The sequence below is a fragment of the Rhinoderma darwinii genome, chromosome 5 (genome assembly GCF_050947455.1).
Source record: "Rhinoderma darwinii isolate aRhiDar2 chromosome 5, aRhiDar2.hap1, whole genome shotgun sequence".
Lineage (NCBI taxonomy): Eukaryota > Metazoa > Chordata > Amphibia > Anura > Rhinodermatidae > Rhinoderma > Rhinoderma darwinii.
In genome coordinates this window covers 268,544,559-269,049,403 of record NC_134691.1, presented here as the reverse complement: position 1 = coordinate 269,049,403, position 504,845 = coordinate 268,544,559, and the positions used below count along the sequence as shown (strand labels likewise).

The 504,845-nt window shown below is 41.7% G+C and overlaps 4 protein-coding genes across 9 annotated transcripts; 2 read left to right on the top strand and 2 right to left on the bottom strand.

Moving 5' to 3' along the window:
- Window positions 1-29,573: 29,573 nt before the first annotated feature.
- Window positions 29,574-69,840, bottom strand: PIK3R4 (phosphoinositide-3-kinase regulatory subunit 4). Its single transcript, XM_075827130.1, has 20 exons — window positions 69,700-69,840; window positions 67,103-67,875; window positions 64,437-64,570; window positions 63,109-63,691; window positions 62,611-62,745; window positions 59,944-60,165; window positions 58,551-58,724; window positions 56,179-56,324; window positions 55,819-56,022; window positions 54,195-54,396; window positions 53,920-54,107; window positions 52,250-52,460; window positions 51,185-51,350; window positions 46,066-46,230; window positions 44,502-44,713; window positions 43,003-43,149; window positions 37,132-37,232; window positions 35,457-35,545; window positions 34,516-34,627; window positions 29,574-29,950 (listed from the first exon to the last, which is right to left on the bottom strand). Exons 2-20 carry the CDS (start codon window positions 67,830-67,832, stop codon window positions 29,780-29,782), a joined length of 4,092 nt encoding a protein of 1,363 aa, XP_075683245.1. The 5' UTR covers window positions 67,833-67,875; window positions 69,700-69,840; the 3' UTR covers window positions 29,574-29,779.
- Window positions 69,841-79,402: 9,562 nt separating this feature from the next.
- On the top strand, window positions 79,403-187,841 carry ATP2C1 (ATPase secretory pathway Ca2+ transporting 1). 3 transcript variants are annotated; one of them, XM_075827123.1, is made up of 28 exons: window positions 114,904-114,989; window positions 133,698-133,772; window positions 135,259-135,369; window positions 136,402-136,518; window positions 138,921-139,010; window positions 140,210-140,245; window positions 141,165-141,226; window positions 142,261-142,369; window positions 147,804-147,959; window positions 157,426-157,494; window positions 157,872-157,947; window positions 158,318-158,384; window positions 159,987-160,111; window positions 163,434-163,531; window positions 164,720-164,815; window positions 166,642-166,731; window positions 169,414-169,518; window positions 171,030-171,186; window positions 171,879-172,049; window positions 174,772-174,869; window positions 175,012-175,062; window positions 175,216-175,382; window positions 176,386-176,454; window positions 180,327-180,443; window positions 180,962-181,109; window positions 181,496-181,591; window positions 184,692-184,833; window positions 187,478-187,841. In XM_075827123.1, exons 3-28 carry the CDS (start codon window positions 135,301-135,303, stop codon window positions 187,606-187,608), a joined length of 2,712 nt encoding a protein of 903 aa, XP_075683238.1. In that variant the 5' UTR covers window positions 114,904-114,989; window positions 133,698-133,772; window positions 135,259-135,300; the 3' UTR covers window positions 187,609-187,841. The 3 variants fall into 3 exon arrangements, with proteins under 3 accessions (XP_075683237.1, XP_075683236.1, XP_075683238.1); XM_075827122.1 differs by lacking the exons at window positions 114,904-114,989; window positions 133,698-133,772 and adding an exon at window positions 79,403-79,633; XM_075827121.1 differs by lacking the exon at window positions 133,698-133,772 and having other exon boundaries at window positions 114,562-114,989.
- Window positions 187,842-192,304: 4,463 nt separating this feature from the next.
- ASTE1 (asteroid structure-specific endonuclease 1) lies at window positions 192,305-210,712 on the bottom strand. 2 transcript variants are annotated; one of them, XM_075827125.1, is made up of 6 exons: window positions 210,256-210,712; window positions 207,867-209,194; window positions 198,191-198,401; window positions 194,834-195,017; window positions 193,137-193,448; window positions 192,305-192,809 (listed from the first exon to the last, which is right to left on the bottom strand). In XM_075827125.1, the coding sequence occupies exons 2-5, from the start codon at window positions 209,169-209,171 to the stop codon at window positions 193,148-193,150; spliced, it is 2,001 nt and encodes a 666-aa protein (XP_075683240.1). In that variant the 5' UTR covers window positions 209,172-209,194; window positions 210,256-210,712; the 3' UTR covers window positions 192,305-192,809; window positions 193,137-193,147. The 2 variants fall into 2 exon arrangements, with proteins under 2 accessions (XP_075683240.1, XP_075683239.1); XM_075827124.1 differs by having other exon boundaries at window positions 192,305-193,448.
- NEK11 (NIMA related kinase 11) lies at window positions 210,474-483,080 on the top strand. 3 transcript variants are annotated; one of them, XM_075827127.1, is made up of 16 exons: window positions 210,474-210,783; window positions 233,835-234,086; window positions 302,542-302,707; window positions 340,051-340,169; window positions 348,149-348,213; window positions 358,752-358,878; window positions 385,395-385,544; window positions 385,636-385,714; window positions 386,518-386,606; window positions 389,040-389,159; window positions 398,078-398,171; window positions 406,410-406,542; window positions 432,937-433,073; window positions 454,178-454,238; window positions 462,438-462,534; window positions 481,066-483,080. In XM_075827127.1, the coding sequence occupies exons 2-16, from the start codon at window positions 233,920-233,922 to the stop codon at window positions 481,268-481,270; spliced, it is 1,809 nt and encodes a 602-aa protein (XP_075683242.1). In that variant the 5' UTR covers window positions 210,474-210,783; window positions 233,835-233,919; the 3' UTR covers window positions 481,271-483,080. The 3 variants fall into 3 exon arrangements, with proteins under 3 accessions (XP_075683242.1, XP_075683241.1, XP_075683243.1); XM_075827126.1 differs by having other exon boundaries at window positions 454,172-454,238; XM_075827128.1 differs by lacking the exon at window positions 454,178-454,238 and having other exon boundaries at window positions 481,066-481,147.
- The last annotated feature ends 21,765 nt before the right edge of the window (window positions 483,081-504,845 follow it).

The window sequence follows — 504,845 nt, the reverse complement described above, 5'->3', positions numbered from 1 at the left end:
AAAGTAAAGCCTGCAACTCTCCCGAAAGGAGAGAAAAGCCCTCCGGTCCCCTGAGAACCGGTCGGGCAACTTGAGGTGGGGTTCAGGAGTTGAGGTGAGGGGAACCACCAAGGTAGCCTCAGGCTGGTTGACCTTCTGAGCCAGGGCCTGGACCTGTAGGGAGAGACCCTGCATTTGCTGAGCCAGGGTCTCAAGGGGGTCCATAGTAGTGTCAGGGGCCAGGGTAAACTAGGTATATGGGCTTGTGATTATGTAATGATAGGGGTAGGGAAACGGACAAGTGAGCCCTAATCTACCCGCCACTCTGTCCCTGCTTACTTGCAACGACCCGCCCTAGGCGACGGGGTACAACTGGGCGGCGGTCCCTACGCTCAGTAAGTGCACGAGACAAAACATACAAGGGAATATAAAGCAAAGGGAAAGGGGCAGTTGCCCACGGCAACACCGTGAGCAACAGAGTGGTGAACGAGCCAAGTCAAACCAGGAGAGCACGACGTACTAAACGCAGAGCAGAAGAGTAGTCAGAAAGCCAGGGTCAGAATGGAGCAGGATCAAATTGTTAGGAGCTGTAGCTGGGCCAGGAAACCACACGGAAAGAATAACAAGCAAGGAGGAACAGGAAATGCAGGTATAAATAGACAGAGGGCGGGAGCTAGCTGAGTCTGGCCAGGCTGCGATAGGCTCTCCCACTCCTAAGCCTGCCAGCCTGAGTGGTGGAAGCTGGAGTCAGTCTCAGAGAGATAGACTCAGGTGAAGACTGATTACATGAGGAAGTTAACCCCGAAGCTGTGCCTGCCAGATCCTTTACACATACACTCCGGATCAATCTAGTTTATTTGCCTTAATTTACGGAGAATGCTTGCTAAACCAATATTGTCAAGGTGGTAGACGATTCACAATACCACCAATATATATCTGTCACTAGTTTAGTAATGCCCAATCTCTTAGCTAATCTAATAGGCGCTGTCACACTGATAATGCTAGTGAAAACTGTGTCCCAAAATCTTTATTATTTTAAAAGTTATGAGCATTTTTCTACATATGTAAATGAGCCTTTATTATACAAGTGGGAGGTAACAGCAGCGATTCTCCTGAGGTGGAGCTTCCTCACAGCCTCTGATGCTGTCCAATCAGCATCAAGCTGCTTCACACACAGTATGAGAGACTGTAGAGGGAAGGGGGATCACTTCAAGCAGCCATATCTCGGACAGTGCTTCTAGTGGTATATGAAAGATGAGATTCTTATCTTTCATATGACACCAGGATTGCATTCTGTCTGTGACACAACCGGAGATATCACCAGTTGAATACACAGTCGGGAATGGAAAATGTATACTATATGATCACACTGTGTTGCTGGGCAGGGAAGGGGGAGAAGCTGGATGCTGATTGGTCATACAGAACACATTACACCCTCCGGAGTGAAAAGAAGGAGTCACCTCCTATTTGGCTATTTGAGCTACATTAGCATATTTGAGCAAATGCTCATAACTCTGCAAATAATAAACTTTTTTTAAAAACAAATCACACTGGAGTTATCGGTAGCAAAGCACCTATTAGATTAGTTAGGAGATAGGGAATTAGGGAATAGGGAATTAATAAACTAGTGACAGATCCTCTTTAAAACGATATCTATGCAGAAAATTTCGAACGCTGTATCACAAAATGAGAGCTTTGACCACTCTCAAGGCATATTAATAAATTCACACTATTCATATTAATCAGCACAGAATTTGGAACCTATTAAGATACGGAACATGCAGGGAATGCAATGCTGCTCAATTACTAGACGACTCCTGCTTAACCTCTTCCCGCGCTGCGCCGCAATAGTACGTCCTGCAGAGGGGTTAGTTCCCGCATCCAGACGTACTATTGCGGAGTAGTTCCCCCCGGTGCACACTGTCCTAACGGACAGTGTCCGGGAACAGGGAGGTCAGCTCTCCCTGACAGCTGACACTCCAGCCTTGCCGGTCAGCGGACCATCGCCGCTGATTTTGGCAATTAACCCCATAAATGCGGCGACGGATTGCCGTCGCCGCATTTAAGTGCTTTGAAGCACATTGGCAGCCCCCACGAAGTGATCGTGGGGGCTACCGATGCTTGTTGTGGCAATCGGAGGTCAGATAATGACCTCCGGGTTGCCATGTACGGAAGCCTCGGAGGAGCAGCCTCCGGCCGGTCCTCCGAGGCTTCCTGTCAGTGTGACTGTCGCGTCACAATGACAGTTGGAGTACATTACACTACGTGTGTAGTGTAATGTACTCTAGCAGCGATCAAAGCTGCAAGTCTAAGTGTCCCCTAGTGGGACAAGTGAAAAAAGTAAAAAAAAGAATAAAAATGTTTTAAAAAAAAGTGTAAAAATAAAAGTTATAAGTTATATAAACAAACACTTCATTTTTTTCCTATAATAAGTCTTTCATTATAGGAAAAAAATGAACACGTTAAAAAAAGTACACATTTCTGGTATCACCGCGTTCGTAACGACCCCAGTAATAAAACTATAATGTTATTTTTCCCGCACAATGAACACCCCAAAAAAATCAATAAAAAAACGACACCAGAATCGCTATTTTTTGGTCACCACCCCTCCCAAATTAGAGAATAAAAAGTGATCAAAAAGTCGCATGTACCCGAAAACAATACCGATAAAAACTATAACCCGTCCCGCAAAAAACATGCCCTTACACCGCTTTTTTGACTGAAAAATAAAAAAGTTACGGCTCTCAGAATATGGTGACACAGAAAATAAATTATTTTATAAAAAAGTGATTTTATTGCGCAAACGCTGCAAAACATAAAAAAAACCTGTATACATATGGTATCGCCGTAATTGTACCGACCCGCAGAATAAAATATAATGGTCAATTATAGTGCACGGTGAACGCCGCAAAAAATAAACTAAAAAACATTGTCAGAATTGCTTGTTTTTGGTCACCCGGCTTGCAAATAAATGTAATAAAAAGTGATAAAAAAAATCACATGTACCCCAAAATGGTACCAATGAAAGGTACAGATTGTCCCGCAACAAATAAGCCCTCACGCAGCTCCAGTGGTGAAAAAATAAAGAAGTTCTGGCTCCCAGGAATATGACGATGCAAAATGTGCAGAGCTTTCTAAAAGCGGGTAACATCAGACACCATTTATCAGTGCGACACCGGCCACACATCTATGAATTATTATTTATTTACCGCATTTTTATACCCTCTTATTATGCCCTGATGTACTCCGCACAGATTACATATGCCCCCACATTATAAACTGAAATACCAGCGAAACCCAAAACAGAAAAACTACCAAGCAAAATCTGCGCTCCAAAAGCAAAATGGCGCTCCCTCCCTTCTGAGCCTTGCAGCGTCCCCAAACAGCAGTTTGCGCCCACATATATGGCATCACCATACCCGGGAGAACCCGCTTAACGTTTTATGAGGTATTTGTCTTCAGTGGCACAAACTGGGCACAACATATTATGCACTAAAATGGCACATCAGTGCTGAGCCCGCTCCATACGCTGCGGGCGTCGGCTGTGTATTAGAGCTGACACCCAGGACTAAGGGACAGGAACAGCGATCGTGCGGTTACAGAAGCCTGTAAAAATAACAATATACTGCAATACATTAGTATCGCAGCATATTGTACCCGCGATCCAATGATCGCTGGTACAAGTCCCCTAAGGGGACTAATAAAATGTGTAGAAGAATTCAAGTTATTAGTAGTGAGAAAGAAAAAAAAGTTACAAAAAAAAACCTTTTCCCATTTTTCTTCAAAAGTAATGTAAAAAAATAAACAGAATTGATATCGCTACGTCCGTTAAATGCCGAACTATTACAATATGCCATTATTTAACTTGCACGGTGAACACCGTAAAAAACGAAAACCAAAAAAAATGGAATCAGATTTTTTTCCTATATTACTATATTTTCCTATTTTTTTTCAGTTTCCCAGTACTTTTTATTTCACTTTAAATGGTATCAATAGAAACTACAATTCCTCCCGCAAGAAATAAGCCCTCACATCACTCTACTGACGGAAAAAGAAAAAAGTTATGGCTCTTGGAAGGTGGGTAGTGAAAAACGAAAATGAGAAAGCAAAAAATGGATCAGTCCTGAAAGGGTTAATTCATTTCTAATGAAAATAATGTATGACCCCATGTGGGGTATTTCCGTACTCGGGAGAAATTGCTTTATAAAAATTGGTTGTTTATTTCTCCTTTATCCCTTGTGAAAATGAGAAAATTCAACATTTTAGTGGAAAAAAATTGTGATATTAATTTTCTCCGCCTAATTCTAATAAATTCTGCAAAAGACCCGTGGAGTCTATATTCTCACTATACCCCTAGAAATATTCCTTGAGGGGTGTTTCCAAAATGGGGTAACTTGGGGGGCTTCCACTGTTTTGGTCTCTCCAGGGTGTTGCAAAGGCGGCATGGCACCGAAAAACAATCCATCAAAATCCGTGCTCCAAAATCCAAATGGCGCTACTTCCCTTCTGAGCGCTGCCATGGGTCCAATCAGCAGTTTATTACCACATATGGGGTATTGCCGTAATCAGGAGAAAATGCTTTACAAATGTTGTGGTTCTTTTTTTCCTTTATTCCTTGTAAAAATGTAAAATTTCTATGCTTTTTCAGAAAAAAAGTTGATTTTCATTTTCACTGCCTAATTCCACTAAATTCTGCAAAAAACCTGTGTGGTCAAAATGCTAACTATACCCCTAGATAAATTCCTTGAGAGGTGTCGTTCCCAAAATGGGGTCACTTTTGGGGGGTTTCCCCTGTTTTGGTCTCTCCAGGGCGTTGCAAACGCGACATGGCACCGAAAACCAATCCAGCAAAATCCGTGCTCCAAAATCCAAATGGCACTCCTTCCCTTCTGAGCCCTTCTGTGGGTCCAATCAGCAGTTTATTACCACATATGGGATATTGCTGTAATCAGGAGACATTGCTTTACAAATGTTGGGGTGATTTTCTTCATTATTCCTCGTAAATATAAAACATTTCTATGTTTTTTCAGAAAAAAGTAGATTTTCATTTTTACAGACTAATTCCAATATATTTAGTGAAAAACCTGTGTGGTAAAAATGCTAACTATACCCCTAGAAAAATTCCTTGATAGGTGTAGTTTCCAAAATGGGGTCACTTTTGGAGGGTTTCCCCTGTTTTGGTCCCTCCAGGGGGTTGCAAACGCGACATGGAACCAAAAACCAATCCACCAAAATCCGTGCTCCAAAATCCAAATGGCGCTCCTTCCCTTCTGAGCCTTGCTGTGGGTCCAATCAGCAGTTTATTACCACATATGGGATATTACCGTAATCGGGAGACATTGCTTTACATATGTTGGGGTGCATTTTCTTTATTATTTCTTGTAAAGATTTTCATTTTTATAGACTAATTCTAATAAATTTAGCGAAAAACTTGTGCAGTCAAAATGCTAACTATACACCTAGATAAATTCCTTGAGGGGTGTAGTTTCCAAAATGGGGTAACTTTTGGGGTGTTTCCTTTGTTTTGGCATCACAAGAGCTCTTCAAACCTAACAAGGTGCCTAAAATATATTCTAAAAAAAAGGAGGCCCAAAATCCACTAGGTGCTCCTTTGCTTCTGAGGCCGGTGCTTCAGTCCATTATCACACTAGGGCCACATGTGGGATATTTATAAAAACTGCAGAATCTGGGCAATAAATATTGAGTTGCATTTCTCTGGTAAAACCTTCTGTGTTACAAAAAAATAATGTATTAGAAATTTATTTCTGCAAAAAAAATAAAATTTGTAAATTTCACCTCTACTTTGCTTTAATTCCTGTGAAACGCCTAAAGGGTTAAAACACTTTGTGAATGCTGATTCGAATACCTTGAGGGGTGCAGTTTTCAAAATGGGGTGACTTCTGGGGATTTTCTAATATATAAGGCCCTCAAAGCCACCTCAGACTGAACAGGTCCCTGAAAAAATAGCCTTTTGAAATTTTCTTTAAAATATGAGAAATTGCTGCTAAAGTTCTAAGCCTTGTAACGTCCTAGAAAAATAAAAGGACGTTCAAAAAACGATGCAAACATAAAGTAGACATATGGGAAATGTTAACTAGTAACTATTTTGTGTGGTATTACTATCTGTTTTACAAGCAGATACGTTTAAATTTAGAAAAATGCAAATTTTTGCTAATTTTTTCTAAATTGTGGTGTTTTTCAGAAATAAATACCAAAATTATAGACAAAATTTTTTCACTAACATAAAGTACAACATGTCACGAGAAAACAGTCTCAGAATCGCTTGGATAGGTAAAAGCATTCCAACGTTATTACCACATAAACTAACACATGTCAGATTTGAAAAAATCGGCTGGGTCCTGAAGGCCAAAACAGGCTGGGTCCTGAAGGGGTTAAACATGAAGCCAACAGCTTTCACCATGTATTCCCACATATATACATGTAGAGTAAGTGTAGATTAATTGCAACATTTCCAAAATAATACATCTTTTCTAATTTAGATTATTCTGTTTACAGGTAACAGAGGAAAAGGTTGAGTTACCTCAAGGCCTTATCTACTATCTCCTGAAAGCACAGCTGACCCTAAAATGACTTTACAGACTCCGGACGTCCTTACCCAATCTATGAATGTTGACCGATTTTTTTAATAATCCAGTTGTCAAATAGTGGAAAGTTATTGTTACATGTGATACAGTATCTAATTCTAGGGTATAGAGGTTGAAAAATGTTTTGAAAGATTACAAATGTATTTTCTGTTATATATAGGGTAAATACAAAATTATTTTTAGTCAAAAATAATTTTCACTTCCAGTGATCTATTCTTGAATAATTATATATTGAACCGTACATTAAAGAGATTTTCCATTTTTATGTAAATAAAGCTTAAATATTGTATAATAAAAGGATATGCAGTTTTTCCATAACCTTTGGAAGTTTCATTTCCCACTATTTTCAAGATCTCTGTTTTCTATTAGTATATGGAAACAGTCTGTACAGACTTTATACTTCTCAAAGCCGTAAGTTTTCTAAAATTGTAATATACAGAGGATTTCCTAGACTGGATACAAAGTTCCATAACTTTACTATGGTTAAGCTTTATTTACATGAAACTGAAAGGCCCCTTTAATGGAAATGTGAAGCCAAGTTACGCACAAATTTATACAGCCAGGATTCTCCCATTATAAAACTAACTGCACCTGTCATAGGACATCCGGGGCTATTGTAGATGCTGCATGACAGGTAGTAATGAGACAATGTGTTGACCACATCACCATAGTGCATAATGTGTCTGATAACTACATTAACATAAATGTGTATATATATATATATATATATATATATATATATATATTAGAGTCAGTATTATCTTCCAGTGCCGTTTGCACTGTAAATATAATTAATACCTGTAGTATCCATCTATTTTGCTAACGCATTAATCTGCCTGACTAAGACGATTAAAAACAACTTTATTGATTCTTATCATTAAAATGTGTGAGCTACCAGCCCATTTGGACGTTTTCAGGCTCTTGACAAGCGTACCTGGTGCAGGTGGGGTGGTTATTGGCTGTTTTGCCACCATGCCGTCACTCTGCCAATCAAAACAAAAATGGGTAAATGCAGCCAAGGCAGTTTTAACGATACCCCAGAGGATGTTGCGTGTGTCATGGTCTCGGGTTGACCAGCGGGGTCCATGGCCTGAGCGTACTGTCACGAACTGTGGGTATGTGGACTCACTGGGCCGTACCACCGTAGCGGGATAGCAGCTGGCCAACCGAGTACCAAGTCAATATATAAATAGTCCAGCACAAGGGTACCTGTAGTGGTTCAGACAGTAGCAACGGCTAGGCACAGATGGGATCTTGACAGCAGACACCAGACATGGTGTAACACAGCATGGCGGGCCCCGCTGGCACAACACAACTCCAACAGGTTGAAGGCACAGGAACAAATAGCACGGGAAGCAGGGTACAGGTAGCAGGGCACTTGAACAACGGGAACAGGATAACACAAAGGGACCATTTGCAAGACTAACATAGGAAAACACAACAACGCTCAGGAAATGAGCAAAAGGGCAGGGCCCTTCTTATAGTCATGGGCTAATTAATGATAATTCCCATATTCGCACGCTGGCCCTTTAAGGCCGGGCACGAGTGTGCGATCGCACCCTACAGGAAACAGCGGACCGGAGCGGAAGTGAGCGCTGGCGTCTCCTTGGGAGGAGATGCGGGCCAGCGCTCACAGATCCATGGCGGCGGCCGCGGTGGATGAGTAATCCTGACCGCTACTGAAACAAGTGGGGTTCGAACATACTGGTTGATAAGGTGTACATGGTACATGTACATCGTATTAGGGAAAATTTAGGAGGTGGAATGTGAATAGGGACAGAACAGTAACACTGAATAACCGCCCAATCTGCACCGAGTACTCTTGTCAACAGCCTGAAAAAGTCCAAACTAACTAGTAGCTCACACATTTTAATAATTAGAATAAATAAAGTTGTTTTTAATTGTCTTAGGCAGATGAATGCAGTGCCATTTGCATGTGCATAGGTACCACATACAGTATATGCACATCAAACCTTTATAATAGACTCCTCTGGTATCGGCTTATCATTTGCCACATTAATAGGAATGTTGAAATCCAGTGAGCCCAATCCTTCTTTCCCTCCAACAGATAGTTGACTGGTCCCACCAAAATCAGCAGATTCGGCCGACTTTCATTTAATGTGTATGGGCCTTAACATGCATATTGGGAATCATGTCTCTTTTTTACTGTTATTATCAAAGGATATTTGACTAAATATAATCTACCTGGATAAGGCTGTGTTCACATCTCGTTTTGTGAAAATATTCGGCGTATGCGACGGGAGCATACCCCGAACACATACTGTATGTAGGCCCTCATTCACCCAATGGAGGACAAATTACAGTCCTTCTGGCCTCCGTTGGGCTGGTATATGTTGGCATACATTTCTTTTGCCCGACTTTGGACTAGTATACATTGGCATAAGTTTTTTTTAACTTAATAGGAGAGCGCAGCAGACCATGCTTTCCTATACAATGGGCCACTACAAAAGAAAAACACAGTATACTTTTTTTTTTTAGCAATGGGGCCAATACATTCATTATCGCTGTACAAGGGCATATGTCTAAACTTTCTGTTGGAGGTAAACCTCGGGAAATACTACTGACGTATGTACCTCTGATGGATAGCTGTGACTATATATGACCAGATCCTAAGGCAGTTTTCTTATTACTATCAAATTATGTATAACAGCAAGATTGTAGAAAGCACAAAAACCAGACTAATAAAATAAAATTGCAGCATTTTCATGTCTATAGTAGAGAAGTGGGAGGTCCAAATCTTGTAGTCTTATTACGGCCGTCCTAAACCCGCCTTACATGGACTTTCTTTAAAAAAAAAAAAGACCCAAATGGATATTGTTAATGTTTCAATTTGACTTTGGGTCAAAAAATCATCAAAACATTTATTGTAACTTTTTGGTAATTTGCTTGTGGTAAATGATATGATGGTAGTCCGAGAAAAACAATATTGGATCTTTATATTTATGGTCAGTTTTAATATAATCTTTAGCTACTTGAACCATGTACTGCAAATTATGGAAATTTTCCTATTTTAATTATTTTTAGAAACACAATTACGGTTAAAATAAAGCTTTTCTGTTTTAATGTATGTGACTGTGATCTTAAATAAAAAAGGGCAGTATATAATTTTATTTTGATAAGAATTATTAAAGATATTATACCTTTTGTATAGAATGGTGCAGTCACATGCGGCAGATTTCAGTTCTATCTGAATGGAGTTATTTCTGAATCAAGTGTATGGATTCACTTAGATGAATGGAACAGATTTTTAGTTGCAGAAATTTCTGCAACAAAATCTCCTAGGTGTGACAAAACTATTAGGGTATGTTCCCACACGGCGGATACACTGCGTAAAAGCACACAGCTTATTCACCCTAGCCGCTGCAGGGAATTCCGGCAGAAAAACAGAACTAAATTGCCCGAATGCCCGCTGTGGAAACCCTGCAATAAAAAAAAAATGGATATACTTACCATGGTGACGCTTCCCTCAGATGCCCTGCAGCCTGTGATTGGCTGCAGCGGACACATGGGATGAAAGATCATCCTAGGAGGCCGGCCCGGATGAAGAAGAACAGAATTCTGGGTATTTATTTTTTTTTTCTGAGCTATTTGTTGCAGGTATTACCTCTCCATTGAATTCAATGGGGAAAACCCGTTACACAAAAGCAGCGATTACGCAAATACAATTGACATGCTGCGGATTAAAAAAACGCATCTCAGATCAATTTCTGAGCATTTTTTTGCGGAAAAACTGCAGTATTTACTCAACGTCTGAACTTGGCCTAATAGTAGAGATGCAAGTAAGATCATTGCAGTAAATAAAGCAGTTGTAGGAGAAATTACTTTCTATCACTTGTAATCATAATGCATATGGACTATACATATTGTCACGATCATGGGGTTTATGGACCCACTAGGCCGCTCCGCTGTAGCGGATAGGCAGCTGGCCAAGTCACAGTCTATGCAAGAGTCTGTAAAAGTTCGTAGCACAAGGTGGTAGTAGGTGCAGCAGGGTGCGCGAGACGTGGCGGTAGACAGCAGGTGCAGTAGGTTGCTCCAGATGTGGCGGATGACAACGAGTGCAGTAGGATGAATTCTGAAGTTTTCAGGGATTTAGTTTCTGCTCAGATTCAACCAAGTGCAGCAAGGTTGATTGGACGTCGCTTCACAGTACAGATGAACAATAACACAAAACATACTGCGAAAGCAACCCAGGAGTTTTTTTTAAGGCAAAGAAGTGGAATATTCTGCAATGGAATGGCCAAGTCAATCACCAGATCTCAACCCGATTGACCATGCATTTCACTTGCTTAAGACAAAACTTAAGGCAGAAAGACCCACAAACAAGCAACAACTGAAGACAGCCGCCGTAAAGACCTGGAAAAGCATCACAAAGGAGGAAACCCAGTGTTTGGTGATGTCCATGGGTTCCAGACTTCAGGCAGTCATTGCCTGCAAAGGATTATCTACAAAATATTTAAAAAAAACACATTTTATTTATGGTAATGTTAATTTGTCCAATTACTTTTGAGCCCTTGAAATGAGGCTGTGTAGAAAAATGGCAGCAATTCCTAAACGTTTCATGGGATATTTTTGTTCAACCCCTTGAATTAAACCTGAAAGTCTACAATTCAATTGCATCTCAGTTGTTTCATTTCAAATCCAATGTGGTGGCATGGAGAGCCCAAATCATGAAGATTGTGTCACTGTCCAAATAATTCTGGACCTAATTGTATGTTTGAACTGGACTGTTTGCTGATGTGATGCCCCTGTTTCAGTCACTTTACACCACCACCAGACTCTTGCTGGTCCTAGCCTATATAACTTTCCTGCAACTCTCAGCCAGAAGACTATTATTCGCAAGGCACCGCGTCCCGTCATCCAGCTGACCTAGAAGACCAAAATAAAATATATCTATACTGTGCAACACAATATATATATATATTTATATATATATAAATATACAGTATATATACAGTATGTATACACATATATATATATATAAATATATATATATATATATATATATATATATATATATATACACACACACACACACACACACACACACACTCACTCGCTCCTCAACATTGAAATTGCAACACCAAATAGGGCAAGCTGTAAGGTGCAAATCGAGAAAGTAGCAGAGCATGTAAAAGGGACATATATAATGCCTAAAATTTTATTTGGTTGACTAGAAAATAAGCCATAACACTGTAAGCCAAGAATGGTGGTGACAGAGAAAAAGTAAGACTTTGTTAAGAGCTAGAGGTGGATGATTTTTGCAGGCGGAATCACAGCTTTTCCAACGCAAAAATCGCAAAATTTACTATTAGCTTTTTTCCTACAACAAAAGTGGCAACGATATTTTAAAGACCTCTGTTTTAATGAGAAACCAAACCAATAGTCAAACTCCTAGATGGCAATCAATTAATTTCTAGTCCCTACATGGGAAATCAGATATCCTATACAGGTTGTATGTAGTAAACAGTGGTATTCTGTGTGCAGCCTCTAGGAAACAGCAAGTCTAAAGGCCCTATTACACCGGCTGATTTTGGCCCGTGCAGCGAGCTCCGATCAACGAGACAGCTCGTTGATCGGCACTCGTTTGCTTCTGTTACAAGGAGCTATGGATGGGGACGAGCGGTCGTTACTCCGATGGGGCGCCCCCATACATTATCATCATGCCGGCAGCGCGTTAATATTTTACTTTTTAGAACGATACGATCAGAAGATGAACGAGCGTTTGCTCATTCATCTGCTGATCGCTGCCCTGTTTACACAGGGCAATTATTGGCAATGAGCGTTACATAGTTACATAGTTACATAGTACGGTTGAAAAAAGACACATGTCCATCAAGTTCAACCAAGGGACGGGAAAAGGGAGGGGAAAACATTTCTACACATAGGAGCTAATACTTTTTTGTTCTAGGAAATTATCTAAGCCTTTTTTAAAGCCCTCTACTGTCCCTGCTGTTACCAGCTCCTGCGGTAGGCTATTCAATAGATTCACAGTTCTCACGGTAAAGAAGGCTTGTCGCCTCTGCAGATTGAACCTTTTTTTCTCAAGACGGAGGGAGTGCCCCCTTGTTTTTTGAGGGGGTTTTGCATGGAACAGGATTTCACCATATTTTTTGTATGTGACATTCATATATTTATATAAGTTAATCATGTCCCCCCTTAGTCGTCTCTTTTCAAGGCTAAATAGGTTTAATTATTTTAATCTTTCCTCATAACTTAGATTCTCCATGCCCCTTATTAGCTTCGTTGCTCTTCTTTGTATTTTTTCCAACTCCAGGGCATCCTTTCTATGAACTGGAGCCCAGAACTGAACTGCATATTCTAGATGAGGCCTCACTAATGCTTTGTAAAGTGGTAATATTACATCCCTGTCCCGCGAGTCCATGCCTCTTTTAATATACGAAAATATCTTGCTGGCCTTTGAAGCAGCTGATTGACACTGCATGCTGTTATTTAGTTTATGATCTACAAGTACACCCAGATCCTACTCAACAAGTGAATCCGCCAGTGTAGCTTCCCCTAGGACATATGATGCATGCAGATTGTTCGTACGCAGGTGCATAACTTTACATTTATCTACTTTAAAGAGGCTCTGTCACCACATTATAAGTGCCCTATCTCCTACATAAGGAGATGGGCGCTGTAATGTAGGTGACAGTAATGATTTTTATTTAAAAAAACGATCTATTTTCACAACGTTAGGAGCGATTTTGGTTTATGCTAATGAGCTTTCTTAATGCTCAAGTGGGCGTATTTTTACTTTTGACCAAGTGGGCGTTGTACAGAGGAGTGCATGACGCTGACCAATCGGCATCATGCACTCCTCTCCATTCATTTATATCACTACGTGCAGCTACATACACAAGCCCTAACATTACTACAGTGTCCTGATAATGAATACACATGACCATCCAGCCTGGACGTCAGGTGTACTCAGAATCCTGATACTTCTGACTCTTTTTTTGTGAGATTCCGGCAAGTGAAACCAAATCTCGTTTAGCTCCGTAATCTCACGAGATTTGGTTTCACTTGCCGGAATCTCACAAAAGATTCAGAAGTGTCAGGATTCTGAGTACACATGACGTTCAGGACACTGTAGTAATGTTAGGGCTTGTGTATGTAGCTGCACATAGTGATATAACTATATCGCTAGTGCAGTGTAAATGAATGGAGAGGAGTGCATGATGCCGATTGGTCAGCTCATGCACTCCTCTGTACAACGGCCACTTGGTCGAAAGTAAAAATACGCCCACTTGGGCATTAAGAAAGCTCATTAGCATAAACCAAAATCGCTCCTAACGTTGTGAAAATAGTTCATTTTTTTAAATAAAAAGCATTACTGTCACCTACATTACAACGCCCATCTCTTTATGTAGGAGATAGGACACTTATAATGTGGTGACAGAGCCTCTTTAAACTTAATTTGCCAAGTGGATGCCCAAACACTTAGTCTGTTCAAATCAGCTTGCAATTTACGAACATCTTCCATAGTCTGAACTATATTACATAGCTTGGTGTAAAAATAGAAATAGTGCTATTAATCCCATCCTCTATATCATTAATAAATAAGTTGAATAATAGTGGTCCCAGCACAGAACCCTGGGGTACACCACTTATAACCGGGGACCATTCAGAGTAGGAATCATTGAAAAAACAAAGGGATCCAGCGATTCGTGGTATAACAAGGAAAAACTCGGTTTCCACTTTATTGGATATAAGCAAACAAAAGCTTTGAGAGAAACACCAGGAGAGAAAACAAGGTGGTGGTATGTGGCAATTAGATTAGCCTACGCGTTTCAAGCACTGGCTGTGCTCTTAATCATGGCTAGGTCAAGTGAGCCCCTGCAAGCTGGAAGAGTATATATATCCTGAGAATGTGGGAGGTTGAACCTGAGACGTAATAGCGATCGCAGGTGTAATGATTGTAAAACCGGAAGAAAAAATCTTCCGTAAGAAATAAATAAAGAAATATTTAGTAAATGCTTATTTTATTGTAGAAATGTTAAAAACAATATTACCAGGACCTCGGAAGATATTAGAGTATATCAGAAATTAATTGTGTAAAAAAATGTTACCACAAAAAACTTGATGAATGATTGACCGAGAGTCACGTAACTAAGGCTTGCAGAGCATCACCCGACAAATACAAACACATGGAAGAATTGTGATGAACGAAAGAAAGAACCACGGAGAAAAATTAATGAATACCAAGTGGAGAAAAACAGACAGCAATCCAGAAAACATAGGTAAATACATTAGAAAGAAAACATAACATATGTGTAATGAATTTGCAACAGTAAATTAAAATTGAAATGCCGACATCGGGAAGTAAGCATTATATCTGAGAGAATGTATAAATCATATAATCTTAATACAAAACACGTATTTGGAAGGAAAAACCAAGGGGGGGGGGGGGGTTATTTTAAATGAAAAAAATGATAATATGATAATAAGTGACAGCAAATAAATAAATAAATACTAATGCAGACGTACTAATGACAGCTATAAAACCAAACAGTACTGTAAAAATGCACAATAAATTGCTGAAACAGTAAATAAATGATTGGGTTATCCAAATTAATGTGAACTTGGAAAGATAATACATACCGATACAATTGATGAAAAAGAAAAATAAATCCCGATGTAGGCAATTTTTGACATATACAAAGTTGAAAGCATAAAAACGATATATCTTGGTTAGACATAAATAAGCTGAAAATGTCGATAATAGGAGGATGGATAGGTATTATACATCTTAGATTCAGAGATACTAATATCGATGCTCAAATTGAATATTATAATAAGATGATAGACATCTATTAATTCATGTGTTAATATGTTTAGACAAACTCACTCCTAAAGTAGATAAATGCAAGCAGGATGATAAAAATGTAATGATCACATAAAGGGACTTTTGAAAGTAGCATAAGCGAATATGACTCGGACACAAAAAGGGATATCAGTATCAACTCTATGAAATATAAAGCAATGCGAGTAATTTCATGGAATGAAGCAAGCACTCTAGTGTTGATAGTGACACGTATCATAAAATGATATAACTGATAGCCAACAAGGCTGATAATATGATAGATGTTTGTTCTAAATGCAGAACCAGGATAACCCAAACTCGGGTCCAAAGAAGTAAATTAAAAGAGGGAGAGGGGAATGGGAGAAAATCTCCGACTCACCAATCTGATATTCCTATTTTAATGATCGCCCGGACTGTCCGTGACGGCATACGGCAGGCAGTAACAGAGATAACCCACAGACCAAACAAAAGCCAGACCAGAATGGAGAGGAAGATGGCATGGGTAATGTATAATGGAAATGCTATATAGTTGAGACTATAAATGACAGGAGAGAAAGGGAGATAGAAAGTAGATGATATTAATCTAGCCAGTGTTGAACTAATATATGTATGTCAATAATGAAACATAAGTTCCTTGCGGAGATTAAGACCTCGTGGAAATCTAGTATTGAGATGGTAAATCCAAAAGGCCTCCCGTGTCAGTAACCTGTGTTTGAGATCGCCCCCCCTGGTGGTTTTGATCATTTTTTCTATACCATAGATTTTAAGAAAATTGGTGTTTCTGTTGTGACAGGTGATAAAGTGTTTGCTAACATTTGAAATGTTGACAATGGCTGGATTTCTAATATAGCTTAGATGTTCCAGAATCCTAACCTTTAATTTCCTTGTAGTGCACCCCACATATTTTAAGTTGTATTGTGAGCATTCCACTATATAGATCACATGGTCACTGTTACAATTGATATGGGTCTTGATTGGAAAGTTAGTAATATTATTATGATCAGAGAAATTTTTTGTGGTTTTACTGAACGTACAGACCTTACAGGGGTGTGATCCACATTTATAAAAGCCTGTGTAGTGTAACCAAGTCGGAGGCTTGGTGTTTGATGGCAAACATGAGGGGGAAAGAATATTTCCCAGAGTTGGTGCCCGACGGGAGACTACACGAAAACCATTTTTTAAGATAGATTCAAGTTTGGCATCTTCAAATAATATGGGGATAAATCGATGTACCATGTTACGGATCTCAGAAAACTGGTTGCTGTATTGCAATACAAGTGTTGGTTTAGATGTGTTATTTGTTACAGATGTGTTACTGTTTGCCTTCCCCCTGTCAAGAGAGAGTAAATCCTTCCTGTCCTTCAGATTGACTATGGCTTGGGCCCGGTCCAATGTCCATTTCCTATAACCCCTGTCAGTTAGTTTGTTGCATATTTTTTTTCTGTTCCAATAGGAAACCCTGGTTATTAGTGCAATTTCTTTTTGCCCTGGTTAGTTCTCCTACGGGTATAGAAGAGATAGTATGTCTGGGGTGACTGCTGGTGGCATGAAGAATTGTGTTGCCTGAGATAGGTTTGTGGAAAATCTTGGTTTGGATACTTTTGCCTGCAAACCCTGATGATGATGATGAGTATGAGTGAATTTGGGATGGTGATGTATCTGCCATACCCAAGTTTCTGGAATTTCTAAATTCAAACGTTTTAAATTTGAAATTCACTCATACTCATCATTTAACTACCATTCATTACCTTGATTTGACACTCACAGGGTTTGCAGGCAAAAGTATCCAAACCAAGATTTTCCACAAACCTATCTCAGGCAACACAATTCTTCATGCCACCAGCAGTCACCCCAGACATACTATCTCGTCTATACCCGTAGGAGAACTAACCAGGGCAAAAAGAAATTGCACTAATAACCAGGGTTTCCTATTGGAACAGAAAAAAAATATGCAACAAACTAACTGACAGGGGTTATAGGAAATGGACATTGGACCGGGCCCAAGCCATAGTCAATCTGAAGGACAGGAAGGATTTACTCTCTCTTGACAGGGGGAAGGCAAACAGTAACACATCTGTAACAAATAACACATCTAAACCAACACTTGTATTGCAATACAGCAACCAGTTTTCTGAGATCCGTAACATGGTACATCGATTTATCCCCATATTATTTGAAGATGCCAAACTTGAATCTATCTTAAAAAATGGTTTTCGTGTAGTCTCCCGTCGGGCACCAACTCTGGGAAATATTCTTTCCCCCTCATGTTTGCCATCAAACACCAAGCCTCCGACTTGGTTACACTACACAGGCTTTTATAAATGTGGATCACACCCCTGTAAGGTCTGTACGTTCAGTAAAACCACAAAAAATTTCTCTGATCATAATAATATTACTAACTTTCCAATCAAGACCCATATCAATTGTAACAGTGACCATGTGATCTATATAGTGGAATGCTCACAATGCAACTTAAAATATGTGGGGTGCACTACAAGGAAATTAAAGGTTAGGATTCTGGAACATCTAAGCTATATTAGAAATCCAGCCATTGTCAACATTTCAAATGTTAGCAAACACTTTATCACCTGTCACAACAGAAACACCAATTTTCTTAAAATCTATGGTATAGAAAAAATGATCAAAACCACCAGGGGGGGCGATCTCAAACACAGGTTACTGACACGGGAGGCCTTTTGGATTTACCATCTCAATACTAGATTTCCACGAGGTCTTAATCTCCGCAAGGAACTTATGTTTCATTATTGACATACATATATTAGTTCAACACTAGCTAGATTAATATCATCTACTTTCTATCTCCCTTTCTCTCCTGTCATTTATAGTCTCAACTATATAGCATTTCCATTATACATTACCCATGACATCTCCTCTCCATTCTGGTCTGGCTTTTGTTTGGTCTGTGGGTTATCTCTGTTACTGCCTGCCGTATGCCGTCACGGACAGTCCGGGCGATCATTAAAATAGGAATATCAGATTGGTGAGTCGGAGATTTTCTCCCATTCCCCTCTCCCTCTTTTAATTTACTTCTTTGGACCCGAGTTTGGGTTATCCTGGTTCTGCATTTAGAACAAACATCTATCATATTATCAGCCTTGTTGGCTATCAGTTATATCATTTTATGATACGTGTCACTATCAACACTAGAGTGCTTGCTTCATTCCATGAAATTACTCGCATTGCTTTATATTTCATAGAGTTGATACTGATATCCCTTTTTGTGTCCGAGTCATATTCGCTTATGCTACTTTCAAAAGTCCCTTTATGTGATCATTACATTTTTATCATCCTGCTTGCATTTATCTACTTTAGGAGTGAGTTTGTCTAAACATATTAACACATGAATTAATAGATGTCTATCATCTTATTATAATATTCAATTTGAGCATCCATATTAGTATCTCTGAATCTAAGATGTATAATACCTATCCATCCTCCTATTATCGACATTTTCAGCTTATTTATGTCTAACCAAGATATATCGTTTTTATGCTTTCAACTTTGTATATGTCAAAAATTGCCTACATCGGGATTTATTTTTCTTTTTCATCAATTGTATCGGTATGTATTATCTTTCCAAGTTCACATTAATTTGGATAACCCAATCATTTATTTACTGTTTCAGCAATTTATTGTGCATTTTTACAGTACTGTTTGGTTTTATAGCTGTCATCAGTACGTCTGCATTAGTATTTATTTATTTATTTTCTGTCACTTATTATCATATTATAATTTTTTTCATTTAAAATACCCCCCCCCCCCCCCTTGGTTTTTCCTTCCAAATACGTGTTTTGTATTGAGATTATATGATTTATACATTCTCTCAGATATAATGCTTACTTCCCGATGTCGGCATTTCAATTTTAATTTACTGTTGCAAATTCATTACACATATGTTATGTTTTCTTTCTAATGTATTTACCTATGTTTTCTGGATTGCTGTCTGTTTTTCTCCACTTGGTATTCATTAATTTTTCTCCGTGGTTCTTTCTTTCGTACATCACAATTCTTCCATGTGTTTGTATTTGTCGGGTGATGCTCTGCAAGCCTTAGTTACGTGACTCTCGGTCAATCATTCATCAAGTTTTTTGTGGTAACATTTTTTTACACAATTAATTTCTGATATACTCTAATATCTTCCGAGGTCCTGGTAATATTGTTTTTAACATTTCTACAATAAAATAAGCATTTACTAAATATTTCTTTATTTATTTCTTACGGAAGATTTTTTCTTCCGGTTTTACAATCATTACACCTGCGATCGCTATTACGTCTCAGGTTCAACCTCCCACATTCTCAGGATATATATACTCTTCCGGCTTGCAGGGGCTCACTTGACCTAGCCATGATTAAGAGCACAGCCAGTGCTTGAAACGCGTAGGCTAATCTAATTGCCACATACCACCACCTTGTTTTCTCTCCTGGTGTTTCTCTCAAAGCTTTTGTTTGCTTATATCCAATAAAGTGGAAACCGAGTGTTTCCTTGTTATACCACGAATCGCTGGATCCCTTTGTTTTTTTCTGCTATTGCCTGCCGTGTGCCGTCACAGATGGTCCGGGCGATCCTCAACACAGGAGCATCAGACTGGTGAGCTGGAGGTTTCCTCCCATTCCCTTCTCCCTTTCATTACCACTAGGAATCATTGACCACAACTCTCTGGAGCGTTCTATGCACAATCGTTTGCCCGATAATTGCTCAGTGTAAAACCCCCTGGCCCACAAAACCACGGGTCCATCGCGGTCTATTGGACCACAAAAAACCCTTGTTGTGTGTCCAAGTGTCATCAGTACTCACAGATCCACAACAATTCACCAGTATTGGTGAATCCTCAAATCCGGACCGTAAAAGAACATGTCCTAAGTTTTTGTGGTCCGGATTTGCGCCCCCCCACAACCATCCGTCTAAACCCCGGTCATGTGCATGAGGCCTCAGAAGTGAGAAATGCTCATCTAAACTGCAGATTATCATGGTGCTCCAGCTGGTAAAGGAAGTTTCAAATTGTATTATATTCCATTACAAAAGAAGTGACAATTCAACTACATAATATAATCTTTAAAGGAATATATCATCTGAAAATGTAATGTTTTGAATCAGAATTTTATTATAAACGTATTTTTCAAATATATTTGGTGTTCCACATAAAATCTTGAAATATTCCAGTTTTCACACTAGAGTAGTCACAATAGGCTGTCACTTCATGTTTCAGTTTGCTATATGAGCTGGTACAGAATAAGCAGAGTCATCTCATTATTATTGGAGGGTGGGCGAAATAATGACCGTTCTATTGTATAGCTGGAGGCCTAGATTAGAAAGGATTGTAAAACTATACACTAATAAGGCTCTGTATACATCTTGCCTGCCACATCCTGGTCTATGGGGAGGAGGATGCACTTCTTCACTTTCTGGAGACTGTAGTGTTCTGACATTTCTCTGTCAATTGACCATTAATTTCAGCTGCCATAACATGCACACAACCTGCTACCTGGTCTATACAGACAATACAGGAAGGAACACGTTATTTGTCTTCTACACACAATTAATTAATGAAAAATAATAAAAAATCAAAACACCTTACATATCCCTATACAATAACAGTTACGGGCAAAATTTTCATAGAAATCAAAAAGCATTGTAGACGTTTTTAGAAGATTCCCTTTCAACGTTATAAATTCCAAAACCACAAATCCAATAGTGCCGGGTTATTATTTTGTTTTTCTATTTTATCTATAGTAGGCCGGTTCACACCTGCGTTCAGGTTTTTGTTGTTCTGCTCAGTCATAGGAGTGGAACAAAACGAAAAGATCTGCACGGAGGCTATTAACTGAGCCTTTGTCACAGATGTGAACAGAGCCTTAAGCTGTGAAGTTGATTACAATTTGTTGTGGTCTGTTAAGAGATCATCAGAATTAGGGTATGTTCACACGATAGCAGGCATTTACGTGTGAAAAGACAGACTGTTTTCAAGAGAAAACAGCTGCCTCGTTTCACACGTAAATGCTCCTCCTCGTAATATAAATCTTGAGCTGCTCTTCATTGAGTTCAATGAAGAACGGCTCAAATTACGTTGCAAAGAAGTGCCCTGCACTTCTTTGCCGAGGCAGTCAATTTACACGTCGTCGTTTGACAGCTGTCAAACGACGACGCGCAAATTACAGGTCGTCTGCACAGTACGTCGGCAAACTCATTCAAATGAATGGGCAGATGTTTGCCGACGTATTGGAGCCCTATTTTCAGGCGTAAAACGAGGCATAATACGCCTCGTTTACGCCTGAAAATAGGTTGTGTGAACCTAGCCCCAAAGTTATGTTCAGACTCAAGAAAGGTGGTAAGGAGCAAAGAGCCCACAACACAAGGCAGAAATGAAAAATTAGCAATTTCTGCCATTTTGACAGACTTGTAAACAGAGGGTTCCTGGCGTGTTCAGGCATACCCAAATGTATAGATTTATTTTTACTTTATTATTTTTACAGCAGGCACTGAAGAAGGGTGCAGCCTGGAGATAATTGCTTGCTGCCTATTTATCTACGGTTCTGTTACCATATTTTTGTTCTGAGCCTGGTTCTGTTACCTTATCTCTGTAGTAAGCTTGATTCTGGTAACATATCTTTTCAGTAAACTTGCTTATGTTATTGTATTTGTGCACTAGGCTTCTTTTTGTTTTTGTAACGTATCTATGTGGTACGCTTGGTCCTGTTACCATATAAATGCTGTAATCTTGGGGCTGGCACCATAACTATGTTTTAAGCTCATTTATATACGACACTTATTCTATTACTATATTGACACACTTAACCTATGTATTTAGGCCAGAAAATGTATGGACCATGATATGCACGCCGCACCTTTCCCCCGCACTCCAATGGGGCACACCCCAATCAAATGGGTTGCTCATACTTTTGCTTTTTGATTACTACACACACCACATTCAAATCAGTGCTGTATACAATGGAGGTAGAGGCAGTACCACAGTCCCCTTAAGGGTATGTTCACACGATGAGAGGCATTTACGTGTGAAAAGACAGACTGTTAACAGCTGCCTCGTTTCACACGTAAATGCTCCTCCTCGCATTTTGCGAGCCGTCTGAGACACTCGTAAATCTTGAGCTGTGCTTCATTGAGTTCAATGAAGAACAGCTCAAATTACGTGGCAAAGAAGTGCCCTGCACTTCTTTGCCGAGGCAGTCCATTTACGCGTCGTCGTTTGACAGCTGTCAAACGACGACGCGTAAATTACAGGTCGTCGGCACAGTACGTCGGCAAACCCATTCAAATGAATGGGCAGATGTTTGCCGACGTATTGTAGCCCTATTTTCAAACGTAAAACGAGGCATAATACGCCTCGTTTACGCCTGAAAATAGGTCGTGTGAACCCAGCCTTAGTTTCAACAGTCATGTGATCACCAGGAGCTGCGTCACCCAGCCAAGCTACCGGCTTTCCCTAGACCCAGCATAGCCTCGATTTTGACCACGGTCATCTTCCACTGTAAAACTGCTGGTATTAGGCCCCCTGAACCCAAAGTGAATTTGTTGCAGATTTTCTGCCACAAAATCCGGATTGGAAGACTGTTGCAGGCAAGTGAATGAGATATTTTTTTTTTTATCTACTTGCTGCTGAACATTTTCCACACAGAAACCAGAGCATGCTGCGCATTTTCAAATCCGCAGCATGCTTATTTTGTTCTGGATGTTTACTATTCTCAAAGCAGAAGGCGTGAAATTCGCAACAAAGTCCATAGCAAAATTCATACATAACAAGTGCAGATTTTGATGAAGAGATGCTGCGGGAAAATCTACAACAAATTCGCCACGTGTGTGGGTATACTTATTATATAAGAAAGCATATCAATAAAATAATCTTGCTTTTTAGTCAAAGAAAAAATAAATCTTAGTAACATAAAAAAAGTATGACCATTTCACCAGCATGTGTGTCAAATAGTGCAAAATAGCCTTGTCATTAGGACCTAAAATAGATTGGGCGTGACTGTACGTCCAGATTGCAAGTGCTTTACCGCAATAGAGCGTACAGTCACCCCCTGGCTTTAAACTGTCATCGTGTTAAGTGACATAGTGACAGCGTCCTGACGGCAACTGTTTTTGACAGTTGCCGGGCAGGACTCACTGGCACATGACCAATCGGAATGGTCCCGTGACATCAAGCGCTGTGATTGGCCAGTCAGTACTGGACTGGCCAATTACAGCATAGGAGACAGGATTCACAGGCATCGCCAGCTCTGACAAGCTCTGTTGTGTGTGAGAGCTTGTCAGAGTCGGTTGTAGTGAACTATTGTGAAGAAAAGAGAAGTAGAGATCTTATAAAACCCTCAGATCTGCCCAATTTCCGCCCACTGATCAACACCTTTGCTGTCCACTGGTCATCTGATTAATCCACCCAAAGTGCCCTTGTGTGACCTGTGCCCAACTATTAACTGTCACATCACTTGTCGCAGTACCCGGCTCGCCTTCGCCCTGCTGTGTCCCTAGATTGCCCACTGGCCGAGTTCCCTGTTAGGTAGCAATGACACCTCTCATTTAGAATTTCCCTGGTAGGTAGGGTATCCACACTTATCAAATACAGAAGGGTCGCTGATCAGCGGTCCGTTCTCGTTGCTCACTTGGGAGTAGCGGGTTTTTTTTTGTTTAAGAAAAAAAGTTTAAAAAAAAATTAAAAAAAAAATACGTAGTCATTTTTCGTCTTAGTTCATATTTGTAAAATCCCCCAATATGGCCAGGAGGGCTTTCACAGCTGAGGAAGCATATGAAAGGCTCTGCTCCGATATGGACAGCGCAAGCAAAGGTGAAGCGCAATTCATGCTCTCATCTTCGTCCGTATCCAGCGACTCAGAGTCTGCACCCCCTGTCAGCGCAGAAGAGCCGTAGGTCCTGTTCTGCCTGAGCTGACATGGGAAGCTGCGGACAATTATACCCCCCCAGGTGCCTGAATTTACAGCCCGCTGAGGCTTTCAAGTTGATAATCTATGGGGCTGAACCCTGTACTATTTTAAACTTTTCTTTTCTGACACCCTTTTAAAGAGGCTCTGTCACCACATTATAAGTGGCCTATCTTGTACATAATGTGATCGGCGCTGTAATGTAGATTACAGCAGTATTTTTTGTTTAGAAAAACGATCATTTTTGACGGAGTTATGACCTATATTAGCTTTATGCTAATGAGTTTCTCAATGGACAACTGGGCGTGTTTAACTATATGGCAAAGTGGGCATTGTGGAGAGAAGTGTATGACGCTGACCAATCAGTGACCAATCAGCGTCATACACTTCTCTCCATTCATTTATACAGCACATAGCGATATAGCTATATCGCTATGTGCAGCCAGATAAACACACTATAACGTTACTGCAATGTCCTGATAATGAATATACATTACCTCCAGCCAGGACGTGATGTGTATTCAGAATCCTGACACTTCGCTAATACAATCCCGACACTACAGTACAGCAAGCGTAATCTCGTTTGAAATGACAGTTTACAGCGTAATCTCGCGAGATTACGCTTCCTGTACTGTAGTGTCGGAATTGTATTAGCGAAGTGTCAAGATTCTGAATACACATCATGTCATGGCTGGAGGTAATGTATATTCATGGTCATATATTTTATATAATACCCCCCTGTACCGAACAATTATGAGCATGACACGATTTGAAGCTATCCTGAAGTTCCTGCACTACAATGACAACAGTCACTGCCCACCTCCACAGGACCCAAATTCTATAAAATTAGACCATTAATTGCCCACTACTCCCAAAATTTTTCCCAAGTTTATACCCCCCAACAAAACATTGCAGTAGATGAATCTCTAGTGAGCGTCAAGGGTAGACTGCATTTCAGGCAGTATCTACCCTATAAGAGCCCGATACCGCATTAAACTTTAGAAGTTATGTGAAAGTGCCACTGGTTACACCTACTCTTTTACAGTTTATGACGAGAAAGACTCCCATATAGATCCCCAGAATGCCCCCCCCCCCCTCCTAGGAATTAGGGTATGTTCACACAGCCTATTTTCGGACGTTTTTCTGGCCGTTAACGCCCGAAAAACGGCGCTCTGTGTCCCACGGGCTATAGATGACAGCCTCAGGGGCCGCATGCTTGAGACCTCTGCCCTAGATGATTACCTAGAGGAGTAACACTTCACAAATTTAAAATTCTCACTATACTCCTAGATTAATACCTAGAGGGCTGTCACTTCACAAATTAAATTTTATTTTGCTGTACCCCTAGATGAATACCTTGAAGGGTGTTACTTTTCAACCTAAAATTTCTCACTATACCTCTAGATAAATTTGTTTGGGGGTTTAGTTTAAAAAATTGGGTCATTTTTCTGAGGTTTCTAATATTTTGACACCCTAGAGCCTTTGTGTTCATAACACAGGACAGTAAATACCCATATAGTAGGCCTCAAGTGTTGCATAGTGCTCTTTATGTTCTGAGCCCTGCATATACTCAAACTGCCGTTTATGACCACATATGGGGTATTGATGTACTCGGGAGAAACTGTTCTACAAATGTTGTGGTGCTTTTTTTCTTTTAGTTCTTGTGGAAATTAAAAAAAAATTAGCTAAACCTACATTTTATTGAAAAAAATGCAGATTTTCAATTTCACGGTCTACTTCCAATAATTTCTGTAAAAAACCTGTGGGGTCAAAATACTCACTATACCCCTAAATATTTTTCTTGAGGGGGTGTAGGTTCCAAAATGGGGTCACTTGTGGGGGATTTGCACTGTTTTGTCCCCTCAGGGGCTTTGCAAATGTGGCACGGCATCCGCAAACTATTCCTGCTAAATTTGAGCTCCAAAAGCCAAATGGCGTGCTTTCCCCTCTGAGCCCTGCTGTGTGTCCAAACAGCCATTTAGGACCACATATTGGGTATTGTTTTACTCAGGAGAAATGGCTTTACAAATGTTGGGGGGCTTTTTCTCCTTTAGTCCCTGTGGAAATGTAAAAAAAAAAAAACTGTCTCTTATTGGAAAAAAATTACTTTTTTTATTTTCACGGCCTAATTCTAATAAAATCTATGTGGGGTCAAAATGATCACTACACACCTAGATTCATTTCTAGAGGGGTGTAGTTTCCAAAATTGGTGTGTTTCCTTTGTTTTAGTACCACAAGACCTCTTCAAACCGGACATGGTGCCTAAAATATAATCTAATAAAAAGAAGACCCCCCCCCAAAATCCATCAGGTGCTTCTTTGATTCTGAGGCCTGTGTTTCAGTCCATTATCACACTAGGGCCACATGTGGGATATTTCTAAAAATGGCAGAATCTGGACAATAAGTATTAAGTTGCATTTCTCTGGTAAAATCTTGTTAAAAATGAATTTCGGCAAAAAAAAAAAAATTTGTACATTTTGCCTCTACTTTGCTTTAATTCTTGTGAAATGCCTAAAGGGTTAAGAAACGGTTATAAATGCGGTTTTAAATACTTTGAGGGGTGCAGTTTTTAAAATTAGGTAATTTATGGGAGTTTGTATTGTATGGGTCCCTTAAAGCCACTTCAAAACTGAACTGGTCCCTGTAAAATGGCCTTTTGAAATTTTCTTGAAAATGTGAAAATTTATGCTAAATTTCTATGCCTTGTAACGTCCTAGAAAAATAAAAGGATGTTCAAAAAGGAATGCCGACATAAAGTAGACATATGGGAAATGTTAATTAGTAACTATTTTGTGTGGTATTACTATCGGTCTTACAGGCAGATACATTCAAATTTATAAAAATTCAAATTTTTGCCATTTTTCGCTACATTTTGGTGTTGTTCACGATTAAGTACTGAATGTATCAACCAAATTGTACCACTAACATAAAGACCAATGTCTCACAAGAAAACAAACTCAGAATCGCTCAGATAGGTATAAGCATTCCAAAGTTATTACCAGATAAAGTGACACGTCAGATTTAAAAAATGGGGCTCTGTCACTTGGTCCAAAAGTGGCTGCGGCGGGAAGGGGTTAAGAAGGCAAAATAAACTATAGGTGCATGCACTGATCTGGGTTTTATTTACAGTACATATATTTTACTGTGAAATGAACTTACTCTGTTGCCTGGTCACCATACCAGTTGTGGGTTTCCGGGGTCACCCACTGGACAATATACTATTTAGTTATGGTGAACCACAAGTCTTCACATCTGCGTCAGGGCTCCGTACTGGAGTTCAGTCAGAGATTTCCGTCAGAACGGAACCCTTACATAAACAAACGGAAGCCATAGGTTTCCGTTTGCTTCACCATTGATTTCAATGGATCCATTTGTCTCCGTTGTGCAAGGGTCCAGTCGTTTTGACGGAATCAATACCGTAGTCGGCTGCGCTATTGCTTCCGTCAAAACGACGGAACACTTGCACAACGGAGACAAACAGAAACCATTTTCACCGGATCCGTCACCATTGAAATCAATGATGATGCAAACGGAAACCTAAGGTTTCCCTTTGTTTACGTCAGGGTTCCGTTCTGACGGAAAGCTCTGACGGAACGCCAGAACGGAACCCTTACGCAGATGTGAATGAAGCCTTATATTGTTATCCTGTATCTGTAGAGATAAAACCTCTGCCAATCTAATTTTGGGGACAGCTCGACTGTCCACCAATGTCTGCTATCAGAAGGAAAAAAGGATGGGGCATGTTGCATTTCAACATGAGCGATCCTTTGTTTTCCAAAAAGATTAGCACTGCATGTCAGCAGCTTATCCCCCTGTCCAAATAAACATGCAAGCTCAGTGGATCCTAGCATACTTGTTTTTGGGCGAGTCCAGGGAGATAGTTGTTGAACGAACACTGCCGGCTTTAACACCATTACATATAAAGCCAAGTATTCTTCTCACTATCTTCAGCACACGGCTTGCAAACCATTATCTTTGAATTAAGGACTCAGAGTCCCTTTTGATCTATTGTCACCAAAAGTGCAATGCCATTCATATTGTTTGCATTTAGATTCCGGTATTTTACATGCATCTACAATCCCACTTTTTAGTCTACTATGTACTTTCTAAATTACTACACAATAGGTTTACTCCATCTGGGATATTAACCTTGGTATAGATGTTTGTGTCATCTGTCGATAAACATACTTATCCTTAACAAATGTAATAAAATAAGACCCAGTATAGCTCCTGAGGTCACAATATTTTGTCGTTTTTTTGTACACCATTTTTACAGACTTTTATTTTTCTGGTCCAGTATAATTTATACTTTTGTGGGTGTCCCTAGAATGTAAAAACATTCCATCTAGTGTCATAGAGCTCAAGAGTCGAAGAGCCTTGCTTTACTGCTAGACCCTCCGCCTTTCCCGCTATATTCCTAATGGGGTCCTAAAATATGCTGTTATTAAAAGAGGTCTGTTTCCATGGGGGATCATCCTCAATTAATTACCTTTAAGGGACTGTTCACAACACCGTTGCCCTTCCGTTGAGGGGTTCCGTCGGGTTAACCACTCAAATGGTTTCCGTCTGTCACTGTTGTGACAGGGTTCCGTCGTTTTGACGGAATCAATAGCGCAGTTGACCATTGAGTTCAATGGTGAGGGAAATGCAAGCTGAGGTTTCCGTTTGCCTTTCCGCTGACTGGTTAACCCGACGGAAACCTTAGGCCACGTTCGTGGCGAATTTGTTGCAGTTTGGAGGGCATGCTGCTGATTTTCATATTTGGAGCAGGTCTATTAGAAAATGTTCAAATGCAGTAGATTTGTAGCAGGAATTTCTGCAAATAAAAATCAATTCCATACATCTAAATGGGGTTGTTTCTGCAGCATGTATTTGGATTTATACCAGCCTTCTACAGATGAAAGTGAGTCGCAGATATGTCTGCAACAAATCTGCCACGTGTGAATATACCCCACCACAGATTCATGGTGGTCATCTGCCATTAGTAAACCTCCTCCAGATGCCATCATACCCTGGTGTCTGAAAACACAAAAGTTTTATATGCAGGCAGTTTTATTTTTTATTTTAATAGCAGTATGTGAACAGTAGTGCAATACCCATACATTAGGATAACTGCATGTAAACAAGATATTAAAATACTATATAAACTAACAAAGATTTTAAATATGTATTCATAATTTACAGTTGGTGTACATGGGAGTGAGACAACAATTATTTGCATATCAAGATGAATAATAGAGAGCGAGAGAACATTTCCCCCCAAAAAATAAAAAATACTGCGACTTGTGAAACTTATGTCAAAGCTGCAGTACGGTGTTATAATAATGGCCAAGTATTTTATCTTGCCAGTAACCATGCGAATAAGGCCTTCAAATCTGTACTCTAATGTGAAGCCATAGCGGAGGCCAAATGTTACCAGTGTTGCTTTCAGAGATTCCAGTTTTAAAACCAAAATTTATTTCCAGACTTTCACAATTCCATCTCGTGATGCAGTCACTATAAAACCTTGTGTGGTTTGGAAGGTGGCAATGTCTGTAATAATATCATGGTGCCCTGCTGGCAGCGACTCAGGTCCTCTTCGTGGAGCATCTTCACTAGGCCCCATAGTATGTTTACTCTGAATTTCCTGAAAATAAAAATTTATATATTATCATGGAGAATGCTGGAAAATATTACCTTAAAAAGATGGAAATGTTTAAAAGGCTATGAACACCTCTGCACTGACTTTTTTTTATTGTTCATTTGCTACATAGATGCATAACTAAATCAACTTTTTTCATTACGAATTTTCTACCATTTTGCAGCTGTAAAGTCTGTAACTCCCTCACATAGCTGGAGGTGCTGCAAATTCGAACATAAATTGAGGACTAAGGTTATCTGTGGTAGGAGGATGTACACCACAGATCAGTGTGGAGAGGGGGGAAAGCATCCAAGTTTTCAGGGAGAGCAGAGCCCACTGACTTTTCAATATCAGAGTGAAGCTAGGGAGATAAGCACACAGGGGGAGAGGGTGAATCACACAGGCTGTTTATCTGTGTAAAGACAAAGGAGAGCACCCGCTGATTATGCAGGGGGAGGGAGGGACTCTCACACTCCTTAGCATCAGTGTCTAGCTGTACAAGTGAGAAGAATTCCCTCATGGGCTGTAGAAGGTGTTAGCAGTAAAGGAATGAAGCTGTGCTGATATTCATGAGCGCTAGTGAATGCAGAATCCTGGATCAACATACCTCACACCCAGCATGTATTAGTGGGAGGCACACAACTACATGAGAAAAGTCTAAAACTAGGATCAGGGGGGTCTGAAAAGAAATGTGCAGGAATGGAGATTGCAGTCTGAAACTTAGGAGTTACCTAGGGTTAAAAAAGTTGCACTGGCAACCATAAAAAAAATAAAAAATGTTCCGTGTCAAAGGTGTCTCAAGTCTTTAACCCCTCAATGACCGCCAATACATGTTTTCACAGCGGTCATTAAGAGTACTTATGCCACAGCACTGTGTAAATGCCCGCACGGGTGTGTCGTCCATTTAACCACCTAGTTAGTATCTAAGCGGTTTTAGAGGGAGGGGGCTTAAATGACAGCGTGATGACTCAATGACTTGCGAGATCACGCTTGCTGTCATTAAGTCCTATACACACGTTACCAAAGTGTCGGGATTGTGAATAGACATCGCGTCCTAGCTGGAAGCGATGTCTATTCACTCTCAAGACACTTCAGTAACGTTAATGTGTGAGTATGTGACTGCACATCATGATCTCGCAAGATCACTGTGCTGAGTACATGAATGGAGAGAACTGATTGGTCAGCGTCATACACTTCTCTGTACAACGCCCACTTGGTCAAAAGCTAAAAAACGCCCAGTTGGGCATTAAGAAAATCATTAGCATAAATCTAAAATAAGTCATAACTTGCTCAAAAATGATCGTTTCTCTAAATAAAAAAAACACCACTGTAATCTACATTACAGCGTCGATCACATTATGCAGAAGATGGGGCACTTATAATGTGGTGACAGAGCCTCTTTAAGATGCAAAAAAGAATTGTGAATTTTCAGTTTTTTTCCATTACCTCCTGAAAAAAGTTAATAGAAGTTAATCAATAAATTATATATTCCCCAAAATGGTTCCATTATAAGAAGGCCTCCTACAGCTATGTTGAAGGAAAACTATAAAAAAGCAATAGCTCTGAATGTGACGATGGAAAAACGAAATATATGTTTTACTTCTTTCATGCACCCTTTAAGTTTTCACGGTCATAAAACTATTAGTAAAGTAGCAGAGGAATATGTTTTTAACCCGCTGAATAGATGGACAACCACTGCATTCCAGTGGAACGTTGCACAATGCCAATCTCTAAATACACTGCTGGGTTATTGTCCATCATTCACCGTTCAGCCAGAACATTAAAACCAATGACAGGTGAAGTGAATAACATTGATTATCTCATTACAATGGCGCCTGTCAAGGGGTGGGAGATATTCGACAGCAAGTCACCAGTCATTTCTTAAAGTTAACATGTTGGAAGCCAAAAAATAGAAAAGTGTAAGGATCTAAGTGTCTTTGACAGGGGTGAAATTGTGATGGCTAGATGACTGGGTCAGAGAATCTCAAAAACAGCAGTTCTTGTGTGGTGTTCCTGGTATGGAGTGTCCAACCTAATGTCCTAGAAGAGACAACTGGTGAACCAGGGTGGGCCCGTGGGGAGCATAGTTTAACCTGTGCATTCCAGTCCCACAGAAGAACTGCTGTAGCACAAAGTACTGGCTATGATAAAAATGGTTCTGCGTAGCCACATATCGACCAGAGTACCCTTGCGGACCTTGCTTCACCTAAAGCACCTACAATGGGCATGTGAGCATCAGAACTGGACCATGGAGCAATGGAAGAAGGTGGTCTGGTCTGATAGAACTTACTTAAAGGGAACCGGTCACCAACATTTCACTTATTAAACCAGCAATACTTGGTGGAACTGGGTGAAAAACTATTTCTATGCAACCTATAATTATCTTCTATGTAGGCTCTGTACCTTTAGTATTCTGTTTTTTAGTGTTCCCGTGCCATATGCTACGGAGCATAAAAGAGTCATATCTTCATTCCTCAAGTCTTTCAGAGTTTACCCTGCCTCCTTACCTTTGATTGACAGCTCCTCGCCTTTCCCGATTGCGCATCGATGTCCTCTTCTGGTGTGTTCGCACAAAGGGACACCGGATTATCATAAAAGGCACGAAATGTTTGTAGACCGTTATTTACGGTTAGAGGAGGAGTTTAGGAGAGGGGATAACGTCAATGATCTTTTGACAGCAGCGGCCAATGAGGGGTGAGTAGAGTTCAATAAGTGAAATGCTGGTGACAGGTTCCCATTAAGTCTACACAGTCTACAAAATGGTAGCAGGTTTGGGTTTAGTATTGGTGGAGAAAAGGCGGAGTATCTGCTACGTGAGAAATCTGTGAATGTTATAAAATATAGTGAACATAAAAACAGAACTGCAAAGAGCTGTTGGCCAACAATTAGGGCCTGTGAGGAAGCTTGACCTATCTTATGAGACTTACTGTATATTAGCCAGAATACACCTTTTTGCCAAGCAGGTATTACGTTAAAGGGTTTTCCCTGACCCCCGTTTCAAATGATGCAGGGGCCTTTGGTCACAGAATCCAGGCGGAGACTAGTGGAGACAGGGTCGTGCGTGCGCACGGCTCTCTCCATTCCGTTCAATGGGATTTCCGGAAACCGATGGCCAAGCGCTGCTCGGCTGTTTCCGTAACTCCCATTGAACAGAATGGAGGAAGCAGCACATACGAGCGACCCTCCCTCCACTAGTCCCTGCCTGGATTCTGTGGCCAGTGGCCGCAGCACCAGACAGAAGGAGGGTTCAGGAGACCTCCATTATCGATATAGGTGCGGTTCCAGAGCTAGGACTCGCGTCTATAGGCTATGCCATAAAAGTCTAAGTTGGGAAAACCCCCTTGTACCCACTCGTTTAAAAACCAAAAACAAAAATACTAACCCTTTAATGGCTGGCCTATTTTGGCCCTTAATGACCAAGCAATTTTTTCAGTTTATTCATTGTCGCATTCAAAGAGCCATAAATTTTTTTATTTTGCTGTCAACATTGCAGTATGAGGGCTTATTTTTTTGTGGGATACGTTGTATTTTTCAATGGCACGATTTTGGTGTACATTGATTAACTTTTAATAACTTTTTTTGGGGGAAATGGAATAGAAACAGCAATTCCACCATTATTTTTTGCGTTTTAAATTTACACCGCTCACTGTGTGGCGTAAATAAGATGTTACCTTTATTCTATGGGTCGATATGATTTCGGCGAATATGTATACTTTTTTTTTATTCAGCACATCAAAATCACTTTCAAAAGAAAATCATTTGTTTTTGCATCGTCGCATTCCAAGAGCCATAACTTGATTTTTTCCGTTGATGTAGCCACATAAGCGCTTGCTTTTTGCAGGACGAGCTGTAGATTTCATTGGTACCATTTTGGGGTAAATCAGACTTAATGATTAACTTATGACATTTTTTGTAGAAGGGGGATGGAAAACAAAGCAATTCCATTGTTTTTTTTTTTACACTTTAACAAAATAAAACCCCTTTATATGGAAAAATGGTTGTATTTTTTTAGTTAACTTTGACATGAATTATTTTTTTAGTCCCACTAGGGGACCTTGGTATGCAATGCTTTGATCGCTTCTTTCATTCTTTGGCATACGAAGTATAACAAACCATTACTACCGGTCAGTATAAAATTGACAGGCTTTCTATTAGGCCATGACTGTGGCACAGCCTAATAGGCATACAGCCGTGGCATGCCTTGCGGCTTTGTTAGGCCCCTGGCTGCCATGGCAACCCACGATCGCATTCGCAGGCCACCAATGTGTGACAATAACTAATGCTAAGGGGTTAAATGGCCGGTATTGGAGGTAACTCCGTTCCCAACAATTAGGGCAGAAGCCCGGCTGTCATCAGACAGTCGAGCACCCGTGCCACTTTTTCCCCGATGCGCCGTAAAAACTTGAATGCATCGAAATAAGGCCCCATAATGGCCACTGTGATAAGGCGTCACTACTGATAACATCTTCGTTGCAGAGGAAGTAACAGTTAACATAGATCACTGCAGTTATCTATATTCCTGATGAATATTTATAATATTAAGATATCAAGACATGGAATTGACAAGTTACCTGAACTACTTCTGTGCCTTCAATTATTTTGCTGAAATAAGATACAGGCGGCAGATTGTTAGTGCTTCCTGCGATTATATATGATCTCTTTGGGCAGGCAAGGTTCCAAAATCTGAAAAAAAAATTGTCGTCAGTATGTAGGCTGCCGGAGACACCATTTTGTATTCACTTAAAAGGCACACAAAAATGTAGAAATGAGTAATAACCGTAAACCGGAGATAATCTTGGCCACACTGTTTGTCAGTCTACAGCATTTTCTCTTCCATTTTCAGCTGATATTTGGGCCTTAGCCAAGAAGTGGGGGGAAAATTACATCCCATATTGTAGACCATGACAGGGGCCCCCCAGAGCAGTATTGCTTGGGGGACACAAGATGGCATAGACACAGGAAAAAGTTTAATTTTTATTTAATTTTATATATTATTCCTGGATATGTTTTTTGGTATGTTCTCCTCCCCCTCCTTTTTCTGTTGCAGTGGTACTTACCTTGGATTCCAGATGTTTCTGCTATTCTGCCCAGCACCTGGATTCATCTGGGGATTGGTCAGCTACTCTCTGTGGCAGGAAAGATCTGCTTCCGGAACTTTCTTATATTCTGCCCAGCACTTGGAATTGTTTCCTGATTGGCCACCAGGCCTCAGCGGCGGGAAAATTTGGATTTAAAAGGAGCCTGTTTCGTCAGGTTCGGGGCCAGTAGCAGCTTTTCCTGAGTACCCGCCCCCCCCCCCCCCTGTCAAAACATTCATACCTTTGTCGCAATGTTTTATTAGTGGGGTTTTTGTCTCCCAGCTATTGCTGGGTGGACGGGTTTATTAAATCTGATTTATTACTATATGGGATATATTTTATCGGTTTGCCGTGAATATGATGCATCATTATTGTTCACGTGTTGAAAAGGTCCTAAGACAGCTTATTTGTAGAAATACAAAAAGAAACCATACCTTATTTTCATGTCAGACCCTGCAGTCAATAATATCGGGTTGCCATCAGCTGGACTGCAGTAAATTCCATGAACACTGTGTGGTGAAGGCTTATCAAAAGGAAGAGAAAAGGCATAGATTACATGATTACTGTATAGTACAAATATGGAATACTACATACACAGAACGTAATGAATATAACAAAATAATAGTGGATGAATAAGGGGAATGATCAAATATAATTTATTTTATTGTATCTCACAGTATTTCATTACTTGCTTTAACATGTTCTTGTTACCGGGAAAGATCTACTATAGGTGCGGGCATCTAATAAAAATTGCTCACACCAATCAAGTTGAACTAAGTTTGAGTTTGCAATCTTCATTCATTTTCAGACCCCTGATAAGCAGTTTGCAACCTGTTTCTAGTTTCAGACTTATCTCCTGTAAATGTGTCACCCCCCCAGTAATACATGCTGAATGTGAGTTCTGTGAATCCAGGATGCTGCTGCCTTTAATAGATCTCATGAATCAGCACAGCTTTATTTCTGTACTGCTTTTCCCTTCTGTAGATACAGGACTTCCGGGAACAATTCACGTGGTTTGAACTGCGCCATTTAGTACAGAATTTTAAATTTAAGTATATTAGTAAGTTACTTCGTTTCACATAAATATATTATTGTAATGCAATTTTTGCTCCCCGGATAGCATCATGTTAACACTGCAAAAAAAATATATCCTGATCTTAACAGCAGCAACTTCCAAACTACTATCAGGTGCTTCCTGATGTAATATAAGCTCATGCTGGCCATATTGACTAATACATAAGGCACTCTTCACACTGGTGTCGTGGACCAAAAACAACAGATACGGTAACTAACAGACTTGTTATAAATCCATTAGAAACCTTTACACCTAATTGGATCAGAACAGATACGCCATGTTTCCTGTAAAAAATGACGCCACTGTGTACAATGCCTAGCAATAGGGAATTGACATACTCTGGCGCAGGGCTACTCAAGCTTTTTCTACTGGGGCCTCACCAACCAGAACACAGCGATTCCTGGGTCTTACCAGCGGTCAAAATCCATACCAAGGACTAAAAAATTTATCCTGACTCCTGAACCCAGTATAACTGACAACTAAATAAAATAAGCGGAAAATAAGTAAATTACATTGCAAAAGAAGAATGCCTCAGCCAGAGAAAGGCCTGTGCGGAATATGATCACTTTTGTCAACACTACCTCTCCAGCTGCACCTCACCAGAATTGCTTAGCGCATCACAGTTTTAGAAGCAGTGCAGTGGCGGGTTGACTAAATTACAAAGGACTATGAGTAATAAGATTTCTAAAAGTCTCTGCAAGGATCACTGGAGAATATGTGTCAATCTGTGTACAAGAAAAACTGGTGAAACAATGTTAGACAATGTGGTGTCGGAAATGTGTACTACATTTAGCAATGCACTAGACGTCCTTACTCCCCAATTGGCCGCTTTTAATTTGTTTTTCAATCACATATAAATCGCTATATATCCATTATCTAACTATAGCGGTTATTTGAGACAAATTTTCAGATTTGGCAGCAAGAAGCTGACCTGTTATATCACCAACTCTACTAATGCCGGCTTATTTCTGCTGGATGAAACAATCTGTGCTATGCACAAAACATACCACATCTAAGAATGAATAGGACCTTACCTGCATTTCGGAGAGTGGCGGAGCATTGCTGGCCCACAATGTGAATCTTCTATCTCCAGTCTCCATGTCCCACATAGAAACTTCATTATTGCCTTGAACAGCTAAGGGTGGGATGAGAGAAGAAGAAGAAAGTCTTAGGGCCTGTTCACATCAGCGTTGCCCCTACGTTGAGGGGTTCCGTCTGAGGTTTCCGTCAGGTTAACCCCTCAGCGGAAAGTCAAACTGGAAATCTTAGCTTCCGTTTCCCTCACCATTGAACTCAATGGTGACAGAAACCTAGCTAATGGTTTCAGTCTGTCACCGTTGTGACAGGGTTCCGTCGTTTTGATGGAATCAATAGCGCAGTCGAACCCTGTCACAACGGTGACAGACGGAAGAAATAAGCTAGGTTTCCATCAACCATTGAGGGAAGCTGGGGTTTCTGTTTGCCTTTCCGTTGAGGGGTTAACCCGACGGAAATCTCTGACGGAATCCCTGAGCGGAAACGAACGGTGACGTGAACACACCCTTAGTCATGCACACACACAAACAGGTATCAAAAAGAATTGGTAATAATGTAATTCAGACAAATACACTTTGTGAGCTAAAAAGAGAAATAAAAGTGAATGAAGACTAAACTAATTCTAAATCCAATTTGATATATTTCTATAAAAATAATCAAAGCAAAATAGTTATTTTTCTACTTATGTGTATGGCCATCTTAATACCTGGCTGCTGCTGCAAAAAAATAAAATATTTGAATGTGTGTGTACCCTTTTAGTATGCGTTTCCGCATTACATTACCGCCGTATAAGCAGAATGTGTGTCACTTCTCTATGCTGCTCTCAGACAGGCATGAATGAACTCTGTATATCTTGAACTTTTATATTTAGGTGTGTGTCTTAGTCTTAGGCTTTGCTTGAGATCAGACTTTTAGCCACAATACTAAGTTTTATTAAAAAAAAATTATACAAAATGTTACGCTGTGATGCAAAATTGCATGAAGGCGTCCATGAGTGTAAAGTGATGGGTGGAATCTTATTTGTGTATGTCAAAAAAATTCTCCGGACAGCGGAAGGATTAAAATCTATGGGCACGTCGGTGCATTCGTCGGGAGATTCTCCTACCATATACACCGAAAGCAGTGGTGTGAATTTGGTCTTAGAGATGGGTACCGGAGATCCTGAATGTGAATAAAGTTTACAGATTTGCTGTATTGCCTCAGATCCTTGCAGTAATTGTATGCTTGCTAGAAATCCAACCCCAGCAATGAAATAGCGAGTAGCGATATTATATTCCATGTTTTATTATATGTTCTTTTAACAGATCCAATATAATGTACTTTGACCTTTGGTTTGTACAGAAGCCAGACTGCATCCAGGAAATTAAACTTCAAAAAGCCCGAATGCCAGAGAATTTGTTTTAGATTAACAGGAACTACTTAGCGGATTTTCCAGCATGCCATGGAAAGACACAGAAGAGAAGTGATTTTGTAAAAAACAAACAAAAAAGCAGCTATTTGGCATTAACATTTGCTTAAAGGGAATGTGTCGCGAATTTAAAAATGCCCCAAGAACCCAATTAAAATGAGTGAACTGACAGATGACTCAACTTTCTAATCCGAAAATAAGTCTTTACAGAGATAATGTTATTAGTAATAACCAAATATTGGTCATGTAACTGCATGCGGACAACGCTTGCCAATCATTTTTTTTTTCTCATCTTTAGAGGATTTTCAGCATGCCACAGTAATTTAGAAAAAGGAAAGTGGGAAATTACTTGGCACTATGTGGCACTTAAGTGTCACAGGGGTTGCCTCTTGCCCTACCAGGGCGTATTGACATCATAGAGTGGGTTCCCCCCGCTCTGGAAGACCTAGACCGTCCATGCATTACACGGTCGGCTATTTATCTCAATGACCAGCATGGATATGTTACCTTTTCTCTGCAGCGACTTATATAGTCAGACATGGCTTCCCTCAATGAGAACAGCTGCTTGCCAAGGGCTAGAGAAGCCGCACCTATGGTTGGATTCTATTTAAAAATGGGTTGTCTTCATGAGACAACCACTTTAACGGCTTACCAACTGATGACGAGTATGCGCGTCATGATCGGCGAGCGGTTGCCATATCATAACAAGAATGCTCGTCATGCTGATCGTATTGTGTCGAACAATCAGCATGACCATTTATATGCCTCAGACAACACTGATTGTGGCATATAAAAAGGAAAAGACCGAGGGGGAGGACACACCATTAACCCCTTCCGGCCTCTGCCCTATATACACGGCGGAGGCTGGGATGAAAAATATGGCGCAAACTCACGGGCTGCTCCCACTCCATTAGACGCGGATGTCGGCTATATGCTCCAGCCGACACTTTAGTGCAACGAGCAAGATCGCAGATTACTACAATCCCACTCATTCAGCCCCTTAGATGCCACAGTTAACAGCAGCCGCGGAATCTGCTAGAAAGAGGGTTGTCATGGCAGCTTGTAGGCCTAATGAAGGCTCCCAGGTCTGACATCTTTGTGCCAGAGGCAGAGCTTAACCCGTTACGGACCGCCAATACGCCTTTTCACGGAGGTCATTAGTGGGCTTTATTCTGACGCAATAGCCTTTTCACGGCGCTGCATCAGGATAAATAAACAGAGCAGGGAGCAGTTAAATCTCCCTGCTCTCAACTACCAGAGGTAGCTGAGGGCATCCCTGCTCGAACGAACGTGTGAGATCGATATCAGTATCGTTCTTACCCGTTTAACCCCTCAAATGTGGGGTTCAATAGCGAGTGCCGCATCCGAGTGGTTTTGGAGAGAGGTAGGGGCTCCCTCTCATCCCACTGACACCCGGCGATAAGATCGCCGTGTGTCTCCATGGGCAGCCGGGGGCCTAATAAAGGCCCTCAGGTCTGCCTGTAGTGAATTCCTGCTAGGTCATGCCGGAGGCATGGCCTAACAGACGCCTGTCCGTTTTAAACAGACAGGCAGTAATACATTGCAATACAAAAGTATTGCAGTGTATTATAATAGCGATCGGATTATCGCATATTAAAGTCCCCTAGTGGGACTAGAAAAAAAAAAAGTTTAATAAAGTTCATTTAAAAAAAAAAAAGTGAAAAAAAAATGAAAAACCCACTTTTTCCCCTTACAAACTGCTTTACTATTAAAAAAACAAAATGAAGCAAAAAAGTTACACATATTTGGTATCGCCGCGTCCGTAATGACCCCGACTATAAATCTATTACATTATTTAACCCGCACGGTGAACGCTGTAAAAAAGCGTTTTTACTGTGTAAAAGTACTAAAACATACAAAATCTAAACAAATTTGGTATCGTTGCAATCATAACAACCCACTGAATAAAGTTATTGTGTTATTTATACCACACGGTAAACGGCGTAGATTTAGGACACAAATAAGAGTGGCGAAATGTCTGTTTCTTTTCTATTCCCCCCCAAAAAAAGTTAATAAAAGTTAATCCATAAATAATATGTACCCCAAAATGGTGCTATTAAAAAGCACAACTTGTCCCACAAAAAACAAGACCTTATACAGCTATGTCGATGCAAAAATAAAAAAAAGTCATAGCTCTTGGAATGCAACGATGGAAAAACTTTAAAAATACTTGGTCATTAAGAGGTTAATGAAAGCCGATAAAAATCACAATATATTGCAATACAACAGTATTGCAGTATATCGTATAAGCAATCCAATGATCATTGCTTTAAGTCCCCTAGGGGGACTATTATAAAAGTAAAAATGCAGTTAAATAAAGTTTTTGTCATACATAAAAAAAAAAAAAAAAAAAGGAGTTAGGGTAAGGCCACCCGGTGCGTCGTTGACGCGGTTTTGTTGCGTTTGAAAACCGCATGCGGTCACCTGCATGCGTCTTTTGTCTCTGTAATGCTGCAGTTCTGTTGCGTTTTTAAAGGAAATAATTGATGAAGTGCTTCCTGTATATAGTTCATTACAATGCATTGCAGAACTGTTAGCAAAAACGCAAGCAGTTCAGCAACAACTTTGGCAGCGCGGTCATTAAGTGAATGCGGTCGGACATTAAGAAGATGCAGTTAACTGCACAAAAAAAAAAAAAAAAAAGTAACATAATAGCAGCCGTCTGTCCATAACAAACATTTCTCCATTGTCTTCTATTGAAAAATGGCTTGCTGCGGTTTAAAAACGCACCATAAACGCACCGTGACTGCACCATGTGGCCTTACCCTTATGGCTTACATGGTACAATACTTCGGTAACGTTTGTGAGAGATTTATAGCAAGGTAATCTTGTTTTATATGACATTTTACAGCGTAAACTCGTGAGATTACGCTTGCCTCGCTGTAAATCTCACCCAAACGTTAGCGAAGTGTCAGGATTTTGGCTGGAGGTGATGCCTATTCATTGTCAGGACACTTGAGTAACATTAAAGAGGCTCTGTCACCAGATTCTCAAATCCCTATCTCCTATTGCATGTGATCGGCGCTGCAATGTAGAGAACAGTAAAGTTTTTTTGTTTTTTTAAAACGTTCATTTTTGGCCAAGTTATGAGCTATTTTATATATATATGCAAATTAGGTTTGAAATGGACAACTGGGCGGTTTTTTTCCGTTATGTCCAACTGGGCGTGTATTGTGTTTTTAACTGGGCGTGTTTACGTGTATGACGCTGACCAATCAGTGACCAGTCAGCATCATACACTCATCTCCATTGATTTACACAGCAGCGATGTGCAGCCACATAAACAGAGATTAAGGTTAATCAAGTGTCCTGATAATGAATACACATGAAATCCAGCCTGGACGTCATGTGTATTCAGAATCCTGGGTTAATAAGGGGTTAATCAGCGGGGACACAGCGATCAGTCCCCGCTGTAGGAGCTGTGACAGCTGCTGTACGGGACAGCAACTGTCACAGCACCTGTATGTGTCGGGAGGACGGCCGAAACGGCCGTTACTCCCAAGACGTACTATTAGGTCATGGAGCGCGAACGATACACCTACCATGACCGAATAGTACGTCCAGGAGCGGGACGGGGTTAAGGCCAAAATTTGCCCAATCCTCAAGAGGTCAAAGGGGGTTTTCACACAAACATAGGAACAACAATATTCACAGGAAAGGCCATACATTGTCAGATCCCCAGAGATCCACTGCTGATAATCCCACTGAACCAGGGGATCCCCACCTCTAATATTTCAACACATATAAAGTAATTACGTATTTTCTAATAATAGGTCTATGTTCTACTATAGGATTGTATAATATTATTACAATTCTATTATGAATTGATCCTGCATCACCTGGACTGCTGACATGGTGGATTAAAAGGTATTCTTAAATCATCAAAATTATATATATATATATATATATATATATATATATATACACACACACATACACACACACATTAATGTATATGCTCTCTGACCGTACCTGAAGATCATGAAGTCCCTGTGAAATCCCTGACAAGTGCTACACTATCAGACAAATTTCTGTTAATATGCCCATAGGACTACTTTTAGCACATGCTGGATTATGAGGATATATGGACCCTAATTACTGGATTAAAGGGAAGTTAAATGTAATTACAATAAAGCTCATACGGAAAGGGATATTCCCAATTTAGGAATTTATGGCAGATCCACAGAATATGTCATAAATGCCTAAAAGGTGCTGGTCACACCTTCGGGACCCTCACCTGTCAGGAAAACGAGACTACTGACATCTGTTCGCCGATTCCCGACTACCACATTCTTTATGTACTTCAATAAAGAGGTGGCTATGCTTGCCCTTTAAAAAAGACAACCCAGCTGGAAACACTAGTTATACCTGAATGCATACCTTTATTTTAACATAAAAACAAACTATTTGAACTTAGAAATCAAAACTTAAAAGCACTTACCAGCTATGACCCAAGACTGATACATTGTATGCATGCTCAAGGGGTGCATTAGGAGGCGCCGAATTCTTGCCCGAGCTGGATGGGTATGGCTGGATATTGGCAACTGGAACCTCATGTCCCAGCATGCCATAGTTCCACTACTGGTTCCTGACAAATTAAAACAAACAAGTAAACTAAAGTATTCAGCCAGCCAAGTCCTAGAAGTTGACAGGGAAATCAATCAAGTCTCCTTCAGTTACTGCAAATGAAAGCTTAGAATTAAAGGGGTTCTCCGCTTTGCTCAATCCCTACTTGTCAGAAGGGACCCTTCATAATAAGCTGATCACAAGGTGTCCCCCTGCTGGGACCCCCAGCGGTCAGTTGTAATCTGTGGTGAAACCAAGCAGTAAGTGTTAAATTTTCCTGCAGTGCCACCACAGGAGAAATTAGTCATTACAGTGATAATTGTTTACATATTAATAGTGTTGTCTGTGTGAGACAAGACATCTTGTCAAAAAACTCCTGTTTTTTTTGGTTTTTTTATCCTTTTTGTTTTGAAAGGATCTGTTGTATTCATTTGCATCCTTTTTATTTTTTAAAAGGGTTTAAAGAGGTTGTCCAACTTCTGAAAACTGATGACCTATCCACCGGATAGGTCATCAGTATGTCATTGTGCGGGTCTGACACCCGGACCCCGTACTGATAAGCCGCTCCGGATGTTGTGGCGCATAATGCTATGGACGGAGCCCGGAAGCAGTTGGACCTGTACATAGCATTGCGGCCATGCTGCAGAACTGCAGGTCTGCTCCTATTCACTTGCAGCTGGGCCGCTATTCCGTGGGACGGAGCTAACTGCTTACGGCTTGTACGTCCGGTGCACGGAGGCACCAAACCAGATGATCTGGATAGGTCAATAGTTGGCAGAAGCTGGAAAACCACTTTAAGTTTAGGCTATATTCACATCACTCTTTTGGCCTCTGTCTAACAATGGAGTCCTATGGAAGTTTGTACGTCCGGATATGACGTATATACGTCCGGATACGACGGATGTCAAATAGAATGTAGAAACGGATATCAAGCAGGATGGTGTAACAGGATGCCGATCACGTAGCATCCAGTTGAAATAGACTTCTATTGTAAAAAAAAAAGCGTATCCGTCAGGATGCTATTGTTTACCAGGACAGGTAAACAAGACAGTCTCCATTTGGCTGTTCTGTTGAAAAAAATGGATCCTGAACACTTTTTGGCATGACTGAAACTCCATTGAAAACCAATGAATCCATTAACAAATCAGTTTTTTAGAAAACCAAAACGGAAAACGGGAAAGCCAAACAGGATGTGAACAGGCCTTAATGCAGGACAGGTTCTTTAGAGTGAGAGACGCTTTGCGTAACCTCACTAAGAGATGAGGATTCTAAACAGAGGACACCCCCCCCCCTCTATTAAAGAGGCTCTGTCACCAGAATAATCATAATAATTATACAGTAATGGAGAGTCTATAGGCATAAAATGAAGCTTACCAATACATAGCCAGCACTGGTGAATATCCACTGCAAATGAGGTTATCAGCCCTAATCGCAAATCATGTTTCAATGTCCAGGCATTACTAGAAGATCTGAGATCCCACCCAACTAAAGATCCATTAACGGTGGCATAAGCCAGCACAGACTGTGATCCTGAATTAAACTGATGCATATCTACTACACATCCATCCTCCCGTAGATCCAAACACCTAGGTAAAGAAGTAAAAAAAAAAACTGAGCTTGTAACAAAGTCTCTATATTGGTAAAGAGAATAATAAAGTGCAAGTATAAATCATGTATTTCAACAGAATAATAGTTTCAAATAAAAAAGTGAAAAAAGTTATCATGCTATATGTGTCCCAGGAGACCAGCAAGGTTTCCTCAGCCTTAGTCTTACAAACGTGTCTCTGGCTGTAAAACATTTGGATGACATATTTCCCTCACTGCTCGGTCTGCAATAGGAGACAAACTATATTAAAGAGGACCTATCACTAGGTATTATAAATTGAACTGGTTTAATGAACTGAATAGCACTGTCTCTCTGATACCAGCGCCGGTTTTTTTTTCTTCCTGGACAAACCCCCCCGTTTCATAGATATGGCCCACTGTTGTGTTGGCTCCCTCTATGCTATTTTACTGTAGTTAGCCAACAGGGCGTGAACTACCCTGAAGCTGCCTCATGCTGATTGGTCAGCATCAGAGGCAGGGAAGCTAGCTCCACCCCATTGACTGATTACAGCAAATTAGCAGATAGGGAGCCAACAAAACAGTGGGCCATATCTCCGGAACGGGGGGAGCACGAAAAAAAGAAAAGCAGCCCTAGAATCAGGGAGACAGCGCTATTCAGGTCAGTTCACCAGTTCAACTTATATGACCTAGTGACAGGACCTCTTTAAGCCCTGCCCTGTGGCGAAGTCCTGCCCTTTACCCAAAAGCTAGCATTCACTTTTTTAACTGGTCTGGCAAAATGAAAGCTGTGCTGTGATTGATTGCTACGGGTAACATGGCAAGTTGTAATGTCAGACAGTTGTCATAAATGAGGCCCAATGTACCTAGAACTGCTTCTATGAAAAACCACATTGAGGTGTTTCCCCCATTAAACAAACCAGTGAGGGATATCAGGTGTGGTAAGTAAAAAAGGAGCAGTATAAGTTTTTTTTATGGTAGCCTATTAGCAATGTTTGCCTATGCAGTTGGATACGTCACAGGCCTATGCCGGAGGTATACATCAGTAGGATCTACCGACATATATGCTGAATGTAGGGTCGAAAATAAGGTGTGAACAAAGCCTAACATTTAGATGCTGTTGTTTTTCAACTTCACAAAAAAACGCATTTAAAAAAAATAAAAAAATAAATAAAATGGTCTAACTTATCTCACATAATGATATTTTTCCACAAAAAAAAACAAAAGAAAATGTTAAGCCCCAATTCACTCGCTGTGGTAGAAGTGCAGCTGTCCACAGCGACTGTAATGAAAGAAAAAGTTGCAAAACCCTCTTTCCATGTGCAATGATTTTAATGGATATCTTTTTCTTAATGTGTAAAACTCTAAAACATACCTGCTTTGCAGCGGGTGAATTTTGGGCGATTTTGGTGGTTTGGTAGTTTCAATACCAAGAAGTTGTATGTTGCCATTATCTGAAGCCACAGCTAAGTAATGTGATCCCTGGCAAAAGGTCAATGTTTTCACATGTCCACCAATGCGAGAATATGTTAATATTGACCTAAAATTACAAAGTGGAAATTAAATTATACATAGCAACTAAATCAGCGAACATAAACCCAAGAATTGCAGCACGCAGGTAATGTGGGTTTCCGTCGGGTTAACCCCACAGCGGAAAGGCAAACGGAAACCTCAGCTTCCGTTTCCCTCACCATTGAACTCAATTGCCTTTCCGCTGAGGGGTTAACCGGATGGAAACCTCAGACGGAACCCCTCAACGGAAGGGCAACGGTGATGTGAACAGTTCACATCTCGTTTTTACTGTACGTCTGACGTGCACGTTTTGACATTAAAAAAACTGTGTTACGTGTACCACAGCGTGTATATTGATTTCCATGGTCAGGACGGATGCCCTTCGGGTATGTTCACACGCTAAACTAAAAACGGCTGAAAATACGGAGCTGTTTTCAAGGGAAAACAGCTCCTGATTTTCAGCCGTTTTTTAATCAAACTAGCGTTTCTCGCTGTTTTTTACGGACGTTTTTCTATTGAGTCAATGAACATGCACTTCTTTTACGCAACGTTGCACAAAGTTTTTTGAAAATGAAGCGTAAGAAAACGCCCCGCTGTTCACCCTCATGTTTGGGCTGTGCCCTAATTTGCCATGTTTTGCTTATTACGGGAACAGTTCTTCCCTAATTGTGTTTGTATTGAAATCAATAAAAAAATGTGAATATGAAAAAAAAAAAAAAAAAAAAGAAAACGCCCCGTCGGAACAGAACTCCATATTTCCCATTGAAATCAATGGGCAGATGTTTGTAGGCTTTCTGCTTCCGATTTTTCAGCCATTTTTCGGGACGTTTACGGCTTGAAAAACTGCTGAAATTAGCCTGTGTGAGCTACCCTAAAGGCTGTGTTCACACTGAGATTTTTGCAGGAGGAAAATTCTGCCTCAAAATTCAGTTTGGAGATTTTGAGGCAGATTTTGACCTTCCGGCACGGCGTTTGCCGTGATTTTCGCGGCATTTTTTCGCTTGCGCCCATTGAGTGCTATGGGCAAAAAACTCAGCAAAATACGCTTTCTCTGCCTCTCACTGTTGTCAATGGGAGGTCATAGACGTAACCGCACGAAGATAGGGCATGTCCTTTCTTGGGAGGCATTTTCGCACGGTTTTTGACGAGTTTTGCGGAGTGGTTTCCGTGCCAAAAAGCTCGTCAAAATACTCAGTGTGAACAGGGCCTAATAGTACAGTTTGTGCATTTTTTGTGAGAGGAGACCAAAAAAACTGAAATTCTTTAACTTTCCTTTATAGATTTTTAACGGCGTTCTCTGTGCAGTATAAACAACATGTTTACTTTATTCTGCGGTTCGATACGATTATGGCAATACCAAATTTATATTATTTTTATATGTTTTACTACTTTTATACAATAAAAAAACACTTTTTCCTAAATAAAATAATGTTTTAGTGTCACCATATCCTGAGAGCCATAACTTTTTTATTTTTTTGGCGACAGAGCTGTGTGAGGTCTTGTTTTTTGCGTGACAAACTGTAGTTTTTATTGTGTACCATTTTGGGGTACTTGTGACTATTTGACCACTTTTTAGTCCACTTTTTTTAAAAGGAATGTGACCAAAAAAGAAAATTCTGCCATTGTTTTTTATTTTATTTTTTTACGGTGTTCACTGTGCGGGATAAATATGATATTTTTGTAGGTCAGGTCGATACGAACGCGGCGATACCTATTATGTATAGTTTTTTTTTAGGTTTTCATTTTTTATTAATTATAAAAGGACTTAATCAGGGAAACAGGGCGATTATTGTTTTTATTACAGAAAACTTTTATTTATTTCTCTAAAAGATTTTTTTTTACTAGGGGACTTGAAGATCTCCTCTTCTGATCCCTTGTACAATACACTGCACTACTTATGTAGTGCAGTATATTGTAGCAGGACCGAATAGGCTACCGTACCTGGCAACCAGGCCATAGCAACCATTGGCACACTGTGATTTTTCGCAGGAGGGGGGGGGTTCAACACCGGCATTTAAGCGGTTAAACGGCGGTGATCGGAGATAACTGTGATCACCGCCGTTGCAGAGGGATGTCGGCTGTATATTACAGCCGACGCCTGCTGAATTATTAAGCGCGCACAGCTCGTGTGCCCATTTCATCCTCAGGGCGCTACTGTACGCATATTTGCGGGAACGCACCGCTAAAAAGGACGTAGAGTAACGCCCATTTGCGGGAAGGGGTTAAAGGGGCAGAATTTTTCACCCCCAAACCACTGACATCACTAGTTAGGAATAGTGGAAACCATGTGAAAGATCTAAGCTCTTGCATAACTGTAAAAAAAAAATGGTTTAATTCTACCACGCACTGTATATAAAATTGGCTTGTAAGTTTCCGCCACCCAGAGCTCTAATCTCTTCTGTGTAGTTGACTCTGGATGAAACGGCGTATAATGCTAAAATACCAGTAGAGCCGTCAGTGAACTGAAAAAAAGGAGGGGGAAGGGTTAGAGCTCAGGATGTCGGACAATGGCAGACATTTGCAAGCTAATTTGAATACGGTGTGTGGTAGAATAAAACGACTTTTTTATAGTTATGCAAGAACTTAGACATAGGTATGTTTTCACTGATTTGCACTATACCTAACTAGCAGTGTCAGCTATATTAAGGGGGGGGAGGGATGAAGAATGATGAAAAAAAAAAAAAAAGAACGGTATACATTTTGTGATATTTTAAGTGATTCCTAAAATTTGCACATATAGCAGTGCTAGTTTTATCATCTTTGTCAACACCGTGTATTAGCTGGAGGTATGTATAAAACTACAGGTGTACTTTGTAAAGGACGTGAGCACCGTAGTAGAATAGTTGCCCATGGCAACAAGTCAGGTTGCTACTTTCACTTTCCAAAGGCCTCTGAGAAACTAAAGTTAGAATCTGATAGGTTGCTATGGGCAACGACTCCACTTTTCCCTTGCACTCATTTTGATAGATCTGACCCAGTCTAGTGACAAGCACAGCTCATGGAAAGCTCCTTTGGATAACAGTTAAAAACCATGATTAAAATAAGAGGTTCTGACTCTTTAGACCAATTACGTGATAAATATGCATTTTATAAGTTCCCCCAAATAAGACATGCTTTCCAAGCACATTCCCCGACTACCCCACTGTGTCTCTTACGGACTGCCCTTTGGTTGCTGCATTCACCTCCCCCTCTGTCGCGGTCAGTGTGTCCCACTTATATACTGTAGCTTACTGTTACCCCAATTTCCTAAACTGCACCCACCTCTCAGTCACAGACCAAGTGGTCTCAGTGCATCCTTTCACTTACGGAGATTAAATGGGTTGACGCACTGTCGTCTCACCTATTGGCCAGTAACAGGCTGACCCAGCTCCACATCACCCACCAGACCTATCTCACTCCATTGCACCTTAAAGAGGCTCTGTCACCAGATTTTGCAACCCCTATCTGCTATTGCAGCAGATAGGCGCTGCAATGTAGATTACAGTAACGTTTTTATTTTTAAAAAACGAGCATTTTTGGCCAAGTTATGACCATTTTTGTATTTATGCAAATGAGGCTTGCAAAAGTACAACTGGGCGTGTTTACAGTAAAAGTCCAACTGGGCGTGTATTATGTGCGTACATCGGAGTGTTTTTACTTCTTTTACTAGCTGGGCGTTAGGAATGGGAGTGTATGATGCTGACGAATCAGCATCATCCACTTCTGTTCGTTAACACCCAGCTTCTGGCAGTGCAGACACACAGCGTGTTCTCGAGAGATCACGCTGTGATGTCACTCACTTCCTGCCCCAGGTCCTGCATCGTGTCGGCCACATCGGCACCAGAGGCTACAGTTGATTCTGCAGCAGCATTAGCGTTTGCAGGTAAGTAGCTACATCGACTTACCTGCAAACGCCGATGCTGCTGCAGAATCAACTGTAGCCTCTGGTGCCGATGTGTCCTCGCTCGTTCGACACGATGCAGGACCTGGGGAAGTGACGTCACAGTGTGATCTCTCGAGAACACGCTGTATCTGCACTGCCAGAAGCTGGGCGTTCTGAAGAGAAGTGGATGATACTTCTCGTCAGAACGCCCAGATAGTAAAAGAAGTAAAAACGCCCCAATGTACGCACATAATACACGCCCAGTTGGACTTTTACTTTAAACACGCCCCGATGTATGCACATAATACACGCCCACTTGGACTTTTAATTTAAACACGCCCAGTTGTACTTTTGCAAGCCTCATTTGCATAAATACAAAAATGGTCATAACTTGGCCAAAAATGCTCATTTTTTTTAAATAAAAACGTTACTGTAATCTACATTGCAGCGCCGATCTGCTGCAATAGCAGATAGGGGTTGCAAAATCTGGTGACAGAGCCTCTTTAACCGTGCTGATGTGATCCCATCCTCAAATTGTCACAGGTGTGCAGTGGAGGGTGCAGACTTTTGGTACTTTATTTGGACATGCCCCAATTGCGTCATTCTGGGCGGCGTCAGTGGAATTTATTGGTAATATTTTAAGAACTTATATACACCTATGCTTCTCTTTGAAAGGGTTTTCTACCACAACCGCAAATGCTCCCCAAAATGTGATAAAATATGGACCCCTTGGTGTTCCTCCCATGACACCCTACATCCAAATAAGGGTGGGTTGCCTTGACCCTACCGGGTTAGTGTACGGTTCTCTTCATTTAATATGTTTTATTTCACTTTCATTAGAATGTTCTGAATTACCTACCGTCCTGCTTCTTTGTATATGTTCTATATCTCTGACTGTACTGACCAGTCTCTCATTTGTCCTGTGCTTCATGATGTCATCTACCTTTTGTTTATTCTCATTTACTGATGCCAGTTGCATTGGTTACATTACTATGCATTCATATGTAATAAAAATCTTGAAATAAACCGAATAAAAAAAATAGAGGTTCTGTGATGTAATAACTTAATTTCAGTCAAATTAATATCTAAATAAATCTTATTTGGAAACAATATGTTATACCTCGTTGTAGTCGTTTTTCCTTCCATTTTCTGACTATTCCAGACTTTTACTGTTCCATCATTTGAGCAAGTGGCAAAAATGGAATGTTCATCAGAGACACGAATCCTGTTTACTGGGCCTTTATGTTCATGTAAATGTGCCACCAGCAAGCCTTTTGGGTGCCATCCTTGAAAAAACACATCGTTTAGAAGAACTAATATATAGAAGGTTCCAAATATTACACAAAACTGAGCATTTTGCGAAAGGACTAAAAACATTAGCATAATTTACTTAAAGGAGTTGTCCCCGAATTAATGAAAAAATAGAAAAATCTGACATAACATACATGACAATATCTTTCAACTACAGAGTCCCCAGCCAGAGCATCGGTAGCTCTCTGGCCGAGCACTTCGGGACTGGAGAAGCCCCTGACATCACTGTCCATATATGGACAGTGACGTCAGGGGCTGCTCCAGCAATGGAATCCCATCAGCAACGCTCTGGCCGGGGGTTTATGGAATCTAAGCCCCTGACATCACTGTCCAAACATGAAAAGTGACGTCAAAGGCCTTCCCAAGACAGGAGTCCCCGGCCAGAGAATGTGCGTTCTCCCTTATTCAGCTCAGTAGAGGATGTGCACATTACTATACTTTACTGCACCCTGTAGCATAGGTTGTCATCGGTTAGCTGTCCACACCCTTTGACTTACTGTCAGAGAACAGCAGCCAAAAAAAACAACAGCGAGAAGAGACGCCACTAATCCTTATAATGGGGATTGCCAATCACTGGAAACTCCTCACAGCTAAGTATTTCAAGGTGATCTCTTTTAAATCGGAAAATCCAACCAAAATAATTTTCTGATAGGTTACAGATAGAAGTGAGAACAATACATCGGTGAAGTTTATGATCTGAGACCACCACCGATTTCCAGAATGAAACAACTTTATTTACAGCTACTCAAAGCGACAACACTTCTAAAAATTGAAACAAAGTATATTAGAAAGTGCGATTACTTCAGTACCGCACAACATTCTAAGCACACTGCCATGGATTTACTAGAATTTCTTATAGATATCTTTGATATACCTGTTGGGGGCGGCTTACTCTCCCATTCCGCACTTTCCATCATGTACTTTGCCAACCTCTCGGCATTGCACTGCTCCCGCTTCTGTTGTATGAGCTGCTGAAGCTCACTCTTACACGTAGTCATACGGATTTGTAAAGCCGAAGGCTGAGACGTGCTGGTGTATATCTGCAACGTGGGTCTCCTTGACTGGATACCGACTCCTTCAGATGTCTACGACAGAATAAATAAAACATAATTTTAAGTTGTTGTGCAATAAAGAGTCATGAGTTTGCTCAGGTTATTATGTTCAGTGTGGAAGGAGGCCAACTAGACAAGTAACATTTTTAAATTACCGTATTTAACGTTGCCATAAAGGGATTTCCTACAAACTGTGCACTTTCTTTAAGGCGGGATTCACACGACCGGGTTGTTCCCGAGCCCGAGTGTCGGCCGGTAAAATCGGCCATTTTGCCTGGCCGGTTTGCATAAAGTTATGCATCCGTGTCGGGCCGGGCAGATCCGGACAGTGACATCAGCGGCAGCTCCTGAAGGGGAATCCCCATGTGTTCGGGGATTCCGCTTCAGGAGTTTCCCCTGATGTCACTGCCCAGATATGGACAGAGACATCAAGCGCTCTGTCCAGGAGCGGAATCCCCGAAAACACGGGGATTCCGCTCCTTCAAGGAGCTAAAGTGCGGCTAGCACATAGCAGAGCGGGGAGATGCCTCCCTGCTCTGCTATAGTGGCGTCGCTACAGTAGTAGCAGCCGCAGCAGCAGCAGCTGCTGCTACTACTACTAGCGGCGCCATCGAAGGTGTCGCCGAGCCAGGGTGCTTTTAACAAGCAGGGGAAGGGAGCCAGCGCAGCGCTCCCTTCCACCTGCTGTACACCCCGGCACAGCAACACAGTGTACAGCGATGCCATTCGTCAGAATGGCATCAACTCCTCCTCCTCACATGCACTCTGCGCTGTGAGGAGGAGGAGATAGAGCGCAAGCGCCGGGAAACCCGGCCATCACTCGGAACACATTCCGGTGATGGCCGTGTAATACCCGGCCCCATAGACTTCTATGGGAGCCGGGCGGCCGGGTGCCCAGGCAAAGATAGAGCATGTCCTATTTTTTGACGGCCGGATTTTCCGGCCGTCAAAAAATCGGTCGTGTGAATAGCCCCATTAGGGGTCTATCATTCATAATGCAGCCGGGTGCCGGCCGATTTATGAACGGCCGGCACCCGGCCGGGAAACCCTGCCGTGTGAATGAGGCCTAAGAGGTTATTGTGAGGACGGCTTCCCTCAGCACAATCAACTGTCGGAAGCATAAGGGTATGTTCACATAGGTCAGATTAGCTGCGGAATTTCTGATTGGATTTTCTGTGCGGAAATTCAGCAGCATTTTCGAAAGAAAAGTTTCAGAACTTCTTTTCCGTATATTTTTTATGCAGCACGTGGAAAAGATTTGTTGAGATCTCATCCAATTAGCTGCTACGATAATACGCTGCAGAATTTCCTGCAACGAAATCCGCCATGTGTGCACATACCCTTAAAGGGGATTGTCTCATTACAGACCCACAGCGGCTCTCATATGATAGAGGTTGTTTGTGGTGAAACCACCGCTTTAATGTTTTCTACAAGAAAATATACATTTTTTCCTTATACACAAAAGCTGATCAGACATTTTATCATGATATACCTGTGGTGAGGAGGACAGAGGGGCATTGACTGCAGCAGAAGACTCCGAGCGAAGAGGCTTCGTAGATTCCTGGTCAGTAGGAGGCAGTGTTCTTGCTCCAGCCTGGGTTATATTTGCTGGCTCCATTGCACCAAACATGCTCTTCCACTCTTCATTCACATTAGAATCTTGCTTTACATGCTTTCGTGCTGGAGTTGGTAAGGGATACAGAAGAACCAATGTCATGGAACGGTGGTAGGAAGGGTCATTTAAAGGCATTATGTTTTATGACTTACTGCGCTTATCTTCTGTGTCCAGTTTTGTTTTGACCAGATCAGATTGTCTTCCGCTTATACCCAAAGACTGTAGATCAATGACGCCTTTTAAAGAACTCTCATGAATGTGACTCTGATCTGCTACATTTGCCTTGGCTTTGTTTGACTTTAACATAAAATCCTTAAGCGCTAAAAGCTTATCTTCCTCATCTTCGGTCATTCCCTAATTGAAAAACAAGATACAAATTATTTACATGAGGAAGGGGTAGTAACAAGAGAAAACCTAAACCGGTCATAATCCGAGGCTCCCATTAAACTATAGGCTCCACCCATTGCTTAATTTCGTCTTAGAACAAATACGAGACGTTGTAAACCACTTTCACAATATCAAGTTGCGAAACGGTTTGTGTTATCACGGTCATCATGCTCTTAAATCAACACAGATTCTTATTACCTTCTGTAATGGGGTTTTCTAAATCCTATTCACAAGAATTGTACTGTATTGTGTTGCAGATTTTTAATGAGGTACCTGAACAAAAATCTGCAGCAAATATGCCATGTCTGAACACGGGTCAACATATACTAGTCTAAGGCAATAAGAAAATTCATATTTCCTTCAAGAATCACAGATAAAGTACTGGAAGGGCACATGTGCCTACAGGTCAGGGATAAATGGCTTAAAGAGGCTCTGTCACCACATTATAAGTGGCCTATCTTGTACATAATATGATCGGCGCTATAATGTAGATTACAGCAGTGTTTTTTATTTAGAAAAACGATCATTTTTGACGGAGTTATGACCTATATTAGCTTTATGCTAATGAGTTTCTCAAAGGACAACTGGGCGTGTTTTACTTTTTGACCAAGTGGGCATTGTACAGAGGAGTGTATGACGCTGACCAATCAGTGACCAATCAGCGTCATACACTTCTCCCCATTCATTACCCTACACACTAACATTACTGCAGTGTCCTGACAATGAATATACATTACCTCCAGCCAAGACGTGATGTGTATTCAGAATCCTGACCACTTCTGTAGCGTCTCGTTGATCGGCGCTCGTTTGCTCTTGTCACACGGAGCTATGGATGGGGACGAGCGGTCGTTACTCCCATCGCTCGTCCCCATACATTATCATGTCGGCAGCACGTCTCCCTGTTTACACAGGGAGATGTGCTGCCGACAACTATACTTTTTTAAAACAATACGATCAGCAGATGATCGAGCGTTTGTTCGTTCATCTTCTGATCGCTGCCCTGTTTACACAGGGCAATCATCGACAACGAGCGTTATATGAACGCTTGTTCACCCGATAATCACCCAGTGATAAAACCCCCTAGTCACATCAGTTCAGGTCAGTACTTATCTATACATGTCCTGCATGATCCTGGGGCTATTTATGAGTGAAAGAAGGTTATGGAGCAGATTCTCCTCTTCTTACTGTGTGTAGTGTATGGCAGATCGTCCCCACCCCGCAGCTCAGAGAGAAATGAAAACTACATATATAGCATGAAAAGTGGAAAACTTGCAAAATCAAAAAGGTATATAATGGCCATAAATAGGGCTACTCCTCATGTACACACACATGGTAGCTTATCCGGAAAAATCAAATAAAACGACAGGTACCCCTTAAATATTTCTATACCTGTGACAGCAGTTTCTTCAGGAGCTGGGCTACAGCTGGATCTTCAGGAGGTGTACACTCAAGAAGAGTGCCATTCCTCTTTTTCTGTCGCATCTGTATATGTCTAAAGAGGCTGGCAATGTCCTTTGAGCGCAAGGCATAGTCAAATATTGACCGACTTACAGGTTCCTTCAACACACTCAGGAGGACAATTTCTTTGTCTATCTGTAATAATCAAATAAAGCAAATTTACTGTTAACACGACCTCCATACACAGCAAATAATTCTCATGAACAGAATTTTAGGATATAGCCCCATTTTTATTCACTACCTCTGATGCATTCACATACAAGATGACTTCCTAAGATGCAGCGTACATACCTGAATAATAGGTTGGCTAATAAATGGATGTAGATATGGCATTAACTTACAGTACACATCAGCAATGTTTAACTGCTGAGCGACTGTAGTAATAAAGCCCACAGCTCCATAACGTATCCATAAATTTGGGTGGCACAGAAAGGGCGCTGAAAGGAAAAATAAGAAGCTTAATGCAAAACCATCCAACAACAGATTGCATTTACTAAACTGATTTTTAATTTTTTTATTTTTTTAAGAAGGCCTGTCAGGTTTTTTTTTTATTTATTGATTTCTTTTATTTTGTATTTTTGCACAAGTTGCAAGAATTCTTTTTTGAAGGAAACTTTGTAATTTACAGTATTTTAAATACAGAGGATAACCTTAAACTTTTTTTTTACAACAATTAAAATTCTGCATCTCAGAACCTGCTCAGCTTCAACCTATTGGCATCACCCACTACATCATTGCAATAGTTTTTAATTAAAGGGGCGGTCTGGATAGAACAAATCCTTTTTAATGGATTAGTCCCCTGACATCTAGCTCAAATTTCCTGCGAAATTAATGAGAGAACTCAGCTCTAAACCTTAGGGTATGTGCACACGACCTCTTTTCAGACGTAATGGAGGAGTTTTACGCCTCGAATTATGCCTGAAAAGACGGCTTCATTACGTCGGCAAACATCTACCCATACTTGCAATGGGTCTTATGATGTTCTGTGCAAACGAGCTGTCATTATACGCGTCACTGACAAAATACGCCGCGTAAAATGACGGCTCGTCAAAAGAAGTGCAGGACACTTCTTGGGACGTTTTTGGAGCCGTTTTCTCATAGACTCGATTGAAAACAGCTCCAAAAACGGCCGTAAAAAAACAGCGCGAAAAACACGAGTTGCTCAATTAACGTCGGAAAATCAGGAGCTGTTTTCCCTTGAAAACAGCTCCGTATTTTCAGACGTATTTTGTTAATCGTGTGAACATACCCTTAACTGCACGGAAAAAAACATTGCACGGTGTCTCAATGGGCTTTCCATTTATTTATTTTTATGTGCCAGGTGAACTTTTCATTGCTCTGGCTAATAGACAGGACCCCAATATTACATTAAAATGCCCTTTTATACCAGAGACTCCAGCAAAGACCTGTTGTGGGCAATAGCACTGATCAGTGAGGGCGTCATGATTTACTGTTGGGAGGACACTGCATCTAAAAATGCACTAAATAGCGGAAAAAAAGCATGAGGATCCAGGATGCGGTTTATCTATGCGGTTTTAACTGCACCACAACCACATTGTCTGAATGGAGGCTTAGGCGGGATTCACACGACCGGGTCGGGTCCGAGCCTGAGTGCCGGCCGGTAAAATCGGCCATTCTGCCCGGCCGGTTTGCATAAAGTTATGCATCCGTGCCGGGCCGGGCAGATCCGGACAGTGACATCAGCGGCAGCTCCTGAAGGGGAATCCCCATGTGTTCGGGGATTCCGCTTCAGGAGTTTCCCCTGATGTCACTGCCCAGATATGGACAGAGACATCAAGCGCTCTGTCCAGGAGCGGAATCCCCGAACACACGGGGATTCCGCTCCTTCAAGGAGCTAAAGTGCGGCTAGCACATAGCAGAGCGGGGAGATACCTCCCCGCTCTGCTATAGTGGCGTCGCTGCAGTAGTAGCAGCCGCAGCAGCTGCTGCTACTAGCGGCGCCATCTAAGGTGTCGCCGAGCCAGGGTGCTTTTAACAAGCAGGGGAAGGGAGCCAGCGCAGCGCTCCCTCCACCTGCTGTACACCCCGGCCCTCAACACAGTGTGCAGCGATGCCATTCGTCAGAATGGCATCAACTCCTCCTCCTCACATGCACTCTGCGCTGTGAGGAGGAGGAGATAGAGCGCAAGCGCCGGGAAACCCGGCAATCACTCGAAACACATTCCTGTGATGGCCGTGTAATACCCGGCCCCATAGACTTCTATGGGAGCCGGGCGGCCGGGTGTCCGGGCAAAGATAGAGCATGTCCTATTTTTTGACGGCCGGATTTTCCGGCCGTCAAAAAATCGGTCGTGTGAATAGCCCCATTAGGGGTCTATCATTCCTAATGCAGCCGGGTGCCGGCCGATTTATGAACGGCCGGCACCCGGACGGGAAACCCTGCCGTGTGAATGAGGCCTTAGGGTTGCGTTTTAAATACTGTGGGAGGGAGCACTGGTAGGTATATATGGGGGGGGGGGGGGGGGCATTTTAGGCTATCCTCACACATACTGGAGTGTGATGGTGTGGGAAATAAGCATGTGTGTAAGGTTTAGCACTTGCATGCTACAAAGAAGCAGTAGTAAGCAAGGTGATGATAAAGTGAGGTCTTACAGTATAAAAAGAAAAAACCGTCTTGCGTAAAACATACAAATGATACATACCAATGTCACAAGAGAATTCATAGATATGCGGTTTCTGAAGAAGTCCCAGCTGGCACATACACGTGAGGGCATTAAGAGCCTTAAATATCACAAACTCTTCCACATCGCTCAGTCCTTGCTGCAGAAGTGGTTTTAAGATAGAAGAACTCTGCCACCCCACATATGCAGCAACCCCTGGAAGAACAGGATCAACTCAGCCGTGAGGTCGCAAACAAATCAGAAGTACTTCAGGCTTTATGTGGAGTTACAGTTTCAGCAAATAAAAGTTATTTATTGTGTAATGAAGAGTTCTAATAATTTCCAATATACCAGTTATCAGAACTGTGTCTTGTAACAAGCCATGCACCTGTGTGATCATCAGCTGACCAGGATGGATGTTTATCCCCTGGAAGTAAACGATAAAGGTTTCCAACTGAATGACTGCAAGCAGAGATCTTGAAAAACTTGAGAAATTGATACAGTAAAAATATTGGAAAATGAATAAGCTTTATTTGCTGAAACGGTAAAACCCATTTAAGGTGTAAACACAAATGGATCGCTGGAGTCACACACCGGTTTTTTTTGCCATCTTCAGGACAATAGGAACAATGCGTAAACTAGGCAATAACTAGAGCTTTGCTTTTAACAAAACAAACAAAAATAAACAACACTCAGCAAAAATACAATTTCGGGATTACAATAGAGAGGCAAGCTGCCTGTATAAAAATGTATGCAGACTTTTCTGGATATTGTCGGCACTAGTGTTCATTCTAGCTGTTATTTTGCATCCAATAAAAAAAAAAAAGTGGTTGGACGTCAGCAAACCATCCCTTCATTCCTTCCAGGCAGGGCATACAAAAAAAAAACCCCCACTGTTTTTTGTATTCTCCGCCTGAATAAAATGAGGTGATGGTTCGCCAACGTCCAACCAATTTCTTCTTTATTACTACAAGATGGATATGTACTAATCCATTGGGATGGCTTCTTGCTTCCATTATCAGTATCCTATTTGGGAAGTAAATGACACTTCCATAACTTTGCTTTTCTTGTAAGGGTATGTGCACACACACTAATTACGTCCGTAATTGACGGACGTATTTCGGCCGCAAGTACCGGACCGAACACAGTGCAGGGAGCCGGGCTCCTAGCATCATACTTATGTACGACGCTAGGAGTCCCTGCCTCTCCGTGGAACTACTGTCCCGTACTGAAAACATGATTACAGTACGGGACAGTTGTCCTGCAGAGAGGCAGGGACTCCTAGCATCGTATATAACTATGATGCTAGGAGCCCGGCTCCCTGCACTGTGTTCGGTCCGGTACTTGCGGCCGAAATACGTCCGTCAATTACGGACGTAATTAGTGTGTGTGCACATACCCTTAGATTATATACAAAGAAGTGGTGGACACCTACCAACAATACTGTTAAAGAAAGCTCCACGGAGATGCCAGTCATTCTTATCATTGAGAAAGGTAATCATATGAGAGAGAAGGACATCATTGGCTTTTTGCCGGCCGAAGAACACACAGAGCCTTGTTATTCCATTTTCCATTAGCGTCTGTTTCACGATGTTTTCGGGATCACTTAGCAACGTCACCACCTTTTGCTGGACCATCTCATGTAAAGCCTGCAATTCTACACATACAAAATCACAAATATAAATGTGATTTGTTAATACACCAGAAAACTGTGCATAGAAACGTAAGGCCTCATGCACACGATGGTAGTTTTCATCCGTAATTACGGATGAAATTACAGACCCATTCATTTCTATAGGCCACGGACACCCTTCCGTATATTTACGGATGTGTACCCGGGCTGTAGAAATGATCCGCAAATGATAGAACATGTCCTATTCTTGTCCGCAATTGCGTCACGGACTCACCCGTAGAAGTCTATGAGCGCTTCCGCCTTATATGGATGAGCATCCGTATTTGCGGATAGTAACAGCTGTGTGCATGAGGCCTCAGAGTCTGTATAAACCTACATAGATAACATATACAGTCCGTAACAATGGCCTTCACAGTAATCGAAGATTAATCGGTTCCTTAAATAATGTGTGTGTTGTGTGGATTGCACAGCAGCAGGATCGATTATAAGAAATTCAGAATTCCCAAGGGGAAAGGTTTTTTGGGATGATCTGCTGAAACTCATGCATAAGGAATATATATATATATTTTTTTTTTTTATTTATTTTTTTTAAAAAAAAAAGGTAAAATCTTAGTTTGAGCTTTCCTTTAAGGCCTCCTGCACACGGCCGTAGTGGTGTGCATGGTCCATGATTACGGCACGGACGGGCCATGGAGTGTCATACGTGAGCCGTCTGCAATCACGGGCCGTGCACACTTCATACTTTTCCTTATTTATGGTCCACTCCTGTATTTGGTTACAAATAAAGTGCATCAAAAACGGACACAAAACGGACACAAAAGCTACGTGTGATTCCAGTATTAAAGGAGGAGTTGTCCGGGCACGGGGCGTTTTTTTTTATACTAATGACCTGTTCACAGGACAGGTCATCAGTATATGATTGGTGGGTGTCCCGAGGCAGCCGGAACCCCTAAATGGTATGTAGTCCGGGTGTCGGACCCCCACCGATCATAAACTGATGACCTATCCTGTGAATAAGTCAACAGCATGAAAAACCGCCCCGTGACCGGACAACGCCTTTAAGGGTATGTGCAGACGTGGCACAATTTTTCTATGAACTTATATTACATGTGTATTTTCTTGTGGCTTTCACCCTTTGCATAATCTTCTGCAATTCCGCAAGATACTAGGCATGCTGTGGATTGAAAATCCATAGGATACCCTAAAATCTGTGCAGATATTTTCCTCTACATGTGGATGGGGTTTTGAAAATTAAATTGTTAATTTCAAGAGAGATCCGCCGTGTATGAACATACTTTAAACAGACCACTGGCATTGGATAATTCTTGGATAAACTATTCCAATGGAATCCGCTAACAGTTGATCACAGTTTTTTTGCCATGTTCATCGTTCATGGTACAATGGTAGTTGAGGCCCTTGTAAATTAGAATACAGAATACTCCTGTCACTTGTCCTACCTTTTAAAAAAAAAACAACTGCATCTCAATATGCTGCCTGGTAACAACATGGTTCAGTCCTAGAGTAAAATCATACCTACCATCTTCTGTAAAAGCACATGTCAGCAAAGATCAAATCTTACTAGACATTGCAGGTCTGTGCAGCATCTCATCTGATGATAATGGGTCATTACAAGACAGAATAATTGGTTTTATACGGTATTATAAATGCAAAAGTAAAGTTAGAAATAGATATGAATAGAACATTAAAGAAGTTTTCCGGGACTTGGATCTTAATGGGCAATCTTTAGGACAGGCCATCAATATTAGATCGGTGGGTGCCCGACTCCTGACACCCCCACCAATCAGCAGCCTGCAGGGCCTGCCACATCTCTGTACACTTGGTAGTGGCTGTGCCTGGTAATGTAGCTCAGCCCTGTTCACGAATGGGACCGAACAGCAATGACCTGCAATACCAGGCACAGCCACTACCAAATGTACAGAGCTGTGACTGGTAAACATTGAAAAGGAAGTGGTACTTACCAGAGCTTTGCAGCTTCTTCAATCAGCTAATTAGAGGAGGTGATGGGAGTCGGACCCCCACTAATCTGATATTGATGGACTATTCCAAGAATTTGCCATCAAGATCAAAGTCCCGGAAAATCGTTTAAACCCCTTCCCATCATACTTTGTATATATATATATACGGCACACGTCCGGTGTGGGAGTATGGAACAAGCGTGTCAGCTGTGTGTAACAGCCGACACTTCAGTGTAACCAGAAGGATGCCATAAATGTCCTTGTCAAGCCCTCCAGTCTCTTTTTATAAAAGCTCTGTGCCCTGACTAATAGAGGGGGGGGGGGGGGGGTCCCGAGCTGGAGGCCTCCCTCTATGATGTACATACGTTCTCATAGGGCATCTGAACAGGGAGATGAGACACCCACTGTAACCCTTCGCTTACAAGCACATTTTTAAAGAAATATATACTGATACAGATGTATGATGTACAACATATGTCACAGACAGACATACCGGTGTCGTAGTTCTCACTCGGGTGAGATACCTCATCCAGCTCTTCACTACCTGGGTCGTTTTCCATACTCAGGTTTTTCAGCTGCACCAGTTCTAGAAACCTCAGTGCCGTCTCAGCCAACAATGCTATGTTCTCTTTATTACCGAACCACGGGAAGAATAAATATGAAAAATGATGGTATGGCGTTATATTCTACAATCAGCATAAAAGGTAACAACACATATATAAATAATTACAAAATGATCAAACACGCGGAAATAGCGAGAAAATAAACAGCTGAGTGACTTGGATTCACAGCTCCATAGCTACAATATCATAAACTAAAGGAGATGTACATCACTGGATTACCAACTGTTGAAGCAAATGTTTAAGAAGCAAACTCCTTGTTGAAGCCAAGAATCCCCACCCATGCTTAGATAACGTGAGACACCCCTGAACAGTCCATATTGGGCGCCAAACCTTGTTGGTCGAAGTATAGAAATTCAGTGGTGGCTTACCTGCATAAGCCAGTCTAACTATAGTTGCCTCATCTTGAGCCAGATGCGCTATCCCAGGTAAAATGTATTCTGGATAGATGTTGATATCATTCCTGGGCACCTCCTTGACCAAGGCTAAGACCTTCGTCAGTGTCCTCACGGCTTCAGCTTTCACCCTGGGCACAGAATCATTACTAAAGTGTAATAAATACGGTGTGATACGGTCAAGTAAAATTTCCACACTCAATCGGGGGGCAAGATGGAGGACAAGCTCCAATGCCGCCAGCTTAGAATCACAGTATTTTAACGTCTGCAAGCAGGAAGTTATGACAGAAACCAAGATAAGTAAACCATTTTCCTTAGTCTCCCCCTCTGCCTTCTCGCTCTGATCATCTCCACATACATTGTGGATGATATTATCTAAATCCTTACGGATGACCAGGATGCGTTCATCTGCAGAATTGAAGGTTTCTTTAGCAAACTGGGCCATGTATGGCTGTAAAAAGGTGTAAAATATTTCAGGGAAAGCATTGCCCCTTTGATGCTTTAAATATTCTTCCGCTGCCAGTCGCTTTTCAGGCTCGCGGCGAATCATCTGCGTCACCTTTCAAAGAAAGAAAAAGAATACGTCATCGTCATGACATGCTATAACATGTCCAGAAAATACAAGACCTCCTGAGTACCCGTTGCAATCAATTGGAAACGGTAATAAATCCTGATCTCGTGATTGTCAGATGTGACCACGCTCAGTGCATACAAAAATAAGAGCTGCTTGGGCTACGATCAGCTCTTCATTACGGCATGTGAAGCAATTTAAAGAATCTTAAAGGGCAGCTATACAATGGCAAAAGTTCGGGGGAAGGGCTGTGGACATCCAGATCTAAAAGACATTTGGGAGGAGAATTGTGATGAGAACACTTCCCTGCATTCTGATTGGCTCGTATCACAATACTCCTAAATGTATTTTTCAGCTGGATGCCAGGCATAATACACACTCCCCAAACTCTGCATCTTATGGATGGATATAGATGTCAGCTTAAAACTGGACCAGGCAGGCAGAAGATGCTCCATATTTATCAAAGTGGCACATCGCGAAAGATATATCAGACACTCTTCTCTGCCTTACGGCGCCTCTTGGTTGGCTTACTTAAAAATGTTGTGCAAATTTGGCGCATTTTATGTCACGCACCCTTTCCACTAAGCCACACACTATTCTAGGCACTTTTAAACGGTCTAGAGAGATACAAAACCACATAACAAATCTGGCGAGAGGCATGTACGTCCGATTTTTGGCAACAAGACCACGTTTGTTCTGAGACACTGGAGAACCTTCAGGTCATAGTACTTACTAGAAGTCGGATAGAGCTGTCTTCAATCTTGCTCAGCACTTGATCTGGAGAGAACTGTGCTTTTTTGTAAGCTAAAAGCTGGGATAGGTCAAATAGTGGCACCCCTTCCGTGAATAGTTCTGCTATAACACAACCTGCCAAGACAAAAGCAAAACACCACTAAACAGCAACTGTTTACCCTACCAAGTATGAACACGTTTAATAAATCCGCAACCATTTATAAAAAGTAACGATCTAGAAATAATGTTTGTTACGGAGTGAGTGCAAGGGCCAAGAGGTTGCCTGCTAGGAGATGTTTGTATGAGGGGCCCTTCTGCAATGCAACATGGCGATACATGAATATAATAAAATGTATTTAAAGGGACGGCATCATGCATTTAATTTTAGTTTCATTAAAGGAGTTTTCACATTATCCATAATTATCATCTATCAACAGGATATGTGATAAATATCTGATCAGTCTGGGTTTGACCACTGGAACCCCCACCGATCACGAGAATGGGCTTATTTTGCCGTTCCTGAGAGCCCAATAGGAATGGAGCGGTAGTGCACATGCTCGACCACCGCTCCATTCGTTTCTATGGGGCTGCCAAGCGCTATCTTCGGCAGCCTCATAGAAATGAATGGAATAATGATCGAGCATGTGCACTACCGCTCCATTCCTATTGGGCTCCCTGGAACGGAAAAATAAGCCCATTCTCGTGATCGGTGGGGGTTCCAGTGGTCAAACCCAGACTGATCAGATATTTATCACATATCCTGTTGATAGATGATAATTATGGATAATGTGAAAACTCCTTTAATGAAACTAAAATTAAATGCATGATGCCGTCCCTTTAAATACATTTTATTATATTCATGTATCGCCATGTTGCATTGCAGAAGGGCCCCTCATACAAACATCTCCTAGCAGGCAACCTCCTGGCCCTTCGGTCAGACCCCCACTAATGATTATGGGAAAACTCCTTTAATTAGAAGTATAAATGTAGAAACAAAGTAATGTGCTTATTTTTTTTTTTTTTTAAAGTTGTAACTATTTATTTTGTCTGTTTGTCTGGGAGTGGCCATATTAGAGGCGCAAAATTCCTTCCTCTTAGGGTATGTTCCCACGCAAAGTCAAAAGCGGCTGAAAATTACGGAGCTGTTTTCAGAGAAAACAGCCTCTGAGTCTTAGGGTATGTTCACACGCACTAATTACGGACATAATTCGGGCGTTTTTGCCCCGAATTACGTCCGAAAATAGCGCCTCAATAGCGCTGACAAACATCTGCCCATTGAAAGCAATGGGCAGACGTTTGTCTGTTCACACGAGGCGTCATTTATGCGCCGCTGTCAAATGACGGCGTGTAAATAGATGCCCGCGTCAAAGAAGTGATCTGTCACTTCTTTGGCCGTAATTGGAGCCGCTATTCATTGACTCCAATGAATAGCAGCGCTAATTACGGCCGTAATTGACGCGGCGTTCAAGCGCCTGCACATGCCGTTACGGCTGAAATTACGGGGATGTTTTCAGGCGGAAACATCCCCGTAATTTCAGCCGTTACGGACGCCCTCGTGTGAACATACCCTGAGCCATATTTGAAGCTGAAAACATTTTTCAGGCGTTCTTTCTAGACGTCTTTGGAGCTGTTTTTCTATTGACACAATGAAAAACAGCTCCACAAAAAGCGGCTCAAGAAGTAACATGCTTCTTTTTACAGGGCGTTTTTTTACGTGCCGTTTTTTTAAAAATGTGCCGTAAAAAAACGCCCCATCTGAAAGAAACGCCGTTTTTATCATTGAATTCAATGGCCAGATGTTTGTAGGTGTTCAGCTACCATTTTCTCAGGTGTATTTGGAAACGCTCACGCCCCGAAATATGCCTGAAAACACAGTGTGTGAACATACCCTCGTAGTCTATTTAGACCGTGCAGCAGGGTGTGTGTGCTTTAAAGCAACGGAAATAAATGCGAGTCAATTAAAGAGAACCTTTCACCTGCCCATACACGTGCAGCATGTAATGTAATGGGCTTCACAAACACGGTCTCTAGTAAAATTATTTTTCTAACTCCCTCCGTTATTTACATATCGGTGCCGTTATATTTGGCGCCAGATATGTAAATAAGCCCCTGAACAGTCAATGGTTTCTATCTAACTAAATGGCAAGGGGGCGTGATGTCTTCGCTTCCGCTGTTTTAACGGAACCGTGCGGCCGTTCCGTCAAAAGTAGTGCAGGTCCTACTCCTGCCTGTTTTTGACGGAACAGTCTCGGCCTTTGCATTGAATTTGGTCCGTGAAACAACGGACTGCACACAGAAGCCATCCATGTGCAGCCCGTGTGTGTCGGGACCGTCATTAATGGCCGTACAACGGCCGACGGAAGTGTGCATGAGGCCTAACAGAGAAAGGTCATAGATTATTACAGTCGCCATGAATTGATAGGGTATAGCCCCCTCCCTCAGAGACCAGGGTTTGACAGGGATATGCATGCAGAGCCTTATCTGTGTATATAGTGTTATCCTGGTATCTATCCTGCCTTATCTAGGCCTCCAGAAGTACCTGCTTCATGCAATTTTTTTATCAACAATACTATGTAGTCATAAGGTCAGGTGAAGGAGAAGAATTATTTGCATATGTTTAATTTTGTGCGAGCTTTAGCATTAGGTATTGGGATAAAATAACAATACCTGCAGAAAAGATATCCATTGCCCGTTTAAGATCACCTCGTGTCCGTTGGTTGTTATCAGTCAGGTCCACCAGTGGTGTAGATGGATCCTTGAGAGACTCTAGTTCTGTGGAAAAAGTGCTATTATCCACAAACCTTTCGGGAGCTATGTAACAAGTTCTTCTTCGAGAGGTATCAAAAAAATAGTTAAAATCGGCTGGGTTATCTTCGGGTAGGTATGTTGGCTTGAAACTTGCGAAGTCTGTAAGAAGTACCCAGTTCCAACTGGTCACCATGACGTTTTCTGTCTTTATATCACCATGGCACACCCCAGACTTGTGTGCCTGATCTACGGCCGTCAGGATCTGAAATGCAATCCAACGTTTCTCGATGTTGTTGAGGAACGGGCGAGTGCTGATACGATCATACAGGTTATCCCTGACATATTGTCTGAAGAGCAAGGCTGCCTTCTCATTCAGAGTAAACTTTTGAAAAGGGAGACAGTTCTGGGATGAACAGAGTCGAATTTTTAACTCTTCGAGTTCCTGTTTATAGTTGGTTAACGGCAGTGATGGGTCCTGTATGGCAAAAACCTTGACCACAACCAAACCTTCTCTATGCTTGGCTCTGGCAACTTTAAAGAACCGTGTACTTCCCAGGCTCTTGTCATACTCAAAATCATGAATATCCGAAAAATAACTGTCCACGGACAAGATCTGGGATGGTGCTATTCCTGCTAGCTGGTTTCCCATGATCCAATAACTTGTTTTTCATCTGAAGCCAATGGTTAAATTTCTATAACACAAAGAGTAATATATATATTTGTGGTTTACTGTGATTTTTGATACGAAGTATTTCAGTTAACACATTTTTAAACCATTTCGGCAGGAGTATAATGAATGGTAGATATTAGGCTGTATCACAATCTGGCTAAGTGTGCCCATATACATTAGACGAACGTCGGCCAAACCCACCGATTTTGGCGGTACCGGCCAACCATCTAATGCGTATGGGGTTGTCCCGGCTCTCCCTCAAAAGGTGGATGTTGGGGGAAAAAAGGATCAGGCATGTTCGATTTCAACATGCCATATCTCTTGTTCCCGCAGCAAATAAGCCGTGGTCAGTGAGCCACGCGTGCAAGTGTACAGAATCAGTGGAAGCGTCAGGAGTCCTAATGGAAGCAATAACATGCGAGAGTCCCTTCAGTCAAGAATCTCTCTCCTAGCCTGGGTTCACACCAGAATTCGGCATTCCATTTTCCTGTTCCGTCACCAGCTCCAGGTGCTAACGGAACCCATTGACATTTATGGGTTCTGTCAGGTTTCTATCGAGGTGTCCGCAGTTTTACCGGAAACAAAAGCGCAGCATGATGCACTATTGCTTCTAGTATTCTTGGCCGGATCTGCGACGGAGGCCCCTAACAGAGCCTTCAACACAGATGTGAAAGAGGCTTTAGGGTTCTTTCACATCATGTTTGAGCATTCTGTTCAAACGTCAGTTTATGGGGGAGGGGGTTCCCTTTGTAAACGGATCAATAGGTTTTCAATGGGGATTCTGTTATGGATAAAAGTGTCCGTTCAACAAGTTTCCTTCAGGATCTGTTTTTCTCAGCAGGACAGACAAACGGAGACCGTATCATTTTTCTGTCCTGTTGAACAACCGGGTCAGTTTTTCTGTAAAAAAAAAAAAAAAAAAAAAGGTCTATGGTAACAGGATAGGCATCTAGTTGCGCCATCCTGATGGACATTCGTTTTTTTTTGTATGAGAAAAGAAGATGCTCAAACGTGATGTGAACTTAGCCTTACAGCTGCTACCACGAGGGAGAGCACACTGATCACAAAGACATCCCAGCGAGTTAGGATCTGTTGACCCTGGCATCACGGGCTGTGTTTTTACAGGATCCATGACAGACATAACAGATCTGTTTTGCTCTTTGACAATGAGAATAGTGTATCATGCTGCGCTATACTATCCAGTAAAAAACACCTGATGGACCCATTAATGGATGCAGTAAAAACAGAAGCCATGCCACAAGTGTGAACAAGGCCAATAATAAGTCAGTCAGTCGGGTTTGTTTATAAATACACAATGGCGCCAAATAGTAAAGTAACAATACACACTGCCTGAAGTTGTAAGCAGGTCTGACTTTAAAGCACGGACGTGGTTATTTAAAGAGTCCTTGTCTCCTACTTCCAGTATTCATATATCATAAAGTGTGTGATCGCTATTCTGACCCATTTTTCCAGAACCTCTAGATCTGCGGTACCGCCACGTGTGAACATAAGCTGCCACAGACATAAAAATCGCCCATAGACGTTCCAATATCGACTCAACATTGTTTGTAGCTGATCGGATTTGTCACCACCGATGATCTGATCTCATTGTTGGTCTGGTCACATCTATATCAGATCTATGGCACCTACATCTAAAAGCACAATGTAATGATAACAGCAGATGCAGCTACCAGGAGGCAAGTGAATGCTCACAGAACTGCAGATCCCACTGCACAGCACGCTGGGACTTGTAGTTCCACCGCTGCACTCTGTAAGAGAATGAGCTGTAGTGTGACTGTTGTTAGGGCAGTCAGTACTGTCAGGACGTAAATATATGACGTCATACCTTGTGCGCCGGTCCACCACGGCTTTATGCACCGTTATACCGGGTACTACGCTGTACACCGGAAGAAAAAAAGAGCAGTAAATACGGTAACTCTTCAAAACACTTCCATCGCTGCGGATGCCTGCGCCCACTTCCTGACTGTCAGCCAATCACCGCTGTGCGCTGAAGTGACCAATCAGAGCGCGTGCTAGGTGGGTCGCGCATCAGCTGATGGTTACTGACAAGAGAAGGCGGGCAGAGGAGGGATAGCGGCTACAGACATCCTAGTCATGGCAGGCACGTGGGCCGCTGGATGGGCACTAGTATACTGTGGCAATGATGAGATCACTTTACATTCCAGGATCTGTTGACTTTACACAAGATCTCTTTATTTGCTCGGTTTGGGTGCACCGGTCGGGATCCCCGCCTGTCACATGTAGTGCAACTGGTCATTGTGGGGGACGTGTCTATTTAATTGCGCGCACTTTAGTGATTTGATTTCCCTGCACTGCTGCCACACAGAGACCAAAAAAAAAAACAAGCAACCCCTTATGCCTTGTTCACACAGTGCAGATTTGAATCAGATTTTGCATGCATTTTCTTTCCAAAGCAAAAACCTGTATTTATCCAGAAGAGACACTTTCCGGCCTTCCTTTATATATTTCTTCTGTTTAGGCTCCATTCCTTGTTTTGGCTTAAAAAAATTCATGCAAAATCTGCACTGTATGAACCAGGCCTTAGGCTGAATGCACTCGTTGCGTATTACGTGCGGATTTGCCGCGTGTGTTTTCATGCGGCAAATCCACAGCGTAATACAGTAGATTGTTTCTGCGTGGGAATTGACCTGCGGTGCGTATCTTAAAATCTGCAGCATGTCAATTTATCCTGCGTTTCCGCGAATTGTATCTGACTAGTTTAAAGAAAAAAATGCACCAATATGCAGCATAAAACCGCACCTAGTTCTGCATCAAAATGTTAATACCGGATCAAAAAATGCACCGTTTGGTGCTTTTTAGCTGCGGAATTACGTGCGTACACCTGCGGATTTGGGCATCAAATGACGCAACGTGTGTGTGTAGCCGAAGGCTGGATTTACACGGGATGGAAATATCTGCAGCAAAATCTGCATGCGTTCCACGTGGCTTTTGTGGTGGATTTCACCCCTTCGAAGTGAAAAAGGGTGAAATCCGCAGTGAACATCCAGAACAGAATGAGATTGCCTCAAATGTAAAAATCTGCAGCATGATCTGATTTCCATTTGGATAACATGCAGCAATATTTGGATGCAGATTGCGTGCAATGGATTAACATGTGCAAAATCTGCCGTGTTTACTGCATTTGTTTTATCAAATCTCATCCCCCGCGGCTAATATCTATATTTACACAGAGCAGGAATGGAACCTGGAGAGAAGAAATCTATAAAGGAAGGCCTTCTAGGTCTGCTCTCCTGGATTCAATTCTGGTTTTGGCTAAAAAAAAAAATGCATGCAAAATCTGTAGCAAATCTGCACTGTGTAAACAAAGATTTACAATCCACAGCGTGTCAATTTATGCTGCGGATTCTGACCGGAGATGCGGTAGACCTATACAGGGAGAAAAAAAAAACGTTGTAAAAATTCCAAGCGGTTTTGTGTCGCAGTTTTTACAATGATTTTGCAGCAATTCTGTAGCTTCATAGCGTTTTCTCAGCTATGTGCGCAGCAAAAACGCACTGTTCGCTGCAGATTTCTGTGACTAATTTACCTGCGGAATTCTGAGATTATACAACGGATACCCTTAGGCCTTATTCACACGAACCTCTATTACGTCCGTAATACGCGCGTGAAAATCACGCGTGTCGTACGGACCTATGTTAGTGAATGGGGCCGTTCAGACAGTCCGTGATTTTCATGCAGCGTATATCCGCTGCGTAAAACTCACGGCATGTCCTATACTTGGCCGTTTTTTGCGCATCACGCACCCACTGAAGTCAATGGGTGCGTGGAAATCGCGCACGGCGCACACAAGTGCTACAGTTGTAAAATAAATGAATGAAAACCTAAAAGCACCTTCTGCTTTTATGTTTGTAAACATAAGAACAGTGTCATAAGCATGGCATATGCGTGAAAATCACGCAGCACATACTGATAACACACACAACTAAAACGCGCGCAAAATGCACACGTTCCTGTGAATAAGGCCTTAGGCTGAGTTCCCATGAGTCGGATACGCTGCGTAAAAACTGTGCAGTGCATCCGACTTGGTACCCACAGCACATTCCGTCAGTAAAATGGCACCACATTGTGGTGCGGAATTTCCGCTGCGGTTTGGAGCGCTGAAAAAAAAACCAAAAAGTTCATACTTACCCCCTCCCTCTCTTCTATGCGTAGTCAGGCCATGACGTAGCAAGCCACATGGGCTGAAACGTCCTCCCAGGAGGCCGGGCTGCAGGGAGTTCTGGGTAAGGATGATTTTTTTTTTTTTTTTCTGAGTTGCGATTTTTGCGGCGGAATTGCTGCGATTGCCTTGCAAATGTCGCAACACTTGGCTTCCTGTTGCGGGTTTGGCTTCGCCATTGAAAACTTGCAACAGAAAAGCAACGAAAACGCAGCATAAATTGACATGCTGTGGATTTAAAGTCTGCATCGTCTAGTTGCACAGCCGCCTTTGATAATGATACGACTCTTCGCCATGTGACCCACCCTGCTGTATTCTACGTACAGGCAGGAGCAGTAGTACAGCGAGTACATAGATTACAGCGGGGTCGATCATGTGACGAAGAGTCGTATCATCATCAAAGTAGGCTGTGTAACTAGACTTCCGGTCCCTAGGCAGCGCTATGAAAATCTCAGAATCCGATTAGCAGTGTACTCGCATACTGCAGTGAGTATACTAATCATTTTGGGTCCCCACATAACCCCTTTAAGGATTTAGTTGAAGATTTATATATATATATATATATACAGATAACATACTTACCCAAATACAGGTTGTTATGAGTCAGAGAGCCAGTGCCAGTAATGCCCATTATATGGCCTTTTAACCAACTTATCGGGTACCATAACTGCAAGATTTCTGGGTTCATGGACTAGGTAGAGAGCCATCAGAGGGCAGTGGGCTATCAGAAGTGCCATAGCACAGCGGTTTTATGAGTATAGGCATATACAGTAATTCTTAGTCACCAACGGGGGAAAAAAGTTGAAGAAATAAAAAGTGCTATGGCAACTAGAACTGAATATACTCTGTAATGTATGCAGACCCCGCTGACCTTATTAACGTATAGATCTGTATGGAGTAAGCTCCCCTAGGCGGATACACCACTGACTGCTTATGTGAGGCTGCCATGTTTCCCGCACCATGCTGTATCACGCCATATGCCATAATAAATATTTCTACACACCCAACCTTTGTTGTTTCTTTTTGTTTTTCTTTATTCGGAACACAAAATTTAGAAAGTCACAATGTCAGGTGTAGCTATGTAAGCTGTGTAGAATAACGTATGACCGGAGTGAGCTTAAAGGGAAGGTGTCATGATTTTTTTTTTATTATTATATTGCTTTTAATATGATATTAACATAAATTTTATTTGTGTTTTCATGTTCTACTTTTTTACTGTGTTCTTACTTTTACTTCTCTATGGGGGGTGCCATATTTTTTTTTCATCCCTGTATGTGTCGATTAACGACACATACAGAGATGCTATTCGGCACATACAACCCCATAGAGAATGCGAACGGGAGCCGTTCCATTTTCAGAAGTGTGCACCGTCTGTGTGGGAACGACGCATGCGCCGCTCCCACACAGATCAAAACGAAGCCGCAGAAATCCGCCGCCATTTTCATGTGGACTGGAAGCCGCTGTCGGACAGTAAGATGATGACTTCCAGCCACGGCTTCCGGCCATATGTTCAACGAAGCGAAGGCGCAAGGAAGAGGAGCGTAGACCGGCGGTGGCAGAAGCAGGTAATTTATGTTCGTGTTATACTGTCTACTGAGCCCTATATCTAATCCTCTTAGCACTGTGCAGTTGCTCAGAAAATGTTGGCACACAGTGTAGGAGGTTTGAAGACATAGAAACCCTTCCTTCTCTTGGCACTAGCCAGAAGAAGGGAGGGGGGATTGTGTGAAGACACTAGAGGAGAGGGTGTCCACCCCAAATTTGCAGCATAAATCAATGAGGTTGCTTTACCACAGTGACCATGCTGCAATTTTGGGAACTGCTCCCTCTAGTGGCCAGCACATGGAAATGTTATAAATTAGAATCTAGTTTATAATCTTTCCTGACTTGTGAAAAAATGTAAACAATGTGTAATCACTAAAATACTAATTGTTTAACTAAAAAAAAAAAAAATAAGTTCTAGCGACACATTCCCTTTTAAAAAGGACACAATTGTTGGTGCCAAATGTGCTGGAGTGGTTTACTGTGAATCTCCTCGACTTCAATGTGTAGAGTTTACACTGAGGGATACAAAAGTTAGGAATCCCTTCATGAATCACCTGCTTGTGGTCAATAATCCCTTTTTAATGAACGGGCTCTGTAAAAACTAGAGACTTGTACAGAGCAAAAGACAAGCAACAGCAGTGAACAGCAAACCTCTGATCAGCAGGGTGGCTGTTTTTACAGAAGTTGTCTTGAGAAAACCCCTTCAGGACCCAGCCTGTTTTGGCCTTCAGGACCCAGCCGATTTTTTTCAAATCTGACGAGTTACTTTATGTGGTAATAACGTTGGAATGCTTTTACCTATCCAAGCGATTCTGAGATTGTTTTCTCGTGACATGTCGTACTTTATGTTAGTGAAAAAATTTTGTCGATAATTTTGGTATTTATTTCTGAAAAACACCACAATTTAGCAAAAATTAGCATTTTTCTAAATTTAATCGTATCTGCTTGTAAAACAGATAGTAATACCACACAAAATAGTTACTAGTTAACATTTCCCATATGTCTACTTTATGTTTGCATCGTTTTTTGAACATTCTTTTATTTTTCTAGGATGTTACAAGGCTTAGAACTTTAGCAGCAATTTCTCACATTTTAAAGAAAATCTCAAAAGGCTATTTTTTCAGGGACCAGTTCAGTCTGAGGTGGCTTTGAGGGCCCTATATATTAGAAAATCCCCAGAAGTCGACCCATTTTGAAAACTGCACACCTCAAAGTATTCGAATCAGCATTCAGAAAGTGTTTTAACCCTTTAGGCGTTTCACAGGAATTAAAGCAAAGTAGAGGTGAAATGTACAAATGTAATTTTTTTTGCATAAATTAATTTCTAATACATTTTTTTTTTTGTAACAAAGAAGGTTTTACCAGAGAAACACAACTTAATACTTATTGCCCAGATTCTGCAGTTTTTAGAAATATCCCACATGTGGCCCTAGTGTGCTAATGGACTGAAGCACCGGCCTCCGAAGCAAAGGAGCACCTAGTGGATTTTGGGCCATATTTTAGGCACCTTGTCAGGTTTGAAGAGGTCTTGTGGTGCCAAAACAGTGGAAACAACGCAAAAGTTACCCCATTTTGGAAACTACACCCCTCAAGGAATTTATCTAGGTGTATAGTTAGCATTTTAACCGCACAGGTTTTTCGCTAAATTTATTAGAATTAGGCTGCTCCTCCGAGGCTTCCGTACATGGCAACCCGGAGGTCATTGTCTGACCTCCGATTGCCACGACAAGCATCAGTAGCCCCCACGATCACTTAGTGGGGGCTGCCGATGTGCTTCAAACCACTTAAATGCGGCGACGGCAATCTCGCCGCATTTATGGGGTTATTTGCCGAAATCAGCGGCGATGGTCCGCTGACCGGCAAGGCTGGAGTGTCAGCTGTCAGGGACAGCTGACCTCCCGGTTCCCGGACACTGTCCGTTAGGACAGTGTGCTCCGGGAACTACACCGCAATAGTACGTCTGGATGCAGGAACTAACCCCTCTGCAGGACGTACTATTGCGGAGCAGCGTGGCAAGAGGTTAAGGACCATAACATGCCTCATTTGTTGCTGAGGGAATGGTCATGTCAGCCCCCCCTTTCCCACAAGACCTCTACACAGTAGATGAACCCCTTTTCAAACCAGCCAGTATAGGTTCCCTCCGCCTGCATCCTCTGTTTTGGCACATGGCTTGGTGCTCCCTTTGGCGACTTTCTGACTGCCGTTTTTGCCATAATGGGCACCATCATATCTTGGGCACCTTCTTCTGGCCCTATTAATTTAGCACCAATTGTCTGGTTTTGCCAGGCAGGGGGTGGGACTTTCTCCTTCAAGAGGGAGAGTGCTGGCTCCCATGAAGTGGCGCTCACTTGGCCTTAGGGGGCAGATGCTTTTTTTTGTGGCAGCAACCCCTCCCCCTCTTTCTCCAACAGCAGCTTCAGAACAGACGCCATGCTCTGCGCTTCTTCTGAGGATCTTCTTCCGAGGACCTCGTATGATCTCCATTTTTTCTGCCAGCAATCCTACCTGCAGCCATTTGGCCCCGATATATATATATATTTTTTTTCCAAACCAGTAGCTGTACAATTTCCTAAGCAGTAGTTCTCTGCCCCTACAACCCACTGCATACAGAAATGTAGCTGTCTGTGGCCACCGTATTATCTTTTTCATTGTTTTATTGCCCTCATACCACAAAGGGGTGACATACGATATTCAAAAGGGGTTGTTTAAATTGATGGAATCTCAATTTTAACGTTTGATAATATTATATTAGGAATACAAATAAATTCAGATCTATGAAATGCATCTGTTTATAGATATAGGAAGCAGTACTATAGTATGGCTGAATTCATGAAACCTTTTCACAATGGTTCTGCTTACCGTCACGCAGATTTAGAGTCAGGATGTTTGGGTATATGCACGCTGATTAAGCTCATTTGTCTCACGTGAGTTATGACATATTTAATCTGGACGTAGATATTGTGGTTGGCAGAAAAGGTTGCTCGATAAACTTCACTTACCCAAGAATAATACTTAGGAGTAGACAATAAGACAAAGCACAAAGACATTATTGTAAAGATTAAGTACCATTTTTTTAGGACTTTAAGGGTATGTTCGCATGGCCTATTTTCAGCAGTTTTTCGGCCCGTAAACACCCCCCCCACCTCCCCCCCCCCCAAAAAATGACTAAAAATACGGAGGCTGAATGCCTCCAAACACCTGCCCATTGATTTCAATGGGAAAAACAGCATTTCGTTCCCACGCGCCCCATAAAAAAGAAGTGCATGTCACTTCTTGAGCCATTTTTTGGAGCCGTTTTTCATTGTCGCAATATAAAAACAGTATCAAAAAACGCCTGATGCATAAGTAACGGCTGAAAATCAGAGGCTGTTTGCCCTTGAAAACCGCTCTGTGTTCTACAGCCGTTTTTTGTTAGGCGTGTGAACATACTCAAGAATACATTTGGAGTATTTGTGGGCACCTGTTCTTTTCCTCTCTTTGTAAGGCCTTATTCACACGACCGTAAAAAATAACAGCCATATTACGTGCAGAAAACTTGGTTATAAATGGGCATATTTTCATCTGCATTGAGTTCTGTAAGTATATCTGTAATGCGGCTGCTTGACCCGTATTAAGTACTAAATCTTCGATATCATCAAGAATAAAATCCTCTATTGTTCCCCTACCATATAATACAGATCGCATTGTTTTTCAGATCCATATAAAAATTTTAACCCATCTACTATTATCGGGTCGGTGTGCAGACAGCATTGCACTCGTTGTAGAGTAGGATACTACACGGAGGTAGAAATGGTTGTGTGAATTTAGCCCTTTAGGATAATGTGTTCCTTCTCTTCCTTATAAGAGCAGAATTTTGAAACTGGCACCATACATTTACAATGGCACAGGTTTACAGTAAACACAGTTTTTGTTTTATTTACTTAAATTCAAAGCCGATTCATTTCTTAAAGGGGTTGCCCATTTTCAGAGCACAGCAACTTAGGGAAATTTCATTAGAAAGTGAACAAGTCCTGAAAACAATTTAAAATTATTACGTTCTGGTAGCCACCACTAGAGGGAGCCTAGAAGCTTACTGTATACTGTTTATATGTTGAATTCAATAATGAAACAGGATATATTAGGGAGCTTTCTAAAGATATATTATGAAAATATTCAGTACAGAACGTTGGACCAAGAGGCTCTGTCATCACATTATAAGTGGCCTATCGCCTACATAAGGAGATGGCACTGTAATGTAGGTGACAGCAGTGCTTTTTATTTAGAAAAACAATCTATTTTTACCACGTTATAAGCGATTTTAGCTTTATGGTAATTACTTTCTTAATGCCCAACTGGGCGTGTTTTTACTTTAGACCAAGTGGGTGTTGCACAGAGGAGTGCATGACGCTGACCAATCAGCGTCATGCACTTCTCTCCATTCAATTAGTCAGCACATAGTGACATTGTGTTGTTCGCTATGTGCTGTCTTATACTGACACATTAACGTTACTAAAGTGTTTAGACAGTGAGTTGACATTCCTTCCAGCCAGGACGGGATGTCTATTCACAATCCCGACACTTCGTTATTGTTTCTATGGTAATTACAGCAGAGCAAGTGTAATCTCGCGAGATCACGCTGTAAATGACAGCTTACAGCGAGATTACGCTTTGCTCTGTTGTAAGTACCACAGAAACGTTAACAAAGTGCAGGGATTGTGAATAGACATCCCGTCCTGGCTGGAAGGAATGTCAACTCACTGTCTAAACACTTTAGTAACGTGAATATGTCAGTATAAGACAGCACATAGTGAATAACGCAGTGTCACTATGTGCCGACTAATTGAATGGAGAGAAGTGCATGACGCTGATTGGTCACTGATTGCTCAGCGTCATACACTCCTCTGTGCAACGCCCACTTGGTCTAAAGTAAAAACACGCCCAGTTGGGCATTAAGAAAGTAATTAGCATAAAGCTAAAATTGCAAATAACGTGGTAAATATAGATCGTTTTTCTAAATAAAAAGCACTGCTGTCACCTACATTATAGCGCCCATCTCCTTATGTAGGAGATAGGGCACTTATAATGTGGTGACAGTCTCTTTAAGGCTAGAGCTACAGAGCCACTTGGCAACTTGAAGATGTGATCCTTTGGTCGCTTACATAACATACTGCACTACTTATGTAGTGTATTATACCTGCCTGCCAGAGGCAGGGCCTAATAAGCTCACATCCATGGCAGACATGAGGGTCTTTAGTAGGTCCCCTGCTGCTATTGCAATCCATTGGCAACCGTGATTGCGCCGATGGGCTGACAGAGGGAGGCCCCTTTCTCTGTCAAACGTATTAAATGCCGATTAACCAATTGAATTCCCGTGCTATCATAGCGCAATCCGTGTGACTTAACTCCCCGCTGCGGCCTACGTGTATAGTGCAGAGAGGGAACCGGCTAATAAAGTCCTCTTAGCCACGCCGCTTTCTCTCAATTTCTTTAATTTTGGCACGTACCATGCACGTTTTTTTGGTGTATTTGCTATAGAATTCTGCTGCATTTCATTTAGTAAATCTCCCAGATTCAGACATATTACTAATAATACTTTATTAGAATAAACTCAATCAACCATTGTTGCTCTCAGATATTTAGTTGCAAAAATGCAGTCTCACTTCAGTTTCCGTAGAATTGTCACAGCTGCTTCCTAAAATAATCCAATTATTCAAGCATTAGCTTCAAACTGAGGAGGCGTACCCAAGGATTATTATTATAGCAGAGCTTTCTGAGAACTCAGAACCTGATCATCTTGTTATTTTTCCTGCCAGTTGCAGCAGGGTAACATTAACAGACGTGCACAGGGACAGCAACCGGTAAACATGTGGTCCTAGAGCATAGTATTACATGAGCTGGCAAAACTGGATTAATATATAGGTCAGAAGTGGGCATTCGCTTGATCTCATTACGTAACTGCAATTCAGTAGTAATGCCGGCGTTCTCCTATCTCAGGCAATTCCCTTTCCCATGGAATAAGTTTTCCTTGTCAACAGCAGAGGCACAGGAAGATCAGGTAATGCCTATGAATACAATATAGCAATTCATTTACTGTGCAACCATTTTTTTATATGTCTTATATGAAAAGGAATAGGCCTGTGTTTTTTTTTTTTGTTTTTCATTTAATATCTTATCACTTTTGTATCATAAACATCAAATAGTTTTTCTTTATTTTAAAAGTAGTGTTATGCGTAAGTATTATGCCCTCCATTACAAACAAGGGTAAGTTGACCTGGGCAATTTTAAGTTTTGGTATAAGTTTGAAAAGCTGTTATTGGTACTTCATTGGTGAAAAATTTCTAGGCTAGCCATTTTGGGTTGAATCGGGAATATTGGTACTAGTCCAGCAATCATATTGCAAATTCATTTTATTGGATTTATAGGAGCTGTATCATTAATATTGACGCATTCCACAAAGTTATCGTCTGCATTGTATTGATAATGTGTAGGTAAACTCATCATAAAGTATGACTGATCTTGTTTCGCAGCAGAGAAGTATTATACATTAACCCAATCACTATTGCTCAGTAGCCAAGATGGTTCCTGGAGAGACCTCCACTTATACAACATCTTTTGTTGGATCCCCCCTCCCCAATCAAAGCCTTTCAGTGCTGTTTAGGGAAGACCGGTTTGATCACCAGGTCAACCCTCCAAAACCATCTAAAATCCCTTCACTTGATATTTAACTCTGTGGACAACACTATTTTTTTTCTATTAGGTTTTCCTCAAATCTATCATATGACTTAGCGAGTATGGCCTTTTTCAGATTTTCAGTACGAATTGTACTTTAATGAGCTGTCTTTTGGTTTTTGAACCTTTTGTGTGCATAGGGGATCCCTCACCTTTCTAACATACATGATGACAGAAAGTGCAACAATAAGCAGGCAATTTATGACGATATTCAGTTAAAGTGTAGCTAAACGTTTGACAAACTTCTGACATGTCATAGAGACATGTCAGAAGTTTGGATTGGTGGGGGTTCGAGCACTGAGACCCCTACCAATCACTAGAACGAAGCAGCTGAAGCGCTCGTGTGAGCGCTCAGTCGCTTCGTGTCTGTTCGGCCATTTCCAGAAATAAATGGATCAGAGTACGGACTCAATAGAAAGTCTATGAACCCGTACTCCGATGCATCGGCTTTCCAGAAAAAGCCGAACAGACACGAAGCGGCTGAGCGCTCACACGAGCGCTTCAGCTGCTTCGTTCTAGCGATTGGTGGGGGTATCAGTGCTCGGACCCCCACCAATCCAAACTTCTGACATGTCACTATGACATGTCAGAAGTTTGTCAAAGGTTTAGCTACACTTTAAAGACAATCAGAAGCAATTTAGATAACAATTGGGTGGATATATAATGAATGGAACCAGAATAAAATGTACTGTTAAAAGGAGGAATCATTTCAGGAAGTCAGAAGTTTATATTAGATCCTGATATGCAATTAAGATATTTTACAAACTGGACAAACCAGATCTGAACACACAATGTCCTCAAATGCTCGTTCATCGGCTAATTGTATCATTTTGAATGCCTTAAATATTATCGTTTTGGGCAGCACATCTGCCGACATGATAGAAATGTATGGGGACCAGTGATCATAGTAACGATCCCTCATCCCCATACTAGCTCCTTGTGAAAGGAGCAAATGAGCGCCGATCAATTAGCTGTCTCGTTGATTGGTGCTCGTTTACATGGTCCACGTCAAGCCATGTAAGAGGACCCCCAACTCAAATGTATGTTAGTAGAATTGACAATTTTTCCATAATCTTTTTCCACTTCCTTTGAAATTGTTGAGATAAGATCTGCAAATAGTATTTTTTAAATCAGCCTCTAGTATCAGGACCAAACATGTCCATGTAATAAACTGTCGCAGTGGTTGGTCATACTTTTCCAAAGTACACTGGAGGTTGTCATAGTGAAATTGGAAACTGGCCTAGAAGCACAAGTTAGGGAAACAATCGACGTCAAGTTTGAACTTTTATATTGGGATTGTGTGAAACTTAAAGAGGCTCTGTCACCAGATTTTGCAACCCCTATCTGCTATTGCAGCAGATCGGCGCTGCAATGGAGATTACAGTAACGTTTTTATTTTTATAAACGAGCATTTTTGGCCAAGTTATGACCATTTTTGTAGTTATGCAAATGAGGCTTGCAAAAGTCCAAGTGGGTGTGTTTAAAAGTAAAAGTCCAAGTGGGCGTGTATTAGGTGCGTACATCGGGGCGTTTTTAATACTTTTACTAGCTGGGCGTTCTGATGAGAAGTATCATCCACTTCTCTTCAGAACGCCCAGCTTCTGGCAGTGCAGACACAGCCGTGTTCTCGAGAGATCACGCTGTGACGTCACTCACAGGTCCTGCATCGTGTCAGACGAGCGAGGACATCGGCACCAGAGGCTTCAGTTGATTCTGCAGCAGCATCGGCGTTAGCAGGTAAGTCGATGTAGCTACTTACCTGCAAACGCTGATGCTGCTGCAGAATCAACTGTAGCCTCTGGTGCCGACGCGATGCAGAACCTGTGAGTGACGACACAGCGTGATCTCTCGAGAACACGGCTGTGTCTGCACTGCCAGAAGCTGGGCGTTCTGAAGAGAAGTGGATGATACTTCTCATCAGAACGCCCAGCTAGTAAAAGTAGTAAACACGCCCCGATGTACGCACATAATACACGCCCACTTGGACTTTTACTTTTAAACACACCCACTTGGACTTTTGCAAGCCTCATTTGCATAACTACAAAAATGGTCATAACTTGGCAAAAAATGCTCGTTTTTTAAAAATAAAAACGTTACTGTAATCTACATTGCAGCGCCTATCTGCTGCAATAGCAGATAGGGGTTGCAAAATCTGGTGACAGAGCCTCTTTAAATTGATCTTCAACAGTTCTTCTTATCTGCAGCTGCTTCGTCTATTAATGATAATACAGACCTAGAAAGAGCAAAAAAATCGAATTGTGAAAGAAACGTTGGCACTGTTGAATGTTTAACTCTATTGCAGGCAAGGACTGGCCAAAACTACACTTCACAAAGACATACTTCCCAACTTTAAAGTATTGCAAAAAGGGAAAACTCCTGTGTTTGCGCTAAGCGCGCCACTGCTAATTTTTTTAGTGTTAAGTTACGCCTCTAAGCTTGCACAATTCTTGCCCATACAGTTCAGCCTACAGACAATAATACCCCTACAGTGCCCCCCACAAAATATAATGCCACAATAGTGGCCCCCACTCAGTCTAATGCCCCCATAGTAGCCTCTGCACACAGTATGTGGCCCCCCCACATAGTATAATGCCCCCATAGTGCCTAATAAAAAAAAACAAGTATTCATCTAGTCCTGTTCCCAAAACGAGCAGGGGAGGTCCTCCAGTCTGTGCTGTGTGTGGCTCTGTGCAGAAAGGCGCGATGACATACCTGTGTTGCGCCATGCCACACATGGCTGGTGTTTTATAGTAAATGGGGGAGCAGGGAGCTCACGGCTCCCTGCTCCACCATAAGTTTCAACTGTATCTGCGTCCTGAGGACGTAGATGCAGTTGAAACCGGGACGTCGGTCGTCCATGTCAGCGGGACATCATGCTGGATCTGGAAGGGTTGGGAGGCATTCACAAACCCCAACAGTTTTCACATTGTCCATATACAGTACATCAAAAATCCATTAATTCGGCCTCAATGGGACCTGATAAGTGCTAGATTTTTAGAGATTCTGGATAATTGGACCATCAGAGAAAAGTTTAAAAACTGACATTACCTTGCCTGCAGTGTTATGTTAATATAGTCACACCAGTATCATTGCAGACCTTGTTTCCATTAGAATTTTTAATGTACTTTTGAAGCGGTCCCCAACCTTTATTTGCGGATTTTAGAAAAAAGAATTTGTTGTAGAAAATCTGCAGCATAATACAGTAGCAGCAAAGTGGATGAGATAGAACAAATCTCATCCACACTGCGTAAATAGGGAGTGGAGAAAACGCTCAGAAATTGACATGCGGTGCACAGTTTTATTCCGCAGCGTGTCAATTGTATTTGCGTAAACTCTGCTTATTTGTTGCGGGTTTTCTCCATTGAATTCAATAGGGAGATAAAACACACAACAAATAGCAGTTGTTGCGTTAATTGCGACGGAATCGCAGCTATTCCGCCGCGAAAAACGTTACTCAGAAAAAAGATCATCCCAGGTGGCCAGCCTGCTAGCAGGCCGGCTTAATGCTCAGCGGTTCCCTGTAGTGGACATTCCGGGCAAAAAACTGAACCATAATTTGGTGCGGTTTTTCGCCCAGAATACCCTGCCGTCACCGGGGCGGATACCAGATACTGTGGCCCAATACCAAATGATCCACGGCCCGGTATTGGTCCGCGGCTCGGTGGTTGGGGATCACTGTACTTTTTGGACAAAGGCAAGTGCCTTAATTCAGGCATTTGCAAAGCCACCATGTCTCTACACCCTTCTCCCCCTTCATGGCAACAGTACAGTATGCCTGACTTGAGTGCTTCACCAACGGTCTAGTTCATATAAATCAGCATTCCCTTTTGACGGTATATTTTGTCTTCACTGTCCTAGCCCTGAAGTCCGGGACAGCCATAACATATGTGCAACCTAAACAGCTGCATGGGGTTCTGGCAAGCCAGGGGCCCACTGTTAGTTTTTTTTTTTTAAATAAATAAAAAATGGTGCTCCTTACTGTCTATTTAATCACATGTAATGGAGTACACTCATGCCTATCCATGTCTTACAGTCATTGTTGGACTGGCACGCTGGTGAGGGATTCTCTGGAGAGGCATTAATGAGGTGGTCTATGGCTAGGTCCCTGCTGACCTCAAATTGACAGTTGGAAAACGCTGTTCTACACAGGGGCCTCTTTTGTCAGCGTCATCCCCTGCATGGAGTTAATATGGTCCTGACTTTTATCAGAGAGTGAACACGGAGCAAACGTAAAAACAGTAATCCCAATGAGATATCCATCATTTTTCTCATATGTGCTAGAGTACATACAGTGGCGCAACTACCGCCGTAGCAGCCGTGAGGGGGCCCGTGTCGCCCGCCAGCATGGGCCCCCACCATGGCCGGAGGCTCTGCTAGCAGCCGCTATGGCTGCTACAGCGCGACACCACTGAACACTACGGCAGAGCAGGGAGGTATCTCCCCGCTCTGCCATTAAACAAAATACATGTATCCCCTATCCACAGGATAGGGGATACATGTGTGATCGCCGGCATTGATAGGGAGAACGGGGGACTGAAAGTCCCCTGAATTTCTCCATCACTAACCTCGGACTTCCAGGGTCTGTGTCGGCAGCTCCGTAGAAATGAATGGAGTGCCGGTCGCGCTTGTGCGCATGCGTGACCAGCGCATTTTTATTGAGCTGCGCAGACGCCGGAAGTCAGAGGTTAGTCATGGAGAACTTCGGAGAACTTCTCCCTACCGCTGCCAGCGATCACACATGTATCCCCTATCCTGTGCAGAGGGGATACATGTCTTTTGTAGGACACACTTTAGGTCAGATTTTTTTGGGAGGGGGGACGCTGTATGGCGTTCCCTACAGGATGGGGGCTGTATGGCGTTCCCTACAGGGGGGGCTGTATGGCGTTCTCTACAGGGGGGGCTGTATGGCGTTCTCTACAGGGGGGCTGTATGGCGTTCTCTACAGGGGGGGGCTGTATGGCTTTCTCTACAGGGGGGGCTGTATGGCTTTCTCTACAGGGGGGGCTGTATGGCTTTCTCTACAGGGGGCGGCTGTATGGCTTTCTCTACAGGGGGGGCTGTATGGTGTTCTCTACAGGGGGGGCTGTATGGCTTTCCCTACAGGGGGCGGCTGTATGGCTTTCTCTACAGGGGGGGCTGTATGGTGTTCTCTACAGGGGGGTCTGTATGGCGTTCTCTACAGGGGGGGGCTGTATGGCGTTCTCTACAGGGGGGCTATATGGCGTTATCTACAGGGGGGGATGTAAAAAAGGCACTATCTACAAGGGGGGGGGTTGTGTGACACCCAGGGGAGGGGGGCCCCAGTCAAAAGTTTGCTATGGGGCCCAGTCTTTCCTAGTTACGCCCCTGAGTACATAGTATGACATGCACATATCATTTATACCAGAGCATGTACCCTGCCAATAGAGAGTGGAATTATTTATGTTACATAGTATATTTTTATTAGACCTCATGCACGTGAGTGTATTACGGCTCTTTACAACCTCTAAGTTTCATATCCTAATAGTCCTAATATGGTGCCCATACACATTTCTAGGTTGGTTCTGTTGCATTCTGTATGAATTCAAAGAAAAGAAATGGTGCAATGATCCATTGGACACCGTTCTATGGAGCTATTCTCCCTAACAAGCATTGCTTCTAGGAAGAATAACCCTAATACTGCACCATACAGAGCACCGTGCGCTAGTTGCTACTCTGTGTGCCTACATGCACAGGGCACTCATGAGTAGGATAATGTTGCTATTGCCACAAAATACATATAGATAGACTCAAAGGGGTTAATCCAACATCATGTCAGTGCAATGTGCTACATAGTAATGGATAATTTCTACACCCACACACAGAAAATATAAACCTAAAAAAGTTAGTTTTGTTATATGTATGCAATTCCGAGGTTTGCCAATAGGTGGTAGTATGTTCTTATTCTTGTGGAAGTCTTGTCCCATCATATTGGGAGTACTGTTGTAATACAGAAGCACTTTATTATAAGTGAATGTTAAATATTGCACATTTTCCATTTACTTCTTAGGGCCTGTTCACGTCAGCGTTGCCCTTCCATTGAGGGGTTCTGTCTTAGGTTTCCATCGGGTTAACCCCTCAACGGAAAAGCAAACGGAAACCTTAGCTTCCGTTTGCATCACTATTGATCTCAATGGTGATGGAAACTTTGCTTTCTCAGTCGACTGCGCTATTGATGTAGTCAAAACAAAGGAATCCGTTCACAACGGTAACAAAGGGAAATCATTAGCAAATCATTAGCAAAGTTTCCGTCAAACCTCCGACGGAACCCCTCAACGGAAGGGCAGCGCTGATGTGAACAGGGCCTTATGGAGTACCGGCTGATTAGATACAGTTACTTAGGCAGAGGCGTAGCCAGTGGCGGATCATCATTAGGGTGGTTCGGGTGGCCGCCCAGGGCCCAAGGCTCCCAGGGGGCCCATGGCCGTCCGAACCCACTCATGCCTGGTGGCGTCGGTGCCAGGACTGCACCTGTCATGAGGTGAGCTTCTGTCCTACTTAGCAGCCGTGGTCTGTGCTGAAGCTCCCCCTCCAGCCCCCTTCCCTGCTCTACATATCTCTCCTGCTGCTGCTAGCAGTCGGGACATGGGGGAGGGGAGACTGTCTGCGGGCTCTGTGTCGGGCTATGAGCAGGAGAAACGCTGTGTGAAGGCTCCCACACAACGCCCTTCACAAATATCCTACATAAAAGGTAAGTGCATGTGTGTTTACAATGTGTACTTTATATGTGTATAATGTGCATACTCATGTGTGTTTACAATGTGTACTTTATATGTGTATAATGTGCATATTCATGTGTGTTTACAAGGTGTACTTTATATGTGTATAATGTGCATATTCATGTGTGTTTACAAGGTGTACTTTATATGTGTATAATGTGCATATTCATGTGTGTTTACAAGGTGTACTTTATATGTGTATAATGTGCATATTCATGTGTGTTTACAATGTGTACTTTATATGTGTATAATGTGCATATTCGTGTGTTTACAATGTGTACTTTATATGTGTATAATGTGCATACTCATGTGTGTCTGTGATGTGTATGTATGTATATAGTGTGTGTGTGTGTATGTGTGTATATATATATATATAATATATATATTTCTGCAGCAATTCCGCAGAAACCAGCAGAAATTCCGCTGCAGAAAAAAAGCACCATTTCCTGCGTTTTTGCTGCAGAAAATGGTGCGTATTTTGCGGCGTTTTTCTCAATGTTGGGGGATGGTGACGTCTCCTCTGAAAAAACACATCAATTCTGTCCACTTTCCGCAGCAGGAATTGACATGCTGCAGTACGAGAAATACGCACCGCAGGACAAAATGTCTGGTCGGAAATTTTACGCAGCGTCTGGATGAGATTTGGTAAATCTCACTCACTTTGCCACTACTGTATTCTGCGTATTTTCCGGGCGGAAAATACGCAGCAATTCCATTAAGTGTGGACAAGCCCTAATACAGTAGCAGCAGAGTAGATTAGATGTGAACAATTCTTATCACACGCTGCGTAAATGATAAGTGGGGAAAAAAAGCTCAGAAATTGACCTGCGGTGCGGTTTTTTATTCCGTAGCATGTCAATTGTATTTGCGTAATAGCTGCTCATTTGTTTCGGGTTTTCCCCATTTAATTCAATGGGGAAGTAAAACCCACAACAGATAGCAGATGTTATGTAAAAACGCAATTTAGAAAAAATAAAAATCTTATACTTGCCCAGAATTCTATTTCTTTGTCCGGGCCGGCCTCCTGGGATGATGTTTCACCCCATGTGACCGCTGCAGCCAATCACAGACTGCAGCAGTCATATTGGATAAAATGACATCCCAGGGCTGCACTGTAGCGACGCTGTGTAGCACTATATACATGGGGGGGGGAGTGCTGTGTGGCACTATATACAAGGGGGGAGCGCTGTGTGGCACTATATACAAGGGGGGAGTGCTGCGTGGCTCTATAGGGGGCTGTGTGACGCTATCTACAGGGGGGGTGTGTGTGGCACTATCTACAGGTGTGTGTGTGTGTGGCGCTATCTACAGGGGGTGTGTGTGTGGCGCTGTCTACATGGGGGTTGGCGCTATCTACAGGGGGGCACTGTGTATGTGGTGCTTTACTTTACAGTGTCTGACACTTATATTCAGGGGCGCAGTGCATGGTGATATTATATTTAAGGGCTGCAGAAATGGGTCATGGCCAGGAGAAGTCGTCATGAGCTCTGGACCGGATGGAGTAAAAAAAGAGGAAAAAAAACTACTAGCATCTGAGGCATAGTCACCTGTGAGTCACTGGATTTGTAGAGAATCTGTCCCCTCTCCTGACATGTTTATTATAGGAAATCCTTGTATTCCACATAAAGTCTTTGTGCAGTCCAGGACTGATAGAAAAATTGGTGTTACCATTCCCCTTGTCAGGAGGATGTGTCCCTGCACAGTGTGATACTGTCAGAATGTAGGGACACAGCCCTGTGAAAGGGGGATCGTAACACCCATTTGTTAATGCTTGTGCAAAAAGGTAGTGTTAGCAATAGTTACGGCACGGCAGGGTGGCGGTGGAGAAGGGGGGCCCAAGTTTGGGTAACAACCCAGGGCCCATGGCCTTCTTAATCCGCCACTGGGCGTAGCTAAAGGTTAGGCCCTGGTGCAAAAGTTCATTACCCCCTGACCTTTCCACCAATGACAACCAAAATCTCTTCCTGTAAACAACTATGAATATATCACAAGAGCAAGGATCATGCACATGGGCATATTAAACATAAATTATGCAGCAATATACTGTACATAATAAAATAATGACGCTATATAATGTACACAAATAATACCACCATATACTAAACACAAATCTAAAAGTATAGTTTTAACCCTTTCCCGCTGCAGCGATTTTGGATTTTCACTCTAGTTTTTTCCTTCCCACCATCCAAAAGCCATAACTTTTTTCTATTTTTCCATCAATTTTGCCGTATGAGGGCTTGTTTTTTGCGTGACGAGTTGTAGATTTTCACGGCACCATTTATTGTACCATCTAATGTAGTGGGAAACTGGGAAAAAGTATTTGTGGGTTGGAATACGAAAAAAAACTGCGGTTTTATTTTTAAGGCGTTTACCATGTGGTAAAAACGGCATGTTAACTTTATTCTGCGGGTCAATAAGATTATGGTGATACCAAATTAATATAGTTGCAGCATTACAGGGGGCCACTCCCCCATTTTATGTAATTTAAATGCTGCAGTCGCTATTGACCGCAGCATTTAATGGGTTAAACGAGCGGGATCGCAGTAGAGCGGGAACCCGTTCGTTACGCTGAAATGTCGGCTATAACACGCACACACACACACACACCTGACATGTTGAGCCCGTGCCACCACCCGCGAGCCCGCTCCATACTCCCCCCACCCGACGTTCGCCGTATATATACGGTGGATGTCGGGAAGGGGTTAAACAACACCACTATACCAGGAGTAAATATTAGCACTGCACAGTAATTAACCCCTTCCCGCACCTTGACGTATCTGCACGTCAAGGTGAGTAGTAACTTCGCGCACCTTGACGTGCAATTACGTCAGTACTTTGACAGTTAACCGCAGTGGCGGTTAACTGTGCAGGGTGTCTGCCCTGCATTCCCTGTTGCCGATCAGCGGCCCATCGCCGCTGATTTGGGCAGTTAACCCCTTCGATGCGGCGGTCGATTGCGATCGCCGAATTTAAGGAGTTTAGCGCAGATCAGCAGCCCCCACGTGAAATCACAGGAGCTGGCGATGGTACCCATGGCAACCAGACGCCACACAATGGCTTCCGGGCTGCCATGTACAGAAGCCTATGAAGACTAGCCGGAGGCTGGACCTCATAGGCTTCTTGTCAGAGTGACTGTCACATCACAATGACAGTTAGAATAAATTACACTACATAGGTAGTGTAATGTATTCTAGCAGTGATCAGAGCTGCATGTCTAAATGTTCCCTAGTGGGACAAGTAAAAAAAAATTTTTTTTTTATAAAAGTTTAAAAATAAAAGTTATAAGTTACATAAACCCAAAAATTATTTTTTTCCTATAAGTAGTCTTATGATAGGAAAAAAAATGAACATGTTAAAAAAGTACACATATTTAGTATCACCGCGTTCGTAACGACCCTAACTATAAAACTATGTACCCCAAAATAGTACCAATAAAAACTACAACCCGTCCCGGAAAAAACAAGCCCTTACACAAGAAAGTGATTTTATTGCGTAAACGCTGCAAAACATAAAAAAAAAACAACTATATATATATATATATATATATATATATATATATATATATATATATATATAGCAAAAGAGAAGGCAGCAGCACTCACACAGAAATCAATGACCAGGTGCCCAGCAAAACATCCTCGGACGGAATGTAAGGTATAGCAAAAGAAAATTTGCAGCACTCCAATATGAAAAAAATAGTGGTTTATTCACTCCAGATACAACAGCAACGTTTCAATCCTACAATAGGATCTTTATCAAGGATCTTTTTCATATTGGAGTGCTGCACATTTTCTTTTGATATATATATATATATATATATATATATATATATATATATATGGTATCGCGGTGATCGTATCGACCCGCAGAATAAAGTAAAATTTTAACTTATAGCCCAGGGTGAACGCCGTAAAAAAAAAAGATTAAAAAAACATTGTCAGAATTGAATGTGTTTGGTCACCTTGCTTGTCAAAAAATGGAATAAAAAGTGATAAAAAAAAAATCGCATGTACCCCAAAATGGTACCAATGAAAACTACAGATTATCCCGCAACAAATAAGCCCTCATACAGCTCTGTTGGAGAAAAAATAAAAAAGTTCCGGCTCTCAGAATATGGCGATGCAAAATGTGCAGAGTGTCCAAAAGCGGATAAGATCGGGCACCATTTATCAGTGCGACACCGGGCACAGATCTGTGGATAATTATTTATTTACCCCATTATTATACCCTCTTATTATGCCCTGATGTACTCCGTACAGATTACATATGCCACATTATAAACTGGCGTTTTGCTGGTATTTCAAACAGAACAACCACCAAGCAAAATCTGCGCTCCAAAAGCCAAATGGTGCTCTCTCCCTTATGAGCCTTACAGCGTGCACAAACAGCAGTCTACGTCCACAGATCTGGCATCGCCATACCCGAGAGAACTCAATTCATATTTTATGAGGTATTTGTCTTCAGTGGCACAAACTGGGCACAACATATTGTGCACTCAAATGCAGGAGCGTAACTAGGAAAGACTGGGCACCATAGCAAACTTTTGACTGGGGCCCCCCCTCCCCTGGGTGTCACACAACCCCCCCCCCCCCCTTGTAGATAGTGCCTTTTTGACAGCCCCCCCCTGTAGATAACGCCATACAGCCCCCTGTAGATAACGCCATACAGCCCCCACTGTAGAGAACGCCATACAGCCCCCCCTGCAGATAGCGCCATACAGCCCCCTTTGTAGATAACGCAATACAGACCCCCTGTAGATAGTGCGATACAGCCCCCTCTGTAGATAGCGCCATACAGCCCCCTTTGTAGATAACGCCATACATCCCCCTGTAGATAACGCCATACATCCCCCTGTAGATAACGCCATACATCCCCCTGTAGATAACGCCATACATCCCCCTGTAGATAACGCCATACATCCCCCTGTAGATAACTGTTAGGGATCTGCCAGGTACTACGTCTAGGTATACTCCTGGGATTAATCAATCCACACCTGAGGCCAGACCTGTTCGACTGACACCATCTCCCACCAACCAGGGTGGCAGGCTCAGGAGTGGGAGAGCCTATCGCGGCCTGGTCAGTCTTAGTTAGCTCCGCCCCCTGTCCTTTATTACCTGCTGTGTTCTCCTCCTCAGTGCTTGTAATTCTTTTGGATTCCTGGCCCCACTGCTGCTTGCTCCAGCCTGCTCCTGCCGTGCTTCTGCCTTGCTGCTGTTCTGCTTATCCCGCTTTGCTTTGCCTCCGGCTTGCTTCCTCCTCCGTGCTCACTTGGGTATACTCCACTTCATCCTGGTCCTGACAACTCATTCACCGCTCCGTTTCCTCGGCGTTCCGTGGGCTACTGCCCCTTCCCTTGCGTGTTCCCTGTTTGTTCTCCCGTGCACTTAGACAGCGTAGGGACCGCCGCCCAGTTGTACCCCGTCGCCTAGTGCGGGTCGTTGCAAGTAGGCAGGGACAGGGCGGTGGGTAGATTAGGGCTCACTTTCCCTTCCTCCTTCCTGCCATTACATAATTACAAGCCCCTTACCTAGTCTACCATTTCCCCTACGCTGACGCTATCATGGACCCCCTTGAGACCCTGACCCAGCAGATGCAGGGCCTCTCCCTACAGGTCCAGGCCCTGGCCCAGAGGGTCAACCAGGGTGACGCTGCCGTAGTAGTTCCCCTCACCTCACCTCTAGAACCCGACCTCAAGTTACCTGACCGGTTCTCAGGGGACCGTAAGACGTTTCTCTCCTTCCGGGAGAGTTGCAGACTGTATTTCCGCCTTAAACCCCACTCCTTAGGTTCCGAGAACCAGCGGGTGGGTATCATCATATCCCGACTCCAGGAAGGGCCCCAAGAGTGGGCCTTCTCCTTGGCTCCTGACGCCCCTGAACTTTCCTCTGTTGATCGCTTTTTCTCTGCCCTCGGACTCATTTACGACGAGACTGACAGGACTGCTTTAGCCGAGAGTCAGCTGGTGACCTTACGTCAGGGTAGGAGACCGGTTGAGGAGTACTGTTCTGATTTTAGAAAGTGGTGCGTAGCTTCTCGGTGGAACGATCCGGCCCTAAGGTGCCAGTTTAGGTTAGGATTATCTGACGCCCTGAAGGATCTGCTGGTTAGCTACCCCTCTTCTGACTCCCTTGACCAGGTTATGGCCCTAGCAGTACGACTTGACCGACGTCTCAGGGAACGTCAGCTTGAACGCTTCAATGTGCTCCCCTCTGACTTTTCTGCGATCCACCCGAGGTCCCGTCTCCTCGCCCCTCCACGGAGGACTCGGAGGTACCTATGCAACTCGGGGCCTCCATGTCCCCTCGACAACGTAGGGAGTTTCGCAGAATGAATGGTCTCTGCTTCTACTGTGGGGACGACAAGCATCTTCTGAACACCTGTCCCAGGCGCAAGAATAAAAAGCCGGAAAACTTCCGCGCCTAAGTGATCATCGGGGAGGTCACTTGGGCGCACAGGTATTTCCCGTTAATGTGAAACGCAATAAAATTTTGCTTCCCTTTCAGGTCTCGTTTGCTGGCCGGTCTGCCACTGGCAGTGCCTTCGTGCATTCTGGCTCATCTGCTAATATCATGTCTGTGGAATTTGCTATGTCTCTAAAAATGCCTTTTATTGATTTACCTTATCCTATCCCTGTAGTAGGTATCGACTCAACTCCCCTTGCTAATGGTTATTTTACTCAGCATACTCCTGTTTTTGAACTCCTGGTTGGCTCCATGCATTTGGAGCAGTGCTCTGTACTGGTGATGCAGGGATTATCGTCTGATCTGGTATTAGGTCTTCCCTGGTTGCAGTTGCATAATCCCACGTTTGATTGGAATACTGGGGATCTCACCAAATGGGGTAGTGAATGTCTTATGTCATGTCTTTCTGTTAACTCTATTTCTCCCCGGGAGGAAGTAAACACGCTTCCTGAGTTTGTTCAGGACTTCGCCGATGTGTTTTCTAAGGAGGCCTCCGAGGTGTTGCCCCCCCATAGAGATTACGATTGCGCCATCGATTTGGTGCCTGGTGCCAAGCTTCCTAAGGGTAGGATATTTAATCTTTCATGTCCTGAACGTGAAGCTATGAGGGTGTATATCCAAGAATGCCTGGCCAAGGGTTTCATTCGCCCCTCGACTTCTCCTGTAGGTGCTGGCTTCTTCTTTGTGGGGAAGAAGGATGGTGGTCTTAGGCCGTGCATTGATTATCGTAACCTGAATAAGGTCACCGTAAGGAACCAGTACCCACTTCCTTTGATTCCGGATCTTTTTAATCAGGTTCAGGGAGCCCAATGGTTTTCTAAGTTCGATCTACGGGGGGCATATAACCTTATCCGCATCAAAGAGGGGAATGAGTGGAAAACTGCGTTCAACACACCCGAGGGTCATTTCGAATACCTGGTCATGCCCTTTGGGTTGTGTAATGCCCCTGCTGTCTTCCAGAATTTTATTAATGAAATCCTGAGAGATTACCTGGGTAATTTTCTTGTTGTGTACCTTGATGACATACTGGTGTTTTCCAAGGACTGGTCCTCCCACGTGGAGCATGTCAGGAAGGTGCTCCAGGTCCTTTGGGACAATAATCTGTTTGCTAAGACTGAAAAATGTGTCTTTGGGGTACAGGAGATACCATTTTTAGGGCAAATCCTCACTCCTCATGAGTTCCGCATGGACCCTGCCAAGGTTCAGGCTGTGGCGGAATGGGTCCAACCTGCCTCCCTTAAGGCGTTACAGTGTTTTTTAGGGTTCGCCAACTATTACAGGAGATTTATTGCCAACTTCTCGGTCGTCGCTAAGCCTCTTACGGACCTTACTCGCAAGGGTGCTGATGTCCTCCATTGGCCCCCTGAGGCCGTCCAGGCCTTTGAGACCCTCAAGAAGTGCTTTATCTCGGCCCCCGTGCTGATTCAGCCCAACCAAGAGGAGCCATTTATTGTGGAGGTTGACGCATCCGAGGTGGGAGTGGGGGCCGTCTTATCCCAGGGTACCAGCTCCCTCACCCATCTCCGCCCCTGTGCTTACTTCTCTAGGAAGTTTTCGCCCGCGGAGAGTAACTATGATATTGGCAACCGCGAACTTCTAGCCATTAAATGGGCTTTTGAAGAGTGGCGGCACTTCCTGGAGGGGGCCAGACACCAGGTAACGGTCCTTACGGATCACAAGAATCTGGTTTTCCTAGAATCGGCCCGGAGGCTTAATCCTAGACAAGCTCGGTGGGCACTATTCTTTACCAGATTTAATTTCTTGGTTACCTATAGGGCTGGGTCCAAGAATATTAAGGCTGATGCCCTGTCACGTAGTTTCATGGCCAATCCTCCTTCCGAGAAGGATCCTGCTTGTATTTTACCCCCTGGTATAATCGTTTCTGCCACGGATTCTGATTTAGCTTCTGATATCGCGGCTGATAAGGGTGCAGCTCCCGGGAACGTCCCTGGGGACAAACTGTTTGTTCCCCTGCAATACCGGCTAAGGGTACTCAGGGAAAACCATGACTCCGCTCTATCTGGTCATCCTGGCATCTTGGGCACCAAACACCTCATTACCAGAAACTATTGGTGGCCTGGGTTGCCTAAAGACGTTAGGGCTTACGTCGCCGCTTGTGAGGTTTGCGCTAGGTCCAAAACCCCTAGGTCCCGACCTGCGGGCCTACTACGTTCCTTGCCCATTCCCCAGAGACCTTGGACCCATATCTCCATGGATTTTATCACCGATTTGCCTCCATCTCAGGGCAAGTCGGTGGTGTGGGTGGTAGTAGACCGCTTCAGCAAGATGAAGAAATTTCTGCAACAAAATATGCCACATGTGAATCCACCCTAACCCTCAATGACATTTGGAATTAGATAATCATCTAGCCCATTTTTAATGCTGCCATTACTGCCTCTTGGGGTAGGGCATTCCATACTTGACTTCTCTTACTGTAAAGAACCCTTTCCTATATTGATGTCTGAAATGTCTTTTTTTGCACAAGGAATGAATGTCCCCTGGTCCTTTCTACAGTACTTGGAATGTATAAATCATGTGCCAGTTATTTGCAATGACCACACATAAGATCACCTCTATAGCTTATTTTTTTCTAGCCTCTCATTGTAAGAGAGAAGTTAATAATATAGTTGCCCACCTTTAAATTCTCAATGATTTTCACATTCGGGTGCTGTCCAAGTGTAGAACAGACACCCCCGGATTGAACACTGACACATTATAGTTAATGGGTCAATTCAGATGGCAGTTTTTTTCATGGACCCTCAATCTGTGATGACAAAATTGTGCCATGCTCTATCTTTGTCCGTTTTTTAACTAGGACGCCACGTGAAAGCAGGAAATAGAGCCAGAGCAGTGTGGTCCTGAATATAAGACGTGGCCAGAAGCCAAACACATGCACGAGATATCTCACTATGCACTCTATGCTTAAAGGGAAGGTGTCAAGATTTATTTATTTTTATTATTATATTGCTTTTAATAAAATCTAAACAAATTTTATTTATTAGCGTTGTCACGTTCTAATTTTTACTGTGTTGAAACTTTTACTTCTCTATGGGGCTGCCATTTGTTTTTCATCTCTGTATGTGTCGATTAACGACACATACGGAGATGGAATACGGCACATACAACCACATAGAGAATGCGAACGGGAGCCGTTCCATTCTCAGAAGCGTACGCCGTCTCTGTGGGAACGGCGCAAGCATCGCTCCCACACAGACCAAAACGAAGCTCGTTCGCAGAGCGAAATCCGGCGCCATTTTCATGTGGACCGGAAGCCGCTGCCGGACAGTAAGATGACAACTTCCGGCCGCGGCTTCCGGCCATATGTTCAGGCGCAAGGAATAGGAGCGTAGACCAGCGGAGGCGGCAGGTAATTTATGTTCGTGTATGTGATGTGTGTATTATGTTCGTGTGATACTGTCTGCTGAGCCCTGTATCTAATCCTCCTACACTGTGCAGTCGCTCAGAAAATGGCGGCACACAGTGTAGGAGGTTTGAAGATTCAAACCCTTCCTTATCTTGGCACTAGCCAGAAGAAGGGAAGGGGAATTGTGTGAGGACACTAGAGGAGAGGGTGTCCACCCCAAATTTGCAGCATAAAGCAATGAGATTGCTTTACCACAGTGACCATGCTGCAATTTTGGGAACTGCTCCCTCTAGTGCCCAGCACATGGAAATGTTATAAATTAGAATCTAATTTATAATATTTCCTGACTTGTGAAAAAATTAAAACAATGTGTAATCACTCAAATACTAATTGTTTAACTGAAAAAAAATAATAATAATTCTAGCGACACATTCTCTTTAAAAGCAATAGAAAATGGTTTTGTTTTTGTGGTCATGTGACCATCCTGGAGATATTTTCATTGAGCTGAGACAATTGAGGACGTTCTTCGTTTTTTTTTTTACGGATCTGAAAAACGGATGGCACCCTGATGCCAAAGGGATGGAAAAAACGAACGAACTGAAGGCAATTGCAGAAAACACTAATGCAAAATGGTCATTTTTTCACTGACTGAACTCGTACAAGTTTTAACAATGTTCGTCTGAATAAGGCTGGGTTCACACGAGCATGTTCGGTCCGTAAAGGACGGAACGTATTTCGGCTGCAAGTCCCGGACCGAACACACTGCAGGGAGCCGGGCTCCTAGCATCATAGTTATGTACGATGCGGCCGAAATACGTTCCGTCCATTACGGACGTAACATGCTCGTGTGAACCCAGCTTAAGACCTAAGAGTCGGTAGTGGCTGCTGTGCGGTTGAGGTGTGGCCCCAATTTGGCCAAACGCCAGGACAATATAATGTTTTATTGCAAATTGAAGTGGTTTTTAAATAATTGTTAATGTCTGCGCATTTTTGCAGGTATAAAGCAGTTTAACCTGCAAAAATCATTCAATCCTTTAAAAAACATTCCCATTTGTACTAAAAGCGCAAGTTGGCTCAGTGTTTTGGTCGCAACATGTGTCCATTCCCTTAGAGTCTATTCACACTGTGTGGTCATATCGAAGTTTAATGTCATTATTACCGCAAAATCGCTGCAAAATGCGTGGTATGCTACACTGTAACAAAAAACGGCATAGTTCTCAGATTTTGTAGAAATCGCAGCTATAAACCGCGATTTGACTGCACAGTGTGAATAAAGCTGGTCTTGATCATGTGCTGCTTACACACTACACAGATCACTTTAGCTCTAATACATATAATGGACCAAGCACCTGTCTGAGCAGTATATGAACAGGACAAGTTTTCATCTTCTGGATAAGAATGTTCCTTTTCTCTGACAACAAGCAGAGATCTTAACAATTGTGAGAAATTGATAATATTAGAAAACTTTACCAAAAAAAAATCTTTATCAGCTGCACCGTTAAGGAAATGAACACAAAAGCTGTATAGTCACTCCTCGTTCCTCTATCTGTTCCCGGAGAGCTAGTCTAAGTGACCATATATCAAAATCGTATTTTAGAAAGCAATAATATATTTGTTTACAATTCCTTTAAGGATTATTCTGTTTCCAATAGTATCCAGGGAGATTTATGTTAAAATTCTGGAGATGCTGTATGTAGGTGTAGTCAGTTCTACCCATGATGCCAAGTTGCTATGGCATTGAACGTAATGGCTTACTTATGACATCAGTGTTTACATAAGAGAAATTGTGCGTGCCAATGTGAGAAGACAGAAAAAAGGCACAAACTGTAAAATAAGCATATTGCCTGCTCGAGGTGTTAGGAGCGTGCGGAAATCTTATATGTGTCATTTCTTTTGTTTCCACCAGCACACTCAGCTTCTAAGGGTCTAGCATTGGAACTGAGAAAAAGGAAGTATAACCAACAATGTAAATTTAAGGGCTACGTCTATTTTCACAACCATTTGCTTTTATTTCTCTAATGCATCTATAATGAAGTAACTTTTCGAATACTGTAGCTTTCCGTAAAAATATCTTCCCTTTTTGTGTCTACAACTCCTATGCAGACATATATGTCTCCATGGTAATAGACAACAAACAAACCCTGTGTAGTCTGATCCAGGGGCGGATCCAGGATTGAATGCTGGGAGGCAAATTTTGCTTCCTTTGGTCAATCCCCTCGCCATATGTAAACCTTCAACACAAAAAGGAAAATTAAAGTGGAACATAGAAACACCTTATCATGAGGTCAAGAAAATACCTACTTCCGACATTTCAGTCAGGGTCAAGTGTACACTACAAGCATCAATATAACCAATAATACCACCATACAGAGACTATATAGTGGTCAGATACCAGTTCTACAGTGTATTATCACGCTGCAGACCATACAAGACAATGCAGCACAGAATAAATAACAATTAAAGAGACTCTGTCACCACATTATAAGTGCCCTGTCTCCTATATAAGGAGATCAGCGCCGTAATGTAGGTGACAGTAATGCTTTTTATTTAAAAAAAACTATCTTTTTTCACAAAGTTAGGAGCGATTTAAGTTTATGCTAATGAGCTTTCTTAATGCCCAAGTGGGCGTACAAGTAATGTTAGGGCTTGTGTATGAGGCTGCACATAGTGATATATCTATATCGCTAGTGCAGTGTAAATGAATGGAGAGGAGTGCATGATGCTGATTGGTCAGCGTCATGCACTCCTCTGTACAATGCCCACTTGGTCGAAAGTAAAAGTACGCCCACTTGGACATTAAGAAAGCTCATTAGCATAAACCAAAATCGCTCCTAACGTTGTGAAAAAAGATCGTTTTTTTAAAAAAAAAAGCATTACTGTCACCTACATTACAGCGCCGATCTCCTTATATAGGAGATAGGGCACTTATAATGTGGTGACAGAGCCTCTTTAAGCAGAATCTGTCCGCTCTCATGACATGTCTGTTTTAGTAAATACTTGTATTACCCATGAAATAACAATTCTGGAGTACCTTATCTTAGAACTCTGTATTGTGCTGTTTCTCTTTTTTTCCTCCTAGAAATGTAGAAACAAATTGACAACGAGGTGTTACCTCTTTGTCAAAGGGCTTTGTCCCTACACACTTTTACACTGTCAAATCATCGCTAACAGTCTCAGACATTGATTTTAACAGTCAAGTGACCGCTGCAATCCACAAAACAGCTATAGCTTTATAGTTAAAATTAATTAGTTGCGTTCAAAAGGTAGGCCAGGCCTTATTCATACATTTCCAGTAGGAATAACAGAGGAACGTCACAACAGAGTTCTAAGTAATGATGCTCCAGAATTGTTATCTCGTGGGGAATACAGGAATTTACTATAACAGACATAACAGGAGAGGTGACAGATCCCCTATGAATCCAGTGACTCACAGGTGACATCATCTCTGATTATATGGGTGGAACTACTTTTATCCATGTGTGTTGAGTATCTCCTAGCATATCATTTGTAGACCTATACTCTATGGCTTGTCCTTGAAAGACCATCACTATACCCCATAAGCTGCTGTTGCTTCACAAGTTAAAGAGGCTCTGTCACCAGATTTTCAAACCCCTATCTCGTATTGCAGCAAAGCGGCACTGCAATGTAGATAACAGTAACGTTTTTTGTTTTTTTCAAAAACGAGCATTTTTGGCCAAGTTATGACCATTTTTATATTTATGCAAATGAGCCTTTCTTATGTACAACTGGGCGTGTTTAAAGTTATGTCCAACTGGGCGTGTATTGTGTGTGTACATCTGGGCGTTTTTACTTGTTTTACTAGCTGGCCGTTGTGAATAGAAGTGTATGATGCTGACGAATCAGCATCATCCACTTCTCTTCGTTACCACCCAGCTTCTGGCAGTGCACAGACACACAGCGTGTCCTTGGGAGATCACGCTGTGACGTCACTCACTTCCTCCCACAGGAACTTCATCGCGTCGGATGAGCGAGGACACGCTGTGTGTCTGTGAACTGCCAGAAGCTGGGTGGTAACGAAGAGAAGTGGATGATGCTGATTCGTCAGCATCATACAATTCCATTCACAACGCCCAGATGTACATACACAATACACGCCCAGTTGGACATAACTTTAAACACGCCCAGTTGTACATAAGAAACGCTAATTTGCATAAATATAAAAATGGTCATAACTTGGCCAAAAATGCTCGTTTTTGAAAAAAAACAAAACGTTACTGTTATCTACATTGCAGCGCCGATCTGCTGCAATAGGATATAGGGGTTTGAAAATCTGGTGACAGAGCCTCTTTAACCCCTTCCCGCCGGATCACGTACAGTAACGTCATTAAAACTGGTGTCTTACCGCATTTTCACGTTACTGTACGTTATGGAGATGAAGCTGGCTCAGGAGCTGAGCCAGCGACATCACCGCCGGGTGACAGCTGTATGTTACAGCTGGCACCCTGAGGTATCGGCCAGGACCGGAGCTAGCCTCCGATCCGACCGATTAACCCCTCACATGCTGCGTTCAATAGAGATCGCAGCATGTGAGGAGTTTATAGCCACCGGCACCCCAGCAACGTGATCGCTGGGTTGCCTGTGGCTGCAAAGGCGATCGGAGGGCTAATGCTTACCTCCCGATCAGCCTGTAACGGAATCCTCCTATGCCCCGTCGTCGGCGGGGCCCAGGAGGCTTCCGGTACCATCGACAAGATGGTGCCGGCTCAGCTTCCGGCTCAGAAGCTGAGCCGGCGTCATCAGCAGTGGGTGTCCGCTGTATGTTACAGCGGACACCCCGATCTATCGGCAGGAACCGGAGCTAGCTCCGATTCCTGGCATTAACCCCTTTGATGCAGCGATCCATTGTGATCGCTGCATCCTAGAGGTTTGTAGAAAATCGGCAGCCTTGCCATGCAATGGCAAGGCTGGCGACTGTTACTATGGCAACAGGAGCCCTAACAATGGACTCCTGTCTGCCATTACGTAAGCTGATAAGGCCCTGCCCAGAGGCGGAGCCTGATTGGCTTGCTGTCAGTGAACAACTGACAGTTCCAATACATTGCACTACATAGGTAGTGCAATGTAGTAGAACATCAAACAAACAGTTGGACATTCAAGTCCCCTAGTGGGACTAAAGAAAAGTGTAAAAAAAAGTGTAAAAAAAGTAAAAATAAAAGTTGTAAAACATACAATAAAAGTTTCAAGTAATAAAATAAAACACAATCGCCCTTTTTCACTTATCAAGTCATTTATTATAGAAAAAAAGAATAAAGCCATACATATTTGGTATCGCTGCGACCGTAACGACCTAAACTATAAAAATATTATGTTATTTATCCAGCGCAGTGAACGCCGTAAAAAAACAAACTCAAAAACACTGCCATAATTACTGTTTTTTTGGTCACTGTCTTCCAAAAATTGAAATAAAAAGTGATCAAAAAGTCGCATGTATCCAAAAATGGTACCGATAAAATCTATACCTCGTCTCGCAAAAAACAAGCTGTCACACAGCTCCATCGATGAAAAAATGTAAAAGTTATGGCTCTCACAACTTGGCGACAGAAAAAATACATTCTCTTTCCAAAAGTAATTTTATTGTGCAAAAAGTTATAAAAAAGTTCTATAAATTTGGTATCGCCGGAATCGTACTGACCCGCAGAATAAAGGTAACATGTAGTTTATAACGCATGGTGGACGCTGTATAAAAAAAAACACCTAAAAAACTATGGCAGAATTGCTGTTTTTTTTGTCACCTTGCCCCAGAAAAAAGGATAACAAGTGATCAAAAAGTCGCATATACCCCAATATGTACCAATAAAAGCTACAGCTCGTCCCGTAAAAAAAGAGCCCTAATACCACTACGTCTATGAAAAAATAAAATAAGTTAAGGCTCCAATAATTCAGGAAAGAAAAATATCCAGTTGTGCCGGCCCGAGGGGAACATTTCTTCTGTTTCAAAAGGTGATGTATCAAGGCACTAAAATTAGGGAACCAGGAAGGGGAGAGCCCAAACATATCTGCTGGAAGCGACGGTGCCCGTATTATACCAGGACAACACTTTCCCGGCAAAATTCCCCAAACTGCAAAGGTGCGGAGTGTGGACGAAAAGGGGGATAAGGAAGGACATTTATCAGTGCGACACCGGCCTGTGCAGAAAGGATCAATCACAGCGTAATACACATCTATGGATTATTTTATTATTATTTTTACCTTATTATTATACCACCTGACTATGCCCCTGATGTACTCTGCCCAGCTCAGATATGCCCCACATTATAAAAGGAAACAACAGTGATACTCCAAACAAAACTATTACCAAGCAAATTCCATGCTCCAAAACCCAAATGGTGCTCCCACCCATCTGAGCCCTACAGTGTGCCCCAATAGCAGTTTACTTCCACATATATGGCATCACCATGCCCGGGAGAACCCTTTTAACAATTTTTGGGTGTGTGTCCCCAGTGGCACAAGCTGGGCACGACATATTTGACACTGAATTGGCATATCTAGGGAAAAATTTTAATTTGTGCAATCATTTATGGAAAAGACACGTGGGGTGAAAATGCTCACTACACCTCTTAATAAATTCCTTGAGGGGTGCAGTTTCCAAAATGGGGTCACTTCTCAGGGGTTTCTTTTATTATTTCACATCAAAGCCTCTGCAATTGTGAACCAATACTTTATATGTCGCCAAATTAGGCCTCAATTTTACATGGTACTCTTTCACTCCTGAGCCCTGTCGAATGTTCAGGCAAAAGATTAGGGCCACACGTAGGGTGATTCTAAAACAGGGAAACACTGCATAATAATTGAGAGCTGTCTTGTTATGGTGGCACAAGCTGGGCACCACATATTGGCGTATCTAAGGAAAAATTCCCATTTTCATTCTCCAACATCGTGTGCACACGAATTTCTGCAAAACACCTGTGGGGTTAACATGCTCATTACACCCCTAGGTGAATACCTTGAGGGTGTTGTTTCCAAAATGGGGTCACTTCTAGGGGGGATCCACTGTTTTGGTCCCACAGGGACTTTGCAAATGCAACATAGCGCCCAGAAACCAAATGCAGCAAAATCTGTACACCAAAAGCAAATGGCGCTCCTTCCCTTCTGAGCCCTGCCGTGTGCCCAAACAGCATTTTATGACCACGTGTGGGGTATTGCCGTACTCCAGAGAAGTTGCTTTACAAACGTTGGGGTTCTTTTTTTCCTTTATTTGTTGAGAAAATTAAACATTTGGAGCTAAAGCTACGTCTTATTGAAGAAAAAGGATTTTTATTATTTTCACTGCCCAATTCTAATAAAATCTATGAAACACCTGTGGGGGCAAAATGCTCACTACACCCCTAGATGGATTCCTCAAGGGGTGTAGTTTTCTCAATGGAGTCACTTTTTTGTCGTTTTTTACTGTTTTGGTACCTCAGGGGCTTTGCAAATGCGACATGGCCTGCGCAAACAATTCCTGCTAAATTTGAGCTCCAAAAGCCAAATAGCGCTCTTTCCCTTCTAAGCTCCGCCGTATGTCCAAACATCCGTTTATAACCACATGTGGGGTATTGTTTTACTCGGGAGAAATTGCTTTACAAATGTTGTGGTGCTTTTTCTCCTTTAGTCCTCGTGGAAATTAGAAAAAATTAGCTAAACCTACATTATCTTTGAAAGAATGACGATTTTTATTTTCACGGCCTACTTCCAATAATTTCTGCAAAAAACCTGCGGGGTCAAAATGCTCACTATACCCCTAGATAATTTCCTCAAGGGGTGTAGTTTCCCAAATGGGGTCACTTTTGGGGGATTTCCACTGTTTTGGCACCGAAAGAGCCCTTGAAACCTGACATGGTGCCTAAAATATTTTCTAATAAAAAGGAGGCCCAAAATCCACTATGTGCTCCTTTGCTTCTGAGGCCGGTGCTTCAGTCCATTACCGCACTAGGGCCACATGTGGGATATTTCTAAAAACTGCAGAATCTGGGCAATAAATATTGAGTTGCGTTTCTCTGGTAAAAACTTCTGTGTTACAAAAAAAATAGATTAAAAATGAATTTCTGCAAAAAAAAAATGAAATTTGAAAATTTCACCTCTACGTTGCTTTAATTCCTGTGAAACGTTTAAAGGGTTAAGAAACTTTCTAAATGCTGTTTTGAATACTTTGAGGGGTGAAGATTTTAAAATGGGGTGACTTTTTGGCAGTTTCTAATATATAAGGCCCTAAAAGCCGCTTCACAACTGAACTGGCCCCTGTAAAAATAGCCTTTTGAAATTTTCTTGAAAATGTGAGAAATTGCTGCTAAAGTTCTAAGCCTTGTGACGTCATAGAAAAATAAAAGGACGTTCAAAAAACGATGCCAATCTAAAGTAGACATATGGGGGTTGTTAATTAGCAACAATTTTGTGTGGTATAACTGCCTGTCTTACAAGCAGATACATTTACATTTAGAGAAATGCTGATTTTTGCTCATTCATCGGCTGATCGTATCATTTATTTGGCGGAAATTATTATCGTTGTCAGCAGCACATCTCCCTGTGTAAACAGGGAGACGTGCTGACGACATGATGGTAATGCATGGAGATGAGCGATCGTAGGAACGATTCCTTGTCTACATACATAGCTCCTTGTAAAAGGAGCAAACGAGCGCTGATCACCATCACCGAGCTGTGTTCACATAAGCGTTGCCCTTCCGTTGAGGGGTTCCGTGTGAGGTTTCTGTTTGGGTAACCCCTCAACGTAAAGGCAAACAGAAACCTTAGCTTCTGTTTGCATCACCAGTGATCTCAATGGTGACGGAAGCGTTGCTACAGGTTTCAGTTTGTCATCGTTGTGATAGGGTTCCGTTGTTTTTGACGGAATCAATCAATAGCGCAGTCTACTGAGCTATTTCACAAGGAGTAAACGAGTGCCGATCAGCGAGCTGTTGATCGGCGCTCGTTGCGGCCAAAATTGTCTGGTGTAAAAGGAACTGCATCTATACAGGTCTGGCATGCAGCCAAGGAGCTTGCTTATTATTCCAATATCCTACCTAAAACGCCAATGTGGCGTAATCCTTTGTTCTCACATCTGTGTACCCTTGGTGACTTCACCTTCTGGGAAGCACAGAATGTACATACTTTAGGACACTTTTATATGAGGGCTCTATTAAATCTTTTTGTAATGGAATCACTAGTTGAGCAATTCTCCCAGAGTGCAAGTTATAGAATTGCTCTGTAAGCGATTCCCCAAAGGCAGCTGAAAACTGTCAGGAATAAGCGTGCAAATAATCCGCTACATCAAGTCCGTCACTACTCTGATTAGCAGAGTATAAGGCTACCCTGTGGTCTTCACCAGAGCCCAAAGCTAGGCAGGTTGGATTTGGCTGCATAGAACCCAGGTTGCTTTAACAGAATACGGTGTTGGACAGGAGCGCCAGAGGGTAAATCGCAACAGAGTTTACAACCAGGAGAGAGTGTAAGTCTAAATGAGTAAACAGAAGAATGCCAGGAGTTGCAGAGGTCAAAACCAGCCGAGAGCAGAATGTCCACATCAGTGAGCGAGAAGGGCTAATCTAAAGACCGATCCGAGGTCCAGTTCCAAGAATCCAAATAGTCATGTGATACAGGGTGTAACCAGGAGCTTGATCAGAAACTGCATGCACAAAAAAATTCACAAGCAACAATGAATGAACTGACCAGACTTAAATACTCCACACTAGAATCTGATAGGATGAAAACAGAGACATGAGATTGGCTTTGCACAACCCAGAGCCGCCCAAAAGCTAGGCTAGTAGTCATGACAACCTTAAAGGGATCCTGTCATCAACATCTTACCTATTAAACTCGCCTGACCCCTCAATGGCCGCAGCTGTCCAGAGTTCGTTCCTGTTCTCTTCTTTCCTGAAGTCCTCCTCTGTCGGTAAATATAGTCGTTTAAATTCTTCCCGCCTTTTATGGTAATTATTTTTCCCTCTGGGACGCAGCTTCTTAACCCCGCCCACCACCGCCACCTGTCCGGCCCTGACTGGCTAAGGAGCTGTCAATCAAAAAGAAGGAGGTGGAGTCCACTCTGAGACGCTGGAGGAATGAAAATCTGACTCTTTTCGGATGAAGATTTGACTCTTTTCTGCTCATTTGCATACGGCGTGGGACCACTGAAAAACGGAATACTAAAGGTACAGAGCTTACTTAGAACATGTTTATAGCTTAGATGACAATGATTTTTCACCCACTTTCACCAGGTATTGCTGGCTTTATAGCTAAAATGCTGGTGACAGGTTCCCTTTAAAGAAACAGACATGTCCTAACACTTTTGTTCAGATGCAGGAGAATTGTGATTTGCCTATAACGTCCTTATTCAGATACTTAGAGCTCAAACACGAACTGTGCAGCCAATTTCTTAATATGGAATCTCTCAGTACCCATTTATTGAGACACATACATCCCAGGGTCGCTAGGGCCTAAATTCCCCGCTCTATACACACCTCTTGGGTTCCAAAGCTAATGGAAAATGCACATCCCTTTATTATCGTCCAGCAATTGGGAGAAGGCCTTGTAGTTTCATTTTCTATGTCTCTCCTGCTGTGAATCACAGGATGTCACAATTATATTTTTTGCATCAATGTTACTTGTCACCTCAACACCTCCATAAAATGGGTAGGTTTCCTCATACTATATGCCATTGCTGCGCAATGCCTAATGCTGACTTTTGGCATTTGGCGTGGAATTGCACATATATACAGGCATTTTAGGAGGAAGCACTAGATGTTCTGACTGATGATGCCTATACCCCGAACCCCAGGGCTGTATCTACTAGGCCTCCTAGATGAAACTATATTGCCTCGCTTGTCCATATCTTCCTCCAGGAAACGTTGTTCTTTGCCCGGAAAGCAATTGCCCTACGGTGGATTGTTGATAGACCTCCTCTCGTGACTCAATGGAAAACACAGGTTAACACGGCCATCACATATGAGAAATTTGTGTATAAGAATAGGGGATGCCCCCAGAATTTTTCAAAGGTTCAGAATGCGTGGTGTACATTACCACTGACCTTGTTCTCCTCTGGAACCCAGAGATCACACCTATCCTTGCGAGTTGATAGTGCCCGTTAATTTTTCAGTGGTACTTCTTTGAGTAAATATTGCTGGAGAAATACTTTACCAATATTTCTTGAGCTTGATTATTGTATATGCAATGTATTATTTCTCATTTTAGTATATTCTGTAGTCACCACGCATGCATGAACGCATACAAAGGGTTTATCTGTATTGCTTTCTTCTTTATTTTGCTGAGAGTTCAATAAAATTAGTTGTTTTTTTAAAAAAAAATGTATGAGACCCTAGATCAGACCCCATACCAAACCCACTAAGTTAATTAGACCCCACATGAGACAAACATAAATTCATCAGACCCCAGACCAAAACCTATAAATGAATCAGACCCCATATCAGACCCCCTAAATTAATCAGACCTAACATTAGATCCCCTAAGTTAACCAGACCCCAGGTGACCAACCAAAATTAATCAGACCCCAGACCAGACCCTGTAAATTAATAAGACCCCAGATCAGGGCTTCTATTCACCGATCCCGAATACTCTTTAGATCTAGTCACTGCTCACTGCATACTATGTCTTCATGCCATCCAGCATTAGGACAATATGTGGACTTTTTCTCCTGGCGCTAAGGAGGAGACCGGGTGCAAGAAAGGTAAGTATAAATGGAATCTTCCACTATCTATTCAATAAATGCAATAGATATTGGCTGATTAAAAAAATTGCGCAGTGTTCTAGGGGGCGATTGCTCCCATTGCTCCCCACCCTAAATCCGTCCCTGGTCTGACTCTGAAGTCATACTCTATTCTATCTGCCCCCTAGTCCTTAGCATACATTTGGTCAATTAGCGAAAACTAGGGGACAGATGGAAAAGAGTATAGGCCATTTTACACGGGCCAATGATCGGACACACGAGCATTCATATGAACGCTCGTTCCCAATCATTACCCCGTGTAAACAGGGTAACGATCAGCCGATGAACGAGCAAACGCTTGTTCATCGGCTGATCTGCTCGTTTATGCAGCAATAAGTATTATAGGTCTCGGCAGCACATCTCTCTGTGTAAACAGGGAGAGGCGCTGCCGACATGATGGAAATGTATGGGGACGAGCTATCGTAGAAACGAGCGCTCGTTCCCATACATAACCAAGCACTGCTCCTTGTGAAAGGACCAAACGAGCGCCGATCACCGAGCTGCCTCCTTCATCAGTGCTCGTTTTCACGGCCCATATCGGAACATGTAATAGGACCGTATGACTGCAGAATCAGACTCCACAGGGTTCGTTTTTTTTGTCCTTTACCAGAATTTCGGTTGCAGAAACTTTGCAACAAAGTACGGTACGATGTAAGTGAATGGGGTTTTAAAAGACCCTATTCTCTTACAATTTATAAAATCTGCAGCAGAGCCTAGTCATGCTGTGGATTTTCAAATCTACAGCTGCCCATCTGTTCGGAAAATGTCTCACATTTCATTGATTGAAATACAACATAATTTCACTGACCAATAATGTAATGTGTATTTTCCCACAGTTGAATTAATTATTAGATAGCCATTTTGTTACGCTGCAGCCTCTTATCTACCAGTAATCATAGGTCTCAACCTGTGGGGAGAAGTGGCGTAACTACAGCTGTAGCAGCCATAGCGGCTGCTACAACATTAGCGACGCCACATTCAATAGTATCTGCTATGACAGAGCAGGGAGGTATCTCTCTGCTCTACCATAGGCTACAAGCCACATTCGGTCTGCAGCCTATCAGGCGCAGGGTCAGGATCCCTGCGCAGGCCGGCATGATGACGTCACTGGATCACGCCGGCCTACGCAAGGATGTGTTGAGGAGCTGCTCAGTTCATCGGGGGAACGGGGCCCAGGTGAGTATAATTTTTTTATTTTTTTGGCGGGAGGGGCTGTATAGCACTGTCTACACTGTGATTCGCTGCAACGGTCACATGGGATGAAATGTCATCCCAGGAGGCCGGCCTGGACAAAGAAACACCAAATTTTGTGTAAGTATACCATTTTTTTTTTCTGAGTTGCGTTTTTTGCAGCAAAATCGCTGCGTTTCCGCCAATAAAAAACTTAAGGAGGAGTTCACACAGAGTTTTTGGATGCGGAAACTGCATTGGAAAACGCTCCAAAAAACGGCCGAAAATGCCTCCCATTGATTTCAATGGGAGGCGGAGGTGTTTTTTGCCCGCGGCGCTCAATGGCCACGGGTGAAAAACGACGCGAAAATCGGCATGCAGGCAGAGCAAAATCTGCAGAAACTCCATGTGAACCCAGCCTAACATTTGATATTTTTTGTGGGTTTTACCTCTACATTGAATTCAATGGGGAAGACCCGCAACAAATAAGCAGCGATTACGCAAATAAAATTGACATGCTGCGGATTAAAAAAACGCACCGCAGGCCAATTTCTGAGCATTTTTTCCACTCCGTATTTATGCAGCATGTGATGAGATTTCTTCAAATCTCATCCACTCTGCTTCTACTGTATTAGGCCCCAAGCACACGACCTTAAATTATAGGATGTAATTACGGCCCCATTAAATTCTATCGACCTCGGACACCTTTCCGTATCGCTACGAATGGGGTTCTGTGCCGTAGAACTGTGCCGGGAATTATGAAGTATGTCAGTTTTTTCATGTTTTACCGGCCGTGCTCCCATACTTTGTATGGGAGCACGCCCCAAAAATTCGGGCAGGCCGTGATTACGGGCACGACCGTGTACATGGGGCCTTATGCTGCGGATTTTCCCCGACATCCGTCGCGGAAAATCCGCAGTATTTACACTATGTGTGAACTCCAAATATATACACGATAATACTAATAATAATACTAATTGTTTCGATTTAGTGGAAACCTAGGCATCTAGCAAGGTACTGGCATTAGTCCCTTAAAATAACCCATATTGTTTGTTACTGACATTAAATAACATGCATTGGAACCTGTATATTGCAGTATATATCGATTATGTATTTTATTAAGTGTTGTTGCGGTATAGTCACTTACATGAAATGACATGTTAAAGGTTACATTTTAGCCTATAATAACCCCAAAGTGTCTTTTCAGTGAAGTATATCGCAATGCGTGAAATTAATGGCTATGCCCACACGAAAATTCACAACAAAATCGCCAGGTAGCACGTGGATTTCGCCATAGATTTTCATGCGGATTTGTAGGCCAGTTCAACAGCCTGATATTTATGCAATGTATGAATCCCCTCTAATATTACATTTCCACTGCAGCGGCTACTTTGGGCTTTTGAACCAGGACTCACAGCACAAATAGATTAATTGATTCAAGTGAATAAGAGTAGACCTGCAGTACCGCCGCTATGCTATGTACGGTGCCAACTGCTTCCAGCTCCGTACATAGCATTATGTGCCACAACATCAGGTGCCCGCAGGCCACCGGAGCGGCTTACCGGTGCGAGGTCTGGGTGTCGGACCTGCACCGATGATATACTGATGACCTATCCGGTGGATAGGTCATCAGTTGTGAGAAGGTGGAAAACCCCTTTAAGTTTTTGTTCAGCATTTCAAAATTAGGTCTATAATTTTGTAAATAATTGGCTTTATTTATTATGTACTGATCTAAAGCTAAACTCAAAATTCGACTAATTTCCTGTCTACTCAGGGCACTGCATTGCAGGTGGTGACGGTAAGGCTGGGTTCACACTACCTATTTTCAGGCGTAATGGAGGCGTTTTACGCCTCGAATTACGTCTGAAAAAACGCCTCCAATACGTCGGCAAACATCTGCCCATTACTTTCAATGGGTCTTACGATGTACTGTGCCGACGACCTGTCATTTTACGCGTCGTTGTCAAAAGACGGCTCGTAAAATGACAGCCTCGTCAAAAGATGTGCAGGACACTTCTTGGGACGTTTTTGGAGCCGTTTTCTCATAGACTCCAATGAAAACAGCTCCAGAAACGGCCGTAAAAAACAGCGAAAACGCAGCGAAAAAAGCGAGTTGCTCAAAAAACGTCTGAAAATCAGGGGCTGTTTTCCCTTGAAAACAGCTCCGTATTTTCAGACGTTCTTTGTTAAGCGTGTGCACATACCCTAAGGGAACATTCACAGTTCTTGTTATATATTTGTGGTTTTACTGTAAAAGGGGTTATCCCATGAATTATTTTCCTACTAAAAGTCCAGAAATGCTTTTAATAGCTAAGGCTATTTTGACACGACTGTGAAATACGGCGGTCACATGACCGTTTTGAGAACAATGTAGTTCTATGGCTGTATTCACACGACCGTTTTTTAACTAAATACTGGCCGACAAAGAATATAACATGTTAAATTTTTGACTGCTTTCACGGCCCCCATAGAACATAGAACTGGATCCGTTTTAAACAGCCAGTTTTGAGAAAGCAATTCGTGTGACCACTGTTAAAAACGAATCGGTTGCTAGCACTAGTCTTCACAAGGTGACTCAATTGTGTCCGCGACCTAAGGAGCCAGATACAATTGACAGCGCTGGCAAGGCAAGGGAACTATTAGTTCCCTTCCCTGCCATTCGGCACTTTTTTGTGATGCAGGTGGCGCAATGACTTTATCGACCCGCCTGCATTGTTCCGATGGAGCAGGCCCGGCCAGAAGAGACTTGGCCTGCATTGCTGGAGGAGCGGACAGTGCAGGAACGGAAACTGGTGCTATCTACATGTGCACTGTGGCACTATATGAGCACTATCTACAGGGGACACTGTGCCGCTATCTACATGGGCAATGAGTGGGGCACTATTTAAATTAGTACTATAGCACTATCTACAGGGGGAACCACGGCACTACCTATATGGGCCCTGTGGCACTGTGTGTGCACTGTGGCACTATCTACATGGGCACTGTTACACTATCTATGTGGGCACTATCTACAGTAAGCACTGTGGTGCAATCTGGATGGGCACTGTGTGGCACTATGTACATTAGCACTTTGGTATTATATACATGGACACTATCTACAGTGGCACTCTGGCTCTATTTACATGGGCACTGTGTGTAGCACTATCTACAGGAAGCAGTGTGTGGCACTATCTACAGGGGTATTGTGGCACTATCTACAGGGGTACTGTGGTGTTTTCAGGGGTTTGGGACAAACCCTGACAAATGAATTGTATCTGTTTTTTTACGGACGGAAAACGGATGACAAACGGCCGCTAACTTCATTTTCAGCATTTCTAGCATATAAACATACTTTTCGTATCTTCATTTTGTTTTCCTGTGTCCCCCTTGGTGCAGCTTCTAATCTGTGCTGCTGGGGGAGAGGCTCTGAGCAGAATCAGTCTCCTTCCCCTATGGAAGCTGACAATATAGTCCCTTCCTACTTCACCTGCAGATAGGTAAGGCAATGTTCACATATGCGTCAGGGCTCCATTCCGACAGAGCTTTCCGTCGGAACGGAGCCCTGACTGACACAAACTGGAACCAAAGGTTTCCGTTTCCATCACCATTGATTTCAATGGTGACGGATCCGGTGCCAATGGTTTGTCTCCGTTGTGCAAGGGTTCCGTCATTTTGACGGTATGAGTACTGTAGTCGACTACGCTATTCATCTCGTCAAAACAATGGAACCCTTGCACAACGGAGACAAACCATTGGCACCGGATCCGTCACCATTGAAATCAATGGTGATGGAAACGGAAACCTTTGGTTTGTGTCAGTCAGGGCTCCGTTAGCACGGAAAGCTCTGACGGAACCCTGACGCAGATGTGAACATAGCCTTATTTATACTTTTCAGTAACATACACACAATACAGTACAAACATACAAAGTAACAATACAAAAGGTGCAATAGGCAGCATTGACAAGAACAGAAGGCATCAAAATGTTATCAAAGTTTACATAGAGTTTCACAGTTGAATTCGAGGGAGGGCAGAAAAGGGAGATTGAAGAAAATGGCGACAAATCACATATTCCTGTATTCAAATGACTGAGGGATAAAACTATAGATCAGTCATGAAGGCATCTGTGCATCTCCATTACATAGCCCAAGGGGGTAATTGACAATTAAAGAGGTAAGGGAGAACATTGTAAGGCCCCATGCATACGACCGTAAAAAAACTGTTTTTGCAGACCACAAAAACAGACCTATTCACTTCCATTGAACGCGGACACCTTTCTGTATCGCTACGGATGGGTGTCCGTGCCGTAGAAATTATGGAACATGTCCGTTCTTTTGCATTTTGTGGGCCGTGCTCCCATACTTTGTATGGGAGCACAGCCCGAAAAGGCGGGTGGCAGTCGGCAGCCGGCCGTGCCCGTAATCGCGCATTTCTTCATGATGGGACTATTATCCATAAGCCCAACAAGCAGAAAAGAGGATCTAGGGGCAGGTTAGGCCCAAGGTCAGGATATTACTTAAAGGGGTGAAAGTTCCTCTACAGAAAGGTAGATCAACTACAAGGGAAAGGAGGCAGGTACTCAAGAAATTCGAGACCTCATTTATTCGGAACCATACACATTGTTCAGTAACGTGCGCCTCATAAAGATTTGTATATGACCACACGCAGCAGGCGAGCTTTACAGAACTGCTATCTGGCAGAAGAGTAGTCAGGAGTACAGCCCCGCTCTCCACTAATCACTGAGCCTGTCTCATCAGTGAAAGTGACTTTCGTATACACGCCAGGATTGGTCACGATCGCTGCGCTTGCCGATTGGCCATTCGTAGTGAGGTGGGAGGGCTATTCGCAGCCAGGGAAGTGTATTGCATAGCTGCCGTATATTGCCTAAGAGCTTCCGGTGCGGTCGGTAGTCAGCCGGTTAGCTGGGCATATTACGGCGGCGCTGTTGCTCTCAGGTACGTGGGTGTAGCGTGTGACTCATGTCGCGGCTTGACCTGCTCATGGACTAAAGTGTAGCGTGACCGCTCAGCTGACTCCTCGTAGTAAACAAGCCTTCCGGTCCTGAATGTGGTGCGGAGCTCGGTCCGGAGTGGGGGAGACCCCTGAACGCTGCTAGGTGTTATGTCTGCGGCAGAGGCTGAAGCGGCGGTAGCGGTGGACAGGTGTGCGACATCGGGCTGGAAGAGCAGAAGTGACGGATCTCCTGCTACCCGGGGAGGAGGACCTGTGCTGCCAGGCGGCGGCTCTGCAGTCACGGTGAGCGCTCTGTTCCGGGTGGGCAGCGGTAGAACACTGGCTGGATACATTGTTATACTCCGTGTCACTGTAGATACAACTACCACGGAACATCAGGTGGCTCCAAACTATCCGGAGTTGATGACATCCGTTGTAATAAAATGCCGATCGGGTGTAGGGGAGTGGTTTGTTTATATACGTTGCCCATAGCCCTGGACAGGTCCAGAGTCCCTCCATGTGGGCGAGATCTTGTCCCTTCTAAACAATCACTCCAAGATCAGCACTTGCAACCTGAAATGATACAGATGACTGTGGATATATTTCCCAATCATGAATGTTTGTTTTCTTTATTGGATTGTCACAATCCAGTCGGCAGAAGTAAGGTTCCTTTATATATGGGCCGTGAAAACGAGCGCCGATCAATGAGACAGTTGGGCGATCGTATCTCGTTTACTCCTTTTCATTAGGAGCTGTGATTGGTTATGTATGTAGACGAGCACTCGTTACTAGGGTCGCTCGTCCCCGTACGTTTGCATCATGTCGTCAAGCGTCTCTGATTACACGCGGTAATGTGACATCACCGACATCGATAATATTTATTGCTGCAGATCAGCCGATGAACGAGCGTTTGATCGTTGTCCAGTTTACACACGGCAATGATCGTGAACGCTTGTTTGCCCGATCATTTGTATTCCTGACACCAGTTGTCTGTGTTTGAAGCTGCAGTGGGCAAAGATCGTTCGTCCCCGTACAGGTTGCATCAACTTGCTACAAAAGGTCTCGCTGTAGCCCCAGTATGATTGACTACTCAAAGGATCAACCTATGTTACATTATCGTATAATGAGAAATAATACAGGGTACGCAACTGTGTGGGGTGAATACACCTGCGATCTCTAGAGGAGCGCTCTAGGGAAAGGCGATCTAAGGGCCTGTTCACATCAGCGTTGGCTTTCCGTTCTGGGGTTCCATCGGAGGTTTCTGTCGGGTGAACCCCGCAACGGGAAGTCAAACTGAAACCACAGCTTCTGTTTCAGTCACCATTGATATCAATGGTGATGGAAACATCGCTAATGGTTTCCTTTCGTCACAATTTCGGCAGATTTCCTTTTTTCCGACGGAATCAATAGCGCAGTCGACTCCGCTATTGATTTAGTTGTTAAAACGGAAACCATTAGCAATGTTTCCGTCACCATTGATATCAATGGTGACTGAAACGGAAGCTGTGGTTTCAGTTTGACTTTGCGTTGCGGGGTTCACCCGACGGAAACCTCTGACGGAAAGCCAACGCTGGTGTGAACAGGCCCTAAAAGATTAGAATTCTAAATTGCTTCAATATCAGAAGGCTATGTTCAGACGGGTTTTTCTATTGGAAACCTATGTCACTCATTTGCCTGAAAATCCACGGCAGAAATCCAAGGCTGACCCTCGGATTTCTGCCACGGTTCCGCACGCAGATTAGCCCAGGTTAATGGGGCTGATGTCGTCGCTGCTCGATGCAAAAAAGACGTGTAGAAGAAATGTCACACTTTTATAAAAAAAAAATAATTTATTATTATTTTGCAACGCGGTACTCAATACTGCACGGGGAAAATTCCGTCTCGCATAAACAACAAGATAGTTTTCCATCAATCAATTTTCACAAGCCGTTTCGTGGGCTGCAATCCGCCTTGTGAACATGGACGACAGTACATATGTGGCAGAATATTTGCTCAATTTTAGCGCAGACCTTCAAATGGAAACCAATGTGTTTTTCAACCCTACAACATTCTGCTGGTTGCGTTCTCATGGGCTCTTTCTCCACAGCGTCCTGTATCGGTCCCTATGCTGTGCACCATGCATGCCGTGAGAACTTCACCTAGGCATCCTGACTGTTGCAGGGGGCAGCACTTTGGCAATTACACACTTCATCCTTTCTCATCTGCAGTTTGGGGAGTTGTGAAGGGGCATCGTTTCAGTGTTTGCCTCAAGCAGCAAAAAGTCTATAGCCGCACCCAGCAGTTCTGGAATAGTCGCTATAATTGTGGTCACCAGGAGTTCTTCTATACATTACAAAGGCTCTCCTGAATTCGAAGTAGCGAGACGGTGCCTGGTCATGGCATAAGCTGGGAGGACGAGTACTGAGAAGGGTTTACAGTGTAGGGCTGCTATGTAAATGGCTATTGAGAAAAAACTAGGCGGCATCTATATCTAAGATTCACTTTATCAGAGGGCGACGGCGTGCATGACTATTTATCCACAGAGAATAGACCCATTGAGGGTCCCCCGAGTCAGACCCCACTAGTCATATTTTTATGGCAGATCTAGTTTAGAGACTTTGCATGCTTTTTAAAATAACTTTTTAATTGTTGGACCGCAGTAAGGAGGACATTGAATGTTCGCTACTGCTAGATCACACATTCGGCCGCTTCCGTCATTCTTATTGACATTGAATGGAGCAGTGGTCGCATGACTGACCGGCGCTACATTAAAGCTCCTCCCCACTCCTGGGGGCGGGGGGTTTGCAGTGAGGAGGGACTAGAGGTTTGGGACCCTTGTTCTCACGATCGGTGGGGGGGTCTTAATTCATGAATCGGGGTAAACCACTTTAATTTCTACCCAATTTAGGTTAGGGCTACACGGCTTCTTTGGTCGTAATCAACGCGAATATACCTGCGTTGTGACCCGCAGTTTGACATGACCGCGACTCGACAATTGAGAAATTCGGCAGGTTTTGATTTTTTGCGACTGGTCGTGGCAATGCGACCACATTCAACTTAATTACGTGCGATGTACTTAGTGGCACACAACGATCTTCGGCTGCGCAACCTGCGGCCAATGTCGTCGTGTAGCCTTAATGTCGGTGATTTACAGTACTTTCTTATGTACTCATATGGTAATGTTGGCTGATTGGTTTTCTTAGTATCTGTCGGTTTGATAACAACTTAGCAATTCTGTAAATCTGGAATTTATATACAACTCTTTTTATTTAGATTGCAGAAACTAAAACTGCAGAAAACCTGATCAAACTGGTTACAAATGAAACCATATTGACTGACCTTCGTAGGATTATCAATGGGATGGCCATACAGGGGCAGCTATACCAGTGCTGATGGCTGGCTAGATGTGTGGTCCCATATGGACACCTGCACATGGAGGTCCAATCCTTACCTTATTAATGAGAAAGCAGAAGGATCAAGTAATCCGTATAATATAAGTGATGGTGTTTTTTAAAGTATGTTCACACCGTTTCTGTAAGAAGCAGAAAAATACGAGACCGTTTCCAAGAGAAAACCCCCTCTGAAACCCGGTAAATATGCCCCATTGTGAGGAGGGGTAATCACTATAACCACTGTTAGGCATAGTTCACACACTGCAGATTTTATCTGGATTTTGCGTGCATTTTTTTTTAAGCCAAAACCTAAATGGATCCAGGAGAGCAGACACTTAAAGGCTTTCCTTTATATATTATGCATTATTTTGGACTAAAAAAATCGACATTAAATCTGTGGATTCATATGCAGCAGACAGCAGTGTCCTCCCTCCCTCCACCAACAGTAAAGTTACCCAGAATTCTTGGTAACACATTGGTCAGATAACCTTGAAGGGTGCCATTTTCTGCCTTCATGTCAGATTGGGCGTAGGGGCCTGTTCACATATTCGTTAGGGGCCTCCGTCGCGGATCCGCCTAAAGTACTCGAAGCAATAGCACCGCATCCTGCACTGTTTCTGGTAAACCACAGACACGCCGATGGAACCCATTAAAGTCAATGTGTTCTGTTAGGCACCGGTGGTGTCCGTCATACAACGGAATCGGCACTTCCAGTATTTTATTTTTATTTTTTTTTGTTCTCGTGCTCTGACGGGGCAGAACAACCAAAAGACCAATGCATGTGTGAACCTGCCCTTAAACAGTGTGCCTCCTTCCATACTAAGGCCCCATGCACACGCTACAGATTTTGTTTCAGAAATCCATACACGTGCTTATGGCATAACCCGTTTTGTAGCCCACGCTTTTCTATTCAAGACTTCGATTGGATGCAGCAAGAAACAGAGGTCTGAATTATTTACTATATAATCACCTAGTATCCCTGTTGGATTCCAAAAAAAGAATTAGAGTAGAAAACGCACTCCTGGTGCGAGGTGTGAGCCTGACCTTGCCTTTGTTCTGGTTTGGTGAGTAAACCCGTTAATGTGAGATTTCAGTACCGTGTGCTTCTAGTACTTCTATGGCCCAGTGGATGAGCTGCATTAGGAGATTTATCAAAACTGGTGCAAAGGAACAGTAAGTTGCCCATGGCAACCAATCAGGGAGCTGCTTTCATTTTTCAGAGCGCCTTTGAAAAAATGAGATGGAATCTGATTGGTTGCTCAGGGCAACAACTCTACTTTTCTTTTGCACCAGATTGGGATCATAAATGGCTAGTCATACCTAATGTGAAGAGGAAGTACAAGGATCATACTCTGTAAATATTCCTCTAAACGCTATGTATACAGGCGGCTATCCTTGTCTGAGTCACTGAGTCGCTTCCCCTTTCCCACTACAAAGCGTGACACTTCTGGAGCATAATTCCAGTTTCTGTTTGATCTGCAGTTTCGTCAGAGAGCGGCCTTTGATGTTGTTTGGCTTTTTTTATATTGTACGTTGGTTCTTTTTTTTTTTTTTTCTCTTTGTAGCACACTTTTTCCCTTTTGCCTGGATGCCCTCGGTGAGTCTGCTCTTCCTTTTTTTTTTTTTTAATACAAATCCGTTTTTTACTCTCGGAGATTGGCAGAGGAGGTGCCACATCCGTTTCTCGGTGTTGTCAGCACAGTAAAAGCTGATAATTACATCAGCTGCTATTCTAAAAACGACACATAATGCCCGGACTGTCAGAAGACTGGAATCACACATATAGTTGTTTTTTTTTTAAGCCAAACACAGGAATGGAGGAAAAAGGAAAAGTATGAAGTAAAGACTTGTATGTCTCCTCTTTTGGATCCACTCATGTGTTTGGCTCAAAAAACTGCAGCAAAAACGGCATGTGTGATTCCAGCCTTAAACAGCCTGTATTTGCTGACCGGCTATAAGTAAAGCCATGGGGAATTTGATCACCTGAATGCAAATTGAATGGTTCTGATGTAAGAAGACTGGAAGTGGATTGTTGTATGCCGTTCCCTAATACAGTACAAATCCCTTTCAATCCAATATGTTATAATACACAATCTGATATTCCGGCACTTGTTTCCAACTGCAATATAATGTTTCCGTAACTCCCACAGAAGTGAATGGAGGTTTACGGAAACAGCGTAGCATCGTGAGCTACGCTGTTTCTGGAATTCGGAAGCTACGGAAATGCTCTCCATGCTATTCTGTTTCCGAAACTCCCATCCACCTTGTCTGGCTTCCGCTGCTGTCTGACCATGTAGGACAGGGGGTCAGCGGGGCCTGTCCTAGAGATATGCCATAAATGTCCCAGATGGGAAACCATAAATGTGTATAAAGCGGATCTGTTGCCCCAATATGCTGCCTTGGGTAAGGGCAGCATATTACAGTCATATATTAGTACATAAGAAACTTGCAGTGTTTGGCTAATAAGGGTTATTCTTAGTTATGTTGGGAGCACACCCCCCCCCCCCCCCCCCCCAACCCAACCTATCCTTTCCTCGTCTGCCCTTTCCACAGTGATTGACAGCTGGCTGCATACTTTGCAGCCTGTATTCTCTTATCGCTTCTATTAGTCAAATGGCACAGTTTTTTTTTTTGTTTTTTTTAATTTTTTTGTGCCGTTTTGGCTAATGGGATGGACCTGTCCCTGTAATATGCTGCCATTACCTAGGGCAACATGTTGAGATAGCAGATCAGCTTTAACATTTTGTTTTGGGGGGGGGGGGGTTCTTCTGTTGGGTATGACTTGGATATTTATTATGTTCTATTGCAGATAAACACTTGTAGCTTTCTTCTTTATATGCCAAGATCTATCTTCTGTGAAATGTTTTATAGAAAGATAATACTTACCCAAAATTTTTGAATATCCATATATCATTTATTAGTTGGACCCGAAGCCAAAGTTTGTTTAGTTACTTAGACCTCATTCAGACGTAATGCAGTCGCATTTTAGCATCTGTATTAAGGTTGTTCGACGCGAACCCCCTACTCCTCAATTGAACATAACTACAATCACTATAGGTATTACGCTTGTCTGAATAAGGTTTAACAGGGATATTGGCTTTTTTTTGTTTTGGAGCCTATTTTTGCAAATGTGACAATTGGAAGTGCAGCCATGTTTGTTGTGACTTGCCCTCACTCCAATCGGTTTACCCTTCCCCATTGGATAATTTAAAATAAAAACATTTTTTTTTTTTTTTTTATAATTTATACTTTCATCACCGCTCCTCTTCCTCCGCATGCTGCGACTCATACACTGTGATGATTCAAGACGTTGAGTGCTGTGTCACATATAGTGCACTGATGCCGCTTGGCGTCGGAACCTTGTAGGAGCCGCAGCATGCTGAGGGACCTGGTGGGGAGGGCGCTGAGGTGAGGTATACTTATTTTTTGTTCTATGTCCGAATGAATGGTGCACGACTGTGGTCGTTACGCCACAATTGTGACGCACCGCCAGCCGAAAGATGCAACACGTTTATTAAGGGGCGTTCACTTTCTATCATCTTTGCAAAAATGGCCACCGCAACAAAACCGACAAATGTAAATTTCTGTGTAAAACAAACCATTACTCGTTCTTTGGGTTTTTCTCTGACTTCTGATTTACTAGTTTACGCCTAATTTTACATTTGGGTTAAAATCCTATTATGCTAGAACAAAATATTGTCCCGGGGGCTGTAATAAGGTTGGCGTACGAGTTTCTTATATATTTCCCGTATGAAATCTTTCTCTGTGCGGTGCTCATAACATTTTTAGGGGGGGGGAGATGGGTTTGAACACTTCCTAGACTACTTAAAGGGGTATTTCCATGTTGAACATTTATGGCATATCCACATGATACCCCTTTTTGTCGCTGGGTTTTCCAGAAAAAGCCAAGCGTGTTTTGCTATGCTGTTTCCGGAACTCCTATAGAATTTACAATAAACGGTGAGGCACGATGTTTTGGTAGCTCCCGAGTTCCTGGAAACAGTGTAACTCACGGTGCTACTCTGTTTCTAGAACTTCCATTTACTTCTATGGGCGTTCCAGAGTCTGTTTAGCAAAATGTGCTCAGCTGTTTCCGTAAAACCTGGCCACCTCATGAGGCCCCGTGCACACGGCCATAGATTTCGTCCGTAATTACGGACTTATTAATTTCTATGGCTGACTGACCCCTTCCTGTATATTTACGGTAAGGTGTCTGTGCCGTAGATAGGCTCTGCAAAAGATAGGACGGGTCTTATTTTTTGCCCTTTACGTACTACGCTCCCATACTTTATATGGGAGCACGGCCTGCAAATGCGGGTGACGATCATCCTCCGACTGGGCCCGTAATCGCGAATCGTGACTACCGACGACACGGTTGTGTACATCGGGCCGAACGCAGTGGCTGGAACCCAGCAACGGTGGCAGAAGGTAGGACAGATGGCATATAAATGTCTGAGATGGGAATGCTCCTTTTTAAATCTCAGGAGATCGCACACAGATCGTTCATAAGATCTCGTGAATAAAGCCTTATGCGTTATTGTTGACCTGAACCCAGAAAAACGTTATTGCTGAAACAAGAGTACCACTCTGACCATATTAACATCTTTTTGTACCACTAAGACAATCTGACAGGTTTTGTGGGTTGTTTTGAAAAATGATGGGGTAGATTTATTCATCTCCCCTGTATTGTTTTTGCCAGCTTCATGAACAGGGCGCACAATCTGATAAATCTGGCTTAGGCTAAAACTAACGGCAACTAGAAAAGAGGTGAAAAATGTTACGTTGTGCCCACTCTTTTTTTTTTTTTTTCTGACCCCTTTGTATGTGTTTGGAAAACGTTGGGCAGGGGCTTCATAAACTTCTCATTTGACCCAACGCTAGTTACATTGTTAGAAAGTCCTTACAAAACCAGTCTGTGGTAAGTAACTCGGACAAGGTTTGACCAGCCAGAGCTAGCTAGACCAGGAACATAGTTAGACTGGACCAGCTACTTCAGATACTAACCTGTAACTGGACTGACCGGTTGTAAAGTTTTAATGGACAGCCTAGGGCCCTGTTCACATTACTAATCTCAACAAGTGCCATTCGACTTTTTATTTTTTTCTATTATTTATTGAATAGTGTAGAAACTTACGTTATTCTTTAAAAAAAAAAAAAAGTATGCTGTTTACCTGTCAAAAGGGCACACTTTTGGTTGGCATACATTTGGCCCATAGAAACTTATGGGGTATATTAGCACATGTTCATGCGGCATTAATTTGCCAATGGGAAAGTTTGCTGTGGATATAAAATATCCCATTCATATGCATTGTCGGCAGAATGTTAGCAGATCCTGACCGCATCCTGTGCGTGTGAACATGGCCTTACAGTAGATGTTTGGATACAGCTGATCAATAGTGTTGAACAAGTGAGACGCTGCCGTGTAATTCCAGACTGGTATAATTCATGAGGGAGGAGTTAGTGACGGGAGATTAATGATGTCATTGCAGTGCAGACCAGAAGACCTTACCATTGGGTATAAATAAGAGTCAGAAAAAAAAGAAATGAGCCGTCTTGAATCTGAAGGGCAAAATATCATAGAGCTTTGCGGCCAGTTAGACTTCTCCACGAGCCAAGTTATGTTTTTAAGAATATTCATAGACATCCCTAGAAAATAACCTGAAATATAGACACCAGTGGGACATTTTCAGGGCACATTAACTCCTTGTCCATTAGGTACGCAGTGGTTCAGAACGCACTAGACTATGTAGGTGCATGAATAGGGTCCCAACCCATTCGTAGTGAGAATAAGTGTTTGGCACACAACTGAAGTTTTATGAATTAATCTTGATTTCATTTCACGTGGTTGTAGATGCCAGAGGCTTAGTGCAGCGTTTCGGTCCTTACATGACCTTCATCAGGCACTGTACCGTTCTGGTTGCTGGTAAATCCAGTAGTTGGCGCTCCGTTCAGCATAGCGGCTGACCTCTGTTGTTGGCGCTCTTCCGAACGGAGCGCCAACTACTGGATTTACCAGCAACCAGAACGGTACAATGCCTGATGAAGGTCATGTAAGGACCGAAACTTTGCACTAAGCCTCTGGCATCTACAACTACTTGAAATAAAATCAAGATTTCTTCATAAAACCTCCGTTTTGTGTGCCGAATACTTATCCTAATGGACAAGGATGAGAAATTGTATAGGCCCATCTCTGTCTCTAGTGTTTAATCTCTTCCCCTCCAACCTATTATTTATACCCTTAGAAGCCTTAACACTTCTTATAATTAATTAGTCTGTAGTCTTGGGCTTCTATCTTGCATTTGACCCTACAGTAGAGCAGAAGATGGTTCTTTTTATGTTACGCAAGTGAAGGTGGTCTAGACCAAGATTATGTAATGTCTATGCACAGAGCTCATTGCCTCCTGTGCCTTTACCAGGAACACGTGAACTGTAATGGCCTCTTGTAATATTTCCTACTCTGGTTCCTTGATGTATTTATTAGTAAATATATGCCCCCCCGGTTTCATTAGTGCTATTTACATTTTACGGCTAAAGCGAATTTTTTTATGTTTCTAGGTTATGTTGAAGACTTTTTTTTTTTTTTTTTTTTTTTTAAAGTGCCGTTCTGGGCCAGAGGTTGTGTTTTGGTATTGTAGTAAGCCAAAACTAGGAGATGGTCCATAACACGGTAGCTCCCGACTTCTCGAAATATTTCATCAAAATGTGTTCAGCCGTTTCCGGCCACGTTGTAAATCGGTGGCTGGATCCCAGCCGCTGAAGGTAGGATGGGGTTCAGGGGGGGCCCCCGTTCTAGAGATAGGTAGGGCCCACATCTTTTGAACGTTTATGGCATATCCCATGAAAATGCCATAAATGTCCAAGATGTGAAATGGGGTGTTAAACCGTGTACTGCTGGTTAAAGGCAGGAAAGTCATAACTAGGTGGTGGTGTCAGGGAACAGGTTTAGTTCTGATCTACAGTTATTTGCACATTCTGTTCTGTCAAAACATCAAGTACTTTAAGAAGAAAAAGTTCAGTGAACAAAAGGGTGTGCCAGGCAGTTCAATATTTTCGTGGAAAAATGTTGAGCTGTTTAATTTTTTTTTTTCTCTGGTACTTTTCTGTTTTTGAAGAGTGTGTATATTTTGCATACTAAGTAATGCGATCTTGGTCAAGTGTGTTGACTATCAGCCGAGCCTGGCGATCCTCAGTAGCTGCAGCCAACATTATATTTTTAAGTGTCAAAGCTTTTTTTGAAATTTGTCAGCAGTATTTTGTGAATTTCTCCTTCGCTGTAAATCTGATTATAATTTGTGTATTTACTAAGTTCACCCTTGCTTGGGAGTCTTGGCTCTTATAAATCCCAGAGCCAGATAGGCACTCCTATCAAATCTGTAGGTGCAATGGCTGACTTATGTTGTTGTCAAGCATAGGACACTTGTCGACATTCTTATGGCTACTATATAAGGCTTATCCTCTATTCACACTACGTAGATGGACTACATCAGAGAGATAGTGTCCAATCTTATACAGTTTTTTTTTTTTTTGTTTTTTTTCTATGGGCCACTAATATATCCTAAGAGAATATTTAACAGGTCACACTTTTCAACACAGTTAAAGGGTAGCTAAATTTAAAAAAAACAAACAAAAAAAAAACTTTTGACATGTCAGTGACCTGTCACGTTTTGATCGGTGGGGGGTCCAAGCACTGAGACTCCTCCCCCCCCCCCATGCCAATCGCTAAAACGAAGCTGCACATTTATTTATTTTTTATTTTTTTGGCACCTCCTTTGGGCTTACGGAGCTCTATGGACACGTTTAGAGTGTACTTTGAGAGCTCTCCCGATGTACATGCTAAACAGACATTAGAAACATGATGTGAAACGGGTCGGAGTTGCTGACCGTGATACAGAATGTGTTCAACTGTGGTCGTGGCCGGTTGGGATGGTGGTGGAACTACCTTTTCCCCATGAATTATTTCGGCCCAGGTAGCTTTCATATACAGTTTTCTTATAGAAATGTAAGATCGTTCCCTATTCAGGCACATCGGCTGATAACGACTGAACTGATCATTGCATAGTGGAGAATGGGGAGGGGACAGGTACGCCATAAGGAGTTAACATTGAGATTAGAAACTATTTGATTTAGATTACAAAGCGCTGGTTTCCTTTGAACAAATATTTTACTATGCAAGGCCTGTCTCCGGCTGTTAGAAAATACTGCTGCCAAGCCCTGGTACTGCCACTGCTGTATGTTCAAGTAACAAAGACATGGTCTTCCTATTGTCTACCAGCAACGCTAACCATATCCCTCAACAGGAGTCTCAATTATGTTATTAGTGAGACACATTACTGATTTTATAATCATTAAAAAAAAAAAAAAAAAATACCAGAGCATAAATCGATACAAAAAAAATAAAAATTATGTAGCCCTTGGCTACGTCGGAGAATGTGTGTGTGTGTGTGTGTGTGTGTGTGTGTGTGTGTGTGTGTGTGGTTTTTTTTTTTTTTTAATCGCGATGCATGAGTTTATCTACTAAAACAAAAATTAGTTACTTAAAAAGTTTAGAGGTACGTGAGTTTGTGACGTAACGGATTTATAAATCATCTTAAAATAGAAATGGATGCTTTTTAATCTTTTGTATTTATGACCAGCAGGCTTTGGGCCCACATGGGCTACTCCACCGGTTTCACTTAGGGCTAAGCGAAGTGGTTAAGAACCAAGCGTGGTTGTTAACAAGTTAGGGTACGCTACGGATACACTCTTTTCTCTGACTTTTTTTCTTCCAATGAAACTCCTGACAGGAGAAGTTTGCGTTACTATTTACCTGTCTGTGTCATATGTACCTTATCGACAAAGGAAGCCCCTCCGTCAGGAGAAAATCATGAAATTTAAGGTGACAAAGCGGACATGGTATTATATAGGGGAGAACAGTGCAGGTACTGGTAAATCTAGAGGACTGACATGCCACTACAAGAGGAGGAAGTGATCGTACTCCGCTGTCTCCATATCTCCCATAGGCTGTAATGGCGAATTACCATGCCTGGCCCCTTCCCCACTGAAAACCGGGACCAGTCAGCCCTATTCTCTAAATCATTGGTTGGACACCCATCGATCAATGTTTCATGACGTATCTAGTGGATCTGCTGTAAAAATGTTGTCTTATGAGTCAGGTTTGTTTCTTCTTCGATTTTATATCTGGGTACTGCTCCGAATTTTTGTTTCTATTTTAGACTGGGGTAATTTAACGCAGGTTAGAGGCACTATTGTATTGAATGCATGGTTCGTTAATATTGTTCATACAATGCCGTGAAAAACGACCTGTTTTTGGGCATGCTGCTTTTTTTTTAATTCTTACATTTCTATGCAATGTATCTGCAAAATAATGTAGTAATTTTTTTTTTTTTTTCACACTAGCCACTGGAGCTTTGACAACAGGCTGACGTTTTTTTCTTCACTGGTTTACAAAATAGAAAAGAAATCTCACATATATACATTCTCATTTGTCGTATTTAAATATGCAAAAATATCTCGTGACGAACGCCAGGCAGAGCTTATCGGACACCGCTTGAAGAGGTCAGGGTGCTCCTTCCAACTATTTTTACACCAAAGTATAAAAGTAGCCGAGCAATAGAAAGAAAGTGAATGTACATAAGACAATGCGGTCATTACTGGTCTGACGACTTCTCCTGTACAGTCATCCCGCAGCTTCATTAAACATTCTCCGCTCGTTGGCTGTTTATTAATCACCGATACTAGATGGCAATTTGCGAAGTTGGTTCAACTCCCTAGTGCTAAAGGATTGTTTTTTCACTCCGCTTGGCGTCTGCTTTGAAGTAATTATTTTCACTCCATTCCTATTTAACATTCACAGGTTGCAACATCCACCCCCCTATGAGTCAACCTTTCATTTTCCCAAGCTTAATTAAAAAAAAATATATACAACATAAAAACATTTCAAGGCTCTTTTAAAAAATCATCCTCTAAAATTAATAAATTTTACATTACAGCTTCTGTCTTTTGCATTTATTGGGAAAACCCATTTAAATCATTCCCCGACTTTCCCATACTGCCTAGTTCTGCTACAAGATCAAGGCATAGGTATATTTATTTGGGGAGGTTCTGGTGAAAAAGGTGGGTGGCAACCCCTGTAACACATGGCGCTGTTTGAAAATCCATGGATTTTACAGCGGATTGTACCCGATTCTCACAATGGGGTAGGGACATTGGGTTTCAAATCCAGAACACATCGGTAGCAGGTTGTGGACTTGTTTTCACTGCTTGTGGATGAGGTTTTCTAAACCACATATGCTTTCATTGTGCTGCACCGAAAATATAGAAAGACTTCACGTGTGAACATGGCTTTATTGAGGCTATCCCAATTGGACAACCTTCGTCAATGTGCACAATTATGCATGTGGACCGCATAGAGGTAAGTCCACTGCTCGGGATCAGCCTCCTATTAGTCAGAGCGGAGAGTTGTAGGAAATAGTGGCTCTGGTGGATATGACATGGAGAGTTTCTAGTGTAGAATCCTTTACTCGGGTCATAGAAATGGGTTGCGTTCGTTCCCTGGAAAATAACCAATGTCAGAAGTGTCTGGTAGCCACTTATCTCCTCTTCCATTGGAAATGAACACGCACACTTGGCAAGTATGCCGTGCTATGTTTATAGGGGGAATATAGGTACGACCGTTATGTAAAGTTTATCGCTTGTTCTAGGGAATGAAAAGCAAGCAAATAGGTTGGTGAGGTGACATGGAAAAAAAGTCTGGTCTGGCCTTATTGCTGTTCTTTCTGCAGGAGAACAATGGATGAATTATTGTTTAGAAACAAGTGACCAAAGCGGCTGAGACATGTTGATGTTTCCCGAGCAACAATGTCTGAGGTGATGTTGAACAATGAGCAAAGGGCAGTGGTGGGCGGCATTCACAAGGCAAGAGAAAAGGCCGCATGTTAATTCACTCTTGCAATCGTCCAGATGCCCAGTAGGTGTTTGTGTCTTTTTTTATTTTTATTTTTTTATTCTGAAAACACATTTGTCAGTCTGCAAGACTTTTACAAGACTATTTGTTACAAGATTTTTCTGAAAACCATGGTAGGGAAAACATTACCCCATCTTCTAGTCCCTTCCAGACTCGGAGTACCAGATAATAGGACTGGGCTTTACTATCTCCGTTCTACTAGTTATGCTGCTCCAGTGCTCATCCACTCCTGTGTTGCAAGATAGGTTTGTGAACGGTGCTGATTGGTGGTTTGTATTAAGGGCAAAGACTCTGCAACCTTATTACCATCACTAACTGGGAATTTCATGTTACTATGAAATGGCCACGGTGAGGAATGGAAAATAAATATGGGAAAATAATTAATTACAGTTTACAACACAATGTATTCTAGTCCATGCGTATTGCTAAAGACTAGAGTGGAATTAAAGCTTTGTTTATACTTGCCAATGACTCAAGTCAGGCCTGAAAGCTTGGACTTTTGTCACGTTACATGTCCTTTAAGCACTTCCACCCCACGTAGATTAACGGGCTGCAGCACTGGTCCTTCCCCGCAGCTTGGCATCTCCCAGTATAGGCTGCTACGAGCAGCCTTAGTACTGGGGGAAAACATTGGGTCGGATAACAGTGGTGATCCCCGTCGATTAACCCCTTAAATGCAGCGGGCAATAGCGACCGCCGCATTTAAGTTGTTCTAACATTGGCACCACGTGGCACGATTGTTGCTATGGCAACCGGAGGCCTAACAAAGGCCTCCAGTCTGCCATCTACGGAAGGCGATAAGGTCCTGCCTCCAACAAGCCCCCTGTCAGTGTGAAACTGACAGGTATAATACCCTGCTATACATAAGTATTGCAAGGAATTCTAACAACGTTCCAACAGTTGGATCTTCAAGTCCCTAGTGGGACTAAAAAAATAAAGTTAAAGTTCAAAGTAATAAAATGAAAAATCAACCTTTTTTCTTTTATTATTAGAAAAAAAAAATAAACCATGCATAATTGGTATCGCCACGTCCGTAACGGCCTGAACTATAAAAATATAATTTAATCTATCCCGCATGGTAATCACCATAAAAAAAAACTATACCAGAATTGCTATTTTTAGTCGCTTCAGCTCCCAAAACATGTAATAAATAGGGATCAAAAAGTTGCATGTACCCAAAAATTAGACCAATAAAAACTATCGTTTGTGCTGCAAAAACCAAGCCCTCACCCAGCTTCCTTGATGGAAAAATAAAAAGGTTATAGCTCTTAGTATGTGGTGACAAACATTTTTTATTTTTTAAAACCATGATTTTATCATGCAAACACTGTAAAACAAAAACTGTATACATATGGTATTGCCGTAATTGCATCGACCCACAGAATAAAATTAAATGTCATTTATAATGCACAGTGAACGCCGTAAAAAAAAAAGAAGAAACAATAGAAGTTTGCACAGCCTAATTATACTAAATTCAGCAAAAAAACCTGTGGGATAAAAATGCTCACTACACCCCAAGATTCTTTTAGGGCTGTAGTTTCCAAAACAGTGGATACCCCCCAGAAGTGACCCTTTTTTGTGTGTCTCAGGGGCTTTGCAAATGCGACACGACACCCGAAAACCAATCCAGCAAGCTTGAGCTCCAAAAGCCAAATGGCGCTCCTTCCCTTCTGAGCCCCGCCGTGTGCCCAAACAGCTGTTTATTACCACATATGGGGTATTGCTGTAATGAGGAGAAATTGTGTTACAAATCTTGGGGTGCTTTTTTCTTTAGCCCTTGTCAAAATTGATAATTTCTACGTTTTATTGGGAAAAAAAATAAATTTTCATAATTACGGACTAATTCCACTAAATTCAGCAAAAAACCTGTGGGGTTAAAATGCTCCTTATACCACTCTATAAATTCCATGAGGGGTGTACTTTGCCAAATGGGTTCTTTTTGGGGGTGATTCCACTGTTTTGGCAACACAAGACCTCTTCAAACAGGACATGCTGCCTAAAATATATACTAATAAAAAGAAGGCCCCAAAATCCTCTAGGTGCGCCTTTGCTTCTGAGGCCTGTGTTTTGTCTATTAGCACACTAGGGCCACTTGTGGGATATTTCTAAAACCTGCAGAATCTGGGCAATAAATATGGAGTTGCATTTCTCGAGTAAGACCTTTTTGTTACAGTAAAAAAAAAAATTGATTAAAAATGCATTTTCTGACAAAAAAGAAATTTGTAAACTTCACACCTACTTTGCTTTAATCCCTGTAAAACACTTAAAAGGTTAAACTTTCTAAATGCGCTTTTGAAAACTTTGAGGGGTGCAGTTTTTAAAATTGGATGACTTGTGGGGGTTTCTAATATATAGGGCCCTCAAAGCCACTTCAGAATTGAACTGGCCCCTATAAAAATAGGTTTTGAAATTTTTCTTGAAAATGTGAAAAATTTCTGCTAAAGTTCTAAGCTTTGTAACGTCCTAGAAAAATAAAAGGACGTTCAAAAAACGATGCCAACATAAAGTAAACGTATGGGAAATGTTAATTAGTAACTCTTTTGTGTGGTATTGCGATCTGTTTTGCAAGCAGATACATTTAAAATATAGAAAAATACTAATTTTTGCACATTTTCTCTAAAGTTTTGGTGTTTTTCACAAACAAATACTGAATTTATTGATCACATTTTTCCACTAACAAGTACAATATGTCACGAGAAAACAATGTCCGAATCGCTTGGATAGGTAAAAGCATTCTGGAGTTATTACCACATAAAGTGACACATGTCCGATTTTGAAAAAATCGTCTGCGTCCACATGGCCAAAGCGGGCTCAGTCCTAAAGGGGTTAAGGGGTATGGTACCAGATCTAAGTAGAAGAGCTAGATGTGCTTGTGCAGCAGAACGTCTGGAAGAACAAGGTCATCGAGCCCGCCTCAGTGGGGCATGCTGCTGGGCTTGATCAATTTGGGGACCGAGTCTGGTATTTGCACTGGTCATTTAATAGGGAGCTGTACGTACTGAGGTTATTTAGCTGCATGTAGGCAATGTACTGGCAAACGTTCAGATGGCATGTACTGTATTTGTATGGCATATTTGCCCTTCACTTTCCTGATGTGTACTTTAGTTCCTTCAACTACGCACAGAGGGCTATGTTTACAGTGCCTCTAATTTAATTTTGGAGAGTTCTTTAGGCCGTGTTCACGTATTGTTTTTATTTTTAAAGGGGCTCTGTCACCACATTATAAGTGGCCTATGTTGTACATGATGTGATCGGCGCTGTAATGTAGATTACAGCAGTGTTTTTTATTTAGAAAAACGATCATTTTTTACGGAGTTATGACCTATATTAGCTTTATGCTAATGAGTTTCTCAATGGACAACTGGGCATGTTTTACTATATGGCCAAGTGGGCGTTGTGGAGAGAAGTGTATGACGCTGACCAACCAGTGACCAATCAGCGTCATACACTTCTCTCCACAACGGTTTTTTTCCCCGCGGTCCTTGCGTTATCTTCAATGGTGAAAAGCACAGCGGAAATAGAAGTGCAGGCAGTTTGAAAATCCTATAGGAATTCTGAGGCAGATTTTTTTTCTGACTTGCAAAAAACTCTGTGAACGTGGCTTTGTTTCTAGCAACGGTTTCCTTTTGTTTCAGCTCTTCTGATTTAAACAGTTGTATTAGGCAGGCTTTCTTCGCTTCAGGGCCAGCATCTGCACCCGGCGATCCCGGGCAAGTGCCGGGGCCCACTGCCCTTGGGGGGGGGGTGGAGGCCCCACTCGGCCGATGGGTGCACTGCCGTCAAGGCTCCTCTAGAAGCGGAATCCCTGACCAGAGCGTTGCCGGGATTCTGCTCCTAGAGGGAGCCCTTGACATCCCTGTCCATATATGGACCGCGACATCAGGGGCTCCTTCTGGAGTGGAATCCCTGGCCAGAGCGTCGGCAATTCTCTGGCTGAGGATTTCGCTCCTGGTGGAGCCGTGACGGCAGAGCACGGATATGGACAGTGACGTCATGGGCTCCTTTGGGACCGGAATCCACGGCCGGAGCGTTGCCAATGCTCTCACCAGGTATTCCTCTCCTGGAGAAGCCCCTCGGGTCACTTTCCATATGTGTAGAGTGACGTCAGGGATTCCTTCAGGAGACTAATCCCCTGCCAGAGCGTCGGCAACGCTCCGGCTGAGGATTTCAGTTCTATAGGGATCCCCCAAAGGCATTATCTACAGGGAGGGACAAAGGGATGCGTCGCCATGTACGAGGGGGCGGCGTGCGTCGCCATGTACGAGGGGGCGGCGTGCGTCGCCATGTACGAGGGGGGGGGGGGCGTGCGGCGCCATCTACGAGGGAGCTGTGTATATATGGGGGCATAAACAGGGCCAAAATTCTATATTAGTGCCGCCGTGAGTTCCTCGCAAAGAGGCCCGCGAAGTCTGTGTCACCGAAGGGCCCACATAAACGTGGAGCCGGCCCTGCTTGGCTTCAATGGTATTTCTTGGTAATAATTTATTTTTGTGGTTACACAAGAAGAGATCAGGGAGAATCCTACTTTGTGAAGAAAAGCAACTCTTGTGCTTTATTAATCTCAATGGAATTGCTGACTATTATGTGATGTTTAGTTTGTTAAATTATAAAATTCACGAGCACACGACACAGATCGTTCTTTTTACTTGATTATTTATTTCCCATTGTTTCATATAGCACCAACCTATTCCTTAGCGCTTATTCACATCAGTTCCTGTGACCAGTGGCGCTCATAATCTGACTTTTCTAAGGGTAGGTTTTACACGCTACAATTTTCTATGTGAACTGATTCATTCTATCCATATCTAGCGATAATCACGGCCATCGTAATTGAAATAAATCTCGAATGTTATTAATTGTAAAAATTCACATCCTATCAAAAAATCGCTGCTTGTAAACTCTGGTAAATTAGGTTTGCAATCATAATAATCTGATCACAAATTGGATCTACAATTAAAATCTGCGATTCCAACCTTACAAGCAAACATACCGGAGGAAATCCTAGGGGAACAAAGTACAACTCCATGCAAATTCTGCCGTCCCTAGATATTTTAACCCAGTGCTAACCATTGAACATGGTGGTATCTGGCCTGAAAAATAGTTTCATATCTTGGCAGTGGATGTGGACGTAAGGGTTAAATAATTTATAAAAGTCAGTGTATCCTTTAGACTCTAGCTGCCTTAGGTTGGGAGATTGTATCAGTGAAGGAAGTTGAATTTTTGGTGCCGTTGTCTGGAGGAGATGATAAATTTTTGTATTTTGGAGCTTTCATTTTGATAGTATGCCTCTCCATAATAAGGACGATCATATCTATGTTCTTTCAGTTTAATCACGGTGTGTGGACAAGACTCGGCAGCCGAGAAGTTAGAGCAGAAAATGCAGGTTTTATCTTTACCTGCTGATAGCCTGGCTTATTGGAATTGAGAAATTGACAAAGACTGATCTTTTCAGAATTGTGTGACAAAAAAAAGCATGGTTGATAGGAGAGAACTTTTAGGAACCACATCAACCCTCTAAATAAAAACATGTCACTGTAAAGGTCTGTTCTACATTGGGACATTTAGAACGCCCCTATAACGCTAAACATTTGGGTGCAGTTGTGCCTTCAAAATATTTGCCTAAACTGATGATCGTGTTGAAAACTAGCTTTTATCCCTGTACCAATTTATCAGCGAGGAATCACGCGGCATTGTCCTGAATCCTTGATCCAAGAAGAGCTGGTTCTAGTGACGGGTTACTTGTGTGTTTTTTTTTGTTTTTTTTTTTAGGTTTCATGGGCATGAGTAATGTGGAGCTTATTTAAAGGCCGTTATTGATTCCTGAACCGAGAAGAAAAGCTGGGTGTTTTGGTGAATCAATCTCTGCATGATTTCAGGAATCCTTCTTCGTTCTAAATTGAACGTAAAAAATTTTGTGCACATGCCGGATGTTGTAAAAATACTCAAATGACTGCACAGGGAAACCAGATCAGATCACAGGAGCCAAGAAGCCGATACACCTAGAAATTTGTTGCTGATGCCTGTTTTTGGGTTTTCTATTGATTATTAATGAGATCTTATTGTATGGCTGCTAAAACCCTACTGGCTCCTGGAGTGGTTTATCTGGCCTCTAAAATCGACATGAATTTGCGCACTTCTATACCCAATAAATATATACATTTCCACGTAGGAAATTTCTTTCATTTGTGACATCTTATTTTGAAAGCCCTTTTGAACCCATTGTTTTATCCTCTTCCAGGCATCAACATTTCAGGATACCTCGACCACTGAGGATGTTACAATGATTCCTGTATTGAGTTCAAAAAGAGCAAGTGAATTGCCGGTCAGTGAAGTTGCCTGGATTCTTAAGGTAAGAGAGAGCAACTAGATTGTGAGCATGGTTTTCAGCCCGCTAAGCGGCCGTATTCGGGGGTCCATATCACATGTATCCTGTGTACTTCAGGGTACCTCCATGTTACCTAAATAAAGTTGAAATAGTTAGAGGTCTTCCAGTTTTATGTGAATAATGCTTATTAAAAAGTTGAGCAACATTGTTTAATGTCTCACTGATCTCTCACCGTGAATTGAGGATAAAAAAGTGGTGACCAAATTTAGCTTGCACAGTTTATGCAGTGTTTTTTTTTTTTTTTTTAAGGAAGTATGCGCTACCCCCCCCCCCAAAAAAAAATAGCCGCGTACTCTTTATATACGGATATAGAGTAATTCAGTGGCCACGTGACCATATGTTGGAGCTTTCAGAAGTGTAGTGATTTAATTCCTCCAATTGCCATATACCAATAAGGGACAAGGTGTTCACCGATCCAGGAAGTGTCCTGCACTTTCATACCGAACATCTCCCCGTCCTCTCCCCTTTTCACTTGACTGATGTCTCATCTGCTGCGTAATACACTTCTCCAGCCAAGCAGATGAGCCGAGATCTCTGTCAAGTCCATAGGGGGCGGGGAGGTGTTAGGGATGAAAGCGCAGGACAATTCTGGGATCCCTAATTAGAATTTAGTGCCTGGAGGAATGAATCAACTTTTTTTTACACTTTTGAAAACCCCAACATATGTAATAAAGTTATGTGGCCACTGCATTACTTAATACCTGTCTAACCGTGAAAGTGCCTGGGCGGTTGGCAATGGTGACAGTCCCACTTTAATTGTAGAATTAGGAATATATAAGGCATCAAATAGCTGTCACAACATACACGGTGATTGTCGCTCGTCGTCATGACATATTCGCATAATTTTTGTCGTTTCAACATTGATGGAGACGGGACACTTTTTTTTTTTTTTTTTAAATTTTTTTAAACTGGAACATTCTAACTCCCCTTCCCCCACAGAGTATCTTGACTTTAATATTTATTACATGTTTTATGGAAGTTCTCATTTTATCACAGGCTGATCTCCAGAGTGGGTTAACAAATTCTGAAGTCTGTCACCGGCGAACCACCCATGGATGGAATGAATTTGAAATCAATGAAGATGAGCCCTTGTGGAAAAAATATATTGCACAGGTGAGCAATACATATAGCAACCACAGCATCTAAGTGGTTAGACAGAGGGGGGCGGCTCCCTCTGTCACCCTTTTGATGCCCTGGTGGGAGCTGATGGATTGCCATGGCAGCTGGGGGCCTAATAATGGCCCCCAGGCCTTCCGTGGCTAAATGCAGAGCCTATTAAAATGCCGGTCAGTGTATTACTGACAGGCAATAATGCTTTGGTATAATGAGCCTAGCAAAGCAATTAGAAAAGTGATCCATACATAACATTGTCCCCTAATGGAAGTAAAAAAATTACTTATATCTAACTTTAAACACTTTAATTTATTTAATGTAAAAAAAAAAGTAGAAAACAAACCTGTATTTCCATAAAAAGTGGTTGTATTGTGCAAAAGTAAACGGAACCTGGTAGAGGTCTCAAAACTGCTGACAGAGCGATAAAGGGGAGGGCGTTTTACACATACAATGTTTAATTCACCTGGCACGTCGATCGCAAGTGTCATTATTTAGGGACTTTATGTGCCAGCCCTGCCCCTCTACTCTGAGTGATGGCTCTAGCAGTCTCCTGACTTCTCTGAGAAACCACTCTAGTGGCCAGAGTGTGGCACTTGCGACCGCCGCGCCAGGGGAATCAAATGTTGGTATCTTGGTCATGCAACTTGCATGACGGAGAAAACAGGTATGTTTAAAATGCTCCGCCCGCCCCCCACTCCCCTTTATCGCTCTGTCAGCAGTTTTGAGTCCTCAAACCTCCCGACTGGTTCCCCTTAAGAAAATGAAATAAATCCTATACATTTGGCATTGCCGCAATATTCACAACCTGAACATTAGGGTATGGTCATGCGTAGAAAGTGGAGTGGCTGAAAATGAAGGACATTTACCATCAGGGATGTTTGATATATCCAATGCGGGGCCTGCACCTATCTATAGAACGGGGCCCGTAAAACCCGTTCTACCTTTTTCTCCTCCTGCTGCCTCCCGGCCACTGCCTGACTATATGGTCGGGAGTTACGGAAACCGCGTAGCTTGCTGAGCTATGCTGTTTCTGTAAGTTCAATAGTAGTAAATGGGAGTTACGGAAACAGCGTATCATGCGAGCTACGCTGTTTCCGTAACTACCGTTCTGTTCTATGGGACTTCCGGAAACCGTATCTCTGTGAGCTACGCTTCTTTCTTCTTAAAGAGGCTCTGTCACCAGATTTTGCAACCCCTATCTGCTATTGCAGCAGATAGGCGCTGCAATGTAGATTACAGTAACGTTTTTATTTTTTAAAAACTAGCATTTTTGGCCAAGTTATGACCATTTTTGTAGTTATGCAAATGAGGCTTGCAAAAGTCCAAGTGGGCGTGTATTATGTGCGTACATCGGGGCGTTTTTAATACTTTTACTAGCTGGGCGTTCTGATGAGAAGTATCATCCACTTCTCTTCACAACGCCCAGCTTCTGGCAGTGCAGATCTGTGACGTCACTCACAGGTCCTGCATCGTGTCGGACACATCGGCACCAGAGGCTTCAGTTGATTCTGCAGCAGCATCGGCGTTAGCAGGTAAGTCGATGTAGCTACTTACCTGCAAACGCTGATGCTGCTGCAGAATCAACTGAAGCCTCTGGTGCCGATGTGTCCTCGCTCGTCTGACACGATGCAGGACCTGTGAGTGACGTCACAGCAGTGATCAGGCAGAAGCTGGGCGTTCTGAAGAGAAGTGGATGATACTTCTCATCAGAAAGCCCAGCTAGTAAAAGTATTAAAAACGCCCCGATGTACGCACATAATACACGCCCACTTGGACTTTTACTTTTAAACACACCCACTTGGACTTTTGCAAGCCTCATTTGCATAACTACAAAAATGGTCATAACTTGGCCAAAAATGCTCGTTTTTTAAAAATAAAAACGTTACTGTAATCTACATTGCAGCGCCGATCTGCTGCAATAGCAGATAGGGGTTGCAAAATCTGGTGACAGAGCCTCTTTAAAGGTCGGAATACACAATACTAGTTATTTTAGAGTTTAGGCCTTGTTCACGCCAGCGTCAGGTTCTATTCATGGGTTCCGTTAGACCTTTCCGTCAGAGGAACCCATGAACGCAAAGCCAAACGGAAACGATAGCTTCCATTTGCATTACCATTGATGTCAATGGTAATGCTTTCGTTGCAATTGGTTTCCGTTCTGTAAGGTTTCTGTTTTTTTAGCAGAAACAATAGCGCAGTCGACTGCGCTATTTCCACCAAAAAAAACGAAAACCTTACGGAACGGAAACCAATTGCAACGGAAGCATTACCATTGAAATCAATGGTAATGCATAGAGAAGCCATGGTTTCTGTTCATGGGTTCCTCTGACTGACTGAGTGGCCTAATACAGTTTTTCTTATCTTGCATTGGCAACTTGAATTATTATTTTATTTTTTCATTTCAGTTTAAAAACCCACTTCTTATGCTCCTGCTGGCCTCCGCTGTCATCAGTATCTTAATGCATCAGTTTGATGATGCTGTCAGTATCACCGTGGTAAGTTGCTGGTCTCTCTGACTCTTCCTGTATATAGGTTTTGTACAAATTCTCAACCTAGTCCATGTAGCTACCTTTTTTTTATGTGCTTGGGTAAAAAAAACAAAAGTATAGTCCTAAGTTCTTCTACACCTACAGTCCGTTTACATGGATGAATTGTGTGCCTTGTGACCATCCATGTTTTTGCAGCACTGCAATGTGATGCTGAACTTGTTTGAAAGGAACAAAAGCCCCCGTGTTTCCTTAAATTATCAAATGGGTATTTAGAAATCTCCCCCAATTGTAATCACCCGGGTGCTCCGGATTAGTAGTGATATCCTCTCCGGGAGCAACTTGTATGGAAAAACTTCACCCAAAATAGATTTCTTGTGGCAAAAGTTTTCTGTTTTCTTTTCTTTCGGGCACTTTGTGTTTGGGTCTATATAACAGCAGGGCTGTGAACAATCGTCTAGTTCCTGTGATCGTTCCCAAGGTTCTGACAGAAAGCACAGTTGATCTCTTTTCACCTATGCCTGTACTGGCCATTTTTTTTCCGTGCTGTTTATCAAATTGCTTCTTGATTGTTCGCTTTTTGTACGTATGAATATTCCAACAACCCACATTTGCTTGTTTGTTCACAATAAATGTCATTGTGCGCCCTGATGCCATGTTGGCAGGTAGACTTTGTCCGCACACACATAATAGGACACGTTTATTTGCTGCATATTTATTTCTGGTGTAGCACTGATCGTTTTGATTTTTTACGTTCTTTTATATTGTCCTTTTGTGCACCTGTCAGTTCAAGGCTTGTTGAATTTGCCCAGGGCACAATGCTCCATAATATGCAGGACATGGTGATACTGTGACCTGCCGGAGCTATTGCAGCACAGCGGGGGAAGCTCGTACATATAGGATGTAACGCTCTGTACAATGTTAATGGAGTAATTATGGCAAATTAATGGGAACCCCGTGCAGATGACTTGGAAAATAACTACAGACTAATAGACATTAATAGCCAAATTCTGTCTGTTTTTTAAATATCAGTTTCATGTTCGGAAGTCTATAAGCTCATATTCCATTCCTGTTCTTAAAGGAGGTGTCATTTGTATTCCAATATCTTCTGGTGGCGAGAATTGCTCCCATCATTTGTATGTAATCGTTGTAGGGGATTTATATCTTATTTTTTTTATTTGTTACCTTCTCTCTTTTTTTTTTGCTAGGCAATACTTATAGTTGTCACCGTCGCCTTTGTTCAGGTAAGGGAATGTTTTAATATATACATACTCTAGACTCGTGTGAAAGTATTAAAATGTCAGTGTTTGTTTTCTCTTTGGGTTATTGGTATTTATGTATAGTAGTTGTAGCATTCTGATCTGTAATAAAAGTGGTACATCGTCAATGAAACTACGTAGCACACATTTAGAGCCTATTCACACGAACAAATGCAAACTCTGACGTGAAAAACATCCGTTTCCCACGTCCGAGTTGCACTTGTGCGGGACCCGTTTCATGGATCCCTCATAGACTTTATTCTATCAAGCGATCCGTCAAAACAGAAGAATTGGATATGTTCTATTCCCCTTCACACGTCCATTGTTTTCTCGGACCGTGTCAACAGCCCAATTGAAAAATGTGTCCGTGTGATGGCCGTTGTTTTAACGGCCGTGACACGGACATATACAACATTCGTGTGAATAAGCACATAAGCTCAGCATGTAATATGAGGGGGGGGGGGGGAATTGGTAGACGAAGATATAATTGAGATAGAATATCAAAATGTACCAGTGCATTTTCACTGAGTAATAGTGCCCACATGGTGCTACCATAGATGTAGTCATAGGCTGGGTAAATGGCTATTTTCCCTATCCCCAAACTGCTTAGGTTGCTGTTCAGTGGTCACATTTGCACCCTCTTGTGTAATTGTGCATTGACATCTTTTTCAGTTTTAATACAGATATAATCTATATAAACGGTCAAGTAACTTTGCAAATACATTGCATTATTATCTTGCACTAATCCGGAGTTTCAGCCTTTGCTATAGGCTTCAGAGCTGAAAGCCCTCAACATTCCTTGTTGATCCTATGTTAGCATGGGGCTTCTTCATTTAAGGAAAGTCAGCGATATACGAATTGTCCCCCAAAAAAATATATGTTCTGTTTTCTCTATCAATTTTAGGAGTATCGGTCTGAAAAATCATTGGAAGAGTTGAGCAAGCTCGTTCCCCCAGGATGTCACTGGTAAGATTTATTTCATGATTCGAACTAGAAGTGGAAATACACACATTGCCGCGCATTATTTGGTTTATAGCGTTTTGTTTATCACTGATTTACATAGTGTATGAGTCAACATTGGGTTAATTCTACACGCTGTCTGCTCAAGAGTGCAAATAATGTCCGAAATACAAATGAACAATTTGTTTTGCGGAGCGTTGATGGAATCCGCAAATTTAGCATTCTTTCCGTGCACAGGTTTTTTGTTTTTTCAAGGTTTGTATGGTCCGCACATAGTGCCCACAGTACTGTGTAAGCATATATGAAAAAAAGCCTTGCCCATCCTCTGTAATAGATTTGATGCTTAGACATGAGGTAAATACATAAAAAAACAACTTTTTGAAGAGTAAACTTATTGTTGATTAGAACATGAAAAACATAATGACTGTGTTGGTTGAATTTTTCACCCCTTTATAAAGGACAAATCTTAAAGGGGTCGTGCTTTTTTGCTTGGAGAAGCCATGGCCAGCCAGGCATTCGGAAGTGTAGTATTACATGGCGGCTATTCAGATAAGTGACCCTCCGCTCTGCCTTCTAGAAGGGGTTCCTAGCAGGGGGTTCCCCTCTAGGACATCCATATGCTCTAATATGGCAGGGGTTGTTTTCAGAAGGCAACCCTTTTTTTTTTTTTTTTTAAAGGAACACGAATTCTAGAAATAAATGATAACCGTAAACTGGAGAGAAACTATGTTCCTAAAACCAACAGTCTTGTAGAAATCCTGCATCTAGTTGTCTCACAGCCAGACACAGAAGACACAAAATGAGACAAAAGAGGATCAGAGAAAAGGAGGGGATTAACCCCTTAAGGACACGGCCAATTTTGGCCTTGAAGACCGAACAATTTGCACGTTAGGGTGTGGGCCGAAACTGGTGGGTTTGTCTGACATTTTATTTTATGTTAATGGCCGGCTTTAGAAGAAGACTGGACTGAAAGCGCTTAAAGAATATCATAAAATGATTGATGTATGTAAAAAAAAAAAAATAAATGTTTTTTTCTGTAGCATACGGGAGGGACGATTAGAACATACACTTGCCAGGGAATTGGTACCCGGAGATACAGTTTGTCTATCAGTTGGAGACAGAGTTCCTGCAGACTTGCGGTTATTTGAGGTGGGTGTTTCTATTTTTCTCTTCTTGACACAAAACTTATGGCTTTCAGTTTTCTTGTGAAGAAAGTACATCGTGACCCTGCGCCATTACTCTTCTCGGTAGCAATATCAAGTTCTACATGTTTAGAAAAAAAAAAAGTGTAATTGTTTTCAAGACTATTGTTAAAACTAGCAGTCGAAAAGAAAATGACCATTATTGAATTTCCACTGTTAAGGCCTCATGCACACGATCGTAAGGGTTTTTACTGTCTGCAAATATGCATCTGTAGCCGTCCACAATTGCAGAAGCGCCCGTTGTCTTCTATGGGCGAGTCTGTGCCGCAATTGCGGACGCGTTCCATATTTTGCGGATCATTTCTCCGTAATGGACACACATCTGTGAACATGTGTCCGTGGCCAATAGAAACGAATGGGTCCACAATTTAATTTGTAATTATGGGTTCATAATTATGGATACACTACGGTCGCGTGCATGGGGCATTGGTGTGTGGCTGTATTTAGATCACCTTCATAGACAGAACATAGCAGCTCTCTTCAATAAATAATAAAGGTTAACTTTTATAAAACTCATATAAGTAATTCCACCGTATAGCAGATCTCCAGTGAATGCCATAAAACTTCATGTGTAAAAGTCTCTATAAAACATTTATTTTTCTGTATTTAAAATTGAAAAAAAAAAAAAGTTTCAGACTTTTCACTCCCAGGTTCATTGATCATTCAATGTAGTATAAAAAAGTGGAGATGTCACCGATAGGGAGGAAATAACAGGGAATATGAATTTATGTGAAACCTGAGTGACTGTGTGACAAAACTATATCTTCATAGCTGCTATAAATGGATCCAGGATAATATAGCAGACATCTACAAGAGGGAGAGGAGGTCGGGAACATACCTGGCTGACAAATAAGGCAAACACGGCACATAGGGATAGAGCAAGAAGATTTCTCAGCACAACAACATTTTTATTTTTGAACAAATAAAACACTTTTTTTTTGTAGAGGACAATGGAGTAAAGAAGTGACTCATTGGAGCGTTGCCAAAGCTACAAATGGCAGACTCCACTTATTTTTTATTTTTTTTATATACCTATGGAATGTTTTTGTGTTTTACATAAATGGTCTGACAAATGCGCTAGGAAATGCATGGGAAATTTGCATAGCAGGAGCTCCTAGATTTTGATCATGTTAAAGATGTTTACTTTCAGTGGGTTAATGTCCACAATCACTTCATCCTGTAATGGTTCTTCACTGAGCAGGTTATGGCTGCTGGGCTTGTCAGCGATACAATACACGCTGAGCCGTTTTTGCTTTCATTCTAGCCAAGTAATAAGGCATTTACTGAAATGAGAAACCAGTGAAAAGAGCAGTGACTAAATATTGTCTGGGAACACGGTTCCATTAGCAAAAAAAACTTCAAAGAAAGCTAAAAAGCCTCAGCGGTCAACCCTCTGCTTCTATGGGTGCCATTGACGTCGTGGCTTTAAAACTATGAATTGAAAAGAGGACTGCTCCACATGGATCGAGGTGAATACCTTGTAAGGCATCGAAGTCTCTAACCCACAGTACAGAGATGAGCGACAAATGGGCAATTTAGATCATATTCTCTGGCGTCACGTGCATTAACCCGGTAAAGCTGACTGTGAATTTCAGCAAAAATTTGGTTTTCAGGTATAGATTTCTTACATGAAGAAATTCTCTTTCCAAAATATTATAATCACTATCCATATTCAGTATTGCTACTAAAGCTGTACTTTTTGTTAACAAGGTTTTAGGGCCTCTAAGGAAATTATATAAAAAGTTATATATTATATATTTTTTTTTCTACTGCTGTTCCCATACCGCTGTCACCGGGTCTTTTTAATACAGCCCAGTTTTTGATGTGCACCTCACAGGCTTCCTGCTCTACCTTCCCTATGCATGTTCTGTGCACATAATACTGTTAAAACTGAGAACTCTCTGCTCCATTTTAGCTGCTTCCTCCTGCATTGGGACCCGAGGACCGAATTAACGAAAGGGAGCACCTTATTATATGCAGGGGGTGTGCAGAGCAAGGAGTATGTGAGGTGCAGCTTCAACCAATAGCTGCTAAATACGGAGTAAAGTCGCCGAAGGGGTAAACTTCTCCTATACAGCCTAGTAACATGCGGCCGTTTTGTTATATCTTCTGGTGTTAAGGACCTTTAGTGTACAGAGCACTTTGAAAACTTTCGTTTAAAGTTAATGTGTCGCTAGAAATACATATTTTTTTTATTTAAACAGTATATACATGATTAGACATTGTTTTAATTTTTTCACAAGTCAGGAGATATTATACATTAGATTCTAATTTATAACATTTCAATGCGCTGGTCACTAGAGGGAGCAATTCCCAAAATTGCAGCATTGGCATGTGGCAAAGCAACCTCATTGCTATATGCTGCAAAATTGGAGAAGACACTCCCTCTAGTGTGCTCAAACAATCCCCCCTCCTTTATCCTGGCTAGTGCCAGGAGAAAGGAGGGGGTTGAATGTTCAAACCACCTACAGTGTGCCGCCATTTTTTGAGCGAATGCACAGTGTAGTAGGCTTAGATACAGTGGTAATCACACAGTAAAACATGAACATACACAAACATAACTTACCTGCTCCTGCCGCCGCTCCTAGTACTTGCTTCTGAACACATTTCCGGAAGCCGCGGCCGGAAGTAGTCATCTTACTGTCCGGCCGCGGCTTCCGGTCCACATGAAAATGGCGCCGGATGTCGCTTGGCCGAAGACCTTCCTTTTGGACTGTGTGGGTGCGGCGCATGCGCCGTTCCCACAGAGACGGTGTACACCATAGTGAATGGAACGGCTCCCGTTCGCATTCTCTATGCGGATGTATGTGCCGTATTCCATCTCTGTATGTGTCGTTAATCGACACATACAGAGATGAAAAAAAAAATGGCAGCCCCCATAGAGAAGTAAAAGTTAGAAAAAAAGAAAAAAGTAAAACACAAACACATAAAGTTTATTTTAATAACACACTAAAAGCAAATTGATATAAAAACATTTTTTTTTGCGACACCTGTCCTTTAAGGGCGAAGGAATGAATGGCCCTGATGTGTTTATATGACTCGAATAGGTCCATTTTCACACTCTGTCTATATCCCCAATGATTAGCAGTTTTTAACAGAAAGGGCAACTACCATTAAAGTGAACTATGCACAGCCATGTGCTACATTTGGGACAAACCCTGTTGCACAGGTAAAGTTTTTTTGCATAAAAACCCAAGAAATGTAAAACTACAGAGTAGGCGAACATAGGATTCTATAATCCTTGCATTACCTAGGATTTATCACATAAAATTCCAAAAGTTAAATGTCCTATTCAGCTCTGCTACATGTATACAAATCCTAAAACTTAAAGGCCATTTGTCAACAGGATAGACCCCCTTTAACTAAGAGCACCTTTAATGTAGGAGTATTTTTCCTACATGTGGTCAAGTAAGAAAGCTGAGTGACCTAGCAACGATATTTGTTTTCTTAGAAAATTTTGACCGTGGCCATTTTGGAGGTTGTCCCCACTTACAGTGCAACGAACAGTCCTGCAGTGGAAATTACTGCTTTAGCAAATAAAATACTGTGCTGTCTATACAGCAACCTTCACGTTACATACAGTTAACAAGGAATCACCCTGTAAGTTGCTGTTTTTTACTGAAATGCCCAGCGTCACAATTTTTTTTTTTTATTTTTTTTTTCTCTTCTCCTTGCGCCTAATAGGGCCTCATACACTGATTCGGTTTCCCATTTTTTTTTTTTTTTTTTTTTTTTTTTTTTTTGTGAAATGTGTTTTTAGATATGGGATAATGTACTTTAACCCCTTAATGATGTTTTTATGGCGGCCATTCAGGGTAGTTCTTCAGCTCCGCCTTTTTACGGCGGTACTTCAGAAGAAGTTTTCCTGCATCGGGCGGGGTGCTCCTGAAGCCTGAGCTGTTGCTAACCGCTTCAGGCCAACGATCCCTATCAACTCCCTCTCTCACCCCACTGATGGTTTCTATTTTACAGCTATGCCGACAGAAAAAAGAAATCATTTTTATAGCTCTCTTTGAATGCGATGATTGTAAAACTTAAAAAATTGCATGGTCATTAAGGTTTCAAATACCTTTTGGTTTTAAGGGGTTAAAAGTGAAAACTTGTTTGGTTTCTGTATAAGAGCATAAAGCCACAGGCCAAAAAAAAATGTATGTGTGGATGTTACTGTCAATCCCAGACATCACGAAGTGGTGATCATCAGCCTTCAGCTCTTCAGGTTGAACTAGGGCTCGGGTGTTTTGATAAAGAACAGTCTGTTAGTCCCCATGCACATGACCGTGCCCGCAATTACGACTCGTAGTTACGGGCACGGCCGGCCGTGGACAGCCGTCCCTTTTTACGGGCCGTGCTCCCATTATAAAGTATGGGAGCACGGTCCATAAAATAAAAAAAATAGGACATGTTCTTTTTTTCCGGCGCATGTCTATGGCACAGACACCTTCCCGTAAATATACGGGAAAGTGTCCGTCGCGATAGCAACGAATGGGCCCGTAATTACAGACCATAATTACGGGCGATTTTTACGGTCGTGAGCATGGGGCCTTAAAGTGTAGTCGGTTGGATTTGACACACTTTGGATCTTACCAATATCTATAACCGCATCCAGATTCATCATCTTTAGGGGCTGTGTATACAGGGGGTATGCTATGTTATAGGGTCGGTGATCTCTGAATATCCGCCAATAGGCAAATAGAGGGGAGATTGAGAAGCACTAGGAGTGTGTACCTGCTACAGCCACTGTGGATTTTGATACTATAAGAAGCACCTCGTGCACGAGCCCTTAACCAGATTTACCGGAGCATTATTACTTCCTTTACTCTGGATGGATTTCACTTTAGGTGAGGAGATAACTTGGCGACAGTTCATAAATTGGCAGCAAATCGCGAACATTAGAAATGTTATGTGTTGAAAAATCCCATTTAACATGACCCTGCATAGCTGATCAGAATGCACACGGAGTAAGTGCTTCTAGCCCGTTGCTTCGAGATATATCAAATTGTCAAGTGTAAGAAGCCATGGGGATGCTGGAAGAAAATACATTTTCCTGTCCGCTAAAGAAGTGAGATTGCTTTTATTAACTGGTGCGCTGCCGAGTTACCACAATTTTGTGTCCAGTTACTTATAGGCATTTACATTTTATCTTCTATGCAGTCTATAGAGGGGGACAAAAAGATAGTTGTGTAGTGTCAAACTGGCATGGGATTTTTTTTTTTCTTTCTTGACTATGACTTGTATAGCGCTAACATGTCTCTTTGTACACAGGATGGATCCTATGTCATTGCTTTTCTAGATAACCAATATTTGCAAATCTGATTTGATTACAATAATACAAAAAAAAATGTTGTGCCCACTATTCAATGCAATAATTTCTCTTCTGAAAGGCTATGGATCTGTCTGTGGATGAATCCAGTTTAACAGGAGAGACTGCTCCAAGCTCCAAATCCACAACCCCTCAACCAGCTGCAACTAATGGAGACCTCACATCAAGAACCAACATCGCCTTTATGGGGACACTTGTGCGATGTGGCAAAGCAAAGGTAAAACTATTGCAAAGTTCTGTGTTTTTTTTTTTTGTTTTTTTTTTTTTTACTTTTTTAACTTTTTTTCACTATTGCAGGGGTTTTCCACCACCTTAACTTAAAGGAAACCTGTCAGCAGTTTTGTGCCCTCAAAACTGCTGCCATGGTGATATAGGGAAGGGGTAGGGGTTGCAGCGTGGAGTGCAGGAGCACGTACATAAAGTTCCACCTTAGTGGCGCTTGTGATTGGTGTGCCAGAGGACGTACCAATTGTTTTCTTGATCATGCAACTTGCATTACCGAGACAAAAGGTATTTTTAAGAAGCCCCCTGCCCCTTCCATTCCATTTATTGCAGTGTCTGCAGTTTTGATGCTATCCTATGGTCCAATGCACACGTCCATGGATTCCACGGTCGTGTGCATTGTCCAGAGCCCGGACCATTAAAAAAAAAAACGGGCGTGTCATTATACGGGCCGCAATTGAAGTCAATGCACATTTTGTGTGTGCGGACGGCCCACGGATGACACTACATGGCCCATCTGTGCCATAATCCAGGACCGTGCACGTGGCTACGGTCGTTTGCTGGAGGCCTTATTGTTGAAGCTAGACTGGAAAACCTTAAATGGCGTACACAAGGTCTATCATATCAAACATAGGCCCTCGTTTATTAAAAGGGTCTAAGACTGGGTTTCCAAAGGGCGTTTTTATTGTGTTTTTATTCCAATTTTGATGTACTACTCAAATGCTTTGAAAAGCGCAAAAAAAAACACCCTGCGGAAACCCAGCCTAACAGACTGTCCTAGTTGCCTCTAGCAACCAACCACGTAATCTTTTATTAAACTGCTTTGGAAAAAAAGCTGCACTGTGATTGGTTGCCATGGGTAACGAGGCCAGTTTTTCTGTTTTGATGTTTTGATACATTAGGCTGGTTATAGTCTCTATTCAGTATCCTGAACCTAATAAGAGGAGGTAATAGGCTTGTATACAGGGAGCGGAAGGCAGGCTTTTATTTTATTGTGGCACATGAGCTGCAATGTATAGTATTCTAATGCTCTGATAGCCTGTACAATGTCAAAGCTCCCTATTGGACAAGGCTTGTTTATAACGTTCACAATAAGCCAGGTACTGTCTCGAGCGTTGTGAAAAGGAAACAAATGTTAATGTATCATTTTCATTTTGGAATTTTTTTTGTTATTGTAATGATTGAAAAGTAAAATTAGCATGATTTTAATTTCAAGCCAGTAACCTACTGAATTGTAGAGGGTTTAAGTTCTCCTTTTTACATTCTATAGTTGTTAGGAAAGCACCGCTTTTTAATGCGGGGAATGAAATATTTAATCCCCCCCCCGTTATCTCCTTTGCGGGGCAGCAGGCGCCAGTAGTCAGATTAGCAGTGAATTCTTGAGCCTTTCTGACCTCTCACATGTCGATTAGATGTATTAATAACTTCACACCGTAACCTTTTGTATTGCATGTGTCCTGTATACCAGATTTGATAGTAATTCAATAGTAACCCCTTTACCGAGTACCTTTTACATTGTTCTATAAAAGGTTCCCCTATTGCTGAAGTTAAAGGTGTTTTCCCACGAGGGATGTTTATGACATATCCCCAGGATATGTCAAAAATGTCAGATAGATGCAGGTCCCACCTCTGGGACCCGCACCTATCTCTAGAATGGGGCCCCCCTAAACCCTGTTCTAGCTTTTGTCTGCTATCGCTGACTCCCCTAAACCCCGTTCTAGCTTTGTCTGCTATCTCTGACTTTATGGTCGGGAGTTACGAAAACAGCGTAACTCAATGAGCTACGCTGTTTTCACCTTCATGGTCGGAAATCAGCCGACACACACGTAGTTAGAACGGGGTGTAGGGGCCCCGTTCTAGAGATAGGTGCGGGTCCCAGCGGTGGAACCCGCATCTATCTGGCATATCCTGTGGATATGTCCTAAATGTCAACCGTGGGAAAACCCCTTTAAGTAAAACTTTATGTAAGATTCCTCATTTTATCTACTAAAATTTGTTGGGTAACCTTTTGTAAATACTTTTTGTTTTCATATATTGCATTTACTATCCGTTTTGTATTTTCTTCTCTGCACCGTTCTCCATCGTCTTCTAAAGCTTGTATTAGGATAAAGCTGGTTAGATAGTTATACAGTTGGAGTTAAGCTGTTAGGTCACGTCTGGCAGGAAAGTAAAGAACACTGTGGTCTGTTTCATAGAGCAACCAACCGAATGTTTAACCCCTTCCCGACATACGCCGTATATATACGGCGCTGTCGGGAGGTGGTTCCCGCAAAGCGCCGTATATATACGGCGCAGTGATGGTGCGGGCTCAGAAGCAGAGTCGGCACTATCACTGCGGGGGGACAGCTGTATTATACAGCTGGCACCCTCCTGTAACTGCCAGGACCGGAGCTATTCTCCGATCCGGCAGATTAACCCCTCAGATGCTGCGCTCAATAGAGCGCAGCATCTGATAGGTTTTCACCCGATCGGCAACCCAGTGATGCAATCGCTGGGTTGCTGTGGCAATCGGACGCCAGAAAATGGCGTCCGAGTCTGCCTTGTACGGGAGCCGATGAGGACCCGCCTGCGGCGAGTCCTCATAGGCTTGCTGTCAGTGAATAACTGACAGCGCTAATACACTGCACTACGTATGTAGTGCAGTGTATTAGAGTAGCGATCGGGGCATCAGGCCCTCATGTCCCCTAGTGGGACAAGTAAAAAAAGTAAAAAAAAGTAAATAAAAATGTGGTAAAACAATAAAAACACACACATTTCAAATAAAAATAAAGCTAAACTGACTTTTTTCCCATAGTAAGTATTTTATTATGGGAAAAACCGTAAAAATAAAAAAAACTATACATAATTAGTATCGCCGCGTCCGTAACGACCCAAACTACAAAACAATTATGTAATTTATCCCGCACGGTGAACGCGGTAAAAAAAAAACATGAAAAACAGCGCCAGAATCTTTGTTTTTAGGTCACATCTCCTTCCAAAAAATGCTATAAAAAGTGATCAAAAAGTCACATTTACTCCAAAATAGTACTAATAAAAAACGCCAATCCGTGCCGCAAAAAATAATCCCTGACACCGCTTTGTGCACGCAAAAATAATAAAGTTATGGGTCTTAGAATATGTCGACAGAGAAAACAAATGATTTTATAAAAAAAGTGATTTTATTGTGCAAAAGCCGCAATACATAAAAAAAACTATATAAATTTGGTATCGCCGTAATCGTATCGACCCGCAGAATAAAGCTAACATGTAATCTAGGGCGCACTGTGGATGCAGAGAAAAAAAACCAATAAAAAACTATTCCAGAATTGCTTGTTTTTGGTAATTTCCTTTACCAGAAAATGAAATAAAAAGTGATCAAAAAGTCGTATGTGTTCTAAAATGGTACCAATAAAATCTACAGCCCGTCTCGCAAAAAACAAGCCCGCACACCGCTCAATCTACTGAAAAACAAAAAAGTTACGGCACTAGTAATGCGGTGATGAAAAAACATCTCAATGCGCAGGTCGGAGGGGAACATTCCTTCAGTTTCAGGGCCCTAGTATTTAGGAACTAGGAAAGGGCAGGGACATAGCACATCCGCTGGAAGCGAGGGCGCCCGTATTATATCAGCGCAAAACTTTCCCAGTAATATTTCCCAAACTACGAAGGAGAAAAAGTCCCCAAAAGGTGCAGTGTTACAAAAGGGGGATAAGAAAGAAAACCGTTTATCAGTGTGACGCCGGCCTGCGCATAACGGATCGCTTCACAGCGTAACACACATCTATGGATAATTGTATTATTTACCCCATGATTATACCCTCCTATTATACCCTGATATACTCCGCACAGATTACATATGCCACCACATTATAAACTGAAATACCAGCAAAATCCCAAACAGAACTACTACCAAGCAAAATCCATGCTCAAAATGGCGGTCTTTCCCTTCTTAGCCCTACAGTGTGCCCAAACAGCAATTTATGGCCACAAGTAAGGCATTACCATACCCGGGAGAACCCGCTTAACAATTTATGGGGTAAGATTCTCTAGGGGCACAACATCTTGTGCGGTGAATGGGCAGATCAGTGGAGAAATTGCCATTTTCACTTTGCACCATCCACTGCGTATTCATTTCTGAAAAACACCTGTGGAGTCTAAATTGTCACTACATCCCTTGATAAATGCCTTTAGGGGTGTAGTTTCTAAAACGGGGTCACTTTTGTTTGGTACATCAGGGGTTTTGCAAATGCAACATGGCATCCGCAACCCATTCCAGCAAAATCTACGCTCCAAAAGATAAATACCGCTCCTTTTCTTCTGAATGCTCCCATATATGTAAACAGTCGATTATAACCACATATGGGGTGTTACCGTACTCGGGAGAAATTACTTTACAAATGTTGGGGTGCTTTTTCTTCTCTATTCCTTGTAAAAATGAAAAATGTGTATCTAAAACTACATCTTGGAAAAAAAAATATTTTTCATTTTCATAGCTTAATTCTAATTAATTCAGCAAAAAACCTTTGGGATCAAAATTTTCACTATACCCCTAGATGATTCCTCAGGGGGTGCAGTTTCCCAAATGGTGTCACTTTTGGGGTGTTTCCACTGTACTAGTACCACAGGGGCTCAGCAAATATGACATGACACCCAGAAACCATTCCAAAATCCAAATGGTGCTCCTTCCATTCTGAGCCCTACTGTGTGTCCAAACAGATGTTTGTGACCACATGTGGGGTATTATTTTACTCGGGAGAAGTTGCTTTACAAATGTTGTGGTGCTTTTTCTCCTTCAGTCCTTGTGGAAATGAAAAAAAAATACCTAAACCTACATTTTCTTTGAAAAAATGTAGATTTTCATTTTTACGGCCTAGTTACAATAAGTTCTGTAAAAAACCTGTGGGGTAAAACTGCTCACTCTACCCCTAGATAATTCCCTCATGGGGTGTAGTTTCCAAATTGGGTCACTTGTTGGGGGTTTCCACTGTTTTGTCCCCTCAGGAGCTTTGCAAATGTGACATGGCCTCCGCAAACCATTCCTGCTAAATTTGAGTTCCAAAAGCCAAATGGCGCACTTTCCCTTCTCAGCCTCGCCGTGTGTCCAAACAGCCGTTTATTACCACATGTGGGGTATTGTTTTACTCGGGAGAAATTTCTTTACAAATTTTATGGTGCTTTTTCTCCTTTAGTCCTTGTGGAAATGAAAAAAAATTAGCTAAACCTACATTTTATTTGAAAAAATGTAGATTTTCATTTTCACAGCCTACTTGCAAAAATTTCTGCAAAAAACCTGTGGGGTCAAAATGCTCACTATACCCTAGATAATTTCCTCAAAGGGTATAGTTTCCAAAATGGGGTCACTTGTTGGGGGTTTCCACTGTTTTGTCACCTCTGGGGCTTTGTAAATGTGACATGGCCTCCGCAAACCATTCCTGCTAAATTTGAGCTCCAAGAGCCAAATGGCGCTCTTTCCCTTCTAAGCCCTGCCGTGTGTCCAAACAACTGTTTATTACCACATGTGGGGTATTGTTTTACTCGGGAGAAATTGCTCTACAAATGTTGTGGTGCTTTTTCTACTTTAGTTCTCTTGGAAATGAAAAAAAATTAGCTAAACCTACATTTTATTTGAAAAAATGTAGATTATCATTTTCATGACCTAGTTCCAAAAATTTTTGCAAAAAAACTGGCCGGTCAAAATGCTTGCTACACCCCTAGATAAATTCCTCGAGGGGTATAGTTTCCAAAATGGGGTCACTTGTTGGGGGTTTCCACTGTTTTGTCACCTCAGGGGCTTTGCAAATGTGACATGGCCTCCGCAAACCATTTCTGCTAAATTTGAGCTCCAAGAGCCAAATGGCGCACTTTCCATTCTAAGCCCTGCCGTGTGTCCAAACAACCGTTTATTACCACATGTGGGGTACTGTTTTACTCGGGAGAAATTGCTCTACAAATGTTGTGGTGCTTTTTCTACTTTAGTTCTTTTGGAAATGAAAAAAAATTAGCTAAACCTACATTTTATTTGAAAAAATGTAGATTTTCATTTTCATGGCCTAGTTCCAAAAATTTTTGCAAAAAAACTGGCCGGTCAAAATGCTTGCTACACCCCTAGATAAATTCTTCGAGGGGTGTAGTTTCCCAAATGGGGTCACTTTTGGGGGGTTTCCACTGTTTTAGTTCCACTAGACCTGTTCAAAGCTGACATGGTGCCTAAAATATATTCTAATAAAAAGGAGGCCCAAAATCCACTAGGTGCTCCTTTGCTTCTGAGGCCGGTGCTTCAGTCCAGTAGCACGCTACGGCCACATGTGGGATATTTCCTAAAACTGCAGAACCTGGGCAATAAATATTGAGTTGCATTTCTTGGGTAAAACCTTCTGTGGTACAAAAAAAATGGATTCAAAATGAATTTCTGGAAAAAAATAATGAACTTTGTAAATTTCACCTCTACTTTGCCTTAATTCCTGCGCAATGTCTAAAGGGTTAAGAAACTTTCTAAATGCTGTTTTGAATACTTTGAGGGGTGCAGTTTTTAAAATGGGGTGACTTATTGGCGGTTTCTAATATCTAAGGACCTCAAAGCCACTTCACAACTGAACTGGCCCCTGTAAAAATAGCATTTTGAAATTTTCTTGAAAATGTGAGAAATTGCTGCTAAAGTTCTAAGCCTTGTAACGTCCTAGAAAAATAAAATGATGATCAAAAAACGATGCCAATCTAAAGTAGACATATGGGGGATGTTAGTTAGCAACATTTTTGTGTGGTATAACTGCCTGTCTTACAAGCAGATGCATTTAAATTGAGAAAAATGTTAATTTTTGCAATTTTTCGCTAAATTTTGGTGTTTTTCACAATAAATACTGAATGTATCGGGCAAATTTTGCCAGTAACATAAAGTCCAATGTGTCACGAGAAAACAATCTCAGAATCGCTTGGATAGGTAAAAGCATTCCGGAGTTATTACCACATAAATTGAAACATGTCAGATTTGAAAAATGAGGCTCTGTCAGGAAGGTCAAAAGTGGCCAAAGAGGGAAGGGGTTAAAGCAGCCGTGTGAGTGAATGGAGAAAAAGACAATAAAATGACACAAAACAAATAAATTTACTTAGACGTGTACCCATTGTGTATTTAATTTATTTTCTTAATCTAAACGGGACCAGAATTATGAGCTAATTAATTTCATGACATATTTTATAGGGGTGGGAACTTTTAGACAACTCTAAATCTCAACTTCCTTTCACATGGACATAGTTAAACAGGTTTTCCACTGCTAGAAAAAAAAAATCCAAACTCTATAGAACTTTACCCTTTAAGGACACTGCCTATTTTAAGCATAATGAATACAGCCATTTACTTCTTCTTCTTTTTTTTTTTTTTTTTTTTTTTTTTTTTTTTTTTGGCGCGGTGAATTTTATTTTTCCCACAGTTTCAGGATACATGTAATGTATTGAGTAACTGATTGAATTTTTTTTTGGTGACGGAGATTGGAAAAAAACAATTCCGCTGTGTGTAAGAGGGGGGATTTGTTCTTTTGGTGGGGTGTGGGGTTTAGATGGCTATATAGATGATTGACTTCCTTAAACTGATGGATAAACTATGAATCACAACCTTGAATTGAAATAGATTTTTGTCAGGTTTTTAGCATATTGATTTACACAACATGCTTGTAGGATGAGCACTTTATTGTTCATAAGTATTCACCCCCTGAAAGTCAATACTTTGTGAAGCTACCGTTTGCTGCAATTACAAATGTAAGTCTCCTGGGGTATGTCTCTATTAGCTTAGCACATCTAGACACTGGGATTTTTGCCCATTCTTCAAGGCAAAACTGCACCAACTCCAAGTTTTCACGTCATTCCGCAAATTCTCAATTAGATTAAGGTCTAGGCTTTGACTAGGACATTCCAAGACGTTTAAATGTTTCTCCTCTGATTTGTCAGGTCTACTACATAAGATCAAATTTAAAATCCATTCCAAGACAATGTACAGCTGTAACGGGCTTATTAGCCTTAATCCGTTCAAGATATGGAAACCATGGAAATATGTAGGTAATCCGAGTAAGGTACCAAGGTTAGGGTGAACAGAAAGGAATGATTTGCATGTCTCCGCCCACAATCCTAGAATGAGCTTTAAATTTCTTGTGTGATGGAGGTGTGTGTATGGCGCATTATTTTTAGGAATAGTCTGTAAGAGACCGGTATAATATATAATGAGATATATATATATATATCTAGAGCATATATCTATAGCACAAGACAAAATAATTAAATTCACAAAACCAATATTGTCAAATGAACTAATCAATAATAATTAACTCTAAAAATATTGAAAATATAAGTACTTTACTAGTCCCCTTATCTGAGGACAAAAATACCCCCCTATAATTATTAGACAGACATAGTACAAAAACAATTAAAAAACATAAGTAAAAAATGGTCCAGCTTAATGCAGGTCACACCATACAGGATAAAGGCCACAGTCGCCATTGTAATGTAAATGGACACATCAAAGGCAGGGATAACCTAGGATACTCCTACCCAGTGTGCCAAGGTATAAAAAGAATAAGGTGACCAACAGTGCAAAAATCCTCAACATTCCTATAATAGGTTAGTTACCTGTGGTGGACGTGACTGCAGATGAAGGTATTCACCTGAGGACACACCTCGACGTGCGTTTCGCAACCTTCGTCAGGAGTTGGTAAATGCTAGCCCCCAACCGAGGTTTAAATACTAAGCCCATTGAAGCGGCCTTGATCGGCACATGGCGTTTCCCGAGCACTTCCGGTCCCGGACCTTCCGCGTCACTTCCGCCCATTGATGCAGACACAATGCCCACATTCAATGACCGATAACTTTCGGTACGGCACCCAGATTGACCCGCGATGCGCATGCGCACAGACCGCAAGAAGGTAAATATTGGAAATCTCACTAATAGAATATTATAAAATATATTATAAAACCTCACCATTGTCCTCTACAGTAAATACTGTAACAATTACATACAATGTAGTTGAATCATATTAATAGTGTAATGCGACACCTCTTAGGACCAAAGAAACCTATAAGCATATGTCACTTTCTTGACAGTTTTTACTTATGTTTTTTAATTGTTTTTGTAGTATGTCTGTCTAATAATTGTAGGGGGGTATTTTTGTCCTCAGATAAGGGGACTAATAAAGTATATATTTTTTTTCAATATTTTTTATTTATTATTGATTAGTTCATTGGACGATATTGGTTTTGTGAAGGGATCGGTATAATAGACTATTCAATGTGCCATTTATTCTTTCTCTTAATCCTATCATGAACATGAGAGAATAATGTGGACAAACCACTGAACCACCACGAGCTGTGTATAATAACCTGCTTATGTTGATGGCTACACTAAACCTGAGTTCCATTGATATTTTTAAACAAACGTTTTTGTATATGGATTGCTACAAAAAATGGATTCCTACTAAAGAGCCAAAGGATTCTCTTTACAGGGCATTGTCATTGGAACTGGAGAAAACTCTGAATTTGGGGAGGTTTTCAAGATGATGCAAGCTGAGGAGGTGCGTTCTAATAGGCTCTTATGGTTATTTACCGATGTTTACCTTCAGATCGTATCAGAATAAATTGTGTGTATCATGACGTCTCTAACCAGGCTGGGTTTCCCTTTAGTCACGAGACCGGTGCGGTGGTCCTGGGGCTAGGGTGTCTGCGTCTCAGACCCGGGGCTGTATTTCAGCTCAGGCAGTAGGAGTTGGTGCAATTAAATATCAGTTACTAACTTTATTCTATTCCCCTACAAGTTGCATGTTCTTGCTTTACCAGATGGCATTTCAGAAATGCCATCTGCACCCACAGGTCATGATGATGTATTTTATGATTCGATCTGTTGGATTATAATAAACTGATTTGTGTGTCTTTCCATTTACTTTCTTTCTAGGCACCTAAAACACCACTTCAAAAAAGCATGGATATTTTGGGGAAGCAGCTCTCCTTGTATTCTTTTGGTATCATAGGTGAGCAAATCTTTCTTCCAGAATGGAGTGTTTATTAATTTGTGATTCACAGTTAGTTACCGTCCGTCAGCGATCGCGGCAGAAAATGATCTCTTGTTTGCGGGTGTCGGGAGGTATTTCTGGCTTCATGTTCTTGGCTGCTATCCATTTCGCTGTACAGAATGCTTGAACTTCAAACACGGAATTAAAATGGCCTATTTCTTGGGAAATGTAACATATATTTTCTATATTACCAGGGTTCTCCATCTTTACTTGACTGTTTTCTGAATTAGTTTTCACTATAAACTTGATCAAATTTGTGTCTCTAAATATACTCCCGTTTCTATGGTGCTAATAAGGCAATGTGTTGTCTTGCATATGGTTTATCTAGGTATCATCATGCTGGTCGGGTGGTTACAAGGGAAGCATATACTTGATATGTTTACTATTGGTGTAAGGTGAGTTATTTACTATGTATGTATATATTTTTTTTTTCTTTAAATTTCTTTTTTGGGGTGAAGTTTAGCAAGAACGCACATTACTTTTTTTTTTTTTTACTGTGGATGTAGGCATGATAACCAGACCAACATTTATATTGGGCATCATTTGTTAAAACCTGTTTAACAAAGAAAAAAAATGGCCTTGATGCCCAATCAGACCTTAGCTTTCATAAACTGCTCTGTAAACATGAAAGCTGCACTGGGGTTGCTATGGGAAACCTGACCAGTTTATCTGTTAGACTTTTGATAAATCTCTCCCAATGTTTACACTGCTGGCTGCATTCAGAGAACTGAAAAATTAAACAGAACAAGAAATAATGTTTTAACACAAATTTATTAAATGTTTTTCAAGCTTTACTTATGAACGGCTTTTTCTTTTTAAATAAAGGGTTCGAACCTCCTTTAGAGAAAAACCCTTCTGTATTTGACAAAAAAAAAAAAACCTGCATCAAAAACTTCACGTGTGATTCCAGCCTAAGGCTTGTGTTTTATTAGAAATTGTTTTGAAAATTTGACTTAAAAACAAGGGAATAGTTTGCGGTTTGACTTTATTTCTCCTACTTTATTACGGTTGGTCATATGTTAATAAAGTCCAAATGAACAAAATACATAGTCATAGACTGTCTATGCATTAGATTAATGTTTACAGCCCGTGACCAAACTAATGTGTATGGTGTACCTCCCAACTGTCCTTGAAAATTGCCATGGGAGATATGGCTTTCGAAGCCCGGTACACTTGAACCACATGGGCATGGGCATAATAGGGATACTAAAATGCAACCACGTTCCGTCTGTCTTAATGCGGCCTAAATCTGGATAATATTAAGATGCTGCCCTTCTCTTCTCTGCAGTTCAAAAATATGCTTTACAGCAGCCATATGGACTATCGGAAACCATATCCAATTAATAACCCATTGACTTCTATGTCAGAATGTACTAGGCATGCTCTGTGATCTGTGCAGGGAGGGGGAGAAGGGTGGCTGTGTCCAACACCTATTGTTAAAGGTGGATCCTGTATTATCTATATATAGGTGATACCTTTCATTATAATCCTCCCTGTGATGATGTAATGAGGTGATGAGAAGTGATGTGTACAGAGCAGGAAGGGTCAGTCTATTATGAGGCTCAGTGGCCAGAGTGAAAACTGCAGGATTTCAGGATTCTTTCAAAATATAGATATGACTTTACAAAAAATACTACCACCACCACAAAAAAAAGTAACCTAAAAACTTGATTTAAACCATGTAATTTTCTGATGTTATATTCCTTTTAAGCTGTCTACTATTGACTCTCTAAGGGATAAAAAGGCCAAAATATTTTTTATCATTGACTTTTTTTTAAAACCTATTTTTTTTTACTTGGTTTTTCTATGTACGTACTATAGTATTTCAGACTGCTTTTGCATCTCTATCAAACTTTTTTGATGGCTTTTCCTACCTTGCTCGTTTACTGTATAAGCCATTCATTTCCACCACCCTCTTAAATTGCTTTTAAGTCCTGGAATGATGGCGCAGGGCATCGAAAGTGATTGCATCTTACTTCTACATTTCTCATTTGCAGCTTGGCTGTGGCAGCTATCCCTGAAGGTCTTCCTATTGTTGTAACTGTAACACTGGCACTTGGCGTGATGAGAATGGTGAAGAAAAGAGCTATTGTAAAGAAATTACCCATCGTAGAAACTCTCGGTATGAATCCCAAACTACATTTCTGAAGAATGCTCCGTGTTAAGTGTTCCTTCAGTCAACATCTAAAATCGGATTTGATAAAAATGAAGACTAATCTATGGAACATCCCTAAATAGTCTGGCCCTTTACCATTATTAAGATATGGAGCACTTTTATATGTTACCAGCAGTGGAAAGCATGGGCAATTTGTGCCATCCTATATGTAGATTAGGTTGACTTTTCATAAGTAACGATATTCCGCAATGATGCTTTTTCCATCGCATTTGCAACATAACATTTAAGTTAACTTCTCCTTAAGAAATACACATACTATATAATTAAAGTGTTACTTTTGATTTTTTTCCCTTTCTTAATCGATATGTAGTGTGATGCATTTTAGATTCCATTACAGAAGTGGAGCTAGACTTCAAATTCTAGTTAAGGAGGTGCCCATTTATGTGAGAAGTTACTCTTATCAACTGTGGAATGGGGAATCGTTATACTTGCTAGGCAAGGGGACACCCTTGGGTTTTTCCATTTGTACAGACCCTTCACTACAAGGATCCGTTGTCCATTTTTCCGGTCCGACTGTCATCAATGTGTCCTCTGCATCCATTCTATTTGTCCAATAGGCTTGACTTGAATGGGCTGGACCGAGCCATAAACACAGACCGGATTAGGACCTGCTCTGAGTTTTGTGGCCCCGTCCCACAGTCCCCACAAGGATCTGTGAGAAACACGGTAGTTTGCATAGGGCCATAGAAAAGAATGATGAAGAGGCCGGTCTGGCCTTCAAACGCGTAGTAATTAAAACAATATCTTATATTACATTTGCTTGTTTTAAATCCTCATTACTCAAGAAGGGTTTTACCAGTTAGCAGCGCCAGGGAATATCGTTTTTTTTCCTCAAACTTCTCAAATTACCATAGGAAAGAATGGGTCCGTGTGCTATACGTTAAAAAAAACAAAAACTAAACGGATAGCATGCGGCCCAAAACGGTCGTGTGCATGAGGCCTTACTGCAGCAGACAGCGAGGGAGTTGCTTTTTACCACTAATCCCTTTAAAATAAACCTAAAATTTAGGTTAAATGGGTGGTCCCAACTGGTGATGGATGATATCTACAAGTGCATGGCATGACTTCCTGTCCCTATCCATCTTCTAATGGTTGCCTGTGTGAAGCCATATTTTATACAGCTGCTTATATAATCTAATTCCTAAACATTTTTTGTTTTGAAAGATTGTAACGTCGGGATCTTTGAAGTATAACTATTGACAACCGCCTGTGGAGCAGTATTACAGCGTTTGGGGTTTTACTCCCATGTAAGCTGTAGGACTTTCAAGTAAATCTGTATGATCGTGCATCATTAAGCGCCCGTAGAGAATACGACCTACCATTGTATACAAATTCTTTGTATGCTGAAAAAAAATAATCTATCTTAAGAAGCACTTGCCTCCTGGCAGCTACTGCTCTACTAGATTGCAAGGGTCCGGATATGTGAGCACTCTGGCATGTTGTCAGAAAGCAGACATTAGAAAAGAAGCCAATGGGTTCATGTAAAGCTGTCTAGGTATAATGGCCTTTATAATAAGGCACAGCCGATCTGTCTGCTACAGCGCTGTAATTATGCCCTTGTGATACTGAGTTTATTCATTGTATTTCAGAGACCTAAAAAACCCAATCTGCAGTTCTTTTCTTTTTGAGCATTTTATTTTATCTATGAAATAAAATAACATAAGGTTCTGAGGTTAACCCCTTAGTGACTACTAATATGCCTTTTTATGGAAATCACTAAGGGACCTTCGGCTAGGCCGTCGCCGTTTCACGGCGGCCCAGTCTAAGTCCTGCACGGGTGTCCCATGCAGGCTGGAGCCGGGTCTCGGCTGTCTGATAACAGCCGGACTCCTCCTCCAGCGCCCGCGATCGACGTTTACTTTGATCACGGCTGTTTAACCCGTTAAGTGCTGCGGTCAATAGCGACCGTGGCATTTAAGTCGTTTACGGAGCGAGGGAGCGAGTTCCCTCTGTCTCCCATCGGCGGCCCCTAAATTGAATCGCGGGCCTCTGATGTAGTGTCATGGCAGCTGTGGGCCTGATAAAGGCCCCCAGGTCTGCCTTGGGCACATGCCTCCGGCATGTCCTAACGCCTCATGGACTCGACCGTTTTTGACTGCATCCGAGTGGCACCCGATAGTCTTCATGGACCCATTCACTTTAGCGGGTGAATCGGGTCAGTGAAAAATGATCAGAGTTTGCGATCTGAGGAAAGATGGAACATGTTCTATTTTTCCTCGGATCACTGACGGGACTTGGACGGCGCACACGGTCGTGTTCGTGATGCGTAATAGATTGCCTGTCAGTTTTACACGGACAGGCGATAATGCTCTTGTATACTAAGTATACCAAATCATTATAGCAGCGATCTAAAGATCGCATAGTGAAGTCCTCTAGTGGCACTAAAAAAAAAAAAAACTAAAATGTGAAATATAAATTATTAATAAAAATTACAGTAAAAAAATACTTTTACTAAATACACTTTTATTTAGTAAGTGTAAAAAATAAAAAAAGTACACATATATGGTATTGCTGCGACCGTAATGACCCAAACAATAAAGTTTTATGTGATTTAAACTGCACAACAGCTGAACACCGTAAAAAACAATGGTGAAATTGCTATTTTTTCAATTGCACCCCAGAAAAGTCATAATAGTTAAACAAGAAGTCCCATGTTCCCCAAAACAGTACCAATCCAAACTACGTCTCGTCCCGCAAAAAAGAAGCCCAAAAAATCACTACATTGACAGAAAAATAAAAAAATGACGGCTCTTGGAAAGCGACAATGCAAAAACCGAATTTTAGTTCAAAAGTAGTTTTTTATTGTTCAAAAGTAGTAAAACATAAACCTCTACATATGTGGTATCATCGTAATCGTACCGACCCATAGAATAAAGGTTATTTACGCCGCACAGCGAACGGTGTGAATTTAATACTTGTAGAGCAATGGCGGAATTTCAGTTTTTTTCTTTATACCCCCCCGCCACAAAAAAAAAAAGATAAAATATGTACCCCAAAATGGTGCCATTAAAAAGCACAACTAATCCCGCAAAAAAAAACAAGTCCTCATATAGCATGGTCGACAGAAAAATAAAGTTCTAGCTCTTTGAATGCGACTATAGAAAAAGGAAAAAATAGCTTGCTCATTAGGCTGGTCACAAAGGGGTTACAGCACGAAACTATTTCCACAAGAGGGCAGTTCTTTAGAACGGTTTGTATGTATATATTTTAGCGCGTGTGTATTGTAACTTGTAAGACTGTCTTCACTTTTCACACTTGATATTTCCAGGCTGCTGCAACGTTATCTGCTCTGATAAAACTGGAACGCTAACCAAGAACGAGATGACTGTAACCCACATATTTACATCAGATGGAATTCATGCGGAGGTATGTGGCTGCCATAGTTCTCTGGCTGGAACCCGTGCCACAGCAGGCAGTCTGGATTTTACACATTTAAAGGGATATTCATTACTGTTGCAACTTCTATTTCTCTATTCAGTGACATCCAATTTGTTCTGTTACAATGTAATATCTGGTGTCTGCAGGTAAAATACTGCAGTGATCAAGTTGCAAAAAGAAAGGGTCAATATATGGAAATGAAAGCCAATCCGGGTTTAAAAGGACTGTCTACCCTGAATGGGTTTGTGTAGGTAATGGTGGCAAGGTCCACCACCCTTTTGTATCGAAAACCACCTGTGTTTCCATAAGGTTAGAAAAACCGTTTTGGGGGATTTTACATTGATGGCCTGCCTTGAAGACAAGCCGTCAGTGTATGATCGGTGGAGTCCCACTCCCAGGACTCCCCAGTCAGCATAACCGAGGAGCAACAGCTGCTGGTCTTGCCTAGTCAAAGGGACAATGTGTGGATCCAAACCACCATCCATAGCAATATCCACGTTCTAGCCTTAAAAGTGGCAGTTTACGTAAGGGCAAAGCCCATGTGCCTTTTCATAAAGGCTACGCTGGGCACCGTATGTACGGAGATGTTAAAAGCAATGCTTAAGGAGAATGCTACAGTACATATGAAATCCGGAGCATGCCACAATTTCTTCATAAGGAATCCCAACAGAAAAACCTCTAAAATCGGAGGCATATGAAGGTACAGTGGACCTGTATGGCAGTCCTATTACGAAACTGTACAATATGGAGCGGTAATACGGCCGTGTGCATGATCCCTAAGGCCCCATGCACATGAACGTGCTTTTGTGGCCGCAATTCTCCCGAAAATTCACAGGAGAATTGCGGCCCCGTTCATTTCTATGGGCCCATACACACGACCGTGGTTTCCAGGCTCATAGAGATCAATGCACGCGGGCCATGTGCACGGCCCGCGATTTGCGGGGGACACTCCGCGGCCGTCCGACCCGAAAATCACGCCCGTGCACATGGCTGCGGTCGTGTTCATGAGGCCTTGCACTGTATGTGTGGATGGTGATGTGATTTACTACAAAGGAGACCTATTAGATGTAATACATAAATGGCTGTCTAATGTACATGAATGTTGGGATATCAATCGCTGTCATTGCTTTGCTATTTTATTTATTTTTATTCTTTTTTTTTTATTTTTAAATAAAGGTTTCTGGCGTTGGCTATAATCGTTTCGGTGAAGTGACGGTTGATGGTGACATTATTCATGGCTTCTGCAACCCATCAATAAGCAGAGTGGTGGAAGTGAGTCTTATTTGTTGTCCGTCTACCGGCCTCTGCTATGTTGGCGGGCTCATTGATTCCGTGGGAAAGACCTGACCTGTAGACACCGCATCGGTTATATAAATGAATTTCAACTACTCTATATCCCGTAAAACATTTATCACCATGCCCGTCTGTATAGTTAATGTATTATATATTCGGCATGGCTAGGTATGTCTGTTCTCGGCCTGGGCACGGGGGAATCGGCGGTATAGGTGGACTTGTTTTAATATTTTACATTAAGCAATTTACAAATAAGGAATATGACATTAAGTAATGATAAATCTAGACTGTATTTTATGGTTCTTTACTCATGGACGCATTTTAGGTTGAGCAGCCTGTTCGCTTCTTCTGGTTCCGGGCGACCAAGGTTGACACAACGCCGCAAGCAATGTTGGTCTTCTGTGAAGGTTTATATGGGAAATGGTGATCCTTAAGATTTTTGTCTTTTTTACATTTTATTTATGGGTTACAGAATGGTGACTATGAAAGAACTACCAGAAGGATTGTATAAAAGGCACCCTAGTGTAAATGAAAATGTGATAACCGTTAACCTCAAGCACTGAGCTCGATGTTATAGGTCCGAAGTCTGCAGCGCTGTTTGTCAAGTTTAGTATTATCATACAGACTGTGTGGATCTGAGTCCATATTCACATCATGAACTGGTGCACACACACACAACTGCCACAATTTAAGCCAAGAAGGATGTGAACATCCTTATTTTTTTTACACCCCACAAGTGTGGCTCTGTTTCTAGAAAAATATCACCCAGGTTTGCGAATATGTACTACCCTTTACCAACACTGCACAGTATTAAAGGGAATGTGGCGCTAGAAATTATAATTTATTTTTTCAGTTAAACAATTATTATTTGAGTGATTACACATTTGTTTTAATTTTTAAAATTTTTTTTTTTCACAAGTCAGGAAATATTATACATTTAGATTCTGATTTATAACCTTTCCATGTGCTGGGCACTAGGAGGAGCAGTACCCAAATTTGCAGCATGGTTACTGTGGTAAAGCAACCTCATTGATTTATGTTGCAAATTTGGGGTGGACACCCTCTCCTCTAGTGTCCTCACACAATCCCCCCTCCCTTCTTCTGGCTAGTGCCAGGAGAAGGAAGGGTTTGAATCTTCAAACCGTGTACACTGTGTGCCACCATTTTGTGAGTGACTGCTGAGCCCTGTATCTAATCCTCTTACACTGTGCAGACAGTATCACACGAACATAATACACACATCACATACACGAACATAAATTACCTGCCGCCTCCGCTGGTCTACGCTCCTATTCCTTGCCCTTGAACATATGGCCGGAAGCCGCGGCTGGAAGTCGTCATCTGACTGTCCGGCAGCGGCTTCCGGTCCACATGAAAATGGCACCGGATTTCGCTCTGCAAACGAGCTTCATTTTGGTCTGTGTGGGAGCGGCGCATGCGCTGTTCCCACACAGACGGCGTACGCTTCTGAGAATGGAACGGCTCCCGTTCGCATTCTCTATGGGGTTGTATGTGCCGTATTCCATCTCGACACATACAGAGATTAAAAAAAAATGGCAGCCCCCATACAGAAGTGAAAGTAAGCACAAAGTAAAAAGTAGAACATGAGAACACAAATAAATAACATTTATGTTAATATCATATTAAAAGCAATATGATAAAAAATGTCATGACCCCTTCCCTTTAATGAAGAATCTATTGTCTATGACCCGCCTTAGTCTCCTTGCCCATCTAGTCTTGTAAAATTTCACAACATGCTCTAGAGATGTGGGATTTTGATATATATATTTTTGTTTTTTTTACAGGCAGGATGTGTTTGTAATGATGCGGAGATAAGAAATAACACCTTAATGGGCAAGCCGACCGAGGGGGCTTTAATTGCTCTTTCTATGAAGGTAATGAGATACAATGTCTTCTGCACACTTGGTGGTAAATCTTTAGAACTTCTTCCCCAGTCTTCCTCCAAACAGCTGCAGCATGATAAATGACTTTTTGTGGGTTTTTGCTGTCTTTTTTTTTTTTTTTTTTAAACCATAGTTCTTTTCATACGGCATCAATGGAACTTTACATGCGCCAGATTATGAAATCTTCTAGATTATCAGATAGTCCCAGAAAAGTATATAATACGCACTATGTAAATAAGTTTATTTTCTCAACATTTTTATTTTGAGCTTTCTTCCTAAGGTTGTCCACCTTTACAAGTCAGTTTGACTTTTCTAAGAGTTTTTGATCCAGAATATTTGGTATATAGGTGTCATTACGTAGGTTTTGTGCTCATTGAAACCTCGTCCTTCGTTCGAACTCCTGAAATTCCTCTTTTTCCCAACTTTGAATGATTGTGGTTTGTTTTTTTTACTTTATATATCTTTCAAGAGGAAAGCATTATCCTCTGTCTTGAAGACATATATTTATAGTGGCTGTTTGCCATCTGGAAAGCTGAATGCAGTTTATTAACAAAGTATTGATTAGACTGGCAGAAAACTGGCTGGCATATGTGCTCCATGCCCGATAATGGATAAGTAGGATGGTAACGTTGTGGAAGCGTTTCCAAGGTTAGCTTGGCAGATTTCTGTAGGAGGGCAAGGAACACATTCGAAAAGCTGTAATATTGTTTTCTTACTGCAATGAGCATTTTGTTTGAAATAGTTTTCGATCTAATGTGTTACACCATGCAATTAGAAATATAAAAAAAAAATGATGTTTTACCTGTTGGTATTAAATTGCAGCGTGCATTGGTTCAAAATGACCCTTTCCTGTCTTCATCTGGTTTAAAATGAATACGATCTTGGTTTGGGAACAGAGATGACCTATGGGATTCGTAATATGATCGACCTGGTTCTTAAACCTGCACCATTGTAAATTTATGGTGCGATCGTGTGGCTGCATAAGCGATCGTGTGGCTGCATAAGCGATCGTGTGGCTGCATAAGCGATCGTGTGGCTGCATAAGCGATCGTGTGGCTGCATAAGCGATCGTGTGGCTGCATAAGCGATCGTGTGGCTGCATAAGCGATCGTGTGGCTGCATAAGCGATCATGCAGCGGCATTTCAAGCGCAGGATCTTACAGATAGCCAACCCGCAAGATGGAGATCAGCAATAAGAAAGAGTGTATAATATAATAAAGTCCACTGTAGATCTTTTTATTTTGAGCAAGTGTAATAAAAGAATAAAGTGGTGTTTAGTGGCTCCTTCGGATAGGCCATCAATATTTGATCGGAGTGGCTCTAGAATGAAACGAAAGTGCCACGGACCCTTCATTGTTTACGCGAACACAGTGCTGTACGTAGAGGTATGGCTCTACCTGGTACTGCAACTCAATCCCATTCACTTGTATATGGACTGATCTGCAGTACCAGGCATGGACACTTGTTTTTTTTTTTGTTTTTTTGGACAAGCCAGTGTGTCTGTGTAAACCATGAAGGAGACAGCCCCTTTATTCTGCTGAACGGCAGGTCCTGGGGGGTTAGACCCAGGAGTCCCTGAAAACTCCTCTAAATAGAAATGCAGATAAATTATAACCAACCCTCATAATAAGGTTCTCCGAAGTAAGAAATGTCAAAAATATGAAATATATATATATATAATATATATATATATATATATATATATATATATATATTTTTTTTATACTTCTAACAAAACAAAAAAATCTTAAAGGGTAACTAAACTTCCAAAAAACTTCTGACATATCAGAAGTTTTGATCGTTGAGGGTCCAAGCACTGAAACCCCCACCGATTTGCTAAAACAAAGCGGCAGAAGCGCTGAGCTGCTTAGTTTCTGATCCGCTTTTCTCTGAGCCCCTCTACCACTTGCTCAAATGAAAAAGTTAAAACTCGCACATATTAAAAACCCCTAAACTGATCCTGAAGGCCCAATATAACCCTGTAAAGAGAAACGAGGCAGCACATCCAAAAGAAGTGAGGAACAGAGACAAACGGAAGCATTACCGTTGAAAGCCATGGTAATACAAACGGAAGCTATGGTTTACGTTGTCCTTTCTGTTCCTGGGTTCCCCTGACGGAAAGGTCTAACGGAACGGTCTAACGGAACCCATGAATGGAAGGATGACGCTAATGTGAACAGGCCCTGATCTAGCTGTTGTCTGCACATGCGAGGGTTGCCATCTAGTGGCCAGTGAAATAAAATAGAACAGTACAGAACGATAATTAGATTATTTTTTTTATTCTGTAAATGGGCTCTTCTAGTTTGTAAGTCTCCTATAGCTGTAAACACCCCCTCCTAGCATGTACTACACCTTACTACTGTGTGCAGCATTCTCCCTGCAGGACTGTGGCCTGAATACTGCATTATTTTCCGCTGTAACTGGACAAACTGGTATTTGTATATAAAGTGACCTATTTACTGAACCTGTATGTAACTTACAATGAAAATGCTAACTTTCCTAATGCTAGGAGTTATGTCTGGTTTTTATAAAATTTACTCTGCTAAAGCTGTAAAATTTAGCCAAAATGACGCTCACAAATTTCCAAGGCGAGAACCACTTATAGAGTTTATTTGGAAATGTCTTTTTCACTTTCAATTATGGCCAGTAGAATAATTAAGTTCTTACTTGTAGATGGGTCTTGAGGGGCTTCGGCATGACTATATCCGGAAGTCAGAATACCCATTCAGCTCAGAACAGAAATGGATGGCTGTGAAGTGTGTGCACCGAGCTCAGCAGGTAGGTGCCTACTGGCCAGAAATGGCTTCAAATGAAACTGGTAAAACACAGTATGCGTAGTTTTAGGACATTATATGATTTCATATAATTTCTCTAGATATTACATCATTTTATATTTTTGTTTTGTTCTCAAAAATTACTTTGAATTTGAAAGACTTAAAAAAACAAAACACAATTCTAAGTCCTACTTACCTTGCAACGTTTTGTTGGAATGGGCGCTTACCCAAGCTCCACTTCATAATCCGGGAATAGAAACTCTATTGAGCTGTATGCAAGTAAATAGCACTGCATTTACAGGCTTGGTTTCTGCTGTGCACCAGCGGTTATGGATGTGTAGTTGGCCACAGTGACTTATAGGTGTACTTTGCAGGTCTCTTCTGTCTGCTGAACTTAAATGAGGATTAACTGCCTTGGTTTTTGGATGTGTGATCAGATTTGAACTCTGCAAATACCCTATGTTTTAAGGTCCTGATGTGTTTGGCAGTGTCTCTTTAGCCGGGTCTTGGGCATGGAGAAACGCCAGTGGTAGTTACACAGGGAAACTATACAACGCCTGAGTCTAGTGTATCGTAAGGTTTCCTCACCTCATTGTGATACCTGCGTCTCTCCACATCCGATAAAAGATCGGGTGGAAGAAATGTGCATCTTCAGACCCGTGAAACGGAAATAAATAAAATTTAAAAATATGCATTTTTGAAAGTGGTATTGATTAAAATAAATTATCCTTCTTTGTGTATGCAGCTTCTATGTCGACCTATGTGCAGCAGATTGATGCGGTTTACAGACTATAAGGCCAGGATCACACATGCACAGATTTGCTGCCTGGTTTTTTAAGCCAAACAGGAGTGGACACAAAACAAAGGAGATGCATCAGTTTTTTTTTTTTTGGGATCCACTTCTGGCTTTGGCTATATAAAAATCTGAGCCTAAAACTGTGTGTTTTGATCCTGGCTTCAAACTGTGTGTAGTCTCACCCTGCAGGTCACGTATTACACCCCTGCTTCTAGCTAATTGACTCATGAGCACTCTATATCAGGGGTGCACAACCTTTTTTGGTCTAAGACACATTGCCAGATTGTACTGCTTCCAAGGGCCACAATACCAATTAAAGGGGTATTCCAATCTTTTTTTCACTTCTGAGACTTCCACTAATCAGGAGAAAGGGGGTTCTCTGCTCTCCCATTCAGCACTCGAGAGGAAAAGTTCAGTGGGCCACGCATAATCACAGATCCGTTGCATGACGTTGACACCAACGGCACCCCGATGGAACCCATTGACTTTAATTGGTTCTGCCGGGTTTCCGTCATGGTGTTAGTCAGCATGCTGCACCTTTCTTTATGGCATTTTAGCAGCAGATCTGTAAGCCCCCGTAGGCAAATGTTTAAGTGTCGTCTACTATCAAGTGGAACGAAACTCCGTGCAGGTGTAGGGCTGTGTCCGGTCCTGAGCAGTGCCAGCCTTTTCCGGTCTACCTATGAATAAATAAGTGTTTTTTATTGTCATGTTTTAAGGATAAACCAGAGATCTGCTATTTGAAAGGTGCCTACGAGCAAGTCATTCGCTACTGCACCACCTACATCAGCAAAGGACAGAATTTACCGCTCACTCCGCAACAAAAAGAGCTGTACCATCAGGAGACTGCATACATGGGCACAGCAGGTCTCCGAGGTAAGGAATCTACACAAGGGCATTTTTTTTTAAAAATTATAATTTAAAAATGCTACTGTACACATTCACAAATATTTTTTCTTCATTCCAATGCTTCTAAAATTAAAATTAAAACCTCTTTGCAAATACATTATACGTTTTGTGTATAGAGTTTCTATACAGATGTATTTCTCTCCATGGTTACAGATGACAAAAAACGCTGTGTAATCTGATTTTGCAGTCATATTGCCATCCATGTGTCCCCGACCTTTTGCTAATCTACCGAAAGTATGTTTGCTCCCTGTAGGGGACAGATGGAAGGGAGTGTGGCTGCGGGATCAGATGACACAGTTTGTTTGTAGTCTGTAACCATGGAGACACATCGATCTACAGATTCTTTACAGACCTAAGACTATAGAAAATTTTAAATCAAGACTGCAAACCTGCTCTATTTTTTTTTTTTAATATTCGATACATTGTAGCCATAAAAAAAAAAATGGGTTGCAAGGGTGTACACAGCCTTTAAGGATTAATAGAATGGGAAATATAATTGTGTACTAAACTTTCTTTTCATAATAAATAATTTCCTTATGGATAGTGATGAGCGTTCTTTACTAATGTCATTTAGTAGGGATGTGGATGCTGAGGATTTACTGGCCAAGCTTGTGTCATCATTCTGTCTCCCTAATCTTCATTCATATCTTTCCTTGCAGTTATCGCTCTGTCATCTGGTCCAGAATTGGGTCAGCTCACATTTCTCGGATTAGTGGGAATAATCGACCCTCCTCGAACGGGTGTGAAGGAAGCGATCACTACTCTTATCCGCTCTGGAGTCGCAATCAAAATGATCACTGGGGATTCGCAAGAAACTGCCGTGGCTATTGGTATGGAAGGGAACTCTATGTGGCTCCTCTGTTGCACTCTAATTGGACAGACATGATGTGATTCTTGGGCTTGGCATCCATTGCCTTTTCGTTTCTTCCATAGATGTCCTCTGAGTAGTAGTAATATTAAGATCCTTGCTGATCATTTCTTTACAAATCCTTTCCTGAAATTGTGGAGATCGTGTTAAGTGGAATAATTTACTGGCAGCTCCTTTTTGCATTAAGTTCTTTTTACATCACTTGACTCATCAAGGTCGATTGGCCTGTTTAAAGTCTATACAGTAAAAAGAACATGTGGCTTACTAATAAAAGCTCTTCAGACAGAACAATTTCTGTTTTATTGACTCTCCACTTGAATTATCAAGTGCGTTTTTCTCATTAAAACTCTACTTTACATTAGTGGATTAAATACACTTTCCACCCCAGCCGGCCTCTTAAAATGGCAATAGAAGTATTGACGCTTTACTGGTGAAGTCTCATGGGCACAGTGCATTGCTTGACTCGCTCCAGCCGGCATAACTCCTGAATTGTTTGGCTTGCGTACAGACATTGCCTATTTGTTCAATACACTAGCAACAGGGCGTCTGTCTAGGACAGGAAAAAAACGCATCCTGCATCAATTTTGTGTCCTGTTGAACTCTATTCTAAAGGTACTTTTGACAAAAATATTAAAACTGTACCTTTTTAACAGAATGCAAAAATGAGGTGTGAAAATAGCCTAAATGTGCCTTTTGGTCTGATGAGGCCACTACTCCTTTTGTCACTGCTTAAAGAGATTCTGTCACCACATTATAAGTGCCCTGTCTCCTATATAAGGAGATCGGCGCTGTAATGTAGGTGACAGTAATGCTTTTTATTTAAAAAAACGATCTATTTTCGCAACGTTAGGAGCGATTTTGGTTTATGCTAATGAGTTTCTTAATGCCCAAGTGGGCGTATTTTTACTTTCGACCAAGTGGGCGTTGTACAGAGGAGAGCATGACGCTGACCAATCGGCATCATGCACTCCTCTCCATTCATTTACACTGCACTAGCGATGTAGTTATATCACTATGTGCAGCTACATACACAAGCCCTAACATTACTACAGTGTCCTGATAATGAATACACATGACCATCCAGCCTGGACGTCATGTGTACTCAGAATCCTGACACTTCTGAATTTCTTTTGTGAGATTCCGGCAAGTGAAACGAAATCTCGTTTAGCTCCATAATCTCGTGAGATTTCGTTTCACTTGCCGGAATCTCACAAAAAAGATTCAGAAGTGTCAGGATTCTGAGTACACATGACGTCCAGGCTTGGATGGTCATGTGTATTCATTATCAGGACACTGTAGTAATGTTAGGGCTTGTGTATGTAGCTGCACATAGTGATATAACTATATCGCTAGTGCAGTGTAAATGAATGGAGAGGAGTGCATGATGCCGATTGGTCAGAGTCATTCACTCCTCTGTACAACGCCCACTTGGTCGAAAGTAAAAGTACGCCCACTTGGGCATTAAGAAAGCTCATTAGCATAAACCAAAATCGCTCCTAACGTTGTGAAAATAGATCGTTTTTTTAAATAAAAAGCATTACGGTCACCTACATTACAGCGCCCATCTCCTTATGTAGGAGATAGGGCACTTATAATGTGGTGACAGAGCCTCTTTAAACACATGGTGCCTCTTAGTCCATCAGGCGGAGAGGCTAATTAAAGAGGATCTGTCACTAGTTTATTAATGCCCTATCTCCTATCTAATCTAATAGGCGCTTTGATGCTGATAACTACAAATAAACTTATTTTAATTTTTTAAATTACACTGTAAAGTTATGTGCATTTTTCTAAATATGCTAATTTGGCTAAGCTTGCCAAATGGGAGGTTACTCTTTCTTTTCATTCCTGGCAGTGTAATGTTTTCTGTATGATGCTGTACAATCGTCATACAGCTTCTTCCCCGCCCAGCAACACAGCATGATCATATAGTATGCAGCTTCCATTCCCGACTGTTTTCAGCTGGTAATACCTCTGGTTGTTTCACAGCTAAAACTGCGTGGTGCCATATGAATGATTAGAATTTCATCTTTCATATGCCACACAGTTCTAGGTGGTCCACAGCCTGAGATATAGCTGCTTTAAATGATCCCCCTTCCCTCCAGCCTCCGTCTCTCACACTGTGTGAAGCAGCTTCATGCTGATAGGACAGCATCAGACTGTGAGGTAGCTCCACCTCAGAAGAATCGCTGGTGTTATCACCGACTTGTCAAGTATAGCCTCATTTGCAGATTTAGAAAAAGGCTCATTTTTAAAATAATAAACGTTTTGGAACATAATTTTCACTAGCATTATCAATGTGACAGCGCTTTTTAGGTTCGCTAGGAGATTGGCCATTACTAAACTCGAGACAGATCCACTTTGCATTCACTGATGTGATTTAGAGTATATAATATATAGATCGTGTTTCTTAAAGGGGTCTGTCTAGGGATACTCAAAGAGGGCTGCCCGTTCTTCTGACATGTCAGCTATAGTAAATACTTGTATTCCCGATAATATAACACTTCTGGAGCATCTTTTTTTTTTTTTCTGCATTGTGCCGTTCCTCTGGTATACCTCCTAGAAGTTCACTAATAAATTGACAACAGGGTTTTACCAGTTGGGGGTGTGTCCTTAGTCTGACCCAAGACACAAGCACTCTTCCTTACATTACTAGTTGTGATAGAAGTATACTTCTTCCTCGACAGCTAGTCGTCTCGGCTTCTATTCCAATGGCCTGCAGTCCCTTTCTGGAGAAGAGGTGGATACAATGGACATTCAGCAACTATCCCAGATGGTACCAAAGGTCCGTATAATTCCAGTGTGATGTTACTGCAATTGGTTTTCCTTCACAGATACTGTACATTATGAGATTTACAAATACACATTTAATCAATTTTTTTTATTTCATTGTGTAATCATCCCTATTTTTTCATTTTATATTCAAGGTTTCTGTATTCTACCGAGCCAGCCCGAGGCACAAATTAAAAATTGTAAAGGTAAGTCGGCGTCTGCAAATGATGTCTGTGCTACACGATTTCCCCATAATGCTCTCTCTCTTTATCTTCAAGCCTATTTGATAGTAATAGTCCGTCTGTTGTGTACCCACAGTCAATACCCTATATAAAGAAATATCTTTTTGCGTATTTCAGAGCCTTCAGAATATTGGTGCAGTTGTTGCCATGACCGGAGATGGTGTGAACGACGCTGTGGCCCTGAAAGCTGCTGACATTGGTATTGCAATGGGAAAAACTGGAACCGATGTCTGTAAAGAGGCAGCCGACATGATCCTGGTGGAGGATGATTTTCACACGATTATGTGAGTCCTATGTGTAAGAATATAAAATTACTTTTTTCCTATTCTACCCCACAAAGAGTGCAGTTTCCCAGTATATAATATGGTACATTAAATGGTGCCATTAAAAACTATAACTTGTCCCGCAAAAAAACAAGCCCTCACAGGCTAAGGCAGGGAGGAAAAAACTGAGAAATGGCTGTGGCTCCAAGGGGATTAATTTACTTTGATGGGTGTTTGACATATTGATAGACTTGTAGGTGGTTTAGAAAAATTTAGGGTTTTATTCATTTATTTTTTAAATGACAATTTTTTTTTTTTTTTTTTTTTTCTATCAATAGACTAGGCGAGCTGAGGCTACTAGCCGTTCTAACCGGTCCTAGTCTATGTGCCTTTTTCTAATATTGAACTAGGTCTTAATGCCATTTTACGATCACATGATGTCAGCTCAAATGTTTTCTTGGTGCTGTGTTTATCAGAACTTCATCATATTTTCTGGTACCACAAGTATTGCTTAGGCCCTCTGCACACGGCTGTGACCGTAATCACGGGCCGACAGCCACCCGCGCTCCCATACAAAGTATAGGAGCACGGCCCGTAAAACGCTTAAAGACAGGACATGTCCTATCTTTTGCAGTACACTTCTACGGCCCGGACACCTTCCCGTAAATAAACGTTAAGGTGTCCGTGGACAATCAAAGTGAATGGGTCCGTAATTGACGATTATTACGGTCGTGTGCATGGGGCCTCAGGGTTTAGAGTTTCGATCCAGCTTCTGCTGAATGACTTCAGATCTACAAAAGCAATCTGAGTGGTTAGGATTAACTGACATTGATAGAGTTGCCTGCCAGCATTCATTACTCAGAAGTATGTTGTTGTTAAAATGCTTGTGCTGCTAGAACTTATTCATTTCAGGTAGCGCTTGTATTGAACATTGTCCTTTAGCCTGTCATTGAGACATTTTCATTAGCACTTTATGATCTCCTTTCCCAGAGACTAACCGGATATGAAATGATCTTAATTTCAGGTCTGCAATTGAAGAGGGGAAAGGAATCTACAACAACATTAAAAATTTTGTTCGCTTCCAGCTTAGCACGTAAGTTGAGCAAGCTACGGCAAGGGTAATTTAAAAGCCATTATATTGGAGATACTTGTGTATTAGTAGTCCGCTGAACCGTAGGCTGCAAGGCAGGTAGAACGTGTATGTACGAATGCAGCTGATCACATTGACAATGTTCTAATGTTCTCCAGTCATAACTATGGTGTTCTATTAATGCCACTTTTATAAATAATGTATCCCCACTCAACACGTAAACCCCAGCCATGGGGCGGTTTTTCATACCCATGACCTATACAAAGAATAGGTCATGAGTATATGATCGGTGGGGGTCAGACCCTGCTCTTATCTGCTGTTCCAGTTGCCTCCATGCACTGGCTGTTAGCAGTGGTTGGTGCCGGAAGCCGATGGCTCTGGTCACAGTGTAGCGACTATGCTGCAGCTCTGCTCCTATTCATGTGAATAGGAGCAGAGCTGTAGAAACCCAGCATGGCCGCTCTACATTGTACAGAGCCTTCTGCTTCCGGCACCGACCACTGCATAACAGCCGGTGCCCGGAGGCAGCGGCGTCCAGGTGTTGGACCCCCACGATCATATATTGGTCACCTGTTATCGATCACACTGACGGATACAGGTTTCAGCGCTAAATACAGCTGCTGTGCATACAGAATACAAAGCAGTTGTATCTAAAAGTAAAAATAATTTTTAATAAAAAGTAATTAAAGTTGCACCAAACACACTGACACTTTTATAAACCGAAAAGTTTTCAAAGGTGCACATAGCCTTTAATGATCAGTTTGTTTTTATATTGGTTTTTCTTTTCTTAGATATTTTATTTATTTTTACTCTGCCTCAGTGGCCATTTTTAGACATTTGGATTACTCATCACTTTTGCAGTAGCTACTGACAACTAATTGTAGCTTTCCCATCATATATGACGATCCAGCCGCCACTGTTGCAATAATTAATTTAAAAACTACCGTTTCTCTTCGTAAAGAAACCTTAAGGGTATGTTCACACGGGCTATTTTCAGGCGTTTTTCGGGCCGTACACGCACCGAGAAACTGCTAAAAATGTGGGGGCTGTACGCCTCCAAACATCTGCCCATTTATTTCAATGGGGAAAACAGCGTTTTTTACGCAGCCGTTTGTAAAGAAAAAAAAAAGCCTTGTAAAAAGAAGTGCATGTAACTTCTTGAGACGTTTTTGGAGCAGTTTTTCATTGACTCAATAGAAAAACCGCTCAAAAAAACGGCCGTAGAAAACTGCTGAAAATCAGGAGCTGTTTTCCCTTGAAAACAGCTTTCGTATTTTCAGCCGTTTTTTGTTAAGCGTGTGAACATAGCCTCAAAACTAACTTTGAATATTACTCTACAGCATGACTTAGGTTGACCATACACTTCACATGAAAGTTGGCTAAACGCATGGATTTCGGCGCGCCCAGCTGATTATCTGTTGTATTCGGGTGGTAATAAATCAGTAATACATATGAAAATATATAACGTTTTGTAATATTACAAGTTAAAGCAAAATCAGATCACCCAGTCTACAGTAGACTCCAGATGGACAGCAGGGCCCACAGCGTCTGCATTGCTTAGCTTGCATATTTCAGACCAACTATTTCTTAAAGGGTAACTAAACGTTTTACATAGCGACATGTCAGATGTTTTGATTGGTGGGGGTCCGAGCCCTGAGACCCCCACCAATCGCTAACACGAAGCGGCAGAAGTGCGCTTCGTGTCTGTTCGGCTTTTTCCAGAAATCAATGTATCGGAGTACCGGCTCAATAGAAAGTCTGAGCCCGTACTCCGCTACATCGGCTTTCCGTAAGAAGCCGAACAGAAACTAAGCATCTAAGCGCTCACGCACGTGCTTCTGCTGCTTCGTTTTAGTGATTGGTGGGGGTCTCTGTGCTAGGACCCCCACCAATCAAAACATCTGACATGTCACTATGACACGTCAGAAGTCTGTAAAACGTTTAGTTGCCCTTTAATCTTAGCCAATACCAGTTTCTCTTTCGCTTTTTGATAGATCTTATTCGGTGAAAATGGCATCTTACCCACCGTCCAGCATCCTACTTCTAAATGTCCATAAACCTATTCTAGTATAAGGGTAGGAACACGTATTCAGTGCGGATACACTGCGTTAAGCTGCGCAGCGTATCCACCCTGAACACCGCAGGGAATGCTGTCCGGGAAATGGCAGCACCACATTGTGATGCCTTTTTCCGGCGTAATTTCCGCTGCGAATCGGCGCCAGAAAAATATTTAAAAAAAAAAAACAAAAAACGTTCATGCTTGCCCCCACCCTCTTCTCGGCACGTAGTCCGGCCTTCTGGGATGACGTTGCAGGCTATGTGACGCTGCAGCCTGTGATTGACTGCAGCAGTCACATGGCCTGCAACGTCATCCAGGGAGGCCGGACTGGAGAGCAAGCAGGGAACTCTGGGTTTGTATAACATTTTATTTTATTTTTTTTCTTACTTGCGATTTTTGCAGCACATTGCAGTGATTCCGCCGCAAATATTGCATCACACACTGCTTTGTTACGGGTTTAAGCACCCCATTGAATTCAATGGGTAAACCCGCAACAGTAGACTTGCGTATTCGCAGAATTAATTGACATGCTGCGGTTGAAGTAACCGCACTGCAGCTACATTTTTTGGCGGATATTTACCGCAGTGTGGGAACGAGATTTGTTGAGATGTCACCCACACGGCTGCTACTGTAATACGCTGCGGATATTCCGCAATTAATCCGTTGCAGAAAATCCGCAGTTTTTACGAGTCAATAGAAGATGCGGAGGAGGGGGATGCAGCTACAGTTTCTCATTTAGTGTTTCAGCAGGAGAAAGACATCTGGTGTGCATAGAACACATAGCACACTGACCTCACACCAGGAAGAACCTACTCACTCAGCAACCTTATTGAGAGAGAAAATATACTTTTACAGAAGCCAGAAGAGGGAATGAAAAAAATCCAAATTGGTGGAGATTACACACAACATTTCTGACTGTACTATTCTAATACACATCTACAGCTGCCTAAAGAGGGATTATGGTTTTATTTTTGTTTGTAAAGATAGATACGCATAAAGTAAGTGCATTCAGGGGCACATTGATTAAAAATGTTTTGCCATTATTTTTCCGTTTTTTTTTTTTTTTTTTTTTTTTTTTTGTTTTTTTTTTATCGGATGTTGGCAAAATTGTTAAATTATGCACAGATGTATCCAATTTTGCCATACGTGCTATATCAACATTGCAATAAAAGTCAACACAAACACAAAAAACTAGAATTGTTCCAGAAAATACAACACACACCTTTTGGCACGTAAGTGAAATGTAGCAGCTTGCCATCCAATTCGCCAACTCTTTACACACTGCAGGAAAACCCTCCTATGATGTTCTAGGATGACCAAATTGCCATATTTGGAGTTATGAAATCCATTTATTTTTTTCGAAAATAAGGAAAATTTGCTTCCGCTTGATGTGAATTTTTGCCTTCATATCGATCAACTTTACAGTAGAATCAGCTAAACTTGCTTTGATTGTGTTTTTTTTTTTTTTTCTTCAATTTCACATGGTTATTATGATGTACATCGAGTCTGGCCTTTCTTTGGCTGGCAGTATTTTGAAACGGAAAATGTTGCACACAAATTTCCTTCACATCTATTCCAAAATGCTGTATGCACCAACTTGGCACAGTGAGAACCTGACAAACTATATGTGGCGACCCATAATCTGATCACTAAATGTGAAATATGACATCAATGTACTCGGGTGACGCACTAGTTTCACGATGTTGTAGGCGTAGCAATTATTCTAATACTATATGGTATAGTCTAGCGCTTCATTACATTTTATTCATTTTTTTTAATTTTCCCTTTTTCTTTTTTTTTTCTTCTTTATATATAGGAGTATTGCTGCGTTGACTTTAATATCTCTTGCTACATTAATGAACTTTCCAAACCCTTTAAATGCCATGCAGATTTTGTGGATCAATATAATCATGGACGGGCCTCCGGCTCAGAGGTAAGATAAGCTGAAAGACACTACGGAGACAAATATAGCAGACTTAATATGCCGTGTGAGGATAGAAGAGTAAATCCGTGGTGACCGAATGTGTGATGCGGTTAGAGCGATCTTACCGTTCTTAAGAATTCGTAATATGGTTGCAAATGTTGAAGAATAAACATAGTTTCGATGTGTTTCGGATAGTGAATAATAATTGAGCGCACGTGAAAAGTGTCTCCAGGAACTGAAACCATAAACTAGCTAAGGAAATTTCTACACAAGTCATGAGACGCGTGCTTACATCCCTTTGTATTGAGAAGCATAATAAACGAAATAAAAAAGGTATACTGGCTAGACCTATACCAAAAGGCCATTCTCTGGAGTATTTCCTGCAGTATAGGCCGAATGTGCACTGTACAATGTGAACAAAGCCATAGAATGTTATCCATGGCCTGTAGACATCTGGGCATGTCCTGCACTGATCATCCATGCACAGAAGCACAGTATGTTTTTCACGTTTTTATTTTATTTTTAAGCCTTGGCGTGGAGCCAGTCGACAAAGATGTTATAAGAAAGCCACCGAGAAACCTGAAGGACAGCATTCTCACCAAGAACCTAATTATCAAAATTCTTCTCTCTTCTATCATCATAGTATGCGGCACCTTGTTTGTCTTCTGGCGGGAGGTACGTTACATCTGTATATTGTGTATATTGTTTTTCTACGTTATTTTATATATTTCATTGTATGGCAGTAGCTACATCGTAGTTCATCCTTGGCATGGCTTTAAAAATCCGACACGCCAGTAGTCCTAAAAATAAAGTGTGTGAAGTCCAGATATATAGGTGCCACTATTGGCCATTAAGTGGCATTCATTTCCAACCTTGATTGTATTCATATATATTTTTTCCCATTTCATTTCTGCATCCTGTTTATTGCAACTAAAGCAAATGTAATAAAGTGTATGACCGTGATAAAGTAAACACGAGTGCTGTTCTGTAATGAGGATACAATGGCGTGCGTAACTTTGGGTGCTTTTCTGACGTTTGCTCTTGTCTTTTATATTTTTTAGCTTCGGGATAATGTCATCACTCCACGAGACACAACAATGACTTTTACATGCTTTGTGTTTTTTGACATGTTCAATGCTTTAAGCTCCAGATCACAGGTTAGACAACTGTCTTAACGATTTCTTGTATTTAATGTGAGGGATACTAAATATGTTTGTATAAGCGTATGTTCACAAATTTTTTGGCAGGCAGAAAAATCTGCGCCACGATTCCTTCAGGAATTTTGAGGCAGATTTTGACCTGCCTGCACTTTCTTTGCCGCGGTTTTCAGGTCTTTTTTTCGGCCACGGACATTTGAGCGCCGCGGGCAAAAAACACCACGAAAAACGCTTTCTCTGCCTTCCCATTGATTTCAATGGGAGATCAGAGACTGAACCGCAGGAAGGAAGAACATGTCACGTTTTTTTTCCGCCTCTGATTGAAATCAATGGGAGGCGATTCCAGACGTTTTTTTGGCCCAGTTTCCACGTCAAAAACAGCGCCAAAAAACTCACTGTGAACTAGGCCTAAGAATTGGTGATTAGATGGTGAAAGTCAATATAAACTATACAGTATCATTAAAGGGTAACTAAACGTTCGACAAATTTCTGACACGTCAGGAGTTTTGATTGGTGGGGGTCTGAGCAATGAGAACCCCACCAATCGCTGAAACTAAGCGGCAGAAGCGCTCGTGTGAGCGCTCAGCCGCTTTGTTTCTGTTCGGCTTTTTCCGGAAAGCCGATGTGGAGGAGTACGGGCTCATAGACTTTCTATTGAGCCCGTACTCCGATTTTCGGAAAAGGCCGAACAGTAACTAAGCGGCTGAGTGCTCACATGAGTGCTTCTGCCGCTTAGTTGTAGCGATGATTGGGGGTCTCAGTGCTCGGACCCCCACCAATCAAAACTTCTGACATGTCACTATGACGTGTCAGACGTCTGAATGTTTAGTTACCCCCTTTAACAATATTATGGAATAAAATATTTGACATTTGAAAGATGCTGTGTATCTTTAAGCCCTTTTTTAATTAAACTTTTTTTTATCGCTGCGTTTCGAGGTCCATGACGTTAAAACTTTGCCGTAGTTGTTGTATGAGGGCTCGTGTTTTTTTTTTGTTTTTTTTGCGGGACGAGTTCTATTTTTTTAATAGCACCATTGGTAGGTACATAAATATTGGAAAAACTTTTTATTAATTTTTTTGAGGGGGTTTTTACGCCTTTTCATTGTTCAGTTAAAATGACACGTTCACTTCACTCTGCGGGGCGTTACAATTTCTGTGATACCAAATTTTATATAGTTTTTAAGTTTTACTACTTTATCACTTTTTTTTTTTCACATCCACAAACAGCTCGTTTGAAGGCTTGTATTTTGCAGGATGAGTTGTATTTTTAAATTGCACCATTTTGGGGTACATATAGCTTATTGATTTAACAATTTTTTTTTTTTGTTTTTGACAAGGGCTATTGAAAAAAAAAAAACAACAAAAAAACAGCTATTCTGCCAAATTTCTTTGTATTTTAAATGTACGTCCTTTCGGTACCTGCACAATTTAATGTAGATACCAAATATGTGTTTTTAATTGTAATTTTTTTTTTACCCAAAAAACATTTGTTTTCATTAGCTAGAACGCTTTTATTTTTCAATCAATGTAGCTGTATGAGGGCTTGTTTTTTGGTTGGATTTCGAGTCCTATTTTTTTCTAGTACCCTTTTGGGGTGCATATAACTTATCGATTCAGATGGCATGGACGCAGCTCCTGTGCCATTCACTGGGTGTATCATTACTTCCAATCATGATTAATAGAATGTAATGGTGCGCCCATTTGCATGATCAAGTTAAAGCTACAGTATTTCTTATCTGTGGCTGCACATTACACCCATTGCCATGCAAAGGATAATCCTAAGGGCTTATTCAGACGAACGTTGCGTTTTTGCTTGCGCAAAAAACACGGCGTTTTGCTCGTGCAAAAACCACTTGACGGCTCCGTGTGTCATCCGTGTATGATGCGCGGCTGCATGATTTTCGCGCAGCCGCCATCATAGAGATGAGTCTAGTCGACGTCAGTCACTGTCCAGGGTGCTGAAAGAGTTAACTGATCGACCGTTAACTCTTTCAGCACCCTCGACAGTGAATGCCGATCACAATATCGAGAAACCTGTTAAAAAAAAAAAGAAAAAGTTCGTACTTACCGAGAACTTCCCTCCCGGCCGTTGCCTTGGTGACGCGTCCTTGACATCTGGCCCCACCTCCCTGGATGACGCCGCAGTCCATGTGACCGCTGCAGCCTGTGCTTGGCCTGTGATTGGCTGGAGCTGTCACTTGGACTGAATTGTCATCCCGGGAGGTCAGACTGGAGGAAGAAGCCAGGAGTTATCGGTAAGTCAGAACTTCTTTTTTTTTTTTTTTCTACACGTTCATGTATATTGGGATCGGAAGTCACTGTCCAGGGTGCTGAAACAGTTTAAGTTTCAGCACCCTGGACAGTGACTATCTCCTGACGTCACGTACCGGAAATTTTTTTGCCGTGTTCGGCCAAAACGAGTTCGGCCGAACCCGGTGAAGTTCGGTTCGGTTGTCCGGGTTCGCTCATCTCAAAGACACTCCGTTTGGATGTTTGTAAACAGAAAAGCATGTGGTGCTTTTCTGTTTACATTCATCCTTTTGACAGCTGGTGCGCGAAACAGGCAGTTCGCACGGAAGTGCTTCCGTGCGACCTGCGTGGTTTTCACACACCCATTGACTTCAATGGGTGCGTGATGCGCGAAATACACGGAGATATTGACCATGTCGCGCTTTTTGCGCAGCGGACAAACGCTGCTCAAAAAGCACGGACTGACTGTACTGCCCCATAGACTTGTATTGGTCTGTGCGTGGCGCGTGAAAACCACGCGGCCCGCACGGACCCAATACACGTTCGTGTGAATCCACCCTAATACTTGCACATATTTTAATGCAGATTTTGGTGCAAACTTTCAGGCTAGTTCCAGCCGAGACTGTATTTAAATGAACTTCCCTCATGAAAATACATTTTAATCTAATGACTAACATTAGTAATGACAGACATTAGTTTGTTGGTTGGTCAATATATAGGCACCCCTTGTATCCCCTTTATTATATCTATTTATTTGTTTTTAGGGTGTTGACTTTATATTGTTAATGTTGCTGTCTTTATTTGAATAAGATTTCTTGTTTTTTATGTGAATATTTTTCTTTTGTTCTAGACCAAGTCTGTCTTTGAGATTGGTTTGTGCAGTAATAAAATGTTCTGCTATGCAGTCCTCGGATCCATCATGGGGCAGTTACTAGTCATTTATTTCCCCCCTCTACAGAAAGTTTTTCAGACTGAAAGTCTCAGCATTCAAGGTAATCAATCATATCAAACAGGAAAATAAATACAAAGAAAAAAACCACTCCAAATCATGAGGTTGAAGTTGCGTTTTGGTTTGGTTTTCATGTGAATGTTTAGCTGATTTTAAGTTTCTAGAAACCGGAAAGCACAATGTTGTCGTTTTTGTTTGTGTTGATGTGTCAACAAGGTGTACTGGAAGCTTTTATGGCAACTCGGAACTCGAAATGCCTAACTCGACGTCAAGCTCTATCTAGTGTGTGTTTGAAAATGTTTTTCCTTTTTTTTCTGATTTGAACTTTGCTCATCATGTATTAGAGAATGGAGTTCACATCAATTCCCTGATGTACTACAGTCATCGAAATCAATCACTTTATTAACAATCTCTTAACCGCAGCAGTGGAAAAATCTAAAATCCTGCCATTGACCGAAGAGTCCATCAGCGGAATACAAGCTGCCGTTTACAGCTGCCTGAATGATGTGTATTACACTGCAGTCGTGAGAAAGATGTATCCGCTCCAGTTCTGCACAACTCCCTTTGCTGTATTCCGGAATTGCTCTACCTCATGATTTAAGAATTGCTGTACCGTTTGATGGCTTTTATTCCAGTGTCACTTAGGGCATGTTCAGACGTGGCGTATTTGCTGCGGAATTCCGATGCGGAACGGCCACAGAGGAAATCTGTAGTGGATTTTTCTTTTATTTTTCATAGCTTTTTAGTTTACTTAGTGAAGATGTTGTGGAAAATAGTTTGCAGTGTGGAATTTACGTTCCACAACATTCTCTTAATCTGTTACGGAGAGACAGTGGATTTCAGCCTTTGCAATACAAAAGGCTGAAACCGGGGGCAAATTCCGCTGCGAAATCCGCCAGGTCTGGATGCACCCTCATATGCAAATTTTTTGCCGTAGATCCATAGCGTAATTGCCGCAAATTTGCAGCAAAATCCTCAGTGGAAATTTTCCGCCAAGTCTGAATATGCCCTTACTTGTAATTCTGTCTTTGTCTACCTTCCAGTTTCTTTGATATGTTCAAAGAGTTCCCCCATTGGTCTGCCCCCTGGATCTTCACCACTACTAAAAAAAGGGTACAAAAAAAACTCGTCCAATAATCTATAATCCCAGCATGGACTCCCAGCCCCCATCTTCCTCTTGCTGGTAGATGAGACCTGTAGGGTTGGGTTGATGGTCCTTATGAATACATGCCACAAGTCACTCACATTTGATTAAAAGAGCAACTCTTGTCAGGGCTAAACTTCCTTTTTCCCTGTTATCTCACACCGAATAACCACCTCTGTAAATTGAAAACTGAAAGCATGCATGGAACAAAGTACACCAGACAGATGTTGGTAGACATCTTTCCCTCAGTCAAGTAGGAAGTGAACTAACTTTATTTGAACAAAGAAACACAACAGTTCCCTCCCTAGGGATGTGGGACGTGCTTAAAGAGGCTCTGTCACCAGATTTTGCAACCCCTATCTGCTATTGCAACAGATAGGTGCTGCAATGTAGATTACAGTAACGTTTTTATTTTTTAAAAACGAGCATTTTTGGCCAAGTTATGACCATTTTTGTATTTATGCAAATGAGGCTTGCAAAAGTACAACTGGGCGTGTTGAAAAGTAAAAGTTAACTGGGCGTGTATTATGTGCGTACATCGGGGCGTTTTTACTACTTTTACTAGCTGGGCGTTCTGACGAGAAGTATCATCCACTTCTCTTCAGAACGCCCAGCTTCTGGCAGTGCAGACAGCGTGTTCTCGAGAGATCACGCTGTGACGTCACTCACAGGTCCTGCATCGTGTCGGACGAGCGAGGACACATCGGCACCAGAGGCTACAGATGATTCTGCAGCAGCATCGGCGTTTGCAGGTAAGTCGATGGATCTACTTACCTGCAAACGCTGATGCTGCTGCAGAATCAACTGTAGCCTCTGGTGCCGATGTGTCCTCGCTCGTCTGACACGATGCAGGACCTGGGGAAGTGACATCACAGCGTGATCTGCCAGAAGCTGGGCGTTCTGAAGAGAAGTGGATGATACTTCTCGTCAGAACGCCCAGCTAGTAAAAGAAGTAAAAACGCCCCGATGTACGCACATAATGCACGCCCAGTTGTACTTTTACTTTTCAACACGCCCAGTTGTACTTTTACAAGCCTCATTTGTATAAATACAAAAATGGTCATAACTTGGCCAAAAATGCTCGTTTTTAAAAAATAAAAACGTTACTGTAATCTACATTGCAGCGCCTATCTGCTGCAATAGCAGATAGGGGTTGCAAAATCTGGTGACAGAGCCTCTTTAAGCCCCATTGGCTCCACAGCTGTAAGTTCTTCTGTGCACTCCTCTTGCATTCCAGGGGCGGTGTCTCCATAGGCGTGCCCCTGATACATTCTCCATTTTGTTAGATTCCACTTCTTTGTGTAATATACTGATATATACATACATATATGTCAGGATAATATTTTTGCAAACAATATACATGGTAATGATCCCTGACACACTCTATCTCGTCGAGCGTGCAGATTTTGATTTATTAGGGCGTCTTTCCAGGTGGAACCACGTGACAACATCAGAATTACCGTATATCGCCAGTTTGTACTGACCATACTGTGTCTTTCAGATCTATGAACAATTCTTACCTTTGTCTTTTTTTGGATTTCAGACCTCCTGTTCTTGATAGGACTTACAAGTTCTGTATGGGTTGTGTCCGAAATGATTAAGAAAGTGGAACGCAGCAAAGAGGGGCTTCAGAAACGCAAAGGATCACAGTCGTCTTTGTTTCTGGATGTATGATGCATATTGCATTGTTTTAAACTGCATATGGAGAAGTAGGACTTAAATTCCTAGGATTTCCAAGATGGAATGACGGGTGTAGGATATGGTGTAGTGTAGCCCTCCGGAGCGACACACCGAGCAGGGCACTTCTGACAAGTGTAACTTCAATATGTTTCGGAACCATTAAGTATTGACAAGGTGGTCTGATGTTTTCCAAAAAGTGATTTATAAAAGAAAAGTTAAAAAAACAATCGTTGTGTGTCTGGTTTCTGCCTTCTCTCTCCACGGAAATGTAGGTTTGAGGGTTTTGTAAAGTTAAACTGCTTACTTATGTAGTTGAATATTTTTTTTTTATATATAAATATGTATATAATTCTATTCTGCTTCATGGTGGGTTTTTATTACAGAAATATGTTTTACTAATGTTCAGAATGCGGTTGAAGTGAAACGCACAGTACGGCCATGCTTCCCACAATCCTATTTATTTTCCGTGTCATGCCATTGACCTGAATTGAAGTATTTTTTTATGTGGCCCTCAGATCAGAGACGTGCACAGCTGACCACTGTAGTATAAGCTTGTTTCTCATGTGGTTTTATTAGATGCAGCCAGGGTGGCAGTAGGCAGAAATGACCCTTCATGCAATAGTAAATTCTTTTTCTGAAATGTTCCAGGAATTCTGTAGTAATACAACTGAAAGGCCCTGTTCACACAGCGTTTTTTGCAGGCAGAAAAAAATCTGCCTTCAGGAATTTTGAGGCAGATTTTGACCTGCCTGCACTTTTTTGCCGCAGTTTTTGTGGTGATTTTGAGTTTAGTCCGCGGGCATTGAAGCGAATGCAAGGACCGCAGGCAAAAAAACGCTCTGAAACTAGCGCCGCAGGTTTTCTGCCACCCATTGATTTTCAATGGGAGGTCAGAGGCAAAACCGCAGCAAGAAAGGACATGCCGCTTTTTTTCCCCCCTAAAAGCGGGAAAAAACGCCTTTGCCTCCAATTTTTTGGCGCTGATTTCCGGCGCGGTTTCCCAGTCAATATCCACGCCAAAAAACTGAACAGGTCCTTAAGGTTCAGGTTTTATTTCTATACTGTAATACTGTTTTGAAAGACTACGTTTTTTACTATTTTTGTTTTCTGATGTTTGCACAGCTGTAAATGTACTATATCTTGGTTACTGTTTTTCAGCGCTATTTGTTTAATCATATCGTACCTCACCTGGCTGATGTCCATAAATTTTGAACTTTCTTAAAAAAAAATAAAAAAAATGGCTGCATGTTTTTATTTTATTTTAGCGTTAAGTACTCTACCTAAAGATACAAAAGTATATATTTACATGTGTACTATATTTATATTACATAGAAAATATTTGATGCATTCTTCACATAATAATCAACGGGTCTTAAAGGATATGTTCACTTTTGAATATGATTTTTTTTATTAAATCCGTTTTTTGTGTTAAATTTTCGAAATGATTTTTATTTTAAAAAAAATGTACATTTTTTTTTTCAATACAGCTTTTATGTATCCTTCATACATAGAAGCTGTATCATTCTCTCTCATCTGAATCCGTCTTAGATGTGATTGATTTTAGGTCGATCCTGTGTGTCTGAGACATCAAACGAGCGTGTTGGCTGCGACTTACAGCTGACATACCAGTGTTACGAGCGGGATCCCGCTTGTTTAACCCCTTAAATGCTGCAGTCAATAGCGACTGCGGCAACTAAACTGTTGGGCTGAGGGGGGTGGCCCCCTCTGTGTCATCGCTGTCCGTCCCCCCCCCCCCCCCCCCCCCAATCACATCACGTGGTGCCATTGGTCGTCATGGCAGCCTGGGGGCCTAATGAAGGCCCCCAGGTCTGCCATTTCTGCACACCTATTAAGCTATCAGAATTACAATATACTGCAATACATTATATATATAATGTGTATGTTCAAAGAACAGCCCTTTTCCCACATGTACTTTGTACCGCACGTGGAACGCCGTGAATGCAAAATTCCTTCAAAGAAATTGAAGAACTTTTCTCAATTTCACCCCACAAATATATTTTTTTTCCCCTGTTTTCATAGTACATGATCTAATACAATAAAGGGTGCCATGAAAATCAAAACTCGTCCCACCGAAATTAAGCCCTCAAATGGCTATATCGACAGAAAAACAAAGTTCGCTTTTGGAAGGTACGGAGGAAAAAGCGAAAATGAAAATCCAAAAAGTGGCTGTGGAGGGAAGGGGTTAAAAATAGAAACTTGATCTATTAAAAAAAAAAAAAAAAAAAAAATTGATAAAAACAACATCCTAAAGTGTGCATAGCCTTTGAATTGGCTCTCGTGAGGCACACACAAGCATTTTACAGCTTTAATGAGCATCTAATAGCACTCTAGATTAAACAAAAGATATCGAAGTACTCGCACTATACAGATCCCAGAATTTAAAGTGGTCTGTATACTGTGCCTGGCTTTCAGCTGAAAGGGACCCTTGATAGTACTGCCAGCTGCGTCTCAAACAATTGGCATCGCAGGATAGTTCCCATCAATGATTGTCTGACTGACCGGGCACTGTCGCCTCACATTACTCCTCCCAATTGTCACTTTAAGCTGATTAACACATTATATAATGGGCCCTACAAAACTTTGCTAATTTTAACCCTTTTCAGGTATTGTATGAATCTCTATTTGGAGTTGACCCTGGTATCAAAATAAAGCCCAGGTTTTTCGCTTCCAAATGATACCAGGCTCTAGTTCTTGGTGCAATATTCAGGGCGCAGCACTTGTTTTCAGTCAGCTCCCCGACTTCAAAGTGTTACTTTCTGGTTGAGTGTCTCTGTAAAGGAAGGGGTGGAAAGAGAGTAGCTGCAGGTGAGAGCAGGAAGAAAAATCACAGCCTGTAACTGTCCTCTACAGTGATACATGGACTCTTCTTCATCACCCCTCTTACCAACGAGCGAGAATATGGGCTCTGTCACATTTCGATGGAGGGCTAGTTTTTTTTTTTCTTTCTCCCTATTACAGGGGTGTGAGCGGTTGCAAATCTAATACGCCCCTGCACCAAATCAAATTTGTCGACTTCGTGTCTCTACAGTTTTTGGTAATTTTGTGAAGATATGTAATGAAGACATTGGCATAAGTGAAATGTATGAACTCTTCACATTGTGAACTTTTATTTTTAGGAGACATGTAAGAGGTGTACTTTTATAAAAATTTTATTTTATTTAAAATTTCAGGCTGTTGGTCTGAAGTGTGAAAACTTGCAGCAGTGAAAGGGTTAAAGCACAACAAAAAAAGACACAAACTGCTTCTGTGTGTATGGTGCAAAAATATGTACTATTTTACACAAGCCATATGGTTTGCATAATTCTGCATCCTCATGTAAATAAAACATAAGATTTACAGGGGTTATCTGGGGACCAAAGATTACATTGCAATAATATATTTGTGAAAAGTACGGTCACTTACTAATATACCTTTTTTATTTAAAATTCTGTACTAAATGGTGCAGTTCAAACCTCATGAATTGTTCCCGGAAGTCCTGGAGCTTTTCTACGAATGATGACGCGCCGCCACGACCCCACGCAACAGAGGGCTTGCTTCCTGTGCTGCTCGTGTTGGCGTGTGATCAAGAACATGACCAGCAATAGGCAATGTGACAGCCCCTTGCGATCATGTTCTTGATCACACGCTGACATGAGCAGCACAGGAAGCAAGCCCACAGTCGCGTGAGGTCGTGGCGGCGCGTCATTTTTTTAGGAAAGCTCCAAGACTTCCGGGAGCAACGCACGTGGTTTGAACTGCACTATATAGTATAGAATTTTACATTTAAAAAAAACTTGACGCATCATAGTGACCTGTCAGAAGAAAAAAATCTGCCTCCGAATTCATTCAGGAATTTTGAGGCAGATTTTGACCTGCCTGCACTTTTTTTTTTTTTTTGCTGCCGTCTTCACTGCGTTTTTTGCAGAGTTTTTTGGCCATGGCGATTTGGTTACAGAGGGGGAAAAAAAGCTCCAATTGAGCGAACAGGAAAGGTCCTGCTGCTTTTTTTTTTTTTTACTGCGAGCGGCTAAAAGCCGCCGGGGGGGCTGTTTTTTGGCGCAGATTCCGACACTGTTTCTGTGTCCAAAAACTCAGTGTGAACTGGGCCTGTGAGACTTTGGGTTCGGCTTTCCGAAGAAAGCCAATTAGAAACTAAGCAGCATAACGCTCACCGAGTGCTTCTGCTGCTTCGTTTTAGCGATCGGTAGGGGTGTCAGTTCTCGGACCCCCACCGATCAAAACTTCTGACATGTCACTATGACATGTCAAAAGTTTAGTTACCTTATTCTACCACTATTCAGTTCTGCCATTTCTTCAAGTAGTGGCTACTAAAACTTTAGGACATTCTTCTACTTTTCAAGAGGGCAAAAATAGCAGCATTTTAGATTTTTCTCATGATCGTCAGCCTGAGGTTATAAATGATTAAATTTTCTATTTTAATTGGGTGAAGTGAAAATGTACAAGTTTGCTTAAAGGGGTATACCCATCTTATGTTGTGGTAAACTACTATCCTTTTGGACACCCACCGATCTTGAGCCCAATAGGACTGCGGTCCTTTTCCTAACGTCTACCACACCGCTCCATTCAAGTGAAGTATGTTTTTCCGGACGAGCATCGTTCATGTTTATAAAGCAGAAAATAAATGTTAATTGCTATTGGTTGTTGTTAGTATTAACTTGAACACTTGAAATTCATAAGATGTTTTTATTCCAGAAAATAAATGTATACCTGTACATAAAAACAGATGCATTATAGTCAGGGAGAAGTCCACAGTCACCATGTGATCTGCCAAAATGAAGTATTCTTCTACTCCATATTGAAGTCCATTTCAGATTAGCTAAGTCAATGTAATGTGGACACAGTGCAAATGTATATAAATTGCTGTATAAAATCATTTAAAAAGAAACAATCAGCTTTTTGTCCATCAGAGGGCTGGCATGGAGCTGTGACCTTTTAAACACTATTCCAAACATGCCCTTTAAAACTCTCAGGTGGCCCTTTTTTTTTTTTGCAGAATAAGAAGTTTAATGTTTGTGCGCACTGTATGCAAATTGTATACCTGGAGTTATCGGGGTGCGATTTAAGCATGCCTAGTCCCCCATCGAGACTTTTTTTTTTTAGGCCTTGTTTGCTTATTTTAAAAGTTTTTTTTTCTTTGCCTCCCATTGACTTCAAAGGAGTTTTAGAAGTGGAAACTTTTTTTTTTTCTCTGTGAGCAGTCAAAAACTGCACAGCAAAAAAAAAAACAAAAAAAAAAAACATACCTTAACCTCCCCTTGAAATCAATGGAGGGAGATTTGGGGTGTTTTTTTTTGCATTAAATCCGCATCAAAATCATCACCAAATCACGCTGTGTGAACTGAGCCTAATTGTTACTGAAGGAGTGTTTCTGAGACTTGGACATATTGTGGATTTGCTGTTAGTCAGATATTGGTTAATACATCAAATTCGTTTAAAAATGTCCAGCTAATAAAATAAGACTTTGTTCTTTTGGATAATTTGAAAGTCCACCAGTCATTGACGCAACTGACGATCAGTCTTCCATTAACAGGCCAGCGAATCTGTTGCTGAAGTCACACTGGGGCTGGTTTTCCAGCATGCTGCCCACTTTGGCGTTTACCACTTTTTTGCCTACTTTCCCCTTTTTCTTAGACTTGCCTGATGACCGCTTCATCCTGCTCTGGAAGTGGTCCTGAGGGAATGTAGACATTACAGTATGAATGCAGTCTCGATACAGCTTCTCCAGGGATGGACATGATTTAAACAAGTCTTCTGAAGAGGATGAAGTCTTGAGCTTCTGAGTCATATGATACACAAGAGATCCACTGTAAAGTCTGTAGAGAAAAACATCCGAAATATAATGTTATGCGTGGTGACCGCTATAAACTGACAAATAGATTAGGTCTCCATTGTTCCACCTTCAACCGGGGGCAGCGACCAAGTCTCGCACCAGCAGAGTTGTAAAACACTACACATAGCCGAGGGTGGAGTTAGATTTCTCTTAAAGAGGATCTGTCACTAGTTTATTAATGCCCTATCTCCTGACTAATCTAAGAGGCGCTTTGCTGCTAACTACAGTGTGATTTGTATTAAAAAAAAAAAAAAAGTTTATTTACAAAACGTGATCACATAGTATACCGCTTCCATTCCTGACTGTGTATTCAACTGGCGATATCTCCGATTGTGTCTGTGACCCTGGTGTCATATGAAAGATTAGAATCTCCTCCTTTATATGCCACCAGAACTGCTGTTCTAGATGGTCCATAGCCCGAGATATGGATCCCCCTTCCCTCTAGCTTTAGTCACTAAATACCCTTTTACACCGGCCGATAAGCGGCCGCTGCAGCGAGCGCCGATCAACGAAGTATCGTTTGCTCCGGTCACATGGAGCTATGGATGGGGACGAGCAGTCGTTATTCCGATCGCTTGTCCCCATTCATTATGCCGGCAGCGCGTCGCCCTGTTTACACACGGAGATGTTCTGCCGACTACGACAATATTTAACTTTATTAAAACGACACGACCAGCTGATGATCGAGCGTTTGCTTGGTCATCTGCTGATCGTTCCCGTTTACACAGGGCAATTATCGCCAACAAGCGTTATATGAACCCTCATCTGCCTGATAATCGTCCAATGTAAAACCCCTTTTACACTGTGAAGAAGCTTGATGCTGATTGGACAGCGTCACAGGCTGTGAGGAAGCTCCACCTCAGGAGAATCGCTGCGGTTACCTCCCACTTGTCTAATTAAGGCTCATTTACATATTTAGATAAAAGCACATAACTTTTAAAATAATAAACGTTTCAGGACAGAATTCTCACTAGCGTTATCAGTGTGACAGCACCTATTAGATTAGTTAGGAGATAGGGCATTACTAAACTAGTGACATAGCCTCTTTAATGCTTCATTTACATCTGTGTCGGCTCCATTCAGGCGTTCCATCTGAGCTTTCCGTCAGGGGAACCCATGAACGGATCCCTGACTGCGCTATTCATTCCGTCAAAATGACAGAACCCTTACACACCGGATACGTCACCATTGAAATGGTGATGCAAACGGAAACCCATGGTTTCCATTTGTTTCAGTCAGGGTTCTGTTCATGGGTTCACCTGACTGAAAGCTCCAACGGAACGCCTGAACGGAGCCCTGACGCAGATGTGAACAGAGCCTTACTCAGTTTTTACACCAAACACAGATACCGTTCGTTCAAATTCTGACCTGGTAATATCAGGCTCTGGCAGTGGTGTGAAGAGAAGCTGATTAAAGTGCATGAATATATGTAGACAGCACTGCCATTGGCATAGTATATGTAGATCTTCTAGATTCAGTCCTCTGTGCTGGGCACCTTCCATCATTCTTCTGACCTGTTCACACACTAATGTGAGGGCCTCTTCCTGTTCATCTGCGGAAACACAAATTAATCAAATATTCACTGTTGATATGACCATTAAAGCATATCTGGTCCCGGTACTAGAGGTCTGTTTTAAACTGCATTTAGTAGAGCGTAGTAGAAGTATAAACCTAGCCAGCAAAGCATCAGGTCGAAGGTTCTCTCCTTGTCTCCTGTGCTGCAGTGGTGAGGGGGTAGTCATAGCTGGTGATTGACATCACCAGCTTCTGCCACTCCTTTCATATTTTGCTGCTACTCCAATTTTCACGGACATAAAAGGTTTGGGCTTAAAGGGAATGTCGCGAATTAAGTAACTTACTTTTTTTTTTAAAGGTTTAATTCTATTATATTTTTACATTTTATGCTGTATTTTTTTTTCTTCCACATGGTGGAAAGTATTAAAAATTAAATAATAATTTGACGTGTTTTCCTATGTTGGCCACCAGGGGGAGCACTTCCCAGAATTACAGCAAGGTGAATAAGGCAAAGCAACCTGACTCACAGCTGCCGAAAATGTGGGAGGGAATCTCACCCCCCCTCCTACAAGTCAGGAAAAGGTGTCTTCAAATTGCTAAGCAGTGTCCGGCTGCCATTTTGGGTGTGATTCTGCAGCTGGCAGAAGCTATAGGACACACCAAAAGGCTAAGGGTATGTTCACACTCTTACTAAATAAAGGGAAAACAGCTCCTGATTTTCAGCCATTTTTTAATCAAACTCGCGTTTTTGGCGTCGTTTTTTACGGCCATTTTTGGAGCTGGTTTTCTATAGAGTCAAAAACGTCCCAAGAAGTGATATGCACTTCTTTTTTGCAGGCATCTTTTTACGTGCCGTTTTTGTAAAACTGCTGCGTAAAAAATGCCCCGTCGGAACAGAACGCCGTATTTCCCATTGAAAACAATGGACAGATGTTTGTAGGCGTTCTGTTTCGGATTTTTCAGCCGTTTTTCGGGACATTTACGGCCCGAAAAACGCCTGAAAACACTGCGTGTGAACATACCCTTAGAATGATGAAAGTGAAGTGAACTACACAGACACACACACTCAGCTCCAATACATCTGACACACAGTCAGCACTGCTACATACACACACTCAGCGTTACTACACAGACACACACACTCAGCTCTGCTACATCTGACAGTCAGCACTGCTACATCCATACACTCAGCTCTACTACACAGACACACACACACTCAGCTCTACTACGTCTGACACACATTTTTACAAGGAACACAAAGAAGCAACGGCCCTTGGAAGATCAGAACAAGCACGATATGTTATCAGCAGGAGCTGCACTGATAATAAACCGGCAAGGGATGTCAGACTCCATGGCTGGACTGCAGGTATCGTCAGCAGTATACAAGGGCCGTTTATGTCAGCTTGTAGTCTGCAATGCAATGCATGGGCGGCCCGTCAGGGGTCACGAGAGCGGGGGTCTGTGAGAGAGAGGGACAGACAGAGACACACACCTTACCTGCAGTGCAGCTGGTCTTCATAATGGCGCCTGCTATTTCCCTACAAACCGGCTTCTCTGCTGTGTGACTCTGACCTGCGTCTGCGCAGTACAGAGCCAGATGGCAGAGGCAATGGACGGCTGCCGTTCATTGTGCCCTATGCATTGTAGCTGCCGTATTCCATCTCTGTATGTGTCGTTAATCGAGATGAAAAAAAAAAAAGGCAGCCCCCATAGAGAATTAAAAGTATGAATACATTAAAAAGTAGAAAGTGACAACACAAATAAATAAAAATGTTGTTTACATTATATTAAAAGCAATATGATAAAAATAAAATCATGACACCTTCTTTTTAATACAGCTACTCAAAGTAATGCTAATAATTGCTTTCAGGTCAGCAACCTTGAGATCTACTAGATGTCATGTGGGGTCATCTTGTGCTTTGGACCCATTTCCTAATTATTGAGTTTAGGTGTTTCAGCGACTTCCATTGCAAACCGCTGCATAAAATCAAGCACACAGTCATGCAATCCTAATAGACAAACATTGGTAGCAGTATGGGTCGTGCTGGAGAGCGAAGTGATTTCAAACATGGCACTGTTATTGGATACCACCTGTGCCACAAGTCCGTTTGTGACGTTTTAAACCTGCCCTGGTCAACTAAGTGATATTATTGTGAAGTGGAAGTGTCTAGGAGTAAAAACAGCTCAGTTACAAAGCAGTAGACCATGCAAACTCATAAAGCGCGGGTTGGCCAAGTGCTGTAGCGAGCGCCTATCCTCTGTTGCATCTCACTACAGGGTTCCTAACTTCCTCTGGAAGTGACATAAGCACAATAACTGTGCCAGGAGTTTCATAAAAGGGGATTCCATTGTCAAGCAGTAGAACACAAGCGTAAGATCACCACGTGCAATGCCAAGCATCGGATGGAGTGGGGTAATGCATGCCGCCACTGGACTTTTTATCAGTGGAACGTGCTCTCTGGAGTGATGAGTTTAAGGTCTGATGGATGAATGTGGGTTCAGCAGATGCCAGGAGAATGCTACCTACTAGAATGTATAATGACTATTGGAAAGTTTGGTGGACAAGAAATAAAGTTGTGGGCTGTTTTTCAGGGTATGGGCTAGGCCTCATATTTCCAGTGAAAAGTAATGTTAATGCTTCTGCTTACAATGAAATTTTGGACAAGTGCATGCTTCCAACTTTGTGGCAATAGTTTGGATAGACACTTTCCTGTTTCCGCATGACTGTGCATAAAGTGGGGTCCATAATGACATGGTGTGACTAGTTTGATGTAGAGGACCTCGAGTGGCCTGCACAGAGCCCTGACTTCAACCCCTTCTAACACCTTTGGGATGAATCAGAACACCGATTGTAAGCCAGAACTTCTTGTCCGACATCAGTCTCTGGCCTCACAAATGCTCTTTTGGCTGAATGGGCACAAATTCCCACAGATACACTTTTACAGCTGCAAAAGGGGACCCAAATCCATAGTAACGCCTATGGTTTTGGAATGGGATATCCAACCAGCGCAAATAGGTGTGAAGGTGTGGTGTCCACATAGTTCAGAAAGTGTACATGGTCTTTCTTGGCACAGCTCTGCTTTATGGTAAACTTTTCTTATAAGTCTGCAAGACTTGGGTTGGGGGTTATTGGTTCTGGCATAGGTGGATAGACTGGAACTTAATGGTCATTTATGGACACAAGAAACCTTTTCCTACATGACGACTTACCTGGTTTATTATGAATGGTGAATGCTTCTCCACAAACAATGCCCATGAGGAGGGCTTTGAAATGATGCGGTTTTACTTTGGGTTCTGCTTGTCTGATCCAGTAACAAACTATGGCAAGTATAAGTTTATAGGGAGGCGGCACAAACTCCAGGTCATTTATTTTTAAATCAAGGCCCCGCAGCAGTAGTTTTAAACGTGTTTCCAATGGAAGCTAAAAGACAAAGGTTATAGGTTTACAATAATTCAAAACAAAGCTATGGAAATTACTGCTTGGCTGTTACCTTCCATAGTGGTAGTTCTAAATCTACTGTCAGGATACTAGATTTCTAACCCTTCTCTATTGGCTATGTGGGCAAACAATATTGCCTTCATCTAACATGCCACATACATACCCGCAGAGAACCCATGTTACATAATTACATAGTACAGTTGAAAAAAGACAAATGTTGAACAAATTTATCCAAGGGATGAGAGAAAGGGAAGAGATATATGTAAACTTTAGAACTTTGCTTTACCCCTATTGATCCAGAGGAAGTTAAAAAAATCTTTCAAGGCTAAATAGGTTTAATTTTATTAATCTTATCTCATAACTTAGATTCTCCATGCCGATTATGAGTTTAGTTGCACTTCATTTTATTTTTTTTCTAACTCCAGCGCATCTTTACTATGAACTGAACTGCATATTCTAGATGAGGCCTCACTAATGCTTTGTAAAGTGGTAATATTACATCCCTGTCCCGCGAGTCCATGCCTCTTTTAATACACGACAATATCTTGCTGGCCTTTGAAGCAGCTGATTGACATTGCATGCTGTTATTTAGGTTATGATCTACAAGTACACCCAGATCCTTCTCAACAAGTGACTCCCCCAGTGTAGCTCCCCCTAGGACATATGATGCATGCAGGTTGTTCTTACCCAGGTGCAAAACGTTACATTTATCTACATCAATGGCTGGCCTATTTTAAACCTTAATGACCAAGCCATTTTTTGCGTTTTTCCATCGTCGCATTCCAAGAGCTATATTTGTGTCGCCATAGCTGTATAAGGTCTTGTTTTTTGCGGGACAAAGTTGTATTTTTTAACCCCTTCCCTCTTTAGCAACTTTTGACCTTCCTGACCGAGCCTCATTTTTCAAATCTGACATGTGTCACTTTATGTGGTAATAACTCCGGAATGCTTTCACCTATCCAAGCGATTCTGAGATTGTTTTCTCGTGACACATTGGACTTTAAGTTACTGGCAAAATTTGCTCGATATGTTCAGTATTTAATTGTGAAAAACACCAAAATTTAGCGAAAAATTGCAAAAATTAGCATTTTTCTCAATTTAAATGTATCTGCTTGTAAGACAGTCAGTTATAACACACAAAATTGTTGCTAATTAACATCCCCCTTATGTCTTCTTTAGATTGGCATTGTTTTTTGAACATCCTTTTATTTTTCTATGACCTCACAAGGCTTAGAACTTTAGCAGCAATTTCTCACATTTTCAAGAAAATTTCAAAAGACCATTTTTACAGGGGCCAGTTCAGTTGTGAAGTGGCTTTGAGGGCCTTATATATTAGAAACCCCCAAAAAGTCACCCCATTTTAAAAACTTCACCCCTCAAAGTATTCAAAACAGCATTTAGAAAATGTCTTAACCCTTTACACATTTCACAGGAATTAAAGCAAAGTAGAGGTGAAATTTACAAATTTCATATTTTTTTGCAGAAATAAATTTTTAATACAATTTTTTTTTATAACACAGAAGGTTTTACCAGAGAAATGCAACTCAATATTTGTTGCCCAGTTTCTGCAGTTTTAGGAAATATCCCACATGTGGCCGTAGCGTGCTACTGGACTGAAGCACCGGCCTCAGAAGCAAAGGAACACCTAGTAGATTTTGGGGCCTTATTTTTGTTAGAATAAATTTTAGGCACCATGTCAGGTTTGAAGGGCTCTTGCGGTGTCAAAACAGGCAAAATCCCCCAAAAGTGACCCCATCTGGGAAACTACACACCTCAAGGAAATTATCTAGGGGTACAGTGAGCATTTTGACCGCACAGGTTTTTTACAGAAATTATTGGAAGTAGGCCGTGAAAATAAAAATCGAAATTTTTTCAAAGAAAATGTAGGTTTAGCGATTTTTTTTCTCATTTCCACAAGGACTAAAAGAGAAAAAGCAACATAAAATTTGTAAAGCAATTTCTCCCGAGTAAAACAATACCCCACATGTGGTAATAAACGGTTGTTTGGAGACACGGCAGGGCTTAGAAGGGAAAGAGCGCTATTTGGCTTTTGGAGCTCAAATTTAGCAGGAATGGTTTGCGGAGGCCTTGTCACATTTACAAAGCCCCTGAGGGGACAAACCAGTGGAAACCCCCCACAAGTGACCCCATTTCGGAAACTACACCCATTGAGGAAATTATCTAGGGGTATAGTGAGTGTTTTGAACCCACAGGTTTTTTGCATAAATTATTGGAAGTAGGCCCTGAAAATGACAATCTAAATTTTTTCAAAGAAAATGTAGGTTTAGCTAATTTTTTCTCATTTCCACAAAGACTGAAGGAGAAAAAGCACCATAAAATTTGTAAAGCAATTTCTCCCGAGTAAAACAATGCCCCACATATGGTAATAAACGGCTGTTTGGAGACACGGCGTGGCTTAGAAGGGAAAGAGCGCTATTTGGCTTTTGGAGATCACATTGAGCAGGAATGGTTTGCGGAGGCCATGTCACATTTGCAAAGCCCCTGAGGGGAAAAAACTATGAAAACGCCCAAACACCATTTAGGAAACTACACCTCTTGAGGAATTCATCTAGGGGCGTAGTGAGCATTTTGACCCCACAGATGTTTCATAGAATTTATTAGAATTGGGCAGTGAAAATAAAAACAATCCTTTTTCTTCAAGAAGACATAGCTTTAGCTCAAATTTTTTCATTTTCGCAACAAAGGAAAAAAAGAACCCAATATTTGTAAAGCAATTTCTCCCGAGTACGGCAATACCCCATATGTGGTCATAAACTGCTGTTTGGGCACACGGCAGGGCTCAGAAGGGAAGGACCGCCATTTGGAGTGCAGATGTTGCTGGATTGGTTTCTGGGCGCCTGTGGGCCCAAAACAGTGGAAACCCCCCAGAAGTGACCCAATTTTGGAAACTACACCCCTCAATGCATTTACCTAGGGGTGTAGTGAGCATGTTAACCCTGCAGGTGTTTTGTAGAAATTAGTGTGAACTCGATGTTGCAGTGAAAATTGGATTTTTTCCACAGATATGTGGACAATATGTGGTGCCCGGCTTGTGCCACCATAACAAGACAGCTCTCTAATTATTATGCGGTGTTTGTCGGTTTTAGAAACACCCTACATGTGGCCCTAATCTCTTGCCTGGACAGCCGACCAGGCTCAGGAGTGAAAGCGTACCACGTAAAATTGAGGCCTAATCTGGCGATTTACAAAGTATTGGTTCACAACTGCAGAGGCTCAGATGTGAAATAATAAAAATAAACCCCTGAGAAGTGACCCCATTTGGAAACTACACCCCTCAAGGCATTTATTAAGGGGTGTAGTGAGCCTTTTCACCCCACAGGTCTTTTCCATAAATGAATGCGCTGTGGATGGTGCAAATTAAACATTTATATTTTTCCCTAGATATGCCATTCAGTGGCAAATATGTCGTGCCCAGCTTATGCCACTGGAGACACACACCCCAAAAATTGCTAAAAGGGTTCTCCCGGGTATGACGGTGCCATATATATGGAAGGAAACTGCTGTTTGGGGACGCTGTAGGGTTCAGATGGGAGGAAACGCCATTTGGCTTTTGGAGCGTGGATTTTGCTTGGTGGTAGTTTTCTTTGGAGTCTTACTGGTGTTTCCGTTTATAATGTAGGGCATATGTAAGCCGGGCGGAGTATATAAGGGGCATAGTCAGGTGGTATAATAATGGGGTAAAAAAAACAATAAAATGATCCATTGATGTGTGTTACGCTGTGACACAATCCTTTCTGCACAGGCCGGAGTTGCACTGATATATGGCGTCCTTTATTATCACCCTTTTGGTCCACACTCCGCACCTTTGCAGTTTGGGGAATTTTGCTGGGAAGTGTTGTCCTGGTATAATACGGGCACTGTCGCTCCCAGCGGACATGTTTGGGCCCTCCCTTTCCTGGTTCCCTAATTTTAGGTCCTTGATAAATCGCCTCTTCAAACAGAAGAAATGTTCCCCTCTGATCTGCACAACTGCATATTTTTTTATTTCCTGACTTATTGGAGCCAGAACTAATTTTATTTTTTCATAGACGTAGTGGTATGAGGGCTGGTTTGTTGCGGGACGAGCTGTAGTTATTATTGGTACCATTTTGGGGTACATGCAACTTTTTGATCACCTTTTATCCTATTTTTTGGGATGCCAGGTAAACAAAAAAACGCAATTCTGGCACAGCTTTTTTCGTTTTTTTTATACAGCGTACACCATGCGTTATAAATTACATGTTAACTTTATTCTGCGGGTCAGTACGATTCCGGTGATACCTAATTTATAGCACTTTCTTATGTTTTACAACTTTTTGCACAATAAAATTACTTTTGTAAAAAGAATGTATTTTTTCTGTCGCCAAGTTGTGAGAACCATAACTTTTTAATTTTTTTGTCGACGGAGGTGTATGAGGGCTTGTTTTTTGCGGGACAAGCTATAGTTTTTATAGGTACCATTTTTGGATACGTGCGACTTTTTGATCACTTTTTATTCTAATATTTGTAGGGCAAAGTGACCAAAAAACAGAAACTCTGGTAAAAGTTTTTTACGGTTTTTTTTACGCTGTTCACCGCTTGCAATAAATAATATAATATTTTGATACCTCAGGTCGTTACGGTCGTGGCGATACCAAATACATATGGTTTGTTATTATTTTTCAATAATAAAGGACTTGATTAGAGTAAAAGGGGGATTGTGTTTTATTTGATTACTTGAAACTTTTATTGTTTTCAAACTTTTATTTTTTGCACTTTTTTTTACACTTTTTCTCAAGTCCCACTAGGGGACTTGAAGGTCCAACGGTCAGATTTTTTTTTTTCTAATACATTGCACTACCTATGTAGTGCAATGTATTAGATCTGTCAGTCATTCACTGACAGCAAGCCGATTAGGCTTCGCCTCCCGGCGGGGCCTAAATCGGCTTCCGTAATGGCAGAGCAGGAGACCATTGTGTCTCCTGTTGCCATAACAGCAGTTGCCAGTCCTGATTGCCTGTCAGGGCTGGCGATCTGCTAGTAACCGCTACGATGCAGCAATCGCTTTCGATTGCTGCATCTAAGGGGTTAATGACAGGGATCGGAGCTAGCTCCGGTTCCTGCCGTTACAGGTGGATGTCAGCTGTACAGTACAGCTGACTTCCACCGCTGATGACGCCGGATCAGCTCCTGACCCGGCGCCATCTTGCCGGCAGCTACGGAAGCCGATCAGGCTCCGCCGCCGGGCGGATCTTGACCGGCTTCAGTGCTACTAGGCAGACCGGGAGGCCAGTATTAGGCCTCCGGTTGCCATTGCAGCCACCGGAACCCCGGCAATTTCATTGCTGGGGTTCCGATGAGCTGCAAACAACTTAAGTGCAGCGATCGCGTTTGAGCGCTGCACTTAAGGGGTTAATGGCGGGGATCGAAGCTAATTTCGGTCCCCGCCGTTACAGCCGGATGTCAGCTGTAAGATACAGCTGAGATCCGGTGATGATGGCACCGGCTCAGCTTCTGAGCCGGTCCCAAACATTCGGCGTATGGGTACGGCAAGATGCGGGAAGTCAATGCTTTCCATGACGTACCCATATGGCAAATGTCGGGAAGGGGTTAATAGCACCATTTTGGGGTACATATCACTTATTGATTAACTTTTATTAACTTTTTTTGGGGGGGGGGTAATGGAAAAAAAAAAACACATTTGGCCACTTTTTGGGGGCTTAGATTTATGCCATTTGCTGTGTGGTATAAATAAAATAATAACTTTATTCAGTGGGTCATTACGATTGTGGCGATACCAAATTTATATAGATTTTGTATGTTTTACTACTTTTACACGGTAAAAATAAAAAAAATTTCAAAATTATTTGTTTTTGTGTCACCATGTTTTAAGAGCCATAATTGTTTTATTTTTATGCCGATGCAGCTGTATGAGGGCTTGTTTTTTTGCAGGACGACTTCTAGTTTTTATTGGTACCATTTGAGTACATGCAACTTTTTATCAAATTTTTTCTTAAGGCAGGATGAATAGAAAACAGCAATTCTGGCATTGGTTTTTATTTTATTTTTTACAGTGTTCACCGTGCGGGTTAAATAACATAATAGCTGTATAGTTGGGGTCTTTACGGATGCGGCGATACCAAATATGTGTAATGTTTTAATTTTTTCATATTAAAGTATTATATAAAGGGAAAAAGTGGGTTTTTCTTTTTTTTTTATTTGGGATATTTATTATTAACTTTATTTTTAGTCCTACTAGGGGACTTCACTATGCGATCTTCTGTTTGCTTTTATAATACACTGCAATACTTCTGTATTGAAGCGTATTATTGCCTGTCAGTGTAAAACTGACAGGCACCTGCTAGGTCATGCCTCAGGCATGGCTTAGAAGGCATCCACTACAGGCAGACCTGGGGGCCTTTGTTAGGCCCCCGGCTGCCATAGAAGCCATTGGCACCCTGCGATTGCAATCGCAGGGTGCCGATGGGGTGAGAGAGGGAGCTGCCTCCCTCCAAAACCACGTGGATGCGGCGCTCGCTGTTGAGCGCCACATCTAAGGAGTTAAACAGGTGAGATCGATGTTGAAATCGATCCCACCCGTTAGTGCAGGTGTCCGGCTGTCTTTAGACAGCCCGACACCCACTTTAGCCGGAACAGGACACCCGTGCCGGGCTTATGTCAGAGTGCCGTGAAAAGGCGGCGCTTTGGCATAACTACCCTTAACGGCCGATGTGAAAAGTCGTATTGGCGGTCGTTAAGGGATTGAACCTCATTTGCCAAGTGGATGCCCAAACTCTTAGTGTGTCCAAATCGGCTTGTAATTTATGAACATCTTCATGGACTGAACCATACTACATTTGGAACCTAGAGGAAAAGCGAGAAAATACCACGGTGCCACATGGTGCAGATCACAAGCGAAAATGAGGAAACAAATAATGGTGAAACTGTTGCTCACCTTTAGGAGTTGTGCAAGTAGTAAGCACAACTCTACTGTAAGCAGGTAGTAATGTAAATGGGTGATGTAGCTGCAAACCGGTGGTCCACAGACAACCGCACAAAGAGACATTTAAGGAGAAAAATTGAGGACCAACGTACAGCGCTGCTAACGTCAAATTGGAGTCCAGACAGAAAGTTGACAAATGGGATTTATTGGATTTAAAAATAATAAATAGACAATTAGATAGGCTACGCGTTTCAACGATGGACTAGCGTCATCATCAGGCCAAGTAAAATACATTGTTAGGAGGCACTTTAAATAGTGAGGGAAGATAAAAACAAACAGAAAAAAACGCCAAAAAAGCCAGGTCAAAGGTTAACTCTGACGTCACAAGTGGGCTTAGTGATGCAAAGCATCATATGAGAGTGCATAATGGGTTAAAATGAGTAAAGGTGGGGATTAAAAATGATACGTACATGTTTGTATTTTAAGCAGCAGGGGGTAATAAATGAGCATGGTGGGAAACAATGTAAATAAATAAATAATAAACCATAACCACAATGGGGGGGGGGATATCGGGTGTACGGCAGGTGAACAGACATGTTTGCAATCAGGAGTCAAGGTTGGGGTTAATGGTGCAGCGATGCAGTGGATGAACGAGAGGGGCTGGGGGATCAATCGGTGGGAGAGGAGGTCGGTACGTACTCACAGTGAGTCGATATGTGTCATGTTGATCCGGAGTTAGAAGCCGAAGTTAGGTGACCGCCGTAGGTCTCATTGTCTCCTTGACTACGCGCCACTCTTGTAGAGCTGCCGGCTTCTAACTCCGGATCACCCCCAGACGAAGGCTCTTAGCCGAAACGTAAGTCGGGTGTGACGCCAGACAGCACAAATCTATGGGTAAGTTGCTTATACTATATATCCACATATACTTTTTATGTAACCATTTGTTTGGGTCTGGTGCTGATTGCATCTTTGCCTTCAAATGATTACTCAGACCTGGAACTCTGCATATTATCTAGAACACATTACATGTCTCCTGGGTTTATCTATTGTATATACCAGGGGTCTCAAGCATGCGGCCCCTGGGGCTGTCATCTGTGGCCCGCGGGACACAGAGCCGCTAGTATAGACTCTGCTCTGAGACTCTGGAATTCCCTGACATCGATGTCCACATATGAACAGCGATGTCTGGAGCTTCCCCAGAGCCGGAGTCCCGTGCAGAGCGCTAGTACAGGCTCTGCTCCGGGACTCTGTGGAATTCCCTGACATCGCTGTCCATATATGGACAGTGTGTCAGGGTCTTCCCCAGAGCGGAGTCCCGGGCAGAGGGCTAGTATCGCCTCTGCTCCGGGACTCTGGAGAAGCCTCTGACATCGCTGTCCATACATCGACAATGATGTCAGTGGCTTCCCCAGAGCAGGAGTCCCAGTGATGTCAGGAGCACAGCTGGAGTCCCAGGAAGAGCCTACTAGCGCTCTGCCCGGGACTCCAGCTCTGGGGTTGCCCCTGACATCTCTGTCCATATATGGACAGTGATGTCAGGAGCAGAGCTGGAATCCCAGGCAGAGCGCTAGAAGCGGCTCTGCTCCGGGACTCCAGCTCTGGGCAAGCCCCTGACATCACTGTGGCAGCATCCTCGCAGGGCACTGCGGCAGCATCCGCGGAGGGCACTGTGGCACTATCTAAAAAGGGGATGCCCAATCTTCACATGTGTGTCTGCCAAACGCTGCTAACTGAGCCGCCAGACTGCATAAACTGGAAAACTGGATTGTTGAAATAAGCATGTGGAGAAATATCTCATTTTAAACCTAGCGGTATTATTATAGTAATATAGTGTTATAGTAGTTCAAATAACTAAATGATTAACAATAATATTGTATTGTATCAAATTTGAAAGCAATGCGGCCCGACAACTTCCCATTTTTCTATATGTGGCCCACTTACCCGGCCGAGTTTGAGACCCCTGGTATACACTATGTAGAGCACTGAATGCGCTTTCATGGTTGCAGTTACTCCAAGCCTTACTCATGATACTTTCAAAACACATATATGCTTATTTATTATCCAACTATTGACAACTGTCTGGCCTCATCTACTTCACACTGTGGTAATCATCTTTGATTTTAATGTGTGTTTTTTATATTTTGTACCAATAAAATTATATATTTTATCAGTATAAGCATGGTTTTGGCTCTATTTTTAGGTTTTTATTCTGATGAAGACGCTAGTCCAGCGTCGAAACGCGTAGCCTAATTGCCTATTATTAAACACAATGTCTGGACTCCAATTTGATGTTAGCAGCACTGTACGTTGGTCCTCAATTTTTCTCCTTAAATGTCTATACTACATTTGGGGGCACTATTTACATGCAGTGGCGCTCAGTTTAGTTGACCCAATTCAGAAAGATGACGCTTTCCCCCAATAATACATTATTATATTTATATATTACAGGTGGGGTATTTTTAATAATTTGTTTTTTTTACAATAAATTGTAATAATAGGCTCAGGTCACAGCAATACTGTCTTACCTGTGGAAGTTTAGAAAGTGAGAGGTCTTTACGGATGTCATCATAGGCATTACTTATCTCAACGGTGGATCTTCTTAAGTTAGCCTCTAGTCTGTCAAATTCTTCAACACAGAGTTGCCTACTTCTTTGAGCCTCATGTTGTGAAGCACGAGGTGCATTTAGGAGTAGTGCATAGATCAATTTACGAACAGGCTTTGTTATGAAATGAGAAGATGGCTTACTAAAGTCCTCAACCTGAGCATGAAGAAACACTCTTCTTGACACCAAAGCATCACTAAGCAATGGAGACAGTTCCCCTCTTGCTAAAGCCAACTGCACCCAATCTGGCAGGTTCAGCTTCAATGCAGTTGGAGAACTATAAGAACTTCTCATGAAATACTGCTCAAGGTTCACCGTCTCATAAAGACTATATTCTTCCATGGCAGAATACAGGAGCTGCCTTACCGAGTCACGATCCTTTACCCCAAGATAGTTCAGCATATTTTCCATGGCTTCTTTCACATCGGCAAATCTAGATAACCAGTTCAGTAGGCCATGAATTCGTGTGTGTCTTTTTCCTCCTTGGCTGGTATTGCCTACTGGTAAACGGACCTTACGGAAGAACATTTCTAAAGCCGGCAAGTTGATATAGTCGTTTCCTGTGAGGACAGCAAAAAAAGGCAACAAAACCACATTCATGTTGTTATAAAAATGGCACAATTTTTGAGCGGAGAAACATTTTGCTGGAATGTAGCACTCGTGAGTTTCCTTCATAGGGACAATATTTTTCCACTGGAAGGAATTCTGAGGACAATATCCAGCCTTTAAATCAAATATGCAAAAGTCACTGTCATAGGAAAGTACAGGGCAGTTCCACAGATTGGCTAACGCAACTATTTCTCGATCAGCTTCTGAGAAACACTGGACAAATGGCACTTGGAGATTTCTCAAGACTTGGATACAGACATCTCTACTGAGCAGAGGAAGCACGCTGCCACCTTTGCCCTCAGAAAGGCTTTGTGCCATGTTAATCTTGTCTCTGAACCGCTGCTTTTGGGTTTCAAGTTTTTTATCAGATATGTCACAGCCGCCATCAAACACAACATAGGCTTGGATGTTGCACGCAGACAAACTTTGAAAGAATTTATTAAGGACATCCGTGAATTTGTCATAGTCCCCACCGTGAACGAGATCCAAACCAGATTCAAAGTATAACTTGTGGTACAGATTGTTACCGTCTATAACTAATTTTGTGTTTTTCAGCTTCAATTCATGGAAGAAATTACTATGGGAACACACAAAGCTCATAAATCCTTGAATTCCCATGACGAGGATGAGATCAAAGGGGTCTGCAATAAAAAGAATGGAACGTGTTACTTTTAGGATCACTAATAATACAGCTTTTCAATAACACGCAATTCCCTTAGAGTGAAGCCCGTGCAGATCTGTAATGCTTCCCTGCATGTTCAGCCGTCTATTCATATCAGAAGATCACATATGTAGGTAGACGGGGTTTTAGGGAATTGCCAAGCTGTATTCTGAATGGTTGCTATGGGCAACTCCTTAACTCGCATAATATTTGATCTAGATCAAAGTGGTTGTCCAGATCATTAGTGGCCTATGTTTAGGACAGGCGACCAGTGTGTGATTGGTGGGGTCTGAGTTGGATCTCATTAATGTAGCTGTGTCTGGAACTGCAATTCAGATGCATTCACTTGATTGGGGCCAAGATGCAGTTCCAGACACAGCGGCACAGACATGGATGGCGCTGTGTTCGCTCACTGTAGTAAAGGTGTAGTTGCCTCTTCTTTCTGCTGACTGTTGGAGGTCCTAGGGTTTAGACTCCGCACCCATCCCACATTGATAGCCTAAAAAAAGACCATCAATGTTGTATCCTGGAGCACCCCTTTTATTTTAATCTCCTCCTGTGTGTGTGACTTTACACATGCACGTCCATAAATGTGGAATCTATATATGTGTCGTGTTTATTGACATCTATATACACAGTCCATCCATAGATTTGCCTGTTTGAATGTGCGCAGGCTATATACATAGAGACATTTACATAACAAACTAGTAGCAATTGTAAAGCTCAGCTATGGGTTTTTGCATTTTAAACATTTACAATGTTTTTCCAGTTTTTGCACATGCATGTTTGAAGAAGGCACATTTCATTTAAAATAATAAGGTATGTTTATCCTACTACACTACACAATAGACTAAAGTCATGCCTGCTGATGTGAACTGGGGCCGGGTATGTGATGAGTGGCAAAATTAGCGTGATCGTGAAAAATTAAAGCCAATCCATGTTGACAATATTCTATTTCATTCTTTATTCTAATTCAATATCTAAAATAGTCGCACATATTTTAATAATTATATCATAAGCAGCTATAAATGGGGCACTTACCACGTACTGTAGTGGAGACTTGTGAATTTATGCGCTGGCATAGAAGGTAAAGATCGAGACGATATTATTTGCAGGATAGGTCACAATATTTAGGATCTGAGAGTCTGTATACTGTCATGCCAAGCAACTGTACACCCAAAGACCCTGGCAGCAGATGCACGATCAGAACTCGGTAGAAGCATCATGTGACATTCCAGTGTCACAAGGAAAACCAGCAGCCAACAACGTAATTACATGGACCGGGCGCGGACAATGGGCGTTCTATGTAATATTGCGTCGTACAGATCAGGTCTCCCACTAACTAGAACCAGACGCGATCCACAAGAGAAATTGTCACGGGACACAAACATCCTGGCGCAGCTTGATGACGTCATTACAAAAGGGCTCTATAGTCGCATGTAGAAGTTTTATGCTGACGTACAGTCTCCATGGATACTGAAGTGTAAACAAAGAGAAATGACAGCGAGGAAAACATTGGACTCTCATGCAGAAAACTTGCAGGTTTGACATTAACTGGAGAATATAGAGGTAACGCAGCTTTGTCAACTATTCTATCGCAATAGTAGTAATAACGATACCGATGTAATGATTCTGCAACGCACACACGCACACTATATATATATATACACACACACACACACACACACACACACACACACACAAACACACACACACAAACCCACTACATATATACACAGACACTACGTATATATATATATATATATATATATATATATACACACACACTACATATATACACAGACACTACGAATATATATATATATATATATACACACACACTACATATATACACAGACACTACGAATATATATATATATATATATATATATATATATATATATATATATATACACACACACTACATATATACACAGACACTACGAATATATATATATATATATATATATATATATATATATATATATATATACACACACACTACATATATACACAGACACTACGAATATATATATATATATATATATATATATACACACACTACATCTATACACAGATAATTGTAAAAATGTTGAGAAATTTTGTAAAAATTATAATTTTTCCCTATTTTTAACTGCAATATGTCACATATGTGCACACATACTGTACAATTTTTTTTTTATTAAATATATATTTCCATCTCTTTACTCTATTTTGGCAGCACTTTTGAAAAAAAAATTTTTTTTGAGCAATTTAGAAGACTTACAAATTTAGTAATAATTTTATACATTTTGAAGTACATTTGGTTTTCCTGCACCAAGCCAGGTTTTCAGAGGCTCATAGGTGTCAGAATGGTGGAAACACCCACAAGTGACCCCATTTTGAAAACGACACCCCTTAAGGTATTTATTAAGGGGTGTTGTAAGTATTTTGACCCCACAGTTTTATTGTAAGAATTCATGCAAAGAAGGCGTAAAAAAATATAATTTCACTTTTTTCATAAAAGTATCACTTTGAAGACCGATTTCTTTGTAAAGCGACCATAAGAATGAAGAAACACACCCCAACATCTATCACCCTGTTTCTCCTGTTTTCAAACATGCCCCCATTGTGACCCTAATGCGTTGCCTGGACACACAGCAGGGTCTGAAAGGGAGGGAGCACCCGGAGGCTTTCAGGACTCATATTTTGCTTGAAAATGTTTTAGGCCCCACTGTACATTTGGAGAGGTTTTGAACTACCAGAACGATAGAAACTCCCCATAAACGACCCCATTTAGAAAACTAGACCCCTTAAGGTATTTATTAAGGGGTGTTGTAAGTATTTTGACCCCACAGTTCTTTGCTAAATTTAATGCATAGCAGGTGAAATTTAAAAAAATCACTTTTTATATAAAAGTATCACTTTGAAGACCGATTTCTTTTTAAAGCGATGATGAGAATGAAGAAACACACCACAAAATCTATCACCCCGTTTCTCCTGTTTTCAAAAATACCCACATTGTGGCCCTAATGCGTTGCCTGGACACACGGCAGGGCCCAAAACGAAGGGAACACCCGGAGACTTTCAGGACTCATATTTTGCTTGAAAATGTTTTAGGCCCCACTGTACATTTGGAGAGGCTTTGAGCTGCCAGAACGATAGAAACTCCCCATAAACGACCCCATTTAGAAAACTAGACTCCTTAAGGTATTTATCTAGGGGTATAGTAAGTATTTTGACCCCACAGTTTTTTGCTAAATTTAATGCATAGCAGGTGGGAAAAAAAAAATCACTTTTTTCATAAAAGTGTCAGTTTGAAGACCGATTTCTTTGTAAAGCGACCATAAGAATGAAGAAACGCACCCCAAAATCTATCACCCTGTTTCTCCTGTTTTCAAAAATACTCCCATTGTTGCCCCAATCTGCTTATTAGATGTGTGACTGGGCCAAAAAGAGAGGCACCACCCTTTGGCTTTCAGGGCACAATTGAATTAATTCTAGGCCCCATATCATGCATTTAGAGGTATTGAGCTGCCTGAACAAAAAAAAAAAAATACGCAGAAATGACCCCATTTTAAAAACTAAACCCCTAAAGGTATTCATCTAGTGGTGTAGTGGGCATGCGGACCAAAAAATTTTAAAGGAGGAAATAATGGGTATCATTTCAGACACTATGGGTATATAATGTTTTCTTCAAACTCTTATTACGTTTCCACATGAAATAGAGGAGACGTGGTAGAAGGTTATTTTGTTAGAAATACGCCACATTAATAAATTTGTGCGGCATACAGAAGAGAAGTGAAGCCGGGTATTCATAATGGATACATGTCGCTATAGACGTATTTGCCTGTACTTATGACTATGTCTTGCTGAAGAAGCAGTTGGTGCCATTATGATGTCATTGTGGACAGAATTCTGTCCTAATATAAAATCAGTCAGAGAGGAAAAAATAAACTGTACTGGAGTGACGGACAATATCTTCAAACAAATGGAGGAAAATGTATCCAACTATGTTGCAAACTCGAGTCTGTTCACTAGATAGAAGAACCTGCAGGGCTGCCATGACAAGGTTTTTTTTTTCAGTGACTGGTTGTACAACGTCTCTTTAGCTCCATCAATCCTTATGAGGGACGAATGTGCCAAGTGACGCGGTACACCATAACAGGCCCCTGCCCGGCAAGGTAGGAACCGCTATGTGCACAAAACAACCAATCACCTACAGAATATATAAAGGGACAGTGTCCAAAACCATCTATAGGAACAGTAAAGGATCACTAATCCCCAAAATGATGTCAGTATTTCCAGAAGAACCGTAACAAAGCCCATGGTGTATTCATAAGGAACAGCTCAATTATTAGAGATCCTCCAAAAAAATAAAAATATCATGCCCGTATCACGGTACAGAATTAGGAATGTAACAGCTGTATGTGGCAGGACATAGTCATCAGAAAAAGGAAATACATCCCCAATTTATTCTTGTAACCATTGCTAAAATGCACGACTTCCACTAATTCAGGGGCGGCACGGGCCGCAGGGGTGGGATTTATCTACTAATAAATGCAATGCCCACATTTATTTTTTATTTCAAGAACACTTGTGGGGGTCCATGTTCTGAATAGAGAGATGTGGGCTCCTGCACAATAAACTGTATTAAAGAGGCTCTGTCACCAGATTTTGCAACCCCTATCTGCTATTGCAGCAGATCGGCGCAGCAATGTAGATTACAGTAACGTTTTTATTTGTAAAAAACGAGCATTTTTGGCCAAGTTATGATCATTTTTGTATTTATGCAAATGAGGCTTGCAAAAGTACAACTGGGCGTGTTGAAAAGTAAAAGTACAACTGGGCGTGTATTATGTGCGTACATCGGGGCGTTTTTTCCTTCTTTTACTAGCTGGGCGTTCTGACGAGAAGTATCATCCACTTCTCTTCAGAACGCCCAGCTTCTGCCAGATCACGCTGTGACGTCACTCACAGGTCCTGCATCGTGTCAGACGAGCGAGGACACATCGGCACCAGAGGCTACAGTTGATTCTGCAGCAGCATCGGCGTTTGCAGGTAAGTAGCTACATCGACTTACCTGCAAACGCCGTTGCTGCTGCAGAATCATCTGTAGCCTCTGGTGCCGATGTGTCCTCGCTCGTCTGACACGATGCAGGACCTGGGGAAGTGACGTCACAGAGTGATCTGCCAGAAGCTGGGCGTTCTGAAGAGAAGTGGATGATACTTCTCGTCAGAACGCCCAGCTAGTAAAAGAAGTAAAAACGCCCCGATGTACGCACATAATACACGCCCACTTGTACTTTTACTTTTCAACACGCCCAGTTGTACTTTTGCAAGCCTCATTTGCATAAATACAAAAATGGTCATAACTTGGCCAAAAATGCTCGTTTTAAAAAAATAAAAACGTTACTGTAATCTACATAGCAGCGCCTATCTGCTGCAATAGCAGATAGGGGTTGCAAAATCTGGTGACAGAGCCTCTTTAATTTGTGAGTGATCAAGTCCAGGATTTAATTGTCCAAGATTTATATAATAGAAATGAATTTGTGAGTGATCAAGTCCTGGATTTAATTGTCCAAGAATTGTATAAAAAAAATCATAAAGGGGAAATTTAGTTTTACAGTCTTAAATAAATAAACCTCCCCATGAGAATCCCTCCCTCCCTTGGAAAGCCCAGAAACTAAACAAAAAAATATGCATAAATGAAATTGACTCCTTAAATAGAATCCCCCCCCCCCCACCCCACAGTTTTTGGTTTTCCCTAAATTATAGATAAAATTAATAATTAGAAACGGTGTGGTAGGTCTCAAAACAGGGGTAGTTGCACAGGCCTGAATTTGAAGGGCACATGGGGCAGTAAAAGCGGGAATCGCTCCTCCTTCCATGTTTACTGCACACCCGGCATCTCTTTTGGGGGTATCTTTGGTTCACAGAGGCAGGGACAGGGTGAAGGAAGTGGCACTCAGTGAGCCTTTTGACATCCTCTGACTCGAAGGATTCTCTAGGTGCGGGGGAGTCAAACAGGAGGTGCTCTATAATTTTCTCCTGATATTGGAGGAAGCTGAGCATTCCCTGGGTCTTGTACAGCACATAGCTGTTGTAAGTGGCCATTTGGATGAGGTAGATCGCTACCTTTTTATACCAGGCCCTAGTTTTGCGCTTGACCAGGTACGGTTGTAGGACCTGGTCAGATAGATCGACTCCCCCCATGAACTTGTTATAGTCCACCACGCAGAACGGTTTCCTCTTATCAGAGGTAGCGCCCCTCTCTCTTACTGCCACTGTGGTGTCCTCGTGCACGGTGGTCAGTATGTACACATCCTTTTTGTCACTCCATTTGACAGCGAGCAACTGGTCACTTGCAAATGAGAGTGACGCACCCCTTACTAGTCGCCTGGACACCAGTTGTTGAGGGAAGCCGACTCTATTTTTGCGCACCGTCCCACAGGCCCCTGTATTAGCAGCATGGAGGGACTTATACAGGGGGACACTGGTGTAATAGTTGTCGGTGTACACATGGTACCCTTTTTGTAGGAATGGCACCATGAGTTCCCAGACAATTTTTCCACTAATGCCAATATCCTCTGGGCATCCTGGGGGATTAAGGTGGCGGTCCCTGCCCTCATAAATGAAAAAGCCACAGGTGTAGCCCGTTGTGCTCTCGCACACCTTATAGAGTTTCACTCCGTATCGGGCTCTTTTGGAGGGGATGTATTGGCGAAACGATAGACGGCCCTTGAAGGACATAAGGGACTCATCTACTGCTAGTTTTTGGCCTGGGGTGTATAAATTGAAAAATGAGTCACTTAGGAGGGAGATAAGGGGTCTCAGTTTGTTGAGGCGATCATAGGCTGGGTCACTTCTTGGGGGGATTTGTGTATTGTCAGAAAAATGCATGAAACGCATTATTGATTCGTAGCGCGTTCGGGCCATAACGGCTGCAAATACAGGCGTGCTATGGATAGCGCTGGTAGCCCAATAGGAGCGGATAGAGTTTTTTTTTACTATGCCCATGTTTAGGGTAATTCCCCCCAAAAAAAATATTTCAGAAACTGTTGTGGGGATCCATCCTCTGGCATAGCAAGACCTGGCATTTTGGGTGCCAAATTGTCTGGCATATAAATTTGTCTGCTGGACAATTAGTTCCAGAATCTGATCACCTATAAACAAATGAAAAAAATTATAGGAACTAAAATTTGAGACATCTGCGTTGATGCCTGGAGTCGCTGTAAATGGCAAAACTTGGGGGCAGAAAGCAATTGCAGGATCCCAAATTGCGGAAGGGACTGCAGTACTAGGCCCCTCTCCTGACGCTTTAATGGTGACCGCTGCGTCCACCACCATATGGCTGGGGGGTCCAGTGGCAGAAGCAGAACTTGTGTCGCTTTCTGAGCCAAGTTCTGCTTCTGACGCAGTGTCCGTATCACTGCCGGAACCGCTAGAGCACAGCATGGCGTACGCCTGCTCTGCAGAGAACATTCTGCGGCTTCTGCGGTTCATGTTCACTACACGAATATTTTTTTTTTTAGAAGACAAACAAAAAAAACAGGGAGGTGATTACGTGTAATCTGGGGTGATTACTGGTAATCTGGGGTAATTACAGGTAATCTGGGGTAATTACGGGTAATCTGGGGTGATTACGGTAATCTGGGGTGATTACGGGTAATCTGGGGTAATATACGGATAATATCGGAACACTGGCAAATATGTGGTGTATTTCACAGTATAATACAGCACAAGATTTGTATAGTATTTCTCTCTCTCCTCTCACAGATCAACTACAGTGAGAGGAGGGAGGGAAAGAACACAAATCCTGTGCTGTATTTTGAAAATATGGGACTATGGTCACTGTGATAGGTATATCACAGTGACCATCTGATCAGGGACCAATTATAACGGTCCCTGATCAGTTTCTATGTACAGGCAGAATAGCTGCCTTTCACTGACAGCGCATGCGTGCGCCATTTTTTTTACATTTTCCCGGCAGTTGGGGGGGTGGGGGTGTGAAGGGGGGGCACGATCGCGGGCCTAACACGTTTGTTTTTTATCTCCTCTCACCAAACATTCATGGTGAGAGGAGATAAAAAGTTAGATCTACACCGCTGCATTCATTGTAATGACGATCGCCGGTATTCGGTTTGGGGACCGCAAACAACGGTCCCCAGACTGTGCTCCAAGCCCTCAGCTACCTCTGGTAGCTGAGAGCAGGGAGCTATCCCTCTGCACGGCGCTGCAATCTTACTGAGATTGTGTGCGAATGCGCGGGCGCCATTTTTTTTCTCTTCCCGGCAGCTGGGGGGGAGAAGAGAAGGGGGGCAAGATCGCTGGCATCGAAGGTCCTTCAGGTTAGTTTTTTATCTCCTCTCACCAAACATTCATGGTGAGAGGAGATAAAAATGTCGATTTTCAACCGCTGCATACATTGTAACGGCGGTCGCCGGTATTCGTTGAATACCGGCGATCACCGGTTTGGGGACCGCAAACAACGGTCCCCAGACTGTTCTCCAAGCCCTCAGCTACCTCCGGTAGCTGAGAGCAGGGAGCTATCCCTCTTCACGGCGCCGCAATTTTATTCTGATGGAGTGCCGTGAAAAGGCATATGCATCAGAATAAAGCCCGTTAGTGGCCGCCGTGAAAAGGCGTATTGGCGGTCACTAACGGGTTAATCTTTTCCTTTTATTAGCCAGTCTCAGATATGGCTTTTTCTTTGCCTCTCTCCCCTGAAGGCCAGCATCCTGGAGTCGCCTCTTCACTGTAGACGTTGACACTGGCGTTTTGCGGGTACTATTTAATGAAGCTGCCAGTTGAGGACCTGTGAGGCGTCTATTTCTCAAACTAGCGACTCTAATGTACTTGTCTTGTTGCTCAGTTGTGCAGCGGGGCCTCCCACTTCTCTTTCTACTCTGGTTAGAGCCTGTTTGTGCTGTCCTCTGAAGGGAGTAGTACACACCGTTGTAGGAAATCTTCAGTTTCTTGGAAATTTCTCGCATGGAATAGCCTTCATTTCTAAGAACAAGAATAGACTGTTGAGTTTCACATGAAAGCTCTCTTTTTCTAGCCATTTGGAGAGTTTAATCGAACCCACAAATGTAGTGCTCCAGATTCTCAACTAGCTCAAAGGAAGGTCAGTTTTATAGCTCCTCTAAACAGCAAAACTGTTTACAGCGGTGCTAACATAATTGCACAAGGGTTTTCAAGTGTTTTCTAATCATCCATTAGCCTTCTAACACAGTTAGCAAACACAATGTACCATTAGAACACTGGAGTGATGGTTGCCGGAAATGGGCCTCTATACACCTATGTAGATATTGCATTAAAAACCAGACGTTTGCAGCTAGAATAGTCATTTAGCACATTAACAATGTATAGAGTGTATTTCTGATTAATTTAATGTTATCTTCATTGAAAAAAACTGCTTTTCTTTCAAAAATAAGGAAATTTCTAAGTGACCCTAAACTTTTGAAAGGTAGTGTATATATACATATACATATATATTTATATACATATACACACAGACTATATATATATATATATATATATATATATATACCCACACACTACATATACACACACACACACACACACACACACACACACACACACACACACACACACACGTACTTGGTACTTGCAGATAGAGAAGCACCAACAGAACAAACCTTATAATAGTGCAGCTTATGAAACGAGCTCATACATGAATAAACGTTTCTGGACATTATCAGATATGGGAGACATAGGCAGGAATTTTTCTGGACTTTCAACCAGTAATTCCGTTTTGAAACCCTACAGTCAGCCGCCCCAGACTGGATGGCTGGTAACAGAGAATAGTAGATTGTATTCCATTGCACACCACAATAAAGATGAGATATAAAACATTGCAATAAACGTAAATGATCATTCGTGATAATTGTAATGTCTATAGTCAGGGCTAAATTTTGCATTAGGCCCAATTTCCATGGGTGGTCATATAGCAGATCTTGTGCACAAAGGAGAACTTATATAAGTTCTGGATAGCTACATCTTGTTTTTATCCTCAAAATGGGGTGACGTCCTTGCACCTAAGTGGGACTCCTCAGCCTCTGGGCCCCATAACAGCTGCTACTTAAATAGTGGGATCAGTGGAGGCCCAATCGCTGGGAACCGAGTCTTATATGACGGCAGACACTAGGTCCTACCTTTATAGTATAAGAATGTGTCTCCCTAGAAAAGTTGCGGGGAGCAATGCCCCGCTGTTTTAGCAATTGGTAAAATTCTGATCATACATTTATTTATGGCGTATCATATTGATTTGCTATAAGTGTGAAGGCCTGTTCACATCAGCGTTGGCATTCCATTGAGGGGTTCTGTCTGAGGTTTCCGCCGGGAGAACTCCTCAACGGAAAGGCAAACGGAAACCTAAGCTTACGTTTCCATCACCATTGATCTCAATGGTGACAGAAACGTTGCTAAAGGTTTCCGTTTGTCACAGTTGTGACAGGATTCCGTCGTTTTTGACAGAATCAGTAGCACAGTTGACTGCGCTATTGATTCCATCAAAACAACGGAACCCTGTCACAACAGTGACAACGTTTCTGTCACCATTGAGATCAATGGTGAGGGAAACGGAAGCTAAGATTTCCATTTGCCTTTCCGTTGAGTGCTTAACCTGACGGAAACCTCTGACGGAACCCCTCAGCGGAATGCCAACGCTGAACAGTCCCTTACTGGTAGGAAATCCCTTTAGGTCATAATCTCTAAATAAACACATTGAAGTTTGGTGTTATCCCTTTTCCCTCTCTTACTTTCGTTCACATCTGTGCCGAAGTTTCTGTTTATGACGGAAACAACGATGAAGTACTGTATCAATCATAGGGTGGATACCACCATAGCCCCCTGGGTCTGGTGGGTCCTAACGCGCTGTCCGTCATTTTGATGGGAACAATAACTCTGCAATTAAACCATAATTAGTCATTCATTAGCTTTAGTATGGACAATGCTCTAAACAATTTACATAGAAAAATAGTGGGGGGAATCTATTAAGACTGGCGTTTCAAACGCCAGTCTTAATATAAAGCGCGCTGAAGTAAAAGACGCCTCTTAATAAATTAGGTGTAGCTCTGGCTGTCCATGAGCCAGAAAGGGAAATCTATGCCAGCTATGAGCTGGCATAGATTTCCGCTATAAGTTACACCAGTTTCTGAACGGTCAAAATAATACAAAAGTTGCAATTTTTCCCACAAACTGGTGTAGAAAAGTTAATAAATTTCCCCTTATGAATGTAGTTTAGAGAATAAGTGATAGAAGTTATCATCCTAAACTGACAGTGACTTTTATATACTGACATATAGGAGGCAATATGAGCAAATCACAAAAAAATTGTGCACATTCCAGATCAAGAAGTCCCAGTTTAGATTTTCTCCCGAGTATTAGTTTTACCCATACTTTACAGATTCAATCGGTGACTTGGTATCTGAGGTTGTCTGAAATCCACCTCTACTCCTTCTCTCCCCTCCCCTATCTATAGACTTGTATTAGCAGACTGTCTGTGCCTGACTCACTCCGCTCCTGCTTCCACCCCGTTCTCCCCTCTCCATAGACTTATATGCAGTGTTTCTGTGTCTAACTCACTCTTTCTCTACTCCCTCTTTCTGCTCTCCCCTCCCCTCTCCATAGACTTCTATGGGCAGGCAGTGAAGTGACACACCCCCCCTTCTGCAGCTGTTAATTCTACTCGGTAACCAGGAATGTACTTTGATTGGCAACAGGAGTTGGACAGCAGATTGCAGGAAGGGAGACACCTTTTGACAGTAACTTCACACAGAATTTGAATGGATAAAACAACTACATTTTAACAGTATGTAAATTACAAAGTTGATCTATATCAGGTATAGTATTAAATTAGCAACAGTCTTTTGAAGAGTTAGAGTCCATTTGTGGTTCGCGACCCTAGTCTTGGGACGGGTGCCGACTATTGGCTTGGTAGTGCTGCCATTCAGGTGATCATTGACCTATATGACCTTACACGCACATGAAGGTGGCTTTTGTCACGTTGCCACCTAGCACACAATATGGCTGAAGCTGGCAGCTGTAACTTGCTAGTATTTTGGCAGTGATAGGACTAATCTTTCCTTTGTTTCCACTGTATGATTAGATAACCCATTGTGCTCATATCCATTGATTTTTACAACAACCATTGTAACCACAGGATCTAATTACAGACCTCGCGTCTTTTCTTCACTTGTTGGAAAATGATTTCTGAATTTACCAATTTAACAAGTTGACTCTGTTGGAGAGCAGGCTCTGAATACTTTTACTGTACGGTACAATTAACGTCACTTCGTTCCATCAATTATTTACAAATCTTACCTCCTACAACGTTATGTGACCTAATTTGTGTTCAGTTACATATTGCAAAGATTTATCTATGCAAACTCTAATGCGTCATGGCAGCTATTAACATATTATAAAAAAAAGGAGTGTAAATAGGTTAGAAAATTCTGTTGAAACATCAAGTTCCTTTGTCAGCTAGTAATAGCTGGTTTCTTTGGTGTTTCCAGTAATAGCATGCCATTAGCCTGTGACTGAATAAATCTAAACACAATGAGAGGTGCTTATTAGCTGGATAATCTCAGCATTTATTTGTGTTCAGCTGCAGTGGGATACGTTATTTTAATAGTAAACGCCCTTAACTTAACTTAATGATGTCCAAATAAACTGCTTTTACTTAAAGAGGCTCTGTCACCAGATTATAAGTGCCCTATCTCCTACATAATTTGATAGGTGCTGTAATGTAGGTGACAGCAGTGGTTTTTATTTTGAAAAATTATCATTTTTGAGCAAGTTATGAGCAATTTTAGATTTATGCTAATTAGTTTCTTAACCCCTTAACGACCGCCCACCGTCTTTTGACGTCGGGCGGTGCATGTACTCAGTCTACAACGACGCCTTTTGGCGTCGCTGTAGTAGAGTGGGTTTAACGGCACCCTGATCAAGTCTGCACTAAAAACCGGCTGTAAGTAACAGGTCCGGTTCTTAGTGCAGCCATCAGGACCTGCCGATTTCGTCGTAACAGCATGTGACCGCTGTGACAGCCAATCACAGCGGTTACATGCTGTTACTGTGTACAGAGCCGCCGGGAGTGTCTAAATGACAGCTCCTGCTCTAAGAACGAGCTGTTGCTAGCAGCTCTGTTCTTAGAGCAGTGATCAGGAGCCAATAGTATTGGTTCCTGATCTTTTTTGTGTTCACTATGAGATCCAATCATAGTGATCACTACTGTAAAATAAAAGTAAAAATATGTATCTGTTTCTCCTCACTGTTCTAGCTGTGGAGAGAAACAGATACAAGTGTGTCAGTGTCCCCACACAAAATCACTTGTTCCTCACACAGTTTAAAAAAAAAAAATAATTTTTCAGTATTTTATAGTATATAGTATATACATATATATATAAATATATTTACTGTATATACTAAGAATCGTACTATAAACGACTTTCTTTTTAGGATACGCTGTTAGACGGCGTGTACGCTGTTAGACGGCGTAGGGTGCTGTTCTGGGCTTGGGTTTACAGTTTGTGTTAGGCGTAGGGTTTAGGTTTAGGTTTGAAAAAAAACAAAAACGTTTAATTCCTTTAGTGTGATTAGTTCATAAAAAAATTGAAACCGCTAGTTACGTTTATTATTTGCGGTTTAGACTGTATAATCATTATGGCTGCCAAAAGATACAGCGTTGAGGAAGCCTATCAGATGCTATGCTCCGATACGGATTCTGCATCTGAAGTTGAGCTTTTACTTGAAAGCGACAGCGAAAGTGTCGCTTCAAGGGATTCTACGGATATGAGACCCAGCACCAGTGATATGGGAGACGGCGCAGTTGCCACAAGGTCCGTTCAAAGTGCAGCCCCTGACATTTCACAACCCCAACAAACCGATTTAGTGTGGGAACCCACAAGTCTATTTTCTCCCACCATAAATGACTTTATTGCTACTCCTGGCATAAGTCCCAATGTCAGTAATTTTTCACCACTAAATTATTTTTATATTTTTATTACGGACCAAGTTTTGGAACATTTTGTGCAGGAAGCAAATTTGTATGCCAGGCAGTACATTGCCAATAAGCCTTCGTCACCTTATGCCACGTTGTGGAATCCCAGAAATGCAACGGAAATAAAAAAAATTCTGGGCCTCACCCTTAAAGGGGTTTTCCAATACTTTTTTTTATTTCTTAAATCAATGCAATGTTCCTCTATTAAGATATTAGTGCACTCTGTCTAGCTTTTTCTTGATAATAAATGGTTTTAGTAACATTACTCCCTATTGTTTACCTGGAGAGGTTTGTTTTGCTCAGTAAGTTCATTCCTCTTCTCTTCCTGTGTTTCTCCTCCCTGCATGCACTGCTCTAGTCCCAGCATGCAATGTGCATGCAGCAGTGCACTTGCTCCGCCTACTACACCCAGCTCTACTAACTTCTGCAATCCCAGTCTTCATTTTGGTGCTCTCATTCTATTACTGCTAGCACAAGCTGAAATCACTGGATATCTGCGTTTTTAAACAACACTGACCCTATATGATGATACGTAAAGTTTGGTCTTTATAATTATAAGTTTTCTAAATGTATATTAACTGTTTATACAGTCTTAGTTTTAAATACTGTATTTTATATATATATATAAAATAAAAAAAATTGAATTCTAACATGTGAATTGGGATAAAAGGAGCAATACCTGTGGATCGCCGCTGCATCCTGTGTCGGAGATTCACAGTGAGCAAGAAAAAACTAAAGGGAAGCAGCGCTCCTAACTAGCCATCGATGAAAAATAATTCCCCTTCATGTAACTCTGCTACCTGTCAACTGAAAAGTCATCCACCACAGGGAAAAATGTTAGTCCATCATGTCTGATTCCCAGGTGTTTCTTTGCGGTACTCCTCTGTGTGGAAACATTTTTCACTCTGGCAGCTGATTTTTCCATTGACAGGTAGCAGAGTTACACAACAGGAAAACAAATTCCCCATCATGTAACTCTGCTACCTGTGAACTGAAAAGTCATCGGCTGTTTGAAGGGGGTGCACCGCTCGTATAAGCGCTGCTTCCCCTTACTTCATCACACTGTGAATCGCTAACTAGTTCGTATAGAAGCGAAGTATTGCCTAATTATTTTTTTTGGGCTTCCAGTTCAGTTCTGAAGTGGCTTTGAGGGGCCTATATATTAGACACCCCTATGAAACACGACATTTTAGAAACTAGACCCCTCAAAGTATTCACAACAGCATTTAGAAAGTTTATGCACAAAATGTTTTACCAGAGAAACGCAACTCAATACTTATTGTCCAGATTCTGCAGTAGAAATATCCCACATGTGGCCCTCGGGCGGTAATGGACTGAAGCACCGGCCTCAGAAGCAAAGGAGCACCTAGTGGATTTTGAGGCCGCCTTTTTATTAGGCACCATGTCCGGTTTGAATAGGTCTTGTGGTACCAAAATAGTGGAAACCCCCAAAAGGTGATCCCATTTTGGAAACTAGACCACTTGAGGAATACATTGTAGTTTTCTTGGGGTGCATGCAGCTTTTTGATCAGTTTTTATTCTATTTTTAAGTGGCGCGGTGACTAATAAACAGCAATTCTATTGTTTTTTAATTCTATTTTTGTTACAGCGTTCACCGTGCGCTATAAATGACATATTCACTTTATTCTATGGGGCGATACGATTAGGGCTCATTTACACGAGCGTATTATACGTTTTTGCAACGCGCGTCGCAGGGACCTATGTTACTCTATGGGGCCGTGCAGACAGGTACGTGATTTTCACGCAGCGTATGTCCGCTGCGTGAAACGCACGACGTCCTATATTTGTGCGCTGTTCGCGCATCACGCACCCATTGAAGTCAATGGGTGTGTGAAAACCACGCATGTCGCACGGAAGCAATTCCGTGGGACGCGCGTGATTCACGCAACAGCACTGTAAAGGATGAATGAAAACAGAAAAGCACCACGTTCTTTTCTGTTTACAAACATCCAAACGGAGTGTCATAATGATGGCGGCTGCGCGAAAAGCACGCAGCCGCGCATCATAAAGGGCTGACACACGGAGCTGTTAAGTGCTTTTTGCGCACGCAAAACGCCGCGCTTTTTGCTTGCACAAAACGCACACGCTCGTGTAAACTCGGCCTTACGGTGACACCAGATGTTTATAGTTTTTTTATGTCTTATGGCGTTTGCACAATAAAATACGTTTTGTAAAAAATCATTCACTTTTTGTTACCTTATTCTAAGAGCCAGAACTTTATAATTTTTCCATCAATAAAGCCGTGCGAGGACTTATTTTTTGCGTAACGAACTGTAGTTTCCATCAGTACCATTTTTCGGTAAATGCAACTTTTTGATCTATTTTTAATACATTTTTTGGGAGGTGAAGTGACCAAACAATTGTGATTGTGGTACGGTTTATTATTATTTTCTTTTACGGCGTTCACCGCGCGGGATAAATAACGAAATAATTTTGTAGTTCAGGCCGTTACGGACGCGGCGATACCAATTATGTATCGTTTATTTATATATTTTTATTAATAAAAAAGGACTGATAAGGGAAAAAAAGGGGGATTTTTTTAACTTTTAATTTCTTATTTTTACACATCTTTTTTAACTTTTTTTTTTACTTTATTACTTTGTCCCACTAGGGGACTTGAGGGCAGGAGGCCCTGATCGCTATTCTAATACACTGCACTACATCCGTAGTGCAGTGTATTAGAACTGTCAGCTATTCACTGACAGCAAGCATAGTGGGTCCTGACTTTGTCAGGACCCACTAGGCTTCCGTCGATGGCATAGCCGGACGCCTTTGTTTGGTGTCCGGTTGCCATAGTAACCATCGCCGGCCGCTATCGTGTAGCAGGCCGGCGATGGTAACTTAACCCCTAAAAACCCGCGATCTCTATAGAACGCGGCTTTTAAGGGGTTAGACAGCGGGGACACAGCGATCGGTCCCCGCTGTAGGAGCTGCGGCAGCTGCTGTACGAGACAGCAGCTGTCACAGCTCCTGCACCTGTCGGGAAGACGGCCGAAACGGCCGTTATTCCTGCAACTTCGTATACACACCGCTACACACCTTCAACCTTGCGCATGCGCAGTGTAATATACACGGCCGCTGAAGACGCAGCCACATAATTTCACAGAGCATGCGCGGTGGAGTGTGTTCACCACGCATGCTCTAATTCAATAAAGAAGCACGTGGTACGGTTACGTCATTTTTGACGTAACCGTACAGTGTGTAAGCCGGAAACCGGAAGCAAGGCAGAAGACCAAATGGACGGGTCTGCACAGGAAGTGCAGATTTTGCATTGCTAAGGGGACGGCGACGGAGGAGGATATACGACGCTACAGCCATCTGATGAAACGTAAGTACATTGGAAAGTTATATCTTTTTCATTGTTTTATTTAAATAAATGTAATTTTTTAGTTCCGGAATACCCCTTTAACATGGGAATTATAAAAAAACCCTCTATTAGATCATATTGGGCATCAAGCCCTATACATGCCACCCCCATTTTTTCTGGCATTATGTCACGCAGCAGGTATGAAATACTTATGCGATTTCTCCACTTTAGTGACAACTTACAGGCACCCCCTTCCAGCGACAGAAGTCGTGACCGGCTGTATAAATTAAGGCCTTTGCTAAATTTTCTTAATTCCTCCTTTTTAGGAGCATATACCCCTGAACAAAATTTAGCAGTGGATGAATCGCTAATGAATTTCAAAGGGTGTCTCTCATTCCGCCAATTCATACCCTCAAAAAGTGCAAAATACGGGGTAAAGATCTACAAATTATGTGAAAGCACTACTGGCTACACATGTGCATTTAAGATCTACGAGGGTAAAGACAGTGAATTCAATCCACCAGGGTGCCCTCCAAATATTGGTACCACTGGTAAGATTGTGTGGATTTAATTGGCCCTTTCCTACACAAGGGGTATCATGTATACACGGACAGTTTTTATACCAGTGTGCCATTGTTTAGCGCCCTTCATTGTGCCAACCTGTGGCACAATACTCAGGAATCGCAAAGGTTTCCCACGTCAACTTGTAGATAAAAAACTACCAAAGGGGGAGTCATGCACTTTTCAAATTGAGAAGATGCTGGCTTTAAAATTTTTTGACCGCAAGGACGTCTACATGATCAGCACTATCCATACAAATGCAACAGCAACTGTTAGAGAACGTGGGGCCTCTGCAGATAGACAAAAGCCTGTGTGTGTCATCAACTATAACAAATTCATGGGTGGGGTAGATTTGTGCGACCAGATGTTACAACCTTATCTGGTTAAAAGGAAAACCAGAACGTGGTATAAGAAAGTGGCAATATACCTCATCCAGGTTGCAATGCACAATGCATTTGTCCTGTACAAAAAATCAGCGGGCAGGGCGACATTCTTTGAATTTCAGGAGAAAGTGATTGAAGATCTCATATTTCAATCTGCAGACCAGAGAGTAGTCCATGAGTCAGAGGATGTACGCCGACTTGTTGAAAAACGTTTTTTACACCCCATCCCTTCAACACCTAACCAAAAATACCCCAAAAAACGGTGTTGGGTCTGCAGCAAACGAGGACAGCGAAGTGAGTCAAGATATTATTGTTCCGCTATTCCTTCCAACCCTGGTCTATGCATAAGTCCCTGTTTTGAAATCTATCATACCGTCGCACATTACTAATTTTCTTTTGTGAGCTATAAAAGTTAAAATGCAGGATTTATTTAGGATTTTATTTTTCTGTACACCTTTTTTTTTTTAGGGAAGCAGCTTCGCTTTATATTTAGGTGATGCCAAAATTTAGGGTTCTTTTAGAGATTTCTTTTTTTTAATCACTTTTTTTGGGAGGGAGGGAAATATACTTTTCTAGATTGAGTCATTTTGGGATATAACCCAGTTATATAAAGTGGAATAAGGCCCTGAAATTCATTCAAGATAAAATTGTGCCCTGAAAGCTTTTTATTTCCTTTTCCGTTATGACCATGTCCTGCCATAAATAGCTGTTACTGACTGGGGATACGGCATAATTTTTTCTTTTTATTCTGAGGATTTCTAATAAGCGAGCTGTTCCTTATCAATACACTATGGGCTTTATTACAGTTTTGTCCGGGTTTTTGGTGGACGTCTTACACCCGACAATACTTCTAGAAATAGCGACATTAATTTGGGGAGTAGTGGTCCTTTACTGTATCTATACATACGGTGTGGGACACTGCCCCTTTATATATTCTACAGGTGATTGGTTGTTTTGTGCACATGGCGGTTCCTACCTTGCCGGGCAGGGGCTTGTTATGGTGTACCGCGTCACTTGGCACATTCGTCCCTTATATAGGGATTGATGGAGCTAAAGAGACGTTGTATGACCAGTCACTTTGAATAATAAAGTCATTACAGCCCTACAAATTTTCTTTCATCCTGTGAACATGCTCTAGTTTTCCACATAGCTGGATACATTCTTCCTCCTTTTTTTTTGTGATATATTGCCTTTTTCCGCCAACAGTTTAATAAATTTTCCCACTCTAACTTACTATATATCAGAGCGGGTTGATATACATAATTTCTATGGACTGACATGATTTCAGCACAGCTGCTTTCTTAGCATAGTCATAGGGTGTAGAAACTGTTAGGGACATATATTTCTCAATTTAGAAAAGTAGAATCCTCCCATTTTCAAGCAAAATGTGTGTCCTGAAAGCCTTCGGGTGCTCCCTTCCTTTTGGGTCCTGCCGTGTGTCCAGGAAACGCATTAGGGCCACAATGGGGATATTTTTGAACACAGGAGAAACAGGGTGATACATTTTCTGGTGCATTTCCTTATTGTCATGTCCTCTGTACAAGAAATCTGACCTTAAAATGACACATTTGTGAAAAAAAGTGAAATAAAATTTTCTTTACACCTGCTTTGCATTACTTCCTGCGAAAACTGTAGGGTCAAAATACTTAGTACACACCTAGATGAATACCTTAAGGGGTCTAGTTTTCAAAATGGGGTCATTTATTGGGAGTTTCTATCTTTTTGGCAGCTTAGTGCCTCTATAAATGTGTAATGGGACCTGAAACATTTTCAAGCAAAACATGTGTCCTGAAAGTCTTCGGGTGCTCCCTCCATTTCGGGCCCTGCCGTGTGTCCAGGCAACACATTAGGGCCACAATGGGGGCATTTTTGAAAACAGGAGAAACAGGGTGATAGATTTTGGGGTGTGTTTCTTCATTCTCATGGTCGCTTTACAAAGAAATCAGTCTTCAAAGTGATACTTTTATATAAAAAGTTTTTATTTTATTTCACCTGCTATGCATTAAATTTAGCAAAAAACTGTGGGGTCAAAATACTCACTACACCCCTAGATAAATACCTTAAGGGGTGTAGTTTTCTAATTGGGGTCGTTTATGGGGAGTTTCTTTCGTTCTGGTAGTTCAAAACCTCTCCAAATGTACAGTGGGGCCTAAAACATTTTCAAGCAAAATATGAGACCTGAATGCCTCCGGTTGCTCCCTTCCTTTCGGGCCCTGCCATGTGTCCAGGCAACGCATTAGGGTCACAATGGGGGCATTTTTGAAAACAGGAGAAACAGGGTGATAGATTTTGGGGTGTGTTTCTTCATTCTCATGGTCGCTTTACAAAGAAATCGGTCTTCAAAGTGATACTTTTATGAAAAAAGTGAAATTATATTTTTTTACACTTGCTTTGCATGAATTCTTACAAAAAAACTGTGGGATCAAAATACTTACAACACCCCTTAATAAATACCTTAAGGGGTGTAGTTTTCAAAATGGTGTCACTTGTGGGTGTTTCCACCATTCTGACACCTATGAGCCTCTGAAAACCTGGCTTGGTGCAGGAAAACAAAATGTACTTCAAAATGTATAAAATTATTACTAAAATTGTAAGTCTTCTAAATTGCTCAAAAAAATATTTTTTTTTTCAAAAGTGTTGCCAAAATAGAGTAAAGCGATGGAAATATATATTTAATAAAAAAAATTGTACAGTATGTATGTACATATGTCACATATTGCATTTAAAAATAGGGAAAAATGATAATTTTTACAAAATTTCTTCCATTTTTCTATTTTTTAATTAATTTCCACAAATCGTATCAGTCTACTTTTACCACTAAAATAAAGTACAACATGTGACGAAAAAACAATGTCAGAATTACTTGGATATTCAAAACTTTCGCAGAGTTATTCTCTGATAAAGTCAGACATACCAGATTTAACAAATCTGGCTTGGTCATTAAGGTCTTTTCAGGCCCGGTCATTAAGGGGTTAATAGACAACTGGGCGTGTTTTTACTTTTTACCAACTGGGCATTGTACAGAGGAGTGTATGACGCTGACCAATCAGTGACCAATCAGCATCATAGACTTCTCATTGTTCCAGCCCAGCTTCTTTCACTGCACAATCACACTGTAACAATGAGAAGTGTAGGACACTGATTAGTCACTGATTGGTCAGCGTCATACACTCCTCTTTACAATGCCCAGTTGGTAAAAAGTAAAAACACGTCCAGTTGTCTAATAAGAAACTAATTTGCATAAATCTAAAATTGTTTATTACTTGCTCAAAAATGATAATTTTTGAAAATAAAAACCACTGCTGTTATCTACATTACAGCGCCGATCAGATTATGTAGGAGATAGGGCACTTATAATCTGGTGACAAAGCCTCTTTAAGGTACAAACACACATAGTGTACTCTGTTTGGTCTGGGGTCAGATTCATTTTAGGGGTCTGAGGTATGAATTAGTTTAGGCGTCTGGTCTGGGGTCTAAATTATTTTAGGGGTCTGGTCTGGGGTCTAAATTAATTCAAGAGGTCTGGACTGGGATATGAATTACTTAAAGAGGCTCTGTCACCAGATTTAGCAACCCCTATCTGCTATTGCAGCAGATAGGCACTGCAATGTAGATTACAGTAACGTTTTTATTTTTAAAAAACGAGCATTTTTAGCCAAGTTATGACCATTTTTGTAGTTATGCAAATGAGGCTTGCAAAAGTCCAAGTGGGTGTGTTTAAAAGTAAAAGTCCAAGTGGGCGTGTATTAGGTGCGTACATCGGGGCGTTTTTAATACTTTTACTAGCTGGGCGCTCTGATGAGAAGTATCATCCACTTCTCTTCAGAACGCCCAGCTTCTGGCAGTGCAGACACAGCCGTGTTCTCGAGAGATCACGCTGTGACGTCACTCACAGGTCCTGCATCGTGTCAGACGAGCGAGGACACCGGCACCAGAGGCTTCCGTTGATTCTGCAGCAGCATCGGCGTTAGCAGGTAAGTCGATGTAGCTACTTACCTGCAAACACTGATGCTGCTGCAGAATCAACTGTAGCCTCTGGTGCCGGTGTCCTCGCTCGTCTGACACGATGCAGGACCTGTGAGTGACGTCACAGCGTGATCTCTCGAGAACACGCTGTGTCTGCACTGCCAGAAGCTGGGCGTTCTGAAGAGAAGTGGATAATACTTCTCATCAGAGCGCCCAGCTAGTAAAAGTATTAAAAACGCCCCGATGTACACACCTAATACACGCCCACTTGGACTTTTACTTTTAAACACACCCACTTGGACTTTTGCAAGCCTCATTTGCATAACTACAAAAATAGTCATAACTTGGCCAAAAATGCTCGTTTTTTAAAAATAAAAACGTTACTGTAATCTACATTGCAGCGCCTATCTGCTGCAATAGCAGATAGGGGTTGCAAAATCTGGTGACAGAGCCTCTTTAAGGGGCCTGGTCTGGGGTCTGATTAATATTAGAGGTCTGGACTGCGATATGAATTACTTAAGGGGCCTGGTCTGGGGTCTGATTAATTTAAGGGGTCTGAATTCATTGTAGGGGCTGGTGTCTGATTAATTTTATGGGACTGGTCTGGAGCCTGATTCATTTTAGGGGCTGGTTTGGGGTCTGAATTAATTTCAGGGGTCTTGTCTGGGGTTTGGTTAGCTCTAGGGATTGGTATGGGGTCTGAATTAATTTCAGGGGTTTTGTCTGGGGTCTGGTTAATTTTAGGGATTGGTCTGGGGTCTAAATTAGTTTTATGAGTTTGGTCTGGGGTCTGATTTATTTTATGGGCTCTTCTTGGGTCTAGTTAATTTTAGGGGTCTGGTCTGGAGTCTGATTAATTTTTAGGGGCTGGTCTGTGGTCTGAATTAATTGCATTCATTTCATGGGTCTTGTCTGGCGTCTGATTAATTTTAGGGACTGGTCTGGGGTCTGAATTAGTTTTTTGGGTTTGGTCTGGGGTCTGGTTAATTTTAGGGGCTGGTCTCGGGTCTGAATAAATTTTTTGGGTTTGGTCCGGGGTCTGATTAATTTTAAGGCTTTTCAGAGTCTGAATTAATTGTATGGGTCTTTTCTGGGGTTTGAATAATTTTAGGGGTCTGGGGTTTGAATCATTTTAGTGGTCTGTAGTTTGATTAATTTTACGGGTCTGATTAATTTTAGGGATCTGGTCTGGGGGCCTGAATTAATTTTAGGGGCCTGGTTTTGGGTCTGAGAGGGTTTAGGGGGCTAGTGTCATAATTCATTTATGTGGTCTGGTTTTCCTACTAACAAATAATAATAAATCTTGATGTAAATAGTTCTACAAACTTTTCAAAATGTTAACAAAAAGGCACCTTGAGAGTACTCCTCCTAGATATTCCCTGTGTAAAGGATTTGCCAGACACAGGTTCTGTGTCGACGCCCGTGGGCAATCAGTCTGCACCTGCTCCTATGTCTGTGAGACTGACTCCATCTTCCACCACTCAGGATGGCAGGCTTAGGAGTGGGAGAGCCTATCACAGCCTGGCCAGATGGAGCTAGTTCCCGCCCACTGTCTATTTATGCCTGCCTTTCCTGTTCCTCCTTTGCCTGTGATTCTTCTATGCTTATTTCCTGGCTTGCTGCTGCTGCTTGTACTACTGATCCTCTGCTTGTTATTGACCTTGGCTTTCTGAGCACTCTCCTGCTCAGAGTTTTGTACCTCGCTCTCTCCTGGTTTGACTCGGCTCGTTCACCACTCTTGTTGCTCACAGTGTACCGTGGGCAGCTGCCCCGTTTCCCTAGCTTCTGTGTACCCCTGTCTGTTTTGTCTGTCTTGCACTTACTGAGCGTACTGGCAGCTACTGAGATTCCCCGCTCCCTTTGGTTACTTAAATCACTCGGCTGATGCCAAGGATGAATAAGGGACCTAACATTTACTTACCCAAAATAGTCATGTCCTTTAGTAGCACCAATTCCTATCCATTACAGTCAATTCTTTGCAGTTTGCCGTGTTGTTTCACATCTAGTTTTTTCTTTAGATATATTTTCTAATTCGGGCTTGCTCGCCATTGGTTTATCTATTTAATAAGTTGTAATTGTCTGCATAACCCTTTGCATGCTGTTATGTTCCGTCCTAGGAAAAGGGGTCTGAATAAAACTCATAAGTGCTGCCAAGGACGTATTGGAAACTTACATTTATTTCTTATATACAGAAAGGTTATTTTGAGAAAAGTATAGATAAGGTCATTGGTCCAAATAACCATTACAACATTTAGAAAATGTTTAATTGACCAAATGTTTATGTGTGTTGTATGATTTGCGGTGCCATTTCTCTCCTATGCCTTCATGCCATCCTGTAAACTTTTCTAATATATGTTCTTGTTGCTTCTCTAAGGGTCCCGTTTCTTTGATACCTTGGAAAATATGGACTGCACGTTGTCTTAATTTTCTAAAAAGATTGGTTTATTAAACTTGCTGTAATGCCAAACTACAAGGAATCTCAGGGGAGAAATGATGGCCGACCGCTCTCAGCCTGCACGGATGCTTTAGTTGCAAAGAGATATTTAATACAACAACGGCTCGGCAGAGGAAGTTTTGGAACAGTTTATCTTGTGTTAGACAAGAAGGCAAAAGAAGAAGAACAACTGTAAGTTACTTCTTTTAAATAGACCTGGAGCGTTTCACATAAATTCAGCACGGGACTTTTTTAACACAAACGTAAACACACACACACATGTTGCCCAGATAATATCACACAGTGCCCAGATAAATCATGTCATACAATGTGCAAGTCTTGTCAAGTATAGCCCTGATAAATAGTACGCACAGTGCTACATTCGACATAACAGAGCTATTGACCGTCAGAGTCCTCCTCAGTCCCCTACCCGTTTTCCCACTAACTGTTGGACTACCAAAGCTGTGTTGACGCATGCCATCTTTCAAATAGGTGAGCACAGCTGCTTAGGGCATAGGGCTTATGCTTAAAGTATGTTCCTATAGGTGCAACATAGACTTGCATCGGGAGCTTAAAATCCGTTAAAATCGCTAGCTGTATTTCGTTTTGTTTTTTTTTTTACAGCGAATTCGCAGTTAAAACAGCAGTAAATCTTAGATGAATAGAACTGATTTTCAGTCGCAAAAATTTCTGCAACAAAATTTGCCACGTGTCAATACACCCTTATATAATTGTGTTGTATCATGATCGCTGTTTAGTTACTGTCAGCGTCATCTCTACTTCTGACATGTGCTGAAAATATTCAATACAGTACATGTGATAATTGAGAGGGTACTGACTATGTATTTTAATTAAAGGAGAATGACAATCGAGATTAAGGGCTGATTCAGACGAACGTTGCGTTTTTGCACGCACAAAAAACGCGGCGTTTTGCGCGCGCAAAAACCACTTGACAGCTGCGTGTGTCATCCGTGTATGATGCGCGGCTGCGTGATTTTCGCGCAGCCGCCATCATAGAGATGAGTCTAGTCGACGTCAGTCACTGTCCAGGGTGCTGAAAGAGTTAACTGATCGGCAGTAACTCTTTCAGCACCCTCGACAGTGAATGCCGATCACAATATCGAGAAACCTGTTAAAAAAAAACAAAAAGTTCGTACTTTCCGAGAACTTCCCTCCCGGCCGTTGCCTTGGTGACGCGTCCTTGGTGACGTGCCTCTCTTGACATCGGGTCCCACCTCCCTGGATGACGCCGCAGTCCATGTGACCGCTGCAGCCTGTGCTTGGCCTGTGATTGGCTGGAGCTGTCACTTGGACTGAATTGTCATCCCAGGAGGTCAGACTGGAGGAAGAAGCCGGGAGTTATCGGTAAGTCAGAACTTCTTTTTTTTTTTACACGTTCATGTATATTGGGATCGGAAGTCACTGTACAGTTTAACTCTTTCAGCACCCTGGACAGTGACTATCTCCTGACGTCGCGTACCGGAATTTTTTTTGCCGGGTTCGGCCAAAACGAGTTCGGCCGAACCCGGTGAAGTTCGGTTCGGTTGTCCGGGTTCGCTCATCTCAAAGACACTCCGTTTGGATGTTTGGAAACAGAAAAGCACGTGGTGCTTTTCTGTTTACATTCATCTTTTTGACAGCTGGTGCGCTGTTTCAGTCGGTTCGCACGGAAGTGCTTCCGTGCGACCTGCGTGGTTTTCACGCACCCATTGACTTCAATGGGTGCGTGATGCGCGAAATACGCGGAGATATTGAGCATGTCGCGCTTTTTGCGCAGCGGACAAACGCTGCGCAAAAAGCACGGACTGTCTGTACTGCCCCATAGACTTGTATTGGTCTGTGCGTGGCGCGTGAAAACCACGCGGCCCGCACGGACCCAATACACGTTCGTGTGAATCCCCCCTAAAGGGAACCTGTCACGTTGAACATGCAGTCCGATCTGTTATACCGTACGAGGAGCTGAGCAGATTATTATATAGTTGTGTCTGAGAACATAAAGGATAACCTGTGAATTATCTATATAAATCTCTTCTTACTCTGGGCTCAAGAGTGGGAGGTCCTACTCAGTAAATGACAACTATTTCTGTATTTACACTCCTACAGGGAATATGCCATAAATGTCTGATAGATGCAAGTCCCAGATCTGGGACCTGCCATTATCTTAAGAAAGAGGAACACCCCACCCGCCTTGTGAGATAACCGCTGCTTCCTGGCAGAAAGTTTATCGAGAAGTGGCCCTAACTCCCATAGGAGTCAATGGAGAGAGCTGTGCAGATGCGCGGCCACCACTCCATCGGTTCTTCACAAGGATGCGGCGGCTGCCTCATCAAGCAAAACAGTTGTCCAGTGACCCCATTCTTGAGATAGGTGCGGGTCAAAGAGCTGAAACCCGCATCTAAGTGACATTTATGGCATACCCCGTAGCTATGCCATAAATGTCTTAGATGAGAATGACCCTTTAACTTTTCTTCTAATTATGAGATGACTGCTAACAGAGCAAAGCTGACAAGTGAGCTACAGAAAATGAAAACCATCAGTCTACTGTGTGTGATCTAGTGTGAAAACTGGAATAGTTTAAGATTTTTTATGTGGACAGTAACATGAAAAATTAAAAAAAACAGCAAAAACTGTTCCCTTTAATTTGTAAAAAAAAAAAAGTTATTTCATATTCGTTTTATTTTCTGGATCCCATATATCGTACCAGGTAAGTAAAGCTATTTCTTAGTTCTAGGAATTAAATTGTGATTCTGAAGGGCAAAAAGGATTTTAGCTTTTGTCTATCATTAGGGTATGTTCACACAACCTATTTTTAGCAGTTTTTTGGGCCGTAAATACCCCGAAAATCAGCTAAAAATGCGGGGGCTGAACGCCTCCAAACATCTGCCTATTGATTTCAATGGAAAAAAACGGCGTTCCGTTCCCACGGGGCATTTTTTACGCGGCCGTTTTTAAAAACGGACGCGTAAATAAATGCCTCGTAAAAAGAAGTGCATGTCACATGTTAAGCGTGTGAACATACCCTTAGACTCTAGAAGTTGCTTTCAATCAACAACCCACATGTTCCATCGTGACTCGCTTCAGTATTGTTGAGTTCAGCCAGAGACTTGATTGAGACACTAATAAAACAAGTTGCTGCTTGGTCAGAATTCTGCAGGTATTAGAGAATGTAAAACATGGCCGAGTGGAAAATGAGACACCGGTAAGAATTAATGACAAGTGAAAAGAATACATTGTGAATTATGAGAAGTTGTTGAACTGACACTTCCAGATGACAGCGCGCTCTATGTCCCTAGGAGTGTAATCCTGAATAAAGGATAGCAATATTACACGGCACTGACAGCAGTTCCTGCACTTCAGTGTCTACAAAGCATTTGATTTTGCTTCCCAAATACTCCATAATACATCATGCACTTATTATTCATGGAGTGTATTCGGATTTCTCTAGCTAATAGTCAGATTTTGGTATTGCTTGGCTTCATAAATGAATAGACAACTGCTAACAGTCCTGGTTTTTCTAGGGACATTTTTTTTTTTACTGTAATCAGTCAACATTTAGGCAGTTTTGGATATTTTATGGCAGAGTTTCTGCAGATCAGAACCTGGCTTGTTCTAATCTTTTATCCATGAATGTTAGCGCCACCTAATACCCAAACACCAGCGCTTCAGCTCTCCAGACATGTCTGTTTTTAATAAAAACTTGCATTCCCCATAAAATTATGACGCTGAGCCCCCTCTCTGAATTGGGTCTTTGTTCTGTTATTCTTCCTGAAAATGTATGACTACATTGACAACTGGGTATTACCATTCCCTTGGTGTGGGGTGTCATTGTCAGAATGTTTAGGAACTGAAGGCCCCCCAGGTCTGCCATCTTTGTGCTCCCTAATAAACCCTGCAAGGGCTTAACCCCTTGGAGACACGGCCAATTTCAGTTTTCTCATTTTCGTTTTTTCCATAACTTCTTTGTTTTTTTGTCGAAATAGCCGTATGAGGGCTTGTTTTTTGCGGGGAAAGTTGTAGTTATAATTTTTGTTTTTTACAGCATTCACCGAGCGGGTTAAACAATGCTATATTGTGATAGTTCGGACTTTTACGGATGCGTATTACTTTAAAGGAAAAATGGGAAACGTTTTTTTTTAAAACTATTAATACTTTTGCATGATATACTGCAATACTAATGTATTGCAGTATATTGTGATACTGATAGTCTCACTTGAAGCACTGTAGGCCATAACAACTATCGTAAACGGTCGATCGTGCCGTGGGGGTGGGGGGTGCTATGGCGTGTTTGAGGGGGCGCCCCCCTGACTAACAATTTAAACGCCGTGGTCACGATTGACCATGGCATTTAAGCTGTTAAAGGGCGGAATCAAAGTTCACTTTGATTCCGCCCCCTGGAGTGAGGTGTCGACTGTGTAAAACAGCTGTCACCCGTCAAGTATGGAGCACGCTCAGCGCGTAAGCGTGCTCCATACTTCCCCTTGGTGACATTTCAGTAAAAAATTACATAGGTATTGCAGTGTATTGTTTCAGCAATCAAACTATCGCAAAAAACTCCATTATTGCTGTTTTTTTGTTCACCTTGGTTCCCCAAAAACCTGATAAAAAAGTCATATGCACCCAAAAATACTACTAATAACAACAGCTCACGCTACAAAAAGCAAGCTCTCACAACGCTCTATTGACGGAATTTTGTCTTTGTAAAAAAATATGTATAAATTTAATATTGCTGTAATCGTACTGACCCAAAGAATAAAGATAACATGTCATTTTTACAGCACGGTGAATTCCGTAAATGGTGCCAATAAAAACTGCAACTCATCCCGCAAAAAACAAGCTGTGAACAAAAAAGTTAATAAGTTATGGCTTTTGCAAGGCGGGGATGAAAAATCGAAAATAAAAAACTGAAAAATTGCTGCGGCAGGCAAGGGGTTAAGAGATGTCAAGTCAAACATTTTACCATTTATTTAATGCCCAAATAGCATGTGATAAGACATGGTAAAGAAAAATGAGGCGCCGTTAGCAGGAACAGCCAATCAGATTTCAATACAGAGTAGTCAGGCAATGTGAAGTCATTGCTGGCGGAAATGAGTGAGACTATGTTCACACGTACAAAAAGAAGTGGTAGAAATTATGAGATTGTTTTCAAGGGAAAACAGCCTCTAATTTGAAAGCGTTTTTGAAGCTAAAAAAATAAGCTTTTTATTTTTTATTAAGCTTATTTTGAGGCTTTTTTTTTAGCTTTTTTTTAAGGCGTATTTTTAAATGTCAATGGAATGTCAGCTCCAAAAAGGCCTCCAGAAGTGACTCACCGCTTCCTTTTACAAGTTTTTTTTTTTGATGAGGCGTTTTTTTAATTCAGCAACGTTTCAAGTGTATTTTGGAGCGTAAAAATAGCCTTTTATGCTCCAAAATAAGCCAAGTGAACATACCCTTAAGGGGGTTTTACACTGGACGATTAACGGGCAGATGAGCGCTCTAAGAACGGTCATTGCCGATAATTGCCCTTTGTAAACAGGGGAACCAGCAAAGGCACGATAATCTCCTGGTCGTATAGTTTTAAAAAAGTAAAATATTATCGTTGTCGGCAGCACATCTCCCTGTGTAAACATGGAGACGCGCTGCCGACATGATAATAATGTATGAGGACGAGCAATCAGAGTAACGACCACTCGTTCCCATCCATAGCACTGTGTGACAGGAGCAAACGAGCGCCGATCAACGATGCCTCGTTGATCGGCGCTCGCTGCACCGGCGTAAAAGGGCATTATGTTCACAGCACTTAACACATAAAACCGCTGGTCCCCACCATACTGGACAATATCCATTTAACTGCCTTGAGCCCAGTTGTATTATTTTATTCTTTTCTAATGCATGGATACAGTACATTGAAATGTGATTGTTTCATAGAATATTTATTTATTATAGTTGCTAATTTTCTGGGGGGCATGGCCCATTACTAGGAATATTTTCTATTAGGATTTCATTACGAAGTGGAAATAGAATATTCTAATTTCCAGGATTTACTCATTATTCTCTTCTGCCCAAGGGACCAGGATGTGCTCAAGTTAAATGTTGATTTTGGCATATTATATTCTAGCCTGCCATTATATGTCATAGTCCATCTGTAATAGAGAGTGTATTATGGAAAAAACTAATTCTTTAAAGGGTATGTCCACCTTTGCAACTATTGTTCCGATTACTTCAATGCATCTAAAATAGAGAATGATGAAACTTTGCCGTTTTTGTATCTACAGCTCCTATGAAGACTATGTTTCCATGGTAACAACAAAGAAACAAACACATAAATAAAAGAGTACTTACTTCCATCTGTAGCCTACTTATTGCGGCAGGATCAGACTACACAGGGTTTGTTTCTAGATGTAACTATGGCGACACATAAGACTGCATACGAGCTGTAGACACAAAAAAGCGGGATATTTTTTATTTAAGACTATTTGCAAAGTTGCTTCATTGAAGACTTGTTTTTTAGTTGAACAGAATCAATTAAAGGGGTAGTCCCACCATAAAAACGTATCACATATCCCCATCAGGCCAATAGAGAATAAATGGAGCGGCAGGAGACTTGGGACCCCTGTTCGCATGATCGCTGGGAGTCCGAGCGATCAAACACTTATCACCTGTCCTGTATATGAGCTGTTGTGATGGGGCAACTCCTTTAAGAATAATTGTAAAGATCGAGCACAAAATGCAATACCATACATTGGTTTATCAGGATTATTAGGACATCCCAGTACTATTATTTGTGGGAAGCAAGTTAAAAATAAATTTCTTATACACTTGTCGTCCATCCAGACGTATGACATATTTTTACATAAAATGCTGTTAATGTGGATTTTTGCATAGAAACCCACAAAAACGACTAAAGTATGTATTTGAGAATATTGTAAAATTCCTTTAATCCGGCATCAATGGCGCATTATGAGATATTCTAGATTATTGGACAGCCATAAAAACGTAAAGCCGAAAATAATGTCAACAGCAAATATAGTATTCCATTTTCAGACAGCAGACTGTCCCTAGTTTCGAAAATTTCTACCCAGGGCTCGGCACTGATTACCGCCTCCCTGCAACTTTGCATAAAAAAAATTATCTTTCAGCCAACCAAATTTTTAACCAAAATTAACATAAGTAAAACAAAAGTTTATGGGTTGGGGAGTAGAAATATATATAACATACATTATATGACCAAAATTATGGAGTTTGTTGGTCAGCACATTCAAAAATCATGGGCGATAATATGGAGTTGGGCCCCCTTTTTAGGCCATAGCAGTCTACACTCTTCATGGAAGGCTTTCTACAGGAGTTTCTAGTGTGTGTGTGTGTGCGTGTGCGTTTGCGCGTGTGCATGCGGTAATTTGTGCTCATTCAGCCAAAAGAGCATTTGTGAGGTCAGACACTGATGTTGGACAAGAGGGTCTGGCTCGCAATCGGCGTTCTGATTCATCCCAAAGGTGTTGGATGGGGATAAAGTCTGGGCTGTGTGCGGGCACTCGAGGTCCTGTACATCAAACTCATTAAGCTATGAACTTACAGACCTGACTTTGTGCTCAGGGACATACGGTACTTATGCTAGAACAGGAAAGGGCTTTCCCAAAACTGTTCCCACAAAGTTAAAAGCATACAATTGTGTAGTATTACTATTACCCTTCATTGGAAATAAGGGGCCTAGTCCAAACCCTCAAAAACCGCCCAGACCATCATCCCTCCTCCACCAAATTTTACAGTAGGTACTTTGTATTCTGGCAGGTAACGTTCTCCTGACATCGACCAATCCCAGATTCATCCATCCTTCAGACTGTCAGATGCATGATTCATCCCTCCAGAGAACACGTTTCCACTAGTCCTGTCCAGTGGCAGCGTGCTTTATACTACTCCAGCTGACGGTTGGCATTGCACATAGTGATGTCAGGCTTATGTGCAGCTGCTCGACCGTGGAAACCCATTTCATAAAGCTCCCGACGCACCGTTTTAATGCTGGCGTCGCTTCAAGAGGCAGTTTGCAATTCTGTCCTGGGCTTCTATGTGGTCTACTGATTGGAGTTATTGTTACTCCTAGACGCTTCTGCTTGACAGTTGACTGTCTTTGTGCTTGATTGTATATATCGATTTGCAATGGTTTTAGCTAAAACACCTTAACTCAATAATTAGGTTGGATGTCCACTTGTGGCCATATAGTGTATATGTAGTATGTCCATAGGGGCACAAAATGGGCAAAAGCGCATGAACATAAATTACATTAGTAATGCAACTGTGAGGCAGTAAAATAGTGTACACTGTAGTGTTATAATGGAAATAGTGTGAGTTAGGCCTAAGATATATATACATACACTCACATTATGTATCAATCATTTATACCCATAGATATTTCTCTCTATAAATCCATGCATTTAGTTATTGTAACTGTGCAGTTGGCATATCTTTATATTAATAAGGATGTGTGCTGGCACGAGGCTATTATTGCTTTCAAAGATAAAACTGGTTTATGGCCACCGACTTCTCTAAAGCTTTGGTCCCCATGGGCGGCTGCAGCAAGTAAGGCCCTGTTCACATCAGCATTGTCTTTCCGCTGAGGGGTTCAGTTGGAGATTTGCTTCGTGGGAACCCATCAACGGAAAGGCAAATGGAAACCTTAGCTTTCTGTTTGCATCACTATTGATATCAATGGAGACGGAAACTTTGCTAATGGATTCCGTTTATCACTGTTGTGAAAGGGTTCCATTGTTTTGACGGAATCAATCGCTCCGATGGAACCCCTCAATGGAAAGACAAAGCTGATGTGAACACAGCCTAAGTGACTGCTGAATGAAGAGCGATTCCATCCGTTACAGATTTAAAGGCTATGTAAATGTTTGAAAGTATTTTTTTTTCTTTTTTAATATTAGTGTGTGTTAATAAACTTTGTAAATACTTTTTAATAAAAATTATTTTTACTTTTTAAGATACAGCTGCTCTGTATTCTCTATACAGAGCAGCTGTATGTAGCGCTATTCACTGAGTCCCGCAGACTTGACAAGTTCAGTGACAGCGGAGGAACCACCTGTTAACTATCACATCTATATTTATATAAGTTTATAACTTAGATCTGATAGATTACAGGTGGAGGTGCTGTCACTGAATCCGTTAGGTCCGCGGGACTAACGGATTCAGTGAATAGCGCCACATACAGCTGCTCTGTATAGAGAATACAGAGCAGCTGTATCTTAAAAAGTAAAAATAATTTTTAATAAAATGTATTTACAAAGTTTATTAACACACACAAATACACATTTTTGTTGAGAAAAAAATAAGAAATGCTTTCAAACATTTACATAGCCTTTAAAGTAAGATTGAGTGTTACCTAACATGTATGCAGCCAGTGAGTGACTACTTTGGATTTCCTTTCTGCTGTGGAGACTGGCATACACACCCATCCTGCAGTTTGCAGAGAACATGGGTGCTGGTCCACAGAACGTACAACATCATACTTTTTTTTAAATATTTTTTATCATTTTGTTTTCCAGAGGGCAAAGTCTGCCAGTTCGAGGTTTTCCTAAAACTTTGTCATATATTTGCTTTTTAAAGTTATACTTCACTTATTGCAACTCACATTGGGATAAATTCTCAAAGGGCCGCAGCCACAGCAAATCACTGAAACACTACTTTTTCCAACACTACTACCAGTTCTAAAGATGTCCGTTATTATAAGCAGTTACAGTATTACTACTAACATATATTTACATTTAACATAACGGTTGTAGTTTATAGTTTTGCCACTGGAGGGCAATATTGTACCATTTCTAAACAATGTCAGTTTCTCAAGCCTTATCTTGAATAATCCAAAATGATGTTATGTAAATACAAAAGGGAATATATTTTAGGAGTTAATTTTTAGAAGACTAAGTCAAATTTAGGCTTTAGCTACCAGTATGCACCTCCATGTTATCTGTTATGCCCAGTGTAATAACTTACAATTCCCTAAAGAGCTATGAGATTGTGTCCCATGTTTTAATCATTAACAGAGGAAGTATTCTGCAAACAAAATAGATCAATGTCATTTTGCACAACTTCTGATATGTCATAGAGACGTGTCAGAATTTGTGTTCTAGAAGGCTCCCGGTGCTAGAATGAAAGGACTGATGTGCTCATGTGATCACCAGGGAGTACATGTACGTCGCAATGTGGCAAATACCTCCCTACGATGGTGTACATGTCACTCAAACAGTGTTTTCCATAGAAGTGAACCCTCAATTACCCGACCATGTAAAGTGCTGACGTCAGGCCTTGTCCTAATGTGGGACGGGGTTAAACATTGCTGCATATTTTTTTTTAATTATAGTTTGGGCAAATCTTTGCCCACACTGGCAAGTGATACCTTTCATCAAGATATTGCACCCACACAATTTGCTTGCATAAAATATCTAGGTCAGATTACGTATTAAAATAGAGGGCTTATTCCTGACTTTTTGGCTCAGTTCACATTTTTACTGAAATGTTTTGTGCAGACACATTGATGTTGTTTTATATATATACAGTGAAGGAAATAAGTATTTGATCCCTTGCTGATTTTGTAAGTTTGCACATGAACAGAATTTTTAGGCTAGGTTAATTTTACCAGTGAGAGATAGATTATATATTTAAAAAAAAACAGAAAATCACATAGTCAAAATTATATATATTAATTTGCATTGTGCACAGAGAAATAAGTATTTGATCCCTTTGGCAAACAAGACTTAATATTTGGTGGCAAAACCCTTGTTGGCAAGCACAGCAGTCAGACTTTTTTTGTAGTTGATGATGAGGTTTGCACACATGTTAGATGGAATTTTGGCCCACTCCTCTTTGCAGATCATCTGTAAAGCATTAAGATTTCGAGGCTGTCGCTTTGCAACTCGGATCTTCAGCTCCCTCCATAAGTTTTCGATGGGATTAAGGTCTGGAGACTGACTAGGCCACTCCATGACCTTAATGTGCTTCTTTTTGAGCCACTCCTTTGTTGCCTTGGCTGTATGTTTCAGGTCATTGTCGTGCTGGAAGACCCAGTCACGAGCCATTTTCAATGTCCTGGTGGAGGGAAGGAGGTTGTCACTCAGGATTTGACGGTACATGGCTCCATCCATTCTCCCATTGATGCGGTTAAGTAGTCCTGTGCCCTTAGCAGAGAAACACCCCCAAAATATAATGTTTCCACCTCCATGCTTGACAGTGGGGACGGTGTTCTTTGGGTCAAAGGCAGCATTTCTCTTCCTCCAAACACGGCGAGTTGAGTTAATGCTAAAGAGCTCAATTTTAGTCTCATCTGACCACAGCACCTTCTCCCAATCACTCTCAGAATCATCCAGATGTTCATTTGCAAACTTCAGACGGGCCTGTACATGTGCCTTCTTGAGCAGGGGGACCTTGCGGGCACTGCAGGATTTTAATCCATTACGGCGTAATGTGTTACCAATGGTTTTCTTGGTGACTGTGGTCCCAGCTGCCTTGAGATCATTAACAAGTTCCCCCCGTGTTGTTTTCGGCTGAGCTCTCACCTTCCTCAGGATCAAGGATACCACACGAGGTGAGATTTTGCATGGAGCCCCAGATCGATGTCGATTGACAGTCATTTTGTATGTCTTCCATTTTCTTACTATTGCACCAACAGTTGTCTCCTTCTCACCCAGCGTCTTACTTATGGTTTTGTAGCCCATTCCAGCCTTGTGCAGGTCTATGATCTTGTCCCTGACATCCTTAGAAAGCTCTTTGGTCTTGCCCATGTTGTAGAGGTTAGAGTCAGACTGATTAATTGAGTCTGTGGACAGGAGTCTTTTATACTGGTGACCATATAAGACAGCTGTCGTTAATGCAGGCACCAAGTTGATTTGGAGCGTGTAACTGGTCTGGAGGAGGCTGAACTCTTAATGGTTGGTAGGGGATCAAATACTTATTTCTCTGTGCACAATGCAAATATACATATATAATTTTGACTATGTGATTTTCTTTTTTTTTTTTTTTATATATAATCTATCTCTCCCTGGTAAAATTAACCTAGCCTAAAAATTCTAGACTGTTCATGTCTTTGACAGTGGGCAAACTTACAAAATCAGCAAGGGATCAAATACTTATTTCCCTCACTGTATATATATATATATATATATATATATATATATATATAGATAATAACGCTATATACGTATGAGGACTAGAAAACAGTCAATCTCCCGGCTCTTCTGAACTCTGTAATCATCAATCAATTTTTGAGACAGCCTGTGAATTTGGGATCACAAAAGTGGCAGACAAGAATTTAATGATCATAAAACAAACATTGCTTTGACTAAAATGTCAGGTTTGATGTGTTGCCTTTGAAATAACAACATGTTCCTACATCAGTCTAGGAAAAGCAAATTAACACATGCAAAGAAACCCATTTTCTTCCCACCGCTTCTTGTTTGAATAGCTTGGGTTTCCCGGTATGTGACACACTTCACTTTTTAAACCTTTTTTTTGTTTGTCATACTACTTTATTGAGCTTGTGTCTAAAATGGTTTCATGTATTATTTTTGTTTGTTTTGTGTTTGATCTACTAGGATTTAAAGGGAACCTGTCACCAGCATTTCACCTATTAAACCAGCACTACCTGGTGGTAGTGGGTGAAAAATCATTCCTATATAACCTATAATTGTCTTCTTAGTCCGCTCTGTAGCTTTAGTATTCCGTTTTTTAGTGTTCTCTAACCGTATGCTAATGAGCAGAAAAGAGTCAGATCTTCATTTGAAAAGAGTCATATCTTCATTCCTCAAGTCTTTCCGAGTTTACCCCACCTCCTTACTTTTGATTGACAGCTCTTTGCCTTACCCCAGCACACAAAATCCCGCGCTTGTGCATTGATGTCCTCTTCTGGTGTGTGCGCACAAAGGGACACCGGGTTATTACGATAAAAGGCGCAAAATGTTTGCAGGCCGTTATTTACAGTCGGAGAAGGAGTTTAGGAGAGGGGATAACGCCAATGAACTTTTGATAACAGCGGCCAGTGAGGGATAAGTAAAGTTCAATAGGTGAAATGCTGGTGACAGGTTCCCTTTAACACTAAATGAATTCATTATAAAGATACCACAAGACCCTAACTATTAAGTGTGTTATCTGCTATAATATTTTTCCTGTCCTTGCTTTTAATAGATAATGTTGTATGCATACAGTTGTTTTTTTTAAGTTGCTTTATGTAAGATGTTGCAGTACAGTAGAATTTTACATAGGAAATAACAAAAATCTTGCACAGAAAGTTAAACAGTACAAAACAAAAATACCCAGAAATGGGAGTAACAATGTATAAAGAGTATGCGGTAAGTTCCTAAGCTCCCCCTAGTGGTGGTTTCATAAAGCCAGAATTATATAATTTAAACTTTCCCTCCAATTCCATTCTACTGTCCGATCTGACATCGACCATGGAGAGACACTATTGACGCAGGATAGTATGGTTTCCAAGGCAATCATACAACACCTACAGAGCATCGTGCACAGGTCCTATTTTGAGCAATATGAGCCATGTGTGATACTCTTCAGTCATTTACAGTTTCCACATTAACTGTATAGCCCAGCATGCACTGGCATCTCTCCACGATCTGATGTCAGATCGGGCAGGAGAATGGTAGAGAATTTTTTTTTCTATGCAGGGAATGTGGATCTCTGAACCTAAAGAACAGAGCTTTTACCGACCCTTTTGACAGTGGTTTATCTCCCACGGGAACTAAGGATTGGGCACGTTGAAATCCATGGGTCCCAGGGTCGGGACACAACCCGTACAGATGAAATAGTTGTCCGGTCCTGACATAATGGTCCGACTTTAATCTAATGTGTATGGGCACCCTAAATCCTATTATTGTGAAGTGGAAGCGTTTAAGAGTAATAACAGCTTAGCAAAGAAGCTAAGAGCATGGCACAAAAAAACGCATATTGTCTGTGGCATCACTCACTACAAAGTTTCAAGCTGTTTCTGGACGTGACATAAGCACAAGAACTGTGTGTCAGGAGCTTCACAAAATGGGTTGGTTGAGAAGATGCACACAAGTCTAAGATCACCATGTGCAATGGGAAGTGTCGACTGGGGTGTTGTAAATCATGCCGCCACTAGACTCTGGATCAGTGGAAACGTGTTCTCTGGAGTGATGAAGCACTTTGTGCTATCTGGCAGTCTGATGGACGAATCTGAGTTTAAAGGATGCCAGGAGAACGCTACCTACCAGAATGCGTAGTGCCTACAGAAAAATTTGGTGGAGGAGGGACAATGGTCTTGGGCTATTTATTAGGGTTTGGTCTAGACCCCTTATTTCGAGTAAAGGGTAATGTTACTGCTAAAGTATACAGAGACATTTTAGACAGTTGTATGCTTCCACCTTTGTGGTAATAATTTGGATAGACCCTTTCCTGTTCCAGCTTGACTGTGTCCTTGTGCAGAAAGAAAGGTCCATAAAGATATGGCGTGACAAGTTTAGTGTGGAGGAACTTGAGTGACCTGCACAGAGCACTGACTTCAACCCCATCCAACACCTATAGCCCTGTTCACACAGAGTTGAATTGAAACGCTGACTGCGAGCCAGACCTTCTTATCCAACATCAGTGCCTGACCTCACTAATGCCCTTTTGGTTGAATGGGCACAAATTCCACAACACACTCTAAAATCTTGTGGAAAGCCGTACTTAGAAGAGTGGAGGTTGTTATAGGTGCAAAATCTATCTATCATCTGCAATTCAAATTAGGCAATATATAACATAAATATACAGACTTTTGGATTTAGCTATATTTAGGCTACATTCACATGACAGTGAAAAATATGGCCATTAAAGACTGATCAACTGTCAGTTTTTCATGGCCGTTTTGCATCAGTGTGTCTCTAAATTTTCATCCATTTAAAGTCCGTCTTTTCAATGGCCGTTTGTCATCCGTTTGAATCGGTTTTTCATGGCTATTAAAAAAAAAACTGGATGGATTTAATTTGTCAGGGTTATTGTGTGCAAACCCCCTGAAAACACAAGTTATGAGTAAGGACGGAGGAACCGTCAGAAACGCGTAGGCTCTCTACACCACCCTCTGATGTCGCGGTACACTTTTTGAATTGACAAGAAATAAAGAATGGATGTTTTACTCTGAAGCGCTGTATTCAACTTCTATTTTTTCTATGAATACATGTCAGCCAGGATGTATATTTGAGCGTCATACAGGAGACCCTTGGAAGTAGTGGTGGGCTGGAAAAACTGTCTCTTATTTTTCATCCCCTGAAAACACCACAGTGCCCATATAGATAGTGCCGCAATGCCCTTGTAGATAGTGTCACAGTGCCCACTGTAGATAGTGCCCACATAGATGGTGTCAGTATCCAGATATATAGTGCCACAGTGCCCAAATAGTGCCACAGTGCCCAATATACATAATGCCCAATGTAGATAGTGCCATTGTGCCCACGTATAAAGTGCTATAGTGCCCACATATAAAGTGCCAGTGCCCACATAGATAGTGCCCATGTAGATAGTGCCACACACAGTGCCATGTAGATAGCACCAGTGTCCCCTCTAAATAGTGCCCATATAGTGCCACAGTTCCCATGTAGATAATGCCCCTCCCCCTTGAATATAGCACCACACCCCCCCTAGATAGTGCCACACCCCCTGTAGATAACACCACACCTCCCTGTAGATAGCGTCACACACCCCACCCTGTGGATAGCGCTACACCCCCTTCCCTTTAGGTACCGCCTTTGGGGCTCCCTCTAGGAGCAGAATCCCCAACTGGGAAAGACTACAAAAGCATTGCTAACGACCTGGATGTACATCAATCCACAGTTAGACAAATTGTCTACTAATGTAGAAAATCCAGGACTGTTGCTACTCACACTACGAGTGATCTTCCTGTTAAGATCACTCCAAGAGCACAACAAGCAATCCTGGAAGAAGTGAGAAAGAGCTTAACCCTTTCAGGACTGAGACATTTTTTGCTTTTTCATTTTTCACTCCCCGCCTTCCAAGAGCCATAACTTTTTTTTTTTCCGTCAATAGAGTGGTGTGGGGGCCTATTATTTTGCGGGAGGAATTGTAGTTTCTATTGCCACCATTTAAAGTACCATATAATGTACTGGGAAACTGGAAAAAAAGCATGAGTCCGCTCCATACATCATCTCCTGCACCATGATGTGCTTTTACGTCGTGGTGCGCAAAGGGGTTTAGGATAGGGGTGGTGCATCATATACAACATTTTTAGCGTTTTTTGGGGCATTTTTCCTGATTTTTTTTTTACTGAAAGATGTAAGCTTAAAGTCAATAGGGAAATATGAAATGCATTACAAGCACAGTGTTTTTTTAGGTGGCTTTTTTATTTTGGCGTTGCCATTTTTTCAACTATTAAGTGGCATTTTTCTCCCATAGACCTCCATAGTTTTTTTTTCCCTCTTTAAAAAAAAGCAAGTGTCAATGTTTGTTGCATTTTTTATTTATGGCAAATCTTTTACATGATTTGCATTGTGAAAGACACCACCTTAAAAAAAACGCAGGTAGTAAAACACACGATTTGCAAAAAATGCCACTAAAAACTCCTTAAAAAAGTGAGTTTTTTAGATACGATTGTTTGGCCATAAAAACACCACACATAACGTTTGTGTGAAGGAAGTCTAACAAGCAAAAGACTTACTGAAGAATATACAAATTGCAAAAACCTCTGTTCATGGTTCACTATTAGAAAAACACTATACAAGAATTGTGTTCACGGAAGGACACCATGAAGGAAGCCGCTACCGTCTAAAAAATCATTGTGGCCCATCTCAAATTTGCCCGACAATGCCTGGATATTCCACAATCAGACAAAAGTTTAACTTTTTATCACAAGTGCACATCGCCATATTTGAAGGAAAAAGGATATTGCACACCAACACCCAAACACCACCAACAGCAAAACCTCATCTCAACTGCAAAGCCTGGTGGAGGGAGCATCATGGTTTGGGGCTGCTTTGCTGCCTCAGGGCCTGGACGCCTTTTGATCATTGGGAGAAGAAAGAATTCAAAGGTCTGTCATAACATTTTACAGGAGACTGTAAGGGCAGCAGTCCATGACCTCAAGCTGAAGAGACGTTGGGTGATGCAACAAGACAACAACCCAAAGCCCAGAAGTAAATCAACTAAAAAATTAAAAAGAAAAAGTTCTGTGTTTTGGAATGGCCAAGTCAGAGTCCTTACGCTAATCCTATCGAGATGCTGTGGCATGACTGGAGAGGGCTGTACACGCACGGCATACGAGAAATATTGATGAACTATAAGACATTTTCAGGGAGGAATAGTCCAAAATTTCTTCTCATCATTGTGCAAATCCTATTTACAGCCACAGGAAACGTTTAATAGAGTCGATTACTGCTAAAAGGGGACCTACAGGTTATGAAATTCAAGGGTTCACTTACTATTTCTCCTTGCACTGTGAATGTTTACTCAATGTGCCAATAAAAGACATGAACAGTATAACAGTTTGTGAGTTATTAGCGTAGTTAGATTGTGTTTGTCTATAATTGTATTGTATTTTATTAGCAATGATGCAGAAATCCAGCTAATTCTTGCAACTGTATATACCACTGACTGCTTAGTGGGGTTACATAGTTACATATGTACATAGTTAGTACGGCTGAAAAAAGACACATGTCCATCAAGTTCAACCAAGGGACGGGAAAAGGGAAGGGAAAAATGTCTACACATAGGAGCGAATACTTTTTTGTTCTAGGAAATGATCTAAAGCCTTTTTTAAAGCCATCTACTGTCCCTGCTGTGACCAGCTCCTGCGGTAGGCTATTCCATAGATTCACAGTTCTCACAGTAAAGAAGGCTTGTCACCTCTGCAGGTTGAACCTTTTTTTCTCCAGACGGAGGGAGTGCCCCCTTGTTTTTTGAGGGGGTTTTACATGGAACAGGATTTCACCATATTTTTTGTATGTGCCAATGATATATTTATATAAGTTAATCATGTCCCCCCTTAGTCGTCTTTTTTCAAGGCTAAATAGGTTTAATTCTTTTAATCTTTCCTCATATCTTAGATTCTCCATGCCCCTAATTAGCTTCGTTGCTCTTATTTGTATTTTTTCCAACTCCAGGGCATCCTTTCTATGAACTGGAGCCCAGAACTGAACTGCATATTCTAGATGAGGCCTCACTAATGCTTTGTAAAGTGGCAATATTACATCCCTGTCCCGTGAGTCCATGCCTCTTTTAATACACGATAATATCTTGTTGGCCTTTGAAGCAGCTGATTGACATTGCATGCTGTTATTTAGTTTATGATTTACAAGTACACCCAGATCCTTCTCAACAAGTGACTCCCCCAGTGTAGCTCCCCCTAGGACATATGATGCATGCAGGTTGTTGGTACCCAGATGCATAACTTTACATTTATCTACATTAAACTTCATTTGCCAACTGGATGCCCAAACACTTAGTTTGTTTAAATCCGTTTGCAATTCACGAACATCTTCCATAGACTGAACTATATTACATAGCTTGGTGTCATCTGCAAAGATAGAAATAGTGCTATTAATCCCATCCTCTATATCATTAATAAATAATTTGAATAATAGTGGTCCCAGCACTGAATCCTGGGGTACACCACTTATAACCGGGGACCATTAAGAGTAGGAATCATTGACCACAACTCTCTGGATACGGTCCGTGAGCCAATTCTCAATCCAATTACAAACTATACTATCGAAACCTATAGTCCTTAATTAACCCATTAGACGTCTATGAGGGACAGTGTCAAATGCCTTTGCAAAGTCCAAAAACACTATATCCACAGCGGCCCCTCTGTCTAGGCTTCTGCTCACCTCTTCATAAAAACAGATCAGGTTAGTTTGACAACTTCTGTCCTTAGTAAAACCGTGCTGGCTGTCACTTATGATACTATTTTTTGTCACATAATCCTGTATATAGCCCCTCAAACATTTTCCCCACGATGGATGTTAAGCTTACTGGTCTATAATTACCCGAGGAAGACCTAGAGCCCTTTTTGAAAATAGGCACCACATTTGCCCTGCACCAGTCCCTTGTCACTATATCCAGTCACTAGAGAATCTCTGAATATTATGAAAAGGGGGACAGAAATAACTGAACTAAGCTCTTTAAGAACTTTAGGATGTAACCCATCTGGCCCCGGGGTCTTGTGCACATTTATTTTATTTAATTTAGCTTGGACCATATCTACATTCATCCAACTCAGTATATTTACTGATATATTAACAGCACTGGCACCGGCTACATCAGCTGCTCTTTCTTCTGTTGTATATACAGAGCTGAAGAACCCATTTAGTAACTCTGCCTTCTCTTGATCCCCTGTGACCAACTCCCCATTACCACTATCTAGGGGTCCTACATATTCAGACCTTGGCTTTTTTGCATTTATATACTTGAAGAATTTTTTGGGATTTGTTTTACTATCCTTGGCCACCTGCCTTTCATTTTGTATTTTTGCTAATTTTCTTATATTATAACACCCTCATTTAGTTCTATTTTGTGCCTGTCTCTTCCTCATAAAGGTTGTTGTGCCCTATAAATACTATCTATGATTGTTTGAAGTGTTCACGCCATGTCATTTATTAAATTTTTTTCACCATAATGTATCGTGCAGACGAGCGTTCATAGAACCCTCGTTGCCAATAATTGCCCTGTGTAAACAGGGCAGCGATCAGCAGATGAACGAGCAAACGCTAGATCATCTGCTGGTCGTATCGTTTTAAAAAAGTGAAATATTATCGTTGTCGGAAAGCACATCTCCCTGTGTAAACGGAGACGCACTGCCGACATGATAATAATGTATGGGGACAAGCGTCCCCATCCATACCTCCGTGTGACAGGAGCAAACGAGCTCCGATCAACAATGTCTCATTGAGCGGCGCCCGCTGCACCGGCCGATTATCGTCAGGTGTAAAAGGGCCCTATCCTCAGTTGCTGGGTCATGGTGAGTTTACCTCAGTGAGTGTATTTGGTAACATAAAAGACTTTCTCACAATAGGTATTTATCAGGAAGCCACAATCTATAAGAAAACTTAGTGTTGTTTTGATGCCTTTCGTTTCCCATTGAAAAGGAGATGAGATCTCAGATGTAATCATTTATTGATGAAGAGTCACCATATCATTGAATGTAAAAGGTAAATTGTGGGCAAGGTAATCCTATTTTACTAGCACAATTGGATAAGCTACAGAAGTACACAGCGGGGACATGTGCTGGATAAATATTCATGTAGTATCAATCTGTCCCTCAGTGGATGCCTCATGCCGAGGAGAGTTAAAACTCTTGCACTTAGGCTGCGTGTGGTCATTGTGGGGTGTCAGCTCAGCTGATGTCGTGGTCCCAGGCTCAGGATGACTCCTTGGAAGCTCCTCTCCTATCTAAATTATTTATTGCTCAGTGTTAATTATTTAGCTTATCTTATGGTAACTAACTGCAAATAAATCTCAATGTAGTTGATTTTGCTTTATGAATCTATCTATCATCTATCTATCTATCTATCTATCTATCTATCTATCTATCTATCTATCTATCTATCTATCTATCTATCTATCTATCTATCTATCTATCTATCTATCTATCTATCTGTCTGTCTGTCTGTCTGTCTGTCTCTATCTATCTATGGCCCCGTTCACATCTCTTATATCCTTCCGTCGGAGGTATACGTCTGGAGAATTCCTGACATATACCTGTGACGGAAGGCTGAAACCTATTCCACTGTATTGGTATATAGGGCAGAGCAGTACCTGAAGCACTGTGCCTAGGGAATTTTGTGATGTCACTGTCCATATATGGATAGTGATGTCAGGAGCCTTTCCAGGGCCATAGTCCATGGGCAGAGTGCTTACGATGCTCTACCCATGGACTCTGGATTTGATAAGCTCCTGATATCACTCTCCATATATAGACAGTGATGTTGGGAGCCTCCTGACGTATAAATTTAATGTCACACATAGGCTCCCCTGAGAAAAAAGGTATACTGTGTTGTATACAATTATTTTGCTGAATCCCTCAGGATGGAATGGCTTAGTCTACTACGGTTTTCCATCCTTCAAAAAAAAAAAAAGGTAAATTCACATATGCCAGCCCGACGGGGGCCAAAAGGACTCTCCTTTTAGGCCTCATGCACTCGACTGTTGTTTTCGTCAGTGTGCTATCCGTTTTTTTAAAAGAGATAGTACACTAACCCGTTCAATTCTATGGCCCCTGAACGCGATTGTGGTTTTCACGGATCCATGTGGGGGCCTTGACACCGAACCGCAAAACTCAGTGCAGGTTCTAGTCCTGTCCGTGTTTTCAGCTCAGTCTCACCCATTCAAGTGCATGCCATCCGTGTGCTGTCCGTGTTTTGTAGATCTGTTGTTTACGAACAAATGGTCATGTGTATGTATCCTTAGTATTCATGAGAGTCTTTTAGTCTCGGTCAGGCTAATGGAGCCTTATGAACACGTTCAGCAAGTACGTTGGGAGCTTTAGCGTGTCTGTCGTAGGGCCCTGGGTGTAGAGGGAGGTAACGCATTTTATAGATGTGTTTTTCCAAGCATCTGTAAAAGTGTCTGGTCTTGTTCTGGAGAACCCCTTACCAAGCTTTTAAGGAACACAGGGTTTGGAACCCTGGTTGGAAAACACTGCTCTATGTGATTGTTTTGATGCTGCTTGAAGGTGTTATTTGGGCACTAAATGTCAGTATTGTGCAGGTACTTTGGCACTGCTATTGGGGCACAATATGACATTATCTTCCATAAATTATAATTGAAGGTTTGCAGGGAAGGCTTTAAGCTTGGTATGGTTGCCTCAGATATAGGACTGCCTGCTCTCTCTGGTCAGTTACCTAACCATTGTGCGTCTGCCCGATCCATAATATAAGTAGAGGTCCACTTTAATAAATCTAGATAAAGAAGAACGGGTTTCTATCATTGTTCTGTTTATTTTGTGCATAATGACCATGGGAACCGTGGGCCAATCCCTTGCCACTAGGTTCTATTATGGGTTAATGAAGACACACACACAGTGCTTGGTCAGCACCTTCTCTAAATATGACCCTTTTTATTTGCCCTTTGGATACAATTACAAATAAGGGTGTACTTAAAATGTTAATTAAACTGGCCAGGAAAATATTCAGAGAGGAATAGCATTTACCGGCTAGTACTGAGTATTTCCACTAGGCGGAGTAGAATTCTTTGTTAAAATATCACTATCTCTTGCTGTTCTCTTTTATTAAGAACAGTAAATTAATCTACCTGGCAGCAGTTACACCAGCGGTATATCAGGTCATCTATTTTTTATGTGGATCAATACATATTTTTCTGAATGTCGCAACAAATGTGTACAAACGCTTGATGGCGATAGTGTGTCATAAACAATCATATTCTTACTATATCTATGGATTGCAGATTGTTTATGCATGGTTTACTAATCCTAATGTTATCCGGTCATCTATTTAAATATAGACAGATGAAAGAAATACACATGCTGTGCGGTTTTATTGTGCTATTGCTCACATGCCCATCATCTGAGCCTCTTTTTTCATAGTTTGATACGTAGTATCATAGTCTGCCCTTGATTTTCTCATTTATTTTCATCTTGGGATTATTTGAAATGAATTAGTCAAGTAAATTGAATATCAAGGTAAATAAAAAGAAAATTGAGATGAGATTGTAGGTATAACGTGTGTGGGAGATTTTAGGAGAAGATAAAAACTAGGAAGAAATAAATAGGTTGTATTCTGTATATTGCCATATACAAAAAACACTTGTTTACATAGGGCGATGGCAGCACATCTAGGCCACGAGGTCTGACCATCTAACAAATGCCAGCATCAGTACATAGGTATGTTATCCTTGTTCCTGGACCCCCAGTCATGTAACCTTCTTACTTGTATCAAACTGGGCCACCAGAGTATCAGAATTAGTCACAGCATCTCGAAAACAGCAGGTTTTGTGGGGTGTTCCCGGTATGCAGTGGTTAGTACCTACCAAAAATGGTCCCAGGGAGGACAAACGGTGAATGTGCATGAGAAGCAAAGACTAGGCCGTCTGGTCAGATCCCACAGAAGAACTAATGTATACGAGTGGCTGTAAAAGTTAAGTCTGGCTATGATAGAAAAGTGTCAGAATAAACAGTGCATTGCAGCTTGCCACGTATGGGGCTGCGTAGCCGCAGACCGGTCAGAGTGACCATATTCACCCCTGTCCACAGCTGATATTGCCTAAAATCTACATGAGAACATTAGAACTGAACCATTGAGAAATATGAGGAGGTGGTCTGGTCTGATCAGTCATTTTTTCTTTTATATCATGTGAACGGCCAGGTGGGTGTATGTCACTTACCTGGGTAAGAGATGGCACATGGATGCACTATGGGAAGAAAACAAGTCGGTGGAGGCAGTCTGATGCTCTGGACAGTGTTCTGCTGGGTAAACCTTGGGTGCTGGCATTAATGTGGAGGTGATACATACCACCTACCTAAAAATTGTTGCAGACCAAGTACACCGCTTCATGGTGACGGTATTCCCTAATGTCAGTGGCCTCTCTCAGCAGAATAATGCGCCCTGTGGCATTAAAAACAAATTGTTCGGGAGTGGTTTGAGGAACAGGACAAAAAGTTCAAGGTAATATATAGGACTCAAAATGTGAGAAGGTGGTCTGGTCTGATCAGTCATGTTTTCTTTTATATCACGTGGATGGCCGGGTGGGTGTGCGTCGCATACCTGGGGAAGAGATGGCACACGGATGCACTATGGGAAGAAGACAAATAAAAAATGTTGATCGCTGATCCTAGAAAAAATACATCCAAAAAGTATTTTTAAATGTGCATATGATATTTACACTTTTAATACATACAGTTTGTTTAGATCAGCGATGAACAAGGTGAAAATAAATGGAGAATATGAGGATATTTTTTTTTTGCTTGTACCCAAACATTAAATTATGAAAATTTTAATTCTAATGTTTACATACCTAAAAATATTAACAATGGAGAGTATAACATGTCCTGCAAAAACAAGGCCCCATTAAGCCAAGTCAACAAAAATATAAAAAAGTTACTATCCGGAATACCATATATATATATCTGGTCATTGAGCCCAAAAATGACCTGGTCCTTAAGAGGCTAAAGGAGTATTCCCATCGTTTGTTATGACATAATGCTACAGTAGGATATAGCAGTATGCTTGATTTTATGCACCTGAAAACAACGGTTGTAACTAAAATAGCCAATCTCAGTAGTTAGAAGGAGAATCCACTTAACTTTGGCCATGTAGTGTATGTTTTATATGGTTAACACCTACTTTTGAAAACCAAAGTATCTAGTAGTCATTTGATTCACCCATGCATTAAATTGATGTGATCATTCACAGGGTAAAACAAGTTATCTAAAGCTTGTTGGCATTCCCAGTACTTTTGATTATTGTCAGGGGGACCCTTTACCAAGGAAAAGCTTATTATCAGTCAATGAGATGTGGCGCTCCACTCTCTGTTCCAGGCCCAAATCCCAGTACCCTCACGAGAAGGCTGCAGCACGCTTCATCATCCCTTTTACTAGCAAATATTTTTCGTCCTCCATCAGGTCGTTACCTTCAAAACAGGGGTTGAAACATGCAGGACGTAGCTCCCTCCTTTCCTCATCTAAATGGTGCGGGTCTGTGAATAATTTGCACCCCGACTTCATCGGCACCACTGAGCTAGTGTATGGAAGATGTTGGCATTCGTCCCCACTATAATAGGTACTGCTCTCCAGTCTGCATCAGCCTTGGGGCAGACAAGTGCTTTGATGGGTATCTCCTTTTCCACTCCATCAACCGTCTTCTGGAACCGAAGTGTGACAGACACATGTAGAAGTGATACTTATGCTAACACTCAATCCATGTGTGTGGTACTTGACTGACAGCCTGCGAAATTGTTGAACTCCTCTGAGGCAGCATTATGGGCACATGCATTTGTGTGGCTACCTTCTTTGCTATTTTCGGGAACTATGAGTGGACACCTATGAGTCAGAATTTATGGCATATCTTGTCATATATCATAAAATACTTTGTTAGGATAAACCCTTTAAAGAATCCGAAAGCATTTAGTGTGATAAATATGAAATAATTTGGACATATGATACATCACTGGGATTTTCTAAATAATAGTTACTGGCTGTAGGAAGATCGAGGGTTCTCCCTATTAAAGCTTTTCCCTGTACTTGTAGAATACATGTGTAAAGGATCTGCCAGGCACAGCTTCGGGGTTAACGCCCATAGGTAATCAGTCGGCACCTGAGTCTATGTCTCTGAGGCTGACTCCAGCTTCCACCACTCAGGCTGGCAGGCTTAGGAGTGGGAGAGCCTATCGCAGCCTAGCCAGACTCAGCTAGCTCAGTCTGGCCAGGCTGCGATAGGCTCTCCCACTCCTAAGCCTGCCAGCCTGAGTGGTGGAAGCTGGAGTCAGTCTCAGAGACATAGACTCAGGTGCCGACTGATTACCTATGGGCGTTAACCCCGAAGCTGTGCCTGGCAGATCCTTTACAACATGTATAGATTGTCTATTACTAAACTTGGATATCACCAACATCAAGATCTGCAATAAAGCATGCAAAGACAGACTATGTAATCAGTGTTAAAGTAATAGGTTAATAAAAACAAACACCTCACTGAGTATGCACATATATCTGTATTAAACCCTCAAAAATTACCATACTCCTATCTGTATCTACCACATAGATCGAAGCTGCAGCAGCATGGAGTAGATTATACAGCAGTAAATAGCAGTGTAGCTGAGAATCTAACACTGGGGTGAGAAATAACACTTACGAGGAAGCTGCAGCGTTTGTCTATGTCTTTCTCATTTTGCTCTTACCTTCATAGACTTGTATGGGCAGCGTGTCTGTGTTTGACTCACTCTGCTCCTGCTCCCTCCTCCCCTCTCCATAGATTTTTATTGGCAGGCAGTGAAGAGATACACCCCCATATTCTGTATTCCGTCTGCTATGTTTTATAACTAGGGACAGATTTTGCTTAACAACAGGGGGGGGGGGGGCAGCAAATTACAGGAAGAGAGACATAGTGGCAGTAACTTCACACAGAATTTGCATGTTTGTTTTTTTTAGATAATACATTTTTTTATTTGTTGCACAAGCATGCATAAGAATTTTTGTTTCGTGACACCTTCTCTTTAATGATGCTTCTCCAAATATGTTTATAAACTAACCCCCAATCGATCCTAATTCCAAGATCCTTATCCCATTTTGTTTGTGATTTTAAATGATTTCCTTCATCCCCTAAAAGGAATTTTATATTTAGTAAGGACAAAAGTTCTGTCTTTAACATATTAATGATTGAAAAGGTGTCATTAGATCGCTGGTACAATACGCTGCAATACATGGATGAGTTACGGAAACAGCGTAACTCGCTGAGCTACGCTATTTCCGTAACTCCCATAGTAGTGAATGGCAGTTACAGAAGCAGCGTAGCATACTATGCTGTTTCCGTAACTACTATTTAATTCTATGGGAGTTACGGAAACTGCGTAGCTCAGCGAGTTACGCTGTTTCCGTAACTCGTCCATGTAAGCAGGAAGTGGTCGGAAGACAGCGGAGCCAGGTAAGATAGAACGCTGCTTATGGGGGACCGGCATCTATCTGACATTTATGACATATCCTGTGGATATGTCATAAATGTCCTTCATGGGAAAACCACTATAAATGCCGCGGTCGCTATTGACCGCGGCATTTAACTAGTTAAGCGGCCAGGAACAGCGCCATCGATGTTCCTAGCCGTTAGTACAGCGTGTCAGAAGCTGACACCTGCAGTGTATAGAGCAGGCTCAGTGCGTGAGCCCGCTCCATACATCATCCACTCCCCGCTCCATGATGTGCTGGCACATCACGGGTCGGGAAGGAGTTACGTAGGGAGCGGTCAGGGGGCACGGTACAAGATTTATTCTTGCTAAAAACTGCGTCTTATAGTCCGAAAAATACGATAGTTCAAATGGAATTCTGTCTACCCCCACAGCTTTGTTACTTGGTGTTTCCTGCAAGGACGCTCTCAACTATTCCAATGTTATCAGGTGATCTAACATTGATCTTTGTTTGTTATCAATATTAGGGAATTCCATTCCATCCAGATAACTATTTATGCTATCCTCAGAGTCTTTTAACCTAGAGCGGTACAGGTCTTGATAGAATCCTGTGAATTCTTCTACTACTTCCCTAGCATCGTGAATAAGTTGCCCCTTTGTGTTCTTAATGGAGGAAACAGAATTAGAAGGCCGTTGGTTACTTACAACATGGGTCAAAAATTTACTTGATTTACTAGCTTCAAAATAGTATTGTTTGCAACTCAAAAAGATTTCTGATTGTGCTTCTTCCTGTATCAAGTTCATATTTCATTTGGGAGACTTTCCATTGAGATTCGGTAGCTTTTAAAGGATTATCTACATATTGCCTTTCCGCCTCCTCTAGTTGTTTTTTTAATAATATCTCTTTGAATATACTGTGTTTTCTTATTCATGTTTTTGTTTTTGAAAACAATTCCCCTAATAAATGCTTTTAGGGTATCCCATAATATCGCTGAATCCGGCTAGCCTGAGTTGGCTTCCAGAAACACTGACAATTCATTATCTATCTCGTTGAATGGAATTTTCACCAACACTGATGGAAAAATCTTATATAACTTACTAGCCCATATTGGGCTCAGAACAAGCTCGACCATAAGAGGAGCGTGGTCTGGGACCCCACTTGGTTCATAAGACACTTTCTTTATATACATCAGCATTAATTCTTTAATTAAGGTAACGCCATTTCTTGACATCGCCTCCCTGGAACTTGTAAAGCATGAAAATTTCTTAACATGGGGGTTCCTCATCCGGCATATATCAAGCCAGCCCAGTCATATGGTAAACCCATTAACTGCTGACCTATGTGATATTATTGGATTTTTCCTGAATCAGTCTAATTCTGCATCCATGACGTCATTGAAATCTCCAATTATTAAGAAAGGGCATTTTGGTTTCGATATCAAATATTGTGAGACCACCCTGAACACACATGATGAAAAAGGGGGCATGTATACTGCTGCAAGAACACAGGTTATAGGATGATATACCTTCCTTCTGTATCAATAAAGATGTCATAAATCTGAGTGTCTACTTTCCTATGTATTAATATGAAAACTCCCCTGTTAGAAGAGGTGTATACCATACAGAATGGTAAGACTGGGCTATCCAGCCTCTCTGAAAGCAGCTAATTTTATCTTTGACCAAATGGGTCCCCTGAACGCATATAATCACGGGGCGGCAATTCCTAATTAAAGTAAATATAGCGTACCAATTTAGTCTTGCAGCGGCCCCCCTAATGTTCCATGACACTATTTTCAGCATGATTCTTCTTTATAAATGGCCAACCGAGAAAAAAAATGCTCTCTTTCTCCCACCGCCGACCGACCCCTCCCTCAAGACTTCACACATAGTTTGCTAATGCATAAACTACTAGTGCACCAGAAAACTCCTCATCTATTATCTCCCTCTACCATCTCTCTCACACCCCGCCCCCCGCAAACAAAGGTAAATAGAATAGATCACCATTAGGGGACCCAGAATGCCAATAATAATGATGAGAAACACAAAGAAAAAAAAGAAAAACTTTCAAAGTTCAGCCACTGTTGCTGGCACCCACACTAAGCGCCCATAGTGATAGTAAACTACGGATTTATATTTAGAATCCTTTAGAGTCCAGCCAGTGATCCGTCTCCATTGCTGATTGAAAAAAAAATCGTAGTTCCTTTGTGGGAGATTTTTAATTTTGCTGCATATATAAGTGAATATTGAATATTTGCCTTGAGCAATCTCCTTTAGGCCTCAAGAAAGCTGAGTCTGAGCTAATTTGTTGCCATAGAGAAGTCAGGATAGATAGAGATCCAAGCCTCATTAAAAACAAATCTCCCTTTTTCCTCTTTTACCGCATAATCACATCCCGATCCAGATAACATAATAATTTTTAACAAAATAGGCCTAGTAGAAGCACCCACTGATTTAGATTTGACCAGAAGCCGGTGGGCTCATTCCACACAATTTTTTTTATAAAGGGACTCTGGTCCTATATGTTCCAGAATCCGTTCCTGCGTAAATTTTTTGTTGAAGTTTAACATCTGATTTAAAGGAACAGTGTCATCACAAATTATTTTTTTATATGTTAAAGATGTTAGTGCTTTATTAAAAACGTTTATATTCATTTGTGTGTTTGTGTTTTACTTTTTCTTATTTTTACACTTTTTCTTCCCTATGGGGGCTGCCATTTTTTGTTCCATTTCTGTGTGTGTCGATTAAGGACACATACAGACATGGAACACGGCAGCCACAGTCCCATAGGGACTGTGAACGGCTCCCGTCCCATTGACTTCCGTGTACGGCGTCTGTGTGGGAACTGCGCATGCGCCGCTCCCACACAGTCCAATTCGAAATTGGCGCCGTCCGGCGCCATTTTCCTGTGGACCGGAAGTCGCGGCCGGACAGGAATATTACTACTTCCGGTCGCGGCTTCCGGATTTGTGCACTTGGACCAGCGGCAGCAAACGGAGCGGACGGGCCGGAGGGAGCCGCGGCGGCAGGAGCAGGTAAGAGCTTTCAATGTATGTTCGTGTTTGTGTGTTTACTACTGTATGTAAACCTACTACGCTGTGTGTTAGCTCAAAAAATGGCGACACACAGTGTAGGAGGTTACACCGTTCAAACCCCTCGTTTATCCCGGCACTAGCCAGGATAAAGGAGGGGGGGAAGCTGAGAGCTCACTAGAGCGAGGGCTTTTAACCCAATGTTGCAATGCTGCAATTTTGGGAACTAGCTCCATCTAGTGACCAAAAATGGGTAGTATTATAAATTAGAAATAATTTATAATATTTCCTGACTCGCGAAAAAAAAATAAAATATTTGAACAATGTTTAATCACCCACACACTAAATGTTTAATTTTTTAAAAAAAAACATGTTTTTCTGGCAACACATTCCCTTTAAGTTCCGTAACTCCGTTGATAGTATGGCCATAGAGTCCTCCAGGAGGGAAATTCTACCCTCAGCCTCATCGATTCTATTGCGAATTACCAACATATCGGACTTGATGAAATATCGAGTTTTATCCCATCCAACTGCACATGCAAGTCCGTAAAGTTTACAGTCTGTAACTCACGGAGCTACGCTGTTTACGTAAGTCTCATAGAACTTAAAGGGGCAGTGTCATGATTTTTTTAAAATTAATTTATGTGTTTTTATTTAATAAAATATTATATTGACTTTATTTCTTTTTTCACAATCAATGTTTTTTTAATGTCTCTTAATGACACATACACAGATGGAATATGGCAGCACAGGGCATAGGACACAATAAAATGCGCAAAAAAACCGTGTCAAATACACATCATGTGAACCTGTCAACTGAAAAGTCATTCACTTCACTTTCATCATTCTCAGGGTATGTGCATACACAAAATCAAAAACGTCAGAAAATACGGAGCTGTTTTCAAGTGAAAACTGCTCCTGATTTTCAGACGTCTTTTTAGCAACTCCACGTCGCAACAGAACGCCGTATTTCCCATTGAAATCAATGGGCAGATGTTTGGAGGCGTTCTACTTTTACGGCCCGAAAAACGCCCGAAAATAAGCCGTGTGAACATACCGTTAGGGTGTGTGCACATGTAGTGTTTTCAGACGTTTTTCGTCCTGAAAAATGGCTGAAAAATCGGAAGCAGAACGCCTACAAACATCTGCCCATTGATTTAAATTGGAAAATACAGAATTCTGTTTTGACGGGGCGTTTTTTTTAAACCCCATTTTCAAAAAACGGCATGTAAAAATACGCCCGCGAAAAAGAAGTGCATGACATTTCTTGGGACGTTTTTGGAACCGTTTTTGGAACTGTTTTTCATTCACTCTATAGAAAAGCAGCTCCAAAAACGTCCGTGAAAACACAGTTTGATTAAAAAACGGCTGAAAATCAGGAGCTGTTTCCCTTGAAAACAGCTCCGTATTTTCAGACGCTTTTTTAGTAATCTTGTGAACATACCCTTAGCCTTTTGGTGGGTTCTATAGCTTCTGCCAGCTGCATTGTACAATCACTCCCAAAATGGCAGCCGGACAATGCTTAGCAATTTGAAGACAACTTTTCCTGGCTTGTAGCCAAAAATAGGGAGGGGGTGAGATTCCCTCCCACATTTACGGCAGCTGTGAGTCAGGTTGCTTTGCCTTATTCACCTTGCTGTAATTCTAGGAAGTGCTCCTTCTGGTGGCCAACATAGGAAAACATGTCAAATTATTATTTAATATTTAATACTTTCCACCATGTGGAAGAAAAAAAAAATACAGCAAAAAACTTAAAAAATATAATATAAATAAGTAACTTAAAGGTTTAATTTGCGACACATTCCCTTTAGTGTAACTGCTATTCACTACTATTGGAGTTACGTAAACAGCGTAGCTCTGCGAGTTACGCTGTTTACGTAACTCATGACCTTATAACGTTTTTCATGGTTGGAAAACACCTCATTCAACCGCAACACAGAGCGGCTGAATGGGGTTTAGGAGGCCCCATTCTGGAGATAGGTGCGGGCCCCAGAGCTGGGATCTGCACCTATCTGACATACAGTATATGACATATCCTGCGGATGTGTCATAAATGTCTCTCGTGGGAAAACCTCTTTAGCAGCAATGGAGGAACTCGGCAGCAGTGGAAAAATTCAGCAGCAGTGGGAGAACTCAGCAACAATGAAGAGACTCAGAAGGGAAGGAGGAACTCTGCAACGATAGAAGAGCTCCACAGCAATGAAGGAGCACATCGACGTTCAGGAATTCAGCAGCCATGGAGGTTCTTGACAACAGTGAAGGAGCTCACTGGCAATGAAGGTACACAGCGGAAGTGGAGGTTTACAGCAGCGATGGAGGTACTCGGCAGCAATGGAGGAATTCAGCCGCCATGGAGGAACTGAGCCGCCATGGAGGAACTGAGCCGCCATGGAGGAACTGAGCCACCATGGAGGAACTGAGCCACCATGGAGGAACTGAGCCACCATGGAGGAACTCAGCCACCATGGGGAAACTCAGCCGCCATGGAAGAGCTCAGCAGCAGTAGAGAAACTCTATGGCAGTGGAGGAACTCAGCACGATGGAGGAACTCAGCAGTGATGGAAGAACTCAGCAGTAATTTAGGAACTCAGCAGCAATGGAGGAACTCAGCAGCAATGGTGGAGCTCAGCGACACTGGAAGAGCTCAGCAGCAGCAGAGGAACGCCGCAGCAATAGAGGAACTCTGCAGCGATGGAGGAACTCAATAGCAATGGACAAGCTCAACAGCAATGGATGAGCTCAACAGCAATGGAGGAGCTCAACAGCAACGAAGGAGCTCAACAGCAATGAAGAAACCCAACAGCAATGGAGGAACTCAGCAGCAATGGAGGAACTCAGCAGCAATGGAGGAACTCAGCAGCAATAGAGGAACACATTTGCAATGGAGGAAGCTAGCAACAATGGAAAATAAACCACAAAAAAAAATCAGCAAACATGGAGAAACTCAATAGCAATAGAGGATCTCAGCAAATGGAGGCCTCCAATGGCGATGAGAAAAAAAAAAAGAATTGTCAGGAATGGGGGTGCTCAGCAGCTGTGGAGGACCTCACCAACAGCAGAGTATCTCAACAGTAATGTAGGAGATCAGCAGCCATAGAGGAGCTCAACACCAACTCTGCAACAATGGAGGACCTCAGCAGCAATAGAGGACTTCGGCAGCAATAGGGGACTTCAGCAGCAATAGAGGACCTCAGCAGCCGTGGAGGACCTCAGCAGCCGTGGAGGACCTCAGCAGCCGTGGAGGACCTCAGCAGCCGTGGAGGAACTCAGCGGCAGTGGAAGAACTCTGCAGCAATTGAGGAACTCTGCAGCAATGGAGCAACTCTGCAGCAATGGAAGAGCTCAACAGCAATGGAGGAACTCTACAGCACTGGAGGAGTTCAGCAGCAATGTAGGCACACAATGAGCGATACACGAATGCAGTTCAATGAGATTAGCATAAGAAACACTTAAGGATCTTAAGCAAACACAGCAGTTAATGAGGAAGCGAGTAGACCTCAGTATTGTCCCACTTGGCATACACTTCCAGCATATTCATCCAGCCCAATCAAATAGCCAACAGAGTCCCACAGCAATCTTGCCCAGTGATGTCGGGTGGGGACAGCCGGCCTGGATCAAGAGTGCCGGCGAGAGCCCAGCTCCCCCTCAATGACCCCAGTGGTGCACCTAGCTCCCCAGAGAGCCGACCAATAGCTGACAGCCTCACCAATTCTCCCAATAGCTGCCTGTGCATACTGTGACATGCTGAACCTCACCGCATACCTGCAATAGACACCATGCTCTGAACAGGTGAGGAGGGGAGAGAGAGCTAATGGAACACACCTGCTCACACGATCAACCCACCCCCACAGGATATAAAGATAGATAGATGCAGAATTTGCATGGTTAAAACAACAACATTTTAACAGTAATTAAATTAAAAAGAAAATAAATGTAACAATTAAATTACAAAGTTGATATTCCGTATATCAGGTATACTATAAGATTAGCTTAAATTGTTTGAAAAGTTAGCGTCCATTTAATTATTTTTCTTTAGATTCTCTTATGTCCCCGAGAGTTTTTTTTGTTTTGTTTTTTTGTGTATCTGTATCCACTACAAATAAACTTGATGACACTGTGATAATAAGTTTGTTAATAGTATTTTATGTACATCTTCTTATAAATAAATATACAGTAAAAAATATAAAAACTATGTGTTTTGTATAGGAATATTAACATTGAATATATTGTATTATAAATAAATAATTATGTCTATGGAATATGTGACGCTTCATGCACTATTGCGGGGTGAAGGATATATAGCTTAACCTCCCTATTGAACGAGGATTCAGATTTACTAGACATATATCCTATGAATACAACGTATTCTTCTGTTAAGAGAATAATGAGCATACTTCAAGTGATCAGCGTTCACCTTGTGTTCCTTCTAACAAAGGTGACCATGAATCCACATTTGCATCTGACATTCGTAAGGTTTTTCCTTAGTGAAGAGCATGAGGAGAGCACAGGAAAAGTAAAGAGACAAAAAGAACTATAAAAACCATATCTTACCAAATGACTTCTAGGGCACAATGTACCATGTAAGGGTTTCTGAATAAACTGTCGTATTTTGTTTAATCAAATGAATTAGTATTATGTATTCAAAAACATGTCACAGCAGTCTTCTACAGCATTACATTTTCTGTATTACTAGGCTCAATCTTCAATGAAAAATATTCTAAAGGAACCATCCAGAAATGAAGCGTTTAAAAGAGCCATAATGAAAAAAACTTATTTTTTACACATGCTATTAATGCGTTCTGAGTTAATAAACGGGGCCTCATCTGCTAGCTAGAGGGGAAATCAACTACAAAAAGCTGTATATGCGTATGTGCGGTACATAAGTCATAACGTCAATTCCAATAGACACCATGTAATGCTGTATTTGCTCTGTGGTGGCGCTGTAGGTGCCACTCTAATTTTGCAAGTCCCAGACGAAACAACCAGGGGGACAATGAGAGACATTGGTACATAAATAAACAAAAAACATTTTATAGAGTACATTTTGAAGAGGGGTAGCTATGCTCACTCAGTCCCCAAACCACAAGTCCAGACAAGGGCTGCCGGGGCACGTCTGACAGGTCTTTCTTGTACCATTTCTCAAAAATGATGGACACCTGTGACCCACTATCCAACAACACAGTGCAAGGTTGATTGTTGTTACAGGCTGGTACTTGTGGGGCTGGTCCCACTAGACCTACAGGGAGATGTCCCGATTGTGCAATACAGGTTGGGGTAATAGTGTACACCTTTAATGCTGATGGGGGCCAGTATGGCACTCTACTAGTCCCGTTCCCTATTTCCCGACAGCCTATTCCTGTGACGTGGAAGAGACAGGGAGTTCATTGAACTCCACCTCTTTGGGCATTGGTGAGTCATGTGGCTGTCATTCCTGCAGACAAAGTCCCCTTCTGTCTTGATTTCTCCACCTCTATGCTGACCATCACTTGCCCTTCTTGGGGACCTTTGTCATCTTTTGCTTGCTGCCTCAGCAACCTGTTTCTGCCACTCTACTTCCTTAGCTTGGGCACTAAAGAGTTGAGCAATTTGTTCTCCCTACTTCTCAATTATTTTCAGAAGCTCCTCCACTCTACAACTTGGCTCTGGCTTTAAAAGCATATTCCCTTCTCCCATCTGTGTGGTGGTCTCTGTGGCTGAGGTGCTGTGTCTGTGCGGGGATGTGGCCCAGAGCCAAGGCAGCTTAGCCTGGTGCTGTTGGGCTTTTGGGTTTCTTCCACTGTAGCTGCTCTGTTTCAGCGGCAGTAACTGCCATGCAGTGCAGTACCTAATAGAGTAGGGACCCTCTTGTGGTTATACAGTTTGATCAAAATGTTTACTAAAAACCTCATGTTCATGTTTATAAATTTTGTTTAGCAGCAATATCAATGTATAAAAAATGGATGCGTGGTCCATGTCTTTTTTCCCATTTTTGGATTCATCATTATGTCAATATACCTTAAATGCACTAACATAATTTGGTTCATTTAGGGTCATGTCCTTTCATACACAAAACTATAGCAAGGAATTTAACCTGTTAGTGACCGGCCCATAGTCTTTTTACGTCGGTCACTAACGGGCCTTATTCCGATGCCATAGACTTTTTACGTCGCAGCATCGGAATAAGTAAACAGAGCAGGGAACTGTCAAATCTCCCTGCTCTCAGCTGCCAGAGGTAGCTGAGGGCGTCCCTGCTCTGCCGGGTGAGATCGATATAAGTATCGATCTCACCCGTTTAACCCCTCAGATGCGGTGCTCAATAGCGAGCACCGCATCTGAGTGGTTTTGGAGAGAGCGAGGGAGCTCCATCTCTCTCCCACCGACACCCGGCGATAAGATCGCCGAGTGTCTGTGTCTGCGATGGCAGCCGGGGGCCTAATAAAGGCCCCCAGGTCTGCCTGGAGCGACTGCCTGCTAGATCATGCCGCAGGCATGACCTAGCAGATGCCTGTCCCTTTTAAAAGGACAGGCATAATACACTGAAATACAAAAGTATTGCAGTGTATTATAATAGCGATCGGAGGATTGCATAGTGAAGTCCCATAGTGGGACTAGTAAAAAAGTAAAAAAAAAAGTTTAATAAAGTTAATAAAAAAAAAATGAGAAAAAAAATTAAAAACCCACTTTTTCCCCTTACAAACTGCTTTAGTATTAAAAAACCAAAATAAAGTTAAAAAGTGACACATATTTGGTATCGCCGCGTCCGTAACGACCCCAACTATAAAGCTATTACAGTACTTAACCCGCACGGTGAACGCCGTAAAAAATTAAATAAAAAAGCGACGGAAAAATTGCTGTTTTCTGTGAATACTGACTTTAAAAAAAATGTGATTAAAAAGTGATCAAAAAGTCGCATCTACTCCAAAATGGTACCAATAAAAACTACAAGTCTTCCCGCAAAAAAAAAGCGCTCATACAACTGCAATGGCGAAAAAATAAAAACGTTACGGCTCTTCAAATATGGAGACACAAAAACAAATAATTTTGAAAAAAAAAAGCGTTTTTACTGTTCTAAAAGTAGTAAAACATACAAAAACGATACAAATTTGGTATCGTTGCAATCGTAACAACCCGCTGAATAAACTTATTGTGTTATTTATACCACACGGTAAACGGCGTAGATTAGGGACGCAAAAAAGAGTGGCGAAATTTCAGATTTTTTTCTATCCCCCCCCCCAAAAAAGTTAATAAAAGTTAATCAATAAATAATATGTACCTCAAAATGGTGCTATTAAAAAATACAACTTGTCCCGCAAAAAACAAGACCCTATGCAGCTATGTCGATGCAAAAATAAAGGAGTTATAGCTCTTGGAATGCGACGATGGAAAAACGTAAAAAATAGCCTGGTCATTAAGGTCTAAAATAGGCTGGTCATTAAGGGGTTAAGTGTGAAAAAACTCAGAAAAGTTTTAGTCGGAGACTAAACATAATTCATCTCCCAGCCATTAACAGCATATTTAGTACCCTGTCAGTCTTAAGGAGCAGCTCTTCTTTGACAGGAGGACAGGTATCATTATTCCATTTAATTATTTTCTAGGGACCTCAGACAGCCAGTCTCTGTGGCAATAATACAAAGTCACAGTATGAAGTTGTCATAGCTAGAGACGTAAAAATTGCTGGGGTCATTGGGAAAATGTGGCATCCTAACAAGCCAAGCACCTGTCACATAACCAACATCATCAAAGTCAGTAACTAGCAAAGGCGACAAGATACCCTGTCACGTCTGCTTCCCCTTGCCATCCTCAGCCTGGGAAGGCCATGCATTAAGTGATATTTAACAAAGGCTTCAGAGGTCCTTGCAGATGTGTAAGTGACATGATCTGTGTGAAGCAAGGAACAATAAAAGTCCTAATATCACCGCAGATGAGGAGATACCTGCAGATATTTCCTGTTATATCAGTATTGAAGTAGTGTGCAGAAAAGAATCACTCAGCATGTTTCTCAATGTAGACAGTTCTCTGGAAATTGTATTTACAAATTGAAGTTTCTAAAAACTTTTTTAATAGAGGAAAACTCATTGCATTTTCTCAACATTTTTGTTACATTTGAGTGTATGATTTTACTATTGCCATCTGTGGTACAGCACAGTTATTCCATAACCACTGAACTTATACTGTAGGTCACGTACACTACCGTTCAAAAGTTTAGGGTCACTTAGAAATTTCCTTATTTTTGCAAGTAAAACACCGTTTTTTTCAATGAAGATAACATTAAATTAATCAGAAATACACTCTATACATTGTTAATGTGCTAAATGACTATTCTAGCTGCAAACGTCTGGTTTTTAATGCAATATCTACATAGGTGTATAGAGGCCCATTTCCAGCAACCATCACTCCAGTGTTCTAATGGAACATTGTGTTTGCTAACTGTGTCAGAAGGCTAATGGATGATTAGAAAACTCCTGAAAACCCTTGTGCAATTATGTTAGCACCGCTGTAAACAGTTTTGCTGTTTAGAGGAGCTATAGAACTGACCTTCCTTTGAGCTAGTTGAGAATCTGGAGCATTACATTTGTGAGTTCGATTAAACTCTCAAAATGGCTAGAAAAAGAGAGCTTTCATGTGAAACTCGACAGTCTATTCTTGTTCTTAGAAATGAAGGCTATTCCATGCGAGAAATTGCCAAGAAACTGAAGATTTCCTACAACGGTGTGTACTACTCCCTTCAGAGGACAGCACAAACAGTCTCTAACCAGAGTAGAAAGAGAAGTGGGAGGCCCCGCAGCACAACTGAGCAACAAGACAAGTACATTAGAGTCTCTAGTTTGAGAAATAGACGCCTCACAGGTCCTCAACTGGCAGCTTCATTAAATAGTACCCGCAAAACGCCAGTGTCAATGTCTACAGTGAAGAGGCGACTCCGGGATGCTGGCCTTCAGGGCAGAGTGGCAAAGAAAAAGCCATATCTGAGACTGGCTAATAAAAGGAAAAGATCAATATGGGCAAAAGCACACAGACATTGGACAGAGGAAGATTGGAAAAAAGTGTTATGGACAGACGAATCGAAGTTTGAGGTGTTTGGATCACACAGAAGAACATTTGTGAGACACAGAACAACTGAAAAGATGCTGGAAGAGTGCCTGACGCCATCTGTCAAGCATGGTGGAGGTAATGTGATGGTCTGGGGTTGCTTTGGTGCTGGTAAAGTGGGAGATTTGTACAAGGTAAAAGGGATTTTGAATAAGGAAGTCTATCGCTCCATTTTGCAACGCCATGCCCTGTGGACAGCGCTTGATTGGAGCCAATTTTATCCTACAACAGGACAATGACCCAAAGCACACCTCCAAATTATGCAAGAACTATTTAGGGAAGAAGCAGGCAGCTGGTATTCTATCTGTAATGGAGTGGCCAGCGCAGTCACCAGATCTCAACCCCATAGAGCTGTTGTGGGAGCAGCTTGACCGTATGGTACGCAAGAAGTGTCCATCAAGCCAATCCAACTTGTGGGGGGGCTTCTGGAAGCATGGAGTGAAATTTCTCCCGATTACCTCAGCAAATTAACAGCTAGAATGCCAAAGGTCTGCAATTCTGTAATTGCTGCAAATGGAGCATTCTTTGACGAAGTTTGAAGGAGAAAATTATTATTTCAAATAAAAATCATTATTTCTAACCTTGCCAATGTCTTGACTATATTTTCTAGTCATTTGATAAATATAAGTGTGAGTTTTCATGGAAAACACAAAATTGTCTGGGTGACCCCAAACTTTTGAACTATTGACCTGCAGAACAAAGTTAACATGTCATTTTTATTGCAGAATGAATGCCGTTAAAGTGAAACCCAAAATACCAAGGGAAAGTGCTGTTCTGTTTTCATTACTCCCTACAAAATAATTTTTCAAAGATTCCCAGTACATTATATAATATATTTAATGGCATTAAAAACTACAACTCGTCCTTCAACAACAACAAAAAAAAGCCCTTAAACGGCGTGGCGATGTCCTTGGAAAAATAAAAAAGTTATGGCTCTTGGAAGGCGAGGAAGGAAAAAAAAAGAAAAAACAATACAAAAAATGGTCTGATCATTAAAGAGTTAATCAATAATTGTTTTATTATTTGTGTAGCATGGTGGCTCAGTGGTTATCACTGTTACCTTGCAGCTCTGGGGTTCTGGGTTTTAGTCTGACCATATTTATGATGTTTGTATGTTCTCCCTGTATAGGTAAATTGGCCCAGTGTGTGCGAGAACGGAAATTAAATTGTAAGCCCATTTGGAACAGGGACTGATGTAAGGGCCTGTTCACATCAGCGTCAGTGTTCCATTTATGGGTTCCGTCAGACCTTTCCGTCAAGGGAACCCATCAACGGAAAGGCAAACGGAAACCATAACTTCCATTTGCATTACCATTGATTTCAATGGTAATGCTTCAGTTGCAAATGGTTTTCACTTGTTTCCGTTCCGTAAGGTTTCAGTTTTTTTGGAGGAAACAATAGCACAGTCGACCATTTGCACCGGAAGCATTACCATTGAAATCAATGGTAACGCAAACGGAAGCTATGGTTTCCGTTTGCCTTTCCGTTGATGGGTTCTTCCAATGGAAAGGTCTAGCAGAACCCATCAACGGAACCCTAATGCTGAAGTGATTACCATATATCTGTACAGAATATGTTGGTTCTATAAAAGCAATGCAATAAATAAACAAATAAATACATGTAAGAGAAAATAGGGGTGGAAATGCTAATTATAGTTTTTAACAAAATAATCCTTACAATAATCTGTAGGAGTTCAGCTCGTTCTCAGTAAACACTCACGACACCCTGCCCCGGGCTAGCTTTACCTGCTTGCCATAATATCAGTGAAACTCATAAGACTGCTTATGGCTCTGTGTGAGAACAATAATCTAATGGCTCAGTCTTCCCCTCCTCTGGTAAACAGACGTGCAGCAATTTTATATTTTTTCCAGACAAATGTTCTGATATTTTTCATTATAAGAGCAGTTGTGCTAGAGGGCCATACTTGTATCAATATTTTGTTATGATAGGAAGGATTTTCTCATTTTTTCCAAAAATTATTACGTAACCTTAAAGTTCTCGGACAACTGTATAAACAAAAGAACATTTTTAGGTCCAATAACATTTCGGACTTCGGATTTCTGAACAAACTGCCATTCTTTAAAGCAAGTTATTTTAGTGCCATTAAAATAAAAATTGCAACCTAAAACTTCAAAAGACCATATATTAATAAATTAGAATCTAGAGCAATAGCCAAAGTTTGGCAATTGTAATTTTACTGCAGACTGTAAAATGAGATGATTTTCTGGAGTGTATGCCTCTTGTGGCCAACATGAATAACTACAAATTGTCAAAGTTTTGTTTTAAATGGCTAGCTTTTAATTTTTAATAAAATATAATAATATATTTTTAATACAATTTTTCTTATTTTCTATCACTTTCTAATAAATGAATCTCATTGATATAAATGTTCTTTCTTTTAATTTTATTACCAGCTCAGAATTGAAACATGGCCTAATGGATTGCAGAGTTTTTTTTTATTAGAGACGAAAAAAACTTTAGAAAATTCTCTTTGCTTGTAATTTGCTTATTCCAACCATCTGGTTTGATGTTTCGATATTTATTTTATACGTAAAGCATTAAAAGGGTTTCCCCCCTATAAACACTTATGGCAGGTAGCCACTGATGCATGGTCAGGTTCAATTGAAATTATTAAAAGACATGGGGGGAAAAACATGGCATAATTAACATTCCAAAAAAGTTAATAGGAGAAATCCACTTTAAAGTATGTCCCTATCTATCTATCTATCTATCTATCTATCTATCTATCTATCTATCTATCTATCTATCTATCGATCGATCGATCGATCTATCTATCTATCTATCTATCTATCTATCTATCTATCTATCTATCTATCTATCTATCTATCTATCTATCTATCTATCTATCTATCTAAAAGTCTCCATATTAGGAACTGAAACGTAGCACCTGGAATGAAGCCACTAGATTTAATTACATTCTTTGGAGTGCTGTCTCCCATTTTTGGACATATTGACATAGGACTCCAGCCAGACTCCTGTGGCGTGCACCCAAAAAATTCATTATTTTTATATATTTTTCCACTGTGCTGTTTTAGGGGGGTCAGGTAAGTACTTGGAAGTCTTGATCATGCTCTACCAATCACTGTAGGACATTTCTAGCCGTGTGACATGTCGCATTGTCTTGCTGGAAGATTCCATCTGCCCCAGGGAAGACAAACAGCATTTATGGGTGGAGGTGATCTGCAACGATGGACTCATACCCAAATCGGTTTAGAGTGCCTTCCACATGGATAAGTGGGCCCAGAGAATGCCATGAAAAAATTCCCCAGGCCGTAACACCTCCACCACCAGCTTGTGTTCTTCCAGCAATGGTTGCAGGGTGTTTGTTGTCTGATGTTTCTCGCCTGACACGCCAATGTCCACCCGTTCGATGAAGCAGAAAATCTGACTCATCAGAAGAAGGCAACCCTTTGCCAATCATCGGTGGTCCAATTCCAATACTGCCGTGCAAAGTGAAGCCTTTTTTTCCAATTCACCTTTGTTAGCATAGGAGCAGTGCACATCCGTCTGCTTCAAAGCCCCATACGCAGTAGCATTCGATGAACTGTTGTTTTAGACACACGTCAGGTAGCTCCCCGGTTGATTTTCATGGTGAGCTGGTCCACTGTAGCGTGTCGTTCGGACCTTGCGCACCTTAATAGCCGACTTTCATTTCTCACATCGATGGCACGTGTTGCTCCGCAGTTTCCATGTCGGTTATTCCCAATGGTGCCATTTGTCCACTCACTATACACTTTCACCATAGCAGCACGCGAACAGTTCACAAACTGCGCTGTTTGAGATATACTGCCACCCTTGGCCCGAAAGCCAATAATCATCCGTTTGGCAACTCTGATAAATCCCCCTTTACCCATGGCAACAATGAGTGATATGTGTTCAGACAACCTGTCGCACACCTTATATAGCTACCAAGCCAGTCCACGACACATCACTTCTTTCATGGGCTACATGCTGCCAACGTCAAAAGTAGGAGGTGGTCATAATAATGTGATAAATGGGAAATCACCTATCGCACAATATGGGTGTGACAGATAGACCACAATGGTGTGCACCACCTGAATAAGTAGTAAATAGGGGAAAGGAAAAGGGGATGAGGACGAGTGTGTGGTCTATTAATAAATAACCTTTATTAGTAAATTAAAATAAACAAATGTGATTAAGAGGCCTGTAGTGCAAAGGGGTATGTGTGAAGGACCCCCAACTTCACATACCTAGGCCAAATGGATGGTATATCAATTATTGTGAGGCTGCAAGATGAACTGCTGTCTATATAAGTAACCTGCCTATGATGGATAGGTACATGGAGTAAATGTACCTCTATGCTGTCACTTAATTTTGCTAAAGAGTTGATATAGCTAATTCTAAAACGGGGCTGATGTAAATGTTGAGCCCTGTATTGACCGCAGCAAAGGCCCAGCGGGATGACTGGGACGTCGCTACAGAAAGAAAGTGCTATGTAATATGTGTGAAGCAATGTGGTTGTGACTACAAACTCTGACTGAATCAGCAGAGTGTGAGCACAACTATGCGGCTAACCCAGCTTTTGGAGAGCGGGTCAGCCCTGCAGGGAATCCCAGAGGGCTGTCCCCGAGCCGGGTAAACAGCCTCGGGGATAACCCAGGTAGTATTTTAATAAAGTGGCTAAGCACCCGACGTGCGTTTCGCCAGCATTCTGGCTTCTTCTAGGGGACCCCATAGCACTTTCTTTCTGCAGCGACGTCCCAGTCATCCCGCTGGGGCTTCGCTGCGGTCAATACAGGGCTCAACATTTACATCAGCCCCGTTTTAGAATTAACTATATCAACTCTTTATCAAAATTAAGTGACACACGTTTACTCCATGTACCTATCCATCATAGGCAGGTTACTTATATAGACAGCAGTTCATCTTGCAGCCTCACAATAATTGATATACCATCCATTTGGCCTAGGTATGTGAAGTTGGGGGTACTTCACATATACCACTTTGCACTACAGGCATCTTAATCACATTTGTTTATTTTAATTTACACACTCATCCTCATCCCCTTTTCCTCTCCCCTATTTACTGGTCATAATAATGTGACTCAACTATATATATATATATATATATATATATATATATATATATAGCAATCGAAAAAATAAGCAGCAACTCCAAGAATAAAGTGAAAAAAGATGGGTACTTTATTGCCCGTGCAACGTTTCAGTTCTGTCCACTAGAGCCTTTCTCAAGCCTGCTAATTTTTTTGATTGCTGTATATTTGGGTCACTGGGCTATCCATCAGGGCTTGCACCCTCCTGCTGCCAGTGCTGCTGGATCTTTTGTATATGTATACATGCTGTAATTTTGGGAAGTGCACCTTCTGGTGGCCAACATAGGAAAACATGTCAAATTATTATTTGATTTTTAATATTTTCCAAAAGAAAAACAAAATACACCAAAAAAACTAAATTAATATAATAAAAAGAAGTAACTTGCTTGAATTTTTTTTATTTGCGAAACATTGCTTTTAATGCTTTGATTATACCTTTCAACCTTACCACTATCTTTTGGGTGATAAGGTGTATGTAATAGTTGTTTTATCCCTAGAATAGAGCAGATTGTTTGAAATACATTACCAGTAAAAGATGGACTTTGATCACTGGAAAGAACCTGTGGAATATCATATATACAAACAAACTGTTTGTATATTTTGTAGCTGTATGTAATCAATTTGGAGAATGTGAAAAGGACCAGTTGTTGATTTAAGATGTGAAGTCAAATTTTTACTGGCTGTTTGCTTTGCAGCTACATCAGCTCGGTGATTTCCCTTAGTCAGTGGGTCATGCCCTGTAGTGTTAGCTTGGCACTTTGTAATTGCTACTTCTTAGGTAGCTGCATAGCTGCGAGTAGCATTGTGATTTCCTGTGCATGACTCAAAGGAGAACCGTTTGCAGTGAGAAAGTTTCTCATCTTCCAAATTGTAACATTTGGAAGATGAGAATCATGTGCGACTCCAAAAGCATACCTTGCGTCTGTGTACATGTTAACAGACTATTTGTCTGCTAATTGACAAGCTTTTGTCAGAGATCTCAGTTCAGCTCGTTGTGCAGAATGAGGAGAAAATCTCAGAGTTTAGAGATTCTGCATCTATTACAGAATGATCAACTACTGCATACCCCAAGCGTAATGAGCCAGTCTCTGTTTATCTATGACAACTCCCTTCTACATAAAATACAAGATCTGGGTTTTGCATTGAGTCCTCTCTCATGTCAGCTTGTGGTAGAGTCAGTGTCTGTATATATTCAAGACAGTCATGATCAGTGTCAGAATCAAAAACATAACCCCTTTATCAGGTAACCCCTGTTATGGAAGAGCGATTCCCCAAAGGCTGCTGGAGACTGCTGGGAGAGAGCATGCATATAAATCCGCAACCTCCAATTAACCACAACTTTGATCAACAGAGTCTAAGGCTTCTCTACGGTATTCGCCAGAGCCCGCTGCAAGTCGGGATGGTTTTTGCTGCATAAAACCCAAGTTGTTTTAGCAGAGTACAATGTTGGATAAGAGGTGCAATGCTGGCAAACCTAAACAGGATAACCAAACAGCCAGAGGTTAAACAGAAAGTCCAAATCAATAAGCAAGTTAATACCAGGTAAAGCATAAGTCAGAGCCAACCGGGAGCAGATAATCCAAATCAGCAAACAAGGGGTTAACAAGAGACAAGCCGAGGTCAGTATTCCAAGAAGTTCAAAAGTCAGAGTTATGGGGTTTAGTCAGAAGCTTTATCAAGACAACAGAAGGTAAGGAAAATCACAAGCAATGACTGAGTGAGAAGGAAGTCCCGCACAAACGTTACCGAAGTGTCGGGATTGTGAATAGACATCCCATCCTGGCTGGAGGTCACGTCTATTCACTGTCAAGACACTTCAGTAACGTTAATGTGGGTGTATGTGACAGCACATAGTGAGCAACGCAGGATCACTATGTGCAGAGTAAATGAATGGAGAGAAGTGTATGACGCTGATTGGTCAGCGTCATACACTTCTCTCCACAACACCCACTTGGTCAAAAGTAAAAACACACCCAGTTGGGCATTAAGAAAGTCATAAGCATAAAGCTCTAATCGCTCATAACTTGGTGAAAATAGATCTTTTTTAAAATAAAAAAAAAACACTGTTGTTATCTACATTACAGCGCCGATCTCATTATGTAGGAGATAGGGCACTTATAATGTGGTGACAGAGTCTCTTTATAGGACGAGTGTCGCGAATTTTTTTTTTTTATATCAATTTGCTTTTAGTGTTTTATTTTAAAAAAATGTTTTTATTTGTGTGTTTGTGTTTTACTTTTTTTTATTTTTTCACTTTTTCCTGTCTATGGGGGCTGCCATTTTTTTTTCCATCTCTGTATATGTCGATTAACGACACATACAGACATGGAATACGGCACATACAGCCCCATAGTGAATGCGAACGGGGCCTGTTCCATCCACTATGCTGTACGCCGTCTGTGTGGGAACGGCGCATGCGCCGCTCCCACACAGTCCAAATTGAAGGTCTTCGGCCGAGCGACGTCCGGCGCCATTTTCTTGTGGACCGGAAGCCGCGGCCGGACAGTAAGATTACTACTTCCGGTCGCGGCTTCCGGACTTGTGCACTTGGAGCGGAGGGCGCAGATGGAGCGGAGGGCGCAGACGGAGCGGACGGACCGGAGGGAGCGGCGGCGGCAGGAGCAGGTAAGTTAGGTCTGTGTATGTACGTGTTTTACTGTGTGTTTACTACTGTATGTAAACCTAGTACACTGTGTGTTAGCTCAAAAAATGGCGACACAAAGTGTAGGAGGTTTGACCGTTCAATCCCCTCCTTTCTCCTGGCACTAGCCAGGATAAAGGAGGGGGGATTCTGTGAGCTCACTAGAGCGAGTGAGTTTTCTAAAATTTTGCAGCATAAAGCAATGTGGTTGCTTTACCACATGCCAATGCTGCAATTTTGGGAATTGCTCCATCTAGTGACCAGCACTGGGAAATGTTATAAATTATAATCTAATTTATAATATTTCCTGACTTGTGAAAAAATTAAAAAAATTAGAACAATGTTTAATCACTTATACTCTAACTGTTTAACTAAAAACACATTACCTTTAGCGACACATTACCTTTAAGGACGCCTTGCTTCAACAATGAATCAATAGATGGGTCAGTATATTTTGTATCATGGCCTCTACTGCAGGATCTGTAATGAGAGTCAACTGCTTGTTTTCTATTAACTGTGGGGTAAGATATAACAGATTAAGAGTATCCTTCTTGTTTTCTAATGGTACCATCTGGTGTACAGTAAATGGTACATCCCAACTTACACAGCGAGTCTCATCCTAGTAGGCTTATTGGGGCATCTGTTGGCAACTAAAGAGAATGTTCAGTAGTTATGGGACCTACAGAAATAGTGGTGGGGTTAGAAATAGGAAGACATTTTGGATTTCCTGTGACCTCCACTGTTTTCACTTTTTGATCAGATAAGGAAAGAATTTCATTATTGTCTAGAGATACAGAGGCTCCTGTATCAACAAGGAAAGGTATTTTATATCCTGCGATATTACAATTCAATATGTGTAGGTTCCTGCGGATGAGAAGGAGATTGTGAAAACATAAAATCCTCTTCCTGCATGTCTGTGCACTGCCAGAAGCTGGGTGGTAACGAAGAGAAGTGGATGATGCTGATTCGTCAGCATCATACACTTCCATTCACAACGCCCAGCTAGTAAAACAAGTAAAAACGCCCAGATGTACACACACAATACACGCCCACTTGGACATAAATTTAAACACGCCCAGTTGTACTTAAGAAAGGCTCATTTGCATAAATATAAAAATGGTCATAACTTGGCCAAAAATGCTCGTTTTTGAAAAAAAAACACGTTACTGTTATCTACATTGCTGCGCCGATCTGCTGCAATAGGAGATAGGGGTTTGAAAATCTGGTGACAGAGCCTCTTTAATGACATTGGCTGTATGTTTGGGCTCGTTGTCCTGCTGGAGAATAAATTTGGAGCCAATCAGATGCCTCCCTGATGGTATTGCATGATGAATAAGTATCTGCCTGTATTTCTCAGCATTAAAGTGTAGCTAAACGTTCGGCAAACTTCTGACACGTCATAGTGACATGTCAGAAGTTTGGATTGGTGGGGGTCCGAGCACGGAGTCCCCCACCAATCGCTAGAACGAAGCAGCTGAAGCACTCATGTGAGCGTTCAGCTGCTTCGTTTCTGTTCGGCTTTTTCTGGAAAGCCGATGTATCGGAGTACGGGCTCATAGACTTTCTATTGAGTCCGTACACCGATACATTTATTTACGGAAAAAGCCGAACAGACACGAAGCACATGAGCGCTCACATGAGCGCTTCAGCTGCTTCGTTCTAAAGATTGGTGGGGGTCTCAGTGCTCGGACCCCACCAATCCAAACTTCTGACATGTCACTATGACATGTCAAAAGTTTGCTGAACGTTTAGCTACACTTTGAAGACACCATTAACCCTGCCCAAATCCCCAACTCCATTTTCTGAAATGCAGCGCCAAACTTTCAAGGAGCCTGCTTTACTGTTGCCTGCAGACACTCATTATTGTACCACTCTACAGCTCTTCTGTTACAGCCAAATATTTTGACTCATCAGTCCAGAGCACCTGCTGCAATTTTTCTGCACCCCAGTTCCTATGTTTTCTTGCATAGTTGAGTAGCTTGACCTTGTTTCCATGTCAAAAGTATGGCTTTTTTGACGCAATTCTTCCATGAAGATCAATTCTGGCCAGACTTCTCCGAACAGTAGATGGGCGGGGTCCCACTGGTTCCTGCCAGTTCTGAGCGGATGGCACTGCTGGACATTTTCCGATGTTGAAGCGAAGTAAGCATGATGTGCCTTTGATCTGCTGCACTGCTTCTTTGTACTTCTTCAAATGAGCTTGAACAGCACACCTTGAAATCCCAGTCTGTATTGAAATCTTTGCACCACCTCTAAATTACCTCCAACTAAAGCATAAAGGGCCCTTTATGAACAAACAGCAAACACACATATGCACCCAAAAGAGGGATAGAGCACCCAACAGATATATAAATAGTATCTTTATTATTTTATATATATATATATATATATATATATATATATATATATATATATATATAGTCAAATAACAAGAGCATCAAAAGCACAGTTAAAAATGTATAAGACGGCAGGAGGGACAAGATGGAAAGAAATTGTCAGAGGGCACTGAAAAGTGGTACACCTCATCATCCATAACTGTGATCATGTCCTAGTGCATATATGCATACATGCCAGATAATACCAGTTATCTGGACTCAAATAGTTTGACAAAAAATATGCCTAAGAAAGAATAATATGCACAAATAAAGACCAAAAACAACCCCACCAATGACCAAGGATATCAGGCTGTGTTCATGCAGTGTGGTATCAGATATATAGATGATAAGAGATCATATATCAGGGATACTAATAGGTTTTACTGACCATCTGTGTAAATACAATCGAGAAGGTCAAATTGTCCCTAGAAAGTCTACCTAACACCCAAATGAACATGATACCAGTCTGTGATGCCAAGTCATTGGTATGTACTAATCCATGAAGAGAAGAGATAATGCCCAAGCAGAAAATATGTTTATGTGCCCTGAGCTATGCACAAGTCAAAGAATGAATGTAAGAGGCCTATGAATATGGTGGAAACTAACGACATATGATTTGCCATGATGAGAAGGTCCATGAGAGGATTTACAATAAAGCACGCCTCGAAGCGCGTTTCGCCTATAGCAATTGCTGGCTAAAAAAAACAGTATAGCAATGGCGCGGCTCCGCCATGTTGGAACCACCCATATTCCCCAAGCACCGCAACAAGCATCATGACGTGATGCCAAGCAGTCCATACTATATGATACTATTGTTATTTGAAAACATATATAATAAAGATACTATTTATATATCTGCTTGACGCTCTATCCTTCTTTTGGGTACATATGTAAGTTTGATGCTTTGAAATCTTTACCTGGGAGAGAGCTTGCTGGTGCAGTATAACTACCTTGTATCTTGTTGCTTTGTCCAGTCTTGCCATGGTGGACCTGTGACATGAAACGGTCTTCCACAGCCTCACCTTTTTAGCAGAGTTTGTCTGTACCTCACCCACTTTTAAGCCTCCTACACAGGTGTTTCTGTTACAGTTAATGACTGTATTTCATCCTACATATGAAAATGATGATCATTATCACCTGCTTGCTATAATTGGTTAATCATACACCTGACTATAATCCTACAAAATCCATGACTTTGTGCAAGTGTACCTAGAAGAATTGATGCTGTTCTAAAGGGTAGTCCACTAAATATTGATTTGATTTAGATTTCCATTCTGTTCATTCACTTTGCATTTTGTTAACTGATAAAAAAAAACTATTAACACTTCTATTTTTGAAAGCATTCTTACTTTGCATCATTTTTACAAAACTGCCTAAAACGTTTGCTCATGTACTGTATATATAAGAGGATGATATTTGGAGTAGCTGTAAATATATGAAACCTTGTTTTTTTTCTGAAACATATACAGTGAAGGAAATAAGTATTTGATCCCTTGCTGATTTTGTAAGTTTGCCCACTGTCAAAGACATAGATTATATAAAAAAAAACAAAACTGAAAATCACATTGTCAAAATTATATATATTTATTTGCATTGTGCACAGAGAAATAAGTATTTGATCCCTTTGGCAAACAAGACTTAATACTTGGTGGCAAAACCCTACTGCTAGACTTAGGGTATGTTCACACGAGGTCATTACGTCCGTAATTGACGGTCGTATTTCGGCCGCAAGTACCGGACCGAACAGAGTGCAGGGAGCCGGGCTCCTAGCATCATAGTTATGTACGACGCTAGGAGTCCCTGCCTCGCTGCCGGACAACTGTCTCGTACTGAAAACATGATTACAGTACGGGACAGTTGTCCGGCAGCGAGGCAGGGACTCCTAGCGTCGTACATAACTATGATGCTAGGAGCCCGGCTCCCTGCACTGTGTTCAGTCCGGTACTTGCGGCCGAAATACGTCCGTCAATTACGGACGTAATAACCTCGTGTGAACATACCCTTACTGTATAAAGAAGTCAGGGCCAAAAGTTTTTATACATTTAATCTAAAGACAATCAAGGTCAAGTCTACACAACTCCACACATTGTATGTAGCCATGCTTTTTTTTTGTCAAGTCATATACGGCATTGGTCCCCAACGAACGGGCTGCGGACCAATACCGGGCCGTGGATCATTTGGTATCGGGACGCGGTATCCGGCATCCGCCCCAATGACTGTGATGCAGTTTTTCGCCCGGAATGTCCACAGCAAAAAACTACAGCATTTAGCTGGCCTGCTAGCAGGCCGGCCCCCTGGGATGACATTTCATCCCAGGAGACCCGCTGCATCCTGTGATTGGCTGCAGCGGCAGTCACATGGAATGAAACGTCATCACTGGAGGCCTGCCTTCTGACGTCATCCAGGCTGGCCTCCTGGGATGATGTTTCATCACATGAAACCGCCGCTACAGCCTGTGATTGGCTGCAGCTGTCACATGAGATGAAACGTCATCCCAGGAAGCCGGCCTGGAGGAAGAAACACAGACATCTGGGTAAGTATGTTTTTTGTTTTTTTCTCTGAGTTGCGTTTTTTGCAGCGGAATGGCTGCGATTCCTCCGCAATAAACGCAGCAGCTGCCATTTGTTTTGGGTTTTACCTCCCATTAAATTCAATGGGGAAACCCGCAACAAATAAGCAGCGTTTACGCAAATACAATTGGCATGCTGCTGAACAAAATTCTGCACGTCAATTTCTGAGCATTTTTTCCGCTCACGATCTACTTTTCTGCTATTGTATTATGCTGCGGATTTTCTGCAACTAATTCCGTTGCGGAAAAGCTGCGGTATTTACGCAACGTGTGAACTGACCCTAAAAACGTTTTCATTTTAATTTTATTTCCATGTAATTGGTAATTGCAGTGTGCTGTGTTTTGTTGTGTGCGTGATAACAACAAAAGTGGTCTTTGGTGCGAAAAAGGTTGGGGACCGCTGATTTAGAGCATTTACTAAATCTAAAGTTGGTTTTGAAACAATCGTCTAGAGACAGATTTATTTAAGCTTTAATTAACACTAAGAAGAATTCAATATCGGGTTTTCAGTGGGTCAAACGTTTATATACACCAAGATGACTGTGTCTTTAAAAACTGAAAGATTCAGGAAAGTAATGTAAAGCTTTTTAAAAATTTGGAGTTAATAAACACTGAATATATCGTCCAAATTTTACCACTAACATAAAGCCCAATGTCTCACGAGAAAACAATCTCAGAATCGCTTGGATAGGTTTAAGCATTCCGACGTTATTACGACATAAAGTGAAATATGTCAGATTTGAAAAATGGGCTCTGAGCCTTAAGGCCAAAACAAGGCTGCGTCCTTAACCCCTTCCCGCAATTTTGTACGTGATGGAGATGAAGCTGGCTCAGGAGCTGAGCCAGCGACATCACCGCCGGGTGATAGCTGTATGTTACAGCTGTCACCCTGAGGTATCGGCCAGGACCGGAGCTAGCCTCCGATCCGACCGATTAACCCCTCACATGCTGCGTTCAATAGAGATCGCAGCATGTGAGGAGTTTATAGCCATCGGCACCCCAGCAACGTGATCGCTGGGTTGCCGGTGGCTGCAAAGGCGATCGGAGGGCTAACACTTACCTCCCCAGCCTGTAACGGAATCCTCCTATGTCCCGTCGTCGGCGGGGCCCAGGAGGCTTCCGGTACCATCGGCAAGATAGCGCCGGCTCAGCTTCCGATTCAGAAGCTGAGCCGGCGTCATCAGCAGTGGGTGTCCGCTGTATGTTACAGCGGACACCCCGATCTATCTCCAGGAACCGGAGCTAGCTCCGATTCCTGGCATTAACCCCTTCAATGCAGCGATTCAATGCAATCGCTGCATCAAAGTGGTTTGTATGCAATCGGCAGCCTTGCCATGCGATGGCAAGGCTGGCGACTGCTACTATGGCAACAGGATGCCTAACAATGGCTTCCTATCTGCCATTACGTTAGCCGATTAGGCCCCGCCCGGAGGCGGAGCCTGATCGGCTTGCTGTCAGTGAACAACTGACAGTTCTAATACATTGCACTACATAGGTAGTGCAATGTATTAGAACATCAAACAAACAGTTGGACCTTCAAGTCCCCTAGTGGGACTAAAGAAAAGTGTAAAAAAAAGTGTAAAAAAAGTAAAAATAAAAGTTGTAAAAAATACAATAAAAGTTTCAAATAATAACACAAAACACAATCGCCCTTTTTCCCTTATCAAGTCATTTATTATTGAAAAAAATAATAAAGCCATACATATTTGGTATCGCTGCGACCGTAACGACCTGAACTATAAAAATATAATGTTATTTATCCCGCGCAATGAACGCCGTAAAAAAAATAACTAAAAAATACTGACATAATTGCTATTTTTTGGTCCCTTTGTCTTCCAAAAATTTAAATAAAAAGTGATCAAAAAGTCGCATGTACCTAAAAATGGTACCTATAAAAATTATAACTCGTCTCGCTAAAAACAAGCCCTCATACAGCTCCGTCGACGAAAAATTTAAAACCGTTATGGCTCTCACAACTTGGCAACAGAAAAAATCCATTCTCTTTACAAAAGTTATTTTATTGTGCAAAAAGTTGTAAAACATAAAAACTGCTATAAATTAGGTATCACCGGAATCGGACTGACCCGCAGAATAAAGGTAACGTGTAATTTATAACGCATGGTGAACGCTGTATAAAAAGAACTAAAAAAATATGCCAGAATTGCTGTTTTTTGGTCACCTTGCCTCCCAAAAAAAAAAGGATAACAAGTGATCAAAAAGTCGCATGTACCCCAAAATGGTACCAATAAAAACGACAGCTCGTCACACAAAAAAAAACAGCCCTCATACCACTACGTCTATGAAAAAATAAAATTAGTCAAGGCACCAATAAGCCAGGAAATAAAAATATGCAGTTGTGCAGGCCCGAGGGGAACGTTTCTTCTGTTTCAAGTGGCGATTTATCAAGGCCCCTAAAATTAGGGAACCAGGAAGGGGAGAGCCAAACATATCTGCTGGAAGTGAGGGCGCCTGTATTATACCAGGACAACACTTTCCCAGCAAAATTCCCCAAACTTCAAAGGTGCGGAGTGCAGACCAAAAGGGGAATAAGTAAAGACCATTTATTAGTGCGACACCGGCCTGTGCAGAAAGGATTGTGTCACAGCGTAACACACATCTATGGATTATTTTTTTTTATTTTTTTACCCCATTATTATACCACCTGACTATGCCCCTTATATACTCCGCCCACCTTACATGTACCCCCACAGTATAAACGGAAACACCAGTAAGACTTCAAACAAAACTACTACAAGCAAAATCCACGCTCCAAAAGCCAAATGGCGCTACCTCCCTTCTGAACGATACAGTGTGCCCAAACAGCAGTTTACTTCCACATATATGGCATCGCCATACCCGGGAGAGCCCTTTTAACAATTTTTGGGGTGTGTGTCTCCAGTGGCACAAGCTGGGCGCCACATATTGGCATATCTATTGAAAAACCATTTTCACTCTGCAACATCGAGTGCACACCAGTTTCTGCCAATCACCTGTGGGGTTAATATGCTCACTACACCCCTAGGTGAATACCTTGAGGGGTGTAGTTTCCAAAATGGGGTCACTTCTGGGGGGCATCCATTGTTTTGGTCCCACAGGGACTTTGCAAATGTGACATAGCGACCAGAAACCAATCCAGCAAAATCTGTACTCCAAAAGCCAAATGGCGCTCCTTCCCTTCTGAGCCCTACTCTGTGCCTAAACAGCAGTTTATGACCACATATGTGGTATTTCCGTACACAGGAGAAGTTGCTTTACAAGTGTTGGGGTGCTCTTTTTCATTTATTTGTTGAGAATATGAAACATTTTCAGCTAAAACTACGTCTTATTGGAAAAAAAGGATTTTTTTTATCTTCACTGCCCAATTCTAATAAAATCTATGAAACCCCTGTGGGTTCAAAATGCTCACTACACCCCTAGATGGATTCTTCAAGGGGTGTAGTTTCGTGAATCAAGTGACTTTTGGGGAGTTTCCACTGTACTGGAGCTTTGCAAATGTGACATGGTGTCAAGAAACCAATCCAGCAAAATCTGTGCTCCAAAAGCCAAATGGCACTCCTTCTCTTCTGATCCTTGCCGTATGCCCAAACAGCAGTTTATGACCACAAATGGGGTATTGCCGTACTCCAGAGAAGTTGCTTTACAAATGTTGGGGTTCTTTTATTCCTTTATTTGTTGAGAAAAGGAAAAATGTTGAGCTAAAGCTACGTCTTATTGGAAAAAAAGGATTTTTTTTATCTTCACTGCCCAATTCTAATAAAATCTATGAAACCCCTGTGGGTTCAAAATGCTCACTACACCCCTAGATGGATTCTTCAAGGGGTGTAGTTTCCTAAATGGAGTCACTTTTTTGGTGTTTTCACTGTTTTGGTCCCTTAGGGGCTTTGCAAATGCGACGTGGTCTCCGCAAACCATTCCTGCTAAATTTGAGCTCCAAAAGCCAAATGGCGCTCTTTCCCTTCTAAGCTCCGCCGTGTGTCCAAACAGCCATTTATGACCACATGCGGGGTATTGTTTTACTCGGGAGAAATTGCTTTACAAAAGTAGTGGTGCATTTTCTCCTTTTAGTCCTTGTGGAAATTAGAAAAAAATAGCTAAACCTACATTTTCTTTGAAAGAATGTAGATTTTCATTTTCACGGCCTACTTCTAATAATTTCTGCAAAAAAACCTGCGGGGTCAAAATGCCCACTATACCCCTAGATAATTTCCTCAAGGGGTATAGTTTCCAAAATGGTGTCACTTTTGGGGGATTTCCACTGTTTTGGTGCCGCAAGAGCCTTTCAAACCAGACATGGAGCCTAAAATATTTTCTAATAAAAAGGAGGCCCCAAAATCCTCTAGGTGTTCCTTTGTTTCTGAGGCCTGTGCTTCAGTCAATAAGTGCACTAGGGCCACATGTGGGGTATTTCTAAAAACTGCAGAACCTGGGCAATAGATATTGAGTTGCATTTCTCTGGTAAAACTTTCTGTGTTACAAAAAAAATTGATGAAAAATGAATTTCTGCAAAAAAAAAAAAGAAATTTGAACATTTCACATCTACTTTGCCTTAATTCCTGTGAAACATCTAAAGGGTTAAGAAACTTTCTAAATGCTGTTTTGAATACTTTGAGGGGTGAAGTTTTTAAAATGGGGTGGCTTATCGAGGGTTTCTAATATATAAGGCCCTAAAATCCACTTCACAACTGAACTGGCCCCTGTAAAAATAGCCTTTTGACATTTTCTTGAAAATGTGAGAAATTGCTGCTAAAGTTCTAAGCCTTGTGATGTCATAGAAAAATAAAAGGATGTTCAAAAAACTATGCCAATCTAAAGTAGACATGTGGGTGATGTTAATTAGCAACAATTTGGTGTGGTATTACTATCTGTCTTACAAGCTGATACATATAAATTTATAAAAATGCTAATTTTTGCAATTTTTCGTTACATTTTGGTGTTTTTCACAATTAAATACTTAATGTATCGAGCAAATTTTGCCAGTAACATAAAGTCCAATGTGTCACGAGAAAACAATCTCAGAATCGCTTGGATAGGTAAAAGCATTCCGGAGTTATTACCACATAAAGTGAAACATGTCAGATTTGAAAAAATTAGCTGTGTCCTGAAGGCCAAAACAGGCTGTGTCTTGAAGGGGTTAAAAAAAATGTTATAAAAAAATCAAAAAGTCAAACTCCAAAATGGTACCAATAAAATTTACAAGTCGTCCCGCAAAAAAAAACCCTCATACAGCTGCATCGGTGGAAAAATAAAAAGGTTATGATTCTTGAAATATAGAGACACAAAACCGAATTTTTTTGGAAAAAAAAAGTGTTTTTACTATGTAAAAGTAGTAAACATACAAAATCTATATAAATTTGGTATTGTTGCAATCGTAACAACCCACTGAATAAAGTTATTGTGTTATTTATACCACACGGTAAACGGCGTAAATATAGGATGTAAAAAAAATGTCGCGAAATGGTTGTTTTTTTTCTATTCCACCCAAAAAAAAGTTCATAAAAGTTAATCAATAAATTATATGTACCCCAAAATGGTGCTATTAAAACATACAACTTATACAGCTATGTCAACGCAAAAATAAAAAAGTTATAGCTCTTTAACCCCTTCCCGCTCCTTGACGTACTATTACGGCATGGCAGCTGTATCGTTCGCGCTCCATGCCGTAATAGTACGTCTCGGGAGTAACGGCCGTTTCGGCCGTCCTCCCGACACATACAGGAGCTGTGACGCTGCTGTCTTGTTCAGCAGCTGTCACAGCTCCTACAGCGGGGACCGATCGCTGTGTCCCCGCTGATTAACCCCTTAAAAGCCGCGTTCTATAGAGATCGCGGCTTTTTAGGGGTTAAGCTGCCATCGCTGGCCTGCTACGCGATAGCGGCCGGCGATGGTGACTATGGCAACCGGACACCAAACAATGGCGTCCGGCTATGCCATAGACGGAAGCCTAGTGGGTCCTGACAACGTCAGGACCCACTATGCTTGCTGTCAGTGAGTAGCTGACAGTTCTAATACACTGCACTACGCATGTAGTGCAGTGTATTAGAATAGCGATCAGGGCCTCCTGCCCTCATGTCCCCTAGTGGGACAAAGTAATAAAGTAAAAAAAAAGTTAAAAAAAGATGTGTAAAAATAAGAAAATAAAAGATTTAAAAGTAATAAAAGTAAAAATCCCCCTTTTACCTTATCAGTCATTTATTATTAATAAAAATATATAAACAAACAAATAAACTATACATAATTGGTATCGCCGCGTCCGTAACGGCCTGAACTACAAAATTATTTCATTATTTATCCCGCACGGTGAACGCCATAAAATAATAATAAACCGAACCACAATCACAATTCTTTGGTCACTTTACCTCCCAAAAAATGGAATAAAAAGAGATCAAAAAGTCGCATGTACCTAAAAATGGTGCTGATCGAAACTACAGTTCGTTACGCAAAAAATAAGTCCTCGCACGGCTTTATTGATTAAAAAATAAAAAAGTTCTGCCTCTTAGAATAAGGTAACACAAAAAGTGAATGATTGTTTACAAAACGTATTTTATTGTGCAAACGCCATAAGACATAAAAAAAAACTATAAACATCTGGTATCGCCGTAATCGTATCGCCACGCAGAATAAAGTGAATAAGTCATTTATAGCGCACGGTGAACGCTGTAAAAAAAAACGAAAAAAAAAAACAATAGTACAATTACTGTTTTTTAGTCACCACGCCAACTAAAAATAGAATAAAAACTGATCAAAAAGCCGCATGCACCCCAAGAAAACTGCAATGGATTCCTCAAGGGGTCTAGTTTCCAAATTGGGGTCACTTTTGGGGGGTTCCCAATGTTTTGGCACCACAAGACCTCTTCAAACCGGACATGGTGCCTAATAAAAAAGAGGCATCAAAATCCACTAGGTGCTCCTTTGCTTCGGAGGCCGGCGCTTCCGTCCATTACCGCCCGAGGGCCACATGTGGGATATTTCTCAAAACTGCAGAATCTGGGCAATACGTATTAATTTGCGTTTCACTGATAAATCCTTTTGTGTTATAAAAAAAATGGTATAAAGAGGATTTTCAGACAAAAAAAAAATGTAAATTTCACCTCTACTTTGCTCTAAATTTTTGTGTAACACCGAAAGGGTTCATAAACTTTCTACATGCTGTTGTGAATACTTTGAGGGGTCTAGTTTCTAAAATGGGGTATTTGATAGGGGTTTCTAATATATGGGCCCCTCAAAGCAACTTCAGAACTGAACTGGAACCTAAAAAAATAAATAAATGAGGCAACACTTCGCTTCTTACATTATACTGATAATGAGCCGTGCCCACCCCGAGATGACCCCAGTTTTGACCATTTGTATAAACGGAGACCCCTATTAGACCGTTCCAGTGCCCGGTTTTCCCAAGCATACACCCCCGAGAAGTGTATATCTATTGATGAGTCCCTGGTACATTTTAAAGGGAGGGATCAATTCCGCGAGTACCTGCCAGGTAAGAGGGCAAGGTATGGCGTGAAGATGTATAAGCTGTGAGAGTGCATCAGGGTATACCTACAGGTTTAGGATATATGAAGGAAAGGCCACCCCCAAACCAGACTGCATCCTGGACTACAATAGGTACATGGGAGGGATGGACTTGTAAGATCAAGCCCTGAAGCCCTACAGCGCCATGCGGTGTGGTATAAGAAGCTGGCCGGGCACATCATACAGATGGCATTGTACAATGCAGGTGATTATCAAGAACCTAATCTTTAGGGACCAAGAAGGGGGGGGCACCCAGTACTTCTGGAAGCGGGGCCACACGCATCGTACCAGGGCGGTAACACTTTCCAGGAGAAGTTCCCCAAACTGGCAAGAAGGGAAAAAGTCAAAAGAGGTGCAGAGTCTGCTATAAGAGGGGGATAAGGAAGGACACAATATATCAATGTGACACATGTCCCGAATAACCAGAGCTCTGTATGAAAGTGTTTTAAAATTTATCATACATCCCTTGGTTTATAATTTACCCCAATTTTACTTACCCTGATGCACTCCGCACAGCTTATCCCCCCTCGTCTTTCCCCTCTGGGCCCTGCTGTTTGTCCAGGCAGCTGATAATAGCCACATGTAGGGTATTGCCATACCCGGGAGAACCGACATTACAGTTTATGGGGTGTAGGTCTCCGGTCAAAATGCTCACTACATCTCTAGATGAATGCCTTAAGGGTGTAGTTTTTAAAACGGGGTCACTTCTTGCGGGTTTCAACTGTACTGGTACCTCAGGGGCTTCTGCATACATGACTTCGCACTAGAAAATCCCCAGTAGGCCAAATGGTGGTCCTTTCCTTCTGAGCCCTCCCATGGGCCCAAACGGCAGTTTATCACAACAAATGGGGTATTGCGGCACTCAGAACAAATTGCGCAACAGAATGGGGTATTTTGTTTCTTGTGAAAATAAGAAATTTTCAGCCAAAACTACATATTATTTGAAAAAAATAATTTTGTTTTCATTCCCAGCCCAATTCAAATAAGTTCTGTGAAAAAACTATGGGGTCAAAATGGTCACAACACCCATAAATGAATTCCTTGAGGGGTGTAGTTTCCAAAATGGGGTCATTTGTGGTTGGTTTCTATTGCTTTGATAGCTCTGGGGCTCTGCAAATGCGACATGGCACCCGAAAACCAATCCAGCAAAATCTGTACTCCAAAGAACACACAGCGCTCCTTTCCTTCTGAGCCCTCCCATGGGCCCAAACGGCAGTTTATCACCACAAATGGGGTATTGCCGCACTCAGGACAAATTGGGCAACAAAATGGAGTATTTTATTTCTTGTGAAAATAAGAATTTTTGAGCTAAAATTACATATTATTGGAAAAAATATATTTTTTTTTAATTCCCAGCCCAATTCAAATAAGTTCTGTGAAGAAACTATGGAGTCTAAATGGTCACATTACCCATAAATGAATTCCTTGAGGGGTGTAGTTTCCAAAATGGAGTCACTTCTGGTGGGTTTCCATTGCTTTGATAGCTCTGGGGCTCTGCAAATGCGACATGGCACCCGAAAACCAAACCAGCAAAATCTGTACTCCAAAGAACACACAGCGCTCCTTCCCTTCTGAGGCCTCCCATGGGCCCAAACGGCAGTTTATTGCCACAAATGGGGTATTGATGCACTCAGGAGAAATTGGGCAACAAAATTGAGTATTTTGTTCCCTGTGAAAATAAGAAATTTTGATCACAAATGACATTTTATTGGAAAAAATGAAATTTTTTTCATTTCAGAGCCCAATTCAAATACGTGCTGTGAAAAAACTGTGCTGTCAAAATGGTAACAACAACCCTAAATGAATTCCTTGAGGGGTGTAGTTTCCAAAATGGGGTCACTATTGGGGGATTCCTACTGTTTTGACACCTCAACACCTCTTCAAACCTGGCATGCTGCCTAAAATATATTCTAATAAAAAAGAGGACTCAAAATGCACTAGGTGCTTCCTTGCTTCTAGGGCTTGTGTTTTATTCCACGAGCGCACTAGAGCCACATGTGGGAAATTTCAAAAAACTGCAGAATCTGGACAATACATATTTAGTAGTGTTTCTCTGGTAAAACCTTCTCTGTTACAGAAAAAAAAATTAATAAAATTGAAATTCAGCAAGAAAAATGAAATTTGCAAATTTCACCTCCACTTTGCTTTAATTCCTGTGAAATGCCTGAAGGGTTAAAAAACTTTCTAACTGCTGTTTTGAATACTTTGAGGGGTCTAGTTTTTAAAATGGGGTGTTTTATCAGGGTTTCTAATACATAGGCCCCACAAAGCCACTTCAGAACTCAAGAGGTACCTTAAAAAAAAGGCTTTTGAAATTTTCTTAAAAATATGAGAAATTGCTGTTTATGTTCTAAGCCTTGTAACGTCCAAGAAAAATAAAAGAATGTTCAAAAAACGATGCCAATCTAAAGTAGACATATGGGAAATGTGAACTAGTAACTATTTTGGGTGGTATAACCGTCTGTTTTACAATCAGATGCATTTAAATTCTGAAAAATGCAATTTTTTCACAATTTTCTCTAAATTTTGCAATTTTTCACCAATAAACACTGAATATATCGACCAAATTTTACCACGAACATGAAGCCCAATGTGTCACGAGAAAACAATCTCAGAATCGCTTGGGTAGGTTTAAGCATTCCGACGTTATTACCACATAAAGTGAAATATGTCAGATTTGAAAAATGAGCTCTGAGCCTTAAGGCCAAAACTAGGCTGCGTCCTTAAGGGGTTAAATGAGACGATGGAAAAACTTAAAAAATAGCTTAGTCATTAAGGCCTAAAATAGGCTGTCACTAAGTTGTTAAACAAATCTACCCATTCCAAACCTGCTGGTCTGCTCCAACCTCTGCCAGTGCCCGATGCCCCCTGGCAAAACATCGCTATTCACTTTATTACAGACCTTCCGATTCAGCTGGATGTACTACTGTCTGGGTAGTGGTGGACCGTTTCTCTAAAATGGCACATTTAGTTCCTTTGACTGGCCTTCCATCTGCCCCTCGTTTGGCAAATCTGTTCATTCTGCACATCTTTCGTCTACATGGACTACCACTCCATATTGTCCCGGACCGGGGTGTACAGTTCACGTCCAAATTCTGGAGTACCCTGTGTAATCTGCTAGATGTGAAGTTGGATTTCTCTTCTGCCTATCACCCACAGTCTAATGGTCAAGTGGAAAGGACCGATCAAATATTAGAAAATTATCTTCGTCATTCTGTTTCTGCCCAACATAACAACTGGGTACAGCTTCTGCCTTGGGCAGAATTCTCTTATAATAACCATACAATTGAGTCTACTGCTTCTTCTCCATTCTCCATTGTGTATATTCATCATCCACAAGTTCCTCTTCCCGTGCCAGTCATGACTCATTGATGCAGTCAATTCTTCATTTGTGAATTTCCTTGACATCTGGCAGCAAACTAAGTCTGCGATCCTTCAGGCAGTTGATTGCATGAAAAGGTATGCCGATAGAAAAAGAAACGTTCCTGCTCAGTTTTCTCCTAGTCAAGGTCTGACTATCTTTAAAAAACATTCATCTCAAGATGCCTCCTCACAAATTCGCTCCCAAGTTCCTCGGGCCTTTCAAGGTATTGCAACGAATAAACCCTGTGTCCTATAAGCTTCGGCTGCCTCCTACTCTCAGGATTCGCAACTCGTTCCATGTGTTCCTCCGTGTGTTCCTTCCACCTGTGGTCCTGAACCGGTACAGTAAATCTCCTAGTTTTACAGTTGCTCCCAGCGGTTCTTCTGATATCTTCGAGGTTAAGGAAATCCTGGACTACAAGAGGGTAGGAGGAAATACTTTCTATCTGGTGGGCTGGAAAGGGTTTAATCCTGAGGAGAGATCCTGGGAGCCAGAAGAGAACATCAATGCTCCAACTCTCATCAAGAAGTTCTTCCTATGCTCTGGACCTAAGAAGAAGGGGCATAAGGGGGGGTACTGTTGAGCCCGCGGTCGCTGACCGCCATCACGCTGTACTCACCGGCAGCCGCGACCGCAGGACACTGAAAGCTTGCCAGCGTCTCCCTCCCAGGAGATGCCAGCACACGCGGCTGCAATGTTCTGCTATTGCCTCTAGGGCATTGCCTCTAGGCACCAGTAAACCAATCCCCAGCTCACCCTGGACTATAAAAAGGACTCTGCCCTCTTCCTCCTTGCCTGAGCATTGTTGTGTCAACCCATGTTCGTTATTGAAAACGGTCTCTTTTAGTTGTATCCTGCATCCCGTATCCAGTAATTTTGTTTGTTCCTGAGCGAAGTCTAGTGTTTGAATCAAGTTAATCCTCTGTGCCACGGGTCATCTGCCACGCCAAGTGTCATCTCCCACGCCTACGTGTCAATTGCCATGCCAAGTGTCTTCTGTGCCAAGGTGTCTGCTTCGCCAAAGTGTTTACTACGCCACACATCAGAACTTCTATAAAGGTACTCTAGTTCTAAAGACTTTTATTGACTGGTTTGGCCAGCTGCTACTCTGCTACGGGGGAGCGTCCTAGTGGTTCCACAAATCCCACAACCGTGACAAGGCACATGTAAAGTGTATTTTGGAGCATAATGCAAGCATTTTACGCTCCGAAATACACCTGAAAATAAGCTGTGTAAACATGGCCCGATAATAATACAATACTGATGAAATATTGATGACATACTTAAGCAATATCATCAGTAAATATGTCCGTATTGTGGATTTGTATTAAGGACGTTTATCAATTTGCTTTTGTAATAAAGGCCTAAAAAAAGATCTGCGTAAACTGAGACTAGTTGCTACAGATAGTGTGTTTCATAAATCCTAGCAAAATAGCCAGATAGTGTGTTTCCTGCCAATCTGGTTGCTCAGGAGAGAATGCATGACAATTAGCATTGTTCTAGCAACCAGATTGTCAGAAATTACTGGATTTGCAAGAGTATTAATTAGATTTTTCGGAAAAATAAAAGATTTAAATGAAAAACCTGCAGCAATATACATTTTTTTGCGTTTTCTGTAATATAATAATGTCTGGCTACCGTGTTGCTATTTTTCCGTTTTCTCTAGCTGCGTTTTTTATTCTGATACTTTATTGACCTTTACTTTATGCTGATTTCCCAAATGAGGCATTTTACTTGGAGAAAAGACTTGTAAATATTTAAATGAATATAGGCCTTTTATCACCAGGGAAGAATGCATAGTCTCCCTGGGTGTTTTATGCAGACGCGCCGCTGGCTATTCCTTTCTCTCAGATAACAGAACAATGCAGAACCGTATTTTATAAATGAGACCTATTTTATATACTTCAAGACAATTGCGTTCCAAAGTTCTATAGTGAATATATTATTCATGCCTAACATAATAGTTATGCAATTATATTTAACATTACTTTTAAGTATGCCTCTGAATACGCCATTTACTGGCGAACAAAGATCTGAGATTTATTTCAGGATCATTAAACATAAAATACAATTTGCTTTATAGAAAATAGAATCTAGAAAATATAAAACTGTCTTTTTTTCAGCCTATTGTAAGCTTTAGAGTTTGTTATAAACCATTTCACAATAATTACTGTCTTGGTCCCAAAATAAGTTGTGGCGTTTGGTTTATCAGTTTATAAAATCTAACCACATAGCACTGTTTTGGTCTTTATTTATATCATCTTCACGAAACTGATGAGATCACGACGGCCAAAGGTTAGGTGCCGACCAATGATGAGGTCGTTATGAATAAAATGCCCTAACAATATATATACACGAGTATACAACAATAGCATCACCAAAAACATATTAAACGGGTCGTATGGCCCTGTTCACACGGCCATAGTGGGAGGTTTTCCCCCTAGCTTAAAACTCAAAAGACGCGCCCTGCCCAATCTAACACCCAAACCTCCCATTGAACTGAATGGTAGTAGGAATCTACAGTACGTTGATCTCTGCTCGTTTGCTCCATTTACATAAGGAGCATTGGGACGAATGATCGTTAATACGATCGTTCGTCCTCAGACATTTTGCATATTGTCGGCAGGACATCCCCTGTTTACACAGGGAGATGTGCTGCCAAAAAACGTTCCTTTTATCTGCGGCATAAATGATGCGATCAGCTGATCACTGCCCTGTTTACACAGCTGTTCAGCAGATCATCTGTCCGTGTATTAATAGATTTTGATGGTATAGTTCAGAAGTCCACCGCCCGGACTTGTGATTGACAGTTCTCCGTTTATATAAATATGACGAAAAATAGATCAGAAGCTTGTATATGTAAAATATAACTTTTACTAGGTTTCTTTAAAATTGAAAGTACTAACATACATGAAAAAGGAGATCCCATATGCCATATAATTAAACATCATCATCGTGGCTAACATTATATCTTGTATAGCTTGTATCCATAACGTCAATTAGACAGCACAATATCTACCCAATGATGGGTTAAACAAACCTGTTGTTTCCTTAGGCAGCACAATATATATCCAGTAATGGGTTTAGACAAACATATATAGAGTTTCTTATGTACTTCCCTAATACAATAGACTGTTTGGGTCACTGCCCCCCCTACCCGTTCAGATACTGGATAGTATGCAATATAAGGGGATCAGGGAACCTCTCTTCGTAGTGAAATCCTCCCAACACGTTTCCTCTTGGCCAAACGATTCCTATGGGGAGATGGGCCAGGACCAGCTCTACCCAAGTTCCATAGGTGCTGGTACAAGTTACTTGTGGCTGCCGTTTAAACAAGAAGACGTATGTGCTTGCTTAAACGGATTGGGAAAGTAATAAAGAGAACGATATGATATACTGGAAATACAGAACTATTCAGTGAATTGTTCAATCGTAAAATGCTCCAAAAGACAATGGCATTCCTTCATCTTCTGTGTGCAGAGAGCCATAATTTTTAAATTTTTCCGTTGATGTAGCTGTAAGGGTAAGTTCACACTGAGTTTTTTGACACATGTTTTTGACGCGGAAAACGCGTCGGAAAACGCGCCAAAAAACGGCCGAAAATGTCTCCTATTGATTTCAATGGGAGGCAGAGGCGTTTTTTTTCCCGCGAGCGGGAAAAAGAAGTGACATGCCCTATCTTCGGGCGTTTACGTCTCTGACCTCCCATTGACATCAATGGGAGGCAGAGAAAGGGTATTTCAGTGGGTTTTTTGCCTGCGTTGCCCAATGGCCGCGGGCGAAAAATGCTGCGAAAATCGACGTGCAGGCAAAGCAAAATCTGCCTCAAAATTCCAAATGGAATTTTGAGGCAGATTTCCTGCCTGCAAAAAAACTCTGTGTGAACCCAGCCTTAGGCCCTGTTCACACTGAGTTTTTTTACGAGTTTTTTGACGCGGTAACCGCGCCGCAAAACTCCCCAAAAACCGCCCGAAAATGCCTCCCATTGAGTTCAATGGGAGTTGGACAAGTTTTTTTACTGCGAGTAAAAAAAACGCGTCGCGGTAAAAAGAAGCGTCATGACCCATCTTGAAGCGGTTTCCACCTCCAAAACCCCATTTCAATCAGTCAGAAAGAGGAAAAAAAACGCCTCGACGAGTGTTTTGACGAGTTTTTGTCAAACCACTGTGCAAAAACCGTCTGGAGCCGTTTTTGCAGGAGGAATTTTCCTCCTGCAAAAAAACTCTGTGTGAACACAGCCTAAGGCTGGGTTCACACGTGGCGGAATTTCACTTAAATTCCGCTGCGGACACTCCGCAGCGTTAATCCGCAGCGGAGCCGTTTGTCCATTGACTTACACTTTAATTTAGCAGTGTTCGTTTAGACGAGGCGTAAAATTCCGCTGCGGAGCATAGGCTGCGGAGCGGAATTTGGTGTCCGCAGCATGCTCTGTCTGTTGCGGAGCAGTGGCGGACTCATGGCGGAATTTCTCCATTGACTTCAATGGAGATTCTAATTTCCGCAATGAAGTCCGCAGCTGTCATGCACATGTTATGTGTGCTGCGGATCCGTCTTGCTTTTTTAACTTGACATTTCTTCATTCTGGCTGGACCTATGTATTTCTAGGTCTACAGCCAGACTGAGGAAGTCAATGGGGCTCCCGTAATGACGGGAGCGTTGCTAGGAGACGTCTGTAAATAGTCACTGTCCAGTGTGCTGAAAGAGTTAAGCGATCGGCAGTAACTGTTTCTGCACCCTGGACAGTGACTACCGATCCCAATATACATGTATCTGTAAAAAAAAAAGAAGTTCATACTTACCGAGAACTCCCTGCTTCTGTCTCCAGTCCGGCCTCCCAGGATGACGTTTCAGTCTAAGTGACGGCTGCAGCCAATCACAGGCTAATGACAGGCTGCAGCGGTCACATGGACTGCCGCGTCATCCAGGGAGATCGGGCTGGATGCCGAAGGAGGGACGCGTCACCAAGACAACGGGCGGTAAGTATGAATTTCTTTGACTTTCACTAGGGAAAGTGCTGTCCCTTCTCTCTATCCTGCACTGATAGGGAGAAGGGAAGTACTTTTACCGCAGTCCGCAGCAGCTAGTCCGCATCAATTTACTGCACATTTTGTGCAGATCCGCAGCAGAATCTGCAACGCAGATTCTGTGCGGCATTGATGCGGACAGTTGCGGAGGAAATCCGCCACGTGTGGTCATGCCCTTAGAGGGCTTGTTTTGTGCGGGATGATGTATTCTTGAATGGCACAATTTTGGGGTGCATGTAAATTAATGATTATGGGGAATGAAAAAAATACAGCAATTAAGCTATTGTCTTTTTGCAATTAAAATTTTGCATTGTTCACCAAGTTACCTTTATTCTATGAGTCGATACGATTATGGTGATACAAAATATGTAATGTTCTTTTTATGTTTTACCACTTTTTCCTAATAATAGCACATTTCATGAAAAAAAAAATTGTTTTCATGTTGCTGCATTCATAGAGCCATCATTTTTTTTAGTTTTCAGTCGATGTAGCGTATGAAGGCTTGTATTTTGTGGGTTGAGTCATCATTTTTAATGGAACCCTTTTGGGTTACATATAAATTATTGATTAACCTTTTCTTTTTTTTTCTATGGGAATGAAAAAAAAAGTAGTTCTGCTGTTATTATTTTTTTTTGTCATTAACCATGGGATTTAAATAACGTTATTATACGGGTCCTTACGATTGCTGCAATATCATACGTGTGTTTTGTTTATTTCTTAACACTTGTTAAAAATAAAAAAACTTTTTATGGGAAAAATTCTTATTATTATTTTTTACTGTATACTTAGTAAATTATACCGAAGCATTATTGACTGTCAGTAACAAACTGACAGGCAATCTATTAGGCCGTGCCTTTGGCATGGCCTAATAGATGAGCTAACAGAAGGACCCCCCCCCCTCTATGTAACCACCTATATGCCGTGGTCACTATTGACCCCGGCATCTAAGGGGTTAAATTAATATTACAGCCAGCACCCGCTGTTGATGGCGCAAACACAGACTAATGCGGTCATTTGCTGGTAGGGCTTGACCTAGAAAAAAAAGTGAAACACTTGCCCACAGTGTATTTTCAGTCAGGATTTTCTGTATGTTCCTGGAGCAAATAGTAATAAAAACACAGTACCTAACAGGAAATCAAACTAATGGATGACTGTATGGTTAAATGTGAATCTAAATATAATAAAGCTAATTAAACGCTATGTATTCTAAAACTCCAATGCACCAACAATACAATAAATGAAGCAACTTTGCAAAAAGCCTTGATTTAAAAAAAATCCTATTATTAGGTGTATACAGCTTCTATTCAGACCTATGTGGTTACAGACTACAAAAAAAAAACACGTGTGTAGTCTGATCTTGCAAAACTGAATAGAAATATGTGCCAGATTCCTAAGTATATGTATTTGTTGTTACAGAAAAGTTCTAAAGGAAATAGCTGTTGGGGAATTGAACCCAAATGAAACTGTTCAAGCTAATGTGGAAGCGCAGCTGCTGTCAAAACTAGATCACCCTGCCATTGTCAAGTTTCACTCAAGCTTTCTAGAGAACGCTAGCTTCTGCATCATCACAGAATACTGCGAGGTAAGTCATACTGAGATAAACCTCACAAGAACCTTTTACTATGTAAATATAGATATTTTTTCACTGTGATCTGTCTGACACCATTTACAATTCGGTCAGTTGCTCCTTAGCAGCATGGGGCAAACTGCCATTACTGATTCCCAAAACCAAGGGGCTCTATAGAACACTTATAGCTGTTTGTTACTGCTCATGGAATTCTGTTACACTGTCATTGATTAGTATGGTCATTTGCTTTGCTTAGGAAGTTCCATTTCCAGTAATCGAGATCTATGGAAATGGGTCCTGAGCACTTTGTAGAGCCCTTTGGTTCTGGAAATCAGTTTTGGTCCAAGATCTCTGACTACACCAATGACATGGCATGTGTCTATGACAAATGATTGGTTTTCCCCTTTACATACTGACACAATTGCAAGTTATAGTCTTTTGATAAAGATTTTATATAACATCCCAGTGAAAGTGAACTTTTGCCTTAAATGGTCAACAAACATATTCTTATCTGATGGCCACTGTAAATACTATGCAAACTGAAATTGACTTAATTTATAAAAAAAAGTATTTTTAAAGGACAGGTGTCGCGAAAAAAAAATTTTTTAGATCAATTTGCTTTTAGTGTTTCATTAAAAATTTTTTTATTTATTTGTGCGTTTGTGTTTTACTTTTTTTTTTTCAAACTTTTTCTTCACTATGGGGGCTGCCATTTTTTTTTTCATCTCTGTATGTGTCGATTAACGACACATACAGAGATGGAATACGGCACATACATCCCCATAGAGAATGCGAACGGGAGCCGTTCCATTCACTATGGTGTACGCGGTCTGTGTGGGAACGGCGCATGCGCAGTCCACATGGAAGGTCTTCGGCCGAGCGACATCCGGCGCCATTTTCTTGTGGACCAGAAGCCGCGGCCGGACAATAAGATGACTACTTCCGGTCGTGGCTTCCGGACATGTGTTCTTAACCCCTTAATGACCGGGCCTGAAAAGACCTTAATGACCAGCTAAATTTTTCTGTTTTTGCCTCTCTGCGTTTCAGCAGCCATAACTTTTTTATTTTTTCATTGAGGTGGCTGTATGAGGCCTTGTTTTATGCGAGAGAAATAGTATTTTTTTTTTCCCACAGTTTGGGGGTAAAAAAAAATTTTTTTACGGCGTGAATATAGGAAAAAGCGATTCTCGGAATAGTTTTTTTTGTTTATTTTTATCCCGTTCACGTTTCACGCTAAATAACCCATTAGATTAATTCTTCAGGTTATTATGGTCGTGTAGATACCTAATATGCGTAGGTTTTTTGTTTTTATTTAGTGTAGGGGCAATAAAATGTATTTAATGGAAAATAAAGACTCTTTTTGGCACTTTTTTTATTTATTTATTTGTTTTGTTACTTTTTTTTTTTTTAATCCCATCAAGGGATAACTTTATTTGTAACTTTATTTTTTACTTGTAATGTATTAGCATACTCCTGTAAGCTAATACATTACACTGTGTCACTATGACACAGGCTGCTGATCGGGCAGCACATAGTGTGCCCGAACAGCAGGCACATGGAACAGACAGCCCTGGGGTCCTTTTGTAGGTCCCCAGGGCTGACTGCAGAGGGATTCCCCATTGTTTGATCGCATCACTGGAATCCCGGTGATGCGATCAAAGAGGGGAATTCCCTTTGATCTTGCCGCGGTCACGGACCGCGGTAATCAAAGGGTTAAACAGCTGGGGTCCGAATGTGTGCCGACCCCAGCTGTGTTCAGGAGGCTGCTCTAAGATCAGGAGCTGTTAGTAACAGCTCCTGCTTAGAGGATGAGTGCTCACACGAGCGCTCATCAGCCTGATCTGCAGCGACGCCAAAAGACGTCTCTGTAGATTAAGCACCCGCACCGCCTGACGTCAAAAGACATTGGGCGGTCGGGAAGGTGTTAAGCAAGCACTAGGAGCGGAGGGAGCAGACGGAGAGTACGGAGCGGAGGGAGCTGCGGCGGCAGGAGCAGGTAAGTTATGTCTATTTATGTTCGTGTTTTAGTGTGTGATTACCACTGTATGTAAGCTTACTACACTGTGTATTCGCTCAAAAAATGGCGGCACACAGTGTAGGAGGCTTGAACATTCAATGCCCCTCCTTTCTCCTGGCACTAGCCAGGATAAAGGAGGGGGGATTCTGTGAGCTCACTAGAGCATGTGTGTTTACACCAAATTTGCAGCATAAAGCAATGAGGTTGCTTTACCATATGCCAATGCTGCAATTTTGGGAATTGCTCCCTCTAGTGACCAGCACAAGGAAATGTTATAAATTAGAATCAAATGTATAATATTTCCTGACTTGTGAAAAAATGTAAAAAAATTATAGCACTGTCTAATCATGTATACACTAACTGTTTAACTAAAAAAATAAAAAATAAATTTCTAGCGACACATTCCCTTTAACCTGAAAAATTGCATTCAATTGCCGGTCACTAGGTGTCGCCTTTCTTTCTATCTTGCTGTCCACTGCCTGTTGTCAAGAGTAATCTGTCTCTAGCAGAAGAGATGCCAAAACGGATTACAGGCAGTGGGCGCGGGTCGATGCAGGATCAGGTACACTCCCGGCTATATCTCTCCTCCTCCTTTCTGTGAAATGCATCCAGTAAAACCACAGAGGAAGGATTTAATAAGGGACGGCTGACCATTGGACAATGCATGTGTGTGCTCCTATGGAGGCGCAATGCATGATGGGAAGTTAAGGAAGAGTCACACCCACAGTAAATGCTTCCTGTAATGGAGTCAATGGAAAGAAGGTGAGCAAGACGATTGTGCTGCTGAGAGTGGGTTGAATAAAGCCATGACTAAAACAAAGGCATGGCATAGTATCAGTAGCAACTAAGCAATCACAATATGTACTCATTTTAGATTTGGATGAAATGACGGGAACGCTTTTAAATAACACTAACTGTAAAATTTCAGTTTGTACTTTGTAAGTTTACACTCTTATCAGCCATTTTCTGTTAGTTGAGGGAGCCCCCATGAGTTAGTCGTTATAAAGTTTATTGAGTATATATGTAAGTGAACAGTGTATAATTGCATTTTGTTAGATTACAAGTCATGTACACAATGTTATAAAACGGCATATGGCATGGCAGCAAAACAAATCTCGTTATGCGAGTATAGGCAAGATAAAAAAGTCATGAAGCAGGATATAAAACAAGACAGCTCTTCACGAATCCTACATTGACCGTCTCATCTTATGAACTAGGTCATTCACGGCATATTAATTTTAAAAAAAAGAGAACAAAAATATATACAGTGCGTTGTAAACAAGGAATTATGATCTATCATAATCATAAATCAAACAAATAAACATTACCCGGTCAACTAGACAAGGGAAGGGACAAATCGGGCTTAACATAGCCAGGAAATCCCATGTGGGCCTGAGTCCTCAAATGTAGGGTATCTGGACGAGACGGTTGTAGAACATGGATCCACCCATCCCAGATTTTATGAAATTTAGCTTCTTTATTTATATGCTTAAAAATCAATTTTGTAAACGGTAAAGTGTGATTAATCAAATGTAACTAATCCTTAAGTTCAGGAGGGGAAGGGGCCAGCCAAAATTTGGCTGTCGTTTTTCCTAGAATGGTACAGAGTCTCACTGAAGGAGGTACGGTCATTTAGGGAAGGAAATTATTCCGGGTCAATGAGCAGGCAGACCTTAGGAACATCTGATACAGTGACTCCCATGAGGAGGAACGTCCGTATTTGTTTCCAATAACCCCTAAGAACAGAGCAGGAACACAATAAGTGAAAGAAGGAAACAGAACTCTCTTGACTCTTGGGGCTTATGTCCAGAAATCCGGGTTTCAATTTACTAAGTCTATTAGTTGTCATATTTATGCAGAATATAAATTTGGGACATCCTCTCACTATCGTTTGGATTTCCCAAACTTATACCAGTGGATACCTGAAGGGGTTGAAGGGAGGCCAAATAACTAGCGGCAGTAAAATGAAGAGGACATGGGATTTGGCCTAATTTATATGGAGGCCAGATCATAAAAAAAAATGTCATCTTCAATTGGAGCACCATTGACAAGGAAATAGCAGAGTGTCATCAGCGTACAAACTGAAGGTTTCAGTTAGTGAGCCTCTAATCAATCCAAGCTATCCAGAGGAGTTTTTTGAATCTCTGCCAGTTGCTAAATAGCCAGAGCATTTAATAGGGTAGACAAGGGGCACCCCTATCTGGTACCCCATTGTATAGAGAAAGTTTGAGACAGTTAACCATTTTCCGAGAACCGCCCATCGAATGCCTTGACCATATCCAAGGACACAAGACCCTCAATCCACAGTTATCATGAGGGGGTCTGTAAATTCAGAAAAAAACAATATGGCAGACAACCCATAAATGGCACACTAACTAAAACAGGTATACACAAGGCATACACAGCAGGAGCCTATACGTTATTTTTTTAATAGCAGACTATGCTGCGCTATATAGGGGACTTTTTTGGACTGTTTCTATAACAATCGGTTGCAGGAGATCATACTGGAATGGGGGAGGTACATAGACCCCCAACTCAGATCATACGTGCACCACAGAGAAGTGCATAGAAGTAACTGCTTTTATGGGCTCAAACACTACCGATTTATAAATAAAAATAGATATTCCCCTGGCATTCGATGTAAAGGTAGAATGGTAGGCCCATCTAATCCATGGTCTTTGCAATTATCCCAGCCTCTGTATGTGTCTCCTGAATAAATAGCGAAAAATCAAGGATCTTTTAACATTAAGTTCCCTTACGTTCCAGGTAACGAAATTAAGATAATACCTAGCCATTATCCCATGGAAAGAAAAGAAATTAAACCAGGTTATGCCATCTGTGAAAAAATACCTAGGTAGAGTGCACACAACATAAAAAGTGACATGTACACACCTGATTCTACATGCGCTGGTGTAGTGTTTCCACTTGAGACGCAACATCGGTGAGCCTATGTTGCATAGGGTTTTGACAATCTAATACTAATTGCTCCATCTCTATAACTCTTTCTCTGGTGCATCGGGCATTCTGGCGTAGCAAAGTGATATCAATTTTAATCTCTTTGATTCTGGTGGTCAGAGCCGTTTGGCAGTCTTGAATAGCTAACAATACTTTCTGCGTTTCCAGGTTAGATGCCGAGTAGGTGGATGGAGTCTCCGATTCAGATGCAGGCAATTGGTCTGAGGAAACAGGAGCACTAGTGTCCATCAAAACATTCAAGTTTATCAACAACTTCATTGTTTTTTTCGTCTTGGCCCCATAGTGTAATGGCAGGAAGGAGGTGAAGGGAAAGTGAGCCCTAATCTACCCACCGCCCTGTCCCTGCCTACTTGCAACGACCCGCCCTAGGCGACGGGGTACAACTGGGCGGCGGTCCCTACGCTGTCTAAGTGCACGGGAGAACAAACAGGGAACACGCAAGGGAAGGGGCAGTAGCCCACGGAACGCCGCGAGGAAACGGAGCGGTGAATGAGTTGTCAGGACCAGGATGAAGTGGAGTATACCCAAGTGAGCACGGAGGAGGAAGCAAGCCGGAGGCAAAGCAAAGCGGGTTAAGCAGAACAGCAGCAAGGCAGAAGCACGGCAGAAGCAGGCTGGAGCAAGCAGCAGTGGGGCCAGGAATCCAAAAGAATTACAAGCACTGAGGAGGAGATCACAGCAGGTAATAAAGGACAGGGGGCGGAGCTAACTCCGACTGACCAGGCCGCGATAGGCTCTCCCACTCCTGAGCCTGCCACCCTGGTTGGTGGGAGATGTTGTCAGTCGAACAGGTCTGGCCTCAGGTGTGGATTGATTAATCCCAGGAGTATACCTAGACGTAGTACCTGGCAGATCCCTAACACATAGTGTGTAGATAGAGAGGCAGATAGTCTGTATTGCAAGTAAGAGCATATGAATGATGAGTAGTCGGCAGAGATTTGTGGAACAAAGACGGGTGCCCCCTGGTGTAACAGAGAACTTAAAAATTGCCCTTCAACAGCAGGTGACAATGTTCATCATAATATCTCTGAAAAATAGGATGGCCCTCCACAATAGAAAAAGTGGGAAGACCCAACAGCAGGGGTCGGCAATGGGGTCCGTACTTTGTGGTCCATGAGTTTGTGGTCCAAGAGGGCTATGAGTAGCAGAACAGCCCAATTCTGCAGTGCATAATAGTGGGGGAGCCAAACAATGTCACTTAGGTGGAGGTAGATGTTTAGGAGGTGGAGGGAGGTGCCCAGGTTCACCCTTAGTCCAGTAAGATGGAGAAGGCATCAGTAGGCAATGGGACCAAGAGGTGTACAAAGACTAGCCTCTAATACTAATGGTAGAGTTGTAGGCCACTGTATGTGACGTCTGTGAGATGGGGACCACAGTTAGGCCATTTTCCCGACCTCTCCTGGTCCCGGCGTACTGGGCCATTGAGTACAATGAGGCGTGTGATGACCAGCCGGTTATGCGCCACAGGCCGAGACCAAGACTTCACATGGTGGGCAAGTTGACAGGTCTTCCAGATGCCTCAATGGCCAATTCAGAAGATTGAAGGATTGTCGGGGAAGCAACTCACGGTGAGCAGCTCTCTCCTCGCTTGTTCTACTTTCCGGGATCAGAGATTACTCTTATCTTGGCCATTTAACCACTTATATGCTGCAATTAATAGAGGCTACAACATCTAAGCTGTTAGAAAGAGGGAGGGCCCCCTAGTGAACGCAGAGTACTCATAGGATGTCAAGGCAGCTGGGAACCTAATGAAGGCCCCAGGTCTGCCATCTGGCAGTGCTTAATAGAATGCAAATAGCACAATACACTGCAATAAATAATTCTATATATTTTTTTTACTAATTAAAACCAGATAGTGAGACTTTTTTGTCTAATTGTTTTTTTTTTTTTTAATATATTCTACACTTTCTACATGATTGCTGGGGCAGCCATCTTGCCTGAGCTGCTCTTAACAGCATTTAGATATATGTTTTACAGCAGCCACATGTACAATAGGAACCTGTGAACAGGAGGGGACCCATTGACTTCTTTGGGAGAGTTTTCTAGGCATGCTCTGTGACCTGTGCAGAGGTCATTGTGCAGGAAGGAATAGGAGGGGAGCTGCGTCCATCACCTATTGTTACTGGTGGATCCTGTGTTATCTATATAGAGGTGTTACCTTTCATTGTAATCCTGCGCCTGTGATGATAATAAGATGACTGCTGAGAAGTGATCTTTACAGAAAAGTAAGTGTCCGTCTGTTGTAAGGAACAGTGGCCAGAGTGAAAATTGCAAGATTTTAGGATTATTTTTTAATATAGAAAATGACATAGAAAAAACCCCACAATAAATTATTTAAAAATTTGATTAATGAATATACTCTAATTAAAACCAGCCTTGGACAGATCGGAGGAATGCACGACTAAGATGGTGGCAGTCACATCCACAAATGTGCATTACAAGAAACAAGGTTAGTTATCACCCCCTAATATAGTGAAATAAATGCACCGGTGCACGTCTGCTGTGACTGCAATGGACACAAACACAAAATTACAGCAGCACACTGTGGGCGCTAATATATACACAAACATTGAATATATAGATTTATTTAAATTACTGCTATATTTTCTATACTTAGAAATATGGGGTTTGGAGCGCTCATTTTGAACAAATTGTGCGAGTCCATCTGCCACGATAAATCGACCTCATACAGGGATGCCTACATTATACCTGTACAATAAGAAACACATATACGGATGTAGCCATCATTAACTTGACTGATAACTTGCTGCAGCGTGATATCACACAACAAAAGCCATTGAAATGTCATTGAAAAAGTCAAGATAACGGATCTAGCCATTGTGTATTTAATGCGTTAAAAGTCAAGGTAAAGACGGCTACATCTGTACCCCAAAATGGTACCAATAAAAACTACAGCCTGCCCCACAAAAAATAAGCCCCCTTACCGCTCAATCAACAGAAAAATAAAATGTATGGGTCTCAAAAAAAAATTTTGGACAAATATTTTTTCCATTATAATATGTTGAAAAAACTGTATAAATTTTCCATGTCGATGGAAACATAAAGAAGTTATGGCTTTTGGAATGTGGGAAGGATAAAACGAAAATTAAAAATCAAACAATTACTGTGGTACCCAGCTAGTTTATCTGTGTTCATTAAAATGCCATTTAATATTGTTCTTCTTCCTAAATAAATGTGTTAATTTTGAATATGTTAAACTTGTAAATATTCTTAGCCCCATAGTGGGTAATTATTCTATAATACACAACCCTGATGTCTGAACAAGCCCTATTTTGCAAATTGCTGTGGAAAAATGCTGCAAAGTAAGAATATAGGTTTTTTTTAGCAATTAACAAAATACAAAGTGAATAAACAGAAGAGAAACCTAAATCAAATCAATATTTGGTGTGATCACCCTATTAACACTTCTATTTTTGAAAGCACTCTTACTTTGCAGCATTTTTACAGTGTCTAAAACGTTTGCACAGTACTGTGTGTGTGTATATATATATATATATATATATATATATATATATATATATATATATATCAGCATTGTGAGAAACTAGACATGGACCGCACAATCCACAGTATATACGTTGATCTGAGCCGCTAGGCATAATTTAGAAACATGAACATGAGGTTCTTTGTAAACATTTTGATCAAACTGTATAAGCCCACTTGCCACTTCACTTGCTCTTACTTGTGCTCTCAGTTGGCAAATGGGGGCGCATGGCAAGGTGAGCTCATTCCATCTGTTCACATGTTGTGGTGCTGTATGGTGGTGTCTGTTGCTGTGGTGCTGCACTTGTGGGGGGACATGGCCCAGAGCCAAGGAGGCTTGGCACGGTCTGAAGGCATGGGTGCTTTTGGGCCCCTGGGTTGCTCCCTCTGCAGGAGCGGTGCTGCGGTGGCGGTAGCCGCCATGCGGTGCTTCAACCGCTAGAGTAGGGACCCACTTTAAAGAGGTCGCCGTGAAGTGGCAAGTGGGCTTATACAGTTTGATCAAAATGTTTACAAAGAACCTCATGTTCATGTTTCTAAATTATGCCTAGCGGCTCAGATCAACGTATATACTGTGGATTGTGCGGTCCATGTCTAGTTTCTCACAATGCTGATATTGTATAGTCTATCCTCCTCATTTCCTTTGTTTTACTTGGTACCAGCACTCCACGCATTTGAAAAAATACCCAGCTGATTTTAATTCCAGAATGACCTCATAAGTGTTCCTGCTCTTACTTGTGCTCTCAGTTGGCCACTGGGGGCGCATGGCAAGGTGAGCTCATTCCATCTGTTCACATGTTGTGGTGCTGTATGGTGGTGTCTGTTGCTGTAGTGCTGCACTTGTGGGGGGACGTGGCCCAGAGCCAAGGAGGCTTGGCACGGTCTGAAGGCATGGGTGCTTTTGGGCCCCTGGGTTGCTCCCTCTGCAGGAGCGGTGCTGCGGTGGCGGTAGCCGCCATGCGGTGCTGCAACCGCTAGAGTAGGGACCCGCTTTAAAGAGGTCGCCGTGAAGTGGCAAGTGGGCTTATACAGTTTGATCAAAATGTTTACAAAGAACCTCATGTTCATGTTTTAGCTGTGATACTGTGTTGCCCACTCTATCAAAATTATAGGGTATAGGTAATATTAGATTTGTGCGCCTGTTTGTAGACTTGTTCTGAGAAATGCAGTCTCGCATATACTGGGTATATACTGGGTATATACTAACTCACCAGCAATTTTCTAGACATGTCTTTTGTTTCTTCCCAGCTCAGTTGCATCTATACATTTTGAATCCTTTAATTATGGGCAGCAGGGCCATGTGATCTCAGTCTGACCACCAAAATAGTCTATGCTCTCATGTGTAGACAAGAGGTCTGTGTAGATGACTTCCTATAAACTACAGGAATACATCATCACCAATCAAATTCCTCCAGTCTGCTCTAAAATCCCTCCCTTTCCAACCCCACCTAGCTCCACCCTCCTAGTTCCTATGTGTGTCCCCTTATGCCTATAGTGCTACTGAAGAGATCATTTCTTCCATATGTAATGGGCCAGGAGTGCAGTGATATAATATGTCCTTACAATGATTAGCCGTAGAGTTATAAACCCCCTCTGACTCACTCTATCTATACTATCTGTGAGTGCTCTGTGCAGAGAGTCCAATGTATTTATTTGACATGCTGCTTCTCTCTGCCTCCTGTGTAAAGACTGACAGAGAGAAATCCATCATAAGCAGGAGGCAGAGCTGACAGGCTGAAGCTGCATCTCATAGGATACACTGAGACTGCAGTGTGAGTACAGAATTTCTCTGTGACTAATATATCACTTGCTGCACTTAGATAGGACTCAGATTAAAAGCAGATGCAGTGTGATGAGACTCTGCTCCCTCTGCAAAGTCAGAGTCATTATGGGAAATGTAGGCTGAATTAGGGGAACCACATCAGAGGGGGAAAAGATACCAAGATGGCAGACAACCCATAAATGGCCCATTTACTTAAACACGTATACACACGGCATTCACAAGAGCCTATACTGCACTATATAAGAAAAAAAAAAAAGCTGGAGTGCTTCTTTAATAGCACAGACAAAGAAAAATTACTCACATAGTTACATAGTTAGTACGGTTGAAAAAAAGACACATGCCCATCAAGTTCAACCAAGGGATGGGAAAAGGGAAGAGAAAAATTTCTACTCATAGGAGCTTATATTTTTTTGTTCTAGGAAATTATCGAAGCCTTTTTTAAAGCCATCTACTGTCCCTGCTGTGACCAGCTCCTGCGGTAGGCTATTCCATAGATTCACAGTTCTCACAGTAAAGAAGGCTTGTCGCTTCTGTAGATTGAACCTTTTTTTCTCCAGACGGAGGGAGTGCCCCCTTGTCTTTTGAAGAGGTTTTACATGGAACAGGATTTCACCATATCACCACAAGTTAATCATGCCCCCCCTTAGTCATCTTTTTTCAAGGCTAAATGGGTTTAATTCTTTTAATCTTTTCTCATAACTTAGCTTCTCCATGCCCCTTATTAGCTTCGTTGCTCTTTTTTGTATTTTTTCCAACTCCAGGGCATCCTTTCTATGAATTGCAGCCCAGAACTGAACTGCATATTCTAGATGAGGCCTCACTAATGCTTTGTAAAGTGGTAATATTATATCCCTGTCCCGCGAGTCTATGCCTCTTTTAATACACAACAATATCTTGCTGGCCTTCGAAGCAGCTGATTGACATTGCATGCTGTTATTTAGTTTATCATTTACAAGTACACCCAGATCCTTCTCAACAAATGACTCCCCCAGTGTAGCTCCCCCTAGGACATATAACGCATGCAGGTTGTTGGTACCCACATGCCTAACTCTACATTTATCTACATTGAACTTAATTTGCCAAGTGGATGCCCAAATACTTAGTTTGTTTAACCCCTTCTTGCCACAGCCATTTTTCAGATTTTCATTTTCGTTTTTTCCTCCCCACCTTCCAAAAGCCATAACATCTTTATTTTTCTGTCGATATATAGTACTATGAGGGCTTGATTTTTGCGGGACGAGTTGTAGTTTTTCGTAGCACCATTTATTTTGCCATATAATGTACTAGGTAACAGGAAAAAAATTATTTGTGGGGTAGAAAATGAAAAAAACAGCGATTCCTCCATGGTTTTTTTGCGCGCCGTTTTTAAGGAATTCACTGTGCAATTAAAACAACATGTTAACTTTATTCTGTGGGTCAATACGATTATGGTGATACCAAATATATATCGTTTTTTCCAGATTTTACTACTTTTACAAGTAAAAACCTAAGTGTAAAAAAGAAAATGTATTTTGTGTCGCCAAATTCCGAGAGCCATAACTTTTTTATTTTTTTGTCGATTAAGTGGTATGAGGGCTTATTTTTTGCGGGTTAAGCTGTAGTTTTTAATGATACCATTTTGGTGTAAATGCGACGGTTTGATCACTTTTTATTTTATTTTTTGTGGGAGATTAGGTGACCAAAAAATAGAGATTCTGGCGTTTACAATTTTTTTTTTTTACGGCGTTCACCGTGCGGGTTAAATAATGATATATTGTAATAGTTCAGACTTTTACGGACACGGCAATACCAATTATGTTTATTTATTTATTTTTTTACTATGCTCCAGTGGGAAAAGGAGGGTTTTTTTAAATTGTAATTGTAATTTTTTTTTTTTTACACAAAAAAAAACTTTAACTAATTTTACATTTTTTTATTAGTCCCCCTAGGGGACTTCAACCAGCGATTAATGGATATGGATACGTCAAATGTCGGGAAGGGGTTAAATCTGCTTGCAATTCATGAACATCTTCTATAGACTAAACATTACTACATAGCTTGGTGTCATCTGCAAAAATAGAAATAGTGCTATTAATCCCATCCTCTATATCATTAATAAATAAGTTGAATAATACTGGTCCCAGCACTGAACCCTGGGGTTCACCACTTATAACCGGGGACCATTCAGAGTAGGAATCATTGACCACAACTCTCTGGATACGGTCCTTGTGCCAATTCTCCATCCAATTACAAACTATACTTTCTAAACCTATAGTCCTTAATTTACCCATTAGACGTCTATGAGGGACATGCCTTTGCAAAGTCCAAAAACACTATATCCACAGTGGCCCCTCTGTCTAGGCTTCTGCTCACCTCTTCAGAAAATCAAATCAGGTTTGTTTGACAACTAACCGTGCTGGCTGTCACTTATAATACAATTTTTTGTCACATAATCCTGTATATAGTCCCTCAATAGCTCCTCAAACATTTTCCCCTTGATGGATGTTAAGCTTACTGGTCTATAATTACCCGGGGAAGACCTAGAGCCCTTTTTGAAAATAGGCACAACATTTGCCCTGTGCCAGTCCCTTGGCACTATACCAGCCACTAGAGAATCTCTAACTATTATGAAGAGGAGGACAGAATTAACTGAACAAAGCTCTTTAAGAACTCTAGGGTGTAACCCATCTTTTCCTGGGGCCTTGTGTACATTTATTTTATTTTATTTAGCTTGGACCATATCTACGTTCATCCAATTCAGTATATCAGCTGATATATTAACAGCACTGGCACCGGCTACATCAGCTGCTCTTTCTTCTGTTGTATATACAGAGCTAAAGAACCCATTTAGTAACTTATCTTGATCCCCTGTGACCAACTCCCCATTACCAATATCTAAGGGTCCTACATGTTCAGACCTTGGCTTTTAGCATTTATATATTTGAAGAATTTTTTGGGGATTTGTTTTACTATCCTTGGCCACCTGCCTTTCATTTTGTATTTTTGCTAATTTTATTACCATTTTACAGATTTTATTACGCTCTTTATATGCCTTTTTTATGTCATGTGTTGCCCTTTTTACAAACGGTGTAAGCCATGTGGGGTTTAATTTTAGATGTTTATACTTGTTACATATAGGAATACATTTTGCACTGTAATTACCCAAAGTAGATTTAAAAATCTCCCATTTATGATTTGTACCATTATTTGACATTAGTTCTTCCCAGTCTATATCCTGAATTGCAGCCCTCATCCTGGGGAAATTGGCCTTCTTAAAATTAAGTGTTTTTGCCCTCCCAGCCTGTGTTTGTTTTTTACAGTATAGGTAAAATATAACTATATTTTGATCACTGTTACCGAGGTTTTCACGAACATTGACATTCCCAACAAGCTCTGCATTATTAGAAATGACCAGATCCAACAGAGCTTCACCTCTAGTCGGGTCTTCCACAAACTGGCCCATAAAATTTTCCTGCAACAGGTTGAGGACATTTCTCTCCTTTGCAGTTGTAGCCGAACCATGACAAAAATTAATATCCCGGTAATTAAAATCTCCTACTATCACTACAGTACCCGCCTGTGCAGCCCGCTCCATTTGTTTATATATTTGACCTTCTATCTCCTCAGTTATATTGGGGGGTCCATATATTACACCAAAAGTTATTTTTTTCAGTGTTTACCTCCCTTTGTAATTCCACCCACAAGGTTTCAACCTCCTCACAATCTTCACCCTCTAATGTCTCATTCACACTCGCCTTCAGATCGCTTCTCACATACAGACATACACCACCGCCTTTCCTATTTGTCCTGTCTTTCCGAAAAAGTATAAGACCCTGTAGATTTACAGCCCAGTCATGTGAAGAGTCCAGCCGTGTTTCAGCAACACCAACTATGTCTATATTTTCTTCCAGTACTAAGGCCTCCAGCTCCCCCATTTTGCTTGCTAGACTTCTGCCATTTGTGAACATACACTTTAACTTGCCTTTCAGTTTTTCACTTTCAGTATAAGAAATGTGATTACTTGACATTATTTGGGCATTTTTATTTTCATTGCTGTTTTGTAACAAAAGGATCTCCTTATCCTGTTGTCTAGTCCTCTCCCCACAGTCTGTTTCTCCCCCAACCCTGTGAAACAACCCTTTATAGGGAAGCCCTTCCTGTTAAGGGGTAATACACTTTGTCTCCCGTTAATACCTATGTAGTGGAGGCAAGGGAATGTGCCTTGTTTTTGTGTTTTCAAAAATAGTGTTCATGGTATAGAGTTTTGAACGTTTATCGGCTGGTACCAATTTATCACTCATAATCTGCGGTTGACAAAAACAGGACGGGAAGGGTTTCTTAAACTTCTGAACTGAGGGATAAAATTTTTGAAGAATAGACCGAATCACTTTATGAATCTTATATGCGAATCTTATCGTGATGAAAATAATTTACAAATAGTATCCTTTGTAGGGGTTCCCTGGGTTTCACCCCATATGGACTGAGCCATTTTGAAATTTTAAATTTTCGTTTTTCTCTTCCCGTCTTCCAAGTTCCATAACATTTTTATTTTTCCGTCAATAGAGCGGTGTGAGAGCTTATTTTTTGCGGGAGAAGTTGTCGTTTCTATTGACACCATTTAACCGCTTCCCGACCACCCACTGTATATTCACGTCGGCACTTGCTGGGCTCTGTGCAGTGCCGACGTGAATTCACGGTGGGTGTTAAAAGCACGATCCGGGTGTCTCAGAGTAGCGCTGACACCCGGATCGCGCTGTTATCACCTGCCTCTGGTCCCGGAGATATGATCGGGACCTGATTAGTTCAGGTCCCGGTCATGTGATCGCAGGGAAAGTGTGTTGTAGCAACGAACTGGAAAGTTTGTTGCTATAACAAACTGGAAAGTTTGTTGCTACAACAAACTTTCCCGGGGACCGATTGCGGGTGCTGCAGTCGGTTATAAGGCAGAACCGGGGGCCATACAACAGCCCCCGGGTCTGCCATGCACGACAGCCTATGAGAACCAGCCGGAGGCAGGTCCTCATAAGCTTCCTGTCAGTGTGACTCTCAGCGTCACACTGACAGTTTATAATACGTTACACTACCTAGTAGGTAGTGTAATGTATTATAGCAGCGATCAGTGCTGCCAGTCTTCATGTAAAAATTAAAAAATAAAGTAATAAAAATGTTTTATAAAAGTGTGAAAACAAGTTATGAAAGTTACAAAAACAAAAAATGCTTTTTTTTCCTATAATAAGTCTTTTATTATAGGAAAAAAATGAAAATGTTAAAAAAAGTACACATATTTGGTATCACTGCGTTCATAACGACCCAAACTATAAAACTATAATATTATTTTTCCCGCACGGTGAACACCGCAAAAAAAATAATTAAAAAACAATGTCAGAATCACAATTTTTTGGCCATCAACCCTCCCAAAATATAGAATAAAAAGTGATCAAAAAGTCGCATGTACCCCAAAATAATACCAATAAAAACGACAACCCGTCCCGCAAAAAACAAGCCCTTACACCGCTTTTTTGACGGAAAAATAAAAAATTATGACTCTCAGAATATGGTGACACAAAAAAGAAATAATTTTATAGAAAAGTGATTTTATTGCGCAATCGCCACAAAACATAAAAAACTTATATACATATGGTATCGCCGTAATCGTACCGACCCGTAGAATAAAGTAAAATGTCATTTATACCGCACGGTGAACACTGTAAAAAAAAATACAAAAACATTGTCAGAATTTATGTTTCTTTGTCACTTTGCTTGCCAAAAAAATCTAATATAAAGTGATAAAAAAAAATCACATGTACCCTAAAATGGTACCAATGAAAAGTACAGATTGTCCCGCAACAAATAAGCCCTCACACAGCTCCGTTGGAGAAAAAAATAAAACAGTTCTAGCTCTCAGAATATGGCGATGCAAAATGTGCAGTGTTCCAAAAGCAGATGAGATCGGGCGACCATTTATCAGTGCGACACTGGCCACATATCTGCGGATTATTATTTATGTACCCCATTATTATACCCTCTTATTATGTCCTGATGTTCTCCGCACAGGTTACATATACCCCCACATTATAAATTGAAATACCAGCAAAACCCCAAACAGAACAGTTACCAAGCAAAATCTGCGCTCCAAAAGACAAATGGCGTTCCCTCCCTTCTGAGCCCCACAGCGTGCCCAAGCACCAGCTTACGTCCACATATATGATATTTTATATCCGGGAGAACCCGCTCAACATTGTATGAGGTATTTGTCTTCAGTGGCACAAACTGGGCACAACGTATTGTGCATTAAAATGGCATATCAGTGGAAAATTGTAATTTTCAATTTGCACCATCCGCTGCGCATTAACGCCTTCGCGCACCACGACTTAATAGCATGTCGTGGTGTGAGGGGTTATATATGGAGCGGGCTCACGCGCTGCGCCCGAGCCATATTCTGCAGGTGTCAGCTGTGTATTACAGCTGACACCCGGGACTAACGGACAGGAACAGCGATCGCGCTGTTACAGGAGCCTGTAAAATGACATTATACTTCAATACATTAGTATTGCAGTGTATTGTACCAGCGACCTAAGGATCGCTCGTTCCAGTCCCCTAAAGGGACTTTTGGGAGGTTTCCACTGTTTTGGTACCTCAGGGACTTTGCATATGCGACATGACACCCGAAAACCATTCCAGCTAAATTTGAGCTCCAAAAGCCAAATATTGTTCCTTCCCTTCTGAGTCCTGCCGTGGGTCCAAACAGCCGTTTATTACCACATATGGTGTATTGCTGAAATCAGGACAAATTGCTTTACAAATTTTGGGGTGATTTTTCTACTTTATTCATTGTAAAAATTAAACATTTTCATTTTCACGGCCTAATTCCACTAAATCCAGCAAAAAAACTGTGGGGTCAAAATGCTAACTATACCCCTAGAAAAATTCCTTGAGGGGTGTAGTCTTCAAAATGGGGTCAGATTTGGGGGGATTCCACTGTTTTGCTCTCTCCAGGGCGTTGCAAACGCAACATGGCACTGAAAACAATCCAGCAAAATCTGCGCTTCAAAATCCAAATGGCGCTCCTTCCCTTCTGAGCTCTGCCGTGGGTCCAAACAGAAGTTTAGTACCACATATGGGGTATTGGCGTAATCGGGAGAAGTAGCTTTACAAGTTTTGGGGTGCTTTTTAATCTTTATTCCTTGCAAATATTATTTTTTTTAATATTTTTTCAGAAAAAAAGTAGATTTTCACTTTCACAGACAAATATAGCAAATATAGCAAAAGACCTGTGGGGTCAAGATGCTAACTATACCCCTAGATAAATTCCTTGAGGTGTGTAGTTTCCAAAACTGTCTCACTTTTGTGAGATTTCCACTGTTTTGGCACTACAAGACCTCTTCAAACCTGACATGGTGCCTAAAATATATTCTAAAAAAAGGAGGCCCCAAAATCCACTAGGTGCTCCTTTGCTTCTGAGGCCGGTGTTTCAGTAAATTAGCGCACTAGGGCCACATGTGGGATATTTCTAAAAACTGCAGAATCTGAGCAATAAATATTGAGTTGCATTTCTCGGGTAAAACCTTCTGTGTTACAGATTTTTTTTTATTACAAATGAATTTCAGCAAAAAAAATAAAATTGATAAATTTCACCTGTACTTTGCTTTAATTCCTGTGAAGCGCCTAAAGGGTTAAGAAACTTTCTGAATGCGGTTTTGAATACTTTGAGGGGTGCAGTTTTTAATATGGGGTGATTTATGGGGTCTATCTAGTACATAAGGCCCTCAAAGCCACTTCAGAACTGAACTGGCCCCTGTAAAAATAGCCTTTTGACATTTTCTTGAAAATGTGAGAAATTGCTGCTAAAGTTCTAAGCTTTGTAACGTCCTAGAAAAATAAAATAATGTTCAAAAAACAATGCAAATATAAAGTAGACATATGGAATATGTAAAATAGTAACTATTTTGTGTGGTATTACTATCTGTTTTACAAGCAGATACATTTAAAATGAGAAAAATCATAATTTTTGCAAATTTTCTCAAAATTTGGGTGTTTTTCACAAATAAGCAATGAATTTATTGATCACATTTTTCCACTAACATAAAGTACAATATGTCACGAGAAAACAATCTCAGAATCGCTTGGATAGGCAAAAGCATTCCAGAGTTATTAACACATAAATTGACACGTCAGATTTGAGAAAATGGGGCTGGTCATGAAGGTCAAAATGAGCTCGGTCTTGAAAGGGTTAAAGAACCAGATAATGTACTGGGAAACTGAAAAAAATTTATTTGCGGGCTGAAATTGAAAAAAACTGATTCCTCCATTGTTTTTTGGCTTTAGTTTTTACGTCTTTCACTGTGCGGTAAAAACGACAACGTAGCTTTATTCTGCGGCTCAATACAATTACGGTGAGACCAAATTTATAGAGTCTAGATTTTACTATTTTTACAAAGAAAAAAATATTTGTTAAAAAAAAATAGTTTTGTGTTGCCACATTCTGAGAGTTATACGTTTTTTGTTTTTTTTCCTGTGGATTGAGCGGTGTAAGGGCTTAATTTTTTGCAGGCGAGCTGTAGTTTTTATTTGTAACATTTTTGGGTACATGCAACTTTTTTTTCACTTTTTAGTACATTTGTTTGTTGAAGCATAGTTGGTCCTTGTAGCAAGACATAAACCAACTTGCATATGGGGGGATGGGACACGTTGGACCTACTGTATTTGATGAAGGAGAAAATTCTCCTTGAGCACTATGGTGAGGAGATCCATGCAAAAACTGACCACCTTGGAGTCATAATCAGATTTATCTAGTAAATCTTTGACCGCTCCCAAGCCTTTTTCATGCTCTATAGATGTGTAGAGACTGTTCATATCCCACAACACTAATATTGCATCTTTATATTATGGATGAGTTCAAAAAAAGAACTTGTATCCAAAATAATTGACCTAGACGAATTTAGTAGTGGAACGATCATTTTTTTTAAGTAAATTGGATAAACGTGACAACAAGGAATCATTTGAGGCATCTCGGGTGTTTCTGCAGACGTTTATGTATCTTGGGCAGCACATAGAAAATTGGGATAATATGGTTAGCATTTATGAGATAATCGAAAGCTTTGTCAAGCATGAAAATACAAGTGAATCACAGACGTTTATGACCCTTGTGGGTGGGATTATGACAAGAATTAACATAGTGATTAAAATACAGGTAGAAATATATTGCGGGAAATGTTTTTTTTAAAAGAGAAACAACATTGTCATAATAATTCTTCAAAATGTTCTAATGGCATATCAGCAATACATCCCAAAAAATCTGTGAATAAAGTCTAAAAAACATTACATCCCTAAAGTGGGGATAACACCTGAGAGCATTAGATATTCAAAATAGATGTTACATATTTCAATTGATTTGGCACTCACCCAGGACTCAGAGAATCTATCAATGTGGTCAGCTGTAGTAAAAACAGCGAGCATCCGGTCTCAGGGTCATGTGAAATTAACAATGCAGCAGGATCGGCGGCATAGCAAGTTGCCAAGGCAACAATCTACGTCATGTGATTGCAAAAAGAACATAGTGGGATAACTGTAGACAGCTCCTATGTTTGTCAAGGCTTGCCTGCAAAAAAATATATTACAAATGTCAAACTAAATATCCGGTAATCCCCAGGTAAATGATGATAATTTAATGTAGCAATTAAAACCACGATAGGAGTCTCAGAGATGGGTGAACGACCTTGTTCATAATTCAATTTGAGCGATGTTTATTGATCTACATAAAAATAAAAACATTTTAAAAATTATATTAAATACAGAAATAGAATCAATACAGGTGATCCCCCCAAAAAAATACATAGACATAATATGATCAATATAAAACCCCTTAAAATATATCTAAAACATAAAAAATAAATATAAAGCATAATCTTAGTCGTGTATAAAAATAATAAATGTAACCTCACTACTACTGAAAAGTCCTAGGTCAAAACATATATATAGTGGGACCATCTAGGTTGTAGAGTCAATGGACACCTAAAATTTAGCTAAACGCTCTCAAACCATATTCAAAATTGAGTCCACAAGGTGGAGGAGTATTTAGCCTATTGATCCATTCGATTTCACGTCTTTTAAGCAATTTCTCTCTATCTCCACCACGTCTTAATACAGGTACATGATCTAGATCTAAGTTCCTTACATTCTGGAGAATAATCGGTTACATCCAAAGCTCTCTTGACGCTTTGAAGGCCCCTATCATGACTAATAAAGGTATACAAAGAGTCGACATCAAAAGAGACCAAAAGGGCCCCATCAGGTATAATCAAATCATGTATTTTAGAGAGGAAATCCGTGGTATCCCTAATATGGGATTTCAATTGGTCCATAACGGTGACCTTGTTATCAAACCCGCTGATAAAGAGGGTGCGATTGTCGTTATGCGTCATTTCTATGTTAATGAAATTGAGAGCCAATTGAGTGACTGAGATTTATAAAGCAGTCGCTAGAGATCCTAAATTTGCATTCAATAAAAGATGAAAGCTCTTAGTAGACAACGCATATGTCACTGACTTAATTGATAAAGTATTCCTAAACATCCTGTCACTCCTCTGTTATACTGCCTCCCAAAGATCCATAAAAATTTACAACGCCCGCCGGGGCGCCCTACTCTGTCGGGAAGGGATTCTCTGTTTAGCCCCTCAGCTGTCTTTTTAGACAAATTGCTGAGAAATTTAGCTGTTTCAGCAAAATCATATATTAGGGATACCACGGATTACCTTTCTAAAATACATGATTTGGTTATACCTGATAGGACCTTTTTGGTCTCTTTTGACGTTGTCTCTTTGTATACCTCTAGCAGTCATGATAGGGGCCTTCAGAGCGTCTAGAAAGCTTTGGATGTTACTGATTATTCTACGGAATGTAAGGAATTTGCCTTGGGTCTGTTAGAAGTAATTTTGAGTTGTAGTAATTTTTTATTTGGAGATCAATTTTATGTCCAGCTACGTGGCACGGCAATGGGGTCAAACGTGGCCCAAACTTACGCGAATATATATATGAACGATTTTGAGGAATCTGTCATCTATGTGTCCCACCACTTCTCTAATGATTGGGGGCGGTGGCGATACATAGATGACATATTCCTCATGTGGTCTGGTTCATCTGAAAACTTAGATTCTTTCTTCTGATTGTTTAATTCGGCTGACCGTGACGTTAAGTTCACTATGGTAAAATCCTGTGAGTCTATTCAATTCCTGGATACAACAGTGTATATTAAACATAACTGCCTGTTGACAGACTTATTTATTAAGCTGAAAGATCGCAACAACTTGCTCATGTATGACAGTCAACACCCTAGGAATATGGTCAGATCTCTTCCATATAGCCAGATGTTGAGGGTAAAGAGACTTGTCGATGACGAGTCAGTGTTGACTGACCGATTGAATGAGATGGGACACAAGTTCCGTAAGAGCGAATATCCCAAAAAATTTATTGAAACACAAATAGTCAAGGTTAGAGACACAGATAGGTTCAGCAAGAAGGTATCTGATCACTCTAAAGTGAAACGTATTCCATGTGTTATGACCTTCAATGAAAATAGTCCACAAATTGCTCAGGTCATACGGAAACATTGACCAATGCTTGGTAACTTTTACAATATCCCTTCTTTCCATCTACCTCCTCTTTTTTCATACAGGAGGTCTCTGAACTTTAAGGACAGACTAGTTAGTAATGACATTGGTCCTAAAAGTGAAGTTAGACAAACACATGACTTGACTGTTTGTAAGGGTTGTTATCCATGTTTAGCTTGTGCCAACTGCGAACTGATGTGCAAAGGGGAGGTCATTACTCACCCCACAACCGGTAAGACATATAAGATTCGCCATTATTTGACAAGCAGGTGTGACTTTGTGATGTATGTCTTGATGTGGGTGACACTACCACTGAATATAGGGTCAGACTGAACACGCACAAATCGACTATATACACCCAAAAATTTGAATTTCTGATACCTAGACACTTTTGCAAATTATCACATAGGGTCAACCAACTTGGATTCTGGATTGTAGATCATTTACCTGTATTAAGACGTGGTGGAGATAGAGAGAAATTGCTTAAAAGACGTGAAATCAAATGGATCAATAGGCTAAATACTCCTCCACCTTGTGGACTCAATTTTGAATATGGTTTGAGAGCGTTTAGCTAAATTTTTGGGGTCTATTGGCTCTACAACCTAGATGGTCCCACTATATATGTTTTGACCTAGGTCTTTTCAGTAGTAGTGAGGTTACATTTATTATTTTTATACATGACTAAGATTATGCTTTATATTTATTTTCTATGTTTTAGATATACTTTATAGGGTTTTATATTGATCATATTATGTCACTATGTAATTTTTTGGGGGGATCACCTGTATTGATTCTATTTGTGTATTTAATATAATTTGTATACATTTTTTTTGTTTCTTGTAGCTCGATAAAAATCGATCAAATTGAATTATGAATGAGGTCGCTCACCTATCCCTGAGACTCCTATCGTGGTTTCAATTGCTACATTAAATTATCATCATTTACCTGAGGATTACCGGATATTTAGTTTGACAACTGGTATTTCTAGGTTTTAAATCTTGCAGTCAATATAGTGCCATTTGTATTATATTTAATTGCAGGCACGACTTGACATAAATAGGAGCTGTCTACAGTTATCCCACTATTTAGATTTTCCTATTATATCTCAATATGCTGTCATTCTTTATTCTTTATTAGCGGAGCGATGCTATTTATATTTGCACGCACGCGCTGTTTTATTAAGCTGGGTTCCCTGGACGTTAATGAGGATTATGGATGACGCTGTGGTCATGTGTTCTTTTTGAAATCACATGACGTAGATTGTTGCCTTGGCAACTTGCTATGCCGCCGATCCTGCTGCATTGTTAATTTCACATGACCAGATTCTAGTCATGTGTTTCTGAGACCGGATGCTCGCTGTTTTTACTACAGCTGACCACATTGATAGATTCTCTGAGTCCTGGGTGAGTGATGTTTTTTAGACTTTATTCACAGATTTTTTGGGATGTATTGCTGATATGCCATTAGAACATTTTGAAGAATTATTATGGCAATGTTGTTTCTCTTTTTTAAAAAAAAACATTTCCTGCAATATATTTCTACCTGAATTTTAATCACTATGTTAATTCTTGTCATAATCCCACCCACAAACGTATAAACGTCTGTTATTCACTTATATTTTGATTGACAAAGGCTGCATTGAGCAGCTGAAATGTTGCACTGGGTTTTGCACTGATGGGAGAATAAATCTACCTTTTTTCTGACAACATCTGCTTGGAGTGCCGCCTCTCCTTTTTACTTTTCGTTTGGACATTGGGGGATCTACAAGTTGGTTCCCTGGAGTCTGGCACCCATTTGGGCACTGGAGGCTTATCTTGTTCTGCTGTGCTGCCTCCACTCTTTACCTTTGAACTTAAAGGGAACCTGTCACCAGCATTTCACACATTGAACTTTATTCACCCATCGCTGACCGCTACTGTCAAAGGTTTATTACCGTCATCCCCTCTCCTAAACTCCTCTGACCGTAAATAACGGTCTGCAAACATTTTGCGCCATTTATGGTAATAATCCGGCAGTCTCGTTCGTTCCTCTTCTTATGCCCGCCCACCGCCGAAAACTGGCCCGTCCTGAATGCCAAAATCTCGTCTGAGATAGCACACGTGTCTGTCATGTATGGTCCGATACCCTTCCCTGCTTCGTCCAGGCCTCAAATCTAGTTACCTTGCATGCATCGCTATGGTGTACCATTGTGCGCATGCAGCAGAACAGGACATTAATGCGCAAGAGGGGGATTTCGTGTGTGCTGGGGGGAGGCGAGGAGCTGTCAATCAAAAGTAAGGAGGTGGGGGTTAACTCAGAAATGCTTGAGGAATGAAGATAGGACGCTTTTCAAATTAAGATATGACTCTTTTATGCTCATGAGCATACGGTGCGGGAACACTAAAAAATAGAACACTAAAGGTACAGAGCCTACTTAGAAGATAATTATAGGTTACGTAAAATAGATTTATCACCCACTCCCACCAGGTATTGCTGGTTTAATAGGTGAAATGCTGGTGACAGATTCCCTTTAATTTGAAGAGAAATAGTGTTTGTAGGATTGGTGAATAGGCGTCTAACTTAGATCAAATGTAATCAATATGATCCTGTTAATCCATAATCACCTTGGCCCCACTCTTGTCGGCTGCTTTTGTAATAGTAGCTATTTCTTGATGATGGTTGTAAGTGAATGTGTGAAAGTCCCTTCTGCAATAGTTGCAGTTGTGCTAGACTAAGGTTTTTAGAGTAAATGTTGTTTATTAGAGGCAAGTCAGTACCTGTCACCTCGTCGCCATGTTTGGTCGGCTGGCTCCTATGACATTGCCCATCTTCTTGTCTTCTTCCGGGCGGTTGTCTTCTGCATGATCCTAAAAAATGGCCACAGCTTTGTCTGTGGCTGTCTGAGCTGGATAGAAAGTACTCCAGTGATGCCATACCGTTCTCTGTAATAGCCTCAATTGCGGAAAGTTTTTTCTTTTGGAATCTATATACCGTTTTTTCCTGATAATCTTCAGTTTCTCGTACAAATTTAGCAAATTTCTTTATTTTAGTCTCCGTACGATGATTTGTTTGAACTTTTTCTTTTAGAGAAGAAAATTCCTTGGCTGGCAATGTCGAAGACAATTGCGATTCAGTAGCCCCAACTTTTTCTTTAGATGCTGTAATAGAGTTATTTAAATAGTCCACAAATAGTGTCATCATATCGAATAATCACTTGTTCATGATTTGTTCAAAGGTCAAGCAGTATTCGTCATCATCATTAAAAACGGTAGGGTGAAAAGCCAATCTTGAGGATTCGTTAATGCATGTCTTGATTCGCGTTTATAATCTCTTATTCTGTATTCATTAGGAACTTGTAGAAAATCATTCGAGAGATGAATCTGAGCGAGAACGTTTGCTGATTCTGTTGTGTTGTCGGAAAACACTTCACTGGACATGATTATGCCATTATACAGTTGCGGCTATGGGATTTTATACTGTACTGCGATGTGCATAGACTGTTTTCATATTGAAACATGTGACACAGCACCTTCCGGTCAGGTGATGTGGACGGGGGCATGCTCGTCTGTCATACGCATCAACCAATGCACAGCATGATGGGAATGTCGTCATTATGTAATAATAGCACACGTGACTGACATTGCTCAAACTGTACTGTGGATTGTTTGAAATACATTGAAATTGCAAAAGCAAAATATATGAGTGGCGAGGTCATATTATACAATATTACGGAGCGGAATCCTACTTGTGCACCAACAGAAATGGAGTGTCGTGTATCTCTCCTGTACTATAATATATATATATATATATATATATATATATATATATATATTAGTCTATAATGAAGTAATACAAAATAGAAGAAAAGTTAACCATAGCTTCATCATGCCAATAAGGGCCTATATTTTTATACTATTCTATATGCTATAGCAGCTGACACGTAAGATTAATACCATCGCTCTAGACCTTTGGCAAACATGCTGAAGGGCTACATGGTCAAGCTGTTCTATGACAAGGTTATCTCCCAAGGTGAATACAGATTGGTTTCATTATATTACTGGACCTACAAAAACTGTATTTCTAAGAATGCGCACCTTTTTATTTTCAAGAAACATACCTGGTGTATAATGTCAGACCAAAGATTTATATAGAAAAAAAAAGGAAAGAAATGGAAGAGGTTTTCTGATTTCTGCAAATGCATGTTATTTTTTTTTGTATAATGCAAAGTTAAACAATTTTCCAATGTACTTTCTGTATAAATTCCTCACGGTTTTCAAGATCTCTGCTTGCTGTTATTCCATAGGACACAGGTGCTAGACTGATTACAGCAATCAAAGCTGTGTCTTATAACGAGCTGTGCACGTGTGTGATCATCACCATGTACAAATGTTTATACCTAGACCTACAACTGTCCCGTACTGTAATCATGTTTTCAGTATGTGACAGTAGTTCCACGGAGAGGCAGGGACTCCTACTGTCGTACATAACTATGATGCTAGGAGCCCGGCCCCCTGCAGTGTGTTCGGTCCGGGACTTCCGCCCGAAATACGTTCCGTCCATTACGGACATAACATGGTCGTGTGAATCCAGCCAAAGGGTATGTTCACACGTAGAGTCAAAAACGTCTCAAAATACGGAGCTGTTTTCAAGGGAAAACAGCCCCTGATTTTCAGACGTTTTTTGAGCAACTCCCATTTTTCGCAGCGTTTTTTACGCCCGTTTTGGAGCTGTTTTCATTGGAGTCTATGAGAAAACGGCTCCGAAAACGTCCCAAGAAGTGTCCTGCACTTCTTTTGCTGAGGCTGTAATTTTACGAGACGTCTTTTGACAGCGACGCGTAAAATTACAGGTCGTCGGCACAGTACATCGGCAAACCCATTGAAATGAATGGGCAGATGTTTGCCGACGTATTGGAGCCGTGTTTTCAGGCGTAATTCGAGGCGTGAAACGCCTCCATTACGCCTGAAAATAGGTCGTGTGAACCCAGCCTAAGGGCTTGTCCACATGTAATGGACTGCTGCATATTTTCTGTCTGGAATTGCGGACAGAAAATATGCTGGAGAATACAGTAGCAACAAAGTAGGTGGGATTCAACAAATGTCATCCACACGCTGCGTAAAATTTCCTTGCAGAAATGTATTTATTTATTTTTTGTACGGCAGCATGTCAATTCCTGCTGCGGAAAGTGGACTGAATTGCTAAATTTTTCAGAGGAGATGTCACCATCTCCAAGCATTAAGAAAAACGCAGCAAATTCCAAACCATTTTCTACAGTACAAACCGCAGGAAATTGAGTTTTTCCACAGCGGAATTTCAGCTAGTTTATGCGGAATTGCAGCAATTCCATTACGTGTGGACAAGCCCTTACAATGAAAGTTAATGTTGACTGACTGCAAGCAGAGATCTTGAAAACCATGAGGAATTGCTATAGAAAGCATATTAGAGTATCTATTCAAAAGATTATCATTTATTTGCTGAAATTGGAATAAAGTTTTGCTTTATTTATATGGGCAAATTTCTGCATAGACGTCGTATCAATATTCCCAAGTGGCTCAGGTGACACTTATGTCTTTTGGCATCCTGTATATGGGTTTCGAGCTGTTGCCAGCTGCAGATATTATGTTGTACTAATGGTAATAAGGCAGCCTTAGCGGTACTGAAATTGAAAATTAGACTGGCAGAGTATTAGCGGCATATTTCACACTGAAAATTTCTGGTTGTTTTATTGGTTTTTATTAATATTTTGCTATCATTGTTTACACATATAACATTTGGGGTTTGTTCACATGGGCCGGATTTGCCTGTGGCAAATCTGCCGTAGATTTTTTAGAAAATCCGTGGCTGAAACTCAGATTCGTGACATGGATTGTCCAGCGTTTTCGCACAAAGATTGTAATTCAACGGAGCTAATCCACAGGATTTTACTATGGAATCTGCGACAATAGTGAACATGCTGTCGATTTTAAAATGCATTGCATTAATTAAATATATATATTTTCCTGGGCGTATGAACGGCTTCTAAAAAGCTTCATTCACATGCATTACTGGCGGAATGATAGCGGATTCTACACATAAATCCTAACAGACTTCTGAATGTTAAGAAGTATCCGGCACACAAACAAATGTGGTTAAATTTTTCGGTTTTATTATATTGAATTTGATGCCATGGGCAAGGTGCGTGCAACGTTTCGGTCCACAGACCTTCGTCAGGCACTAGATCCCACTTGGCTTTTGTCTATTCTGTTGTTGAGCGCTGCAGTCAGTATGGCCAAGAACCAAGCGGCAAGCCGCCATACTGACTTCAGCGCTCAACAACAGAATAGACAAACGCCAAGTGGGATCTAGTGCCTGACGAAGGTCTGTGGACCGAAACGTTGCACGCACCTTGCCCATGGCATCAAATTCAATATAATAAAACAGAAAAATTGAACCACATTTGTTTGTGTGCCGGATACTTCTTCACATGTGATTGGGTTGGGACCCTATTCGTGCACCTCCTTTAGTCTTGTGCGCTCTGAACCAATACCGACCAGAGTTCTGAATGTTGTCACATGGCTTTGGCTGCTCCCTATCATATCTTTGACACACTTTTCTTTTTTTTTAATATAATGTAGCTCACTATATATATATATATATATATATATATATATATATATATATATATATATATATATATATATATATATATATATATATATAAAGTAGAGGAAAACACAGCACTCAATGCAAACTGAACATCAGGCCATGTGCACGTTACCAGTAGAAGGATGAATCAATTCCTTAGGTTAGAATACCAAAAGACAAAAGAGCAAGTAACAGCACCAGGACTTCAGCGTTGGGGAGATGTTGGTTTATTCACCACCAGGTGGAAGAGTGAGCAACGTTTCGGTTTAGAAAGGTTCAGGTGTGAACCGAAACGTTGCTCACTCTTCCACCTGGTGGTGAATAAACCAACATCTCCCCAACGCTGAAGTCCTGGTGCTGTTACTTGCTCTTTTGTCTTTTGGTATATATATATATATATATGAACACTGCTCTATATACAGTATTAGGGTATGTTCACGCGCAATGTTTTCAGACGTAATTCGGGCGTTTTACGCCTCGAATTACGCCTGAAAAAACGCCCTAATACGCCTACAAACATCTGCCCATTGCTTGCAATGGGTTTTACGGCGTTCTGTTCCCACGAGGTGTCATTTTACGCGTCGCTGTCAAAATACGGCACGTAAAAAGACGCCCGCGAAATGCATGTCACTTCTTGGGCCGTTTTTGCAGTTTTTCATAGACTCCATTGAAAAACAGCTCCAATAACGGCCGTAAAATTTCTACAAAAACGTCTGAAAATCAGCAGCTCCGTATTTTCAGAAGTTTTTGGTCACTGCGTGTGAACATATCCTTAGTCCTATGGCCATAGATAGTACTTTACAATCTGAGCTTAAAGGGTGCAATGCAGCATGAACACGTCATGAAACGTTTTGGACTGGCCAGTCTAAAATAATACCACTTTGAATGAATTCTAATTTCCATTGTATGACGGCAAACTACTCAATTATTAGCTGTTAGTTATGATGAGGTTTGCCTTTCTATAGTTCATCTTATTTTTAACGACACAGGGTCCATTCTAGTTAGGCTCCTGAGGTTAGAGTTAGGGCATGGCCAGACGTGGCGGGAATTGCTCTGGAAATCCAATTCCGCTGCAGAGCATAGGCTGCGGTGCGGAATTTGGTGTCCACAGCATACAATGGTTGTTGCGGACGTGTGGCGGACTGGTTGTGGACTCATTGCGGAATTTCTCCATTGACTTCAATGGAGATTCAAAATTCCGCAATGAAGTCCGCAGATGTTATGTAGATGTTATGTGTGCTGCGGAGCGTATTGGTTTTTTAACATGACATTTCTTCATTCTGGCTGGACCTATGTATTTCTAGGTCTACAGCCAGACTGAGGAAGTCAATGGGGCTCCCGTAATTACGGGTGACTACGTGTGTGCACCCATAATTACGGGTGGCTACGTGTGTGCACCCATAATTACGGGTGACTACGTGTGTGCACCCGTAATTACGGGAGCGTTGCTAGGCGACGTCAGTAAATAGTCACTGTCCAGGGTGCTGAAAGAGTTAAGCGATCGGCAGTAACTGTTTCTGCACCCTGGACAGTGACTACCGATCACAATATACATCAACCTGTAAAAAAAATAGAATTTCATACTTACCGAGAACTCCCTGCTTCTTCCTCCAGTCTGGCCTCCCGGGATGACGTTTCAGTTTAAGTGACGGCTGCAGCCAATCACAGGCTGCAGTGGTCACATGGACTGCCGCGTCATCCAGGGAGGTCGGGCTGGATGCCGAAAGAGGGACGCGTCACCAAGACAACGGCCGGTAAGTATGAAATTCTTTTACTTTCACTAGGGAAAGTGCTGTCCCTTCTCTCTATCCTGCACTGATAGAGAGAAGGGAAGTACTTTCACCTCAATACGCAACGGCTAGTCTGTATCAATTTAATGCCCATTTTGGGCAGATCCGCAACAGAATCTGCAACGCAGATTCTGTGCGGCATTGATGCGGACAGTTGCGGAAGAAATCCGCCACGTCTGGACATGCCCTAAAAGTAATAGAGGATGTTAGTAATGTACACATAACAGCTAAGAAAGCGAAAACTGAAAAACATGTCTTTATTATGGGCAGAATAAAGATATTAATTGACGTTCTATGTATTGTCCACTGTGGTGGACTTTCTTTAAATATTTATCAGGGAGGTCTAGCCCTTCATTATTGCTGACCTCTCACCTCAAATCATAACATAATATACAACCCAAGAGCCAATTTAACATTTCTTTATAATTGTATTTGTAAAAAAGGCAAGATACTTCCATAGCTCAGTAGACATAAATTTATAGTCAGTATACCTTTAAAAAGTTAATGTTCAGTCTTGCCCCACCCATTATAGAATGGATAACATCCTTCACTTATGGCAGGTTGCGTGGTCCTACAGAGGGAGAGCTGTTCTTTGTAGCCGCTCTCCACTCTGGCTAATGAATTTGGGTCCTGAACAGGGGAACGCCCTCTGTCAAATGTAGATTTCTCCAGTAATTATTGAAATGTTACTCACATAATCTTTGTAGCCACATACAATTTTTCTATCAAATTATGCAAATAGTGTCTTTATAACCTACACCAAAATAAAGTAGTTTCATATGTTACAGGGCTGGTGTAATAGTGGGGTTCACTGGCTGATGGCACCCACTCTTACTACCTCCTTTATCTTAGGGCCACTAGGGTTATGCCTAGTTTCCCCTACCTTTCTCTTGTATTAACGCCAATCTAATAGCTTTGCAGCTAAGTAAGTGTATACGACTGTATACTAAATCAATTTATATTTATTAATACACACAGTAGATAGATATAAAATACACCAAACACAGTAAATAATCACAGTAAAGCATCAATGTATCCCAATACACATAACAACTTAATATGTATTGAATACACCGACACTACACGTGGCACAGTATTATAAACAAGGTATCACAATTCTATTCTATACCACCATCCACTTATCTAAACATACAGACTAGTTACAGTGCACTCACTCATTTGTGCTTCTGTGACCCGCCCCCACCTGGCACTAACTTTCCCTATACACTCAAGGGGTTAAATACCAGGGGAAATCTGTATACCAGGGAAGGAAAAAGGTAACCAGGGGAAGTAGGGGTTATGGGGAGAAGGGTAGGAGAGGGGAGAGAGAGGGGGATGATACTTAGCGGTGCATGGGGTCCTTTGTAGGGGTGCAGGGAGACAGGAGGTCTGTTGGTCTGTGGTGGGGAGCAGGAAACAAGACAGCTTCTGTGATGGGTGCAGGAAGTGAGAGAGGGATCAGCATGCCTGTTGCCCCTCTTATACCTTGTCCATGCACATCTGTGTGACATCACATGCTCATGCACGTGAAAGGGGGGCATGGGGCAGTTTATGGCTCCCCCCCATGGAATCTCATTACCTTGGCAAGGGGGAGGGCAGGCAGTGGGAATGCATTGGATGTGTCCACTGTCTTTTCCCCCTCCCCTGGAGGGCAGAGATACACACCTATCTCTGGAGGTATAACTGCACTCACATGTACATAGATATAAATATATAGAACACCCCTTTACATTATACCTGTAGACAGCAATGAGCACAACTTTCTAGCATATATCACATCTTAATTCTGTCCCTATGGACTAATTATGGGAGCACATTGGGGGGATGGGTGCCACAGTAGAGTTGTAGGAGTGCCTATTCTATAACATAGGTACTTCTGTACACAGTGGATTATTAAATCAATAATTAACCAGGGTGTTCTCTTACAGCTCTCCCCGCAGACCCTGTGTTCATTGTAGGAGAGGGGCAGAATCAGGATGGGGTATATATAAGTTGTACCCATCACCATTGCTGCTTATGGGGCACCCTTTTAAGAAAGTGTGTCTTGGTATGTATAGTATAAAATGTACAATTTGCCTAACTGGAACAACCCTTGTCCATATGCACTATTATAACACATGGACGTCATAAAGGGCTCGAGACTCCCCACTATTAGCAAACAGAGAGCAACTAGAAAGAACAGTTCCCTCTTTGAAAGACTTGTTTTACATGATCATTCATTCATTAGAATGCTGGCCGTGTAATACTTAATTTAGCCTGCAGTGGCCGCTGCAGTGAAAATGCGCAGTTGCAGGCTTTGAGCTGATTGTTTGAGTAATGTCTGGCAGTTTGGCTGCTAGGGATACAATGCATGACAACCACAGGTTTTTCAATGGTGTTCTCATACAACATGTCCCTAGCAACTTGCCCCTCTGATTACTCAGGTATTCAGCTCAAGGCAGAATTGTCAATGAAGAGGGAAGAGAAGGGGCAAGAAGGGTTAGCAGGGTATTATCCACTTCTGTGTCTTTTACTACCATGTCAACCATATTATTGTAAAAAAAAAAAAATATTTAGCAAAAAAACATATTTTTTTATGTAAATGCCACAATCTGAAAACAAAATAACAAAGTAATTAAACAAAATACTGTAATGTAATCTAATGTGTGTATTTTCAGCTGTTTCTTCAGATAAAAAAACAATACCACAATGAGAAGTCTTCTACAGTCTTTTGTCACTTAAGGGCCATTAATCATATTTTAGCATGATTTACGACTACCAAGGTCTCAACCTGATGAAGTTGTCAAAAATCCTCAAAATACCTTGACTGCGTGCAAGGTTGATTTTTCATTTTTTTTTTCAGGTTCAGGACAATGCTACAATATTTGCAATTCAACTTGGCTATTAAATAAAAATAAATATATATGACAATATAATATACAGCAATAGTAATACTGACTGGTAGTATAAACCCCTGTGCACACAGAGTTTTTTGTAGGCAGAAAAAATCTGCCTCAGAATTCCTTCAGGAATTTTGAGTCAGATTTTGAATTGCATGCATTTTTTTTTCAGTGTTTTTTCACTGTGTTTATATTGGCTGTGGCAAGTAAAGCTGATGCAAGGACTGTAGGCAAAAAAATGCCTCCCATTGATTTCAATGGGAGGTCAGATGTGGAAACCGAAGCAGGAAAGGACATGCCACTTTTTTTCCCCGCGAGAGATTGAAAGCCGCCTGTGGAAAAAAAACACCTCTGCCTCCAATTGAAAACAATGGGGACATTTTTTGGCGCTGACTCCGACACGGTTTCTGTGTCAAAATCAGTGCCAAAAACTGTGTTAACTGACCCTAAAGGTCCACTGCTCCATGTAGGATACATTTTTTACACTTGTGTATAATATAAAATGGATCAGTCATTAACCCCTTAGCGGCCAGCCTATTTTAGGCCCTAATGACCCAGCAATTTTTTTTGTTTTTCTATAGTCGCATTCAAAGAGCTAGAACTTTTTTTGTCGACATAGCTGTATGAGGACTTGTTTTTCGCAGGATTAGTTGTACTTTGTATTTTTTTCGGGGGAATAGAAAAAAAACCTGAAATTCCGCCATTGTTCCATGCTTTTTTAATTGACGCCATTCACTGTGCGGCGTAAATAACACGTTACCTTTATTCTATGGGTTGGTACGATTACGACGATACCACATATGTATAAGGTTTTTTATGTTTTACGACTTTTGAAAAATAAAAACACTTTTGAACTAAAATTATTTGTTTTTGCATCGTCACTTCCAACAGTCGTAATTTTTTAATTTTTCCGTCAATGTAGTGATTTTTTTTTTTTTTTTTTTTGGCGGGATGATTTTTTTACGGTGTTCACCTTGTGGTTTAAATTACATATTCACTTTATTGTTTGAGTCATTACAGTGGTGGCAATACCATATATGTGTACTTTTATTTATTTTTTTACACTTTTACTAAATAAAACCACTCTTTATGGAAAAAAAATGGATTTATTTTTTTACTGTAATTTTTATTAATAATTTTTATTTCACGTTACTTATTTTTTTAGTCCCACTAGGGGACTCTACTATGCAATCTTTAGATCGCTGCTATAATACTTTGGTATACTTAGTATACCAGAGCATTATTCTAATAGGCATATGCCCAGGGCAGACCTGGGGGCTTTTATCAGGCCCCCGGCTGCCATGGCTCCCCATCGAAGGCCCACAATTGCATTTGCTCCCTCCCTCCCTCCCTCTGTAAACAAGTTAAATACCGCGGTCGCTATTCACCGAGGCATTTAACGGGTTAAACGGCCGCGATTGAAGTAAACTTCAATCGTGGTCGTTGGAGCAGGAGCCCGGCTGTCATCAGACAGCCAAGCCCCGGCACCAGCCTGCATGGGATACCCGTGGAGGACTTAGACTGGGTCGTCGGGAAGAGGTAGCGGCCTAGCCTAAGGCCCCTTAGTGACCGCCGTGAAAAGGGAGTATTGGTGGTCACTAAGGGGTTAAAGATGGTCTATCATCCAGATAAAGCCATCTTGAGGGAGTTTCATGTAAAAATCTGATACCAACGAGGCCATTCTCTCAGCGATGGGGAAGATGGTGCAATGAGGTATTCCCAGATGTTAGAAAACTGTTTATATTAAGGTAAATTGAGGAAAAAACATTTTTTTTTCCTTCTCTGCTCTGTTTTTACTCTTTCTTGGGATGGGGGAAATTGTTATTTGTAGTGTGTTTTGCAAAATGTGAAGTAATTATACACCTGAAAATTTTGTATTGAAAATTGTACTAAATAAAATAATAAAATATAAAAAAAAGATGGTCTATCATCAGAACAGTGTTTTGATATGTGTCTGTAGAAATCATTTTAGAATAGTATAATAAATATATTTTCACTGTTCTTTGTTTGGTTACGGTCTAAAATGATGATCCACATAAATTAAGAATATGGCTTATGATCTTTATTCAACATGGTACTACGGTAATTTTATAAGTGAGTTTTATATTCATTTCTATGATGGTTAAATAATCCAAAATACTTGATAATCTAGAATTTATTCGGTCGCACGTACGCCGGATAAAGGATTTTTGCTGTACATATAACATGTAATTTACAGGGGTTATACATTAATCATTACCAGTCATATAATAATTGCATTAGGTGCTACAATCTCAAATATACTAAAAATTATAGTCATACTGGTTTATTTAAAATTTCATGTTACAAAATGTAGCACTGATTTTGACATTTTATATATATATATATATATATATATATATATATATATCTATATATATATATATAGATATATATAGATATATACTATACATCAATAAATTACATTACAGTTATACTGTACGCATAGGCTTAGAACAACAATCACATCTGATCTGGAATGTAAACTTGACATTGCACACTTAAATAGACATTATGAAATGATTTGTTTTGAAAACCAATGAATTTAATTACTGTATGTTATATAGGGCTGTTCTTGCTTACCCAAACAAATGTAATCCCTTCAAAGGAATGGCATATTGCTTTGAAATTAAGCAAAATTGGAGGAAGTATTTTTTTTATGTATCGTTGGGTATTTCTTTTAAATTGAGAATAAGACACAAACAGACTTTTACAAATGGACCGTTTTACTAATGAAAGTCCCGCCATTGACACCGTATAGCTGTACAATTGTATCAATCACAAAATAATAATGCAGATTGCTATTTTTCCTTCATTTTTTATACCTCCTTACCACACTATTTTCCTATCCCTGCACAGTGGGCAGAGGGCACATGACACAGAGCATGCTCACTACATGCCTATAGAAGCTAATAGGTTGTTTTCTTTTACTTTTCTTATGTCCAAGTGGCTGATGTATGGCCTCATGCACACAACCGTAGCCATGTGCACGGCCGTGATTTTCGGGCCGGCCGGCTGCGGACTGTCAGCCGCGAGCCGTCCGCAAATCGCGGGACATGCACATGGCCGCGGCCATTATTTTCAATGAACCCGGACCGCAGAACACGGCCGTAATAAGACAGGTCCGTTCTTTCTGCGGTGCGGGCTCCCGGGCCGTGCACGGACCGTAAAAACTATGGTCGTGTGCATGGCCCCATAGAAATGAATGGGGCCGCAATTCTCCCGTGGATTTTCGGGGGAATTGCGGCCACAAACGCACGTTCGTGTGCATGGGGCCTAAAGCAAACCTCTGGAGTTGCTGTTTACAGTTTAGAGCAATGTGTTGCCATATTTATGTAACAAACATAGAATTCCGTTTGAAAAAAGAAAAGAAAAAAGGGCTTACTTGGCCGTCCCTGTGCGCCCCATATGAATGGAGTGGTACTGTGCATGTTTGGCCAAACCTCTATTCATTTTCTACAAGGCTGCCGGAGATAGCCGAGCGGCAGCCCTATAGAAAGTGAATGGAGCGATGGCTGAGCATGCACAGTACCACTCCATTCATATGGGACGCACAGGGACGGCCAGGTAAGCCCACTCTGTGCATCGGTGGGAATCCCAGCGGTTGGACCACCACCGATCAGATTTTTATCCACAAGTTAGGTGATAAATATTGATTATGGGAAAACCCCTTTAAGACTCTCAATAGCATTTTTGTTTCATTTTATTGTACATTATATTTCTATTATTGTTTTATGTCACTTATGCATTAAAAGTCTTTAACAACAGCAAACTTAAAATGCATCAGTGCTTTTCCTGTCTGTCATAAATATTGAATTAATTTCTTTCTGTCATTTATAATAATTACGTCATCCATCCGTTTCTGGCTTCTCAGCAGATAAATACTTCTGGACATTCCAAATAGTTGAGTCTTCAGTTGTCACAAACTTTACGTCAATCAGTCTAAAAGTGATACTACAGCACGTACATAATGTACTATTGGTGGAACGCATTCATGTTTCATCTGTGAAACTGGTTATTTGTGTCTACCCTTTCACTTCAAATGATGACACAATAAATGGCATTTATAAATGAGAAGATGTCGAACCAGTCTACTTTCCATCTTTTCTTCCTTTATATCACCATGTATCTGTTGTTTTATGGGTCTTTAATGGGAGATTCATTGTCTCTGAGTTCCTGATATGTTTTGTCTTTAATTTTTAGGGCAGTGACCTTGATTGTAGAATACAGGAAATCAAGAATAAGGGTGAAATATTCCCTGAAGATCAAGTGACAGAATGGTTTATCCAACTACTCCTTGGAGTCCAATACATGCATGAGAGGTAAATTTGTTTTTAATTTTGCATTAATACGTAAGTCTCTGTCTGTTATATTTTTAGCTTTTCAAATTTTTATTTAATTTTTTTAATTTTCCCCAACACAAAAAAAGTCCCCTACTCGCTAGATTCCCTGATATGGATGAGAGTATCAGTTGCTAATTTATTTTCCCGTTCTGCCAAAAGCATTCCGGTTCAAGCATCAGTTGCAATCTTCTATCCCAATGTTCTACAACCCTATGTTTCCTGCTGGGCCTTTCAACAAAGTGATTTCTTGTGGTGGCATTCTAAAAAACTACTTAGGGTACATGATTTTCATTAGAGGGGTGCGGAAAAATAAAATAGATAAATAATATTTTTTTTACTAAAAATACTCCTAAATATCTTCCCAAGATACTTGTTTTATCAAGAGTGTATACATTGTGGGTCACTAGAATGGCCGCCGTCACGGAATTGTTTTGTATATGCATTAGAACAGCGTGCCGCAGCTGCTGTCCGGTATGTGCGTTCACTTTGCAGCTGCCAGTCATCCTGAGCAAGAAGAAGCAGTTTCTCTTCGATCGAGCGGCTTATCGTCACAAAACCCGTCCTAATGCTTTTTAGGTCGGGTTTCAAACACAATTATATGACGTCAGACATTTTCCTGACCCACAATGTTTACCCCTTGACTAAACAAGCATCTTTGGATAAATAAAGGTATTTAGGAATTTGTAAAGAATTTGCACAGATCATACTATGTACCCACGAGGTACCATCCATCCAAAAGTATTACCTTTCTGTTTCAGGGGATGCACAACCACGGGTACCATGTATCACACTTGATGGTCATGTCCAATAGTTTCCTGATGTTGGACTCGTGTAACTAATTTGATAATAGAGGTAATGGGATGAGTTTGCTCAAAATTTCCTACAATTTGTCTCCGAGGAGACAAACCTATGAATTTGTCTAATCCACTTTTTAAGTTGTCTCAGTTTATATTCCTAGCAGCAAGGATACACGTTGCTTCCAAATAAAAAAACCTCCATCCTACAATTCCTTATTGATATTGCACGAATTAACAATATTATGCCTTGTGAAAAGCCTCCTGCCATCTGACCTGAACAATTAGATGAGATATGGTCGACATGGATGTCCTGCTCTCATTAGATATACGCTACTATATCTCTCTGCAACTTAATAACATCTTTAAACAGGTTTTCTGACTGTGGGGTCGGGAGGAGATTTCTAATGTTTACTTCTCGGGATTTAATCAATAATCTTCCAATGATCTCCTGCACAGTTGCTCCTTATGTAATTACGGTGATTAATTGCTCCCTTCATTGTGATAATTTTTGATAATATCTTGATAATTTATAATGTGTCATTTTTTATTTAGTAAAAATGTATATGTTTGATACTAAAATACAAGAAAACAGAACCCTGTTTTTTTCTGCATATTAAAAATAGTTATGTGTTACTTTTCTAGAATTCAATCATTTATGGACATGTTTAACTGCAATAACAAATAATTTTTTCTTTTTTCAGAAACTTTTTATTGTAAATATAGGTTAGATTTTATACTTAAAAGAAATCTGTCTCATTAAACAGGCTGTCCCATCTGCGGGCAGCATGATATAGAGCAAGACAAGCTGAACAGATTGATATACAGTATGTTGGAAAAGGTTCAGGATAACCTGTAATTTATTGATTTAAATTCCTGATTACTTTGGGCTAAGGAGTCCAGTGGGCGGTCTTACTCAGTGATTGGAAGCTATTTCTGTATGCACACTAATACTGGGAACAGCGGCGTAACTAGGAAAGACTGGGCCCCATAGCAAACTTTTGACTGGGGCCCCCCCTCCCCTGGGTGTCTCACAACCCCCCCCCTTGTAGATAGTGCCTTTTTTACAGCCCCCTCTGTAGATAACGCCATACAGCCCCCCTGTAGATAACGCCATACAGCCCCCCTGTAGATAACGCCATACAGCCCCCCTTGTAGATAACGCCATACAGCCCCCTCTGTAGATAACGCCATACAGCCCCCCTGTAGATAACGCCATACAGCCCCCATGTAGATAACGCCATACATCCCCCCCTGAGGGGGCTGTATGGCGTTATCTACAGGGGGAGGGCTGTATGGCGTTATCTACAGGGGGGACTGTATGGCGTTATCTACAGGGGGGACTGTATGGCGTTATCTACAGAGAGGGCTGTATGGCGTTATCTACAGAGGGGGCTGTATGGCGGTATCTACAGGGGGCTGTGTGGCGTTATCTACAGGGGGCTGTGTGGCGTTATCTACAGGGGGGACTGTATGGCGTTATCTACAGTGGGGGCTGTATGGCGTTATCTACAGTGGGGGCTGTATGGCGTTATCTACAGGGGGGACTGTATGGCGTTATCTACAGGGGGTCTGTATGGCGTTCCCTACAGGGGGGCTGTATGGCGTTCCCTACAGGGGACGACGACGCTGTATGGCGTTCCCTACAGGGGGGGCTGTATGGCGTTCCCTACAGGGGGGGCTGTATGGCGTTCTCTACAGGGGGGCGCTGTATGGCGTTCCCTACAGGGGGAGGGCTGTATGGCGTTATCTACAGGGGGGACTGTATGGCGTTATCTACAGGGGGGACTGTATGGCGTTATCTACAGAGGGGGCTGTATGGCGTTATCTACAGAGGGGGCTGTATGGCGTTATCTACAGGGGGCTGTGTGGCGTTATCTACAGGGGGGACTGTATGGCGTTATCTACAGTGGGGGCTGTATGGCGTTATCTACAGTGAGGGCTGTATGGCGTTATCTACAGGGGGGACTGTATGGCGTTATCTACAGGGGGTCTGTATGGCTTTCCATACAGGGGGGCTGTATGGCGTTCCCTACAGGGGACGACGACGCTGTATGGCGTTCCCTACAGGGGGGGCTGTATGGCGTTCCCTACAGGGGGGGCTGTATGGCGTTCCCTACAGGGGGGGCTGTATGGCGTTCTCTACAGGGGGGGGCGCTGTATGGCGTTCCCTACAGGGGACCCTGTATGGCGTTCCCTATTGGGGGGGCTCTGTATGGCGTTCCCTACAGGGGGGGCTGTATGGCGTTCCCTACAGCCCCCCTGTAGGTAACGCCATACAGCCCCCCCTGTAGAGAACGCCATACAGAGCCCCCCCTGTAGGGAACACCGGCGCTCCATTCATTTCTACGGAGCTGCCGACACAGACCCTGGAAGTCCGAGGTTTGTGATGGAGAACTTCAGGGGACTTTCAGTCCCCCGTTCTCCCTATTAATGCCAGCGATCACACATGTATCCCCTATCCTGTGGAGAGGGGATACATGTCTTTTGTTTAATGGCAGAGCGGGGAGATACCTCCCTGCTCTGCCGTAGTGTTCAGTGACGTCCCGCTGTAGCAGCCATAGCGGCAGCTAGCGGAGCCTCTGGCCATGGAGGGGGCCCGTGCCGGCGGGCGACACGGGCCCCCCCAATGCCGCGGGCCCCATAGCAGCCGCTACTGCTGCTACGGCGGTAGTTACGCCACTGACTGGGAAGGTTGTCAATCAATGGATGAGCCCACCCTCTTGACTCTTTAGCCCACAGTGAGCAGCGATTTAACCAGTTAGTGACTCCCAATATGCCTTTTCACGGCGGTCACTAACGGGCCTTAGGCTAGGCCGTGACCTTTTCACGGTGGCCTAGTCTAAGTCCTGCACTGTGTTTTCATTGCAGGCTGGAGCACACCAGCCTAATGGCAGCGAGCGAAGTTTCCATCAATCAGGATAATTTAACCCCTTAGATGCCGAGGTCATTAGCGACTCCGGCATCAAAGTGGTTTACAGAGAGAGGGGGCTCCCTTAATCACCCATCGGTAGCCCGCAAATGCGATTGCGGGCCTCTGATGGGTTGCCATGGCAGTCGGGGGCCTAACACAGGCCCCCAGGCCTGCCCTGACTGTATGCCAGGGGCATGGCCTAATAGATTGCCTGTCAGTTGTACACTGACAGGCAATAATGCTTTGATATACTATGTGTAAAAAAGCATTATATAAGCAATCAAAAGATTAAAAACCTTTTTTTTTGCCATAAAAAGTGTTTTTATTTAGTAAAAGTGTAAAAAAGAAATAATAATATAAATATATGGTATCACCACGATTGTAATGATCCAAAAAAAGTTAACATGTAATTTAAACCGCAAGGTGAACGCTGTAAAATAAAAAAAACTCGAAAAAAACAACAGCGGAATTGCTATTTTTTCCATTACCCCCTAAAAAGTAATAATAAAAGTTAATCAATAAGTCCCATGTACCCTAGAAAAGTACTAATGAGAACGATGCCTCGTCCTGCAAAAATCGAGCTCACATATGGCTACAGTGACAAAAAAGAAAAAAGTTATGTCTCTTGGAATGTGATGATACAAAATCAAAGAACAGTTTTTCTTGGGCAAAAGTAGTAAAACAGAAAAAAACTATACATATTTGGTATTGCCGTAATCATACCGACCCATAGAATAAAGGTAACATGTTATTTATGCCTCATGGCGAACGGAGTATATGTAAAATGCATAGAACAATGGCAGAATTGCTGTTTTATTTTCTATCCCCCCAAAAAAATGTTTATAAAATTTAATCAAAAGATTATATGTAGCCCAAAACAGTGCCATTGAAAAATACAACTAATCTGGCACAAAACAAGCTCTCATGCAGCTATTTCGATTGAAAAATAAAAAAGTTACAGCTGTTTGAATGCGATAATGGAAAAACGAAAAAAAAAAATTGCTTGGTCAGTAATGCTTTAAATAGGCTGGTCCCTAAGGGGTTAAATAAATGAATTACAGATTATCCTGAACCTTTTCCCACAGAACTATACATCAATCTATAACATAATGCCCACCAGTTGGACAACATGCTCGACATGACAGGTTCCCTTTAAATGGTTGCTAACTGTGAATGTAATGATATACCCGATATACTGTACACCTGTTTTTATCTTTGACCATCTCACATAAATGACATGTATACAAATTCTATAGCGATACATTATGCAGCTGTGCAATTGCAATAATTCTCAAAAATCTCAGTATTCCAGCACCACGGACGAGGATAATATACTGTATAAGGCCCTGATTCACACTAACGTGTTAAACGTCCGTGGGATGGCCGTTGAAACAGCGGCCGTCCCACGGACCTATGTAATTCAATGTGGCTGTTCACACAGCCATTGTTTCAACGGACCGTGTGAAGGGTCCGCGTGAATATAGGACATGTCCGTTCTTTTCACGCATCACGCATCCCTCCATAGACTCTCAACTATGGGGGATGCGAGACATCGCGTCCCGCAGCGCTGAGCACGGATGCACCTCGGACGTGAAAAACTGCAGTTTTTCACGTCCGAGATGCGCAGCGCTCGTGTGACTCAGGCCTCAGGGTACTAGGAAACTATTTCACTATCCTCTTTATCACACAATAATGTTGGCCTTTGCATATACAAATCCGTTGGTTGGAAGTTGAAGACCCACCCAATATTTCTTTTTTATATACTGTCACAATACAGATGAATATATACTACAGTTTGTAGGCAAATATTCCCTGTTTCTTTCAGCTACAATTTTAACAGATCATCTTCAAAGAAAGTGCTCGTTGGTCCTAAAATTAGACAATTCTGACCATTAATAAGTGATGAAAGTGCTAACATGTGCACTTACATTATATCTATAATAAAAATACCCTTTCTGAATGTATGACGTCTTATTAAATATATTTTCTTGAATCCAAGATGTAACTACTAAAATCATAGAATTTACAAGCAGTCAGAACAATCCCTTTAAGTGCAATTCACCTTTCCTAAAATCAGAATGATATTTGCATGGTAGGATTGTTCCGATCATATCAAATATTTTTGTATATGTGTGGTTAAGATGCGACACTTATGGAATTGCTTGTCTTATTATGGCCAAATCTTGGTCACTGAAAAAATTCTTAAAATCTCCAACCTTTAAGTAATACTTATAGAAATCTAAAGCTGAAAATATTCATTGATTCCTCAAGTATTAGTAAACCTAATACTCTATTTACATCTTCAGTTTTTTTAGTTCTTCTGTCCGTTGACTTTAATGGGTACTTTTGGGTTTCCGTCACTTTACTGGAAGAATTAGTGCTGCATGCTGCACTATTTCTTCCTGAATTTTTCACCAGAATGGCAATGGAGGCCCCAACGGTACCTCTGATGCTGATGTGAACAGAGCCTTAATTAGATGTGGCCTCTTAAATAGTCTCTATAGCTTTCCTCAGTCTGTGGGAGGTCCTGTGCACTGTCAGACTGGGTTTCCATAGGCCGAATAGAGGAAATTATTCTGTACTCCCATCATAAGTTTATACAGAACATATGTACGTACATTTGCTTTGCATCGTACACTGTTTTTATCATTGCACACACGGGACATATCATCAATAAGGTCTAATAGGTTATTTATATAAGGTCTACAAGGTATTTGTGAATCAACACATAAGACATAGACTCTGGAGTCAAGTGGTTTGCTCCAAAGTCAGCTCCAAATGTCTTCTGATGGACTTTTGGGGCCCATTATTGTATAAGATCCTGGGCCCACTGGAGGATCCTCTAGTACTCTGGTGTGCCCGTCCTACGCTGGTCCCATGAACCAGGGCAGACGCTTACGAAGATTGCTCCCTCGTCCCAAAGCCTCCACATAATATGTTCAAACTACTTATTTCTCTTCACCGTAGATGTTTCTTACCCTTAACTTTTCTATATAGCCACTTTCATAACTATGGGCTTCACTTTTTCCAGCTTATACTTCTTAATCTAGTCCTCTATGATCTGAACTGGACAGCAGTATCAGTTTTTTGTCCTGTCATGGACTCCAGGCTAAGCTTTTATTCAAGTAGCTTTCCTTGTGTTTGTATAGATACATTGTAACAAACCCGGCAGTAAACACACTATTTAAGGATCAGAGCTTCAGGATCACAGCTTGGACAGGGCTGTTTTACTCCTATTTAAACAACGTGAGGAAAAGAAATACAAAGCGGGGGGGGGGGGGGGGCATCTCAGCAGCACAAGCACACTAAACCAACGTCTCACTTACCCACCATGGCAGGCCACAACATCAGTATTGTCTTGAGAATACTGTCTTGAGCATACCCAACATCCACCTTCTAAATGCCTATATTCAAATCAGTTAGTATGTGGACATCGCGGATGGACATTTGGGCTGTATTTGAGCACGGTGTGGTGGTGGTTGTTTTTTTTAGCTATGTATTTTACTGTTAGGCTTCGTTCACATCTGCATCAGGGCTCCGTTCTGACGTTCCATCTGAGCTTTCTGTCGGAACGGAGGCCTGACTGACACAAACTGAAACCATAGGTTTCCGTTTCCATCACCGGCTCCGTTCCGACGGAAAGCTCAGACGGAACGTCGGAACGGAGCCCTGATGCAGATGTGAACATAGCCTTAGTATGACAATGTTTTAAAGCCCAGCCACATACATTAGTTTGTCTCTGACCACAATGGAGAAAAATATGAAAATAAGATCAAGTTTGCATGTTACATGAAGGTTGTTTTTTTTTTTTTTTAATTAATGAAATCTTAGTATTGATTTTGGATTTATTTTCTGTGTTTTTGGATTATCTTTATCCTTGAATTTAAATGCTTCAAAGATTTTGTATAAATTTGCATCAGACAATAATCATCCTTGTATATATGGATTATATTGTGTTTTTCCAATTCACTGTTTAGCTGTGTCATGCAGCATGAATTCCTTGGATTATGAGTTTATATTTTTTTTTTCGGTCACAGAGCTCACTGCTACTCCTTTTTTCCGGCTGTCTGCCTAATTATATAGATTTATTTCCTATTCATCATGTTTCCTTGTGTTTTATTATGATGATCCTCCATGCCTGATTATTAGCTCGACAGATTTTCTGGCACAAGTTCATGTGTACTTTAAATATAGACAAAAGCATTTAGTAAACCGATTTTTCATTTGACCTCATTTATTTGCATTTATAGGAGAATACTTCACAGAGATTTAAAAGCAAAGAATATCTTTTTGAAAAACAATCTTCTTAAAATTGGTAAGTTTTTTTTATGACATATGATCTAGGTTATTTCTTCTGTTCTATAAATCGCATCTTGTGTTGTTACAGACAATGTTGCTATTGACTATTTTTTAAATATTATTTTTAAATGAAACGAGAGAACATTATTATAAGTCCTGACCATAAACATTGCCAGCACTATTCATATCCCACCTACACCCTCACCCACATCATCTGACCTAGAAAAAAAAAAAGGGGGGGGTGTTGCTCAAAAAGTAACTATTGTTACTAAACTCACATTCACTCCTTAGGTAGATGTATACTAAATGTTGTGCAGCCATTAACATGTCTAACCTGCATATTTAGTGTTTTTCCTACCCTCTGTTGTTTTTTTAAATGCATATTTTCCCTTTCCATGCTTTCTATGTGGGTGGTCTCTTTCTGGTGCGGTGCAGGAGCTGCTTCTCTTCCTTCCCTGTGAGGCACACTGTGGTAAAGAAACTTCAGCTGCATGCCCATCCTCCTTGTCTTCTATGTATTATTTTACATTAAAGGGGTTGTCTGGACATGGGGCTGTTTTTCACACTCATGACCTATCTCCACAGGATAGGTCATCAGTATATGACCTGGACCCCACTCTGATCCGTTATTCTGGCTGCATCCGGCCCTGGGAGTGTTCAGTGCCGGAAGCAGACGGCACTGTACACTGCATAGCGTCCGTGCTGGGTTATTGCAGCTCTGCTCCTATTCACTTGAATAGGAGCAGAGCAGCAGTATTGCAGCATGACTGCTATACAGTGGTCGTAGCCTTCTTCTTCCGACCATTGCATAACTTGTGGTGCCGAAGGCAGCCAGAACAGCTGATTGGTGTGGGGTCCGGGTATCGGACCCCCACCGATCATATACTGATGACCTATCCTGTGGATAAGTCATCAGTATGAAAAACTGCTCCATGCCCAGACAACCCCTTTAAACATATTTCTTGATGACTAAAAGAGCCTTAGGTAGGGAAATCAGAACCACAGGCTGCTGAGAAGTAAAGAACAGCCCTCTTTCCCTTAATAAGATATATTTTTCAAATTGACATATATTTACAGCTACTCCTAATATATATATATATATATATATATATATATATATATATAAAATCTTCCTATATGTATATATAGAAGGTATAATATCTATCTATCTATCTATCTATCTATCTATCTATCTATCTATCTAAATCCAGCCAACCGTCACTAGCCTTCAGGCTATTTCAAAAAGCAGCCCCTTTGTCGGGGGTGCCGAAGGGGAAACAGAGGTAGCCCCTTCTTTCAGTTAAACTCCCTAGATGCCACAGTTGCTATTGACCCCAACATCTAAGGAGTTAAATACTGTTGTAGCGGGATTTCGACTGATTTTTGTATAAATTATACCATTCGACAAGCAGCATAAATAACATATCACCATTATTCTATGGGTCAATACAATAATGGCAATGCCAAATGTGCGAAGTTTTTTTTTGTTGTTCTTTTTTTAATGTTTTACTACTTTTTCACAATAATATCAAAATTCATTAATTCCATGAATAGTTAAGCCATCATCCGCTTTTGATGCTGGGGGCACAGCTTTTGTGCCTGCGCCATCACCGCAACCTAACTGTATGTTGAGCTGAGGAAAGTTAGTCCCCACCACGGTGTACAGTTACATTGTGGTGCGCAAAGGAGTTAAAGCAGGGGTAGATTACCTTGATGAGGCAGAAATCCACTGTAATAATACAGAAGGTTATTAAGATCTCTTGTGATATGAATGCCTTTTTTTCACACAGAAAATAAGCTACCCTGTGCTATTTTCATGATGATTTTGATTTTTCACAGTGTGCCAAATAAGTCTGCAAATCTTTTCTAAAAAAAAAATATGCAGAAACGCAGTATACTTTCACAGAACAACTAATTAATTCGAGTACGGAGGAAAAAATGTGTCAGTCACAAAATCTGACAACACAATATTCAACAGGAAACTGTTGTTTTTGTTTAACATTTACTGCTGCTTTGCAGCGGCTGTCATAGGTTTCTGTTGAGAGGAAACCTCTGATGTAATACTCCAACAGATGTCACCGATATGCATACAGTAGCATGCGCCATACATAGGGTCACATGTTAAAAAAACGTATACAGCATGTCACAAACTGTGGGTATGTGGACCCACTGGGCCGTACCCCCGAAGCGGGATAGCAGCTGGCAAACAGAATACAAAGTCAGTATATAAATAGTCCAAACACAAGGGTACCTGTAGTGGTTCAGACAGTAGCAATGGCTAGGCACAGATGGGACCTTGACAGCAAACATGGTGTAACACAGCAGGCGGAACCGGTGCCACCACACGACTCCAACATGTTAAGGATCTGCCAGGCACAGCTTCTGTATCCACGCCCATAGGTAGTCAGTCTGCACCTGCTTCTATGTCTGTGAGACTGACTCCATCTTCCACCACTCAGGATGGCAGGCTTAGGAGTGGGAGAGCCTATCACAGCCTGGCCAGACGGAGCTAGCTCCCGCCCTCTGTCTATTTATACCTGCCTTTCCTGTTCCTCCTTGCTTGTGATTCTTCTCGTTTGGTTTCCTGGCCCTGCTGCAGCTTCTTGAACTACTTGTCCCTGCTTCGTATTGACCCTGGCTTACTGACTGCTTTGCGTTTGGAACCTCGTTCACTCCTGGTTTGACTCGGCTTGTTCACTACTCTCCTGCTCTACGTTTGGCACCTCGTACTCTCCTGGTTTGACTCGGCTCATTTACTACTCTTGTTGCTCTCGGTGTTGCCGTGGGCAACTGCCCCGTTTCCCTTTGTTCTGTGTTTCCTTGTCTGTTGTCTGTCGTGCACTTATTGAGTGTAGGGACCGTCGCCCAGTTGTACCCAGTCGCCTAGGGCGGGTCGTTGCAAGTAGGCAGGGACTGAGTGGCGGGTAGATTAGGGCTCATTTTTCTGTTTCCCTATCCCTGTCATTACACAACAGGTTTAAGACACAGGAACAAATAGCACAGGATAGAGGGCACAGGTAGCAGGTCACCGGAAACAACAGGAACCGGATAACACTAAGGGACCATTTGCAAGACTAAAATGGGTAAACACAACAACGGTCAGGCAATGAGCAAAGGGGCAGGGCCCTTCTTTTAGTCCAGGATGATCATGGGCTAATTAACAATATTTTACATGTGCGGGCACTGACCCTTTAAGGCCCCAGCAGAGTGGCGTGGAAGTGAGCGCTGACGTCTCCTGGGGAGGAGATGCGGGCTATCACTCAACAGACCATGGCTGCGGCCGTCGAGGGGTGAGTAACCCCGACGGTCCGCGGCCATGGACGTTAGACAGCGCGGTATACCTTTATACTGGAAGCTTCTCTATATGGAACAGTGCAGTCTGCTGCGCTTTTCCATATAGCAAAAAAATTACGTATACCTGCCCGACGGAGGCCAAAAGGAGCCTATTGGTACGTTTGATGTATGTGCCGGGTTTGTGAAAGGAGAGGGGGAGTCGGTACTGAGTATAAATAATGCTGTCTCAATTACACCTAAATTATTGGGCACGGAACAGAAAACGCTGCTTTTTGAACAACATTCTACTAAAAAAAAATCTACAAAAACATTGAGCAACTGTGCAAATACTTTGACTTATGTATCTCTCATTGATTTTAAGTGTCATTTTATTTTCATCTCCAGTCATGTCTACAGAGAAATGGAAAATTCTATTTGTGTTCCTTTAACCAGAGTATAATGCATTGTAAGAACTCAGGTGTCAGTTACATAAAACCAAGCTTAATGTGTAAACTGTGTAGTTCTCTATGTACCCTGCGGTTGCGCTGCAAGGAAATTGAACATTTGCTGCCATATTCCCCCACAGATTACAACTGATTGATGGGGTTCCCCATAACCATGTCATCAGCTTATTGTCGGTGATCTCTTCTTAAAAAAAGGGATAGCGCAAATCTTACAAGATTGATGATTGGATCCACCTTAGCAGTTGTACCAATCACAATTTTATGTCTTGTCTAACATACAGGCCATTCAATGTAAGGGTATGTTCACACGCTGAGCCAAAAACATCTGAAAATACGGAGCTGTTTTCAAGGGAAAACAGCACCTGATTTTCAGACGTTTTGTGAGCAACTCACGTTTTTCGCTGCGTTTTCGCGCCGTTTTTTTGGCCGTTTTTGGAGCTGTTTTCAATAGAGTCTATGAGAAAACGGCTCCAAAAACGTCCCAAGAAGTGTCGTGCACTTCTTTTGACGAGGCTGTAATTTTACGCGTCGTCTTTTGACAGCTGTCAAACGACGACGCGTAAATTACAGGTCGTCGGCACAGTACGTCGGCAAACCCATTCAAATGAATGGGCAGATGTTTGCCGACGTATTGGAGCCGTATTTTCAGGCGTAAATCGAGGCATAATACGCCTCGTTTACGCCTGAAAATAGGTCGTGTGAACCCAGCCTAAGGGTATGTTCACACGGCCTATTTACGGACGTAATTCGTATGCCCCGAATTACGTCTGAAAATAGCGCCTCAATAGCGCTGACAAACATCTGCCCATTGAAAGCAATGGGCAGACGTTTGTCTGTTCACACGAGGCGTATATTTACGCGCCGCTGTCAAATGACGGCGCGTAAATGGACGCCCGCGTCAAAGAAGTGACCTGTCACTTCTTTGGCCGTAATTGGAGCCGTTATTCATTGACTCCAATGAATAGCAGCGCTAATTACGCCCGTAATTGACGCGGCGTTCAAGCGCCTGCACATGCCGTTACGGCTGAAATTACGGGGATGTTTTCAGGCTGAAACATCCCCGTAATTTCAGCCGTAACGGACGCCCTCGTGTGAACATACCCTAAGGGTATGTGCACACGATAGCAGGCATTTACGTCTGAAAAGACAGACTGTTTTCAGGAGAAAACAGCTGCCTCGTTTCAGACGTAAATGCTCCTCCTCGCATTTTGCGAGGCTTCTCTGACAGCCGTAAATTTTGAGCTGTGCTTCATTGAGTTCAATGAAGAACGGCTGAAATTACGTCTGAAAGAAGTGACCTGCACTTCTTTTGAAGAGGCTGTATTTTTACGCGTCGTCGTTTGACAGCTGTCAAACGACGATGCGTAAATGACAGGTTGTGTGCACAGTACGTCGGCAAACCAATTCAAATAAATGGGCAGATGTTTGCCGTAGGGATGCACGGTGCATCGAAACTTCGATACTGTTTCGATACTCTGCATCCCTAAACGGTTCGATACCGCTATTTCCTGTATTTCGATACTGAGCTGCGCAGCCGCACAGCTCAGTATAGTAATACATGAATGTATGGGAGCGCGGCTGCGGCTGTGTAATTCAGCCACAGCCCCGCTCCTGAGTCCTGACAAGTGCGCAGGGTCAGGATGATGTGATGCGGCCGCCGCTGCACTAATGAGCGGCGGCACTGAAGACCGAACATGGCGGGCGCTCTACAAAACACCCCCATGTTCTGTCCTCAGTGCCTGAACCTCCGCTCATTAGTGCAGCGCCGGCTGAATCACCTCATGCTGACCGCGCGCGCACTTCCTGTCAGGAGCGGGGCAATGGTTGTATTACACAGCCGCAGCCCCGCTCTATAACGGCGGAGACCAGAGAAACCTCTCATCTCCGCCGTTATTCCCCTGAATGCTGCGATCACAGCTGACTGCAGCATTCAGGGGAAAGTGAGAAGGGGGGATGCCCCTGGATCGCGTCACAGGGAATTCCTGTGACGCGATCGAGAGCCATACCATATATGGGCAGACAGCCCAGGGTCTATTGACGGACCCCAGGGCTGTCTTACCATATTTCATGTTGTTAGGACATACCCAAGTATGTCCTAACAACTGCCTGTGTGCTATCCGTCCACAGGTTAATGTACTGGCATATATCTGATATATGCCAGTATATTAAAGTTTAAAAATAAAAGTAAAAACAAAGTATTGTTAAAATTTAAAAAAAAATACACATTTCACCTTTTTTACAATAAACATTAAAATAAGTCTCAATACATAAAATATACACATTCAGTAATGGCGCGCACAACAATTTTTTTGCATCATTTATGATATGTACGCTGTAAAAAAATGAAATAAACACGGCTTTCATTCACTTATTAATGTGAGGCGCGAGGCGCGAGGTGCGATGAATTTAACCTCCATGTTCCTCACATTAATAGTAATTAACCCCATCATGTACATCGCACATTAACCCATTATGACTGAGAAACATGATGGGATTAATTACTATTAATGTGAGGCGCATTCAAAATTCATTACACGCCGCGCCTCACATCAGAAAACGGAAGAATTTTTTTTTATTATTACTGTTGGCAAAAGTATCGAAATTGGTATCGAAATCGCAATACTAAACGAAGTATCGGTATCGAAGTCCAAATTCTGGTATCGTGACATCCCTAGTTTGCCGACGTATTGTAGCCCTATTGTCAGACGTAAAACGAGGCATAAAACGCCTCGTTTACGTCTGAAAATAGGTCGTGTGAACCCAGCCTTAGAGTGGTAAAGACCTTTAATTTTGTCTCTAGTTATATTTCTGTGACTATTTTTTAGATAATCACTTTTTAAGAAGATGCTTTTATGGAGTTAACAAATGTTCATGTCTGACTGTAAATAATCATTTGCTGCTTGACATTTCTACAACTAGAGATAATTTTTTTCAAACTTTAAAATAAAACTGTTGAAAATGATTTCATTGTTTCTTTCCTGTACAATTAATTAGCCGATGGATGTCATTTTGGCAATAAATGAAATATAGCACTTTGTTTTAAAATATTGTAATGAAAGTGTTATTATTCAATGTAGTTACTATAAAACATATGATGTGATAAAAATTCATAATAAAATTAAAGAGGTTTACCAGGCAATAAACATTGAAGAACTATTCTTAGGATAGGCCTTCAATGTATGATTGGTTGGAGCCTGACCCCCCGATGACAGAGTGCCACGGTCCCTTCATTCTGCTGATCGGGGGGAGAAGGAGGGAAGTTCTGGGAGTCGGGCATGTATGCTTCGACTGACAATATCAGCCGGGCCAACTTCAAACTGAAAAGAGGATATCATAGAGAGACAACCCCTTTAAGTGGCAGCAAGTTTAGGGTAGAGATTAATCAAGCTGATTTCTAGAAACCATAAAACCCCTTTAGGTAATATTGAACTAAAGTAATAAATGAAATGGGTGGACTGCAGTACCCAGAAAGAATATCAAAATTGAGGTTACTTAGTTTAGAAAAAACATGACTGAGGGGTAACCTAATAACTATGTTTAAATATGTCAAAGGTCAATACATAAATCTGTCTAATGATCTATTTGTACTCAGGACATAAGTAAGACAACGGGGCTGTTAGGAAATGTCCGTCCCTTTAAGATTACCATGGCTACTAGTCTAGCTTCTGGGCAGTTCTGGTTTTAGTTGTTTAGCCTATCCCTTTTCCAGGGGCGTAGCTAAAGGCTCATGGGCCCGGATGCAAAAGTTCTTATTGGGCCCCCCCCCCTCAATAAAATGGTTAATGAGGGTTGTGTTTTTTTTATTTCAATAAAATATTTTTTCTATGTGCTTGTATCTTTTTAAACTTTATTATCACCGCCTTAGTAATGGCCGCTGGCTGATTGACAACCTTCATTACTAAGGCGGGGCTTAATGTTAGCCGGTACAAAGGCCAACACTAACCCCCATTATTACCCCGGTACCCACCGCCACCAGGGGTGCTGGGAAGAGCCGGGTACGAACCAGTACCCGACCATCTGTAGTGACGGGCAGGCGCCGTGGTGGCCGCAGGCTGGTAGTATTAGGCTGGGGAAGGCCAAAAACAGTGGCACCTACCACCCTGGTAATGCTGCCTGCTGCTGCTGTGTTGTATCTGGCTGGTTATGAAAATTGGGGGGGGGGGGGACCCGACATCGTTCTTTCCAATTTTTTTTAATTTTATTTCTTTAAAATGACGTGGGGTCCCCCCCATTTTTCATAACCAGCCAGATACAATAAAGCAGCAGCAGCCTAGCATCACCAGGGTGGGAAGGGCCACTGTTTTTGGCCTTTCCCCTCCTGATAATACCAGCCTGCGGCCACCCCAGTGGCCGACCATCACTACAGATGGTCAAGTACTGAATGGTACCCGGCTATTCCCAGCACCCCTGGTGGCGGTGGGTACCGGGTTAATAAAGGGGGTTAGTGTTAGCCTCTGCACCGGCTAACACTAAGCCCCGCCTTAGCAATGGACGCTGTCAATCAGCCGGCGGCCATTACTAAGGCGGTAGTAATATAGTTTAAAAAAAACACAAAGACATAGAAAAAATATTTTATTGAAATAAAAATACCCCCACACAACCCTCATTAACCATTTTATTGATAATAAAAAAAAAGCCGTCATCGAAGTAGTCCTGGAATCCGACGTAGTCCAACGACCGAACCTGTAAGAAAACACACAAGAAAAACGATTAGTAACACATGTGTTAGGCTTAGATACAGGGCCCATGTGTGATACTGTCTGTGGGACCCTGTATTTATACAGGGTCCAGCAGACAGTAATCTTATACAGTATAAGATTACTTTGTGCTGGGGCCCTGTATCTAAATCTACAGTGTGGTAGGCTTATATACAGGGCCCATCAGACAGGATCACACATGGGCCATGTATCTAAGCCTACCATGTGATTGGCTTAGATACAGGGCCCAGCAGACAGCATCACATAATCTGTGATCCTGTCTCATGGGCCCTCTAAGCCTGCTACATCGTAGGCTTAAAGGGGTTATCCAGTCCCTAAACATTGATGACCTATCCTCAGGATAGGCCATCAATAGCTGATGTGTTGGTGTCCGTCTCCCGGGACCCGCCAATCAGCTGTTTTGAAGGGGCCGCAGCACTCGTACGAGAGCTGCTTCCCCTTCATTTCACTACTCGCTCACACTGTGAATCGCCGACACCGATTCACAGTGTGAGCGGAATGAAGGGGAAGAAGCTCTCGTACGAGTGCTGCGGCCCCTTCAAAACAGCTGATTGGCGGGTCCCGGGAGTCGGACCCCGCCAGTCAGGGCTAATCTTACCTTCCTCTTCAGCCGCGGCGAAAGTTCTGTCCTCTCGATGTTGTGCGCGGCGCATAGCGCTGTGACGTCATGCGCTGCGCACAGCGCTTGATGTCAGGACCTCCGCTGCCATCCGGAACCAGGACGGTAAGTACAGTCTGTTACTATAGTAACAGGGGCCCGCGGCCCGAGTTACTATAGTAACTTTTTATTGATGTGGTGCGGGGGGCTGTGGGCCCCCCTGGCTTCAGGGCCCGGTCGCAATTGCGACCGCTGCGACCCCTATAGCTACGCCAGTGTCCTTTTCTCTGTCTTTCTTCCTATTAGGTGTAAGGGTGGAGTACTTAGACCTGGGTTGCGTATGTGTTCCTTGCTTGTGAATTTCCTGATTTCCATGTGTTTGATCAAGGTTCTGACTAAACCCTGTTTCTTTGGCTATTTTGACTTCTTGGAACTGGATCTCAGCTTGTCTCTGGATTACTCCATGCTTACCGATTTGGACTTTCTGCTCCCGGCCGGTACTGACCTCTGCTATTTCTGACATCCCCGAGATTTGTGATTTGGACTTTCTGTTTACCCTCTGGCTATCTTGTTACCTGTTCTGGTATTGCCCTCATTGCACCTCTTATCTAACACCGAACTCTGTTAAAACAACCTGGGTTCTATGCAGCAAAAACCATCCCGCCTTGCGGTGGGCTCTGGCGAAAACCATAGAGTAGCATTAGACTCTGATGATCAGTGTTGTGACAGATTTGGGGTTGTGGATTTATTTGCACGCTCAGTGCCGACAGTCTCCAGCAGTCTTTGGGGAATCGCTCACCTAGCAACTCCATAAACTTCCATTATGGGAATTACTTAACCAGTGATTCCATAACGGGCATCTACTAGGTCTAGAGAAGAGGTTTCTAAATTAGCTTTGAAGGGGATTCTTTACTGTAAGAGCAGTGAGACTATGGAATGCTCTGCCAGAGGAAGTTGTCCTGGTTAATTCAGAGAAAGATTTCAAAAGGGGCCTGAATGCTGTTCTTGAAAGTTATAATATTACAAGTTATATGTACAAGATTACTGGAGTCGAAAGGAGACTTTGTTTCCCTAAGATAAAGAAAATTGACTTCTACCATATAAGGGATTTCTCATATGAGGGGGAAGGGGGGGTTTGTCTTCCTTTGACTCGACATTGCAGGACAAAAGGCTGAACTGGATGGATTTGTGTCTTTTTTCAACTTTCCAAAACTATGTTACTATGAATTAAGTGTTACAGTATTGACATGTGGCAAATAGGTTGCATTTAGTAACACACGTACATCTAAACAATAAATTCTTACATGTTCGAAATTGCAGCACGCATCTTATTTAAGGACGAATTAATCTCTTTACTAGAATGCAGCATTTATTCGTATTATCCCCTAAATGCTAAAAAAAAAATAGGTTGTTTTATTGAGATTATACAATAATCTAATGTCAGACAGATTACCACAACACATGTGTTCATTATTTATATATTTCTTCCAACTGCTTCTAGGGGATTTTGGGGTTTCACGTCTTTTGATGGGCTCATGTGACCTGGCAACAACATTTACTGGGACACCATACTATATGAGTCCTGAAGCCTTAAAGCACCAGGGATATGATTCAAAGTCAGACATTTGGTGAGTAGGCATCGTGTTTATTCAGATATATCAAGGAATTCTCCAGTGCAATGTACAACTGTCCTTTCTGACATTTCAATGTATTCTTAACTTAAACATTTTGTATGCTGAATTTGTGTGCTTGGTTTAAGTAACTAATAATAGAAAATAAGAAAAGGCTCTTAGATCCTTCTAAAATAAAATTTGAATTAATTCTGAAGCTTTTAAATATTGCTCATTCAATATCATTGAAGTTCAAATATTAGTATTTCATTTGTAAAAGATCACAGATCTGCATTGGAAAATGGCACATACCCTATATATAGGGCATCTGGATGATAGTTTACGCATGTTTTCTCTATATTTTCAGTTGCATGATTGGTCTAATTTTCACAAATATGTGATTGTAGCAAGCGCCAAAAATGTAACAGCCTACAACATGTTATACCATTTATTTATTGTGGAAGGGTTATTCTAAGGCTCGAATCACAGTGTTTAGATCAGCTTTTCATGCCATGTTTGTTTGCTAAAAAAGTTCTTTACACCCAATGCTCATTTATCGGAGCTGTCAACCAGAAAAACTGGCCTTGTTGCCCATAGTCACCAATCAGAGCTCATAGAAAACATGGATGGGAACAGCACTCCGTGCAATGTGTTTGTGGTTCTATGGTGCACGCTAAACCAGGGTCATGGTCCCAACTTCCTCCAAAGTATCCAAAGCAAATAAAGAAGGTAGGCAGCACTCAAATGGTTGAGATAAATAACCCACCGGTTGTTTATTTCAGTAAGCATACTGAAATAAATCACTGATGTTTTATCTCGACCATTTGAGTGCTTCTTACCTTCTTTATTTTCTCACCAATCAGAGCTCAGCATAAATTTCTTAAACTGCTCAGGAAAATTAAAAGTTACTGTACACTGATTTTTTTCTATGGAAAAAAACGTTAGTTTGATAAATGTTTTTTATTCATTTTTGACCCCTATGGCTTTTAAAAAAAAATATAGAATGCTGTAGGTGTGAGACTTTTCAGGGCATTAAAAGGGTTTTCGAGCCAGTAATAATGAATAGCCTATCCTCAGGATAGGACATCAATAGCTGATGGGTCGGGGTCCGACTCTTGGGACCCCTGCCGATCAGATGTTTTAAAGGGGGTGGAGCGCTCATACGAGCGCTGCTTCCCCTTCTTTTCTACTTGCTCACTGTGAATCATCGACACTGGTGTAACGGCGATTCACACATATTGCAGCCTTTTATCCCATTCACTTCAATGGCAGAAGAAGGCTGCAACACCTGTGAATCGCCGCTACACATCTGTCGACGATTCACAGTGAGCAAGTAGAAAAGAAAGGTACGAACGCTGCACCCTCAAAAAAGCTGATGGTGGGGCGTCCCGGGAGTCGAACCCCGTCCCATCAGCTATTGATGGCCTATCCTGAGGATAGGCCCTCAATTTTTACTGGCTGGAAAACCCCTTTAATTTTAACAAAAAATGCAACTGTCTGTGTGACCGGTGTTGCCATTTATGAACCAGTTTTTATGGTGTTTGTTATCTGTTTTTTAAATGCACTCAAGAAAGTGTGAAAAATGTCTAAAGGAGCAAAATCTTTCATATGCTGCATTTGTGTGAAATTTTAGGTTTTGTGTTCCCAGACTGTTGTCAAAAAGAAAATTTTTAGTCATGTGCACCATTGTAAGCAATTGTGTATTCACATATTAAAGTAAGGCTCGAGGTGGCAGGAATGGGGGTGAAAGGGATAAAGTTAGGTAGAAATAAAAAAGGTAGAAATCATAAAAATGGACAAAGAATTTACCAGAAAACTAGAAGACTTATGAGGTATTTAAAATAGTTCATATTTAAATTTCCAAATATACTGTTACTTATTACTTCCTCATCCTTTAGAATTCTTTTATTCTTTTTTTTATTTATAATTTATTATTTTTTCTCTATGGGGGGATCCCACTTCACAATTCCAGAAAGAATACGACAGACTTATACTATCTGACCTTGAGGAGTGAGCAATCATGCAGAATGAGGCCAAGTATCTCTCAGTCGGACACGCTAAGGTGGCAACATTTTATATGCTCCCGAAGATACACAAGAGTATAGAACAGCCACCTGGCAGACCTATAGTCTCTGGCCTGGGGTATCTGACTGAGAGAGAGATGCCGTCAATGGCTAGATCACGAATTGCGTAGAATGGTATATGAACTTCCCTCTTACACTCGGGATACAATGCAAATACTTAAAAAATTAGACAGTGCCAAACTAGATGAGGGAGAGCTTCTGGAAACATGTGCTATAGTCTTTATACCAGATACCAGCATTAGACACAATCTGGGTTGCAGGGCTGTGGATTTCTTCTTTGGCCGTGAACAAGATTATAATCCCAGCAGAAGGAAGTTCGTTATTAGAGCATTAAAATTCATACTGACCAAGAACTACTTCATCTTTGAGTCATGCTTCTTCCTACAAAGCCAGGAAACTGCTATGGGTGCGGCATGTGCACCCACTTTTGCCAATCTGTTCCTTGGGTGGTGGGAGGAGGAAGTGGTTTATAGTGAACAAATACAGACCTACACTAATAAGATCTCGATATGGCATCAATATATGGACATTATCATATTAATTTGGAAACGGCCAGAATATGAATTTATGAATAATACATTTCGTAATTCCCCACCACTCTAAAAATCCCCCATTCACCTAAAGAAAAGAAAAGAAAATAGATGTAATGGCAGGAAGGAGGTGAAGGGAAAGTGAGCCCTAATCTACCCACCGCCCTGTCCCTGCCTACTTGCAACGACCCGCCCTAGGCGACGAGGTACAACTGGGCGGCGGTCCCTACGCTGTCTAAGTGCACAGGAAAACAAACAGGGAACATGCAAGGGAAGGGGCAGTAGCCACGGAACGCCACGAGGAAACGGAGCGGCGAACGGACAGTCAGGACCAGGACGAAGTGAGTACACCCAAGCGGGCAAGGAGACAGAAGCAAGCCAGGGGCAAAGCAAAGCAGGTCAAGCAGAACTGCAGCAAGGCAGAAGCACGGCAGAAGCAGGCTGGAGCAAGCAGCAGTGGGGCCAGGAATCCAAAAGAATTACAAGCACTGAGGGAGAGAACAGGGCAGGTAATAAAGGACAGGGGGCGGAGCTAACTCCGACAGACCAGGCCGCGATAGGCTCTCCCACTCCTGAGCCTGCCACCCTGGTTGGTGGGAGATGGTGTCAGTCGAACAGGTCTGGCCTCAGGTGTGGATTGATTAATCCCAGGAGTATACCTAGATGAAGTACCTGGCAGATCCCTAACAGTACTCCCCCTTTTATGAGGGGCCACCGGACCCTTACTAAGGGGACCCGGTTTAGTGGGGAAGAGAAGGTGGAACCTCCTGATCAATACCCCAGCGTGAACATCACGGGCAGGTACCAAAGTCCTCTCCTATGGACCAGGTACTGGAGGGAGCCCTGGACCATCCTACTGTCCATAATCTTGGCCACCTCGAATTCCACCCCCTCAGGGGTGAGAACGGGAACAGGAGGTATCCTTGAGGGGGACCAGGACGGGGAGCAGCGTTTAAGGAGGGAGGCATGGAAGACGTCATGTATGCGAAATGATGGGGGGAGCTCCAGACGGAAGGATACAAGGTTGAGGACTTCAATGATCTTATAAGGTCCAATAAATCGGGGAGCAAACTTCCTGGACGGGACCTTAAGGCGCAAGTTCCTGGACGACAACCAGACCAAATCCCCGACGACAAACCGGGGGTTAGCAGAACGTCTACTATCCGCCTGAATCTTTTATGCGCTCTGGGACGCCTCTAGGTTCTTCTGAACCTGGGCCCAGACAGTGCACAGTTCCCGATGAACATCCTCTACCTCAGGATTATTGGAACAACCAGGGGAGACGGAGGAGAATCTTGGGTTAAACCCGAAATTACAGAAAAACGGGGAGACGCCTGACGAGTTACTGACCCGGTTATTCAAGGAAAATTCAGCAAGGGGAAGGAATGAGACCCAATCGAATTGACAGTCAGAGATGAAACACCTTAAATATTGTTCCAGGGATTGGTTGGTCCTTTCCGTTTGGCCATTAGTTTCGGGATGGAAGGCGGAGGAGAAGGACAGATCAATCTCCAACTTTTTACAAAAAGCTCTCCAAAATAAGGAAACAAATTGTACCCCTCTGTCAGAAACGATATTGACTGGGGCCCCATGGAGACGCAGGATGTGTTTCACAAACAAAGAAGCTAACGTCTTGGCGTTAGGTAGCTTCTTAAGGGGCACAAAGTGGCACATCTTGCTGAAGCGGTCGACTACCACCCACACCACCGACTTGCCCTGAGATGGAGGCAAATCGGTGATAAAATCCATGGAGATATGGGTCCAAGGTCTCTGGGGAATGGGCAAGGAACGTAGTAGGCCCGCAGGTCGGGACCTAGGGGTTTTGGACCTAGCGCAAACCTCACAAGCGGCGACGTAAGCCCTAACGTCTTTAGGCAACCCAGGCCACCAATAGTTTCTGGTAATGAGGTGTTTGGTGCCCAAGATGCCAGGATGACCAGATAGAGCGGAGTCATGGTTTTCCCTGAGTACCCTCAGCCGGTATTGCAGGGGAACAAACAGTTTGTCCCCAGGGACGTTCCCGGGAGCTGCACCCTGATCAGCCGCGATATCAGAAGCTAAATCAGAATCCGTGGCAGAGACGATTATACCAGGGGGTAAAATACAAGCAGGATCCTTCTCAGAAGGAGGATTGGCCATGAAACTACGTGACAGAGCATCAGCCTTAATATTCTTGGACCCAGCCCTATAGGTAACCAAGAAATTAAATCTGGTAAAGAATAGTGTCCACCGAGCTTGTCTAGGATTAAGCCTCCGGGCCGATTCTAGGAAAACCAGATTCTTGTGATCCGTAAGGACCGTTACCTGGTGTCTGGCCCCCTCCAGGAAGTGCCGCCACTCCTCAAAAGCCCATTTAATGGCTAGAAGTTCGCGGTTGCCAATATCATAGTTACTCTCCGTGGGCGAAAACTTCCTAGAGAAGTAAGCACAGGGGCGGAGATGGGTGAGGGAGCTGGTACACTGGGACAAGACGGCCCCCACTCCCACCTCGGAAGCGTCAACCTCCACAATAAATGGCTCCTCTTGGTTGGGCTGAATCAGCACGGGGGCCGAGATAAAGCACTTCTTGAGGGTCTCAAAGGCCTGGACGGCCTCAGGGGGCCAATGGAGGACATCAGCACCCTTGCGGGTAAGGTCCGTAAGAGGCTTAGCGACGACCGAGAAGTTGGCAATAAATCTCCTGTAATAGTTGGCGAACCCTAAAAAACACTGTAACGCCTTAAGGGAGGCAGGTTGGACCCATTCCGCCACAGCCTGAACCTTGGCAGGGTCCATGCGGAATTCATGAGGAGTGAGGATTTGCCCTAAAAATGGTATCTCCTGTACCCCAAAGACACATTTTTCAGTCTTAGCAAACAGATTATTCTCCCGAAGGACCTGGAGCACCTTCCTGACATGCTCCACGTGGGAGGACCAGTCCTTGGAAAACACCAGTATGTCATCAAGGTACACAACAAGAAAATTACCCAGGTACTCTCTCAGGATTTCATTAATAAAATTCTGGAAGACAGCAGGGGCATTACACAACCCAAAGGGCATGACCAGGTATTCGAAATGACCCTCGGGTGTGTTGAACGCAGTTTTCCACTCATCCCCCTCTTTGATGCGGATAAGGTTATATGCCCCCCGTAGATCGAACTTAGAAAACCATTGGGCTCCCTGAACCTGATTAAAAAGATCCGGAATCAAAGGAAGTGGGTACTGGTTCCTTACGGTGACCTTATTCAGGTTACGATAATCAATGCACGGCCTAAGACCACCATCCTTCGTCCCCACAAAGAAGAAGCCAGCACCTACAGGAGAAGTCGACGGGCGAATGAAACCCTTGGCCAGGCATTCTTGGATATACACCCTCATGGCTTCACGTTCAGGACATGAAAGATTAAATATCCTACCCTTAGGAAGCTTGGCACCAGGCACCAAATCGATAGCGCAATCGTAATCTCTATGGGGGGGCAACACCTCGGAGGCCTCCTTAGAAAACACATCGGCGAAGTCCTGAACAAACTCAGGAAGCGTGTTTACCTCCTCCCGGGGAGAAATAGAGTTAACAGAAAGACATGACATAAGACATTCATTACCCCATTTGGTGAGATCCCCAGTATTCCAATCAAACGTGGGATTATGCAACTGCAACCAGGGAAGGCCTAAAACCAGATCAGACGATAATCCCTGCATCACCAGTACAGAGCACTGCTCCAAATGCATGGAGCCAACCAGGAGTTCAAAAACAGGAGTATGCTGAGTAAAATAACCATTAGCAAGGGGAGTAGAGTCGATTCCTACTACAGGGATAGGATAAGGTAAATCAATACAAGGCATCTTTAGAGACATAGCAAATTCCACAGACATGATATTAGCAGATGACCCTGAATCCACGAAAGCACTGCCCGTGGCAGCCCGGCCAGCAAACGAGACCTGAAAGGGAAGCAAAATTTTATTGCGTTTCACATTAACGGGAAATACCTGTGCGCCCAAGTGACCTCCCCGATGATCACTTAGGCGCGGAATTTTTCCGGCTTCTTATTCTTGCGCCTGGGACAGGTGTTCAGTAGATGCTTGTCGTCCCCACAGTAGAAGCAGAGACCATTCATTCTGCGAAACTCCCTACGTTGTCGAGGGGACATGGAGGCCCCGAGTTGCATAGGTACCTCCGAGTCCTCCGTGGAGGGGCGAGGAGACGGGACCTCGGGGGGGATCGCAGAAAAGTCAGAGGGGAGCACACTGAAGCGTTCTAGCTGACGTTCCCTGAGACGTCGGTCAAGTCGTACTGCTAGGGCCATAACCTGGTCAAGGGAGTCAGACGAGGGGTAGCTAACCAGCAGATCCTTCAGGGCGTCAGATAATCCTAACCTAAACTGGCACCTTAGGGCCGGATCGTTCCACTGAGAAGCTACGCACCACTTCCTAAAATCAGAACAGTATTCCTCAACCGGTCTCCTACCCTGACGTAAGGTCACCAGCTGACTCTCGGCTAAAGCAGTCCTGTCAGTCTCGTCGTAAATGAGTCCGAGGGCAGAGAAAAAACGATCAACAGAGGAAAGTTCAGGGGCGTCAGGAGCCAAGGAGAAGGCCCACTCTTGGGGCCCTTCCTGGAGTCGGGATATGATGATACCCACCCGCTGGTTCTCGGAACCTGAGGAGTGGGGCTTTAGGCGGAAATACAGTCTGCAACTCTCCCGGAAGGAGAGAAACGTCTTACGGTCCCCTGAGAACCGGTCAGGTAACTTGAGGTCGGGTTCTAGAGGTGAGGTGAGGGGTACTACTAAAGCAGCGTCACCCTGATTGACCCTTTGGGCCAGGGCCTGGACCTGTAGGGAGAGGCCCTGCATCTGCTGGGTCAGGGTCTCAAGGGGGTCCATGATAGCGTCAGCGTAGGAGAAATGGTAGACTAGGTAAGGGCTTGTAATTATGTAATGGCAGGAAGGAGGTGAAGGGAAAGTGAGCCCTAATCTACCCACCGCCCTGTCCCTGCCTACTTGCAACGACCCGCCCTAGGCGACGAGGTACAACTGGGCGGCGGTCCCTACGCTGTCTAAGTGCACAGGAAAACAAACAGGGAACATGCAAGGGAAGGGGCAGTAGCCACGGAACGCCACGAGGAAACGGAGCGGCGAAGGGACAGTCAGGACCAGGACGAAGTGAGTACACCCAAGCGGGCAAGGAGACAGAAGCAAGCCAGGGGCAAAGCAAAGCAGGTCAAGCAGAACTGCAGCAAGGCAGAAGCACGGCAGAAGCAGGCTGGAGCAAGCAGCAGTGGGGCCAGGAATCCAAAAGAATTACAAGCACTGAGGGAGAGAACAGGGCAGGTAATAAAGGACAGGGGGCGGAGCTAACTCCGACAGACCAGGCCGCGATAGGCTCTCCCACTCCTGAGCCTGCCACCCTGGTTGGTGGGAGATGGTGTCAGTCGAACAGGTCTGGCCTCAGGTGTGGATTGATTAATCCCAGGAGTATACCTAGATGAAGTACCTGGCAGATCCCTAACAATAGAACTAAAATATTAATTTTTAAAAAATGATCAAAAATATGAAAAATAATAAGAAACAACTGCAAAAATAATATAAAAATTACTAAAACTTAAAAAATGATAAAATAAATGTTATAATATAGGATCAAGACTCGTTAGGAATACACTGTGAATAGTACATCCTGTGTTCATTTGCAAGTTGCACTTTGCTACTTCCACAAACGGTAAGACTGTGTTCACATCAGCGTTGCCTTTACGTTGAGGGGTTCCGTCAGGGGTTTCCGTCGGGTTAATCCCTCAACACAAATGCAAACGGAAACCTTAGCTTCCGTTTGCATCACCATTAATCTCCGACGGAACCCTTCAACGTAAAGGCAACGCTGATGTCAACAGGCCCTAATGAGGTTAAAAGGATACAACTCCCAAGTTTTTGTATTTTTTTCTGTATTCTGAAACATTTACCCACTGTATTGTGGATGAATAGGACACAACCTTAAACATTATACTTTCAGGCTGCTGACTGGCTATACAAGACGCCAGTCAGTTTTTGGCCAATAAAAAGTGCCCCCGCCCCCGAAAGAAGCAGACCTCGGTCAGCGAAACGTATATCGGGACGAAACCGGCAGTAGAGTAGGGAAAGCACAATCGAAGGAGAGATTAGTTAATCATTTTACTCTTGTTAGACCTGCTGAATACAGGCGCCAGATGAATGAACAGGCTGCAGTATTGAGGCTTTTCATTCTCCGAGCGCTCATGACTGAACAGCATAGCACGGCGGTGTCAGCCGTTCTAAACCATAGAGCTGATAATCAGGAGCCGTGACTTGAGCCCAGTCGGCAAACTGTGGTTTATTACTGCTCGGGAGATTGCAATCTTATCCCGGTCAGTATAACGGCGGCCGTACGCCCACATCAGGTTCTTCTGGTAATAGCCGGTTGCTATGCATTGTTTGGCGCTTCCTACTATACTGATTTAACTTGAGAAGTCAATGGTTATTGTTACGAAGAAAGAGAGTGTAATACTTCTTTGCGTCCTGTGCTGCTATCACCTGCCACACAACACATGTGTGCAGCAGGTTACAACAGACCGCGTTTGGGCACCAAGAAATCAATACTATCTCCATGGTTCTCTCAAATAAAGCGCATTTACTGAACACTATTTGTAGTAATACTGACTCTCCCTACTATTCCCATGTGTTCACTTGTATCACTCTTACTTTAAAATACAAGGCGAAACATTACAATCAAGTTTGTAATAAATGGGATTCGAACAGTATGCACTAATAAAAAGTAGTTAAAAAAATAATACATTTGTTGATAAAAAGACAAAACAGAGACATTGCCCCAAAAACAGCTTTTCTCCTACTACTCCTGCTGGCATTTTAATTATAAAAATTAAAAAAAAAGGTAACAATTTATTAATTGCTCTTCGCCCTAACTTTTCCTTTCTTTCCCTGCAATACTCTATATTCAAATTGATGGTGCATAGCAGGGCAAGAACACTAAAATTACTACACTTGAGAAAGGAGGTTCTCTCCTTTTCTCCAGAAAATTAGAAGACTTATGAGGTATTTCAAATAGTTCATATTTACAATTCAAAATATACTGTTACTTATTACTTCCTCATCCCTTAGACTTCTTTTATTCTTTTTTTCTTTATAATTTTTTTTTATACGCTACCGTTCAAAAGTTTGGGGTCACCCGGACAATTTTGTGTTGAGTTGCAAAATGACTAGAAAATATAGTCAAGACATTGACAAGGTTAGAAATAATGATTTTTATTTGAAATAATAATTTTCTCCTTCAAACTTTGATTTTGTCAAAGAATGCTTCATTTGCAGCAATTACAGCATTGCAGACCTTTGGCATTCTAGCTGTTAATTTGCTGAGGTAATCGGGAGAAATTTCACCCCATGCTTCCAGAAGCCCCTTCCACAAGTTGGATTGGCTTGATGGGCACTTCTTGCGTACCATACGGTCAAGCTGCTCCCACAACAGCTCTATGGGGTTGAGATCTGGTGACTGTGTCTTTTCATTTGTTCTGCGTCTCACAAATATTCTTCTGTGTCATCCAAACACCTCAAACTTCGATTCGTCTGTCCATAACACTTTTTTCCAATCTTCCTCTGTCCAATGTCTGTGTGCTTTTGCCCATATTAATCTTTTCCTTTTATTAGTCAGTCTCAGATATGGCTTTTTCTTTGCCACTCTGCCCTGAAGGCCAGCATCCCGGAGTCGCCTCTTCACTGTAGACGTTGACACTGGCATTTTGCGGGTACTATTTAATGAAGCTGCCAGTTGAGGACATGTGAGGCGTCTATTTCTCAAACTAGAGACTCTAATGTACTTGTTTTGTTGCTCAGTTGTGCAGCGGGGCCTCCCACTTCTCTTTCTACTCTGGTTAGAGCCTGTTTGTGCTGTCCTCTGAAGGGAGTAGTACACACCGTTGTAGGAAATCTTCACTTTCTTGGCAATTTCTCCCATGGAATAGCCTTTATTTCTAAGAACAAGAATAGACTGTCGAGTTTCACATGAAAGCTCTCTTTTTCTAGCCATTTTGAGAGTTTAATCGAACCCACAAATGTAATGCTCCAGATTCTCAACTAGCTCAAAGGAAGGTCAGTTTTATAGCTCCTCTAAACAGCAAAACTGTTTAGAACACTGGAGTGATGGTTGCTGGAAATGGGCCTCTATACACCTATGTAGATATTGCATTAAAAACCAGACGTTTGCAGCTAGAATAGTCATTTAGCACATTAACAATGTATAGAGTGTATTTCTGATTAATTTAATTTTATCATCATTGAAAAAAACTGTGCTTTTCTTGCAAAAATAAGGAAATTTCTAAGTGACCCTAAACTTTTGAACGGTAGTGTATATTAAAAGAAACAAAGATATAAAATAATTTCCCATCTAGTTACTTAAAAATAATAAGTCAGCGCACAGAATAAATATTGGAAAATCCACTTCAGGTTCACTCAACTAGTGCTAGGTTTGATGTCCCAGTTGCAGATGTAATTAATCATCATCCATGCGTCTTCGCTGCGTGGAGCCTCAGGGTGATCCAGCAGATGGTGTGTCTGGAATTCAGGTATACAGTACTCAAATCCCTGTGCTCTTGATGCTCTCTCATCCGCAGTTGTTTCCAGATCCATTTGAGTTTGTTTCACTACTAATAGAGCTTGATATTTGTGATATTGGTATACACATGATTGCTTGCCTAAGTATATTACAATTTGCAACTATAAATATTAATTAGAATTGTTATGTTAACTGGTTACTAAACAGAGAATGAAAGAAGATATTTTTGATGTTAAAGGAATTCATTAAAAAGGATCTTCTGATGTGTCATAGATACATGTGAGAAGGTCAAATTGGTAAATCTGTGCTCTTGGACCACCACTGATTTCCCGAATGAAAGGACTCTATAGAACGATAAATTCTCTTTGGAACTGCTCAGAGATTTCGTTACTCAAAATCTGACATAACATTCTAAGCAAAGGTCCATTCATACCAATGGCAGTGTGCTGAACATGTTATGTCAAATTTCCAGTACCATAACTCTTTGAGCAGTGCCAAAGGGGTTTAAAAAGCAGAAACAAAATAGGATTTTCAATTTACATTTTCTAATTTTATTGTTGTGTTTCCCCGCAAGTTTCTCTGCTTCCTGTTTTTTGGTAAAAAAAATATACAGCTCCCTTATGGATCATTATTATGACAGCATGAATAAAGTCTGGGCTCCATGCATTGTAGCAAACGCTCATCCTCAACTGTATTTATTTTTTTTTTGTATGTGGGGGTCTAAAAATAAGCATACATTTCCATATTTATTTTAACATAAATGCTCATCCACTTGGCAAATAAGTTTCAAGGCTGAAAAATGTTAACTTATGCATCTGGGTACTAATAATCTGCATGCACCATATGTTTTAGGCAGAGTAAAACTGGGAGAGTCACTTGCAGAGAAGGATCTGGGTGTACTTAAAGATTAGAGATGAGCGAACTGAAACAGCCGAACTCTGTTTCGGTCCGAATTTTCGCATAAGTTCGGTTCGGCGCGGACACAAACCTAGTGCGGTTAGATTCAGCTGAACCTAGTAAAAATGCTAATTTTAAAGATGGCGTCCACCACATGGCAGGGAGGAGGAGGAAGGATCACATGACCTCATGCCAGCCCATAATGTCTTTCAAACAGCTCTCCCAGCCAATCATAAGGCAATATAGGGGTGAGGTCAGTGCGAGTATAAAATGCTATGCACCATGCTTGAGCAGCCATTTTAGGTAGAGAACCTGAGAAGAAGATCTCTGTGTAATGTTGGGGTAGGGAGACAGACAGGTGAGCCCTAATCTACCCGCCACTTAGTCCCTGCCTACTTGCACGGCCCGTCCTAGGCGACGGCGTACAACTGGGCGACGGTCCCTACGCTCAATAAGTGCACGACAGACAAACAGACAAGGGTACACAGAAGGTAAGGGAAATGGGGCAGTTGCCCACGGCAACACCGTGAGCAACAAGAGTAGTGAACGAGCTGAGTCAAATCAGGAGTGTACGAGGTACCAAACGCAGAGCAGGAGAGTAGTCAGTAAGGCCAGGGTCAATTTGAAGAAGAGGTCAATAATACTAGCAGGAACAGCAGAGCCAAGAAACCAGACAGAATCACAGGCAAAGGAAGAGCAGGAAATTAAGGTATATATAGACCGAGGGCGGGAGCTAGCTCCGTCTGGCCAGGCTGTGATAGGTTCTCCCACTCCTCAGCCTACCAGCCTGAGTGGTAGCAGATCGAGTCACTCTATCAGACCTAGGAGCAGATGCAGACTAATTAACCACGGGCGTCGACACAGAAGCTGTGTCTGGCAGATCCTTTACAGTACCCCCCCTTTTATGAGGGGCCACTGGACCCTTCCTAGGTGGACCTGGCTTATTGGGGAACCGAAGATGGAACCTCTTGAGCAATACCCCAGCGTGAACATCCCGGGCGGGTACCCAAGTCCTCTCCTCAGGCCCGTATCCTCTCCAATGGACCAGGTACTGGAGGGAGCCTTGGACCATCCTGCTATCCACAATCTTGGCCTCCTCGAATTCTACCTCTTCAGGGGTGAGAACAGGGACCGGAGGTTTCCTCGAGGTAGCCAAGGATGGGGAGCAGCGTTTCAGGAGGGAGGCATGAAACATGTCGTGTATTTGAAAAGACTGGGGTAACTCCAACCAGAAGGAGACAGGGTTAAGGACCTCAATGACCTTGTACGGCCCTATATACCGGGGAGCTAATTTTTTGGACGGAACTTTAAGACGCAAATTTTTTGAAGATAGCCACACCAGATCCCCGCCCACAAACAAGGGGTTAGCAGAACGTCTTCTATCTGCCTGAGTCTTTTGTATGCTCTGGGACGCCTCTAGGTTCTTCTTAACCTGGGCCCAGACTGTGCACAGTTCCTGATGAACTACATCTACCTCGGGATTGTTGGAACCACCAGATGAAACGGAGGAGAACCGTGGATTAAACCCAAAATTACAGAAAAAGGGGGAGACCCCTGATGAGTTACTGACCCGGTTATTAAGGGAAAATTCGGCGAGGGGAATGAAGGAGACCCAATCATATTGACAGTCAGAGATGAAACACCTTAAATATTGTTCTAGAGACTGATTAGTCCTCTCAGTTTGGCCATTAGTTTCAGGATGGAAGGCCGAGGAGAAGGACAGATCAATCTCCAACTTTTTACAGAAGGCTCTCCAAAACAATGAAAAAAATTGTACCCCTCTGTCAGAAACAATATTGACAGGAACCCCATGGAGACGCAGGATGTGTTTGACAAACAAGGTAGCTATCGTCTTGGCATTGGGTAGTTTCTTGAGGGGCACAAAGTGGCACATCTTACTGAAGCGGTCTACTACAACCCACACCACCGACTTGCCTTGAGATGGAGGCAGATCGGTGATAAAATCCATGGAGATATGAGTCCAAGGTCTCTGGGGAATGGGCAAAGAACATTGTAAGCCCGCTGGTCGGGACCTGGGAGTCTTGGACCTAGCACAAATTTCACAAGCGGCGACGTAGGCCTTAACGTCTTTAGGCAACCCAGGCCACCAATGGTTTCTAGCAATGAGGTGCTTGGAATGATTTTCCCTGAGTACCCTTAGCTAGAATTGCAGGGGAACAAACCGCTTGTTCTCAGGAAGGTTCCCAGGAGCTGAACCTTGATCAGCCGCAATTTCGGAGACTAAGTCAGAATCCACAGAGGATATGATTATACCTGTGGGCAAAACACAAGCAGGATCTTCCTCCGAAGGAGGGCTTGCCAGGAAGCTACGCTTACAGTGCATCAGCTTAAATATTTTTAGACCCAGCCCTATAGGTGACCACAAAGTTGAATCTAGTAAAATACAACGCCCATCGAGCTTGTCTCGGGTTTAGCCTCCGGGCAGATTATAGGAAAACCAGATTCTTGTGGTCGGTAAGGACAGTTACCTGGTGCCTAGCCCCCTCCAAAAAGTGGCGCCACTCTTCAAATGCCCATTTAATGGCTAAGAGTTTGCGGTTGCCCACGTCATAGTTACTCTCAGTGGGCGAGAACTTCCTGCAGAAGTAGGCACAGGGACGGAGATGGGTGAGGGACCTGGTCCCCTGGGACAAGACAGCACCCACTCCCACCTCGGAGGCATCAACCTCCACGATGAATGGCTCCATTTGGTTAGGCTGAATCAGCACTGGGGCAGAGATAAAGCACTTCTTAAGGATCTCAAAAGCCTGGATCGCCTCCGGAGGCCAGTGGAGGAGATCAGCACCTTTGTGAGTAAGATCCGTAAGAGGCTTAGCGATGACCGAGAAGTTAGCAATAAATCTCCTGTAATAATTAGCAAACCCCAGGAAGCACTACAAGGCCTTCAGGGAGGCAGGTTGGACCCATTCAGCCACAGCCTGAACCTTGGCAGGGTCCATGCGGAATTCATTAGGAGTGAGGATTTGACCCAAAAATGGTATCTCCTGCACCCCAAACACACATTTTTCGGATTCAGCAAAGAGTTTGTTTTCCCGAAGAGCCTGGAGCGCCTTCCTGACATGCTCAATGTGAGAGGACCAGTCCTTGGAAAACACAAGTATGTCATCAAGGTACACTACAAGAAATACCCCCAGGTAGTCTCTTAAAATCTCATTTATGAAATTCTGGAAGACTGCGGGAGCATTACACAACCCAAAGGGCATGACGAGGTATTCAAAATGACCTTCGGGCGTGTTAAACGCAGTCTTCCACTCATCCCCTTCTCTGATTCGGTTAAGGTTATAAGCCCCCCGAAGATAAACTTAGAGAACCATTGGGCCCCCTGAACCTGATTGAAGAGATCAGGAATCAAAGGAAGGGGATACTGGTTTCTTACAGTGAGCTTATTCAAGTTTCGGTAATCGATGCACGGCCTAAGACCACCATCCTTCTTCCCTACGAAGCAGAAGCCAGCACCTACAGGAGAAGTAGAGGGGCAAATGTAACCCTTGGCCAGGCTTTCCTGGATATATTCTCTCATGGCCTCACGTTCGGGACAAGAGAGATTAAAAATCCTACCCTTAGGGAGCTTAGCTCCTGGTACCCAATCGATTGCGCAATCGTATTCTCTATGAGGAGGTAACATTTCGGAGGCATTTTTAGAAAAAACATCAGCGAAGTCCTGAATAAACTCAGGTAGAGTGTTCACCTCCTCAGGGGGAGAAATAGAATTAACAGAAAAACATGACGTCAAGCATTCATTACCCCATTTGATAAGATCCCCAGTATTCCAGTCAAACATGGGATTATGCAACTGCAACCAGGGAAGGCCTAAAACCAAATCGGACGATAATCCCTGCATCAACCGTACAGAGCACTGCTCCAAATGCATGGAGCCAACAAGGAGTTCAAAAACAGTGGTATGCTGTGTAAAATAACCATTAGCAAGAGGAGTGGAGTCAATACCCACTACCAGGACAGGTTTAGGCAAATCAATCAAAGGCATAGCTAGAGACATAGCAAATTCCACAGACATAATATTAGCAGAAGACCCTGAATCCACGAAGGCACTGCCGGTGGCAGACCTACCATCAAAAGAGACCTGAAAGGGAAGCAAGATCTTTTTAGGTTTCATATTTACGGGAAATACCTGTGCGCCCAAGCGACCTCCCTGATGGTCACTTAGGCGCGGAAGTTTTCCGGCTGCTTATTCTTACGCCTTGGACAGTTGTTTACTTGATGCTTGTTATCCCCACAGTAGAAGCAGCGACCATTCTGCCTGCGGAGCTCTCTACGTTGTTGGGGAGACATGGAGGCCCCGAGTTGCATTGGTTTATCCGAGATTCCTGTGGAAGAACGAAGAAACGGAACCTCGGGAGCCATCATGGGGGAGCCAGAGGAGGAGGCACAAAAACTTTCAAGTCGTCGTTCCCTGAGACGTCGGTCAAGACGTACCGCTAAAGCCATAACCTGATCTAGAGAGTCAGAAGAGGGATAACTAACTAATAGGTCTTTCAGGGCGTTCGACAGACCCAATCTAAACTGGCACCACAAGGCAGGGTCATTCCACCGAGAAGCTATGCACCACTTCCTAAAGTCAGAACAGTACTCCTCAACGGGTCTCTTACCCTGACGTAAGGTCACCAGCTGACTCTCAGCAAAGGCAGTCTTGTCAGTCTCATCATAGATGAGCCCGAGAGCAGAAAAAAAAAGGTCAACAGAGTAAAGTTCAGGGGCGTCAGGAGCCAAGGAGAAGGCCCATTCTTGGGGGCCGTCCTGGAGCCGAGACATAATTATACCCACTCGCTGGCTCTCAGAACCTGAGGAGTGGGGTCTTAATCGGAAATAGAGCCTACAACTCTCCCGAAAGGAGAAAAAAGTCTACCAGTCCCCTGAGAACCGGTCAGGCAACTTGAGGTGGGGTTCAAGAGGTGAGGTGGACCTCTGAGCCAGGGCTTGGACCTGTAGGGAGAGAAATGAAGGTATAAATAGACCAAGGGCGGGAGCTTGCTCCGTCTGGCCAGGCTGTGATAGGTTCTCCCACTCCTCAGCCTACCAGCCTGAGTGGTAGCAGATCGAGTCACTCTATCAGACCTAGGAGCAGATGCAGACTGATTAACCAGGGGCGTCAACACAGAAGTTGTGTCTGGCAGATCCTTTACACTCTGTGACAGAGAGAGACACAGTGAACAACACAATCCACAAAACTTATAGGTAGAACCAGTACTGAGCAGGAGAAGAACAGTGAAACAACAAGCTATAAATTGTAGGGAGAACAAAACACAGAACAGAGTCATTGCCGCTGTGCTGGGCTGGACCGGCTTTTGTGCACTCACTGACAGTGTATTGCATCCAAATTTAAATCACATTCACATAACACAGCAAGGCCAGAACATCTACAAAACATTCCAGGGGTAGGACTGCTCGTATGGTCAACTCAGGAGCAGGTGACTGCAACGCTACTGCTGCTCCCGGTGTAGGATCCAGAAAAAAAGCCTGCCAGATGAGGTGCAAGTTCGGGCGGTGGTGGGAATACTAGCTCTTTACGGTACTCTGCCATGCGGAAATTTTTCTATACCTTCCCGGAGCAGTAAAACATAGTGCAGTGCCAGATCTGCAGGCAGAAAGTAAGGTGTGGCCAGGGATCAAATGTAGGAACTACTGTTCTACATAAGCACATGGAGCAGCATCACAAGGCCATGTGGTACAATCGAATTTTCTTACAACATGATCAAGACATTTCTGCTGCTGCTGCTGCTCCGAATCCCTGTCATCTGTCTAGTAGCCAGATCTCATCCACAGGCAGTACAGTCTCGTTGTTGTCATCATCACTGTCATCTACTGCTCCTCCTCCTCCTCTTCCTCCTCCGTCCCGTCGCTTATCCATAACGGAATCTATGGCCAACAAACGACGCTATGTACCCAGTCTTCCAGTTGTCATGCGGCTGAACTCACGTATGGCCAAGTTGTTGGTGGTGCAGTCGCTGCCATAACATCTGGTTGAGTCCACCGCCTTTAGGCAACTGATGGTGTGAGCCTTGGTGGCGGATACCTAGCCGCCATTACTTCTCCAAGAAAGCTGTCCCTGCTTTGCACAATCACATGTAGGAGAAGGTGGGCCACTCCTTGCAATTGTCAGTGTGCAGCAAGGTGCACACCACTGACGACATGTGGAGCAAAAACTATGGGCAGGGAGAGTACATGTCTTTCACGGCCCACTGGGTCAATATTTTGCAGTGCGATGCACCACCACAACAAGTCCAGGCATTACTAATACTGACACCTCCACGGTTGTGGCGGTCTGGTTCAACTGCGGAAACCAGGTGCCTATCCTCCATGTCCTCCGCAACGGATGTTTTCCTGTCCCCTACTGAGCAGAGCGTAGCTAACACTCCTCCTCCCTCCTTTCATAGGTGCAAAGTGAAGCTCTACAACGCTGTATTACATCTGCTGAGCCTGGGCGAGAAAAGCCACACAGTGGAGGAGTTGCTGTTCTGCATGAGTGCAGAAATCTCACGCTGGCTGTCTCCTTGCAAACTCACACTGGACAATGTGATTGCTGATAACGGGAAGAACATTGTGGCTGCACTGCTTCTAGGTCACATGACACATGGCAAATGTGATCAATCTGTTTAAAACATGTTTCTTGAAAACATATGTGGGTTTGAAGGATGTGCCGGCCATGTCCAGGAGAGTTTGAGTTCGCTTTAACCATTCTTATGCGTTTAAGCACGCCCTCCTAGTCTTGCAGCGACAGAACGGTGCACCTAAACACTGCTTGATTCGCGACGTTCCAACAGGCTGAAATTCCATCTTACACATGTTGGACTGTCTGTACGAGCAACGGAAAGCATTGAATGATTTCCTCATGCAGCAGACAGGCAGCTTTTGGAGCCAGTGTCATTTTCAGCTCAGGCAGTGGCAGATAATCTGGGACGCATGTCGCGTTTTGAGGCCCTTTGAAGAGGCGACAAGATTTGTCAGCAGGGACAACAGCGGAAGGAGCCGCCTGCTACTACCAGGCCTGCGCAACCACAGATCTCCTGTTGTGTCAATTGTTCTATATTGTGCCGCTGCTGATGCAGCTACTTCTATCACTACCCCTGCTGATTCAACTACCAGGCCTACACAACAACCACAGATCAACCAGATGATCTCAAAAAAGGGCTAATTTTTGGGGATTTTTATTTGTAAAAAATACATTTCTTCTTTACTTTCCAAAATCCAAATCCCGTTGCTACTCCCCAAAATGGGATAATTTTTTGACGTCTTGTAAAAAGCCATTGCTTCTTCACTTTCCAGGCGCAAAACCTGTTGCTACTCCCAGAAACTGATAATTTTTGGACTGCTTGGAAAAAGCCATTGCTTCTTCCGTTACCACCGTGTATGTATAAAAACCGGCATGCATCTGCCACCATGAAGAAGGGCTAGTTTTTGGACCTTTTTTTAATTTTAAAAATAATAAAAATTGTGCTAGTGCAGTGTGTTTTTAAACAAGCTGTTCATTACCACCGGCTACCATCCTTTTACCCGAAGCCATAGATGTTGCTTTAGCTTTGACATTAACTTTGCCTTAAAAACAGCTCAAAAGTACTTAGATACTAAGAGGAGACTTTAGAGGGTTATATAGGGCTTTTACAACTCAGGCAGTGTTATACACGAGTTTTAGGGCTGTTGGTGAAATTTGGTTTTGGTCCGAAATTTTCCGAACTGAACTTTTAAAAAGTTTGCTCATCGCTATTATAGACTAAATAACAGCATGCAATGTCAATCAGCTGCTTCTAAGGCCAGCAGGATACTGTTGTGTATTAAAAGAGGCATGGACTTGCAGGATAGGGACATCATTTTACTGCTTTACAAAATATTAGTGTGACCACCTCTAGAATATCCAGTTCAGTTCTGGTCACCGGTACATAGGAAGGATGCCCTCTAGTTGGAAAAGAGCGAAGAAGAGCAAGTAATAAAGGGTTTAATAAATTTATATAAGTATATTAATGACCAATACCAAAAATATAAACTGCTCCATGTGAAATCCCCTTAAAAGACAAGGGTCACTCCCTCCGTCTGGAAAAAAAAAAGGTTCAATCTACAGAGACGGCAAGCCTCCATTAATGTCTACTGTAAGAACTGTGAATATGTGGAATTAACTAGCTCAGCAATTGATTTTAGCAGGAACTATTGATGATTTCAAGAAAGGGTTAGATTTTTTTCTTAGAACAAAGTAACATGTAATGCTTATGTAAATTTGTATTATATACAATTGTATGAATGTTGATCCAGTCTGATCGGTACTTGGGATCTGGAACAACCTGCCTTTTTGGGCAGATTGTTTCATGCCTTATGGGTTTTCTTTTGCCTTCCTCTGGATCAATTGGGGGAAACAGTTATGAAATTTACCCTACCCCGCACCTTCATCCATCCCCTGGTTGAACTTGATGGACAGGTGTCTTTTTTCAACCATACTAACTTTGTAACTATGTAACATATCAGTACAACCCTTAGCTTTTTTTTTTCTGTAGGGTGAATTACTTTAGAGACAACCATTTATATAGCTGAGGACTTGATAAATCTCATAAATGTTGGACTGCATATTCAAGATGTAGCCACACCAGTATTTTGTAAAGTGGTAAAATACTTTTTTTTGCTAGAAACCATGCCCCTTGGGAATATGTTATAAGCTTTAGATGCAGCAGATTGGCATTGCATACTGTCATTTAGTTAATTGTCTGTAATAACACCCAAATCCTTCGCATTTGTAGACTCCAGTTAATGCCATCAATTGTATCAATGGCATGCATATGCTTTGTCCCAAATTGGACCGTACAGTTTGCCCCTAATTTGCCACTCTGCTGCCCATTCAACTAGTTTATCCAGGTCCCCCTGTAGGAATAAGGCATCCTAAACAAAACTAATAGGCCCATATGACAGCTCCATTTTGTATGGAGCTGTAATAGGGCTGCCATAAAGGTACATATGACCTATAGGCTTCTTTTCTGTCAGATACCATTTGAATCTGCCAGAAAAAAATGGTGGCATGCTCCATCGGACCCTGATGTATGGAATATCTCTGTACATACAGAACCCGACTAAGCCTGTACGGCAGTGTAAGGAGGCCATACAGCTTCAATGCAGTGCCTTACAGGATCCGTGGTCCTGTGCATAAGCCCTAACACTGCAGAGCAGGGGAACTGCTGGGGTCTTAAAAGATCAGGGTCATAAGCCCCGAGACATATATTTACTCCCCCCCCCCCACCGAAAAATAAATATATATTTTTTTACATATATATAGCATATCTATAAGACTAAGGCTGCTATAGCTATACCGCTTGATAGAATTAGATGCATTGTCTTAGCAGACAGTATCATATATGATAGGCTTAGAAACATGGCCCCAGCAGACCGTATCACACATGATAGACTATACAAAAATTAACCATTTTATTGAAAATAAAATAAACCATCATCAAAGTAGTCCTCGAATCCAATGTAGTCCAACAACCGAATACAAATACAAAAAAACCCCATTAGTAACACATGTGGTAGGCTTAGATACAGGGCCCATCAGACAGGATCAGACATGGGGCATGTATCTAAGAATACTATGTGGTAGGCTTAGATACAGGGTCAATGTGTGACATGGTCTGTTAGACCCTGTATCTAAGCCTACCACAAGGTAGGCTTATATACCGGACCCCAGCAGACAGTAATCTTATACTGAATAAGATTACTGTCTGCTGGGGCCCTGTATCTAAGTCTAACATGTGGTAGGCTTAGATACAGGGTCCATGTGTGATACTGTCTGTTAGACCCTGTATCTATGCCTACCACATGGCAGGCTTAGATACAGGACCCCAGCAGACCATAACGTTATACATACCCTCCTCTTTGGCTCCAGGTGCAGCGGATGTCCCGACACATCTAGCGTTGTGACGTCATCCACGGCGCACAGCGTCGTGACGTCATGACCCGAAAAGACGTCAGGACTTCTGCTGCGCACAGGAAGGAAAATGGGTAAGTATGTGTCGTTACTATAGTAACAGGAGCCCGTGTATTTTATTACATAGGCCCCAGTTACTATAGTAACTTTTTTTTATAGATGCAGTGTGGGCGGGCCCAGGCAGTTCGCAGCAGTGACCGCTGCGACTTGGTCGCAATTGCGACCGCTGTGACCCGAATGTGGCAGCCGTCGGGGATCCGGGGCACCGGGCCAAAATCAGGGGCTTGGGCCCCGAAGGCCCGATGCTAACGACGCCCCTGCTGCAGAGCTTGGTGTCATCTGCAAATACAGAGAAAGCCCTACTGGCGCCAGCTACTGCATCATATAAAAACAGGTTAAACAGTAAGGCCCCATGCACACGAACGTGCTTTTGCGGCCGCAATTCCCCCGAAAATCCACGGGAGAATTGCAGCCCCATTCATTTCTATGGGGCCATGCACACGACCGTAGTTTTTACGGTCCGTGCATGGCCCGGGAGCCCGCACCGCAGAAAGAACGGACATGTCTTATTACGGTCGTCTTCTGTGGTTCGGGCTCATTGAAAATAATGGCCGCGGCCATGTGCATGTCCCGCGATTTGCGGACGGCTCGCGGCCGACAGTCCGCAGCCGGCCGGCCCGAAAATCACGGCCGTGCACATGGCTATCGTCCCAGTACAGATCCCTGGGAAACGCCACTTTTAACATTAGTCCAATCTGAATATGAGAAATTTGCAACTACTTTTTGGACACAGTCTTTAAGCCAACTCTTTATCTAATGACAAATTGTGCTGATGCCAATGTTATTTTTACTTTTATAGAATTGTGCGTCACTTTTCTTTTTATCTATGCATAACATGCCATCGAAGAGCATTAATGTTGGTGATTTTTGTTTTTAATGGACTATTGATTAGTAGTTTTGTATCCATGTTACATCTGCTGCATAAGGCATTCATTTTACAAAATTCTACATAATTATAAAGAAATGCCAGCATCTGCATACATAATTACAGAGTGCTGCAAAAAATAATACATGGAGATTAAATGGATCTTCAAAAAGAGAAGTTTAAACGTGGTCACTCATACTTGGTTTAGGTCCACAGCCTTCTCCCAATCATCTTTTATGTTTTTAAATGTCATTTTTAATTAGAAAACATCTCAATAATTAGGAAACCTGATTAGATGTTCAGCAAAGACTTAATGAATACATAGCTGTAATTTCGAAGTTTGCTTTAAATAACTGAGTGTTTTATAAAAGCAGATTGTAATAACATATGCATGGTTAATTCTAGGATTTTGAAAATTGGGCTGCCTTATGCATCTGTCTTTCTCCATGTTATTTAGCTCTCAGTTTTAACATGTTTCAGGCAACATTTCAGGTTTATTAAGTTATTAAGGTAATAGGTCATTTTAGGTGACTCATTTATTTTCTAGGTCTTTGGAATCTGAGTTTGTGCAACGTAAAGACATGGAATTTATTATAAACATATTACATACATTACATGGCCAAAATAATGTGTACAATACATGGGTTGCTAACAAGTGCATAACATCAAGCATACAACAGCCATGTGATCTCTGTAGACAAACATTAACACTAAAATGGGTTGTATTAAAAAAAAAAACAACTCAGTGGCTTTCAATGTGGCACTGTTATAGGGTTGCCAATTTTCCAATTCAGTGCACCAAATTTCTTCCGTGACAATAGTATTTATGCACTCTACTTTCATAATGGCCCACTAATATGTGTGTATTCATAGGCTTTGTTCTATTGTGATTATCTCACAATATAAGTGCTATTATAGATCAATATTTAGATGATGACACACTAATATTTCTATGTATAGGCTGCACTCTATTGTGGTGTAGTCATTATAGTGTATGTGTTTGTTTAAATGCTGTGCTCTATTATTTTTAGGCTACCCTCTATTGTGATGCTGTCATAATGGAGTGTATACGTTTTCATAGGTTGCACTCTTTTTAGATATATCACATGTGAATGTATTTGTTGCCTTTTATTGGGACAATGTTACAGCAGTGGTTGCATGTACTTTTAGGCTGCTTGTTTTTGTAATGATGTTAACATTATAATTTGATGATGTCACAACAGTATTTGTGTTTATCTCTAGCACTATTGATATTCCATTAGTGTGCTCTATTTTGATTATGTTAAAGTACAGTTTATATTGATTACTACATTTTACTATTTTAATAAAAGCAAAGACTTTAAAGTTTGTCTTAATGTTTAATTTTTTTTTTTATTCTAGTACACTATTTTATAGTTGTCATTAATTGAACTATATTATATTTAATAGTAATTTAAATTATATTTTTGATGAACATATTATAAAGCAGATATTCAGTTTGCGGTTTACCAATATTTCTTAGTCCATTTTAGTGTCAGATTTACCCAGTGTGGTACCATTTAATATGTAATGGTAAAATTAGTTTCTTGTCCCAGGTCTATAACCTTGGATTTATCTATATTAAACTTCTTTTGCCACTTCTCCATTCAAGCCTTACATTTTTCTAAATACAATATTATTCTTCTTTGTGGTAATTACTATACAGATCTTAGTATTATAAGCAAATATTGAAATTAGACTGTGAGTAAATGTCAACCACATTGTTTTTCTCATACAGAGTTCCAAATTCCCTGCATAGACATATATTTTAAAGGATATATAAACCTATGAACTCATTTTTTAATAAAGCATTGTATTATGTGATTTTAAGTAACTTTAAAAATTTTTTTTTAATAAAAACCTATTTACCTTTTGGAGATACAGCTTCTATGTATCCTGTATACGTAGAAGAGGTATCTTGACGTCAAAGCCGAAATCGTCAGGTCAGCAGGACTGACGGCATGGCAGAAAGTTGGTCCTGCGTGTCTCTGACAAACAGAATTCAGCTGTTAGCGATCAAGTCTAAGTTCATAAACTTAGATGTGATCGATAACAGCTGAATCCCATGTGTCAGAGACATGTAGGACCAGCTCTCAGCCGAGCCCGTCAGTATTGCTGACCTGACCGATTTGGCTTTGGCGGTGGATAGGTCATCAGTTGTCTGGTAGTGGAAAACCCATTTAAGGGGTTAAAGAGGTTTTACAGGACTCCTTAGGATAGGCCATTAAGATCAGTGCGGGTCCTACTCCCAACACCCCTAGCCCAAGGATAGGCCATCAATATCAAAGTCCCGGAAAACCCCTTTATGTTCAATGTACAGGGAGGGCCATTTATATGGATACACCTAAATAAAATGGGAATGGTTGGTGATATTAACTTCCTGTTTGTGGCACATTAGTATATGGGAGGGGGGAAACTTTTCAAGCTGGGTGTTGACCATGGCGGCCATTTTGAATTCGGCCATTTTGTATCCAACTTTAGTTTTTTCAATGGGAAGAGGGTCATGTGACACATTAAACTTATCGAGAATTTCACAAGAAAAACAATGGTGTGCTTGGTTTTAACGTTCCTTTATTCTTTCATGAGTTATTTACAAGTTTCTGACCACTTATAAAATGTGTTCAAAGTGCTGCCCATTGTGCTGGATTGTCAATGCAACCCTCTTCTTCCACTCTTCACACACTGATAGCAACACCGCAGAAGAAATGCTAGCACAGGCTTCCAGTATCCGTAGTTTCAGTTGCTGCACATCTCGTATCTTCACACCATAGACAATTGCCTTCAGATGACCCCAAAGATAAAAGTCTAAGGGGGTCAGATCGGGAGGTATTTCTTCTGCGGTGAGACATAGGGGTCCGTCATAATGGCCTATTCTCCATCGATACAGAACATATGATTGCACACACAGGACATATCTTCAATAATGTCTAAAAGGTTATTTGGGAATCAACCCATAAGAAAGGACCCTAATGGCAAGTGATTAACTCCAAGTCAGTTCCATATGTCATAAAAATTCTCAGCCCTCTTAGAATACATAATGCTTCCTGAACATACTGACAGCTGACAGACGCACAATAAATGTGATTGGTATCATTTAATAAATCTCTAAGCTCCCCTCCGGACTTGTCCAAAAAAAGACAAACCTCTTTAGCTGTGTTCACATCGCATTTTGTGAACACGTTCAGCCTATGTGTCGGGAAAGTTTCCGGTGTGTGTCCTGAATGAAGCCTTAGGCCACCATTCTTCCGACGGAGGCCAAAAGAGTGTCCTTTTGGCTACCGGAATACATTGGTACATTGGCATACGTTTTTTACATTGAAACCTATGTATGCCACAGTATGCCTATAGAGTGGAAGGCTACTGTTGGGGGGAATCCATTTATGAACGCAGTGTGAATAGGCTTTTAGATATCACATACCAAAATTTTATAAATTAAACCTAACAATAAATAGTAAGAGATTTTATTTAAATGAATGTTTTCAAGGGATTACATTGTCATGTTTTATAGTGACTCATAAAAAACCTACTGATGCTCCAGTGCAGGTGTAATACATTTTTGTAAAGCTTTACCTAGCTCCTTATGTATTCTATAGGTCTGTGGGCTGTATCCTTCATGAAATGTGCTGCTTGGAACACGCTTTTACTGGCTACAGTTTTCTAGCTGTCGTTCTGAAAATTGTAGAAGGTCCAACACCCCCTTTACCAGACCATTACTCTAGCGACCTTAATTTACTAATGAACAGGTATGGTGCTTCTCCTGTATCATTTATCTCATCATGTTATTGTTGTATTGATGACCTTGTCAATTCTGCATTTTTGAATTTCATATTTCAGGATGTTGAGCAAAGAACCTTCACATCGCCCAGGAGCTGGAGAAATTCTTCAAGTTCCTTATATAGCAGAACAGCTGCAGGTACATGGAAAAATATATATATTTTTTTTAAATAAAACATAGTTATATATTGAGATTTAATAACGTCCACTAACCTTTAAAAAAACGTTAACAGTATATCTTTTTCTGTCTTTCACATCACTGTTAGGGAACTTGAACTTAATCTTCTGTACATTAATCCTTTAGTCCAGACACACAAGTAGGTTTTCATTCATGAATTGCTTATTTCAGATTTAACCATAGAATAACTTTCTAATCTCCTAAACCATTTATATGTACTATAGATTTGCCTTAGTATTTTGAGGCATTGCTTTCTTGCATATATACTTCAGTTTTAGAGCAATAACAAAGAGTTAAAGGGGTTTTCTAGCACTTTTATATCATCGATATCAGTGTCATCGATATCAGTTTGGTGGGGGTTTGACTCCCGGTACCCCCACGATCAGTTGATTGAAGGGGCCACAGCGCTCAGGTAAGCGCTACGGCTTATCCATTGCTTACCAGGCACAGCTCCGTACATTCGGTGGTGGTTGTGCCTGGTACTGCAGCTCTTTGAGGCGGAAACAGCTGAGCAAGCGCGCATAGACGTGCTATAATAATAGTAATACGGCCGTGTCCATAAAGCCTAAGATAAAGACAACCAGAGTAAATACAAAATATATTTTATACATGATTGTTTTATTATTGAAGGGAAAAATGTATCCAACACCTACTGTGTGAAAAGTAATTGACCCCTTAGTTAACCAATTAACAAAATTTCATTGAAAATTTGGTCCGATTATAATAGGACCAAACTGAACTGCTATACTGTGGTTTGTTTTTAGAAAGTAAAATTGAGACTTTATGGTGCCGTTCTACAAGACGACAAAACAATAATCTGCCAAAAAGAAGCTGACCAAATTAGAAACGCTGTGTAAGTAAAAACTAGATGATATTTTATTGTTATCCTGTTCATATATAAGACAATCCTGACAAGATCTTATTGAATTCAAAATACTAAAAAAAATCTGTAATTTCAGTATCACATGACATCAGGGGCCATGTGCACATTGGGCATATGTGTAATACATGTTGAAATGTCCCTGATTACTTGAAACACTTTGATATCTCACTCTTGTCATAATCAATTTATTTCCATTTCGTAAAGATTAAAAAAAAATTCACGGAAACCGCAGTGCAGTCGACAGCACTATTGTTTCCGTGAAAAAAAATTGAAACTTTACAGAAACTTTACAGAACTGAAACATACCGAAACGAAAGCATTACCACTGAAATCAATGGTAATGCAAACGGAAGCGATAGTTTCCGTTCGACTTTCCGTTCATCGTTTCCTCTGACGGAATTTATGAACGGAACCCGAATGCTGATATGAACAGACCCTTAAGACTGCAAAATTATGAATGCAGATCTTGACAGTAATACAGGTTGTAACTCAGTATCAGACAAGATATGCAATTCAGTGTTTTTAGAAAATGTTTATAGCCTTATACTTTTTTAATTTTCACTTAAACATGTAAACTGAAAAAAATATGATTAAAAGTGGACAATTTAGTTAGTCGCAATTTTTGGGGTATTATTCACATCTGATGTGTTCAATGTGCCTTAAAGAAGACACAATTTTCCATCCCTGCACCCCAACACCTGACTGTCTTTCCGGCTCTGGAGTTTTTTTTATGTATATTGTACTCTTTTTCCCTGCCGTCCAGCCCCCGTCTGTTTCTGATCAGACTCTATATTGAATTTTAGATTTCACCCGGCTTTATTTTCCTCTGTGCTATGCTTTAAATCCCATGAGGACTTTTGCACAACATGACATGAGCAGATACAGCCAGTACCACCTCTGCCTGTTGGGAAGACAGTGTGATTATTCTTCCCTCTATATTCTCCTAAATAAACATAGAGATTATCAGTATAGCAATAGGGAGGCTGAACTGTGATCTTCTCCATTATAACAGGGTGACAGCGTGTCTAGTTATCAGCAGTAACAGTGATAGGGGTTTTTGTCCCCTACCTGTGGAAAGCGTGTGTGGAACAGTCCGTCTAATTTCATCATACAGGAAGTTCTGGTGCCTGTATGAGTGACATACGATGTCCCCAAAGCCTGATTCAGACTGTTGTTATGCAACAGCCCTAGTGTGATATTTAGTAATGGAAAAATCAATAAAAATAAGAGGTAAAAGACTGACACATGTAATTCCTTAATGGAATACATGGCAAGCTTTAGTTTTTTATTTAGTTCCCCCTCAATTATTCATCACTACCATTTATAATAAAAACACCACCTGTTTATCTAGAGGCATAACTTCAGACTCCTGGGCCCCAATGCAAAATCTATAACAGGGCTCCCACCTACCCTGTGATACTTATAATACTGGTGTCCTTTATGTGGCAGAGTGGTATTTCAGGACATAGTGCTCTCAGGCACTAGGTCCTGGGTGCGACAGTTACCTTTGTACCCCCTATAGTAGTATCAGTTTATCATCTACAGAAAGAGGGTCACCTGTATCCTAATAAAATGATTCACTTTTGTAAATGACTGAGTTTGGTGTTATAATTAGGTCACAATAAGGAGCTAGTATTGTATTTTAGTGACTTAGTGACTTGTCATTATGGGACTGTCATTTCTCTATTTTAACTTGGTTTTACCATAATTATTTTTACACTATGTGATTTTTAAAGTAGGATTTAAACTGAATAGAATGAAATGTAAGTTCTTTTTAGTAAATGATACTTATTAATTAGGGTATGTTCACACGGCCTATTTACGGACGTAATTCGGGCGTTTTTGCCCCGAATTACGTCTGAAAATAGCGCCTCAATAGCGCAGACAAACATCTGCCCATTGAAAGCAATGGGCAGACGTTTGTCTGTTCACACGAGGCGTATATTTACGCGCCGCTGTCAAATGACGGCGCGTAAATAGACGCCCGCGTAGAAGAAGTGACCTGTCACTTCTTTGGCCGTAATTGGAGCCGCTATTCATTGACTCCAATGAATAGCGGCGCTAATTACGCCCGTAATTGACGCGGCGTTCAAGCGCCTGCACATGCCGGTACGGCTGAAATTACGGGGATGTTTTCAGGCTGAAACATCCCCGTAATTTCAGCCGTTACGGACCCCCGCCGTGTGAACATACCCTCAGGGTTCACCTGCAGTGTCATTATTAATGCTTGGTGTTTTAGTCTGTTAAGCTGGCATAATTTTCATACTAAGCTGTGAAATAGGTTTTAATATTGTGTAGTGATGTGAGCAGTGACTTTGGAGAGAGTCTCTACGATGAACTGTTTGATCAGTAATTTAAAAAAAGATTATCATTTCTTCACACTTTATTCTTGTGTTTTTATAGTCAGAAAAAATTCCACCTTCAGACTCTTCGAGAACTATCAGAAGTGCAGAAAATGACCCCCAGAGAAAGAATGAGGCTAAGAAAGCTGAATACTGCAGATGAGAAAGCAAAACGACTTAAGTAAGAGAACAATCACGCCTCTAGGATTGACAATCTCCTGTAACTGCACAGATTGTCCATAAAAATAGTGGACTTCTGCAAAGCTTTATCTATAGGGTGTGCAGAAGTAGCAGTTGCACTTTGGCCTTAGTCCCCTCTGCCACTAAAGAAGACACCAGTATTATAAATGGTACATGGTATGTGTGTTACAGATTTTGCATTGGGACTAAGAAGCTTTATGCCTCTGGAATTCAGGCCTTGGTCCGTAATACAAAATAAATGTTCCCATGCTGGGTGGGATTGTGCAGGTTGTTGTTGTCATCATCATTTTGCAGATCACTGTAAAACGGCTATTCTGACCTATAGACATATATTAGACAGATATATAACACTTTTCTTTATAATTCACTTTTTGTTTTTTTAATTTGTCCATAAAAAGCCATCTGGGATTCAGGTGGTCCAGAAAAAAAAAATAGGTTGGCAACCTGGCACACATTACAAAACATGCCTTCACCAACTTATAAACGGTCAGGTTTTATGTAACCATAAAAAAATGACAGATTTTAACAAAACTATGGAATTGGTCCTGCTACAAATCATATTATAGTCATAGGCTTAAAGGGGTTGTCCAGTCATTAAAAATTGATGTCCTATCCTCAAGATAGGTCATCAATATCTGATTGGTCGGGATCCGACTACAGGGACCCCGTTGATCAGCTGTTTTGAAGGGGCTGCAGCGCTCGTACGAATGCTGCTTCCCCTTCATTTCCTATCTGCTTGTACCGTGAATCGCCGACACACTTGTAGCAGCGGTTCACAGTATTACAGCCTTCTCCCATTCACATTTAAGCACAGGCCTAAAAGGTCACAGCCCATGTACTATAAGTGATGCATAATGTGATAATTTCGGGGACCTTGTTACTATTTTTCATTGTACTTCCGGAGCTTCAAGTTACACCTCTGTCTTACAAACTTTTAGGAGTTTTAGAACATCACTTGGATATCGCCCAACGTATCTGTAGACAGACCTGTTTTGTATTGTTGGACCTTATCAACATCGTCGGAAACCTTGTGAGACCATTTTTTGGGGAAAATAAGTATTTGCATACTTTTGCTGAAGAGAGTTGCTGTACATCTCTTCAGTAAAATGGTATCTCACATGGTCAACCAGCACAGTGCTGTCTGCTGATGAAGTCCAAAAGCCCAAAACAGATTTGTCCACCTATGTTTTTCCCTTGTTGGCTAATACCAGAGTCATTTACGAAGCTTCCTTCTTGACTGAGACATTGGCTTATAGCATAGATACCTATAGGTAAGCACTAGAGACACAGGTTTCTTCCTTTTGGTGAAGAACTAATAGTAAACCAATCTTAATCACCATGGAGATGAATTTAATCAAGATACATCCTGTCACTTTGCATTTGGAAATACAAAATGATGTCCAGGAAAAGTTCCTTATATATAATCTCACATTATTCAAATACCAAAGAAACAAGGGGAGGAAATCTCCAGCTCACCAGTCCAACGTCTGACACTCCAGCTTCGCTCGGATCTCTGTGACGGTCCACGGTAAGCAGCAAATGGGAAGAAAAGAGGTTGATCCAGCGCTGTTGTGGTGTTTAAAAAGGAATCATGTTCCTATGTTTATTGAGTATCAAAAACTTAGAATCGAACATATGAACAGACGTGGCAATAAGGCAGTTTCCAGTAGGTATTTAAAGCCTACTAGAAACTGCCTTATTGCCACATCTGTTCATATGTTCGATTTTAACTTTTTGATACTAAATAAATATAGGAACATGATTCCTTTTTAAACACCACAACAGCGCTGGATCAACCTCTTTTCTTCCCATTATTCAAATACCTCAGTAATACTTGGAGAACCCTTTTAATGTGTCTTTGACTTTTAAAATGGCTCCAAGTATAGAAGGTACAGATTATATATAAACCATGCTTTAAATTCTTGATAAAAGGTATGCACACAATACTTAACAGGACTCCTGCCAGTTGCCTAAAAATAAAGTTAATGGAACTGTAAAAAATAGATTCAGCCTACTGTACTTTGCTGGAAATGTTATGTGGTTTTGCCTTTTTCAGGGTTTTACATGGACCCTTCTTAAAGGGAATGTGTCGCGAATGTAATATTTTTTCTAAGTAAGTTACTTATTTTTATTATATTTTTTACGTTTTTTTGCTGTATTTTTTTTTTCTTCCACATGGTGGGAAGTATTAAAAATTAAACAATAAATTGACATGTTTTCCTATGTTGGCCACCAGAGGGAGCATTCCCAGAATTACAGCAAGGTGAATAAGGGAAAGTAACCTGACACAGCTGCCGTAAATGTGGGAGGGAATCTCACCCCCCTCCCTATTTTTAGCTACAAGCCAGGAAAAGGTGTCTTTAAATTGCTAAGCATTGTCCGGCTCCCATTTTGGGAGTGCTTTTAACAATGTAGCTGGTAGAAGCTATAGGACACCAAATGGCTAAGAACGATGAAAGTCAAGAGGCAAGCCCCTGTGGTGAATGACTTTTCAGTTGACAGGTTCACACGGCGTGTATTTGACGCATTTGTTTGCGCATTTTATGTGCCAAAACCCGCATCAAAAAACGCTTGATTACGCTTTTCATTTATATAATTGGTAAAGCACGCTGTTATTACATACAACGCGCTTTTTTACACACGCATTTTTAAAAAACGCGTTGTGTAAATAATGAAGTGTCGAGTCAATTCCTTTGCACGAAAAACGTGCCAAATGTTCCCAAAGTCAATGGGAGTCCTAAGTATTCGCCAAAAAGCGAACACAATATGCGTAAAAAAACACGCGAAAACCACCCCCTCCACAGACACCCCCCCAACAGCACCCTGCATGCATCCCCCCACACACATGCCCACACAAACCATCACACAACCCCCCTACAAGCACCCTGCACACAACCCCCCCTCCCACAGTGGTGGGGGTTGTGTGTGGCGCAGTTGCATGTTTGGGGTGTGTGTGTGTGTGCTTTCCACCTACAAACCAGCTTCTATGCTGGGTCGCTCTGAACTGTGCTTGCACAGTACAGAATGACATAGCAGAAGCAGAGGACACAATGAACGGGAGCCGTTCATTATGTCCTATGCCCTGTAGCAGCCGTATTCCATCTGTGTATGTGTCGTTAATAGACGTTATGAAATAAAACATGGCAGCCCCCAGTAAAGTAAGAAAGTGTTAATAAAAAAAAACATTGTTTGTGAAAAAATAAATAAAGTCAATATAATATTTTATTAAATAAAAGCACATCAATTTATAAAAAAAAATATTTCATGACACTTTTCCTATAAGTCAGTTTCAATAAATAATTATCACAAATGCCAGTCCTCACTGCCTCCTTAGAAAGTTCTAAAATATTCCCCTGTAATATATTTGTCATTTGGAAAAAAAGAAATGCATTGGTGAGTGTATGCTAAAGAAGAACATGACCACGCCACTCCAGCCCCCCTCCCCTGACTACGCCCCCAATTTGATTTCAATGTCCTGTCTGCACCCTTTCTAGTAAAATGCTTATTGGCCATTTGTAGGGGCCCTTGTGAATCTTGACTAATGTTGTTAGCTGTCTTGGATCTCACACCCTTGCTAACAGTTTATATACGCTCTAGCACAGAGAAGAAGGGAGTGAAGGAGCAGCACGGTCATGTATGAAGAAGACATAGAAGACATGGTGGCTGTTGGGGAAGTGCAATAAGTAACTGTCATGCTATCACTTCCTTGCAGCACATGTATATATGTCTTCCTTGCAGCACATGTATATGACCCCAGTGACCTGGAAGATCACAATAATCACTCTCTAAAAAAGTAAATCTCCCATAGAAGAAAAAAAAAAGGGACTATGATCCAGCGCTCATGCATAAATAAAAGAAATCATGGTTCCAATTTTATTGAAATCTCCCATAGTAAGAGTATGGCGACCGCCAATACAGATAGTGTTTTCCCAAAATATTATATTGTCTATGATTAGGCTCCTCATGGAATGTTCGTCATTTCTGCGATTTTACCATCCATCTCTTGTTTGCTGTACTCTTCTTTCTTTACTAAACCAAATTATTATTTATTATTCTTTTTCTGTTTCTTATATATTTTGTACCCACATATTCCACAGAACTGTATAGAGATTGTCATCACTCACATATTTTTTGTATAAATTGAGTCTGCCCACCTTTCACATTACTAACCACAGAAAATATCAAGGCCTGGACAAATCTGATCGCTGTGTCTTGGTTTTTATAGACACACCATTACAATTGAAGATCTTTCTATATGTTTCTTTCTTTTTCTACCTAGTGGCAGTTTGACAGATTGCTTGACGGATAGATCCTTTGTGATTAATAATTGATCCACATAGACAGAAGTTGTTCTCTACTTTGGTGTCTTCACCATCACCTCTAAATAAGCTGTCTTTGCTGTTCTCATTTGTCATAAGTAGCGATGAGACAATCAAGCCCTATGCGCAAACGGGTTAACATGTACGCCCTGATTTGCTTTCTTATACTGCAACAGAGTGTACATGTTTTCCCTTTGTTTGCATGGGCACAATCATTGAGCCCATGCAAGTGAAGTGTAGCTGTTAATCCTCTATGTTAAGGTATAGGTTAGAATATATCTAGATTAATGTAATGGTATTGTAATGTCTGCCATAAAGTGACATAAAAATAAAGAAAAACCTGAAATGCAACAATAAATTAAATCCACACACATTTGTCATGTCTAATGTTTATTCGCCATGCGACATCACTATGGCAATTTCCAATATATTCATTTGGTATCATTTTATATAAAATGATTAAATCATTTATGGACTTATTATTGCTTGGTGCCCCAAATTTCCAGCATAATTAAGGTATGATATGGCTACATGGAGTGGAATTACAATTTTAGAAAAAAAGGCTCAAAATGAGCTTGAGACAACTGGTAATACACACATATTCGGTATTATTTATAACTGTAACAGCCCATAGTCTAAGTTACCAATGTTATAGTGTGGTTTAGTAATGGTATAAAAAAAATAGGAAATATATTGTCACATATTTACTAATGCTGTCCAATAGTAAGACAGGGTAAACGTAGAACAGGCAGGCACATAATGCGGCAAATTTTTCACAGTGGTGGTGGTTGCATAATTTTGGCGCATCTTGCATGAGCTGTTAGACACTTTTCTCATCCTTATACCCAGGCCCGCCATCAGGAATTTCTGGGCCCTATACAGCCAAGATGTTTGGGCCCCCTCCATTACCGGGGTGGGCAAGGGAAAGTGTGGCACTCACGTTTGTACATTATACGCGTTAACTGATTTTGGTGCTGATGCCAATTACAGTGAACGAAACCATGGAGCAGGCAGTGACCGGTATTGCCCTGGTTTTTGCTCTATTTAGCCAAATTGTATCCCATTGTATGGCATACAGTGGGATACATCGCCCGGGGAATGGCCCAGGGGAAACTCCTGAAGTCACTGTCCATGAATGGCAGTGACGTCTGAAGCCTTCCCATGGCTGGAGCCTTCTACTAGCACTCTGCTCATGGACTCTGGCGCTGTGCCTGATGTCCATATACATAAAGTGACGTCAGAAGCTTTGCAAAGCCTGATTACACGGCCGGAGCGTCGGCAACACTCTGGCCAGGGAATCTGGCCCTGGAGAATCCCCATACGTCACTTTACATATATGGACAGTGACGTCAGGAGCTTTCCCAGGGACAAAGTCCATGGGCAGAGCACTTGTGATGCTCTGCCTGGGGACTCCGGCATTGGGAAGCTCCTGACGTCACTGTCCACATACTAATGTCAGGAGCGGTATAGGTTTTTTTGTGGAATCTCTCAGGATGGAATAGCAAAGTCTACTACGCTATTCCATTCTTTAAAAATAAGGTATACCGACATATACCAGCCCGGCGTAAGCTAAAAGGACATAAGGGAGCCCTATGAATTATCGTCTACGTTGTTTATAGTATACGTTAGATTTACTGACGTATACGATAAACTTAGGGCAAACACACAATGTGAAGGGGGCCTTATGGGAGAGGGAAGCACTTGTGAGCATGTAAGGAGAACTAATGCTCTGTTCTTACGTCGCCATTAAAGTTCAATGTGTTTTTCAACATAAAAAATCTTAGGCTTTCCCTTTGATTTCTGACGCAGATGTGCCACAAGCGTGTAGCAGATCCGCACGAGAATAAGGCCCTGTTCACTCAGTTTTTTTGTTGCGTTTTTTTTTGCCGCGGAAACCATGTTGAAAACTGCGGCAAAAAACAACCGAAATCGGCCCCTATTGATTTCGAAGGCGGGAAAAAAGGCTTGAGGGAAAAAGAAGTGACATGCCCTTTCTTCAGGCATTTCCGTCTCTGACCTCCCACTGACATCAAATCCTGAAAGAATTTCGAGGCAGATTTTTCTGCCTGCAAAAAACTGTGTGAACAAGTCATTCAAAGTTGCTTATCCTCGGCTTTTCCATGAAAAATAAGTGGCATGCTACTTATTGCTGTGGTGGATTTCTTTTCATGGTGCGGACAAAAATACACATGGAAAATTTTTCGGAGGATGTGAACTGGGTTGCGGAAACCTCATATGCATGGGATCGGAATCCGTATCAAATCCAACATGTGTGGATGGGGCCTTAGGGTGAGTTAAAAAAACCTCTGTTAGGCCAAATGCATGCGATACTTGTTACGTGCAAATTTGTCGCAGGTATTTTGGTGCGTTAAATCCGCAGTGTAATACAGTACCAGCAAAGTAAATGAGATCAAGAAATCTCATCTACATGTCGCATTTTCTGCACAAAAATTTACCTGCGGTGCGTATTTGAAAATATGATACATGTCAATTTATCTTGCGTTTCCGCTTGCGAATTGTTCCTGACTAGTTTAAAAGAAATGTAAAAAATGTGGCGCATAAAACCTGCACCTATTTCCGCATCAAAATTTTAAATCCATACCTAAAAATTTATTTAAAAAAACACACTATAAGGTGCAGATCTTACCTGCGGAATTACCTGCGGTTTTGATGCGGATTTTGTTCACCAAATTCTCAATGTGTGCGTGTAGCTTTTACATTGCAAAGAATGAAATACGTTACAATTCTGCAACATAATAGGCATGCAGCTGATTTAAAAATCAGCAGCACGTCCTGATTTCCATGCAGATTTTTTTCTGCTGCACGTGCATGGGATTGTGACAAACCCCATTCACATGAGTTAGGGCTTATTCAGACTAACGTGTTAATCGTCCGTGTGATGGCCTTTTTTTTTAACGACCGTCACACGGCTGAATGTATTTCTATGGGAGTATTCACATGGTCGTTGCTTTAACGGACTGTGTCAAGGGCTTGTAAAAAAATAGGATATATCCTATTTTTGTCCATTTTCACGGATCCCTCAATAGACTCAAGTCTATGATTGGTCTGTGAAAACGGGTCCCGCACGGGTGAAAAACGTCCGTTATTCACGGCTGATTTCACACACGTTCGTCTGAATATAGCCTTATATTGTCATTTTTGTGAATTTTCAGTGTGCAATCCGCACCAAAAATAGGAGACAAGTGGCCTTCTTCAGACGTCTATGTTCGGTATGTGATATATGGACCATGTGTCGGCCGTATCTCCTGGACAAACCACAGTTCAGGGAGCCGGGTTTCTAGCATCACAGTTATGGGACAGTATTCCCGCAGAGAGGCAGGGACTCCTAGCATCATTGATAACTATGATGCTAGGAGTCCGGCTCTCTGAACTGTGGTCGGCCTGGGAAATATGGCCAACACACAGTCCGTATATCACGGACCGAACACGGCCGACTGAATAAGGCCTTAGTCTAGTTACACAGTGTGGTCAAATCCCTTTTTTTTGCCACAATTTTTGCAAAATCGCGGCAAAAACATGATTTGACCGCACTGTGAGAATATAGCCTAACAGCACTATTTTTTCATGTTTTGTATCCTCTTTTTTTATGCAATTTTCATAATCGCGGCACAAAATACGTGGTTTTGCCATGATATTTATAGAATCGTGGCAAAACTGCACCATTTTTGCCGCGATTACGGAAATTGCTGCAAAAAACTCTAGGAAAACAAACATATATACATTTTTTTTAACATAATTTACATGTTCTACAAGTGGGGTCAGGAGGAACGGGAAGCAGATTGGAGAGGGGGGACACTCACCAGCCTGCAGGTCCAGTCGGCTGTGTTGAGAAGGACGTGTCTGGTGCGCGGCTCTCTCCACACAGAGCTTCTGCTTCTCATGCTGCATCTTCCTCTTCTGTAAGTCCTCTCAGGGCCCCAGCGTTAGTTACTTTGGAGTAAGGAACGGGCCTTATAACATTGCAGGGTCCGTTCCTTTCTCCAAGTGACTAACGCTGGGGCCCTCATTCAAATGTTTAAAGCGGCTGAGAAGCGGGCAGGTCCCTATTTTCTCATCATTGTGGCCGGGCCCCTGACTGCAGTGCCAGTAGTACTGCCTTGATGGTGGCCCTGCTTATACCACTTTTGATTTTGCTTATTTTGCACCAGAATTTTGTGCCAACTTTTTTGTTCAGTTTTTGCTTCATTCTTAAGAAGTTTCAAATTTTGCATCTCCATTAATTCTCTAAAATGTAACTGATTGGTAGCAAATGTCAGATCTGGCGAATCAAATCTATCTTCAGTCATAACCTATGTTTCCTTTATATTTAGTTGTCATAGGGCCATAGTTTTAGATAGACACAGTGATGGCTTTGCGAAAAGCAGACAGCTGATGAAAGCTCTATGGAATGTTTTTCTGGACCCAGGATGATATCAGTGGCAGGAGCTTCCAATTGACATACCACAACATAGTGTCACTTAGCATGTAGTCCCTCAGTAGTGCTGCATATATACAATAAAAAGCAATAACTAAGATCTGCTAATGGAAATGGGACACTTTGTTTTTTTTTGCCTTTCAGACAAATTGCACAAGAAAAATATCAAGAAAATCAGAGACGAATGCAGGATCTGAGGTCTCGGAATTTTCAACGACTCAGCATCGATGTCCTTCATGTATGTACCATATTTTTCGTTTACTTTTTGCAAATCCTTTTGATGTTTAAATTTCCATAGAGGTGAATTTTTAACATTGATTACTCAAAGCGCAATTCTCCCCTGTGCTGTTAGACATGTATCCGAATAGCGTTAGTAGCTATTTAGAATGTAAAAAATCTTGTACAAGATATGTAAAGGAAAGTATTTGTAAGATAATGAGTGTAAAATGTTGTACGTTTTTGTTCAGTTGCAGAGATTCACTAATAGTTAGCAGGACCATCAGTGATCAGTAAGGGCAGTCATGTAACAGGGTACCTCAATGGGAATCCGTGCTAAGGGTATGTGCACACGATGAGAGGCTTTTACGTCTGAAAAGACAGACTGTTTTCAGGAGAAAACAGCTGCCTCGTTTCAGACGTAAAAGCTCCTCCTTGCATTATGCGAGGCGTCTGTGACGCTCGTAAATCTTGAGCTGCTCTTCATTGACTTCAATGAAGAACGGCTCAAATTACGTTGCAAAGAAGTGTCCTGCACTTCTTTGCCGAGGCAGTAATTTTACGCGTCGTCGTTTGACAGCTGTCAAACGACGACGCGTAAATGACAGGTCGTCTGCACAGTACGTCGGCAAACCCATTCAAATGAATGGGCAGATGTTTGCCGACGTATTGGAGCCGTATTTTCAGACGTAAAACGAGGCATAAAACGCCTCGTTTACGTCTGAAAATAGGTAGTGTGAACCCAGCCTAACAGTTACATTGTTTATTTTCCTGAATTACATTTTTAAGTTGAAACCTATAGTTTGATTAACTGCTTTCAGTTGTATTATATTTTTATTTTACAATAATTGCCATTAATGTTCTCCTGTCCTGCATAAAAAAAAATTTGGTTGAATAGCTGTATAAATGACGCTATTCACTTATATAACTTGAACTAAATCAACTTCATATATCCTTCTGCTTTCCACTTGATAATTCCATTTATGCTTCCTATAGAATAGTCTATTTTCTTCAAATCTGTTCACTGTTCATATTTATACTCACCAGTTGCCTTTCCAACTCTGAGCCAGATGCCTGCAGGTGCAATTATACCAGTGACTTGGAATATTGGAGCAAGGGGGCGATTTTGCATATGCCCCTGTTATGTGTGTGTGTCTGTGTGCATGTGTGTTTATATACTAGTTTATACAACTTTCAGCCCCAACTTTAAAACCACTGACAGGTGAAGAGAACAACATTGATCTTGCTACCGTGGCACTTGTTAAGGGGTAGAATAATTTAGGCAGCAAGTGAACAGTCAGTTCTTGAAGTTGATATCTTGGAAGCAGGAAAAAGGGCAAGTTTAAGGATATGAGCAACTTTGACAAAGGCAAAATTGTTATAACTAGATGACTGGGTCAGATGTTCTACAAGACGGCAGGTCTTGTGGGGTGTACTATCCCACAGATGAGTTACTGTAGCATAAATTGATGAAAAAAGTTAATGCTGGCTATGATGGAAAGGGGTCAGAACACACAGCGCATTGCAGCTTGCTGCAGTTGGGACTGCACAGCCGCAGACCAGTCAAAGTGCCCATGCTGACTCCTGTCCACCTCCTGTATGAGCATCACAACTGTACTGTGGAGTAATGGTAGAAGATGGCCTGGTCAGATGAATCACATTTTCTTTTATATCATGTGTACGGCTGCGCCACTTACCTGGGGAAGAGATGGTACCACTTTGCACTGTGGGAAGAAGCCAAGCCGGCGGAGGCAGTGTGATGCTCTGGACAATGTACTGCTGGGAAACCTTGAGTCTGACATTCCTGTGGATGTAACCTTGACACATGCCACCAACCTAAACATTGTTGCAGAACAAGTACACCCCTTCATGGCAACAGTACTCCCTAACGGCAGTGGCGTTTTTCAGCAGAATGTTGCACCGTGCCACACAGCAAAAATTGTTTAGGAATGGTTTGAGGAACATGACAAAGAGTTTAAAAATGTTTTCCGAAAACGAATGACATTTATAGCCTATCCACAGTAGTATTGGTGGTAAATGTTTGATTGCTGGGTGCTCCAATGCTGGGACCCCATTGACAACTAAAATGGGGGTCCCCAGGCTTCTGTTCTTCCGTACCACACAGCCGCAGTGAAGCAGAATTTAAATGGAGCTCTATTCTTCAAACTGTATCTTACCATATTCAATTATAAATGAATAAACAGCGCCAAATCATTTAAAAATTGTTTTGCTTTAGTAAGCTCTGCCACTAAAGTTAGATGATAAAACATCTTCTGTTTCCAAAGTTTTGTAAGAGAATTGCAGTTTGTGGATAAGGATCAGTTACTTATTGTATAAATTATCTTCACCTACATTAGCTGGTATTGTATCTACTGTACATCCATCAGATATGTTTAAATAAATCTCATCCAAGTCAGCATGACACAACGGCAACATGCAAGTTGTTTTATAGATTCCTTCCTATTTGTGCAGCAGTAGGAATATTGCATTGCTTTAGCTTTGACCTTTCAATGAATGAATACATTACGTAATACTTTGTGCCAGCACTGGTCTTTGTAGCTCTTCATACTATGGACCAGTGGCGTCGCTAGGCATTTGGAACCGGGGCTTGTGCCCCGGATAAAAAGTCGACTGCCCCGAACCACTGTCACATATTTTTTTTCCTTAATGCACTGCTGCTTCTGGCTTGTGGCAGCATGCGTAGTGAGTACCTGGCTTGACTCCTCCTCTCCGGCGCGGAGTGCAGTGATACAGGAAGTGTAGGCACGTGACGTATATGGAAAGTGATGTCAGGAGCAGAGCAGGAGTTCCAGGCAGAGTTCTAGAAGCGGCTCTGCTCCAGGTCTCCGGCTCTTGGGAAGCCCCTGACACCACTGTCCATATATGGACAGTGATGTCAGGAGCAGAGCTGGAGTCCCAGGCAGAGTGCTAGTAGCGCTTTGCTCTGGGACTCCAGGTCTGGGGGAATCCCTAACCTCACTGTCCATATATGGACAGTGATGTCAGGAGCAGAGCTTGGATCCCAGGCAGAGCGCTAGTAGTGCTCTGCCCGGGACTTCGGCTCTGGGGTTGCCCATGACATCACTGTCCATATATGGACAGTGATGTCAGGGGTTTCCCCAGAGTTCTTGAGCAGAGCTTATACTAGCGCTCTACTTCGGAACTCCTGCTCTGGGGTTGCCCCTGACATCACATTCCAGCCCAGGAGGATCCTCTGACGTCACTGTCTATGGACAGTGAAGTCAACGGCTCTCCCAGCAGAGGAATCCCCGGTCAAAGCATCGGCGGCAACGCTCTGGCTGGGGATTCCACTCCTAGAGGGAGCCCCATTGGAGCTATCTACAGGGGTGTGGGTGTGTGTGGCACAATCTATAGGGGGTGTGTATGTGGCACTATCTATAAGGGGGCGTGTGTGGCATTATCTACAGAATTCACTGTGGCATTATCTACAGACGGCGCTGTGGCACTATCTACAGAGGGCAATGTGGCATTATCTAGGGGGTGTGGCATTATCTACAGAGGGAATAGAGGCATTATCTGCAGAGGCCACTGTGGCACTATCTACAGAGGGTACTGTGGAATCATCTAGGGGGTGTGGCATTATCTACAGAGGGCACTGTGGCATCATCTAGGGGGTGTGGCATTATCTACAGAGGGCACTGCGGCATTATTTACAGAGGGCACTGTGGCACTATCTACAGAGAGCACTGTGGCACTATCTACAGAGGGCACTGTGGCACTTTCTAAAGAGGGCACTGTGGTCCTATCTAAAGAGTGCACTGTGGCACTATCTAAGAAGGGGCTGCCCAATCTTGACATTCTTGTGTCTGCCAAACACTGCCAACTGAGCCGCTGGACTGCATTTAGTGACACTTAAATTGGAAAACTGGATTATTAAAATACACATGAAGTAAACTCGCAAATTTCTGGTAAATTTAAACCTAGCGATATTATTGTAGTAATGTAGTATTCATATGGTAATGTAGTAGTATTATAGTAATGTAGCAGTATTGTAGTAATGTAGTATTGTTATAGTAATGTGGTATTATTATAGTAATGTAGTATTATAGTAATGTGGTATTATTATAGTACTGTAGTATTATAGTAATGTAGTATTGTTATAGTAATGTAGTATTATAGTAATGTAGTATTATAGTAATGTACTATTGTTATTATAGAAATGTAGTATTATTATAGTAATGTAGTATTGTTATTATAGTAATGTATAGTTGCATTACATGTTAAAGTGTAGCTAAACGTTTAACAAACCTCTGTCATGTCATAGTGACATGTCAGAAGTTTTGATTGGTGGGGGTTCCGAGCACGGGGACTCCCACCAATCACTAAAATGAAGCAGCTAAAACGCTTGTGTTTCTGTTCGGCTTTTTCCAGAAATCAATGTATCGGAGGCCAGGCTCAATAGAAAGTCTATGACATGTCAGAAGTTTGTTAAACGTTTAGCTACACTTTAAAGAGGCTCTGTCACCAGATTTTGCAACCCCTATCTCCTATTGCAGCAGATCGGCGCTGCAATGGAGATAAGAGTAACGTTTTTTTTTGTTTTTTTTAAACAAGCATTTTTGGCCAAGTTATGGCCATTTTTATATTTATGTAAATGAGGCTTTCTAAAGTACAACTGGGCGTGTTTACAGTTAAAGTACAACTGGGCGTGTATTGTGTGTGTTACATCGGGGCGTGTTTACTTATTTTACTAGCTGGGCGTTGTGACGAGAAGTATCATCCACTTGTCTTCACAACGCCCAGCTTCTGGCAGTGCAGACACACAACGTGTTCTCGAGAGATCACGCTGTGACGTCACTCACTTCCTGCCCCAGGTCCTGCATCGTGTCGGACGAGCGAGGACACATCGGCACCAGAGGCTACAGTTGATTCTGCAGCAGCATCGGCATTTGCAGGTAAGTCGATGTAGCTACTTACCTGCAAACGCTGATGCTGCTGCAGAATCAACTGTAGCCTCTGGTGCCGATGTGGCCGACACGATGCAGGACCTGGGGCAGGAAGTGAGTGACGTCACAGCGTGATCTCTTGAGAACAAGCTGTGTGTCTGTGCACTGCCAGAAGCTGGGCGTTGTGAAGACAAGTGGATGATACTTCTATACACAACGCCCAGCTAGTAAAAGAAGTAAACATGCCCAGATGTAACACACACAATACACGCCCAGTTGTACTTTAACTGTAAACACGCCCAGTTGTACTTTAGAAAGCCTCATTTACATAAATATAAAAATGGTCATAACTTGGCCAAAAATGCTCGTTTTAAAAAAAAACAAAACGTTACTCTTATCTCCATTGCAGCGCCGATCTGCTGCAATAGGAGATAGGGGTTGCAAAATCTGGTGACAGAGCCTCTTTAAGGCTCTGCTCACACTGGTTTCATGGCTACTGTGTTTACAGGATATATGACAGATCTTTTATATTGGATCTTCAGTTTGTTTGTTTGTTTGTTTGTTTGTTTGTTTGTTTGTTTGATTAGTGCTTCATTCTACACTACACAAAAACCTGATGGAAAAGAGCTAATGCACATGTGAACAGAGCCAAACGCTCTAATCACACTTACGCTTTTTCTTTTTTTATCAGAAAAACCTGTTGGACCCATAATACATTTTTTAAAATTGCGGCGCTAAAAAATGCCCAGTCTGAACGAAATGTCGGTTTTCCCATTGAATTCAATGGGCAGATGTTTGTAGGTGTTTAGCTACTTTTTTTTCAGGCATATTTCGAGGTGTTTACGCCCCGAAATACGCCTGAAAACTCTGCGTGTGAACGTACCATAAGCCTATCATGTATGATACTGTCTGCTGAGACAATGTATCCAATTCTATCCAGTGGTGTAGCTATAATATAACATTTAGCTCAATTAAAAACTACAGTAATAAACTGATGACTTAATAAAGGTATGGATTTTTGCTGTAGATTTGTTAGTATGTTAGTTTCTAGGGAATTTCGCCAGCTTTTTATGTTCAGCAAATATTGAATGATTTGAGAGAAAAAATAATGATATTCCTGTTTAATAAAAATCAATACTATCAGTAAATAGCATTGTCATTGTCACCTTGTGGGTTTTAACATATTCCTCAAAGTACAGATTATCTTATTTGAAATGTAAAGTGCTAAATGGTGAGGTAAATGAGGAAATAAAATAATTAAGGAAAACAAATTAGTAATTTAATAAACCAATTATTTTCTAAATATTACTGCACTAAAAATATATCTACTTTTGAACATCATTTTACTTAAAGAAGCCCTATCAGTTCTGAGAAAAACATAAAAAGTGACAGTAGATGATATTATAAGAATTATTTCCTATATATATTATTAGCCGAACAGCAGATTTCCCTCAGTATTACAGGACAGTCTCTTCTCTTCTGGTAGGTAACAACTGAGAGGGGAGAAGCTGGTTTACAGCGTCTGGATGGCACAGTGAAGCCCTGTGCTCAAATCTGGTCAGGATTAGGGCTGAGTGATTCAATTTGCCTATTTCACAGTTTTTTCGATTTGCTGGTCGTAAGGATTCAAAGGAAGAATCAATACACTTGTTTTTCTCCTAAATTCACCAACCACAAATGTCAAACCTGATGAACTTATTCCCCAATCCATCGTAAGGGGTGGTGAATCAGCTAAACACAAGTCGGGTGAAAAATTCATACAGAATATTGTTATTATATTATCAGCCACGTAATAAGATTATGCAGTTTAGCTAGACGAGGATACAGCTGCTTGTAAAGGGTCAATCTGCTAAAGGAGGAGTAAACAGCTGATTAAAAAGGGTTAATCTGCTAGAGGTGGAAACAGATGCTTGTAAAGGGTCAATTCACACTGCTTACAATGGATGGCATACAGTGGCATATGTCGCCCATAGGCTCCCATGTTAAAATAAACTTGCGCAATTCCATACAGTTAAAAAAAGGCATAGCAACATATACCACGACTTGATGTCAAGACTTGAACCCTGAAACTACCGTGTCCCAGGCACTAACTCTTCTCATTAAGCCACTGGTGCTGTCTGACAGCCTCAGTGCTGAATTTAGTGTCTAGCTTCTCTTTGATTCTTGTCTCACTAGATTCCATTACCTTGATTGCCTAAATGGTCTCAGCATTGCGGTTCCTCTAAAAGACTGGACCTCGCAGTACGTCCCTGCCAGACTATTGAGCTTCATGCTTGTGGTCGAGTTCACCTCTGCTTCACATTTCACTACCACTTGCTGTTTATTTGTGTACCAAACTTGGACATATTTCTGACCCTGTCTGTGCCTCATGTAATTACCTATTACCGTTTATCTATGTACCAAACTTAGACTGTAATCTTAGCACATCTCTACCTCATGCTACAACCTGTTGTCGCTTCTCTGTGTACCGAACTTGGATTGTTTCCTGACCACGTCTCTGCCTCATGTAACTACCTATTACTGTTTATCTATGTACTGAACCTGGAATGTTACTTAGTTACTTAGATCACCTTGCTGTTTGCACCCTCCTGCCTGGCCATTTCAGCCACTACACTCCGAATCTGCCACAGTCCATGACACTTGGATTGTTTACTGCTGCATGTGAAGAGCAACTTCACCTGAAGTTGGCTCAGCTCTTAAAGGGCCATAGCTTTTATCGCTAAATTATAGAGGACATTTTTTTCCTAGTTTTATGTAGTTGAGAAAGGCTTTTTTTGTTTTGTTTTTCTATAACTCCATGAGGTTTCCCAAGAAGTGATAGGTCTTCTTTAAATATAAATACAATCCATACATAGAGAGTTGAGGTACTTTGTAAATTCATTATATTACTTATCTTGCACTGATCCTGAGTTATGGGCTGTATTACAGTCGAGACATGCATTCACAATTCTGCCAGTTATTACTGAAAATAGTCAGCTGACAGGCGCATCCGTATTAACTTAGCCAAGCTCCTATAATGCAATGGGAGACTTACTTTGTCTTACATTACATTACTAAGTAGTGTAACGACTACAATGTCCAGAATGCAAATCACCACACCACTTCTGGACTATAATATGTAGATAACAGTATGAGATCTTTTTGAAATACAATGTAATTCTTTTCTGTATATAAAAGGGTTTCCTACCAGATGCATTCATGGCAAATTAAAAAGCTTATGCCAGAAATGTTTGATCTGTAGGGGTCCCGTCCCAGGGACCACCACCGGGCACTAAAAATAAATGGCAGTCGTGGTCTTCCGATTGTGTTGTGTTTGAATATAAAGGTTTTTGTTTTATTTTTCTGTAATACAGGAAGTCGAGGAACCTCCAAAACACCTTATACAATCAGAGCCAGTGAGTGCAAGAAGATACAACTCTCATGGCCACCATGATGACAGTAATAAAATACCTGATAGACTTTGTGAATCAGAACCTTCATGTCGTGGTAAGTATTGTCAGGTTCCATACTTGATAATTGACAGCATACTAACATATGTGTTGGCACTTTGTTCCTAACCATTAGCCCATGCAGACTTCAAATCAAGAAATGTAAAGTTACAGTTACTGAAGAACAAATATTTACCAGAACTGTTCATTTACATGGGTCCTGCCTTGAGATTCCCTGGTCCTTGAGGGGGCCCAAAGACCCCTCTATTGCATAAGAGGACTATTTAAAAAAAATATATATATAATAATTACTGCCCATTGACTCTGTGGACTTTTTCCTGGAAATGAACAAAACCTAATAAAATAATATTAAATTCTTGAATTTAAGACAATAATTTAAAAAAAATTTAGTCAAAGTTTTTAAATAGAGACATGGGAGAATGTACTAACTTTTCTACGCAGTTTTCTGTCAAAAAAGTCGGAAATGCATCAAAAGTCGCAATTTGCGCAAAATATTCAACATTTAATGCATTTAGGCCACCCACGCCACTCTTTACAAAAAGTGTGTGTGGGTTTGCGAAATGGGATGTAGTCTGTCACGGCCTGAAAAATTTACCATCAATTACGCCAGAAAATTATTATGCCAGAAACTGGTGTAAATTATAGCGAAAATCTTCCTTTTAGGCGCATGGGCAGTCAGAGATGCTGTGAGAGCTATGTTTTATGCGGAACGTACATGGCTAATGAACTCCACTTTCTGGTAAGGTCAGCTGTCCTGAACCTTTATGTAGAGATATGGGTCTCTTGTCAGAGTTCTTATCTCCGAAGTACAAATGGGACCCAGAGAACACCAGTGATAAAAGGTCAACTATATATTCTGATTAGACGACTTTTTGTGCTGCTTAGTAAAATAGTTGTTGTAACCATGAATATATAGAAACCATTTTTATAGTGCAAGAATTAAAGACAAATCCAGTAGAAATTCAGGTTAAAAGGGTTTTCCCACCATAAACATTGATGGCATATCACTAGGTCGGACCCCCCGCGATTCCAAGAACATAGAAGCTGCAACTCTTCAACTTCTTTTAAAACAGATCACTGTTTCAACCTGACTTTGTGTCTGGTGTTGCAACACAGACTTATTTAAGTGATCGCAGTGTTGCAGGTCCTACACAGTGTCAGGTACGTAATAGTAGGGCCGCAGTGCTTTATCTAGCACTACCATCATTGTCTATGGTGGGAAAGCACTTTCAATTTTTCTAATTCTGTAAAACTCTTGGTCGCAGAGATACCCAGAGAAAGAACCCAACCAGATTGCACAATTTACCTATAGGACCCCCTTTTTACTCAACCTGGATTTAGCATTTAAGTCCTGTGGACCCCAGGACTTGGTGCAAGGTGGCTTTCCTGAGGTTAATTCGCTGGATAAATTGGCAGGAACTTGAAGCAAAGTATTGCTCACTGGAGTAAGTGGTTGTCGGTGACAATATCATATTCAGGGTGGGGTTAGCATCAATTGGGCAGCACGTACAGAATCATAGACTGGATCATGTCAGATTGCAGAGCAGAAGCAGAAGATCAGGAACAGTCAGATAATTGCAATAACAGAGTGGTAGTCAGGAGATGACAATGACCATGAACAATGCTGCTATAAAGCAAAAGACAGATGCAGATTTAAGTAAGCCTCACTTTACTTTGATTGGCAGAAATGACCATTCATAATGTGCATGTGCCACCAAGAATCCAAGCCCCGAAGCGGCAGTAGCTGGGACGGCTGAGGAACGGCATCAGGTATAGGGCATTTCCATAGAGGTTGTCTAAAGGTAGCATTTCCTTTAGATATGGTGAGATTTGCGTCCATACAGTCTTAGGCCTCATTTACACGAGCGTAATATACGCGCGTGCGACGTGCGTGCTTTTCACGAGTGTCGTACGCACCTATATTACTCTATGGGGCAGTGCAGACGATGCGTGAATTTTGCGCAGCGCGAGTGCGTTGCGTAAAACTCATGACATGTTCTATAATCGTGCGTTTTTCGCGCATCACGCACACATTGAAGTCAATGGGTGCGTGAAAACCACGAAGGTCGCACGGAAGCACTTCCGTGCGAACTGCGTGATTCGCGCAAGTGCTGTCAAACTGAATGTAAACAGAAAAGCACCACGTGCTTTTCTGTTTACAAACATCCGAACGGAGTGTCTTACAGATGACCGAACCGAACTTTACCAGGTTCGGCCGAACTCGTTTTGACCGAACCCGGTCAGGAGACAGTCACTGTGCAGGGTGCTGAAAGAGTTAAACTGTTTCAGCACCATGGACAGTGACTTCCGATTCCAATATACGTGAACGTGTAAAAAAAAAAGATGTTCTGACTTACCGATAACTCCCGGCTTCTTCCTCCAGTCTGACCTCCCGGGATGACAATTCAGTCCAAGTGACAGCTGCAGCCAATCACAAGCCAAGCACAGGCTGCAGCGGTCACATGGACTGCCGCGTCATCCAGGGAGGTGGGGCCAGATGTCAAGAGAGGCGCGTCACCAAGGACGCGTCACCAAGGCAACGGCCGGGAAGTTCTCGGTAAGTACGAACCTCTTTTTTTTTAAACAGGTTACTCGATATGGTGATCGGAATGCACTGTCGAGGGTGCTGAAAGAGTTACTGCCGATCAGTTAACTCTTTCAGCACCATGGACAGTGACTGACGTCGGCTAGCCTCATCTCTATGATGGCGGCTGCGCGAAAATCACGCAGCCGCGCATCATACACGGATGACACACGGAGCTGTCAAGTGCCTTTTGCTCACGCAAAACGCTGCATTTTTTACGCGCGCAAAATGCACACGCTCGTGTAAATGAGGCCTCATACTAAGGGGGGATTCACACGAGCGTGTATTCGGTCCGTGCGGGCCGCGTGGTTTTCACGCGGCACGCATGGACCAATACAAGTCTATGGGGCAGTACAGACAGTCCGTGCTTTTTGCGCAGCGTTTGTCTGCTGCGCAAAAAGCGCGACAGGTTCAATAACTCTGCGTATTTCGCGCATCACGCACCCATTGAAGTCAATGGGTGCGTGAAAATCACGCGCACCACACGGAAGCACTTCCGTGGGACGAGCGTGATTCGCGCAACAGCAGTGAAAAGGATGAATGAAAACCGAAAAGCACCACGTGCTTTTCTGTTTCCGAACATCCAAACGGAGTGTCTTTGCGATGAGCGAAGCCGGACAAGCGTACCGAACTTCACCGGGTTCGGCCAAACTCGTTTTGGCCGATCCCGGCAAAAAAATTATCGGTACGCGACGTCAGGAGATAGTCACTGTCCATGGTGCTGAAAGAGTTAAACTGTTTCAGCACCATGGACAGTGACTAGCGATCCCAAAATACATTAACCTGTAAAAAAAAACCGAAGTTCTAACTTACCGATTACTCCTGTCTCCTTCCTGCAGTCCGACCTCCCGGGATGACACTTCAGTTCAAGTGACAGCTCCAGCCAATCACAGGCCAAGCACAGGCTGCAGCCAATCACAGGCTGCAGCGGTCACTTGGACTGCTGCGTCATCCAGGGAGGTGGGGCCCGATGTCAAGAGAGGCGCGTCACCAAGGACGCGTCACCAAGGACGCGTCACCAAGGCAACGGCCGGGAAGTTCTCGGTAAGTAGGAACTTTATCTTTTTTTTTTACAGGTTTTTCGCTGTTGTGTTCGGCATTCACTGTCGAGGGTGCTGAAAGATTTAGCTCTTTCAGCACCTTGGACAGTGACGGGCGTTGACAAGCCTCATCTCTATGATGCCGGCTGCGCGAAAATCACGCAGCCGCGCATCAGACACGCATGACACACGCAGCTGTCAAATGGTTTTTGCGCTCGCAAAACGCTGCGTTGTTTGCGCGCGCAAAAACGCAACGTTCGTGTGAATCTCCCCTAAGTCCACAGTATCACCAATAGAAAATTGTCACTCATCTCCAATATTTCCTCAGATATTGAGCACAGTACAACACTTACCATGTGCTTCACTTCTTAAGAAGTAGAAACTTTTCTGAAATACAAAGAAATATCTATTTAAGAAACATCACTTAATTGCATTTCTGGTTTGGTCTAAATTCATTCCTGTTTTATAACAGCTGCTACTTCCGACATTTCTGAATATACTGTTATGAAGCAGACTGATTTGCAGCTTACACAATGTGTCATTTATTGCCTCTAGAGATTGGGTTGCCGAAAAGATTTTCATAAAATGTAATTTTATAACTGCAATAATGTCATGTGCAAAGTTGCAAAGAGAAATTAAAAAATAGCTTTATATCTCTGTTGGCTAATAATACTTTTTATTAAAAAAAAAAGTTAAAAAGTCTGGAATAACTAAGTTTATGAAGGGACAAGTAATTATTTTTATACAGAAGAAATAAGTAATATAGGCCTATTTGGCAAGTCCTTGGAAGTGAGAATCTGTTTGCTGTATAGCATAATACTATTGAATATCATCTTTGTGCAACATAAGACTTCTTGTGAACAGCTCCTGTTATGTCTTATTGTTTATGGGTATGGATTTAATTCAACTGACAGTTCTTAGCATCTCTTAAGGGAATATAATATTAAGTATTACGTCTTTATATTCAGAAGCCCAATTGTAAGATACTGTAATTGTGATTGCTGCATTTTAGGAAATTGATACCTAAAGGACATTTAATATTAAATCTGCCAAGAGGACAGAGTAGAGCAGTCTGGATTCCTGTAAACAGCTAAGTGTATGTTGAATTAGCTGAATTTGCGAAAGTTTATTATAAAATGAATATTGCGGAGTCCAGTCCAGAAATGCTGGATGCCTATTAGGTTTCTAATGCCTGACTTCAACGAAAAACGGTCAAAGTCTGGTTTAGTGCTGTAGATACATTTATTCCTGATGAAATAAGAATTCTGAAACACCTTTTCTAAGAACTCTTCATTGTGCCATTCCTCCGTTACTCCTTCTGGAAATTCATACATAAATTGACAACTGGGCATTACCATTCCCCTTGTCAATAACACATTGTGCTGACAGTGTCTGCAGCTTATCCCATTAAAGGACGGGTGTTGCGGAATTTTTTTTTTTATATAATATTGCTTTTAGTATGTTATTAAAATAAATGTTATTTATTTGTGTGTTTGTGTTTTACTTTTTTCTTTTTTCTAACTTTTACTTCTCTATGGGGGCTGCCATTTTGTTTTTCATCTCTGTATGTGTCGATTAACGACGCATACAGAGATGGAATACGGCAGCTACAGTGCATAGGGCACAATGAACGGGAGCCGTTCCATTGATTCTGCTCTCTGGCTCTGTACTGCACAGACGCAGGTCAGAGTCACACAGCAGAGCAGCTGTTTGCAGGAAGATAGCAGGCGCCATCATGAAGACCAGCTGCACTGCAGGTAAGATGAGTGTTTCTCTGTCTGTCCCACTCTCTATCTCACAGACCCAAGCTCTCGTGACCCCCGACGGGCCCCCCCACGGGCCCCCCCACCCGACGGACCCCCACCCCTAACGGCCCCCCTCTGACAGCCCCCCCCTAACGGCCCCCCCCAACGGGACTCCCCCCCCCTAACGGCCCCCTTTCCCTGTATGAAGGACACATAATGCAACTGTACAGGGAAAGCCCTGAACGGTAAATCTCTCTAGTTGTGCTGAGACTGAGAGGTTCATTAGTCACATTCCCAAACAGTCTCAGCACAACTAGAGAGATTTACCGTTCAGGGGTCTGGGAAAGCTGGGTGACCACCATTACCCCTCCTACTGGAGTGTGAGAGGTTCATTAGTCACATCCCCAAACACTCCAGTAGGAGGGGTAATGGTGGTCACCCAGCTTTCCCAGAAGCAGATATAACCAGGAAAGGGCTGGATAAACGGGCTGAGGGTGCACAGGGTTTTTGGTGATCCCCCTCTGTCATGTGATCGGACCTAGGTTACCGGTTCTGATGCAGACGGGGTTCATGTGACTATAAATCTGTCCATAACAAGAGACAGTGCACTCAGGACAAGCCCTGCCCTCATGCCGTAGTTGTGTGGTTCTGTCTGCAGTGATGGCGGTGGGTGGCTCTGACACCCGCCTCCCCCGTCGGGTCATCTCAGGACAGAAGGGGTGTCCGGATTGGAGACACAGCGCTGCACCTGTCCTCAGGTTGTGTCTGGTATTGCAGTTCACCTCCATTGAAGTGAATAATACAGAGCTGTAATACCACACACGACCTGAGGACAGGTGCGGCGCCATGTTTTCCTGGACGACCTCTTTAAGACTTTTCCCGTGTGTGTGTGTGGCAGAGCGGAGTGTGCATGGGCGCCGCTGATACTTCATAGCTGCTTATCAGCAGTTTTGAAGAATCAGCGGCGAGCACCCCCCCCCCCCCCCCACACACACACACACAAATCCCCCCCAAACACGCAAAATCAAGTGTTTTTTTAATGTGTTTTTTTGCACAAAAAAAAACGTATCAAATACACGGCGTGTGAACCGGTCAACTGAAAAGTCATTCACTTCACTTTCATCATTCTAAGGGCTCATTTACACGAGCGTGTTATACGTCCGTGCGACGCACGTGATTTTCACGCGCGTCGCAGAGACCTATATTAGTCTATGGGGCCGTGCAGACAGTTGCGTGATTTTCATGCATCATGAGTCCGCTGCATAAAAGTCACGACATGTCCCTTCTGTGAGCGTTTTTCGCGCATCACGCACCCATTGAAGTCAATGGGTGTGTGTGAAAACCACGCATGTCGCACGGAAGCACTTCCGTGTGACGCGCGTGATTCGTGCAACAGCAGTGAAAGAATGAATGAAACAGAAAAGCACCACGTGCTTTTCTCTTTACAAACATCCAAACGGAGTGCCATAATGATGGCGGCTGCGCGAAAATCACGCAGCCGCGCATTATACGCTGCTGACACACGGAGCTGTTAAGTGCCTTTTGAGCAGGCAAAACACCGCGTTTTTTGCGTGCTCAAAACGGACACACCTGAGGCTGGATTCACACGAGCATGTGCTTTTTCCTTTTTTCACTGCTGTTGCGCGAATCACGCGCGTCACACGGAAGTGCTTCCATGCGCCATGCGTGGTTTTCACGCACCCATTGACTTCAATGGGTGCGTGATGCGCGAAAAATGCTCAAAGGACGGACATGTCGTGACTTTTACGCAGCGGACTAACGCTGCGTAATAATCACGCAACTGTCTGCACGGCCCCATAGACTAATATAGGCCCGTGCAACACGCGTGAAAATCACGTGCGTTGCACGGACGTATATCCCATTCGTCTGAATAAGCCCTAAGGGTAAGGCCACACACAATGTTTACAGCTGAAAAATCGGAAGCAGAACGCCTACAAGCATCTGCCCATTGGTTTCAATGGGAAATACGGCGTTCTGTTCCGACAGGGCGTTTTTTACGTGGTCGTTTTCCAAAACCGGCACGTAAAAAGACGCCCACCAAAATGAAGTGCACATCACTTCTTGGGACGTTTTTGGAGCCGTTTTTCACTGACTTTATAGAAAAACAGCTCCAAAAACGGCCGTTAAAAAACGCGAGTTTGATTAAAAAATGGCTGAAAATCATGAGCTGTTTTCCCTTTGTTTAGTAAGCGTGTGAACATACCCTTAGCCTTTTGGTGTGTCCTATAACACACCCAAAATGGCTGCCGGACACTGCTTAGCAATTTAAAGACACCTTTTCCTGGGTTGTAGGAGGGGGGGTGAGATTCCCTCCCACATTTACAGCAGCTGTGAGTCAGGTTGCTTTGCCTTATTCACCTTGCTGTAATTCTGGGAAGTGCTCCCCCCTGGTGGCCAACATAGGAAAACATGTCAAATTATTATTTGATTTTTAATACTTTCCACCATATGGAAGAAAAAAAAAAAACAGCAAAAAACGGAAAAAAATATAATAGAAATAAGTAACGACACTTAAAAAAAAAGGTTTAATTCGCGACACATTCCCTTTAACTTGAATGGGACTGAGCAGCAGTACTAGGCACTGTTGCCTGTATGGATGAGCCTCTGTGCCTGTGTAAACAATGCTTCATTGTGCTGATCATCGTGGATCCCAGAGGTCAGACTACCAATGAAATATTGATGACCTATCCATAGTCCCGGGATTTTCACACTGGCCAATTGTTAGAATTCACTTGTTTCCAAGTGATTAAAAAGATTATTCACTCGTGTAAATGAAGAAGATCAATAATAAACAGTAAATCTATCATTTGTGCCACAGTAAAAATTATAATTATGGCTGCATGATTGGTAAATATACATTGCCACTTGCGGCAGCATCTACAAGAGGGCTATCACTGGGCAACAATGATGCTCCTCATCCGGGAGAGAGGAGTTTCCTCCCCACCGGTTGTGAGAATTGTCCTAATAGAATATGTACATCAGGTCCTCGTCAAGGATTTTTTTAAACCACTGACCTGTTGTCTTGTTTGTGGAACCAGCTCATCATGCCACAAAGCAAATATCATCTCAAACTTGTGGAAATAGCTTGAGATGTAATTTGCTTTGTCGTATGAAACATTATCCTGCTTTAAGTAGCCATTGGAAGATTGCTAGTTTCTGGCCATTAAGGAATACATGTGATCAGCATCAATAATCAGGCTGGGAAGTTAATTCGAAAAGTGACGACTAATATGGTGGTGGAACTTATTGTCATGCGAAAATAGCCACAACAGTAGAATAAAATACCAATAAATCTGGAAGATAAAAAGATGTTATCAATGTAACTTCTTCTTAACTAATACGCAGAAATTGTAAAGTTTTGATTGAAAATCTTCGTTCCATGGCTCTGACTTCAGAAATCCTTAAAGAGGCTCTGTCACCAGATTTTGCAACCCCTATCTGCTATTGCAGCAGATCGGCGCTGCAATGGAGATAAGAGTAACGTTTTTATTTTTAAAAAACGAGCATTTTTGGCCAAGTTATGACCATTTTTGTAGTTATGCAAATGAGGCTTGCAAAAGTCCAAGTGGGTGTGTTTAAAAGTAAAAGTCCAACTGGGCGTGTATTATGTGCGTACATCGGGGCGTTTTTAATACTTTTACTAGCTGGGCGCTCTGATGAGAAGTATCATCCACTTCTCTTCAGAACGCCCAGCTTCTGGCAGTGCAGACACAGCGTGTTCTCGAGAGATCACGCTGTGTCGTCACTCACAGGTCCTGCATCGTGTCAGACGAGCGAGGACACCGGCACCAGAGGCTACAGTTGATTCTGCAGCAGCATCAGCGTTTGCAGGTAAGTAGCTACATCGACTTACCTGCTAACGCCGATGCTGCTGCAGAATCAACTGAAGCCTCTGGTGCCGGTGTCCTCGCTCGTCTGACACGATGCAGGACCTGTGAGTGACGTCACAGATCTGCACTGCCAGAAGCTGGGCTTTCTGAAGAGAAGTGGATGATACTTCTCATCAGAGCGCCCAGCTAGTAAAAGTATTAAAAACGCCCCTATGTACGCACATAATACACGCCCACTTGGACTTTTACTTTTAAACACACCCACTTGGACTTTTGCAAGCCTCATTTGCATAACTACAAAAATGGTCATAACTTGGCCAAAAATGCTCGTTTTTTAAAAATAAAAACGTTACTGTAATCTACATTGCAGCGCCTATCTGCTGCAATAGCAGATAGGGGTTGCAAAATCTGGTGACAGAGCCTCTTTAAGTTACCTTATGAAGGGGTATGACAATTCCTTACTATAGTTTATGAGATGAGATGTTGACCAGGCTCTTCTCCCTAGGGATGGGAGGTGTAATGGACTGTCAACAGGAAAGGGGCCTTATTTGAAAATTTTCTATGGGTCCTCTCAGGGGTGAACCTAGCCTGTCTGCCGCCTGAGGCGAACTATAAAAAGGCGCCCCCCCCCAAAATCTATCGGAGTTTTCTCATTCCTAGCTTTACACATCGAACACGCAATATATACATTTTTTAAATAGGAAAGCATTTGATGTTTATTTGTTAGGCCCTGTTCACATGGAGTATTTTGACGAGTTTTTGGGCGCGGAAACCGCTCCGCAAAACTCGTCAAATACCGGCCGAAAATGCCTCCCGAGAAAGAAGGGACATGCCCTATCTTCGCGCGTTTACGCCTCTGACCTCCCATTGACATCAATGGGAGGAAGAGAAAGGGTATTTCGCTGAGTTTTTTGCCCGTAGCACTCAATGGCCGCGAGCGGAAAACGCGGTGAAAATCGCGGCAAACGACGTGCAGGAAGGACAAAATTTGCCTCGAAATCCCAAACAGAATTTTGAGGCAGAATTTTCCTCCTGCAAAAAACTCAGTGTGAACACAGCCTTAAAGTGCTGTTTGAAGTATGGAAAATATTGAAAGAATTATTCTTACTGCCAATCAGTGCAGTGCAAATAGTACAGTCTGCCCTGCACTGCCCCATATCTCTCCGCGGCAGCCGGTCTCATTTGTGGCGTCACTCTCTGCAATTACATTCAGGCCAGTCCAGGACGGATCGCGCTTAGCGCTGTTTTGAAGCGGCACGTCCTGGGCTGGTTTCTTTGCTCTACCTGCTGTATTGTTGTGGTCTGCTTGTGCTGGCTCGATGCCAGTGGTGGATTAATATGATCTTAGGCCCTGGGCTGTACATAAGTTATGGGCCCACATACCACACGTAAGTCTCACCTACATGTCAAAGTACATCACATGCCACTCTGCAGACTGTCTCTTATCCTGATCATCTGCGGCCACACTCATACTTCCCCACAGCCCCCACCACAGTAATTTACATAGATTGTAAGACCAACATTACCAATAATACCCCATACTGTTACTGAATAATACCTCCATACTGTTACTGAATAATACCCCCATACTGTTACTGAATAATACCCCCATACTGTTACTGAATAATACCTCCATACAGTTACTGAATAATACCCCCATACAGTTACTGAATAATATCCCCATATAGATACTGAATAATATCCCCATACAGATACTGAATAATACCCCCATACTGTTACTGAATAATACGCCCATACTGTTACTGAATAATACCCCCATACTGTTACTGAATAATACCCCCATACTGTTACTGAATAATACCTCCATACGGTTACTGAATAATACCCCCATACTGTTACTGAATAATACCCCCATACTGTTACTGAATAATACCCCCATACTGTTACTGAATAATACCCCCATACTGTTACTGAATAATACCCCCATACTGTTACTGAATAATACCTCCATACTGTTACTGAATAATACCCCCATACTGTTACTGAATAATATCTCCATACTGTTACTGAATAATACCCCCATACTGTTACTGAATAATACCCCCATACTGTTACTGAATAATACCCCATACTGTTACTGAATAATACCTCCATACTGTTACTGAATAATATCTCCATACTGTTACTGAATAATACCCCCATACTGTTACTGAATAATACCCCCATACTGTTACTGAATAATACCCCATACTGTTACTGAATAATACCTCCATACTGTTACTGAATAATATCCCCATACAGTTACTGAATAATACCCCCATACAGTTACTGAATAATACCCCCATACTGTTACTGAATAATACCTCCATACTGTTACCGAATAATACCCCCATACTGTTACTGAATAATACCTCCATACTGTTACTGAATAATACCTCCATACTGTTACTGAATAATATCCCCATACAGTTACTGAATAATACCTCCATACTGTTACTGAATAATACCCCCATACTGTTACTGAATAATACCTCCATACTGTTACTGAATAATACCCCCATACTGTTACTGAATAATACCCCCATACTGTTACTTAATAATACCTCCATACTGTTACTGAATAATACCCCCATACTGTTACTGAATAATACCTTTATACTATTACTGAATAATACTTCCATACGGTTACTGAATAAAACTACCAAACCATGATCACATATTACTACAACATAGTGTCAGAAAAAACCCACCATACTGTTCGTGAATAAATCACACTATATATAGACCAATATTACCACCATATAGTGACCTTATAGAGGTAGATGCCAGTTATACACAAGATATCTGCAGACCATATAAGTGATTACAGTATAGTTATATCGAGTGACTATTGTGGCAAATGTAAGTTTTTAAAATTTTTATACTGCTTTTTTTTTGGTAGGTTCCGCTGGAGCGTTTGGACTACGTCGTAGATTCATTGGACTACTCCGATGATCTACTTTTTTTAAAAAAAAAAAAATGGTGAAAGAGGGTTGCAAGGGGGAGTTTAGATTTCAATAAAAGTTTTTCTTATGTCTGTTTTTTTTAATACTTTATTATGGCCTTGGTAATGGCTGTTGTCTGATTGAGAGCGTCTATTACTAAGAAGGGGCTTCGTGTTAGCCAGTAAAAAGGCTATCACTAACCCCTATTATTACCCCGGTTCTCACTGCCGCGAGGGGAGTACGATCCAGTACCCGACCATCCGAAGCGACGGTAAGGCAGCAGGGCGGCCACAGGCTGGTTTTACCAGGCTGGGAAGGGATAAAAAACGTGGCCCTTCCCACCCTGGTGATGCTAGGCTGCAGCTGCTGTATTGTATCTGGCTGGTTGTGAAAAATAGCGGGAACCCCACGTCTTTTTAAAAAAATAAATAGAAAAAAAATTACGTGAGATCCCCTCCATTTTTCATAACCAGCCAGATACAATAAAGCAGCCGCAGCCTAGCATTACCAGGGTGGGAAGGGCCATAGTTTTTTGCCATTCCGAGCCTGATATTACCAGCCTGCGGCCACCCCAGTACCCGCCCTTCTCTTCAGATGGTCGGGTGCTGGATCGTACCCAGCTCTTCCCGGTACTCCTGGTGGCGGTGGGTACCGGGGTAATAATAGGGGTTAGTGCTAGCCTTATTACTGGCTAACACTAAGCCCCTTCTTAGTAATGGACTCTCTCAATCAGACAGCAGCCATTACTAAGGCGGTAATGAAGTATTAAAAAACAGACAAAGAAATTTATTTTATTGAAATGACAACTCTTCCACAGAATCTACTTTAACCATTTTATTAAAAAAATAAAAATAAAGCTTAAATCAACGAAGTAGTCCAACGAATCTACGACGTAGTCCAAATGGTCCAGCGGAACCTGCAAAACAAAAATGAGCAGTATGAAAAATAAAAATAAAGTTGGCTGCCCCCACAGACGTACAAACATATGAATAAATAGCTACCTTCGGAAACATATTAAAATAATTAGAAAAATTAGGCCCATAAAATAAAACATATCAAATAAAAAAAAATAATTATAACACCTTTCTTTTAAAGAGAACCTTTCACCTCCCCATACATGTACAGCTGAGTGCAGCATGTAATGGGGAGGGCTGCACAAACTCTGGGGCACTTTAGATTTTTTTCTTAGCCTCCTTCGTTATTTAGATATCAGTGCTGTAATATTTGGCGCCCGATATTTAAATAACCCCCTGAACTGTCAATGGGGAGGTAATTGGCAAGGGGGCGTGTAACATCGCCATGACACTGTCCAATCAGCTACGGTCAGCGTTACAGCAAGAGCTGGAGAGAGCGCGTGCGCACAGCTCCGCCACCACTAAAGAACACAAGAGGAGAAGAAGAGTGTGAATTCTTCTTCTTCTGTTCCATGGCATCAGAGCTGTGCGCGCACGCACGCTCTCACTCTTTAGCTCTCGGCAGACAAGGACGATAAGACTGATCTCTCACCTGAGATCACAGTCTTGTACTTGCCTGCCGAGAGCTGAAGAGTGAGAGCGTGCGCGCGCACATGATCTCCTCTCTCCAGCTCTTGCTGTTATAATATGTTTGCTGTTGACATTGTCCGTAGCAGATTGGGCAGTGTCACAGTGATGTTACACGCCCCCTTGCCAATTACCGCCCCATTGGCAGTTCATGGGGTTATTTAAATATCGGGCGCCAAATATTACAGCACAGATATCGAAGTAAGGAAAGAGGGTAGGAAAAGTGCCCCAGAGTTTTTGCAGCCCTCCCATTTCATGCTGCACTCAAATGCAAATCTGTGGGCAGGTGAAAGATTCTCTTTAAAGTGTAACAACTTTTTAAAAAACTTTTGACATGTCAGAAGTTTTGATCAGTGGGGTCCGAACACTAGATCAGTGCAGACCCTCCACTAGTCGCTAAAACTAAGCAGCAGAAGTGCTCGGGTGAGCGGTGTGCCGCTTCAATTCTGTTTGGCTTTCCTTGGAGCAGTGTACGGGCTCAATAGAAAGTCTATGAGTCCGTACACCGCTCACTCGGCTGAAAGTCGATCATAAATGAAGCAGCACAGCGCTCACCCGAGCACTTCTGCTGCTTCGTTTTAGCGATCGGTGGGGGCCTCAGTGCTCGGTCCCCCACCGATGAAAACTTCGGACATGTCACTATGATATATAAAGATATCTATTAATGCGATTGGTGCAAATTTTAATTACTTTTTATTGAAAATGATTTGTACTTTTTAAGATACAGCTGCTTTGTATCCTGTATACAGAGCAGCTGTATATAGCGCTGGGACCTGAATGCATTAGGTCGCCTATTACTGATCACATCTAAGTTATGAACTTAGATGTGATCGGTAACAGCTCGATCCTGCAGGACTCGCCGACACTGAATCAGTCAGTCCCGCTGACCTGACGGATACAGCGCTATATAGATTATATAATATATTTATTTTAATTAGCGGGGGCAGGATTATGGGGAAGGATTAGGGCCTGTTCACATCAGCGTTGGCTTTCCTTTCCGGGGTTCCGTGGGAGGTTTCCGTCGGATGAACCCCGCAACGGAAAGTCAAACTGAAACCACAGCTTCCGTTTCAGTCACCATTGAAATCAATGGTGACGGAAACATTGCTAATGGTTTCCGTTCGTCACCATTCCGGCAGGTTTCCGTTTTTGTGACGGAATCAATAGCGCAGTCGACTGCGCTAATGGTGACAGAAACGGAACTGTGGTTTCAGTTTGACTTTCAGTTGCAGGGTTACCCCCGACGGAACCCCAGAACGGAAAGCCAGCGCTGATGTGAAGGCTTCTTTCACACTAGCATTAATATACGTTTACCTCTCTTCCGTCAGAGGAAGAGAGGATCAATACGTTAAACGGAAAGCAACGGTTCCATTAGAATTACCATTGCTTTCAATGGTAATTCTTTTGTATCAGTTGCTTTCCGTTTGTCTCCATTCGCTAAGTTTCCGTTTTTTTTAAAGGAAACAAAAGTGCAGTCTGCAGAACTTTTATTTCCGTTCAAAAGAACGGAAACCTAGCGAACGGAGACAAACGGAAAGCAACTGATACAAAAGAATTACCATTGAAAGCAATGGTAATTCTAATGTAGCCGTTGCTTTCCGTTTAACGTATCGATCCTCTCTTCCTCTGACGGAAGAGAGGTAAACGTATATTAATGCTAGTGTGAACAAAGCCCAAAACAAGATATTAATATTAAGAAAAAAAACTAAAAACCCCAGCTGGGATTTGAACCAGCAACCTTCCATGTATAAGGCAGACAAGCTAACCACTACACTATAGAAGCTGTCATAGTCAATGTGTCTGAAACTGTAGTAGTTGAGGGTTTATTCAACGACAGGCACTATTAGTCTCTCCTGTCTGCTGCGTGTGGGTGGTGACTGGTCAGAGACTCACAGTTAGACTGAATGCCGCAGCTGCTGCATGCAGTGTGCACAGGGAGTGACTGTGAGACTCACCAGTCACAGCCCTGATTGTAGCTTTCCCACGCTAATTAAGCACAGGAAAGCTACAAAGCCAGGAGTATACTGCAAGGGGGGGGGAGTCTGGGCGTTTTACTGACAGCAGAGGGCTCTATAGGGGGGAATTATCCCCCCACCATAGAGCCCTGACTAGTTACTATACTGAAAGGTTAGGGGGGTCTGAGCATCTGACTGACTGCTCTAAAGGGGGGGGGCAGAATCCCCCCTCTATAGAGCTCTCTGCAGTAAGTCAGACAGACGCTTAGACCCTCCCCCACCCACACTAATCCTTCCATTATAGTGATGTGAGGGCTCTATGGGGTGGATTATTCCAGCCCCATAGAGCCCTCTGCTGTCGGTAAAATGCCTAGACCCCCCCCCCTTGCAGTATACTCACGTCACGGGTGCCGGTCCCAGCAAGGCAGGAACTTACCTCGTGCTGCTCGTCGCTCCTCCTGCAGACTTGCTCCTCTCTGGCTGCATGTGCTGTGTACAGCGTCAGAGAGGAGGAGGAGTGTTACAGACGTTCGGCACGTCTGCTATGTGCGTCTGCATGGCCCCTCCCCCCGGTCCAGTCCATCCCGGGCTGAAAATGCCGCCCCCCCCGTTTGGGTAGGTGGTGCCGCCTGAGGACGTCGGCTCACCTGGCCTCATGGCAGATGCGGCACTGGGTCCTCTATCCTATTTATGGCTTTGTTTGATGTCTTATGGGTTGGCTGAAGAGCTTGCTTAACTTACGCATGAGAGTAGTTGTGTTTGATACCGGAAAACTCTCAAGTAAAGCAGAGTCTGTGCTACAGTATATGGAGCAGTTTTATACATACACGCATGGAGTGAGAGTCAAAAAGTAAAACCGTAAAAATGAAAAAGCATTGAAAAGAAAAAAGAGATGTACAGCAAGCATACCAAAACACCCAAAAGCTGATTAAAAGACATAATCAAGCCTAAAAATTATGAAACATCTTGTAGTTGTATGGCCTCCCTACATCAAAAGGAGTAAGAAATCAGATATCTGATGAAGAATATATTAGCATTATTACCATAAAACATCAGGGGTATTTTCTTAACGTTTGAGTAATCTTTCTGGTCTGCACAAATAGCTGTTCGTACAGTTATGTATTGTAATGTGACATACGTGTAATGAATGCGTTTACATACAGCTGTTTGTGATTTCTGCTATTACATACATTAAGTAAATGAGAAGACATTTTTGTTCACCATCTTAATGGTCTATGAATCTGGCAACTACTCCCATGTGTCGCTTTACAGTTTCAGCCTTTGACATATGTGCTATATTATATCTGTTGATTGCCAATTATCTATTAAAGTACATCAGGCTAACCGAGAGAAAAGCCAGGGTACAGAACATGAATGCAATAAATGAAGGTAAAAAGCAGCGTAGACACTAGAAATGAGAATCCATTATTGCTAGAGTGGCTTAGTAATCTTGTTGCTGTGTTTACTTGAAATGTAGACAGTACAACAGCGGAAGCCGTATTTTCTAGGCATGCAAAACAAGCCATTCGTGACTTAATGTTTAATTTATTTATGCAGTGATGCATAATTTCATTTAGTAGCTCCAATATAAGGAAATAAAGTAGAAAAAAACCTGTTGTAAGTAACAGAAATGCATCATGTAAAGCATACAGCTGATTTAGCGTTAGAATATTTTCTGCAATTAAAATGTGTTTTTCATATTGCCAGATGTAGAATCTCACCACTGATTTTATTTAATTACTCATTTAAAAAGCTTTGCAGCAAATTGATGCCAACATAAAGTGTTAAAATGGTATGAAAATGAGCCGAGCCCATAGATAGTAAAGAGGTTTTCATAACACATTATAACATTTCTACAGCAACTCAGGATTCCTGGCCTAATCATCCACATTGTATTTATTTGTTCTAACTGTGCTATGCAGGTGAAAATAGCTAGATGCCATGTTCTAACTTTATTTTGTTTAACTTTATATGGCAGTATTGTGTATGGTTTATTATTTAGATGGGAACATATCATTCTTTAAAATTGGCTTAAAGGAGGGAATCCACATTATTGTTCTTTGTAATTGTGCATTAAGTTAATAAGTCCATGTTCACACGCTACAATTTTTTTCCGCATAGTTTCCCTGAAAAGATGCAAATTTAGCCCGCATAATACAAGTGATGAAATCCGCTGCAAAAGAAATGTGAAATTTCCACAGCAGGCCGTCAAATTCACGCACATTTCTTCTTTAAATACCCGTTCCCCAATACTTGTTGACTATTGGACATGGCCAAATAAGATGGGGTCTTGGGTTTCCTTTTTTCTTTATATGTTTAAAGAACTTGGTGGGGGTCACTGATCAGAGGGCTCATGCCCATAAGCATATTATGGCTTTGAACAACCTCTGCCTTGTACTGAGCAGTATTACATCACCACAGACTTCTTAGAGAATCTCTGTATCATGTACCCTTGGATCCCGTATTATAGAACATTGCTTCTCTGTGAGAATAACCCTCTAATATGGCACTATCCGGAGCACTCCTTGGCATCACACAGAGTGTTGGAAAATAAAGTTTTTCTACTGATTTGCGGCGATTAACATCAGGGGCTTGTCTACATAAGTAGGCATATTAAGGAGACATACAGTACTGTGCAAAAGTTTTAGGCAATTGTAGAAAATTTTTTAAAGTAAGAATGCTTTCAAAAATAGAAGCGTAAATAGGTGTTTTTTTTATCAATTAACAAAATACGAAGTGAATGAACAGAAGAAAAATCAAATCAATATTTGGTGTGACCACCCTTTGCCTTCAAAACAGCATCAATTCCTCTAGGTACACTTGCACACAGTTTTTGAAGGAACTTGGCAGGGAGGTTGTTACAAACATCTTGGAGAACCAACAATTGGCTGTATGTTTGGTCTGCGTTGTCCTGCTGCAGAAAAATATTTAAGCCAATCAGATGCCTCCCTGATTGTATTGCATGATGAATAAGTATCTGCCCGTATTTCTCAGCATTGAGAACACCATTAATCCTGGCCAAATCTCCAACTTCATTTGTTGAATTGCAGCCCCAAACTTGCAAGGAACCTCCACCATGCTTCACTGTTGCCTGCAGACACTCATTATTGTACTGCTCTCCAGCCCTTTGGCGAACAGACTGCCTTCTGTTACAGTCAAATATTTAACATTTTGACTCATCGGTCAAGAGCAAATGCTGCAATTTTTCTGCACTCAAGTTCCTATGTTTTCGTGAATAGTTGAGTCGCTTGGCCTTGTTTCCACATTGAAGGTATGGCTTTTTGACTGCAATTCTTCCATGAAGTCCACTTCTCGACAGACTTCTCCAAACAGTAGATGGGTGTACCTGGGTACCACTGGTTTTTGCCAGTTTTGAGCTGATGGCACTGCTGGACATCTTACGATTTCAAAGGGAAGTAAGCATGATGGGTCTTTGATCTGCTGCACTAAGTTTACTGCGTCTACGGTTCTCAACAGTGTCCATTTCATTATACTTCTTCAAAAGATCTTGAACAGCACATCTTGAAACCTCAGTCTGCTTTGAAAGTTTTTCCTAGGAGAGACATTGCTGATGCAGTATAACTATCTTGTGTCTTGTTCCTGTGCTCAGTCTTGCCATGGTGGACCTGTTACAGGAAACTGTCTTCCACAACCTCACCTTTGTAACAGAGTTTGGTTGTTCCTCGCCCAGTTTTAAGCCTCTTAGACAGCTGTTAATGACTGTGTTTCAACCTACATGATGATGATCATTATCACCTGTTTGGTATAATTGATTAATCATACACCTGACTATAATCCTACAAAATTCATGACATCTGCAAGTGTACCTAGAAAAATGTATGCTATTCTGAAGGCAAAGAGTGGTCACACTAAATATTGATTTCAATAAAGGAGACTAGACATGGACCCCGCATCCACTATATACTGTGATCAATTGCGGCTAGGCAAAATTATTAAACATGAACGAGAGGTTCTTTGTAACATTTTGATCAAATTGTATGCAAGCCCACTTGCCACTTCACGGCGACCACTTGAAAGTGGGTCCCTACACTATCGGTTGTAGCACCACGTGGCAGTCACCGTCACTGCAGCACCGCTCCTGCAGAGGGAGCAACCCAGAGGCCCAAATGCACCCATGCCATCAGGCCAAGCCTCCTTGGCTCTGGGCCACGTCCCGCCACAAGTGCAGCACCACAGCAACAGACACCACCCCACAGTAGCACAACTACCTTGTGTCTTGTTCCTGTGCTCAGACTTGCCATGGTGGACCTGTTACAGGAAACTGTCTACCACAACCTCACCTTTGTAACATAGTTTGGTTGTTCCTCGCCCAGTTTTAAGCCTCTTACACAGCTGTTTCTGTTACAGTTAATGACTGTGTTTCAACCTACATGATGATGATCATTATCACCTGTTTGGTATAATTGATTAATCATACACCTGACTATAATCCTACAAAATTCATTACATCTGCAAGTGTACCTAGAAAAATGTATGCTATTCTGAAGGCAAAGAGTGGTCACACTAAATATTGATTTCAATAAAGGAGACTAGACACGGACCCCACATCCACTATATACTATGATCAATTGCGGCTAGGCAAAATTATTAAACATGAACGAAAGGTTCTTTGTAACATTTTGATCAAATTGTATGCAAGCCCACTTGCCACTTCACGGCAACCTCTTGAAAGTGGGTCCCTACTCAAATCAGTTGTAGCACCGCGTGGCGGTCACCGTCACTGCAGCACCGCTCCTGCAGAGGGAGCAACCCAGAGGCCCAAAAGCACCCATGCCATCAGGCCAAGCCAAGCCTCTTTGGCTCTGGGCCACGTCCCACCACAAGTGCAGCACCACTGCAACAGACACCACCCCACAGTAGCACAACTACCTTGTGTCTTGTTCCTGTGCTCAGTCTTGCCATGGTGGACCTGTTACAGGAAACTGTCTACCACAACCTCACCTTTGTAACAGAGTTTGGTTGTTCCTCGCCCAGTTTTAAGCCTCTTACACAGCTGTTTCTGTTACAGTTAATGACTTTGTTTCAACCTACATGATGATGATCATTATCACCTGTTTGGTATAATTGATTAATCATACACCTGACTATAATCCTACAAAATTCATGACATCTGCAAGTGTACCTAGAAAAATGTATGCTATTCTGAAGGCAAAGAATGGTCACACTAAATATTAATTTGATTTAGATTTATCTTCTGTTCTTTCACCTTGTATTTTGTTAATTGTAAAAAAAAAACTATTAAGGCATCATTCACATCTGTGTCAGGGTCCCGTTCTGACGTTCCATCAGAGTTTTCAGTCAGAACTGGACCCTGACTAACACAAACGGAAACCATAGGTTTCCGTTTCCATCAGCATTGATTTCAATTATGACGGATCCGGTGCCAATGGTTTCTGCTTGTCTCAGTTGTGCAACAGTTCCGTCGTTTTGACGGAATCAATAGCATAGTCGACTGCATTATTGATACAGTAAGGGTGTGTTCACATCAGCGTTTGGTTTCCGTTGATGGGTTCCTTCAGACCTTTCCGTCGGAGGAACCCATCAACGGAAAAGCAAACGGAAACCATAGCTTCCGTTTGCATTACCATTGATTTAAATTGTAATGCTTCCTTTGCAAATGGTTTGTCTTTGTTCCATAAGGTTTCAGTTTATTTGAAGGAATCAATAGCGCAGTCTGACAGAAGCCATCAATGGTACCCCGAAGCAGATGTGAAAAGGCCCTAGTTCAGCATTTGCAAAATTAGAAATAGTGCTATTAATCCCATCTATATCATTAATAAATAAGTTGAATAATACTGGTCCCAGCACGAAACCCTGGGGTACACCACTTACGGGGACCATTCAGAGTAGGAATCATTGACCACAACTCTCTGGATATGGTCCTTGAGCCAATTCTCAATCTAATTACAAACTATACTTTCTAAACCTATAGTCCTTAATTTACCCATTAGACGTCTATGATGGACATTGTCAAACGACTTTGCAAAGTCCAAAAACACTATATCCACGGTGGCCTCTCAGTCTAGGCTTCTACTCACCTCTTCAAAGAAACAAATCAGGTTGGTTTGACAACTTCTGTCCTTAGTAAAACCGTGCTGGCTGTCACTTATGATTCTATTTTTTGTCACATAATCCTGTATATAGTCCCTCAATAGCCCCTCAAACATTTCATTTTCCCCACAATGGATGCTAAGCTTACTGGTCTATAATTACCCGGGGAAGACCTAGAGCCCTTTTTGAAAATAGACACCACATTTGCCCTGCGCCAGTCCGTTGGCACTATACCAGCAACTAGAGAATCTCTAAATATTATGAAGAGGGGGACAAAAATAACTGAACTAAGCTCTTTAAGAATTATAGGGTGTAACCCATCTGGTCCCGGGGCCTTGTGTACGTTTATTTAATTTAATTTAGCTTGCACCATATCTACATTCATGCCTTTCATTTTGTTTTTTTGCTGATTTTATTACCTTTTTACAGATTTTATTAAGCTATTTATAATTTACAAAGGCTACAGATGTACCCTCAGATTTGTATTTTTCAAATGCCCATTTTTTTGTCATATATTGCCCTTTTTACAGAAGGTGTAAGCCATGTGGGGTTTCATTTTAATCGTTTATACTTATTACCTATAGGAATAAATTTTGCACTATAATTACTCAAAGTAGATTTTAAAATCTCCTATTTATCATTTGTACCATTATGTGACATTAGTTCTTCCCAGTCCATATCCTGAATTGCAGCCCTCATCCTGGGGAAATTGGCTTTCTTAAAATTAAGTGTTTTTGCCCTCCCATCCTGTGTTTGTTTTTTACAGTATAGATAAAATATTACTACATTGTGATCACTGTTACCGAGGTTTTCACGAACATTGACATTCCCAACAAGCTCTGCATTATTAGAAATGACCAGATCCAACAGAGCTTCAACTCTAGTCGAGTCTTCCACAAACTGGCCCATAAAATTTTCCTGCAACAGATCCGTTCCTCTGCTTTAAATTGTGGTATACTTGATGCCACAAAACAGGCACATGATAAGTGGTCTAATGGATGCTATAAAATAATTTTTTCCATTTTCCTGCCAAAAATGACAATAAAATAATAAAACTTGTTTATAAGTTAAGAGTAACCTATTTTAAAGGCATATAAAGCAATTGTCACATAGCAAATATTTCGTAAAATGTGATTTATTCTAAAAATAATTTTCCATCTTCAGAATATTCTCAATAAGGAAATCTTTGAAATTGACTCATCTTGCCACCCTGCAGTACATATGGCTTCTATCTGATTTAGGATGTGAAAAGTTGCTAATCTAAACTTTTGCAATTCTTTTACTTGACACATTTGATAGTTACCTACAGGCTGTGCAATCTGTGAAATGATGCAAGTGTGTAAATATATTCCACAGTGCCAGCTAGGTCTGTAGGAAGCAAAGTATATTAAACGTTTATTATAAGCCCGACTCAGGGGTAAAGGGGATATTAAAACTATTTATCACACAGCAACTCTATGTCACCTGCAGCTACTGCAGGAAAATATACTTGATGCTCACTATAGAGCGTATGTAAAGCATAGTAACACTAAGAAAGTAGTATGCATTGCATTGGATATGAAAACGACCTCAATTAATATATGTATATGCTTGCAAAAATTGAAACAATCACTATAGATACAACTGTATTCAAGTGAAGAATAACCAGTATTGCTACAAATGTGTCCTTCCTTAACTAATCTCTAAACCCAACATATTCCGAATTGTATGGCGCAAGATTACCACCCCTTAATGACCAGCCTATTTTAAACCTTAATGACCAAGCCATTTTTTACGTTTTTCCATCGTCGCATTCCAAGAGCTATAACTTTTTTATTTTTGCGTCGACATAGCCATATAAGGTCTTGTTTTTTGCGGGACAAGTTGTATTTTTTAATAGCACCATTTTGAGGTACATATTATTTATTGATTAACTTTTATTAACGTTTTTTTGGGGGGGGGGGATAAAAAAAAACCTGAAATTTCGCCACACTTTTTCGCGTCCTAAATCTACACCGTTTACTGTGTGGTATAAATAACACAATACCTTTATTCAATGGGTTGTTGCGATTGCAACGATACCAAATTTGTATAGTTTTTGTATGTTTTACTACTTTTACACAGTGAAAACACTTTTTTTTCAAAATTATTTGTTTTTGTGTCTCCATATTTGAAGAGCCGTAACGTTTTTATTTTTTCGCCGATGCAATTGTAGGAGGGCTTTTTTTTGCGGGACGTCTTGTAGTTTTTATCGGTACGATTTTGGAGTAGATGCGACTTTTTGATCACTTTTTATCACATTTTTTTAAGGCTGGATTCAAAGAAAACAGTAATTTTTGCATGTTTTTTTATTTTATTTTTTACGACGTTCACCGTGCGGGTTAAATGATATAATAAGTTTATAGTCGGGGTCGTTATGGACGCGGCAATACCAAATATGTGTAACTTTTTTACTTTATTTTGTTTGTTAATAATAAAGCAGTTTGTAAGGGGGAAAAGTGGTATTTTCATTTTTTTTTTCACTTTTTCTTTTCACTTTTTTTTTCACTTTTTTACTAGTCCCACTAGGGGACTTCACTATGCGACTGTCCGTTCGCATTTATAATACACTGCAATACTTCTGTATTGCAGTGTATTATGCCTGTCCGTGTAAAACGGACAGGCATCTGCTAGGTCATGCCAGAGGCATGATCTAGCAGGCATTCACGACAGGCAGACCTGCGGGCCTTTATTAGGCCCCCGGCTGCCCCATCAGAGACACAGACACTCGGCGATTTTATCGCCGGGTGTCAGTTAGATGAGGGGGAGCTCCCTCCCTCTCTCCAAAACCACTCAGATGCAGTGCACGCTATTCAGCACCGCATCTGAGGGGTTAAACGGGTGAGATCGATACTAATATCGATCTCACCCGGTCGAGCAGGGACGTCACCCGCCCTCAGCTGCCTCTGGCAGCTGAGAGCAGGGAGATTTGACAGATTCCTGCTCTGTTCACCTATTGCGATGCATCGACGTAAAAAGTCTATTGCATCAGAATAAGGCCCGTTAGTGACCGACGTAAAAACCACTATGGGCCGGTCACTAACGGGTTAAACGAACATGTAAAAAAAAAAGTATACTTTCAACGATGGATGCCATCTTCACCCTTAGTCTCCCATGCTAAAGAAAAAGTATACATTTGTAACTGGGTCTGTGACGAATGCCTCTGACTGATACGTATCATGACAAATTGCATTACTTAATGCAATGCAAGAAATGTTAAAGGGATTGTCCACTTCCGGACAACTGATGAGGTCATCAGTATATGATTGGTGTAGGTCCGACACTGGGACCCCGCATCGATCAGCTGCTCCAGCTGCCTCTGGGCATGGGACATCCATGCGGGAAGCAGATGGCTCCGGTCATGGAATAGCGGCCGAGCTGTAGTACTGCAGCTCTGCTCCTATTAAAGTAAATAGTAGCAGAGCTGCAGCATGGCCGCTATGCAATGTACGGAGCCTACTGCTTCCAGCTCCATACATTGCATACTGTGCAATTACATCTGGTGCCCGCAGGCAGACAGATCAGCTGATCGGTGTGGGGTCCGGATGTCGGACCCGCACCCATCATATACTGATGACCTATCCGGTGGATAGGTCATTAGTTGTCCGGTAGTGGACAACCCCTTTAAGGGTGGACACATCTGTCCAATATAAAGTCAGAGGGTGGCATTTTTATTGAGGCCATTAACCTTCACAATTGGTAGAGTACCCAGGGCAATAGTCCTATTTGTGCTTCCTATAATACAGCTCTGATCTTCTAGCTAAATGGACATAAATCTATGTTCCAAAAACTTGTGGAAACATTGCTCAGAAAAGTGAAAGCTGTTGTGGAATAAGATGTTCAGCCAGCACAAATCGATGTTATGTTTGTGTTCATATATTTTTTTGTAGTTATTTATATAGCACCAACATATTCTGCAGTGCTTTACAGAGGTTGAAAAAAATTAGTTATCTTGTATAATTTGCCAGATATACTATTCAGTAACTTTTAATTCACTAATATAATGCTTGTACCTTATGGTGTATCTACACATTTTTTATTGTGGTTTTTGCCCCGATATGTTGAAAATCATTGCAAAAAAACGTGAGAATGACCGCAACGTGTGAATAAACCCTTATTCAATCTAATATTGGCACACTGTCAGAAACAATGTCGTTATATTTAGATGCTTTCTTCTTTAGTGTGGTATATAAAGAAAATATACCAATTAATCGCTTTTTATCCTTTACAATCTTTTTACTACCTTATTTTTGCATCTAATACATCTTTTGCCTCGAGCAATTAGATTTTCCATTTCACTGCATTTGGTCCTTGCCTGCATTACTGTATTGCTAATCTTCTAGTGACCTGCCATGCCCCAAGAAATAGTTTCTTCACCAATGTGTCCTAGTCTCCCTTCACCCATATGACATTCTATGCTGACTTTGAAATGCTGCTGTACCATTCACGCAAAGTATATATACAGACTGATACTGTATGCCAGCATGACTACCTGCAATAAGGCATAAGTGCAGTATGTCCCTGAGTGATAATTTGATCATCTTTTATTATCTTAGTGAATGAACTTGGCAGTGCATGAATTCACATATGCTGCAAAACATCTGCTACAAACTATTCTGGCCTTAATCATTACGGATGCTTATTAGTTTGTAAAAAATAACATGAATTTTAATTTGATAGATATTCCAGAAGATCCACAAGTAGCAGAAGAATATTATGAGGATGGCTTTGAATCTTGTTCAGAAGAGAGTGATATAGATTCCATAGAAGAAGAAGACGACTATGAGACACAGATAACGCAAACAACATATCAACAGGTTTGAGTACAGTCTAATATTTTGTAAGTGTAGGCAAACTTCAGCTGTCGCTGGACTAAGCAGCTCAATCACAGCTACAGTCAGAATTCTGCTGGTTGCAACTTGGTATCAGTCAGCAGCGCTGTGCTGACAGACTGACCCCTAACCACTTTGCTTAGATACCATAATGTAATACTCTCTATTGCCACATTCTGAAATACTGGATTCTTGTACAGTGCCGGGAGTAAATACTACACTTCCTAGAATAGTCAGCGTTAAGAATATTTACTACTATAACAAAGTATTGCCAGTACTCATTTACAGCTTATAAAACCAAATAAAATTGTTGGTACTAAACCTGTATATATATATATATATATATATATATATATATATATATATATATACAGCCTTGGTCAAAATTGTTGGTACTCTACCACTAAAGAAAGAAAAACCCACGATGGTCACTAAAATAACTTGAGACTGACAAAAGTTTGAATACATTTTAATTTACTGAAAATCAACCAATGTAAATCAGACTTTGCTTTTGAATTGTGGTTCAACAGAAAAAAATAAAGTAATAAAATAGTGAAACTGGCCTGGACGAAAATGATGGTCCCCATAACTTAATATTTTGTTGCACAACCTTTTGAGGCAATCACTGCAAACAAACGATTTCTGTAACTCTCAATGAGACTTCTGCGCCTGTCCACAGGTATTCTGGTCCACTCCTCGTGAGGACACTACTCCAGCTGTCTCAGGTTTGAAGGTTTTTTCTCCAAACTGCAGGTTTCAGCTCCTTCCACAGATGTTCAATAGGATTTAGATCAGGGCTCATAGAAGCCACTTCAGAATAGTCCAATGCTTTGCTCTTAGCCATTCTTGGATGTTTTTAGCTGTGTGTTTTGGGTCATTATTCTATTGGAGGATCCATAACCTGTGACTGAGACCAAGCTTTCTGACACTGTGCAGCACATTTCGATCCAGAATGCCTTGATAGTCTAGAGATTTCATTTTACCCTGCACAGATTCAGGACACCCTGTGCCAGATGCAGCAAAGCAGCCCCAAATCAAAACCGAGCCTCCTCCATGTTTCAAAGTGGGTACAATGTTCTTTTCTTTGTATGCGTCATGTTCTAAGTGTTACAATCATTTTTGTCCAGCAAATAATAAAAACTGAGTGTAATGATGGGGGTAAGGAAACAGACAAGTGAGCCCTAATCTACCCGCCACTCAGTCCCTGCCTACTTGCAACGACCCGCCCTAGGCGACGGGGTACAACTGGGCGACGGTCCCTACACTCAATAAGTGCACGACAGACAAACAGACAAGACACACAGAAGCAGGGAAAAGGGGCAGTTGCCCACGGCAACACCGTCAGCAACAAGAGTGGTGAACGAGCCGAGTCAAACCAGGAGTGTACGAGGTACCAAACGCAGAGCAGGAGAGTAGTGAACAAGCCGAGTCAAACCAGGAGTGTACGAGGTACCAAACGCAGAGCAGGAGAGTAGTCAGTAAGCCAGGGTCAATATGAAGCAGGATCAAATAGTTCAAGAAGCTGCAGCAGGGCCAGGAAACCAAACGAGAAGAATCACAAGCAAGGAGGAACAGGAAAGGCAGGTATAAATAGACAGAGGGCGGGAACTAGCTCCGTCTGGCCAGGCTGTGATAGGCTCTCCCACTCCTAAGCCTGCCACCCTGAGTGGTGGAAGATGGAGTCAGTCTCACAGACATAGAAGCAGGTGCAGACTGATTACCTATGGGCGTAGATACAGAAGCTGTGCCTGGCAGATTCTTAACACTGAGACTGGAATTTGCCAAAATGCATATTGACAAGCCACAAAGCTTCTGGGAGAATGTCCTTTGGACAGATGAGGTAAAACTGGAGCTTTTTGGCAAGTCACATCAGCTCTATGTTCACAGACGCAAAAATGAAGCATACAAAGAAACGAACGTATTGTGAAACATGGAGGAGGCTTTAGGTCACTAACAATTTTGTCCACGACTGTGTGTGTGTGTGTGTGTGTGTGTGTGTGTGTGTGTGTGTGTGTGTGTGTGTGTGTGTGTGTGTGTGTGTATATACTGTACATGCTTGAGAAAGTCCTATTGTAGGACAGAAACGTTGGACCTTTGCTTGATGTGGACTGAATAAACTTCACGATTTTTCTTATTGGAGTGCTGCAAGATTTTCTTTATTCATATCTGTCCTTAGTCCAAGGATCGGGACTACTTGCTGGGCACCCAGATATACATACAATTCCTTCCTGAAGTGAGTGCTGCTGTTTTTCTTCGTTTTATATATATATATATATATATATATATATATATATATATATATATATATATAGGATATAAAAAGTGTATAAAATGTGATCCATAATCTGTACAATTATATTGAAAAACAAACTGAAATCATTTAGGGTGGAAAAGTAAAAATAAAGAACATAAGTAATGAGGTTGCCTAAATATGCACACCCTTAAACTAATACTTTGTTGAATTACACTTTGACTTTGACAGCATTCAGTCTTTTTGGGTAGAAGTCTATCAGCATGGCACATCTTGACTTGGCAATTGTTGCCCACTCTTCCTTGCAAAGGCGCTCCAAATCTGTCAGATTGCGGGGGCATCTCCTGTGTACAGCCCTCTTCAGGTCACCCCACAGATTTTCAATAGGATTCAGGTCTGGGCTCCGGCTGGGCCATTCCAAAACTTTGATCTTTTTAAGGTGAAGCAATTCTTTTGTTGATTTGGAGGTTCTGCCTTGGGTAGTTGCCGTGCTGAAAAGTGAAATTCCTCTTCATCGTAAGCTTTTTAGCAGAGACCTGCAGGTTTTTGCCAATATTGCCTGATATTTGGAACTGTTCATAATTCCCTCCACCTTGACTAGAGCCCCAGTTCCAGCTGCAGAAAAACAGCCCCAAAACATAATGCTGCCTCCCCCCATGCTCCACTGTGGGTATGGTGTTCTTTTGGTGATGTGCAGTTTGGCTTTGAGCCAAACATACTTTTTAGAATATCTGGCGAAAAAGTTACATTTTGGTCTCAGACCGTAATACGTTTTCCCACATGCTTTTGGCAGACTTGATGTAGGTCTTTGCAAAACATAGCCGGGCTTGGATGTTTTTCTTTATTAGAAAAGGCTTCCGTCTTGCCACCCTACACCTCAGCCCTGACATATGAAGAATATGGGAGATTGTTGTCACATGCATTATACAACCAGTACCTGCCAGAAAGTCCTGCAGCTCCTTTAATGTTGCTGTAGACCTCATGGTAGCCTCCCGGACCAATTTTCGTCTTGTCTTTTCATCAAGTTTTGAGGTACATCCAGTTCTTGGTAATGTCGCTGTTGTGCCAAATGTAATCCACTTGTTGATGACCGTCTTCACTGTGATCCATTATAAGAGGGTTTTACCATTATGCAACTTTGTTAATTTTATTTTTCCCCTCTAAATGATTTCAGTTTGTTTTTAGTTTGTTTTTCAATGGAATTGTACAGATTATGGGTCACATTTAGGGTAGGAACACACACAACGTAAACACTGTGTATTTTCCGCAGCGTATTACAGTAGCAGCAATGTGGGGGAAATTTCAACAAATCTCGACCCCACACTGCGGTAAATATTCGCCAAAATGTCCGCACATAAATTGACCTGCGGTGCGGTTACTTCAACCGCAGCATTTCAATTAATTCTGCGGATACGCAACTCTTCTATTGCCGCTTTACCTATTGAATTTAATGGGGTGCCACAAAGGACTGTGTGTTGCGATATTTGCGGCGGAATCACAGCAATGCGCCGCAAAAATCGCAAGTACAAAAAAAATAAAAATAAAAATATACTTACACAGAGTTCCCTGCTTTCTCTCCAGTCCAGCCTCCCTGGATGACGTTGCAGGCCATGTGACCGCTGCAGCCAATCACAGGCTGCAGTGTCAAATGTCCTGCAACGTCATCCCAGGAGGCCGAACTGGGAGCCGAGAAGAGAGAAGGGGTAAGTATGAATGTTTTTTTTCCACAATGTGGTGCCATTTTCTGGACGGCATTCCCTGTGGTGTTCAAGGCTGATACGCTACGCAGCTTAATGCAGTGTATCAGCAATTAATACGTTGTGTGTGTTCCTACCCTAAAGGTGGAAAAAGTTCTGAAATGATTCATCTTGTACTTTTTCTTTACATGACAAAAACCTGTCATTTTAACAATATATATATATGTATGCACAGTTATCCAAAAATGTTTTAATTTTTATTCTTCACCTAAATTCTGAGCATCATTAGCAGCTATAAATTCTTGAGACAGATGAGTCTACAATCCAGAGGCGACACACACAGGACTGGATGTCCATGAATTCCTCTACGCCAGTTTTCTGACATAGAAAAGTGACATTTTGTGCAAAAACTTGCTTGTTACGCAAAAATGTTGCGACTTTTCTATTATTGCGCCGCCTCTGCCACTTTTCCAACAAGTGGGAGGGGCAAGGGGATAGGAAACACGACCAATTCCTAGCTGGTGTAGATTTGATTTTCTGACGCATGGACGGCCATAGATGCAACTAATTTATTAAGAGGTGTGCATCTCTTAATAAATTAGGAACAACTTACTCGAACTTTCTTTAGATTAAAACTGGCGCATGAAACACCAGTCTTAAGTCCAGCTTCTGACAACTGATTATCTATCCACCGGATAGGTCATCAGTACATGATCTGTGGGTGTCCGACACCCGGGCCCCGCACAGATCAGCTGGTCCGGTGCCTCCGTGCATTGGACGTACAAGCCGGAAGAAGTTAGTTCCGGCCACGGAATAGCGGCCGAACTGCAGTACTGCAGCTCTGCTCCTATTCAAGTGAAAAGGAGCAGACATGCGGTTCTGCAGCACAGCCGCTATGCTATGTACGGAGCAAACTGCTTCCGGGCTCCGTACATAGCATTATGTGCCACAACATCCGGTGCCCGCAGGCCACCGGAGCGGTTTATCGGTGCGGGGTCCGAGTGTCGGACCTGCACCGATGACATATCCGGTGGATAGGTCATCAGTTGTTAAAAGGTGGACAACCCCTTTAATAAATTCCCTCCCAAGGTGTCCAATGCTATATAAAAAGTCATAATACTGACTTTAATAAAACTCAATAGAAATACTAAAAACATAAATCGAACTACCGAAAACTAATCGAAATCACATTATGTGAAGAGCAAGTGATAAAAATAAGTATTCCATGTATGGAATGGATTTTTGAGTAAAGGAAAATTCTGCAACAAAACAGCCGTGTGTGTTTTCAGTCACACATGGCGTATTTGTCTTGTATCTCCGCAGCGTATAAATACTGCGGAAAACAGTTCAGTGTTAAATGGGAAAAATATTCTGCAAATCAGACAGATTTCTCAATTTCTTGCGTTGCAGAATATTTTTTTCATAGACTTGCATTGTAACGTTTTCGGCAGCGTATTTTTATGCTGCTGAAATACAAGGCAAGTACGCCACGTGTGGACTCCTGCAGCAGTACCCTTACACGTTCCATATGGTAACCTTAAATGTGGATAACAAAGAATAGCCTTAGTGTAGGTGCTGCTAACCATAAAATCATGCTAGAAGCTAGATCCAACTGTACAAGCGTGAACAGATAATACCATAGAGATATGCGTAGACTGACTTCAACAGAGGTTGTTTGTATTTACATCTCTGACTTTGCTGATCTAAAAGTAGCCTCTTGTATATCCTGTCCTTATAAATGTGGCTGCTGACATATATGACATGAACTAAAAAAGATTGTCAGATGAATTATGTCAGCGAGCATGCTGCAAAGTAGTGTACGAGGATGGCTGCTGAGGACAATCTTTACCATGACCTATTTATGTCTACAGCACCGAACATATTGTATGTGCTCGAATAGGAAAGATACATGAAATTGGGATGTTTAAAACTGGTCGATTTAAATTTACAGTATGCCTCACATATACAGGGCTGGTGAAAAAAAAAAATAAATTAACCCCCTCCAGATGTCATCTGTTATAGCATATTTGTAACACTGAGTGTTTTCTAAAATGTTTTAAACAAAATGTAATAGTAGAGAAAAAAACATAACTAAACCAATAGCAATTATTACTACATTTCTAAAAGAGAAAAAATCTTCAACATCTATATGTTGAAGACTTAAAGAGGCTCTGTCACCAGATTATAAGTGCCCTATGTCCTACATAATCTGATCGGCGCTGGAATGTAGATAACATACAGTGGTTTTTATTTTGAAAAACGATCATTTTTTAGCAAGTTATGAGCTAGTTTAGATTTATGCTAATGAGTTTCTCAATGGACAACTGGGCGTGTTTTTACTTTTTACCAACTGGGTGTTGTACAGAGGCGTGTATGAGGCTGACCAATCAGTGACTAATCAGTGTCATACACTTCTCATTGTTCCAGCCCAGTATGATCCACAGCACAGTGTGATTGTGCAGTGAAAGAAGTAAATACGCCCAGTTGCTAAAAACACAATACACGCCCAGTTGGAAATAAGAGAAAACACACCCAGTTGTCCATTAGAAAGGTTCATTTGCATAAATATAAAATTGCTCATAACTTAGCCAAAAATGATCGTTTAAAAAAAAACAAAAACGTTACTGTTATCTACATTGCAGCGCCAATCACATGCAATAGGAGATAGGGATTTGATAGTCTGATGACAGAGCCTCTTTAAAGAGGATCGATCTCCTCTCCTGACATATCTGTTTTAGTAAATAATTGTATTTCACATGAAATAACCGTTCTGGAGCACTTTTTCTTAGAACTCTTCATGTTCCGTTCCTCTGTTATTTTTCCTAGAAATACTAGTTATCAAGCTCGTCAATATGCCATGCACCAGATGATTTTGTGCATAGCCAGTTACCTCAAAAAAATGATTTAACCAGATTAGCAAAGGTAGCTACTTAAAGGCTATGTAAACCTTTGAAAGTGATTTATTATTTTTTTTAATAAAAATGTCAGTCAGCAGTCAGTGTGTTTGGTGCAACTTTCAAATTAGTTTTTATTAAAAATTATTTTTACTTTTTGAGATACAGCTGCTCTGCTCCCCTTATACAGAGCAGCTGTATCTTTCGCTAAGACCTGAATCCATCGGTCCCGCGGACTTGATGGGTTCAATGAAATCGGGTCCTGCGTGTCTTTGACATGTAGGATTTACCTGTTACCGATCACATCTAAATTCATAACTTAGATGTGATAGATTATAGGTGGATACACAGGACCTGCTTTTACTGAACCCATCAAGTCCGCAGGACTAACGGATTGAGGTCTTAGCGGAAGATATAGCTGCTCTGTATACAGTATACAGAGCAGCTTTATCTCAAAAAGTAAAAATAATTTTTAATAAAAACAAATTTGAAAGTTACACTAATCACACTAATTGACCTTTTTATTTAAAAAAAATGTAACTTTTGAAGGTGTACATAATATTTAAAAATTTACTTTTAATCATTACAATTACTAACAGGACATACAATATGTAACAAACATCAGGGTTGTCTATCGTCACCACAACCCACAGATTACAGATCCTACCCTCTATGGGTATGTGCACACGAGAACTGTCTTTTACGTCTGAAAAGACAGACTGTTTTCAGGAGAAAACAGCTGCGCAGTTTCAGACGTAAAAGCTCCTCCTCGCATTATGCGAGGCGTCTTTGACGCCCGTAATCTTGAGCTGCTCTTCATTGACTTCAATGAAGAACGGCTCAAATTACGTTGCAAAGAAGTGTCCTGCACTTCTTTGCCGAGGCAGTCATTTTACGCGTCGTCGTTTGACAGCTGTAAAACAACGACGCGTAAATGACAGGTCGTCGGCACAGTACGTCGGCAAACCCATTCAAATGAATGGGCAGATGTTTGCCGACGTATTGCAGCTGTATTTTCAGACGTAAAACGAGGCATAATACGACTCGTTTACGTCTGAAAATAGGTCGTGTGAACCCAGCCTATATGTGTGTCATACAGATGATGCAAAACAGAGGATTGTGTGTCTATTCAATGTCCTCTAATTCAATCAGCCTCAGTGTTCGGGGGGAAAAAATAAGAATGAAAACGACATCAATAGTAATAAATGGGGGATCTTACCACACTTATGTGTGGATTCAGCACGTACCTTTCACCATGACTGATGACAGAAGGTTCAGAGGCTTTTTCACAGCAGGTCTGTAATTGAAGAAACAGTACATACTATCCGTATCTCACCCTACTTTTAGGAAAATAGGGTAGATATTCAGTCCTGTTACTGACCCTAAAATGGAGATTAGCCCATAAGGTCAGATGATAGCACTATGTATAGGGTCTGTGTAGTGTGGGGACAGGGCCTTATGGGCCAATCTCTATTTTAGGGTCAGTAACAGGACTGATTATGTGCCCTTTTCTCCTAAAAGTAGGGAGACCTGCTGTGAAAAAGCCTCTGAACCTTCTGTCTTCAGTCTTGGTGAAAGATACATGTGGAATCCACGCATAAGTCTGGTAAAAATCCACCCATTTATTACTATGGATGTAGTTTTAATTGTTGTTTTTTTTTTTTTGCGAACATTGAGGCTGATTGAATTGGAGGACATTGAATAGACACACACCCATCTGTTTTGCATAATCTGTATGACACATATATAGAGGGTAGGATCTGCCATCTGTGGCTTGTGGTGACGATAGACAACCCTGATTACATACTGTTTGTCCTGCTAGTCTATATATACCTTTTAAAGGTAATGATTAACCCCTCAATAGCGAGCGCCGCATCTAAGTGGTTTTGGAGGGAAGGTGCTCCATCTCTCTTTCCATCGGCACCCTGCGATCGAAGGGTCCCGATGGCTTCTAAAAAAGGCCCCCAGGTCTGCCTGTAGTGGATGCCTGCTAGGCCATGCCACAGGTGCCTGTCAGTTTTACACTGACAGGCAATAATATACTGCAATACAGAAGTATTGCAGTGTATTGAAAGAGCGATCAAATGATCGCATAGTAAAGTCCCCCAGTGGGACTAAAAATAAAGTTATCAAAAAGTTTAATAAAGTTTATAATAAATAAATAAAAATCCTAAGTAAAAAAAATGAAAAACCCACTTTTTCCCTTACAAAATGCTTTCTTATGAAAAAAACAAAAAAATAATTAAAACATTACACATATTTGGTATCACCGTGTCTGTAACGGCCCCAACTATAAAGCTATTATGTTATTTAACCCGCATGGTGAACGTCATAAAAAAAATAAAATAAAAAACAATGCCAGAATTGCTGTTTTCTGATCATCCTGCCTTCAAAAAAATTTGATAAAAATTGATAAAAACTACAAGTTGCCCAGCGAAAAAACTATATAAATATGGTATTGCCGCAATTGTAACGACCCGCTGAATGTTATTAATGTTATGTTATTTATACCACACGGTGTAAATCTAAGACACAAAAAAGAATGGCAAAATTTCCGTTTTTTTTTCCATTACCCCCCATAAAAGTTAATAAAAGTTAATCAATAACTTATACATACACCAAAATGGTGCTATTAAAAAATACTACTTGCCCTACAAAAAACAAGTCCTTCTATAGCTATGTCGACAAAAAATTAAAAACGTTCTAGCTCTTTGAATGAGACGATGGAAAAACGTAAAAAATTGCTTGGTCATTAAGACCTAAAATAGGCTGGTCACCAATGGGTTAAAAGTAAATGTTTAAGTAGCTACCTTTGCTGATCTGGCTAGAAATATTAGGAACAAATTAAAAACTGGGTGTTACCAGTTGGGGGTGTGTCTATTCACAAACTGACAATGTCCAATCAGTGCTGACAGACAGAAACTGTGTAGGGAAACACCTCTTTGACAAGGTGAATGGTAACACCCAGTTGTTAATTTACATTTTACATTTAAATAGAATAATAGAGAAACGGCACAATGCAGCTGTAAAGGATTTGCCTGACACAGCTTCTGTGTCGACGCCCGTGGTTAATCAGCCTGCATCTGTTCATAGGTCTGCTAGAGTGACTCGATCTGCTACCACTCAGGCTGGTAGGCTGAGGAGTGGGAGAGCCTATCGCAGCCCGGCCAGACGGTTCTAGCTCCCACCCTTGGTCTACTTATACCTTCATTTGTGCTTGTCCTTTGCCTGTGATTCTCCTGTTTCCTGGCTCTGCTGTTTCTGCTGTTACCATTGACCTCTGCTTAATATTGACCCTGGCTTGACTGACTATTCTCCTGCTCTGCATTTGTTACCACGTACACTCCTGGTTTGACTCGGCTCGTCCACTACTCTGTTGCTCACGGTGTTGCCGTGGGCAACTGCCCCACTTCCCTTGCTTTTGTGTACCCTGTCTTGTTTTGTCTGTCGTGCACATATTCAGCGTAGGGACCGTCGCCCAGTTGTACGCCGTTGCCTTGGACGGGCTGTGCAAGTAGGCAGGGACTGAGTGGCGGGTAGATTAGGGCTCACCTGTTTGTCTCAAGAGACCCGTTGAGGAGTACTGTTCTGACTTTAGGAAGTGGTGTGTAGCTTCTCGGTGGAATGACCCTTCCTTGAGGTGCCAGTTTAGATTGGGTCTGTCGAACGCTTTGAAAGACCTGTTAGTTAGTTATCCCTCTTTTGACTCTCTAGATCAGGTTATGGCTTTAGCGGTACGTCTTGACCAACGTCTCAGGGAACGACGACTTGAACATTTTTGTGCCTTCTTCTTGCTCCCCTATGATGGCTCCCGAGGCTCCGTTCTTCCACGGAAAACTCGGATGAACCGATGCAACTCGGGGGCCTCCGTGTCTCCCCAACAACGTAGAGAGTTCCGCAGCAAGAATGGTCTCTGCTTCTACTGTGGGGATGGCAAGCATCAAGTGAACGACTGTCCTAGGCGTAAGAATAAGCAGCCGGAAAACTTCCTTGTGACCATCGAGGAGGTCGCTTGGGCGCACAGGTATTTCCCGTATACATGAAACCTAATAAGATCTTGCTTCCCTTCCAGGTCTCTTTTTGTGGTAGGTCTGCCACCGGCAGTGCCTTCGTGGATTCAGGGTCTTCTGCTAATATTATGTCTGTGGAATTTGCTATGTCTCTAGCTATGCCATTGATTGATTTGATTGACTGTCCCGGTAGTGGGTATCGACTCCACTCCACTTGCTAATGATTATTTTACGCAGCATACCTCTGTTTTTGAACACATTGTGGGCTCCATTCATTTGGAGCAGTGTTCTGTGTTGGTGATGCAGGGATTATCGTCCGATTTGGTTTTAGGCCTTCCTTGGTTAAAGATGCATAATCCCGGACTCAGCATTAGCACGGGACAGTTCCTGGTCCTCCATTGCCCGGGTTCCATCACCCAAGCAACAACGCACAGAGTCCTCCAAATCCTTGCAAGGATCCCGCATTGATAGGATGATGGAGGCGCTACCGGACTGATGAGTATAACTTGCAATATGGAGGGTGTATACATGTCTCATGTCACGCACAAATGTGGTTTTACTGTGGGGTACGAAGGCTAGACATATAAGGCATTATAATTGTATCTAAAGGGTAGGATATTGTACATTAATGACACTTTGGCAAAAGGAATGGTCCAGAAACACCCGAGGGTCATTAAAATCACAAAAATAAGGAGGGGGGGGAGGGGGAAGGGCCTTCACCCAGAAAAAAGTGAAGTCAGGCATACCAATATGACGCGAGACACACAAGAGAGAGTGTGGACTTTGCTGGTCGGGTATTATGTTGATACTGGTTATAATACTGTTTTTTTACTGTTTGCACATGAAAATGTTATGGGTTTAGGAGCAACGTGGAGCAGGAACCTCCGAGCAGCCACCATAGGAACGGGGCGCACATGCCCGGAAATAGATATACAAAATAACTCAAATTTGATCCTTATAGAGAAATTTAGAATATGCAAGTGACCTCATGGAATGTTAAGGGGCTCCGTTCCCCCAATAAACGGATGATGGTTCTTCGTCACCTAAAAAAATTACACACTGACATCGCTCTCCTACAGGAGACCCATTTGGAGGAGAGCGACTTCCACCGCATGAAAAAAATGTGGGTGGGTGCAGTTTACGGCTCTTCAGCTTGTGGTCGTAAAGCAGGTGTACTCATTTTGATCAATAGAAATATGATACACAAGGTACTACGCACAAATTCCGACTCGGCAGGTCGCTTGCTCCATGTCGTTCTTGACACTCCGTGTGGGGTCCTAAGCATATACAACATCTACGGACCCAATGATGATAACGTTAAATTTTATAATGAATTGGAAAGGGCGTTGCTAACAGATGATATCCCACATAAATTGGTAGGGGGTGATTTCAATTCTGTCTTAGACCACAGAGAGGATAGGAGGTCACACAAAATTCAAGAGTCGGGACCCATCTTTGCAGGGACCCCCAGAAAGCACGATAGGGTATTGGGACCTTTATTAGAGAGCACTCATCTAATAGACGCATGGCGGGAGGGCAACCCGGACGCAAGGGAATTCACACACTATTCGCATTCTCAGCAGTCATGGTCAAGGATAGATTACATTTTCATATCGGCACCCTTGAGGCAACGAATAGGAGTTTCTACTGTGGGGGACTTGGTGATATCGGATCACGCACCTATAATGATATCCCTTCAAGAGGTGTACCCGAGAGGGACAGATTTTATTTGGCGCTTTCCGGCTCATCTAGCGCTAGATGATACATTCAAAAGACAGTTGCAGGGATGGTGGTTGGAATATGCATCCGAGAATGACGGGCACAGGGATAATACCTCCCTCTTTTGGGACACAGCGAAGGCAGTATTGAGGGGTAGGATTCTCGCTTACTCTGTAAGCAAAAAAAGGGAAATAGCAAGACAATTTAAAGCAGCAAGCAGTGCGTTGAGGTCAGCATACACAACATATCTCTCCCAACCAACGGAGGGCAATAGACAAACCTGGGTACAGGCCAAACACAACTTTGATGAGTGGACTTCTCAGAAAGAAATAACCCGCAATTACGAGTTTGAGGCAACAATACACAGATTTGGAAATAAGGCGGGAAGATTGCTAGCAAATGTAGCTAGGGGACAACGCCCGGCACAACACATAGCCAAACTTAGGGATCACACGGGACAAATCACGGGAGATCCTTCACATATAAATTCCATTCTGGCCAGATTCTACGAGGAGCTGTATTCCGATGAATCAGTCTCACCGTTAGAGGCTACACTCCTGGACAGCACCACTCTTCCTGTCATCTCAGAGGATCAACTGCAAATACTGAATGCGCAGGTTACTAGGGAGGAGGTAGATAGGGCTATCAGAAACCTGAAAAACTCCAAAGCCCCAGGCCCAGATGGCTTCTCAGGAGAATTTTACAAAGCGATGAGAGAACAGGTGACCGAAACCCTGGTTTCGCTCTTTAACAATGCCCTGGGTAGTGAAGGTCTGCCACCATCGGCAAACACGTCCTATATCAAACTTCTGTTGAAACCAGGAAAAGATCCCCTGCTACCAGGGTCTTACCGACCCATATCCCTGATAAACGTCGATGCGAAACTTCTCTCTAAAATCATAGCAAATAGATTAGCGGATATAATGCCGCACCTCATAGCTCCTGAGCAGGTGGGGTTCATTAAGGGGAGATCGGCGGTCACCAATATTAGAACGGTATTGGCGGTGCTAGACAGGGTGCAGCACAGTCCAGGACAGGGGGAACACCCAGCACTGCTTTTGCTGGATGCTGAAAAAGCATTCGACAACGTTAGATGGAAGTGGCTGGATGCGGTTTTGGACAGAGTAGGGATTACCGGGGCTTTTCGAAACCTACTGCGACACATTTATAAGTCCCCTAATGCTAGGATCTGCACCACAGGGTTTCTATCTCAGCCGTTTCGCTTATATAAAGGCACAAGACAAGGCTGCCCGCTGTCTCCATTGCTGTTTAATCTGGCATTGGAGCCACTGGCAAGACATTTGAAATCTTCAGAGGTATTCAGAGGCATCTCGGTGGGGGAAATGGAGGTTAAGGAAACACTGTTCGCAGATGACATACTTTTATTCCTAGCAAACCCCTCACGGGACGTTCCACGGGTATTTCAGACGCTAAGTGACTTTGGGGAATATTCAGGATATAAAATTAATTATTCAAAGTGCCAACTGCTAGATTTGGGACCGAAGGAGGGTAGTCATGGTCGACTATTGGATGCTCTAGATGTGGAGATAGTGCGGTCACAGATCACGTATTTGGGCATCAAGGTGGGGCGAGCACCTAGCTCCCTATATGATCTAAATTATCCCCCTTTGATACGGGACATACAGGCGGATCTTCTGAGGTGGCACGGACTGCCCCTTTCACTCCTGGGAAGGTGTGCCTTGGTCAAAATGTCGGGATTTGCAAAACTACTATACCCCTTACAAACCATTCCATTACTAATCAAACACGGGGATATCAATACACTAAATTCGTCCTTCACTAAATTCATATGGGGGGGAAGAAAACCGAGAATAGCACTGGCAAAACTTATGTTAAGAAAAGAAGAGGGGGGCATTAACTTCCCTAACATACGGGGATACAACCTGGCATGCTTGAGCAGACACTTGCTGGATTGGCAACATGGCACCGGATGCCATTCCAACATCAACCTAGAAAGGCAGCTAGCAAAACCATGGGATCTTATGGCTTTAGCGCATACAGCATTTGCGTCCCTGCCCACTAACATTAAGAGATCGGCCCTACTACGGGATACCATTATCACATGGAAAGTATTGCGTAAGCATTATGGTCTTCCATATCGCATTTCAAAACACATGCCTATATGGAGACATCCAGATTTGTGGGCGGGAAGGCATAGTCAGCTACTCCAGAGATGGAGAGAGAGAGGGATAGCGACTCTGGGTGACATGTTCCAGGAACAGGAAGGGAGATGGCTGACCCTGCAGGAAATACAGACAAAGTACAATTTTGACCATCCCCAACATCTACAATATTATCAAATATTATCTTCATGCAAAGCAAAACTGGCGGACATATCCGACGAGACCCACCCCAACCTGTTTGACTCATGGTTCCTAAGCACACACCACAGGTCCATATCGCAACTGTATAACACCCTAAAGCCAGTGCTATTAAAGGTGACACCAGCTCAGGCATTTATGAAATGGGAAAAGCTATTTGGCTTGCCTAATATTGCCAAACATGTGGAAATGGGGTTGGTGGATCTCAGAAAACATATAACAAGCGAGAAATGGAGAGAAACCCACTTAAAAATCCTCCATCATGCCATATATGCGTTCACCTTGCCCCCTTCCATAACTAAACCAGATAGAAAGACTTCATGCCCGAGGTGTGGATCACCTCGCACAGACATGTACCATGGGTTTTGGGCATGCACCAAAATACAGCCATTTTGGAAAGAAATGACATCTTTAGTGCAACAAATAAGCAAATTTAAGGGGCTCCTGGGGCCAATGGAAGTTCTTTTACATGTCCAGCATGATGGAGGGTCAGATGACACAGAAGTAACCCACTTGCCCCCCATTACACATGCGGCATTGATGGTGGCAAAACGATGCATACTCCAGAAATGGTTGGTACCAGATATCCCGCAATCAAGTGAGGTTGTACAGGGGATGAAAAGCCTATTCTATTTAGATAGAATGGATGTTCTAAAACACAAAGATGCACAAGGGGGGAGATTTTTTGGGAAATGGAAACTATTCATAACAGAGCATTTCTCGGGGGAGGAGATATGCAAAATGATCGATCCATTCACGGGATCACCTTGGTACCTGATAGAGGATCTTAAGGGCACCTTAGGAGTGTTGAGAACACGTAGAACATAATATCTATAACTTTGAAATGATATCTAGGCCAACTCGGTTAGGAATGTAGCTTCATGTGGCTCCAGTTTAGGTTATTCATGTTTATACGTATATTAAATAAGTTTTGTATGCATTGTTTCTCAGGGATATTCATTGTTAACGCTGTTCACCAAATGTTATGGAAATTTCTGTAATGACCTTCAATAACTGTCACATAATGATGTAAACAACTATGAGCTTAGTGTCATTGTAGGAATGTGTTTTTCATACCATCAACAATAGGTGACTATATTCCTGTAACAGTTTATTGCATATCATGTTATGTGAAAAATTTTCAGAAAATCAATAAAAATATGTTTTAAAAAAAAAAAAAAAAAAAAAAAAAAAGATGCATAATCCCACGTTTAACTGGAATACTGGGGATCTCACTAAATGGGGTAATGAATGCATGACATCCTGTTTTTCTATTAATTTGGTTTCTCTCACTGAGGAGGTGTACACTCTACCTGAGTTTATTCAGGATTTCTCTGATGTTTTTTCTAAAAAGGCTTCCGAAGAGTTACCCCCTCATAGAGAGTACGATTGCGCTATCGATTTGGTACCAGGAGCTAAGCTCCCTAAGGGTAGGATTTTTAATCTCTCTTGTCCCGAACGTGAAGCCATGGGAGAATATATCCAGGAAAGCTTGGCCAAAGGTTACATTCGCCCCTCTACTTCTCCGGTAGGTGCTGGCTTCTTCTTCGTAGGGAAGAAGGGTGGTGGTCTTAGGCCGTGCATCCATTACTGAAACTTGAATAAGGTCACTGTAAAGAACCAATATCCCCTTCCTCTGATTCCTGATCTCTTCAATCAGGTTCAGGGGGCCCAATGGTTCTCTAAGTTTGATCTTCGGGGGGCTTATAAACTTATCCAAATCAGAGAAGGGGATGAGTGGAAGACTGCGTTTAACATGCTTGAAGGCCATTTCGAATACCTCGTCATGCCCTTTGGGTTGTGTAATGCTCCCGCAGCCTTCCAGAATTTCATAAATGAGATTTTAAGAGACTACCTGGGGGTATTTCTTGTAGTGTACCTTGATGATATACTTGTGTTTTCCAAGGACTGGTCCTCCCACATTGAGCATGTTAGGAAGGTGCTCTAGGCCCTTCAGGAAAACAAACTCTTTGCTAAAACCGAAAAATGTGTGTTTGGGGTGCAGGAGATACCTTTTTTGGGTCAAATCCTCACTCCTAACGAATTCCGCATGGACCCTGCCAAGTTTCAGGCAGTGGCTGAATGGGTCCGACCTGCCTCCCTGAAGGCCTTACAGTGCTTCCTGGGGTTTGCTAATTATTATAGGAGATTTATTGCTAACTTCTCGGTCATCGTTAAGCCTCTTACGGACCTTACTCGCAAAGGTGCCGATCTCCTCCACTGGCCTCCGGAGGCGGTCCAGGCTTTTGAGGTCCTTAAGAGGTGCTTTATCTCTGCCCCAGTGCTGATTCAGCCTAACCAGATGGAGCCATTTATCGTGGAGGTTGACGCCTCCGAGGTGGGAGTGGGTGCTGTCTTGTCCCAGGGTACTAGGTCTCTCACCCATCTCCGTCCCTGTGCCTACTTCTCCAGGAAGTTCTCCCCCACTGAGAGTAACTATGACGTTGGCAACCGCGAACTCTTAGCCATTAAATGGGCATTTGAAGAGTGGCGCCACTTTCTGGAGGGGGCTAGGCACCAGGTAACGGTCCTTACCGACCACAAGAATCTGGTTTTCCTAGAATCTGCCTGGAGGCTAAACCCGAGACAAGCTCGATGGGCGTTGTTTTTTACTGGATTCAATTTTGTGGTCACCTATAGGGCTGGGTCTAAAAATATTAAAGCTGATGCGCTGTCGCATAGCTTCATCGCCAGCCCTCCTCCTCCGGAGGATCCTGCTTGTGTTTTGCCCCCAGGTATAATCATATCCTCTGTTGATTCTGACTTAGTCTCCAAAATTGCGTCTGATCAGACGTCAGCTCCCGAGAACCTTCCTGAGGACAAGCTGTTTGTTCCCCTGCAATTCCGGCTAAGGGTACTCAGGGAGAATCATGACTCTGCACTGTCTGGCCATCCAGGCATCCTGGGTACCAAGCACCTCATTTCTAGAACCTATTGGTGGCCTGGGTTGCCTAAAGACGTTAAGGCCTACGTCGCCGCTTGTGAAATTTGTGCTAGGTCCAAGACTCCCAGGTCCCGACCAGCTTACTATGTTCTTTGCTCATTCCCCAGAGACCTTGGACCCATATCTCCATGGATTTTATCACCGAACTGCCTCCATCCCAAGGCAAGTCGGTGGTGTGGGTTGTAGTAGACCGCTTTAGTAAGATGTGTCACTTTGTACCCGTCAAGAAACTACCCAATGGCAAGACGTTAGCTACCTTGTTCGTCAAACACATTCTGCGTCTCCATGGGGTTCCTGTCAATATTATTTCTGACAGAGGGGTACAATTTGTTTCATTGTTTTGGAGAGCTTTTTGTAGGAAGTTGGAGATTGATCTGTCCTTCTCCTCGGCCTTCCATCCTGAAACTAATGGCCAAAGGGAGAGGACTAATCAGTCACTAGAACAATATTTAAGGTGTTTTATATTTGACTGCCAAGATGATTGGGTCTCCTTCATTCCCTTAGCCGAATTTTCCCTCAATAACCGAGTCAGTAACTCGTCAGGGGTCCCCCCCTTCTTCTGTAATTTTGGATTTAATCCACAGTTCTCTTCCATTTCCCCTGGTGGTTCTAACAATCCCGAGGTAGATGTCGTTCATCGGGAACTGTGCACAGTCTGGGCCCAGGTTCAGAAGAACCTTGAGGTGTCCCAGAGCATACAAAGGACTCAGTCAGATAGAAAACGTTCTGCTAACCCCTTGTTTGTGGTCGGGGATCTGGTATGGCTGTCTTCAAAAAATTTGCGCCTTAAAGTTCCGTCCAAAAAATGTGCTCCCCGGTATATAGGGCCGTACAAGGTCATTGAGGTCCTTAACCCTGTCTCCTTCCGACTGGAGTTGCCCCCGTATTTTCAAATACACAACGTGTTCCATGCCTCCCTCCTGAAACGCTGCTCCCCGTCCTTGGCTACCTCGAGGAAACCTCCTGTCCCTGTTCTTATCCCTGAAGAGGTGGAATTCGAGGTGGCCAAGATTGTGGACAGCAGGATGGTCCAAGGCTCCCTCCAGTACCTGGTCCATTGGAGAGGATACGGGCCTGAGGAGAGGACTTGGGTACCCGCCCGGGATGTTCACACCGGGTTATTGCTCAGGAAGTTCCACCTTCGGTTCCCCAAGAAGCCAGGTCCACCTAGGAAGGGTCCAGTGGCCCCTCATAAAAGGGGGGGTACTGTAAAGGATTTGCCTGACACAGCTTCTGTGTCGACACCCCTGGTTAATCAGCCTGCATCTGTTCCTAGGTCTGCTAGAGTGACTCGATCTGCTATCACTCAGGCTGGTAGGCTGAGGAGTGGGAGAGCCTATCGCAGCCTGGCCAGACAGTTCTAGCTCCCGCCCTTGGTCTACTTATACCTTCATTTGCTGCTTGTCCTTTGCCTGTGATTTTCCTGTTTCCTGGCTCTGCTGTTTCTGCTGTTACCATTGACCTCTGCTAATATTGACCCTGGCTTGACTGACTATTCTCCTGCTCTGCATTTGTTACCACGTACACTCCTGGTTTGACTCGGCTCGTCCACTACTCTGTTGCTCACGGTGTTGCCGTGGGCAACTGCCCCACTTCCCTTGCTTTTGTGTACCCTGTCTTGTTTTCTCTGTCGTGCACATATTCAGCGTAGGGACCGTCGCCCAGTTGTACGCCGTCGCCTAGGACGGGCTGTGCAAGTAGGCAGGGACTGAGTGGCGGGTAGATTAGGGCTCACCTGTCTGTCTCCCTATCCTGCCATTGCAGCAGCGTTCTGAGAAAATATATTCCAGAAATGTTATTTCATGGGGAATATAATAATTTACTAAAACAGACACGTCAGGAGAAGTGACAGGTCCTCTTTAAGTTCACAAGGGACATATGAATGTTCAACTACTTTTTCTCTTTTATAAATGTAAAAACTTCTATTGGCTTGGTTATTTTCTTTTTTTGTCTACTATTACATTTGTTTAAAAAATCTGAAGCCGTTCAGTGAGACAAATATGCCATAGGGGGCCATACACACGACTGTAGCTTCTATCTGTAATTATGGACAATTTCTTCAGACCCATTTATTTGTATAGGCCACGGACCTTTCCATATATTTACGGATGTGTTTCTGGGCCATAGAAATAATCTGCATAATATAGATCATGTCCTATTAGTGTCCGCAATGCGTGAAAAATCGAGGACGGCTACGGATGTGCATCCGTAGCGTCCATAATTGCAAAAGTGTTGCTATGCGACGGCAGGGGATACCCCAAGAAAATGGTGCCTGAGCGATCAGGTGACCTTTTCAAGGGGTTGGGACATGTTGGTGACATCATTTGTAGCTTCCCTTCTTTTTGCCAATCCGTAACTAAGGATGCACTACGGACTGTATTTATGGACAGTGTGCCAGATATGCGGATGACTACAGTTCTGTATTTGCGGACAGTAAAAAACACTACAGTCTTGTGCATGAGGCCTTACAGAAAACATCTGGTGGGGGTTAATATTTTTACGCAGCACGGTATGCGTGGGACATGATGTAAATTTCAATAGTCTATTCAAGCGTTTCAAACATCTTTATTCTTCCTATTCTTGCACAAATAATATGTTCGGTGCTGTAGACATAAATAGGTCATGGTCAAGATTGTCCTCTTACGTCAGCCATCCCCGTACACTACTTTGCAGCACGCTCACTGACATAATTCATCTGACAATCTTTTTTAGTTCATATCATATATGTCAGCAGATGACTGGTCCTCTTTAATAGCAAAGAAGGGAGATATAGGCTGCACATCCAAAAAAAAAGGGAACTTTTTATTCACCCAAGTGCCGTTTCAGTTCCTCAGAGCCTTTCTCAAGCATGCTTCTGTTTTCAGGTCCGTCCACCACATCTCTGTTGGAACTTTCTAAGCCAGTCCAAACTTTTATTTTCTTTCTACTCAGCCACTCAGATGTAGACTTGTTTTTGTGTTTTGTATTATTGCGTTTTGTGCCGCCCGATTACTGTTTTAGCATACGGACAGATAATTGGACATACACATTACAGTACATGCAGTGGCGTATCTACCAAATAGGAAGGGCACACAACTACTATGGAGGCCATTGTGGGAAAGGAACTGGCAATGAACTGCGTGCCGGGATACTGTCATCAAGGTTTATAGAATGTTGTGCACCTTGGAGTGACATATTTCAAGCAAAACTGAGTTGTTGTTGTTTTTGTTTCCATGTTCCTGGCAAGCAACAGGATACTGACATGAAGGATATGATGCTTCATCTGGAAGATGTCCTGGCTTCCAGTTGTTTGGGTGAGACAGCTTTGACTGTAGATGCTATTGTTTGTCCTGACAGTACACTTGACTTGTCTTTATTCCTGGAATCAAGATGGGGATCAAACTGTCATAAAAGTTTATTAAAATTGGCAGTGAGAACAACAATAGGCAAACAGGACCGAGAGGTATATTCCAGGCCATAGCATATTTTTCATTGCAATTTACCTAATGTATTATATAAGATGTAAGATGCACTCAGGAAATGTAATACAGATTAAGTTAGGAAGGAATTACTTGGGAGATTCCAAGGTAAGAGCTGGGGCATAAATAGGAAAATGAGATGAAATCTATAATGAAATACTTATAATCTAATAATGGAATGTTATTGGAATCATATGTTAAAGAGAGCTACTTTTTAGTAGTCCCATAAAGTTCTAATACATTTGTGGTCAGAGGTGACTGCTTTAAAGGGGTTATCCGCAAAGATAAAATGGATGGCCTATCCTCAGGATAAGCCATCAATATCTGATCAGTGGAGGGTCTGACTCCCAGCACCCCCACCCCCCCAATCAACTGTTTTAAAGGGGCCGCGATGCTCTCCCTTTCCCTTGAATGGGATAAGACCTGTAATACTGTGAACCGCCGCTACAATTGTGTCGGTGTTTGACAGAATGGAGCCGCGGCCCCTTCAAACCAAGCGTGGGATCCCCACTGATCATCTATTCAGGGTCTATCCTGATGATAGGTCATCAATTTTATTTCTCCCTATAGCTCTGTTAAACGATTATATACAGATTTCCCAGTTACACAAAATGCTTTATTACAAGATATTTCACTAAATTACTATAGTATTTCCCAACAAAAAGGAAAATAGTAACAAAAACAGCTATTAGCACACAAGTAAGTTTATACTTCTGTTGTGTCCAGTGCCTGTGGTCACACATGTGGTGTAGCTCAGTCCCACTCCCTGAGTCCTCTTGTACATGGGCAGCGAAATGATTCCTGCTACTTGTGCAGGCCGGCAGCTAATAAGAATCAGCGCACTAGAAAACGACGTCTCGCCAGCACTGAACACATTAGGTGGATGTTCTGAGAGGGAATAAAAAGAAACCAGGGGGCGCCATAACAGGTATGAAACTGCAATATATAAACACAGGAGAATTTTTAAAAATGATTCTAATTATCCCTTTCCCGTCACAGCCATTTTTTGGATTTTCGTTTTAATTTTTTCCTCCCCACCTTCCAAAAGCCATAACTTTTTTTATTTTTCAATCGATAAAGCCATATGAGGGCTTGTTTTTTGCGGGACAAGTTCTAGTTTTTCACGGCACCATTTATTGTACCATATAATGTATTGGTAACATATTAAAAGAAAGACCCCAGCGGTTGGTAGGAATTAATGACAATATATTTACAAAAGACTGCTACCAGCAGAATAATTCCTTTTATACCAACTGCCAATATTGGATATATGGACAAATAAATAAATTTTATTGTGCTTCTTAGAGCAAAAGACTAACTACATTAATTATTTAAAATGAATACCATCACCTCCGTTTAGATTTGAATTGACTGTGCACATTGAATCACGTATGTGTATACTGTGTGCAGTGCTGCTCCTGGCTGCAGTCCAGCGAGTCAGACACTCAACATGTGTGGAAAACAACGGAGGTACGTATTTGGATTAAAATATATGTATTAGAGCCCCCCCCCCCCCCCCCGACATGTTTCGCTGTGCTATACAGCATCCTCAGGGGTTCAGGGGCTTAATGAGATCGCGCCGAAAATACCGAGCTATTTTAAGCTGTCCAGATGGAACAGCTGAAGAAATTATGCCAGCCAATTGTGTAACGACACTATGGCCAAACCCCCAGGACGGCCTGATGTCATCATCCCCGGTGTTAAAAAGGGGCATCCCAGTGGGTCAGTACTTGAGAGCTAGGAGGAACTGCTCAGATGAAGTATCTTTTGAGACTGAATGTGACGGCTCATTTCAAAAATTTATTGCTCGGGGTTACCCGAAAAAACACTTACATAGGGCCTTTGCCAGGGCCAGGGCGACAAAAAGGCAGGATCTTCTATATGAATCCACGACTGTCAGAAATGTCAATTCTATAGAACCTACTTCTGTCATCAGGTGCATCGGCACTTACGATGCATTTTCCTCCCAAGTCAGAAAGATTTTGGAAAAACACTGGCCTATCCTAAGAGCAGATCCTGATCTACGTGATCGGATCTCTCCTATTCCTAGTGTAACATACAGAAGAGGCAAAAATTTACGGGAACATCTAGTCCATAGCCACTACTCAAAACCGTCATCCACTTCCAAATGTTGGCTTAAAACAACAATTACAGGCTCACATCCGTGTGGCAGATGTTCATTCTGCCCCTATATGCCTGTCACCAAAAGTTTTTGTAATATTTCTGATGGTAAGATTTATCAGATAAAACAATTTATGAATTGCCAGAGTAGTGGTTTGATATATGCGGCTCAATGTCCATGTCCGAAACGATATATAGGAAAAACGATCCAGGAACTCAGGAGAAGAATCTCTCGACACTGCTTTTCCATTACTGGGAAGGAAGATACACCACTATCGAGACATGTTCATTCTCTCCATGGTGGTGATACTCGGGTATTGAAATTTTGGGGTGTATCTTTGATCAGGATGGGCCCACGTTCGGGCAATCTTGATCGTAAATTGTTGCAGGAAGAGGCCAGATGGATCTATCGCCTTAATACTTTGAGTCCTGCTGGACTCAATGAGGGCTTTAATTTTGCAGCCTTTATTTAATGAATATACTTTCCATGACTTCAAAATTATTACCTACCAAAAATTGGATAATATGCATGTGTAAATATGCATGGAGGCTGCTTGGTTGGGCTAGCCATTATATTATATTATATCTATATAACAATTCTATTGGAATGGTCAGTGCATTAGTGCACACGTTGCTGTTTGAATAACCACTATAAACCCTTTATTCTTTTGAGTCAGTATAACAGAGTAGCTCTGACTACCCTAAGCTTTTTTACTATGTATTGAGATAGCGCGCCATTTGGAAGTATATATTTGTGTTTATGCACAGTAAAGACTTTTGCCACCTTCGTTTGACATTAATATCCATCCATTGGCACGTCCCTAGGAACGGCCTTATATGCACCTATGAGGAGATACAGCACGACTACACACGGGGGGCAGACATTTATCTTAACCCCACCGTGATGCCTCCTATATTTGCTAGGGGGGATGTCCCTCCCCTCTGCATGTTTGACCCATTGAGAAGTCTCATCAAATTCTGCACATTTGGGCAGTAAAAACCTGGCCGCTCACCCTATATAGCGTTGCTAGACTTAAACAATGTAGAATGTATTGTAAACACTATTTATGTATCTGACCCATTGTGAAATCTTAATAAACTTTGCACACTGTGCAGTGGATACCTGGCCGCCTGCTCTATATGGTGCCGCTGGATGTGAGCAGCACATAACGTGTTGCTCAAACCTTGCACATGTGTGCAGTGGATACCTGGCCGCCTGCTCTATATGGTACCGCTGGATGTGAATAGTGCATAACGGGCTGTGGATACGATCTATGACGAGACTTGGCATGGGTTAATGCACGGGGGCAGACACAAGTTACGGCTCTGCCGTTAGTCCCTTCTAATTGGCTGCCTCTGGCTTCTGTCAAGGGGGGTGGTAATTAAGCCTCTCCCCTCTACGCAGCACTGGATAGAGACGCAGGTCTCCTCCCATTGGCCTTCGGTGACAGGTCACCGATTGGCCGGCCGTTATGTCAATCAGGCCGTCCTGGGGGTTTGGCCATAGTGTCGTTACACGATTGGCTGGCATAATTTCTTCAGCTGTTCCGTCTGGACAGCTTAAAATAGCTCGGTATTTTCGGCGCGATCTCATTAAGCCCCTGAACCCCTGAGGACGCTGTATAGCACAGCGAAACATGTCGGGGGGGGGGGCTCTAATACATATATTTTAATCCAAATACGTACCTCCGTTGTTTTCCACACATGTTGATTGTCTGACTCGCTGGACTGCAGCCAGGAGCAGCACTGTACACAGTATACACATACGTGATTCAATGTGCACAGTCTATTCAAATCTAAACGGAGGTGATGGTATTCATTTTAAATAATTTATGTAGTTAGTCTTTTGCTCTAAGAAGCACAATAAAATTTATTTATTTGTCCATATATCCAATATTGGCAGTTGGTGTAAAAGGAATTATTCTGCTGGTAGCAGTCTTTTGTAAATATAATGTATTGGGAAACTGGTAAAAAATTATTTGTGGGGTGGAATAGGAAAAAATCAGCAATTACTCAATCTTTTGAGGGGTTTCGTTTTTACGGCTTTCACCGTACGCTAAAAATGGAATGTTAACTTTATTCTACCTGTCAATACGATTACGGCGATACCACATTTATATAGTTTTTTCTATCTTTTACTACATTTACAAGGAAGAAACTGTTAAAAATAAAATTTGTGTTTTGTAGCCACATATTTTTCCATCGATTGAGCGGTATGAGGGCTTATTTTTGCGGTGCGAGCTGTAGTTTCTTTTGGGCTACATGAGACTTTTTGATCAATTTGTGAACATAGCCTTATGATGATGGAAAAAAATCTAGAATTTGCTTAATTAGCAACTTTACAACATACTGTATTAGGGGGTCAGTTCCCTATTTGTTTATTTTGTTACATTGCGTTTGAGCTATCCGCCGTGCGTATATATGTTTTTAAACACTAAAAAAGTATTGAAACGTATGGCTCGGCGTATACTTAGACTATAATGGGTCAAACGTAGACCAAAATAGCATCCGTTTGTTCTATGTTTGTCTTGGTTTACATTGGGATACTGTTTTTTGAAAGTACTGAAAAGCAAAGTCTGCTACGCTATTCTGTACTTCAAGAAAACGTATACGCGACGTAACGCTTTTTTAGCATTGATCTCAATAGACGATGTATGCAAACGTAATGCTGTACGTTTGTATCTGTTTACATACAGTAAATCTATCCGTTTTCTTGTTTTTTTCCTATCAGTGTTCACTTTAAAAAAAAGTATACTTTTTTTATGTAAAAACCGGACAGAAACGTATACCGGCGCATGAGTATACGCTAAACATACATCCTATAAAAAACACAGACGTAAACAGAAAATGTTACACGTTTCTATACGTTTTCAATGGTGCAGGTTTTTTATTAAAAAGAAGTATACACCCGGCGGATAGCACAAACGCAATGTGAATGGGGCCTTACCTGTGGGGATCCATATTCACTTCCCTATAATAGGAGCCACATTACACTTAAGGGTATGTTCACACGGCCTATTTACGGACGTAATTCGGGCGTTTTTGCCCCGAATTACGTCCGAAAATAGCGCCTCAATAGCGCTGACAAACATCTGCCCATTGAAAGCAATGGGCAGACGTTTGTCTGTTCACACGAGGCGTAATTTACGCGCCGCTGTCAAATGACGGCACGTAAATAGACGCCCGCGTCAAAGAAGTGACCTGTCACTTCTTTGGCCATAATTGGAGCCGTTATTCATTGACTCCAATGGATAGCAGCGCCAATTACGTCCGTAATTGACGCGGCGTTCAAGCGCCTGCACATGCCGGTACGGCTGAAATTACGGGGATGTTTTCAGGCTGAAACATCCCCGTAATTTCAGCCGTTACGGACGCCCTCGTGTGAACATACCCTAATATGGAAAAGTAGTGGCAACTGAGGAGGCGGGAGGACATAACATAAATGCTCTATATTTAACAGTTGGAGCACCAAGCATACAAGTTGCTAATTGATAAAATTCCCGAGATTTATTCCATCTTCTTTATAACTGGATGGACAATGAAATGGGCTATTTAATGATTTTATTAGTAACCTTGGTCCACTACACAGGTGAAAGTTGCTAGGGGACAATCACTAATGGTTGTCATTACAATATCCATATAAGTTGTCACCCAGCTTTTGACTGAATAGTAACTATACAGTATCTGGATTCTGTAGAATGTAGTTCTACATCAGTGTACCCCAACCAGTGGTTCAAGAGCCACACGTGGCTCTTGTGCCACCTGTATGTGGCTTCCCAGCTGTTGGCAACAGCAGATACTACTGTACGCTAGTGACACTAGGGAGGTCAGAGCATTGCTAAAACTTTGTTCCAGGGTCAAAACTATATCACTGGCAGTTAACATTAGGGTAGAAGCCATATCAATTGATAAGAACATTAAAGGACCAGTGTCACGGAAAAAAAATTTTTTAGATCAATTTGATTTTAGTGTTTTATTAAACATTTTTTATTTATTTGTGTGTTTGTGTTTTACTTTTTTTTATTTTTTCTCTTTTTCTTCCCTATGGGGGCTGCCATTTTGTTTTCCATCTCTGTATATGTCGATTAACGACACATACAGACATGGAATACGGCACATACAGTCCCATAGTGAATGCGAACGGGGCCCGTTCCACCCACTATGCTGTACGCCGTCTGTGTGGGAACTGTGAACTGTGCGACGTCCAGCGCCATTTTCCTGTGGACCGGAAGTCGCGGCCGGACAGTAAGATTACTACTTCCGGTCGCGGCTTCCGGACTTCTGCACATGGAGCAGCGGCAGCAGACGGAGCGGATGGACCGGAGGGAGCGGCGGCGACTGGAGCAGGTAAGTTATTTCTATGTATGTTCGTGTTTCAGTGTGTGTTTACTACTGTATGTTAACCTACTACACTGTGTGTTAGCTCAAAAAATGGCGACACACAGTGTAGGAGGTTTGACCGTTCAATCCCCTCGTTTCTCCCGGCACTAGCCAGGATAAAGGAGGGGGGATTCTGAGAGCTCACTAGAGCGAGTGAGTTTTCTCAAATTTTGCAGCATAAAGCAATGTGGTTGCTTTACCACATGCAATGCTGCAATTTTGGGAATTGCTCCATCTAGTGACCAGCGCTCGGAAATATTATAAATTAGAATCTAATTTATATTATTTCCTGACTCGTGAAAAAAATAAAAAAAATTAGAACAATGTTTAATCACCTATACACTAATTGTTTAACTAAAAAAAAAATACTTTTTTTTCTAGCGACACTTTCCTTTTAATAGGCTTTAACCCGTTAAATACTCAGTGTGGCTCAATTTTTCCAAATTTTTCATATTTGAAAGTGGCTTGTGACCTATGAAAGGTTGGGGACCTCTGCTCTACCAGGCGACATAGTTACTTAGTAAGGTGAAGATAAAAACAACAAAAAACAAAAACAACCCTATGAGGTAGTTGACAATTCTCCTCATTTTATGGTAAGAAAATGCTTCCTAACTTCAAATATAGTACAAGATGATCTTAAGTTAACCTGTGGGTGACGTCACGCTGTGTGTCTGCAGTAAAAGAAGCTGGCTGGGAATGATGACGTCACCCACAGGTCCTTCAACCTTGGCATCGGAAGAGAGAAGACACATCAGCTCCAGGCGTCAGAGGGTACAGTTGAATTTGCAGCAGCATCACCATGTGCAGGTAAGCATAGCAAACTCCCTAGAGACGAGCATATTAACCTTTTGGACACCTGGAGCCGATGTATCTTCTTTGTCCGACGACAAGGTTGAAGGACCTGTCGGTGACGTCACACTGTGTCTGCTGTGAAAGAAGCTGGGTGGGAACGATGAGAAGAGTATGATGCTGATTTGTCAGAGTCATACACTTCTATTCACAATGCCCAGTTGGTAAAAACACAATACACGCCCAGCTGGTAAAACGAGAAAACACGCCCAGTTTCCATTGAAAAGCTAATTTGCATAAATATAAAATTGATCATAACTTGGGCAAAAATGATCGTTTTTCAAAAGAAAACAAAACTTTGCTGTTATCTACATTGCAGCGCCCATCACATTCAATAGGAGATAGGGATTTGATAATCTGGTGACAGAGCTTCTTTAACCTTTAGGTTGCCTGCAGTAATATGTTACTTTGGTGTATGTTTTTTTATTTTTTTTATTTAATTTAATTGATTTACTTTTTATTTCCATAATGTTTCCTTGCGCTCACATTTCCCCCCTCTGATAAATGTACATCTAGTAGTGGAATTCCTGTCCTCTAAACACATCACACATTGCCTCTAATCTGTTTTACGTAACACTCTAACAAGGCAATTTCTCATTGTATTGTCTGTTAGGCTTCCAGTGTTCCATAATGCCAATAAAATGAACATTGAATTGCATTGTCTCTCTGCTCATTGATTTGTAGATACTCAGACTGCCACCAAAGTGTCTCCATCAATTCCCAGACCATCAAGTGATATCAACGACACTATGGCACAGACTAAGCTGAAGCGCATGAGAGAGTAAGTGCTATTACTATTTTGTAAGGATAATTGGAAAACTAAGGTATATGTGTGCCTGAATTCTTTGAGGCTTATTTTTGTTGTGTGCAAGACAAGTTATTGTAGTCTATTTCAATACACTCTAGATTGTCTTGTACACTACAAAGTGCAGGCATCTGAAATGATGTATCCCAATTATAAAAAGGTACATTTTGCATGCAGAGACTAAGTGCAGAATTATTACATTTCTGGACAACATTTTACTTGCTAGGTAAGCTGTCATCTCTTTATATCATTAGGAATCCTTCAAGGTTATGAGTTTTCTTGATTAGTCATCAGTCATGTCCCAATTATATAATTTTTTATTTTTTTTACATTGTGGCAGGCTTCATGGCATAAAGCAAAATACATCTTGTGCACTGGGATTCCTGCATCCAGAAAAAGGACAATTGACAGCTACAGTAGATTTAAGAAGAAGTAATTTTTATAGTGTTTTTTTATAACAATATTACAATAAAATAATTAAAACATTTGTCTCACAGAGACAATCCCTGTCCATATGCCCTATTGGGGCATATGAATGTCATTCATAGAGCGGAGTCTTCCGCTCGAGACCCCCCTTTATGAGCTAGAACTGAGAAGCACTTTGTTGGACCTGGCCAGTCACACATTACATAGTTAGCTATTTATTTGAATGGTTGGCATGTAATGCAACATTTTCCCTTCAACCTAAATGTATAGTGGGATGCAGCTTCCCTTGGTGATAATAGTTGATCGCCAGGATTTAGCAGCGGACGACTTCTCCAAACCCCCAGTGATCAGCTGTTATCGCTAGGGCAAGCTCCAAGGGGGAATGCAGCATTACATGGCAGTCATTTAAATAGTAAATCATATAATGCAAGGACGGGATGGTTTCTATCTGAAATAGGTTGTCTTCTTGAGACAAGCCCTTTTAACTTATCACAACCCACTGTCCAAAAGTGCACCTTCTATGAAAAAAATAAGAATAAAAAAGAAATCTAACACATATTAGTTGAAAAATGTATTCGTTAGTAAATCCATACATTTTCAAAATGTTCTGATAAATACTATACCTGCTGGCATCATTGTCAAGTATGGCCATGGCCCCTTCTCTCTGCTGATAGCCCAAGCATAGGTCATCAGTGTTAAATCATGGAAAACCTAGCAGTGCCATTATATGATTAGTCAGTATTAGTCAAGATTTACCACGGACCACCTTGTACCTTGTATGGATAGTTCAGTAGACACTGGGGCAACTAAAGCTATAAGATCATGACTTGTGGCCTCACCCTTATTGCTTTGCCAGAGTGGCAGGAATTGCACAATATTGCCAACACCTGCTGCAGTACAAATTTTTACAATATCTGTACAAGTAAGTGCTGTTTGCCCCCAGATAACCCCCATTATGTATTTGATCTTCTTTTATTAAAATGATATTGACTTTTCCTTTTTCCACAATGACCTGTGGCAATGTCTTTCCGTCATGGCGAAATTAGGGTCATAATTAATTCAGCAGGCCGGAGATTTAAACAGGCATATTATTACATTTCTTGGTTTGCAGAGATGTACAAACAATTTCTCAATGTACTACTGTAATGTAATTAAATCATAGCACATATTTCAGATTTCAATTGCTTCTTATCATTTCTCTGCCCTGGAGTGTTGTTTTGTTAACTAAAATCAGGAAACAGCATGCAAATAACTGGATTGTTTATGAAGCCAATAACTGTGAAGCGCGATAAATGTGAGTTGAGTATACAAGCAAAGACTATTACACTGCATACAAAACGTATCAAGAAAATGTGTGGTGCTGTTTGACAAGCTGTATAACACAGATATAATATTGGTTACAAAAAAAGGAAAGTTCATATATGATATTACAATTTATCTGGTTTATCTATATCTTGCTTAAAGGAAAACTCTGTCAAACCTCTCTGTATTTTAATCCACCCCTTTTATTGGGATCTAAATAGTATATAATACCCACATCTTATAGAACTAGCACAGAGACCCACATCTACTTATACTGGCATACCTTACGCCAGTCTAAGGGAAGAAGATAGTTGTAGTGAATTGCACCAACTTTATTTAAGAGCGCCACCCTTTAAATAAACTTGGTGCACTATGAACTCTCTTAAATCTACACCTTCTATGAATATGTTGATAAATGTAAAGTAATTCACCTAGCCGGCAGTAATAGTATTACTGTATATACATGAAATGGAATAAAACTGGGAATAACAGAACAAGAGAGGGAGCCTGGGTATTCAGGTAACATGTAAGCTAAGCAGGAGTACACAATGTCAAGCAGCTACTGCAAAAGCAAATAAGATTTGAGAGTGTATAAAAAAAAGAGATAAAAACCTGTGATCACAATGTAATATTGCACCTCTATAAATATCTTGTAAGACCACATCTCAAATATAACATTCAGTTTTTGCTCCACGTTGTAAAACGAATTCAGGAGAGCTGCAGACGGTCCAGAGACGGGTGACTTTTAAAAAAAAAAATTAGATAGTAGGTCTCTAACAATGGGAGGCTACAAAAATTGGGCTTGTTCAGCTTGTAAAAAAAGATGCCTTAGAGGTGATCTTATTAACGTGTAAATATATCTGTGGTCAATACAAAGATTTATCACATGATTTATTTATTCCAAGAACGGTAGAAAGGACCAGTGGAAATTCTTTACATGTGGGGGTTCAAACATCAATATAGGAAGGGGTTCTTCACAGTTGTAAAGTAGTTAAACTAAGAGTAGACTAGAGTGGTTAAACTATGGAATGCCCTACCCCAAGAGGTAATAATGGCAGATAAAATGACAAGGGCTAGATGTTTATCTAATGACAAATGCCATAGAGGGTTATAAATAATTTAGTATTGAATGATGCATAATTGATCTGAGAAAGGTGAAACGTGTTTTTTTTTTACCTACTGTATGTAACTATGAGTCACGTGACCCTTTCATTCTGATGGTCGAGGGGAACCCCAGGGGTCAGAACCCCACAGATCACTCATTGATGGCCTATTCTAAGAATTGGCTATTGGTAAAGCACAGTTATACTAAACTTACAAAATCATCAGGGAATATTCATGCTAGTGAATGGTTTAACTGATGATTAAACTTTATCAGTTATAGACAATGGTAAAATACAGGAACTGGTAGCCAGTGCTAGCGCCCAGGTTATTAAAAGAGAATAAAAGTACTGTACACCATGCACTATTCACTAGTACTCATGTTTAGACTGCTCCTTCAGAGTACCAAGGGTTCCTTTGGTGGGCCCAGGCCCCAAAGGTCCAGCAGAAGACAATACTAAAGTAGCTGACTTTGGAGCCCATTTCTTGCTACTTTGGAAAATCCATATGGGTTGATTCACAAATTACTTATTAGAAATTATTAATGATATGTGACCAGTATTCACCATTATAAACAGCATAGATTAGGACGTAATTAAAAGTTAACATGCACATGTTCTGTATAGGCTCCCAAAATAATTTCCTTTGGTGGACCCAAGGCATGCCAGTCCGAGGCTGCTAGTGAAATTTGATAAAATAAAATACTGTACAGAATATGTGTTATTAAGAAGCAGAAATTCCCTTGAAGAGCTGAAACTTTTATTTCAGAAATTAGTTGAATTTTTTTAAGTATACTACGCAAGAAATCTGAAAATTAATTAAAGAATATACATAATAATAATAGAGCCAGAGAGACATAAAGAAAATCCTCCATAACTAGTTCTTGCATAAGCAGTTTCACACCTATGTTGTTGTTTTTTGTGACATTACTCTATTATACATTTTACAGAATACAGAAAGATTGCCAGTAATGACAATGTCCTGAAATATTGGCTTAGGGTCTGTTCATACTTTTTGTGGCTTCCATTTATAATGAAAACCACAATGCACTTCCAGATCCCTTGTATGACTGTTACCACCGGTGCCCAATGGACACCATTGACATGCAATGGGGTTTGTTGGGTTCCGTCATGGTGTCTGTCGTTTTGAAAAAAAAAACGCAGTGTTATTTTTCCCATCAAATCTAACGGAACTGCCAATAGCAGTGTGAATAGCCTTAGTTGAATTATGTCGTTAACCAATTTGTGCTTTGTGCTTTAGTATTCTTTTATAACTAAAAAAGGAGTTTCTAATAAAATAAAAAATCAAATAGGTTTAATGTAAAACCATAGCAGCATAACTAATGCAATTTTAGTCTTCCGTCTTCCTACTGTAATAACGGCCTCCTGTTTCATTCACATTGTTAATCTCATTCAGGTTGTTATCATGTCACAAAGGCCTTGGAATTCAGTACATTTTAATTACCGTACTTTTTGCTCTATTTGGGAATGACTGAAAATGTATGAAAATAAAAGAAAAATCCAGTAAATGCAAATCATGATTTGTTTCTTCACAGCTTTTCTCCACTGCAAAAAAAAGTCTTAGGGTATATTCACACTGAGTTTTTTGCAGGCAGAAAAATCAGCCTCAAAATTCCTGAGGGAATTTTAAGGCAGATTTTGACCTGCCTGCACTTTCTTTGCCGCGTTTTTTTGAGGTTTTCTCTGCCTCCCATTCATTTTTGTTTTGCTTCTTTTACCCGTGAGCGGTTTTTTTCTGCTTGGGGAAAAAGAATGCCTCCGTCTCCCATTGAAATCAATGGGAGGCGATTTCGGCCGGCCTTTGGAGCTGTTTCTGACGCGGTTTCCGCGTCAAAAACAGCGCCTAAAAACTCTGTGTGAACCAGGCCTAAGGGTCTCCATATTTTATAATACAAATTTTGGCTTAGATGTTTTTTTACATCTTCTGCATTAGTTTGTCAATAAAATAAACAACAAATGGCAAATTTTAATTTCTGTTTCCAAAAACGTAGATGTTACATTTTTTTTTACTTCATCAAAGATGTATTGCCGTTCTCCGTCTGCCTGGTATGTCGGCCACCGGGCTCCAATCTCTAGATTGTGTAAAATGGGAATACCCCTAAAAAAAACTATGGCTATGTTAAAATGTAGCAGAATTTTGCCGTTCTGGACATCCACAGGGATATCAGCATGCATGCTGCTCTATTCTTGCCATCAAATGTGACAGAGCTTTTGACGGTAATTTGAATAGAACCTAAAAGGAGACTAATGGAAATAGATTCTTATGATTATAAGATGGTTGATAAATATTGATGGACATACTTTAAAAGTAGGATGTGCTCATTCTTTAATAACAAAAATACAGCAGAACTATGAAGACAAATCGACCTATGGAGACCAATGGAGACATGACCATAAAAGCCATGATCACAAATAGAAACATGACCACAAGAGCCATGATCGCAAATATAGGTACAATGTATACGCTTTTGTTTCCTTATCTCAGCCACATACAAATGGTGACGAAAGTGTCCCTTCTACATTAATAAATAAATATGTGCATTTTTATATATCTCTGTAACCAATTCTCCCCCTTCCGGCACTGCACTACAAATCCTGTCCATGGAGTGTACCACTAATAAAATGGTGAAAAGGAGACACTGTCCACACTCAGTATGCGAGGTTCCAGGATTTGGCATGAGAGCCTCCCCTAAAAATAATGGCCCTCCAAAACAACAGGGCCCCCATGGTCCAGCAAAAGACAACCCCATTTGCAACTGACTTTGTAGCCAGTAATTAAGGACTAATTTACCGTTGTTTCCAGGATAACATATTAGACCTTATAGATGATATGTCTTTTGTGTGCGATCTTCTGTTACATTATATTTCAATTTAATCACATTTCTCTACAAATTTCTACTTATTTTTACTATTATTCTTTAATATTATCCTTTTACAATCACGTTTCAGTATATTTCTTATCACCCAAACATTTTTTAAGAGTGCCTATTAACAGTAATAGGCCCATGTAGATTTCATTTCTTAACCTCAAACAACTGCCTAAGGCCGCATGCACATGGCCATATTACGGCTTGCTATAACCTCCGTATTGTACAGAGCTGTATAGACATTTTTGAGGCCCTACTGTACCTCTGAAAGCCACCGATTCATACAGAGACATTTCTCAGATGCCGTAGAAGTTTTGTTTTTAAAGGAGAATACCTCCAGCACCATAGAGTGGCACACGGAGCTCCTGCTGCTCCAAAGCCACAGAAGACTCAGTGGGCCGTCATGCAGCCTTTTCCAAACACATCTATCCTGTGCATAAGGCCTTACACCTGTATTTTCTCTCTTTTATCCCCTGTTCCTCTCTCCAAAGTTAATTGTTATTGTAGAAACAGTTCAGAGAGAAGATAATCATGTAACACATCACTTCAAGCTCTATTGTTTATGCATATAGACCTCCTTTTTCAACTATTCCCCACAGATTTTTTAAGAAGGACAATAAAATACTTTATCCAGGTTCTATGAAGACATTTAAAGATTCCAGGTATATTTGACCTATATCCTAATCCCTGTAGGGATACCTAAATGATGTGCACATTGTATATTTATGTTAATATATGTAAAATAAAGCAGGAAGGAATTGTTAAGGGAGTTAAAATAGGACTGATCGTAATGCTCATTCCCTTTGTTACCCTATTTTTATATCATTTAAATTACATATACCCTTTTATGTTTTCTTGCAGTGATATAATGGAAAGCTCTAATGCTTCGTTGAAATGTGAATCTTATAGATATTCTGGAACACTGCACAGTTTAGTAGGAACTGTAAAATAGACCAAGAAAGAAACTGTGATCAGTTTAAGTGTGGCCTACTTTTCCTTGACAGCCTTCATTACTTAAACAGACATACCAGTTTGTCTGCAGAATTAATATACAGGCTTTCAGTGCAAGTTTCAGCTTTACGCATAGCTACAACTAGTTGACTAAAATTTACTTTAGCTTCTTCCGTTTCATATTAATTTCCATGGCATAATATTTTTGCTGTACCAAAGTAAAAGCTTATAGTAAGTTAAGACCTCTTTACAAACCTACTAACTATTACATCTTTGGCGGGATTGTTATGTGAAATGGACCTATAAGGGACAAAGTTTATGCAAATATGCCCAAAGGTGGGCCTTTCTGGGAGGTGTTGTGGGCTTTTCTGGGAAGATTAAGGGTGGGGCTTAATAATATTTCGCCAATGGGGAATTTTTGGGACGTATACGCTTTACATTTTATAAATTGATGTAAAATAAATAGCTAAGCTCCTCTATATTTTCTACTGCAAATGTAAACTAATTTTGAAAGAGTCGAAAGCAGAGATGAAGTCTCAGAACTTATGTGATGTATTTTAGGCCAATCACATGACAAATAAGTAAACAAGGGCGGATCCAGGTTTTAAATCTAGGAGGGGGGCAGAAAAAAGGCTAATTTTGTCACGCCCCTTGCTATTTCCTTAAATATGTAAACCACACTGTCTCTCGAAAAATAAAAATAAAGATGGATTACAGATACAACTGATCACATAGTCAGGGACTCGTTGTTTCAGTGAGGGTCAAGAATACTCTACCACTTTAGAACGACCAATATAACTAATAATACTGCCATACAGTGACTAAACAGTGGTCAGATACCAATTTACACAGGCACTCTACAGAGTATCATCTCGCTAGAGATTATACAAGTGAATACAATACTGATCAGACAAAGGCAGAATAAACTACAATTAAATCCAATGACTAATAGGTGACGTCCTCTTTGATTGAAGTAGTTAAATTTCCTTTTCATGTCCATTTGGCCAAGATCACTATGATTACTTCTCCTGACATCTGCAGAGATTTTTGTCTAAACATCTTTGGTCCCATACTTCTGTAGTCCATCCCCACCTAATCTAAAGCAACACAAGACTTCAGACCAGACTCTTAAATAAATTCTGACATCAAACCCATAAACAAATTCAGATCTCTGACCAAACCCCTAAATTAAAGTGGATCTGTCATTAGACTATGCTGTCCCGCTCTCCTATTAGCCAAAATGGCACAAAAATAAACTAATTCAGACCCCAGACCAGACCCCTTAATGAATTTAGACCCCAGACTAAACCCCTAAATAAATTCGGACCCTAAACCAGATCTCTAAATTTATTCAGACTCCAGACCAGACCCCCTATATTACATTAGACCCCTAAATTAATTCTAACCCCAGACCCCTTAATTAATATAGACCCCAGACCAGACCCCTAAATTACTTCAGACCCCCAACCAGACACTCAAGTCACTTGAGACCCCAAACCAGATTTTTACATTACTTCAGAACCTAGATCAGACCGTTACATTGCTTCAAACCCAGATACCTCTAAATAAATTTCAGACCCCAGACCAGACCCCTAAATTTATTTCAGATCCCAGACCAGACCCCTACAATACTTCAGACTCCAGAAAAGACTTCTATATAAATTTCAGACACCACACCCCTATATAAGTTTCAGACCCAAGACAATACCCTTAAATAAATCAGACCTCAGACCAGACCCCTCTGTATACTCACTGCTCCACCCTCCAAGTTCCTCATCTGCCACAAACAGGGTCCCAATGCTGCCAGTGTCAGAACATTGTGTGTGCCGCCACACACTACTTCCTGACACCGGACAACCTGTACGACAGCTCCTGGAGCTAAAAATGATCCTGGAGCAGTGGCAATAAAAAAATAATAATATTTAAAAAAAATAAAAAAAAAATATATATATATATATATATATATATATATATATATAGATAGATAGATAGATAGATAGATATAAATTGGCTCTGTTGTTTGGAAAGTGGTGAATGCCACCATCGCCATGCCCCTGTAAGCAACCCTCTATGGCTTGTGATTGTCAGAAAGTATTACACTAGAAGTGATACTTACACTATAGAAGTGCAGAGGCTGCAGTTGCATCTGGGCCCTAGTGTTTTGGGGGAGCCATTGGCCATTTTGCCACACAAGCAAATATCGTTTTTTATATCTGTACTGTGACATGACTGTTTATAATCCCTGTGCTGAATATGATACTGTTTATTATTTATGTGCTGTGACATGCTTACCCATTAGCTATGACATCACTGTGTTTATTATACCTGTTCTGTGACATCACTGTGCAGGTTATTCCCACAGATAGACATTACTGTGTGCAATAAACCTTTCCTTCACAGTGTTTATTTTCCGTGTTCTGTTACATCGCTATTTGTTATTCCTATTTTGTAACATACTTTGACCATTTTACCTGTATAGCAATACACTGTGAGCTCGATCACTGCGTGCATCATCCCTGCACGGTGACTACTACTCCTGTGCTGTTATTTTTAACTATGGCCAATATCCCTGTCCTATGACATTACTGTGTTTATTATCCCCGTGCAGAGATATCACTGTTTATTATGTCTGTACTCTGACATCACTGTGTTTATTATCCATGTGGTGGGCTATCATTGTGTTCATTATCCAGGTCCTGTGAAAAAACTGTTAGAACTATTCCTGTGCATTGACATCACTGTGAGCATTTTTTAGGAGCATATGTCTATGAGGAGCATAGGTTGCAATTACACCTGGAAGCTAGTGCCTGAAGATTCCAGTATTTACAAAAAATGTTGGGGTGCCCTGTTACAGATTTTGCATCAGGGCATAGGAAAGTTACATCTCTGAGTGCTTGCACTTCTTCCATGCTGTGGATCCTTTCAAGCATAATTTACATTGACAGCAGAAATAATTATGGGGCATGGATTTTCCCTGTACTGCATTTTCAATAAAGGAAATAGGAATAGACCTGTAAACCCCACTAGGGATATTTCATAGGAGAAATTGTGGTGACTGGTTCTCATTAAGATATAGTTATTTGCCCTGCCTGACAACCATGTATATCATGCTATCGACACCTAACTGACAGTCTGTCTTAAATGACTCAAAGTTGGATTGGCACTCTGCAAACAATGAGAAAAGTAAATTGGAATAGGGATAGGAGTTCCTCTAGGGTGGAGATTGGATGTCACTCAAAAATCGCGAGCCATTATGGTCAAGAATAAGTAATCCCTAATGATGTATTTGCGCGGGTGCCGATTAATTTCATGTAAAAATATTTTTGAAAATAATTGTATATATTTTTAAAATAAATCTAAAAAAAAGTTGATTTTATATACATACAGAATCTGTACAAGTCTTGAATATTTTTTGTATTTAACAGTACAGAGTCTTGCTAGCCTAAATGTCACTTGATAGCTACTACCAATATGGCAGATGTTTATATTCATAACACCTGCTTTGCTGCTGGCTGCCGTTGAGACTGGGCGTCTCTTGGCACTGATTAGCTGTCAGAATTGTAATTTCTATGTGCATATTAAATCAACATTTGCCTCCGAGGTCACAGCTTAATTACTGGCTTTCAAAGTGACTTTAGAGGGAGGCAGATAATCTTACCAACTGCTCAGAATGTTATAAAAATAACAGTGTGAAACCCTAATATTAGGACGCTGCATAATTTGCATAATTTACATGTAAGTATATCCATATATTAATAATTGGTATAATAAAGTTATAATTCCACTTCAGTCACATTGATCTTTCCATTCTTGTGATTATCCTACCTCAGATTTCAAGTCATCCGATTGCGGCTTTGGCCTAGTTGCAAGAGTGATATGTCAGGACTATTGCCAATTAGTCGCATATTAGGAACAAAGGGGTCAGGAAGGTTTCGAAGTCGCCAGAATTTAGCATTGTAGTTTTAGTAAATCCATGGCTTTGTTGGAGGAGGGTGGATAGACGACTACTACTATATTATGCCATAACCAGCTTGAGTACATCTTGGTAAAAACATATATGGGATACACTGGGGGTCATTTATCAAAGCTGGAGCAAAGGAACAGTGGAGTAGTTGTCCATAGCAACTAGTCAGATCTCAGTTTTCACAGTCCCTTTTGAAAATGGAAGAAGCACTCTGAATACTATAAGGGAATTCTCCACTTTTTCTTCACACTAGTTTTGATAAATCTTTCCCAGTATTTCCCTCTTGAATTTCCTCCTTACATCAGGTTCATGTGATCTTACTACAGTAGTTCTGGTGGGGATATCATAGGTCAATCCTGTAACCATCTTAAAATAAAAAGTTTTCCTTTTTTATTGTATTGATTGGCTTAATCCCTTTTAGTGGTGTGTTGGTTACTTTAGGGTTTGATCTTTAGGGTTTGATCTAGTCTGTAGTCCTCTGAACCAGAACAGGACAAAAATAAACAGGTAAATAAATGGTTTGTATTATATTTTCGTGTTTAAGACTCTCTGTGCCCACTTAAAACTGTTCAAATATGACATTTAAAACATATACTTTATTAACCTAGTAAGAGAATGATGTTACCTTTGTGCTGATCTCTGTCAGATTACCAGTGACGGAAATCTCTGAGCAATGCCAAATGGTTTGACGGGAATGTATCACCTTATTTTTTAACTTATTAAAACTCTATACAGAAACATGTTCTTTTTTTCAATCTGTTTGTATTTTCTGATTGCATGTTTTTTTTAAATTCTATTTCATGGGAACAGCCATCTTGCTGCAATTTCTACATTAGTAGCTGCAGGAAATTCCTCTACAGCAGACACATAAGACATCAGAAAAACGTGAAAGAAACTTAAAGACAAGAAAACAACTGTATAAGAGAGTGTTGTGGGCATGCTCTGTGACATGTACTGAGGTCACTGTGCAGGGTGAGGTTAAAGAGAGGTGGGGCTTAGGTGTCCCCATCATCTGTTGTCAATGGTGTAATCCAAAATCACCTGCCACCAGATTTATAATAGAGGTGTTTCCTGTAATGATAATAATATTACTACTGACGCTACCCCCAGTCTACACAACACAAGCTGAACTGAAAAGTGAAAGGAAGTGTTATCCTATTCTGTGGGCTAAGTGATTAGTGTCCAAACTGCAATATTTTATTTTTAATTTATTTTAGTATAGAGACATGGCAAATTCAAAAATTCACCACCAAAAATGGAAAAAAATAAATATATATATATATATATATATATATATATTTTTTTTTTAAATAACCCGATATGAACAATAAGTCATTTTCTAGTGATAGATATCCTTTAAATGCTCTATAGAGCTATTTTGTTTTGGATTATAGGCTTCACCAATGTGAATTTCTCCCATGTAAAGCGTTTCAGAATGTCCTCTTGAGTAGATTTAATATATGTGGATGCGTTTCGGCCTGATAATTAGTATATGCTATAAAGTCCTGCATACAGTACTCTTTCTTCAGATGCTGTCATATCACTCTGTTGGGGAGTTCTGGGGGATGGGGAGTACAGAAAAGGAAGAAAAAACCATGACGATTCCCCTTACAGACTGAAATGATTGTATCCTTGCTGTCTAATTCCATGTCTTTGTAGTTCATAGCATATGCTCATTATGTAAGTGCAATCTGCTTCTTACTGTCTTTTGGGAATAAAATATCTTCATGATTCTGGACATTAATGCAAAATCCCTTCTTTATAGGGTTTGTGATCTGCATTTACCTTTTAAACATTCTAGTTCATCAAATGCATCATACTGTAGCTGCCAACTGTTCTTGGCTTGTATAGTGACTGTAGTTACTTTGTGAAAGAGAACATAATTTGCCTACGGTATGCTGAGGGCAGAACAAAGATTCTTAAGGGCTTTACCAGCTCAGCTCTGACAAATGTAAATCGAAGCGCGTCTTACACAAGTGCTAACAAACACGCTCATAGGCGCTGTATCATATGTCTTGCTTGTGTGCACACAGACACATACTGTAAATGAGCAGCTACCTTTGTTACTTATTGTGACCTTGTTGCTTGCATTATAAAACGTCTCCATTGCTAAAACATAATACGTACAAACTTCTCCAGCACTAGAATTGTAAAGCTTTTATTTTAAGGGTGGAATCTCCGAATGGCACAGATCCGAGACTGAGATGACATTCTGGGCTACAAAACTGCACTTTTTCAAGCAGAATAACAATGTGACTATAAAGTAAAGTATTTTCATATCAACGGTTGTTATTGATTCTTCAACAATGCTGTATAGAACTCATCATCTACTACCCTAACAATAAGCCAAAGAAGAGTCGTACAACTATGAGATCACAAACGCTCATAAAACAAAAAGAAAAATAATTATTCTCTGATCAGATTCAATTTAATTGCTTTAAAAAAGATCCGTCACTAGGTAATATAAGTTAAACTGGTTATCTGACCTGAAGAGTTCTGTCTTCCGGATTCCAGCGCCCTTCCGTTCCAGAGATAAGGTCGCCTGTTTTGTTGGTGCCCTATATGCTAATTTGCAGTACTTAGCCAACAGGGCGTTAATCACCCTCATTGTGCCAAGGTGGAGCTAACTTCCCTGCCTCTGACGCTAACCAAACAGCGCGAGGCAGCTTCAGAGAGGCCAGGCGCAGCGTGATCTCGCCAGAACAAACATATCTTGCGATATCACGCTGTGCCTGACCACTCTGAAGCTGCTTCGTGCTGACTGGTCAGCGTCAGAGGTAGTGAAGCCAGATCTACCTCGAGGGAATGTGCGTAGTTCACGCTCCGTTGGCTAAGTACAGCAAATTAGCATATAGGGCGCCAACAAAATCGCTGGAATGGGGGGTCCATGAAAATAAATGTCACTAATATCAGGGAGACAGCGCTATTCAGGTAAGATAAGCAGTTCAACTTATATGACCTAGTGACAGGTTCTCTTGAAGATTCTCGCCTTTAGTCCCAATGCAGGAAACAGTTATATAACAGTTATTTCAACCTGTCCTATCCAAATCTATGCTCAAAATAAGTGGTGCCAGGGTTCCTGGTGGCCACTATTTTCACTCTCATATAGCAATTTCATAAACAGGCCTTTGTATGGTTGAGTTGGGGCATTGGCAGTTATCCCATGTCAATGGCCAACTTCAAGATCTTGTGTGTGGAGAACCATTACTATATTAAAGATAAAGGCTTTTTGGAGTATATTGACAGGCTAAAGGCTGAAATAAACTATAGTCGCTTGTGTAGGTTTCCTCTGTGTAGTGTAGAAAACAAATCTCTGTTTACTACTAGGAAACAGTCAACAAGCAGGGTAGATGCTTTCTTTTTTATTCTAACTATAAGTCATTAACACGTGAATAATCAGTTTAGGTATTAGATATTCATGTATTGATTAGAATTAGTAGCAAAGCTCAATATTCCACTCTTCCCTCTGAAGTCATTCTCACTGGGACCCATGAAGCAAGGAACTTGCACTGAAGGACTTATTTAGCTGTCCCCGGACCTGCCTGGGAGGGAGAGGTACATTTCTTTCCCTGACTTACTTAGTAATGGCTGTACTGGATTGTGTGAAGAAATTCTGCTTCCACTAATATCAGATCTGGGGTACGGGGACAGCTTAAAGTGTAGCTACAGCTATGAACATCACTTTGTTTTAAAGGTTCAAAATTCTGTGGCGATTAATTTAATAACATATCTTTATGGAGGTAGGAGCTCATCTTATATCATAAATAGTTATGGATCCCCCACTTTACTGTATACATCCATAGAGTCTTATAATAAAATTTTCAAATAGAAAGAGGAAAAAGAAGGCTGGCACTGCCCTAATTCAGACACAATGTTGCCTCTGCATAGATATCCTTTCCGGCATGAAACTGTGGAATAAGCTTTCAAATTGTTGCCCACGGGGTGCTCATCGACAGAAACAGCATGTTTGATAATATATATAGAAGGTAGAAATTCGAGGCACTCACCGTTTGTGGCAATAAAACTTATTTATTGATAACGATCTTGGTCTGTTTGGTGTGGAAAACACCTATGGCCGTTTCGCGCTACACGCGCTTTGTCAAGGGCCTTCATTGATTAAATGAATAAACTACAAGTTATACTATCCCAGGTTTGGCAGCATTTTTACAGTGACAGGTAGAAGAGATTGGGATTAACTGCACCCAAACTTGAAGTTTTGACTTGAGGTGTGGTTTAAGCCTGCAGGCAGTGGGTATTAATGAGTTAATGAGGCCAACAGACCATTCAGAACAGTAAAACGATTGTGAAAAATAGAGACACAATGCATAATTAGAATAAAAAAATAGCCATAATAAGATCCATCAACAACAGGTTATCTGCTTCATGGTTTTCAATTATCAACATGGTATTTTTTAATTTCATATGATAAAAAGAGATGACAGATAAGTGAACACCACAGGAAAAGCTAATGAAGATATGTTAGAAAGATTTTTTCCTATAAAATTTCACATTATGACGCAAGATGCCAAGTTTAACCTGCTATTGTTCACCACTCGGAAGGCCTGGCAAATCTAAAGAAAAACTAAACATCTCTCGCCACAATACTCCCTCCACCTCTCATTTATGACTTCCCTGAATGACTTCCAGGTGAATTCATATAAATCTTGATTGCATACATTTGCATCCTCTATGCTAAATAAGATAGATACCGCCTGAAATAGGATTGCTAAAATCTCTTGAATTTTGTTAAATTAAAAACTAGGCTAACCTAGCCAAAAATTCAAAATATCAGGCTAACCAAGCAGGAAACAATCTAGGTAGAGTTCAGCAGGGATCAAGTAGCTATAACATAGCCTGCCACAATGTAACGATATCCCTAGCCTAGATTAACAGAGCAGATACAGCTGTACCCTGCCTGGACTAGTTATTGAGAATGTGATTTCTCTTCTATTGCATTTGTAAGTAACCAAACGCATTTCAACATCCCTTTATCGTCTGGATGTATCTTCAGAGGTGTATATTCATTCACAGCAGGGGCAGCTAGTACACACTTCAGTGTATATATCAAGCCCCCCTGTTGTGTAGATCACAGTGACGACACTGGTGTCTGACCGTGAGGCGCACGAGTTGAACGGTGGCTATTATTAGTATTTTAAGACCCGCCCGTCAGAAGCCGACCGAGCCACTCTGCAGGTAGACCAATCGGCGCTAAGTGTCAGGTTACTATGGGAACCTCCTAAGCGGCCTTGCAGTAGCGGCGCTCTGCATAGACAAAAATTAGCAATAATGTAACTGAATACTGAAAACCATTGAGGTAAACACCAGTACGTAGAGAACTAGGAATGCATATTAGAGACACAGTGTCATATACGGCTCAAGTTGGTTCAGACGGGCCGTACAACCCTACACCACTGTTAGGTATAGAAAATGTATACACATGTGTATATGTGTTACGTCAGAGACAAACTTGGGTGTACTGAGTTTGAAAGGTCACAGTTACAAATTGGGGACTGTAAAGCATCTATTCCGTGATTAGTAAACTCACCATACCGACCCTTCAGAGAGAATAAAGAAGCATTAATCAATATCCCTTTGGGACAGCATTGGAATTAATTCAAAACTCGGGATGTCAAATGAGTTAGAGGGGCTATGGAACTTATCGGGGTCAACAAAATGGTCAACATTTAGATGTACGGTTATATATGGATATATGGTGTGCATTACTGCCCTAGCCTAGAGAAAGCATGTATATGAGATATTGTCATTAAGACCTTCAGGTTTCACTGTGTCCATCAAAAAGATCCAACTTGCCTCGCTCTGTAGGATACGTCTGTCACAGTTACTTTCTCGCGGTAGGGGACGAACGCTCTCGATTCCTTGAAAGCTTAGGTGGTCTGGATTGCCCTGATGTTTGTCCCACATATGACAGAAATCGGGGTCTCTGCCTTTCTCACCACATCATTCACATGGTTCCTAATGCGTCTGCGGAATTCTCTTATGGTCTTCCCTATATATTGAACACCGCAACTACACGTTATCAAGTTTATCACTTCTTGGGTCCTGGAGTTAATAAAATCGTAGATTTTATATACACGGCCCGAGGCCGTGTTTGAAAAGGTCTTGCCAACTGTTATCGATTTGCAGGCTTTGCATGTCCCACATCAGTATGTCCCTGATGGGGCCATCAGCAACCATGTCTGTTCATCCACTGGTTGCATATGGCTATGCACCAATTTGCACCAATAGGCATTCAATATATCTCTGACTTGCTGGTGTCGTGCATGATAGGTCAATATAATTCTTAGACCTGTATCTTGTGTCCCCCGAGTTCTAGGGTTCAGCAGATCATTTCTGTTCAGACTTCCAGGATGGCAAGGCACACAGTCTTTTTTACATTTGGGCAAGGATGGGAGTGAGTAATCTTTTACTTACAGTGAATACGACCTCCCAAAGTTTTATCACTTTACAAGAACTTCGTGTTAAATACCCAGGACTGCCTATCCCACTTCAAGCCCGCAGTTATTCCACGACAGTTCTGTGTCATTTGACAGGCGAAGAATGGGATCCTGTTCTCTGCAACTCAATAATGAGAATAAACATTTCAAGGGGCCACACCTCACGTCTTTCTACAATATTTTTGCCTTTATTAGAATATACAACCACTTCCACCGGACTTAACCTATGGACAGAAGCCATACCTTCTATTGATACATCGACACTTCTTGACACTTTAGAATACGCTTATAAGACCCTTCCCTCAGCTAGATATTTGGAAATGACTCTTCGTATACTACATCGATCTTACATTTCCCCACACAGAGGGTTCCTGATGGGCACCTATCCCATTGACACCTGCACATTTGCTACGTCTCACCTTACTAACTTTGTCCCATATGACCCAGTCTGGGCCATATTTGGGTGGATAGACCTTGCCAAATTTAGATGTACCAAGGGTAGCAGGAAGCTATTACATTGTGTGACAGCTGCCATGAAGAAAGCTACTTTGCAGGTATGGATAACCCCTCAGGCACCCCTCTCAAAAAAACTATTCCTAGAGAAACTAACTTAACTGTTTGAAATGGATTGGATAGAGACATCTGTAAGCAAAGAAGAGAAAACCAAAAAATTCTTTGAAATTTGGGAAAGTTTTATCCCTCTACTCCCTAGATGAATTCAAGAAAAAAATTAAAACTAATTTTTCCATGATGACTTGGTATTTATAAAGAGAGTTGTTGGGTGACCACCCAATCTCTTGAGCTCTCCAGAAGAGTCTAAACCTGGGGCACACAGGAATCCACCGGCTCCAACCTCCCTACCCTTTTTATTTCCCTTTACCCTTCGTCTCTATGTTTCTTTGATTTTACGCATTATTTTCATGTATTTTTTGGTATAAAGCCTTCCTCCTGGGAATGGTGAAACTTTGCTCAATTTTGGGATAACTGCCTACTGTAACTGTTTTAACCCATAATGCAGCAAGGGCAATTATGGTCTCTATATATGATGGACACTATCGTCCTCAAGATCTCTCCACTTAATAGGATCATGTGCTCTCTCTTTTTGTTTAGTTGATAGACATATCCCACCCTCTATCTCTGCAACAGATAGTTTTAATTTACAAATTCACCTTGGGGGGAGACGTTCACTATTTCACATCTTTTGCTGTTGTAGAACATCCACATCTGTACCTGTTTTTGGAAATTCAATACGGATATAATGCGGTTGATTGTTAATATTCTTCTTTTTGTAAAAATTTTCACATAAAATGTTTAATAAGAACATGTTAAAAAAATTCACATTATAATTATATCTTATTAAAAGCTGCTGTTGTTATTACTATTATTATTATTATAATAATATCTTTTTATATGTCTCGTAGGTCCGCTATGCAAAGTATGGGGGCAAAATCATTTGAGAAGGTTTATAATTACATTAAAAAGGCACGGCAAAATAACACCAGTGAAAAAGAAGTGAAGGGCCATCTGGAGACTCTTGTATCCAGAGCAAGTGAGTGTTTTCTAGTGGACCAAATTCTGTATTTTGAAGAAGAGCTCTCAGCAGCCTCAAGACAAGTCAAATTCTGAATTAATAGCCCCTGGAGGAATAAAGTCATCTACAGGCATGTGTTACCAAGATCCATTTCAACATGTTACAGATTGTATGGCAGATTACAGCTGCATGTCTTTTGCTGCCAGATATTCTTCCTTTCACAAGAGAATACAGAGGAAAGAACATATTTTAATTTCTAAAAAGATGCTTTGCCCGACTGGATACTACAGTATTATATGACTTTACATTTAAACATTGTATGTTAAGACGGTAATGCAGACTTTTTATGTTGTAAGCAGCCAGTATGAGCTACTGATATGTAGTCTTTATTAGTCATTATTATAAGGTGCATGAGATCAGAAAAAGGTCTGCTTTTGTTTTTTATTCTTTTACTAGAAACAGCACCTCTCTTGTCCAAAGGCTGCGTCTGGTATTGCAACGTATCCCCAATCGTTTGAAATGGACTTGGCTGCAATACCAGACTCAGCCCATGGACAAGAATGAAAACGCTTTCAAGTACCTGTTTGTCTTATATTAATGTATCTGTATAGAATTCCATAGCCCAATAATTTAACACCTTTCCCCCATGTTGATGCTGGTTGAAGAGCTTTCAATATAGAGGTAAGAAAGTACCAGCGTTCAGTCCAGCCCTCTAGTGGAAGGATGAGATCAAATGTATTGGTTTTCCAATGGCAGTACACGTCTATTTAGAAATTGCTTTGTTGAAATGTTTAAATTTCTCCTTCACTATTGTTAGTTTGAGCTTTACGTGTGCTAGAACTCCAGGTGCCAGTACAAGTCACCGTGGCACCTACATCTCCAGTATAAAAATAAGTATGTACATACAGATTTAAAGGAGATTATTGAGCAAGCAGTAAAAGATGCCCGGGCACCTACGATGGTAGTTCTGGCCAACAACTATCATTTTGAATCCCCAAAAAAACATGCCTGCCTGGATCAGCCAAACGTTCCTGTGTATTTATATAGACAGAGGAGGTTGCGCTGCTGTCAAACACCTCTTACAATGCTTAACTCCAGAGAGGACATTATATTGAAATTAAACATGCCCAATATTCATAGCTTCATAGGCAAGAATCAGGGAATAGTTGGATTCCTATCATGTACGTTATTTTGGCAGAATCGCCAACATTTATCTGCTGTGTAAAGCCAGCTGTATGCTCTGTTCACACTACATTTGTGGTGTATGTTTGCCATATACGGCAAGAAAACATATATGCCAATCATTAAGCCCCATGTATGTAATTTTATGCCATACAGTTGCATACATTTCCCATTGATTCCAATTGTAAAATAATGTAGTATGCATTTTCTTTGTTGTTGTTTTTTAGGATCCTATTCAATTTTAAAGCTTCATTTATTATGCTTTTCAATACAGTGGAATAAAAAGTATGGCAATGCATACCGACTGAACATAAGCGAAAAGGTTGGTCTTTTGGCATATGTTGGGCTCATAATAGGCTATAGACATGTTCAGTATATATGCTGGGCGTTTCCTGACATGTACTGTATAGCAAACGTAACACGAACATGTGGTGTGAACATATCCTTCTCATGTAACTAAGACAACCTAAGGGTCACTTCACACAGACTTTTTTGGCGCTGATTTTGATGTGTCGGAATCAGCGCCAAAAAACGTCCAAAATCACCTCTCATTGATTTCAATGGGTGGCGGAGGCGTTTTTTCCTGGGTGGCTTTTTTCTTCCTGCAAAATACTCCATGTGAACTAGGCCTATGCATTACATCCAAAAAGTTCTTCTTGTGTCTTATCTGTTTATGGATACATTTCACATTCGGATCAAGAAATAGATGTCGTTTATGTATATTAGTCCTTCTTAATTAATTAGAATATCATCCAAAAGTTAATTTATTTCAGTAATTCAATTCAAAAAGTGAAACTCATATATTATATAGATTCATTACACACAGAGTGATCTATTTCCAGCATTTTTTTCTTTTAATGTTGATGATTATGACTAACCATTAAAGAAAACCCAAAATTTAGTGTCTTAGAAAATTAGAATATTATATAAGCCCAATTTCAAAAATGATTTTTAATACCGAAATGTTGGCCTACTGAAAAGCATGTACAGTATATGCACTCAATACTTGGTCGGGGCTCCTTTGGCATGAATTACTGTATCAATGCGGTGTGGCATGGAGATGATCAGCCTGTGGCACTGCTGAGGTGTTATGGAAGCCCAGGTTGCTTTGATAGCGGCCTTCAGCTCGTCTGCATTGTTGGGTCTGGTCTCTCATCTTCCTCTTCACAATACCCCATAGATTCTCTATGGGGTTTAGGTCAGGTGAGTTTGCTGGCCAATCAAGCACAGTTATACTGTGGTTAGTAAACCAGGTATTGGTACTTTTTGCAGTGTTCGCAGGTGCAAAGTCCTGCTGGAAAATGAAATCATCATCTCCATAAAGCTTGTCAGCAGAGGCCACTATCAAAGCAACCTGGGCTTCCATAACACCTCAGCAGTGCCACAGGCTGATCGCCTCCATGCCACGCTGCATTGATGCAGTAATTCATGCAAAAGGAGCCCCGACAAAATATTGAGGGCATATACTGTACATACTTTTCAGTAGGCCAACATTTCGGAATTAAAAATCATTTTTGAAATTGGGCTTCTATAATGTTCTAATTTTCTGAGACTAAATTTGGGGTTTTCATTAACTGTTACCATAATCATCAATATTAAAATAAAAAAATGCTGGAAATAGATCACTCTGTGTGTAATGAATCTATATAACATAGGAGTTTCACTTTTTGAATTGAATTACTGAAATAAATGAACTTTTTGATGATATTCTAATTCATTGAGAAGGACAAGTATATATATATATTATTGCTTTATCATGTTTCTTATTTGTCTATTATGTTTTGTGTCACATTGGTTGGTATTGTAACCAAGTGTCTGACGAGTTCTATGTGTATGCCCACAGGCAGTTGAAAAAATAGATGGCACGTTTTGTGAAAGTATGGCATCAGTGTGATGAACATTGCACATGGAAAAAATGACACTCAGATTTACTGTATGAACACCCATCAAATGTGAAATGCTTTATAACATGGTGATGAGTTGTTAAGAATTTCTTAATGATTTCCTCTCTTGCGTTAATTATTGTCATGATGAATCCATCACCACAATGTTCACATCAGTTTATTAATACAATCATCTAAAGTGTTTACAATTATGGTTTATATTATTTCCTATATTTTTATTATTTTTCACTTTCTAGCATTATTTTAATGTTTTTTTGTATTCACAAAGCTTCATCAATTGATATAAATATCTACAACAACAAAGATTTTGGGTACGTTTAACATTTACTCTTCTGATCCTATAAAGCATAGTTCAAATAGATGTTAGTATCTTTTTCAAGGAATTTATTAAATTTAGCTTGTAAAGGGTGTTTTTGACCACTTAATTGTGAAAAAAAATCATGTCAATAAAAATCATTTATCTTATTGCTAAATGTGTTCAAATGTAAAACAAAAAAAAAGGCATTCCTCTTACCAATTAGCCTTAAACATCTACTATAATAAAGGGAATTATTGCTATGTAGCTCCAAGTCCCCTACTTCCTTTGACAAAGCCACGGTTAAATGCTAAAATTATGGCTACTTGCAGCCACTACTAGAGGGACAGTATGAGTTTATTGAAGAAAGATTAATATATGTATGCAGTGTTTCTATTAGCTATAAATAATATGTAGTACGATATATGAAGAGAATATGATTGTCCTCAGAGTCACTCGATACACTCAACGGTGGAAAATTCCCTATGCTATGGCATATATTTTGTGTAGATATGGAAATACAATTTTTCCATTAATTCTTACCTTAGTTATAGGGAATTTTTCCATATTAACTTTGCATTCATGTTTCTTATTTGCACTCACATGTTACTTTACCAGAAACTAGCATTCTCTATTGCGTTGCGGACAGCCTGAGTTCTGTGACACATTGATAATCCGATTCCTATGCAATCCTTTGGGATGCTACTCGGGATACTCTTCATGCAGACAGTAAAGCGGTTTTGGCTCTTTCTAATGTAATGTTGGTGGATTCATTGTGTGTACAGCCAGTTATCTATGTCCCACAAATATACACTTAGGTTGCATCGATTATTGTGGCAAGGTCAGAAAGGCTTGAACTTAAAGAGGCTCTGTCACCAGATTCTCAAATCCCTATCTCCTATTGCATGTGATCGGCGCTGCAATGTAGATAACAGTAACGTTTTTGTTTTTTTTTAAACGTTCATTTTTGGCCAAGTTATGAGCTATTTTATATATGCAAATGAGCTTTGAAATGGACAACTGGGCGTGTTTTTTTCATATGTCCAACTGGGCGTGTATTGTGTTTTTAACTGGGCGTTGTGAATAGAAGTGTATGATGCTGACGAATCAGTGACCAGTCAGCATCATGCACTCCTCTCCATTCATTTACACAGCATATAGTGTTCTTACTAGAACGATGGGCAGCCACATACACAAGTGTCCTGATAATGAATACACATGATCTCCAGCCTGGACGTCCTGTGTATTCAGAATCCTCACACTTCTGAATCTTTTCTGTGAGATTCCAGCAAGGGAAACGAAATCTCGTTTACCTCGTAATCTCGCGAGATTACGCGTGGCTTGCTGGAATCACACAGAAAAGATTCAGAAGTGTCAGGATTCTGAATACACATGACGTCCAGGCTGGAGGTCACGTGTATTCATTATCAGGACACTTGTGTATGTGGCTGCACATCGTTGTAGTAAGAACGTGATGCTGCTGTGTAAATGAATGGAGAGGAGTGCATGATGCTGATTGGTCACTGATTCGGTCACTGATTGGTCACGGATTTGAGAATCTGGTGACAGAGCCTCTTTAAATTTAATTGGAAACTTGAAGTATTGTCTTGTTGGAAGATGCAATTGGTATCAGAGAACAAAGCTAGAACGTAGGGGTAAATGCGTTTGGTAATATGTATATACCCAATGACATAGTATGTGCCATGAAAACAGACACAATGTCACAACATTAACATCGACAGCCTGAACAGTGCTTATCAAGCATGCTATATCGACAGCCCATGCCCAATCCTACCATTGATGTGTCGCAACAGAAAAGTGAACTGGTCAGATAAGGCAACAGCTCCTGATTTTCAGAAGTTTTTTAAGCCACTCTCGATTTTCACTGCGTTTTTTTAAAGCCGTTTTTGGAGCTGTTTTCAATAGAGTCTACGAAAAACTGCAAAAACGGCCCAAGAAGTGAACTGCACTTCTTTTTCGCGGCCATTTTTTTACGCAGCCATTTTTCAAAACGGCCGCGTAAAAAAACAGCCCATTGGAGCAGAATGCAGTTTTTACCATTGAAATCAATGGGCAGATGTTTGGAGGCGTTCTGTTTCCGATTCTTCGGACGTTTTTTGGGTGTTTACGGCCCGAAAAACGGGCGAAAATAGGCCGTGTGAACATAACCTAACCAGTCATTGCTGAACTCACCTTAAACCGCAAGCATGTATTCTGTGGAATGGTTGTTTTTTTTGTAGTCACACACTACTATGCATTCAAATGTGTAAAAAAAGAACTCTAACCAGTACGTCTGGTACCAACCATGATCTATAATACTGATGTCTTGTTTCTATAGTTAGTACAGTTGAAAAAAACACATATGTCCATCATGTTTAACAAATGGATGGGAGAAAGGGAAGCAATATTGGTAAACTATAGAACTTTATTTTACCCCTATTGATCCAGAGGAAGGTTAAAAAAAAAAAAGGTATCAACCATTCTGCCCTAAAAAGGAAACATTTTCCTCCTGATCCCAAGTGGACTGGAATAACTGGATGAGCATTCAAACAAGAATTCTATATATTGACATAGGAGCTGATATTGTTTTTAAGCCATCTACTGTTCCTGCTGTGACCCGCTCCTGCAGTCGGCTGTTCCACAGTTCTTATGGTAAGGAAAGCTTGTCGTCTCTGCAGATTGAACCATTTTTGCCCCCTTGTCTTTTGAGGGGATTTTACATTGAACAGGATTTCACCATATTTTTTGTATGTGCCATTAATATATTTATATAAGTTAATCATGTCCCCCTTAGATGTCTCTCTTCAAGACTAAATAAATAGAATTCTTTAAAAATGATAACTCCATGCCCCTTATTAGTTTATTGAACACAGTAGAATAGTGTGTCACAAGCTAAACACCCATGCAGGGGGGCTCCATTTGTAAACAATTTTTAACCACCAATAGACTACATCTAGTAGTCCACCAATATGGAATTCCTACTAACTGCTGGTATATTGAAACTGAATTTTTATTATGTCTATTTCAAATATATTTAACTACCACAAAGGAACAATTACAATAAACCGCGGCTCTTTTAACCAAAAATTTTATTGAATTAGTCTTCATTCACATATGCGTTGGGACTCCGGTCATGGGTTCCATCTGAACTTTCCGTCAGGGGAACTAAATGAACGGAAACAAACTGAAACAAACAGAACCCATAGGTTTCCGTTTGCACCCCCATTGATTTCAATGGTGACGGATCCGTTGCAAATGGTTTCCGTTTGTTTCAGTTTAGATTCCATATATGGGTTCCCCTGACAGAAAGCTCAGACGGAACCCATGACCGGAGTCCCGGCACAGGTGTGAACGAAGCCTTAACCATTTTGTGCATACTTCTATATTGCTGCTTTTCGCAGCTTATTTATAAATATGTTCCCTATGGAGTGGAAGAGCTCAAGCCCTCCACAGAGACAAATAATTTTGTATTGGTTATTATTTACTTTAGTGACTTACTGCAACAAATTGCTGTAGCTACATAGAACCAGATATAAGCTGCATTTACACGGGTGTTTAAAAGTTTCCACAGACACTGTCGACTTGCCCGACATGTTTCGCCGAGTCTAATACCGGAAACCTACAAAGGCACCTAGCTGGCAAAGATTTCACTCTGTGGGGCGTAGCAAGTGAGAACTGGTTCCTGGGCCCCATACCTTCCCAAATGGACAATAAAAAAAAAATATGTATACATTACGCACTTCACCGCTTTTCCCCTGCGGGTCTTCTCAGTTTCCCCCAGCATTCCGCAGCTCATGCAAGTTACTGAAGCTGGGCTGCGTCCAGACGTAGTATGTGACACAGCATTTAGGTCATTGAGTTATGCTGCTTGGTGTCAGGACCATGTATGAGCCGCGGCATGCTGAGGGTACCCGGTGGGGGGAAGCAAAGAGGAGCGGAGTGGTGTCTATAGTTTTTTATGTCAGAATAGGGGGGAATGGATGGCGCGCAGCCGCTGTCATTACGGTATGTCACAATTGTGGCTCACAGCCAGCCGAAAGATGCAACGCATTTTATTGGAGGTGTTACTCTTAATAAATGTGTCACATCTTACTCCAACTAATTGTTTATTAAGACTGGCATATGAAACCCCAGTCTTAATAAATTCACCCCTATATCCACAGCCGCTCTGTCCAGAATTCTACTCACCTCCTCATAAAAACAAATCAGGTTAGTTTGACAACTTCCTACCTTAGTAAACCGTTCTGGCTGTCACTTATAATACAAGTTTCTGTCACATACTCCTGTATATAGTCCCTTAAGAATTGAGGATAAATACTGTATAGTAAATATTTTGTAATCAAAAACCGGAGCACTGAAAAATCAGGACTAAACCTCCATATTCAGTCAATATCAAATAAATGATGGTTAAATGAAGTCACTAGAACGTCCCGAGGGTGATTTTACGTGCTCATGCATTGTGAATGTTTGTGAGTGTATATATATATATTTTTTAATCAAATCTGTTTTTATTAACAATAAGTACAATGTACAGCAATACAAAAAGGTATATGGCAATTTTGTCTAACAATAGATGGTGTGGCATCAGTGAACATGACAAGAACAGTGTATATATCAGTATACCTTCGGACCTGAACACAAGAGCATAAATCACAAATTAAGTCTGTCCAGGCATATGTCGCGCTACCACTGCTTCCTTCAATCTAGCACATAGCTATATCAAATAAACAGTGCCATTTTGAAAAGCGTACACTGAAACTGGAAAATAATAAAATAATATATAACCCTTGACTCTAGGAGCCAAAAACATAAAGCCGGTATATTGAAAAAAGACAGAAGGGGGAAGGATGGAGGAGGGGGGGAGAAACCTATTAAATCAGCGACCTCCTAAACTAATATGACGTTCTAAATAAATTATCCTGATGTTGTATCCTAGGAGCCCACAACTTTATAAACGAGTCATAAGTACCATCTACTCTGTTGGTTAGTTCTTCCAACCGATAGATTAATTGTGAGTATATTAAACTCATGGTTTTACACTATTTGGAGCCATTACGTTATTATAACACTGGAGGATGGTATTTTCCTTTTTTTCCCTTATATAGTGACTAAGAAGGATTTATCTTTGGCACTACTGTTGGAGAGTTCATCTTAACATATTACAGAGATCCTGCAACTGCAACATGTTCTCGACATCCATGAAAGGAGCAAGTTTTTTTAGCTTCTGAAATCCTATGGACGATCTGGTCACTTAATCTAACAGTAAACTGTGCAGATCATTTATTTGACACAGTATCTTTAGAGCCCCTCAAACCATTTTCCAACAATAGATGATAAGCTTACTGGTCTATAATTGCTTGGGGTAGACCTAAAGCCATTTATGAAAATGGGCACCACATTTGCCTTGTGCCAGTCCAATGGCACTGTACTAGCCGAAAGAGAATTTCTAAATGTTATGAACAGGTGTACAGAAATAACTGAACCGAGTTCTTTAAGAAGACTTGTTCACATTTACTTAATCTAACTTAGCATGGACCATATCTGCATTCAGCCAATTAAAGGCTATGTAAACCTTTGAACTCAAATTTTTTTTATAAAACAATAAATTATGAGATTTTACTCACTTTTAAATAGTTTTTCATTTAAAAAAATGTTTTACTTTTTGAGATACAGCTTCTATGACACGCATGACCAACTTTGAGCCGAGTCGTCAGTACTGCTGACATGACGGATTCAAGTTTGAGGGCAAGATAGAGCTTCTATGTATTCAGGATACATAGAAGCTGTATCTCAAAAAGTAAAATCGTTTTTTTTTTTAAATAAAAACCTATTAAGAAGTTGCTTAAAATCACATAATACATTGTTTGTTTGGTTTTTTTTTTAAAAAAAAAAAATGTGTTTAACCCCTTAATGACCAGCCTATTTTGGACCTTAATGACCAAGCCATTTTTTAAGTTTTTCCATCGTCGCATTCCAAGAGCTATAACGTTTTTATTTTTGCGTCGACATAGCTGTATAAGGTCTTGTTTTTTGCGGGACAAGTTGTACTTTTCAATAGCACCATTTTGGGGGACATATTATTTATTGATTAACTTTTATTAACTTTTATTTGGGGGGAAATAGAAAAAAATCTGAAATTTTGCCACACTTTTTCGCGTCTTAAATCTACGCCGTTTACCGTGTGATATAAATAACACAATAACTTTATTCAGCGGGTTGTTAAGATTGCAACGATACCAAATTTGTATAGTTTTTGTATGTTTTACTACTTTTACACAGTAAAAACACTTTTTTTTCAAAATAATTTGTTTTTGTGTCTCCATATTTGAAGAGCCGTAACGTTTTTATTTTTTCGCCGATGCGGTTGTATGAGGGCTTTTTTTTGCGGGAAGACTTGTCGTTTTTATTGGTACCATTTTGGAGTAGATGCGACTTTTTGATCACTTTTTATCACATTTTTTTAAAGTCAGTATTCACAGAAAACAGCAATTTTTCCATAGTTTTTTATTACATTTTTTACGGCGTTCACCGTGCGGGTTAAATAATGTAATAGATTTATAGTCGGGGTCGTTACGGACGCGGCGATACCAAATATGTGTAACTTTTTAACTTTATTTTGTTTTTTTAATAGTAAAGCATTTTGTGAGGGGAAAAGCTGGGTTTTTCATTTTTTTTCACATTTTTTTTAAAATTAACATTATTAAACTTTTTTTTCACTTTTTTACTAGTCCCATTAGGGGACTATAATATGCGATTCTGCGATCGCATTTATAATACACTGCAATACTTTTGTATTGCAGTGTATTACTGCCTGTCCGTTTAACACGGACAGGCATCTGCTAGGTCATGCCTGCGGCATGATCTAGCAGGCATTCACTCCAGGCAGACCTGGGGGCCTTTATTAGACCCCCGGCTGCCATTGGAGACACAGACAGTCGGCGATCGTATCGCCGGGTGTCGGTGGGGGAGAGAGGGAGCTCCCTCCCTCTCTCCAAAACCACTCAGATGCGGTGCTCGATATTGTGCACCGCATCTGAGGGCTTAAACGGGTGAGATCGATACTAATATCGATCTCACCCGGCAGAGCAAGGACCCTCCCAGCCCTCAGCTGCCTCTAGCAGCTTAGAGCAGGGAGATTTGACAGCTCCCTGCTCTGTAAACTTATTCCGATGCCGCGACGTAAAAAGTCTATGGCATCGGAATAAGGCCCGTTAGTGACCGACGTAGAAAGACGATGGGCCGGTCACTAATGGGTTAAGGGTGTACATAGCCCAACTGATTTAGCAAAGTTTTACTTGACTCTGATAACTTGCAGCACCGCGATGTTACATAACAAAAAACAATCAAAAGCCATCGGAAAAGTCAAGCTAAAGTTTCTTAACACAATGTATTTAAGAGTCAAGTTAAGATTGCTACATCTGTATATAAATATCACTGGCACCACCTACATCAGCTGCTCTATCTTCTTATGTGGCAGAGGGGCCTTTGGGCCATCTCTGCACCCCTTAGGGCTGCGCTAGTCCATAGTCTAGTATTTGATAATGGAATTGGCAAACTTAGTGTAGATTCAGGGGAAGAATTAGTACAAAACAGACTGCAAGGTAGTAAAAATAGAATTAATGGAAGCAAGAAGATCCTTCTATCTCGTGCATATGTTGTTCTAGGATGAGAGGCGATAGAGCAATATTGGCAATAGAGGGAGAGGCAAAATGAGTCAATAGAGGTCATAAATTGGTAGTCCTGAGATCCAAACAGAAAACTATAGTCATTTGCAGCAGCCTACAGTCAACAATTGGTGCATAGTATATAGATGGTCTAACAACAGTCTATAACCTTCTCATGGTGTAATGATGGGGGTAGGGAAACAGACAAGTGAGCCCTAATCTACCCGCCACTCAGTCCCTGCCTACTTGCAATGACCCGCCCTAGGCGACGGGGTACAACTGGGCGACGGTCCCTACGCTCAGTAAGTGCACGACAGACAAACAGACAAGGGTACACAGAAGCTAAGGGAAATGGGGCAGTTGCCCACGGCAACACCGTGAGCAACAAGAGTGGTGAACGAGCCGAGTCAAACCAGGAGTGTACGAGGTACCAAACGCAGAGCAGGAGAGTAGTGAACAAGCCGAGTCAAACCAGGAGTGTACGAGGTACCAAACGCAGAGCAGGAGAGTAGTCAGTAAGCCAGGGTCAATATGAAGCAGGGTCAAATAGTTCAGAAGCTGCAGCAGGGCCAGGAAACCAACAGAGAAGAATCACAAGCAAGGAGGAACAGGAAAGGCAGGTATAAATAGACAGAGGGCGGGAGCTAGCTCTGTCTGGCCAGGCTGTGATAGGCTCTCCCACTCCTAAGCCTGCCATGCTGAGTGGTGGAAGATGGAGTCAGTCTCACAGACATAGAAGCAGGTGCAGACTGATTACCTATGGGCGTTGACACAGAAGCTGTGCCTGGCAGATCCTTTACACATGAGCTACGGAAAACCAATGGACTACCAATTACAACTGTACGTTAAACACTACTAGATGAGGCCTGACATATTCACTAGTCAGTGCATATGAAGCTTGATAGCCATAGGACCACGCAAACCTTTATAAAATACATGATTAATCAGATGTAAATGATAAGCAGAGAGAATGATGCAAAGGATAAATACACCATCGATTTTTACTTAATATATCTGATGAAGTTACTCAAAAAAAGATCAAAAACAGCGATTATCTGCAAATCTACCTTAGAATTAGGTATACCTAAATTGCTTTGTTTTTTTTCTGAGACTCTCCTGACACTGTGTAAAATAGGTATATATATATCATAATATCATTTCCCCAATAAACAACTTACTCAGCAACAAGACCAATTAGAGATTCTGAGGGTCAGTTTATCAAAGCCATTTAGCCCATGATAACTAGTCAATAGAAACTGCATCAAAGTCAATGAGCATTCTGTGGCTTTTGTTCTGCTTAGAAAGATCAATGGCGTTCATGAATTACACATGAAACCAAATCATTATATGGGCAGATATATATATATAACAAATATATAAGGTTAAGATGTAAATGTACTGTGCAAAATATGGTTAAAAGGTTTTTTTAACAAAAAACACAAAATGGGCACATATCAATTTCCCTAGGTTTGTTCTACAAGAATCAATATTTGTTGTAGCAACATGACTGTTGAATAGACAGGAACTATACATTATGATAAGGTTAAAGGGATTGTACAGAATTAGATAAAATGTTCTGCTTATTTCTTATAAACAGGAGCTGTCAAGTGTTCGATATTGTAGCTCAAAGGGGTTACTTCCTTCCCAGAAACGGGACTGCAGTGGTCCCCATACTGTGGCTCTCCAGCATGGTCAGGGAATGCGAGTTGTAGCAGGAGAGCCACATGTTGGAGACCACTACTAAAGAGGCGTATGTAGGTTCCTGAAGGTGGATAGAATTCTTATTGGGTTGAACCCAATGAGTTGGATATAGAGTTTTATGTGGCTTCTAGTTCAAGAGCCAGGAGTTTCAGGCATAGTGTACACAACAACTGAATTATAATTAATTTCCTAGTATGTTTTGTTTGTTAATGTGTTTTTTTATATTTTGGTTCAGAAATAAACATAGACAGCATCAGATGCGTAGGAGTATCTGAGTCAGACATATTACATAAGGTGACATCACAGAGGCTTCCAATGTCAACCAGAAAAAATCTGAATAAAGCATTAACTCATATACAGTATCTCATGCTACCACAGGGGAAAAGTGTGGGATAACGGGAAGAATGGGAAAGGAGGGGAAAAAAAGGGAATGCAAATAAAAAAAATCAAGCAAAATTAAATATTAAGCAATGTGTTACGAGGCGTGGTGTGGACCCACTGGGCCGTATCGTGTAGCAGGATGGCAGCTGGCCAAACAGGTATGGTACAAAGTCTATAGTCCAGAAAAGGGTACCTGAAGCAATGTAGACAGCAGCAAGGCAGGCTCGGCTGGGACCAGGCGGCAGGTAGACGTCAGGCGTGGAGCAGCAGAACATGGTGGAGATGAAGCACAACACGACAACAGCTCAGCACAGCAGTAGACCAGGATGGTACAGATAGCACGGGAAACAGGATACAGGTACGAGGAGCACTGGGAAGCTGGAAGACACTTAGGAGACCTTTCGCAAGACAGACTAAGGGAAAAAACAACACTAAGGCATAGAAGCAGGGGGCTGGACCCCTCTTATAGTCCAGGGTACTCACGGGTCAAAGTTCATCAAAAGTTCCGGTGAGCACGCTGCCCCTTTAAGAGCGGGCACGAGCATGCGCGCGCACCCTACGGGATCCGGCTGAGGTGAGAGGACACGAGCGCTGGTGTCTCCTGAGGAGGAGGCTGGGCCAGTGCTTGCCGACTTGTGGCCGACTTGTGGCTGCGGCTGTCAGGGGGAGGTTGGAGCTGACGGCCCGCGGCCACTGACATTACAGTATCCCCCCTCTTACGCCCCCTCTTCTTGGGACCAGAGCGAGAGAGAAACTTTTTCAGAAGAGTAGGGTCATTGAGGAGGTCACGGAAAATGTAATTCACAAACTCCTGGAACACTGCGGGGGCGTTACACAGGCCGAAGGGTATCACTAGGTATTCATAGTGCCCATCACGAGTATTAAATGCGGTCTTCCACTCGTCACCCTGATGAATCCAAATCAGGATGTAGGCCCCCCGTATGTCCAGCTTAGAAAAAAATGTTGCTCCCCCGTATGCGATCGAACAGTTACGAAATTAAAGGCAAAGGGTACCTGTTCTTCACCGTGATCCGATTGAGGCCTCGGTAGTCAATGCAGGGACGGAGGGATCCATCGTTCTTCTTGAAAAAGAAGAACCCGGCTCCGGCCGGGGATTAGGATTTACAAATGAAGCCCCTCTCCAGATTCTCCTTAATATAGGTTGACATAGAGTCTCTGGCAGAATGAGAGGCTATACTCTACCGCGAGGAGGGGATGAATCAGGAACCAAGTCAATCGGACAATCATAGGCACGATGATGCGGCAAGGTCTCCGCTTCCTTCTTGTCGGAGACATCAGCGAACTGAGAGACACACGGAGGCAACCCTGCCAATGACTGATACAGAGAAGGCTGCGGTGGATGGATATGACCCAGACAGCGGTCGAGACACTTGGGACCCCACTGGAGAACCTCTCCGGAGTTCCAATCCAGGACTGGGGCGTGCAAACGGAGCCAAGGCAAACCCAGCAGCACGGGGTTGACGGCCTTGGGCAGAACAAACAGGGAGATGAGCTCAGTGTGAAGAGCTCCCACTTGAAGTCTCAATGGTTTGGTCACGGAAAAAACTGGGTCAGCCAAAGGCAGTCCATCTACCGAGGCAACAATCAACGGCCTTTCCAGGAAGACAGTAGGCAACTGTAGAAGATCCACAAGGTCTTGACGGATGAAATTAGCTGCATAGCCAGAGTCCAGGTAGGCAGAAACCGGATGGAGCCTCTTGCCAGCGACGATGGTCATGGCAATAAACAGTTTGGAAGAGAGTTCACGATTAATGCGCTCTTGGTTCCGTCCGACGGAAATGCTCGGGCATGCAGAGAAAAATAGATATAGCATTGGTTCAGAAATCCCCTGCACGTACTTGGAACCGAGAAGGTAATGACAGCGAGAACCGGGAATCGGAACTGGAACCGCCAGGAGAAGTAGCAGGAGGGTCGGTCGGGGGAGCTTGTATAGAGGAAATGGAAGCAGTTGGTGCCCCTAGATGCTGTGCAATGGAGTCCACCGCCACAAGAAGTTGATCCTGCCCTTAAATTGACCAGCGGGGTCCATGGCCTGAGTGTACTGTCACAAGGCGAGGTGTGGACATACTGGGCCGTACCGCGTAGCGGGATGGCAGCTGGCCAAACAGGTATGGTACAAAGTCTATAGTCCAAAGGGTACCTGAAGCAATGTAGACAGCAGCAAGGCAGGCTTGGCTGGGACCAGGCGGCAGGTAAACGTCAGGCGTGGAGCAGCAGAACAGGCGTGGAGATGAAGCACAACAGCTCAGCACGGCAGTAGACCAGGCAGGTACAGATAGCACGGGAAACAGGATGCAGGATACAGGTACGGGGAACACTGGGAAGCTGTAAGACACTTAGGAGACCTTTGGCAACACAGACTAAGGGAAACAACAACACTCAGGCATAGAAGCAGGGGGCTGGACCCCCCTTATAGTCCAGGGTACTCACGGGTCAAAGTTCATCACAAGTTCCGGTGTATGCTGCCCCTTTAAGAGCGGGCACGAGCGTGTGCGCGCACCCTACGGGATCCGGCTGAGGTGAGTGGACGCGAGCGCTGGCGTCTCCTGAGGAGGAGGATGGGGCCAGCGCTTGCCGACTCGTGGCTGCGGCTGTCAGGAGGAGGTTGGAGCTGACGGCCCGCAGCCACGGACATTACACAATGTTTTTTCTACAAATAAAAGTATACCACAAAAGCTCACGGAGCATCAATTGGAAGGCACGCTAATCCTCCAGTACCCCTCACAACCCACCCAAATCAAGAGACAACTACTGAAGTTTCACCCAATAAGACTTGTTCCTTATGCAGTTAGAGAGAAGCAATCTCTGATCGCCTTGCGAATATGTACAGGTAACATGTCAATAAAACTTTTCCAAACTGTATAAAATGACTTCACCCACATTTCTGTACCTAGCGATGCCTCTACCCAGTCCATACGCATAATGTATGAAAGTTTCTATGTTTTCTTTTTTATGTTATATCTCACATTGTGCCAAAGCCTGGCAAATGGTATCCCAGTATTAATAACAATTTTACTCTGGGATTTCAGGGCAGAAGCATAAACTGTAAAAATAATCACTCAGGTCATTGGTGCGAGCCCCATCAGGTCAGTGTCAGCTGTGAACATGCAGACTATCCTGCTCTATCATGCAATATGGAAATAGTTACATTTGTATACACATTCGCAAGCTGCAAAAAATTACATAAAAATACAGAACCTATCCCAGAATACATCTAGTTATGTGGTTACTATCTTGAATAATATATGGAGTTTTGTTGCCTGTATTACCCATCATTACAGCATGGTATTACAGTTAAATTCTATAACTAGAGCATGTTTTAAAGCGACACAGATGGAGAAATCTACATTATGGTTCATTCAGCCATGAAAGCAGTGAGTCGCTACTCTATCTGCTTGTTTCATCATTCAGAAACATGAAGTCTAGAAGAACAGGGTCTGCGTGTATTGTACATAGAATTTTACAATGTTAATTCTATACATTCAGCAGACTTAATGTGGGCTGCAAACAGGAAAACACTGCATTAGCATTTTCATTGTAATCTGCACAAAATTGGAAATGAAATTATGGTTATTTCTTGCCATCAGGGGATTTAGTTAGCCCTATTGGCTACGTGGATTTATCAGTCGACTCCTCCGCTGAGATATAGTTTAGTCATTGTATACTTGTGCTGAATATATGTTTATGCTAAACATATCCAGGAGGCTAAGGTAATTTCATATAATAAAAGACAGGATTAGCATTTTTCCCATTTCTGTATAATCATGAGTCACCCTTATTGGGCTTTACTAGTTATATAACCATTGTTTGTTTGTGTAACTCATAAAACTTCACACAAGGACACAAATGCATAAAAAACAGTGTTCTATTCACATTACACTTACAACCTGATGAGATAATGGTCATAAATCAGCAATTTTAAAAGAACTACCTGACACTGCTAATACTAGTCCATTATTTAGCTACAGCTTTCCTCTTATTTACTTTTTAAGGGGATTGCATGGTCTTGGCATCTGATGTAATGTGAAATATTCAAACCAAACCAAAAAAACAGCAGAGGTCAATCTCACCACATACCTGTGTGTCACAAATTAATCATTAAATTCTATAGGGTGTAAACTAAGGGTTAAATCCAACCGCATCGGGATATATATACTAAATTTATAGTAGAATTGATGTGTGTACATTCATATATAAAATGAATCTTTATTCAAATTATTATTAAAAATTCACATGGCATAACAAAAGTTCCACAAACCAACAGGAAATAGGACAGCACCCTGTGTGGCTCCCTGAGGTAATAACAACAGTGACAGACCTCACGGTATAAAGAACCATACAGTACAAGTTATATGAAAGTGCCCAACATTGGTTCTATAGTCATGACCTATTCTATATGGAAAGATTATGGTATTCCAAAGTGTGAATGTGGTCTAAAACATTTGTGCAATATATGCCAAACAACTTCAGGGTCAGACTGGCCCAGGAGAGTCTTATTGGATCCACGGATACTACATTGGTTCTGACATAGTAATGGGCCCCAAAGGCCAGCAGAAAATAACCCTATTTTAAGCTGATTTGGAGCCAGTCACCTGAGGTTAGGGACAGATCTGATGGGCTGGTTCACAAATAATATATTAGATCTTATTAATGATATGACCAGTGCGTAGATGTAACAGCATAGTTTGGAATGCATATAAAGTTGCACATGTAAATGTTCTGTATAAATTGATGGGGGAACCTCAGAATTATTTCCTATGGTGGGCTCAAGGTACTCCAGCCCGACACAGACCAAATGGGAAACATCTATTTAGAAGATTACATAGTAAAAATAATACATTATAACCCTCTCTGTTCAATTGGAAATTGTGAAATTCTTTGGGAAATAGCTGGATGGTAACAAAACTCAGTTCTAAAATAAATAGAAAATCAGAAGCCATGACAGATATATCCAGCAGACTTGCCACTTTAATATATTCACCTCTATTACTTTAGCGATCCAAGAATTTAAAACACTTGACATGTGAATAAAATTGTCTAAAATCATGGTGCAGGTGGAACTCAGTGTGATATATGCTTAAAACCACTGCTTTTTAATGAAACGTATCTCCCCATTATTGCTCATATACTGTCAGCAGACCAGTCCTGATCCGTACTTCTGTGGTGGTAATAAGTTCCTTTTTATTAAGTTGTCAAGCACAGCTCACATATTCATTTAGGCTGGTGCTACACACAGATTGGAACAGCTGAACTCTAGAAATACAAAAAAGTAGTAAAAGTAGCATGTAAAGGTGACTTCTCTGAGATTTTCCCACAAATATCATGCTACAGAATATTTAAGAGGATTTTCTCACAAAACTTAAAAGGGCCATATATGGATAAATCAGAAGTTAGAGCAGTAGCCGCCAACGTTTGGTAATTATGTTTGTTTCACTTACAGAAATATTTCCATTTTTGTGTTCAGTCGTGGAGGCCATTTGTGCAAAAGTGACAACAGGAAGTGCAGCCATATTAGTCACCTTTGGATTAGCTTCTCTGCAACTTTACAGTTTCTTATTGACTTACCGTGTTGGCAAATTGACAATTTTGAGTAAACTAAACTAAATTTTTTGCTTATTTAGTCCATTTCCGTTTTGGTATTTACATTTTCTCCTCCATGTGTACAACATTGCAAGGACAAAGAACATTGTTTATATGCATATAAAGTAACTGTAAAGGATCTGCCAGGCACAGCTTCTGTGTCAACGCCCATAGGTAATCAGTCTGCACCTGCTTCTATGTCTGTGAGACTGACTCCATCTTCCACCACTCAGCATGGCAGGCTTAGGAGTGGGAGAGCCTATCACAGCCTGGCCAGACGGAGCTAGCTCCCGCCCTCTGTCTATTTATACCTGCCTTTCCTGTTCCTCCTTGCTTGTGATTCTTCTCGTTTGGTTTCCTGGCCCTGCTGCAGCTTCTGAACTATTTGACCCTGCTTCATACTGACCCTGGCTTACTGACTACTCTCCTGCTCTGCGTTTGGTACCTCATACACTCCTGGTTTGACTCGGCTTGTTCACTACTCTCCTGCTCTGAGTTTGGTACCTCGTACACTCCTGGTTTGACTCGGCTCGTTCACCACTCTTGTTGCTCACGGTGTTGCCGTGGGCAACTGCCCCATTTCCCTTAGCCTTGTGTACCCTTGTCTGTTTGTCTGTCGTGCACTTACTGAGCGTAGCGACCGTCACCCAGTTGTACCCCGTCGCCTAGGGCGGGTCGTTGCAAGTAGGCAGGGACTGAGTGCTGGGTAGATTAGGGCTCACTTGTCTGTTTCCCTACGCCCATCATTACATAATCACAAGCCCATATACCTAGTCTACCCTGGTCCCTCACACTACTATGGACCCCCTTGAGACCCTGGCTCAGCAAATGCAGGGTCTCTCCTTACAGGTCAAGGCCCTGGCTCAGAGGGTCAACCAGCCTGACGCTACCATGGTAGTGCCCCTCACCTCACCTCTTGAACCCCACCTCAAGTTGCCTGACCGGTTCTCAGGGGACCGGAAGACTTTTCTCTCCTTTTGGGAGAGTTGTAGGCTCTATTTTCGCTTAAAGCCTCACTCCTCAGGTTCTAAGAGCCAGCGGGTGGGTATAATTATGTCCCGGCTCCAGGAAGGGCCCCAAGAATGGGCCTTCTCCTTGGCTCCTGACGCCCCTGAACTTTCCTCAGTTGATCTTTTCTTTTCTGCTCTCGGACTCATTTATGACGAGACTGACAGGACTGCCTTTGCCGAGAGTCAGCTGGTGACCTTACGTCAGGGTAAGAGACCTGTTGAGGAGTATTGTTCTGACTTTAGGAAGTGGTGCGTAGCTTCTCGGTGGAATGACCCTGCCTTAAGGTGCCAGTTTAGGTTGGGTCTGTCGAACGCCCTGAAAGACCTGCTTGTTAGCTATCCCTCTTCTGACTCCCTAGAACAGGTTATAGCTTTAGCGGTACGACTTGACCGACGTCTCAGGGAACGACAACTTGAACGTTTTTGTGTTTTCCCCTCTGACTCCCCCATGATGCCTCCCGAGGTCCCGTTGCTTCGCTCTTCCACGGAAGACTCGGAGGTACCTATGCAACTCGGGGCCTCCGTGTCCCCCCGACAACGTAGAGAGTTCCTCAGGAAGAATGGTCTCTGCTTCTATTGTGGGGATGACAAGCATCAAGTGAACACCTGTCCTAGGCGTAAGAATAAGCAGCCGGAAAACTTCCGCACTTAAGTGATCATCGGGGAGGTCACTTGGGCGCACAGGTATTTCCCGTAAATATGAAACGTAATAAAATCTTGCTTCCCTTTCAGGTCTCTTTTGGTGGTAGGTCTGCTACCGGCAGTGCCTTCGTGGATTCAGGGTCTTCTGCTAATATCATGTCTGTTGAATTTGCTATGTCTCTAGCTATGCCTTTGATTGATTTGCCTAAACCAGTCCCGGTAGTGGGTATCGACTCCACTCCTCTTGCTAATGGTTATTTTACACAGCATACCCCTGTTTTTGAACTCCTTGTTGGCTCCATGCATTTGGAGCAGTGCTCTGTACTGTTCATGCAGGGATTATCGTCCGATTTGGTTTTAGGCCTTCCCTGGTTGAAGTTGCATAATCCCACGTTTGACTGGAATACTGGGGAGCTTACCAAATGGGGTAATGAATGCTTGACGTCATGTTTTTCTGTTAATTCTATTTCTCCCCCTGAGGAGGTGAACACGCTACCTGAGTTTGTTCAGGACTTCGCTGATGTTTTCTCTCAGGAGGCCTCCGAAGTGTTACCACCTCATAGAGAATACTATTGCGCAATTGATTTTGTACCAGGAGCTAAGCTCCCTAAGGGTAGGATATTTAATCTCTCTTGTTCCGAACGTGAAGCCATGAGAGAGTATATCCAGGAATGCCTGGCCAAGGGTTATATTCGCCCCTCTACTTCTCCGGTAGATGCTGGCTTCTTCTTCGTAGAGAAGAAGGATGGTGGTCTTAGGCCATGCATTGACTACCGTAACTTGAATAAGGTCACTGTAAGGAACCAGTATCCCCTTCCTTTGATTCCTGATCTCTTTAATCAGGTTCAGGGGGCCCAATGGTTCTCTAAGTTTGATCTACGGGGGGCGTATAACCTTATCCGCATCAAAGAGGGGGATGAGTGGAAGACTGCGTTTAACACGCTCGAAGGTCATTTCGAATACCTCGTCATGCCCTTTGGGTTGTGTAATGCTCCCGCGGTCTTCCAGAATTTCATAAATGAGATTTTAAGAGATTACCTGGGGGTATTTCTTGTAGTGTACCTTGATGACATACTTGTGTTTTCCAAGGACTGGTCCTCCCACATTGAGCATGTCAGGAAGGTGCTCCAGGTCCTTCGGGAAAACAAACTGTTTGCGAAGACCGAAAAATGTGTGTTTGGGGTGCAGGAGATACCATTTTTGGGTCAAATCCTCACTCCTCATGAATTCCGCATGGACCCCGCCAAGGTCCAGGCTGTGGCGGAATGGGTCCAACCTGCCTCCCTGAAGGCGTTACAGTGTTTCTTGGGCTTCGCTAATTATTACAGGAGGTTTATTGCTAACTTCTCGGTCATCGTTAAGCCTCTTACGGACCTCACTCGCAAAGGTGCTGATCTCCTCCACTGGCCTCCTGAGGCTGTCCAGGCTTTTGAGGTCCTTAAGAAGTGCTTTATCTCGGCCCCGGTGCTGGTTCAGCCCAACCAAATGGAGCGATTTATCGTGGAGGTTGACGCATCCAAGGTGGGAGTGGGGGCTGTCTTGTCCCAGGGTATCAGGTCCCTCACCCATCTCCGTCCCTGTGCCTACTTCTCCAGGAAGTTTTCGCCCACTGAGAGTAACTATGATATTGGCAACCGCAAACTCTTAGCCATTAAATGGGCATTTGAAGAGTGGCGCCACTTCCTGGAGGGGGCTAGGCACCAGGTAACGGTCCTTACCGACCACAAGAATCTGGTTTTCCTAGAATCTGCCCGGAGGCTAAAACCGAGACAAGCTCGATGGGCGTTATTTTTTACCAGATTCAACTTTTTCGTTACCTATAGGGCTGGGTCTAAAAATATTAAGGCTGATGCACTGTCGCGTAGCTTCATGGCCAGCCCTCCTTCGGAGGAAGATGCTGCTTGTATTTTGCCTCCAGGTATAATCATTTCCTCTATTGATGCTGATTTAGTCTCTGAAGTTGCTGCTGATCAAGGTTCAGCTCCCGGGAACCTTCCTGAGAACAAGCTGTTTGTTCCCCTGCAATTCCGGCTAAGGGTACTTAGGGAAAATCATGACTCCGCACTATCTGGTCATCCAGGCATCCTGGGTACCAAGCACCTCGTTGCCAGAAACTATTGGTGGCCTGGGTTGCGTAAAGACGTTAAGGCCTACGTCACCGCTTGTGAGGTTTGTGCTAGGTCCAAGACTCTCAGGTCCCGACCAGCGGGCTTACTACGTTCTTTGCCCATTCCCCAGAGACCTTGGACCCATATCTCCATGGATTTTATCACCGATTTGCCTCCATCTCAAGGCAAGTCGGTGGTGTGGGTTGTAGTAGACCGCTTCAGTAAGATGTGCCACCTTGTGCCCCTCAAGAAACTACACAATGCTAAGACGTTAGCTACCTTGTTTGTCAAACACATCCTGCGTCTCCATGGGGTCCCTGTCAATATTGTTTCTGACAGAGGGGTACAATTTGTTTCATTGTTTTGGAGAGCCTTCTGTAAAAAGTTGGAGATTGATCTGTCCTTCTCCTCTGCCTTCCATCCTGAAACTAATGGCCAAACTGAGAGGACTAATCAGTCTCTAGAACAATATTTAAGGTGTTTTATCTCTGACTGTCAATATGATTGGGTCTCATTCATTCCCCTCGCCGAATTTTCCCTTAATAACCGGGTCAGTAATTCGTCAGGGGTCTCCCCTTTTTCTGTAATTTTGGGTTTAAACCACGGTTCTCCTCCGTTTCACCTGGTAGTTCCAACAATCCCGAGGTAGAGGTCGTTCATCGGGAACTGTGCACAGTCTGGGCCCAGGTTCAGAAGAACCTAGAGGCGTCCCAGAGCATACAAAAAACTCAGGCAGATAGAAGACGTTCTGCTAACCCCTTGTTTATGGTCGGGGATCTGGTGTGGCTATCGTCTAAGAACTTGCGCCTTAAGGTCCCGTCCAAGAAGTTTGCTCCCCGGTTTATAGGGCCGTACAAGGTCATTGAAGTCCTCAATCCTGTCTCCTTCCGACTGGAGTTGCCCCCATCTTTTCGAGTACACAACGTGTTTCATGCCTCCCTCCTTAAACGCTGCTCCCCGTCCTTGGCTCCCTCGAGGAAACCTCCTGTCCCCGTTCTCACCCCTGAGGGGGTGGATTTCGAGGTGGCCAAGATTGTGGACAGCAAGATGGTCCAAGGCTCCCTCCAGTACCTGGTCCATTGGAGGGGATACGGGCCTGAGGAGAGGACTTGGGTACCCGCCCGGGATGTTCACGCTGGGGTATTGGTCAGGAGGTTCCACCTTCGTTTCCCCAATAAACCA

Coding starts and splice junctions, on each gene's coding strand:
- ATP2C1 (XM_075827121.1), top strand. CDS start 114,855: ATGTCTGCGGCAGAGGCTGAAGCGGCGGTAGCGGTGGACAGGTGTGCG. Junction 174,870..175,011: donor TATCCCAGATGGTACCAAAG/GTCCGTATAATT, acceptor TTTATATTCAAG/GTTTCTGTATTCTACCGAGC. Junction 184,834..187,477: donor TGAAAGTCTCAGCATTCAAG/GTAATCAATCAT, acceptor TTTGGATTTCAG/ACCTCCTGTTCTTGATAGGA.
- NEK11 (XM_075827126.1), top strand. CDS start 233,920: ATGCCAAACTACAAGGAATCTCAGGGGAGAAATGATGGCCGACCGCTC. Junction 340,170..348,148: donor GTCCAATACATGCATGAGAG/GTAAATTTGTTT, acceptor TTGCATTTATAG/GAGAATACTTCACAGAGATT. Junction 386,607..389,039: donor GACCAAATTAGAAACGCTGT/GTAAGTAAAAAC, acceptor GTGTTTTTATAG/TCAGAAAAAATTCCACCTTC.
- ASTE1 (XM_075827124.1), bottom strand. CDS start 209,171: ATGGGAATTCAAGGATTTATGAGCTTTGTGTGTTCCCATAGTAATTTC. Junction 195,018..198,190: donor CACCATTCATAATAAACCAG/GTAAGTCGTCAT, acceptor GTGTTTCCGCAG/ATGAACAGGAAGAGGCCCTC. Junction 193,449..194,833: donor CCAGAGCCTGATATTACCAG/GTCAGAATTTGA, acceptor TTTTCTCTACAG/ACTTTACAGTGGATCTCTTG.
- PIK3R4 (XM_075827130.1), bottom strand. CDS start 67,832: ATGGGAAACCAGCTAGCAGGAATAGCACCATCCCAGATCTTGTCCGTG. Junction 46,231..51,184: donor GGAAAAACGACTACAACGAG/GTATAACATATT, acceptor TTGTAATTTTAG/GTCAATATTAACATATTCTC. Junction 34,628..35,456: donor GGGTCTGACATGAAAATAAG/GTATGGTTTCTT, acceptor TTTTTTTTTCAG/ATTTTGGAACCTTGCCTGCC.